This window comes from Anastrepha obliqua, chromosome 4 (assembly GCF_027943255.1).
Source record: "Anastrepha obliqua isolate idAnaObli1 chromosome 4, idAnaObli1_1.0, whole genome shotgun sequence".
Lineage (NCBI taxonomy): Eukaryota > Metazoa > Arthropoda > Insecta > Diptera > Tephritidae > Anastrepha > Anastrepha obliqua.
Window position 1 is genome coordinate 47,235,064 of NC_072895.1, and position 547,530 is coordinate 47,782,593.

General features: G+C 35.4%; 15 protein-coding genes and 1 long non-coding RNA gene across 33 annotated transcripts; 6 read left to right on the forward strand and 10 right to left on the reverse strand.

Moving 5' to 3' along the window:
* Nucleotides 1-65,394: 65,394 nt before the first annotated feature.
* On the forward strand, nt 65,395-67,277 carry LOC129245541 (dynein axonemal assembly factor 3 homolog). Of its 2 annotated transcripts, XM_054883752.1 has the most exons (3): nt 65,395-66,293; nt 66,369-67,142; nt 67,205-67,277. In XM_054883752.1, the coding sequence occupies exons 1-2, from the start codon at nt 65,517-65,519 to the stop codon at nt 67,122-67,124; spliced, it is 1,533 nt and encodes a 510-aa protein (XP_054739727.1). In that variant the 5' UTR covers nt 65,395-65,516; the 3' UTR covers nt 67,125-67,142; nt 67,205-67,277. The 2 variants fall into 2 exon arrangements, with proteins under 2 accessions (XP_054739727.1, XP_054739726.1); XM_054883751.1 differs by having other exon boundaries at nt 66,369-67,212.
* LOC129245542 (mitochondrial ribonuclease P protein 1 homolog) lies at nt 67,229-68,880 on the reverse strand. The gene is made up of 3 exons (XM_054883753.1): nt 68,209-68,880; nt 67,753-68,119; nt 67,229-67,691 (listed from the first exon to the last, which is right to left on the reverse strand). Exons 1-3 carry the CDS (start codon nt 68,817-68,819, stop codon nt 67,284-67,286), a joined length of 1,386 nt encoding a protein of 461 aa, XP_054739728.1. The 5' UTR covers nt 68,820-68,880; the 3' UTR covers nt 67,229-67,283.
* A 338-nt stretch (nt 68,881-69,218) lies between these two features.
* Nucleotides 69,219-99,629, forward strand: LOC129243707 (hydroxymethylglutaryl-CoA synthase 1). Of its 7 annotated transcripts, XM_054880925.1 has the most exons (4): nt 89,641-89,899; nt 96,315-97,978; nt 98,040-98,114; nt 98,192-99,629. In XM_054880925.1, the coding sequence occupies exon 2, from the start codon at nt 96,438-96,440 to the stop codon at nt 97,818-97,820; it is 1,383 nt and encodes a 460-aa protein (XP_054736900.1). In that variant the 5' UTR covers nt 89,641-89,899; nt 96,315-96,437; the 3' UTR covers nt 97,821-97,978; nt 98,040-98,114; nt 98,192-99,629. The 7 variants fall into 7 exon arrangements, with proteins under 7 accessions (XP_054736894.1, XP_054736899.1, XP_054736895.1 ...); XM_054880919.1 differs by lacking the exon at nt 89,641-89,899 and adding an exon at nt 69,219-69,392 and having other exon boundaries at nt 98,040-99,629; XM_054880924.1 differs by lacking the exon at nt 89,641-89,899 and adding an exon at nt 70,906-70,925 and having other exon boundaries at nt 98,040-99,629.
* Nucleotides 99,630-119,202: 19,573 nt separating this feature from the next.
* On the reverse strand, nt 119,203-127,991 carry LOC129246425 (alpha-N-acetylgalactosaminidase). Of its 2 annotated transcripts, none has more exons than XM_054885243.1 (10): nt 127,723-127,991; nt 125,965-126,726; nt 121,904-122,081; nt 121,552-121,821; nt 121,275-121,436; nt 121,033-121,172; nt 120,857-120,967; nt 120,600-120,714; nt 119,526-119,601; nt 119,203-119,357 (listed from the first exon to the last, which is right to left on the reverse strand). In XM_054885243.1, exons 2-10 carry the CDS (start codon nt 126,117-126,119, stop codon nt 119,323-119,325), a joined length of 1,242 nt encoding a protein of 413 aa, XP_054741218.1. In that variant the 5' UTR covers nt 126,120-126,726; nt 127,723-127,991; the 3' UTR covers nt 119,203-119,322. The 2 variants fall into 2 exon arrangements, with proteins under 2 accessions (XP_054741218.1, XP_054741217.1); XM_054885242.1 differs by having other exon boundaries at nt 127,540-127,991.
* Nucleotides 127,992-130,058: 2,067 nt separating this feature from the next.
* LOC129246426 (V-type proton ATPase subunit C) lies at nt 130,059-174,054 on the forward strand. The gene is made up of 9 exons (XM_054885244.1): nt 130,059-130,329; nt 144,080-144,222; nt 145,417-145,570; nt 167,059-167,245; nt 170,034-170,132; nt 170,202-170,457; nt 170,524-170,621; nt 171,811-171,955; nt 172,061-174,054. Exons 2-9 carry the CDS (start codon nt 144,091-144,093, stop codon nt 172,157-172,159), a joined length of 1,170 nt encoding a protein of 389 aa, XP_054741219.1. The 5' UTR covers nt 130,059-130,329; nt 144,080-144,090; the 3' UTR covers nt 172,160-174,054.
* Nucleotides 174,055-181,268: 7,214 nt separating this feature from the next.
* On the reverse strand, nt 181,269-187,670 carry LOC129245269 (pickpocket protein 28). The gene is made up of 8 exons (XM_054883344.1): nt 187,361-187,670; nt 185,173-185,445; nt 184,818-185,081; nt 184,507-184,744; nt 182,168-182,307; nt 181,963-182,093; nt 181,661-181,901; nt 181,269-181,593 (listed from the first exon to the last, which is right to left on the reverse strand). The coding sequence occupies exons 1-8, from the start codon at nt 187,615-187,617 to the stop codon at nt 181,344-181,346; spliced, it is 1,794 nt and encodes a 597-aa protein (XP_054739319.1). The 5' UTR covers nt 187,618-187,670; the 3' UTR covers nt 181,269-181,343.
* Nucleotides 187,671-192,047: 4,377 nt separating this feature from the next.
* On the reverse strand, nt 192,048-193,286 carry LOC129244598 (ribonuclease H2 subunit B). Its single transcript, XM_054882319.1, has one exon. It carries the CDS (start codon nt 193,193-193,195, stop codon nt 192,122-192,124), a length of 1,074 nt encoding a protein of 357 aa, XP_054738294.1. The 5' UTR covers nt 193,196-193,286; the 3' UTR covers nt 192,048-192,121.
* Nucleotides 193,287-197,528: 4,242 nt separating this feature from the next.
* LOC129243839 (putative inorganic phosphate cotransporter) lies at nt 197,529-271,222 on the reverse strand. The gene is made up of 8 exons (XM_054881185.1): nt 270,946-271,222; nt 260,151-260,201; nt 202,227-202,775; nt 202,073-202,159; nt 201,094-201,377; nt 200,833-200,965; nt 199,189-199,430; nt 197,529-199,089 (listed from the first exon to the last, which is right to left on the reverse strand). Exons 2-8 carry the CDS (start codon nt 260,188-260,190, stop codon nt 198,874-198,876), a joined length of 1,551 nt encoding a protein of 516 aa, XP_054737160.1. The 5' UTR covers nt 260,191-260,201; nt 270,946-271,222; the 3' UTR covers nt 197,529-198,873.
* On the forward strand, nt 243,782-338,449 carry LOC129243838 (alpha-protein kinase 1). The gene is made up of 5 exons (XM_054881184.1): nt 243,782-244,147; nt 328,885-330,300; nt 332,313-332,501; nt 332,602-332,838; nt 337,575-338,449. The coding sequence occupies exons 2-5, from the start codon at nt 328,984-328,986 to the stop codon at nt 338,025-338,027; spliced, it is 2,196 nt and encodes a 731-aa protein (XP_054737159.1). The 5' UTR covers nt 243,782-244,147; nt 328,885-328,983; the 3' UTR covers nt 338,028-338,449.
* A 5,413-nt stretch (nt 338,450-343,862) lies between these two features.
* LOC129243837 (breast cancer type 2 susceptibility protein homolog) lies at nt 343,863-348,182 on the reverse strand. 2 transcript variants are annotated; one of them, XM_054881183.1, is made up of 3 exons: nt 348,031-348,182; nt 346,247-347,496; nt 343,863-346,176 (listed from the first exon to the last, which is right to left on the reverse strand). In XM_054881183.1, the coding sequence occupies exons 2-3, from the start codon at nt 347,325-347,327 to the stop codon at nt 344,126-344,128; spliced, it is 3,132 nt and encodes a 1,043-aa protein (XP_054737158.1). In that variant the 5' UTR covers nt 347,328-347,496; nt 348,031-348,182; the 3' UTR covers nt 343,863-344,125. The 2 variants fall into 2 exon arrangements, with proteins under 2 accessions (XP_054737158.1, XP_054737157.1); XM_054881182.1 differs by lacking the exon at nt 348,031-348,182 and having other exon boundaries at nt 346,247-347,617.
* Nucleotides 348,183-348,928: 746 nt separating this feature from the next.
* LOC129243841 (polyadenylate-binding protein) lies at nt 348,929-355,427 on the forward strand. Of its 2 annotated transcripts, none has more exons than XM_054881189.1 (3): nt 348,929-349,386; nt 349,460-350,389; nt 351,794-355,427. In XM_054881189.1, the coding sequence occupies exons 2-3, from the start codon at nt 349,658-349,660 to the stop codon at nt 352,016-352,018; spliced, it is 957 nt and encodes a 318-aa protein (XP_054737164.1). In that variant the 5' UTR covers nt 348,929-349,386; nt 349,460-349,657; the 3' UTR covers nt 352,019-355,427. The 2 variants fall into 2 exon arrangements, with proteins under 2 accessions (XP_054737164.1, XP_054737163.1); XM_054881188.1 differs by having other exon boundaries at nt 348,929-349,368.
* A 1,469-nt stretch (nt 355,428-356,896) lies between these two features.
* On the reverse strand, nt 356,897-358,043 carry LOC129243840 (tRNA-uridine aminocarboxypropyltransferase 1). Its single transcript, XM_054881187.1, has 2 exons — nt 357,989-358,043; nt 356,897-357,922 (listed from the first exon to the last, which is right to left on the reverse strand). Exons 1-2 carry the CDS (start codon nt 358,000-358,002, stop codon nt 356,926-356,928), a joined length of 1,011 nt encoding a protein of 336 aa, XP_054737162.1. The 5' UTR covers nt 358,003-358,043; the 3' UTR covers nt 356,897-356,925.
* A 1,861-nt stretch (nt 358,044-359,904) lies between these two features.
* On the forward strand, nt 359,905-364,778 carry LOC129243713 (small integral membrane protein 14). Of its 5 annotated transcripts, none has more exons than XM_054880946.1 (4): nt 359,905-360,148; nt 363,676-363,789; nt 363,852-363,897; nt 363,973-364,778. In XM_054880946.1, the coding sequence occupies exons 2-4, from the start codon at nt 363,718-363,720 to the stop codon at nt 364,182-364,184; spliced, it is 330 nt and encodes a 109-aa protein (XP_054736921.1). In that variant the 5' UTR covers nt 359,905-360,148; nt 363,676-363,717; the 3' UTR covers nt 364,185-364,778. The 5 variants fall into 5 exon arrangements, with proteins under 5 accessions (XP_054736921.1, XP_054736925.1, XP_054736924.1 ...); XM_054880950.1 differs by lacking the exon at nt 359,905-360,148 and adding an exon at nt 360,953-360,977; XM_054880949.1 differs by lacking the exon at nt 359,905-360,148 and adding an exon at nt 362,981-363,005.
* A 1,152-nt stretch (nt 364,779-365,930) lies between these two features.
* On the reverse strand, nt 365,931-368,483 carry LOC129243712 (zinc finger CCHC domain-containing protein 8 homolog). Its single transcript, XM_054880945.1, has 3 exons — nt 367,373-368,483; nt 367,188-367,310; nt 365,931-367,130 (listed from the first exon to the last, which is right to left on the reverse strand). The coding sequence occupies exons 1-3, from the start codon at nt 368,396-368,398 to the stop codon at nt 366,351-366,353; spliced, it is 1,929 nt and encodes a 642-aa protein (XP_054736920.1). The 5' UTR covers nt 368,399-368,483; the 3' UTR covers nt 365,931-366,350.
* A 4,682-nt stretch (nt 368,484-373,165) lies between these two features.
* Nucleotides 373,166-461,727, reverse strand: LOC129243934 (ion transport peptide). Of its 4 annotated transcripts, none has more exons than XR_008582358.1 (5): nt 461,453-461,687; nt 452,946-453,389; nt 383,752-383,972; nt 377,652-379,641; nt 374,815-374,926 (listed from the first exon to the last, which is right to left on the reverse strand). XR_008582358.1 is itself a non-coding variant. In XM_054881413.1 (4 exons), the coding sequence occupies exons 2-4, from the start codon at nt 452,961-452,963 to the stop codon at nt 374,818-374,820; spliced, it is 348 nt and encodes a 115-aa protein (XP_054737388.1). In that variant the 5' UTR covers nt 452,964-453,389; nt 461,436-461,686; the 3' UTR covers nt 373,166-374,817. The 4 variants fall into 4 exon arrangements, 2 of the variants coding, with proteins under 2 accessions (XP_054737388.1, XP_054737387.1); XR_008582357.1 differs by having other exon boundaries at nt 461,436-461,687; XM_054881413.1 differs by lacking the exon at nt 377,652-379,641 and having other exon boundaries at nt 373,166-374,926; nt 461,436-461,686.
* Nucleotides 461,728-496,018: 34,291 nt separating this feature from the next.
* On the reverse strand, nt 496,019-506,092 carry LOC129243935 (uncharacterized). Its single transcript, XR_008582359.1, has 3 exons — nt 505,994-506,092; nt 505,535-505,767; nt 496,019-497,184 (listed from the first exon to the last, which is right to left on the reverse strand). It is a non-coding gene; the product is annotated as an uncharacterized LOC129243935 (long non-coding RNA).
* Nucleotides 506,093-547,530: the final 41,438 nt, after the last annotated feature.

Genomic DNA, 547,530 nt, shown 5'->3' on the forward strand with positions numbered 1-547,530 from the left:
CTCAGCGAATTTGGCAATATCAGCTGATTTTCGTGACATCGGACTAGTGCAATTGGTGATCAGTGATTTAGCCTTTTTTTGTTATCTAGCCTCGGAGTTTTAGTTTTTTCTTTCAGACATTTTTTAACCTCTTTAATTATAATGTGATGTTCATAAATTCGTAAAATATTATATTATTATTTTTTTTGATAGTTCAATAATTCACTCAGTTCTATTTAGCTTTAATTTTTTTTATCATCTGTTCATATTGTCGGTGATTGCGATTATTGTTGGTTGATTATTCGTCTGTTATTTGTGTGTGACATTTCTTCGCTTTATTTAAATTTTTTCTCAAGTTCGTTCTTCTACTTCTCTTTCGAGCGGTAAAATCGCTCTCCCGCAACTGCAGTGTTGCCTAGTTTTGGATATTAAAAAACACTAAAATGCCCATTTAAAGAAAAGAGAATACCAAATTTTTATTGAGTTACTTAAAGAACTTTGTATGCGTGACAAATTGTCTTTACTGTGCGCGTTTTTTTTTTTCAAATAATTGTGATATGGTTATGTGCAATAGACTGTATGAAAAAAACAGAGTTTCACAAATCCATCTTTGTATTTAAGACTTTTTTTAAGAGAATTTCTTTAAACAAAGGCCGAAAAACACTTTTTTGCTATATTTGAGGTTATGTAACAAAATAAGGTACTCCTTTCTCAAAACGGTCGTTATAATTTCTTCAGTACTATGTGGTATTTTTTTTTTTGTTTTTTTGTACTATGAATACAACTCCATGGCTTTAACTCGCATTCAGTAAATTCAAAGGCTTTTTAAAATGTTTTAAATATTTAGAAGAGTTGAGAGGAGAAAATGCCTTTTTATTGCATAACCTCAAATGGAGCAAAAAATCAGATTTACAATTTCAAAATATCAAATTTCATAAAAATCAATAAATTTTAAATAACACTGAAATCTTCTCAGCATAAGCTTTAAATACAAGAGTGGCCCTTTTTAGCCTTTTTTACTTACAGTTTTGGTAGCTTTAAATTTAAATTAAAAAAGAAATAAAGACCAAACTCAAACATTTTCGCATTTTGGGTATAAAAAAGCACTCAATTTATTCAGAAGAGAAAGGGTTTGGCAACACTACACAACTGCACCAATGCGCCGTCACGCGCTCTCTGATGGCCGCAATCTGTTGAGTATTTTCTCAGTAATAATTACACTGGTTTACAGCCAAAATGCACCAGAGACGCCGTTATGAAATTCCTATGTAAAATCACCGTCTGATTCCGAAAATCAAGGTTATTTTTTATTCTATGGTAACGTTTTTGAGATATTTACGAATTACCGTTATTTCAAAAAAACAAAAAATTGGGCCCACTTAATCATATATATCTCGAAAACGAATTGAGCGATTCCAAAACCGTTTAAAGCTTTTAAAAGGTAATAAAATTTCCTATAAACTGTGTGTAAAACACTTTTTGCTAGGCCCTGCAGATTCAAAGATAACGAACTATCATAACGGATTTTTTAAATTTTTTTAGTAAAAATATAAAAAAAATTGTACTTTGAGAGAAAGGATCTCGAAAACTTTTTACTTTTTCGTGTATTTTTTGTTTTCACTCTAAGCTCTGTTTTATTACAAAAAAAATAAACTTTGATTAAACAAAATCGATGAACTAATACAAAAGTTACAAGCATTCAAGTAAATATATCCATATAGTAAAACTTAAGTACCCTACAAATAATAGCATATGTACATATGACTCTGTCTTAACTCTATGATCTTATTTTATAATTGAAAAAGTTATGTGTCTTGTTTTGACGCTTATTTATATAAGGATCGGTTTCTCTTATGAGAAACCAACAGTAGTCACCCATCATAGCGACATCCCAGAATCCTTGATACCGACTTTCAATCATTTTCATTTGCTGGTGAAACCTTTCGCTATGCTCGTCACTTTCGTCGCCAAGATTTTGCGGGAAAAAATTTAAATGGGAGTGCATAAAATGAATTTTTAAAGACATATTTACTCCTGAAAGAAAATTAAAAAAGGAATTAGATAAATACGTAAGTGACACATTAGCATATAATTTTCTTAGGCTGGGTTAATCTTCCAATTCAGAACAAATTTTGGTCGTTCTTGTTTGTTCGGAGCAGGGCAATAAATTTAGATTAAGAGCTATATATTCTCATGTAAATTTAAAAATTTGCTTTAAAATTTTTTGTTTAGTTTTAAAGTTAACTGAGAAAACGGTCTTATATACATATATATATATATTGTATATATAACGGTCTTATATGTGTTTTTTATTTACCCATTTCCGCATTGTTTTTGATTAAATCGTTCTCTATCAGCTCGAAGGACTTTTGTGTTTGCCTAAAAAAGAAGTAACGACCTTTTCAAAAGAGTCCCACGCCGCTGCCTCCACTGGTGACAATAGTTCTTTGAAATGGGTATTGACCATTATTTTCCTTATTTGCGGCCCCACAAAAATCCCTTCCTTTATTTTTGCTTCTGAAATCTGTGGAAAGATTGTTTTCAAATAATGAAAAGCTTCGCCTTCTTTGTCCAAAGCCTTGACAAAGTTTTTGATAAGGCCGATCTTGATGTGGAGCGGAGTATGAGTATTTTATGTTATCCACCCCAACTTGAAACGCGATTCGTTCTGGCCAATCCTTTATGATGTAGTGGTCTTGACGTGCTCGGCTATCTCATTTGCATAGAAAGCAACAGTATTTTGTGTATCCAGGTTGTAGACCACATAGCTTTCCAACGACTTTTAGATCGGTACATATTTTTCAATCATGTTCTTCGTATTTAATTAATTCAAGCAATTTTTGCATTGTCTCATATGTTTCCTTCGCATTTACTGCATGCGCGATCGGGATAGATGGCTTTTGGTTGCCAATATGCAATAATACGGCCTTTAAACTTAATTAATTGCCGTCTATGAACAATCGCCACTCTTTTGAATCATATGGTTCACCAAACTGTTTAAATAGACCAGCAATGTTTTTGCAATAACAAACACTGTCCTTCTTCGTATAGTACTGGGAGAATTGTTCGTGACGAGTCATATAATATGTTACCTTAACACCGGATGAAACAAATTTAAATTGTTGCATACGAGAGGCGTGTAGTTTGGCCTTTTCTTTTGACAATTCCAAATCCCTTATCCAATCATTGAGTTGTGCTTGTGACAAAGGGTTTCTTTCGTTTTCCGTTTGCAATTCAGTACAACATGATGCCGCGTAATCAGATACTGCTGTTGACAATGAAACTGGAGCCGAAACTAAAGTTAAATTTGATTCTGGCAATGTAGCTTCCGTTGAATTTAGTTCTGGTAATGACACTGTAGATACGCTCGCATAGGTTACTTTTCTTGACTTTCCAACCCCAAATACTTTTGTAGTACAAATATAGCAGTCCGTTGAATGGCAAGTTGGTTCCCTCCTCTTCATTGGTGTAATAAATTTCATATGTCGCCTAAATAGATAGTTTAAGAATCATATGTACATATGACAGAATCATATGTACATATGCTACTATTTGTAGGGTACTTAAGTTTTACTATATGGATATATTTACTTGAATGCTTGTAACTTTTGTATTAGTTCATCGAATTTGTTTAATCAAAGTTTATTTTGTTTGTAATAAAACAGAGCTTAGAGTGAAAACAAAAAATACACGAAAAAGTAAAAAGTTTTCGAGATCCTTTCTCTCAAAGTACAAATTTTTTTATATTTTTACTAAAAAAATTTAAAAAATCCGTTATGATAGTTCGTTATCTTTGAATCTGCAGGGCCTAGCAAAAAGTGTTTTACACACAGTTTATAGGAAATTTTATTACCTTTTAAAAGCTTTAAACGGTTTTGGAATCGCTCAATTCGTTTTCGAGATATATATGATTAAGTGGGCCCAATTTTTTGTTTTTTTGAAATAACGGTAATTCGTAAATATCTCAAAAACGTTACCATAGAATAAAAAATAACCTTGATTTTCGGAATCAGACGGTGATTTTACATAGGAATTTCATAACGGCGTCTCTGGTGCAGAAAAAAAGTTGAAATTTGTGATCCAGTGTTATCTGGTAGCAGAGTTCTCAGGAATAATCAACTATTCTATCTAAAAGAGAAAAATTAAGGAAATTCAATTGGAGAAAATTTTTATTATTATTATTACTATTATTATTTATTAAAATATAATTCAAATTATAGATTAATCTAATATAAAAGCTCTAGCTACCAGGGCTATCGGCTTAGTCACTGGAGAAAATTTTACATACGTTTTTTTTATTATTTTCTTTCAATTCTCAAAAGCAATTATTTTACTTTTGTTAGCTAAAATCTCTCTTCTCGCACTCTCAACTTCCACTTCCGCTATGTATAAAACTTTGAATAGCCATGAAGTAGTGTTTGCATAAAATACCGTATCTCGAAGTTTTTTTTAAAGGTTTCGAAGTGGTGAGCTTTACATATACGCCACATATAATTTGAAACAACAACCTTTTTGAGATGATATTCAAGCTCCCCCTCCAACTCTGTAATAAACTTCGGTTTAGCAGAGAAATATCAAAAGCACTCTCGTTATATAGGGTTATTCAATAGGTGCGCTTCAACTTTTTTCCGATAGGGTGGGCGAACGACGCAATATTTTTTATTTTTCGCTTGTCATTTGTAAATTTCATTAGTATACATTTCATCATGGAACGCTACACATTTGAGCAACGATTGCAAATCGTGCAAATTTTTATGAAAATAATCGTTCTGTTGCTGCTACTTTAAGAGCATTACGGCCATTTTACGGTCCATTTAACAAGCCGTCCCGTTTTGGGGTTATGTGAAGTCATTGGTCTACAGTAACAAGCCGGCGACGATTTGTGAGCTCAGAGCCAATATTGAACGCGAAATTGCTGGAATTTCACCCGATTTATGCAAAAGAGTGGTCGAAAATTGGGTTCAACGATTGGACTTCGTAAAACGTGCACGCGGTGGTCATGCAAAAGAAATCCAATTTCATACTTAAATGTATGTATATGTTCAAACTCGATAATAAAAAAAAAATTAGTTAAAAAAGTCAAACCGTTTGTGTTTTATTCAAAAAAGTTCAAAAGTTGAAGCGCTCTTACTGAAAAACCCTATATTTTATATACATTACATATATCCATTAATGTGTTGCAGATGGTCATACAGTTCAGACACAATTTTTTTTCTATTTTTGGCGTACTCCAATGATTGTGAACAAGTGCTACTTTGCACTAAGTAGACAATGGAGCAGTTAAACCCTCTCTCGACAAACAAAACTAACACTTTATAAGGCACTCTTCATGCCCGTCCTATCATATGAAGTGTGTTTGAGACAAAGATTCTGAGGAAGATTTTTGGACCTTTGCACGTTGGTGACAGCGAGTATCGTAGGCCATGGCTCAATGAGCAGTATAGGCTTTACGACGACATAGAGTAGCAAATAAAGAACCAGCGGCTTCGTTGGATGGGTCATGTCGTCCGAATGGATACAAACGCTCCGGCTCTTTAAATATTTGAAAGCTGGTGGTAGCAAAGCAGGCTTACTCTGCGTTAAAAAAATCAGGTGGATAAGGACTAGGCTTCACTTGGTGTGCCGAACTGACACCGGTTAATACAAGAAAAAAAACGACCGGTGCGCTTTGTTAACCTCAGCCAAAATTGCGTAAGCTGCTATCGCACCAATCAAGAAGAAAAAGAAGATGATCATAAAGCAAAAAAGTCGGCACAAAAGTTCCGCTCATATTGACTTATTAGGATTTTCGATTGCTACAGCAGGCCATTAAATGTATTTAGCTTGTTTAATGCTTCTTCATTTTACTCCGGTAGTACGCATTTTTTTTACATACGAATAAAGTATTGTTAGTGTACTTCTCAGGTACCAACTCATTTATCGCTCTAAGTATTTGCACTTCTAATTTACAACGAAAATACAATCCAGTGGAATGCAGAAGAGTAAAAAGCAATTAGAACGAGTGATCTAACGCCTTAATTTTATTCGATGCTTAAAGGTATCGGGACATCATATATAAATGTTTTAAATCAATTAATAGTATTTCTCTTTTTGGTTATCGAATCCCTTACCTTATTTGATTACTTCATCGTTTCTACATCAACTTATATGCTACGAACACGCATACAGCTATGGTCAGCTAAATAATAACATGAAGGTAAGTAGTAGTTTCCATTAGCCTAATCCGGGCGATATGCTCGGATGGCCGGTTTATTGAGAGGCACATAAAAGTGCCTCAGAAACTAAGATCAGAAGTCGTTTTTTAAGAAAAATGAATTAAGCAGTTCAGAAGACATTAAAATTTTAGCAAAATAAAAAAAATGGCATTAAAAACAAAAATCAAAAACTCTTTCAAAGCATTCATCTGAGGAATATTCTCTGGTAGCGGTGGGAATTCTCAAAGAAATTCCGCCACTGTATATAAAAAAAATAAAAGACAGGTTACATTTTTCGTATTAAGCGAAAATAACACACGCAAAGGCTGCAGTATAATTCCTAGACGGTGCATTTTTTATGTCATCCTTGATATTTGTCAACTAGACAGATATACAATTTTACACGATAGAACAACGCATTAAAATTTTTGAAACTTATTATGAAAATGTTCGATCTTTAAGAACAACATTTCGCAAAATTCACGTCTTTTTTTGTTGGAAATAATCATACGAATGAGTCGACAATTCGAAAGTGGATGAAAAAATGTCAAGAAGGTGGGGTTGAAAAAAGGCTGGCAGACCGACCAGAGTCGGATTTTCTGAAAAATAGAGTGTATGTGATTAAGGAAACAACGATTCCAGGCTGAAACGCAACATGCGGATCGAGATAGGTGAACTCAATGCGATAATGTGTGAGCGAGTCCCTACAAATTTTAGTTCTCGTAAGGCAGCCTGAGACGTGCTTATGGTGGACATTTATAGTAAATTATGTAATTTTTGATAATTGCTATAAGCTGTATTTTGAATAAAAATAGTGAAACCTGAAAAAATCGAAATGTTTCCATGTTTTATAATATTTTAATACAACACCTAGGCGCGTCTTTTGAAAGACCCTTTATAAGAAATTGCTCTCAGGCATCATCGGTGCGGAATGGGTTAAAATCAATGTGTATGCCGCTGCGTTGCTAATTAGTCGTCCATCGCTGTATCTATATTTTAAACGCGCGTATACCAAACTTCGAGTAACTCTGAACGGAAGATATTAAATGAATATTAATTCGTGTAGGATTTTAGTTTAACAAATTTTATTTTAATTCAATTATCACCAATTACCGATCGACTGCTTGGCTTTCTGTTTAGCGAGTCAACAAAAACTACTGAAACTATCATACATACGTACTATAATTAATACAGTTGCATTCAATTGTATATTATTAGAACAAATGTTCATACTTACATAAACAGATACAAATGTAGATGCCAGTTAACTTTAAGGCCTTACGCAGCAAGAGTAAGTCATCGAAGTTCACTTGATTATTGATGGACTAGTATTTGTAGAGTAACTGCTTCTAGTTGTTAATTAAATAATTGAAAAAGAAAACAGCGAATAAAGGGGCTAATTTTCAAGTATTTATAACGAGTGTTTTTTAAGATGTACAACTTTTTTTAAATAAAATATACAAGAAAATTGACAAAAATGCCAATAATTTGGCTTATTAGCTTGCCAAATTAGACTGTTTAAAAGGTACCTACTCGTAGTTTGCGCTAAGTTACACTGCGTTCAAAATAATAGGAGCGTGACGAATTTCCAAGTTTTTACTTTTTTTGTAAAGGGTGGCTAAGTTTCAAGGGCTTGTGTTGATTTTCAATAAAATACAATTTTTTTAGGAAATTATTGTCATTTCTCTTTATTATGATAATACTGTATGGCTCAATTACGCATAGAATATAATATCGGCCAAATGGCTGCCGTGGCCTCGGCGGAACACCTCCATCCGATGGTCCAAATTTTCGATGACGCTGAGGCATAATTGAGGTTCTATGCCGTTAATGTGCCGAATTATCTCATCCTTTAGCTCTTGAATTGTTGCTGGCTTATCAACGTACATCTTTTCTTTCAAATAACCCCAAAGAAAGAAGTCCAACGGTGTCGAATTACACGATCTTGGCGGCCAATTCACATCGCCGCGACGTGAGATTATTCGCCCATGAAATTTTTCGCGCCAGAGAGCCATTGTTTCGTTAGCTGTGTGACAAGTGGCACCGTCCTGTTGAAACGACATATCGTCCACATCCATATCTTCCAATTCGGGTCATAAAAAGTTCGTTATCATCCCACGATAGCGAACACTATTCACAGTAACTGCCTGACCGGCCTCATTTTGGAAAAATGTACGGCCCAATGATGTCGCCGGCCCATAAACCGCACCAAACAGTCACTATTTGTGGGTGCATTGGTTTTTCGGCAATCAGTCTTGGATTATCATTCGCCCAAATGCGGCAATTCTGCTTATTGACGAATCCACTGAGGTGAAAATGTGCCTCATGACTGAAGATGATTTTATTCGAAATGCATTTTGGATTGAACGCCCGTTTTCATAATAAGCCTGAATAACTTTAACGCTTGCTCGATTGTGTATCTTTCCATGGTTCAAATTGAGTTAGTCTGAAATTGAAAAATGTCAAATGAAATGCAGAAAAATACTTGACGTTTAGGTGTGGTTCACATTCAACATCGGCCCTTAAAACCACCCTTTACTAATTTTTTTTTTACGTTTTTACAAAATGAATGCACAATACAAAATGCATACAATAAAAGTCATATGACTCCAAGCTCCCAACATTGTATACAATTCAAAAAATTTTACAAATAAAAAAAATACATCACAATTTCCAACTTTTTATTCAGAAGAAATTCTTGGTATGCAGTTTATAGCCCATTTAATAATAGTGCAAAGTTGCACAGTGAAAGTTTCAAGTAATTCAAATTCTCGTTTATGTTTGGCAATTTTTTTTTCAGGAAAAAAATGTTAAAAGAAGCGATTTTGAGAAACTTAAAACTTTCCCTTTATTATACTAGCATAGAATTTATTCTGCTATAAAACGGCGTACCAAGAAATTTTCTAAAAATTCGCATTAAAAAGTTGAAAATTTAAGAAGTAAATGAACCAAACAGGTACATAGAAAAAAAGGAACTTTCGATTAGAAGTTGACGACCAACAGTGGATAATTACATTTGCATTAACAGCTCCAAGCTACTGATGGAAGTCAACATGTGATACCTCAATATCCGCAGGAGTAACAAAAAAATTAGAGCCCAAATATCTAAATCTTTGCCCGACGAGAGCAAGGTAGCTGGGAAGAAGGTGATGAGATGATTCCATCTCAACCTCCAGACAGCTTCTGCAGAAAGGACTTCAAGCAATCCCAAGTCTCACCGCATGGACACCTAACGGACAATTTGCGTAAGGTTACCTATCAAATTCGAGGGCTACAGATTTGTTAGCCTTAGAAGTTCCCTCGAGTGCCCCCGATCTACCCGTGTGCAGAAGGATCTCGCGGCCTTGCACGTTTGCACACTAACCCAGCGTGCTCCATTTTTCCAGGCCTAGACCACAGTTTCTCAGAGGAACCCCAATCCTCTCGTTTTGCGATGAAACCATCTCCAGGGTCTCTGCCTAGCCATCTCATCAGCCCAGCAGTCTCCGTCTATGACGCTGTGGCAGGGAACAAAAATAAGCTTAATATCGAAATATTCGATTGCAGCCTAGAGAGAAGCCAGGCATTCCCCGACTAATTTCGAACTCACAAACAACGATCCCAAGGCCCTAATTGGCGCTTGACTGCCGGAGTAGATAATTACGTTCTTTGCTGTAATTACAGAAGTAAGCAAGCAATCCAATGATTTCTTAATTGCGCCTACCTCCGGTAGGAAAACAGTGCCGTGGTCCGGAAGCCTAAATTTAAACTTGATGAGGAGCTCCTCGCATGATACTCTCCCACCTATTCTTCCGTCCAACTTCGAGCCATCCGTAAACATGTTTGCCATGCCCCGTCTCCAAATATTGAGGGAATATGAATCCTTGCGATGTCTGATGACGGCTATCACATTTAGCATGGCGTTAAGTGCTAGAGGTGAAGTGGTCTGAAACGCCCCAATGAGGGGCTGACATCCAGCAATTTTCGCCAGGCAAACAGTCCCTACAACAAAATTGGCTGTGCAGTTGTGTTATTGAGCCAAAATGTAATTATAAGCGGGTGCCCTATATTCTGCCGATAGCGCCCTTATATGCATACAAGATGACTGTTGCCTTCCGAATTCTCTCCTGAATATTGGGTTTCCACGTTAGCCCTCTGCCAAGAATGAGTCCTAGGTACTTCACTCTGTCAAGGAGCACCAACGGAACGTCTGCTATTGAGGGGAGAAAGACTCTAGATATTTTATATTACCTCAAAAATAAGAAGGGTTTCGTCTTCAGAGGATTTAGCGAAAGAGCGCCATCTGCGCTCCATTTCACAACCAAATTTAGATAACCTTGCATCAGTTCCATCAGAGTATTTAAAAACTTCCCTCTGACAATAAGTGCCTCGTCATCCGCGCAAGCAATCGCAGTAATTGCAGTTTTTCCTCTTCAGCTCCTCCAACAAGTCATTAAGCACAACGACCGAGAGAAGTAGCAAGAGACCCTGCTCATATGCCTAATAAGATCGCTTCCTATCCCTTTTTTATCCAGAGACCTGGTGATTACCTCCGGAAGGACATTGTTAGAAGCCCCCTCAATGTCGAGGAAGGCGCCCACAGTGAACGCTTTCTGAAAAAGGGGCTCCCCAATATCTTTAACACTAGTATGCAACGGAGACCCTACGATCTGCGTTTACAAAACGTATATTGAGCGTACGATAAACGCCCCGAGGAATTTGCTAGGCTAAGACAGCAGCTTTTTCTGATAAGGTTCGAGCCCATTCTCCAGTAATATTTCATAAAGCTCATAAATGGAAAATGAATATTTCTTCTAAAAATATATGTTTCTACTTATGTAATGCTAGTTAAAATTGTTTATGCTGAGTGAAAAGTTTTTAATAAATAATTATGAAGCCTTTATGGTTTGGTCATTGCTAGAGAGAACAGTTGAACACACAGAACGTGCACTTTGCAAGTAAAATGTCACGATTTGTAAACTTTGTTGGGGTCGCATAATAATTTGCTAGGGTACAGTGAACAGAAATGCTATAACCATCAGTTTTCTTAGACAGCAAGTTTGTCGCAAGTTTTAGAACATGTCCATCTATAAAGACACCCGTTATAGTGATAAGTGTTATTTATATGAACATTATTTTCCTTGAATACATTACGTAAATTTGCTGCAGTATGAATGTAATATTTTTAACCCACACTAAGCTAAATATTATAAGTAAGCACTAATTAGTGCAAATTGAGGAAGTAGTAAATTATGTCTGCACATACAATAGTAAACGAAATAAACTTAATAATCTATGATCACCAACAAGATTTAGACAATCAAAGTAATTTAGTAGTTAAAATGTAGCTTTTTATACAAAGTGGCGCGAAATTAGCCGCCCTATCGGAAGATTTCCAGTTGTTGCAAATGGCGTGGTATGCCAATCATATTTGACACTTGCGAATTAGACAACTGTAGTATACAAACAAACAACCAAAAAGTTGTTCAAAAACCACTTTCGATGATTAATCTTGCACCACCTTCCATATACCTTCGCCCTTATGCCAGAAACATGAATGTGTAAAAATGAAAATGTTGGGAAATCAAGTTTGAAATTTTATTGCTTTGGTAAAATTATTTGGTATGGGAATAGGTTTCCACCGTCGTAAAAGAGGTGTCGCTGCTGATACTATTTTTGTGTTCGCTTTAGTAATATACTGGTGATTTGAAGTGTAAAGATTCTTTTTTATCTGACGTCAAAAATGTCTATGTTCGTCCCAGCATTTGACTTCCCGCAAGCTTCATTATCCCCTTTTCAAGAAAAGTGCAGCTGAAACGTGTCGTATATTGATCAGTATTTACGGTAATCACGCTCTATGAAATGTACTTGTAAATAGTGGTTTCGACGCTTCCAAAGTGGCAATTTCGACGTGAGTGATAAAGATCGAAGATCGCGAAGGGGCACCAAAAAAATTCGAAGACACTCAACTACAGCAATTATTGGATGAAGACGCAAGTCAAACACTTGATGAACCCTTGATTGCTGACAGATCAACCGTTGATAAACGCGATGGGACTAGTCCAGGAGGAAGGTAACTAGGTGTCCCATCAATTGAAAGAGAGGAATATCGAGAGACGTTTGGTGACGTGCGAGATGCTTCTTGAATGGCAGAAAAGAAAAGCATCGCATAGTCACTGGCGATGAAAAATGGATCTATTATGATAAGCCTAAGCGTCGAAAATGTTGGAGTCACCTGGCAGGCTCATCAAGCCCATCGAAAACGAAAAAAAATATTAATGCTTCAAAGGATATCAGAAGGATGTCATCTATTATGAACTCCTTAAGCCATTTCAAACCATCACTGGCGATTGCTGCCGACTGCAGCTAATGCGTTTGAATCGAGCTCTCAACGAAAAGTGGCCGGAATGGGACGGTAGACATGACAAACCGCTTTTGCTGCATGACAACGCCCGGCCACACGTTGCTAAATCGATCCAGAAATATTTAGATGCACTGAATTGGGAAATCTTGCCCCATCCGCCGTATTTCCAAGACATTGCACCTTGTGATTACCGTCTGTTCCGATCAATGCAGTCAGCCCTTATTGGAGAGCGGTTCACTTCTTACGAGAGCATCGCAGACTGGCTCAATGAATCGATCAAGTCAAAAGAACTCGAATTTTTCGTCAGAGGAATCCGTATGCTGCCTGAAAGATGGAGTAAAGTTGTAACTTCCAATGGCACGTACTTCATATAATATCATTTATTATTTAATTGTTTAAAGAATTCATAAAATTGGCTAAGAAAGGACGCAATCTTATTCCCATACCCAATACTTCAATTTTCGGCATTAAAGCACCACACTTAGCCAGAATGAGACGCTGGTACAATGAGTTCCAAGATCGTCATGTAACATATCGCGAGATAGAGGCATCCTTGGCCATTAATGAGACCAGCATACATTTAATATTGCATAAACATTTTCAGAAAATCAGGTTATGTCGCAACTGTTCCACTAGAGAAACTTAAAACGGTTAATTCCAAGCGATACACAACCATTTTGGTCGCCAGAAGTTTTCGCAGAATTAAGAAAACCCAACCGGAGAAGACGAATCATCCTTCAAAAGGACAATGAGAGCTCTCACGTATCGGTGTCAGCCAGAGTATCAGTGACAGAGCTTTTGAGCACGCCAAAGCTCGCATTAATGGGTCATTCGCCTAACAGTCCTCATTTGGCACCTAATGATTTTTTCTTTTCATGTGCGAACATCAAAAATAAAATGCGAGGTTGACGTTTTTCAACGCCTGAAGAAACTATTGAAGCTTTTAAAGAGTTCGTTTTGGAGGTATCCACTTCTGAGTAGCAAAAGTACTTTGAAAATTAGAACAAGTGAATGTAGATTTATATTGACTTTCAAGGAGAATATTTTGAAAAACCATAACCCGCCCTCAATAAATTTCTTAAAGTATGCAACATCAAATGCGACATGCTACCAAATATATTTAAATTTTGCTTATTGTAATTTTAGTATTTCGAGCCTAAATTATTTTTAATTAGTTCTATTTCAAATAAATAAACAAATAAATATTTATTTGTTGCTCTTTCGACAACAAAAATAATAAATAACCCATTACGCCTTTGCCCTTCCAAACAAAATTCTGCGAATATTTAATGACAATATCGATGGTACATACATACACATATGTGTTATATTCCTTTTTCTTTATTTACCAGCGAACTGGCAAGATTCTCAATATTTTCTCTGTTTCAATTCCGTTGCGCTCCTTACTTCGTTTCAATTTCTGTTGATGTTTCGAAAATTCAAAATTTTTTATTTTTCCATTGCTAGCGTTTAAAACGTTTTTCCTCTCATTTTCTCCAATTGCTGCTAGTGCAGCAAGAGACTCAATAAAATTAATTTTTTTTTTTCTACACTACCATTGCTTGGTTGGTCTTATCAGCCACTTTGCCGTGCAGCATTGACTACTTTGGCAGCTCAGCCAATCCCAGTTCGTAGAGACACGAATCGAGTATAGCAGATAACAACTGGCGAAGCTGTTAACAAGTGTTGGCTGTATTTGTCTAACTCGCCATTGGATTTTAATTTTTTGCAGTATTTTAGTCGGTGTTTATTTGAAGGCTTAATAGAGCATCTCAATTTATTTAGAGGATAGTATTTAGAATATTTGGGCAAAATATTGAAAAAATAATTAAATTAAATAGACGGCTGGATTTTACTGGATGGTGAGTATGCACATATGTATGTATGTACATATACTCGTATAAAAAGTCTAGGTAGGTAGGTGAAATGGTGAAGTACTACTCCTAGTAGCACTAAAGCGCCGTTTTGATACCATTATGAGACCACCAAAACGCAGATATCTACAGCCAACCAGAGCTAGTGATGTATTGGAGAAGATTGATGGAATTTAGATTAGCGCACTGCCCAAGGCTGTCGAAGAAGAAGCACCCAGTGACTTTAATCGTCTAGCTACCAAACCCGGACTTTTACAGAGAAAGTGCTCAACAGTATCTTTCTCTGAAAAGTCCCCACAGTTTCTGCAATGGGAATTAAATAGTAAACCTAGCTTTCCTGCGTGCGTGCCGATCATCAAATGGCCGGTAAACGGGAAGTTTGGAAATTAAATGACGCGGAGTACCCAGGACTTCCTGAGTCCCACATTTATTATACTGGGGCCAAAGAATTTTCACAATAGTATATGAAGAAATGGAGCTCCATCTGTAATGCGCTTTCCTGAGAAAAGGGAATTGCAACTGTTAACAACAGTCAGACGGATGCCGATGATCGGGTAGGAGGTCTCTGAGACCAAATGAGTCCCCTTCTTGGCAATCTCATCAGGAATTTCATTTCCCTCTATGTTCCTATATATGTCCTGGAACACAGATCAGAGAAATGTTATTTGTTAAAAAGTCTAACTTTTGAAAAAATCGACTGCAGTTAGCAAATTTTTGTGTATGGAAGAAAACACCCAACACAGGCAGTAAAAAAAAATGTCAAAAAACCACGCAAGTTTTCAGCCACTAGAAACTTGCACTTTATTACATCAAAATTCGAGTGTCCTGTATGCAGTTTTGTAAAGATTATGTTTAAAAGGTGTGAAAATTTGATGGAAATTCATCACATTTAAATTTTCTAAAGTTTCAAACTTGGATTTGTATGATTGTCTTTAGAAAAATTAACTACATTTTCATTATTGCGGGCTCTGTACCGTTTATTGTGTTTGATTATAATTGAAGACTCCTAATGAATTAAAGCCCTTTCTAGGACTTTCTGTTCCATATCACCAATGGACCCACAGTCATCACATCTATGAAGATGAGTGAGAGGACGTGAAACACCAGACGGTGCTTCATCGCCCATCTAGCAAAACTGTAGGCCGCTTGACTCTACGAATCCTACAAGTAGTTTCCTGAAATGATAACGAAGGCTACAGTCAGAGTTCGTAAGGCCTTTCTATCGAGATTTAAGAGCCTACTTCACGCTTCTCTGCAAGGAAAGGTCAATTATCATATTTCACGTGAATTGAGTCTTAGAAAATTTCTTTAAGTGGGATTTAGTAAGCCCGCAGAAGTGCTCTGGTCCACGGAATTTTGATGTGGTGCTAAATTTCGCTAGACAATACACCTGTTCTTTGCTATCGTCACTTTCATGTCCTAGTACTTCGCCCAGCAAGACTGTGTTTTTTACCCCACCCAGGATATTGAAGATATTGAAGCATTCCTCAACGAGTTTAGATGTAATTTTGTGAGACTGCAGTACACATAGGGCTGCTTGGCTGTCTGACAAAATGCAGATTCGCTCCGAAGTAGTACCTCTTCGTAAGCATTCTCTGGCACATATTTCTATATCATGGATCTCCGCTCGTAAGACTTTGGCCTAGCCGCCCAGAGATGCCCGCTCCAGTTGAGAGCCGTTCAAGTATTACGTAAGCAGATTTATTACAATTATTTACCCCCCCATCCCCCTTGGCAGCAAAAGTAAGCAATGCTTTTACCCCCTCCCCCCATGCTTACGTAAACATTTTTCAATTAAAAATGTATTTTTTTATATTATAATTATAATGTTATAATTATAATTTTAAAAATAAGAAAATAGATTTAGAATAGAGATTAGATTTTACTGATGCAGTATTCAACATAGAGTAAGGGACAAAAATATTATAATCTTACGAACATAACAAGCTTATTTAAAATTTTTGGTACACATATTAAATTCAAATTGACAGTCTTCAGTCCATGAAACCCGAATCCATGATTCTAAGTTTTCGATGACATTGGATTGCTTCGATTGCTGCTTCGTGTTGTGAGTCTGCTCACTTTCATCCGATTTTGGAATGTCTACGTCGTTCTCATCGAGCCATTCAACATCATGGTGCTCTAAATTTTGAATAATGCACATCAGTTCATTAGCACGACGAGCAGCGACTCTTACAGGTCTAACATTCCTATCAGTGTGCGTGTTTACTTTTTTATGGATCTTCTCGATGTGACGATTTAGTGACTTGATGGAAGCATGATAAAGACCACACGTTTTGCATGTTCGACTTCATAGCCTCAATTTTACCATGACAAAAATAATCGTAGGACATTTGCAAGAAATCTTTGAGTGAAGCACTTAAGCGTAGAGCTAAATTGACTGGAAGATCAAGAAATTGCTGCTTATAGGTGGTGGAAGAAACCTGTTACCTAGTAATATAATCTGAATAGGCCACTTCTTGGACGACAGCATTATGTATTTCTACATTTCACAATTTGAAGCAAGTATTGGCTTTCACGCAGATGTCCTGAATACCATTTAATGTCTGGAAAATCAGGAACATCTTGTTGACCTGCCCCAACATATTTTGCAGTAATTTCCATTGAACTCCATACTTCAGCAAATACATTTCCTGCAAATTCGAAATTAGATCTTTCTAAATGTTCATCAATTGTAACCCCACGTTCATCCAAATGAGACCCAAAATGGTATGAGGCAATATTAAACCAGCCAGTTCCCGACTAAGAGGAGCCATTCTGCGCTCTACTCTGTTGTACGCACTTCTTCCAGGAGCATTGGTAGCTAAAAACAATGCATCGAGATCATATCGCTTAAAGTGTTGTATAGCAAACCCTATGACTTTTTCATAACGCGGATTTCATTTGGCCCTCCATCAACCGTCATGATTATCACTGGTTTTACTAGTCCATGGTCAGTTTTAGCTAATGGTCGAAACTCTTCAAGTTCGAGAAGCGTCTCGAAATCCTGAGCATGAGTATTAGCAGTAGATGAACTATGCTTTTCACTTCGAATAGCGATGTATGTTGGTCCAGAATATCCAACGGCTTCCGGTTGTCCTAGCATACTGGAAGTGATTTTGATAACAGCATAAACAGATGGTACTAATTTGTGACGCTCAGCGATTACCTAATCGTGGTCAGATAATTTGATTCTATATTCCATGTGCATTAGAAGAGGTGCTTGCTTATTTGCCGCAGTTACGCCAATAGGGACTCGAGCTTTATCATCTTGGGTGTCTAGGGTGTCTGTCTGTTCCGGATAAAGAAATCATTTCATCGCGCCTAGGGCCTGCAATCCCGGATTCGATAGTCTCGCTCGGTCGCCAGCTTGATTTCTTGATTTAACGTATTACCGGTTTCTCGGAGACTCTATTATTATCGGACCCCGTCAAAATTTTTGGCTATATCACCCGATTTTAAAAAACGAAAAGTCCAAATAAAAAAAAAATTGTTGTCACAACAGCCAGATTCACCTGACTCATTATGTACGGCTACCAGTACGTGTACTGCAGTATACTGCAGTGTCGACAACCTGGCTCACTATAAACGTACCCTAAAGCGAGTGCCTAAACGTATGCGTGTATATTTGCGGGAATCCCCGAAAATGCGTTTCGTTTTCAAGCATAGACAATGTGAGGGTTGCCATTCGTGTAAAAAAGTAAATAACTACCGATGACGTAATCATCATCTAGACTCCCCTACCCCCCATGTCATCCAAAATAAGCAAAACAAAGACCCCCCACCCCCTCATAGTGCTTACGTAATACTTGAACGGCCCGTTGTACTATCCATCCGCAAGCTACGACGCATCTGTGCACCAGATTTGCGAGTCAGATTTCATATGGTCGCCGTAGCAGAATGAGTTGGTGCGTTGCTACCATTCGCAATTCGGAGAGAACGTAGTTCGAATATCGAAGAAACATCAAAATGAAGAAAGATTTTTTTCTAATAGCGAAAAAAGCTCCTCATAAAAATTATCTGCCGTTCGGAATCGGCTTGAAACTGTAGGTTCATCCATTTGTGGAACAACATCAAGACGCACGCCACAAATAGGAGGAGGAGCTCGGCCAAACACCCAAAAAGGGTGTAAACGCTAATTATATACATATATATATATATATATGTATATATTCAATGTAGGGCGTTATCTCCCTCCCTGAAATTCAGGTCACCAAATTATCCGCATTACCTTGTGTGTCAAGCACTTGAACATCCAGATTAATTAAGACTTCATTCATAACCGACGGCCACAGAAGAGGAAAGAGTGCACTCTTAAGGCAAGTCTTCAGAAAGATGCCCTCTGAAGACATAGTCTGGCCCAAAATTATTTTTAAATTTGCACAATGTTTCAAACTTGGATTAGTAATTTTTTTTTGTAGAAAATTTCGCCATATTTGTATGATCTGCCCTTTTCTGTCAGATATGCACCATCTTTTGTGTCCTCTAAACTATAACCGGGCTTAGTATAGCCAAGCCCTTGACCTTTGTGCCTTAAAAGTTATTAGGTTTCATTAACTTCCATGCGCTTGGTAGTTCTCTCATTCACAAATCCCGCACAGCGCAAATAGGCTCCAAATTAATGTTATTGGGACAACGGAAACCAATGTCAAGGAAGCCTGATAAAAAGGTTACACTAAAAAATATGTTAGATTCTCTACAATGAGAGTCATTTATGAGCATATATATTAAATGCATACCTTTTGTATTCTTTGTTAAATAACTTCCTTCAATATTTTCTAAAAACATATATTTTTTCTTTCGCTCTTTTTCAAAACAAACAATAATTTTGCAGACTTTCCTTAAAAAAATTATCTACTTCAGTTAATGTATATCTAAACGATCAGTTATTTTGCGTTTCATATTCAAGTAAATGCGTTCTCATTCATATCAATCGAATTGCAAATAATCTTCGAGCGAAGGGGCCTTGGCGAGATATTGCATTGCATACACATACAAATACGTCAATGAATTTGATTAATGATTTCGAAAATAAATTACACTTGTAATGGTAATAAGTAGCAAATGAGAAGACTCATTTATTTGTGTAAATGTATATATGTATGTATGTATATGTGAGATATACGAGAACTTGCAAGTGATAATCTACAAGTGATGCCCATACTCGTACAAAATTCATCACACAACTCAAGCATTCAGTCAACCATTTGCAAGTGTTTGCATTTACATACAAACCTCATCTACAAGCATGAAGGCACACTTGTTGTCAGTATGGTGGTATGTAGCACATACTCGTATATATGCATGTACACATAGCCATATATATCGTTGGGTGGAAAATTGTTAGATGTTGAACATTCAAAACAAAACTAAAAAAAAAAACAAATGCCAAAGAAAAAACGCATAAAGAAAGTTACCCGCTTACACAAATTTCCGTTCGTCAATGTTTGCCACCAATTTAGAATTGATGAATACAGCATTACAAATTGCGTTACCGCATTTGTTGTTGTTGTTATTCTTGTTGTTCGGAAAGATATTATGCCAAATGAGCGGAATATCAATTAACGCCCTCTCCATGCTTGTCCATCTCACCCCACCAACATCTGCATCATCAACAGCACAGTCAACAGTTATAAGGCGCAATACGCTGCAGCATTGCTTCAAACCACACCACAACACACCACCCCATCCAGTTTTTCCTTTACATTACTCTAGTTGGTACACTGTAAATTTCAAACTCTCACCAGCTCATAGCTCACCAGCCAACCGAGGCGCTGGCAGATAAAGCAGTTAGTCAGACAGCCAGCCAAGCAGGCAACCAACCCACGAATGGGTGAAGTTAAGGTAAACGCTTCACTAGCAGCACCCACTTTGACTGATGATGCAGTGAAAATGTAATTAAATGTTGTTGTTGCCTTTGCTGTCTTTCCGCCACAATATGCTTTCGATATATACATATTTATTTTTTTCTTTTGAGTTTTCGTATTCATGTTAATACAGTACTGCTTTTGTTGCTGTATTCATCTATTTTAAATGAGAGTAAAAATAGAGTAATTCACTTCACACATATAGGCATGTACATACATACATACTCTGTGTGTGGAAGTAGGGGAATGCATTTACAGTTGCTTTTTACATCTATTGGCTGTTTATCAAAAAGGTGAAAATTATCTCACGATCTTTTATCGATGTTAGTTTTGTTATTTGTTTTATGTAGCAAAGCAAAAACAAAAACCAAATTCGTAAATTGAGAAAATGTTAAAGCAGTCAATAGACTGCGGGAAAACTCGTATATATTGAGTTAATGAATTTTGTATTTTAAGCGGCCTATTAGCTTATAAAAAGGTATGCACACACATTATATATATTTTTATGTACATACATATATGTATGTGCATATGTACATATATGTGTATATTTACCTAAACCTCGTATGTTAAGAACAGATAAATGTATTGTATTATAAAAAGATAATTTATGCCAAATTTACAGATAAGTGCATATTTTCCATAGGAATTCAGGGGTAACTTTCAAAGTTTGGCGGCATGCGTAAGCATTAAATTAAAAAAATTTAACATGTAAGGAGTCATTTTTTGGGCCAAAGATTATATTTAGGGGGTAGCATCAAGACAAAAATAGATTGTTTAGGTCGTTTTAATTGAAAGGTGTAAATATTCGACCGAAAAGGGTAGTAGGAATTAAGTTTATCTGAATACATAATCTACCATAGCTGCAACTATTTTGTCAGCGTTTTTATATAAATATTTTTTACAAAAAATTCTCACATAATTTTAAACAACAAGTTATGGTTGGAAGTAATAAATTAACAGAATAAAAATCTAAGTATGCAAATTTTTATTTAAAATGTATGTTTTTTTTTTCTTATGTAAAAATATTACTCAGGGCCTTTACAAAATAATAATATGGTATTTTTAATTCAATTAATTTTTTCTTACCAAGAGCTAACTAGAGAAAAATAAAAAAAGCATGCTGATTGTACGATTATTTCGAAAACTGTTGAGATGAAATTAATACAATTTCAAAGTTGATAAACGCTCGTGGCAGATCGTCATCGTCAGAAGAATCCCAATGAAGTCTCCAAAGGATGATAAGAAATAAATTAGATTCTCATAGTGCACGAAAATCAATTAAGATGGAATACATACAGTGGTGGGCATCAACATGAGGACGCCAAAGCATAGGAAGTGGAAGCCAAGATTTCAGTACCGACCTGCTTTGACTAACACAGCAAAGAAAAATAGAGATTAGTCTAAACTGGCGAGGTAGCTAAGTAAGCAGCAACGATTTAATTCCTTTTGGATCGATAAACGAGTTATTTTTCTCAATCAACCTTCTGTTCAGTTCAAACACGTAACATATGAGATAAACTATGTACATGGGCTGTAACGAAATATAAGCCGGATCGTACGGCCCTAAGAGAGCAATCTCCTATGTCATTGTTCCCGTCAACAGGACCAGAAGTGCTTATTTTAGATTAGAGTTGAGTGATTTTCACCTTATACAGTGTACGAGTATATTGAGGATCACAGAAGCAGTTTTTCTAAATGTATTACCGCTGAAGAAAGTGCTCTTTTCATAAAGTTACCTATTGAGTGGGGTTTCTGTTTTGAATACTTACGAATGGAGATCTGTTAAGCGAAAAGTACAAACTTATGGAAATCTCGGCGGCGCTCTTTGGCGATAGGATAGTGGCAAAGGTAGTACCCAACATTCTTCACCTACTTCTCGTGTGTGCTATGAATTTTTCGATGGAAACTCAACTTTTTATCGTGTGTAACGATGAAACAGACGGATTATCAATCTAATAGACCTATTTTCAATCACTTTTGGTCATTTTTACTGTTTATTGAGTTGAAGTTCCATAGTGTTTCTATTGGTGTCATTTCCATGAATATCAATCAAAGTCTGTACAAGCATTTGGGACGTCTACTCTTTTGGGAAAGTTAACTAGGAATAGTTTTGACTCTTTTTTCGCAGAGCACTTCTCAAGGACCTCCCTATGACTTGTAATACACTTGTAGTACATTACGAGGCCAGTTCGTTCAGAACCCTCCTACATTTGTAGCTGCCTTCGGGGTAGAACCGTTTGATTTTAGACAATTAGCAGCAACTTAACCAAGTCTAGCGATAGAGGTTATGGCTCAAAGATCGACCTTTTTAATTGCTGTGAATTATACGGTGGAAAGAATACAGAAGGTGGCGACATCCACGAACCGCTATTCCGCTTTTAGTGAATTTGAGAGATTCAGCTCATTTGCTGAAGTAATAATTAAATATTTGTATTCGTTTATTTTTGTTGTTTTTTATTTTTATTATAATGCCGTTCTCTTTTTTATTTATCTAATCGTTGCGTCATATATTGGGTTGGGGAATAATTTGTTAGCGTTTTCATATTTTCAACGATTTGTTTGCTGTTTAGCAAGGGGTAAGTATTCATTCGATAAAACTCTTTCTGGGCTACAAAACTGTGTTATTTGTATTTTTTAGTTATTTACTTTTTTATTAGCTTTGATGCTTAAAAATGGTATACCCATGAGCAAAAACCAACATTTTTGGCACCTGATCTTTTTTGCTTTTCATCGAGGTCAAACAGTTACCGAAGCAGCCCGGGACATTTGTGCCGTGTATGGAGAAGGTGTCATAGGTGAGTCTAAAACACAGAAATGGTTTGCAAAGTTCGAAAATGGTGACTTTGACGTCGATGACACGACCGGCAGCAGAAGGCTCTCTGAATTCGATGAAGAACGTCTCCAAAAACTTTTGAAGCCTTCGAATTGCTGCTCAACATCTCACCCGCCATCGTGCAACACACCATGGTAAACAGCGCTTTTTGTACCGAATCGGCACTGGAGATGAGAAACGGTGCCTATACATCAATATGAAGCAAAGAAAGGAGTGGGTGGCACCAGGGAATACGCCAAAGCAGAGAGTCAAGCCGGATCTTCATCCAAAGAAGATCAATATATGTGTTTGGTGAGACTGGAAGGTCATGGCGCACTGGGAAATGCTCGAAAAGAATTCCACGGTCAACAAGGCCCAGCTACAACGAGTGAATGAGGCTATTCGGCTGAAAAGATCTGATCGATATAGTTAAACCACACTCCTACACGACAACACCAGACCCCATTTTGCACAAAACGTCAATGCCGCACTCCATGAGCTCGGCTGGGAGATCCTTCAGCATCCGCCGTATTCTCCGGACCTTGCACTGATCGCTTGCCATCTTTTCCACTCCCGCTCAAACCATATGAAAGGCGTTATCTTCGATAGCAAAGAGGTCCATAAAACTGGCCTAAAAACTTATCTGACACCATACCAGGCGATTTTTGGCCAAACGGCATCAACAAATTGGTCGAGAGGTGGGAAGAGGTTGTAAACAGCAACGGCGAATATTGATTAACTTATTAATATAATTATTGTTTTTTGCTTAAATAAAAGTCTTCAGTAGAAACGCTACGAACTTATTCCCCAACGTAGTACATAAATACACGGATGTCTCGTAATCCATCGTTTTTGTGTCAGCTCAACCTGACGCACGCTGATCAGACGGACGACACCCTGGGTTTAGTGCAAGATCATTGGAGTGAATTGAGTTGCATACACTGGTGTTGTGACCTAGAGGAATTTGCATGCTTCTCGTAAATAAGTAATATGAACGAGTATGGAAATCTACAATAACTTCCTCACTATTGCTCCAACATTAAATGCCCTCTTGCTGTTGAGAAAGTACGAATGCCGTTATTTTTTATAAGTCTCTCATAGTCAGAAATATTTAGTATACCTTGAAAGCCTTTTTCTGCCAGTTGTCTGAATTGAATCAACCTAACTCCATTTATATTGCATATAAAATTACGCTTCGCTTGAATTTTTTTAGCCACCACTGTATGTGCACATCCACACTGAAGTGTTTATGTAGAACAACAATAGTAACGTTAGCATACCAATAACAGCTATGGTAAATTGAAAACGAGTCGATAGCAGTTTGCTCCGAGGTTAAGTAATTAATAAAACACCAGTTTTACCATCATTAATAATGTCAATTTCAATTTGTCAGAAGAGCGAGAGGAAATTAAAAATGTAAAAAAGTCAAATGATAATATGAAACGCTAGTATTTAGTGGTTTATTAAAATACCAAACAAGTTAAATTTGACCGAAATATACAGATATGAAAAATGTAAATTGATGAAAATGGCATTATTTTTTTCTTTGGACTCTTGATTGATTCTATAAACGCCTAATCGATATTGCTTCGAACCAATACAGCGCACTAATCGTTTTGTTTTCTTTCACGTGGTAGCTGACGCCAGTTAGCTTTCAGCTAAGAATAACTAAATTTGGGTTTTCCAACACATAAAATGCCTCTTCAGCGCTAATTTCAAGACCTTTATCGGTTAAATAGCGAATATTTAGTAAGTGAGTTTTTAGAATTTAGTTAATATAATATTAATCCCATTATACCGCATTATTTATCAGGCGTTCTAATAAGAGCTCACTCGAGGTGAATCCCACGAAGTGACGTCTGAATTGTTCTTTTTCTTTCTTGCGATTTGCTGGTTGGAATATGCCAAAATACACTGGCTTCTTTTGCCCGGCCTTATTTGTTTGTTTGTAGTCTCATTGAAACTTTCACAATCCAACAGCCAAATTGCAAAAACAAAATATAAGTAAATGTTGTTGTTGCTCTAGCGAACTTGTTTTTTATGAATTAGCTTTGAAATTCCTCATGCGCATGGACTTTATCGAACCATTGTACAAATTTATAAGTAAAAACACTCTCAGCTTGTCGTCAAAAAATCCCCCCAGCTGAGATCACGTGATTCGAAATCGCTCTTTTATCTTACACGGTTGCGCAACAAATTATTAAATTTCATAGAAAATCATATCAAAAAGTCTAAAAAATTTCGTAAAATTTGAGATATTTCTCAATAAAAAAGGCTTACTATAGCTAAGAAAAATATTAAATATAATTGTTATTGTAAATTTTCCAAGTCAGAGATAATATATTGTATTTTTCTTTTTTAATTTTTATTTGGCAGTAGCAACTCCGCACTCACACTATTACACACTTGACTGACTGTCAAACTCACACCTAGGGTGCCTGTTAATTTCTAGAGAGGTTTTGGCCTATAGTGGCAGATATACCATCGATAAGTGCAGATAGTGTCAATTTTGCGAGGCTATCATATTCGTATATTTGGCTTTGATCACGACCTGCGAATCGATGTCATAATAAAAATATTTCATGTTTCAGCTTCAACTTAAACTTTTATATAAATACAGGGTCCGGCACTCGAAGGGCAACCAATTAAAAAGGCCATAAATTTAGTTTCGAAAATTACTTTTATTCAATTCAAACTAAAAATTGTATGAAAATAATACAAAATTAAGAATCAATTTACTTTTGCTCGATATGATCACCTTTTGCCTTGCCTGCCACCTATGGCCTTAAGACGGTCCAGAAGCGAATCGCAAGCTGCCCGAATGTGACTTGCAGGTATTTTGGATCACTCGCGGGCAATGGCTTTTTTCAGCGCCTTGAGACTGGTGAATGTTTTCGTTCGGACTTCGCTCTCCAAAATGGCTTAGGATTCGGGTCTGATGAATTTGAGAGGCAGTATGTGGACGTGATGAAGTTCAGAACGTTGTTTTTAGCCATTCTTGGTTCACGCAAGCTTTGTGAGTTATTGACGAATCCTGTTGAAATGTCTGCCACCGAAATGTTTGTCTGCCCACGGCTTGAAAGCAACCTCCAAAATACTTTCCCGATAATATTTCGCATTTACCTTGACGCCAGGCTCGATGAAAGCGATTGGCGGTTGCAGCGATCCAAACCATTACCTGTGGCGGGTGCTGCTTCCTGGTGACTAATTGATAACTCAAATTCTCGTACGAACAGTCGATCAAATAAACCCTATCGTTTTGGGAGTTTACGAACTATTCAATTTGAAAAATTTTCTGGTCAGAAAACACAATGTTCGGAAATTGACCGCTTTAGTCTAAGCAAAGCAACTCCTTCGCTCTCTCAAGTCTGACTTGTTGCTGCTTTGGTGCGGGATCATGCACCTCTTGGATCTTGTAAGGCTGGACTTTGAGATCATTTTTCAGAATACGGCAAATGCTACGGTCTGATATTTTCAGTTCTTTCACCATTTAATTGGCACTTCATCGGGGATTTCGCTCTCACTTTTTCATTTTTTTAATAAATTCACGTTGCAGTCTTTTGATGACCACCTCCATCACGTTTCACGATGCTACCAGTATAATTGTAATGAGTAATGATGCGATAAGCAAAAAATTTATTTACTTTAAGATGCTCGAGCTGACGAACAATCGCTGGTTGGGATTTTCAGGCAACTATAATTCAATCACTTACTCTCTACAAAATGCTTCCGCGCTCTTGTAAACAATACTCTGCACTGTCATTTAGCCAACTAAAGGCCAACTTCGCGAGCGGTGTGAAGTTGGTTACACTTCAAATACCGTACCCTGTATGAAGTACATGGTCTGTTCAAAGGTATCAACGAAATAATTTTTTTTATTTGGAAGACGCATACAAGTATGTATGGTATGTATCACTACACATTTGTTCAACATATTGTCACGTTTGACTATTTCTTTTTAATTGCAATAAGTTTTTATAAAAATAGAGTTTGTTCTATAACAAAGACAATTTTAATACCGGTTTGAAACTTCGTACAAGGTTTAAAATAAGTCGTGATTTTTTATAAAAATTTCAGAATTTTTAATCAGAATTAAAAACAAAATCTGGTACGCAGTTTTATAGCCCCAACAATTTTAGTCTAATAAAGTAAAGTAAACTTGTAAATTTAGGCAATTTGTCTCTTTTTTGTTTGGCAATTTTCCGTAATACCTTGTTACTTGAACGAAATTTTCCATCTATAGTACTTGATTTAACACTCTACACAAGCAAGCATGTTATGGGAAGTGTTGAGAGGCCCTCATTCTCTGATCACAGATACATAAGCTTTCAAGTTATATTCCGCTCAAAAAACAAACTTATATCCTTTAGAAATCCTAAGAACACCAACTGGGACTTGTATAGGGATATACTATCAAAAACACCAATGATACCCGGACAAAAGTCGCACGTCGCACTTGAGAAAGGGGTTGAATTGTTTGCAACTACTCTTGTCAAAGCCTTTAAAAGATCCTGCCCTTCAACACGTAATAAACGCAAGGTGAAGCCTCCTTGGTGGAGGAATTAGGAGCACAAAGGCGTACGGTACATGGATTCTATAGATTAGCCAAAGTTGCTGACAATGAGTTCTGTTGGAAAGAGTATAAAGATCTACTAAAAGTATACAAGAAAGAGATACGTAAGGCCAAGAGAGAATCTTGGCAAGACTTCTGTAGCACTATGGAAGACACTAACGATGTCGCTAGACCTAGGAAACTGTTATCCAAGAATCCGTCTATACCAAGAACAATACGAAAAATTAACGGCGAGTGGGCTGACAGCTGTGAGGACTCTCTAGAAGACCTAGTCAGCACACATTTTCCAGGGTGTGCGGATACTGTAGATCTCGAACCTAGAGGAGATATTGTGCAAGAAGTCCCGACGAACGTAATTAGATAGAATGGGCGATACAAAGTTTCGACCCATATAAATCGCCAGGACTGGATGGAATCTTCCCAGTCATGCTCCAAAAGGTAAGCCATCTTGTGGTACCATGGTTAAGAACGATATTCAGGAGATGCCTGAGGTTCAGCTACGTTCCTGTATTGAGGAGAGAAGTGAGAGTTGTGTTTATTCCAAAAGCGGGAAAAAGCAACCCTCTCTACTCAAAGGAATACAGACCCATTAGTCTGACCTCATTTCTCCTGAAAACGTTAGAGAAGATTCTAGACACATACATTAGAGACACAATTGCGCCGGACGAATTATCCAAGGCGTAGCATGCTTACACTAAAGGCAGATCTAATGAAACTGCACTTCACTCACTTGTACTAAACATAGAAAAGGCATTAGAATATAAGAAGTATGCTCTAGGAGTATTTCTAGATATATCAGGGGCCTTTAACAACGTGACAAAAGATGCCATTTTAAATAGCATAGAGTCACTTAGTATGCAACCCGCGGTTTATCTATGGATAAGGCAGCTATTAGCTATCAGAAAGATAAGAGGGGGAGTGGAACGAAGCGATCGTCACCAAATATGCATGCAGAGGTACTCCGCATGGTGGGGTACTATCGCCGCTATTATGGTTACTTGTAGCAAATGAAATGCTCAAGAAACTTGACGGAGGGGCACCAAAACTAGTGGCATATGCCGATGACATAGCTATAGTAGTTACGGGAAAGCTTGTCCGGCATTATTAAAAACGCGACTAAGATGCCTGGGAGCCCCCTTGTTAGAGGGTCTGGAGGACGTCTCAAAAGCGGAGCTCGCAGCTCTACTTAGATTCGCCAAAAGCGCTGACATCCTACATGATGTCTACTTTGGGTATTCATAGAGGTCGGTCTCCATCTGGTATCGCTAGCGACCAAAAGGTCTATGCGTGGCTTATTGCCTACCAGGCTAACCTAACTTAACCTCGGTCTAAAGTCGCATTTTTTCCAAAAATTTTAAAGCGAGTGATCTGCTTGTAGAAAAAAATCAGTTGCCACATCCCAACCAGCAAATGGCTCAATTAGTTTTAGTACAACAAACTCACCCAAAGATATTGACACTGATTTTCATTTTTGCCTAAATATGGAAACGCATTTATAATATACATATTTACTTGCCAAATACGATGCGATCCAAAATTTGATTCCAAATGTACTCGGTTTATGAGGCTTATACTGGGTACATTTGCACCTTACTTTAGTGGAAAGTATTATTGATCAATAGTAATATTTTGTCCTGTCACATAGTAATTTTGACATTTTTTAATTAAGGGATTCCAAACGTTTGAGATCAGGGCAAATTTGTCGCTTGTCAGTGACTTGACTTCATTCATATTTTATATCAAACTATATAAGTTGCAGGATATCCGTAAAATCTGATCTAGTCATGGTTTTTCTAAAAACTTTAGGTCTCCATTTCATTGACAATAAGTAAGACAATTTTAGATTTAAATATAATCACATAAAATTGCTAATAATTTAATAAAAAAATTTGTCTTCTGTTAAAATATACTATTTTCCAAGAAGCAGGAATGTCTCGGCTAGAGCCGGGCATATGCAAAAAAGTGTTAAGGGGGGACTCTACTGTAAAAATCAAATTTTCATGGATTTTGTTTTCATACTTGTATTAATTTAATTAGTAAAAAAAAGTTTAGGGTTACATAAACACAGGTCTTGAGTGTACAAAAAAATTTTTTAAATTTATTTTCATTTCAAAATGGCAGCTGTACAGCCGCTTCCCCGAAACGCCTTTTGAAATCTGCCCACACTGTCGCGCATTTAAAAAAAATCTGAAATAAAAAAAAACAAATTTTTTTTATTATATATCATTATTTTTAGTTGTTAAGCCTATTACTTGCAAAAAAAAAAATTTTTTGTAAAATTTTTGAAGTTTTTTAAAAAATCGACATTTTTTTGTTGTCATTTTGTTATTAAAAAAGGGGTTATAAATAATAAATTTTTTCCCACCATAGCTTTAAAAACTAGTAAATATTGTTAAAAATATACTATCAAAGTTTGAGCTTGATATGTTAATTTTTCACGGAGCTGTGATGTGGGCAATTTTGAAAACGTGGTTTCGAGAAAAACACGCTTAAACAATTGATCAAGCGCATATGACCGTAAAGCGCTCGAGCGCTCAGTTTATAGCTGCTTTGCTAAAACTTTTATAACTTGAAAACTATTCAAGATTTCTTTTTAAGATTTTCATGGAACATTCTGGAGTTGTTTCTGAGTATGTTTCAACAAAAAGTAAAAAATCGATTTTTTTTAAGTTTTACAGTAAAGTCCCCCCTTAAATTATTTCCAACTCCTCCTCATTCCTGCAACTACGACAGAAATTTAAGCCTAATCTCCTTGCATGATTTTCTATGAGACATTGTCCTGTGAGGGCCCCTACTGCTAGCAAGTTGCGAGAGGTACCCACATAAAATTAGTTATGTTTGGCATACAGGTACTTTCTCTTGCAAGTTGGTCAGCCCTACAGTTCCCTGCTATATCTTTGTGGCCTGGAACCCAGCATAAGATGATGCGATATTGTTTGGCCATCTCATTAAGAGATTGGCGGAAATGTAAGACACCCTTTGATGTTATTTGGATTGCGTCCAGGGCCCGTAGGGTAGCTTGGCTGTCTGATAGAATGCAGATATCCGTTGAAGATATTCTGTTTATCTTTAACCATTTTAAGGCTTCATAAATAGCGTTTATTTCCGCTTGAAAAACACTACAGTGATCCGGTAGTTTAAAGGATTCACTGATAGAAAGCTCTTCGCAAAATAACCCTGATCCTACACCGGTGTCCATTTTAGATCCGTCCGGGTAGATCTTAACGGGTGTGATGGGTAATGGATCTTCTTCAAGTATAGAAGGAGTTTTCATTAAGAAATTCCTTTCGAAGCAGAGAATGGGAGGTTGGTAATCACAATCTCTGGGTATATCCGTATAGGAGTCTAGGATGGCTGAATGTCAACGTTTGACTTCGATTGTGAGCTCGCTCTGATCTTTAAAGCGGAACAGGCCGCTGAGTATTTGCAGAAGAGATCTAGAGATGACAGATGTAATAAGATATCCAAAGCCATAGATGGCGTGATTTTAATGACGCCACATATGGCTTGGTATCGAATGAAACAGACACTGCTATATCTAGCATCAGCACTGATATATTTGTGTTTGGACTGAAAAGTGTTTGCCACATATCAACTCACACTAAAATTATTCTTAACGTATTTTTTGATAACATATAATACTATCTATCGGTGAAGGAACCCAAGTTTGGTATACTGATAAGTCCGAGCTGGAATAGAGAAGTAATGGGCACATCTCCACCATATTCCAGAAGAAAATTTTGCAATTGTAATCTGCACGCTCTCTGCTCCAACGACCATAGACTCACATTCAATCGTTCTTCGAAGCTTGGGGACGGCGGCGAAATGTTTATGTACCAATTGGAAATCCATATAAAGATAACATTGTGGTGTATTTCAGAGCATAAACAGTTTGAAGGCAACGGGAACGGCTTACGGTCTCGCAGATCATTAGGTCAAACCTCGTCTATATGATCAAGAGCCTTTATATGAACCATCCAAGGATTACAAGGTAAAACTACAGGGTAGGCCATTTAAAGCGGGCCCATTTGTTTCTGAAAAAAAACATTGAAAAAAACATTTTTTTTTGTGTTGATATGAAAAATCATTTATTTTGATTCAAGGAGATTTGTTCCAGCTAGTTTTTGAAAATGATATCCTTCAAATGTTTGCCTCTGGCCTTGATGGCCAAATGTGTCCTTTTTTCGGCGTTTTCCATCGTTTTGGCCAATATTTCGGCCGGTATGGCGGCGATTTCGCGTCGGATATTGTTTTTAAGTTGAGTTAGAGTCCTTGGCTTGTTGATGTATACCTTGGATTTCAGATAACCCCACAAATAAAAGTCCGGTGGCGTCAAATCTGGTGATCTCGGTGGCCACGGAAAATCACCATTTTTCGAAATCAACCTTCCAGGGAACAATGGCTTCAAAAAATCGATTGTAGCGCGTGAAGTGTACGGAAACATTTTCAAATCGATGCGAATTATGCGCCTGAGTGTTGTCCTGGCGATGCCTAATTCCTGAGAACGACGATAACTCGATGTTCGCGGAGCCTCCTCAACACTGGCTCGTACAGCCTCGATATTTTCAGCAGAACGTCGTGTACGTTGTCTGGATGCGTGGCTGGTATTGCTGAGACTACCGTGGTTAATAAATTTTGCGTATAAACGCTGTAAAGTGCTTTTGGATGGCGCACTTTTAACTTTATTTTTTTTTTTAAACGCACGTTGAGTTTTCACAATTGAGAAGTTATTTTGGATGTAAAGCTGAATTATTTCAGCGCGTTCTTTTGGAGTGTACTGCTCCATGGTAAAAATTGTCTTGGACTGACGCTTCCAACGCGCTATGTCATTAGTCGATCTGACGTTCCTGTCAAAAGTTATAGGGTTGCCAGATGGGCCCGCTTTAAATGGCCTACCCTGTATTAAGCTATACTATAGCTTGACCGTAATGAAACCGTCCATTATTTTCTATGCGCCTGCCCAGACCTATCAAAATTCTCGTTGCTTATATGCCTGATAGCCTAAGGCTTTCAGTGATCTTATTTTTAAGGCTATAGGCAAACAATATTTTTATTCCGCAGCACAGGATTATGAAACGTGTGGAAATTCATCAAGTTGGCAGCATTCCTAAGCAAATATGATAATGATGGTAATTAATTGCTATCGCGCGGATCACTTGGCACATAGTGCCGGAACAAATTATATTCCATTGATTTCGATTTTCAGCTTTTGCCTTAACCTGTGCACATGTCATGTTTTCGACTCTATGATCAAGGTCATCCATATTGGTACGTCGCCATGAGCCTCTTGGACGTTCTCTATTTCGTGCTCCCTGTGGATTCCAATATAAAGCAGCTACGCTGACTTCATGCGCTAGTTTGGGCAAAGTATGCCATATCCAGCGCCATTTTCTTTCTCGAATCTGAATACTTCTTGGCCGGTATCTTGAAATTGTGGAGTTTCGCAGAAGCCGAGTTGTAGATTACACTGGTTTACAGCCAAAATGCACCAGAGACGCCGTTATGAAATTCCTATGTAAAATCACCGTCTGATTCCGAAAATCAAGGTTATTTTTTATTCTATGGTAACGTTTTTGAGATATTTACGAATTACCGTTATTTCAAAAAAACAAAAAATTGGGCCCACTTAATCATATATATCTCGAAAACGAATTGAGCGATTCCAAAACCGTTTAAAGCTTTTAAAAGGTAATAAAATTTCCTATAAACTGTGTGTAAAACACTTTTTGCTAGGCCCTGCAGATTCAAAGATAACGAACTATCATAACGGATTTTTTAAATTTTTTTAGTAAAGATATAAAAAAAATTGTACTTTGAGAGAAAGGATCTCGAAAACTTTTTACTTTTTCGTGTATTTTTTGTTTTCACTCTAAGCTCTGTTTTATTACAAAAAAAATAAACTTTGATTAAACAAAATCGATGAACTAATACAAAAGTTACAAGCATTCAAGTAAATATATCCATATAGTAAAACTTAAGTATCCTACAAATAATAGCATATGTACTGTATGTATTCTGTCTTAACTCTATGATCTTATTTTATAATTGAAAAAGTTATGTGTCTTGTTTTGACGCTTATTTATATAAGGATCGGTTTCTCTTATGAGAAACCAACAGTAGTCACCCATCATAGCGACATCCCAGAATCCTTGATACCGACTTTCAATCATTTTCATTTGCTGGTGAAACCTTTCGCCATGCTCGTCACTTTCGTCGCCAAGATTTTGCGGGAAAAAATTTAAATGGGAGTGCATAAAATGAATTTTTAAAGACATATTTACTCCTGAAAGAAAATTAAAAAAGGAATTAGATAAATACGTAAGTGACACATTAGCATATAATTTTCTTAGGCTGGGTTAATCTTCCAATTCAGAACAAATTTTGGTCGTTCTTGTTTGTTCGGAGCAGGGCAATAAATTTAGATTAAGAGCTATATATTCTCATGTAAATTTAAAAATTTGCTTTAACATTTTTTGTTTAGTTTTAAAGTTAACTGAGAAAACGGTCTTATATACATATATATATATATTGTATATATAACGGTCTTATATGTGTTTTTTATTTACCCATTTCCGCATTGTTTTTGATTAAATCGTTCTCTATCAGCTCGAAGGACTTTTGTGTTTGCCTAAAAAAGAAGTAACGACCTTTTCAAAAGAGTCCCACGCCGCTGCCTCCACTGGTGACAATAGTTCTTTGAAATGGGTATTGACCATTATTTTCCTTATTTGCGGCCCCACAAAAATCCCTTCCTTTATTTTTGCTTCTGAAATCTGTGGAAAGATTGTTTTCAAATGATGAAAAGCTTCGCCTTCTTTGTCCAAAGCCTTGACAAAGTTTTTGATAAGGCCGATCTTGATGTGGAGCGGAGTATGAGTATTTTATGTTATCCACCCCAACTTGAAACGCGATTCGTTCTGGCCAATCCTTTATGATGTAGTGGTCTTGACGTGCTCGGCTATCTCATTTGCATAGAAAGCAACAGTATTTTGTGTATCCAGGTTGTAGACCACATAGCTTTCCAACGACTTTTAGATCGGTACATATTTTTCAATCATGTTCTTCGTATTTAATTAATTCAAGCAATTTTTGCATTGTCTCATATGTTTCCTTCGCATTTACTGCATGCGCGATCGGGATAGATGGCTTTTGGTTGCCAATATGCAATAATACGGCCTTTAAACTTAATTAATTGCCGTCTATGAACAATCGCCACTCTTTTGAATCATATGGTTCACCAAACTGTTTAAATAGACCAGCAATGTTTTTGCAATAACAAACACTGTCCTTCTTCGTATAGTACTGGGAGAATTGTTCGTGACGAGTCATATAATATGTTACCTTAACACCGGATGAAACAAATTTAAATTGTTGCATACGAGAGGCATGTAGTTTGGCCTTTTCTTTTGACAATTCCAAATCCCTTATCCAATCATTGAGTTGTGCTTGTGACAAAGGGTTTCTTTCGTTTTCCGTTTGCAATTCAGTACAACATGATGCCGCGTAATCAGATACTGCTGTTGACAATGAAACTGGAGCCGAAACTAAAGTTAAATTTGATTCTGGCAATGTAGCTTCCGTTGAATTTAGTTCTGGTAATGACACTGTAGATACGCTCGCATAGGTTACTTTTCTTGACTTTCCAACCCCAAATACTTTTGTAGTACAAATATAGCAGTCCGTTGAATGGCAAGTTGGTTCCCTCCTCTTCATTGGTGTAATAAATTTCATATGTCGCCTAAATAGATAGTTTAAGAATCATATGTACATATGACAGAATCATATGACAGAATCATATGTACATATGCTACTATTTGTAGGGTACTTAAGTTTTACTATATGGATATATTTACTTGAATGCTTGTAACTTTTGTATTAGTTCATCGATTTTGTTTAATCAAAGTTTATTTTTTTTGTAATAAAACAGAGCTTAGAGTAAAAACAAAAAATACACGAAAAAGTAAAAAGTTTTCGAGATCCTTTCTCTCAAAGTACAAATTTTTTTATATTCTTACTAAAAAAATTTAAAAAATCCGTTATGATAGTTCGTTATCTTTGAATCTGCAGGGCCTAGCAAAAAGTGTTTTACACACAGTTTATAGGAAATTTTATTACCTTTTAAAAGCTTTAAACGGTTTTGGAATCGCTCAATTCGTTTTCGAGATATATATGATTAAGTGGGCCCAATTTTTTGTTTTTTTGAAATAACGGTAATTCGTAAATATCTCAAAAACGTTACCATAGAATAAAAAATAACCTTGATTTTCGGAATCAGACGGTGATTTTACATAGGAATTTCATAACGGCGTCTCTGGTGCAGAAAAAAAGTTGAAATTTGTGATCCAGTGTTACCGGACTATAACCCGCCTGGCGAACGGCGAATAGGAATAATGGGTATGGGTGGTCTGGCCTTGAGGTATGACAAGTCTTTCAAAAAATTCACTACATCCGATAATTCCTACTGGTGAATAAGCAGCAAATAAGCCTCAAATAAGCATTTTGCCCTGATTCCGCATCGCAGTGTCTGTCTTCATGGACAACATCTATAGCGGTTGTCTCTTGGAAATCTATTACCGGCAAGCTACACCTAAGGAGGCAGGAGGGAACAGCAACGCAAGGATAGAGACTCTTATCTAACACCCTATCACTACGAAAGCACATTGTTACTGGAATGTTAAGTAAACATGCCTTGTCGAAATTACCACAAAATCCTCCCTTTTGGTATCACCGTAATTTATTACATGTGTCCACTCTAAATACGGAATTTTTTGCAGGAATGTTAGTTCATACCCTATTAAGTAGGTATATCTTTAAATCCTTTTTTTGCAGTAGATTAAAATGATTTAATACGCGTTATAATAACGAACTATTTTTGTTTTATAACGCAGAATAAAAAACAAAACGACGAACACGTTTCTGGCCACCAGGCACACGCCACAAAATTCTCTCAAAAGAAACACAAACAACCAAATAAAATATTTTACCAGTTGCTGTTGTCAATTCCCCTATAAAATCTACAAAATGTTTTATTAAATTCCACTCACTATTAGACAACACACAAAGCCATATTTTCGTTCTTAAATACTAAGCAAATGTGTTTGTGTTTTACTATGGCACCATTTAAAACGAAGAAAAAATAAATCAAACCGGGCATCTTGATATTAAAAATAAATCAAAAATTTTGTGGGTGATAATGAAAATGCAATAGACTAATAGGGTAAGCTGGCGAATAGGGTGAGCGGGCGTGGAATGGCTTGTGTTATTCTTTTGTATTTTTATTATGGTAATGTTTTTTAAATAAAAAATACAATTTCGTAACTCATCCAGTTTTTAATATGTTTTGATGCAGTTTTTTTAAATATTCGAAAGCAGTTTCTCTATAGATTCAATTTTTGATAATATATTTTTATTAAACAATTTTATAAACATAATTAAAGTGTGACATACGACGTAAAACACATCCTTTTTTGTTTTTTTGAATGACATAAATTGCAAAATTTTTCGAGACTCCAAAATTCGGCTCGACAGACTATAACTAACTAAGCATTGAGACTAACTTCAGACATTCCATTCAAAATGCCGTACAAGCTGGATTTACGTAAATCTGTCGCCAATCTGTTTGAACGACTCAGTACAAGTGAAATTCTAAAGGTGTTTGAAGATAAACCAATCTCCCGTGCGACTATTTTTCGTGTGTTCCGGAATGGAAAAGAACCGGAAAATAAGGTTATACAGGATCGCCCACCCAAAAGTAAGTGCCGCAACAACGAAAAAGCTGCTGTTAAGTGCCAAAAACAAGGTTGGTCAATCAACATGCAAATTAGCATGAAAATTGGCATTTCAAAGTCTGTTGGCATTTAAATATGCCAGCAAATAAAAATTCGAGCTGAAGGTGCAGGTGTGGGTGGCCATTTCTTCGAAGGGTGTTTCAGATTCCATTGATTCGCAAAAACAAAGCCAAAGCGATCAATGCTGATTTTTATATCGGCCAATGCTTGCCAAAATTGAAGAAATTCATCGATAAATGTCAAGAAAGCGGCGTAATCATGTTTTGGCCAGACCTTGCAAGCTGCCATTATGCAAAAAAAAAACATTGGATTGGTTAAGTTAGCAAAAAATACCATTTGTGCCAAAAAAGATAATGCTCCAAACGTGCCCCAGGCACGTCCAATAGAATATTTCTGGGCATTTCTCAAGCGGGTGGTGTACGAAAAGAGCTGGGAGGCAAGAAAACGAGCAACAGTTGATGAATCGAATCAAGCGAAAGCTGAAAGGAATCGATATAAGCACCGTCTAAAACTTAAATCGGGAGTTTTCGTTCCATATATATATATATATAATTGGCGCGTACACCCTTTTTGGGTGTTTGGCCGAGCTCCTCCTCCTATTTGCGGCGTGCGTCTTGATGTTGTTCCACAAATGGAGGGACCTACAGTTTCAATCCGACTCCGAACGGAAGATATTTTTATGAGGAGCTTTTTCATGGCAGAAATACACTCGGAGGTTTGCCATTGCCTGCCGAGGGGCGACCGCTATTAGAAAAAAGTTTTTATTAATTTTGGTGTTTCACCGAGATTCGAACCTACGTTGTTTCTGTGAATTCCGAATGGTAATCACGCACCAACCCATTCGGCTACGGCGCCCGCCAGTAATAATACAGTTATTAAAAGTAAAAGACAGACACAGTATAGGCCTACTAATTTCAAAGGACTTGAGACTTAAAAGCATGAGACGAGCAGAATAAGACGACTATGGGATCAATAAAATACATAGACAGAAGGGCATATTTGAGAAATATTTTTTGCACACGTTCGATTCTATTGATAGCCTGCCAACTACACGCTCTCCAAATAAACACAGCATATTCTAAATGAGATCTAACAAAAGATATATATGTAGAGTAACTTAATAGTGTAGGGATCAGAGAACTTAGTGGCGTTCCGTCTGACGAAACCCAACATCGAAAAAGATTTTGACGTAATATAATTTATATGGTTATTAAAAGAGAATTTGCTGTCAAAGATAACGCCAAGGTCCTTAAACTCGCTAACACACTGCAGGACACATGTCGAGATACTGTACTTATTGCACAAAATGTTAGATGTTTTCGAATAAGATATTTGAAAGCACTTAGATAAGTTCAGCGAAAGTCGTGAATTCTCGCACCACAAGTAAAGCCTATTCAAATCGGCTTGAAGTTTAGTAGCATCTTCTTGAGTCTTGATCGCTGAGAAGATCTTAAGGACATCAGCATAAAACAAAATTTTAGCATATGAGAAACAACTTTTGATGTCATAAATAAATAACACAAATAAAAGCGGTCCCAAGATATTCCCTTGCGGAACACCAGAGGTGGCAGCAAAGGGGGTAGATGAAATACCATCAATTGTTACAACACAACGTCTATTGCTCAAATAAGTGTTTATTCATTGCAGAAATGCAGAATGAAAACCAAAACAAGCTAATTTTTTATCTAAATTTCTATGAGAAACTTTGTCGAAGGCTTTCAAAAAGTCGGTGTAAATACAATCGGCCTGGAAGCCAGCCGAGAAAGAATCAATGCAGTATTCACTAAAAACGGCCTATTTTAAAACAAATAGTTAGGTTAACCTGTTGCAGATTATCAAACACAGATGATGAAGCCATTAACCTTAAATATTTTTGGGTTATTCATTTAAAAATTAGATTTTTTTAAATATACAGTCTGTGTCAGAAGAAAATTACCGGTTATGTTCTTGTAACTTCAAGATATATTTCGTTTTGCTTTTTGCAGCGTAATAGTCCCACTCAAGGGCTACGACGCCAGTGTTAACTCAGGTCAGAGTCGTTCGAAAATTTCCCGTAAACGCAACCAAACCGAAATGAGTGAGAAGTGCGCGAAGCGTGTCGAAGTGTTTCGAAAAGTGATTAAAAATCAAAAAAGTTTGTTGTGATGTGGAATCAGCGGGGATATAGTGTACAAAAAAGTTGATGACTTGAAGCGAGCGACGACAAACACATTAAGAAACAACAAAACAAGAAAATGACGTCACAGTAATGGACTGACCTTCCCAGTCCCCAGACGCCAACCCCATTGAAAATATGTGGGAATTATGAAAGCGCATCTTGCCGGAAAGCCAGTCCATGATTTAAAGCAATTCGTGCGTCAAGTTCACAAAATCTGGTCCTCTTTGTCGACGAGCTACGCAGAAAAGCTGGTTCAAAGCATGCCGAGAAGATGCACGGCTTATTGAGTAATTGCGAGTCGTAGTTTTGTACATATTTTCATGCAAAAAAATTTTAAATATAATACACATCTTTTATAAAAAAAATAAATAATTGGCGCGTACACTTCTGTTAGGTGCTTGGCCGAGCTCCCCCTCTTATTTGGGGTGTGCGTGTTGATGTTGTTCTTTTATACTTCATGAATAATCGCGTTTCCTTTTTTCTGACACAGCCTGTAGAGGTGCATTTATTAGGTACACTTTGAAATTTAATTTTTTGTCTCTTAAAATTCTTTTTCTCCTTGTACGATTGCCACATTAGTGTGAACTGCCCTATTGCCTATAAGTTTTTATTACGACAAAATCATTTTAATCGGAGACATTTGCGGGAGCCATTTGCGTCAAGCGAAAGCATTTTCGTGCGTCAGACTTGATTTATGTATACAAACAGAAAATTAGTATAACAAATGCATATGTAGGTATGTGTTTATGCATTTATTTATTTGTAGAGCAAATGTGTTTTTTCATTAAGTCATTTAAGAAACTTTGATATAATACGATAGAAATACCGAGGAGCTTATTAGTAAAGAAATTTATTACAAAAGAACATTTGTTAATGACAATCTGACAAAAATTGTATTAAAATCCGAACTTCTACAATGCATTTAATATACACTCTCAAACAGGGCAAAGACAACCGTGCAGGAAACCTATGGCAGATGTCATTAAAAGTTACGTTACCTAAGGGCTAATCTGGTAGGAGTGGAAGCTGTATTTTGTGCGACCAACTCGGTGTGTCATACTATTAACTATTGAAAGCGAGTAAAACCAACGCAGGAGGTCAGTTTCTAATGTCATTAATGCGTATGAGTCACGCTGCGCACTGGCCACAGTGTCAAGAGAAACCGCACATTAGGCATCATAGCGCTAAAGGGGTGAAGACGTACATACACTTAGAAGTACTGAAATGGAAGGTCTTACCTGGCCTGCCGTACTCTCCAAGCATTGCTTCTTCCGACTGCCATTTTTTCGATCGATGGTACCTACTCTTGCTAAGCAGCATTCTCTAAAAACCAAACAAAAAAAAGAGGAAAAAACAAACATAAATATTTAAAAAAAATATAAAAACAAAATTAAAAAAAACGACGGACATTAGGCGGTCCCTTAAACGATTGGGTTGATGCGTGACTACCATTCGAATCTCAGGTGTATGAAACACTAAAATGATAGGACAAGTTTTTTTCTAATAGCGGTCACTCTTGGCAGGCAATGGCAATCCTTTGAGAGTATTTCTGCCATGATAAAGCTTACAAAAAATGTCTGGTGTTCGGAGTCGGCTTCCAACTGTGTGTCGCTCTATTTGTGGGACAATATCGAGGGCACACCACAAATAGGAGAAGGAGCTCGGTAAAATATCCAAAAACGGTGTAAGCGTCAATCATAAAGGGTGATAAATTTATAGGTATCGGATTTTAAATTGAAATAAAGCAACGAAAATTCAAATTGATTGGGAATCTTTACTATTTTTGTATAGAATCATTCATGACATTTGTTGGTCCCAAGTGCACTATAATTCGACCATCCGTAAACACCAATTTTAAATGAGTCGCTAGAGGACTTCGGTCGGTCGGTATCTCGTGAATAACTTCAGTAATGTTGGCATCTAACTCCTCAATTGAAGCTGATTCATCCAAAGTATTTAGACTTTACATACCCCCACTAATAAAAGGCCAAATGAACGGTCTTTGCGGTCAATCCAGTGGTCCGAGACGAGAGATAAATTGCTCACCGAAGCGACAACGCAGTAAATCCATTATTTTATAAGCTGCATGGCAAGTAGCGCCGTCTTTTTGGAACGAAATGTTATGGAGATCACAGGCTTCAATTTCCGGCATCAAAACGTCGTTCATCATGGCGCGATTGCTTTCGCCAATCACTGTTATATTGGCGCCAGCCTCGTCTTTGAAGAAACCGAGGATTCCTCCAGCCCATAAGCCGCGCCAAACGGTTGTTTTCAATGGATGTAATGTCTGTTCTTGAATGGCTTCGGGTTGCTCTTAAGCCCAAATATGGCAATTTGGCTTATTGATGTGGTCATTAAGCAAAAAATGGGCCTCATCGCAAAATTTCTGGCCTGAACGCACGATGAATTGTACGATTTGTAAATGGATTTTTTTTTCTTGATATCTCAAAATAGGTTTTTGAGAATATACTGTGAAATTTTTGGAAAGATACTCCCAGTATTTTCGATTCTACAGCCCTTTTAGCAGGTAGAGTCAGATTCGTCCCGCGGCGGCATCAATGGTTGCACTTAAATGGTCAAAACTTTAAACTCAATTATCTCAAAACTACTTTTTTCGAACTGGTGTTGTCAAAAACAAACAAACTATTCAATTGAATAGTCTGAAATGTTAATATGTACTAGAATCATATTACTATTTCAATTATTTCATATTTTTCACATTAGACAGTTGAAAAATAAGGCAATTCCATGGAAAAGTCCGCTGTAAACCATATGAATACGTGCTATACAATTCGCTTAAATTGTTCTATGTAATATTACGTCGCGCTGGTGAGGCTACTGCAAAAAGCCCAAGTTCAAGTAACGATTAACACTTTTCACCTTTCTAAACGTAACCCAGCCACAATAATAGCATATAAAAGCATATTCTCATGATGTTTTTTTTATTTTTATAACCGCACTAAATATGCACAAACATACATATGTATGTGCATATGTGCATATTCACCAATGTAAGCACGCGCATAGGTGGTGGCTCCATATATATAGTACATATAAGTATGTATATGTGCACTCGTTCGTACAGCACTTGGCCATTTCGCCCCACTTAAGCATTCTTTATTGACGGGATTTTATGTGCGCCGAACCTGTTCAAATTCACACAGCGTTTAGCCAGGAGTCTATCGTACCCACTTAGGTACATACTCATATGTGTGCGCCATATCTACATTTGTATGCATGTTATGCTAAACGTTACGACTATATCTCAAAATGCTGTAGGACAAGCATTCAGAGCGTTGAATGCTCGCTCTATGATTGTTCTAAGCGCTCTTGCCGCACTTTACGACCAAATTATCCAGTGCAAAGTTGTTACGAGCACCTTAACGTGTTACAAATTCTCAAGCAGCAATAGCTCAAATATTGTTTTGTTAAGCAAAATTTTTCGTGGTATTATCTTTTGTTACTTTGTGTTTACTATTAAATTTGTATTTTCTGCTTGAGCTTTTAATTTTTGCAATTTTTGGTCTTTTGTGCTCCTTTTGTGCCTTTGGTTATTCCTTCATTTGGTTGTAGTGCATTTTCTCCATTACTGGAGTAGTAAAATTATACGATTAGGAGCAATTTGGGCAATAAAAAACTCCCACGGTCAGTGTCCAATTTCGCTGTATCCATTGCATAGCATTAATACTTCTGCTTCAGGTGTGTCCATGAACAATGTGACCATCAACAAAAGCTACCAACACTAAGGTAATTTTACATAGCTTAGTGGAATTTCCTTGTCGGGAGAATCGGAATAATTTTCTAGTTCAAAGCTGTCACCTACTTCGAGAAAAACCACAATTATCCCCTTCACAAGAAAAAGAAAGTTGGTGTTTCCTATATTGAAAATAAATGAAACAGTGATAGAACTAAAGGAAGAGATCAAGTATCTAGGTTTAACCTTAGATAAAAAACTCAGTTGGGAGGCACATATAAATAATATAACAACAAAATCCAGGAAATCTTTGTGGACAACCAAACAATTACTAGGGAGATCCTGGGGCCTCAGCCCTAGTATGGCCCTCTGGATATACACCCGAATGGTTAGACCAATCATACTGGGTCACTAGTATGGTGGAGCAAATCTATCCAACAAACAGCGATAACCAAACTGGGAAAAGTACAAAGGCTTGCTTGCCTATGCATCACAGGGGCTATGAGAACTACCCCAACAGCTGGCATGGAAGCACTCCTTAATCTCCCACCACTTCATATAGCAATCCAAGAGCAAGCAGCTACGCAAGCACTCATGCTACACATCAAAGAAAATTTCAAATTAGGCAACGTCACCGGTCACCTAAGTATCCTAAATAAAATCAAAAACACCATAAGCATGGCTCAAGTTTCAGACCACATTGACCCAACCCTAAAAAAAAAAAATTATTTTTATAATTTTAAAAATGGCGCTGAAGTTGACCCTACCGAAAAATTGGACCTGGACGGTGTTGTCCTTTTTTGGGTCTTCTATTTATCTGAAACACAAAAATCAAAAAAATTATTAATCAGTATGACTGTAGCTATGTATCGTACCAGAATAAAAAGAAAAAAAAATTGCGAAATGACGCGGTTTTAAATTTGACACTCTAAAAATCGGGTTTTTTTCAGTTTTTTAATAAAAAAAATAAGAAATAATTGAGATAATAATACGGCTCTAGTACGGGCGATAGACATTGATATTCTCAACAACATATGAAAATTTCAGACGATTCGGTTGAATAGTTGAGTTTAAAGTTTTGACCATTTAAATGCGACCATTGACGCCGCCACGTGGCGAATCTGACTCTACCTGCTAAACGGCTGTAGAATCGAAAATACTGGGAATATCCTTCCAAAAATTTCACAGTATATTCTTAAAAGGTATACTTTTGAAATATCAAAAAAAATCGATTTTCTGAAAATTCTAAACCACCGAGACCTCTTAAGACTGCACTGTTTCGTTACTACCGCAAAAGTGATGTGGGGCATACGAAATTCCATTTATCGAATTTAATACCAGTTCCGAAATAATGAAAAACGCATTCAACAGGGTAACTGACACTTTCCAGGCAACTTTGACATTTTCAGAGTAAAATTCATAGGTTTGGCTTAAAATATACCACTGTTTCTCCACTAGTATTGCAGTAGTGGATTTCCTTGCATGGTTACGTACAACTAAGCAAACACAAGTACAATAGTAGTACCGCCCACTTTACATTGTTCGATCGAAATCGAATTGAATTCATTATAAACTCATTCGCCAATTCGCCGACAACGTCAAATCATATCTCTACTCATTTTCTCTGTGTGAGTGCATATACTCGTATGCACATAGATAACACATCAATACATTTATTGGAGTGAAGCAGTCGGCTGCCGTAGCCGAGTGGGTTGCGCGCGATTACCATTGGGTGAATGCAGAGCTGGTTGTTCATTTTGAACCTGAAAACTAACATGATAAAACGTTTTTTTTTTTCGAAAAAGTTCAATTAAAACAATTCTGTTCGGAGAAGACATAAAACTGTAGGTGTCTTCAGTTGCAGAATAACATTAAAAAGCACAACACAAATTGGGGAGGGGGAGCTCAAACAAGCACCTGACAAAAGATTTATCCCCCAATTAAGCACAAGATGAACCATATAAATGCATACATGTAAGGCAATCAATTGGGAATGTGTAAGCTTATGGCCATGCATCAAATACTTAAATGGGTAAATGGGTGTGTACTTAAGGGAGCGAGCAATTCAACCAATCCGTTGTGAGAGCATAGAATTGTATATTATTACCACTTGTAGATATATCAATATCGTATTCCAATCATTGTCCGCATTAAGTGATTCACCACGTCTGATGGCTCGGCTGCATAGCCACTTTTAGCGACCCTGCAGGAAAAATTTTAACTAATTAGATGAATTTCTAGTTCACAGTTAATCACTTAAGTAGGCTACAAACGACGAGCAAATTTTGATTTTCAGCGAGCGGCTCGCACATCATCGTTTGTGGTGTGGTGCGCGAACATTACATTGATAACAACAACAACTATCGCATTTTGTGTTGATGCTTGAAGTTTGCACATCGACGGAAAATTAGTTAAGTGCCTAAAAAACTAGCTAGCAATATGGCAAATAAAAAATGAGAAATATAAAAAAACGAAAAACCGAACAAATGGAAGCATTGGATAGGAATGAATGGCTTTAGTGCAGATAAATTGCTGAGCATGTTTCTACTACTATTAAGCCGAGAGACTGGAATTAAATATTTTCCATGAATTTCCAGCCTGAGGCAAGGAATCTTAATGTAGCGGATAAGCTTTCGTTTGGCGTAATCGCGTTTCGCATTGATATATTTTTTTAACAGTTGCAGGCGTTACCAATTCGAGAATATTCGCAAACAATTTTTATAATATCTAAAATCCGACAATTCGAAACCAATTAATAGCTATACATGATATCTTTCTTCTGTTTCTATTAGCCAATCATTTACCCATTTTTCGGCGTTTTGCTTTTTGTGTTTGCTCTCTTTCCCTGTTTCTTTTTAAACAAGCATAAGCATTTTTGCTACCCATCTTTACGTTATCAGCACAAAAGCACATATGAGCCGCTCAGCGTATGTGGCAAACGACAACGAGCATGCACACGAGCTAATTTATTGGAATTATGTACTCTATTTAATTTTGGTAAAAAGGTTCCCTTGGCTATCAATTCCTAAGACTATTCAATTTTTAAAGGCTATTTTAGATAAAAATTCATGGTTATTTTAGAGATATCGGAATGGAAGAAGTATCAAATGCTCTTCATGGATAAAATTTTGCAAGATAAATAAATTCTCCCAGTGCTAAATTCAATTTTTTAGTCCCACCAATGCCACAAAACAATTATGTAACTGCAATTAGTGAGATTAGTTACAGGCGCTAAATTCGCGGATGGTAACAAAGAAAACACGTGAAAAATATAAAGTTTTGTGCTTTGCTTGGAATCGAAAAAAAACTCAAAATTGTAACCACAAATAAACAAATATATCCATGATCAAAAAGTACCGGAACCACAAATAAACAAATATACCCTATGATCAAAAAGTACGAACCGCGCACGTGGGAACCGGCCCATATTTTTTCCTTATGTTGGTGGGACTGTAAAACACACATCTGTCACTATTTATTCATTTTGAAGCGTTTGAGAGATGCTGTACGTCGCAAACGGCTGGAAATGTAGGCAAACAATTCTTGGATTTTGCATGATGATAACGCACCATCGCACCGAGCCCAAATTGTGCTGGATTATTTATTATACCATCGTGTAAACACCACATTCACCTGATATGGCCCCGTGTGACTTCTTTTTGTTCCCCAAGTTGAAATTACCACTTCGTGGAAGGAGATTTCAGTCGATGCAGGAGATCAAAGAGAATGCGACGAAGTAGCTGAAGGTCATCCCTCCGTCGGCCTTCTAGGAGTGCATGGAGGGAGGACTGGGTTATGCGATGGCACATGTGTGCTGCTTCAGACGGGTCATATTTTGAAGGAGATAAAATAAATTTGCCTGCAATTTAATTATGTTTTGTTTTATTTAAACATTCTCGGTACTTTCTGATCATAGGTATGTATCCATTAGTATTCATACGAGTATAAGGGCTGATCGATTTTTATAAAAGAAAAACATTGTTACGCATTGTTGAATAGCAAAAACTCATTCTGAGGTTAATGTTTTTGGCATTTTTCAGTTGTATAAAGCGTTTTGCAATTGACTTCGAAATGCTTATTACAATTTTGACCCCTTTCAAAGTGTGTGGCTAATAGAAGTGAGCGTTTTTAAGTTAAATAAGAGCACCTGGTTTGATTGAATTTTTCTGTGTAATAATTTTGTGTAGTGGACATTTGCTATATTGCTATTGCATCATGCTATAGGCTCGTCTTCATGTGTCTCTATCTGTGCGGCTTCACTTTGCTGCACTGTGTCTAGGTCGATATTTTTTCCGTAGTCGTTCTCGATATATTTCGTAACCGCGTTCCAGCTGTCCTCGCGTTCGCACATTTTGCTGATTATGTTGCTCGGTGCGATGTCGCCAATCTGCTCCCTCAGAGCATTTCTTTCCGCGAGCCATCTATTACAACTAAAAAATGTGTGTTCAGCGTCATCATCAGCCTCATCGCTTCGCAGTATACGCACTTGGAATCGGTTACCTTACCCATGCCGTATAGGTATCTCCGCAAGTATCCGTGGCCCGAGAGGAACTGAGTTAAGAAGTAGTTCACTTCCCCGAAGTTCCTTTGGACCCATTTGTCAATTGATGAAATAAGTTCCGCCGTCCATCTGCCACTCGGTTCAGTGTCCCATCGGCTTTGCCACCGCAGCATGGTTTGGCATCTCCGTTCTGAGAAGCTAGTGATGACGTGTTTCTTCTTGGGTGGATAGATGCCTATTCGTTCCCGGACCATGAGGTCGGCGGATATCTGCCCGCTGATCACGAAAATTGCTGCGCCTGAGACAGTGCGGTAGGCTGAGGCAACTCTAAGTGTAGCTGTTCGTTGCACAGCCTCTAATGCTTTGCGCTTCGCTTTGCAGTTTAGCACAATTCTCCATACTTCACTGCCGTACAGGAGAATTGAGCTTGTGGCCGCCATAATTAGCTTTCTTTTTCTCTGTGTTGGCCCACCGATGTTTGCCATTAACCTACTTAGCATACCAGTGACCTTTGCTGCTTTGGCAGCCGCATGCCGTATCTGCGCCCAGAAAGTAAGCCTGCAGTCAAGTTGAATACCTAAGAATTTCACTACTTTTTGGGTCACTAGGGACGTGTCGCTTATTTGCATGCTGACCTCGAGTGGCATGTGACCTCGTGTCATAAAGATGACTTCGTTTTTATGTTTGGCGAGTTTCAGGCCGTGGTCCTCAAGCCATATTTCCGCCCTTATCATGACTTGGTTCAGCTTCCTTCTAGCGTCCTCAGTGTCCCGAGCTGGTATGACCGCCGCTATATCGTCCGCGTATCCTACTAGATATGTATCTTCTGGTAATTCTATGCTCAATATCTCATCGTAGCTCAGATTCCAGAGATCGGGGCCGATAATAGATCCTTGAGCTGCGCCAGACGTTATCGCTTTTATTTTCTGGCCATCTGGTGTGTCGTACAGCAGTTCGCGCTCACTCAGGTAGCTCTGGAGAATCCTTAGCAGGTATGCATGTATTCGAAACCTTTCTCGTAGTGCCTTTATAATGTCTATCCATCGTAGGCTGTTAAAGGCGTTTCGTACATCAAGCGTTACCAGGACGGTGATGCGGTTCGGGTAGTGGCGTCTGCCTTGAGCGCTGCTTACCACCTCCTCTATTGCGCCAGGGGTTGATTTCCCGCGTCGAACACCGTATTGCCTTGCTGATAATCCTCCTGTACTCTCAACAGACTCTGCAAGTCTGCGCTGTATGAGTTTCTCAAGTAATTTACCGGCGCTGTCCAGTATGCAAAACGGACGCCAAGCTGAGGGTTGCGCAGGGTCACCCTTACCCTTACTGATCAGCATCAGTTTCTGTATTTTCCACAACTTAGGGAAGATGCCTTGAGTAATGCATGCATTGTAAACATCGAGCATCACATTTGGTCGACTTTCAGCCACCAGTTTCAGAGCTTCAGCTGGGATGCCATCTGGGCCTGGAGCTTTGTTTCTTTTGAGGCTTCTTACCGCGGTTTTAAGCTCTTCCTCGGTGAAGGGTGGAAGGATCACTCTCTTACCTTACGTATCCAATACATTTGATTGCTTTAAAAATAAGACAACTCATTTTTAGGACCACGCATATGACCAAAATATGTAGTTTTGCAGCGCTTTATCCTCAGCTCCTTATCCTTTTTAAGTTTCATTAAGACTTATTTGTTACTAACTTTGTCTGTCTACGATAATTTCCTTCACCACATCTCAAACGCCTCTAATTTATTCATATTCGTATCCTTTAGTGTTCACGCCTCCACACCGTACAACAAAACAAACCAAACGTAGCATTTTAGAAACCGAACACGTAATTTCATGTTCAAGCTTTTATTGGAAAGAACTCTCCTATAATAGAAGAAAGCTTCCCTCGCTGCTTCAATTCGATAGCAAATTTCTCCGTCATCTGTCCAACATCCCAACTACTTAAATCGCTGTACTCTTTGGATTGGATTGTCATACACATAAATGTTTGGATTGGTGATTTGTTGAGACTTTTTTGAAACAACCAAGAATTTAGTTTCTTGGGTGTTAGTACTTAGGCCATATTGCAGACTTTTTTCGTTGACTTCTTTAACGAGATATCACAGGTTATTAATTTTATCAGCCACTATTATGGTGTCATCGGCAAATCGCATATTTTTTATTATTTCGCCGTTGACTTTTATTCCTAAGTTCTTCAAATCTATATTCCGAGTACAAATTCAAGAGCATTGGTGATAAAACACATTCTTGGCGAACTCGCCTCCTGATTGCAACGTCACTCGTCAAATCGTTTTGTAGTCTCACATTCTCATTGGCCCTAATACTAGTTGGAAATGCACCTTATTTCTTTTTTATCAATGGCCATTTGTGTGCAATACCTTATCAAAAGCCTTTTCATAGTCAGTGAAGCATGTAAAAATAATTTTCTGAACGTCTTTACAGGACTTCAAGGCTTAACCAGGCTTTGCGCGTGCCCATAGTTTGTTTAAATCCAAACTGTATGTGACCCATTTTTTACAAAATATTTGAAATATTTTACGAAAACAGTTCAATAGATTGGTGTGAGAGAGCCAGCTCAATCTTAGCCGGGTTTATATCGATACAGCCATTATTCGGCCAAGGTTTCAATGAGACGATAAAGCTCTGCATAAGATCGCATAAAATCAGAATCCTCACGAGCGAAAAACTTTTTTTTATTCACATTTTATCACAAATACAACAGTCACTTCCTGATTAGAGTAACTAGGATTCTGGTATGATTCTAAGCAAAAAACACTGGTAAGCGTGATAGAAAGCGCACTGCCAAAGCAAACCCTTCTTGTAGATAGTCAGGCCATCGAAGATCACTACCAGCACTTCGTGTTTCGTGAAGTGAGGAACCAATTGGGTGCGCGAGAAAATAGTCTCACTTAGGTCTTCGTAAGTCGACTGAAAACATACAACCCTGTTGGGTTTCCGCTATTCAGCAGTTGAACAAAAACTAGAGCTACTAATAGTAGCAAAGAATGTACAGCTTCTCACGGACATCACGTTTCCACGACAGTCGGTTCTACGTTACCGAAACGTCCCGGATTTATATCCGACCAAGGACTGTCACTCCAGCAGCATTCCCCGTATGTAAATATGGGGAATGTTTATGCTGCTAAAACAACAACAACAATTTCTCACGGAAATAACGATTTCTGTAGGAGATATAAAGATGACAAAGAGGTAGGATTCATTGAGCACTTCCTGCGCGAATGTGCCGAGCTTAGTAGAATGAGCTTCAGATTACTAAGGAGCCACTGCTTCGACGGGGTGGATAGTTTAGGTGTAGTCTCGCTGAAAGACCTGATTAGTTTGAACAAAAGGTTGCTATGATCTATACCTATAAGCATGTGGGGATCTGATTTGGGAAATGTTTTCTCAACACCACAAAGGCCTCTCTGGCACTGACTGAACTCTTGCTTAAGAGCAACCTGTCTAGCCCAGTACTTGTCACGTTGAACGGACTAAGTTGAAATAACCCATTTTGTGAAAAGCCCACAGATAAATTTTAGTTAAGAAGCAGTAGTTTTTACTTTAAATTCATCAAATATCGTCATTGCTCGTATACACTTAAAGCGAAATAAAAAATATAAAAAAATTGTACCACTCGAAATGGTCACAAACTGCACAGACGCAATTAAAAATGCAACAAAAAAGGTTCACAAGTGACAACAATAATCTGACGTGACGAGTGAATTATTCGGTACGAAACATTCGAGTCGTCTGGTGTCTGCGCCTGCGCCAGCGCTACATGATTGGGCATTGAATACTTTTGTTTTCTCTTTGGCTTTGGCTTTGACTTTGGTCACATTTAGAATGCATTCGTTGAGGATTTGACACAGTTTCGGCTAAGTCATCAATAATCGAACGAAGCTGTTCCGGTTCCGGTATACTATAGGTACATGCACACTAGGCCGGGTCGATTTGTGGGGAGGAAAAAAAAATCGCCCATTGCTCTAAAAAAATCCCACTTTGACCTATTTAGAGTGCTCCAATCGAGTCCAAATGAATGACCGACCCCCACTAACTTTGGACGGCCGATCCACCCATGCCAGTGGCACACCCCCTGGAGCTCCCCTGGGGTGTTCCCCATACAATCATTTCAAAATATCTCAATTTTTGGCCTTTACATGAGAAAAGAAACTAAAAAGTTCAACCCAAATTGGGGGACATTAGAATTCGTTTTAGAGGTATGGTTCCTTCGGCAAAGTTTCTTATTTTGATCCCTAGAATATGATTTTCACAGAGAAATGGGCGATTTTTTTGCCTCCCCACAAAAGACACTAAAAGTTCGACCCAAATTGGGGGACATCAGAATTCGTTTTAGAGGTATGGTTCCTTCGGCAAAGTTTCTGATTTTGATCCCTAGAATATGATTTTCACAGAGCAATGGGCGATTTTTTTGCCTCCCCACAAAAGACACTAAAAGTTCGACCCAAATTGGGGGACATCAGAATTCGTTTTAGAGGTATGGTTCCTTCGGCAAAGTTTCTGATTTTGATCCCTAGAATATGATTTTCACAGAGCAATGGGCGATGTTTTTGCCTCCCCACAAATCGACCCGGCCTACATCTTACTAACCTTTTTTACACTTTTCTCATAAGTGGACAATTTTTTCAGTTACTCGGGCGTCCGCTCAAGGGAGAGCATACTGCATACATACATAAACTTTTAAGAAATTATATATAGAATTTCAGAAAAAATAACAGTAAAACAGAAAAAACAGTACCAATTCCAGTGATCAGCAAAAGTTAGGCAGTTCTTATTTTTAATTATTTAAATAGGGCACACATTTTATGATATTTTAACCGTTATGTGTAATGAAAGCGTCAAAGCGTTACCAACTAAGCTTAAAAGCCCAAAAAAATCTCGGGGTCCCGAAATTTACAAAGTGAACCAAAATCGAATGCCTTAGCACGCGTGGTTCGCACAATAACTGCGAATATGGGTTTTATTCCACTAGCAAGCCAACATCACCACTATTTGCACAAAACCTACAACAGGCGCAGTGGGTAGTGGAGAGTTTATTTTGGAGATATAATTAATATCACAAATTATATATTTCCACAATACGTTGCAAAGTGTAGAGCAAGTAATTTTTTTACGCGGTGCTATCATAACGGCTTTGAACGCCATCAGTTTCAAAACGACATTTGATTAAAAAGAAATTTCAAATCTGGAACACCCTTTATGTGGATAAAACCAAGTACATATATGTTTCGTAGAAAAAGTTATAACAAAAATGCATACAATGAGTGGAACTATGATACATAAATTTACAATACGAAATGTATTCATTGCTCTTTACATATCCTCACACACAGACACGCACACACACACACACACACACACACACAAATTCGTTTATCTAACTAGCCGCTGGTTTGAGGTGGGTTTTTACCCGAGTAAGCAATAAAGTTTACTTAGTTATTATGCGGTAGCATGTGCAGCAAGCAACAACCAACACCCCAAACGCCAACCAATACCGCAATATCAAAAATAAGAATATAACAAAAACAACACATGAATCTCTCTAACCAATTGCAAGCATCACTGCTATATTCCACAGTCCAGCATTAACAACTCGCTGATTCGCCACCAGTCAGCCGGTCAACCAGTCAACCACTCTGCTAGCGTAGTCAGCAAGTCAGCTCAACTCACTCTAGCGTCAGGCAAGTTGTCAGACATAGAAATTTACCAATAATTTACATGATAATCACTACTTGACAGAGAGTAGAAAAGCACATAGCTAGAAGGTAATAAAATGAATGGATATATAAGCACATAAATACATATATGTACGTGCAAGTGTACTGTGTATGTATGTACACATTGGCAAGCAGTTATGTGCATTTGTATATAGTATACCAGAATGCATAGTTATGGTGATGTTTTTTTATTTTATATTATATATTTTTTATATTTTTACTTTTATATGCAGTTCTCTGTAGCTGAAATTGTCTTTGTTGTTACAAGTGATTTGCGTGTATTTGCATATGTCTAAGTATATTAGCTGCAATAAAATGGCTTCGAATGAAGCTCGAAAAAAGTATGTATAGACCTAGGAACGTAGGAACGTAGAAAAGCATTTGCTCTCGAATTGTGAATAGCTGAGATGATGCATGAAAATGTCATCCTGATTTTTGAAGTGAAACTTCTTTACGCGCGTCAAAGTATAATTTAAAGCCACGACACACAAGCTAGCGTTACTCGAAAAACCGTCACGAAATGTATCAGCCTACGGCATACAAGCTATTCTCTTTCTCCTAAAAATCTGTACTACTACGATGAACATTGATGTAGCCGATGGCTTAGCAAATAACGCCCTTGGGAAACTAGTGCATATATTTAGATTATGAAAACGCTGGAGAAGTGAGTTTTGTATGGCTTGACTTTCCTGAAACGTCCACTTTTGATTGTGAGCTTGTTCAACGGTAAACAGCTTCTCATCCGTAAAGACGATTTTTGCCCAGCCCGTACCTGCGGTCCGATATTGGAGCGAGCGACGTCTTCCGAGTCTTACTTTCTTGTTTTCATCCGTGAGCAGCTGGCATTTTTGTAGTTTATAAGGCTTAAGACCAAGTTCTTTTCTATAAGGCGAACTGATTCACCATTGATGCCTGTCTCACGAGCAATTTTCCTCATCGAGACCATAGATTGTCGTTGAACTCTTTTTTTGATGATTTTTTGGTTGTTGGAAGTGTTAACAGTTCGTTTTCTTCCTCTTCTAGGACGGTCACCTTCATTACCAAGCTCCTTAAATCGTTTGATTGCACGAGAAACCAATGAACGTGTTGCGTGCCCTAGCTGATGCAGGGCTATAATAGCGGAACAACTTACTTGACATCGTTACACAAAGTATTTAAAAAGAGTTGGAACAGAAACGAATAATTTTTTTGTACTTCAGAACACACACAACAATCACAAAATAAAAGCATTCGCTAAAAAAAATTACATTCATCTAATTGCACATCTAGTTGTATACAGTTATTTTTTGTCACCCTGTATATCCTCTATAACTTTTCAGTGTCTTATTCAGCCACATAATTTTTTAGGCTTTCAGCGCATTATTCAGCTGTGTCACTTTTGAGATTATGTAAGCTTTATTCAGTTATAAGATTTTTTAGGATTTCCGAGCTTTATTCAGACATATGATTTTTTAGATTCTTTGAGTTTTATAAAGTCAGAAGATTTTTTGGTTTTCAGCACCTTATTCAGCTACATAACTTTTTAGGTTTTCTGCCTTTTATGCAGCTAAATGACTTTCGGGGTTCTCAGCGTCTTATTCAACTATTTGATTTTTTTTAATTTTTTTGCGCTTTATTCAGCAATTTGATTTTAAAGTTTTCAGCACATTTTTTAGCTATGCGATTTTTTACGTTTTTTTCAACACCCTATTCAACTATACGATTTTTGAGATTTTCTCAGTTGCATGGGTTATATAATATGATTTGTTAGATTTACTAAACTCTTTACACTATACGGTTTTTAAACTTTTCAGCGCCTTTATTCAGCTACACGATTTCTTAGATATTCAGAGTTTGATTCAGCTACTTAATGGTTTGTAGGTTTTGTAAGCTTTATTCAGCCATATGATTTTTGAGTTTGCAGGGAGTTGATATTTTAGGTTTTCAACACCTTATTCAGCTATATAACTTTTTAGGTGTCCTAGGCTTTATTCAGCTGTATGACTTTTTGGTTTTCAGCTCCTTATCCAGGTTGCTTTTTAAGATTTCTGCACTTTATTCAGCGATTTGATTTTTTAGGTTTCCAGCATTTTCAACATAGACTTTACGAAAGAAGTGTTTGCTCCCACAGATATTACATATATTAGGGCTAAGCAGTTTCACATCAAGTGTGAAAAAGCACATATCGGAAGAAATTTCAATCAGTTTTTCAATTATATGTAAATCCAGATTTTTTTTTAATGTCTACAAGTTCATAAAACATTTACAATATGAGTACAGTTTGAGGCAGTTCATGGTCACAGCAATCCAATTCGACTGACTTATGCGACTTATACGACACCCAGTGGCAGATTTATTACAAAGTGCACTCAATCGGATTTAATTCGTTACTTTGCCGCCGCAGCAATACTTAGTTTTTTTTTCTTTAACTTTTCATAGCAATGCAATTGGTGTTGTCGCTCCTGCCACCAGCTTGGCTTGACTTGGTTCGTTTGTGGCAATGTCTACTTGTTGTTTACTGCTCGTGTGTGTTGCACCATTGTGGCGTGGCGAAGGCGCAAAGTGCAAAGGATGCCGATTTCTTTTATGTTCAATATTTTTATGTACTTTTCGGCGAATGCAATAATTTTTAATAAGTTGCAACAGCCGCAACCGCACACACACACACACACAATTATGTCAGCTCAACAACTAACATGCAAACAACTAGCAAAAGCAACAACAATAATTGCTGTAATACCATTTGCTCATTCAGCATTTAGCCAAAAAGTGCATCATTCATCCGCTTTCGCTTTTCTGTGCTGATTTTTGCAATTCGCTGCAGTCTCCACATTTTGGGCGCGTGGGGCAAGAGGAAATAGTGAACAGCGAATAAATTAAAAGGCATATGAGGCGAGGAGTACTCAGCAGTGAGCATTGAGCGGTGAGCAGTGAGAATCCATCAAATTGCCTCAATTGTTCTGCGAATAAATCAAAGCAGTGTTCCACATCGAAATTTCATACCTGCACGTAATGCTTGCTTTCCGCTTGTTTTTCAAGATCAAGCGAATTTTGCAACACTTTGAAGTTACGCTTGATGGACCCATTCGAAATCGGAAGGAATTAATTACTTACGCGCCCTGTGTGCCTCTTTGTTATGTGTGTGTCTGGATGTGTGTGTGTATTTACGAGATGAGCGCACATAGGAGAGGAGGTTGGTGTGAAAATCAATGCGTATATGAATATAAATATGGATATGAATACAAATTGGGCCGTGAATCAGCTTCAAAACTAAATATATCAGCATACTTTGTTATGGCACAAGCACCGTTACATTTTAATAATTTTCTTGTAATAATTTACATTTTTTCGCTAATTAGTAAACCTGCAAAAAAACACATCAATTTATTCAAAATTAATGTCTTTGGCATTTTGAGATCAATGGGCTAAAGCATCACGTATGAATTCCATACGCATAAGTGACACTCGAAGCTGTCCAAATTTTCGTAACGAATTACAGGGTGAACGACATGAAGTGTTACCTATTCAAAACACCATAACTTTTTCGTGTGAAATTAGTTTTTATTGATTTCAAAGACAAAATTGTTAAAAAATTATTACAATTTTAACATACATATATTCACTTTAGCTCGATATGACCACCTTTTGACTTGACTATAGCCTTCAAACGGTCAAAAAATGAGTTGCATGCTGCACGAATGTGATCTTGAGGTATTTTGGCCCATTCTCGTATAATCGCTTTTTTCAGCTCATCCATACTGGCATATTTTTTAGTCCTCACCTTGCTCTCTAAAATGGACCAGATGGAATAGTCCATCGGATTTGCATCTGGCGAATTCGAAAGCCATTGTGTGGACGAAATGAAGTGTGGAACATGATTTTTTAACCATTCTTGGTTCACAATAGCTTTATGAGACGGTGCCGAGTCCTGTTGGATCGTCCATGGTCTACGACCGAAATGTTTGCGTGTCTATGGCTCTAAAGCAGCTTCTAAAACATTTCCCCGATAAGAAGTCGCATTCACTTTGACACCAGGCTCGATAAAAACGATTGAAGAGCGTCCATCAGCGGTCACTGCGGCCCAAACCACTACTTGCAATGGGAATTTGCTTCGAGTGGCCACACGTAGGCTCATATTCTCGTATGAGCGTTCGGTCAAGTAAACACGATCGTTTTGAGTGTTTATGAACTGCTCAATTGGGAAATTTTTTTCATCAGAAAACACAATGTTAGGAAATTCGCCACGGTTCGTGAAAGCGCAATAACTCCTTTGCTCTTTCGCAACGAACTTTTTTTTGCTGAGGGGAAAGATCGTGTGCTTTTTGGAACTTGTAAGCCTTGACCTTGAGCTCATTTTCAATATGCGTCGAATGCTGTCTTGCGATATTTTCAGTTCTTTGGCCATTTTTCTTCCACTTCGACGTGGATTTCGTTCAAGTCGAGCCTTCACTTTCCGAACCATTTCTGGCGTTGTTGCGGTTTTTTTTTTGTCCACTTCCATAGCGTTTTGCAATGCTACCAGTATCATTGTAACGTTTTATAGTGCGATACACAAACTTTTTATTCACTTTGAGATGACTGAGCTCACGAACAATGGCTCGCTGCGATTTTCCAGCCAAATATAACGCGATCACACTATTACGTTTGAATTCCATCGCAGAAAAAAAAATTCAACAAAACTGAGACGCAAATGCTTTCGATGGCTTATAAGCAATATATTGAACTGTCACTAGAACAATTTTGACGTTGATGTCATGAGCTGTTTTACAGATACAAGCAGTGTGAAGTTGGTAACACTTCATTCATATCGTTCACCCCGTATTTAGGCCACACCGTCCAACTTCAAATACGACCTTTCCGAACGTCAATCTTCAACGAATATAAAATCAGGAATTTTCTGTCGCAGTCACTTTTCGTTCGTTTAACGATATTCTCATTGTTATCTTTTCTTAACCACAATTTTAACGATTTTGCTATTCGGTAACCCACTTCATAACGAAAATCGACAAGACAAAATAAGCTCTTCTGGTAACAAGTCGATTATCGCAAACTAAGCGATAACAATTTTGTTGTGGTAAAATTAAACGATAAAATAAGAATTAGTGATTTTAATGAAAACGGTGAAATTACATCATAAAAAGATTTTTAATTATTTGGCTTATGATTTATGGCGTGGAGAGGAGGCAGTGAGCTCTCGAACAGTAAGCTGAAGTTCGCTTGGGATGTGAACAATCCTTTTCATTTCAAGGCATTTGCAAAAACTATTCCAGTTAACTTCAGACTTGGCTAAGGACCTAATTTCTCAGCTTGGTAGTCAACTTCGAGGTTCCAGAATATCAACGATTTCAACTGAAAAACAGATAAATCTCATATTTTCTAACTTCTTCAATTCTAAATTCTGCTTTTATGTTGCTAGCTTCTACCTGCACTAGTACCAAGTTGCTCTGGCTAAATTCTTTCAGTGGAAGTTCTATAACTTCTTCAGTTTTCCTCTGATTAGCTTGAAATTTTGACACGGCTGTGGTGCGACTTCTTTTAGGAGCCAAAGTATTAAGTAATTACTAATTTCAAATAAACAGTTATTTTATTTTACTTAAAAAAAAAAATAAATAATTGGCGCGTACACATCTGTTAGGTGTTTGGCCGAGCTCCTCCTCCTATTTGTGGTGTGCGTCTTGATGTTGTTCCACAAATGGAGGGACCTACAGTTTCAAGCCGACTCTGAACGGCAGATATTTTTATGAGAAACTTTTTCATGGCAGAAATACCTACAATCGGAGGCTTGCCATTGCCTGCCGAGGGGCGACCGCTATTAGAAAAATGTTTTTATTAATTTTGCTTGCACCGAGATTCGAACCAACGACCTCTCTGTGAATTCCGAATGGTAATCACGCACCAACCCATTCGGCTACGGCGGCCACCCATTTTATTTTACTTACTTTGTGCAAATATAATTAAAAAAAACACTCAAAATTGCTTTTAACAGCTCGACTAGTTTGCCTTTTTGTTATTCTTCTTTGCTCTATTCACTCTTTTTTATGTTTAATTTGACAAAGATGCCACTCTCTATCAGTTTGAATGAATAGAAGAAGACCCATGGCGAATTTATTACAGGTGATGGCAACCACATATAAGTAAAACATACATATATTTGTTGTTGCCTTTAGTGTAGGCATTACCTCAAAATCATCTGTTTGTTTTCAGGTTGATTTGCTTGTGAAACGTAAATAAAGTAATTCAAGCTTCGCGTTTAAATTGCTTAATACTTCCGATTAATTTATTGAATTGTGGCCCTGAGCAAATTGCTTTGAAGTGCCAGCATATGCGATGCGGTGATGTGTATGCGGTGATGCATGTGCGGTGATGTGTATGCGGTAAGCAAAGAGAATACTTACCGATAATTGCATTTAAATAATATTTCTTCCTAAACGCAGCGCCGGCTAGGAGGATTCGATACAATTACAATGGGCGTTAGAAACGTTCGGCAAAACTAAAACAAAAAGCAACGATTGTTTTCCATACTTATAGCGATTAGCAGAGGAGAAGCGTTCAGCTAATTTACTACCTGAAGAAAGGTTAGCTGAAAAACTACGCTGGAATAGTCACAAAATGAAAAGTGGCCACATTTCTTTCCAAATAGGCAGGATTGGATTGAGGGGAAAATCTTCACCGAAGCTTACACCTCTGTCTACACTGACGGTTCCAAGATGGAATTGGGAGTCGCAGCAGGGGTTTTCTCTAAATCAGCTAATTTATCTATCTCCTTTAAACTGCCGAACACTGCTAGTGTTTTTCAAGTAGAAGTCTTTGCGATCTTGCAGGCATGCAAAATGCTTAAGGAACGCGGGAGCGCGGAAGATATTAACATTTTCCCCAATAGTCAAGCCGCGATTAAGGCTCTGACGACGCTATGGTGCAGAACGAAATTAGTAAACTCCTGTAATGAGAAGATCAAATCACTTGGGTGTGCAGGTAACATTTCTTTGATCTGGGTTCCAGGACATAGGAACATAGAGGGAAATTAAATTGCTGATGAGCTTTCCAGAAAGGGGACTGGACTGGCCTCAGAGACCTCCTACCCGGCCATCGGCATGCCCTTGACATTTGTTAAAGGGGAACTGCACAAATTATTTCTCAGGAAAGCGCACAAAAGATGGAGCTCCATTACTTCATGTGCTATTTCGAAAACCCTTTGGCCTCAATACGATATACGAAGGACTCAGAAAGTTCTTTGGACTCCTCGCCACTCAATTCTCAAAGTCGTAGCTCTGTTTACCGGTCACTGGACGATCGGCACATACGCGGAAAAGCTGGGGTTACCATTTAACCCCCATTGCAAAAGCTGTGGGGACCTTTCAGAGAAGGAGACCGTTGAGCATTTTCTCTGTAAATGTCCGGCTTTGGCAGCTAGAAGGCTAAGGTCACTGGGAGCTCCTTTCTTCGACAGCCTTGCGCAGTGCGCCCGCAAAGGGAACTTGCCCCCATTTCTCCTGACACCGAAGTGAATTGATTAAAAAATACTTTAGGAAATCTCTGATTTCCATAGTGATGAGGTCTTCAACACATTGAAGAATTGCGTACCTAGAATGATGAATCTTCATCTGAATAGAGGATGCAGGATGGGGCAAAGAAACTACAAAATCGTTTCTCCCCCTTATTCATCTTCAGCTTCCACTATTCTTATAAAATTCTTAAAAATAAGTAGCTTTCATACCGGTAACGGTATACCTACATATATTATTTTCTATATACCCTCTAGGCAGTTTGGTGCTGATTCTCGCTAGTTCATTTGCCCTACGTTTACCCTAGATGGGTAAGTACTGATAATTTCCCCTTGTTGGTGTGATATTTTATTTCTCTTTTCCCAATAGGAATTTCTTATAAGTGCGAAATATATTGCTAATATGCTCTAAAAGGCAAAACTAATCATTTTTATTCTTACAATGTAATAACTGCTGAGAACTAAACTCCTCATTGTCGTCATCACAAACTTCTCAGCACTAATACTCAAACCTCTAATTTTTGTTATCAAATACTCGTAGTAATCAGCACTGATGGGCCAAACAACTCATTTTCGTTGTGAAGAAGTAATCAGCACTGAAGGCAAATACTCCTCATTTTCGTTAAAAAGTAATCAGCATTGATGACAAAAATTCCTCATTTTCGTTATCATAAAATGTTTTATTTAGAAATATATAAAATTAATATTTTTTTGTATTCATTAGGAAACTCTTACATATCAATTCGGTGTTTCATCCACGGAGGTTCGAACTCACGAATTTTCAAATGTTATTTCACAGAGCGGCCGCCGTAGCCGAATGGGTTGGTGCGTGATTACCATTCGGAATTCACAGAGAAGTCGTTGGTTCGAATGTCAGTGAAAGCAAAATTAATAAAAACATTTTTCTAATAGCGGTCGCCCTTCGGCAGGCAATGGCAAACCTCCGAGTGTATTTCTGCCATGAAAAAGCTCCTCATAAAAATATCTGCCGTTCGGAGTCGGCTTGAAACTGTAGGCCCCTCCATTTGTGAAACAACATCAAGACGCACACCACAAATAGGAGGAGGAGCTCGGCCAAACACATAACAGAAGTGTACGCACCAATTATATATATATATATATCGATTTTCGTACTCCAATGGTACGATTTGTAAACGTTGTTGAGGCGTAAATCTCTCCATGATTAAATGTCAATGAGAACTGAAAAAAAAATTATTTAGTTTGACAGTAGTCACGCGAGATCTGTGAAAAAACCCTGTTGGAAAAAGTACCTCCAATCTGATCACCCTTGGCACTACAATTGTACTTGTATTCGTAATTGCATTTTTAATGAAAAAAATTACTTTAAACAGTTTTGACCAGGTGGCTTAAATACAAAACATAGATTAATCCAGAACTATAATAAAAATCGGTAAAGATTTAGTAGCTGTCGAATGCGGCAGCAATTCTTTTCGTCACCGTCGCGCTAAAACGCGCTAGTAGAACGAAAAAACATCACTAGGTAATAACTGCGAACTACTTTCAAAATTTGAAAATACCCTTTAAGACCTTACAAAAAATATTTTTTTTTTTCGTAAGCTCTAAGTTATATATGAAAAAGGAGCTATTTAGTTATTTTGACTGAAAATTGGAACTAGCATATTTTACTGCGAAACGGAGAAATACTTAATATCCCTAATTTGGGGTCAGCTAGCATGAAAGAGATGATGTGACTGTCTCGCTTGGCTTCCGAACCCTAAATACGACAAGGGTTTTAGATAGACATCAAATTCTGGGCTGCCAACGCGTACCAAAACTGCTTGCTCTCGGGGAGATAATCAACGCATTAGTAATAATGGCCTTAGCCATGAACGCATAGAAGGCAAACCAAAAGAGAATTTTTATTATGTTTAGAATTGGCATAAAATTTTAGAAATTTCATAAAATTTGGAACTTTTATGAAATTGCAATTTTTATAAAATATCGGATTTTTATCAAATTTTAAATTTTTATCAAATTTGGAATTTTCATAAAATTTTTAATTTTTATAAAATATTGAACTTTTTATATAGAGAAATGCATAAAATTTTGGGTTTTTATAAAATTTTGAGTTTTAATAAAATTTTGAATTTTTATAAAATTTTGGATTTTTATTAAATTTGTAATTTTAATGAATTTTAAATTTTTATCAAATTTGGAATTTTAATGAAATTTTTAATTTTTACAAAATTTGGAATTTTAATGAAATTTTTAATTTTTATAAAATATTGGACTTTTTTAAATAGAGAAATGACATACAATTTTGGATTTTTATAAAGTTTTTGAGTTTTAATAAAATTTTGAATTTTTTTTAAATTTTGGATTTTTATAAAATTTTGAATTTTTATGAAATTTCATTATTATAAAATCTTTAATTTTTATGAAATTTGTAATTTTTATGAAATTTTAGTTATTATAAAATCTTGAATTTTTATGAATTTTTAAATTTTTATCAAATTTGGAAATTTTTAATTTTTATAAAATATTGGACTTTTATCAAATTTGTAATTTTAAATTTTTATCAAGTTTTGAATTTGGATGAAATTTTTAATTTTTATAAAATATTGCACATTTTTAAATAGAGAAATTTTGGATTTTTATAAAATTTTGAGTTTTAATAAAATTTAGAATTTTTATAAAATTTTGGAGTTTTATTAAATCTAAGATTTATAAAAATTTTAATTTTTATAAAATTTTGGATTTTTATGAAATCTTGAATTTTTATCAAATTTGTAATTTTAATGAAATTTTAAATTTTTATCAAATTGGGAATTTTCCTGAAATTTTTAATTTTTATAAAATATTGCACTTTTTAAATAGAGAAATGGTTTTGGATTTTTATAAAATTTTAGCTATTATAAAATTTTGAATTTTTATAAAATTTTAGCTATTATAAAATTTTGAATTTTTATAAAATTTTAGATTTTTATTAAATTTAGGATTGCTATAAAATTTATAGTTTGTGCATATGTATATGTAAAATTTAGAAGTTTGATGAAATAAAACAAAATACAGACGCGTCTGGATATAGTGAGCACTGAAATTTTCATATGGACTACTCAACATAGTGAACATTCGAAAACCTCTATAGAGTAAATAAAATTTTCCAAGAAGAAAGCAACAAAAAAAACTTGGAAAATAATTAATCAGAAATGACATCAGGTATTCCCCTAAATTGGATTTTGGCTGCTGGTTGTTGTTGTTGTTGTAGTAGCATAAACATTCCGTATACTTCCATACGGCAGCAGCAGCAGCATTGGCTGCTGGTAATCGACGCTGGTGTTTGATTTATTCTTTGTCGAGTGCAAACCTTTTTCGGGGAAAAGTGTGCCGTTATGTGTATTTAATAGTTTCTGAATGCTAATAAATTAATATTGTCATCATGCCTTGGAGGAAATTCTTCTCTTCAAAGAAAAAGTCTAAAATTTGAAATCATTGAAAAACGCGCAAAAGTCGTTAGTGTTTCATCTTTGGCTAAAATATTTGAAGTAGCTAAAGCATTCATTACGGAAATAAACGAAAATAATATTATCTCTCAACAAAACAAAAGACAATTTCAGCATCTAAGAGGAAGACTCAGCGTCCGCCGTAGCCGAATGGATTAGTGCACGGGTTCGAATCTCCGTGCATGGAACAACAAATGATAGAAACAAAGCTTTTTGTAATAGCAGTCACGCCTCGGTAAGCACTGGCAAACCTCCGAGTGTTTTACTCCCATGAAAAATCTCTCATAAAAAAACCATTTGCCTTTCGGAGGCGGCATAAAACTGCAGGCCCCTCCATTTGTGGCTCAACATCAAGAAGCCACAAACAGTAGAAGGAGCTAAATCAAACACCCAAAAAAGATGTAAGCGCCAATAGATGTGCATATACATGCATGTAGGGAGATTCTCAGAAAAGACGAGTATTTGTTCTAATGATCTCTTGCATTTATGTATAAGCACATATTTGTATTTTGGGCAAATAAAACCAGTTTTTCAACCCAACTTAACCTAGACATAGTGAACAGCCAGATAACTGTGAAGAGGTCTTGCAATACTTACTGCACTATATCCAGACACGACTGTATAATTGTTCCGTTCCCTCTCATTCTCTCACTTTTCTCATTCTCCTGTAATTTTTTATAAAATGAGGTAAGCCTGGACGTATACTTGATCAAAGTTGTACGCTTGCTGTACCGCTATCATTAATGCACTTGCATATCATTGCATATTTCTAGGATGAAACATATATGGTTATGCAAATCTCCAATTTTTTCAAATTAGAAGCACATCTGCTATAACTACAAAAAATCTCTAAATATTTTTGGATTTATTTATGTATACTTACATACATACATACTTACATATGAGCATGTTTCTTAACTACATTCTAAGCAAGCCATAGCAACAATATAAACTAACATCACACAAACATTCATCTAATCAATCAAACAAAGAGTAAAGCAGTTAACAAAAAATACGATAAAGACTTTAAGTGACTCGGTGAAAAATCGAATATGTTTTGGGGTATCAGCGAAGCGCTGGACCTTTATCAAGAATACTTTAATGCGCATAAGATTCAGGAGCCTCGTGGAGAGGCTGCTCATAACTCCGAAAAGGGGCAAGATATAGACGTGGAAGAAGAAAATATGGAAGCAGATGTGAATGTGGAATCCGAAAACGTCGAAAAAGGTGCGCCAGAGATGACACTAGAAGACGGCGCTGGTGGTGATGCGCCAACTGTAGCTAAAACGCTTAATATATTACTTTTTGGTGCCGGTGATCCGCGGCATATCATCAAAACTATGGCCAAAATGTACAAACACAACGGCGGCAGAGTTAACTTCTATGTTCTCGATGGATGCATAGAAATTGTTGCGCGCAATATGATGCTGCTTGGCATTGCACTCGAAAATCCAGAAGGTTTTCACTTATTACGAAAAGTTCATCTCTTCATGGACGTATATGGCAATGCGCTGATGCGTCCATCTTCGCATCAATATCTGGTAGGAAAAGCGAAAAGTATGATGAAATTGGTCACCGACGATGACGAGCTGCAGAATTTGGCACCCCAACTGCATATTGAGGGATTAAGATATCGCGAGCGTGATGGACTAGAGAATGCGTTCAACTTCCTCTTGAGTCGGCCGGAGTATACCTTCGATGTGCAAGAGTATTGGGCTGGACGAGTACGTAAATTGTTGGGCACACGTTATGACTATCGCGAAGGCGCTTACGATTGGGATTTGAATATGGTATTGAAGGACAGAGAAGGGGGGCAAATATGCTCACAGGTAAATTGTGTAAAATTAATATTTACCATATATCAGAATATATATTTTTTTCCACTATCTACACCTCCTTTTAAGGAATATCGCTACTGGCGTGAGACTGGCATCGCTTTTACTTACCCCGAATACGAACAGTGCAAACCGAATAAAACACTCGCCGCTGGTCTGGTACGTAACGGCGAAAAATACATGCATCGTGGTTATGCGGGTGATATACAGACCGGACCCTTCTGCACCTTCGGCCTCAAGACTGTGGATAAGCAAATGCTTAATTCTGTGCACGGCGATAATGACTATCGTGCCACCGACATTACTGAACGCAATCTGTTAGAATATTTCCATGAGTTACAAACTCGTTCGGCTTATACTCATGATTTTAAAATTTCGCGGAAATATGGCTCCGTTAAGTTGTTAATGGGCGAACGTCTTTCCTATAACGAATGCGATGTAGATGCAATGCGTAGTTACGACAAACCTTGGATTAGCGTCGACCAATGCAAGGTTTTCTTTCTCTCGGCAGATGAAATTTTTACGCTGCAAAATGCTGATGCCAATGAAAACTGGCGCGAATTTTTCGATGTGGCTTTTGTTGGGCATAATTATTTTCCATTTTTAAAAAGCAACTTTGCAGAAGTGCTCCGGGATAACGCATTGCTCATTTTAGAGAGCACATTATTAACTTTGGCGCGCAAGGATGACGTGAAGAAATTCGAAGATAAATTGAAAGTGTATGCGAAACTAATTAACTTAACGCCGGTGATCAACTATAATGCCTTGAATTCGAAAAATAGCATTTTGAAGTATAAGAAGATCAATGAAGAAACGAGTGCTTGAAACTTAGCTAATTTAACGGTATTATATTAACGTTTAACAGCCATCACTACTTACTACATTCGAATCGTTTTTTTTTTAAGGCATTGGCATACATACTTTTCAACTGCTTATTAAATACATATGTTTTATTTTGATGAACTAAAAACTTACAACAGAAAACTAGCTCGAATTTCTATTTTTCTTTTTGGAGCCCCATGTTTCCAAATTGAATTGGGCATTCTTTTTGTACGTTCTTACTTTAGGGTTTTGCAAATCTCGTTCGTTTCTATCCCGTTCGTCTAAAGTATCATCTAAACGAAAATTAAGTTGGCCAGCGCGCCTTTCCAAAGCACGCTTTTGTCGCAGCGCATCTGTTGCCATATCGATCACCTTCCGGCGAGGCACATGTCTCAAAGCGTGTGTCCAATCTTTAGTAGTTTTCAGATCCAATAAAATATTAACCATTTGATTAAGAGTTAGTGACTTGCCAGAGCCCGCACCCCACTGTAAGTAGCGGTCGAGTGGTAGTCGTGCCATGCGTATGCCCAAACGTTTCGCTTTAGCAAGCGACAGCGGTTCGTTATTTACCTAAGAAACCATGTGTTTTATAAAAACATTTATTTAAACTGGAATATTGCTGTGTACTCACTGTATCCACCATTGCACCAATTATATACACGTCATCGGGATTGTACTTCACCAAATCTGTACGGCAGTGTGGCGTCAGATAGACCAGATTTTCTCTCGGAAACAGCTCAGTAAAACATTTTTCATGTACATTCATTGGAAACTCCGGATTCATCATGGTGGGTATGTAACGGTTTAAAGCTTTTGTAGATATACTATTTAAATTTACGTTGCAGTAATGTAAATCGAAGGGGTCATCATGCGCACGATTCTCGGCGAAGCACAGCATCAATTGCTTGGCCGCATTCAGTGCTTCCCGTCGCGTCATGTGTTGATCATATGAGCAGTCTAGCACAATTTTAGGTGAAAACTGCATTGCGCGAGTCAATCTGAAATCAGAATAAACATAAATAAATGCTTTCACTTGGGTGGTTAAGAAACCGCAATTTTAGATGTCTAAAACCAAATTCATAAACACCTGTTATTCTGGAAATGGTTGATAGTCGAGTCGTAGATACGTAAGAATAACGAAGTGTGCCCTAAACCATAGATGATGTGCTGATTTTCTTCGCGCTGTTTACGCAATTCCTGCTTGTGCTCAATCACCTGTAAGGCACGTTCCTGCTTTTTTCGCTCCTTAGCCTCTTTTTTCGTTTCAATTTGCCACAAGTAGCTGTAGTATTTGTTACGTGCCGACTTTGAAGGCAGCGTAAGAATGTGAGCCCAGTTCTCATCTGTGACAGACTCCAACGCAGGCACACGCCGTCCCTCCTGATGCGCAATGTCCAATTCCAACTGCAATACCTTCAATAGTTTGACGCGTTCTTCCTCACTGGTATAGGATGCATTTTTTATGTTGGCTTCTGTGTTTGATGTTAGTTTTGTCTGTGCAAAGGGATTATGTTTTCTAGACGGTTTTGCCTCATTTTCAATGCTCTCATCTGGGGCTACTTTCGCACAATTTCGCGACACTACTGATAAAAACAGTGAATTCGAAGGGAGTCGTTTGTGACTCACAGATTGCGGAAACTGCAGATATGGACATAGAATACTACGTGCTGGAACTGAATAAAGGAGCGTTCTTAACATTTTTATTTAAAAAATATATCAACCATTTATAACCCCATGCACTTATTTAGACCGCGATAAACTCATAATGAAAAATCAGCTGATTGAAAATGTCAGAGGTAGGCAAAATGTTACAACAAAAATCGCGTTGTGATAAAATAGTAAGTTTGTTGTTGCTTAAAAGGAAACCATTTTTATCTACAATAAAAATTAATGAAAATGTATAAAAATAATAATAATGCTGTTAATAATAATATAAATATGTATAAATATAAATGGCTATAAATGATATCTTTATTTTCAGAGTAGTTGTTGCTTTAATTTGATTGTTTAATGGCCACTGGAAACAACAGTTTTGATGGCACTGCATTTTCAGCAGCTGTGTCGCAGTGAAAGAGAACTGTCAAAATCAGCTTTCCATTCGATTAGATGGCAGCGGCAAGTTAATTTAATCCGATAGGAGTGAAAAGGAATACAATTCCCAAATATATAAGAGCTAACCATAATCAAAGTAGTATTTTTTATACATTTTCAAATAATTAAAAGAACCGTAATTTGTTTTCTAAACACAGGCGCAGTTGTGGCAAAAGTAAGGTAAGAAAAGTGTATAGTGGCAACGGGTGAAAGCTCTTTTTTTATTATTTTTTCTATAATTCCGCTACAGGAAAGAAAAGCGTAGAATGTTTTCATATGGAAGTAAAAAATACAATAGTGTGATCGCTGATGTAATACTAAATTAGTGACAATTTATTTATTTATGCGTTACATATCAATATAAGCAAGTTGAATATCCTTCATCTGCTTCTACACAATAGTGCTCCTAGACGTCAACACAAATCCTTGGAAGCATTCACATGTGACTGCGAAAATATTATCTGTGAGAAAGCAACGTGTACTTTCAAAACAACCACAATTGCAATTTTCATTGATGATTTAAGTTTTTCAATTAGCTTTTGAGCATGAAATGCATAGTAATAGTTACGAAATTTCAAATAGCGCCAAAGCTATGGCCAACCTCCCTCTGCACACTCTCCTGTGCCGAGAAATGTATGAATAAGCAGAAAACGCTTAGACCAATTCGATTTCGTGGTATTCACTTAAGATTTGCCTCTGCACATGTGTACATACATATATAGATACATATGTATGCGTGTTTATACATGCCGGCATATGTGTTATTAAATATTTGTGTGTTTATAGAGGGAATTTCTGAAATTGTGACTGACAAGTTATTTGTTGCTATCAGAAGCTCAGAATTTTGCATAGGTATGTGAAATTGTTAATTTACATGAAATTGCAAAATCTCCAAAATAAGAATTGTTTCTAATTTTTAATATTCATGAATGTTAATGTCCCGGTCTAAATGATTTATTATTTTTATTAAATTGTGTTGATATTATTAATTGTTTATCAACATTTGTTCAAATTGACACTGGCAATATGTAGCACTAGAATGGTTAACAAAAAACTTGGTTTATCGTTGATCTCCAGAAAATATTATATATCATATATTGATCGACACTGCATTTTATTATTTCTGACAGACCCTCGTGAAATAGGAATACACTCAAATATACTTAAATTATGATTTTTTATATGTACGTTAAGGGTATTTATTAGAAAAAGTCCCACATTTCCATGTCCACGGACTGTTGTTTCACTGATCTTCTCTTCTTAAGTGGTGTCATAACCACTTACGTGATTTTGGCCGAGTTTAACAAAGCGCATCAGTCGCTTCTTACTTAGAAGGCCTTCCTCTTCCTCTGATACCAACAGTTAGTATCGCATCGAATACTTTTTTTCCACTGATCTAAAGCTGTTTGATTCGAGTAATTATGTACAATAGTAAAAAATGTTTGTCTGAAAATACTTGGCTATTTGTAAAATATTTATAAGTACATACTTCTGCTCATGTATCATCTAATAATAGTGCTTTTATCGTTTAGCTTGCAAATTCAGTTCCAAACTATACTTTATAGATTATATTATATTAAATTTACTATAAAACTAAAAAATGTGTTGTTGCATGCACGGGAAATGCTGCTAAATTACAGTCCTTGACCCGATCTAAATCCGGGTGGTTCCTGTAACGTATGTAGAACCGAATATCGTGGGAACGAACTAAAAGTATACAAAAAGATAATTCAACTAGAAAAGTTTTAGTTCCTTACACTTATACTTATATTAAATTATTTACTTTTCGTGCAATTCAGTTTCTAATATAATACAATATATTCTAATTGTGAATGAGTTTGTATATTTAGTTTAAGATGTTATACTTAAAATTTTAATTAAATTCGTATGAATTATAAATTAGCTAAATTATCCCAATCCTTTAACCGAAACTTTCAGTACATTTTCGCGAGTTTCGGTATTTATTTCACCAATAGCAGCTTCGATTTCAACTTCGGTTTCAACTCTCGAATGCTCATCCTCCATTCGGGAAGCACTGAGGAGGAGCAGCCGGTTCTACGTTACCGGAATGACTCGGGTTTTTCCCGACCAAGGGCTGCCGCCCCAGTACACTAGCCCTGTCTAGTGTACCGTATATCAACCAAACCCTTACGTCACAGGAGCAAACCCTCGCAGCAAACCTGCTCCAAATACTTCTCCTCAGGGCTGGAGTTGAATCCAACCCTGGGCCAGAAGTATTCTACTGCTGCGTCTGCCATCAACGGCTCCACCCGAACTCCACCTCGGTTAGGTGCAATAAGTGCAACGGGTGGAGCCACCTTAAGACCTGCTCAGGCCTTAAGTCGCACAGGGAGTGGACCACACGGTATGTGGCCACGTGTTGCTCCCGCCAACAAGCGTCTGATGCCTCCACGGCTAGCACACCCCCTGATAGGCCGGCAATACCAACCGCCACCACAACCCACACCTCCACGGTGAGGAGCCTATCGGAGCAACACAACTCCCCTTCAACCCCTCCCTTCCAGCTCCAACCCCAGTGCGGGGACAAACCAGCAGCTCCTGGTCCCCCGCACAGTCTGTTCCGTGTGTCAGGTCGTAATACCTCGGAATCTGGTAACAGTCCAATGCAATTCCTGCAATGGCTGGTGCCATTTTCGGAGATGTTCCGGCCTGCGCACCACCCGTGAGTGGACAACTGCCTACGTTGCCCCCTGCTGCAGAACTCTGCACCCACAACCGCCCTCGGAGGCGCGGCCGCCCACCACCATCAGGCCGCAACAGCCACAGTGGATTGCGCAGCAGGCCCAACGCAGACAACACCACGCGTCCCTCACCCCCCGGATTACACTGACCTCACCGAGAAGCTTCAAGCTTCTCCAGCTAAACTGCAACGGACTTACGAGTAAGGTCGACGAGATAGTCGACTTTATGAGCCGGCACAGTATCAAGATAGCTGCGGTCCAAGAAACAAAGTTGCACGCTAGGTCATCTCTGATCACCAGGGATGGCTACAACGTGCACAGACGTGATCGCGAGCGAGACAATGGTGGTGGCCTAGCGTTTATAGTCCACCACACTGTGCAGTATCGTCTTATCGATGAAGGAATCGACCGCAGGGACAGCACCTTAGAATATCAAGGCATAGCTGTCCGGTCAGGCGATTCCGAGCTCGAAATATTTAATATATATATACCCCCTGTCACCTGCTGCCCGGTTGGATATCACCCTGATATAGGTGCGCTCCTCAGAGGTGAAAACCGATTGGTTGTAGGTGACTTCAATGCGCATCACGATCTTTGGCATTCAAGCCTGCCAAACGATCGTAGGGGACAACAACTGGCAGAGCAGATAGACGACTCGACATTCAGCACAGTAAACGACGACGCCCCCACCAGGGTAGTGGGCAATTGCAGCAGCTCGCCTGACCTAACAATTGCTAGCGCTGGTCTGATAAATAGCATAACGTGGCGACCTATGCTATCGCTTGCATCAGACCACTTGCCCATTATCGTCTCGATCGAGAGACCTGCCGACTTCGTTTCCGCGAATCACCGGTCCTATTTTAACTTTAAAAAAGCTAATTGGGCCGGCTTCACGGAATTCACCGAGGACACCTTCGCCGCTCTTCCCATCCCCACTGATGTGCGCGTTGGCGAACGCGCATTCCGCAAGGCGATTACAGCCGCCGCGGCTCGCTTCATACCTGCTGGACGGATCCGGGAATTTCGTCCCAATTTCCCAGCAGAAGCAGCCAGTTTAGCAACCGAGCGTGACCACCTACGCCAGGCCGATCCCGGGGATCCCCGCATAAGGGATCTTAATTTGGAGATCCGGCAACTGGTAAATCAACATAAGCGGTCTAAATGGGTTGAGCACCTGAAGACTTGTAACCTCACCTCCGGAGTGGGTAAGCTCTGGTCCACCGTTAGGTCCTTGTCGAACCCGACGAAACACAACGACAAGGTGGCAATCACCTTCAACGGTTGTACTTCGTCGGACCCGAAGCGATGCGCGAGCTATTTTAGCCGGCTGTTTACACTGCATCCTCCGGGCGACAGAACCAAACGTCGTGTTACCAGAAGGCTGCACAAACTGACGAACGACAGTGCGCCACTTACCTTCTCCGGTGATGAGGTTCAGGGGGCCATCAACAAAACGAAAACATCGAAAGCCATTGGCCCTGACGGACTCAACGCGCTGATGCTGAAGCATCTGGGACCCCTGGGAGTAGGATATCTCACAAGGGTCTTCAATTTGTCTCTGGCCACTCTCATCATCCCTGACAAGTGGAAAGCAGGGAGAGTGGTCCCACTATTGAAACCTGGGAAACCCGCCAACCAAGTGGAGTCTTATCGGCCGATAACTCTCCTTTCCCCAGTAGTGAAGACACTTGAGGCCCTCCTACTCCCACTCTTCACGACACACCTGGCCCCAGCCCCACATCAGCACGGATTCCGACGAGTGCACAGCACCACCACGGCACTCACCGCCATAAACGCCCAGATAAATCGCGGGCTTAACCAAAACCGCCCCTGCGAGAGGACTGTCCTAGTAGCGTTGGACCTAAAGAAGGCTTTCGATACAGTCAGCCATTCCACGCTACTAGATGATATTTATCAGTCGACACTCCCGCCAGGGCTGAAGAGGTGGTCCGCGAACTACCTGAGCGGTCGGCACTCGTCAGTGATTTTTCGAGATCAAATGTCAAAGCAGAGGAAGATTGAGCAAGGCGTACCGCAGGGTGGTGTCCTTTCACCCTTGCTTTTTAACTTCTACATCTCGAAGCTCCCCCAACCACCAGCGGGAGTTTCCCTGATCTCATACGCTGACGATTGCACGATAATGGCGTCGGGCAATGACATCGATGGCCTGTGTTCCAAAGTGAACAACTACCTCACCGACCTTTCTCGCTTTTTCACTGCGAGGAATCTCCAACTTTCCCCCACCAAGTCCACGGCGACCCTTTTCACCACCTGGACAAAGGAGGTCAAGCTGTCCCTTAAGGTAAAAGTCGATGACACACCAATTCCGACTGTGAATAACCCCAAAATTTTGGGTGTAACCTTCGACAGCTTGCTCTCCTTCTCTGCGCATACAACCGCAATTGCCACTAATTGTCCAAAATCGCAACAAGGTCCTCAAATCGCTGGCCGGCAGCACTTGGGGCAAGGACAAAGAACTTTTGCTTTCGACATTTAAGGCAATTGGCCGGCCGGTTCTAAACTATGCTGCGCCTGTCTGGTCGCCTGGTACTAGTGATTCGCAGTGGACAAAGCTGCAGACATGTCAGAATACCGCCATTCGGACAGCGACCGGGTGCCTCCTGATGTCGCCCATACAACACCTGCACAACGAGGCACAAATGCTCCCAGTTGCGGAGCACAACAAATTGCTCAGCAAGCAGTTCCTGCTGGGGTGCTACCGCAGGTTTCACCCCTGCAGACACCTGCTTGAGCCCGAGCCGCCTCCCAGACACGTCAGGAGACATCGCCTCGACTACGCTGACGAACTCCAGGACAAAACTAACCGAGACCTACTGGACAGGACAGTATTCAGATAGTCAATAAACGACATTCACCGGGAGACCGTTACCACCTTCATGAACTCCCGTCCTGTGAATGCCGTAATCGGAGTCCAACCACCACCCATTGCAGATGAAGAGCTCCAGCTTCCCCGTGAGACTCGTGTAACATTGGCACAATTACGTTCTGGATATTGTAGCAGGTTAAACTCCTACCTATCCAGAATTGACCCCGACATACCAAACACATGTCCGGCATGTGAAGGGACCCCGCACGACACTAACCACCTCTTCACATGCCCCCTCAATCAGACTCATCTAACCCCCCTCTCCCTCTGGACCCAACCTGTCGAAACAGCATGTTTCCTGGGCCTACCCCTAGATGAGCTAGACGAAGATGACAGATGATATACCTACACTGACAGGGCTAACTACGCTGTTAAAAACAACAACAACAACAACAACAGTAGATGCAGGTTTTGACTCCTTAATAGACACAAAGCAATCGACCACGAAATGGGGATGTTTCACCAATCTGATCTAGTGGCACGCGTTTGTGGCCGTTGCAAAGTCGTGCTCCGGCACTTAATTCAACCTATGTTTGAGTAGATGCGTTACGGACCAACTCTTTTAATACGATTCGGTTTCTGAATATATAGACTGAAAGGGCATATGACGTGTAGGAAGTTTAACTAGACAGTATGGGGCGACTGGCTATTAGAACAACAACAATTTATAGTTTTTATGTTGTCATATTTCTTTTTTTAAGAATTAAAAGCCATCAAAGATTCAGGTCATCTAGTTTCTTAAGGAGGAAGTCTACTGTGACAAGGGAAAAAACAGGCTTATTTTCCGGATTTTATTTCTAACAAAATATTGCTCGTACATAAAATCTATTTAAACTCTTATCTTTATTATATATTTAAGTTTTTGAAAAAAAAATTTTAAGTCAAAATATTCAAAATGGCCGCTGTGGCACTTCTGCAAGCTCAGGTCCGCTTTTCTTAGGTGCCTAAACGGTGTACATGAAATCTTACGTTTCGGTGATCTAAAACAAAAAAACAAAATATTGTTATCATATACATAGTATTGACTCTCGTCTGACGTAGGATTATGTCGATAAAAAATTTTGGCGTTGAAAAAAAATTCTTGAAATTTTTTTCTTTTTTTTTTGCCTAAAATTGATGTTACTATTGTTTATAACAATTTAACAAATAACGATATCAAAAAAATCCTATGTCAGACGAGAGACACTATTACAGAGAATATATAATTAAATTTTTAAGCTGATTCATTTATCAGAACTCGAGATATCGTGTACACCGTATACAAAAACTTAGTTTCGAGAAAAATGCGTTTAAAGTTTCAGTATTAGCAGGTACGCGCTTTGGAGCGCTTCGGGAAAAGGTCGAAATTTCAACGAAGAAAAATTTAGCCAGCTGTAACACATATTGTACCTTATTTAAGAGGGTACAAAGTATTTTTTAAGCTAATAAAAAAAAATCGATTTTTTGAAAAATTCACAGTAGACTTCCCCTTTAACAGTTCCAATTGTAACCACTGCTTCCTCGCGCAACCCCAGCGCCCCTTGGACGAAATAATTTGTTTTTTTTTATGCATACATGGATTTCTACTTGTTGTTGTTGTTGTTGTAGCAGCATAAACATTCCCCATATTTACATACGGGGAATGCTGCTGGAGTGACAGTCCTTGGCCGGATATAAATCCGGGTCGTTTCGGTAACGTAGAACCGACTGTCGTGGAAACGTGGATTTCTACTTCTTCTTGATTGGCGCGATAACCGCTTAAGCGATTTTGGCTGAATTTGATAAAACGCGCCAGCTGTTACTTTATCGTATTAACCGGCGCCGGTTGGAAACACCAAGTGAAGCCAAGTCCTTCTCCATCTGAGGAGGCCTTCCACCCCCTCTGTTATCACCAGATAATACCGCATCGAACACTTTCAGAACTGGAGCATTTGTATTATTCATTGATTTAGGATATGGCTATTTTTGTATTCTATAAATATGTATGAACGCGCGTCTTTCACACAGGAAGGCACTTCATAAACAAATGTGTTAAATGCAAAATGCAAAAATGCAGTTTTGCTATTTTCTTTCACGAGTAAAATTCGCTAAAGCGATTACTCATTAAAGAAGCTTACAGTTACACCACGAAAGTGATAAATAACATACAAAACAATTAAACTTTGAACCCATTCAGGCAAAAGTTGTTTCATTAAATGGATCAAGTAAATGCAAATTAATGTTGACCAAGTAGCTGCTACATATTTCAGTTTCTAAGTTGCAAATATTTCCTTGGGTAAGCTTATCAAAAATCAGTAGTCCAGACATCTAATCTTTTCTTTTTAAACTAATTGATGAATAGCAGTATTTATAAATGCTCGTACATACCATACGTTCATATACATCATTTAGACTGGTGTTCTTATTATGTCCACTACAATAACAATATGCAAAGCATTATAGGCATAGTTTTGCGACATAAAACGCATACAAATCACTATGCCGTGGATCGTTTACGATAAGCAAGCGCAGGGTCAGGGAGTGTTCAGTGACGACAGTAGTGCATTTGAAATCCTCACGTATGTATGTACATACATACATATATTTGCGATCGATATCACTATTGGGTTATTGTATACAACCCAATTGCGCAAAAGGTGCTTAGCAATCACAGTGGCACAATAAACATTAACACAACAGCAACAAAAATAACAACAATAACTCTGAAAAAGCGTTCATCGCGATCGCCGCCAAAAGCATATGTTTGCAGTTCGTAAACATTTTGAAGTCAGTCTTCTTAATGATTTCTGCGAGTGTGGTTCAAATTTCTCAACAGCCTGTTGTTGTTTGTAAACGTTTGGTCGATCGAAAAATCAGTCGATCACTAATTCTAAGTAAGTTCTCGCTTAATCATCGCGCCTCCACTGAGTCTCTGTTGCTCTATAATTGCATATAGCAAAATAAATAAACGCCGATTCATCACTCGGCGAGAAGTGAAAACAAATTTTGGAATTAAAATGGTAAACAATGAAATTCCAAAAAGTGCTTTTCTTTTCAAATAATATTAAAGAATATGTATGCATGTATTGATATATACATACAAGTACATTTGTGTCTATGAGATACGTTTAATGCTTGTGCAACAAATTAGTTATTTTTTAACTTGTAAATTCAACAAATTAGACAATTTAGATGGTTAAAAAGAAATTCAACTTGACTATGCCTAAAATCGACAGCTGTATTCTGTCTACATACGCATTGCTGGCTTGCTGAAAGAATGTTATAACCCAAAAACAATGTTTTTAGATAAATGACTATCAGGTATTTTATGCTGTGTACAAAATGTATTTTGATTTCTATTTATAGTATTATGAGCTGAAAATGTGTATTTTACTTGTTTTTATCTTGGAAGTCATAGTAAATTGTGGACTCTTTGATACTTTCCCGAATCTTTGATATTTTAAGTTATAACGTTCTTGCAGTAAACGGGCGATATGTGTGTATAGATATATGTTTTGTTATACATGAATGCCCATACTTATATACATACATATGTATGATATATGCAATTGTGATTACATGTTGAAAAGCGTTTATACCAATTAAAGCGTGCACTACTTAGAATAAAAAGTGTAAAAGCAAAAACAAAACGATTATCAGAGCTCCCCTGCCTCATTTTATAAATGATTTTGTAGTTCTATCTGGAAGTCAAATATTACAAATTATTATGTTATTTTTAATACACGTGCGGTTTTAATAAAGGTTAGGTAGCAATGATACATACCTTCTGCTCAAATATGAACGAGACGGTATCAATAAAACGGTCCGCGGATGACATATGGCAAAAATAAATTTTTTGTTTTTTGGTAGGACTGTTATAAGCTTACATGGCAAATTTTAGCGTGATATGTCACATAGTTTGTTTTCTGTGCTACGGTAAACAAGTCAAGGTCGAGTGTGTTCTTCGAATTTAACGATGGAAATTCAAGTTGAACAAAGAATTTGTTTGAAATTTTGTTATTCCAACAAAATTTCAGCTTCAGACGCCTTAAAAATGTTGCAGACAACCTATGGGGACTCTGCTCTATCGCGTGCACGTGTTTTCCAGTGGTACAAATCGTTCAAAGAGGGCCGTACATCGGTTGAAAACTTGCCTCATGAACGTCGTCCAGCAACATCAGTAAACGACGAAAACATCGGAAAAGTAAAGGAAATTGTGCTTGAAAATCGCACAAATCGCAAAATCGGTTAACGGTGAATATTATTTAGACGTTTTAAAGCGTTTGCGCGAGAACATTCGTCTTAAAAGGAAGGAATTGTGGGACAACAAGTCATGGTTCCTGCATCACGATAATGCACCAGCTCACACATCACGTCTTGTTCGCGATTATTTGAACAAAAATAATGTTAATATCGTTCCGCAAGCACCGTATTCGCCTGATATGGCTCCATGTAACTTTTTCCTGTTTCCCAAGCTCAAGTTGCCGCTCCGTGGAAAACATTTTGAGACAATTGAAGTCAAAAAAGAGAATTTGAAGAACACACTCGAGCTTGACTTGTTTACAGTAGCACAGGAAACAAACTATGTGACATATCACGCTGAAATTTGCCATGTAAGCTTATAACAGTCCTACCAAAAAACAAAAAATTTATTTTTGCCATATGTCATCCGCGGACCGTTTTATTGATACCGTCTCGTTCATATTTGAGCAGAAGGTATGTAGATCTGTTTTAATGATTTAAATTGCTTTTTTTATATGTTTTTATATGTTTTGCTTTAAAATTGAAGTTTATACTGCCTCGTAAATGTTGGAAACTTCTTAATTGAAAAAATTCGAAAGGCGTTTATCGTGCTCTCAAAAAACTTTGTTTACTTTTTTGTGGTTACTTTATTGTAAAAACTTATTACATATTACTTTGTATTTTTTATTGAAAAATAAAAATATGTATATGCATATTTGTAGACTTGAGCAAAAGTATTTAAGTCTCTTTATCTTTTTACAATATTCGTAATATTTTTCATGCTACATTTTTTCGATCGCTGCTCAAAGTGCAATCAGTTTAAAGGAGGTTGGCCTCCGGAAGCAATCTCAATAAGGTAGCATTTTTAGGTCGTTTTCTCCCAACCGTATTTCTCTGAACTACGTACAGATCTCTCTATCCGCAATCCAAGGTAATCTTTCCAAGTAGGCCGAATTGGAACTAGAGGAAAATCTGCACCTAGTGCCTCTGTTGTTGTTGTAGCAGTATACGTATCCCTATTAGTGTTATGTAGATCACCGGTCATCTTCGTCTAGCTCATCTAATGGTAGGCCTTGCTTGCTGTTTCCACAGGTTAGGTTCAGAGGAAAAGGGATGTTAGATGAGTGGGTTTGATAGGCATGTGAAAAGGTGGTTAGTGTCGTGCGGGATGCCTTCACATGCTGGAAATATGTTTAGTATATCGAGGTCAATTCTGCATAAGAAGGAATATAACCGGCATCCGGGCAATTTGTCGAAGGTAACTCCCAAAACTTTAGGGTTGATAACAGTCGGTATTGGTCTGTCGTCGACTTCGATCTTAAGTTGCAGTTTGACCTTCTTTGTCCAGGGAAAGTTGTAGATTCCTCGTAGTGAAGAAGCGAGAAAGGTAGGTGAGGTAGTCGTTTACTATGGCACACATGCCATCACTGGCAGCCGGTTCTACGTTACCGGAATGAATCAGGTTTTTCCCGACCAAGGTCTGCCGCCCGTGGAAACTAGCCCTGTCGACTGTACCGTACCTTACCCTAGTGACTCTGTCTTCAGTGACGGCTCCAAGATGGAATAAAGAGTCGGAGCTGGAGTTTCTATAAATCAGCCGATTTATCTATTCCCTTAAAATTGCAGAATACTTTGTGATCCTGCATACATGCAAAATCCTTATGGAACGCGGGAGCGAGGGAGATATTAACATTTTTTCCGATAATCAAGCTGTGATGAAGACACTGACGACACTGTGGTGCAGATTTAAACTGATCAACTCCGGTAAGGAGGAGATCAAATATCTTTGGCGTGCAGGTAACATTTTTCTTATCTTGGTTCAAAGACATTAGACCATAGAGGGAAATGAAATTATAGATGAGCTTGCCAGAGGTCGACTAAATTGGTCTCATTTGTCATCGGCAACATGGAACTCCATTTCTTCGTGTGCTATTTCGAAAACCCTTCGGCCCCAGTACAATAGATGCAAGACGCAGAAAGTTCTGGGGACACCTTGCCATTCAATTTCCAATTTCGTGGAGTGCCAGGTTGGTGCTTCAATCATTTCACCTACCTACTTATAGTTCATTGTATAACAAAAACCTTATAAATCAAAGATCCGAACTTTGTACGAAGCTCTCAAAAATTTAACAAATTTTAAAAAAATGTCCTAAAAATTTTCAACTCGTTAATTAAAACTTATACAAAACTTCTGGGTATGTAGTTTTACAGCCTCTTCAATTTTAGTATAACGAAGTGTTGGTTTGGTTAATTTTTTTTTTTTTTTTGCATTATTGGCGTCTAAGGCTTAAACCACGACATTTGGTTGTTCGTTAGCAGAAGACAATAACTATCAAAAATATATAGCGAATGTTTTTGATGCTATAAGAACAACATTCACTTTTATATCGACAATTCTATAGAATTCTGAACATTTTGCTTTTTCATTTTTCTTGGAACTATTAAAGCATTCTTAAAACATCCCAAATTGAACTAATTTCTTCAAAATCTACTGCATATTTTCCCGAGAAATTTTTGCTTTGGTCATGTTCGGCCACGAAATTTCTGTTCACTTTCAGTTCGTCCTCAGCAAAAAAAGGCCAACTTTGGCCGAAGATTTTCCTAATTTTTATTCCTTCAGAAAAATTCAAAACAGAGTTTGTGTTTTACACGAAGGGATATAATTTGCAGTTATAATATTTTATAAAATAGTGTTTCATTAAATAACGAAATGGGCTCTTATTTCTTATACTTTTCGAATTGGGCACATTTTCTGTTGAAAAAATTGCTTTGAAGTGTCATCTACTCCTCCATTGGGTAAGATATACGAGTATATTACAAATATTTGTTATTGTGAATTTTCAAAGTCAAAGTTATTTTTTTGTGATATTCTATTGTTTCTAATGTTACCATAAAAATTCCAATTTGGCATAGCAGCCCCGCCAATACGGTCAAACTCACTCACTTGACTGCCCGTCAAACTCACACAAAAACTCCTGTCAAAAATAGGAAGAAGACGAAATGCAAAATTAGCAGAACGTTATGGCCCACCTACAACCTCAAGCAATCGTCGGAATTAATAAGAATGAAACGACGGGACGCCTGGAGACTAACGGCAGTCATAACTGGCTTTTGGTCTATCGGAGAACAAGCAGCCAAAATGGGTATCCCTCACAATACATACTGTCACAGTTGTAAACAACCGGAGAAAAAGGAGACAATCTTCCATTTCCCTGTGAATGCCCTGCCCTATGGACGGACAGAATGTTAACCCTGGGCCAACCGCTGTTCGAGAATCTCGAACAACTATCTGGCTTAGACGTTAACAACCTAATAAGGTTCCTTAACCGCACAGACTGGATATAGTTATGCTGTAAAAACCGTTAAACAAGTTGGCAACGAGGATGTGGCAACAAAATGGCGCGGAAGCGCTAGTTGGATTCTGGAATCACCACTTTAACCAACCACCAATAGGAAGAAGAAGAGTGGTTTTACTTGTATTTTTGGACAATGATCGGGTTTGACTAAGAGCAATTGTTCAATACCGCAGGTCAGCTCTATACGGAGAGATTGTGGCGTTTGAAAGATGAAAATGCCGATAAGCTTTTGCCTTTAAAGGGTTTTCCAATAAGAAGTGTTATTGGAGGTATTTTCCCATAAAAGATCAATGGTTTCGTTGCTTGTGTGGCACGTAACGCCGTCTTGTTGAAAATAAACGTCCATCCACTACCATCCAATTCCGACCATAAAAAATCGTTAATCATCTCTCAATGGCGCAATCCATACGCCGTAACTGTTGCTCCAGCTTCATTTTCGAAAAAGTGAGGTCCAATGACTACGGCGCCCATAAACCGCGCACCAAACAGTCACACTTTGTGGATAGAGAGACTTTTCAACAATAACTCTTGGATTTTCTAAGCCCCAGATCCGACAATTTTGCTTGTTGCCTGTTATGGGCCTCATCACTCAAGATGATTTTTCGATGGAATTCCGGATCATTTTCATGCATTCAACGGCCCAATCAGCAAAGACACGATGTTGTTGATGATCGGCCGGCTTCAGTTCTGGTTGTAACTGGACTTTATAAGCCTTAAGACTCAAATCTTTATGCAAAATACGGTGTAATGACGTTTGTGGAATGCTCCATAGAACGATGAGGAATGGACAAACCTGGGTTTTCTTCAACACTTTCGGCTACAACAGCAATTTTTTTGGCTGTTCTTGAGCGACGTGCACGGGTTTTATTCTTCACATCACTAACTTATCCTAAAAGCTCGAATTTTTCCACCTATTTCTGTATTGCGGCCGACAAGGTGCTTCACGATGACCCAAAAATGTTCGAGTTTTACGAACCGTCTCTGCCAAATTTTCACCATTTCTATAGTGAATTTTAATATTTTCAATGCTTTGTTTAAGCGTGTATTGCTCCATTTTTGTTAATGGCGTAGTTTCTACTTGTCAAATATCAAAAAATGGCAGCTTTAAAAGTGACATCTCTTGAAATAGCGGGCTATTCAAAATAACACCTGTTATTGGAAAACCCGTTACATTGCAATAAAAAATTATTCAATTATAAATACTAAATAGTTACTGCAAGGCCACAAGTAAAATTAAGTTTTGTTTTTATTATTTTTGCAAACATAAGAATATCTTAAGACCTGAAATTAATGTGTCTAAATCCAAAGTTTAACTTAAAACAGATTTTGCCTGTATGTCGAAAAATACAGCTCTAAATTAAAAATTGTAGAATTGAAATATTCAAAATTTGTTAAACGGAGTTTTGTAATATATTATAAAATTTATAACCCAGATTTTGTAACGGACTTGCATTATAAATTATAGATAACGCAAAATGTTTCATGCTAATTTCAATAGGCACAATTAATAATTACATATGTATGTATGTAAATCTATATCAACACATATTGATTTATTTTAATTCATTCAAACTTGTTTACATCCATTTAAACGCATCTGGAATGCATAAAAGTTATATTAAAAAAAATAATAATGCATAAAGCGCATTGATTTTATATTTCCCTTTCCACTTAAAATTTAGCTGAGAACAAGTTTGTGAGCAGCCACAAATATGGCGCAAAAATTTGCCCATATATATGTACATACATATGTACCTTCATACAAAGACGTGCGAGATAAAAGTGATCCTGATCTTTATTTGCCCAAATTACGCAAGATCCACTCGCCAAGCAACCTCTACGCTTAGCTGCCTGCTTGCACTCTTGTACAATTACATACATATGTATGTATTTGCTCATCTGTACGCTGCTCAAGGCGATCGTTCGGCCAACACAACCACGCAGTCACTCTGTGCAATACGTCGGAGAAAGTTTTACACTTGATTTCATTTCGCTTACATGCTTACAAATCATCTTACATACTATACATACTATATGTGTATGCGTGAATACGGTATACTAAGCAGTAAATCCAACTGGATCCAAACTGGTACATAAGAGGACCATTTGGGCATGGTACTAGGCCACCTTAACTCTGCGGCGAATTATGCAGTGATATCATTCACTAGAACCTGCAAATATTTTTCTTTAGTTTCGAAGCGGCATAGATATATAAAAATTAAACTATCATTATAAAGACCGGCTATGAAACAATATAAAATAATAATATGATTTTAACAAATGTTGTTAAAACTTCTTCGGATTTCGTTATGTCGAGGTTTCACTCTATTGCTATATCCTTTTTGCACCGCTTGAAGTAGGTCACTACTTATATGGTACAAGAAGCACTTTCCTCATACTACTGTGGCAGTTTTTAGTGTGAAAATATTATACAAAAATTATTTAGTTCTGCACTAAGTACTCACTCCATGACGGTCTACAGACTAGTGTCAAACAGATATATACTGGTAGTTAAGCGGCTTCCAAAAAATTGGGATATAACCTTAATAAATGTAATGCATGACAAACCTCCGAGTGTATTTATGCCATAAAAAGGCTTTTCATTTAAAACCAGCTACCGTCCGGAGGCGGCATAAAACTCTAGGACCTTTCATTTGTGGGACAGCATCAAGATGCACACTACAAATTGAAAGAGGAGCTCGGCCAAACACCACACAAATGGTTTTAAGTGTTAATTATATCTATATATCATACGAAGGTTGCTATTTATGTTTCTGGCCTCGAACACTTCTAAGGTTGTATGATGCCATCTGACGCTAGCAAATCACCTGATTCCTTAAAATTCGCTGGGAGTCGTTTGATGGTCTGATGTGGGGCACACCTCTGGATTCTATTGGAAAGTTTGACGTATTTTACTATCAACTATAAACGTTCTGAATTTAGATGTTTGCGCCATGTTAGTGGTTTTAAAAATTCATCGCGGCAATGGAATGGAATTAAACCGAGAACATTTTCGTGCGATAATTTTTCACAAATTTCGACGTTGATTATTACGACAAGATTGCATCGATGAACTAAAATCAGTATACGGCGAATAAGCGCCATCCTTTGGCACCGTAAAAAACTGGTACAATGAATTTTCTAGTGGCCGTTGTTCGCTCGCCAACGAATTGCGTGAAAGTTATCCAAAATCAGTTGTCGTGCCTGAAATGCGCGAAATGATTGAGCAAAATCGTCATGTCACATGCCGTTAGATTGAGGACATTTGTATGACGAGCAGCGATAATATTTTGCATGAAAACCCTGTTTTAAAGAAGTGTATTCGCACTGGATCTCTAATGATGTAAAAAACGCCATGAAAACACGACTGGGCGAAATTGGTTCAAGCAAAGGCAAAAGTGTATTGATAACACAGGCCGACAAAATTTTAACAACATTCAGACCCAGAAACCAGACTATATATTTCCGAAGGTTTATGATGCGCTGAATCCAAATCTGGCCTCAGAATTGCTCTATCAGCTCTGGTTTTCGAGATATCCTAACCTAAAAGTGCAAAAAACACCATTTTTGCCCATGGCCTAGTTCCATTAAACACGAAAGATACGATTATCGTAAAAACTCAAACTAATAAATTAATTTTAGTTATCAATCCGAATTTTGCATGGACAGAGAAGCAGATATTAGTTTAAATTGTTTCGGATACTTTTCCTTGTAGACTAGTGTAATCATGGGAAATATTTTGAAAATCAGTGAAACGTGTTCGAATTCAAATGTTCATTTTTCTATGTAATTTTTTGGCCAGAAATATAAGATTAAAATTAAAAAAACAAAAATCTTGCCTTTTCGAAGATCTACTTTTAAATTTTACATCATTGCTGGAACCTCGAAGTTTTTTGTTTTGCTCTTCTCTAGATATTTTCATGAATACGGTGGATCGAAATATTTGAAAATTTATACAGGCATTTAAGGGGTGAAACTCAAACTACGTAGGGCAATGGCCGAATGGGTTGCTTCCGCGTTAAACTATCTGAAGGCAGCACTATCTTCTGTTGGGTATAGAAGAATTGGCAACACTCTGTGTGGGTGGATTGGTACGTTTTTATACTGTATCTTTACAGTTGCGTGCAAATTTGTAGAAACTTTTTTTTTAATTTTTCATATTTTCATTATATTTTTCAAATACAAATTATTTGTGATTCTAACCAGAAAATATGGGATTGGAAACTTCACTGATTATAACTGAACTCTACTGTACATACTATATATACCATATTTGCTTCGAACTCTAGTAGTTAAGCAGAGATTAACGCTGCCAAAACAGTGGCATGCTTGGGCTGAAAAAGAGGCTCAATATTTTAGAAGTTCTAATGAGCCTGTATTGAAAATGAATTATATAACCCAACCCAGTTTCCACATAACGGCCAATTTAATAACCAAGCGAATTACGAATAAGTCACTATCTTCCCAAATTTTTATCGGAACTTTTTAACTTTTGTTTTAGACTAAAACAAAAAGGAGTATTCTTAAACCAGGAACAGAAACTGAATCAATAGGAAATTATGAAAAAGGAACAATAAGCAATTAAATAAATATTTTTGCAAAATGTAAATATAAACGAAATCGTGAAAAATGTTATAGCAAGGAAGTTATTGAGCACTTCTAACTGTTGCATTTCCATTGTGATTGTACAATGCTCTTAAAGCAACTGCACCTCGGAAAGATTAGGAAATCTACAAATGCAAAGAACTGTCATTTCGAATTACGAACTTACAATATAATATTAATTTTGAAAGCAAATAACGTAATTGGCTGTGCCCGCGGTAACGAATTCTTAGAGGTCTTAAACTATCGATGGCAAAGTTGTGCCCTTTTGAAAAACATAGCCAGTTTTCAATACTACCGATAGTTTTCGATATTTCTTTTGAACTACATTTTTCGCCGGCTGCTTGCATGAATTTTATTGCTCCGTTAAAAATTTCTTCCTTTTGCCCGAAACTGTCGGCCACCATCGAAAGCTTCAGTTCTCTTTCTACCATGTGTTGTATCTTTAGATATTCTGAGCGATTAATTTCGATGAATACCCTTTACACGGCTTAAATTCCTGATCAACGAACTTTGCCGAAATCCTACATTTACATGAATTTGGAAAGCAACTCTGAAGAAAATGTCAGTCGTATAAATGTATAAGAGGATAACGAATGCTCTTCGCATATCATAGTTTCCAGGCTCAAAACTCAAACTAATTAATGCAGGGGTAAAATTCGTGGCTAACAAAGATGAAAAACGTGAAAACACTAGTTTGCTGCAGCTGCGCTGTCGAGGCATTTGTAACTAGCGCTATTCCGGTTTCATGAGTATACAGCTGGAATATCATGCGAGTATAATACGATTTTCGTGGAAACAAGTGATACAATGAAGTTATTTTATTGTGTGTTATTTCGCTGACAACCTTCACGGATTTTAGCTCAATTTATCCTCAACCAAGGCAAATTCATGTAAAGTGGCGTTACTAGAACAGCTGATTTGCTTTCGTTTTGATGGTAGTTGAATGTTAAAATAATCTCTTTCGATCTTAAAATTCGTGGAAAGTGATCACCTGAGTTTGACATTGAAGCCACCAAATTGCAAAAACAAAATAAGTACATGTAAAATTTTGTTGCACTACTGTTACCATCTTGTATGAATTCACCTTGTTCTCAACTACTATGTGGTGTCTTCGTAATTTTTTTCCAATATAACGCCGTTGTGTCAGGAAATCAGCTGATTCCTTTAAAATCGCTGAGAGCCGTTTGCTGCTCTGATATTGGCCACACCTCTGCATTTTGTACATCGTGGGATCACCTACAGTTATACTGCATACATTTCTTCGTGGAAGAATTTACGACTGTTTATGACCTTTGTATCAAACGCAAATACAATCCACAATAGCTGCTTGTAACTAACTCAGTATTAGTTTTAGTATTTTGTCCACAGCTTTATAGATATACGTATATATGTATGTATATGCTACTTCCACAGCTTTATAAATATACGTATGTATGTATACTCTACTTTACACACATGTAAAGGGTGATTTTTTAAGAGCTATAGGAAAGGTTTCAAAAAAAACACGTAAAATTCAGAAAAATTCATGAAATTTTTATTTAAATCGATAGTACAGTCCATATAATTTAATGTTTGAAGATTGTTTCATGCAAATGTTAACCGCGACTACGCTTCAAATGGTCCATCCGCTTAGTCCAATTTTGGCATACTCTTTCCAATGTTTCGACCGGTATCTCGCATATAAATGCTTTAATGTTGTCTTCAAATGCGTTAATTGAAGCAGGCTTATCTGAATAGACATGAGCTTTAACATAGCCCCACAAAAAATAATCCGCAGGCGTTATATGCACGATCTGGGTGGCCAATTGATGGGTCACGAACGTGAAATAAAATGTTCACCGAACTCGCCTCTCAACAAGTCCATTGTTACGCGCGCTGTGTGGGATGTGGCACGGTCTTGCTGAAACCACATGTCATGCAAGTCAAGCTCTTGCATTTGAGGCAAAAAAAAGTTGGATATCATTTCATGGTAGCGTTACGATTCGCAGCATCTTAGAAGAAGTACGGTCGAATGATACCTCCAGCCCATAAACCGCACCAAACTGTGACCTTTTCTGGATACATTGGCAGCTCTTGTAATTCTTCTGGCCGATCTTCACTCCAAAATCGACAATTCTGCTTATTTACGTACCCATTGATCCAAAAATGAGCTTCGTCGCTGAACACAATCTTTCGACTTTAAACTTTCTGAACAGAACACGCATTTTCATAATAAAATTCAATGATTTGCAAGCGTTGTTCGTTTGTAAGACGATTCATGGTTAAATTATAGACCAAACTGAAGATGTTTGACAGTGAAACAAAACACGAAACGTGCGTCAGCTGTTTAAACCAACTGTTTAAAAAAATAATAGCTAAAAAATCACTCTTTATATACATACAGACATACGTATTGTATGTCTATTTAGTGGCTCGATCGAATTTATTAGTGGATATCTTCTTTTGTTTGATTTCGATTTCGATTTTCATTTTCACTTTCATTATTGTTTTTGTACTGCGCTTTTTTCTATTTAATATTCATTCATTCATTCATTCATGCTTTAGTGTGTTAACGGGTCGCCTCCCTGCACCAGCACATTTCAATTAACCTCTCCTCATAGTTGTTGCCTCTTAGCATGCCGCTGGTTAGTCGGGCGCGCTCTGTTGACGCACTCTATTTTGTTTGATCGACTGCTGCTAGAGGCTCTTCAGTTCTTCGAGCTGCTTCTTGTGCGCATTAAACATTTGACTTTTGTGTCTTCAAGTTGTATTTCTTCAGTCTCTGGATTTTACTTGTAGTTTTTCACTCCACGCTAAACTGTACACTCCGTCTGGTTTCTCATTATTTTGGCACTTTTTGTAAAACAACAAAGAAAACATATATTCAGCGCTAGCAGATAGACTATTCAGTTATACAGATTGTGTGTTAAATTGTTAAAGAATTCGTCGTGCAAACAGGTGAAAGTTGTGCGTGTGTCAAATATTTGTAAATAAGTTGCTACATTTGTACAAATGCATGCATGTATGTATGTATGTATGCGTGTTACTAGGGGCATTGCAAGTTATAAAAAATTTAAAGTGCGTATTATTTGTGATTTTAATTTGGTGTTTTAAGCTGATGGCCTAGCTGCTAATGCTTTTTAATTCATTGTAATTGTAATTTATTACTTTTCCAATTTTTAAATAAAAAAAAAAATTTGGTGTCTAAGTTGTTGAACACGACTTAAGTTGCAATAAAAAAAAACAAAATTTAAGGTTGTTCTTTTATTTGATTACTAAATGCGATTTGACCGTAGAAACAAGACTGACCTAAAACTATTTAATTACAATTTGTGCTTTTATAGGGTAATTCAACATTGTATTTTTGTAATGGGGACGGAAATGCAATAAATGCGAATTATACAATTTCTTATTTTCTTCTTTTCTTTTAAAGTTAATTTTTGAAACAGTTGCAATTCTTGGAATTGCGACCGATAAATAGTAAATGCGAATTTGGCAATATTTGTTAAAATTTATTATTTTCTTTTTTTCTTCTCAAAGTTAATTTTTGAAACGGTTGCAATTCTGGAATTGCGACCGATAAATAGCATTCAAAATATTATCTTTTCTCTGTTTTTGCTATAAATTCGTCAATTGGATCATTCTTAATGTATGTGTGTGTGTTTGTATATGTAACTCACGCGTCAAGTATTTTAAAATTTGAAATAGTGCAATATCAACAAATAAAATTAATCAGATAGATTTGTTTTAGTACAAGACAGCTTAATATTCACATTCATTATTTTATTCTATAGACCGAAAGTGTTGTAGCAGCATAAAAATTCCCCATACATATGTATACGAGAAATCGTCCCCTTTCTGTGTTAACCTAGTATCTACAAAATCGTAATTTTCAGTAAATCTATAAAAATGTTTAGAGTTACTTAACTTCTATGAAAAGTTATAACTTATTTGACATTCATAATCTTTATTCATTACTTTCAAACAATCAAACATAATGTTTGCTATCTGCATAAATACCTTCTTGCTATAATAGCAATAATTGTCATTTTTATGCAGATACGAGTTTTTCCGTCAAATACCCCGATAACTTTCTTGTAGTTACGAGGTTTTTTTACATGTTACAAAACATATGATTAATATTTATAAAAAACGATTTAATTATTTCAAAATATGTTAACAATTTATAAAATAATGTACAAGTCAACAGCAGAGTAATTGAAAAATAAGTAATAAGTAGCAATTAACTAAGAAATAATTAGAACAATAAGTATAGGGTGTTTTTTTAGAGGTTAGGTTTTCAAGATGAAATAAAACGTATATAATTTAATTTTATGGCCAAGAATTTAGCTTTATTATAAAGATAAGGGTTTGCCATTATGTTTTAAAAATGATTTCGGGCAAGTGGCCGCCGCGGCTAGCTCGAATAAATTCCAGCCGAGAGGCCCAATTTTCGACCACTTTTTGCAGCAATTGGGGCCGTATGTCAGCAATAACGCGCCGAATATTCTCTTCCAAGACGTCAATCGTCTCGGGCTTATCTGCGTAGACAAGCGACTTCACATAGCCCCACAAGAAATAGTCCAGCGGTGTTATATCGCACGATCTTGGAGGCCACGCCACAGATCCACGGCGCGAGATAATGCGCTCACCAAAAGTTTCCTTCAATAAATCGATTGTTGCTTTGGCTGTATGGCATGTAGCGCCGTCTTGTTGGAACCAAAGGTCGTCCACATCAACATCGTCCAATTCAGGCACGAAAAAGTCATTAATCATGGCTCTATAGCGCTCTCCATTGACTGTAACATTATGGCCGGCTTCATTTTTAAAGAAATATGGACCAATGATTCCCTCTGCCCATAGAGCACACCAAACAGTGACTTTTTGAGGATGTAACGGCGTCTCAGCAATGGCTTGTGGATTATGTTCACTCCAAATGCGACAATTTTGCTTATTGACATACCCATTCAACCAAAAGTGAGCTTCATCGCTGAACAAAATTTTCTTGTGATGCGTCGCGCGAACCGAACCATTATTTTCGTAATAAATTTGCACGATTTGCAAACGTTGTTCAGGTGTAAGTCTATTTATTATGAAATGGCAAACCAAACTGAGCATAAATCAAGTGACAGCTGTCAAAAAGACCATCTACGAAAAAGTAGTGCCAACTTGAAAACCTAACCTCTAAAAAAAACACCCTTTACAACTAAGAAATACGGAACAATCTTATAATTTTTCTAACTTATGCTTCTAGATTAGATTAAACTTTTAATTGATCATAAAAACGATGATAATCTTGGGGTAGTAATATCTTCAAACTTTGTAAATCTTTGTATTTTCTTCACGTAATAGAAATCGGTCGTTTGTATAACGGAGTGATAATATTTTTACGATTAATATTTACTTTTGCTTTTTTTTTGAGATAATACGGTCCAATCGTGTCGGTAATCCAATTTATAATACACCCCAGTCGGATCATATTTAAGGCATTTTAAATCGGTAACTTGTGAATCTCCTATTTTTGAACCAGGTCTTATAGATTTATAGAAATTTATTTTAGAAAAATCCTTACAAAATGTGTGATCAACATAAATAACCTTATATGGTGATACTTATAGTAGATGCGAGGTTTTTGAATTCGAACAAGTAGATACGAGAAAAATCGAAACGCTCTGAAAAAAATTCTATAATCATTATGAACATTGTATGTTTTGTTTTAAGTAACAGGGGTGCTTTTCACTTAAAATCTCAATTTCGAAAAAAATGAAGTTACGAGGTTAACACAGAAAATGGACGAAATGCTGTTGAAGTGACCGGATCGTTTCGGTTACGAAGAACCGACTGTCGTGGGAACGATAGACCGTTAGTCTTACTTGCTAGTGCCTTTTGTAATATTATATAATTATTCATAACTACATTTCTAATAAATAAAGAAATATTTTGTCCTTATGATCCGATTTAAATAATTTTGTTTATTAATTTCCTCCCTTTTTGTAAATTTTTTTATTTTTAATTTAGTTTTCTTTATTTCGTTTATGTAACATTTTTCATTTAATTCTACTCAATTTATGCAATTGTCATAATAATTTATTTATTATATTTATTCCTTTCTTACTAATGGAGTTTAAAGCGTAACCAAATATTATTTTACTACTTTCCTGGCTCATTCTACTTTAGTGATAGTAACTTTTCGGTTTAATTATAAATAACTTATTTTCTTTCTCTATTTTTATAATTATTTCAATTTATTCGCATTTCATTTATTTAATTCGTTTGTTTTTTGTTTTATTCGATTTATGTTAATTTACTTTACTTTTTATATTATTTTATTTGCATTTTATTATAATCAATTTAAATTTAGTTTTACTTATTGTTATAATTACTTTTTATTTAATGTAACATAAATTTAATATACAAACTCTATTTTTTTTTTCATTTTATTATATCTATGTATTTTTATGCATATTTTAATTTTGCTATGCAGTAAGTTCTAGTCAAATCTTCTTCTTTTCCCATATTTATTTATTTTCTCATAACAAAAATGTCACCTCATTATGTGTCTTCATAACGAAAATATTGCCATGCGCCCAGTGAAAATGTTTTCAAATTTCAAATGCGAATAGAATAAAACAAAAACCAACACTTCCACAAAATATACAATATATTATATTAAATATAATGAAGCCATATAAAAAGATTTATTTTTTTTATTGACTCCATTGGAATTTTAAGAAATTTTGTGTAAAGTAAAAAGATTGATTGCGCTCGAGTTACGCAATGTTGCATTCCTGTTACTTGTTTAAGATTTGATAGCTAGCTGATAACTGTTGAAATATTGCTGAAGATATTTTGCATAGAACGTGAAAGAATTATAGAAACTTAGAGCTATAAACTGATTAGATAATAGAGAAATTCAGTGGCAATACTTTGCCGCAAAAACCAGCTTTCTTTTGCGAAATAACCTCATCTTCAAAGTCCAATCGAAAAACATAGCTGCTATTTTTCTTTTCAGTCGAGCTTAATTTTTTCATAAAAACAATAAATATAATATCGGTTGTTTTTTTAAGAGCGTTATCAAAAAATGATAGCGCAAACAGAACTATTGTTTGAATTATTTTTTTGAATATTATAATCTGATAATTTCTGGTATTTATTTTTTGAATATGAATATGATGATATATACATATGCCGGATATGTCCGCCACGGGTACGAGTTACGTGATCCATTTTTGGAGAAATAAGCACTGATGATGCCGCCAGCATGTAAACCGCACCAAACAGTAAATTTTAATGGACGTAATAGTGGCTCGTTAACGGCTTGAGGACTGTTAGATTGGTTAACGCAGTCATTTAACCACAAATGATCTTCATCACTACTATGTTGTATGGGCTTTTTAGCCTGAGTGTTTTAGGAGCCACCAAATCTCCTGGTGCTCCTTAGCTCGACCTTTTCAAATTTCAATTTCAAATTTCAACTATGTTCACCGCAAAATAGGTAAATGAGGAAATGTAGGAATTTCGCGAAAATTTTTTTTAATTTTTTTTTTATTTTGTTCAAAGTAAATTCCCACAATTTGATTCATGATGATTTGCTAAACCTTACTGAACAGAAATGTCAACACAGTTTGCCATTCTCAGCTGCCAAACCATAGTTATCGATATCGATAGTTCGCATGCAGCTAGAAAAACATCCGATAGAATCGTGACCGCCATAACTTAGAAACTTTTTGACCAATTTGATTCTAACTAACTTATAAGATGTATCATGCGGAATATATCCAATAAAATGCCGCTGTAGCGGAATGGGTTGGTGCATGACTACCATTCGGAATTTACAGAGAGAACGTAGGTCCGAATCTCGGTGAAACACCAAAATTAAGAAAAACATTTTTCTAATAGCGGTCGCCCTTCGGCAGGCAATGGCAAACCTCTGAGTGTATTTCTGGCATGCAAAAGCTTCTCATAAAAATATCTGCCGTTCGGAGTCGGCTTGAAACTGTAGGTGCCTCCATTGGTGGAGCAACACGAAGACACACGCCACAATTAGGAGGAGGAGCTCGGTCAAACACCCCAAAAGGGTGTACGCGCCAATTATCTATATATGTATATATCCAATAAAATGTATAGTTCTTTTAAACATCTTCAGAAAAGACGATAATATTGTTTTTTTTTTTTTTGTAAATTTGGTTTATTAAAACTGCATTGAAATTGCCAATTCTTCTTTCGGAGAAGCAGGACCAAACATGAACCTTAACTGGGTGTTAAACAGTTAGTTGAAGTTGTCGATTATCTGCAGGACACCAGCACCGACGTATGCAAGTATTCGCCCAAAAAGATACTGCATCCGGGAATATTCCGTTTGCTCTATTCCTTTCTGAATTTTCTTTAGCCCTTGCAAGTTTTTGTTTTCTCTTCTCTGTGTGATAATGCGAGCAGCGGTATTTTCAATGTGCTCCGGAATTTGAGGTTTTCTGTACATAAACGTCCTCGAATCTTGTCTTTGCGCCACTTTCCCTTATAACGTATAATTATAACTTATAACTTTTCCCTTATAACTGCTTCAGCTTCACGCAACGCTAAGTTCGCCTTTATCACAAACAAATCAATGATCTTCTGCTCATGCTTTGGGGAGGTACTTTTTGTGGGTCTCGCCCGACGAAATCGTCAACATTTTTAACTTCGGTATTCCATTACAGTCATGTATTTATGAACGTCTTCGACTTCTTCAAATATTTCATGGCAGACGAACGTGATATTTTAAGAGATTTAGGATGTGTACATAAGAATGCTGCTGGCAATCGTTTTTCATATGCGAAACTCATTTTGTAAAAGCAACGTACGCCTTCTGAATTTCGCACAAACAAAGAAATTGCAACCAACGTATTTAGCAGCATTCAAATCTTTTTATAACAGAACTCTAGTAGCATTTATTACAAACTTTATTTGCTTTCCATCCTACATCTCAGCTGTGCAATGTAATTCTTTGTTTATTTTGCTAGTGATAAGCAACGTTTTTCATTTTTGTTAGCATTTTTTTTTTAATCGGCCGCGTGATGTTACCAATTTTGCCGAAAATTTGTTGAAACTCAAAGTCAACCTAACTTAACCTCCTTTTTTCGGCAGGTTTATTCCAGTCGGGAATTTAAGGGTATTGAATAAGGGACTAATTTAAAGTAATTTCATACAACTTTTTTAGCACTATTTTTAATTTAAAAAAATATTTATAAACAATGTTCCGTAATTAATCACCCGTAATTTGAGCTCAAACACTATTTTATTGTTATCGCGCATTTCACTACACTGCTAAGTAGTAATTTATTTACACCAATTACATAACGATGTATATTAATATTTAACTTGTTTGTCCTTTCAGCCCAACTTTGATCGAATCGCATTACTTACCAGTCATTAATCACTAGTCAAGAGTAGCCGCTCCTACCACTGCACACTACTCCAATTCGCTCATTTTCCAATCAGCTACAATACCATTTCAGAAATGTGGCCCGAAAATGTTGGTATACGCGCCATCGAGGTGCTCTTTCCCTCCCAGTATGTGGATCAAACAGAGTTGGAACAATTTGATGGCGCCTCAGCTGGTAAATATACCATCGGTTTGGGTCAGACCAAAATGGGCTTTTGCTCGGATCGCGAAGATGTCAACTCACTGTGTCTCACTGTTGTCACGCGCCTACTAGAACGACATCAAATCAAGCCGCAAGAAATTGGACGTCTTGAAGTTGGCACAGAAACCATAGTCGATAAATCGAAATCCGTGAAATCAGTGCTAATGCAGCTATTTGCCGACTCGGGCAACACAGATATCGAGGGCATCGACACAACGAACGCTTGCTACGGCGGCACCGCTGCACTCTTCAACTCAATCAACTGGATAGAATCTTCCAGTTGGGATGGTCGTTATGCTCTAGCCGTTTGTGCAGACATCGCTGTGTATGCAAAGGGTGCTGCACGTCCTACTGGTGGCGCCGGCGCCATTGCCATGTTGGTGGGAACCAATGCGCCGCTCGTTTTCGAACGTGGTTTGCGTGCCACACATATGGAGCACGCCTACGACTTTTACAAACCTGATTTAAGTTCCGAGTATCCCGTAGTAGACGGTAAATTGTCGATACAATGCTATCTCTCCGCGCTGGACACGTGCTATCAGTTATATCGTAAGAAATTCGCAAAGAAGTATCCAAATGCGACGGAAGTTGGTTTGGACAACTTCGATGCGCTACTCTTCCACACGCCCTTCTGCAAATTGGTACAAAAATCAGTAGCACGTGCAGTCTTCAATGACTTCTTACTATGCAGCGCCGAGAAGCGCGCACTGAAATATCCTGGTTTGGAGCGTTTCAACGATGCCACGCTGGCTAGCACCTACTTCGATCGTGACGTCGAAAAGACATTTATGACACAATTCGCCCATGTTTTCGAAGCAAAAACGCGCAAATCATTGCTGCTCGCCACTGAGGTGGGCAATATGTACACACCATCGGTTTACTCTGGTCTCGTTTCGTTGCTGGTCAACAACGCGCCTGAGCAACTGGTGGGCAAACGTATTGGCGTCTTTTCCTATGGCTCCGGCTTAGCCGCCTCAATGTACTCAATTTTGGTGACAAAAGATGACAAAGTCTTCCAGCAATTCGTAGCCAAATTAGATTACGTTTTGCCGCTGTTAAATGCGCGCGAGAAAGTGGCACCTGAAGTGTTCTCACAGCTAATGGAAGTGCGTGAGAAAAACAATCATGCGGCGCCATACACGCCGAGTGGTAGTGTGAGCGCGCTATTTCCCGGCACCTATTACCTCAAGGAAGTGGATGACAAGCACCGACGCACTTACGAACGCACGCTTACCATTACGAATGGAGTGCATTAATAGCAGGTTTATATGGAGGTGGAGGGTGAGTTGTAGGGATTCCAAGCATGGTCGTGGTTATGGGTGCAATGGCGCAGCAGGTGTGAGAAGTGGTGCTACAATGTGTATGTGGGAAACATGCGCGCCAATGGCAGTGCTTTAACTTAGCATTAATTATGGTAAGGGTAAATGTAGTATTAAATTTAATTTAAAAACTCACAACTATTTTCTTTCTTCTAGCGATTTACACATACACACATATATTTCATTTAAGAAATTCGATGCGCAATTGCAATTAAGATCATGCATACATATGTACGTTATTTTATATTGATATTTACAAAAATTTGACAATAATAATTTATTTACTATAATATTGCATACATATGCAGCGAAATGCGTATGAAGATATACATGAATGCGATAAGCAATTGCGCCAACTAAACGTTGCTAACTGAAATGGCTAAACTCAAAACAAAAAAAAAAACAAAAGAAAAGAAAAGAAATAAAAGAAAAAAAAAACAATAGGGGCCGCGTGCCGGCGCACTTACAAAGACTTCAGCTAATTTTAGTGAGTGCGGCAAGGAAGAAGTAATCTATGCAAACGATTGAATCAGCTTTGCCTTTGTACAGACCTTATTATTTGACTGCAATAGGAATTGGTTTTGTTATTAGCGTTCATGTAAACATACTAAGCACATTTGTTTAAAATTAAATATTCAAACTTTTCACTGTTAAGTAGTTTAACCTTCCTTCGGCGCCCGCTTCAACATGATAATAAATCTAATGTAAATTTTATAAAAATGGAAAACAAGCAAAGATAAAAACCCAGCAGTTGTGCTAACGCTTAACAGCGGATAAATGTCTTATGTCAAGAACCACTTAGCTTTACATGTATGTGAAAATGTCAACGTATTAAGTATATTTAAAAAAATGTGTGGAAAATCTATAGAAATAGGTTAAAGTGAAATCCTTAAACCAAGAGCAGGCATATTTAACTGGTCATTTGTGAATATGTAACTTATTACTAAAATGCACAGAGGCTCTTACAGCATTTTGTGCGAAAAAACTTTATTTACAACGTCTGATAGTCTGTAATAAAAAAAGCCAAAAATAACGGCTTTACAGCTAATATAAAATTCCTCTTGTTAACGTTTTGTCTTTTTTTGTTTTTGCTTAACCCGCAAAATATCAGAAGTCGTAGGGCCTTTGTGCATTTTGGCTACCATATATAATATATCTAAAAACAAACGATTGTTTGAAACCTGTAAATGACTAATTTATGACACACTCGAACAAGCGAAACAGGTGAATGCCTAATCAAACGAACTTTGGAAATTTTGTACCAATTTTTATAAATGCATATAAAAAAATTGTATGATAAGATTAAGAAAATTCGTTTACGTACGATTAGGCTGCTGATCTATGGCACTTTAATAAAATTAGTGCAACCCGCTCTAATCTAATGAATGATTTACTGTATCTACCAATTAACTGCTGACAAATATCAATCATTAAGGAATCCATTTAGTATCAAATTATTAATTATATGTAGCTAAAAAACCGAAAATAAATAAATTTTGTAACTAAATAACTAGGAATATGTAATAATTTTTATTATCACTATCTATGCAGCACATATAACGAAAAAAATATTGCATGCACCTATAAGAGGCATATGGTTTTTAACGCTCATTGTTCGTAAATATAGTGTGGGAAACTTGATGGAATTTTTAGCATAAGTTGAAGAAAAAAATTAAATCAAACAAACAAAAGCAAAGGAATTGTACTAAAAAATAAATGTTACAACAGTAAAATCAAAAATTATAACTGAGTTTGTTTAATTCATGGATCTACCCATCATCATTTTTAAAATTGTCGTTTAATAATTTCGAAAATATGTATATGTATTTGCACCCAACTGTTTTTTTAACACAGTAGATGCGTGCCTTAGAAAAGCGTGCCAAAACAAAATTGTAAATTTGGATTTGGAAAAGGATGTAAGATAAAAAAAATATAAATACTTTCCCAAAAAATGAATCCTCTTAAGACGGAGCTCGTCCTTTTCACGAGGAAATATAAAATACCCAGAGCTCAACTCCCCTCGATGGGGGGCGCTCCGTTGGTGTTTTCTGACAAGGTGAAGTACCGAGGTCTAATCCTTGACAGTAAGCTAACGTGGAAGCCCAACATTGAGGAGAGAGTAAGGAAGGCACAATCGCCGTGTATGGATGCAAGGGCGCAATTGGCAAAAGATGGGGCCTCTCGCCTAGAGTTGTATTTTGGCTCTATAATATCATAATAAAGCCAATCTTGTTATATGGAGTCGTTGTCTGGTGGAACTCACTGGAGAGGACGACATCAGTTAAAAAGCTAGAGAGAGAGTTCAAAGGTCTGCACTCATTGGAATCAGTGGGGCGCTTCGAACTACTCCTACTCTAGCGCTTAATGTAATGTTAAATGTGGTACCTATAGACATCGCAGGCAGAATTGCCGCTGCACGTATCGCAATTAGACTGAGGGGCTTGGGCTATAAGCTCACTCACTCACACCTATATGGGCACTCAAGCATCCTCAGAAACTTTGAGTTTATCCCCTCGTCGACGGATCAGTGCGTGCCTTCGCTTAGTCCAAGCGGAGCTTTCTCCACCCATATTCCATCAAGGGAGGAGTGGGGACATCAGAATTCGTTTTAGAGGTATGGTTCCTTCGACAAAGTTTCTTATTTTGATCCCTAGAATATGATTTTCACAGTGAAATGGGCGATTTTTTTGCCTCCGCACAAATCGACCCGGCCCAGTGTACACATATTTGTCTTTGTATATCCTGTCGCAATCGGCAATAACTTTTACTATAAACGAGATTTTCAAAAATGTTGTTCTTAGGTCCAGTTTTTCAGCGCTAGTTTAACTATGACAAATTTTTAAACTAAGTTTAGTGTTAGTTTTACTAAAATTTTAATTATAAACATCTTTTAGTCCAGTCAGTTTGCCGCTTAGATTTTTATGCTCCGGAAAAGAATACATATTTTGATCCTGAGCAAATAAAAATATTAAAATGTGCTGCTCAACGAAAAAAAAAAATAAATATTTACATTATTTATTTTTAATTTTTACATTAAATATTATTTAAAAAAAGCATATTTACACGCATCAGTCCCTTGTGCCATCGATTGCGCAGCCTCATTTTGTACAAAAAATGTGAAGCACATGAATGTGGTTTTTATTTTGTATTTATTTTTCAATGTTTAGTATTTTGATGCACATATTTTCTATCAATATATAGGCTTCTCTTACTTTTCCGTTTATATTGCTAAAATTATTTTTTTTTTACGTTGAGTCAAATTGAAATATTTTCTGCAGGGACTAATGCGTATCCATGATTCAATAATAAAAGGTTGTGTAAACTTTGAAAACTGATTTCTCGGATGGTACTTAATCCATTGATACGATTTGGAAGTAAGGGAAAAAGAAGCATAAACTTATCAGCTTTTTGAAAAGGGCTAATTATTTTTCCAGGTGAGGCATCACTAGGCTGGGTTTTGCGCCTGGTTTCAATGTAGTGCTGCCCCACAGTGCGGCCGATTCCCAAAAAGCTGGCCAAAAGTCGAAAAAAAAGTTTCTAGATAGAGTTTTTTTGTCTTTGGGTTGGCTAAAGTAATGCCTTGAGTAGTGAAAACCGTTCATAGCAACGTCCTGTACCCTAAGTATCCTCTGTATTTTCAGTCGCAACGTGGCCTTCGTTTGAGCATCGTATTACTGTCGATGAATAGTGAAAGTTGTACACATTTGAAAGATTTTGTAATGGAGTAAATTGAACAAAACCAAATGGAATCATCTTCGGAAGGTTAGTAAAATACGAGAAATCTTTAGTACATATCAATGCCTCGACACAAAATTTTTAGCTGCAGCAATACGTAGATACATTTTTTGCAATTTTTTTTACAAAATTTGAGTTTTTAAACTGTATAGTAATACAACGCCTTCATATGCTACTTTGAAACCTATTAAAGATTACTCAAAAAAGTAATGGTTACTGAATAAAAAAAGATTCAGCTGCTACCACTTGCTACCTTGGCTTTTATGCTATTTTTTGTGCACAAGAAATAAATACGAAGAGAGAATGAGAGAAAACAGTGAAAGCCTATACTTTCAAGAGGGGATCTGCTTGTATAAGTAACGTAGGTTTCTATACAAATTCGTGTGTGTGTTTAACTCGGAAGAGCTCACCTCTTACGTTATTTCACCATGCTCTCAACCGCACACCCAAGACCGGTCACCCCAATCAGAAATTAACAACAGGCGCAGTACTGCACCAGTGAGGGGGTGGCCAATAGGGGTGGAAGGGGGTGGATTTTCAAAATTGTAAGATCAAATTCGTAATCAGCGACCCCGACAACCCCCGAGTAAGAAATTTTGAATCAATTACTTAATTTTTTGAGTTTTGCCCAGCTTTTCAGGAATCGGCCGCACTGTGCGCCCGCTTTTACCCAATCTTTTCGTTTCATTTTGCCTTTTGGGACATGAACAAACCTAACGCCCTATTTTGCCCAGGTTTTGTTGTACAACAAAAACAGAATTCCCTGCTAACTTTTGACGTGATAACGTCTTATAATTCGATTTAGCCGGCTGCACGCACGAAAAAAATGTGTCGTTACCTTGCTCATGCGTCGTTACCTTGCTCAATCGTGATTATCTTGCTCAATCGTCGTTACCTTGCTTGAACTGCAAGCGAAAGCGCGGAACGAACGACAAAGAGCACAATCGGCCCCCGCATTCGGCGACGTTCGACATCTGGCTCTGTCCTACTTGAGTGAGCATATATACGTATGTATATGCGCATATGTAGGTATATAAATTCACATACTTGTATTTGCATATGCATTCTTCTTGTGTGCATGGTAATGAACCATTTCTCTGTTGAGAATAGGACGATGATAGAAAAAGTAGGAAATGAGAGGGAGTGTTTCGAGTGTAAAGTGTCTTGAAAAAGGCAAATCGATGATGGTGCCTCTTAGTGTTGTTGACTTATTAACGTCTGATGCACAATCGAAATTGAAGATATCTTTCATGAATTTGATAAATGCTTCGTAATATTTCACGTTTGTGTAAATGTAACTTGATCAATTCCATTCCGATTCCATTTACCTCCTTCTCTATATCCATACCAAATATTTATCAAACAAATAAAATTAAAATTTTATTTTGAAAAATGCAACCATTCCATCAATATTTTCTTATGACGTTGTCACGTTAAAACTATCGTCAGTAAACCGACTTTACAGACAACCTCTTTTTTTAGTAAAAGTTTTCATTTTTATGCTTCGAGTACTTTTTCTTTAGAATTTGCCCTGAAATAAAAGGTAGCTTTTCCAAGATTACATCAGATGGCTGACAAAGGGTGAAAATTAGGCATCACTTTTAATTTTTGCTTCATAATGAGTATCAAAATACTAATTTTTTTCATAACGCTTAATTAATTTTTTCATTTCATTGGCATTAAAAAATAAAAGACCTGCTTTTTTGTTAAAGTTGGCTTTCCCCAAAAGGTGTTTTAACCTACGAATATGGCTACAGGCCACTGTTTCAAGAGCATTTAAATTAAAATCGAGTAAAAATTTTTACTCTTGTGCAAATAAAAAAATCAATAAACAATTTTTATTTTTTAAAGTGGTAGTACTAGGGCAACAACAATGTTATGTACGTTTAATTGTCAAGCAAAAGTATTGGCAAAGTAGAAAACAAAAAATTAATCCGCCTTGTTTCATTCTGGGCTGACAGCCACATGGACACGGCGAAAGAAAAAAAACAAATTAGCACATTTACCGATTCCACCTTTAATAGATTCGCCTTGACTTAAATATAAAATTCATACAATAATCAGTAGTGTTGAGCAATGAAGAAAAAGTCAAGAAGCAAGCAAAGAAATCAAATGTATTTTAAATTGTTTTGAATTTTGAGAAATATAAACATGAATAAACATTTATTTTCATTGAGCAAAAAAATAAAAGGTTGAGTTAAACACTTATTACTGTTGAGCGAAGAATAATGTTCAATAATTATTATGGACCTTTTTGGACCTTTGCACGTTGGCAACGGCGAATAAAGATCCAGCGGCTACGTTGGGTGGGTCATGTCGTCCGAATGGATACGAACGCTCCGGCTTTGAAAGTATTCGATGCGGTACCAGCTGGTGGTAGCAGAGGAAGAGGAAGGCCTCCTCTGCGTTGGAAAGACCAGGTGGAGAAGGACTTGGCTTTACTTGGTGTGTCCAATTGGCGCCGGTTAGCACGAGAAAGAAACGACTGGCGCGCTTTGTTAAACTCGGCTAAAATCGCATAAGCGGTTATCGCGCCAATTACGCCACGCGTCGGGGCGTGGGCGCAAATTAGCGAGATGTTAAAAAACCGCGCTTTGATGCGGATTATTGCGAGACGCTCGTCCACCGGAGTGAACGACAGTACTTGACGACGAAGTCTCTCTCCCACAACAAATCCGACACCGAATTTGCGCTCCTTTACATGGCAGCTGTAGTAGACGTCGCAAGGTCCTATGGTTTTCTTACCTTGCCCCGTCCATCGCATCTCTTGGATGGCAGTGATGTCAGCCTTTACTCTCACGAGGACATCAACCAGCCGGGCAGAGGCGCCTTCCCCATTAAAGGACCGGACATTCCAGGTGCATGCCCTCAAATCATATTCCTTATTTCGTTTGCAGGGGTCGTCATCAGTGTTGGAAGTTCTCATCCGAGGCTTTGTGTATGTTTTCATTGGGGGAGGTTTTTAAGTGGCGGGTCCCAAACCCAGCGCACAACCAGCTATCCTGGAATGCTTCGCCTTCTCACGTTAGCTCACTCCCGAACGGGTGTTCTACCCAGAGGATACGCTACCCAGAGGATACGTGGGCTAATCCCGGCCGTTGTGAGCTGCTTGAACCATATGTAGAAGAATCGTCCTGGCCACTCCCAAGTGAATGGCGATCAGTAACTTTCCCCACTTGCGTGGACTTCTACACATGGAACCATCCTCCTGCGACTTAGTTGCGTATAATAATTCCCCTAATTGATTTAATTTACGATGGAAGCAGACGCCAGAGTGCGAGTTAAAGCTCACGCGTGAAATCATTGCCGTTTTATTTTGTATGCGTTCGCTCGAAAGGTGTTATAGTGAGAGGCATGAAGGGCATGACAAGTGGTGGCATGATGGACAACCATTTGGAAGGGACGCCGCGCGATTGGCGATCCTTAACCGAATATCAATGAATTCGAATCGTTTCGGTAGTGTAGATCATTCGACTGTCATGAGAGCTCACATTTTGCTATAGCTGTTCTAAGATCATATGAAAACAGAAAAAAAATCAAAAAATTATTAAGGAATACTGCTGGTCTGATGATATTCGGATGCTTAATATATTGTACATACCAGTCACGGTGAAAAGATTTCAAAATCTATATATCTATCTATCTATCATCACTGCCCTACGACATGGCAGCCGAAGTTACTCTCACAATTTTGTGACTTAGGTACCAAAGTTCATTTTTTCGCATCGTTCCGTTTCTCCTTATTATCGATATGCTAGTCTTTTATGTTTGATGCAGGCATTCTCGTACAGTAATATTCGCCCAATAACTTTTTGGGGACCACAGGATCACTGCACGCTTCGTTTTAGCGCTCACTTTGTTGGTATGCAATCATAATTAATATAAGTTGAATTGCTTTTAAAAAAAAATAATGCCAATTTTACTTCATCTTTACACCGAGTGACTAACACCTCACAATTTTAGCTTGCATTTTGGTTTCATTTTCACCTATTGACTTTTTGTTGCTGCTCCGTTGAACACGCTTTCTTTTGTCATTTCGTATTGTCTACTTTTGATTATTATGAAAAAAATAAATAAATTTTTAAATCGATAAAGATATTAAGTCGGTTGCGTTGATTATGCAGTCTAATGTTTGCCAAGCATAAAGGCAAATAAACAAATAATGATAATGGACTTAATGCCAAATGCAAAATAATTTTTAAGAAAGTTTGTTTTTTAAGCGCCTAGTAACAAAACATACATATGTATGTATGTATATGCAAGTGCATACTTATATACAAATAAATAACTATTTTAAAATTAATTAGGGTTAGCCTGGTCGCTCAACAATGATATCATATAGACCCCAGTGTTGGTTTTTGGTGTTGCAAAGAGATTTTAGGAAGAGGTAAGCTTTTCATGGTTCGCAAAACGCGGAGTTAAGGCCGCTAGGTCGGCATCTGCAGAATGCGCAAAGAGGACTCCAGGGACCAGGTTACCCGCGTTACATGTTATGCATAAGAGTATGTATCTAATTATGTATGTATAATTGGCGCGTACACCCTTTTTGGATGTTTGGCCGGGCTCCTCCTCCTATTTGTGATGTGTGTCTTGATGTTGTTCCACAAATGGAGGGACCTACAGCATTAGAGTAACATTGATAATTAGGAGAAATGTTTTCGATGGCCAAAAAAATTTGACTCCTATTTCTTTTTTGAAAAAAAAGTTATTAAATTCAAAACAAGCAGATGATATACTAATAACGGCAAAAACTAGAAATGAGCTGCAGGCTGTATTCAAAAAGCTGGAGGAAAGAATACATCTAGCTGGACTGATAATCAATGCAGAAAAAAACAATGCAATGATCTGGAGTGTGGAGCATACACATTCTAATGTGTAAATAAGTTCACCTACTTGGGCATTACATTATCAACCAACCAAGGCATGTCGGTAGTAATCAATGACAGAATTCGAGCAGCCAGCAAAGCATATAATGCTAATCTAAAATTGCTCATATATGTAAGAATGTATAAAGTACTGATCCGACCTGTGCTTACATATGCCTGTGAACTATGGACGCTGAAAGCTAACGAGACAAAACAGCTAATAGGCTTTGAAAGCAGAAACACATACGAATGCGACTTTCTCATCAACCTTTCGAGCGTTTTCGAAAGGATAAAGTAGATTTTGTGCATCGATTCATCATTATGGATGAGACTTGGGTCTATCACCATAATCCTAAATCAAAACAAGAGACTAGAGAGTGGTGTAAACCTGGTTCTTCGGCTCCGATAGAGTTCGTGTCCAGAAATCGTCCAGAAAGGTGTTAGCACCAGTTTTTTTGAAATCCGAAAGGAATATTGTTTGTGGTAAAACTGTTAATTTGTATTTGTAAACTGGTAAAACAGTAAATTCTGAATATTATTGTAACCTTTTAGCCAAGCTGAAAGGAAAAATTTGTGAAAAAATTGGCCCAGGTTACAAAAAAAAACAACATTATTTTTCATCAAGAGAATGCACCGTGTCACAAGAGCAATTTGACAATGGGTAAGATCCATTAGGTGGTTTGGAGTTCGAAAACTTAAGGTATTTTTAGAAATTTTTTTACAATAAAAAAAAATGAAAAGTATATTTAAATTTTTTAGGCTTCTTATTTAACTTCTTTTAAATACAGGATGGGCTCAATAAGACCTACTAATGTTAAGCACAAATAACTTTTTTATTTTTTGACATATTTATTTTTCTCTTTTTGTAGGTTATAATTGAACTGTTGGAAATTTATTATGGAACCACCAACAACGACGCTATTCGTTTTACACAATTAGCCACGCATACTGCTAAGTCTTATTTGGCGTACATTAGTAGGTCTTATTTGGCACAAACTGAAAAAAAACGAATTTTAAAAATTTAAAAAATTGTGCTGAAGTTAACCCTCCCAAATAATTGGACCTGAATGGTCTTGTCCATTTTGGCTCTTCTATTTGTCTGAAACACAAAAACCAAAAAAACTATTAATCAGTATGACTGTAGCAATATCCCGTAATAGAATAAAAAAAATTCACAAAACGGCGCGGTTTTGAATTTGACACTCTAAAAATCAGGTTTTTTCAGTATTTTAATAATAAAAAAATACGAAATAATTGAAATAGTAATAAATACGATTCTAGTACGGGCGATAGCAATTGATGTTGTGAACAACATATTAAAACTTCAGACGATTCAGTTGAATCGTTTTTTTGACTACACCAGGCCGAAAAAAGTAGTTTTGAGATAATTGAGTTTAAAGTTTTGAGAGTGGCCGCGCGACGAATCTGACTCTATCTGCTAAAGCGGCTATAGAATCGAAAATACTAACAATATCCTTCTACAAATTTAACATTATATTCTTAAAGGCAGTATATTTTAGACAACTGGGACCCCTTAAAGCCTATACCTTCGAAATATCAAAAAGGAAAAAAAAATCGATTTTTTGAAAATTCTAGACCACTGGGGCCCCAGGACCAGTGGGAATTGTTAGAGCATCTAGCGTATTTACCAGATTTGGCGACTTCTATCTTGTTTCAGAGCTAAAAAATGTATGCGTGGAAAGCGTGTTGCATCAAAATAACAGCTGTGGAAGACTCTCAGACTCTCACTCATTGGAACAAGTGTATTTTAAAGTATAAAATTGTGTTTTTATTACCAAACCCCAAAACATATTGACCAACCTAGTATAGTATAACGAGTCTATTACTCTATATTATTAATATAAGTTACAAATAGCACTAGTTTTTCGCTGAACCATGGTCATACATGGTTTCTTCTAATGTAATTACTAGATTCGTTGCATCTGAGTCTTCTACTAGCAGAGTAAGGCAATCAACAGATATGGCTTTCGCGTGCGCTAATCCTGTTCTTAGATAATATTCGGGTATTTCCTAGCTGAATCGAAATAAATGCTACACAAGAGATCTCATTATTAAAGTTTCCTGCGTGCAATCTGGCATAATATAATGAAAGGTGCACCAGAGATTATATTGGCATCATCTTCCTTGAAATGAGATTTCTTTAGCCCCTTTTGCGCGCATATTTGTATGTAACTAACGCACGCCTTTTATACTCTTTCGCGATGCTCAATCATGAAAATGAATCACGTAGGAAGTACATATGTTTGCACGTCTAGCGGTAAATCTTGCACAAACAATTAAAGCTTTTGTTTACACATCCATTATTTAAATAATCTAAATGAAATAAAAATAAACACAAGCTTTCTGAAGTGAAGATTTGAGTACATACAAACATACATACATATGCATATGCAACTATTAAATAATTGATTAGTCGAAACTGATTGAACGTGCAAATCCTCTCGATATGAATTTAACAACTTAGACGCGCGTTGAAATCGAATTAAAATAAGTTGAAAAGCGTGAAGATAATTCGACTCAACTACTGCAATTACAGCTTTCAGCTAGTTTTTATATTATATAATATATGTATGTATGTATACGTAGGTATCTGCATATTTCTAATCCATAAAATGCAATAACAGTAGCGCAAATCATCAGGCGGACAAATAGCAAGAGTTTGATTTACAGGATGAATTCTACGCTTCGCAGAGGATATAAGATTTCAAAAAGGGGTGTAGGAGGCTTACTCGAATTTCGTGAAACAGCAAGTCATGTCAATTTACCAGTTCAGAAGTGTGGCTTGACGCTTAAAGTTGTTCTTTTTTTACCAATTAAAATGGATCCACGTCTTTTAGGTGAACTCCGTCTGAGCATTGAATGGATTAGAATGACCAGTAGGCAACAGATCACAGAAAGTTGGTTTGGAATGATTTTTCTTAATACTCGTAATAAATAATAATGATATATTAAAAACATTACAATATATTCGCCTAATTTTTAATTATAGAAACACGTTTTTTCTTGATTTTAACAACAAAAGCTGGAGAGAAAAAAAAAAACCTGGAAATTTTTTCCGAGTATAGAATTGTAACTTTACCGAGCTAGAACTGAAAACCCCTATTATAATTTGTTTAATGATAATTGATATTTAATAAAATAACTAATGTAATTCGAATTTATTTTTTGGCAATTACGGAAAATAAATATTCTGGATAAGAAACATTACCCAACAAAAAGAATAACTGGAAAATCGAAAACTGCTTAAAATAAGAGCGATAGAATTTACAAAACGAAAATTTCCCAAGCTTTCGCTACAACGGTTTATCCATTGTTTAACTGCTCAAACAATCTATAAAAATCCTATTTTTGAAATATAACATTCACAGTTGCTTAAAGGTAAACTAAGGCTTATTCAAGGAACATAGATTTGCCAGATGCGGATTTGACCTCCAAGTGTGGCCCGTTTGTTCCCACGCGAAACCACAGGGACTTATCTATATATACTAGGGCGGGTCGATTTAAAAATCGCTCATTGCTCTGTGAAAATCGTATTCTAGGGATCAAAATAAGAAACTTTGCCGAAGGAACCATACCTCTAAAACGAATTCTGATGTCCCCCAATTTGGATCGAACTTTTAGTGTCTTTTGTGGGGAGGCAAAAAAATCGCCCATTGCTCTGTGAAAACCATATTCTAGGAATCAAAATAAGAAACTTTGCCGAAGGAACCATACCTCTAAAACGAATTCTGATGTGCCCCAATTAAAAAATATCACCATTTTTGGCCTTTACATGAAAAAATCAGCTAAATGGCTATGTTTTTTCTATATTTTTATTTATTTATAATAATATTTATTATTTATTTATAATAATATCTATTTTTTCTCTTAAGAAATTTATTTAGCCAGAACATATGTAAATGAAAAAATTAATTTAAGTGAGTTATAGAAAAGAAACTAAAAAGTTCGACCCAATTTTCACAGAGCAATGGGCAATTTTTTTGCCTCCCCACAAATCGACCCGGCCTAATATATACTATACACAACATGTACATACATACATCCATATACAAGGTGGAGCTAAATTAATCACCTTATAGGAAGATTTATAATTTTTTAAATTTTTTTTTTTAACTATTTTATTTCTACATTTTTTTAATTTTTTTATTAACGATTCTTATTTATTTTGTAGAAACGCTGTACAATTGCGCCTAGTATATATTGGGTTGGGGAATAATTTCATAGCGTTTTTATATTTTCTTTTGTTTGCTGTTTGGCAAAGCGTAAGTATTCATTCGATAGAACTCTTTCTGCTCTACAAAACTATTTTAATTGTATTTTTGAGTAATTTAATTTTTTATTAGTTTTGAGGCTCAGAAATAGAATACCCAGAAAATCAATATTTTCGACACCTGCTCTTCTTTGTTTTTCATCGAGGTCAAAACGCTGCCGAAGCAGTCCGGGACATTTGCCACGTATATGGAGAAAGACTCGCCTATCTACAGCACGGAAATGGTTTGCAAAGTTCAAAAATGGCGACTTTGACGTCGATGATACGTCCCACAGCAGAAGGCCTTCTGAATTCGATGAAGAAAGTGTCAAATCACTTTTGAAGGAGAACGGTCGCCAAACCAGTCGTAAATTGGTGGATAAAATGAACTGCGATCACAAAACGATTCTCAATCACCTTCATTCAATGGGAATTACCGAAAAATTGGGAGACTGGTTGCCTCACGAGCTCAACGAAAAAACACAGAAAGTCGCCTTCAAATTGCTTCACAGCATCTCGCCGACCATCGAGTAACACGCGGTCATAAACAGCGCTTTTTGTACCGAATCGTCACGGAAGATGAGAAATCGTGCCTACACATTAATATGAAGCAAAAAAAGAGTGGGTGGCTCTAGGAGATACGTCAAAGTCGAGAGTCAAGCCGGATCTTCATCCAAAGAAGATCATGATATGTGTTTGGAGTGGCAGGGAGGGCATGGTGAACTAGGAGATGCTCGAAAATAATACTATGGTCAACAAGGCTCTCCAATGCCCAACCACATCGCGCGGATGAGACTATTCCACTGCGACTGAAAAGATCTGATCGACAGGGTCAAACCACACTCCTTCACGACAACGCCAGCTCCCATGTTTCACAAGTAGTCAAAGCCACACTCCAAGAGCTCGAATGGGAGGTCCTTCAGCCTCCGCCTTATTCTCGAGACCTTGCACCGACCGATTACCATCTTTTCCGCTCCCTGTCAAACCATATGAAGAGCGTTAATTTCGATAACAAAGAGGTCCTTAAAAACTGGCTTAGCAACTTCTTTGACACCATACCAGGCGATTTTTGGCATAACCTAATAATAAGGATAATAATAACCAGTTTTCATTTTATAATTAAATTGTTTTAAGAAGAATTTGACAATATAGTCGCTTCTCGCATTCCATCAGGTTTGCTCCCGTTGTGTGATTAAACGACTTTACGAAGAATTCAACCGGAGTAAACTGGATACTTCATCGTTGATGTGATATTTTAGTCGTTGTTTGTCATGGCAAATTGCTACGTTACTTCAGTCATAGTTGCTATGCCAAGATCACGATGAAGGTCGCTATTCCTTATATACATAGTATGGCGCGTTTACTATGCTCTGCAGCATTTTGTTTTGCAGACGTTGGATAGAGGTGATGTGCTTTTGGCTAGCTCATCCCCAAAATTGTTATCGTTCAAGTCCAAATTGGTCTTGGTGTTTGTTTGTAAATAAGTAATTTGTTGCGGATTGATAAGCCTGCGAAGCGCCTACCAATGAGATAATATATATTAGCATATTTAATTTCAAGTCAAACTCTTCTCGTTTTTTTACAAGAGCTTTCCAGCGCAGTTTGGTATCAGATATTTGGCCTCGTCGTCGTATGGCACTATTGACTACCGATGACGATTGATTTGTAAGTATCGTTTTTTAGGGAAAAGACTATACATATCGCACCCTAAATACAAAAGGGTCACAACTCAAAATGTACTTCTGCTCAAATATGAATGAGACGTTATCAATAAAACGGTCCGCGGATGACATATGGCAAAAATACATTTTTTGTTTTTTGGTAGGACTGGTATAAGCTTACATGGCGAATTTCAGCGTGATATGTCACATAGTTTGTTTTCTGTGCTACTGTAAACAAGTCAAGCTCGAGTGTGGAAAATTTTAAGTTGTGACCCTTTTGTATTTAGGGTGCGATATGTTATGACTTGCTTTCGTTTAGTTTTATTCTCAATTTTTCAGCCCATGTTACAATAAGGTGAACAGCTTCTTGTACCTTATTTGTTGCATTTTCGATAGTGTCATCTACTGCAAGTATGGCAGTGTCATCCGCAAATGTTGCAGTGACTTGATGATTTGCCGTTGGTAGGCCGTTGGTACTTTGTATACAGGAGATATAGCGATAGCCTTGATAACACCTGGGTTATAGTTTTTAGATACGTATATGCATTTTCGTACTTTTACGCAAAAGTACCTGAGCTTTTGCGGAGCCCTTTGTGCCACACTTTGTCGAAAGCTTGCGATACATCAAGAAAAATGGCTGAGTACAGCCGTTCTTTTTCATAGCGTTTTCTGTGGGGCTTACGACTCTGTGTATTTGATCGAGCATTGAATGCTGTTTTCCGAAACCAAATTGATGAATGGGAATGAGAAATGCAAATATTGTCGTATTTCAATTTGACACTTGTAAACTAAACAGCCGCAGTACACAAACAATTAAGCGACAGAGCGCGTAAAAGTCAAAATCAAAATTTCCATCACTTAAAATATTTTCTTTTTATATAGTAAAAATGTAATTTAGAAACAAAGTTGGATGTATAATTTAGCGCCACCTTGTATGTTCTATAAATGTATATATGCACACAAAAAGGAGAAAAACGCATTCAAGATTTTATCATGAGTCGGATAATTTAGCAGACATTTCTAATTGTGGTGTTGTTGAACTTAATAGAAAGTTAAACACTAACAAGTACCATCTGTTGTGTACTTTAAGAATATTTGATTTCATTAACTGAAGAGCACTCATCTATTAATTAAAAATATAAAAAGCTTCGAACATTCGCATATGCTTATCAAAAACAAAATGCAACATTGAATATGATGATTTTTAAGAAGTCAAATTTTTAAGTGTGCCACTGTATGTAGTACTAACGAACTCATCCGTTCCATGCCTCTTAGCTATTCTAATTAAAATTGAAACATGCTTGCATATGTTCACACAGGGTGGTCCAAACAAAAGCATGTTTTTCTATCGTAAATTATTTTTTTCACTTACAGCTTGTTTTCGCTCATAATCGTGACCTCCACGGAGAATAATTTTTTTTTTTTTGTTTCTGAAAATGGGTGCACTTTTGCTCAAGAAGTGCGATTAATAGCCTAGACAGACGGTGGAGTTAATCGGAATTAACGACAACTAATGCGGGTTGACAAATAGATTTAATTCTCTTAATTTAAGTGGGTTAGGGTAATTTTCGATGGCAACATTGCCGGAAAATGGCAGTTAATATCTATTGGGAATGAAAAATAATGAAACTTTTACAGAATGCAATGCTAGTTTGCGGTAACACATTCGCACATTGCGCAGCAGTTTGAGAAATAGCAAATTAAGATTTTTTTAATAATTTAATTTAATTAATTTTTTTAAATTTAATTTACAATAATATTTATTTTTTAGTATCAGGGCAGCTAATACCTGTATTTGTCGTATAAGATCCATCTTTTACTGACAAAACTATCCAATGAACAAATCAGCTGTTCACTAATCCGCGTAACAACCGTCTGTCACACTATAATTTTAATCAGAATTAACTGCGCTGTAATCACGATTAACGCCGCCGCACCTGTCTGGGCTGTAATGAAAAGATGTTTTGGTACAGGTACATTTTCATCTTGGTAGCTACGTTGACAAAAGAAATTGATTGTCGAACAGTCAATGCATCTGTGGAGTGTGTCAGTTTATAGAGGCATGAAACTATGGCTTTCAACTTGGTTCATCTTTTGTTACCGCAGGATTGTGAACCGTATCATACATATCGTTTCGTGCGCTAATTTCGGTAATCTTATGCAAGAAGATACACTCAGGTACAATAAAATAGATGTGCAATGGTTTATTTAATGTCAATTATTTTTTCATAAAAGTTTAGCTCATTATACAACAAAAACTATATATTGGGTTCATAGCGTTTTGATATTTTCTTTATTTTACAACGATTTGTTTGCTGTTTGGCAAAGGCTAAGTATTCATTCGATAGAACTTTTTCTGCTCTATAAAACTATGTTAATTGTATTTTTGAGTTATTTAATTCTTCATCAGTCTTGAGGCTTAGCAATGGAATACCCAAGAGGCAAAACTCAAAATTTTCGGCACTTACTCTTCTTTGTTTTTCATCGAGGTCAAAAAGTTACCAAAGCAGTCCAGGACATTTGCCACGTGTATGGAGAAAGTGTCATTGACGAGTTTACAGCATGGAAATGGTTTGCAAAGTTCAAAAATGGCGACTTTGACGTCGATGACACGTGGCACAGCAGAAGGCCTTCTGAGTTCGATGAAGAAAGTGTCAAATCACTTTTGAAAGAGAACGGTCGTCAAACCAGTCGTAAATTGGCAGCAAAAATGAACTGCGACCATAAAACGATTATCAATCATCTTCATTCAATGGGATTTACCGAAAAATTGGGAGACTGGTTGCCTCACGAGTTCAACGAAAAAATACAAAGAAAGTCGCCTTCAAATTGCTTCTCAACATCGAGCAACACGCTTATGACAAAGCTTTTTGTACCTTATCGTCAAGGGAGCTGAAAAACGGTGCCTATACATGCATATGCGATATGCAAAGATAGGAGTGGATGGCTCCAGGGGATTCGCTAAAGCTGAGAGTCAAGCCAGATCTCCATCCAAAGAAGATCATGATATGCGTTTGGAGTGACTGGGAGGGCATGGTGAACTAGGAGATGCTCGAAAAGAATGCTATGGTCAACAAGGAGCTCTCCAATGCCCAACTACAACACGTCGATGAGACTATTCCACTGCGACTGAAAAGATCTGATCGACAGGGTCTAACCATACTCCTTCACGACAACGCCAGCTCCCATGTTTCACAAGTAGCCAAAGGCACACTCCAAGAGCTCGAATAGGAGGTCCTTCAGCCTCCGCCTTATTCTCGAGACCTTACACCGACCGATTACCATCTTTTCCGCTCCCTGTCAAACCATATGAAGTAATCAACTCCTTTGCAAGTTTTGTGCAAAGCACCATCATATTAATTGTATCATTCAAAAACCGAAGAAAATTGTTCGTTAGTTTATTTTTGTTAACTAGTTACAATAAAAATGAATACAAAAAAAAAAAAAAAAAAAAAATATGAAGAGCATTAATTTCGATAACAAAGAGGTCCTTAAAAACTGGCTTAGCAACTTCTTTGACACCAAACCAGGCGATTTTTGTCGGAACATCAACAAATTGGTCGAGAGGTGGGAAGAGCTTGTAAATAGAAACGGCGAATATGTAATTAATTAACTATTGATATATTTATTGTTTTTTGTTTAAATACAAGTCTTCGGAAAAAACGCTACGAACTTATTCCTCAAGCTAATACATCGTTTTTTCAAACTCTGTCAACAAAATTATGAAAAATGTGCAATTTTTTCCAAAATTTTAATTTATAATGAGAATTTTTAGAATAATTTTTCGTATGAAATTCTATTGCCCATTAAATTTTAAGATAATAATTCGAGTCACCGTCAATCTGTTAATGCGGTGAATTGTCTGCCACAAAGCATTACTGCGAGGTTAGCCGACATAGTCGTATGAAGGAAACCGTGTTCCATAAATAATAAGATTTTAGTTTTTGTTTATTTTATAATTATATTTTTCAGTGGACTTAGATCATCCTGTATGTGCAGCAGGAATGAAGAATCTTTTATTGTGCGCATACCATTAATGTTTATTAACAGGTGCTACAAACTTAATGCTCGAAGAACTTAAGAGAAATGCGTTACAGTAAAGTTTTATTTACTCAAATTTAAAGCCACTTCAATTCTTTTAAACCAATACAAGTTTAAGGAATTGAATTCCTAGTTCCTGGAAGGGACCATAGCCTGCCGAGGAGCGACCGCTATTAGAAAAAATGTTTTCTTCATTTTGGTGTTTCACCGAGATTCGAACCTATGCTCTCTGCATTCCGAATGGTAGTCACGCACGAACCCACTCGGCTACGGCGGTCGCCAGATTATTAGATCAGATAAAAATAGTTCACCTGATGGTCGTGGAGGTCCGTTGCGGTGTTCAGGTGAGATTCTCCAATCTTATCCCTATATGTCCTTAAGCCATGCCGAACTTTTGCCGAATCGAATCAGCCCTACCGAAAACTCTTATGTGCATTCTGCGAAGTGTACGGCATTCGAACAGGAAATGCTATAAGCGCAGCAAAAAAATTATCCGAACCTGGCTATCAGATGAGTAAATATAAGTATACTAGTTTTAACCCGCAGCCCCGCTCGCGTAGGAGTAGTTTTGAGGGATTTAGGATATGTACGAGTATATAAAAGAATTACAAACAATAATTTCATAGAAAAATTTTTTTTATTAATAACCATAATATTACAATACCCGGCATCCGTTGCTATGCCTCGTTGAATGAAATCAAAACAACCAATCAGAAAAATATCAAGCAAAATTATTTTTATTAATTTTCTATCTAAAACCGTTTTCGAACTTTGCATTTGGGTCATAGTTGAACAGCTTATGCGGATTAGGAAGTCTAGAGTGTGCTATAAATAGTGGGAAGTAGGAAAAACTAAGGTGTTTTAGATTAAATTTAAGCAAATATTCGATTATTAGTGGCGAATGAGAGTGGTCGCGCGGCCTGGGGGCTGTGGGAAGGGAGTTTCATCATAAAAACATGCCTATAACTTTCATTGGGTGAAAATATGAATGTATAAAAATGTTTACGTCATTTGGTGTTGTCGTTTCGTAGTGATGCGCGGACAACGTACAGACATTCACCTTTATAGTATAGATTACTAGTAAGCCATATGTATATTCATTTCTGAGAGCTTCAACTTCTGTGTTCTCTTTTCACCAAGGGTATGCCAAAGCTTAGACCACCTACAACTCGTATTAGTAGCTACTCTAGCTTCTCTTCGAGTTGTGAAAACCAGAAACCCACAGAGACTCGTATGCTTTGTCTCAATTTCTAAGTTCTGTATTATGCCCTTTGTTCAGTACTGATTCACACTGAGCTGTCTAAGCAACCTAAGAGCTTTGATCCCAGCCTACTATCCAGAAAGAGGGTAAGTTTCAAGGCAGCGTTTCTATTATGTTTGCCGGCTTTTCCGCCATGCTAATGCATTATCTCGGCTTGAAAAGCATTGCACAAGTCTGGAAGCATCTAAGCTTCACTCAATGAGAGTTGCTGGGAAGGCGCCTTAATCTATTCCACTAATCATTTTCGAACCGCTTGTGAGGCTTTCAATTAGAGTTTTTTTTTTTGCTTTCATGTGATTCCATGTGGAATTGATGCGATTTTTTTTTTATGATTGTAACTGGAAATATTTATAATAGGTGTTGCAATTAATGTATTATTTAGTTTGCTATTTAGTTTCGCATATTTCGTGCACACTAGGTTGTTCAATAAGTTGTGCGGTTCGATGAGAAAAATAATTTTTGAACTCCATCCCTGAAGTGAGAATCTGGAAGGGCTGCAAAATATGCTTCCACAGCTATTATGACCACATCATTTGGTGAAAAACGCTTTATACGCATGAACTTTTTTAGCTTTGGAAACAGATGGAAGTCGCTAGGAGTCAAATCTGGTGAGTACGGTGGATGTTCCACCAATTCGAAGTTTAATTAATGGATTTTAGGCATTGTCAAAATGCTCTTGTGCCACGGTGCGTGGTCCTGAAAATGAGTTATTTTCTTTTGCAAGCTGGGTATTTTTTTACGATTTTCTTCCTTCACCTGGCCTATAAAGCCACAGTAATATTCACAATTTATTGTTTTACCAGTTTGCAAGTAATCCACCAACAAAACTCCTTTCGCATTCCAAAAAATGTATGCCAACACCTTCTTAGTTCATTTCTGGACACGAACTCGTATCAGAGCCAAAGAACCAGTCTCACACAACCCTTTAGCCTCTTCTTTTGATTTAGGATTATGGTGATAGACCCAAGAGTCATCCATAATGATGAATTGACGCTCAAAATCCACTTTATCCTTTCGAAAACGCTCTAAATATTGGTGAGAAAGTTTGTTTTTGTTCCATTGTTTGCGAATTCGGCACCCATCCTTTGCTTTAACCTTCCAAAAATAATACTGATACTAGATTTCTTCCCTTGTAGAAAATATACATACTTGCAGTACTATAACTCGTCGATACTAAATGGCTTGTAAGCAAATAATGAAGTGAAACTTCTCATACGTTCATATGAAGAGTGTACCTATCGAACCGCAAAACTTATTGAACCACCCAGTATCCCTTCTAGCATCGTGCGTCGTGGATTCGCTATCCCTGTGTTCATGTACGAGTATAGTAGTTAATTTCCGTGAAGAAAAATGCAAGTGTCTGTAATGTAATTAGAGATCGCTGATAAGGAGTTCTATCTATCGCTAAGCATTCTTTTATGAATTACTTGGAAATTAATTTAATAAGTAAAAACACAAATGGATTTTTTTATTTTATACATTTATATTTCCATTTTTTATTAAAGCATTTTGTGTAACAGTGTTTAGTCTTAAAAATGGTACAAACGTACATTAAGGAAAAACTTGTTAAAAACACATAAAATAATAATTATGTATAAAACAGTAATTAATTCAATACAGTGAATTTGAAGAAGTTGACACCTGCAATTAAAAAATGGGAAAATCATAATTTTTACAAGCAAAAAAATCAGAAAATACATATAGTTATTTAGTGCTCCCAGTAACCTGGAGGCAAAAAATAGCGCTGATTGAGAAAACATATTAAACCTATTTTTTCATTTTGTATTTTGATTTATTTGCATATATTACCATTTGGAATGATGCGAGTTTCAAATGTATCCAACTGTTTGAATAGTCCCAATTTTTGTGTCTTATCGAAGAGATCCTAAAGGAAGAGAAAGAAGCAAAATTTTAAAATTGCTTGCTGCTAAAATGAATTGTGAGGGCGTTACATAGTACATCCAGAATTTTCAAAAAAATTATTTTTCTTTATAGTTTTAGGTTTTAGGGTTAGATTATTATTCTTTATAGTTTTAGGCGTATTTCTGTGGAAGTCGATTGTAAAAATTCCCCATAGATACAAAGTTATGGTAGAAAATGTAACTGCCCGATGGGAGTTTGATGCGCACAGTTCAAAGTTTAAACTCGGTTTTCTCGAAACTATTTTTACCGGCACGGTCTGCATGTTAACCCATACAGTTTTTAATATGTTTTGATGCCGTTTTTTTTTAAATATTCGAAAGTGTTTTCTCTATCTGTCGAGCCGGATTTTGATATTTTTATTAAAAAAATTTATAAACATAAAGTGTGGCATTTATGACTTAAAACGCATACTTTTTTTTTAAATGTCGTAAATTGCAAAATTTTTCGAAAGTCAAAAATCCGGCTCGACAAACTATAACTACAACTTTATTTTACTTTTTGCAGATCCACCAACATTTCAAGGAGAAATGATGCAGACCCTGGAGCAACTTTTTTCATTGTACTTTGGATCACGTGATTTTTTATATATATTACTAATATTTGTAAAGAAAAATAAATAATAATTTTTTTTTTTTAATTGTATGTATAAAATTTGTTAATATTTATTTCTATGTTATCCCTTCCAAAAACAGTTTTTTTGGCGCTGCTGGACGTATGTAACCCCTTAATATGTTTCATTATTTCATAAAAAAATCGTTCGAATCGAAAATTTCATTTACTTTGCTTTTTTATTAAATGATATTCTGAAATTTATATCCTTATACCATAAGCACAGCTTTCAACAAGGCAAATTATTTATATTTCAGTATCATCTTGTCCAATAATTATGCACAATTATAATATTAAAATAAATAAAAATTTTTTTTTAGATAAATAAATTTTTTTTAATATCATACTTACAACCACATCATAGCCTCTCTGGCTGCGTAAACCCATCTCCTTTAGCATAAAACCTATCGGGAAGGGAGCGCCATCTGTGCGGCGATTGACAAATGCCACAGCATATGAATAGTCACTATGAAAAGCGAAATAAAAATTTATAATTATTATATTTATAAGTAATAATTTATTGGGTATGGGAATAAGTTTAAAAAGGTATTAAATATTTTTATTTTTCTCTTAATAAATTTATGTATATTTTTGCTGCCATAACATACCCGGCAGCGTTTCTTGGCGCAATTGGACGCGTCCAAACTTCAACGTTTTTTTGTATAAGCACGCGGCGACCCTGAATACCTAACGGATCCTGATTTACAGCAATTACCTCACTGCAAAGTAAGAAACAGCATAAAAATTTAGAACAAAAACTTTAAAAATTAACCATCAAACTTACCGATTTTGCAAAATCGCTTTAATTTCAGGACGCACAACGGCCAAATCGTTTGACATGATCAGCGGTGCTGCCAATATGGCCCATACCGCCATTTGCAATTTGCTTTGATCGTAACTGAGACCATAATTGCCAAGAATCAACTGCGTGATAAACAAACCAAAAATTCAAAATTCAAACACAAAAACCCAGAATTAGCAGTAAAAATAAATTGCGCAAATATTACAGTTATTCTTATTACACACCATATCCGGATCATTCCAATGACCAGGTCCACCATGTGGTTGTATGCGGTTTTGGTTTTTCGAAAAGTAATCCATAATCTTAGCAACCGATTCAAAGGAATCGTCAATGTCATCGTAGTTGCGCCACAAATTGCAGTGCTCCTTGAGAGCCTCGTAGTCGGGCTTGAATGAAAGAGCGCATTGAAAAAATGTATTACCACTTAAAAAATTAAATATCATATAAATACGAGTAAATATAGAAATTTATGCTTCAAATGTATGCCACATTGCAACTTACAATTTTGCCTTCGTATTCTTGGTAGACTGGCCAACTGCACGAATACACCATTGGGCGTCCAGTTTTGTTTAGCAACCGACCAAATTCCGGATAGCCTGCATCCATAGTGGATGTGTCTGCGTAGCAACCATCCAATTTTACATAATCCACATCCCAATCGGCGAAGGTCTGCGCATCTAATGCCATGTGATTGATAACACCTGGATAGCCGGCGCATGTGTGTGTGCCATAATCCTGATATAAACCGAATTTCAAGCCGGCACCGTGTATCTGTGTGTAGGTAAAAATTGTATTTTGTATAAAAGCAATTTTATATATGTATTTGTGCATATTAAGAAATTATCAATTTTACATAATCAGCCAAATGATTGAGTCCACTGGGGAAGCGATATCTATCGGCTACTAATTTATTTGTGGCATTATCGCGATTCTTCTCCAACCAGCAATCATCAATGATGAGATACTCATAACCGGCAGCAGCATAGCCTTCTGACACCAGCAAGTCGGTGGTGCGTTTGAAGAGATTCTCACTTGAAAATGACAATAGAAAAGAGCAAAAAAAAATAAATTATATTAGAAAAATATGGTAAAAAAAATAACAAATACAAAAAAAAAATTGAATTGAATTTTGAATAAAATAAGGCGTCTTAAATGAAAAATAAATAAAAATGGACTCATTTTAAACTACAACTAAACTAAATTAAATTAGATGAAACAAAAAAAGTATGATAACATAATTTCAAAACAAAAAAAAGCTCAAAATATATTTTGAACCAATTCATCGATAGACTTGAGGTAATGATTGTCAAGCGTATATCCTGCCGCAATGATCCAGATTTTCATGTCGCTAATGGAAGTTACTTCAATAGCATTTTCTAAAAATGTATTGCTAATTTTTTATGCTATTATAACAACAACAGATACTATAATATATTCTTATAGAAGAGTCGTGAATTTAGCGCTTTGAGAGATGCCCTACTAATTGTCTTCCAATTGCTGGCGGCATATGTGTACTTTCATACATACATACGAGTATGTCCATATTTATTGTACTTAATTAGAAATTCATTTAGTAATTACAATTATTTATCATAATTTAAATATCATATATGGTACATACATATCTACTTGTTGTCAATATTTTCTAGTGAATTGAAGCATGCAATGTAAATTTACGAACTGCAAATATTTATTTTTAAACTTTGGAAGCGCCTTCCTTATGCGAGAGGTGGAACATAGAGAGAACAGGTCTGCAACGAGCTATTGGGGTATTTACACCTGAAGAAATTATCGAGAAAATGATGATAGACGAAGAAAAATGAAATGCCGTCGCAAATTTCGTGGTGAATATTATCCGAAAAAAGATACGTGAAATGGAAAGTTATGCTAAAGAGCATTGAGCATAGGTTTCTCAAAACAGACGCAGGGTGAGTAAGTAAGTGTCCTTCTTAGGACGCCGTCTTGGCCCTCTACCTCGAAGCAATGCGGAAGCAGTCCCGGGGTGGAGGGAAAAATCCAAGTGAAGAGGAGGGATATTTTTAGTGAAATCACCACACACGTAGTAGCGATGGAAGGAAGGAAAAAAAAAAAAAAACAAAAAAAAATTTTAGAAGCAAATTTTTTATGGCTCAGTTTTTGGTTAGAAATCGTTACAATCGTTAATTTTAAATTATAGGTAATACACAATTTTTTATATTTTGGTATTTAATTATCAAAAAATATTTGTTAGAAAATACCCCAACTCTTTTTTACACAGTAGATGCGTTTCTTAGAGAAACATGCAAAAAAAAGTCGTGCAAAAAGTACATGCGACATATGGTAAATTTGGGTATATGTTTCACAAATTTAAAAAAAAAATAGAGAGAAAAAAACTCTAAATATTAAAAAAAAACCGTGCAAAAGAAATAATTATAAAAGCCATATTAACTAATGTATTTATGAGTATAAAACAAAACTAAATAATTCTTATTACAGTGTACAGTGAAAATTCAATCCATATATTGCAATAATCCTACGAAACATATAACAATTGAAATTGAAATTAGGAATAAACATCAATTTTTCAACTATTCATCGCTACTTGATAACAAGCGTGCACATTCATTACGGACTGGACCAAAAAGGCAGTCAACGGTACATATTATATATCAGATATGTCCAGCCCATCTTTTGCGTTTTATACAAATTATTAACAGCTTCTGTAGGTTTTTCATTGTAACAAAGCCTGTTATTATAATACGTTCACATATGCATTAATCACCTATAAATCGGCCAAATTAATCTACCCGTTCACATATGGCAGATTACCTGCAAAATTGACAATCAGCTGTCAATACTGCTTTGAGAGGTTTTTCTTCATAGACATTATTTTAGTGGAATATTTCAGTGTTTTTGGTTTCTTTAATCATTATTAACGATATGAAAAAATATAAGGAGAAGGTATAGCTAATTTAATTGCGCAATTGGCTGCTAATAATAAACAGTTTAAGGAAACCCGTATGCGACGTTTACTGAGGTTGCAAAAATTATGGCAGCAATGCGCATGGGATATTCTATATTACATTTTATAATAAGTAATAAGAGGACAAAACGTTTATGGACACACGGTTTTTTCTGTAAAATGAATCCATAATTAATATTATTTAACAAAAATTTCACTAGAATTATGTTTACAGACCTGTTTTCTTTGCCGGCATCCATTTCTTTTAGTTTTTATTTTGATGTTTCTCCTTACATTCGTAATAATAATAATTATCGATAACACAGAAAGCACGGGGTTTTTTGTCAAAAAGTATCGTTATTATCTAGGACTATTTTATAATCTCAAATTTTGTATGGGAAATGTAGCTTTTTAATTGCGGATTTTGAGTTAAGCGCTAAAAAGTAGATCATCTACTTATAAGTGAACGTATTATTAGCGACTGTGTTTCGCTTTCTTAAGTTGTTTATACAAGGTGGCGCAAAATTAATCACCCTTTCGAAAAGCTTATAATATTTACAAAGGTGCCGTACGTCAGTCACTTGCAAAGAAGACATCAGCAGTATACTCATGCAAACAGACAAGCAATGGAGCGCGTAAAGGTCAAATAAAGAATTCCAACATTTAACAATTATTTTTTAATTCATTAACAAATGATTCAGAAACAAATTTGTGCGATTAATTTTGCGCCATCTTGTACAATACTTGTTATCCAGCTACCCGCGAGCTAAAGATTACTTTGAAATTTTAATGCAAAGTCGTACTTGGTTAGTTCTAAAATGCACTTATTGCAGCGTTTTTGTAGGATCATATGTATGTATGTGTCTTTACTTAAAAGTTTTCTTAATAAGGCACTCTTAAAAAAAAAACAGTTTTTATTTTGAAATTCGCGCAAGAACGAAAATTCCATATATAAATTCAAGGCGAATTCACTAAAGGTGGTGGCACCAGACCAACAATAATGTTTTGTACGTTTGATTGTCACAATAAAGTAGAAAACAAAGAATGAATTCGCCTTGTTTCATTCTGTACAGACAGCTACATTGACACGGTGAAAGAAAAAAAAAAATCAGCTGATTTACCACCACCACCTTTAATAGATTCGTCTTGTATACATTTTTATTAATGAGCTGAACCGTGTTATATCAAAATCATGTAAAACAGACAGCATAAAAAGAGAGTTGTGTGCATTGATTATTTTAAAAAATTGTAATAGTTAGCAATTTATAAAGATTTTCAGATCAAAAAGCATTTTTTGAAGCTAAAGCATTATTTTGTTTGATGTAAATATTTAATTTTAATTTATAAACTGAATTAACTAAGCTACATAATACATTTGTACATAGCAAGTAGTGTTGGTAAATGAAAATGTGAATTACACGATCAAATAACTGTACAGCAATAATTTTAGCAATGCTCATCCTTCCTTATTCAAATGTTCCAGTTTTTATTTAGTGTATTTAGATAACTCATCAACATTTTTTTAATGTTTATAGTTAAATTTTTATCTATTTATTTGTTGTTTTATTTGATTTTTAATATTTATTAGATTTTGCTACTCTCATGTGTAAGAATAAATAAAACTTATTTTGAAAATGCTGTGCAGGCAGTCATTTAATCAGGTAGCATCAATTGCATTTTTCATTCCTCTCATTTTTATTGAATTTTTATTAATTCTGGTTTTTAAATAACATGGAATTGTCATTAGTAAAAGTCAAAAACCTTTCAAACTTCGTCAAAGTTTATTTTTTCATAATTCTCAATTATTATTATTATACTTTTAATTCATAAAGGTCAATAACCAGTAGAAAGCAATTTATTTGCACTGAACTTGATTTAAACCAGAGCTTTTGAGCTCATCTAGCACCAACACTCGCTTACTATTATTATTATACACGCACATACATACATACGTATATAAATATGGTACACACCTTATGCACTCATTCGGGTATTTTTGGCAATCAGTGATACACCGGAAGCGTTCCCAATGCATCCAACCCATTGGTGGTGTCCTTGCTAGCCCATTTTCCAACGCCTGTGTGGCTTGGTATGACGCCAGCAATAGAAAAAGGATATTTAACAACATTTTCGGAATAGCAGTAGGAACGTCAAATGCTTTGTTTTTCACTTTCACTTTTGTAGAATTAAAAATGTGCTCCTCCTGACAACGCGTATGTATTGCGCAGCGTTTGTGCGCAGTCTATTTGCACTTTGTAACCGGTGAGCTATTAATGCCGTCTCCAGTTGATGGGTGAATGCGATTTATATATGTTCTTCTCCTACTAGATAAGTGGCGTTTTTCTGCTGTTCTTTCGTGTATACAATAGGTGGTGCTGAAGGGGCCACTGTCTGACTGCTCGTACAATGAAGCAGACGCAAGACTTGCGTTAAAATTCTAATATCAAACTAAAACAACACGGCGGCGGCGGCGGCGGCAATATACATACGACGGAGTGAGTACTTATGCAGCAATAATAGCCACTTAACGTTCAGCAGCTAAATGTGGCCACAGTCTTATCAGTTTAAGTTGAGATTCCGACTTGAAGTTCAACGTTGTTGTGCTCTTTTTCGCAGTTTTTTTTTATTCGAATGTTTTTTTGTTTTTGGTTCTACTCGAGATTGCCGTCGTCGCTCTTACTAATTTGCCGATTTGTGACTTTTTAAAGTGCTCCTCAGCTTTTCAATTAAAAATTCTACACACATCGAAACAAACAAACATTAGTGTATATGCATATACCATACATCCATACATAAGTCACATATGACGCCTATGAAGGCATCAATGTAGCAAATGTTGACAAACAAAAGCAAGTGCCGCTGCATCTCAGTGCATGCTTCGATCTTATTACACGACAAATCTTTAATGCTCTTTATGCTTTATTTATGTTTGCACACTTTCATCCGCAATGATTGTTTTTATCTAATTTAATTACAAACCTTTGCAGCTTGTTCCCACATTCTCCGGTGACTCCTTAGGATTTCAATATAATTATTACGCATATAAAAGGAAATGTTCAAAAAGTCACAGTTAGTTGTATTGCGGTATTTTTTTGATTTAGAATTCAATAAAATTAAATTTAAACCCTTTTATTTTAATGTATATGTACGGTTATAGGGCAAAATAATATAATAGCATGAACGCATTTCTATACACATACGAAGCACACCCGCTTATGGGAATTTACACATACATAAAAACTGTTCTTCAATTGAGTACTCAAACGATTTATCATAAGGAGTCCGACGCATGAGAAGATGGAAATAGAAATTGAAGAAAAATAAAAAGCAAGCACAATACGCTGAAACCGGGACGCCTTGTATGCGACAAGTGATAAGCATACATGTATGTATGTATGTATAACTTTGCACGAGTGCGCTTTGCTGAGTATCCGCCCCGTGTAGGGTTGGATTACACGTTCACACTGGCTGTCCCACTGACTTTGAGGCTGGCGATTGTGACGCTGAATGTCGGAAACCGCTTTGTCAATCAACGATTACAAACATACTGGTAGGTACTCATGTTCCATTTATGTAGGCATGTACGCAATACGGGCTGCAGGTTTTGCCGCTGTCGCCGAGGCTAGTTGTCGATTGTTTGTTATTGTTTTTTATTGCACTTTTTATCCAATGTTTCACATATTATGTTTTGTCATTTAAACTTTTTTCATCAAAAATTTCTAGATACGTACGTTTAACAACTCGAAAACAATATAAGTATGTGAATACACGACGGGCACCCGCACTTTCGAAAATTCCAAACTAATCGCAAATCCAAATGCAAATGTAAACTCCCAGCGATAGCGAAATTAAACACTCAGACCCCCTATCCGTGTGGCTGACAAAGGAAATGTGGTGCCGTACTGTTAGTGTGGCGCGCTGCAATGGGAATTGTCTGTTACCAATTTTTATTTTGTTGCTTTTTTTGTTTTTTGTAATTGCACGATGATCGCAATTGTTGATCTGTCAGGTTATACAGGTTTTACGAGTATGGATGGTCGAAATCGTTGAATTTGCATTTTTAATTTATTTAACGGTAATTGAAACATGCCTTTATTTTGACGTTCAGAACATAAATAAAGAAGGGCAAGTGTGTGCACATAAACGTGCATATGTAAGGAAATGTACTTTTTACACATATGCATATCTATGTATGTATGTATGTATGTAGGTAGATTAGTTGCGGTATGGTAATCACTACAGTTGCTACTCAACGCTTGATTTTAAAATCAGTTAAATATTTATGTATTTTAAATTGAAAATGTTGTTTAAGTCAATATATAGTCAGATCTGCTCATAAATAAATTTATTAATGGGGAATTGTTAATTATATGAAGTATTTATTATTAAAGGATTTATTTTTATTGATATAAATTTTTCTATAATTTCTTTAATGAATTTAATAATCAGTTTTCTAAGTATGTTTATTGTAATAATACATATGTAGACATATTGTACATAAGTGAAATATGCGCATAATACTAAATTTGTTAAGTCCATATATTTATTGTAATATTTGTAATATTGTAACATAATACTTAATTTTGTAGGTATATTTTTTGTAATATAATATGTATGTATATACAGTAGTAAAATATGAGCATACTCGAAACTATTACGCAACGCAGATACTATATGTAGTTTGACCTAATTGGGATATTATGTTCTTAAGTGTAAACAGCCCCAGTTTGTTAACTGCATTCAATAACTGTGTGCTATGCATACATACCTACTTAAATGAATGTATACATAAGTACATGTTTTTACTATAAGTAGAGGTATGCTTTGTAATATTTATTCCTGGCTATCTATTGCAGAAAGAATTTACTTTTATGTTGCCGCAGCAATGATTGAATTATTTACGCAACTACTTGTATTTTGTATGATAAATGGCAATTTAGTGCAGCTTATTGAAGTTATGTTCAGTTTTTTTGTAGGCATAGTAGAATTTCGTTGCTTCTACTTTAAAAGCTTACATTTTAAATCATTTTGATATTTTCATTTATTTTTTTATTTAATTTATTATTTAATTAAAAAAATAAAAAATTACAGCAACTTGTTAAGATTTTAAAGAAAGCACATATGTACATCAGAAAGGAACATTGAATACTTTAATTTTATAGTTAAATCATAAACAGCTTTTGTTTAAGGGGTTAGGTGGGTTTGAAAATTTCAAAAAATCGATTTTTGTTTTTTTGTCTCATTAAATAGTATAGTATGTTTAAAATACTCTCCTAAAATTTTAAGTCGATCCGAGTAAAATTCTAAGAGATAGACCCTTCAGAAGTTCCGCCAATTAGGCCACGTCAGTTGAGCGCTTCGCAGGTATACGTGTTTATCTCAAAACTCCAAGCGATTTACTTCAAATTTTGTACAAATCTTTGAAATAACATTATCTAGTTATTGAACGAAGGATTTTGTTTTTTATTTATTACAACTATTTTTTTTGAGCCAATGTATGTCGAAAATTTCACTAAAAAATGTGTTTTTTGGTTCAAAGCATGTAAAAAATTCAAATTTGGATTTTTTTTTCCTTCGTACAGCAACGAGATTTATCCATGTACCATCGAAATTCTTTTGGTTTTTTGATTTTAGATGAACCAATAATGAGTTATGCTGTCCACGGCAAGAGCATTTTTTTTGAGACGTCAAGGAAAATGAGGTACCAACGGCTGAGTTTTCGAAATTTTTAAACAAAAATTTCACAAGATACTGTTTATATATGTATCTTAGATATAGTGAATTGTTTAAATAAAATATATGATTTTCTATACTAAAAAAAAAATAGTCAAAATCTTCTTTTTTCAACCTCTGAAACCCACCTAACCCCTTAATTTACTTCAGTGCAGTTCATATGCTACCCTTTTTCGTTGTTCATGATCATATTTCCTTTCAATAAAATTATTAGCGTTCATCATATCGTCGAGTTTTCAAACCACCATGTATAGTGCACCTCAAACTGTTAAATGTCAAATCACAAGGAAAATTTCCCTTCTGAATGTTATCACGTGAATTTTTCTGTATTTCATTTTGTGCTCATACAAATTCTGCTTTACTCGCACATTCGTAGTGTTGAGTTTCTGCACAGTCTGTCTTCTCGCCGTCGCTGTGACCGTCGTGTCGTTGCCGTCGTTATTCTTTGTCGATTGATTTTTGGGCAATAGAAAATTGTAAGTGAAAAGTTTCCAACGCCAATTCGTTGCACCATCATATCGCACAAATTCTCGGCTAGTTTTACAAAATTCCGTGACAGTTAAAGTGAGTTTTCGCAGCCCCGCAGAAAACACGAAAGTAAAAACGTAAGTGCCAAATTGTGCCAATGTCCAATAAGAAGTGTGTGTGAGTGTGCAACGAAAAATATAGGGGAGCAACAAATGTTTGTGGAATAGCTAATTTTCATGGTCTTCCTAGTTGGTTAGTTGATCAATGTAATTCATGGCTGCCCAATCAAGGCACAATTATGTAGTAGGTTGCGATACAAATTGAATAAAGTGTATAAAGCGACATTGCATTGAAGGTTAAAACATGACTTTCTGGGTGCTTGTGTGAAAGCTGGTATGATCATGTGTGCATCAATTGTATTATTTTCAGACACTTAACTAAAGCGCGAAAAGAATTCAATTGCCTAGCAATCGCCTCCTATGCATAGCATAATACAAACATATTGCGAAATAGCAGAAAAATCTTCCTGAAAAAGTATATTTTCAAGCTTGTGCGAACCCGTGAGCGAAAAATTTATCGATCCAAAGCTGTCATGTGACTGTCATCAAACAGCTGACACCACATCGCGCTGTCGTGGTGGAAATTGCGTTTATACGCGCAGTGCTGCACAAAAATGTCAAAAATCGTATAGCAGCTATGGTGAATTTTTATTGTATTTGTTTTGATTGCGTGTTTGTTCTCCCACCCCAATTTTGCGCCTCAATATATTGTAGTAAATTCGGCAAACTGGGCTTAAAGGCATTGCTAAACTTATGCATATAATTATGCTTTAGTTTAAGCTTTGCTGGTATTTGTTACAAGCAATACAATTTCCCTTTCCACAAGCTGTTTAGAAATGAAAAAAAAAACAGGTATTAACAAATTAATGAGAATGGTCTACATCATCTAAGCTCACGTGCACTTCATAAGATAAAATTACCGCAAAATTTGAATATTGACTCCTGACATTTCATTGACGATCTAAAAGCAACAATGCCAAAATACTTTTGTAGTTTTTTGGTTAGGTGTAGTTTAGGAAACGCAAGTAGAGCTGTGATTTAAACTTCCTGCACATTTTTCTTGTGCCGGAAACTAGTGGCATTGACCCGATTTTGACCTACCTCATTTTCTTTAATAAAGCATGCAAATTGGCCAAAAGTTGGTGGAGGCTCCGTGTGAAATGGAAATAAAAATATAGCGGGTTTGTAACAGCTGCCATTGCGTGTATTCCGTGATTTCGGGCGCCATGCTATCGCGGTGGACAATGACCACAAATTGACTACGCCTAAAATCAAACAAACAAACAATTATTTAATTGCGAGAATATAACATTTTGGACATGTTCTGTTGTATAAACTGAGTCTACCCAAATATTGCATGCTGAAAATCGTATTCCATAGTTTTAAAATTTTATTTATTTTCAGTTTTTCCACCGATTGCGCGCTTTTAAGGTCGTCAACCATGTGCTTTTGTGTTTTTTTTTTTTTTTTTTGCATCAGTGGTTATATTTGTTTTCCTAATCAACAATCAACTATTGGCTTCCTAAATTGCTTTCTTTTAGAGAAAGAAAGAGAAAAAATCTCTGATATACATACATATCCATACTTGTTATGTAGCTACGAAAGTATATTCTAATTTATATAAAATATGTTTGTAGTACTATGTGCATTTCGTCAAGGTTCCGCAGGCACGTGTATAAATGCTTGATGAATTCCTTGTTATATATCATGCCCAGTCATGACACGCGCTTCGCGCAGACACCACGTATTTAATTATAAAATGATGTCCTTCAAGCATGCATATTTGTGAGTATGTAAATGTAGTTGAGTGTCTCAAATATTAGTACTTCGTTTGTGCTACACCCACTCATCACCCAAAACTCATATTTGCTTCCAAGAACCAATGCCCCATTTGGTGTGCACATACATATGTACATATTACTTTTTTGTATTGATATATTACATTGATAACCGCTAATTATACAACCTGTTTTTGCTTCTACTTACTATGGTTTGAGGTTGTAATTTGTAATGGTGGACTATAAAAACTTTCATTGAGACACAAAATCACTTCAATTAACCGCCTTGTATAGATAGGCTATTAAATAAAAATATAAGTGCTATGAGTATTAGCGTTTATATTTGGAAATGTTCTCATATACAAATACGCATATATATGTATAAGTATCGGTTTTCGGCCCCCACTCGCTGCAAGCCAGCCTATAAGCATAAGCAAACTATTACGGAAGTTACTTCCAAATACAAACAGATGTTCCGTTCATTAAATACTAAAAGCACTTAACATTCTTTTATTATTCATTCCACTAAAGTGCACCCTTATGACGATGAGCTTATTGCGGCTGCGTCTAAGGACCTGACCTTTACTAACGGCTCATTTGAAATATGTAATATTGCGAGGTAGTACCTTTCGACCTATACCATTCTTATTATTATTACACATTCACAGGGTAGATGTTCTGGTGTTTCGACCTGTATAAACGAGGGTTTCCCCTGTTATGTACTTATAGATGTTCTGCTTTCACAATTTTTTGGTGTCATTTTCTCATTTATAGATATATAAATATCGAAATAAAAGGTATTGTGATGTAGGCACATCTTCGGCCGTTATAAAGGTATGCTGTTGGAAATGAACGACTTGATCTCACAGTTTTTGTTTATTAGATTATTCGTGCGTTCATGCAGCAAATTTAGCAAACGTCATAAATAACATATACAATAAATGCGCTCGAATCTCACTTATAGAAAATTTAGCAAATGAGTGTGAATCTTATTTATAGAGAAACGACACTGTTCCTTGCTATTAGAAGCTTTTAAAGGTTGAAGAAGGGGATCTGAAAATGTATTTCAATTTTTAGTGCTCTCACCCTTTTTCTTGATATCACTATACTTAGTTCAAAACTCACCAAATTAGAAGTCGCATTGTAAAAGTGACTACTAAATGCCCTTCTTAGCCTATATTTGAGAAACGTTATAAAACAAAAATTGTAGGTTCCCAAACCTAGTTGTGTTGGTGCACCAACCTATGCAGGTTACTGTACTAAGCAGGGGTCCAAAAGTAATAAAACCGCATAAAATGTTCAAATAGCATTAAATAGATAGATTATTATTAATTAATTAGCAAGCAGCACACCCGTTGAGTCAGCGTTTAGGGTGTCCACCAACCATACAACAATAACCAATGTCTGCCGGCACCATCGACGTCGAAATATATTGAAATCGTCGCCACCATGGACATTTAGTGCGTCAGTGTTTGTGTATGTGTGTGCATATACGCCAACAGTGCCAACAAACTTTGCTATTGCCACCACCATATGGAGATGTAGTAGCAACACTCATAAAAACGGCACCTCTTTGTTAGCGAGCAGCAATACGCCTTCTCTCTCGTTTTCCTTCTAATCGCTCTTTCTCCTTTGCCTTTTAGCCATGAAACTATATCGTTACCGTCATTATCAACGCATTCGTTAGCATTGCCGACGCCAGCCAAGTACCGACAACACACACCGCAGTGTCGCCTCCCAATCAATTTGTGTAGCTTCGAGGTTAGCAAAGAGGGCGAGCTGCTTCGTTTGCGCAAATTTTCGCAGTGACGATGACATTTGCTGTTTTCCCTTTCAAAAACTTGCTGCTAATCATGTTTACTTTGCACGCTCACGAACTAAGCGCTGCCATACGACGTGGATTGCAAGTAGTAGTCAACCACCCAGCACTCATAGACTGAATCCTGCGCCGCCAGCACACTGCACTTAGTCTTGACGGCGCCAGCGTGCTACTCTGTTGTGAATATTTTTCTGGTTTTTGTCAATGTTTTTTTTGTTTGTTTTTGTAATTTCCAACTATTTTTGGTGTTTCCTTACCGCTACAACTGGTTTTGGTGCTTTGACGTTTGCTCTATTCCGCAGCGTGTGTCGGCAGGAAATACTCGCAATGTGGGTCTGCGTCGTTGTTTGATTAATTCGCCTTGTCGCCAGCCGGTAGTCACAGTCAGTCAACCAATTCGTATGCACCTCGTTTTACACCGCATCGCGTCACGCGAGATTCAATTGCCCACATTGTTTTCTGCTCAATTATTTACTTTTCTTCTCTATTAATTCAATTTCGTTTAATATACATGCTTAATAAATACATACATATGTACACATGTATATGTTTTATGTGTTTTTGTCTTTTGTTTTGTTATCTGTTGGTTGGCGAGGTAGCGGGTGAGAAACATTGAAGTATTGTGGTGCCACAATGTCCTGTGCAATGCATTCGCACTGCAAGTTTCCCCTTCACAGAGCCATTTAGCGAACTTCGTCCATACGCTGCGGAAGCCAGCGGCATGAAGCCAATGGGGGAGTTGATGCCGTGAGAATTCTAAAAATAGTAAAAACTAAAGGGAAAAATTATATAAAAACATTACATTAACCTATTCAAGTCAGTATTTGTGTAGCGTATATACAAATAATGTGTACTATGTATGTGTAAGTGCATGTGTGTGTGTAGGGATGTGTGCACATAAGTGTAATACGGAATAAATACTACACGAATTCATATGTACTCGTATAGAGAATTGTATGCGCTTTATATAACACTCATACGCCCTGTTGTCCGCCTAGTCATCATACAATTCGTTTGTTCGTACGATTGGCCACGCGTCCTGGAAGTATTATTGAACTTTACAAGGTTGTTCATCGTGACTCGTTACCATGCTGACTACTTGTCTGACAGCCCCTATTATTTGTATGTATGTAGATTTATTTTACTGCACTGTATGCATGCATGAATATGTACATGTGTATGTAAGTATGAATGTGCTATCGTTGATTGCATTTACATCGCGTGGCAATTGAAATTTTTTGGGGGTTTGGGTGGCACACTTCCGTTGAAGGCGCCGTTTGCAAATTGTTTGGTGAAATTTTACATATATACATATGATTGTATTTTTTTACCGTTTTTATTTAGTTATTCTATTATTTGTTTTCTTTTGGTTTTGGGTGTAGTTACATTAGTCATGCACGCCAAATAAATATGAATATACACACGTATAATTTAGAGTCTTTCTTTGTGTCTACATTCAGTGAAAGCTAAAATTTTCAAGCTGAACTCTGTTGTCCTTAATTGGGTGTGAGTATAGGAAGTTATTCTTTAGAATTTTTTTTTATTTTTTGCTTTCATAAGAAATTTGCTCTTTAAATACTTGAATATTTTTCAGCGGATTACTAAATGAATTTAAAATAAAACTTCTTTCTGTAAAAATTTTTTTTTTTTGTTTCTACTCATAATGTTCGCTTTTTAACCAGCTCAACCCTAACAACAACTTGTTTAACTCTTTTAAGGAGGCGCACTACCCGCCTACCCGCAATGTGGGATTCACAGAGTAGCTTCATACAATTTTCTCACTGAAATCGCTGAGAGGAAGAAATTAAAAAAATTGTTTGTCCCTTGACTCGGAATCTAGAGTGAGCCTTCTAATGAATGAAAAATAATATCGTTCAAATGACTGCCACAACTGGCTACACAATTTCGATTGTTTGGGCTCCAATTTCATGAATGGACACTTCAATTTCGTGTTTTAAAGCATCAATCGTCTCTGGATGGTTCGCATAGCATTTGTCCTTAACGGCTCCCCACACAAAATAGTCCAACGGGTTTAAATCACAGCTCCCAGGCGGCCAATTGATATCGGAATTTCGGCTGATTATTCGGTTTTCAAAAACGGTAGCCAAAAGTTCTAGTGTAACTTTGGCAGTGTGACAAATTGCACCGTCCTGTTGAACGCAAATGTCGTCCATGCCATCCTCTTCAATTTTTGGAAACAACTCGTTGAGCATGTCACGGTAACGCTCGCCATTTACTGTAACCGCAGCTCCTCGCTCATTTTCGATAAAAAATGGCCCGATGATGCCGCCAGACCAAAAACCGCACCAAACAGTGACTCGTTGTGGATGCATTTGCTTCTCTACAGTAACGTGTGGATTTTCTGAGCCCCAAATTCGACAATTTTGCTTATTGACGTGGCCACCGATGTGAAAATGAGCTTAATCAGAAAAAAAGAAGAAGACTCACCACTTTGGAAATAGATTTTCAATATTTCCCAATTTTGTTCAAGCGTACAGCGTCCCATTTCGTAAATGGCAAACCTTTAAGTAAATTATGAATACATTTGACATGTCATTTTTGTTACCATTCTCAAAAAAATAGGTGGTTCAAAAAGCAAACGCTATATGGCCCACCCTGTACTAATAACTCAACTAAACCGTAGGACTGGTATTCATTGAAATGAATTCTTAGTAAAACATAGCCTGTTTTGCTACTGCAGCATTTTTTAGGGTGAATGAAAATTTTTCCAACAAAGATATAGCCTATTATATGTTATTCTTAATAAAACGGAGTTTACCAACTTAAAAACGCTTAGTTCGCTGAAAAAATAATCTCTATTGGGATAAAACCTACATCCTTTCTTTAAGTAGAACATCATAAAACATCTCCCAAAGATTTTGTCAGCCAATGAGCTCTTTCGACGTAGTCGGGCCAAAGTAAAAATATTGTTATATACTTTGGAAATGTTAATGAAACGGTTATTGTATGTTGTGTTCCTTCACAAGCTAGTCGTATCTTGGATATGCGGGGTTGATACTGGATAGGTAGTTACTTTACCATAACACAATATGTATGCCACTGTAACGCGGATCCCACGAAGTAGCTAAGACTCTTTGTCAGCTAAAGATGGGATTTGACACTCTATCACTGCTTGTTAAGCCGTGTCGATGGTTGTCAAAAGTATTTCTAAGTCCCGTCGGTGCGAGAGATGACTATTGACATGTTCAGTAGGCAGCTATTTATTGAGCTGGTAACATTCATGAAAAAATTTGCTTACAGAGCATAGTGTTATGCCCCTTAAGTTGAAGTTCCATTGAGATATTCTGAAGACATCAGAAGGCGAAGTTGCAGTCTTCAGTGTTTTCGCAGGTATGTAGCCTATAGAAGTTTTTTTGGATTTGTCTCACGTTCTGTCAACCAGCAATTTTAGTAGCTTTCACTCTGGTCGAATGTTACGCACAGTAGCTTAAGATATTCACAAGCGAAATTAGGGTGACACTTTGTCACTGTTTTGTTATAGCAAAGACGCGATACCGTCAATTCCAAAAATACTGCTTTGTTCTCGATGAGGTAATAATCAGGGGTTTAACCTTAAAGATAAGGAATATAAGTGGCAAAGCAATAGCTGTTTTAAATGGCATCGCTCTAAAAAGGTCCTTCTACTCCGCTAAGAAAACGATGCTATCGTCATGATTGTATACCTGCAATTTTTTTCTGCTGATGCATTTTTTGTTTCTTATTTTTGTACCTGAATAGTTTTAAATATCGATACTTGAAATTGAATGGAATAAAATCCTGCCTTTCTTGATTCGGCGCCAAAACAAAAATAATCCATTCGTTACGAGGACTACGACTCTCGTGGCGTTTGGACGGGAGAAAGGCAATCGTCGGCTATTATTATTATTCCACATACCTTGTACGGCACTGCATGCAAGTACAAAAATATTCAAATAATTACAATTAATAAATGAGTAAATAGTTACACTGCATTGATGTTATAAAAAGTTTGTACACTAAAACTGACCGCCCGTCGGAAAAAGGTCTACAAGAGGACTCACGTTTGTATGTATGCATATAGTGCAAACAAATGCGACGATAAGCGTATATATGCGCTTAATGGCCTTCAATGTTTGGAAGATATCGGCACTATAAATAATGAAAATGTTCATTAGAAATACTTTTTCCTGTGTCGCCATCATCTCCACTGCCAACACAGCCACCTTTCAAAGTTACGCGCCATTTGTTTATCTCGTATAAAAATCCACTTTATTCCACCGCAAGCATGCATACTCGTACACATAGCAATATCGCATGGTATTTTCTGCATCAAAAACACAATAATTTACTATACATGGTACAACAAAAACAATTACATAAATGCCAACAACGTAAGCATTGTTGACATTTTGCACTCATTTCTAATGCCAAAAATTCCTTTAATCGTTTTTTTTTTTGTGTTTTTGTTGTAAAGTTTGAGCGGTGAAGCGCCTCTAATAGCAATACGAAGAAGAGAAAACGACGTGCAGTCAGCCAGACAGTCTACACAACTGTAAGGCTAAATGACAACAATAGACGCCATCATGTCCAAGCGCATACAGAGTGTCTGTATCTCTTCATCTACTACCATTTCACCCTGACTTATGCTCCATATGTAACTTTGGGGAGGGATGCGTTGGTTTCGATAGTTTGAGTATCGTCACCGTACAACTGGCTAGCTGCTTTACATTGTACGCTTGTTAGGACGAAAAATTCTCAGGACGAATTCAGTTGCGGACAGAGCGTCGTTGTGTGCAGAAACGTTTGTTGGTGCTATTGGGAAAATATTAAAAAATAAATAAATAGAAAACTTTTTGAATTAATTTAATTTTAAAAGTGTCAAATACTAAACTGATATTTTAAAGGCGAAAGAAAAATTGTTAGAAGTCCAAATATTAAGAGAAATAATAATAATCAAACAGTGAAAATTGTCAATGCTGAAAGTTTTAATTATTGTGGAAAATGTTGAGAGGCCAGCTAAGTTCTTACGCTAAGCCAATACACTCACGGATTGAATTGTTGTGTGCCATCAACGGACGAGTATGTGCATAAAGCTTGATTTTGTACAAAAATAGCTGACAATTTATTTATGAGTGTTTGAATGATTTTGAAGTTATTTTTGAGGTTACTGTGAGCAATTTATATGTGAATCTCCGTTTGTATCAGTAAAATAACCCCAGGAATTGCTGTAATTTATTTACTAGTTTTCTTTCGTTTTATTAAATTTTTTGAATATATATTAGAAAAGTTACGCTGATCATTAGACTTCGGCGCATTATCGACGGTATACGAAGCGATGAGTTCGATCTCTATTGCATACAAATTACTTTATTTATTTAAAAAATTTCTGCTAAAGTTTAATTCAACTTCAGCTTTCTCATGAATTATGTGCCAACATAAATTACGATACAAAAAACAAAAAAACTAATCTAAACAGAGTTTGCAAGTAGGAAAAATTATCCATTTAATTATTTTTTTAATTTTCTCAAATCTATTTTAGTAATATCTAAAACATATCAAAAATTAATCTGAGAATTTTCAGCAAATCTTAATATTGATAACAAGTAGCAAGACAAATTATTGCGCATCCGCAATTCCCTATGGGCGCATCTCCCTATAGCCTTTATTTTTATTTTTATTATTTTTTTCCTTGTTCACTCCTCTCGGGAGCATAGGGCCTCGACAAGACTTTTTTTGCGTTGGTTTCGTTAATCTATTTGATTTCATTGTAATTTATTTGAATAATTTGTTCACATTACGTTCAGGATAGGAGGGATTCGTAAGCTTTAGTCAATTTACAACTCGTGTTTTTTAAATTAAAGACTTGTTTGTCAAGATGTTAGCTCAAACACTGAATTCAACCTCAGTCTTTGGTTTTACGCCACTTTTCTGTGACACGAAGGTGATTTCGAGTTTATTTTATTTAGATGATTTTGTTTCTTGGTCTTAATGGGTATTTGAAGATCTTTGTGAATATTTCTTTGCGGATATACCATCAATGTGTGCTTGCAAGGGTCATACCCTACAATTGCATAATATAGTATACAAGCAATGTCGGATGTGAAGTACTAATATTATATTATATTATATATTAGAACATTTACATAAATAAAAATACAAGAACTTTATAAAACAATCGTGTAAATCCGACCAGCTGTGTATGTATCTTCGTGTAGCTAATATAAAATATGTATGTATGTACATATATTGTGAGTTTGGGACGAATCGGACTTTACATCCTTAGAGATGTCATCTATCAAAAAAGCCTGCGAGTTTCTTGTTGGCTTGAAGACAAACTTATACTGTGAGTTTGAAACTTAATCAACTGGCTATTTTTTCAATTTACTGGTCACAAATATACGCAGTAAAACGGCTACGTATATATATGTATATAATATTTAATATAATACTTTTAAATGTATTATAATAATATTTTTTCTATTTTAGTTTGTTTATATTTTTATTTTTATTTTATACCGTTTTATTTAAATATTTAAATATTTCAATATTTTTTTAATTTTTCTTTATAGGAATTTTTTGTACTTAATTCCTGTTTTATGTTATACTTTTATGCTGTTATAATATATTTTTTTTTAAATTAATTTTTATTTTTCTCTTACCTTATTTTATTTATTCATTCTATATAATATTTAATAATTTAACATTTAATAATATTTTTTCTATTTTTTTTTATTTTTATTTTATACCGTTTTATTTAAGTATTTAAATATTTTTAAATTTTTCTTCACAGGAAGTTTTTGTACTTAATTCCTGCTTTATGTTATGCTTTTATGCTGTTATATAATTTTTTTGGTTTTAATTAATTTTAATTTTTCCCTTACCTTATTTCTTTTTATTTTCTTTATTTTATAATGTTTTTTTTTACGTATATAATTTTTTTTTTCATAACGTTGTTTTTTTGTATTTTTCGATTTCTGTTTTTCTTTTTGTTTTATTTGATTTTATTTCATATTTTCTAATTGCTGTTTTAATTTTATTTTTATTATTCTGTTTTATAGATTTTTAATTTAGTTCAACTCAATTAGCTTTTATTACATACTTGTTAAGGGGGGACTCTACTGTAAAACTTAAAAAAAAATCGATTTTTTACTTTTTGTTGAAACATACTCAGAAACAACTCCAGAATGTTCCATGAAAATCTTAAAAAGAAATCTTGAATAGTTTTCAAGTTATAAAAGTTTTAGCAAAGCAGGTATAAACTGAGCGCTCGAGAGGTTTACGGTCATATGCGTGTTTTTCTCGAAACCACGTTTTCAAAATTGCCCACATCACAGCTCCGTGAAAAATTAACATTTCAAGCTCAAACTTTGATAGTATATTTTTAACAATATTTACTAGTTTTTAAAGCTATGGTGGGGAAAAATTTATTATTTATAACCCCTTTTTTAATAACAAAATGACAACAAAAAAATGTCGATTTTTTAAAAAACTTCAAAAATTTTACAAAAAAATTTTTTTTTTGCAAGTAATAGGCTTAACAACTAAAAATAATGATATATAATAAAAAAAATTTGGGTTTTTTGATTTCAGATTTTTTTTAAATGCGCGACAGTGTGGGCAGATTTCAAAAGGCGTTTCGGGGGAGCGGCTGTACAGCTGCCATTTTGAAATGAAAATAAATTTAAAAAATTTTTTTGTACACTCAAGACCTGTGTTTATGTAACCCTAAACTTTTTTTTACTAATTAAATTAATACAAGTATGAAAACAAAATCCATGAAAATTTGATTTTTACAGTAGAATCCCCCCTTAACTGTGTAGCTTTTAGAGCTTTACGATCGGCTACTTTGTAAACAAAGCAATATTTTCCCTATTTTGTTTACTTTTTTACTTTATTTTGTTACTTTTATTTTCATTTTTCGATTTAATTTGATTTTATTTTACTTAATTTTATTTAATTTTTATTTTATTGTATTTCATTTTAATATCTGGATTTTTTTTACATCATTTTATTTTATTTTTTAAGTGTTTTAATTTCATTTTATTTTATTTAATTGAATTTTATTTATTATTTTATAGTAATACATTTTAGTATAGTATTTAATTTTATAATTAATTTTTTCATGGTTTAGTTCACTTCATATTATTTTATTTTCTTTCCTTTTATGCCATTTTATTTTTTTTTTATTGTACATCATTTTATTTTTTAACTTAGCTTTGTGTTATTTTCCATTTTCCTGTTATTTAGTTTATTTTGTTCTACATTTTTGTTCATTTTATTTTATTAAATTTTTGTTTGTTCAATTTTTTATTGTACTTAATTTTTTTATTCATCATTTTATTTTATATTTTTCTTCTACATCATTTTATTTTATTTTCCATTTTCTTGTTAGTAATTTTATTTATTTTATTTTATTTATTTTTTTCATTTTGATTCATTTTGCTCTCCATTTTCTTGTAAAACATTTTATTCAACTATTTCGTTTTAGTTTATCTTACTTCTTTTTATCTTATTTTACTTTTTATTTTATTGTATTTCATTTTAATATTGGTTTTATTATTTTTTTGTTTTGTTTTATTTTATTTTATTTTTTTGTTTGTTTTTTTTTTATTTCATTTTTTTTAATATTTTATTTTTTAATTTCATTTCAATTTATTTTTTTGTTATTTTATTGTACTTCATTAAAATACTTCTTTTATTAATTTTTTGATTTAATTCACTTTATATTATTCTATTTTCTTTTGCTTGATTTTATTTAAATTTTTTTTATTCTACATCATTTTATTTAATTCTGTATATTATTTTTTTCATTTAAATTTTTTTATACAACCTTTTTTTATTTTACTTTATTTTATTTTTTTATTTTATTCGTCACTTTCTTGTTATTCATTTTATTTTATTAATTAGCATTCAAGTTTTTAGATTTTGCCGCACTTCAATCTTGATTGTGTTCGTTACTGTTAAATTACTCATACGACATGCCCATGCACCTTGGACATATTATATATTCATATGTAATGCATAGGTATGTGCATACGTGCGCTTACAATGTATTGGTTATTCCCATTGAATGGCACTTCCTGAGTCCTTCGTTTAATTTATCGTCGTTCAAGTTCAATGCAATAGCAATTGAAAGTTTTAAAACACTATAAATAATTAAAGGGATCTATTGATTTTACAACCGCAGTGCATTTACTCATCCGGCGGTGCGGCGGCCAAATACCGTTTCATACAACGACTTAATATGTCGCTCAAGTTTAACCTCTACCTGCTTTGTGCTTTTTAAACTTAAAGTTACTTAAAAATGTTTTTTTTTTCATTCGAAGCGTCCTTCGTTTCATGACTTCGTCTATTAGTTGTTTATCCTCTCTATCTCTCACCCTTTTCTTTTGAATTGTAGGCTTTAGTAATGTGCTCACATACAACTATTCAACGTATTTGAATATTTTATGTAATAGTTAAACGCAAGTTCGTCTTGGACGTCCGTATGTATGTATGTACGTCGAGACATCGTTCCCATTAAGTGACCATTGACACTTCTGCTCTACAATGCAACGTGATGTCATATCGTTACGTTGCGTTCGACGTGCGTGTAATGAAATGGGGTGGGATCGGGTAGCTTACTGAAGTATTGAGCAGGTAATTGTTTTTTTGGGTATGAAATGATTTTTGCTTAATTTGAATGAGTGTTTTTATGTGTTTATTTTATGCTTAATATACATATACAACCGTGGCCGGCTAATTAGAAACGCAATATTTTAAACAGTTTTAAATACTTTTTTATAACAATGTAGTTCATTCTACAATAAATATCATTAAGTCAAATTTAGAAACTTTTTACGAGATTTATAAAAAATTATTAATTATCTACACAACTCAACTTCCTCAACTTTTTACACAACTTCAAGCTTTTTAATCATAATTAAAAATTTGGGTATGCAGGTTTATTATAGCACATTATAATTTTACTATAATGAAGTGCAAGTTTGAAGTGGCTCAAAATTCTCGTTAATTGTTTCTCCTAACTGAGTTACGCATTTTCTCCATATAAAAAATATGCATTCCTTTTTTCCCTCGAATTGTTAGAAATTTTGTAGAAAGTTTAAAACTTTGATTTATACAATATTATATTTTCTTAGAATAATGTTTTGTTTTTATAAAAAAATGTGTGTCAAAGAGAAACACATAGCGTTTCCAATCAGCTGACTATGGATTTAATTGAGTTTGCTTAATAAATATCTTAAATTTTTAGAAATCAACAAGATGTCCGAGTATTGGCTTATTTCAGCCCCTGGCGACAAAACATGCCAGCAAACGTACGACACCATGAACAATCTCTGTAGCAAACAAAATAATCTGTGCAACAACTATAAGTTTCATATACCCGACTTGAAGGTAATTACAAAATCCTCGGATACTGGTACTGGTATGCTTTATATATTTATTTAAGCAGGTGAAAGAAAAAGGTAAAAAAAAGTAGATGTGACGTCGCGCTTTTTGCTCTTGTGAAATGTTACAGTGAAAGAGACAAAAAAAGAAAATAAACAAAAAGTGTTGTGATTGAGTGCGATTATTTGTGGTAAAATATATAAGTGAATTTGATTGAAAATTAACAAAAAGTTTTAATAAAATATGATTTCCTTGATGGAAAGTGCTTGACAATCGCGGAGTAACAGAACAGTTCAATTTTTCAATGCGGAAAGTAAACAAACTGTCTAATAGAAACGTGACCGACATAACTTTGACTCTATTTGACCAATTCGATTTCAACAAAGAAAGTATGCATTTAGAAACAGTAATGCGAAACTATTTCTGCGAAAAATCCATCTCGCCCTCATCACCAAATCATCGTTTCGTATGCTATTATGCACATTCTATCCAACCGTTGGCGGTTGCCGTAGCCGAATGAGTAGTTGCATGACTACCAATCGGAATTCAGAGAGAACGTAGGTTCGAATCTCAGTGAAACACCAAAATTAAGAAAAAGTTTTTTCTAACAGCGGTCGCCCCTCGCCAAGCAATGGCAAACCTCCGAGTGTATTTCTGCCAAGAAAAAGCTACTCATAAAAAATATTTGCCCTTCGCAGTCGGCTTGAAACTGTAGCTCCCTTCATTTGTGGAACAACATCAAGACGCACGCCACAAACAGCACGAGGAGCTCGGCCAAAAACCCAAAAATGGCTCAAAAGCTTGTAAACAACTGAAAATCTATCAAAAAACAAGGATATTGGCAATATCTCTGCCACGATTTGTGTAAAGTTCCTAGTTACAAGCATTTTTTAGAACTATATTTTGAATATGAACCGAATATGGCCTTAAATTTGATTTTCCAAATACACACCTACCTGCATCAGTTTAAATTTTTAGCTGTACAAATTAATCTTTTAGATTTTAATAATGCCGTAATTTTAGTGCAGATGCCTTGTCAATCTTATTTTACAACTAAATTAAATGAAATAAACACTACATTTTAGAATATTTCTAGTTACAACTGTGGTGGGATTAGGTTATTTTTATTACGTTATGAAAAAAATTATCAACTAACGAAATAATTTTCTAATTTTCCAACACATTCCTACTATCTGGCAGGTCGGTACACTCGATCAATTGGTCGGACTCTCCGATGATTTGGGTAAACTGGATACTTATGTGGAGCAAATTACACGCAAAGTTGCCGCCTATTTGGGTGAGGTGCTCGAGGATCAACGCGATAAGTTGCACGAAAATTTGCTCGCCAACAACAGTAAGTACATATACAATTACATAGATACACATATTTAATTTTAAATTTATACAATAACTAATAAATTTAGTTGGAACTTTTTTTTTTAATTTTAAAACTGAAACAGTTATTTACTTTTGACAAAACACGTTTTTGTATAGAAAATATGTGAAAAGTAAGCACGCAAGCAAATTTTCTCGTGTGCTGCAACCAAAAAAAAATTAAATAAATATTAAAATAAAAAGAAGAAAAAAATCCAAAAAAGGGGAAAAATTAAAACATACTAATACCAACACACTTTGTTTGTTTTTTAGTAGAGATCTTTTAGAATGTTGATTGCGATGCCAAATTAATACTTTAAATAAAGAAAAAAAACAGTAAATCCCAAAAACAAAATTAACTAAAATAACAAAAAGCGTATTAACAAAATGTTAACTGGTGCATTTTTTTGCAAAGCCCTTTAAAGAAAGTTGATCAAGTTGCCTCCCCAAAATGGAATGAAATATTTTTTTAGTTTTAATTTTTGTTTGGAATGTCCCGATACACTCCCACTTATAGTATACACTATCGAAATTAATTAATTGAAATTCAGAGAATTTACCAAATTCTTGTAATTATTGAGTTAAAAGTACGGATTTAAAAACTAATCGATTTTCAGCTGGAAACAAGCGGTGTCAATATATGACTAACAAAATTAATACTCCTGTAAATTCCTCTCTTTTCCTTTATGAGTTTTTAATACGATTAAACCATTTCGTTTTTTTATACTTCGTTTATTTAATCTTTTGTATTTATTCTTGTATCTCTCTTGTTATTTGCTTTTTTAAATGTTTGTGTTTACTTTGTATTGGTTTTTTTTATTCTTCTCTTTTGCTACAATTTTGCCTCTACACTCTTTTTTGTGTAAAGTTCATTCATTTCATTACTTAATTGATGCGCACAATCATCCCATCTCAGTCTGACAACGTTGTGTGTCGCTTCGTCGAGATGAGCTTTTTTTTCAAGCTTTTTTTTTCTAACGTACATATTTTCAAAAAAAAATCAATATGAAAAAAATTATTGTGATGTTTTTTGTAATCCTTTTTTAAAGTGCGAACAATGTCATATCCATACATACACACATACATACATACACGTATATACAATACTTACCACATTTGAACATGCACACCATCAATTACTTACACACGCAGACAAGTTGTGTACCCTGCAGGGAAATCCACTAATACCGATCTGGTGCGCTGCTATGTAGTGAATTTAGAACCATGACTAGCGTTCCTGTTCTTTTCCATACAAACAACTTGCGAACTTTACTCGGCGGGTACTGCGAATTCTTAATTGCCACCCGCTGCATTTTTCTTGCGATAGTTCGGAACTGCACCATTTTCAGTTGGATTTTATAAAAGGTGAATTGGATGTTATATTATTATTAATTGGCGTGTACACCCATTTTAGGTGTTTGGCCGAGCTCGTCCTCTTATTTGTGGTATGCGTCTTGATGTTGTTCCACAAATGAAGGGGCCTACAGATTCAAGCTGATTCCGAACGGCAGATATTTTTTTATTGTTTGGATATTAATAAGCGTAAATTGGATTTTAGAATAGTCAATTAGCTTTTGGAAAGCGTAAATTGGTCTTTGAATAGTCAATTGGATTTTAATTTAATTTTATTTAAATAATATAATACTTATTATTTTTTTAATACTGCACGCACGCGTTCATTATATTGAACATCTTATATTGTTAAAACCGAATAAAAAATATTTATGACGTGATCCTGTAGCAGTATTTCAAATTAATTAGAATAAAGTTTATGGGGTAGTGTGTGAATCCAATTCCTTATTCTATAATCCAATAGACCCTTTCTAAGATCCAATTAATATTTTCTAAAATCCAACTAAATTCGCAGTACTAATTCACCAAATTATAAATATAAGTATATATGTCGGATAATGCCACAATAGACAATAGTGTAGACAGTGGCGTGCTATTTAGGTGGAAGCCCGAGCACATGGAAAAAATACAAAAAAAAACTCAAACTTCAAACTCATTTGCCTGCCTCGATCCAAGTTGAAATATGTACACTGAACCAAAATCACACTAGGCGTATCAACGTTACTGTTGTAGTATACGAAAAAGCCGTTAGGTTGCATCTATTTTCGACACTTTCGCCCACTGCAGGTATATTAGATGTCCGCTATTAGCAGTATCAATGCCTAAGTGGTTAAAAAGCCAAAAGTCCACAGAAATACAAAAAAAAAACAGTCTTTAGTCCAGTTTTTCCCTGTAGGGTAGCTGCATACATATATTCACACATACATATGTACATACAACATAAATAGTACATATGCATATCTGTATATAGGATTGAGATTATATGTTGTTCGGTCCTTTGTAGAGATGTTACGTAAATCAATTTTAGGACATGCCAATCTCCTTTCTTCCATCCCTTCCTTTTTCTTTGGCTTCCATGGTTTACCAGAACTCTATGGAATTTTGCGCAATTTTATGTGTGCACACGCGCACAATAATAAAGATTTTATTATTAATGTATTTATCATTCAAATTCAGACAGCTCTTTTCAATTGCACGATGACTAATCAAAAAGTTTCAACGACATTAGTTTGGATTAGTGTTGAAAGTTGTTTTCGTTGGATTTCTTTTGGATTCGTGCAAAAACTAAATAAATTTATTAAAAATCTAGTACTTTTTATTAACATATTGTAGTTGGAGACGTTAAGAAAAAAACGTAGGTAGGAACCACCATAGTCAAGGTCTTCTTTAAGTTCAATCGTCTTTATGCTTGTATACATCAGTAAACATCGCTGTGTGCTCATTAATGACATTTAAAAATACGTATGTAATTATTTTAACCCGACGATCAACAGACAGATCTTGACCGCTATTTATTAAGCTGGAAATTAATTAGGATTCCTTTGGCTGTCATTGAAATTTTGCCTCAATTGAAACTGAGAGAGTTTCATTCTTGATTAAACTGTCACTGTAAATCTCAAGTCGTTTGAGCCCATTTCTCTATTGCGCTCCAGTCGAAACCGTAAATTTTCTTGTGCTTACCGCTCCATGATGGTCACGATGATAACTCAAATGGACGCGAACACCATTTAGTAATACTGCGACAACTACAGACTCACCTACCTTTAGCTGCCACTGAATGGTCTAATGAAAAGAATTTTTTTTAAATTATTAAAAAAAAAATTGTTTTTTGTCTTTTTGGCCTCGCTATATGAGCACAATTTCATTAATGTACGCCTTCTAGCGCTATCTTAGGAGTGGCTCGGAGGAGATATCCGTCTTAAATATCTGCCTCATTTTTCGCGAAATTTCGACAACACTCGCTCGAAAATAAGTTTACAATATTTACCGATGTTGTTTAAGAGTAAAGTAATTCATTTCGTCCCGCGGCTGCATGAAACTGCCTGAGAGTATACATTTTGAATGGTGAAAAGCTGTTATTGTGGAAAATAGTGTTTGGGTCGGTCTTTAGAATTAAAAAAAAAATGTTTAGATGTAAATAAATGTTCTTAAATATTAAAAAATGCTCTTTCGCCAATTTACAATTATATTCTAAGAGCCTTGTTGAAATTAAATATAAAGTGATTCCTATAAAATTATGAAACAAATATATAAAAGGGGTTTTGTAATACTTTTGCAAATTAGAATCACTCGTATAAGGGCCTTGTTTTAAAAGCCGCATAGTCCATGACAAGCTAGCATGAATAAAATGGAGGCAAATAGGAAACTAAATACTCGTCCGAAAAAAATTTGGTGCAATAGAATGTATTTTTTCTATAATTTGAACATAAAATTCGCCAGAGTAAGCACTTTAGAAAACCGTACGGCCCAGAAAATTTACTAAGGAGAATTTCTCACACTGCTGTAAAATGTATATACTCTTTTTCGAAAATAGTCCTTTACTGTAATGCTGATATCTTCCTTAATCGGAACAATATTATTGATGTTTTTGAACAATTAATTGAACGCAAATATGCAATTAAGTGGAGTCATTTGAAATTTATGTTCGGGTTACCGCCTTCTACATATACTGTAGCCTATAAAAGTTAAAATAAAAACACAAAAAATTTGTATTTGAAATTTTTGGATTCCTACTCTAATATATTTAGTGTAACCAGTATTTTTATACATTTACTTGATATGTACTAAAATACCTTCAACTTATGTACAAAATTATAGCATCGTCATTTCGCGACCAGTTTTGACTACTTTTCTTTTATCTATTTCATTTTCACATTTTTGTATAAAAATATAGCTCTCATATTTTATAAATCAAAGTTTCAAACTTCGTACTGGATATATTGTACAAAATTTGGAAAAAAACCAAATGCACATTTTTTTTCATAAGGAGAAAATGCGTCAGGAAAACAACTATTAAAAATCAACGCGAATTTCGAGCCACTTCAAGCATGCATTTTTTTCTACTAAAAATTTAATAAGCTATAAAACTGCGATTCCATTTTTATTTTTTTGAATTTTTTTAAGAAGTTTGAATTTTGGTGAAAGTGTGTCGAATTTGTAAAAATTTTGTAAAAAGTTGTAGAAAGAGCTATATTTTTATAAAAAAATGAATGAAAAAAAAATCCAAAATATCGCGATTCTATTATTTTGTCCATAGGTGTATATCGTTAAGCTGTTGATAAAATAGAAATTGCTTGACGTCGCCTATACAGTTTTAGTTTGTTCATGCTACTTAAATGACCACGCCCATTTCTAAGGCTTTCTTCATGTATTTCATAAAAATCGAAATCTCTTTTTTAGTATAGTTACGGCTCTAGATACGCCTCAAAGTACGCGCTACTAACTTACCATTTTTTGTTAAACCAGCAAAATTTAGTAACCCCATTTTGAAAGAGAGTTTAGGAGCTGTGAGTATTTAAAGGTTAAATTAGCAATACCATAATGACATAACCGTAGCAGTGGCCTTGTAATTATATTTACAATCTACCGTTATTGCTGCCATAACCATTATTACATACATATGTAGTCATTTAATTGTTCATTTCGAAAGTGCAGAAACGAAAGAAAAAGTACCATCATGAGCATTATTTGCCATTAGTATGGATTGGTTTGTCATGCAAACACGGCCAAGTCATATCTAAAATATGTTCCAAATAAATAAGAAAAATAAACATATAAACAGGTCAAAATTGCAATTTAAAACTCATCGAAACAGAGTGAAGTGAATGCGAAGAATAAAATCTTAAATCAAAATCTCAAATGCAAAAATTCGGCAATCAGCTGTTTATGGTAATGTCGAAAAACCAAAATCCAATTGATTTCTCTGGTTAGGATTATGGTTATGGCATTATGGTAGGAAACCACTAATCGAATTTAGTGCTCCCCATAAGGTTGGTTGAAACAGTTGATTTATATGGTTTTGGTTATGTTGGCTTTAATTTAACCTTAAAGCCGCTATTTATCTATAAACGTAACATAAACGTAAAGTGTAGTTAAAGCTCAGTAGGAATAGGCAATTGGGTTCTCACAATGAGTCCGTTGCGGTAACGCATTTCACTAAGCTGACCTGTAAAAGGGGTCGTGATGCCGCAATGAAACTATTTCCGCATATAAACAAAAAAGCAACAGATATTCTTGTCGTGAAAGCAAATATTATATTCCTTTCTGTATAAACACGTATTTGTTGGTTACTTATTTTGAAGCGAAAGAGGTTTTTAATAGAATTTATGGTATTCGTAGAATGTGGCTGCGACAATAAGTTCGAGGTCGCGACGCAAATTCATTTTTCAGGACAAGTTGGTTAAGCCTAGCCTTTTCTCTACTCTTTCAATCTTTAATCGAAAATATAAGGGTGCATTTGAATTGATTCTGTTAATTTAAATTCCATTAATTTGATATAATAAAAAATGCCATCTATAAAAATTTGCGCGATACCAAAATTGGTCTTCTTCAAACAGTTGTCATTTTCGCAGCACTTACCACCCACTTGGTACCACAACGGACCTACCTGGTCTAAGTGAGTTGGCTACTCTAAGCCGGCTGCCACAAAAATCTAACCCAACCTGCCTTATGGCAAAAGTAGAAAGTTGCCAGTTTTTGTGCATTCTGTGTCCATTTTGCTGTCAGTCAAATCCGTTGATGCAACGGACCCATTATGTCGTTAGACGCAGTCGATTGTTTTCATACTTCAACAAAATTGGATTATTTTTCTAGAGTTTTATACAAAAGCTGAAAGTTATTCACAAACGTACAACATAAAACTACTTACCACTTACCACCAACCCAATGCTAAGCATCTTCATTTTTCATTTTTTTTCTGTACAATTTTTATCAACATTAAATTTGTTGTAATATTAATAGTAAAATATACATATACATATATATTTAAAGAAAAAATAACAAAAGTATAATTTTCAAGCATATAATGAATTGTTGACTAAATTGTGAATGAATGTCATAAATACGTGGTGTGGGGGATGTGCCATGTGCACGCATACATAAATAACTGTAGCACATGTGCATTTCTCCCATAGCCCACATCGAGCAACCAACCGAGCTACCATCCACCCAGAAAACCAATTAGTTTTTAAATCATGCTCAGAGGCCAAAAACAGTGTTTTGTTGTCGTTCAATTGTCTCTCTCTTGTTCGTTCGTTCGTTGTAACGTTAATATTTGTGTAGTTCATTTGATGTCACTTTTACACTTCCGTCCAGCCTAATCACCCACTGTATTTTATAATTTACAATTTTTACTTTGCTTTTGTGCCTGTGGTTTATTTTTGTGCATTTGTTGTTGTGGCACAAAAGGATTTGCAAAATTTTCTTCTTTTTTTATGACAATGTTTGTGGAAATATGCGAAAAACAAACTGAGTTGAATTGTTGGGAATGCAGAAACGCAGTTCTCTTTAGGAGAATTTTTTATTAATAATATTTATTTTGACATTTTATTGTTATTTTTTTCTCAATTTTTATATGCATTTGATTTGATTTGATTTTTGAATTGCATTTTAAAATTGCATGCATGTGTTTATAAAATACTTTTATATGTACTGTGTATGTATGTATTTATTAAATATGTGCGCGTCAATTGTGCCACAGTGTTCTTTTTTATTTGTGCTACTAATCATCTAAACACTGATTATACTGTGCTAGAAAATGTTTCGTTGTTAATTAATGAAAATGTAATTTTTTAAAGTAAAAATAGGTTTTTTAAAGCAGACCTTTTCAACGTCCAAAAAAATTGTACTTAGTAAAAAAAAAAAAAAAATCGAAAAACTAGCGCTATTTAACTAACGGTTGATGGAAAGAAAAAAATGTAATATTAACCTTTTACTGAAAAAATTGTGCGGCTTAGCATAATGTTTTTGGTTTCTAAACACAAGGTGCGGCTACTAAATACCGAGACTGAGGCTGCAAAGCGTTTTTTGTTTTTTATTTCATACACATTTACCGTACGCGACCTTATCAATATGCACCCTTTCTCGATTTCTAAAACGCTCCATGCTAATTTCCCACTGTGTTGGAAGTATTTTTCTGTTCTTCAAGACGCATGTCGCTTTCTCTCCCATAGCTTCAACGAACCCGAATCTTATTACTTTTAATACAGCACTACGCAAAATACAGCGCATAAAGTGAATAATTTAACTCTTGGATGCTGTACTTGGGTAGAAATGCCCAACCGACAATTGTGGCTGAGCCGGCGCATTGTCTTGCTCTAAATTTACACTTAACGTTTTGCCAAACTAATGTAAATGAAAATTACAGCTCCACCGATTTATTTACAGACGAAGAGTAGTACTGCATTCGAAAGAGAGAGTTTCGCATTGGGCAGCTGGAGGTCACAGATCATTTAGCGCATGCGTACTAACATCACCAGTCGGCCAGTAAAACTTTTACAGCCACACCTCGAATATTATGATATTCCTTTGAGGGCATATACATTTTCCAGGTGTAAAGTCAAGCCAATAATTATGTACAACCTTGAAAGCTTTACGCCGTGCTTCGCTAGTAATTTATGTGAAACGTCTTGATTTTATTCTTATTTGCTGCCTTTACATCTGCGAAAGCTACGAAACTCACCCTTAACCCCTTGCCTTATGAATCGAGCGACGATTTTAGATGCCATTTTCTATGAAACGTCTTGATTTTATTTGACACGGTCTAAATGAAAATTTAGTACACCGAGTAGATTCTCCAAATATGCTTGCTACTCGCTCGACCTAATTAAGTCGAAGTCATCGTAATTCTCCCAATATTCAACTGCGGCCGCCGTAGCCGAATGGGTTGGTGCGTGATCACCATTCGGAATTCACTGAGAGGTCGTTGGTTCGAATCTCGGTGAAAGCAAAATTAATAAAAACATTTTTCTAATAGCGGTCGCCCCTCGGCAGGCAATGGCAAACCTCCGAGTGTATTTCTGCCATGAAAAAGCTCTTCATAAAAATATCTGCCGTTCGGAGTCGGAAACTGTAGGTCCCTCCATTTGTGGAACAACATCAAGACGCACACCACAAATAGGAGGAGGAGCTCGGCCAAACACGTAACAGAAGTGTACGCGCCAATTATTTATTTATTTTTTTATTCAACTGCAGTACAATGCGCACGCAGATTTGTAACTAATCTTTCGAAGCACCAACATCTTGAATACTTCAACAGTTGTCCCACAGAATGAAAATAATGAGATTAAATAAAATACAGTATCGAGAGTGTTGCAAGAGCAATCAACTTATCACTGACCAACTCTGCTCAGAGGATTGATTTCAAGTTGAGACAATTGTAATAAAGGTTGCATTCTTTAATATGCTTTGAATTGAAGAAATAAAATTACAATCCATTTCGTGACCTTCAAAGTAAGACCATTCCGACAAAATGTAGTCTATTCCATTCTCAAAGCAGTTTCCGGACTCAATTTCTGAGTACGTCTGTCTACCGTAAGTGCCTGTTTTTCTGAAACAGCCTTCAGCTCTCAGGCAGCAATTTACATTAAGTCTGTTCTAAGAACTCATACCGATTTCCCAGAATTGTATTTTTTGTTTATTGAGTAACCAGAAGTAAAGCGGAGTTAAAGCAGATAAATGCAGTGATGAGCGAGCTAAAGGAATCGACTTTCGTACAAAAGTCAAAACGTCCCGCGCCGCAAATCTTTCAGTTTAATTCTTGTAGCGTCTGCAGTTGCCTCATTTATCTTTTGGGTATTTGTTTATAAAGCTTATGCCCCAATCTGCGATATACTACGCCTTGTTTTTGTACTACTCTATAGTTTTATAACGCCCCAAGCAGATCGAGCTTTTGAACTTGCGGTATTTACTAGTTGAACCTGAAGCCAAACGTATAATAAATAGTCACGCATATGGGCGATTCTAAAAACAAAATAAAGAAAATGCAAAATATTAAATTGTTAAAAACAACCGAATACATATGGCTTTAAAAAACTACATTCCAACATTGAATAAAAGACAAAAATATTACATTAAAAAAAAATTCAGTTTACTTTTTATTATACTCAAAACTACAAATAAGCCAATTTTCATAAGATTTAAGACAATGTCCAAAATACTTGGTTAACATAACATGGTATCGCTCGTAAGTCAAAAATGGAGATTATTACAAGGAAAAACTTTATATCTAGTTGGTAATTGATCCATTCGTGTCAGTGGATTGCAATTTTTATCTCCAAAGGATGTATGCATAGTAATATACGAGTTAAGGTCAAAAAAGTTGCGAAATGCAGCGAAGGGGATGGGAAATCAACCATGTTTTCCCTCTAAGCTTTTTTTTATCAAAAAAAATAGTACGAGTAATAAAATTGATCTTACGAGGCCAAATCTGCACCATACCCAGCGTGGTTAAGTGTTTCACAACACCACTTTTGCGAACGGGTGACATTATTGCGACATTCAATTTTTCTCTTAGTTTTTTCCTTAATAACATATTTTAGTATAGCTATAAAAGTATAGCTTTGTATGATTTCTAAATAAGTTTTGACAGCTTTTTCTTTATAATCGCCAATATGCCACCTATTGAATATGAAAGAACCTTAGCCATCATCTTTCCAGCCGATTGCTTTGCCTTGAGTGTCTAGGCCAGCGTTGAACCACTTTTAGCAGCTGTTGATCCCGAGTTTCATCGGCAGGAACACACTGATTAAAAAATTCGCCTGAGCACTCGACAGCCCTGTTGCTTCTGGTGTGACATTCTCGGCACCCACCTGGCCTTAGTTATACCAATATTATCAGGAAGGGTGTTCAACAAGGTTTTTCATGATGCTCCAAGCATTTCTGCAATTTCTTCCGTTTTCAAACGTCCATATTTTCGAACAAATTTTGAGATTATCTCATTCGTTCTGAACATTGCCTGAGTAGGCAATGACCCTCACTAGTCATTGTTTTTCTTAAACAAGATTTCCTGTAAACAAATGGCATCTCTTCCAAAATGATCTGTCGTGCTTTTCCTTGCTTAGTGAGGAATGTCTTCATTTCATTTTTGAGGTTTTTTCCTTGATTAACTTGTTTATCCGACGTTGTTATTTAGCTGCTTTGATCATTCGTATTTGTAGTTGTGTCGAGTCGCCAAGTAGACACCCTTCCTAGCCTTCCCTCACCAATCCCTACATTGCGATAATTTTTTGAGTTCCACTCGTTTTAACTATTACCATTGAATACAACCCTGTTAATGAAATTGAAGTATCAGTAAAAATCGGTTTGCTAATAGCATAGGTAAAGTTATAATTTTGAATTAATTTCATACTTGGTAAGAAAAAATCGTTAATATATTAGATTCTTACTTTACCACAAAAACTTTATTAATGGCTTTTCACTAAGTAATAAACAAAGAATAGGACGTTTCAAAGGCCTGTGTGTGTTAGTATAAACTTTGGTGTACTTTTTATGATTTGCATGTATTTTACTCTGGCTGTGTTTTCTCTTTTATGCGCACAAATATTTTTTTGATTCTGCTTTTCATCTTGTTATATTGTATTTTGTTTGCTGAAGTGCCTAATTTGCTACACTGTACGTACAATTTTAATTTAAAGTTTCTCTTAGATTTTTTGATTTCTCTTTTTCTAGAGCTTAGATGTTTTCTGCAACTCATATATTAATTTTTTATTATTTTCTTAACATATTTTACTATCTTAAAAAATATTTAATTTAAATTTCGTTACGTTTTTACTTTAACTTACTCTCTAAAACTCAAACCTTGTCGTTTGGTGCGCGCTTACATTTAAACATTTTTTTATAAAAATGAACAACATTGTAGTATTGAATTATAAAATAGTTAATTAATCGCGGCCTACACAAAAGTGCTAAAGGCCAAACGTAGACGATTTAGCATTTTTCCAGATTCTTATAGAGAAAATTTTCAAGCAAAAAACAAAAAATTGTAATTAATTGGCTAGGTAGGGTATTTTGTTCTTGAACTCTTATTAATTTTTTTTTAATTTTATTTAAAACTGTTTTAAATGTATTCCTCTTCTGAGTAGTACATTTAAAATCTTATTTTTTTTATAACTCAAACGTTAAATTTGTATTTTTTCGAACTAAAAACTAAACCTGAATTGAATGAAAACCAAATAATAAACCAACACTGAACACTGAACCAACCAATCCGTGCGGCGTACATATTCGGGAAAAAAATCGCGCTTACTTATCCTGCAACCCGGCAACTGCAATCAACTGTGACTATGTAAACGTGTCTCCAATGCCTTCAACTGTGTTGCATCGAAATGCATTGGAATGTCTTCCATGCACACAAATCACATCCACATGTTCGCACACTTACAACAAATAATTTCCTACATGCACATCCACTCAACACCGATACCGAAATCGAAACCGTAACCGTGACCGACACCAACCATCCGCTATACCCCCTCTGAATGTCTGCACTTCCAACGTCGTCCACTGACCGAACGACGAACCAACGAACCAACCAACCAACCAATTGATTGAATTTCCTTTATTCGATTGTCACCTATCAACTATCAATATGTGTGTGTATATATGTGTCTCTCAGGTCCCGGGCCGCCCGACGACAACACGCATGCGCACTCGGAATTGACGGGTAAAGCATCAAATTTATCGAATAGTCGTGACACGACCACTACCACTTGTTCCGCATGCCACACCGGAAGCCTAAATAATTGCTCCTCTAGCGAGGCATCTGCAGCGTCTGCGTCTGAGCGTGAATTCGATTTGTGTGCGTCGTCGCCTGTGTGCGCGTGTGATGAATGTGCTGCCAGTGCCAATGTGAGTGCTAGCGTTAGCGCGAGCGCGAGCGGTGTTAGCGCCTGCGCTAGTGCGAGTGCCACAGCCACCACCCTTGAGGCTGATGAATGTTATCCTTTTACTTCTTCCTCCCTGAATGTGCCTACATGCCATGCGCCCGTCACCGCATCCGCATCCGCAAATGCCTACGCCTGCACCTCCGCCGCCGATTGCGCCTCCGCAAACTCTGCTGTCACTAATAATGCCTCCTATTGCTCCACATCTGCGCCCACTACTTTGGCCGCCGATGAGCGCCGAATCGCTACTACTAGTAAAATAATTAACAGCTTTTCCAACAACAATAACAACACTTGCAGCATAAACAATAACAATCGTTTGGGTTTGACGATCAGTTGTAGCGGCGCTAATATGCTACAACTGCATCATCAGTCGCAGTCACAGCAGCAGCAGCAACAGCATCACCACCAACAACATCACCACGAACCGCTTCACCTACAGCATCCACTGTTGCAACAGCATCATCACTACCACCATCACCATCAGCCGCAGCAACAGCATCAGCTACACCACCACCACCACCACCATCATCAACATCACCACCCGCACCATCAGTCGCCGCTCTCTGATGGTGGCGAAGGACATGAACAGCAAAATCTGAAAGGCAGCAACAGCACGTCGGACTTGAGTGATACATTCGATTGGTGGTTCCATAGGCATAAAAGAAATTCGAAGAAGAGCAGGTATCTACAACAACAACAACAACAAACAAACAAACAAATCAGTCATAAACGTTCCCATCCACATCCTACACCAGCCGACAGCAACACCAACACCCACACCAAATACCTTAACAGACACCCCACCCCCCTCCCATCCAGTCAACAACGACACATAACAATTAAACAATCCAAACAACAACAGCTATAGTGAAGATGAGCGCCATGCAAAGAGAAGAGATACAGATCGGCGAAAGTCGAGAGCCAGTTGGAATGAAAAACATGATACGACGAAGCTAAGATTACAAAAGTTGAAAATAAAAATTAAAAATTAAAAATCGCATATGAAGTCAGAGGTAAAAATTTCGGTGACAAATTATCAATTTCATAAAATGTATATCAGTAAATTTTTATGTTTAAATAGTTTATGATAGAAAAAAATTTTAAATCCTGGAGACAGACATATGAGAAACCCTTTCGAGGGCAAATAACTGCGGGAAATTCCTTCATAAGTGGATTAGATTGTATCGGTGTTATAAAAAATTTTCTTCAGGATTTCTACCCCAAATATATCTCTTCGGAGGAGTCAAGAGTGTATCGACTATTATTAGTCTATCCATAATTCCCTAATAACAGTTATATCCGTTGTACTCGGAAAGCTGAATTAAAAAATACGTGTTACTGAGATAACTTCCAAGCTTCTAAGAATTTTAGAATGTCGGTACCCAAGTCTGTTTCGCGCACTTTAAAGTAATGCCTATCCGATTAGAGCAGTCTTATTGGTTTATGGAACAGCCCCAGATCACACGGAGCCAAAAAAAGTTGTTTGTGAAAAAGTTCTAAAGGAAAATTAAAATACAGTAAACCAATAATGAAAATAGGTTTATTTTTTTGCCAAATATTCCCTTTGGAAGTCAATACATTTCTGCATTCGCTTGAACCAATTTTCAAAGTTTTTTTGACCACTCGGAAGTGGATACATCCAAAACCAGCTGTTTAAAGGCTTCAAAAGCTTCTTCAGACGTTGAAAAACGTCGACCTCGTATTTTGTGTTTGAGAATCGGAAATCATTAGTTAGCAAATCAGGACTGCAAGGCGATGACCCATTAATCCCATCTTTTGAATGTTCAAAAGCTCCGTGAGCCGATACGTGAGAGCTCGCATTGCCTGGAGAATGATGATTCGTTTTGGCGGTTGATTTCTCTTAATTCCCCGAAAACTTCTGATGAACAAATGGTTGTGTATCACTTGTAATTGACTTTTTTAAGTTTCTCTAATGGTACAGTGGCGACGTGACCAAATTTGCCAAAAGAAAGTCGACCTCTTCTTCGAACCACTTTTGTTAAATTAAGCTCGTCTTGAAATACCCATACTTTCGATTATTTCCGGCTTCTATGCTTAGCTCAATGGGTCGTCACCTGTTACGATGTCATAGACGTGCTTTGAATCGCCGCAGTTCAGCTTCTTCAACATTTTTTTACACCAATCCACACGAGTCCTGTTTTGGGCAATTGTCAAATTATGCGGTATCCAACGAAAACAAATTTTCTTGACGACCAAATATTCATACAATATCGAATGTTTGCTGATCCCACTAATGTTCAAAGATGCCGTTATCTCGCGATATCCCACATGACGATCTTGCATTATCAATTGACTGTGCGTCTGGCACAACAACCATTTTTGGAGTGTTTTCATGAAATTCTTCCTGCAAGAATCGACGGCCACGCTATAACTCGTTGTACCAGCGTTTCACAATGGCTAAGTGTGGTGTTTCAACGCCAAAAGTAGAAGTAAGTTGATCAGTGCAATGCATCAAATCATCGCACGAAAATTTTCACAAGTTAATTAATTAAAAAAAAAAAAAAAATTAAAGCTCGTAAGTGAAAACATTATATGTAAATTTATGTTAAAAATACCAAACTTTTCGATGATCAAAATATCAAATGACAGCTCATCGCACACATTGATGCAAAGGAGCAAGGCAACCCTTTTAATAACTTCCGCCACCACGCACTCTTTGGAAACAGCTTTGAAACTTAGTTCCTTATGATGAAGCAAATATACGCATATTTCATTTTCTAGCCGCAGTTTTAACTAGTGAAACAAATAATTAAATATTTAAAGACCTACTTCTTGTTCTCATTAGAAGTGCACACGATCATTTCCATAGTTATAGAGCATGAAACTTGACTTCACTTGCGATAATTACTTACTTATGTACATACGAAACTAATTTATTATAGAATGAAAATAAAGTTTAGAAAATTTTATCTAGTGCAACTAATTGATTTTATATAAATTAGTTAAAAAATTTACAATAAATATTAATAATAATTAGACCGTTTTGTTTGATATAGAAAACGGTAAATATTAAAAAAAAAAATTGAAACTTCTCACACATTCTTTCAATGGCCTATTTGTATGGCTTACATTTATTTAATTTGTTTCATTAATAATATTGATAGTCACATTCATTCTACCAAAATTATTTATAATAGACGAAGAATTTCTAACCGTTTTATAGCAAAACAATGCATATTGTTAAAAGAAATATACCTATATTAGAGACAATCTAATCGAAATAAATAAATAAATTTAATAATTTAGTACAACCTGTAGCACGCACACACACATACACATACACACAAATGTACAGAAAAACGCAGAGAAAATATGCACACGCGCACGCATCCTTAATACACATTCGCATCCGAATAAAGTTGAAATTACAACATTATAACACTGACAGCACAACCGCATATATACATATGTATAGCGTCCAACCAAAAATCCAAAAATCATAAAATCGCTGCGTACACATTTACTCGTTCACTCACCAACCAACCGACCAACCGATTCCAAAAAATCATCAAATAATGCACAGATCCATACATTTAGAAAATACCATGCATACATATTTACATACACATACCTAAAACTAATCTACGCTCATAATAATGCACCACCATTCACCAAAAAAAAATGATCAATAATTGCCAATCAACCTAACCAAATCAATCCAATCACGTACATGCGCGCCTCGTTATCTCTCTTTCTCTCTCTCTGTGTCTCTCTCTCTCTCGATGCTCATTTTTTTATAGCAGTCGCTCATCAACGTTGCAATTAAATATAAACAATGGATTTAATTTCACACCAACTCATAGATCGTCCCCCGTGAGTAGTTGTTGTGGCAGTAGTAGTCAAGGTCGTTCCAGTCCGGATACAGATTTGGGCGAACCACCAGCATTCCCATTAAGTCCAGGTTAGCATGCCTGGTTTACAATTTTTATTGAATTTGTTGTTAAGTCAACTATGGATTATTATTTTCTTAAAAAACTATAAACGAACTTCATTTTTTAATTTCCTCTTTTTTTCTCTTGAATATATTTTTTTGAAGTCACTTCTTTCATTTTCTATAGCAAAATGTATTTACTACAATGAACTTAGTATTTTTTATATATATATTTTTTTTTTTCAAATATTATTTTACAGTTATTTACACTTTTGTGTAGATTTTTTCTTTCTCTCACATTTTCTCTATATTTCACTTTGCCGCACACTTTGCCTTCACCAATGCGTAAATTTTGTGTAAATATTTTGTAAAATTACCAAACATGTTACAAAATAAATAATTATCACAATATACAAACATTCTGTCAAAAAAGTACCTATAATGGTCACTTAAAATGCCCATTTAAAATGGCTTGATTGTCAAAATTCAAAACAAAAATGTATTGACGGTAACCATTTACCCAAAAAATTCGACCCATATAGTTTAAAAACCTACGTATGCACCTAATATAGCTACAGCTGGTGAATTTCTCTTTTGAAAACTCAAATTACCAACTCTAGACAGCGTTTTCAGTCGATAGAATACATAAAGGAGAAATCGCAGCGAGAACGGAAAGCGATCCGAAAAATGCGTTTGACTGTATGGCAATCCAATCATCAAAGTATTATTCTTTTTCATAAGCGTATTACTTCGAAAGGGGTCTACTTTGAATATAAGTAATAAAATAGTATGAAAGTAATAAAATAAATTTTTTATAGATATATTGTGTAAATAATTTGTGTTTATTTACATACATTCTCGTTACTTTTTTGACAGAATGTACATACATACTTGTGCATATTCCCATACACGGTGACTCATAAAGTTTGTCGGTAAATGAGTTTTTTACGATTTCGATTTTTTATGATTCCATAAGAAATGAGTGCAGCTTGAAAATGGTGTACTTTCGAATAGTTCTGAGGTGCAATTGGCATAAATTAAATGCTTTCTAAAGCACATTTAACGGTTTTCAAAGCACTAGTGGAAAATATGTACACCTGTGCTCAAAATAATAGCCATTATTTATTTTTTAATTAATTTTTTTTTTTTCTGAATTGTTGTATATTTTTCATAGCTTTCATAATCTTTCATATGATTTATACTAAAGCAAACACCGTATAATTTAATGTTTCAATGTTTTTAGAAAAATTCTGGGTAAGCAGTTTTGGAATGCTCGAAATTGTTCTAAAAATTCTGATTAAAAAGTTTGGAATTTTGATAAACATTTTTTTAATTGGTTTTCTGAATTCCCAAAGTTTGAAACTTTTAACAATTGGTGTTTGCTGTAGTATATCAAAAGAAAAAAAAAACACAAATAAAATAAATTAAAAATAAATATGTAGTCAAAATTTTGCAATATGTCGCGCTGTTATTTATGTGAACGCAGGTGTAGATACCTATTTTAGTGTTAAACAAGTTTTGTTTAAATTCCGATTTTATATTTATAATAATGAGTTAGGTATTCAATTCGAAAACTTATTTTCTTCAGCTTTGGAATACTGAAATTCGCTTCGATTGCATTTAATTTCCAAAGGTTGTAGTAAATATTCTTATCACAGCATTAGAGAAAGTTAATTTTATAATTCGTCTTTAAAGCGCAAGTTTTTCATAGTATTTGTATCTTCAGATTTTTTTTTTTTCAAAATCCATAGCTATGCGTATTTATTGAGTCTTTCTAAAATAATGTTTCCGCTACTCGAGTAGGTTTTATTGGAAGTAATTGGAGAGTCTTCGGTTGCGGGAAAGAAAGTAAATTGGTTTCCATGAAAGATTTTGAAAATAAAGTAAGCAAAAAAGAAAATAAAGAAATTGTATACTAATTGTTTATTAATTTGTAAAGGGTGATCAATTTAGAGGTATCCGATTTTAAATTTAAATAAAACAACGAAATTTCAAATTGATTGAGCAATCTTTATTATTTTAGATAGAACCATTCACGACATTTATTTTTTAAAGATAATCCCTTTCAAATGTTAACCGCAACTGCCATCTGTAAACACGAATTTTGAATAATTCCATGGAGGACTTCAGTCAGTATCTCGTGATTAACTTTAGTAATGTTGGCTCCCAATGCTTCAATCGAATCTGGTTTATTCACAAAGCATTTAGACTTTACATACCCCCATAAATGAAAGTCCAAAGTTGTGATATCATACGATCTTGGTGGCTAATCCACTGGTCCGACACGTAAGATAAATTTCTCACTGAAACGATGACGCAGTAAATTCACGGGCTGTATGGCAAGTAGCGCCGTCTTGTTGAAACGAAATGTTGTGGAGATCACGGGCTTCAATTTCCGTCATCAAAAAGTCGTTCATCATGACACGAACGCTTTCGCCATTCACTGTTACATTGGCGCCAGCCTTGTCTTTGAAGAAATATGAGCCAATGATTCCTCCAGCCCATAGGCCTCACCAAATGGTTGTTTTCAATGGATGTAATGGATATTCTTGAATGGCTTCGAGTTGGTCTTCAACACAAATACGGCAATTTTGCTTATTGATGCAGCGACTAAGCCAGGGACGGTTATGTACACCATAAGTTGGTCTGAGCGCGTGATGATAACTTTTCACAGAGCGTCGACTTTCGTAAGAGAATTGCACGATTTGTAAACGTTGTTGAGGCGTAAGTCTTTCCACGATAAAATGACAATGAATACTGAAAAAAAATTATTTACATAGTTTGACAGTAGTCACAAGTAATCTGTCAACACAACCCTGTTGGAAAAATTACCTCCACACTGATCACCCTTTATGTAATAAAAATTCATGAGAAACAGGTTTGCAGAACAGAATGGGGCTATTGTTTTTTTACATTTATTTTTTATTTTACGCAGGTCCCTTAAGGGTTAAGATGTACTAGAAAATTATTATCTTGAAAATTTCATTAGTAGTTGCTCTAAAATCTGTACACAAAGAAAGTTAGAGTCTAGAGAAAATAAAAAAAGTAGTTTCCCTTAAAATATGCAACATTTATTTATGTTATTCTATTTCTAATTCGTTATTTGAAATAATAATAATAAAAGATGAACTTTGTGAGTCACAATTTCCAAATACGTCAGCTTAAATACTTGGAAAATGTACAGTAATCAATTCAAAATCAAAAAATATAAAAAATCACTTGAATATTGTAATTATTTGTTTTTGCCCTTCAATTGTCACATATACATACACATACAGATACGAATGTGTCCAAATCAATACACTTAATATGTACACATGTCGAAACATTATATTATATTATCTTCCAAAAGAAGTTCACAGACAACCCAAAACACAGCCAACCTCTCTCTACTCCAACTACAACAACACTATACCTCACATATAAATAAATATATGTGTGTAATCTGTGTTAATATATCCCGTTTTCTTCAACTCCTCCTCAGTCGGTTTTTCGTTTGCTCTCATTGATGATAATTTCAGTTTTTTTTTTTTTTTTTAACTTTTCTATTATATTTAAATTTTTACTTGCGATATCTAGCGTCTAGTCTACATTCCACATACCACATACCACATATATGAGTTTGTCTGTCTGCAGTTTTTATACTGAACATTTAATTTTTGATTTTCTTTAAAACTTCGTTTTGAGTGTCATATTTTCTTTGCTCTATTTTCACGCCGCACAGTGTAAAGCGCTGATTATCCTTGAGTGTTACCATCACTGCATACATACATACATACATATGTACTTATGTATATTATCTCCTAGATGTACCTAGTTGTCAATGTCCACCACTGTGTCCGTGTGTTGTGCTCCACAACTCTTCACCGCCACTCACCGCTCATCTGCGCTTAGCACAAGCGAATAAATGAACGAACAATAAAGTATATATTTTTATATGAAAATATTAGTAAATGGAATAAAATTTGTTTTCAAAAAAACCACATCAAACAACGTCGTGTGTATTTTGTTGCTGCTGTTGTTTTACTACTACTTTATGCAAATAGATATGTATTGCGCAGATTCAAAAAACCAAATCGTACTACACTTAAATATGTTTGAACTTTATGCCATTGTGAATATAACATTAAATAAAATTACTGCCTTTTGGTTTAGCAACATTTTTTTTTTTTTGATATATAAATTATTTAAGTTAATTCAATGTTTTTATGAATTTGTATGGAAAATATGTATTAAATAATTTTTTGTATTTTATTATGCAATTTCATACTGGTTTACAATTATTTGTTTAATAAAAGTGTAGTTTTAAAAGGCAATAAATTGTATATATGTTTTATTTTTTACTTTTTATTTTGAGCTTTTTGTTTTACGTACATATATATAATAGACTTCCATGTCCCCTATGATATAATATTCAAGCTTTATGCCAATATATCACAGCACCGAGTTTGTATGCCTAAATAAATACATCTGTATTGTTGTGTCATCTTAAAGATAAGCTTGATTATTTTTACTTTCAGTTTCATTGCTTGAATTTTGCTAATCGTCCAATCTTATTTAACCAATTTCGTTCAGTGTAATAATATTTTTCGCTATTTCCGTTTTATGTTTTCGTTCTGTCCTCTCTAACAACCTAACTGCTGTGTCGTCCCGAAATGGTCGTGTGTTTGTTGCTGTGACTAACAAAATATATTGTCGAAATTCCAAATTTCTATTCACATTTTGAATATCTACTAATTGCAAAATAAATAAATAAAATCACCATTTACATACTTCAATGTGTTGTTATAAAATTCCTTTACTTGAGTAAAAATGCTTTGAACCTTTTTTCACACTATTTTAATTAGAACTTTTTTCTTGAAAATTCAACGGAGCGTAGATTTTAGCCACAGGCGAAATATTAAAGTACAAAAGTACAAAAAAAAAAAAAATGATATAGGAAAATATTTTAAATACTTATTATACATACTTTATTTATATTCTACATATAACCTCTGGCTTGAATCTATGCTTTAACGTCAGACGCTTGTTCCTTCAGCTTCAAACATCTTAGAAAAATTTTACAGAAAAAGTATTAAATATTCCCAATAACTCACAAGTGTTTGACGTTAGCTTTTCTACAATTATTTATTTCTTTTTTTTTATTACTTTTTTACATACCAACTTATATACTTATTTTTATTAATATAAAAAATAAAATTTCGATAACTTTAATTTAATATTCAATTACTGCATACACTGAGTTTCTCTAATCTCGTATTTCCGTTTTTCATCATTGTCATTTCTCGTCATATTCGCCACATTCTCATCCTCGCCAAATCCACCAAATTCAACCTACAGCCGATCTTTCCGTGTACATTACCCGCTTTCAATGGGATATGGCCAAGTACCCGATTAAGCAGTCGTTACGTAATATTGCCGATATTATTTCGAAGCAAATTGGGCAAATTGACGCCGATTTGAAGACCAAGTCAACGGCCTACAACAGCCTGAAGGGTAACTTGCAAAATTTGGAGAAGAAGCAAACGTGAGTACAAAAATATATACCCCTGTTCACAATAAAAGAAGCGCGACACATTGCAAATTTTTGCATATTTATAATTTTTTTATTTTTTTATAAAAGATGTTGTTTATACTGCAACAAGTTTCAAATGACTCAAAGTTTCAAAGTATGCACAAAATTAAAAAAAAAAAATTTTACTATTCTGAAGTACAGTAGCGAACATAATTGAGTGCATGAGGATTTTGCTTTTAATATTTAGAATGTTTTTCGAGTTAAAATTTGTTTATTTATTTTCAAAAATTGTTCATTTTTTTAATAAAAACTTAAAAAAAGTCTAAGAAATCGCTTTGATATTTAATAATTTTTTTCTTACTACTTTTTGCACTTTATTCCACATAAAAATGAATTTGTTTATGGAAAAATTGGGCAAGATTATCGGCAAAAATATTAAACATAATCAATTCCAGTTTTTATAAATTGCACTTGTTGTTGTAAAAACAAAAACAATTAAGTAAACGCGATTTTGTAGCCACTTCAAACTTGCGCTTTATTGCACTAAAATTCAATGGGTCATAAATTGCATAACCTGAAAACTCTGACTAAAAAAAAATTAAATTTTTTTTTAAATTCAGATTTCTTAATTTTGCATAGAATTTGAACGTTTTATTCTTATAGTTTTGATTAAAGAATAAACAATATTCGAAAAACATTGTAAATATGAAAAGCAAAATCGTCATGCACTCAGTTATGCTCACTAGTGTACTTCAGACTAGTCAATTGAATTGAAAAAACTGTAAAAAGTTTTTCTGATACATATGTATATCCAATGTATTTACTTTGAAATCCATTAAAAATATTCTGAAGCATCTTTTTAAGTACATTTCTCACTCTCTGAAGTACATTTGAGACTTTCTGGTGCATATCCAACGGACACTAAAAAATAATTGACTTTTTTCTGAAATACAGGGAACTAATTCGAAGTACATTTTTTGAATTTTGTAGTACTGGGAAATGTATTTGTTAGTTAGGTTAGCGACTTAGATTAGGCCGCACATTGGCTCCTAGCCCATTCTAATACTCATGGAAATTAGTTCTGCGTCTAATCATCACAAAATTCGTCGAGTAGAATAAAAATTAAGAAATGAACTTCAGTTACCTGTATGTGTGTATGTGCATTGGTTAAGGTGTAGACAGTAATGGAAAAGGTACGTCTGCACCTTTTGCACAGGGTGGTGTCTCTCACTATTTCCCCGAAACAAATCGTTAATTTACGTTATTTAAGCAACTTTTCTGCAACTTTATATTTTTTCTTGTCTTTTGCATCGCCGATGGAGCGCTTCTCGTCCCATACTGCCTTGAATACTTTCAGGCCTAGGACATTTGTAGCAACTCGTACGAGCCACTGAATTATGTCGCTGTAAAGCTTATGTAGAATCTTTTTTTTTAACTGCCGCCTCATCGCCTGTACTTTTGCGCTTGATGAAGGACTTATTAAGTGTTTTGTGCGTCAAAATAAGACGTTACTTCTCATTTGTCTACTTAATAGCACTTTTCAAGTGAAATTAATCGTTAAAATTTTAGACTGATATTTGTAGCAAACAAAGTCCATTGACATGTATATATAATATATGCCAATGTTTTGGAGGCGTAGAATACGCTGACTCTTTGTTTGGTGGCAGGAGGTGCTCTGTATTTCCCGCTTTCACCTCCAGATCCATACGCTGTGCTTTTGTATGCAGTTCAAAAATGGTTTATAAAACAAAAGTGGTGCCCAGAAGTGGTAGCTCGAAATATTTTTCCAGCGTTAGATTAAAGAAGTTATGCGATAGGGAGTCACCCAGCCTGAAACTTCGTTTATAGGAAATAGTTCGGTGTCCTTCGTTTTCCTGACGTAGGTAGTGGTATTTTTCAACGTTCTGGCACTCCCCAAGTAGCATTAAAACGCCGTTTTGAACCCATTTTGAGATCTCCAACGCCCGGGCAGCCAGAGCTGGTGATGTTATGGAGAAGGTTGATGGGGTCTAGGTTGGAGCACTACCCCAGGCAGTCGAAGAAAGCAGCACCCAGTGATCTTAATCGTCTCGCGTCCAAGCCCGGACATTTACAGAGAAAGTGTTCAATAGTATCCTTCTCTGAAAAAACCCCACAGCTTCTGCAATGGTGATTAAATTATAAACCTAGCTTTCCAGCGTGCGTGCCGATCATCCAATGACTGATAAACACAGCTATGAGCTTGGAAATTAAATAGCGAAGAGTTCTCAGAACTCTCGCGTCCTGCGTCTATGTACTGGGGCCAAAGTGTTTTCGAAATAGCATACGAGAAAATGGAGCTCCATCTGTACTGCGCTTTTCTGATAAATAAGTTGTGCCATTCCCCTTTAACAACAGTTAACGGGATAGTCGACTCCCTCTTGGCAAGCTCATTAGCAATATGATTTCCCTTAATGTTCCTATGTATGTCCTGGAACACAGATCGGAGAAATGCTATCTGCACGTCGAATAGATTTGATCTCCTCCTTACAGGAGTTAACCGGTTTAGATCTTGACCGTCTTTTTATAGTCGTATTACAATTGTTCCACAATCAGGTCGGCACCACCATCTATGACTATAATTTTCTCCGAGCCGTGAGTTCGAGTGTATTACTTAGACAGTTAGTTCATACATTCCTGTTTTGGAGATAGCTAGCCGTCGTAGTCGAAAGCACACACACACAACTTTGATGTCAGAGTATAAATAAAAAATGTCTTCTAGATTGTTTTTTCGTAATCAAATTCACTACATATTTTTATATTACTTTTCCACCACTTATAGCGGCAGTTTGCTGACCCGTAATTTGGCCGATTTGGTCAAGAAGGAGCACTTCATTCTCGATTCGGAGTATTTGACCACATTGCTGGTAATTGTGCCAAAGTAAGTATTGCCAGTTAATGTAATTAACAACACCGTTATTGTATTGAATTTTACATCTTGTGCTCACAGAATTCTTGCTAACGATTGGTTGGCCAACTATGAGAAGATCACCGACATGATTGTGCCACGTTCCTCGCAAATGATCACACAAGACAATGATTATTGCTTGTTCAATGTGACACTATTCAAGAAGGTGGTGGAAGAGTTCAAGCTGCATGCGCGTGAACGTAAATTCATTGTACGCGATTTTGTGTACAATGAAGAAGAATTGGCAGCTGGCAAAAATGAGATGACCAAGCTCATAACCGACAAGAAGAAGCAATTCGTGCGTATTAAGATAAAGCGAATGCATACTCAATGAAACGTAAATATTTTAATTTAATATTTGTAGGGCCCATTGGTCAGATGGTTGAAGGTGAACTTCAGCGAAGCTTTCTGTGCTTTGGTGCATGTGAAGGCGCTGCGCGTATTTGTAGAATCCGTTTTGAGGTAAGTACCAGACTGCTCGCTCATATACAAGATGGCACAAAATTAATCATGATTGGTGATTGCTTTTGAATAACTTTTTTTACTAAACAAAAAAAAAATGATTTTGAGTGATGGAGGTGCGCTCTGTTAGTTATCTATTTGTATACTGCAGTTGGCTACTTTATAAATGTCAAAGATTTAGAGACTACACCATTTGCAAAAATTATTAATTTTCCTATAGGGTGATTAATTTTGCGACGCCTTGTGTAAACGTAAAGTTTCCATGTTTAAAAAAATATGTATGACCTGTTATTTGGTGTGAAATGTATTTTGTTAGATTTGTAGTATCAGGGAATGAATTTTTTTTTTGGTTTTGTTGCTAGCACGATAGCTTAAGTCTGAATATTACCGAGTCGTTCATAACGTATGTATACCCTCTAAATTTTGTTATAACAGCTTATGATAATTCAAAATAGAAGTTGTTTTGGTATCGCAGGCACAGCAGCATTCCCTAAAAGTTGATGCGAACTTCTTGTGCCACTAGAAAAACAACAGCAACCAAACTAACAACAATTATTGCGTGGGTATTGCATAGGATTGTTAAAATTTGGTAATTTTTTTACTTAGCTTAATCTAATCGCTAACGAAAAACGGCGGTCGCTATAGTCGAATGGATTTGTGGGTGACCATCATTCGGTAGAGACCGGGTTCGAAACCCGCTATGGACACGAAACACCAAAACGTTAAAAAAAAGTTTTTTTTTTCTAATAGCGGCCGCCCTTCTGCAAACAATGCAAACCGCCTTGTGTATTGCTGCCATGAAAAAGCTCCTTATAAAAATGTCTGCCGTTCGGGTGCGTCACAAAACTTTAGGCCCATCATCACAAGATGGGGAGGAGCTCGGCTAAACACCCAACGAGGAATAAGCTTATAACGTCTATTCATTAGTTTTAAATAGAAAATTTTAGAGTGAGAACCCACTGAGTGGTTAATCGAATACAATATTATTAATTCTCTCAAAGAAAAAAGAAATTTGAATGCTGAAATGCTGAAATGCAACCAACAACGAGTGCTACCAAAAATAGGTTTTAAATAGGAAAAATATCATAATTTTAACTCGAAATTAACAGTTTTATTTTAAATTCACTATTATTTTAACTGAAAGTATTTATTTAAATTAAACCATCTTATTCACTATTTTCCCACGTAGATACGGTTTACCCGTCAATTTCCAAGCCATCCTCATCGAACCCAACAAGAAGAGCGCGAAACGTCTACGCGAATGTCTTAACCAGCTGTATGGGCACTTGGATGGCGCTTCGGCTGGTGGTCAAAGCAATGCCGCCAGTATGGATGTAAGTGAATTACAAATCTATTTTTTTTAGTAAATTGCAATAAGCCAATGCAATAAAAAGTAAACGTATTTTATCTAATAACTATTTTCAATTTCTTTCATGCAGGCCGTTGACATCCCCGGTTTGGGCTTTGGCCAATCAGAATACTATCCTTACGTGTTTTATAAACTGAACATCGATATGGTGGAAACAGCAAAAATCTAAAGTTGCTTTGAGTTGAACGCTCAATAATCCAATTTAGCCTAATCACAAAAGAAGAGAAATACCTTTACAAAATATGTTTACAAAATAAGAGAGAAGAGCAACAAACTATAATTATCCCACAAAAGAAATCAAGCAAAAACAAAGTTTATAAAAATCTTTAAAATAGTATAAAGTAAATACTAAATCATATGTATGTATGTTGTCAGTTCCAGTACTTTGTTTGGTGAATCGACAGCGGGAGCGCACTCCTAGGGTGCAAGCGAAACAACATTAGTTAGCTCGCTCGCAGCCAAGCGAACAGATAAAAGAGATAAACACACTGCTATTCATCTATTTTTTTGCCATAAAAGAAGCGTCTTCTAAAAATTTTGTAATTATTTCTCTGTGTTGTTAAATTTTTAGTACTTTCATTTATATATTTGTTTTATCATTGATTGTGAAAATTAGTTCACACATACATATTTCTTCTATTGTGTATTTGAAAGCAGCATCGTTGTAAAGATAATTGGGCCAACAAGTTTTTAAGCAAACATTTGGCTGGAATTGTGAAAGTTTAATTAATTGTAGAACTGTAGATTTCTTTGTTTCGTTATTCTACTTTTTGTGTGTGGTTTATTAAGCCAATTTGACAGTATTTTCTATATCCTTTTTATCTGTCATTGTGTTGATAGTTAAAACTCTTTCTTAAATTTTTCAAATATCGACGGGGTGTTTTTGTTTTTTATTACGAGTATAAAATGTAGCAATGTAGCAATTTAGCGCATGAAACGGCCAGATAATAGCAACTAATAGCAATGTTTTTCGTATCATGAAGCAGGATGTAGCAATTTTACGGCTATTATACACATACATACTAAAAAATTCTTGCGTTGATTTATTTGTTAACCCCAAAAGTGTTCTTAGTTTTTACATACTCACACATACCAATGTTCCGCAGCTTCGGTGTATGTAAAGGCAGAAGCAAAAGTAATGGAACGCAAAGCGAGTTGTGAGTTTAGTTAAACTAAATTTCATAATAAATGACAAAAACGAAAACACACAGAAAATTGTAATAAGGAAAGGACACCATTAGAACATTAAAGTTGTTAAATAAATCAACGGAATACTAAATTCACAGTACTCAATGCTATATCCTATTGCAACTAGCATTGAAGTGAGTAAAATTTATATTTACTGAATGTATGTTTAATGTTATTGAAAAAAGCAATTTTTGTTTTTTAATAATAATACACCATAACTGGCGCTATATTGCTTGCGTTAAACTTGAAATCGTGAAAAACAAAAAAAATGTATTTCAAATATCAATTAAATCGCTTAAAGAAGGGCGTAAGAGAAGTAGTTAGCGGTTGTTGCATCTTTGTTTTATCGCTACAAACAAATTTTAGAATTCAATTTAAAGCAAAAATTAAATTATTGTACACAGTTTATTTCATCAACCGCCACAACTTCTCTTACACACACAACACATACATAAAAAACCTCTTTGTGTCCCCTCTACCCCACGACATTGTTGAGAAAGAGAACGTACAATAATATTTGTAAACTCTAAACTTAAATTTAAATAATTATACATACTATATATACTATTGTTATGAAGAAAAAGTGAATAATTCAAATTTTATTGCATATTAAAAGGTACACATCGACTTACACAAGCCTACAGAAACACGCATACACACCGACATACCTTAAAACACAAACACACTACTTATTTGAAACAAAAAAATAACAAAACAAAAACCAAAAAAATAACAAGAAGAACAAACTCTATGTAAATGTACATTTCGAGTATTTAAGCAGTCAGTATGAAAAGATAAATGAGTTTGATGAAGCGTAAAAGAGTAAACAGCTAACGCCATCCTTGTAAATAATTATATGAAAAAAAGACATTCCAATTTTGTTGTTTCTTCTAATGGTATGCTTAGCTATGGAAAAGGTAAAGTACTTAGACCTGTCGAATGCCGAGCATAAAAGTTTGTACAATTTCGGGAATGAATAACTTGTACTTTAGATGATACTTCACTTTTCTCGTGATGATATTTCTAACCCAGCACAGTTGTTGGCTCTAGTTTTAAAACAGACTAGAGGGTAGGGTGTACAATTTCTGGAAATGCTGCTGAAGTAACAGCGCTTGGCCGGATATAAAACCGAGTCGTTTCAGTAACGTAGAGTAGACTGTCATAGAAGAAAATACGCTTGGGACGACAAATAGCTAGCCCATCTATGTACAAGCCGGCTTAAGCGAAAATACAAGGTGGCGCAGAATTAATCATCTTGTCGGAAGATTTCTAATTTTTGCCAAACATATTTGACGCTTGTGAATTAGACAGCTGCAGTATACAAACCGACATGCAATGGAGCGCCTAAAAGCAAAATAATGGTTTCTATCACGCAAAATAATATTTTTGCTTAGTAAAAATGTAATAAAAAATTAATTTTTTTTGGCCACCTTGTAGATATGCAATGGCCTAGTCGCTAATGCTTTAAAATCATTGTGATTGTAATTCATTACTTTTCCAATTTTTAAATAAAAAAAAAATATAAAAAAAAAATGGTTTTTGTTCCCACGATAGTCGATACTACGATACCGGAAAGATCTGAATTTATATCTGACCAAGTCCTGTCATTGAGAACCGCAACAACATATTTTAATTTTTTTTTAAGAATCGTTCCTGATCATTCTGCATGCTTGTCTCAACAGCATACTTGCCTGTGGACTCTGTCTTGCTTCCAGCAAATAAGTGAGGCACATAAAATGTATAAAAAATATGATCATTTTTAAACAAAAAATGGAAATGTATCAATATATTTCATCGATTTTTTTTTAATTATTGTATAATACAATAAGATGTCGATGCAAAATTAGCAAACGGTTGACGCCGGTCGAGGGTCATGTAGAAAGCCGCCAAACTTTTTACATCATCTTTATATTTAATTTTTTAAATTACTCTTGACTTTAATCTGAGCAGTCAACCGAAGCCTAGTCTCTCGTAATTAGCTGGAATGCACATGCATAGTTGGAAGTTAAGCAGCTACCGAATATAGTTTGCAGTCATGTTAAGCTCAACGTGCGTTCCACGACATTTTTTTTTTGTAATTAAAGTATAATTGATTGAAAGTCGGCGAACAGGAATCCCGCCGCATTTTGTCACAGTAATTAGATGACTAAGTAATCGCACAGTGGGGAAAAATTGTGTTATCAACTCAAATCTCAATGGATTTTAAGTTTTTTTTTTTAATATTCACGAAGACCTGTTCTATTCGTATAAGCTTTTTTTTTTGTTTTGTTTTTAAATTACGAATTATGTTGCAAACCTTAAATTTTATAGCATCCAAAAAACATGCAAACATTGTTTAATAAATAGTGTCTAAAACCCCATCTATGTTAGAAACTCAGCTTAAGACGACATAACTATCTTTCAATTCCAGCCATTATTTTGTATTATATATATATGTATATATAATACATGAAATGTGTATATATATATTATTGGCGCTTAAACCATTTTTGGGTGTATGGCCGAGTTCCTCGTCCTATTTGTGGCGTGTGTCTTGATGTTGTTCCACCACAGTTTCAAGCCGACTCCGAACGGCCGATATTTTTATGAGGAGCTTTTTCATGGCAGAAATGCACTCGGAGGTTTGTCATTGCCTGTTGAGGGGCGACCGCTGTTAGAAAAAACTTTTTCTGCATTTTGATGTTTCATGTACGGAGATTCGAGCCTACACACTTCCGAAGTTACGCCGAGGGGCCGCGTTCCCCAGCTTTAATTTAAAATATGCAGCATTTAATTTGTCATTTAAAAAGGTGTCAATTAAGGCTTTTTGAAAAACCCTTTCTAAGTATTTCAAAACTAAAATACTTCAAATTCATTGAGGTTTTAGTTGTCAGCAGGGCTTTGTACAGAACAGGCATTTTTTCTTACTTTGCGTCGTCTAGGAGTGTCGCAATGTTTAAGCGAATTGTACGCATTATTTAGCTCGCCTTTAAGTATGCAATTCTCAAGAACAATTTGCGCTATTCCTTATATCATTCGCATAGCTCGTACTACACTTCTCAACTGGCTTACAGGGTGGGCCATATAGCGTTTGCTTTTTGAACCACCTATTTTTTTGAGAATGGTAACACAAATAACATGTCAAATGTGTTCATAATTTACTTAAAGGTTTGACATTTACGAAATGGGACGCTATACGCTTGAACAAAATTGGGAAATATTGAAAACCTATTTCCAAAGTGGTGAGTCTTCTTCTTCTTCCGCGGTTACAGTAAATGGCGAGCATTACCGTTACATGCTCAACGAGTTTTTGTTTCCAAAAATTGAAGAGGATGACATGGACGACATTTAGTTTTAACAGGACGGTGCAACTTGTCACACTGTCAAAGTTACACTGGAACTTTTGACTACCGTTTTTGAAAACCGAATAATCAGCCGAAATTCCGATATGAATTGGCCGCCTCGGAGCTGTGATTTAAGCCCGTTGGACTATTTTTTGTGGGGAGCCGTTAAGGACAAATGCTATGCGAACCATCCAGAGACGATTGATGCTTTAAAACACGAAATCGAAGTTGCCATTCATGAAATTGGAGCCCAAACAATCGAAAATGTGCTTAAAAATTGGGTTGATCGAATGGCCTACTGTAAAGCCAGTCGTGGCAGTCATTTGAAGGATATTATTTTTCTTTCATAAATGACAATGTTGAATCTTCAAAATAAAAAAAAAAGTTTGAAAAAATATTGATTAGTTTTTTTTTTATAGCCGATACAAAAAGCAAATTTTACATGGCCCAGCCTATATAAATTGGTTGATAATTGGATATTTTCAGCGTGCACTCTTTACTTACGAGATATCAGACTCAACTGCTTAACAAAAGGGGGAGCTATACACCTTTCTTTATCCTTTTACTTCGACACTTCATTCTGCTTAAACTAATCTTGGTGTAGACCCGACTGAGTTCTCTCCAAGGTATAGTGCAGCTTAGAAGCCGATAGAAACTTTCCAGTGCCTGCATTATACTTGTTTAGTTGAAAGTTGGATATAGACCAACCTATCTTTTATTTGCTTGTGATTTCATTTAGAAGCTGATAACTCGTGCAAAAAAACGCAATTTTACACAAGGAGCTCAACCTAAGATAACCAAAGTTATTTATATAGTTACATACATACATACACCTGTGTTCAAAATGGGGAGCGTGTCATTATTCTGTATTACAAAATTCTGGGTGACAAAATTCTGTAAATTGCAAAAAAATTCTGCTTTTTTAAATTCTGCTTTTTTAAAATTCTGCTTTCTAAAATTCCGCTTTTTCAAAATTCTGCATGTTTAATGCGAAAAATTCTGCTTCATTCAAGTTTTGTGATTTTCGTCATACAAGAGAGAGTCAAAGTTCTCATCTCCAGGTAATATTTGATTGCAAACATATGTATGTACATACCAATGTATAACTGTTATCAACTATAATTAATGTAGGTATGTACATATGTACGAGGGGATTCTGCTGTTTCCGTGGCGCCGCAATCTTATGGCGGATTCTTATAGAACTCGACAAAAGAAAACGAAATGAATGAGTAAAATTTTTTGATATCTCGCTTAGTTTTCGAGATATTGAATAAAAAAAAAGGCTGGAAGGCCTCAATGGTTTTAACACGGAAAGGAGTTCTACGCAAAAATACGGTGGATTGCGTAGCCGGAGTTGGACTGATGAGGGTTATTTTTTTGAAGAGCGGCCGAAGGCCGCCCACGCGAAAAAAAAGTTCTACGCAAAAATACTGTGGATTCTATCGAAACTGAAGAAAAAATTATTATTATTATTATTTTTTTTTTATTTAATATCTCGAATAATAATAAAAAATAATAATAATAATAAATTAAATAATTACATTACCTCTTTAACATTGTGAACATTATATTTTAATACAGAATTTTGTAATACAGAATTTTGAAAGCAGAATTTTAGAAAGCAGAATTTTAAAAAAGCAGAATTTTGTACATACAGAATTTCGACACCAACCGTTCAAAATGATATGACCGCGACGAAATGCCAAGTGTCAACAATCTTTTTATTTAACTTATTTTTATATTTTTATTAAATTACATATAGTGTGTTCTTCAAAAAAAAAAAAAAAAAAAAACATAAATAAAGCTTTAAGCTTTGAAGAAATATTCAACAAATTTAAGAGAATAATTCATCAAAAATTTCAACATTTTATTCAAAATTTCTAGAAAAATTCTGTGTATGCAGTTTTATAGTTCATTAAATTGTAATATGAAAGTGTCAACTGGTTCAAAATGTCTGTTGATTTTTGACAATTTTTTTCACTGAAGCGTTAAGTATTTTATAAAAGACTTCCGCACAAGTGATTTCTTGGAAAAAAATTCTCATCATCGACTGTGCATACTTTGAAGTTTTCTAAAGATTCTGAAAAGCTGAGAATGTTGATGATATTTATTCATCAGTTTATGCACAAATAAGATAAAGGCTTTTATAGATTTATACATAAAATTGAAAAAAAAAACTTAATGTTATTGCATTAAATTTCAATAGCCTTAAAATTAAGAATATACCAATATAAGGGTCGCGAAAGAAGGACGAAAGTGAAGGTAATTGAATAGGTGTAAGGCTTAGGAAAGGAGCATAGAATAAACAGGCATTTTGAAGCGTTTTAGATTTGCATGCAGTTTTCATTTGTTAAATAAAGATTTCCACACCAGTACAGCCCTAACGAAAAGCATTCTTGATGTAGGAGAATACTTGAGATCTGATACAACAGCTTTTTTTAATATTTTAAATTTTTGTAAATTTTAAACAAAGTTTGGAGTTTTGAGTTATTTGTTTCTTCTTTTTTTTTTTTGTAGACTAGACCATATTTTTATAAAGTTCTGGAAGTGAAAGTAATCCTACGTTTTCCAGCCATTGATATATGTGTATGTCAAAGGGATAGCGGTCAAATCTGCTGCTGGCATGCTAAAAGAACCCACGCACGGTCATGCATTAGTTTTACTATCTGTGGAACACTTGCAAGACGCGTCGAAAATAGACTATCCTGTTCGCAAGATAGATCTGAGCAAAGACTGGCAGACCAGAATCATATCACAGGATAGCGGTAACCATATTTATGCTGACAACTCAAAGATGGCAATGGCACTTAATTGGTAGTGATTAGTTGGTTGGTTAAAGTGGTGATTCATCCAGAATCCTACTAGCGCTTCCGCACCTATTTGTTGCTACATCCTCGTTACCAACTTGTTTAAAAGTTATTTACAGCATGACTATATCCTGTCTGTGTCCCGGTTTAAGGGCCTTATTAGGTTTTTGGCATCTAAGCCGGACAGTCGTTCGAGGTTCCCAGAGTTGACATTCTGTCCTTTCATACGGAAGGGCCTTCATGGAAGAAATGGAAGATTCTTTTCTTTTCCACCGGTTGCTTGCAATAGTGACAGAATGTGTTTTGAGGGATGCCCATTTTGGCTGTTTGTTCTCCGACAGACCAAAAGCCAGTTATCACTGCCGTGAGTCTCCAGACGTCCCGTCGTTTCATATTTATCAATGTTGATGATTGCTTGAGGTTGTAGGTGGGCCATAACGTTCTCCTAATTTTGCGCATCGTCTGGTCCCTCCATCTACAATCCGTGATTCTGAGGTATTTTAGGGAAATTGTATTCTTAAATGCACCTAATGGATTGGTAGTGTACTGGCAAGAATTACCCTTAAACTGCTTCTATAAAGTCCCAGACCTATGTAGCGTCATCTAAGCTGAGATCTACGCTATAGACAAAGCGGCAAAAACGATAAGACTAATGGACTTACCTCCGGAAAAATTTACCATCTGGCCTCAGCGCCATTCAATTCAAGATGTGTTAAAGAATGCAGGAGGTCGCTCTCGTTTATTCAACAAGACAGCACCACACTTTCTTGGGTCGCCAGCTATTCTGAAGGGGAGGGTACTGAAAGAGCGGATAAGTGTACAAGGAAAGGCGCTGAGCTTAACCTTCAGCGAACGATAGAGCACATAAGCATTCCTCTAAGCAAACTCTACACTGCTATTGACTTGAGTGTATTCACGGCAACCAATAAAAGGTGGTCTCCGACTACTAACTTTAGGGTATCCAAAGCGCTCTGGCCAAAACCGAATTTTAAAAGAACAAAATGTCTGCTTGGGTTCAACAGATCAACTACCAGCGTCCTCACAGGTGTTATAACTGATCACTGCGCTGCACCCTAATCAGTAAAATGGGTGTACTTCACAATGAGGATGAAGAAGAATGGAGATGAAGAAGAAATTGAGTCGGTACAGCACCTCGTCTGTGAATGTCCTGCATTTCAAAGAAGCCGTGCCAAATATCTTAGTAATTATTTCTTTGAAGAGAGGGAAAGTGAGACACTCAGCCCGGAGCCCGTTCTGGCACTTCCATCTGCACTTATCAAAACCACGGTTAGCAAAGGGGTTACTTTAACCCACAAGCGAGCTTGGTAGGCTGAGAGAGGCTACAGATAGACAAAACTGATGTTACCTGTCATGTCCGACGGAGAATCGCAGATCCTCTTGTCATTAAGCAGAAGGGATTGGAGGCAGTTGGTTGGAGTGATGACGAGCGCATTTCTACGGGCGAAGCATATGGAAAAGGTAGGCATCTCTGACAGTGCACTCTTTCTGTGCATCTGCCCGGTCTTCGCTTGAATCAGGCTTGAAGACTTTGGCACTGATGTCTTAAGAAGTGACCCCCTTGACTCCTTGGCACCACAAGTTCTACTCAGATTTCTTCGCAGCTCGGATAGACTTAAAGAAAATTAAAAAGGGTACCCAAGTGCAGTACAATGGACTAAACGTTGTCCGAAAACAAACAAAAACAATCTTTGAAGACCTGGGAAATTTGCAAAATGCCTCACTAGTTACATTCTTAAAAATACCTACGTAGGCTGCTCAATTAGGGGATGGAAATCAAATACAGGTATCACAAGCTACCGAGCGTCTTGTCTTAGACAAGCAACCTGGCAAACCTAAATTCATGGCACTCCTGTTATTTTGAACACAGTTGTATATAAATACAAGTTAAGTAAAGTTTATTCATTCACATTCAATAAAATATAATCGTAGCACAGGGCATTGCTGAATTGTTATGTGCATAGATATTTTTACATCTGATTTGAATTTAGCTCTCTTATGCACTTCTTGTCACCACTTAACTCTCATGTCCCGCTTCCAATTTCATCAAACGCTTCTTGGTTTGACGCCGCTTACGCAAATTGTCGAACAAACGCACCGAGAAAAAGTACACCAATTCGATCAGACTCAAACTGGATATGCCCATGAACAAGCCCAAAATGCCACCCCAGTTGGCTATCAATGTGGCAACACTAAACAACACCGTACGTTTGATTGCCGTGAACTGATGCTCCTTGAAGTAAACCGATAAGCGTGAACCCAAAAAGCTGTAAAGTGATATTCAAGCATTAGAAATTTCTAACAAACAGCAAAGGAATAATATAACACTCTTACTCGGTATGTTCATAGACTTCCCGGAAGGCTTGTATCGTTTTAGCCAAATCATAGCGTGCGCTTGAAATTTCCACATTGTAATCGAGTGAAGTGCAAGCTGGCATACAGTCGCAAATGATTTTCATGCTTGGATCCATAGTGGCTTGTATAGTTTGATTCTGAATTAAGATGCGTAGTTCAGACTGAGCGGTATCATAGCAGCTTATGTCCTCCACGCTGCACACAGGCACATCATGAGGCTCTAAAGGCATTCATTAGCCATTGTCAGCGGAATTTTTGGAAATTAGCATATTTTCACTTACTTGGCATCCAAAACTTGGCGCAACCACATTTATTTATAGTATAGTTGGTCAAACACTCCACCTGGCAGTTGGATTGCGAATAGAAACGGAAATAACGCAAATAGCGTTCGTCGTTGAAGTAACATTGGCGTCTGTGAAGTGAATAAGAAAGTAAATGATTATCATTTATTTCGACACACTGTGGGTTGTGCATGAATGATTTCACTTCTCTGGACTGAAGTCGTGCAGATTATCCGTGGATATTACATAATGCGGCAGCACGCTAACCATCACCTCGTCGCCGTGTGGCACTAAAATGTAATTACCCGTTGTCACCGGCACACTCTCAGGGGATGTAAGGAAAACCTGTAGGTCGAGCAAAAATGATGAATGACAAGTAATACTGTGTTAAAGTATAAGCATAAAAGTGTGTGTTTTTGGTAGGTATGTACGAATTTACATATCGCTCCTTTGCGGGAAGTATGCCACTCGTGTTTTCTTTTTTTTAGATAAATGTGCAAAATTACTACCAGCTCTTCTTTTATGATGTCTCATTAATTAATTGCGGTAATTATTCACACTATTTCGTTAGCAAAAAATATTTCTTATTTATTTTTTATTGTACTTGGTGAGCAAAAAGAAATTGAAAAGTTTAACGCTAGATTTTTCGATATCTCAGATTTTTCAATTTTGACGCTTTCTTAGCAAACGCGCGATATGTGTTAATGAGTTCATGCGGTAGGAATGGAAAGTTCAAGTAATCTTTACTAAAAACCATGCACTTTCTGAATATATTGATTTCTGCAAAATAACTAATTTTACTTCGAATTTAGTAAGAATACATTAAATTTGACGATGTTTTCCAAAACATAAATCTCTATTCCAATCTCTTTATACATATGATATATTATCCTCTATATATGCAATTTCTTATTCCTTACCCGACCAGTTCGTTACTCGCCTCCCAAGCCCATTCACATATTTTACATGATACTATCATTCTTTTCAATATTTTCAAAAATTAATTAAAAATCAAGCCAATGAGAAAATGTACAATTTCTTCCGGCATAGTTTTTTAACAATTTAATTGGAATGTCTTGACGATCCAAAAACTCTAAGTATTCATATATGATGTTAAAGTTTTAGTACATCCTACGTTGAGTGTTTGGCAGAGCTTCTCCTGCAACTAATAATTATGCGTTCCACTATTGGAGGGACCAACGGTTTTATACCTCGAACGGCAGATGGTTTTTACAGAAATGCGCTCGGAGGTTTGCCTTTGCCTGCCGAGGGGTAGCAGTCGCCCCTCTTTTCTATCATTTGGTGGTTCAAGCCCGCAGTGGCTTTCCAATAGAGGCCTTCCGGAATAGTAATCACGCATAAACTCATTCGGATATGGCGACTGACAAGCCACGATGGCAGGTCGCATTCAAAAGAGTTATATGTAAATGAATATGACAAATATAAACTGAGAACCAATGAGTAATGCTGAATTAGATCCTATAGTACCTTAGTGACAGATTTCAAACTCAATAGCCGTTCTTCTATCGACAACCCAGGCCATAACTTGCCTCTTTAAACGTTCATTTAGCTTTCGTCTACGATTCTCAGTAGTTTTATGAATTATTTTATCCAATACAAATACAAAAAGGTTCTTAAGGTTTAAGGTTTAAGGTTCTTAAACCACACAGCCTGGAAATATAGTAGTCTTGCTTTAAATAACTTTTAAACAAGTTGGTATCGAGGATGTGGCAACAAAATGGTGCGGAAGCGCTAATTGGATTCTGGATGTATCACCACTCTAACCAACCAACCAAAAAAGTTAGAGTACTTAATATACTTGGTACGATCAGTTCCTCACTGTCCCCTTTATGGAAGTACCTGAATAAGGAGTATTGTAGTAACGAGACAAATGTAAAGACCTTCTTAGGCGGTGTAGCACGATTCATAGCCCGCCTAAAGATTTTGAATAATATGCGGAAACGAAAGATTCGGATGGCACAGTCTTAGCAGTATGCTAATAATCGTTTCCTAAGAAGCTAGTCATAGATATCTTTCAGCAATATTTTTTTCGTTTGGATGCCGGTGGAACTACAACCTGACATATTTTTATTTAGCTCATCGTTTTTCTTCTCCTTCATTGGCTCGCTAATGGCTTAAACGATCTTGGCCGAGTTTAATAAAGTGGCGCTAGATGTGCATACCAAGCGGTAAGTCCTTCTCTAGCATATTGTTCCAACGCAAAGAAGGCCTTCTTCTTCTTTTTTATCACCAGCATGTAGAGTGCGTGTAGATGTTATTCCCACAAATTGAGGAACCTACAGTTTTAAGCCGACTCCGAACGGCAAATGGTTATTAGAAAAATGTTTTTTCTTTAATTTTGGTGTTTCACCGAGGATTGAACCTACGTTCTCTCTGTGAATTCCGAATGGTAGTCACGTAACAACCCATTCGACTACGGCGGCCGCCGTAAATTGCCAATACAAAAAAAAAATTAAAAAAATAACAGCAATTAAAAAAAAAATATCTTAAAATTTGGGGAATGTGCCTATATACTCCGTTTACCTTATAACCTTGCTTAAAACTCCTGCAAGCATATTCAAAATTATGCTCGAAACCCTGCAGAAAAGCGAAAAATCCATTTCGTGCCGATGAGAACGCTGTTCGCTGTGGATAGGAGTTATAGCCTTGATCAACATAGCCCTCCTCCAATGACCAATTGCCTGTCAAATTGTTGAAGCGCGGGAGAGTTTCGAAGAAATTGTTGAAATCGACCACTTCCTCGTCATAGTAATTGATAAAGCTGCATGATAGCCAAAATATGTTAATAAATTTTTATTTGCTTATTTTTATATCCAAATCAAAACATAAATTACCCCACATCCCGATATATATCTTTGGCCTGGAGTCCATTGAACTGATAGCAAATACCCTCATCAGTTGGTACAAAATTAAAAATTTTATCGCAGAAATAAAATCGCCCATTCCACTTACAAAATGGGCCAGTCTCGTTTTTCGAAATAGAGATATCGACCAGGGTTTGTGCAATGTTCGGTTTAATGCCTTTTGGTAAAAATTGCGCAAAGCGACGTACCACATCCGATTCGCAAATGTGCAAAGTGGACATAAAATGCTCCAGTCTATATAAGGGAAGGACGCACATATACATATGCATTAAAAAATTTCATGTTTATGTAAAATCTTCAAATCAAACAATCAAAAAGTGCTTACTCTGTTTCGCTTAAATTTTGCAAATTTTCAAATTTTCCATATTTTTGTATCTCTTCCAAAATGCGACTCGACGTGTTCGGAAAGTCGAATACATTGCGTTCCATTTTTATTTCCGGACATATGGTAATTGTGGGAAAGGGTATCTTATGCACAGGCACAAGGGTTTCATCGAACCCCAAAATCACCGGTGTATCTTGCCATTTGAGGTAAGTAGCCCAAATAAGTGAAATTGCAAAATATACAGATATCACAAGCACAATGAACCAATACAATCTGCAAATTTAATGTTACTGTTGAAAAAATCCAAGAGGAACTTGAGCACCAAAATATAATAATATAATTTTTTTCGTCAATAGAAAATTTTATACAGTGAGTCACGTGAAGATCATACATTAGATTGGAGAAATTCATTATTGTTGCGTAAAATTTTTGCGCAAGTAGCTTAAAACTGTTTTATGGTCGATCTTTAGCTCGTGGGCGATGCTTCGACTATTAACTTGTCGGTCAACGTCGTTTAGTTCTCTAGTGTGGAATAATACCTTAACAACGAGCATACACTTTAAAATGTTGGATTGATATTTTCCGAGATTTCTTTTTCCCCAAACATACATTTGCTGTATTGAGTAAAGTAAAAAAGTCACTTAAATTTTTTTTTTTTTCATATAAGACAAAATGCCATATTCCACAAAATAAAAAATAGAAACACACTTCGAATTTTACTGCTTTTTGCATTTTATGCTACATTAAATAGTGGAATAACTTTTGCTTAGCAATACCTGGATAGCTTTTTCTCGAGTTGTGAAAAGAAATTGCCGTAGATATTTCCTTCTTTCGTAGTGATTTGCTTTTCAAAAGTAATTTTCTCGAACTTACAGGGTCCGGCACCAACTTCAGACCGCTCGTGCATCGGCTGTCTGTTAGTTGGCTAAATGACAGTCCAGAGTATTGTTTACAAGAGAGTAAACGCGAAAAAAGAAAATCAGTAATGGCTTTCAAACGTAATAGTGTGATTGCATTATATTTGGCTGGAAAATCCCAACCAGCGATTTTTCGTGAGCTCGAGCACCTTAAAGTAAATAAAATTTTTGTTTATCGCACCATTACTCGTTACATTGTTACTGGTAGCATCACGAAACGTCATGGAAGTGGTCATCAAAAAGACTGCAACGTCACGTGAAATGGTTCGAAAAGTGAAGAAGCGACTTGAGGGAAATCCTTGACGAAGTACCATTCATATGGCGAAAGAACTGAAAATATCTGACCTGTAACCGCAGATGGGCGCTCTTCAATCGTTTTCATTAAGCCTGTCGTCAAGGTAAATGCGAAATTTTATCGGGAAAGTATTTCGGAGGTTGCTTTGAAGCCGTGGGCAGACAAACATTTCCGTGGCAGGCCATGGACGTTTCAACAGGACTCGGCACCGTCTCACAAAGCTCGATTGAACGAAGAATAGGTAAAAAACAACGTTCCGAACTTCCACACTATGGCTATCAAATTCACCAGACGCGAGTTCGGTGGATTATTCTCTTTGAAAAAAGCTATAGTCCGCGACGGGGCCAATATACCTGCAAGTCACATTCGGGCAGCTTGCGATTCATTTCTGGACCGTCTCAAGGACATAGTCAAGGCCAAGTAAAGGGGGTCATATCAAGCAAAAGTAAACTGATTCCTAATTTTGTATTATTTTAACACATTTTTTACTTTGAATTGAATGAAAGCAATTATGGCCTTTTTAATTGGTTACACTTTGAGTGCCGGACCCTGTACTTTGTCACGAAACTCACACAACTGAATGAGAATGCACGAAACTATACTTCTCAATTAAAAAATTCTAACGGTACGCACTAAGGTTGAAGTTTTTAAATTTATAATTTATGCTAGGTTGAATTTACTATTGTTTCTATTTATTTCACATAGTAATTATTTAAAAATTATATTAAAAAAAAAACTTATATATTTTTTGTTTTTTATTTTGTCGATTATGACAAAAATATTTAAGCCCTTGATTTTCTCTATGACTAACTGTATTTTATTTTCTATTTCCAATATTTGTCTGCCCTTTTAGTCATAATTCGCATCCACTTATAAAAAAAAATTATGTTTTTCATCAATTAAAAATTGTAAATTTCCTACCATTTCAAAACCAGTTATTCAATAAAATATTTGTTTTTTTTTTTGGAAATCTCACTTTTCATAAAAAGGTCGATGCAACTCCACCAAATAACGTATGCCATGGATGGTTGTATTTTTCGAATATTCCATTATCAGGCCTTTACAGGCAGACCAACGTGTACCATATTTGATCCGTGACTTAATAATAATATCGCTTGGTACTTCACTAAGTCCAGATATGGTGCTCAAAGAGTCAGCTTTCTTGGATGGTGAAAGCGTTTTTAAATCCACCGGAGGTAAGTCTAACAGTGAGCCTCTATTGTTTACTTCCATTTTGTTTAAACGAATATTTTTTCGCGTAAATTCGCGTAAGACCTTCGCGCACTATGTACCGTTACTCACTGAGTGTCGAAAACCATGCCGTAATACCTTTTATAGCCGCTGCCACAACATTGTGCTATTGTACAAATTATCCCTAAAGGATAGGTGCCTGTGGGAGTTTTTTATGTCCTGCCAACGTTTGCTTTTGCATTGCTTAGTACGAGTAATATAAACATACACATTTGTATATAAGTACCTATTTAGAAGTATTTCATCTTTTTATGCTAAAGCGTACAGGATACTTGTACATAGAAAATAGTAGTGTGGTATCTCAGCGCCACTCCTTTTTTAACAAAAAAAAACACACACAAAAATAAAGTGTGGCCATTTTTTATTTTAGCAAGGTATAATTTTACTCATCACTTAACTCGAACTCATATTGAAATTAAGTGAAATCATTTCAGAAAAATTGAACCTTTTCTTCAAATTTTGTAAAATTTTATGAAAATTGCACACTCCAGGGAGAGAGCATTTAACTTAAATAAGAAAAAAATATTATTTATATGTAAGAAGTACAATTATAAAAATTAACTTCATTGAAAACAAAAACCATAAGCAGAAACCATATTTGTATGCAAATAATGTCATATAATATCGTATATGCCACTCACACTTAAAATAGGACAGCGTCCAATGTTTTTACCGTGAGTACCTATCGACGCCGGTCCGACAACACAGTGCTCAAAAGCACAACGGATCGAATCAATGCGTTGATCAGCGCCCCAAAAACGCAAAAAGTATTCAACGGTACCAAATGGCAGTGCGGAATGGGCGCACTAACCACCTTGGTGTGGTTCGAGGCCTATATGGCCATACTATGGGTCCGGCACCCGGTTGCGATGTAACTCCGCATCGAGCCAAAAAGGCTCTACCCACATTTGGCTGTTAAACCACAACCACCACGATACTCCCCAAAGAGCCTACCTCAAGAGCAGGTCGGAGCAAGCTCCAAAGACCCCTATTCCCCATGGTACTAGATTTAAGGCTCCGGTCTGACTTGGTAGCCAAGACTACTACTACCAGTTGAGCTTCCATACAGCTCTGGACTGGAGGCCATACCCCAAATCCCACAACAGCACACACAACCAAAAACTAATAAACTGAACGCCTAAAAACTTCTTCGTCGTCTAAAAACCTTACGCGCATATTGCCCTAACAGTTCGACATTCCGACAGCTGGCAATCACACCACTCACATCATACCGCCCATCAGTCCAACTAATCCCCACGCCCACAAGATCCCTAATGTCTGATTACATCGGGCATTCACAGAGGAGTCCTCTCTTGCCGTCCCGCAAGCACATTCCTCACTTACAGACAGCCGCCTCTCAAGCAAAAACGCATTAAGAGGCCTATGTCCTGTAAGGAGTAAACCCAGACTAAGGGAAAATCCAAACCCAGGATTTTCTCCGGCAAATGAAACATCCCGAATATACTCAATGAGGGCGGGTCGATTTAAAAATCGCTCATTGCTCTGTGAAAATCGTATTCTAGGGATCAAAATAAGAAACTTTGCCGAAGGAACCATACCTCTAAAACGAATTCTGATGTGCCCCAATTTAAAAATATTTTTTTTGGTCTTTACATGAAAAAATCAGCTAAATGACTATGTTTTTTCTTTATTTTTATTTATTTAATATATAATACAATAATATTTATTATTTATTTATAATAATATCTATTTTTTCTCTTAAGAAATTTATTTAGTCATATGTAAATGAAAAAATTAATTTAAGTGAGTTTTAGAAAAGAAACTAAAAAGTTCGACCCAAATTGGGGGACATCAGAATTCGTTTTAGAGGTATGGTTTCTTCGGCAAAGTTTCTTATTTTGATCCCTAGAATATGATTTTCACAGAGCAATGGGCGAATTTTTTGCCTCCCCACAAATCGACCCGGCCTAATACGCATATATCACCCGGCCTTTGGGACTATTGTCCCAACGGTCTTGCCACTTACGCATCCCATACTCATTCAACAGTCTCTTACACTCCAAATACCTCCTTCTCACATCACCGTCCGATAACCATGCATCTTGCAGCAGCGGCAAGCCGAAAGGAATTGAAAGAGAACGTGGGTTCGAATCTCGGTGAAAACACCAATATGAACAAACAAATTTTTCTGACAGCAGTCGCCCCTTGGCAGACAGTGTGAAACCTCCGAATGTATTTCTATCATGAAAAAGCTCCTCATAAAAAATATCTGCCGCTCGGTGTCGGCTTGAAACTGTAGGTCTCTCCATTTGTGGAACAACATCAAGACACACGCCACAAATAGGAGGGGGAGCTCGGCCAAATACCCAAATTATATACTATGTACATACACATATATTTCAGTGACTATTGGCGAATTCGAAATCAAATCATTTTTTTTCAAAAATGCGGGAAACAACAATTCAAGAACGGGAAATTATTATAAAAAACTATAAAAACAAGAAGTCCATTCGCGAAATTGTTGGTAAAAAAAGTGTACAGTGCATCATATTATTAAAAGGTACAAGGAAAGGGGCAACGTGCGTGATAAAAAGCCTAACTTAACAAACAGCACGAAAATCAATGACCGGGGTTGTTGATTTATATTCCGTTTAACAAAACAGAATCCAAAGTTGAAAAAAAAACAATTAAAAAAGGGAAAAATGTAGATTCGCCGACTACTTAAAAAAACAAATTCTATGCATGGGTGCCACGACGTAAGCCACTTATTTCGAAAAAATCTAAAAGGCTGGGTTGGAGTTTGTGAAGAAGTTCCAATACGAGAATGCGGACTTTTGGTCTAAGGTATTCATTGAAAAATAAAAAAATAGTGTTCAAAATCTCCCCAGAATTTATCTTCATTCTAGGTTTTATTTACGGATGAAACCAAAATTAATATTTTTGGATCAGACGGCAAGCGTTTTGTGTGGAGAATGCCTGGAAAATAATTGGAGAAGAAAAATATTTTAGAGACGTTGAACTATGGTGGCGACTTAATCATGATATGGGGTTGCATGTCGAGAGCTGGCATCGGTAAAACAAAATGTTAATGCTTATGCATTTATTGTTTTTACGAGTTATAAACGAAGTGTCTCATTTTGAGTGTGAGCAGCCTATATAGCAATAATTTCATACAAAATGGAATTCTACTCATTGTTTTTTATTTGAGTGCAGTTATTTCTTATAACTCTACTTCCTACATACGAGTATACATAAATAAATAAAAACAAATTGAAATCAAAAAATATTTATATTCTTATTTAAGGGGTTATACTCGTATACAGTTAGAAGGCCGAAAAAAGTGAATTTTCCAGATTTTTTTCTGAGAAAATTTTTAAATTTATTGATCAAAAAATTTGTACACATATTCTATTATCTTTTAACTGTATTTTAAGACTTGGTATAAGTAAAAATATTTATTTGGAAAGGAGCTACAGCTGATCTCCGGGAGCTCCTCTAAAAAAAAAAACGTTTTGCGGTGACCACTATATTTCTGAACTGGATCCTCTGAAATTAAAAAACTACACAGATTTCGTTAAAGTAATGTTAAATCTAGTAATTAACCGAAAGAATAAGCAAGATAAATTTTGTTTGACAAAATGGTGGTTTCTCAAAAAAGCAAACATCGATTTTTGACCAACATTTCGGCCTTAAATTGTTTATAAAACAAAATATTTATCGGTGACAAAAAATCTTGGATTAATTACTAAAAAATATATTTAAGAAGCTCGTGTTAAAGTTTGAGACTAATAGGTTTAGCCGTTTTTGAGTAATGTTGCTCATCGACTTTGAAAACACCATTTTGAAAAAAAACGCGTTTAAAGTTTAAAAAACACTTTCAACCACTCTGAAACGCCTTTTCAAATTTACGTGTAACTTCGAAAATATTCACCAGATATTAAATTTTCTGCGTGTATTCTTAAATATATGTACATTAAGAAAAAAAAAAACGATTTTTTTTATTTCTAACTGTATATAACCACTTAAGTTAAAAGATCGTAATCTTTACTCCAGAATCTTAAACATTTTCCTTGTACGCTTAGATCCTTTAAAAACCAACGAGTCATCGCAACAAGATTGTACAAGTATAAATTAAATTCCTAATTGAGATATTATGTATTTACATATATCCAACGATAGAATTAAACTCCTAAAGTTAGGTCCGCCTCAGAAGCTTTAAATAAATAAGCAGTAAGCCAGGCCAAATCTTTATGTACGATGTATGTATGTATGTAAACAATTTAAATATAATATTAGAATCCATTGGGAGGGAATTCGAGAATCCAAAACTAGAAACTGCAGTTGTTCAAAACAAATTCCTCTAATTGATTTCAATATAATAACATTTTCGATAAGATAAGAATAAAAGTTTGGTTTTATTTACTTCTGTAATTAAAAAATAAAAAGCTTAAGATATAACAAAAAACAAGTACAAAATATTTAATTTAAGAAATAAAAATATACGCTAAGCTAACAAGGCAGTGTATTACTTTTTACTAAAGAACGAAGCAATGCTTTTTGTGCCTTTGGCACTCTTGGCCAACGCCTTTTCCTTCGCTGTCAAATTCCGTTCCCTAACTGGAGATGGGGTTAGCACAGTCTGCACGATATTCAGTGGACATATCTCTTCACTTGTACCACTACTTGGTCTACTGTTGTCATTAGACGGCGAGGCATCCAATAAGTCACTTCCTTTCAGTTTTTCAGTCGCGTTTGTACTCTTCTCATCGAGTTTTATTTTTTTGTTACTATCTGAATTAAGTTGCTTCAGTGATTTCCGTTTGTTAACGCTTTTCTCTTTTTCTTCCTTTTTTGTTGACGTTATTGGTTTTTCATCGGGTATTTCCAAATAGATCCTCAGCTCTTCATGCAAATCCAGATCCAAGTAGTTGCCAACTATGTCCCATGCCATGCGCAAATAATCCATATCAGATTCTTCTTTGTTCTCACCTTCAAGTTCACCACGCACATAGTTTTGCGATATGGCGTTTTTTCCACAATGTGCACCAATGCTACGAAGCTTTTCAGCAACTCGCCTCGTTTTTATTGCTAACCAAGCCAAAGTTTTCTCTGGATTATATTTGTAAAACACCATTCCATTAGCCTTCTTTATATCGGCCACACATCGCAAGTGCTCCTCACCACGTATAAACTCCCGCAACAGCCGCAAAGTGCTCTTGTCTTCCGGCTCACCAATGTCGTCCAAAGCAAGTGCTTTTTGTGTACAATGGGCACGCAAATGATGTAATGCTAGTAAAGTTATATCTATCGGTGTTGTCATGTAAATGCGTCCATCTGAGCAAACATAATCGTTGATTAGCCAGCAACGTCGTTGTTCGGCAAATTCAATCACTTCCATCAGCTGAGAATTGCCCTTTGTTATAAACAGCGCGGGCTTTCCTTTTCCCGGATGATAAAAGTACTCTAGAGTCAGTTCGTTTTCGGGATCCTGCAATAGTTGTTTTGACACAAAGAAAACCTTGCGAAGCGCCGGCGCTGTCGCGTTAGGAGTAGGTGTTGCTTCTGTTGGCATTGAAGACCGAGTAGATTTTCTACTCATATTGCAGGCGATTACAGGAAGTGTGTATTTGTGAAAGGAAAATTTACTCTTAGTAATTCAAACAAAATAGCAAAGCTTACTAAATAGCGCGCGTTTACAGCAATACAGATGTTTACACGGAAATGTCAGAAATGCAACCTGTCTATCTTAGCTAAAGCCAGGAACACATACAGATTGTCATACAAATTTTTTCACAATAGTGGAATGGAACGAAACGGAACAGTTAAAACGATAATTTGCAAGGCCATCCAATGCAGCAATTATAATGATTGGGACGAAGCATTTTTCTGATGGTGAAAATGCAAGGTATTTCTTATCAAAATATCGGAAACGGTAAAACCAAGAAAAAGTTGAACTCGCTGTGGGCTATTATTACGAACTGGATTAATGAGTGACATTCTAGCAGTTTTCACAAAAGAAATTTTTGAGGCGTGTATTTATTTATATATGTATATAACTGGCGCGTACACTCTTTTTTGGGTGTTTGGCCGAGCTCCTCCTTCTATTTATGGCGTGCGTCTTGATGTTATTCCACAGATGGAGGGACCTTCAGTTTCAAGACGACTCCGAACGACAGATATTTTTATGAGGAGATTTTTCATGGCAGAAATACAATCGGAGGTTGGCCATTGCCTGCCGAGGGGCAAACGCTCGCTATTAGAAACACGTTTTTCTTAATTTTGGTGTTTCACCGAGATTCGAACCTACGTTCCCTCTGTGAATTCCTGTCCACTCCTTGATGTTATCTAGCCACGTCATTTTCTTCTCACCAATTACTCTTTGTCCTTCAATTTTTCCTTGTATCAGCAGTTTTAAAATATCGTATTTGTCACCTTTTGTTATATGTCCGGAATAAGCGACTTTTATTTCTTTTTATTTCCGTTAGGATGCTCCTAGAGGTTTGCAATAAATAAATAACGCAATATATCAGGTTGGAGAGAATTCAGAAGGTGTAGGCAATATTAGACCGTTAATCCGCTCTCAGCTGGTTGTGTTGGTGATATAAGAAAAATTTACGTAACAGTTGCTCATGTTACTTCGTTGACGTCTGAACCATGGATAAAGCATGAACCATGATTATTTTAAGTTCTTCTGAAAACCTTTAATTAAAAACTCTAAATTAAAATAATGTGTCTATTTTGGTTTTAATTCACATTTTTGCTTGCAAGTTTGCGCCCAATGACTTGTGAAATTTATCGAACAGTTGCCACTAGACATGTTCGTAATTTCGACCTTGGATCTATCGACAATACACAGATCCGTCAGGAGGGTGGTGTACTTTCTCCTCTGTTGTGAATCCTGGAAATGAATCGATTGTTAATAGATCTAGAGGGCAGAAGTATATATGTGGTGGCCTACGCAGATGATCTTGTAATACTAATAAGAAATATTATATAATAAGAAAAATTCCCAGATACCCTCTACAACACAATGAAAAAAAAAATAGTACACTGGCTATATACAGCAGTGGTAAGACCAATCAGAACATACGGTGTCTTGGTTTGGTGGCCAACACTTGCGAAAAAAAACCATGGTAAAACGTTTAAAAAGTATTCAAAGAGGTGCTAGTCTCTGCTACGCTCACGCCAGCGATTATTGTCATGCTGTATTCATTATCTATTGAGGTATACAGCAAACAACTGGCGGCGAAATCGGCATTTAGGTTAAGAAAATCTTTTTCCCAACGACAGAAGATTTAGACAATGGGGTAATGGACCAAACATGTGGAGTCAGTATCTTGTGTGTGTGATGTGTCCAAGCTCAGTGAACGCGTGGGCGGAGGCTTTCTCTCTGAGGAAAATCGTATCAACATTTCCTTCCGGCTACTGGATCATTGTAGCGTATTTCAAGCTGAAATTCTGGCATTAAGGGTCCTGTTGGTCTTAAAGAAAAAAGTGTTCTCACCACAAGAGAAATAAATATGATATATATTCAGATAGCCAATCGGCCCTGAAATCATTACAATCACCTAATATTAACTCGAAGGCAGTAAAATAATGTATCGACGTTTTGACAGAACTACCAGAGTACTTTACAATAAAGCTGCTCTGGACACAGGACCTCAACTGCGATCTCAATTTTATTCCAAGTTGTTTTTTTTTTCGAACTCCCATATATGGTTATTGTAGTGTCGGATTCAAGCTTTAAGGGGACAGATACCTGTAAAAGGCCATACTTTTCCTGATTTTCATTAAAATTCTTTAAAATGAAGAAGTCAATATATTTTTTTCAAAATTAGCATACAGTTTATTTATACATTAAAATAATATAATTTTTCTTTTATTTTAATCATTAAAAATGGCGGATGTACACTCAATTCTTCCAGGAAGGGCGCAGCGGGGCTTCTCAATCGGCGGGCATTGTAGCATCGGTGTGAGTGACATGAATACAAAAAACCACAATTTTTTTTTGTTTATTAATGTCATAATTTCTATATGAATTAAAAATAAATGGAAAAAAAATCGCTGAATAAAATGCTTAAAAAAATGAGTTTTGGGGCGAATTTTCCTACTATTTTTACTTCGAAAAAATTATTTTTATTTTTTCAAAAAATTTTCGAAAACTTGAAACACATAGAAAGTAATATCATAAAAAATATGTGTGCAAAATTTCAGGGAGATCGGTCAATAACTTTTCGAGTTATCGTGTACGCCCATTCGAAAAATATAGTTTTGAGAAAAACGCGACTGAAGTCAAGCAAGTAACTCTACCTCTCCCAGCGCTCGTATGCAAAGAATACAGGGTGACAAAAAATAAGTGTATACAACATTTTTTAATGAAAATGTCTGTAAAGTCGGTTTACTGACGATAGTTTAACGTGATAACGTCATAAGAAAATACTGATTGAATGGTTGCATTTTTCAAATAAAATTTTAATTTTATTTGTTTGATAGATATTTTGTATGGATATAGAGAATGAGTTAACATTAACATAACTTAATATACTTTAACATAACATAACATAACATAACATAACATAACATAACATAAAATAACACAACATAACATAACATGCTGTTCAAGCAAGGTATCGACGCATGAGCAAGATAACGACGCATTTTTTGGTGCGTGCAGCCGGCTACATAGAATTATAAGACGTTATCACGTCAAAAAATAATAATAACATTAAAACAACAGGTATTATTAACAAACTTGGTTTTATTTTAAATTCTTCAAGTAAATCAAATTAATAATAATCAATAAGAAGGCATATGCAAATACAAATACGTGAATTTATATATGCACATATGCGCATACACATACATATATACGCTCACTTAAGTAGGAAAGAGCAAGATGTCGAACGTTGCCGTTCGTTTGCTTTGTCGTTCGTTCCGCGCTTTCGCTTGCAGTTCATTCAAGGTAACGGCAATGAGCAAGGTAACGACAAATGAGCAAGGTAACGGCAATGAGCAAGGTCACGACTAATGAGCAAGGTAACACTAATGAGCAAGGTAACGACACATTTTTTCGTGCGTGCAGCCTGTTAAATCGAATTATAAGACGTTATCACGTCAAAAAATTTATTATTGATAGTAGCCAGTTTCGAAGTGGCCACCTTTAGCACAAATACACAAGGTCAAACGTTTCAAAAAATGTTGGGCTATAGGCTGTAGTTCGTCTACCGTTATGCGATCGCACTCTCGACGCAACGATTGCTTCAGGGACTGCAAAGTTTTGTGGCGTTTTGCACAGGCCCTTGCTTCCAAAATCGACCATACGCTGTAAATCTAGCGGATTCAGATCCGGTGAGTAGGGTGGCCATTTTTGGACGACGTTGAAGCGAGCGACATCTTTCGAGTCTTACTTTTTTGTTTTCATCCGTGAGCATCTGGCATTTTTGTAGTTTGTAAGGCTTAAGTCCAAGTTCTTTTTTTGCTATAAGGCGAACTGATTCACGATTGATGTCTGTCTCACGAGCAATTTTCCTCATCGAGACCATAGATTTTCGTTGAATTTTTTTTTTTTGATGATTTTTCGGTTGTTGGAAGGGTTAACAGTTCGTTTTCTTCTTCTTCCAGGACGGTCACCTTCATTACCAAGCTCCTTAAATCGTTTGATTGCACGAGAAAGTAATGAACGTGCAATTCCAAGCATCCGTGCTATCTCGCAGTTGCGTGCTCCTAGCTGATGCAGAACTATAATAGCTGAGCGACTACTTGACATCGTTACACAAAGTATTTAAAAAGAGCTTTTTTTCGAAATTGTACATGTATCTGTCCCCTTAATATGAGTACATATAGGTTGAAGTCTCTAGTACGTCAGGTTTTTGAGAAAAGGAAGTTTTATTAAACCTTGGACAAAAAACTGTGCAACGGAAAAACAATGTGGATATGAGTTTAGTACTAACTTTATTTGTATTAAATTGCATTAAACAATAAACAGTTTGCAGTTTGCAGTTTGCAGCGCTAATTATAGAAAATGAACTGTAACATAATTCATAAAGCTTATACACATGTTTTTGCAAATTATTATTTAATATGAAATAAATATTTATGAACATCGTGTAGGCCTGATCCAGACATACTTCAGACCTTCATTGTAATCATATATTATATGTATGTATGTATGTACAAATGTCTGAACAATTATTTTGCTGAAATCCTATAATTATACAAAAGTATTACGTTGTTGTAGTAGCAGCAAAAACCTTCCCCAAACATGTTCGGGGGGTACTGCTGGACCGACAGTCCTTGGCCGGATATATAGTAAATCCATGTCGTTCCGTTAACGTTGAACCGACTGTCGGGGGCACAAGAAATGTATACTCTTTCTAAACGGTCGTCATAAATAACCCTAATGACATGCATATAATATTTTTTTATTTTTTTATTACGGGCTTACATTTTTTTCTTTTAACTTATGTGTATTCATAATCCGAACTTAATTAATGTCTTTATTGTACATATTTTTATATTGTATTAAACTATTAAGTTCTAATAAATAAAATGTTTGGAAAAATCATAAAACAATATTTGCAATGTAATGCGAGATTGCTTAAAATTTTAAAAACTTATTACTCGACTATATTTTAATCTAAACGCGCTAGTTATTTTAATATTTTTTGGCATCTCATTCGTGGTCACATGCATGTACGTATGTATGTATGCATTGAAACTGTTAGTTGATTTTTCGACATAGCTAATTACATACATACATATATGATTTACACAAAACCCAGCCTAATTTACCAATTATTTATTAAATAATTTTATGTAAAGGCAAATATTTTAAGTCTTTTCAGTATTAGCTTGTGTTTTCGTTATCTTCCGTCATGACAAGACTGGAATGGAGCAACATTTATCTCCACACACAAATGTGTGAGTATTTTTCCAAACATTCAATATTCCTATCTTATATCCACTTATTACTTCTACAATTATTATATCTACTATAAAATTTTGTTGGCGTACATACTTAAATTAATTTCAATCACTAGTTATGGCATTTCTCGTATAGGTGGGCGCACATATCTAAATAAGTGACTGAAGTGGCCTTAATTGCTTTTTTCATTACAACTATTTTTTCTACCAACTTCACCTTTTACTGTGTCTACAAGGTGTTAAGTATTATGAAAAAATGTTTCTAATACTTTAAACTTCGTTTTGTCTGCTTCCTGAAATACATGCTGAATATTTACATTTACATTAAATTCTGCTAAACTTTAAGAGAATGTCTCATATTAACGCTTTCTCCGCTTTCTCCAACACATGTAGTTTCTCATTTTTCAATGGCTCGCCCTCTTCTGCATTTGCAACCGATCTGCGTTTCCTTTCTGGTGGATTGTTCCACGGCTGAAGTTCACCGGAACCCATAATGATATAGACGATAGCGCTGGAAATGTATGTGCCCGCTAGAATACCGAACACAATTTGCCATTGATGGTAGGATTCCTAAGGAAAATCATGAAAAATTATTTGATATATTATATTATATATTGTATAAGTACATATAAACTATAGAAAATTATTCCATAACTCTCTGCTACTTACGTTCTCGTAGGTCAGCGTACCAACCATCCAAGTCGACACATATCCACCGAACGATGACAGGGTGTTAGCAAGTCCAAAAATTGTGCCACTGAAATTTGGCGCAATGTCTAGGCCGTTGCCAAGATAGCCAGCTGTTACTGCACCATGTGTGAATAATGCCAAGGTAAATATTGTCACTGACCATGCCGCATCACGTCCCAAAAATATTTGGGCAATCATCAATGTGCCAGGCGATAAAAGTGCTGTAAAAAAATGTATTTCATTTTAATCAGAGTTTCTTTTCAGAAATTTTAACCTTATTCAGAATCGTTGGGAGTGATTTGAGAAAAAGTGAAACGAAAAAAGCGACACTCTTGGCTACGAAGCGTTATATTATATGTTGATATAAACGTAGCGACGAACTAAATAACTTTTAGGCCAGCGCCGACAGCATGGCGCGATAGCCGAGCGGCTAGCAATGTGAGCTTCCGATCCAAAATCCTTGGTTCGAATCACAAGAAAAAAATATTTTTTATACAGTTATTTTATTTTATTTTATGATATGTTTATGAGGAGCTTTTTTTCATGGCAGAAATACACTCGGTGTTTTGCCATTGCTGCTGAGGGGTGAGCGCTATTAGAAAAATAGTTTTCCTTAATTTTGGTGTTTTCACCGAGATTCGAACTGACGTTCTCTCTGTGAATTGTGAATAGTAGTCACGCACCAACCCATTCGGCTACGGCGTTTGTTTAATTTTACTGATGCAAAAATGAGGAAAAATATATGAATAAAGTTTGCTTACTGTTTACACATTTTCCAAAGGTGACGGAGAACCAAAAACAAAAGTCGATTTTCAAACAAATACGAGTGCATATGTGTAATTGTGTTAGAGTTTCGGTCACGCCCCAGCAAAACCTGCGTGCATATGTGTTTGTAACATTCAAAAAAATGTAATTGTGTTAGAGTTTCGGTCACGCAGGTTTTGCTGGGGACGCTCATAATAGCAATCGCGTGTGTATTTTTATATTCGTAAATATTTTCATTTTTAAATATTTACCGCAATTATGCCGAAAAATAATGCAGAAAAGTGTCGTGAATATCGACAGAAAAAAAAAATCAATAAATAGCATCACGGAATTCATTCACGAAAATTTAATAAAGTATACACCAGAAGTATCGCGGATACTTAGAAAAGATTACAATAAAGTTCCAATGATTTTAAGTGGCGATTTTAACGTAAATTTTGCATTGGACACAGCGGTTCCTTCAATTGACTTTCTCAATACAACATTCAATTTAAAAATGTGTAACAATCGCACTGAATCGACAACACGATCAAAAACAACCATTGACGCGGTATTTCAAAGATATGTTGACAACATCGAAACCAAAGCATTTGTATCATATTTTAGCTATCATAAGCCACTCGTATCATTTGTTGAAATTGAAAGCATTGAGGATGAATAATAATAAAATGAAGAAAATAAAATATGAACTTTATAGCAATATTATAATGAACCTATAATTATCCCGCTCCTAATGCTGCTTTCGTCTCATTCTCTCTCAGTTTGTTTTACGGAAGGTTTCACTTCTATCGCGTCTAACCGTTAGACTGGTATTTTTTTTTTTTTGTGTAGCTAATTTGCAATGCTTGAGACACTTACCAAAACCCGTGAAAACCTTCCTTGTAGCCGTCGTCGAGAGTGTACCCCTCTGGCGCAGGTAATCAGCGAAGCAGGAAGAGCTTAAGGCCATAATGTATTTGCCCAAATAAGGTAACGATGAGAAGAGACCATTCTGAAAGTCAAATAGCAATAATAAATGAGTAATAATGAATTCCATACACAATGTAATCGGTGCATTTTTTGAGTACATTTTTAAGCAAGAAAATGTGGTATATTGAATAAACTTAGGTATTTACATACCTGCTTAATATTGAAAAGCAATATCTGATCCATAAAAGTCGGCAGTTGATTTATTACAGTAAAGAAACCAAATACAGATAAACCATGCGTAATTATAATTGCCCAAACAGGTCCTGAAGAGAACAAATCACGCCATGGCACATAACTGGGTCGTGTCTTTGATGTCGAGGTGCCAATAGCATCTTCAATTTCACGACGTTCCTCCGAAGTAATGCGTGGATGAGTGGCTGGAGTCTCGTAAACAAAGGTGAACCAACAAATCGACCACAAAAGGCCAACACCGCCTAAAAAGTAAAAAAAAAATTGATTAAAAAAGAGCTGCCGGCTAATTAAATTATTATCGATTCTTTTTTTAACACAGATTTTCATATGTATATGGCTACATTTCTTTCTTGTCCATTAATAGCATAAGTTTAATGTACAAATATAGGGTTTTTTAATAGGTGCGCTTCAACTTTTTTCCGATAGAGAGGGCGAACGACGCAATATTTTTTATTTTTCGCTTGTCATTTGTAAACTTTATTAGTATACATTTCATCATGGAACGCTACACACTTGAGCAACGATTGCAAATCGTGCAAATTTTTTATGAAAATAATCGTTTGTTTGTGTTTTATTCAAAAAAGTTCAAAAGTTGAAGCGCTCTTACTGAAAAACCCTATACATAAACCCTAACGGTAATCCAGACGTAGCTCATTATCGCCTTAAATCGACATTTCTGTGTTAATGCAATACAAAGTTTTCCAAAAACTAATTACGATATTATCGAGCTTGATCTAAACGTCTCTATTGTAATTTTAAAAATAATTGGCAACTATTGCAATGCCATCCGTTTCCCGGCCACTCAATTTGAAAATGACATGAGTGAGTGTCACAAAGATTATAAAATAGTTCGATATACATAATTCAATCAAACTTGAATTATGTTAAACTTGTCATTCGCACAAAGTACGCATGCATTAAAAGCATTCATACTTACCAGTTAAGTAGAAAACGCTGGGCCAACCCCAAATGGAAATGAAGAAACCGCAAACAGGCATCGTAATGGCTGCGCCCAAGGAGGATGCTGTGAATAATATAGAAAAGGCAAATAATCCATTGTTACAATAAGTGTTCATTAAATATGAGCATACCCATCATATTCGACATAAATTTGGAACGTTCCATTGGTGGAATCCATACAGCGGCCACGGGATGTATAGCTGGCCATGATGCGCCCAACATGAAGCCCAATAAGACGCGTACAATTATTAGCATTATATAGTTGATGTGTGCTGCTAATGGTGTAACTAATGTGAGCACACTAGCCCAGAGCATGGAATGACCAAAGACGCGTCGTCCACCAATCAATTCAGCAAGTCGGCCACCTGGCAGCTCTGTTAGTATATAGCCCCAGAAAAAGGAACCCAGTACAAAGTTCGTTTGATAAGAGTTCCAAGGAAAATAATCATTATTGTCGTCAACCGGTGGCAGCTGCGTGGTTGTTGATGTCGTTGTAGAGATTACTGTGCCATTATCATATTTTTGTATGGCATTTGCTGCACTGCTGTTACGTGGCGGTGAATGAGCATCTCGATGCACCATTGCAACAATAGCAATAGTCAGATTCACTCGAAGTGCATAGTTCAACATGAAGCCAAGCATGGTGAGTAAATTGAGTACTTGACGACATGATAGCATATCTGCATATGGAAATGAAATAAAAGAAAAATTTTAGAGTTTGCAGTTTGATGACATTTTTATATTTTGGTGCAATAAGTAATTCAACTTGAACATTATTCAGGAGGGCAAAGTATTTGGTTTTTTATCTTCTACTTACAGTAAATATTAAAAATAAAAAAATATCCCAAATATATTTTTATTGAAGAAACAAAAATTAAAGTAGAAACTCATCAGAGGATTACTTAGAACGTTATTTAAAATCTTTGAAAAGTATTTAAGATTTAATGGCAGTCTCACGAACTTTTATGGCTGAAAAATTAAAAGAATTATGAAGATGAAAGACAGAGTCTATGATGGATGATTTAACCCCCGGTTGCGAATTCTAAAACTATAAAAAATATTGACAGATTAGCTGGAAAGGCATTAAAATTACTGAAAGTTTAACCCAGAAACGTTTTCATATATTTCAGTCACTATTATTTCAAGGGCCGTTAGCCCCTATAACCACCAATCTTATTGCGCAAATTTTCAGAAGTGTTATAATTATAAATACAAATCATGTCTCGCAAAAAGTCACAGTTTATTGGGAAATAAAAGTACAAACATTTTACACCTTTTAAATACTGATTTCTAGTACAAATACACCACTAATGTGCACGCCGAGTCCGTTTGGATTAACTGCACGTGATGTTAATGATCTTTTCTTTTATATAATTCACATGCCTTGTTGTTCGTGGCCAAATACATAGATACGCACGAGTATAGTATATAAATAAAATAATAGATTTAACAACTTTCGTGCGAAGAATGCGCCAGCGACTTTATTGATGAGTATTGTGCGGATACCTGTTTTATTGATTAGCTCCAATTAGCAAAAGTAAGCGAATTGTCTAGCGCATATGCGAGCATATATGTATGTGGTATGTGTGGATATATGATACTCACTCTACTAATATACTGATACTAGAGGAAAAGACCGAGAACAATGGAACTAATAAGTCTTATGACTTTAGTATATCACATAACTAGTATTCTATATTTACTCGTATTTGTCAATATTTAATTTAATATTTTTTTATTGTTTATACGACTGCTAATTAGTACACCACGCAGATTGAAACAGTACTAGCAAACCCTGCTGTGGAATAGGGGGTTTTTTGTGATAATTACTTCTGTAACATCATTCAAACAAGATAACTGTCTATAGTATAATTTAGCAAAACGGCCTACTGGTATTTCATACAAACATTATCAAATTATTTTCATAGAGAAAAAGAGTTTGAGAAAAAACGATAAATTTGCGAAAAAAAAATATATATTAGTAAAATTCAAAAAGTCGAAGCATTTGCCATGACAACCCATTTACATTCAACCTAAATCCGCTTGGGACTAATTTAGAGATGGTACATGAAACATTCCCCAAATAACGAATTGAGTGGAGGGCGTACTGTTAAGTAGTAAATATTGGTATTTTCATTTTAATAAACTATTGTCTGGAAGTATTTGCCATACAAACCTACGGAAACTTCCCAGCTGGCATTTAGAAGGTTGTAAGCAGTAGATGTAGGATGATCTTTGCCTCACGTGTAACAAAATACCAACCGAATGCCACTTTGTTCTCAAGTCTAAAAGGTTCACGAAGACTTTATGAACCTTTTATAATTTTGTCCTAACGAAAGTTCATATAGTATACCTAACTAAGGCTTCTCCAAGCGAAAAGACTTGCGGGCGATTGAAATGATTGTCATGGGAGACGCGGATGATTCATTGGCGGTTGGAGATGTTAGATAATCTGCAAGATATTTTGAAACCACATTACAACACCAAACGGATTTTGGTTAATCTCACATGCTGTAAATATTTTAAAACAAAATTGGGCTGCTTCTTTAGAAGAGAGTCGGAAATGGGCGGATTCTTAATTTTTTACGCAAAATATTCTGCATTTTTGTGATATAACAACGTAAAGGAAGGATTATTATAATATTAGCGCCACGAAATGAATATCTGTGGTATCCTCTGAAACATCCAGGCCCGACGAGAGGGGGGAGGGGGGGGGGTACTTTTTACCCCGGGCTCGGAGTTCTCAGAGGGGCCTGGACTCGAGAGTAAGTCAAATTATATGAATTAGACATAATTGGAAAGGGCCCAGATATGCTCTCTACGTCCCTGGAAACATCTTTATAGATAAGAAAAGTAATACTTTTCAGAACTCCCTACTTAGTCGCAATTAATTCTGTTGACATTGAAGAAATATGTGAAAAATGTATGATAATTGTTTTTAGTTTTTAACACAAATTAAAATTAGATTTTATTTCTTTTATATTTCTGTTGTTATAAAAATCAAATGCAGATTTTAATATGATTCACAAAAAAAAACATATATATTAATAATTATTGTATGCAAATATATTTATGTATATGTATGCAAGAAAATTTTGATATTTCGATTAATTTAAAAATAAAAGTTTCTATTTTCGTTTCTGCTATTAATACACACATATCAAACATTTAAAATAAAATTTTAGATAATAACGACCACTGTATACATACTATCAAGTGGTATAAGTGTGCATACACCCTCTATTAAAACAAAAACTCGAAATGCTATTTAAAAAAAGTGAACTTAAGTCGCAGACTAAACCAGTCCCCAGAAAACATCATCATTTTATTAAAAAAAAAATTAAATTAATGTGAAAACTATGGCAATCAGCCAAGAGATGCGTCAATTTCTGATAAAAGGGAAAAATATTTAATTGCACCGTTCGACACATTTACGAGGTGTGTTCAAAAAAGAAGGTGAATTTTCATAAAAAATATTTATTTATACATCTATTTCCATTTTATCCTCTTCAAAGTAGTCCCCTCAGATATAATGCACTTGTGCCAGCTTTTTTCCCAATCAAAGCAGTTCAGATATGCTCTTTTGTGTATGTCCTCGTACCTCCTTTAGAACGCTGTTACCTATTCCCGAAACTGCATTTGACAATGAAAGGCAATCGTCCAGCCATTCCAAACATTCTCAAAAATGATATACATATATATATATATATAGTATGTATAGATCACCCCCCGGAAGGCAACGGCACACCTCCGAGTGTATTTCTGCCATAAGTGCATTTCTCCTCATAAAAAAATATCTGCCATTTGGAGTCGGCTTGAAACTGTAGCTCCCTCCATTTGTGGAACAACATCAAGACGCACACCACAAATACGAGGGGGAGCTCGGCCAAGCACCCAAAAAGGGTCTAAGAGCCAATTACATATATATACTTAGGTTGGTGAAAAAAAAATCCGTTGTTTTCTCGGTAGATTACAGTTTATGCTCGCTGCCAAGGTGGCATTTCACACTAAAAATATTTTTTTACTGTTTTCTGTTGTGAGTTACAGTGTGTTGACAATCAAAGTCAACGAAGAGAAAGCTACATTTTAAAGTTTTTCTTTGATAAAGGTCCAAAAATCTTACGCAGAATCTTTCTCTCAAGTACTCTAAGCGTCGCTTCATCGTAAGTTAGGCCGCTGAAATTGTGAATGGTGTTGGTGGTGCCGATTCTGTACCAACAAATTACGTGTAGTGTTGGTTGCGTCGATTCCGTTCAGGCATTTTTGATGTTAAAGAAAAAGTCGATAATGTCAAAAATGTCAATAAAATCACAAAAATAATCGAAGTTGACCGGCATGTTAGTAGTCGTAGCATCGCCCAGGAGCTAAAGTTCGACCATAAAACAGTTTAAAGCCATTTGCGCAAAAATTTTACGCAGCAATAGTATACAAGTATAGGTCGTATGATAATTTGTTAAAACGTTCAAATTTTATATCTAAGCAGAAGAAGAGTATATTGAAGAAATATTTGCCATAAATAATTATTGTTTGTTTTGTGAAAAGTTCGTTTTTTTCGAATGGAGGGTATATACATACATAAGTATATGGCATACAAATTAGCAACCGGTTCCAAAAATTATTCTCTCATTTAAATCTGCGGCTATTTAAAGCAAAAAACAAAAATTAACTGGAAAGCAAAGAGAAAAAAGAATCAATTAATTTTATAAATCATACAACAGCAGATCGCATGTGACTTTTTTTCAGTATACCTTTTGGGGGCCAAACGTGATCTTAACTCATTCCTAGAAGCCGGCACATATCGCAAACAAACATGTGGCAACTGGCTCGAATACTACATTTTCAAGCTTCTAATTGGTTGATATTTGCATACGTATATACATGCATATGTATGTAGGTGTGTATGTATGTACTACATACAGAAGGATGTATGTATGTAAAAATTTGTGTATTTATGTAAGTTAACACAAAATATGTTATATCTTGGCACATATGAATTCCCAATATTTAGGTTACACGCGCGGTCAAAAAAACTATGTTGTCAGCGAATATCGTTGACAAGTGTGTTGACGACATCCGCTGCCCATATTCCCAGACAAAAGTAAAATGAAATTGAAAACGCATTTCCGCCCATAAAACTGCAGCGTCTGACTTACAATGCGAAAGCATTAACTGCAATGCTTTCGCAAAATTCCATGGAAATCCACATAGACAGCTCAGGTAGTTGATAAGTTTACATTATTGTTAAAATTAAGTCACTCTGTTTTTGAACTCTTAAGAATAAACTTCGTCAAATAAACGTAAGGCATTTTTTATTTCAAGCAGTGTCCGCGATCTTTCTAGAGGAAAGTTCGCGTTAGTTGTTTTTTTTTTTAAGATCTTAATTTAAAAAGACCTAACTGGCGCCCGAGCAAATATTTTGTCTAACTCGAAGTTAGCAAAACCGTGAAAACGAGCAAATATTTTGTCTAACTCGAAGTTAGCAAAACCGTGAAAACGAGCAAATATTTTGTCTAACTCGAAGTTAGCAAAACCGTGAAAACGAGCAAATATTTTGTCTAACTCGAAGTTAGCAAAACCGTGAAAACGAGCAAAGTTGGTTTATAAGTAACCATCGCGATTAAGCAAAGAACGAGGCCCCCGAGTATCCTTGCGGAAAAAAGGACGCGTTTGGAACGCAGCCGCTTTGCTAGTGAAAAACTTAAATTAACCAAACGGTTTATGTGTAAAAACGAAAAAAAAAAAAACACACGCTATTCAAAGCTGTGAATTAAGAACACAACATTTAAAATAAAAATTTTAAAGTAAAAACATTAAAATAACCAAACGATTTATGTAAAAATAAAACAAAAGCTAATAATAGCTGTGAACTGAAAAGTGCGAAACCAAAATTAATATTTTTGTAAAGTGAAAACCACAGAAGACCTAAGGGTTTATATAAAAATCCCGCGAATTAATACTATGAATTAAAAAAAAAAAAAAAAGTCTGCAACAAAAAACCTAAAATAAGTTATGGACAAAAACTGAGCAGAATAAATCATTACCAAATAAGGATAATATAATTCTGTGAAAGTGAGAAGAATTGTGCCTGGCCCAACACAACAATAGCAGCCCCGATACAACAAAAAGGATTTTTCTGTGAAAGTTCTAAAAACTGTGACTGCCCCAACACAATAACATATACATCATAGAGGACCCTTCAACACTATCATACCAGAATGAGAGCAGCTCTGTCTTTATTATAGTAAGCTATCTAATACTCGTAATTAAGAATTATAAAAATAATACTATTTAAGTATCCTTTTAAAGTTAAACATATCCTGTATTACGTCTTTATTTTCCCCATTAAATAAGAGGAAAAAAATCTCTAAAACAGTTACTTGTGCTTCGGTTTAAATTTTTTCTAAAATGTCGAATCCCAACAATTTAATACGACCAGCTACCTTAAATGCACCCATTCCTAATCCTCCCGCTCCTTCTGATCAGGCCAATAGAAATGGACAGATAAACATGACGGACTTACGAAACATTATCTTAGATGTTATGAATAGCCAAATGCCCGGAATGCTACAAGCTTCATTAAACCCAAACGCCATTCAAGCAAGTACGGTTGATCAGTCCATTGATGCAGAACACTTAGGAAATTTAGCAGACCTAGATAAGGTCCCAGACGTTGTTAAATGTCTGAGGGACTTTTCAGGCAAACCAGGTGAGTTCAATTCATGGAGGAAAAGTGTAGAACGAATTTTGAAAATTTATGAAAACCTCAAGGGAACACCAAAATACTATGGGATTTTAAACGTCATAAGGAATAAAATTGTAGGCAATGCAGACATTGCCTTAGAATCATATAATACCCCACTAGACTGGCCTGCAATCTCTAAATGTCTCACATTACACTACGCTGACAAGCGAGATGTTTCCACGTTAGAGTATCAAATGACAGGACTCATACAGGGCAACTCAACTGTTCAAGAATTTTATCAGGCGGTGTATTCACATTTATCTCTGATATTAAATAAGCTTGGCGGCTTAGATGCCGGCAATGAAGCGCTCAATTTATTGACGCAAACCTATAGAGGCAAGGCCCTAGACACCTTCGTAAGGGGACTAAATGGTGATCTACCAAGATTGCTAGGCATGAGAGAGCCAGTGGATCTGCCTCAGGCCCTCCATTTGTGCCTTAAGTTAGAAAACCAAAAATTCCGTACTAATCATGCACAAAATTACAATAATCAACCAGCGAAAAGAAATTTACCACCTTCAAACCAGAAATATAACGCACAGAAGAATGGACAACCATTCTATCCAAACATAGCTTATATCCCATATCAACAGAATAAATCCAACGATATTAACAATCAAAAATTCAACAATCAAGGACGACCACCACCGCGTCCAACAGCACCAAAACCACCAGTGCCGATGGATATTGACCAGAGTATCCGGTCACGACAAATAAATTATGCTAACAGACCACACCAGCAACAATTTCTAGGCAAAAGACCTCCGAACCCACCTTCAAATCAGAACGTTAGCCCTGCTAAAGCGCAACGTACCTATCACATAAACGAAGAAATTGCAGATAATTCAGATCCCGACCATTATGAAAGTCAAGTTCAAAATTTTGAACAAGAGTTTAACCAATATCATGATCGGGAAAGGGGAAATTTTTATTACGAATATTCTCAAACTAAAGAAGACATCGAAATTGATCCCGAGCTAAACGACATTCATTTTTTAGAATGACGAGCTCTTCGCTTCCCTACTTTGAATGTAGAGCGAAGAGCGGGGACATCCTCAGAATCCTTATCGACACCGGTTCCAGCAAAAACTACATTCAACCCAATCTAGTTAAGAAAATCATCCCTAACAAAACTTCATTTTTTGCAAAATCGGTAGCAGGTGATGTAAAAATCACATCGCATACGTATTTGAACCTTTTTAACCTTAGCGACAATCTTAAATTTTTCCTAATGCCTACCCTTAAATCATTTCATGGCATTTTGGGTAACGATAGTCTAAAAGCCTTAGACGCTATCATTTACACGAATAAAAATTATATGGTCGTTCGTAACAACAATAAAATCCAACTCAAACAACACATTAGTCAAAGTATAAACTCTATCGGACTACAAGACGAGCACTTGACTGATTTCCAAATAGAAACTGTAGACACTTTAGTAAAGAAATTTCCGAATCTCTTTTCGGAACCCGACGAAAAACTAACCTACACGACAAAAGTCACTGGAGAAATACGAACTACTACGGACACTCCTGTTTATAGTAAATTTTACCCATATCCAGCTTCGCTTAAAAGTGAGGTAGAAAAACAAGTCAGTAAACTTCTAAGTGATGGAATAATACGACCATCACGATCGCCGTATAATTCCCCAATTTGGATTGTAAATAAGAAACCAGATTCACAGGGGAATAAGCAGTATAGAATGGTGATCGACTATAGAAAGCTAAATTCACTGACAATACCAGACAGATATCCTATCCCAGAGATAGCAGACGTCCTGTCTCAGCTAGGCAATAGCAAGGTATTCTCAGTGCTCGATCTCAAAAGTGGATTCCATCAAATTCCACTTAGATCCTCGGACGTAGAGAAAACCGCATTTTCCATAAACAATGGAAAATACGAGTTTACCCGTCTGCCATTTGGCTTAAAGAACGCACCCGCGGTATTCCAGCGTGCGTTAGACGACATCCTTCATGATTTTATCGGAAAAATATGTTACGTCTATATAGACGATATCATCATTTACAGTAAGTCAGAAGAAGAGCATGTACGTCACATCGAAAGTATTTTCAAAACATTGGAAAACGCCAATATGAAGGTACAACTCGACAAGTGCCATTTCTTCAAACAGGAAGTGGAATTTTTGGGGTTTGTAATATCACAAACCGGCATAAAAACTAATCCAAAGAAAGTCGAGGCGATAGTTAATTTTCCTGTACCAAAAACTTTGAAAAACTTAAGATCGTTCCTTGGCCTCTCCGGCTACTATCGTCGGTTCATAAGAGACTACGCTAAATTGGCCAAACCTTTAACAACAATGCTAAGAGGCGAAGAAGGCCATGTGTCAAAATGTCAATCCTCTAAAATTGCGATAAACCTCGATAGCGCAGCAAACGAAGCTTTTAACAAAATAAAAAACTCCCTAGTCTCAAAAGACATTTTATTATCATACCCTGACTACGACAAAGAATTCGAACTCACGACAGACGCATCGGATTTCGCGCTTGGAGCTGTCCTTTCCCAAAAGGATAAGCCCATAACTTTTATTTCTCGGACATTGAGTAAAGCGGAAGAACATTACGCGGCAAATGAGAAGGAGATGCTCGCCATCATCTGGGCCCTAAACTCTCTTCGAAATTACTTGTATGGTTCCGCCAAAGTAAAGATCTACACAGACCATCAACCGCTTACTTATGCGCTCAGCCATAAGAACAATAACAGCAAAATGAAGCGCTGGAAGGCTATACTCGAGGAGTATAACTATGAGCTTCACTACAAGCCAGGAAAAAGTAATGTTGTGGCCGACGCCCTGTCAAGAATTCCATTAGAATCGGGAGTCCATACTATGTCAGAAATGACTAAAAGTGACAGCAGTTCAGGACAAAACCTTATCTGCAGTGTCGAAACACCTGTAAATGCATTCAAGAATCAAATTATTTTTGATCAGGATTTAACTACTGCGTATAAATTTGAAATAGTTTTCCCTACTATTCACAGACATACAATAGTTTTGACAGATTATACTCCCGAACAGCTAATTTCTATTCTGAAAAAATACCTCAATCCATCCGTTATAAACGCTATTAAAGCACCAGAATCGTTAATGGGAAAAATTCAAGAAATTTATCCTCTCCATTTTGCTAAAATTCGAGTAAGATTCACAAGCCTTCAAGTGGAGGATGTGAAGGATGAACGCCAACAGGATGAGATAATTATAGGTACACATAAAAGAGCACATAGAAATGCCAAAGAAAATAAAATACAAATTCTCGAAAAATTTTACTTCCCTAGTATGAATAACAAGATTAATAGAATTGTCAAACAATGTGTAGTATGTAAGGAGAATAAATATGATAGGCATCCATCGAAACCTGTTCTCAAAGAAACACCGATACCGACGTACTCTGGGGAAATTCTTCATGTGGACGTTTACACAACCGAGAACCAACTCGTTCTTACAGCCTTAGACAAATTTTCAAAATATACGCAGGTCAAGGTCATTAAGTCAAGAGCCGTCGAGGACGTGAAAGAACCCCTCCGAGAACTTATTTTCCTATTCGGCGTTCCGAAATGTATCGTTTTCGATAACGAAAAATCATTTAATTCAGCTTCAATAACCTTTATGTTACAGGACCAATTAGGAATACAAATCTACAAAGCTCCTCCTTATACGAGCACGGTCAATGGACAAGTTGAACGCTTCCATTCCACCTTAACGGAGATTATGCGTTGTCTTAAAACCGAACGCACTTACACTACTTTTATAGAATTGTTAGATAGAGCAGTTTATGAATACAACTATTCAATACACAGCACAACGGGCCAAAGACCACTTGAAGTTTTTTTCGGACGGAGAATAAGTACTGACCCTGAAACGTACGAAAAAGCAAAGCAGGACAACATTCAAAGACTAAAAGATAAACAAGCAACTGATCTAAGGATTCATAACAAAAACCGAGAGCCCATCAAACAGTTCGATCCGGGAGAAATCGTATATGTGAGAATTAATAAACGCTTAGGGACCAAACTATCACCTAAATTTAGAAAAGAAATAGTCAAAGAAAATAGATCCACCACAATAACTACAGAGTCTGGAAAAACAGTCCACAAAAGTAACATAAAAAATTGAAACAATATTTTATCTTATTACAGCACCTTTTTGACAATTTGCTTCTCTGCTGCAACCGAGATGCAAATTTTGAACTATACGATGTCACACCTCGTGACTATTTTTAATGGACCAGCGAGAATACAGGACGGCACATTTAAACTAATCCACATCATAGAAATAGACAAGTACAGATCCATTGTTGACGATGCACAGAACCAAATCAGACAAACTATCCCAAAATCCAATCCCTTCTTCCCACTCCTAATGCATGAAATATCCCAAATTCACAATATCCTAGAAACCATCGAACCTGTGGAATCATCCAGGAAAAAAAGAGCCATTAATATAATAGGCACTGCCTGGAAATACATCGCCGGATCTCCAGATCACGACGACTTTGAAATGGTGAAATGCGCATTAGATCAAACTATCCAAAACAATAATCAACAAGTCATTATAAACGACATTTTTACAGAAAGGCTAGAAAACCTTACCCAAATAACAAATCAAATATCCAAGGTTATGAAGAACAATAATGATTACGTAAACGAGGCTGCACTCACTATGCAAATCAAGCTCAGGTTTACAAAAGAAGAAATAACTAACATTAAATATGCTATACAATGGGCAAAACAAAATATTATAAATTCATTTTTGTTAGATAAAAAAGAAATAAAAGTGGCATTAGAAAAAATAACAAATGACAATATTGTATTTACATCAATAGAAGAAGCTCTTGAATTTGTAAGCATTAAGGTTCTGTACAATCAGAAAAAACTTTTATATGTTATTATTATCCCGCTCACTAGTAGAGAAGAATTTTATAATATTATAATTAAGCCTATAAAGAAAAATAATAGAATTATAAGTACTAAGTTTAATGAAATATTAAAGAAAAATAATAAAATATTTGGCATAAAAAATGAGTGTACTACAACGAAAAATCTTAAGATTTGTAAAAATGACGAATTGGTAAACATATCCAACGATACTTGTATCCCACCGCTATTAAACGGAATGAATTCATCTTGTCCAATTTCTTACGGTTACCATATACCTAAAATAGAAAATATTTCTCCAGGTGTAATCCTCCTCAATGATTTTATCGGGACAATAAATAATAAAACAGTTAATGGGACATTTTTAATCAAATTCCACAATGTTACGTTGCAAATAAATGACAAATTTTATAGAAACTGGGAAGCTCCACTTTTGGAAGCTTCACCACCCACAATTCAGCAAACGCCGGTTGAAGATGAATTCATAAACCTATTATCCTTGGAAATGTTAAACCACTTGCATATTAATAATACCAAGCGTATCCATGAGCTTAGGTCAGACTCTGCAATCACCAAATATACAACTTATGCATTATTCATCCTTTTAACTATATGTCTTATCCTGATAAAGCTTTTTACAAGAAATAAAGAAAAGGTAATTCTCCATACCATAGATCCTAACATGAAATTTATACAATCTTCGGTTGCTAGAACGAAATCATATGAGCCAAAGCCACAAAAAATTGATGACCTACCCTACTTCTAACGATTGGGGACAATCGTTTTTAAAGGGGGAAGAGTTAACACAAAATATGTTATATCTTGGCACATATGAATTCCCAATATTTAGGTTACACGCGCGGTCAAAAAAACTATGTTGTCAGCGAATATCGTTGACAAGTGTGTTGACGACATCCGCTGCCCATATTCCCAGACAAAAGTAAAATGAAATTGAAAACGCATTTCCGCCCATAAAACTGCAGCGTCTGACTTACAATGCGAAAGCATTAACTGCAATGCTTTCGCAAAATTCCATGGAAATCCACATAGACAGCTCAGGTAGTTGATAAGTTTACATTATTGTTAAAATTAAGTCACTCTGTTTTTGAACTCTTAAGAATAAACTTCGTCAAATAAACGTAAGGCATTTTTTATTTCAAGCAGTGTCCGCGATCTTTCTAGAGGAAAGTTCGCGTTAGTTGTTTTTTTTTAAGATCTTAATTTAAAAAGACCTAACTTGTATATATTCGTAAGTATAATTTATACTGCCTTTACATACTTGCATATAAACGTACACATACTTAGCGTTAAGAATTTCTTAGGAACTATTAAATTTTAAGTCTTAGAAAAAAGTCAATATGACTGTAATTAATTACGAAATTCCTGAGAAAATCATTCATATGTTTACATACGTACATATGTATGTATCTGAAGATAGAATATACAATTTAGAATAATTGCAATCTTCAATAACTAACATTTATAACGGATATTCAATCATAGACATACATACCACATACATACATATGTAGGTATGTATGTCTGTGCGATTATTTATGCCTGTATAATTTTGTGTCAGCCACATTGCATCTATTGAACTTCCGCTTAACTCACCGCCTGGCTAAAACGTTTTGTTTATTTGCCAATGAAATATGTATATGTGTATGTATGTACGTATGTATAAATAACTTGAGATATTTTTGCGGAATAGATAATTCTCATGGTCATTTGTTTACACTACATATGCACACATACATACATATGCCTGTACATTCATAGTTGGATACTCGCGCACATAAATGATGACTCTTTAAGTTGGCTATGTATCTACATACATACATACATATGCTCAGTATTTGTAGTAAAATTGCGTTGGTTCTGGACTGAAATTTTTGCTAAACAAAATGCGTACAAAGAAACCACTTTTTAACAAATACTCATTTTAATTGAGATTTATGGCAGTATTTTTCAAAAGAAACTATTTATGTTACTCAATACATTTTTTACGATAAGATGACATATATGTGTCTATAAATATGTATATAAGTATACGAGGTGTGTTCAAAAAGTATCGCGAGTTTTGAATTTTCGCAGGATACGTATATTCCAATTTCGATTTTTTTGTGGCGATATGTTGGTACTCATGTCTCTCACTCATGCCGATTAGTTGGGCCATTTTTAATGTTCAGTTGATTGTTGACACCTGCTTTGCTTGCACGTGTTTCGGCTCGTCTTCGATTTTTACCCATTCAAAAAGATGGATCAAAGAACTTGTATCAAATTTTGTGCGAAAAACGAAATTAAGTGCGCGGATGCATTCCGAATGTTGACTGTGTCATACGGAGAAGCTACTTTGGACCAGAGCAGCGTTTATCGGTGGTACAAAATGTTCCCAGAAGGCCGACAAGATGTAACAGTCGAAAAGCGTGCCGGACGCCCGAGTACTTCAACAACAGACGAAAAAATTGATGAAGTGAAGAAAATGGCCGACCGTCGAATCACCGTTAGAGAAGTTGCTGAGGACCGAGACATATCGATTGGCTCATGCCATTCGATTTTTTTCAATGATTTGGGCATGAGACGGGTCGCCGCAAAATTCGTACCAAAACTGCTCAATTTCGACCAAAAGCAGCATCGCATGAACATTGCTAATAAGATGTTGGATTCTGTCCGCGACGACCGAAATTCGCTCCAGAGGGTCATAACTGGTGACGAATCGTGGGTTTATGGTTATGACGCGGAAACCAAAGCTCAATCATCTCAATGAAAGCTGCCGCACGAACCAAGACCGAAAAAAGCGCACCAAGTTCGGTCGAATGTAAAAGTTTTGCTTACCACTTACTTCGATTGCAGGGGCGTTGTGCATCATGAGTTCTTGCCACAGGCTAAAACGGTCAATAAGGAATATTACCTGCAAGTTATGTGCAATTTGCGCGAAGCAATCTGCCAGAAATGCCCGGATTTGTGGAAGAACGAAAATTGGCTCTTGCATCACGATAACGTCCCTGCTCACACATCGTTGCTTGAGCGCGCCTTTTTTGCCAAAAACAACACACTGATGATGCCACAGTCACCGTATTCCCCAGATTTGGCCGCCTGTGACTTTTTCTTGTTACCGAAACTGAAAAGGCCCATGAAAGGACGACGCTACGCTACGATTGACGAGATAAAGACGGCATCGAAGGAGGAGCTGAACAAGATAAATAAATGATTTTTTGAAGTGCTTCGAAGATTGGAAAAAACGTTGGCACAAGTGCACAATATCTCATGGGGACTACTTTGAAGGGGACAAATAGATTTTATATGAAAAAATAAATAAATAATTTTTGAAAAAACACCAAACTAGCGATACTTTTTGAACACACCTCGTACACGCGTATTGAAGATTTGCCAAAAACGTGTCAAATCAACAAAAAAACCAAATGCGTGTGCGAAATGGGGATATTAAATACCGAAACTGGCGATACCATAGAAAAAGTACATATGTACCAAGCATTACCGACCGCGAGCCACATACATACAAACATACATATGTTGATACATACGCATAGTGCTGACCTTAACTTTTTTGTTATTTAGCCGGTTAAATGTTGCAACTACATATAGAGCAAGGCAATGCGCGTGGTTACCCATCAAAGGTTTCTGTCAAGGGGTTTCTGGCCAAGTTATTCGTCGGATCTTGCGTCAATTCGCATGGATCTTTGAAATAGTAAAGGGGCGTTGTACTCGTATATTGAAGGTGATACTAAGTAAATATCTATAAAGCGTCAGTCTCGTTAATAGACACACCTCGTATAGTTAAAGCTAATAATAATTTCCAACCATTTCACATAGCATAAATGAACAAAATTCTAAATAACCAAATATAAATTGTTAATTTTCGTACAAATAATAAGGTAAACAAATTTTCTAAAACTATTTCATTTATTTTCAATGAGTGTAAAATGGTTGGTGTCCTGGTTTTAGGAGGGCGGTAAGGTTAATTCGGTGAAAAAAAGCAAATTTTTAAAATAAATTTTATGGCACAGAAACTAGTCGTTTACGATAACACAACAATTTGTAATAGCTAAACGTAATTTTGCAAGTAGGCGTTCGTTAACATCAAAAGATTATCTATCACTCAAAAATTGACAGAGCAAGGCTCCAGTTTGTGCTGCAGAAATTTGAACCGGCAAAAATTATCCATCATGACAACAAATGATCTGTAAGCTCATGACTGAACTTTTTGTTAACAAATAAATTTATTTTTTGGCGAGTTAGTATGAATTTTGTGCGCTTTTGCAATTGCGCCGATTTATAGTCAGAAATGACAAAATGGAAAATTTGGCAACCAAAAACGCATAAAGTATATTATGGTACTGTTTTTAGACAACGCAAACTCAGCTGATCTGATATCCATGTGTTCTTCTACCGGTTTTTGTAAGAGATATCAAAACGTCCGTTTGTTAACATTTTTTACGAACACGCAACATTGAAAAATATTGAAAATTGAGCGCGTGACAGTGAAAAAAAAAGTTGGTTGTGGTTTACATCATAACTCGCAACAGAATCATTTGAAACAAAAAAAAAATCAATGCATTGCTAAAGAAGATGTTTCTCAAAGAGCTTCTGGGGGGTTTTTTAGGCTCTTAAATTTTTAGTAACACTTGAAAACGCAAAACCCGATTTTCATTCAACCAAAAAAAAAAAACAAATAGAGGCAAATGTAAAGATTGTAAGATTAATAATAATTAAAAAAAAAAACAAAGCTCTCCCGGATACGATTTAAACTAGTGGCAGGTATAGAAACCCGTTCTACCTGGGTAAGACTCCGTCAGAAAATGTGAGATTTGCAAATGGTCTTTCGATTTCTTTGAAACTTTGGGAAATATTAGTTCTAGGTAAGATACATTCGAGCCTAAAAGGATTTTGAAAAATTTTTAAAATTGAGTCATCTACGCCATGTTGAAAATCGGGACCGTGTTTTTTTCAAAAATCAATATTTCTTGAACCGTTGGATGGATTTCAATGCAATTTACAGACAATATAGAAACAAATAAGTAGTTTAAATTAGTATTATGTTAAAAAAAAAATCTCGAAATTTTGACCAAAAAAAAGTCAAAAAAATTTTTTGAATCAATTTTTAGTTGATTTGGCCAGTTTTTTAGATTTTCTGTTATACACGTAACGATTCCTTATGATTTAACCTTTATTTTGAAAAAAAAAAATTTTATGGTGTCTATAATAGTTCTCGAGATATTGCGATTTTAGTGGAAGCGCGCACCGTGAAGTTCGCGGTTACGCAGCGCGGGAGTAGAAAAACGCGCACAGACCTGCAGCAGTCTGCTCCAGTCACTTCATACAGGAACACATAACGCAGCGCGAACCGTGCGTGCGTACGCGAACCGTGCTTACGCGCTTCCACTAAAATCGCAATATCTCGAGAATTATTATAGACACCATAAAATTTTTTTTTTTTTTTAAATAAAGGTTAAATCATAAGGAATCGTTACGTGTATAACAGAAAATCTAAAAAACTGGTCAAATCAACTAAAAATTGATTCAAAAAATTTTTTTGACTTTTTTTTGGTCAAAATTTCGAGATTTTTTTTTTAACATAATACTAATTTAAACTACTTATTTGTTTCTATATTGTCTGTAAATTGCATTGAAATCCATCCAACGGTTCAAGAAATATTGATTTTTGAAAAAAACACGGTCCCGATTTTCAACATGGCGTAGATGACTCAATTTTAAAAATTTTTCAAAATCCTTTTAGGCTCGAATGTATCTTACCTAGAACTAATATTTCCCAAAGTTTCAAAGAAATCGAAAGACCACTTGCAAATCTCATATTTTCTGACGGAGTCTTACCCACCTTATATACTTGCTCAAATATTTAAAACATCGTAGATATTGCTCCGATCGACTTGAAATTTAGATAAATGGATCTTCAGATATTTCGCATTCGTTAAAAATTAAAAAAAAAATATGTAAGCTGACAAGGAATTACAGATATTCAGCCCTATCACGCAATTCATCGTAGACTGTTTTTCGTAGAAACTAACAAATTGTAATCATACAATTCGAATAGCTCCGAACGTACATATAATACATTCAAAATTCGTTGAGTAGCATTCACCGAATACACTCGTAACGTTAAATCGTAGAATTTCGTACAATTTTTCTATGATGACATTAGACTAACGGACAAAAATTGAAACGAGTAATAAGAAGAGGATTCAAAAGGAAACAAATAAAAAAGCTGTAAAATGGAAGTCCTATATTAACTAAACTATAAATAAAAATAAATTTTGTAAGTATATGTAATTTGATGTGACTTTCACAGGAGCAAAGTTGTAACAACACTACAGCAGTATGCCACTTTGTTGGAGCTAATAAAGGAGAAATCAATCATAGCATTGATACTGCAGTAGCCCTTCCGGTTGTAGTAGAGGAATTTTTCTTTAGTGGAGGAAATAATTTTTATGTGCGTCGCATCCACACACAAAATGATGCCAGGAAATCTATATTTTTAATAGAATTTCATCTTGCATTGCCGTTTTTCATTGGCACTCATGTCGAGATTTACCTACTGAAGACACCATCGTATTTGTAGTGACACCAATACGTCTTTTAGTACATAGCTAAATGTCGACCGCCCCAATGGCACGTCGAAATCTTTGCCAACTCCATGCTGATAGCCTCCCTCGCCAAGAAACCGTAAAACAGAGCATAGTCGGAGAACTGGAGTTTTGGATGAGGACCTCGCTGAGCTAGCGCTGCCTTCAATAAAACTCAAAACGTATGTAAATGCAGCTTTATTTAACCGGTAATTTTTGATAAACCTGTATTAAACCGTATTTAAGTAAAATTTTTCTTTAACAAAAAGGCGAGCACTTACATTGGTTCGTCCATATCGAGAGGGTTGCTTGCATCTCTCAATATTTTTCGCTCAATTCTGAGACACCGTTTGCTTCTCTCACTTTTCTTCTCCATTAACACAGCCGCACATGTCAACGAATAACTTTTAATTTGAAAATTCATCCGACTTGACAAAAAACTTAAATATTATTTGCTAAATTGTCTTGCTTACATTGAAGTGAGCTGTTGTTGAAATATCAAAATTTGACATTTGAGTCTGGCAGCACTTTTTTCGTGCTCACTTGTAACCAACGATTCCTATTTTTTTGTATTCGTAATAGACATAAGTACGTACTCGAAGGCTTTCTACGACGGGTTCTAAAATAGGGCTGATTATATTTTTTAGTAACTAAATTCTTACGTTTTGAATACCATAGTTCTGAAGTAGATTCTATACCACCAACGCATATTCCGTTCGAGAGTTTAAGCTTTAAATATAATTATAAGCCTTTCCACATTTCTTACTACTGCAATTACTCATCTATTCACGCACACACCTTAAAAAATGCAGTCCATCCTTGTAGCCAATGCATTGTTTCAGCTGCCTTAATAAATTTCTTTGTTCTAATTCGGAAGTAAATAATTGAAATGAGCATTGCATGCGAATTTACTGCAACAATTGATTGTCTCTAACTTAATCCAAACCAGTTTTTTAATTAAAACCCCTTAAATCTTAGCTTCGTTCAAAGATGTGTGTATGTATTGTACTTATATAAGCGAGGTAAAATATATATACTTACACACACGTGTATGCATGTCGATCGATTAATATCTAAAAGGCTTTCCGACGTTATATTCAAATGAATATATATTACAAATTCAACCAACACGTACGAGTGCAATCAACCCAGTGAGCAATTGAGCCATAGATTTTATTACTGGTATTTTTCTACTACTAGCAAGAGTAAGAGAATAGAGAACCATAGAAACATGAAGTAAAAGTAAACACTCTTTCTGAATCGACTGTAGCTTATTATGCGTAAATTTGGTGATTCGAAAACCGTAGAAACGTGAACTAAAATTACCAACTAAATAAGGCATTTCGATCCGTATGCCCATATTTTAATTCTCATTCCACCACCTTTGTCCCATCGGACCTGCTTTGGACAGCTAAGGCGATCGCTACACATTTAATAAATATCGCTGTACTTAAATTAACGAAACCAATTCGATATTGATCACCATATCTACTTAGTGATCATTCGATACCACCGTTTGGTACCGATACTTTTACTTATTTCTAGTAAGAGTAGCAAAGTATCGCGTATCTAATAAATATCGACAAAAATTATAGCGCATATTTATGTTAAGTATCGAGTACAAATTTTAAGTTAATATATAAAAATCAGAAAACATTTTTTTTTAATTCTTACTGAACGGAAACTAATTTTTTAAATTTTTTTTCATTTTATAAAGGGAAACGCTCTAATGTTAATACATATTATTGCTTCTGGCATAACATAGCATAACAGAAAAGAAATTTCTCTAAATATTTGCCTCATAGGCAGTTTCTTTTTGGTTTTCCTAGCCTTTCGCAAGGTACAGAATATTTTCTCCCTTTTATTACATATTTCATGCGCTGCAAGTTTATTAGAATCAATTTTTTTCGAAGTTTTTCCAAGCGAAAGATATTGAAGGCATTGCAAAATCTCAGCTTTTCAAAATCAATGAAACGCAGAAGTTATAAAAAAAGAAATCACAAAAAATATAATGACAAATTAATTAAAATAAATTATTGGGTATGCGAATAAGTTTCCGTTCTTTCTTGGCCAAAGTTACGAATTATTTAAACAATTAAAATAACAACTAAATTATGTGAAGTATGTGGCATTGGTAGCTGCAACTTAATCCATCTTTCAAGCAGCATACGGATTCCTCTCACGAAAAATTTGAGTTCTTCTGACTTGATCCATTCATTGAGCCAGTTTGCGATGCTCTCGTAAGAAGTGAACTGCTCTCCAATAAGGGCGGACTGCATTGATTGGAACAAGGGTAATCAGAAGGTGCAATGTCTGGGCAATACGTCGAGTGGAGCAAGATTTCCCGATGCAGTCCCTCTAAATATTTTTGGACCGATTTAGCAACGTATGGCCTGGCGTTGTCATGCAACAAAATCAGTTTGTCATGACTACAGTCACATTCTGGCCGCTGACGGTAACGATCGCCAGTGATGGTTCAGATGGTTTAAGGAATTCAATAGAATATTTGGCACCCTTCTGATCCCACCTGATGCACAACATAACCTTTGAAGTATGCTTTTTTCGTTGTCGATGGACCTGCTTCATCTGGCAGGCTTTAACATTTTCAACGCTTAGGGTTATCATAATAGACCATTTTTTTTATCGTCATTGACGATGCGATGCAGAAAACCGTTGAAGAAGCATCTCACACGTTACCAAACGTCTCTCGTTATACCTCTCCTTCAATTGATGTGGCACCCAGTTACCTGCTTTCTGGACCATTCCCATCGCATGCAAACGTTTACCGACGGTTGATCTGTCAACATCGAACTCTTTAGACATATCATCAAGGGTTTGATATGCGTCTTCATCCAATAATTGTTGTAATTGAGTATCTTCGAATTTTTTCGGTGCCCCTTCGCGATCTTCGATCTTTATCACTCACGTCGAAGTTGCCACTTTGGAAGCGTCGAAACCATTATTTACAAGTTTTATTTGATGGATAGTGATTACCGTAAATATTGATCAATATACGAGACGTTTCAGCTGCACATTTGTTTAAAAGGTAATAATGAAGCATGACTTCTCGCAAATGCTGTTTTTTCGGGACGAGCGTAGATATTTTTGACGTCAGATAAAAAAGGATCTTTACGCATTGGTTTTGTCGTTTGTTATGGCGGACACCAGAAGAAAGTCCGATATGACAGAAAAACGGCGCATACTGACGAAATAAGCATTAAGAAAGTCTACACGCCCAATAATTATGTATAGCGTGACATGCTAATCATGACGCAGATTTCAGTTTTTTAATAATTTCCGTTACGCATCACGATCTATCAATATTTCACCATACACCGCCACTAAATATGACAATCCAGTATTGCGATCCATATATCACTATATTTAATGATCGTTAGGCCTTACCTAAGACAATTATAGTATTCTCTCTTAATGAAATTAAAAGTTTTTCTGTTGCTGAACAATTTTAGATCTTGACACTTAACAAACTCTTGCCTTTCATGGCCCGGCGCCAGAAAAAAATGAGCGCCCCTCGAGCCGGTCGGGGTATTATTGTTATTAATGCTAATGTTTAAAAACAACTCTACTGCATGCACATATACTATTCATACATACATATACATATGCCTAAGATCAAAAATACAACAAAAAATCATATGTAGCTTATGTACTTATACATAGATCAAAAGCTTGTGTAAATTTCGGTTATTGTCACCAGATGTTGGCATTCAAAAATTTTCAGTTTCAACGAACTCTGAGTATTTCTTATATGTTCATTTCATATACGACTATGTTCATGGTACATAATATTTGAAAAACGTCGATATGCATCTATGTATGTATATTAAGCCCATTTATTCGAAATTGAAATGCGTTGTTGGCTCGCAATCTTCCTATTATATTACACAATATGTGTTCCCAGTAGTAAATCAAACTAGTGTAGAACTAGCACAGAGCTAGCTTGTTAGGGAACGATCCTAGGTATCTGTCTATTGCCATACAATGCTTTCAATCATCTACTTTTACAAAGTGATACGAAGAGACGATTGAAGAATTCATTACATTCTAACGTAGCTCTGGTACGAAAGCCGATAAGGTAAATTATTAATCTCATATTTAAGTTCGAGGTTCGATTCTTCGTAAAAGCATTAGTATTTCAATACACTGAATGCTTGTTTTCTCTCTAGAATTAATTAAATCTAAATTTACTGTATTCAACGTATCTTTCCTTCTTCATTAGATAGCGTTAAATCACTATAGTACTCAGCTTTATAGACAAGTTTTGACAATTTATTTATTATATTTCTTATTTAGTTTTCATTATTCTTTTATGAAAATATATTTCATTCTCAAAAGCAAAAAAAAAAAAAAACAAAAAAGGATTTCAAACTACGAAATGTCAAACTTTTTAATTAGAGTTTTTAGAAAAACTTTGAGTATGCAGCTTTGTAACCAAATGAAATTTGGGATATAAAGTCCAAGTTTGAAGATGCTTAAAAATGCTTAAAGATGCTTAAAGATGCTTAAAGATGCTTAAAAATTGCCTTTAGTTTTAATACTTTTATTGTAGAGGACATAAAATATTCTAAAAATACTAAGACTAATATATCGCAGTCAGTTTATGCAATGCCACATAACATTTAATAAGTTCTACAAAATTTCTGCCGCGATACCATTAAAGCATACTTTCTCGAGGATCTTATCCATGCCTGTTAAAGTTTTACGCATCTACTCTGTTACCCATCATCTTGGCCCGTTGATAGACCGCAGAATTGTCTGAGAAAATGAAGTCGTTTGAACTTCAATTGAAGATATTAAATTTTCCACTTTTCGTTCAAACACTGACTTATCGCCACAGAAAAAATTGAACTTCGAGTAGGTCAAGAAAATTACTGCTTAGCAATCAATTTCACTGATCTGGAATAGGTTAAAAGTGTCGCTCACTTCCTACCGGCTTCGGATTAGAGAAACAGATACGAATGCAAACATAGGTACATATCGTACATATTAGTACTACCACACAGCCAACGTCATGTGTGCTAAAGCGAAGTATAAGAAAATCACGAGATTTTTAAGTAGGAATGAAATATATGGAGAGGCACGCAAGATCTCTCACATTCACTATCGAAAGCTACTATGAGCTACAAATCGTCAGCCATTTACTGTGTGATACTACGTATGTACATATACCTATGAAAAGAAAAGAAGACAATCATTTTTGAATACAGGGTTTCGAAGCGCATCTAAAAGCAGAGTTGAAGAAATGATAGTTCAACTGCTCTAGTTCGTCGCCCCAAAGGGCTGGTTGAAAGATGTTTTATTAAAAGGGCGCATTTACACGCCTATGAATGTATATATGTATATACTACATATATACCATACATATATACAGGGTGAACGATATGAAGTGTTACCAACTTCACACCGCTTGTATCTGTAAAACAGCTCATGACATCAACGTCAAAATTGTTCTAATGACAATTCAATATATTGTTTATAAGCCATCAAAAGCATTTGCATCTCAGTTTTGTTGAATTTTTTTCTGTATATACATATATATGTATTATACACATATACATAATTGACGCTTTACCCAATAAAGAGTTCAACCGAACACTTCTTCCTATTTGTGGTGTGCGTGTTGTTCCACTACGAGGGACCTATAGCTTTATGCCACCCCCGAACGACAGGTAGATGATTTTTTATGCGAAGCTTTTTGATCGCCGCAATACACTCAGAATTTTGCCATTGACTGTTGAGGGGCGACAGGTATTAGAAATAAACATATTCTATGATTTGGTGTTTCATGCCCAGGGTTTTGAACCCGAGTACTATGGAAATTGTCAACAACCATTTCAATCTAACCTAATGTCATTAGATTGAGTCCAATTTGGCTGCCTTTTGTCCACAGCAGGTGGGTTTTGACGCATTCTAATTCTCATAAGGGACTTTTATAGCGGCCTTCGATCATTCAAACTAAACGCTTCACTTTTGATTCAATTCAGTTTTAGTTTGAATGCTCGTGATAAGTTTGATAAAAGCGCTTCCTATAAATCCCTGTCTAATGTCTTTGAAACAGTTTAAAGTGTTCGGAACTCAATTAACCGCAGCATTCTTTCAAAGCCATTGTTTACTTTCGAGGAGAGCCAGACCTCTCTTAACTAAAAAAAATACCGAAATGCATAATTACTACATTTAATTGTTGCATATTTTTCCGGATACTCAGCTTTTATGTTCGTAAGGTTAAAATTTCACTCTTCCCTTTCTATTTGGGTACTTTTTTTTTAATTTAGCATGCCTTAGTTTCCGTTACAATTCTGAAACTGTTTCTAACGAACAAAAAAGTTAAATAGATGTAGAGTACAGGTGTTTATTAAAAATAAATGCCTTCTCTGCTAAATCATATTACTACTGTCAGCCCAATTGCGCGACTACTTTTTCGGATTTCAGTAACGTCAACTGTACATACATACATACTTACATGTACAGAAATGTTCTTATGTGTATCTATTCAATGCCATTATTTGGATATTAGCCAATAACTGTCTGGCTCTTCAGAGATATCTACGCATGAGTATTTGCGTACACACTTGTCACATTACTTTGTCTAATATTTGCCTATATGTACATACGTATGCATGCACTCCTATATAGTTATATGTATGTTTGTGCAGGTGAATAAACGCAAATATGTGCATATGTATGTACATACATATAAGAGTACTTGAAGCTAAAGTATACTCATAAGTAAGCAACTATCAATTATATGAAATTTGCTTCGGCTAAATAGCGGTACTTTTATCTTATGTAATATACTCCATATTTTATACAGGCAAATTCAACCACGGCAAATCGGCACGTGATATTTACAGCTTTAATTTAATTATTCGGCGCACATTCGCTATGCAAATGTGGTCGCTTATTTATACACATACATGCCTACATACATATGAACATATACATGTATGTATGTCGTGCATATGTACTCATGTAGGTACATGGCGAATTGTTGTCGCTTTCAATGTTTTACAGTAATATTGTTAATAAGTGATATTATCTTTACAGATTATAAATTATTCAGGTGACTAGTATGGAATATGAGAATTTTTAATTACATATTAGCCAATTTGGCTGTCATCAAATCGTTCATCCACAAATGGAACTCATGTAGATTGACAGTTATTGGCTTTTAATACTACTTTTTGTATACATAAATGGTTTTTTTTTAATATTTTATTAAGAACACTGTGCTTGTTTAAAAATGGAGCATTCGGAGACCATCGAAAGAGAACTTTACTAATCAGTTGCCTACTTAATTCAAGGTAGCAATTTGTTGGCAAGATAAATTCTCCGTTGGATTGCGGGGCTTGCATTATCGGTATTAATGCTGGTGCCTAATTAAACCCAGCCTATTAATACTTTAAAATTACAACTGTCAACAGTGATATGGGTGCCGATTCGCGAGTGCGCCAACTGTTTGTTTGATGACAGGTGAAGTAAAAAGTTTTCAGCGTTTTTTAGCTTTATTTCCACATTGAAACTAACATAGTTATAATTATCCTTATAATTCCAAACAGTTTTCAAAGTAATCTTCAATTTCTATGCAATGGAATAAGTATTGACACGCCACACAGTTGGTGGACGGTGGCAAAAAGCAATTTTTCTATTTGAATTGGAACTTTTAACCTTTTGTGAATGCAATATTTAGTAAAATATTTAGATTTATATGTTAGAATCTAAGAGAATTTTCCGCATTCATTATTTTACAAGCTTCTAAACTTGACCATTTATAAAAATTAAAAAAGTTTTGGGAAGAAGGTATTCATTCAGCCAAAAGTTAAAATCTTTTTTAAAAATTTTTCCATAAAATTGAGTTAATTCTAGTTCTACACGCGCACGAATTGAAGTTTTAGTGTGTTCAGTTTTGAGAATGTATCTTTTTCATCTTTTTCATCTTGGTCGATTTTAAGTATTTGTTTGCTTTTATTTAACTTTTAAGAAAATTAAGAATCTAGTTAAGAGTTGAGTTTGCTTCCGGCTTGAAATTTATATCAATATATTTGCTGAATTATAAGTAAAGCCATATAAAAGTTGGATCCCGAAACTTTTCAATTACTGGGATATTTAAGAATTAAGTTGAATACTCAAGCTTAAATTAAAAAAACATGATATATATAAAAAATTAACTAGCTTCGTGGGTCAAATCTATGGTGGATGGTGTTACGGGTCTAATGGCCAAAACAAAACGAAAAGTGCAACGTTTTTAATCAGGTCACTAAGCAAAAAAGAGCAAGAAGTTAGAAATAAAAATTTTAAGAATATATTAAAGGAGATCCTACTTAAAAAACATAGCTGAATTGCGACAAATGTTGTCAGGCCAGCCATTATCGCATTTAAGCGAAGAAACCGGGCTACCTTGTATCTACAAGGTAACGCAAAATTAATCACCCTATTGGGAGATTTATAATTTTTGCAAATGGCGTCGTATTTCAATTTGACACTTGTGAACTAGACAAGCGCTGTATAGAAAGAGATAAGTGACGTAAAAGTCAAAATCAAAATTTGCGTCACTCAACATTATTTTTTTATTTAGTAAAGAAATTATTTAAAAAAATTGAATACATAAAAATTGCTTTATTCCATATTTTTAATGCAACAGTTGTAGTGTTAGCAACTTACACAAACACTTTTAAGAAGTATCACCCATACGCCAAATGAAATATTATACATTTAAAACTCAAAGCCAAAAAATAGTGTAGGGAACTGTAAAAAGCGGAGTTGGGCGTGGCATATAATGTCACATGTCTACTTACAAAATTTTCTTTTTACTTTTAATAAAATTACTTGCTGAAAAATCGTTAAAAATTACACTGGTAGGAGTTTCTTTAGCTCGACCAAGAATCTGCCAGAATACTCAGTATTAAAAATGCGTTCTATTTTAGGGACTGGAATGTCTAAACTAGATTTTCCATCCGCTTTTGCGGTTTTAGCTTTGTATGGCAGGTGGACGTCACAGTTGAGTCACCACCCCCATTTTACAAACTTTTCTTAATATTAATGCTAAAGCGATCTATGTATGTTAAATTTTAACTTGATCGGGTGACTGGTACTATTTTTTGCCGGAATCTTTGTAGTCACCATCACTTTACTTTAATCGCAAAATGTAGCAGAAAAAGTTCCTTTGCCATAGCACAGTGAAATCAAATGAAGTTTCTAGTTCTCAATAAAGACATTTTAATATTAAAAATTCTACAAACATATCTAGTAAATATTTAGAAAAGTAGTATTAACCTAGTAACACTTACACAAGGCCACACACACTTGCTCAAATTTAGCTTGAAAACTAAGTTCATTCAAATGTCCCTGCTGCAGATAAGCTCAAGCAATAGGTCATCGACCATAAATAAATACGTCCATACATACGCACATATTTAGTACGTAAATATGTATTTAGTATGTATATATGTATAAATACATTTATTATAAATATTCTAAAACGATTGTGTTGACAAGCATTATTATTGTTTAAAAAAAACTGTGTTTTATTATTTTTGTGTTTATTTAAAAATATTAATGCGGGAATAATCTATAATACAAATGTATAAAAGTGCAAATTAACTTACATACATAAATACAAACATAGGCAGACAGGTAGAAGTGGCAAAAAAAAAAAGTACAGTGTGGAAAAAACAAAACACACCTAACCTTGTCTGAAATTGCCAGACGACATTGAATACTTTGTATGCCAATTTCGGCTCCAGTATAACATTCAATTATATATATATGTATGTGCATATGTTTTATATATAGGGATATATGTATCTCGTTCCACTCGTCTATTGGAAGAACGACATTTATTTTTTTAGGTAAATATGCAAAAATGACTAACAACTTCACTTAAATACTTGTAAAAAATTCATGGCGATATCTACTCATCCATCTCATTAGATGAAAATGCGTTTATCATTTGCACCAACCGAGACTCATGCGTTGATGCTTTTGAATGTGAGGATTCAATGATCAAAATGAAATAAATATCATTCGCAATACACTAATAACCTCTCCTAGAAAAATCAAACTGATGTGGACTGCTTGACACGTGGACACGTGGAAATCATATGAGAGATACAGACAACAAATTGACGATTGGAAAACATACAAAAATCACTATTTCGATATCAATATATCCAGAATAAACTCAATCTTCCCGCTGGCATCTCTATTCCAAAGATAAACTCTTTCATCCGCCTACGCCTCGGTCACACCATTTCAGCACAAGGGGCATATTTTTCTATATGTCGCTCCTAGCTCGATCTTCTGAGAGAGACAACCACTGGAAACATTGATAAGCTGTGTAAATTTCTGAAAGAGGCTGATTTGTTAAGACGAATATAATATTAATCACTAATCCATTATCAACCTACTTTTAATTTAGAGACAGGCGAAGGCCTTTGTTGCTAGCGCTGCTAAGCAATTATTTGTTAAATAATATATTAATGTACAATAAACATTAAAAAATAAATAAAAATAATATTACGTAGGGGCGCATAGTAAATTCAAAAATTTCAAGTTTGCTTTTTCTTTAAATTTTTAATTGTTTGAGTTATGAAGCCCTTGTAGCAAACAAGCGATTTACTATATTGCATGAAAAACTTGTAATTTTTAAAAGGAAAGCAAACTAAAAAGTGTATATTAACCTGTTTTTATTAGAAGTAAGAAGTACGGCGGTCGCCATAGCCGAATGAGTTGCTGCGTGGCTACCATTCGGAAGAGCGCAGGTTCAAATCTTCGTGCATGAAACACAAGAATGAAAGAAAACGGGTTTTCTATTGGCGGTATTTGTGCCTCGAAAAAGTTTCTCATAAAAAATATCTGCCATTCGGAGTCGTCTTATAACTATAGTATATAGTAGCAGTAGCATCGTTTGGAAGATCACGCACCAAGTTTCAGCCAAATCAGTATATTTCTTTGAGCTTGGCATTCGTTTTAATCGAGAAAGTCGAGTGATTTTCCTCTCCTCCTGCTTCTATCACGACAACGCACCAGCTCAAGCCTAAGCAGTTGTGGTCGCAAAATTAATGGAAATAGGGTTCCAACTCGTTTCACATCCCGCATATTCTCCAGACTTAGCTTCTTCGGAGCTTTTGGGCTACTGCATGTTTGAGGAAATGGCTTCGGGATTTTATTCAAACGAGCAGGTGATTGCAGAAACCAATTGTTATTTTCCAGATTTGGGCAAATCCTATTTCAATAAACTAAAAAGCGTTGGACAAAGTGTTTAAGCCTAAAAGGAGACTATGTCGAAAAATAAAACAGGTTTACCTCAAACAATTAAGTGGTTTTTATTTTTCCAAGACGAACTTTTCAAACGGCCCTCGTACATGTAGAGCAAAAAATTATTTAAAGTGGACACCAAAACATTGCAGTTTTTGTGCATATTTGACAGTTTCTGTTAGTTAACAATTTTCTTAATATATTTTTTTACTAACTTATTTTCTTTCAAACAAAGCGTGTTCGAAAAGTTTTTTATATGGAAAAAATTGCTGGTAGCGTCAGCAAAGAAAAAAAATTGTCAAAAATAAACGGTATTTCCTAGCCACTTGCAACTCGCGCTTAATTAAAATCAAAATTGAAATGTTCTATAAATTATTCTAAAAATTCTGATTAAAAAGTTTAAAATTTTGGTGAACATTTTTGGTGAAGAAATTTTTATAGTTTTCATAATTTTTGCACAAAGTTAAAAAAAAAGTACATGGTTTTTGTTGTATAACTAGTTAAACTTACATAAAAAAGTTATTAGACACTAAATCAACAAACACAAAACAGCCAAAACTAGTAAAAATGCCGTACACCTATTTTATTGTCCATGAGTAATTTTAAGAATCGGATAAACATTACCCAAATTTTGCGCTTACAAGTACCTAGTATACTTATTTGTCACAGAATTTATAGCAAAACTAAGTATATTTATGTATCTACATTGTAAAAAGTTTTTGAACTTCAATGCCAACAGAGCAAAATCTGCTCTAAACCTAGATAAAAAGGGCCTCAGATTCCTCTGTGGAGCAGGTCACTTTGCCTGTAATAAACACTTTAACACAATAAGGTTATTTAGTACAAGATCATGCAGGTTGTGCTGTGATGAAGAGGATTATAAGGAACACTTAATCACCAACTGTGAGGCATTAGGCCACAGAAGACACAGAAGCCTAGGCTCAAACCTACTAGGGAGGAAGACCTACAATTGCTCCCTCCTAAGGAGCTGGTTTGATTCCTCGGTATACTAAATAGTTATAATTAAGTAATTAGGGGCGCACAATAGATCAATCTGGTCGCAGTGCATAAGGGCCTTAGCCTAACCCGTACAACCATTATCATTACCATCACCATCTACATATATATATGTATATATACTATATATCTATATTTATTACCACTAAAAATCATGTTATATCATAATTTAGTGCCAACAATAGATATTCTTAATTCCAATTCTTTAGTGGTAGCTTTCATGCTGGTAGTTCTTTTACGGCATACCGTTGATATCAAAAAATATTAAATTTGGACTCATCCATCATTTCTTTTCTGGATAGCGAATTCTTATATCGGCAACAGTGTAACGAACATTTGAAAACGTTTACCAACGTTTACGTTTGCCGGGCTTTGTATTGATGTTATTCTAAAAATATTGTCTGATGATAATTTTTATCAAAAATTCTTCAATAACTAAAATTCACTCAGATCTTTGCCATTATCCATCGCGGGGCAACCGCTGTGGTGTGCTCTGATATAGGAAAGTAAAAAAATTATTGAATAATATAAATAAACACATACATATGTACATATGTACATATGTACATATGTATGTGTGGATAATTTCTCAAGCATATTTCGCGTTTTATGTACATATGTATTTCTAGACCAACCGCCATGTTTATCTGAACATTTTGGCGAATAGAAAAATTTATGTATTTTTAATTCCCGAAGAATGTGGAAAAAATTATTTTAGAACTTGTTAAAATGTTTTATTTATAAAAAAACCTGTTTAAATATATGCACACATGCATACATACATTCATACATGTGCCCACGTATATTTTTATTAGTGAAACTTTCGCCCAAATCCAAACACATAGAATGTCAAGTTTATAAGAATATCCACACAGTACAATTTTACATAGAAAAAATATTTAGCATTAGCTTGAATATTTGTTTACACACATACACGCATATCTACAATTATCAGCCAACCAACCACAGGCGAGCCCCCTTTTCAGGAGAGGCTCGTTCGAAATGAAATACTCTCCTACAATATGCATATGTATGGGTATGATTGAATGTACGCCTAGTGCTTGCATGAATAAGTCGCTTTAACTTTTTACAATTTTCGCAATATTTTTCATGCTAAATTTTAGTCTTTAATTTTTTTTAACTAAAGTTCACTTTATAGAAGCCTTATAAATCAAAATTTCAAAAACTTTGTACAAAACTCAACAAAATTTAACAAATTTCAAAAAAGTCTGCATCAAAATTTTCAACATTATAAACAGAATTTTTGATATTTGGTAATTATTTTTGCATCGATGTTGAAAAATTTCTCCCCATTAAAACAAACGTTCGGAAGTCATTTATATAAAAAAAATGCAAAGAAAATCAAAATCAACGTGATTTTTAAGCGACCTCAAGCCTACCCGTCGTTATGCCCTAAAGATTCTGGTTAAAAATTTGAAAATCTTTATGAAAATTCCTTAATTTTCGTTAAATGTTTCAGAATTTCGTACAAAGTTTGAAAGTTTGGCTTATAAGGTCTTTATTCGATAATGAACTGCACTTTTACAAAAAATTTTCGAAAAAATTTAGCATGAAGAATATTGAGAATATTGTAAAAACATAAAGCGACTTAATTATGTGAGCACAAGTGTAAGTGTGTCTGATAAGCTGCTGCAACAACAAGTATGTTCAACGGCTGATTTTATAACGCGGAACTGGGAATTTCAATAATAAAATTTTATATAATCAATCGAATTGGATTTCAGCGTTTTATGGGTTTTTTGTCATGCTTTATCGGTAAGATCCACGCTACTAAGGTACCACGGTATATGGTTTAAACTGTAATGCAATTATCGCATTTTCCCGAGAATTAATAAATTATGGCTATCATGCACGCTAGTTGTTAAATGATAGGCTTCATCTCTCTACAAATACGGTTTTTTGTTACTCAATTAGGTTACTTAATTCTTCGGTGCAGTCAAACACAACGGCGAGTGGCGTATATATACTAAGATGACTAAGCCATACCATGAGAATGGACCCCACGAGAGCTCAACGAAAAGTAATTGACGCTAAAACATTTGCAACGAAAGCAAGTGGCAGTCCAAGAACAAGATGGATTGACGAACTAGAAGACGACATGAGGAAATGCAAGGTGAGCATTTGGAGGGGAACAACCACGCAGCAGGTCAGATGGAGATATTTTGTGCAGCAGCCCAAATGATGAATTAGGTTACACAAAGTGGTTCAAATAAAAAAATTGTCCTTTCAAGTTAAAGTTGGAGAGATTAACTCACTTTCCGTGTTGTCATCGATAGCCGAAGAAGCAAACGCCAGAACTACTTGTGGGCCAGTGAAAGCTTGATTAGCGCCTTGATTGCCTTGCATTGTTAAACCGATTTTGAGGTCATAAAAGGTTTAACAATTTTAATAATTTTGGTTCTGCTTGGCAGTTACGGAAAATATGATGAAATGAATATGAAATCTTGCATATTCACAGGAATGTAAAACCATTCCACTCAATATTAACTTCGGCATGGACTCAAAATCTTATTTAGGCAAAGATTTGGACGTTGTAGAATCTTATCACCACAAATAGCAGAGGCGGACTATACTGCGGCACTGTACAAATCTACCTCGCCTGATTCTGAACCAATAACATTTCCTTTTGAATGAATGTACGTTGTCGTGATATCTGACCCTTATTGCAAAGTCGCAAAGTGATTAGCGGTGTGAGATGAGAGCAGCGGTAGGTATTGTGAGAAAGCGGGAATTACCCTTTGATTTTTGACAATCGCATTTCCTATGCTCTTCGTTGAGAGTAACTAAATCCCACCTAGAATCCTCCAAAGTGGCAGCTAGGGCCTATGGCGGAAACCATAGCCAAGTGGATTTGTATCTGACTACTCGTCTCGCTTTGGTTACGATTACCTTTTTGAGCATGAATCTTCAAATAACCACAAAAGACATTGATTTTTTCACGAAGAAGAGGTTACTTGGTTGCAGAGATTTTAATGTGATTTTAATTCGAAATTGTATCCCAGAACACAATTTAGCGGCGGCTTGGGGTAAAAGAAATGAAATTTCTATTCTTTAGAACTGTTAGTGGATACAACATCTCCTCTTCTTGGTGATCGGCTCGATAACCGATTTTGCCAAGTAATACGTAGCGTGCCAGTAATGTTTTCTCGTGTTAATCGGCGCCATTTGGACACGCCAAGTGAGACCAAGTACTTCTCTACCTGATCTCTCCAACGCAAAGGATGTATTCCGCTTTCTCTACTACAAGCAGTTGGTACTTTTAGAGGCGGGGCGTTTATATCCATGACATGAACTACCCAGCGAAGCCACTGGATCTTTATTCCTTGCACTATGCCTATGTCGCCTTAAAGCTGATAGAGCCCCGTCATGTAATATTCGCCGTCGCCAACGTGCAAAGGTCCGCAAAAATCTTTTTCTCAAACACTCCAAAAACGCCTCGTCGTGTGTTGCTGTCTTTCAAGCTCCGCCCCACACAATAAGACGCACATGATGAAAGACTGACTTTTAAAGTGTTAGATTTGCTTCACGAGAGAGAAATTTACTACTCAGTAGCCTACTTAATTCAAAGGGGAACTGGTTAGCAAGAGAGACTCTCCTTTGGATCTTAAGGCTGACATTACTATGGGCATTAATGCTGGTTCCTAAATAAATTAGGTATCTCACTACTTCATAAAAGTTAATTTGGGAGTTGTAAATTGAAATAATAAATAGTTTGTTCAGTTGCTTTCATTTGATTGCAATTCGTGTACAATCGTAATTAAACCATCGCGTCGTGAACATTTAACAGCAAACGTCAACATAAAACTGCAATCTTGCGAAATGGGCCGCTCTGGATCATGTTCTGGATAACTGAAACTTCAAATGGTGTTTGTAAAAGTGTGAGAGGCAGATAGATTACCTCCAAATGTTACAGAAAAATTTGCTGCGTTGCATGGTTATCGGAGTTATATAATAAAATTGAAATGGTATGCAGATAAACCTGGCTGCTTATCTTAGTTAGGTATGTCTATTAGTGGCCTCATTCAGACTGTACAAACATTGTATGAAAATATCTATTAGTGGCCTCATTCAGACTGTACAAACATTGTATGAAAATGAATATGAAATATGACGTAGTGCCAGGTGTGATTTCGTTAATACTTACGTACGTATTCTCCAAATATTTACTTTTTTATAGGCTTTCGGGTATTTATGCAAAACTTTATGAATATGCAAATCAGTTTTTGATCCAATACCACAAAAGCAGAAAACAAATTTTTGCTCTTGTAAGGCCAGTCAAGCCAATGCACAAAAAATTGCATTGCGTTGTTGTAATGGAAAAGAGCATGCAGGGCGTGCATGCATATCTGTGCATGTGTACCCACATATATACATATGTACATTTATTAGAAGTGCTTATATTAACATATACGTACATATATTTGACCACAAAAGTACAAGTAAATGTTTGTACGTAGTGCCTTCAATACAACATCTCAAAAGTAATAAAAGCTTATTACATTGCAATAATTTGTGCTGAATTAGTCATATGTGTCAAAATGATTACGAATATCTGTATACATGTGTGTATGAATGTGTGAATGTTTGCTGAATTTTATTCTTAATGAGACACGGAAAGCAAACCTATTTATTTTTTACCATTTTTATTAATTTTATGAACTTAACTGTTATTATGAGCACTTTTTTTTGTTGTCGAGTCATGCAGTATATTGCATGTACATAAATTTATTATTTCATTAGAGATATAAATTTTTTATTTAACCTGACGTCTATTTATGTACGTAGACACTAATATGTATATTTATAGAAATATATTTACACTTGCACGAGGACACACTGAAGTGTTACTTATCTGTAAAATGCTCTCGGCAAGTGTTAGTCGTAATAAATAATTTCTGTGTTAGACTTATTTACTGTGTTATAGGTTTTCATAAAAATAGTTAAGATATTTTTAGCTAATAAATAATAATAATTATATATTCGAAGGAAATCCCATTTTTTTATTACAATAAGCTGCACGTGTTTTATTTCGGTACTTTCTGATTAATTTGATAATATGATATGATGTCCAAAATTTAATCATATTCGAGATATTATTGTAAATTTTATTGTATTAAAAAAAAATTTTTTTTGAACGAAGCGTACGTCATTCAAAGGTTAGTTCAAGAGTTAGACTTTTTTCTGTTTTTAGTTAAAGGGTATGCCAATAAATTTTGAACTTAGCAGTGGCAGTTAAAAATGGTTACTTGATTAAGTTTTGAATTTACGATATTCCACTAAGTGTTTCCTCCCTCATATCATAAAAAAAAAACAATTTTCGTGTTGGAAATATTTCACAAATTATTTTAAAAACTAGTATATGCTGTTGGCTTTCCAAAAAGGTGTAATAAGATTAACCTTCGGAAGACACACTGGTGTGTGAGTCACCCCACAAAATGTTTGATGGATTGTTGTTTGTTTTTTCTAACATCTGGAAATATGCCGTTAGCTGTATTTTAGCAACGCCAATTTTGCCTTTCCAATTCATGCAATAAGTCCTCAGTACTGGGTGCGAACCGAATTTATGCAGATCTAAAAAGGGTTGTGTAGGGGTGTACCTTGCGTACTTTGTTTTTTTTTTTTGCATATACAGGCAACGTCAAAAGAAAGTGTACACCACATATTGACAAGTCTACGATACTATCATCGTCATGAAAATCAATTATTTCATCAACCAAATCAGATAAAAAAATTTCCATCTCGCTTTCTTTTAGAGGCAAACTTCTAGACCACATTGCCGATTATTGTTCTAAAAAAAATCACTCATGATAGAAATGGAATTAAAAAAGATAGAATTCACCTTTGACGGAACTAAGGTAAATATAAGAAAGAAGAAATTGATTGATTGTTGTACCTACACATCTCCTCTGTGAATGCCCTGCACTTCAAAGAAGCCATGCCAAATATCTCGGCGATTATTTCTTTGAAGACCTGAGAAATTTGCAAAATGTCTCACTAGAGGGGCTAGTTATCTTCTTAAAAAGGTCTAAGTGGTTTAAGCAACTTAGTTCGAGGATGGAAATCAAATGCATGTGTCACAGTGGGCCACCGAGTGTCCGATCTTAGGCAAGCAACCTGGCTAACCTAACCTAAGCTAAATGTTTGTTCGTACCTACTATCAGCGTCAAAGGAAAGTGTACACCACATATTGATAAGTTTTAGCTATTTATTTATTTACTTTTCAATTTTAATTAATTTTATACAAAAATATAGTTGATACTACAACAAAAACCATAACAAATAATTCACAAACTAATTTTTATGAATTTTCTTCGTACTCTTACTATTTTCTTTTTAGTTTATACATTCTGTCAAAAAAATATCGGGAATTTAAAAGGCACGTGTTACACATATACGTATAGCTTTCTAAAGTCCGATACATAAAATTGTTTTTCTTTAGAATGCAAAGCCTATTTCTGATGAAAATTTTCTTTATATATAATTGGCGCGTACGCCCTTTTTGGGTGTTTGGCGAGCTACTCCTCCTATTTGTGGTGCGCGTCTTGATGTTGTTCCACAGATGGAGGGACCTTCAGTTTCAAGACGACTCCGAACGGCAGATATTTTTATGAGGAGTTTTTTCATGGCAGAAATACCTACAATCGGAAGCTTGCCATTGCCTGCCGAGGGGCGACCGCTATTAGAAAAATGTTTTTCTTCATTTTGGTGTTTCACCGAGATTCGAACCTACGTTCTCTCTTTTCTTTATGTGAATAAAATCCCATCATGTTATTATATTCATTCTCTGATAACTTCGAATCATTTTGAATAATAATAAATTTATATTTTAAATTTACATATTTTATCTAAATACTTACAAAACAAGGGTGTAAATAAAAACTTTAACTCTGTTTGTGGAAAAAAATTTATGAATTGGGATGAAATTTACCCCAGTGTTTTAAAATTGGATTTATATGGTTTTTATTGGCAAAATGAACGATACTTTTATACAAAAACATGTGCTTCATTTTGGGGTGAGGTGTATATTGTAAGCCATAAAATTTATGAAAATAAGTATTTTTGTTTTAATGCCGCTTTTCATAAAAAGCATCTGCCATTTATAGAAAACCTCAAACCTACAATTTGTGGTATGAATTTCAGGAAAGCTGGCCAATTTATTAAAGCTATTAAGCAAATAAAGTTCTAATTTTATATTCAATTTTTTGTCCTTATAATAGTGTCTCATCACAAAATACATGTAATAATTATATATGAAATATTTATATGTGCGCGTGTATATATGTATACAATACTAACATATTGTACAAGTACTTTACATCTATTTTTACATACCTCTGTACGAGTACTTATGTACATAGATGTGTCACACATGCATATATTGCCATGTGATAATAGTAAATTACACATTAAGCGGCTCTGGTTAGCAACAGGCGATTGGCGGCGGTTAGAAATTTAATGAATATTTACATCCACACATGCATTCACACATATGCATTAAATGAAATATTTACGCTCATTACATATGTGTGGGTATGTATGTATATAAAGCATGAGCGAAATGAATTGCTTGGAATATCTACACCAGCTTACGAGTAATACATACATACATACATACATACATACTAGCATGTACATACATATGCATCTATATAGGCACAGAAATATTTTGTTACAAATAATACATTGACATATACAGTGCACTCGCGGTAACTCGAATAGCCGCTAACTCGAACACATTTTTTTCCCTATTGACTACTTTGTAACTCGAACAATATTAAAGCGCTATAACTCGAACAAAAAAACTAATTTATTTGTACACACATTCTTTTCAAACATGTACATTTTGTACATACATACATATGTAATAGTATATGTATATAAATTATATGTATACTAGTGTATTGTCCATATGAATATTTCGACGTTAATATCCCGTTAGTTTTATGGGAACAACATCTTGCATTGACCAAATTGCTTTAAATTTGTCATTTGTAGTGTAACAGTGCACGTGAGTAATGGATCGTAAAAGGTTGAAGTGTTTAACATTAAAAGAGAGGGCTGAAGTCCTTAACAAAATTAAACGTGGACGTAGTGTTACTTCTCTAGCGAAGGAATATGGGGTAGCCAAGTCCACCATAAGTCTTATAAAAAAGAAAGATAAGGCAATTTATGGCTTGCACTAACGCTACCGGCAACCATAAGCTTAAACTTCTCGTTATTGACAAAGCAAGAAATCCTCGTGTTTTCAAAAATTTTAACTGTCCGGTGGAGTACAAAAATTCCACATCAGCCTGGATGACTTCGGCGATTTTCAAAGACTGGTTTCATAATTCGTTCGTGCCGCAGGTAAAATCCAGATTCATTAAAACAATTTTTTTAACCAAGTTAAATGACTTTAATATTTAGGTAAGAAAATATTTGAAAGATGGGGGACTACCTGAGAAGGCTCTTCTTCTAATTGATAATGCCCCATCACATCCCAACGAAATCGAATTAAAGTCCGAGGATGGTTTAATTTTAACTATGTTTATGCCGCCGAATGCGACACCATTGATCCAGCCAATGGACCAAAATGTAATTCGTATAGCGAAACTATACTACAGAAATTTTCTACTGGCTTCCATTTTCAACAATCGATCGAAAAATCGATATCGATGACTGTTTTTTTAACATAGCACACTCAATTGATAAGTCGAACAAATTCGATAAATCGAACAGCGCCTGTTTTAATTAGTTCGAGTTATCGCGAGTGCACTGTAATACATATGTACATAGTTGCATATGTACGAGTATATGGTACACCCTGTGGTGGAGATTGCGACGCTGTCATTCAAAAGACTATTTCTGAACTACCCACTGTTACTATCATCCTAATATTTTCACACTAATGCGAAGCAAGGCAAAGTTAGTGATGGATTGCAGTAAAAATTAGAGATTAGGTAAACGTAAAAACTAGAATATAATATAGAATGTCATGTTTTTTTTTTTAATATTTTTTTAGAAAGAGTGCACAAGGAGCGTTTCTTATTATCTGCATACCTTTGATCTTTAACAACGGCCAAAAAAAAATTTTTCAACGGCGTGTAATCGCAGCTCCGCGGGGGCAAATTAATATCGCCAAGACAACTGATAACCCGATTAGCGAATACGGCAAGTGACATGGTACGCTATTTTGCTGAAACCAAAAATCGTCCAAATCGTGTGCAGAAAATGTCGGCAAATTTGGCTGCATAACCAAAATATCAGTCCGGCAGCATTTTCGAAAAAATCCATCTACTCAGATGCAATGACTTCTTGACAATCACACACGGCTTTTCAGCTTACTAGGGCGGGCACTCTTACCTGTTAACACAGCTGCGGGATGAGAATGGGCCTCCTTCGAAACTTCTTTGCAGTAAACAAATCAGCATGTGATTTCGAAATAAAGCGACTATTGGCACACACTTGATACTGATTTTGCCGTTATTGCTACATCAGTAGACAACCGCCCTAGCGCCTGTAAGGTTTTTATGATACATTATGATAATGATCTACAAATTAAAGGCACCAATCTAATGCCGAATGTATACGTACTTATGTCTACGTATGACATTTGCCTTCACCAATGACATTGCGATGCAAACTTGGCATCGAACCGAATAGATTTTAGTCTGGAAATGGGCTGTACTTCAGAATGAATACAGATATACTCGTATGCACAAACGTATGTACATATATTAATATAGGTATCTACAAGTATATGCAAGCATGAAAATATATGGCGCATGTGGAGTAAGTCGTACAATACTTGAATACCAAATCCCGCAGCTTTTTGTAAATACCTAAATCCTACTATTGAGATTTTAATAGATATCTACAAATATTTAGTAGTGTTATACATGTAAATAATTTATTTCACTATCATAAATTTTATCAAATCGGTCAAAACTGCCTAAGCGGTAATCGCGCCAATCAAGAAGAAGAAGAAATTTAATCAGATAAAAGGTTTCTTATTTCATTCTATTTTCTCTATATTTTATTTTATTTTTTATACTTTTGCGCCTGCCATAGCCGAATGCGTCTTTGTGCGGCTGCTGTTTCGAAACCCACTTTGGGCATGAAACACCAGATGATAGAAAAGATTTTTGTTAACAGCTACCGCCCCTCGGTAGCCAATGGCAAACCTCTGAATGTATTTCAGTCATTTGCTCCATATAACGAATGCTCGATTTTTTTTTTATATGGAGGAAAGCAACCAACAATTTATTATACCAAAATGCAATGTGCTATAAAACACAAAATCGAAATTTTTTTTCTTCACTCATCTTATAGTAAATCATTTCAAGAATGTTATGTCAAAATTTTAAGTGAATCGGAGCAGAACTCTCAAAGTTATAGCCTTTGTAGGCACTCTACCTCGAATGCGGAGCATCGATAATTTTTCAGAGTCATTACGTCATACTTTAACTGAAAAATTCGACTTTTTTAGTTTCAGATGATTCTACGACGAATGCCGATTGGCACCGCAGAGCACCTCTCGAAAAACATATCCCCAAAAAAACTCTGTCATGGGCTTATTTGTCAATATTTTATTATTAATATTTTTTAAAAACTTATTGAAAAGATGTACAATAACATGCAACTGATTTTATTAAAGTATCTTAAGCCATATTTCTGTAGAAAATTAAAAAAAAAAAAGTGTTTTTTTTAGCGCTAAACCCTACCACCCCCTTAATTATTGAAAAAACATTCTTGATTATTATGTCTTGTGCACCACTGTACTTTCAGCTTAGAAGAATACTCGTACGAGTCCTTCTTTCTGTATTGTAGGCCAATCAAAATGCCTGGGCAAAACGCAAAAACACAGTCGATTCATACGCACGATTGAATATACAGAAGTTACAGAATGAATATTCTACTACGCGATTTACAGTGAATTTTATTTTGCTAAATTGGCATCAAATTTTTTTAAATTATAATATCCTCTTTGTTTACAGCAAACATTAATTTAACACAACTTTTCATTTTTGTTTGCAAAAGTTCAATATTTTGTTACTTTCTTCCTATTTTCTCTCACAGCTCATCTAAAATTTCATCAAGGTGTAATCACACTCACACTCACCGCTTCAATCTGCGTATTCCACCATTTTTCAGTTCTTACTGATATGGAAAATGGGCAAAGATCAAATATAAATCCAACAGTTGAAATAGGAAGAGACAATTTCATCATCAGTTTTATATGACTTTGATTGATGAAAAAGTGTTCAGCGTTGTTGCAGAATCCTCACTCAAACATGCGGACTTACAAGGCTGCGATGAAACTTATGAACGATTTAAATTTCATAAAAAATCTTGCACCTAACGAAAATTCGTATGGATTTAGGTTATCAACTCGACGACGCGCTCGGATTTGGCGTTTTGAGGGCAGCCTACATATCGCTTGTTCATACATATAATCCCAATTAAAAAATTGACGTTTCAGATAAGAATGTAGACAAAACAAAAGCTGGTCTGGGAACTAAATGGGGTTATTAGGTGATATTCCATTGGCAGGCATTAGAAATACAAAAAAAGGAATTAAAGCGCGTGCATTGTTGCATATAGTGCAGATATAATAATAAGTAATGCGTATGTATGTATGTATGTATATCTCTATTGGCGGGCCAAGATCTCAAAGCCAGAAATAAACATTTTCGAAGTGTCCGTTTGTATTACAATACAAAAAAAATGCACCCAAAAATAGAAAGGACGTAATCTTGCTTGGTTTTCTTTTTTAACCGATCTTCTTAGAGCATCACTATCAAACGGTGTTTTGCTCTGAATAAGAATGCAATCAATATTCTTTCAGTTAAAAATTTATAATTTAAAACAAAAGATTTTAATATCGCCGATTCTGAATGGTTTTTATTGAAAGATGCGAAACGATAGATCAAGGGTCTCCCACCAATGGCAATGCAACGGCTCATTACGAATTGTTTGTCAAGAGGTTTGTATCCAATTACAGACTATACTATCCCAATAATAGATTCGCGCGGAATGTTTTTGTATAGAGGATGAGTGCATATTTAAACATATATTCACTAGGTATAGGTGCAAAGTAAGTGCAGCCTGCAAAAAACTGCACCTCAACATGTTGGCCATTTTTTTTGTGTTTTTGAATGCTAATTACTTTTTAATAAAAATACAGCTCTTGTCCAACAAAAACCATATAAATCCAAATTTCAAACTATATATAAAAATTAGAAAAATTCGGCAAACTTTCAATTTCGGCCTCAATTCCTTTGTTTTTATTAAAATTTCTAGAAAAAAAAATAAAATTTTTTTGCTTACATTATTTATTCATTATACTAAAATATTTAATGGGTCATAAAACTGCGCAATAGAAATAAGTGCTCACTTAAACCTTCAACGAAACTATTCTTACTAATAAGCAGGCAGCAAGTAAGGATCATAACTCTTTCCTGTTTACACCAAAACTGATGCTGGATTGCCTTGATAAGCTGAATAGCTTAGGCCAGAACAATCCGGTTGAATCAGGAACAATGCTATGGGTTCGAGTGCTCTTAGAATTACTGGGAACGAACTGACGGGAAGGAAAGGACCTTATAGATATAAAGCCATTTTGTGGCCTAGCTTCTCCTCTATTATTCAGTATTCATATAAAGAAGATTATAGTAAACAAATAAACCGGGTTTATCGCAATCAAAATCAATGATAGGTAATTTTAACCTAAACCGATTTAAAGATTGTATCGAAGTAAATACGAATAATTTTAGAATCGTCACAGCGATTTTAACAGGGCACCGTAGACTGAAATATCCTCTTATGAATCTGGGAATATATTCCAATGGAACTTCCAGGTTCTGTATGAAGCAAGATGAAACCGCCAAATATGTGCTAGCATCGCCCACTGATGCAAAAGCAGCACAGACACCTGGGTAAACATATTTTACCAGAGAAGGAAATATATAATAAAATAGAACAAATACTAGAAATTATTGAGAAAGTTGAGCTCTAAGAAATAATCTGAATCCTTGTAGACCATCCTATAGATCTTATAAGTGCGATCTGCGACCATTTAATAGATCGGTCTGATCATACAGGTCGTAATGCTAAAACTCCTCATAATACTAATAATAAAATTGTGTGTTTTTTTTTTGTTTTTCATTCTGATTAACAAGTTTGGACTTTTGATTGTTAATCAGAATGAATTGTAGAATTTGTATGAACCTTTTACGTTAATATGACCTTTGTTATAAAACAAATTTTAATTTTGTCAAAAAAAAGTATCATTTAATCATCATCATCATTGTTAGCTCAACAACCCGGTCCGACCTTATATATAAATAATAAAAAATAAATAATTGGCGCGTACACTTCTGTTAGGTGTTTGGCCGAGGTCCTCCTCCTATTTGTGGTGTGCGTCTTGATGTTGTTCCACAAATGGAGGGACCTACAGTTTCAAGCCGACTCCGAACGGCAGATATTTTTATGAGGAGCTTTTTCATGGCAGAAACACACTCGGAGGTTTGCCATTGCCTGCCGAGGGGCGACCGCTATTAGAAAAATGTTTTTATTAATTTTGCTTTCACCGAGATTCGAACCAACGACCTCTCTGTGAATTCCGAATAGTAATCACGCACCAATATATATAATTGGCGCGTACACCCTTCTTGGGTGTTTGGCCTCCTATTTGTGGTGTGCGTCTTGATGTTGTTCCACAAATGGAGGGGCCTACAGTTCGATTTATTCCTCGCTTGAGTTCTCTATGTAACTAAGTATGTACCCAAATACCTGAGCGTCCCGATATATGCCATCCATTCATCGGAGGTTTAATCTTCCTTTGTATGTAACCAGTAGGATTTTCTTTGGTGTGTGTGCTTCGTCTGCTTCGAATCGTAGTCGATTATACAGTCTTTGAAGCTCGTGATTGAATCGTATTCTCGAAATGTCGTTTTCGCACCAAACAGCACCAAATATTGTATTTTTCGTATGATTTTACGCTCAAACACGATGAGTTTTTGCTCATCGGCCTTGTTTAGTTTCACTATCGTACATATATAGGTATTGGATACGATCAGAGTGCGATAAATTGTTATTTTCGCTGGTCTTCCAAGAATGCGACCTTTTAGATGTTTTTGTAGTAGTCTGGGTTCACGACAAGTATTCTTTGATCAATTTCAGCCGTTGTGTTGTTTTTGTTGTCGATTTTAACGCCGATATATCAGAATTCCTGAACAATTTCGGAAATGTAGGGACCTATTTTAAGACTTTCGCCGATGTTCTGCACTAATTGTTCTTGTGGGGATGCCACCATTGACTTCGTATTGTCTGCTTGAAATGATAATCCCATTCTGCTTGCCGCTCTATGAATTTTTATAAAGGCTTATTTAAAGTCATCAAGAGATGTCGCTGAAATGTGAGAATCATCTGCATATGCCAATATTTGTACCGATTTGAAGAATATAGTTCCGTTTATGGGTACCCCTGCTTCCCTTATTACTTTTTCAAGCGCTAGTTAAAGCAGTAGGCATGAAAGACCAGCACCTTGTTTGCGACCATTTATTGTTATGGATTCCGATGACAGCGGATTTCCAATTTTGACGACATTTCCAAAATTTTCAACTGTTGAGTTTTGTTAACCGAATAAGTTTGTATGGGATTTCAAACTCGTCCACAGCAGCGAAGGGCTGGGTTCATATAATACAGCTATATAAATAAGCAGCTTTGAAATCAATAAAAAAATAAAATGTGGTTACGTTTCTTTTTTTGTTTTAGGTTTTTTCAAGGATTTGTTTTAGGATAAAGATTTGGTCTATAGTGGACCTTCTTGATTTGGAACCAGTCTGATAATTTCCTACTATCTTATCAGCAAATGGACGCAACCGTTCGTATAATATTTTAAAGAATATTTTATGAAAAATATTAAGAAGTGTTATCGGTCTATAGTTTTCACACTTAAATTTGTCTTCCTTCTTGGATAGTGGGCACATTATTCCGACTTTCCATGTTTCTGGCATACACTCATCCTGCCAAGTTTTTTAAATATGGTACATATTTCACTCAGCGATATTTAGCCACAAGTTTAAAAATATTCCATATACATATAGATTTAAATATTGTAATAGAAAGTCTTAATGACTACTAAATTATTTTAGAGGTTATTAAAAAATGTTTTCTGGAAAAAACTTTATTTCGGCCCACCGTTGTTATGGGAAATTATGCAACAATCAGCCGATTTTAGTAAGACTTCGACTTTAGCTTTATAGTTTTCATAACTTCAAATATCGAAATAAGATTTCTTTATTTGTATCGGAATTAAATGCCACTAGTGGAATCGCGGCCCTAAATGCCAGTAAGATATATAGTATACAATCTTGCCGCAGTAATGGCTTACAAATTGCCACCAATTAATGTTATTTATTTGCGTATAAATATGAATATAATACTTGCATTCTACGCTCGAGCAATAAAACCGTAAACACATACATGCACACATATTGTATGTATGTAGCCCCTTTTCATTTATTAGTTGTTGGCACTCTTTATGGTAAAAAAACGTTAATTTGATCCTTAAACAGTGTCAATTAAGTAAATTTTCATGTGGCTGATCTAATTTGTTTACAAAATAAATAAAATTTCAGTACTACCAACAATGAACAAGTGCACGGAAATTTAAAATTGATATCAGAAGCGTTTAAAATGAAATTGTCAATTTGATATAATAACGTCACACACTACTTGATGTTTCCGTAACCCACCTACCATGGAATAGATTAAAAAATATCTCTGCTAAAAGAACGCCATAAGTAAAAAATAAAAAATTCGAGAAAAACGGCTTTGAAATTTTCAATTTATTATGTTTTCTTAAGTAAAAGTAAAAACACATTTTAATCTTTTACGGTTAATCGGATACTGTCAATACTTTCATATCACCACGAATTCCACGTCATTTCTGATATATTTATGTATATATGACACTCTTGCAGTATATATGTAAGTGTAGATCTCTCTGTCATACGAAAAATCTTAGCATTCCTATTTTGGCAAATACTGTCATTAATGGTTAATGGTTAATGGTAGTAAAGGGTTAAGGTATGGGCCTTTAGCACTGCGACCATATTGATTTATTGTGCACCCTATGCTGTCTATTGACTGTTAAGTATGCTTACGAATTGTACCAGCTCCTTCTGAGGGAGTGATTGTAGATCTTCATCTATAAGCATGAGCTTGTTTAAAAACTTGTTCCTTCTATGCGTCAAGCCCGGACATTCGATGATGAGATGTTCTATAGACTCCTCATCTTTGCAGCAAAATCTGCAGGTGCTGGTGTTAGTTATGCCTAATTTATGTAAGTGCGTGAGGGCGCCTGTGAGAGTGCGAATGCTCTTTTTGTTTAACGTAAGGGCCATGTTAGCTCTTTTAGCATTGAAACTTAGGAACTTTTTGGAGTGTCCAAGACCCTCTACGTTGTTCCAATGCTGATTTATTAGAGTTTTGGTCCAGTATTTTACTTTTTGTTTTTGGCTGTTTTTGTTAAATCCAAATATGGGATTAGGTCCGATGAAATTTACATTTGCCCCTTTGCTCATTAACTATGAATTGACATCTCACCTGGGCGGCTGTTGCGTAATCTCGATTAACAAGGCTAGAGTACAGTTTTTCAATTTTCGCTTCTATGTTTCTATTTTATTTTAGCGAAATTCAATTACAGAACTCGTATTCTCATAAAATGTGTGGGAAATATGTCACAAATATCCAATGCAAAAAAGATGCTTCAAAAACAAGAGGTACAGACAGAGATAGCTGTAATCTTCCCTGCTATTCTTACACCGTCTACTGTATAAACATAGAGTTGAATTCAGGATTTGAACCTCATAAAAGCCGGTATCCGAATTCAACAAAACGATTTGCTTGGTGCTCCTTCGAATAAGAGATACCAGAGAACTAAAGCAGTAAATTCCGATATGAGAGAACGGAACAGAGCTTAAAGCACACAAATTACACGTATTAAGAAGCGAACAATGGAAAGTGGAGCTATGAGGTGAGGAAAGACGTTGATTCGAGCTAAAACTACTAGATAATTAGTTGATGTTTTCCCCATTCCCGTGTAACTAATACGAATACTCTTCTGCATATTCTACTCTGTAAGCAAAGAATCATCTATTTGATATAATTTTTCTCTCCTGCCTTTTAAGCGGTGACAACAACATATTATAACATTTATAATTGTTGAAATTAGCTTTATCACCGTTTTACTGGCACAAGGTGTGCAGAGCAGACCCATATTTTAATTGAGTACGAGTACCAGAGAGACAGCACAGGCTCTGTTTATTCTTGCATTAAAGGGAATAAAAAAATGTTAAAAGGCATTTTGGAAGCAGTAGCACAAGTTCATACAATTTATTGTTTCTCCTTGGCTTTAACTTAACAAAGTATTGAGTTGTTGTAGTAAGCATTTGTATGTAAAGCTTATAAATAGATGTTATTTGATAATACAATAATAAGGAACGTTAAATTGAATTCAAAGTTGAAGAATTAATTCGTTAATGCACTATAAATTCATAATGAACTCATTGCTTAAAGGTACAAAAATATAATAATTAATTGTTTTTCTAGCCCATTTATTAACTTTCTGCTTACTCATTTACATTAAATAATATTTTTAATAAACGAAAACAAATATGCATGTTATTAAAAAAATACACACATACATATTTACATTTACCCTATTCATTCCCGGTTGGCATATCAATTCCCAGCAAACATTTATGTAGATTTGTGAGCAATTTGAGGTTGTGTTGAGAGCTCAGGTATGTAAATACGAGTATATCTCAAATCCCTAGCGGAGATAAAGCAATGAGAATTACAGTATTCTGAAAAAAAACAGCGCTTTGTTCTGCATAACTAAAATTGTGTTTCTCAACCTGAGAAAAGCTATATCGAAATAGACGCTGCTGTAGAAGAAGCGCGCCTGCGTCATCGAATGCAAACTATGTAGTATAGATCCCTCATTTGATTTGCATTTTCCAATGAGCGAATACGAATTTCTTTAAATGCAAAATTTGCCAATGCTATTTTTATTTGATTGCACTTTTAAAATAGCTCTCGCAGGTTAGAGCAAATTCTTACCCTCAACTTGAGTATAAGAAATTTCTCTTAAAGTTGTAGATTCAGTGGAGAATTATGCTAGATATCGAATTGTGAATACTAAATTTCTCAAAGCTTGGATATTAAGTGGAGAACGATAATGGAAATCAAATTGAGAACTATGAATTTCTCAAGGTTGAAGATTCAGTGGAGATTGATGGTAGATATCAAATTGAGAACTTAAAATTTCTCAAAGGTTGGATATTAAGTGGACAACGTTATTAGATATCAAGATTTCATAGAGATTATTGCTAAATATCAAATTGAGAATTATAAATTTCTCAAATGTGGTAAAACAGATTTTTTGGTGCTTGTTGGGTTTTCTCTGCTTCTTTATTTGCAAATTCTTAATACAGAATGTAAGCGATCACAATAATAAATTCTTCATTAATTTTAATACAAATGTGATAAATAATGGGTTTTCTCAGCGTTCCGTATTTTGTCGACCAATACTGACAGAAACAGTTTTTTTCTCGGCCAAACAACAATACTTGTCGTCCCCATTAATAGAATAGAATATACATACGTATGCACAAATGCATACGCATATTGAGGTTAAATATTGCAACGACGTTCGTTGAACCCGTCTCCTCGCAATTGAGTTATATTATTCTCCTCAATTAAGCTCGATTTGTATGACAAACAATTTCCGAAGCCAACCAATTTAAACATTATGACCCTGTGCAGCATTTGCCATGTTTATTTTTAACAAGCCCCATTTAGACCGATAAGCTCTCGTAGTATTATTTTCTGATTGAACGATTGAAAAGAGGCTCGCCTCAATGTAAGCAGACAAATGTGTGACATATGTATTTTATTATACTATTTGTGAATTTATTGTTATGCATTTAGTTTGTTTCTTTTATGACTGTCACGCTAGCAGCAAAATAAACAGTGTAAAGCCAATATACGAGCAGTTTACGTCCCCATTTTGCGAAGCTGAATCATCACTGACTGCATCGTATCATCAAGTCCTCAATCACACGTTAGTGTCTATAAATCGATTTATAACCAAGGTAATTACACGGAAAAATGTCCATAAAATTTAACCACTAAATAATGTACGAGTATGCGTAAAAAATGCCGTTTGTTTATGGCATTTGATTATTCGCTATACGAAATGAGTTGTTTAAATAACTGTGAATGTTGTCAATGCACACAACATTCTATGGAAAATATTTTGTAAGTAAAATACCACTACCACTCGCACTTGTATCAGTCTGGTAAAGTGGAACTAGTACTCGTATGCATTCCCAATTCCCCCAAGCGAATGAGGGGAAAATTCCAATTATGCCTATCTACGCAGTTTTTAATAATGCTTCGGAACCTGTCATGAATCTACAATATCTATGGTCACAATCTAAGTATAACCGATTAAGCATCATATTTTACCCAAAAATCCATTAATTGCATGAAATCCTGATCTCCCTCACATATTTTTTAATTTTAATTTTAAGTAATTGATACGAGTAGGCATATTGACATAACGTTTGAATGTCTGTTTATAATTTAAATATATATTATAAAATGCTTTTCCACAAAAGTATGATTTTCGAGTCAGGCGGTTAATAATTGTAACCACAGATATATCTCAATAGCGGACTTAAACGGAGCATTTGAAAACGTAGTCGATTGCAACCTGTTAGGTAACCAGCAAAAAATCTAATATCAGCTACATCTAACAACCTTTCTACTGAATGGGAAACCAAAGAGATTAGTCTCGCTGAGGTCCCCTACTGTTCCCCAGTAGTTATAACATTCTTAGTTTACACTTTACGCTCCTCAGTTTAGACTTTGAATTTTGAAAATGGTGAGCATTTTGTGCAATAATTCGATGCAATATCAATCAACTGGACACAAAGATTTCAAAATTTAGCGTCATTTCGTTTCTTTTACTGAGGTTCTTTGAGGGAAATAGCATACATATCAGGTGTTTTTTTAGCTGCACGAGAACTATCGATGTCGATAACTATGGTTTGACAGCTGATAATGGCAAATTGTGTTGACATTTCTGTTCAGTAAAGTTTGGCAACTCATCATGAACGTTTAGTGCCAAAACAAGGCTAAATTGTTGAAATTTTCTGTGAAAAATTTAATTTATTCGCGAAATTCATAGAGCACTTCGTCCATTTTATGTGAGGTTAACATACTACCGGCATCTTGGAATCTCATCTCTTTCGCAATGAAGAAGGAGCTGCCGTTACGGTGAATGGCGAGCTCTATCGAGCAATGCTAACTGAATTTATGTTTCCAAAAATTAATCAGCTAAACATCCACGACATTTCGTTCCAACAAGAGTGCAGCTTGCCACAAAGCACGCTTAGTGCCCATTTACACGAGGAGACATCTGGAAGGGAGACCCTGGAAATTCTCTTTTCATGTCTCATTCGCGGCCACACGGGCAAAATTGTTTTCGGCAACATTTTGACATTTAATGCATTTAGCATCGTCTGGTTCGGATGTATTCTCGCACGCGCTTACATGTAAAGCGGAAAACGTTCGTCAACAATTTCTTAAATATATGAATGAAAAATGCAAACTGGTTAAACAATAAATAATTTGTTGTTTTTTTATTTAAATATATTTATAAATTGTTGTACTTGAATAAAAAAAATTAAATTAAAAATACTTCATACATAAATAATTAACTTAAAATTAACTTGAGTATCTAGAATTGCGGGGAAAATTAGAATTCAACATAAACATGCCCCATAATATATTTTAAATTATATAATACCTACTATACTAGCAGTGTTCGGATGTTTGTCATCTTTGTTATCTTCCGTTTGCTTGAAAACCAACACATAACTCAGAACCTTCTCCCACAAAAAAAGAAAACAAATGAAGCAACTGTCAAAAATTGCTTTAAGATTGGAAATACGAATAATAAGAGCAAAGCGTGTCGCCAGTACAGGAGACAAATGCCCTTCTCTCTTCCGGGGTCGTCCTTCACCCCCGAACAAATGTTTCCCTTCCAGATGTCTCCTCGTGTAAATGGGCACTTAGCAATCGATTTATAGTACCTTTAATATTAGGAGCCCCTGATATAGCATTTCCACAAATAAATAATATAATATTCTGATTATTATTATTGGACTGATCAACTGGACTATGTAGCTGGAAGCCGCATATTCAAAAAATGAATACCATGAAATTATCTATCAGATCATGACAAAAAAAAATTCATTCGAACAATATTTCTTGTTATATTATCATTTTAAATTCAGCTCTTAAAAAACACCCCATATATATGCAAATAACCCAACTGCTGAACTAAACCGAGAACAAGCGTTTCCTTGATGAAATAAACCAATCACTGTGCCATCGAATATTCCGTCCGACCAAGGCCTTTTACCAGGTACATTTATCTGTACATAACCCCCAAGGCTACACTTTCTATTACAATAATAAGACCAGAACTTTTCAAATAAGCACTGCGTGTTTAATGTTTTATGGTCACGCACAAACCCACTCGGCGATGCCAATCGCACATACCCGTTTATCTATTATTGCTTTATTAAGATGTCTTTAGTATTTTATAACATACAAATATTTAATATTGTATTTTCAAACATTTGCGTATTCTTATTGGCAAGGAGCAGACGCATTTACATAAATTAACTCAAACGACTGTAAAAACACGCGACGAACTGTATAAGTAAGTATAATTTATATGTAATTACGTCAGTTGAGCACGTTCTGTTTACGGGGACGTTTACTCATGCAAATACGTATAGCTGTGGGACAATGACTCAGACAAGCTTTCCATTGCACGCTTGTGCAGTATTGCGCAAAATATTAAGACCTGTACTTTCACGTATTCGGTTGGCAACTAAGTAATTGCGGATTTCACTCATAGATGGCTTCAGTTGATTTTTTAGGCTTGAAAAAAAAAAGTAAAAAAAGTGTTTTCGGTTACGTAGTTTTCGTTTGGCGTTCGTTGAAAAATAGAAAATCAAAAGGCACATTTTCGCCTTTTTTTGCATTTTTATTTCCTCAAAGGGAAAACCGCATCACAAGCTCATAAAAAGTTATGTGCTGTTTATGGTGACGAAGCCTTAAAAGAAAGAACGGCAGTGTCAAAATTGGTTTACCAAATTTCGTTCTGGTGATTTATCACTCCAAGATGAAAAACGCTCTGGTCGTCCAGTTGAAGTTGATGACCCTAATCACAGCAATAATCCATTCGGATCGTCACAGTACAACACGTGAGATTGCAGAGAAGCTTCATGTATCACATACATGAATTGAAAATCACTTAAAACAACTTGATTATGTTCAAAAACTCGACTCATGGATTCCTCACGAACTGAAAGAAACGCATTTAACGCAACACATTAACAGCTGCGATTTGCTAAAGAAACGTAATAAATGTGTTCCATTTTTAAAACGATTGATAACTGGCGATGAAAAATAGGTTGTTTACAGCAATATCAAGCGGAAAAGATCGTGGAGCAGCCAGGTGAACCAACTCAAACAACATCAAAAGATAATATTCATCAAAAGAAGTTTTTGTTATCTACTTTGAACTCTAACCAACCAACCGAGCGATCAATTCTGATGTCTACATTGAATAACTAACGAAATTAAACCATGCAGTTGAAGAAAAGCGGCCCAAATTGACAAATCGAAAAAGTGTTGTACTCCATCATAACAATACAAAGCCACACACATCTTTGGCTACTTGGCAAAAATTATTGGAGCTTGGTTGGGATGTTTTGCCACATCCACTCCTGACCTTGCACCATCTGATTACTTTTTGTTTCGATCTTTACAAAACTACTTGAATGGTAAGCATTTCACTAATGATAACGAGGTCAAATCGTACCTGATTCGGTTTTTTACTAATAAAAACCAGAAGTTTTATGAACGTGAGATTATGATGCTGCTTGAAAGATGGCAAAAGGTCATTGATCAAAATTACAGAAAAGTTAAATGAAAAAATTGTCTTTGAATTTCCAAAAAAAAACCCGCAATTACTTAGTTGCCAACCCAATATATAGTTTATATAAGGGAGTAAAGCTTAGAGCTAATAAGATAAATTGTGAAAATGAGAGTGAGATTTTAAAAACAAAGGTTATCGGACTAAAATTTTTTTTATTTTTTATTGTATTAACAGCTACTCGAGTTCAGAAAAAGTCTACGAGTACGTGCCAATTTTAGCGCTGCATAATGGTTTAAGATTGCGTTTCAGTTAAATGCAATATCGTAATTTTATTTTTCTTTTAAATACGTTTTAATTCTTTGGACCAAGGAATTGACTAAATTTCATTTTTCATCTTTCATTTACGCTCAGCAGTTAAAAGCTTCTTTCATTAAGAAATATGGGAGGATTCCGAATGGCAACATGATTCTATAAAACATTTCAGCAATCTCAATAATATTCAGATCCGCAAGTGCGCCACTATGCTTAATTTAGGACTTTAATGTTCTAACTTATTCTCCACTGTGCGACACACGCATCTTCATAAATTAGAAACAAGTTGGAATGTGCTTTCTGCTGGTTAAGTATTCAAAGGCGATGCAATCTATACCAAGCATTTACATTTTTTTACATGGTTCGGAATCAATTGCTTCTTAGGCACAGGGCGACTTTTATAGGTCATGTCACTGAGTAGCGTGGTGGTCTTCCTGAACGCGTATTTTGATAAACCGATCTCATTTGGTCGTATCATATTTTTTATAGTCTGTTTAAATACGGCTCTTAAAAATTACATATATGTGAAAAATAGCTAGAGGTAATGGAGGTTAAACCGTCAAACAGTCGATTCATGAATGCCTACTTGTTGAAAACGTCGAAAATTCGATCTTGAAGGTTTTTCAGCAGCCCTTTGAGCTACAGCAGCAATATTCTCAACAGAACGTCAAATTTTTGTTCTACCAGTCATTTTTCTATACTTGACAAATCCAGGTCCTTGAAAATTTTTCACCAACCTTCGAATTGTCGGCTCATTCGGACGATTATTTCCAGCAAACAAACCACGAATTTTGTAATGATATTCCACCGAAAAAACCACAATGTGTAGTTCTTAAAGAGCGACCATTTTCATAATGAGTTTCAATAACTTAAACGCGTTGTTCTGTCGTATAAAGTTGTACATCTGTCCACTTAACAAATGTTAACGATAAAATAAGAAATGTACCGTCTAGGAATTATTTACTACTGAAATCTAGGTGTCACTTTTGAAGGACCCCTTATATTTGAGAAATATGTTATACCTTAAATTTCAAAATCTGTTGTTAGAGTTCGGCTGGCTATATCTTTTCAACAACAATAAAACTTCAACAAAAATCCTCACCTACCATAAAGCGTCTACATATGTCTATTACTTTTTAAGCCATACCTCCCAAATTTGGTAAAGTCTATCATGATTGTGTTCTTGCTTTATGAAACTTTCAAAAACACAATTGCCCGACATTAAGTGAGGCATAACATTTGCAGGACACTAAAACTGGCTCTGAGTTTGCAGATTGGTAGTTGTTGTTGTTAGACTTTTGCACAAAACTGTGTATAATATGAGCAAGTGCTTGTATATGTACATAAAAATTCAGGATCTTAGCTTTCTCTTTACATGAAATCCATACATATCGGGTGGCCTTAAAAGATCGGTTACCAATTGCTAACACCCATATATAGCCGTCAATATATTTTTTGCTAGGTATCGCGTTATGTCACACTGTAGTGCACTAGAAAGGAGATGTTTTGTTCATTCATTAATTTTTGCGTTTGAAGATGCACGAAAAAACATCCTAAAATATTTGAAATCTGTGCAACTTTCTTACAGAACATTTTGGATCACCCAATGTATGCGCAAAAGTTCATGTATATATTTCTACAAGTAAAATACATAAAAGCAATAACATATAGTACACACATATTTTTATGGGTACACAAGTATATACACAAGTTCCTAAATTGTCGTAGTAGTGGTAGTAATTATGTATGGATGGATGCGAGTGTATATCGGCTCCACAAGTGTCATTTTGCAAATTGTGTTTTATATAGCACTTTTCCACTTGTTTGATTATTATATTAAAGATGTTCACGCAAGGCGACACCAACAGCATTAACGAAGTGCGCCGAAATGGGTGGAATAAATGACGTATTTTGATATTTGGGAGTGGTAAAAAGGGGCAACGTATTCGTCGCAAACTACTTGAATTAGCAAAAGTATTCGAAAACCAATGTTTTACACGCTTGTTTCGATTTTTTTAGCGTGAGCTTTCTTTATTTGCTACACATTTGATGCACTGATTGAGGTCACATAATTAGAACTCAATAATTCTGTCTGTCCCATTCATTAACTATAGGTGCCATATAAATATTTATTAACCACTTATCAAATTTAATTTATATGCCAATCATTAAATATGGTTACAATACAAGGATGATAGATTACAAGGTTTGGTCATCCGAAGCAAAATTGTGAGAATAACTTTGACTGCTACGTCATAGGGGATTCGGCAGTAGAATTGTGCCCACTCATTTCACACGTATTTTTAAGGTCATGCAGGTTTGCACGAAAAGCATATTATTTTATTATTATATTGATTAGTACTAGAAACTTGTAAAGAGTATATGATTATTTGTTTGAATATGATTATTTGTTTAAGAAATACTGATTTCTATATATGATTGTATGCGATGCATAATCAGCCTTAAGTGTTCTGAAGTTGTGCGAAATCGTAGCACTCGCACAATTAGTCTTGGTTCAGATGGCAACATGGGCATTGGCGGCGCTGATTTCTGTGGTATATCACCAACACAATCTCTGTTTTAAACAACTCGCTGTCTCATCCTCTGTTACGTCAGCAAATCAGCTGATTCGGTCAAAATCGCTGAAAGCTGGTTAACGGTCTGATGTTCGCCACGCCCTCTATATTCTCTCCAACGTGCTTATAATATCCATAGTTATTGAATGAAATGCTCTGATAATCATTCTATGGCTTTCATATTCATGGTGTTTTCTCAATGTAGATATGATTTCAGAGACTGACTCATAGCCTCGTAATTCTAGCATAATGCAGAAAAGTTAGCTACGCTAAGTGCCTTAAAATTGTAGCATGTCGACTCTGCGGCAAGCATCCATATGTCATTCATCATGGCTTTTATCGGCTAATCTTTCGCTTGCTTAGCCCTTCAAACAGCCGGGAATACTCGCCTTTTCGGATTTATTAATGACAGGTGTTAGGTGTTAAACAGTAATTATGGCCGGAATTAGATGGTATTGATCTGGTCAACGTTAATTTTCAACAAGTCGGCGCTACGTGCCATACAAGCAACGAAACCACTGATCTTTTATGGGAAAAGTTTCCGGACCGTGTTATCTCTCGAAGAGGTGGTCACAATTGGCCACCGAGATCTTGTCATTTAAAACCTTGTGACTTTTTTCTTTGGCGCCACGTGAAAAAGAATGTCTACGCCAACAGCTCAGGGTCCATTCAAGACCTCAAAGATGGAATTCGTGAGGCTATAGAGGACATAGGACAGCCACTTTGCAATTCGGTTATGGAAAATTTCATGAAAAGGATATTGTCCTGTAAGCGTGATCGTGGTGGTGCTTTGCCTGATGTTATTTTCCACTATTAATGGCATACCTTCCTCTTTATAATGAAGTAAACATCCGATCTTTTATATTAAAAAATTGCATTTTGCTTTGACTATCAAAATAACACCTCTTCTTGGAAAACCCTTTATTTTTCGATATTCTACGACAACACAATACAAGTTGGCGCAAAATTAATCATTCAAATTTACTTTATACTTTTTTTACTAAATAAAAACAAATGATTTTGAGACATGGAAATTTTGTTTTGACCCATTGCTTGCCTGTTTGTATAGTGCAGCTGCCCATAGTAGTTCATTCAAGGTTATTTTGAAAAATTATAAATAGGGTGATTAATTTTGCTTGCCTATTAAAAGTTTGCACGATATTTTTTAAATATTATTTTATTCTTCGCGGCCGCCGTAGCCGAATGGGTTGGTGCGTGACTACCATTCGGAATTCACGGAGATAACATAGGTTCGAATCGCGGTAAGAAAAGCATTTTTCTAATAGCGGTCGCCCCTCGGCAGGCAATGGCAAGCCTCCGATTGTAGGAATTTCTGCCAAGAAAAAGCTCCTCATAAAAATATCTGCCGTTCGGAGTCGGCTTGAAACTGTAGGTCCCTTCATTTGTGGAACAACATCAAGACGCACACCACAAATAGGAGGAGGAGCTCGGCAAACACCCAAAACGGGTGTATGCGCCAATTAATAATATATTCGATAACCTGACATCTACTTGCGTGGTCGCTGACAAATTATTTTCCAGCTCTCGATTTATGTAAATAAACATATTTAAGATATATAAGTATTTGTAGGTATGTATGTACATACCTCTGATTTTGTTGAAACCCCTTCTCTCCGTGTTGGACATTTTGCTGTTAACTGTAAAAAAAGAAAGACACAATTTTAAATGAAATAATTAAATATACAACTTAAAGAATTGTGAAAACTAAGCAGTAGCTAACCCGAAATAAAAAAAATATATATTTGCATTTTAATTTTCGCCGGCCGCAAGAATATTGACTTGACGGGCCTTCTGTATTAGTAAACAAAACAAAAATCACAAAAAAACTAGAACCATTGACGAAAAATCGATTTTCCTATATTCTGATCTTTCACGTACTTCGAACCCGGAACAAACCGAATGGTAGTCGAAATTTTATTTTGATGGAGAGATGTTATCTGCGTTCTTTTTGCGCAAACTGCGCTTTATGTAACTACCTTATAATAGGTTCACTTACAACTAGATTATTATCTACTTTCTCGAACTTAACTCCCTATATCGCATTTCGCATGGGTATTGTTGCCATAATTTTTTTGGAATCTCAGTAGATGTTCATTTACGGACTTGCTTTGATGGTCTATTACTCTCTATTTGCTTTTTCTTCACTTCATTAATAATAATTACTCAAACCAAAAACACTAAAATATTCCATCGAACCACTTTCTGTGAAGAAATACCTTTCAAAACAATCTTGGCAGCTGATTGTCAACATATTGCACGTGAACGGGTAGATTTATTTCGTACATTTATTGATAATCACTGCATATGTGAATGTACGAACGTACTGTTCTATTATACTTATACAAAGAGGTTCAACCCCTTGGTCGTACCACCCCAAAAATGTTGCACTCGTTTCCTTTCTGCTTGCAAAAAGCAAGGATTTCTATCTGTTCAGAAGCAGTACCTCAAATGTACATATGTATATAGTTGTCATTGTGAGCTCCATATTGAATGCTAATTTTTTTTATTTGGAGAAAATGCACGAGACTGTTGGCAAATGGAAACAAAAAACTAACCAACACGATTTTGGAGCTGGCACAACATTGTAACAAAATTTACTGGGCTACAAAACTGGAGGTCCAAAATTTTTCAAAATATTCTGACTAAAAAGTTTGAATTTTTAATAAGAATTTGTTGAATTTTTTGAAATTTAGTACGAAGTTTGAAAGCTAAAGTTATAAGGTTTTAAGAAATATATTTTTATAAAAAAAAAAAAATAAAAAAAATAAATAAAAAAAATAAATAAAAAAAAATTAAATCAAAAATAAAAACTTTGCATTATTTTGCGCTGATATTACAGTGAAAACAGATGTACATAAAAAAATAGTTAGATAGAGGCTGTTGGAAATATTAGTAAGATTTTTTTTATTTAATAATGATTAATAAAAATAAAAATATTTTAAATTTTTCAATCCAAATCCATAATTAATAGCTTTATTTCAATAATAATTTCATATCATTTGCTTTTAAGTTGTCGAAAGGCAATTTTACTAAATAATGAAACACGTTTTCAGCGTTAGAATCACATGGGTGTCGATAAAAAAAATGTTATTGTTGCATAACTTGCAAAAAGGCCACGTTCTGTGACAACATCAGTAGGAATTAAATACTACGTTCAAGGTAGCAAACAAAAACAGGAAAAAAACTACTTAGAAATTAATGCAAAACACCACAAAATAGAGCAAAAAAAAAACCAAGTTACGTTACTGGTAAGTGAATATAAATTTATTCATACAACCATACATATGTACATGTGCGCATACTTGTATGAAAATCATACATAAAATGTATTGCAACAATGCAAAATGACATGATTTGGAAAAAAAATATTTTTTAACAATAGCAATAAATAAATTTATATACATACAAGTGCATTTTTATGTAAGTTACTGCGCCTTGCAACCCACATAGCACGCAAATACATCTACACAGATGTGCGTGTATGTATGTGTGTACATTGACTGAGGCCGAATGAATATCAGGCAATATCTTTACAAATTAAGCAAATGTATTTCTTATTAACCCAATGAATTCATATGTATGCACATGCATTAGGGTCATCCTTAAAAGTGCAAATCATTTGCAGTTTTCCCGAAAATTAGAGGATGGGATTTTTCTTTTGGTTCTACCTGATAATTACACTAATTTACAGCAAACATGGCCACCAGATGCCACTATTCAATTCCTATGCAGAGTCACCCGCAGATTCCGAAAATCGTGTTGATTTTTTATGAACAAGTTTTCGAAATATTTACCGATATTCAGCCAAAAAACAGAAAAGTGGTTCCACTCAATCATATGCATTTTACGAACCAATTTGTTAGAACAAATTGTAGCATATGAGAGGTAACGGGTTCGTGTGTGTTCGTTTCTGGGAAATTGATTAACAATTTCATAACCCTGTTGCGAATATCGACTGGCGGTAGGATAGACTCTAGCCGATTGAATCGTTTCTATCCTATTTTTGTATTGTGTGACTCGATCGAAAAAAATTTGCTCTATTGTGAATGGTCATCCAAATTGTAAAAATCCTGCCACTTTGTTAACATTTTTACGGAATTTGATTTACGTTTTATTACTTTGTGAAAAATCTTTTTTAACAAAAACCAAATAAATGGACTGTGCTTCAGGTAATTCAGGTTCTTGATTTTCGATCATTTCACAATCTTCCGCCAAGCTTGCTGCTCACCAGTGCTTCTTCTCAATTTATCTTGCGAGTCGCTGATTCCAATTTTATTTCCTGGTGGATCGACGCAACAATCATATTTTTAGAAATTGTTGTAGAGCAATAAGCGATTGAAAACTGTTCATAGTCGAAGATTTATCGAGCTATCGACACTCACAATAGCCCCGATAATCGATAATCGCTCAATAGTCGTTTCTCTACTGTCAGTCGACATTCGCATATCTTTTTTTTTTTTTAATAAATAAATAAGTATTTTTAAATAAAAAATAATAATACATAAATATTTTAAATAAAAAAAAAAAATTGCAAAAAATAAAAATCAGTCCTGACATCAAACACTAAAAATAATACTTTTTTTAATAAATAAATAAATATTTTTAAATAAAAAATAATAGTACAAAAATATTTTAAATAAAAAAAAAATTTGCAAAAAATAATTAATATCAGTCCTGACATCAAACACTAAAAATAATACTAATAAATAAAAATTAATGAACTCTAATGCAATGCGGACTATCCTGTGAGAAAAATCTAGCTACTAATGAAGAAAATCGATTAATAAATAAGAAAGTTGTTAAGGATCAAATGAAAATACCAAGGTCACGAATTGTCAATGCCATGTTCTTGTTTAGACGACGAACGCGCAGTAAAAAGTGAAAGTAAATGAGCGAAGTTTATTCTTAACTCCGATGCTATAAAGATTTCGCTGGAAGTCCTTTTATTGCCACGAAATGAGTTTTTTATGGGTTTTATGCCACGAAATTCTAAGAAAAAATTCCTACAAAAAAATATAAAACAACACCATTTTTGGTCGAACGGTTGGCTTGTGGCCGAACTCAAAACTCCTGACATGAAACATTAAATGATGGAAAAAGTTGCTTCCAATAGCGGTCGCCCTCTCGGCAGGTAATGGTAAACCGCCGAGTGTACATATTTCTGTCATGGAAAAGCTGCTCATAACAAACCATCTGCCGTTCGGAGGGGTCATAAAACTGTAGATTTGTAGAGAAATTTGCAGAGAAACATCCACAAGCATACCAGAAGCAGAAGGAGCTCGGCCAAGAAATGGTGTAAGCAAGCGTCATTTATTGTTATTAAAAGTATTTTCGATGTTCCATGTTCCCTATCAGTATAGAGAATTTTATAATCTCAATTGCATGCTTTGAATATGCATAAGTAATATACATTAAGCACATCCAAATTTTCGAAAGGCAACGATTTTTGATTCCAGTGCATTTTTTAGCTGTTTTAGAATGTCAATGACGTGAAGCCAAAAATTTTAAATATATCAATTTCAAAAATATTTAATAATGTTCTAAACAAAGCCAAGTAACATTCGTAACAGTGACGATATTTTTGGTTTTTTTTAAATTTAGTTGGTTCAAGTAATTTGGACATTTCGCTAAGTAAAATCAGGTCCACTAAACTAAAACCAATCGTACGAAATACAAAATTAAAAACAAAATGTAACATCTCTATTGTATAAGTACTGTAATGAGCCAAAAAAACGTGTACACTACTTGTTTGTTTTCTTTTTTGGTTCACTGTATGTAGTAAATTGACAGACTACGGACGAATAATGAGTACTCCCCTTAAACTTAACGAGGGCTTAACGAGATTCTAAAAACAACGGACATTGACTTTTTTGCATACAGTGGAATCACGATAACTCGCAAGTTCACTGTAATTTGTCACAAGGTTCGGCTCTTGGATAACTCGAACATACAAATTTTCGAAGGTAATCAATTTTTGATTCCTGTGACTTTTTTTTTTTTGCTTTTTTACTACTCAAAGCGGAGAATGTCAAATTTATTGAATGGTTCAAGTTTACTCGTATTTTTTCAACCGAACGATTTCGTCAATTTTTTTCTAGTTATTCGTGTCTGGCAAAAATGCTCTATGACTCGTATTCTTTATTCATGTTATTCTATAACTTGTAACTAAGATAGTAAAAAAAAGCAAACGATACTTTTACTTTTGATTTTGCAAAAGTGCTTTATAATTTGAAATCTCAGTTGATGGTGTCCTTTAACTCGAAAATCGCGATAGCTCGTAACAATTTGGTGGTCCCTTGCATTGAGAGTTATGGCCATCCCGCTGTATAGGCAAACGAACAGTAAAAACAACAGGACGCTGAATGGCTTCGGCTTAATTTTACTTGTATTTTACATTATCTTTAACAATTCGCTACATCTTTTTATTGCGCCATCCAAAAAATCCAAATTTTTGTCTGAGTATTTATTTTAGGACCAATAACAATACAAATACATTTTTTTTTTTTTGTTATGTGCTTTTTTTTAATGTTGCCATATGGCAACAAATGTTTTGTATTGGTTTCAATCGCAAATAAACTTCTTCTGCAATCTAATGCAAGTTAACACCTTACGAGAAATTTGTTGCCATATGGCAACAAGCTTAGTTTTAAAAATTAGCACAGCTTTTAAAGCTGCGAGCGAAAAAATATTTATATGCCAAATGACAGATTGAACATTTTTCTATATCCTTTATTCAAAAATTGTTAAAAACATTTGCCCAAAATGCTTAAAAAATCTAAAAATGCAAAATACAAATTTCAGAGTGAAGTGCTATATGCCAGAAGGCGTTCTTTAAAAATGTTGTATTACCGATATATAATGGGCGGTTATTATTTATTTTATTTCTGTTTAACCAGTAAACTTAAGTTTTTGAAAATATGTAACAAAAAAGTTGATATTTTTTACAAGAGAGTGTTGACGGCCTTTTGAAGTTTACTGTTGCCATATGGCAACAATATCGCGAAAGGGTTAAATCAATAAACCACTTGGAACGCTTCAATATAATTAAACGTATTATTATTGACCACAGATCGAGTCTAGTAAGAATTCCTATGATAAAGATTTGATCTCAATCTTGATGATGATCTTGATGTATTTACTTTCTAGTCTCAATTTAATCCATAGGGTAAAGCAAAGAGCACCCCAATGCAAAAACATGAATTCGCACATTTATATATGAAAATCGCAACTTTGGCGATGTGAGAATATCTAATTAGCTACACAAATGCTAGTATATAACATCTAAGTATATATATATATACATATATATGTATATATTCGAATTTATAAATATGTAGTATCTCTCTCGAGATAATAACATATTTAGGTATGCATGTACATATGTGTGTATGTTTACAAAAATTCGCGACGCACCATATGCATGACAAGCCCACCAACTTGGCGTGGAAAATCATTTGTTGCATGCTTACATATGTATTTATCCAATAACACATGCATACCTAACTAAATTTGAGGTCGGATCCGATGGGGCTTTTGGGGTTCACATCCTCAAACACAAAGATATATTATTTTTTCTGCACATTTGGCTACGAAACTCACCATAAGCTTAGTATTATTTTCCAATTTCTGACGTTTTCGATAATTCTCAGATTTCAAGTTCTATTTGAAGATTCCGATTTGAGAGCGATTTAAATTTAAGGTCTTTACTTGCTTTCTATTAGTAAAATTTCAAAAAGAGTTTTTTGAATCAGGTTGTTTTTAGAAATATCTTAACTTTGGATTGCAGCATGAAAAATATGCTGGAGGCATCAGGTCTCGTTTTTAAGGTTAAGTTTATGGGTATACATTTTATATCACATTTTTCAATAAGTTATTTATAATACTTACTAAGAATTTATTTAATTTACTTAAGTATTTGCCGGGGGGCACAGTGATGTATTTAGCCTTACGACTGAGTTCATCATAGAAAAGTTACGAATACAACCTTCCGTTACGACTACGAAAAATTTGCTATCACTGAACCCATGTGAACTCGAAAAAAGTGCTGCAAAACTCAAATGCCAAATTTAGATGCCTCGACACCAGCTGACACGGAATGAACAAATAAATTTTAGCTTAAAATTATTTTTGTAGCGTTATTTTGCAATTATTTTCTTTTTCTTGCGAATAATTGAGTTCTATTGGGTATGAGGTAAAAAAACTTTTAGATTAAAAAAGGCAGCAAAGTTTAAGAATATTTCAAATTCAGCGGCAAACATTGAAAGATGCCTTCGACCCATGAGAAAAGGATGAAACTTTGTAAGGAAAATTTTTGGTAGCTAAAATATTAAATTTTGCAAGTTTTAACTTTCAGGTTTGTTAAAAATTTCCGATTAAAAACATCACTATTTATGCTTGTGCTGGAGGTGCTAAAATATGATACCCCAAATGTTGCGAGGTCGTCGTTAGTGAATGAAAAACCTCGTTTCTAAGATTTCTTGTTATCATCTAAGTGCAAGCAAATTTCTTAAAAAACGGCATTTATTAAATTTAATAACTGGCAAAATAAAAGTCGTTTTTTTCTGAATTTTATTTTGAAACTTTTCTCCGACAACCAAAAAGCATCATACAAAATTCTTAGAAAAATCTACAAAATTTATGAAGCCACTCTACAAATTTCCAATTTGCGACGTAGCCACTCGAACTCAATGATGTTTTTTCATAGAATCTACGAAAAACTCACTATCACTGGATTCAGTGATAACACTGGTTATGTGACAGGCAATGATAGATCTTCAAATGTATTATATATATAATATAATATTGTATTCCTACCAAGAAAGTTTTCCATATTAATCATCCACCCTTGAGAGACGACATAAAATTGTATCAGAGCGCATACCACAAATCGGAAAAGAAGCGTGGCCTAAGCAGCTATCAAGAACACGAGTGCTATAATTATTACATATTTGCAGTGCTAATTTATTCACATACATATCAATGTTTATTGTTGTTTCAAATAATTAATGTTTAATTAAATACAAAGAATGATCAAATGCAATATATAAAAATGTTAAAGGAATGTTTTAACAATTCAATATTTCAAAAGATATTATGTGTATTCAAAATTGGTTTAAACGATTTCTTGGCGGCTTGGCAACTGCTAGAGAAAAGCACTACTTCGATTTCTTACTTCGGCGGCTACTTTACCACTCGACTCGTTTTACTTTCGACAACTTCGATAACTTGACTACTTCCTTGGGGTGATTGAACCACTGCAGACTATTTAACGACCGATAATGTTGCCACCTTTTTACATATGTACATGTATACCAATTTATATATACACATGTAAATGCTGATATCCTAGTATTTATATAGGTAGGTAGGTATAAATAGTGGTTGTCGATTGACACACCCAGGCCTGCTGTAGGCCCATTGTGATACCACCAGGGCTGTCCCCTCTCCTCACTCTACATTGTCCTCATTGAACCAACCTGTGGCTTTAATATATCTAGCAAGGCTTGTTATTTTTATATTGCCTACTGCTGCCAAGTTATTCAGGATAGAAAGTGTTCCATAGTCTCTTCTTCTTCAATGTCCTTACACCTTCTGCAATAATCGTTATACTATAGAGTGCTCCCAGTCTACTGGCATGCCTGAGAATCAGGCAATACCCGGTTAGGACCCCGAGAAGATTTCTCACAATTTTCCTGTTTAGTTTCAACAGTCAGTTTGTGCGGCCCATGTTCCATTCCGGCCACGTCATTCTAAATACTAGTTGCACAGGTCAGGGACTGAGACCACAGCCTGTTGGCAGCACTGATAGTGTGTTTATCTATACTCATCTTACAAGTTGCTAAAGGTATAGGTATGTTCGCTTTGTCTTGTTGGATCCGTAATGTGGTACCCAATCTCGCTAGTTCATCTGCTTTGCAGTTGCCTTCTATGTCTCTATGAGCCGGCAGGTTTATTACAAAGTACTGTGTTAGTTCTGTCAAAACATCGATACATTCGTTTACTGTCTTCGAGTTAATATTAGGCGATTTTAAAGCTTTCAGGGGCGATTGGCTATCTAAATATATATATGTTTATATCTCTTGTGGTGAGGATACTTTTATTTAAGGCTAGCAGGCCTTCCCTGATAGCCAAAATTTCAACTTGAAATACACTGCAGTGATCCGGAAACCGGAATGAGATGTTGGCATTCATTCATTCAGAATGAAGGCCTCCCGCCTACTTCATCATTTAGTTTGGAACCATCAGTATAGATGCTGATTCCGCTTCTATTGTCCATTACCCCATTGTCCCAATCTTCTCTCGTTGGGAAAGTTGTGGTAAAGCATGTATTTAAATGCACCTCTACTGTCTTTTGATGTAGGAAGGGGTATTCGTCTAGTATTCTTGCGTGACCCCTTCTGTTAGTGGCTAAATTAGAAGATTCTCTTAAGTATTTATATATAATATGAGCACTTATTGATTGAACCCCCATATTCAAATATGTTATATAGCGTTTTTCGCCTTTCGTCCAACAAATCGTATGGATTCTATTGTAGTTTAATTAAAATTGTAAATTAGTCAGACACCGCATAAACTCAAAGTATTAAATATTTATTCCCATTTAATTTTATTGCATTTCATTAACACAAAAGCAAAGGATTCGTATGCAAATGGGCCAAGCTTTAGGTTAATGAGCTATGCTGCGGGAAATGGGTAGTATGGGAAGTATGTAGGTAACGAAGTTTATTATACTCGCATTGCTTACTATAACAGCGCTGCAAATGTTGAAAAAAATAAAATAAAAAATTTCAAAAATTATTATTCTTTTTCTTTTAAATGTTCTCTTCACGAAAAATTCGCTTGATGGTTTATTGTTGATAAAAAATTGTCTTTTTCTCAACTTTTTTAATAAATTTTTTTATTTAAAACTGCAAAAAGTTACTTTTTTATGTTAAAAATTAGTTTTTTTCTTAATTTCTTGAAAAAGTCGCTTGCGGGTTTAGTATTACTCAACAAGTTTTTATATTAAAAATTAATTTTTCTTTAATGTAGTGGCACTGTAAATTTTTGAAAATCGAAAAACAAAAACTTCAAAAATTATTTCAATTAAACACTTTTCTCTTAAATATTTTTTCTTGAAAACTCGCTTAAGGCTTTATTTTTATTCAAAACAAATTTTTTTTCTTAATTTATTAGTTAAATTTTTATTTAAAAGGGCAAAAAGTTACTTTTTTATGTTAAAAGTTAATTTTTTCTTAATTTATGTAACGCCGTAAAATTTTGAAAATCGAAAAACAAGAACATGAGAAATTATTTCAATTAAATGTTTCCCTCTTGAAAAACTCGCTTGAGGGCTTTTGGTATTTAAAAAAACAATTTCTTAATTTATTAGTTAATTTTTTATTTAAAATGCTAAAAAGTTACTTTTTCATGTTAAAACTTAATTTTTAAATCGAAATTTTTGAAAATCGAAAAACTAAAACATCCAAAATTATTTTAATTAAGCATTTTTTCCTTAAATGTTTCTTTCTTGAAAAACTCACTTGAGGTTTACTGCTTAATATTAAAACTTAATTTTTTCTCAATTGCTTGAAAAACTCGCCTGAGGGTTTATTGTTATTCAAAAAATTGTTTTTTTCTTCTTCCTTTATTTAGTTAAATTTTTATTTAACACTGCAAAAATTTACTCTTTTATGGCATATAAATAGTTAAAAAAATGCTTTACTAATAGAATTTATATTTTTCACACTTGCAATTATTTTTAAGCTTCATATTTCTGACTAAGGCCAAAGAGTTTGAAAAGTATTTAAAAGTATGAAAATTTATTTAATGTTTTGTGCTGTTTTTGTTTTTTAATATATGTGCATCTGTATAATTTATCTTTAAATTGCTAGCCGTTCCTCAAAGCACTGGAACATATATACATACAAACGTATATGACGATGCTTCAAACTTTTTCAAATCCCACATATGTAAATGTTACAGCAATTTTTTTTATTTCTCGCAGGTTTTTTTTCTATATTTAGAAAATTTATTAATAACTTTTATTTTATTTTCAACGCCTTATTACTTTAAAGAGTATATAAAACAATTTATTTTCACTGCTTTCGCACATATGTATGTATGTAGGTACATAAGCACCCAGCCAAAATGTATATTTTATTTTCGTTTTTCGTGTATTTTTATTTAAATTTTGTTTTTGTTATTTTCGTTTCCGACCGGTTACCAAGAAAAACATTTCTCATCCACCCAATTTCTTTTTTTCGTTTTGTATATCCCCAACAATCACGCTACGGTCACATCTGCTCCTAACATGTCACCCTACAGATAATTCTCTTTTCAAATATCAACACCCATATGAATATTTAAAACGTGGTTTATTATTTTAGTGCTGTTTATTACCTTTTAACTGCTAGTTTTCAATTAATATTTTACTGTTAACTATTTCTTTCATTCACTAAATTAAAATATAGTTGTATATATAAATTGATTGCACTTTGATTTCTACTAAAATATTTATTAGTTTTTTTTTATATAAATTTATTTTCCGTCATACAAAAATACACTGTACACTAGTGCTTAAGGTGCCGCGCCAAAATCACATTTATATGTTTATTTTTTCTAAAATTAAGTGTGTTCTATGTTTTCGAACTAAAACAATCCGAAACAATCGGCACCAATGCACAAATTCAACTGAAAATTTCTCAACATTGACGTGCCTTTAAATTTGCTCACTCTCCACACCGAGGAAACGAGGCACATATGTGCAGCATACACTCACAAATAATATCCGCAAATGTGTACGTTTTGTACATTTGACTATATACAGATGTATGCGTATGTATGTATATATATAAACGATTTTTCGTCACGATACTCGCACTCGTGGGTTGTTTGCTTCAACAGCGCGATTTGTTATTTTCTTGTCCGTTGAATTCTCGTATTCCCTCTAACTTTGGACGCGAAAAGTGTATATGTAGTTGTATGTGCACACACTCCTACTAAGGTACATATGTAAGTCTGTATGATTTGTTGTAGGGCCATTGCGTTGTTGCGTCGTCTCACTGTGGCGATCCTTATTAACCCTGGACCGTCAACCTTCGGCAAAACGACGGCGCATATTCTTATTTCAAAGCTTTCGAATGTTTTCGTCATTTGTTTTGCTCTAATTAGAAGTTGTAAAAGCGATTTTAAGATTTGTATTTCATTTAATTTTGACTAAAAATTGTATTTTAATTAACTAAAAATAAAAATAAAATCCATTGTGGACAATATTTATGTACTACATACATATGTATGTATGTCCTTTTAATACTTTTACTATTGATTTGTAATACGTCACGCAATAGGATGACGTGAATGCACAAAACCTGAGAAAGACTTTAGAGGGTTAAGAAAATGTATTCCGTTGGTAGTTGATGCTCTTCAAACTTCAAATGCATTTTCGCACATCCAATTTGAGAAAAGTGAGAGAATTGAAATTCAATTGAAATTGCATTGCAAAGCCCGTTCTTAAGCAAGAATGATTATTCTTTCCATCATGGTTCTTATGTATGCATGCATCTACAAGGTGGCGCAAAATTAATCACCCTATCGCAGATTTATAATTTTTGCAAATGGCTTCATATTTCACTTTGGCACTTGCGAAGTAGACAGCTGCAGTATACATTCTGTCAAAAAAAATATCGGGAATTGTTCATTTAAAAAGCGCGCGCTACGCATATGTCTAATTTTTTTTTGCTGGCATGTTGGTACAACTGTCCTCTATAGTGTCGCAGAGTTTGAGCTTGATCTGTCAATTAGCTTGTTTTTTGGCATTTAATTATATCAGTCAACCGCAGGTGTGTTCTGCGATTTTCACTATGGATAAAAATATCAAACAAAGAATTTGCCTTAAATTTTGTGTTTTAAACGGATTTTCGCTGAAAATGTTGGAAAAAGCTTATGACAAGTGAGCTTTATCAAAAACACGGGTCTACGTGTGATATACGGCTTTTGCAGAAGATGACCGCGAAGCCGTGGAAGATTTGCCCCGATTTGGTCGCCAATCAACGAATGCAAACATCGACAAAGCCATGAAAATGGTGCTGGAAAACCATCATTTAAGTTTGATGGAGGTAGCTCGTGACCTTAGCGTGTATCACGAATCAATTCGCAAGATTTTACACCATCAATTGGGCATGAAACGCGGAGCTGCTCGACTCGTTCCAAGCGACTTGAATTTCTTTCAAAAAAATCATCGGAAGAAGATCGCTGAAGACTTGCTTAAGCAAGTGAATTCGGAACCAACGAGACGTGGGTATATGAGTTTGACATACAAGCCAGTCAACAAGTGGCTGCATGGAGCTATCCACATGAACCGAAACCCAACAAAAGTGAAAGTCATGCTACCCGTTTTCTTTGTTTATCATGGCGTTGTGCACTCGGAATTCGTTTCAAATCGTTCTACAGTAAATAAAGAATATTTTTTGGAAATTATGCGACGTTTGAGAGAGAATGAGCATAGGAAAAATTCCAATTTGTGGAAAGATAACTTATGAATCTTGCACCATGATAACGCACCGTCTCACAAGGCTCATATTGTGAACACTTTTTTCACCAAAAACTCGACAAATATCATCGAGCAACCACCGGATTTAGCCCACTGTGACTTTTTCCTTTTCCCATTCCCCCAAAACTTAAATTTCCACTCCGCGCTCGCTGCTTTGAGTCGATAGAGACCATCATTAAGGATTATTCGCTGAAGGAGCTGAAGGAGATCGCTTCAAATGCGTTTAAAAGGTGCTTTAATGACTGGACTAATCGTTGGCTTATGCGTTTTGCTTCGAATGGAGCCTAGTTTTAAGGCGACAAAATAAATTTTGATGATTAAACAATTATTTTGCGTTTTATTGAACAATTACCGGGACTTTTTTGACAGAGTGTACAAACCGGCAAGCAGTGGAGTATGTAAAAGTCAAAATAAAGATTTCTATTTTTTTTATTTAGTAAAAAAGTTAAATTAAGCTAAGATTTTTTTATTTAGTAAAAAAGTTATTCAGAAACAAATTTGAATGATTAATTTTTAATCTCTGTATCTAATTTTTATGTATATCTTAAGTACATTTAGCCACCCAACTGCACGTAACCTATCTGTATAACTGCCAAATATATACATAAATATAAATTTTTTGAGAATAAATGGTTTGTTGCTTACAATTCTCGTCGGCCACTTATCCTTTGATTTATCTATTATAATTGTTTTTTTTTTTAATTCGGTAGTAATTCGATTTTTAATATCAGCGATGGTAAACAAAATTTCTTCTTTAGTAGAAAGACGCATTTATGCTGCCTTCCGACTTCTCAGAAATTGCATACACACATACGTACATATATACATTCGTAGATGCACGTGCAATCAATCGCACAAATACATACATAAATGTTTATTTTTCAAAATGTTACAACGAAATGTTGTTGTGAATGACGCATTTTTAAGCTCAGCTATTACTAACAGTGCTATATAATTTTTTAAATGAGTACACACACACACATGCATCCATATGTATAAAACTGCAATTAAAATACGTGCATAGCTATACATAAGTGCAAGTACATATTACATAAAAAGTTCATTTTTTTATGGAGAAGTTTTCAAGTTACTTGCAATTTACCGTTACTCAGCCAAAAATAAAAGTGGTTCCACTACATATCACTTAGTATATCTTATAAATATATATACAATTGCGCTTACACCCTTTTTAGGTGTTCGGCCGAGCTCCTCCTCCTAGTGCATTTTAACGTTGTTCCACTAATAGAGGGGCCTACAGTTTTAAGCCGAGTCCAAACGGCAGTTTTTTTTAAATACCCAAAATAAAAGAGGTCCCACTATTAATCACATAGCATATCTTACGAACCAATTAAACAATCTTAATATGAATTATAGAAAATGAAAAAAATGAAATTCCACATAAACAATGTGTACTCTACATCACTTTTCGGTAGGTCGAAGAGTTTTTAAAAAAATTTATAATTATTTCAGATTTTTTTCTTACGAAAAATTAAACAATTCAAACTTTAATAAGCCAAAGATTAAAAAAATATCAAATTTTCACGCTTCATGGCAGTAACTCCGTGGTCAACTTTAAACTACCCTCAAGCATAACTCCTTATATGTATAATATATCGTGGATAGGCGATACTACTGCCGACTTTGCCCGCAAAAAGTTTTCCATACAAAATGCCGAGTTAAAAAAATTGCTGTCTAATAAAAATTTATTTTTATTTTTCTTTCTTTCTTTCTTAGTCAAGTGACAAGAAAGCTGATTTATTTTCTTTTGTAAGCAAAAAACATAACGAAAACAAAAAAATCGCCGAAATAAGCTAAGTTGTATACTTATTAGAAAGATTTCACTTTTGGGTATTTAAAATGCACTCTCGGAACTCTTCCGGAAACATATTGGAAGCTAGAGTACACTACTGTAAATGTGAATGAGATAACACTAAGGGCCGTGACCTAGGGTCAGTGGCTGTCTGCACGGCTCAAGACTAAATAATAAGATCGGGAATGGCATCCACACAGAAATGCTGCAGCTGAACCTGAGTCTACGGCTACATCACTACTGTAGCGTCTCTCAAGCTCAGTTAATTGCAATTTTATAATGCTTGATATTAATTTATTAATTAACTAATTGGGATTCAAGAGAAGACATGGAAAGTAATATCAAAAATACAAGGTGAAGTCCAAAATAAACAAAACTGAGCTAAAATAGAAAGGACAGGAGCTTTGTTCTCCTAACTTCGAGTTTATTTATTCAAAATAGTTCCCTCTGGCTTCGATACACTGTTTTGCGCGATCTAAAGGCTTTTCAAAAGAGTGTTTCAGGTCATTGACGGTAATGTCCTTCGGATGTCGGTTCAAGCCTTTTGGATGGCCTCTACGGACGCAAAACGTTTTCCTTTTAAGGCCAAAAGCAATTTTCCGAATAAGTAGAAGTGACAGGAAGCCATATCAATTTATATTCAAAAAATCAGTCACAAGAGTGGATCGATGGATCCACCTTCGTGGTATTCGTGGGCGAATTCGACGAATGCGATGCAACGAACGCTTCAAAACGCCAAGATAGAAAATTACATTGATGGTTTGGCCCGTTGGCACGAACTCCTTGGAATCGTAAAAATAAATAAATAAGCACCGACTGGATTTTTGACTTTTCCCAACTATTTTTTGGGTGGTGGGTCGTCTGGAGCCTTCCATTCGGCACTTTCACGCTTAGTTTCAGGTTCATGTTGAAAACACCACGTTTCATCACCAATTACAATGTTGTACAAGAAATTTTCGCCTTTTCTCGCCTCTTTAATGTGGTCTTTGGAATGTTGAACTCTGAGCAATTTTTGCACCTCAGTTAACTAGTGCGAAATGAAACGTGCACAGGCCTTTCGTATGCCCAAATGATCAGTTAAAATGTGATAAATCGATGTTTTGAAGATATTCAACTCCGATTCCATGAATTTCAACGATTATTTCGGTTCATTTTTGATAAATTTACGAACAATTTCAATGGAGTTTTCGATAATTACTGATTTCGGAAGACCCGTATGTTCACTGTCATTTATGTCCACACAACCAACTCTCATACGTGACACGAGATAGACAATCATCGCCATAAACTTTTTTCATCAATTCAAATGTTTCGGTAAACGTTTTACCGATTTTAAAACAAAATTTGATATTAGCTCTTTGTTCGAAACTCATTTTTGTACAGATGACACAAAAATATTGACACTTTAGACGCAAAAACTCCGCTTTCACTGAACCGAATGTCACCAAACGTTTACTGGAAGTCAGCTAGGGATGTAACTTCCAACGCACTAACTCATTAAAAAGATGGCGCCATCACAACCATTTGTTTATTTTGAACTTCACTTTGTATATAATAATGATAGTCGCAGGGTGCCAAATTAGATGAATATAGTAAACTAGCAAACCCGGCCCCCTTCGCTGGGCACACTAAAATAGAATAGATATGGTTTAGAACAGAAAATATATGGTTTTCATATTACTTATTTCTTTATTCTTTATTCAAGCGCTTTGGCATAAACAATATTTTTTGTTTTTCTATTTGTTTTTGAGTAAATATAAAATATAAATTGAAAATCAGGAAAAACGAAGATTGTTTTTAAATTTCAAATCAACGCATAAACAATCGTCTTTTTTCCTGATCATCCATGAATTTTTCGTTTCAATTTATATGTTTTATTAAGCATTGGAGCTTTTTTAACCATTATCCATTTATATTTTTCAAAAAAAAAAACGAAAAAAATTGTTTTTTCCACGAACACATAAATAATTTCATTCGGATTTCACATTAAATTCTCAAATTTCGTAAGAAATTATTCACTGTTCCAAAATCCACTCCACAAAAATTCACAAACAATTTTTACATGTTGCACTTACGTTTTTTCCTTATGGCATCCAAATCAGAAAGAAATATTGACACATTGTAACTCACACTGTCAATTTGACGGTTCAGTTCCGCCCCAAGCGTTAAAAAAGTAAGAGACATTATGGCTGGCTCAAAAGAACGCTGTACCCGTAGCCACTGCTCCGAATTACAACCAAACTATACGGAAACCATCTTCAATACCTCCTTAACAATGTGTGTAAGTTTGGTTTAATTCGGTGCAAAGACACGGCGGGTCCACGTTTTGGCATATATTTCGAGACCCTAGTCATCAATAGGTATGAAAATTACCCGGTATTAAAGCACTTATCAACAGCTTTCATTTGATACCCATATTGTACATACACAACCAAAGGTTACCCGGGTCCACGTTTTGACCTATATCTCGAGACCCCAGTCACGGAGCGGCATGAAAAATACTCTGTACTAAAGCATTCACCAACAGCTTCAATTTGATACCCATATTGCACATACACATCCGAAGGTTACCCGGGTCCACGTTTTGACCTATATCTCGAGCCCTATCCACCAATAGGTATCCAAACTATACGGAAACCATCTTCAATACCTTCTTAGTAATGTGTGTAAGTTTGGTTTAATTCGGTGCAGACACGGCCGGTTAGCGAACACACACAAAAAGTTGACTTTATTTTATATATAAGATTTTTTTCAGTTTGTGTCCGAAAAATCCAAATATCTTACGGAACCCTATTTTTTTCCAAAATAAAATGTAATCCATGTTACTCTTGGATAATGTAGTTTTCGAATGGTGAAAGAATTTTTAAAATCGGTCCAGTAGTTTTTGAGCCTATTCGTTACAAACAAACAAACAAACAAACAAAGTTTTCCTCTTTATAATATTAGTATAGATAAAGCAACGAAATAATTTATCTTTTTGTCAGAAGGTTACTCAAAACTCTTAAAAGATGAATCGATTTCTGCTCGTCTAACAGATGGTGTGGAAATTAATTAAACTTGCGCAAACCTAAGCAGCACTCGTTCAGAAAGTCTGACACGATAAAGGAAGTTTCAAGGGAGACTGGAAACTAAGCCTTTCCGACTCCCATTCAATTCAATCGCGCACAATCGTCGTGATGGACAAACTGAAGCTTTAGTGGGACTGGAAACTAGGCCTTTCCGGCTCCCAGCTACGAAAAATTCGAGACTAGAAACTCTAGTGCATAAGTTTTGTAAACTTATTGTTAGTTTCTTACAAGAAAGATTCAATAAATGAAGAAAATTAAAAAAGGTAGTTTGAGGAACTACCAATTTAATTTCCAGGATTTTCATGAACCATTTTTTATTGTTTCTACTGAGATTAAGCACTTTCTGAATGTTCTCTGGGATAATTCACTCTGTGGTGGACCAGATTTTTCATTGTCTGCAAGCGTTTCTTTACTCATTAAAATCATATGTAAAACTCTATAACAGAAACGCACTCGGCGTTAGTAACTCCGTGACTAAAGACGCACGATCTCTAGTAGGAAACCACTTTTTCCACAATTTCGTAATCATTCATTTAGCATTTCCAAGCTGGTCGAATGGCAGTCAAACACGAACCCCAGTAGGACAGAATATGTTGTTATACAGGGAGATTTTTTAAGAGCTACAGGAAAGTTTTTCAAAAAAAAAACACGTAAAACTCAGAAAAATGCATGAAATTTATTTATTTAAATCGATAGTACAGTCCACATAATTTAATGTTTGAAGATTATTTCATGTAAATGTTCACCGGTGGTCCATCCGCTTAGTCCAATTTTGCCACACTCTTCCCATGTTTATATCGCACGATCTGGGTGGCCAGTTAACAGGTCCCGAACGTGAAATAAAATGTTCACCGAACTCACCTCTCAACAAGTCCATTGTTACGCGCGCTGTGTGGCATGTGGCACGGTCTTGCTGAAACCACATGTCATGCAAGTCAAGCTCTTGCATTTTAGGCAAAAAAAAGTTGGATATCATTTCACGGTAGCGTTACGATTCGCAGCATCTTTGAAGAAGTACGGTCGAATGATACCTCCAGCCCATAAACCGCACCAAACTGTGACCTTTTCTGGATACATTGGTAGCTCTTGTAATTCTTCTGGCCGAACTTCACTCCAAAATCGACAATTCTGCTTATTTACGTACCCATTGATCCAAAAATGAGCTTCGTCGCTGAACACAATCTTTCGACTTTAAACTTTCTGAACAGAACACGCATTTTCATAATAAAATTCAATGATTTGCAAGCGTTGTTCGTTTGTAAGACGATTCATGGTTAAATTATAGACCAAACTGAAGATGTTTGACAGTGAAACAAAACACGAAACGTGCGTCAGTTGTTTAAACCAACTGTTTAAAAAGTTAATAGCTAAAAAATCACTCTTTATAAGTCTTCTCTGCATCATGTCACAAGCCCACTCAGTTGATATTTATGGCAGAAAAGTGTGTACCCTCTTTTCAGTGAGCTGAAAGACTCATCTCGCTCAAAAGATGGATAACCAGGGTTGGGCAATTTGCACTACCACTAATTTTTTAGCGGTAGTTCAAATAAGGGTTTCATTATGACTAAATCTTCAGTTTTTCAGTGTTTTAACTGTCCGCTTATTGCATTAATTATTTATTGCACTATGCCAAACCCTGAAATTAGCTCGTGAAAATTTTCATGCGATGATTTATTACAATTTTCGACGTGGACTATTGGGACAACACTGCATTGATTAACTGACTTAAACTTTCAGCGTTGAAGCATTACATTTAGCCTCTGTGAAACTTTAGTACAATGAGTTCCTACGGGGCCATCGATCCTTGCAAGATAAATTTCGTGAAAGCCCTCCAAAATCAGATGTTGTGCCAGAAAAAATCGATGCTCTGCGTCAACTGATGACGCAAGATCGTCAAGTGAAATATTGCAAAATAGAGACATTAGTGGGACCAGCAAACATTCAATATTGCATAAACATTTGGTCGTCAAGAAGATTTGTTCTCTTTCAATACTGCTTAATTTGACAATTGTCCGAAACCGGACTCGTATCGGTTGGTGTAAGAAAATGTTGGAAAAATTCAGCTGAGGCGGTTCAAATCACGTCTACGAAATCGTAACAGGCGCCGAATCTTGGATCTCGGCCGGCATCAACAAAACCATAATCGAGACCAATGTGTGTTAGAAGATAAACTTAATGCAACAAAAGGTGTTCGCGAAAGGCGCACCTCCACAACCTCATTTTTCGGAAAATCTGGTCATGTCGCAACTGTAAACTAGAAACTAAAACAGTCAATTCAACTGAGAAACTAAAACAGTAAATTCAGAGCGGTACCCAACCATTTGTTTTCCAGCAGTTTTCGGAGAATTAAGGAAAACAAATCGCCGAAGACGAATTATCATTCTCCAGACAATGCGAGCTCTCACGTATCACCTCACACAACGGAGCTTTTGAACATTCGAAAGATGGGATTAATGGGTCATCCGCCTTACAGTCCAAATATGAGACCTAAGGATTTCTTTTTGTTTCCGAAAATAAAAAAATGCGAACTTAACATTTTTCAACACCTGAAGAAGCTATTGAAGCCTTTAAACAGCTCGTTTTGGAGGTATCCACCTCTGAGTGAAAAAGTGTTTTGAAAATTGGTTCAAGTGAATGCAGAAGTGTTTTGATTTCCAAGGAGAATATTAGGAAAAACCATAAAGCCATTTTCATTATTATTTTATTATTTATGAATTTTTGGGCGCAAACTATAAAAGGCAACCCTCATATGCCGATAACTCGATGCAACTGCAAACATGTCAGCAGAGAATAACGTACCTGCAACTAATACTAAATGGATCCCCTTCCACATATGTTTTTACACAAGTGTACATATGTATATATATGTGTGAATGCATATTTTTGGTGAATTCAATGCCATATTGTATACTTACCGGTATGTGCGACTGCATTTCCCAGTATCCAGCAGGTAAAGAGTAAGACATTTTGCTAAATGTATGGTTTTTATTCAAAGCTATCAATTCAAAAACAGGTAATCACATTCAAAAATTATAAATGCGCCATAAATACGCACAGTGTGTAATGCGTACGAAATTTACAATGTGCGATTGAACAAATGTTACTGCACATTTGTACAACGGTAAATATAATACAATAAATCTGATCAATTAATTGAATATGCCAAAATAAATAATTTTGTATCCTTACAGTTATTGTCAATACAGAGTTGCACTATATATGTACATATGTACATACTTATATATGTATATTTCTGCATTTTTACAACAGCATAATTGGCAAACATTCGCAGAGTACGAGTATACAATTTCAGATAATTAAATGATTATTCACATTTTCTGTTAACTTTTAAATGAGAGTGTAAAGAACTACCTGTAGGCATATCGGTCTAACGGACAGAGAACGACAAGGCGAAAGAGTGTAAGAGTATTTGTGAAAAAATGCAAATGCCATACTCACTTCGCACCTTAATGACGAGGCAATTATGAAACATCATCTGACCTGAGTAAAATTCCAACGAATTGATACTCAGCTTGGCCATTATATATGAACGAATGGCGATCTCGAAATTATTTAAAATTTTCGTTACACATGCATTTGTGCATTAGGATGGTAGGATGGTTCAAAAGAAATTTTTTTTTCTTGATGCTATCAACTATTATAAATTTAAGCTATGGCGAAAAAATTAGAAACTTAAAAAAAATGTGTTAGTATTTTTTTTATTATTTACCCATGCCGTCAACGCTTTGAAAGTTACCATGGAATTCCCATGGGAATTATTTTTTATTTCATCTCTTCTTTAAATTTCACCTCACAAATATCCAGAAAATATCTTTGGGATTTGAATTTTAAATTTAAATTATTTGATCTTTACATTTTGCGGGGTTTCCGGGGTTTCATTTCGGGTCTCATTTCGACATTTTTAAAGTGAAAATAAAAAAGAGATAAATAAAATTGATCTATAATTCGACCGCCGTAGCCGAATGGCTTGGTGCGTGACTACCGATCGGCACTCGAAGAACGTAAGTTCGAATCTCTGTGAAGCACCAAAATGAAAAAAAGTTGTTTCTAGTAGCGGTCGCCCCTCGGCAGGCAATGGCAAACCTCCGAGTGTATTTCTGCCATGAAAAAGCTCCTCATAAAAATATCTGCCGTTCGGAGTCGGCTTGAAACTGTAGGTCCCTCCATTTGTGGAACAACATCAAGACGCACACCACCAATAGAGGGAGGAGCTTGGACAAACACCCCAAAAGAGTTTAAGCGCCTTTAGCGGGTATAATTTTGCCCATAAAAGAAATTTAGTTAGTAGTATTAAGAATAAACGATTTTTTGGGCCATCCTTTGAAACAAAAAATAGTAAATATTGTTGAGAAGAATTTTTTCACTGGTTTATTTTGAATTTTCATTGTGTTTTTTTTATTTGAGTCCACAGGACAGATTTAGCGTAAATCACAACATAAGCTGAAGACGATTAAGAACTTAGAGTTTAACAAGGATATCAAGTCCTGGAAAAAACCTTGTATTTTTTCGGAGAATGATTATTTATAGGCATCGAACAGGTACCACATTGTGAGGATACGCCAAGCAAAGTTCTTACAACAAGTGTAAGATCAGAAGAGGCTTTACCTTTTCGGGGACGAATTTTTTAAAGTGGAAAAATGTTAATTTTACTTTTCAATTTATAACGAGTTATTCAGCTTATATTTATAACAATTCAGTAAAATAAGAAAAAAAAAATAGAAAATAGTCCATCTATGAATGGAAAGATTTCAAAAAACCTAAACGGACACATATGTGCCGATGTCCCTGAAGAGGTTAAACATCTCATGGACACACTGATAATTCTCACAGGAATACTTACCGGCCAATGTAGACTGTGGTATTATCTGAAGTAGCTCACAGACTTGCTTCTCGGATGCGATACCACAGCGAGTAGAAGAAGTAAGCATTTCGACTTGATACGTCAAGAAGAGAGATATACGCTCAGCTCAGCTCAGTACCTCTTACCGTCTTAGGTTTAATGAAAGAACCAGACCTGGATGAGTTATTGTGATGAGTAGAGGTCGCAATTGTTATTAAAGTCGAAGTGTTAACCTCTAATTACATACTCGTATATATCGAACTGCTACCCATAGCAAAAGAAAAATATTGTAAAGAAATAAATAAATATTATAAGATTATAAACGGAATCACCTCTCTTCTTGATCAGATTATTATTGAAAAACTTTTACTTAAAAGCCATATGATATTCGGAGGCTGTATGAAATTGTTCAACTTGTAATCCTGGCCTCCATTCCAATTTCACTTTTCTTGACAAAATACTAAAATTTTCTCATTTAAGCTGGCCGTGTTGAGAGTTTGTCTAAAATTTTGTGTTTCCAACATTTTGTCTTAACATTCATAACTTCAATCGCAGCTTACGGAAACTTGACAATGTCAAAGACTTAAGCATACGAGTGGTACAAATAGCCCAAAGAGAGATGTAACCGTACGGCAATTGATTATTTGCCGCGTTTCCATTGTCCACCCAACTTCGTAACTAACCAGAATACCGAAAAATGTAAGAAAATTTCACTCGAAGGTTGTCATGGAGTCATGGGAGCTACAGGGATATACAGCCAGTATTGGTTTCTCACTTCAATGGCCGCAGAGCTATATAAGTGCTGCTTTGGGTATGAGACGAGATGAAGCACGTCTTGTATTGGGAGCGCTAAAGAAATGACTTATTTTGCATGCTGTCAGTGTATCACTACACGGAACGCTTTAAGAGCCTTAGAATATGACATCGAAACAAATCTTGGCGGAATGTTGCTTCACAAATGTGGGAAACCGAAAAAACCGCAACAAAGTAGATCAAAAATCTAGGTTTTTCTAACCATGGATTTAATGGGAATGTTCGAGAACAAAATGCACCGACTTACGACTCACACTATGCGACTATTTGACCAAAAATTATGCCAATCGCATTCTGCAAAGCACCATATTTACTCTGCATGGCCGCGACTAATTTGTTCCTTTTTCTACGAGTCAAATTATAAGTATGATAACTATGCGGACACCGTTTGGTGATGATGATTGAGGCAATGAAGGGCAATTCGCATAGGCACCTGAAGACGATTCCATAATCGGCATGTGCAAAGAGTTTTTAAGATTGGAAGAATCGTGTATGGGAGATTTGTTGGGAGAAAATAAAATAAATATCAGTAAATAACAGAACAGAACTGTTTAGTGGTTGATATATATAAACATACACACATAAAGGGTGATCAATTTAGAGGTATTGGATTCTAAATTGAAATAAAACAACGAAATTGAGAACTATTCATGAGATTTACTTTTTAAAAATAATTCTTTGCAAAGTTGGCCGCAACTGCGCCGTTATTCGGCCATTCGTAGGAGGAGGACTTCTAGCCCATAGGCCGCACCAAACGCTTGTTTTCAATGGATTTAATAGCTGTTCTTGAATGGCTTCGGGTTGCTTTTCAGTCCAAATGTGGCAATTTCGCTCACTGACGTAGCCATTGAGCTAAAAATGGACCTCATCGCTGAACACCATAAGTTGCCCTTAGCGCGTAATGAAGAATTTTCACAGAGCGTCTGATTTCGTAATTCAATGGCACGATTTGTAAACGTTGTTGAGGTGTACCTGTAAGTCTCTCCACGATGAAATGACAATGAATACTGAAAAAATTATGTATTTAGTTTGACAGTAGTCACGCGTGATCGGTCAAAAAATCCCTATTGGAAAAGTACCTCCTATCTGAAAACCCTTTACATATGGATAAAAATCGCTCGTTTCAAGTGTTAAGATATTATTGCATGCATACTTAATTTTTCCCCTTTTTTTGTTTTTGTTTTGTTTAAGGCCAATCCATTGTCTGCTCTAAAATTCAACTGTTTCACATTTTATTGAATTTCAACAATATATTTTTTATATGTATTTTAATTAATAATAAAACTTTCGCTTGAAGGAATAAATTACGTATTGCGTTTAAAAATATCGTTGAAATGAGGCCAGGGGTACAAGTTTAGTGTTAAAACTAAAAATAAAAGTGCAATTATATATCTGTAATAATTTAAATTTTGCAAATTATGCATATCACGTAGATATCGTACCGACGTGGGAACGTCAAGTTGATAGTAACAATTTAATACCTTCATTTCCTGATTTTTATTTTGATTTTCAATGAAGAATTGCAAATGCTATAGTTATTTATTATTTGTTAATTTAAATAGTTCTTTAATTTAATACAGGGTAGGCCAAATAAGGCCCACTAATGTTAAACACAAATAACTTTTGCAATAATCATTTATTTTTGTTAATTGTTTTTATACATTGAATATATTTTATGGAAATTATGTATGAAATATTACATAAGACAAATGTCCACAATTTTGCTCGATACAAAGATTGGCTCTTTTTAACGCGTTTTCCATTACGCCACATAATGTTTCTGGTTGAAGGCTTAGTATTTCGTCTGGAATATTTTGCTTCAGCTGTCTAATGTCTTGAAACCACAAATTAGGATACTGCTCCGTCATTGGCCGCAAAAAGTTTTCAATCAATGTTCTGTAAGAAGCTCCTGAAATCGATTCCGGCGTTTTATCCTCATTTTCGAAGAAATATGAACCGATAACTCTAGTGGCCATAACACCGCACAAAACAGTACATTTAGATGGGTGCAACTGATGTTGGTGTGTTGCCCTTGGATTTTCAGAGCCCCACAATCTACAGTTTTGTTTGTTGACATAACCACTTAAATGGAAATGCGCTTCATCCGACATTAAAACATTATTTAAAAAATCAATTTGTGTGGCTATTTGTGTAAAACGAATAGCGTATTGTAGCCGTTGTTGGTGGTCTTGCGGTAGGGTTCTATAATAAATTTCCAACAATTCTATTATACCCTACAAAAAGAGAAAAATAAATATGTCAAAAAATAAAAAAGTTATTTGTATTTTATTTGTGCAGGAAAGGATCCGCATATTGTTTCTTCATACCGCCCAATCTTCTTGTTGCCACAAATTTCCAAACTACTAGAAAAGCTCATTCTAAATCGCTTAAAACCAATAATTGAATTTCGCAACCTGATACCTTCACACCAGTTTGGATTCCGCTGTAAACACTCCACCATAGATCAGGTGCACAGAATTACAGCTGAAATAGAAAAATCGTTCGAAGAGAAAAACATATTCTCAGCAGTCTTCCTGGACGTCGCGCAAGCATTTGAGAAGGTTTGGCATGAAGGCCTTATCAACAAATTGAACTCATGCCTGCCACTTCAATATAGTGCATTTATGAAATCGTATATAACGGTATTTTCGCGTAAAACAAGGGAATGAGTATTCCAAATTGCAGAAAATAAACGCTGGCGTGCCGCAAGGAAGTATCCTTGGACCCCTTCTTTACCTTATACAGGGTGGCTGATGAAAGCCGCTACCAAAAAAAAAATTGAATAACTTTTTTTCTTTTTAAGTTATCTGTTCCATTTTTGTTTTAATTTGGATAACTGGGACACGCAAACAAGAATTTGGATAGTCCGCCGCTATCACGCACTGGAGTCCGTAGTTTTGGTACAGAGAGAGTACAGGCGGATGTTTGGCGGCGATCCCCCGAGCAGATGGACCATAATGAGACTGGTGAATAATTTTGCTGAGCAAGGAACAGTCGCAAGAAGGCCTTATCATCGAAACCCACCAGTTCGGACGGAGGAAACGATCGCTGCTGTAGCTGCAGCTATACAAAGCAATCCAAGGGTTTCAACAAGAAGCTTATCTGCTCAATTTGGTGTCAGCCGACAGTCTTTGCAAACAATAATGCACAAAGATTTAGACTTATTTCCCTACAAAATTCAAATTCAGAAGATCCTGCAAATGGTGGAAGAAGACCAAAACATGTTAAACTGCCTTCTCATGTCTGATGAGGCCCATTTCGATTTAAACGGCAATGTGAACAAACAAAATTGTCGAATATGGAGTACTTCTAACCCACAGATACTCCACGAGACGAAATTGCATCCTCTTCGCGTGACAGTGTGGTGTGCGGTTTCTTCACGCTGTATTGTCGGTCCTTATTTTTTTGAAGAAAATGGTCACTCCGTTACGGTTACTGGAGACCGTTATTTGAAAATGCTGAAAGAATTTTTCTATCCAGAACTACGCCGAAAGAGAATTCCTTTCAACTCTGTGTGGTTTCAACAAGATGGGGCAACGTCTCACATAGCCCAGACTGTTATGACAGAGTTGCGACGAAAATTTCCCAATAAACTGATTTCAAGAAACTCCGAATTTCGTTGGCCCCCCAGGTCGCCTGACCTTACTGCACCTGACTTTTTCTTGTGGGGTTTATGTAAACAAGAAGTTTATAAAACAAAGCCAACAAATTTGGATGAACTAAAACAATCCATTCGGGCAACAATTGCGGCTATTCCTGTCGCAACTCTCAAAGCAGCAATGAACAACTTTTTACTAAGATGCCGCACTTGTGTCAACGAGCATGAGGGGCATTTAAATTCAATTATTTTTAAAACTAGTTAAGCTACATTTAATAAAATTTAATGACCTTCAACTTGAAAGAAAATAAATGAATTCCATACACTAAAAAAAAAGTTATTTGAGTTTCTTAATGTAGCAAAATTCATCAGCCACCCTGTATATACGAAAGATATACCAATACCTCCAAGCACTATGATCGCCACCTTTGCTGACGACACAGCAATCCTCGCAACAGAAAAAACCGCCGAAGTAGCTGCAACTAAACTTCAAATCGCTATAGACGCAGTAGAAAAATGGACGATAATTTGGCGAATAAAATTAAATAGTAACAAATCAATTCATGTGACCTTTACCAATAAAAAAGTAAACCATCACCCAATAATGCTACTAGGCGCCCCAATTCCATACGCAAATACTGCCAAATATCTTGGTATAACCCTCGATGCTAAGCTACGTTGGAAGGAGCATATAAAAATAAAACGAAGCGAACTTAATTTGAAAATATTAAAAATGAACTGGCTCATTGGACGGAATTCAAAACTCTCCATATATAGTATAACAAAATAATGATATACAATCAAATTATCAAACCCGTGTGGTCTTATGGCGCTCAAATTTGGGGCTGTGCCAGTCAAAGTAATATTAACATAATTCAACGATTTCAAAATAAAATTATCAAAAATATTGTCAACGCACCTTGGTACGTTCGCACTGCAGATATTCATCGTGACCTCTGCATTCCCACGGTCGCTGAAGTTATTAAAATACAAGCAGAAGCCCACTCTATGAGGCTCCAGAGGCACATTAACGAGGAAGCCAGCAAACTTCTCAACACCGCAGGCCTACCCGACGACTCCAGCGAAAAAAACCATATGATCTTATCGGTAGTTAATGTAAAGAAGAGATTTTAAAATTCTCTTCATAAAAACCCCACATAATTGTTAAAATCATACTGCCTGTTAGTATCCCTTAAACTACAATAGTTGTAGTGTCAACAAACATTGTATACCTATATATAGTTAAATGTTTGTAATAAAAAAAATAAAAAAATAAAAAAAATAAAAAAAAAATTGTGTTTAACATTAGTAGGTCTTATTTGGCCCACCCTGTACTTTGAAAATTTAATACTAAAATATTTACATAACAGCTAACGTATGCTTCATCGACATGGATCCTAAGTGGCTTACTCATTTTGACATATTTTTACACAAACAGCGGAGTTTTCAAAAAATTTTCCTTAGATTCAAATAAAATGCATGAAACACTGCGCATTTGATATTACACTTAAGTGCACGCGTCGTGAAAATAAAAAAAAATAACATTTCTTTATTTTGGCATAAGATTTGACCAAAAACCTGCATCCGGGGTATGAGCTGAAACAACCGAATCTAGCCAAACCCAGCTCCTCAAAATCCTTAAACAGAGGCACATATGTTCAGCGCTGCTTAGTAACCTTTTAGTTGTATTAAAAGAACTGAGTCTGCATGAGATATTGTGAGCAGTAGAGGACAGACCTTAAGGCCAAAATGCAAGTTTATATATGAGCGTCCTTCCAAGTCTCCATATACGTAACAGTAGACTTATTAAAAATGCACTTAAAACGTTTGCTAAAATTAGATTTTCAATCTCGCCATAGTAAAGCGCACCTCCTTTGAAAAAAGTGGGACGTTTGCCTATTTTAAGATCTACAGTGCAATCAATGCTCCATCTTCGATTGCTTTTTTATTATCAGGCCTATTAAAAATTGCCTATGTACCTAACTGCTGTTATTTTTAGCTTACTCTTTTGTCTCATGCTGGCATTTCAAATGAACATTGCGAGGCATCGTTAACTGGACGCATGCGCAAACGCATTAACCGCCGATTAAAGTGTGTGGCATATAAGGTTAACGTGCTTCAAGCATACTGCAGCCGTGTTGCGCTTCAATACTATTTTTATACGTTGTAAAATACAAACATACGATGTACCTGCAGTTCAAACATACATATTTATATGCTCATGTGTAAATATGTATGTATAAACGCATGTATACGTACATAAATACTACTCGTATGTATAATTTACACTCAACAGCAAAAATCTGCATACAGGAGCAAAAATTAAAAAACTAATGAAATTTTTTAAAATTAAATATTTCGAAAAATAAATATGTGATACAAAATTAATTGATAAATGATTTTTCTAACATTATTTAAAAGAAAACTGCAACTGCCTATGTGCTGCAATATGTGAATTTGGTATCCCCGCAAAACTAATACGACTGTGGAAAATGGCATTGCTAGCGCCGTCAAAATTGGGAAGGACCTTTCTTGATACCAAACGAGGTTTCAGACAGGGTGACTCGCTGTCGTGTGACTTCTTTAACCTGATGCTGGAAAAGATCATGCGAGCCGTAGAACTTAATCGCTCAGGCACAATTTTTTTATAAGAGCGTACAATTGTTGGCATATGCCGATGATATTGACATCATCGGCCTTAACAACCGCGCTGTTAGTTCTGCTTTTTCCAAACTGGTTAAATAGGCAAAACGCATGGGTCTGGTGGTGAACGAGGGCAAAACGAGGTATCTCCTGTCATCAAACAAACCGTCGGCGCACTCGCGTATCGGCACCCACATCACTGTTGACAGTTGTGATTTCGTGGTTGTAAGATATTTTGTTTATTTACGAACCAGGATGAATACCGATAACAATGTCAGCCTTGCAATTCAACCGAGGATCTCTCTTGGCAACAAGTGCTACGGATAGATACATAGATCAGCTGGAAGCAAAAATCGATGACGCAGCAGCAAGGGTGAGGTTATAGTTGGCAAATGCCGGATTGAAATTGGCAGCCCAAAAAACTAACTGCTTATCAGTGCGCGGAGAAAAAAGTAGGAAATAAAACTACGTATCGGCACCCATGAGATACTTTCTAAGGAGCCCATTAAATACCTAATAAATAGGCGACTTAGCTACAAGTAGCACTTAACTGCGGTAAGCGCAAGAGCTGATGCCATCAATAGAGCGCAAGGCAGCAGAAGACGCCTCTTATCGACGGTTGTAGACTCCGTAGTCTTTTACACTGCCCCGATATGGGACGGAGGCAAAACGTCCAGCATACAACAGGTACAGGTACTTCGCCGGAGTGCAATAAGGGAGGCTTATACATACAGCACGGTCTCAAGAGACGCAATAGGCGTTACACGGGCAAACTTACCAGCTGGCATTCAGGCAAAGAATTGAGCCGTCTCTATGGCAAGCGACAAGCTAAGCCTTCGTTGGAAGAAAAAGTTGAAGAGAGACCGCATTCGATAAAAGAATGGCAAAGCAAATCGGATTCGTCAACTAACGGACGCTGGACTCATAGTCCTATTTCACATATTAGTCAATGGGAGAACAGATAACACGGAGGTGTTAACTACTATCCCATTCAAATACTGAGTGGCCACGGTTGTTTTTTGGAGTATCTCTATCGGTTTTATCTGGAGGACACCTCGTTCTGTCCAAACTGCAACAACGCGACAGAAAGTGCGATACACGTATTCTTCTACTGCGATCGTTTCAGAGAGGAGCGCCTAACGCTTGAAGCACTTCTGGGGGGACAATTGTCCCCGGAAAATTTAAACATTAAGGTGATCGCACCCAAACACCAAAATGAAGAAAAAAGTTTTTTCTAATAGCGGTCGCCCCTCGGCAGGCAATGGGAAACCTCTGAGTGTATTTCTGCCATGAAAAAGCTCCTCATAAAAATATCTGCCGTTCGGCATCGGCTTAAAACTGTAGGTCCCTACATTTGTGGAACAACATCAAGACGCACGTCACAAATAGGAGGAGGAGCTCGGCCAAACAGCCAGGAAAGGTGTACGCGCCAATTATATACATATATATAAGGTGATCACATCAAATACTCGCCAACAATTTTGCAACAAAGATAGTGCTATATCTTCAACGCACAGAGTGACAATGCAACATGCAGCATTTGACTGGAGTTGGACTACCTACGCACTGACGACAAATCTAAGAAGCCTGAGCCTCGTGCTCACGACAGTATCAGACCACGACATGTCGGTAATACTTACGACATCTTTTCCGATGTTCCACTTGCTGCAGAACCACTTATGAAGTGGAAGCAATGGATACTATCGATAGCGTATAACCTCCTGGTGCCTGTTGTGTCAATAAACATAAACGCGCCTCCACCTTTATGAAATATTACCACGGTCACCGAGGGAAATTCAGCCGATAAAGAGGATTGTTATAATGTCACACGTACCACTGGTGCGACGGCACCTTTGATGATGTTTCTGACATTTTGATTTTAACCTCCCTAATAAAACACAAAACACTCTATAGGGCTCTCATCATGCCCGTCCTAACGTATGGCGCAGAAGTTTGGATAATGACAACATTCGATGAAGCGTCACTTGAAGTGTTTGAGAGAAAGATTCTACCGAGATTTTTAGACCTTTGAGTATCGGAGGCGATGGAACAATGAGCTGTATGAACTTTACGACAGCATAGACATAGCACAGCGAATAAAAGTCCAGCTGCTTCGTTGGTTGGGTCATGTCATCCGAATGGATACAAACGCTCAGGTTCTGAAAGTATTCGATGGGGTATCAGCTGGTGATAGCATTTTCTAAAAAAATTAATAAATATAAAAAAATTAAAACAGTTATAAATAAGCGTGGTTAAGTATAAATTGGTTTTGCTAACATTCAATTGTGTTGTTCCTATACCTAAATTATCAATTGTTTTCGGGACTTGGAGATCATTTTATCCGGAACTTAACGCAAGGGTCATTTTAAATTCACAACGAAACGGTGATGCCATTTGCAAAAAATGCGAAATTTCAATAGTAGCTTTAAATTTTTTCGAGCGGCACAAGGAAATCGATGTATAAAAGCAGCGTACCTATTTCAACGACCATATGTGTATGTATAATAACTGCACACGCTTAAACTTGCTTGGTAGTTGACTTTTGTTGCTGACAATATGTATGAGCCAAATGTATGTGTAGGTATGTCTGAATTTATGCACATGATCAAAACTATTGCGAGTAAAAATGTATGCTGCTTTGAATGCAGCACCACTAATTTAAAACGATAGTCGATTCATACTACAATTATGATCAGCAAAAAAAAAATGATAATACCCAACCAGATAAGAAAAAAAAAACACAAAATATATAAAAAACACAAAATGTAAATAAACATAAAAGCCACATTCCGATGCTGCACCAACGCGATGCACACTATGTATTGCTTTAAAAACACACACATACACTTGCAGGTATGTAAGTAAGTTAGGTATCCATTGCCCGTCCACTGACCGGCCGTTAAAGCTGGTTACCAAGCTGCCGGCCTGCGCCGGACTGCCGCTGTGCAAACACACAAACATGCAAACTTTTATTTGTACGTGCACACATACATAAATATGGGTTTATTGTAATGCATACATATGTATGTACCCATGTGTGCTTACTTGTATGGGAGGATGGTGTGCGCTGTTCAATAATAATGATGATGACGACGCCGATGCTATGACCAAAGCTGAAATGTGACGAGCCTCCTTCAGCTCTGATTCAGAGCTCTTCGGTGCCCAAATGTGCACACATATGTAGGTATCTGAATGATTTTGTGTATGTATTTACGTGTGTATGTATGCTTGCAATGTGTACCTCTTTGCGTACTGCTCCACCAGTTTGCACAATGCGTCTCCGTTCTAATTTGCAAATGGAGAAAAAAAAGAGTGATCACAACATCAGTGCCAGCAAATTCCAGCATCTAAAAATAGCAGGGGCACCTGCAATAAAACGATTTTTAACCCATTACACCTTGTCCACCTCCTTTACTGGGTGCAATCAAGTTGCCAATAGTGTTAGTAACTGCAACTACTAATGCAGTAAGCAAGCAAGTCACTGATGTTACCAACTTGATAAAATAAATAGACGCTTTTTTCGATCAGGAAAGCGCGAACGACATTTAGTTTAGATTATGAATTTAGTAACTTCCAACAAGATGTATTATAAAAGACTTAGTCTCACAGATACAGCCTCATTTAACAATAAATAAAACAAATAAATAAATAAAAACCAAAAACCAAAAAAAATATAGATTTTTAAACTTCCAACAATAATCGTGGTAACGAATCGCGATATTTTGACCAGTAGTGACGAAATTTCTTTTTTTTTTTTTGTTAATTTTCAATAATTTTTTATATATTATAAATATATTAGGTGCGCAACTATGTTCTCGCTGTTTTTTTGATGAAAATACAGCTTTATTCTAAAAAAATGGTTACAAGTGAATCATTGAAAGTATTGCCCATCGCTGGCTACTACGTTTTCCCATCTTTCTGGTAGATCTCTTATATTGTCGTCGTAAATTTGTTCACCTTTTGAGGCTAGCCACGGATCAAGCCATTTTTTGATGTCTTCATATGAATGGAACTGCTGATGAGCTAAGCCATTGCTATCGATCGGAACAGGTGATAATCGGACGGCGCAATTCTGGGGAATATGGCGGGTGGGGTAGGATTTCCCATTATAGTGTTTCCAGGTAGGTTTTAACGTGAGCCCGAGCGTTGTCATGCTGTAGAATCACTTATTCATGCCTCTCCGCGTATTGCAGCCGCTTTTCGCGCAGTGCTCAGCTCAATCGCATCAACTGAAGTCGATACCAATCCCCAGTGATGGTTTCGCTTGGTTTTAACAATTCATAATAAATAACACCAACTTGGTCCCACCAAATACGTAGCATAATTTTCGCAGCGTGAATATTCGGCCGAGGCGACGGCGTAGAAGCATGACCGGGCAGTCCCCAAGACTTTCTTTTCTTTGGATCGCTGTAATGAATCCATTTTTTATCACCCGTCACGATGCGATGAAGAAACCCCATCCTCCCTTAATTTTTTGCCGCTGGAGCAGTTGTTCACAGGCGAAAAACGACGTTCAACATCCCTTGGTTTTAACTCATAAGGAACCCAAGTCCCCTGTTTCTGAATCATTCCCAATGGAAATGGATTGGCGGGTACTCCAAATACTGAAGCAAGCTCTTCTTGCGTTTGACACGGATCCTCATTGAGCAATGCCTCCAATTCAGCGTCTTCGAAGGTTTTTGGCCTTTCTTCACGCGGACGGTCGTCAATACTAAAATCACCGTCTTTGAAGCGACGGAACCAGCACATTGTTTCACTTAAAGCAGCATCTCTATAAACTTTTTGTAGCTCTCGATGCGCTTCAGCCGCCGTTTTTTTCGAATGAAAGACGATTATTCGGCACAAAATCTGACATTTTCACAAAACCAAAAGTATATGATACCAAAACAAAATCACTAATGTGTCGAAGCAGTTTGCTTACCATAGGTCTAAGCTTGGTTTATGACGTTTAGATTATTTTGGAATCGACTAGCATACACTGCTGGCGGCATCTATTGACAAACAGCGGGAACTTAGTTGCGCACCTAATATTTTAATTTACCACAAAATTTGACAAATTTTCATCACGATTTATGAAGTTATTAAATATTTTTAGTCATAATTTAGAAAAACAACTTGGGTATGCAGTGCTACAGCCTATTGAATTTTAATACAACAAAGTGCAAGTTTCAAGTATCACGTTTATTTTTGACAATTTTTTTATTTTTGCTGGGGATCTTGTGCATTTTTTCCATATGCCGATGCTCGAAATTTTTTCTATGTGGGAGAAAACGCACAATACCGTCAGCAAAACAAAAAAAATTCCAAAAAAAGGGGGTTTTAGTTACTTAAAACTTGCATTTTATTATACTAAAATTCAATGGTCTATAAAGTTTACCAAAATTTTCTAAAAATTCTGATTACTATCTGAACTATATTTTCATAAAAAAGTTGCTAAAATGAAATGGGAAACAAATAAATAGTCAAAGGCTGAAAATGAGTCTCTGTGTCATAGTTGTTTAACGCAGCGTGTTTACAATTGTAGGGATAACTGTACAAAAGGGCGTTGGATGCACAAACGCATCCCCACTCCAAGACTTTGGCTAATGAGGCCACATGGAGAAGTGGACTTTTACCTGACCCATGTCTTGTGTGGACAGGGCTGCTTCAAAGCTTATTTATACAGGGCAACCTCTGTTGCGACTACTGCGACGAAAACTTTATACACATATCCTAAACATGCTCGCGCTTCCGTTCTGCAAAAGAAAAACTACATAGAGCTTTTGCAGAACCTCCTTTGCCGGGAAACAGTCGTGCAACATACGTAGATACCTATGAAATGAGACGTTCAGCTATTAGTCCATAGATGTCGCTGGGAGTACTTTTAAACCTTCCCAAATGTCTTGTTTTTTTCGTCTGTCATCTGTCAACTATATTCAGTTCATTGTTTGGGGCATGAAAAATATGGGCATGATTTTAAAGGTCGGAAGATGGGTGCCGCATGAACTGACTTAATGACAATGCACCGCCACATCGAACAAGAGCGACCCGGGAATTGGAGGAGACGTACGATTGGGAACCGCTGGTGCATGCGGCTTACTTACCAAACTTAGCGCCTTCCGATTATCATTTGTTTGCATCGATGGGCCACGCACTTTCCGAGTAGCGCTTCAATTCTCACGAAGAAGCCAAAAAATGGCTCGATGATGGGTTTGCGGCCAAAGACGGCCAATTTTTTTGACGCGGCATCCACAAATTGCCTAACAGATGGGAAAAATGTGTCGCTAGCGATGATAGCAAAATAATAGATTAAATTTGTAACAATTTTTTGTTATAAACGTTTCAAAATTGAAAAAAAATGTCTCATTTCATAGGTATATACCGTACATATGCTGCGCTCGAAGGAAAAGTGGCCGAGACTAGGAAAGCGATAGGGCGTCCGGAGACAGAGTAGCGGTGGCTGGCTAATCACTTTCCTTCTTTGCGAAGTAATACTTGACCGTAGTAAAAAAACATATCATACATATGTAGGTATGAGACAGCTGCTCTGATGGCAGAAATGCACTCGGAAATTTGCCATTGCCTGCCAAGGGAGAGCTGCTACAAGAAAAACCATTTTCTATCATCTGGTGTTTCATGCCCAATTGGTTACTTAAGGGGTTAGGGGTAGTCAGAGGCTCGAAAAAATGATGATTTTAACGAATTTTTTTTTGCTACTTAATTAATTTATTTAACAAAAATAAAAACATAGCATAAAAACATCATGTTTTAACTTGACTTCACCAAAATTTAAAAAAAAAAAATTAATAATTGCAAAAGTTATCGTTGTTTGTGTGAAGCCCGTTTCTCCAGAAGTCCCTTGCGGTGAACATCACAAGTCCTTGCAGATTCATCTAAAACCAATCGGACAAGAAAAATTAGTTTTATTAATAGATAATCTTGTGCCTGATCGAAGCTTTTTTTTTTTTTTCAAAATGAACAAAATGGCGGCCTCAGAAAATTTTTTTCCAGATTTTCGGGAAAAAACCAACAGTTAATTGTTAAAAAAAAATCGAAATTTTTGAAAAAAAAAAAATCCTTCGATCAGGCACAAGTTTTTTATGTTTTTCAAAAGCTGTATAAATTTTATTGAAATCTACGTAGCGGTTTTCAAGTTACAGTGTTCACCAGTTTGAAAAACATAGTTTTGAGAAAAACGCATTTAAAGTTTTGCTATCGGCTCCGGAGCGGCCGAGCGCCCTTTGTTAATTGTTGAATAACTTGAAAAGTATTTGTCGGATTCACTTCAAATTTTTACACAATATTTTTAAAACATTATACTTTAAGAAAATGCAAAAAAAAAAAATCGATTTTTTGAAAATTCTGACTACCCCTAACCCCTTAAAGAACATTATTTTTGAATAATCTTCCCCATATGGGAAGCTTGACGATATTTACATTCGTACTTTGAAAAAAAAAATTCAAGTTTCAGTGACGAGTTAAATTTTGAGTATGAGTAAAAACAAAAAATGTCAAAAAACGATCACACGTAAAAAACACAAAAACCAGTTCGAGAAAATTATACCGATTGGCTGTATATTTATGCGTATAGTATTACTTGTATATGTATACATATGTATGTCCCTAATAACAGGATCACAGCAATCAAGCTATTGTGCAGTACATTTCAATTAAAACAAAAACCGGACCACGTCAATTACACATAGCGCACAAATTAAAAGTGATTTATGCAAAAAACAATTACATACAAAAGTTTATACAAACTATCTAACTTGGCGTTACTTTGTACGTACAATATTTTGATTTGAAAAAAATATAAGTGGCTTATTCAAAAAAGGTGACTTTTTAAATTTCGCGGAATAGGTGCATTCGAATAATTTTTTTTTTTTTAGTGCTTCAGTCCCCAGCATAAGTTGACATTATCAGCCTACAACGAGCGTCGTCTGAAAAGTCCGAGCAAAGTCAGAGAGATGGCACTACTGGCACATGTCGCAGGTTATATTCAGTTAGTCGCATCTCTGGGAAGAACACACACCAAGTTTCAGCCAAATTGGTATATTTCTTTGTACTTATAAATATTTGGCATTCGTTTGAATCGAAAAAGTCGTGTGATTTTCCTTTTCCATGACGTCAACGCACCAGCTCACGCTTCAGCAGTTGTGGTGGTAAAATTAATGGAAATAGTGTTCGAAAGAAATAAAGAAGAAACTTTTGTTTGCACGGACTTTTCAAACGAACCTCGTTATTGTGTTTCTAGCTCGTTTTTTGGAAGACATGAAAGTTAGACGGGTTTTAGTGTGCTTGGCGACTTTACGAAATTGTTATATATTGATAAAAAAAACTGCAGCATGAGCATCGCTCAGACCAGAGACTGGTGACGAAACTTGGGTACACAATTATGTCGGCGAAACCAAACGCCAACCATCCTAATGGAGGCGGCCAGAAGTGTCAAAACCGAAAAATCACACCAAGTTCAGTTAAATGTGAAGATTTTGCTCACTGTTTCCGGCGATTTCGACTTCTTGTCAGAAAGTCGTACGGCTTAAAAGGAACATAACATTGAAAGTATGCATTGTTTGCGTGAAGTAGTACGACAAAAATAAAAATGTTCGGAATTGTGAAACAACCACAGCCACACGTCATTACTTGTTCGTGATTTTTCGATCTAAAACAACACTTGTGACATTTTTCCTGTTCCCAAAACTCAAGTTGCCTATGAAGGGACGAATCGAGATGATATAGAACGCCTCGCTGGAACAGCTTGTGGTTATATCAAAAAACACACATCAGAAGTATGATACTTTGAGCATTGGAAAAACGTTGACACAAGTGAGTGCATATGAGGGAGATCACTTTGGATGGACAAAATAGAAATTGAAGAATAAATAAATATTTTTCGAGAAAAATAGAGTCACCTTTTTTGAACAAACGTCCTATACTTTATTGAAGTCAGAATATTGTACAACCTTACAATTCAGCATTTAGCTTCCACTCAAATATGAACGAGACGTTATCAATAAAACGGTCCGGGGATGACATATGGCAAAAATAAATTTTTTGTTGGATGGTAGGACTGTTATAAGCTTACATGGCAAAATTTCAGCGTGATATGTTTCATAGTTTGTTTTCTGTGCTACTGTAAACAAGTCAAACTCGAGTGTGTTCTTCGAATTTAACGATGGAAATTCAAGTTGAACAAAGAATTTGTTTGAAATTTTGTTATTCCAATAAAATTTCGGCTTCAGACGCCTTAAAAATGTTGCAGACAACCTATGGGGACTCTGCTCTATCGCGTGCACGTGTTTTCCAGTGGTACAAATCGTTCAAAGAGGGCCGTACATCAACCCAAAAAATCACGCCAAAGTCGCTCAAAAATTAAGGTTATGCTGAATGTTTTTTTCGATTACGAAGGTGTGGTGCACTCGGAGTTCCTTCCGCAAGGCCGATCGGTTAACGCTGAATATTGTTTAGACGTTTTAAAGCGTTTACGCGAGAACATTCGTCTTAAAAGGAAGGAATTGTGGGACAAGAAGTCATGGTTCTTGCATCACGATAATGGACCAGCTCACACATCACGTCTTGTTCGCGATTATTTGAACAAAAATAATGTTAATATCGTTCCGCAAGCCTGATATGGCTCCATGTGACTTTTTCCTGTTTCCCAAGCTCAAGTTGCCGCTCCGTGGAAAACATTTTGAGACAATTGAAGTCATAAAAGAGAATTCGAAGAACACACTCGACCTTGACTTGTTTACAGTAGCACAGAAAACAAACTATGAGACATATCACGCTGAAATTTGCCATGTAAGCTTATAACAGTCCTACCAAAAACCAAAAATTTATTTTTGCCATATGTCATCCGCGGACCGTTTTATTGATAACGTCTCGTTCATATTTGAGCAGAAGTTACATAGTTTGTACTCACGTATACATACATCCACGCATAAAATACGTATGTATGTGTCCATATACTAGCTATTATTATAACTCCATTGACGTAATTTGCAGTTTCTATTTGTTTTTCATTTAACAATTGGGTTGCTAGATCAGTACATTTGTATGTATGTATGTGTATACAGGGTGAATACATTATTTGAGAACTTGCATATATGATACTTAGTACTACCATGAGTTCTGTTACAAGTTAAGACCGTTATAGATATGAAATTAGAATACTTTTTTAATGAAGCTAGTTTTATTTAATCATGCAAATATAAAAACATTAAATTTTCATTCGTAATGGTTGCCATTTGCTTTTACACAAGCCTTCAAACAATTAGGCCATTCAGCTGATACAGCACGCACGGCTTCCATGAATATTGACGTAGTTGTTCGAACCAAAAATTATTTGAGACTCTCCAAATTTCTGTGAGCTCTTCAATAGTCCATATTCTCCAATTCTGACCACAAAGTGTAGTTCAATGGATTCAGATCTGGACTTTCAGATGGCCAATCCCCTGCGGCTATGAACCCAGAATATTGTTTTTGGTTGGTTTTTGCCTTATGGACTAAAGCGAAATCTTGTTGGAAGATCCACCGATCTCCATTGAAGAGAGTACTGCTCAACTGCTTCACCACGCCGTCTAAGACATCCTTTTGGTACACTTTTGCCCCGGTCTTAGCCCCCTTTTCACAGACATGAACGACCCCAGTGTGTTTGAGTCTCTGATTGTTTGCCTTGAGCATCGATGGTTTCCTCAATAACAATATTTGCGAGGTTTCAGACAGGGTGACTTGCTGTCGTGTGACTTCTTTAACCTGATGTTTGAGAGGATCGTACGAGCCGCAGAACTTAATCGCTCAGGCACAATATTTTATAAGAGCATACACTTGTTGGCGTACGCCGATGATATTGACATCATAGGCCTTAACAACCGCGCTGTTAGTTTTGCCTTCTCCAAACTGGATAAAGAGGCAAAGCGAATGGGTCTGGTGGTGAACTAGGACAAAACGGTCGGTGCACTCGCGTATCGACACCCACGTCACTGTTGACAGCTATGATTTCGTAGTTGTAAAAAACTTCGTATACTTAGGAACCAGCATTAACACCGATACACCAGACACCAGAGATAGAATCTCTCATGCCAACAAGTGCTACTTTGGACTAAGTAAGCAACTGAGCAGTAAAGCCCTCTCTCGACGAACAAAACTAACACTCTACAAGGCTCTCATCATGCCCGTCTTAACATAAGGCACAGAAACGTGGACGATGACAACATCCGATGAGGCGACGCTGGGAGTGTTTGAGAGAAAGATTCTGCGCCAGATTTTTGGACCTTTGCACGTTGGCAATGGCGATAATGGCAGGCGATGGAACGATGAGCTGTATGAGCTTTACGACGACATGGACATAGCGCAACGAATAAAGATCCAGCGGCTACGTTGGCTGGGTCATGTCGTCCGAATGGATACAAACGCTCCGGCTGTGAAAGTATTCGACGCGGTACCAGCTGGTGGTAGCAGAGAAAGAGGAAGGCCTCCTCTGCGTTGGAAAGATCAGGTGGAGAAGGGCTTGACTTCACTCGGTGTGTCCAATGGGCGCCGGTTAGCACGAGAAACAAACGACTAGCGCGCGTTGTTAAACTCGGCCAAAATCGCGTAAGCGGTTATCGCGCCGATTAAGAAGAAGAAATGCAGCATGGCATTTAGAGCCAAAGTTGGCGTTGAGCGCCCCAGCAATCCCCAGAAATGAACGAACCAATTGTTAACAAGCAATATTTGTGTGTTAAACGCAAAATGTAGTCAGGTGTTCGTTCATAAAAAGAGTTCAAGCAGTAGTAAATATCAAGAAGATCGATTTAGGCGCGCAGAAAGAATATAAAAGACGAGAAGACAGAGAAGAATTTGCATATATACATACATATGTATGTAGATAAGAATCAGTAACACTGTAAATTAAAAAATAAAAAATTAACAATTTTCGGCACCACTCATAGGCACATGACACGATTTATTATGTACATACGTATCGATTTAGTTGACGCGTGTTGTGTGCTAATATTTCTACACCTTTTAATTCTCTTGGATCTTCAGTTTTACTTTTTCCGAAATACAAACACATGCAAAAGCACAGTTAAACATACATATGTGTGTATACATTTACATATATTTCTTTTTAAATTCTATTTTAAAATCCGCCCGAATAACAAGCCTCTTTTGACGTCATATATGTATAGTGTGCACGTGTGTACATATGTACGCACCTAAACAGATTTTCACTATATGCGCATTTTTGTATAAAGTGGACAGTGTGACGTGCCTCCAACTCTTATTTGCCCCTACTTTTTTATATGTATTTTTTATTTCTATTATTAACAACTCGTGTCAAGTCTTAAAAATATGTGTATGTATGTATACTTATCTATGTAATGTATTCATTCATGCCATAACATGTTAATAATTTTTTCAACATCTTTTTAGATGTACTATGTTTTTGAATAATGTTGAGTAATAAATGCTTTTTTATAAACAATTTTTGAACTAACTTTGTAAATGCGCATGTTGTATTGCGCACTTTGCACTTTATATTATGAAAATATTTTGCAATACTTATTTTTTAACATTTACAAACTTATGTAAAACAGATTCTATACATATTGTACATACTCGTATTACTTGTCTGTGCTCTATCAGACTTCTAATCTCATAGAACTATTGACGCTATAGAGCGTGTGTATGTATTTAGTTAGCATTTGTTGTGCACTCGTTCAAGTCCAAATGACGCATAAACGCCGGAACAGGGGATTTAATTAATTCTCAATACAAAAGCACCAGAAAACCTTCAAACTTACAATAATTCAAGTCAGATTTACATGATTCAGAAATTTTTTACACAACAAATTTTCATTTTGCAATCGCATACATAGATGAGTCTTAGTTTGGATGAACTTTATCTGTATACTCGACGAATGTTTTAACTTCAAATAAACCGTATTTGTTTCGCCCACTTCGCCTATAAGTACTAAGTTACGTTAAGATGCAGTCAAACTCCGATTACTCAAATCACCATTATGCTAAAAACCACCGTTATGCTAAAAAAAAAAGTACGGCGCATACTTCTACTTTTTCTCCCAAAATGTTGCATGCATTTCTCCCAGCGTCAGAGCTACCAAATTTTTATTTTCTTTTCTCAAACAGTTACCAGGCGCATATGTGCAGCCTTTTCTACCGTTGTTCAGTTGATTTTTTTTATCTCTCTTTTACGAACACTTTCATTGAGGTATCCATATAACTGAGAAGAATAATGCGAAACTATTGACTTTGAGTGCATGATTCTGTTGTATAGTAAATCATAGGCGCATAAAAAGTCGAAATAAGGAGCGGCGTTCCACAGTACTCGGTACTCGGGTCATTGTTATGGAATATAATGTACGCCAGTGTTCGAACAAGGTAACGAAACAATTGGTCTTACAGCTGTGGTGACAACTAAAAATTGAGGCAATATATCCATATGCCGCCCTGAGCATATAATCTTGGCTAGCACAAAATATATTTGGTACAACAAAAATCAGAAGCCGTCCTTATATTTATGCGAAAAAAGCCAGAAGAGTTCACTTTTTCAATGTACGTATAATTTCGTGGTTTACAGTCTGCCTACCAGTTGAGGGAATTACGCGTGTGTAGTGCGTTTATAACTGTGTCCGATGCTGTAGCCCTCGTAATATCGGGCAAGTACCCTTTAGACATACTTCCAATGGAAGCTGAACAAATAGCAAAAACGTAAAGGCCCAGAACTCCAACTGCTCGTAAACCGCTAACAAAAAATAGCATCGATGAGTGGCAGTCAAAGTAGGATAACGTTACAAAAGGGCGTTGGACACACAAATACATCAACAATTCAAAGCTCTGGCTAATGGGGCCACAAGAGAAAGTAGACTTTTGCCTGATCTAGTTCTTGAGTGGACACGGCTGCTTAAAAGCATATTTATACAGGTTCGACTACGACGGCAATCCTTACTGTGACTACTGCGACGAAACGATCTGGTGGTCCAGACTATGCAAGATTTGAAGCATCTGGAAAGACTAAAGCTGCAATTAGTGGTGCCATACCTCAGCCATAACCGTAACCAAAACAATCAAATGTTAACATATGAGCTGTTAACGATTATAAGTACCGCACCATAGCCGTAACCGTTGCCTTATGTATCCATAATTTTTGGGTTTCCCCGTAACCGTAAGCAGCTATGAAATACCTGACATTTGTTTTGATACTTGCTATAAACATCTTGAATATTAGAAATGAACAACGAAAAATTAATTGACCTAGCGGAAAAGGTGCAGTAGCTGTGACTTATTGCCTTCTCTCTCCCGCATTGTAATACTTGACTGTAGTCCCGTAGGGAGAGTATATTATAAAAAACAGGCTTAGCGTGGTTTCAGAAGACGACCTAAGGGTAGCGCGCTACCAAGCATCTATGAAAATAAAAAAGAAGCGCTTTAATTATTATAAAAAAATTTAAGTAAATCATTCCACTTCATTATATTCAATAAATATATTAATTTGAGGAGAAATAAATCCATACGATATCTCGTAAACTATCGATCAGGCAACTTAAATTTTATGCTCGTTGTCAAGGTGACATTTCACTCTAAAAAATACTTTGCGATTTTCTGTTTGTTCCATTCAGCCGTGAATTACAGGGTGTTAACAATGGAAGTCAAGAAACAGAAAATTCGGTACATTTTATAGTTTTTCTTTGATAAAGGCAAAAATGCAAGCCAGGCCACTGAAATTGTGAATGGTGTTTATTAGGGCGGGTCGATTCAAAAATCGCTCATTGCTCTGTGAAAATCGTATTCTAGTATCAAAATAAGAAACTTTGCCGAAGGAACCATACCTCTAAAACGAATTCTGAGGTCTCCCAATTTGGGTAGAACGAAAAATCCCACTTTGACCCATTTAGAGTGCTCCAATCGAGTCCAAATGTATGACCGACCCCCACTAACTTTGGACGGCCGATCCACCCATGCCAGTGGCACACCCCCTGGAACTCCCCTGGGGGGTTCCCCATACAATCATTTCAAAATATCACCATTTGTGGCCTTTACATGAGAAAAGAAAGTAAAAAGTTCGACCCAAATTGGGGGACATCAGAATTCGTTTTAGAGGTATGGTTCCTTCGGCAAAGTTTCTTATTTTGATCCCTAGAATATGATTTTCCCAGAGCAATGGGCGATTTTTTTGCCTCCCCACAAATCGACCCGTCTAAGTGTTTATGGTGCCGATACTGTAAAAGCTAATTACATTAAATTTTGATTTCGTCGATTCCGTTCAGGCATTTTTGATGCTAAAGAAAATGTCGATAAAATGACAGAAATAATCGAAGTTGGCCGCCAAGTTAGTAGTCATAGCATCGTCCAGGAGCTAAAGACCGACCATAAAATAGTTTTAAGCCATTTGCGCAAAATTTAAGAAAAAAAAACTTTGAATAATTGGTATATTTTTCCGCAACTGGTATTAAATATATTATATAATTTGTGGAAGTGTTTAGTTTTACTTGTTCCTTCTCATATAAAATACGCAATATTTTCAAAAGGCGTGTGCACGATGTAGAAAATATGTACATTTGTACATTTCGAAAGCCGCTACTTTATTTTTGGCAAATTTGGCAATTGAGTGTCGTCAGTACGGAAATTGAGAAAGCCTTTGTGTACAAATGTATGTATGTATGCACGGTTTATTCAGGGCATGGGAAGGCTCAACCTTGTACTCTATCATTCTTGTGGAGTACGGAAATATTTCCTTAAAGTCGGCATATTTACATATTGCGCAAAAGAAAACACTATTCGTTTTCCCCAAATAAACCACTGAAATACCAAGTACAGGTAATACTAAATTTAAATAATCAGAAATTAGTAATTTCAAATCTACTTTTTTTTATTTTTAGTAAACCAACATATAATCTTGTACATTCAAAGCTTTAAAATGCCTATCAGTTTTAGTATCACACATATGTACATATATATATTACTTATATGTATAGGTTCAAAGGCCGAAAGTAAGCTTCTATGCTAAGTAATTTACTTCACCAAGCCCCCGCCATCTCTTTCCGCGAAGCATAAAATCGGAACCAAATAAATTCGTTATCTCCTGCAAAGCGTTGTGTTCAAACTTTCTCAACTCAATAATTAACCGGAATATAATCTTGTTGAATGGGATATTTTGCTAATACACAGTCAAGTAAAATACTTTGAGCATTTTTCACTTTATTTTTGGGATGAAATCGGCATATGCAGTTAAAATTATCCAATTTCATAATTGCGCGATTCAACAAGACGTCGTCTCTATTGATAGAAAACTTGGCCAGTTCATTTTCACAAGGCACTCTTGTAGCCTGTTTTGTATCATTAAGAAAATTTTTCTAATGCTTAAAAAGCATTCTGGTCGCTTCTGGTCGATCGTCTCTTCTTCAATCCGGTCGATTATTAACAGCAGAGATCCGAATTAAATGTTCCAGCTGATGGAAGTAGCTCATAGCGGATTATTCACTTCCCATGCCACCAAAACACAGCAAAATCTTCTTGTCCCAGTCGGCTCACCGTACTCCGTGATCGTAGTGGTGCTGAAGAATCTATCGAATAACATATTATACATCTAAATCAGCTCAGAGATTCACTGCTTTAGTCGTATTATTAATAAACTATTAAGGGGGAACGCCACTGTGGCGGGTCAAAAAATAGTCGATGTTTGGGAATTTTTTTTTGTAAGTAGGAGTGTTTATTCGAGGATCGGACAAAAGGCAATTTATTATATACATATTAAACTATGTTGGTGTAAATTTTTCTTAAAAAATATTGAAAATTGACAAATTTATGTAAATAAAAGTAACGAGTTAAAAAAAAATTGACTTCATCTGGTGGCAGCGATACAGCAATGAATAATCATCTAAAATCCAAAAACCAAAAATTTTATTAATCTACACAATAGTGGTTATCGTTGTACGTAGCCGTTTTTTCTTTTTTTTTTTGACAAAATGGTGGTGATTTGAATTTCGATGAATGTTTTTCATAATTTTTTTGATTTTCAACAGGCCCAAATAAATAGTTATTTTCACAATTTTGAAAATCGGCTACCTACAACGATAGCCAATGCGATAACAAAAATTTATAAAAAAAGAAAATTAAAATCGGTTCATTAGTCTTCGAGAAATCGTTGCCACCGTGTCAAAAAAAGTCGTTTCGAGAAAAACGCGTTTGAAATAAAGCATCGTATCGTAAGCGCTACGAGGCCGAATCGACGGGCGCTCACTTAAGTGCACATAGAACCGGGAATGAAGCGAATTTTGCTTTAAAATTTTTAACACATTTTCTTGAGTAGTTATACTAACAATTTATGCAAAACAAAATCGATTTTTTTTTAATTTTCACAGTGGCGTTCACCCTTAATAAAAGTTTATACTAAAAAATGTATATACATTAGGGTGGTCCAAAAAAAATTTGTAGGCTGCCGCCCCCCAAAATAGTAAAGAATGAAAAATAAAAAGACCCGTATTTTTTTTTTTTAATCAGACCATATTTAATGGTGCCGCCGGGGCTTTGAAATATCCCATGTATTTTGCATGGGAAAAAAATACTTTTTCGTAGATTTCATGTAAAAACCTGGAAAATGAATATATTTTAAGCGGATAACTCAGTTTCTCTTCATAATTGGTCAGGGAATAACAACCAATTATGACATAATTAATTTTTTTTGTATTAACTATTTTCATAAAAGTAATATAAAATATTGTTTTTCGATTTTTTCTTAGATTTTCGTTTTATGGGGGCTTTTTGGGGTTCTATAAAAAATAGTTAATACAAAAAAATTAATTATTTCATAATTGGTTGTTATTCCCTGACCAATTATGAAGAGAAACTGAGGTATCCGGTTAAAATATATTCATTTTCTAGGTTTTTACATGAAATCTACGAAAAAGTATTTTTTTCCCATGCAAAATACATGGGATATTTCAAAGCCCCGGCGGCACCATTAAATATGGTCTGATTAAAAAAAAAATAAATACGGGTCTTTTTATTTTTCATTCTTTACCATTATGGGGGGCGGCAGCATAAAAATTTTAATATAAATTTTTTCCCATGCATTTTTGGACCACCTTATATACATATATATATAATTGACGCGTACACCCTTTTTCGGTGTTTGACCGAGCTCTTCCTCCTATTTGTGGTGGGCTTCTTGACGTTGTTCCACAAATGGCACACAGCGCCGAGTACTCAGATAGAAGTAAAAGAAAGAAAGAAAAGCATCAAAGCATTTTTTTTTATGTTAGCATTCATGTCACCTTCTTATTACATATTACAACGTATTTTTTAAGCTGAAAATTTAGTTTATAAAATAAATATTTATTAAAAATTCGAAAATTTCATTGACTGATTTATTAAGGGGGCAGATACCTGTAACCGGCCATATTTTCCCTGATTTTCATTAAAATTATATAAAATGAAGAAGTCAATATTTTTTTTCAAAATTGGCATACAGTTTATTTATACATTAAAATAATATTTTTTTTATTTTAATCATTTAAAATGGCGGATGTACACTCAATTCTTCCAGGAAGATCGCAGCGGACTTCTCAATCGGCGGGCATTGTAGCATAGGCGTCAGTGATCTGAATACAAAAAACCAAAATTTTGTTTGTTTATTCATGTCATAATTTCTATATGAATTAACAATAAATGAAAAAAAAACTCGCGGAATAAAATACTTAAAAAAATTAATTTTGGGGCGAATTTTCCTACTATTTTAATTATTTTTTCGAAAAATTTTCGAATTGTAAATCCACATAGAAATTAATATCATAAAAAAGATGTGTGCAAAATTTCAGGGACATCGGTCAATTACTTTTCGAGTTATCGTGTACGCCAATTCGACAAATATAATATAGTTTTTAGAAAAAACGCGTCTAAAGTTTGAATACAACGTAACTATAACTCTCCCACCGCTCGAACGCAAAGAATAGAGTCGTCAGATCGTCGGTTGACGATCTATAATAAATATAAGAAATACTTAAATTTACGTTCTAAAAATAGTTTGACACATTCTTAAAGGATTATAATAACATTTTATGAAAATAAAAAAAAAAAATTTCGAAATTTTACAGCTATCTGTCCCTTTAAGTTACGAGTACACAAATTTTCAACTTTTGATTTTATCTGATGTGGCACTATGTGATTATTATTGCCGCAATAGGCCACCGGAATCGAATAGGTTGGTGTGTGACTACCGTTATGTAGTGCTTCGGTTCGAATCGCTGTTCATGAAACACCGAATGATAGAAAACGTTTTTTCTAATGTCGATCGACCTTCGGGAAGCAATAGCAAACCTTCGAGTATACATATCTCTGCCACGAGGAAGGGCCTGATAATAAATCATTTGCCTTACGAAGATAACACAAAACTATAGGTCCCTCCATTTGTGGAAAACATTAAGACACACACCACAAATAGAAGGAAGAACTCGAACACCAAACAACAAAAGAGTGTAAGCGCCAGTGTCAGTATATACAGGTACATATATACTTATGTACATATATCGGGTATTTTTAAGAGCTTGAGATTTTAAAATGTTAATACAAAACAGAAATATATTTGGTGTGCATTCTTTGGTTTTATTGTTTATATCATATCCGACATATATCCGCCGTGGATTTGAGTTGCATTCGATGAGTCAATTAGATAATAAGTCTGATCACACGCTATCAATTGTGACTTGAATCTTGCAATAAATCGATTGTTAAGCGCGCTGTATAGCAAGTTACGCCATCTTGTTGGAACCACATGTCGTCAATGTTTAGCTGATTAATTTTTGGAAAGAAAAATTCATCGAGCATGGCTTGATGGTGCTCGCCATTCATCGTAACGGCAGCTCCTCATTTCGAAAGAAAAAAGGGCCGATGATGCCGCCACTAGTCTATGAACTTCGCGAAAAGATTTTTTTTTTTTTCAAAGTAAATTTCTAGAATTTGGAAGCGTGCTCAGTGACTAAACTGAGGTTACATTGAGCTCTCATATATATAGACACCGTAAAAATTTGTACGCTTTAGATGTTAATAATACAGGGTGAACGATATGAAGTGTTACCAACTTCACACTGCTTGTATCTGTAAAACAGCTCATGACATCAACGTCAAAATTGTTCTAATGACAGTTCAGTATATTGTTTATAAGCCATCAAAAGCATTTGCGTCTCAGTTTTGTTAAATCTTTTCTTTCTGTGATGGAATTCAAACGTAATATTGTGATTCCGTTATATTTGGCTGAAAAATCACAACCAGCCATTGTTCGAGAGCTCAGTCGCCTCAAAGTGAATAAAATGTTTGTGTATCGCACTATAAAACGTTACAATGATACTGGTAGCATTGCAAAACGCTATGGAGGTGGACCAAAAAAACCGCAACAACGCCAGGAAAAGTTCGAAAAGTGAAGGCTCGACTTGAACGAAATCCACGTCGAAGTGGAAGAAAAATGGCCAAAGAACTGAAAATATCGCAAGACAGCATTCGACGCATATTGAAAAATGAGCTCAAGGTCAAGGCTTACAAGTTCCAAAAAGCACACGATCTTTCACCTCAGCAAAAAAAAGTTCGGTGCGAAAGAGCAAAGGAGTTATTGCGCTTTCACGAACGTGGCGAATTTCCTAACACTGTTTACTGTTTTCTGATGAAAAAAAAATCCCAATTGACCAGTTCATAAACACTCAAAATGATCGTATTTACTTGACCGAACGCTCATACGAGAATTTGAGCCTACGTATGGACACTCGAAGCAATTTTCCATCGCAAGTAATGGTTTGGCCCGTAGTGACCGCTGATGGACGCTCTCCAATCGTTTTTATCGTGCCTGGTGTCAAAGTGAATGCGACTTATTATCGGGAAAATGTTTTAGAAGCTGCTTTAGAGCTGTGGACACGCAAACATTTCGGTCGTAGACCATGAACGTTCCAACAGGACTCGGCACCGTCTCATAAAGCTCGTGTGAACCAAGAATGGTTAAAAAATCATGTTCCACACTTCACTTCGTCCATACAATGGCTTTCGAATTCGCCAGACGCAAATCCGATGAACTATTACATCTGATCCATTTTGGAGAGCAAAGTGAGGACTAAAAAATATGCCAGTATGGATGCGCTGAAAAAAGCGATTATACGAGAATGGGCCAAAATACCTCAAGATCACATTCGTACAGCATGCAACTAATTTTTTGACCGTTTGAAGGCTATAGTCAAGACAAAAGGTGGTCATATCGAGCTAAAGTGAATATAAGTTAAAATTGCAATCATTTTTGAACAATTTTGTCTTTGAAATCAATAAAAACTAATTTCTCACAAAAAAGTTATGGTGTTTTGAATAGGTAGCACTTCATATCGTTCACCCTGTAATGCGCTTTTTGCCAGTTTTATTATACACTGCCACTGCATTATTTTCTCAAAATATTGCACTCAAACATTGTTGTTCAGCTCATTTTAATTTATCGGTGTAAACAGTTTCATCAAAATAGTAGTGGGAAAACTTTAGAATAATTTTAGGGCTTGCACTTCGACCTAAACGTCGTTGGTATGAAAACTTAAAACAAAAAATGGAAGAAAGTGGTTAAATTTTATTTTATTCAATATATAATTTTGAATTTTTCTATACTGCATATTCTCATATGAAGTGTGCAACATTTTCGCAGGGCGTATGGCAACATTTTTGTAATATCCGCGCGTAACTATGACATTGTTGTCGAGAAAAGAAAACATTATTAATCAATTACTGATTCTCTCGCCTGAAAATAGAGAATATGCGCAGCTGGCCTTAACTCCATCTTTTACATTTCAAATCAATTAATGAATATCCACATTGCAAAATTGCAAACCAATTTAAACAAACACCGGAAATTTTATTAATTCCTATATTCTAATATATTCGTCTACAGCGACGTGCATTAAAAATGCACCAACATGATTATTAGAAAGTTTTTATCAATAGAATTTTTTTATTACTGAACAAAATTTATGATATTTTGAATAGCAGCGCGGGACTTAAAAATATTTTATTAATTATAAGCATATTTCATCAAAAAATCGGGCTTATGAGATATAACAGATTAGTTAGCACCATCTATAAAGAATTCTCTCAAAACCCAAAAAGAACCATTGTGGAGCAGTAAAAAAAATTTTTCAAACACTCATCTTAAAACAGGCCCATAACCATCCATGACCATAAAAAGATGGGCACCAATAAACTCCCATGAATCGGATTCTTCCACTGAAAGTCGCATTTGAAAATGTAACAAACCTTTTATTCATCAGTTCGGAAAGTTAGTGCCGAAAAAATCAGAAAAAATATGTGTACTTTGCAGAGTCATCGGAAAATTAGGTATAAAACTATTGGTGGAGTAAGTGTTCGGTAGTGCACGGACTCGAAACCCTCGGCTAGCAATGGCGAACCTCCAAATGAATTTCTGCCATGGAAAATCTCCTCATAAAGACGCAAACACTAAATAGGAGAAGGAGCTCGGCTAAGCAACCAAAAAGGGTGTAAGCGCCAATTATTATTGGTAGTCGAAAAAGTCTTTTCGTATTTTGTCAATAGATGTCGTTGGAGTCATCTATCCCCAGACATTGTGTCATATCATATGGTGTTAGAAAGGTGACATTTTAAGCTTCATTTAACCAAAAAAAATTAAATTCGGAGAAGTTGAAAAAAAGTTATAGCTTTTCAAAAATGAGTGAAAATAATGGAGAAATTCGCTATATTTTGAAATTTTTGTATAAAAAAGGGAAGAATGCCACGCAAGCCACCAATGAAATTTGTGAAGTTTACGGAGACGATGCTGTATCAGTTCGTGTAGCTCGGTTCCGTTCTGGAAATTTCGATGTGAAAGATGCACCTCGCTCCGGTTGACCTATCGTTGAAAAAGTCGATGAAATTATGGAAAAGATTGACCGTCACATAAGCTGCCATGACATCGCTAAGGCACTAAACATTCATCATCAAACGGTTTTGAACCATTTAAAAAAGGCTGGTTACAAAAAGAAGCTCGATGTTTGGGTACCACATGAATTTTCTGTGAAAAATTTAATGGACCGAATTAACATCTGTGATTCTTTGCTGAAACGAAATGAAATCGAACCATTTCTGAAGCGAATGGTAACAGGAGACGAAAAGTGGATCAAATATGACAATATTGTGCGAAAAAGATCATGGTGCAAGGGTGGTGAAGCACAACAAATGGTCGCAAAGCCAAGTTATGCTGTGTGTTTGGTGGGATTGGAAAGGAATCATCCACTATGAGCTGCTCCAGTTTGCTCGAACGATTGATTCTACACTTTACTGTCAACAACTGATGAGATTGAAGCAAGCAATCGAAAAAAACGGCCAGAACTGATCAGCAGAAAGGGCGTCGTCTTCCATCAGGACAACGCTAGGCCACACACATCTTTGATGACTCGGCAAAAACGGGGAGAGCTTGGCTGGGAAGTTTTGATGCATCCACCATATAGCCCCGACATTGCACCATCGGACTACCATTTGTTTCGGTCAATGCAGAACTCCCTTAATGGAGTAAAGTTGGCTTCAAGAGAAGCCTGTGAAAATGACTTGTCGCAGTTTTTCGCCGAGAAACCACAAAAGTTTTACACTGATGGAATAATGTCTCTAGAAGAAAAATGGCAAAAGGTGGTCGACCAAAATGGTACATATTTGGTTTAATAAAGTTCATTATAAATATAAAAAAAATGAGTTGAAGTTTGATTAGAAATACGAAAAGACTTTTTGAACGGGTATACGAGGGGGCTCAATAAGTATCCGTGTCAGAAATAAAGACACCATTTTTCAAAAAAATTTTTTATTTCCCCTTATAGAAAGGTACACTTCTCCCAACGCTCCGGCCATTTTTTTTTTCGCTCTAAAAATAAGATTTGTCAAGCTCTCGAAAATACGCCTTTGTCTCGGCGATGACTTCCTCGTTTGAACTAAATTTTTTCCCCATGAGCCATTTCTTCATGTTAGGGAACAAGAAAAAGTCGTAGGAAGCCAAGTCGGGGCGCGGCAGCAATTCATAACGTAATTTATGCAGTTCGGCGGCGACAACTCCAGATGAAAGTGCTGGTGCATTATAGTGGTGAAACAGCACCTTTTTTTCGCCAAACGCGGCTGTGTCTCCTGTGAAAGCGGTTTTTCCTTTTTCTAAAAAATCTATGTGGATGACGCAGAGCAAATTCACCGGGAGAAATCCATTGGCTTGATTGTTGCTTAATTTCTAGTGAGTAATGATGAATCCAGGTTTCATCGACGGTGACAACTCGACGCAAAAATTCCTTCGAATCTCGCTCAAATTGCTCCAAACACTACTTCGAAGTTAACAGCCGCATCCGCTTGTTGTTGCTTGTGAACAATCGCGGCACACATCGGAGGGAGAATTTTTCCATCGCCAACTTATCATGTAAAATATTAATTGCCGTTCCGGTCGTCACACCTATGGCCTCTGTTAGTTAGCGCACTTTCGTTTGTCGATCAGCGAGAATCATGTCGAGTACTTTTTGGATTGATTTTCTCGGTAACCCCGTCTGTCGGGCGTCCCGGTTGCTCCTGGTCAAAAATGGTAGTTCGCCCACTGTTAAATTGTGGTCAAGCTTCCACATAGACAGAATCTATCTTTGCTTTTATCTCCTCGCAATTTTTCCCAAATTTCACAAAAAGCGAATTACCGAACGATACTGTTCTTCATCCATCTTAACGAAAATCACGAAACACGTCTTACTGGAATAACTACCAAATCCAAACTAACCTATCAATGAGTCTGAAATTTGTTTTGCCGTCGTTTGATGGTTGCACACGATGCTAACACCAACTTCCCTCAGGAACGCACTTTCTCATCAAGTACGGGAACTTATTGAATAACCCTCGTACAACGTGCATTAGGCCGGGTCGATTTGTGGGGAGGCAAAACAATCGCCCATTGCTCTGTGAAAATCATATTCTAGGGATCAAAATAAGAAACTTTGCCGAAGGAACCATACCTCTAAAACGAATTCTGATGTCCCCCAATTTGGGTCGAACTTTTTAGTTTCTTTTCTATAACTCACTTAAATTAATTTTTTCATTTACATATGTTCTGACTAAATAAATTTCTTAAGAGAAAAAATAGATATTATTATAAATAAATAATAAATATTATTATAAATAAATAAAAATAAAGAACAAACATAGCCATTTAGCTGATTTTTTCATGTAAAGGCTAAAAATGGTGATATTTTTAAATTGGGGCACATCAGAATTCGTTTTAGAGGTATGGTCCCTTCGGAAAAGTTTTTTATTTTGATCCCTAGAATACGATTTTCACAGAGAAATGGGCGCCCTAACGTGCATACTTATATACTAGCAGCATTGAGGAAAAACAGCCTGGCAGAGGTGAGATAATTGTATTTAAATGCAATCATTCCGAAAGTCCGATTTTGTGAAAGATAATTTCTCATAAAGACAGTTAATTATATCTTATCTTATAAAAGGTCTTCCAATAAGAGGTGTTATTTTGATATTCACAGAAAAATGCTATTTTTTCATATAAATGGTCGGATGTTTATTTCATTACAAAGAGGAGGTATGCCGTTAATAGTGGAAAATAACATCAGGCGAATGACAACCACGGCCACGCTTACACGACAATATCCTTTTCAAGAAGTTTTCCATAATCGAATTGCAAAGTGGCTTCCCTATGTCCTCGATAGCCTCACGAATTTGAATCGATCCTGAGCTGTTGGCGTAGACCTTCTCTTTCACGTGGCCCCAAAAAAAAAGTCACAAGGTGTTAAATCACAAGATCTCGGTGGCCAATTGTGATCACCTCTTCGAGAGATAACACGGTCCGGAAACTTTTCCCGTAAAAGATCAATGGTTTCGTTGCTTGTGTGGCACGTAGCACCGTCTTGTTGAAAATAAACGTTGTCCAGATCAATATGATCCAATTCCGGTCATAAAAAATCATTAATCATCTCTCGATAGCACAATCCATTCACCAATAACACCTGTTTTTGAAAAACTCTATATAAGTCGGAATAGAAAAATACAGTTCCTCGCTTTGATATATTCACATATTTGACATCCCAGTACCCACGACCTCCACATATTCGCATTTTTTTTAATAACATTTTGATAAATAAACCTATTTAATTTTCTCTTTTAAGTTAATCGACAATCGACTTGTTAACCAAAACAGTTGATTCTGTTTTATCGATTTTTATTAAGAAATGAGTTATCGATTAGCAACATCGTTAAAATCATGGTTAAGGAAATTATAACCATGTTAGTGAATTTTATCACTGGTCACCCTATAGAACTGCTGTAGTATCGCCTTAGCTCTAATTTTCTTAAAACTGGTGTCATTTTATTGCTCGCAAGTGTATATTTATTTAAATAAATGCAATTATTACATAAAATGTTTGTGCATACGGCCTTACCAATGCATACACACATACACATCTTGTTTATCTATACGAGTACACCAATAATCTCATATTTTTATTAAAATTTATCGTTATGACTTCCAACAAAGTAAAGTGGAATATCAATTAATAAATGCGCAAATTGGCTGTTTACACAAACTCAGTGGATTTTTGCTTTTCTATCCAAGAATTGATTAGTGAAAAAATTCCAAGTTCATTTTAATAAAAATTGAGCAAAACTCTTGCTTGTTCAAAACTGATTGAAAAAATATTATATACACAATAAAGAAAATTATGCATGTATTTCTGTTTTATTGAGGACAAATAAATAAAATTTATGTATTACCTGAGTGATAAGCGACTCCACTGGAACCAAACCTACAGTATCAATGAAAGTTGGGCCCCGTTGCGACCAATTTCAGTGCCAAGGGCAGAAACATAATCATAATTTTTTTTATATATCTATGTATGTACACCATATTTATTGTTATATAAATTGATGGAAATTGACTGAATAAACGTCGCATAACTTCTAAATTCCAAGTCACATAACTTCCAACTTCCAAACAAATTCCGAGCGCACAAAGAAAATGGGCACAATCAAAGAAAACGAGTAGCATGACTTTCACTTTTGACCGACATTGACGTGGTTGCTTGGGTTTCGGCTCATATGGATAGCGCCATTCAGCCGCCTGTTGACAGGTTTGCATACCAACCTCATATACCCACCCTTGGGTTCAAATTCACTTGCTCAAGCATGTCTTCGGCCACCTTCTCCGGATGAATTTTTTAAAAGAGATTCATGTCTCTTGGAACGAGTCGAGCAGCCAAGCGTCTCATGCCCAATTTATGGTGTAAAATGTTGCGAATTGATTCGTGAGACACGCTAAGGTCACGAGCTACCTCCCTCAAACTTAAACGATGGTTTTCCAGCACCATTTCCATGACTTTGTCGACATTTTCATTCGTTGAAGAGGTTGATGGGTGACCAGATCTGGCAAATCTTCCAAGACTTCTCGGCCCTCTGCAAAAGCCTTATGCCGCTCGTAGACCCGTGTTTTTAATAAAGCTCACTCGTCACAGGCTTTTTTCAACATTTTCAACAATTCGACTAACGAAGTCCCGTTTAAGACAAATGCTTTGTTCGATATTTTTATCCATAGTGAAAATCGCAGAACACACCTGCGGTTGACTGATGTAATTCAATGCCAAAAACAAGCTAATTGACAGATCACACTGACACTCTGCGACACTATAGAGGAATATCAGATCGTTAACCGGCTCTCAAGCTCCCCAGTTAATTTGAAAGAATTAGCTGATTGGCTGACGTAACCGGGGTCATGACAGTGGTTTATATATGAAAAAACTGAGATTGTGTTGGTGATATACGAAAAAATGAACTCAACCTCCGCCCATGTTGCTTCGTTTCCATCTGAACAACTAGAGATTGGACGAGTGTGTAGTTGTTGTTTCATGTTTTTTTTTAATTGCATATTAAATTTAAATAATCACAACGCCATAGTAATAAATAACAGAACGTACGGCATAAGATGTCAGTCGTGGGTATAATAAATAAAAATATTATTTTGGCATGTAGGAACTTTTTTTTTGTTCTTCAACATTACTTATTCAAAAACTAATACAAAAATGAAAATAAAAATTAATTACTACAACAAATAATAAGCAGATTACGAGAATTCATTAAGAACAACCTCCCTGTACTTGAGGCAGCTAGATAAGAATTTGTACAGAGCTTTATAATCTCTACCGTTCAAAATCATGTTTATATTTAAAAGGTCCCATGTCTTTTCACCAAAATGCTCACAACAAAAATTTGTATAGACAAGACAGGTACCAATGATGTGCTGGATATTTTCTGGGTCATCCAAGTTACAAACTGGACAAGCCGTAGAAGCTACTATTTTAAAAAGCCTTGCATTTAAATTAAGAAGCCATCCCCGCGGCACGAAAGATCAAACTTATAGCATAAGCAGACAAGTCCTCACTGAAATAATTGATGTTTGTAAGTGATAGACCAGGATACAAATCGTGAGATGTAGATTTTATGGCTGAGTTTAAAAATACCGAGAATTCTTTGCCATTAGGTTTTTCTATAAACTGCGGAATATACCATATATCCTCAAGGAAGCAGAAGGAAAGACGTTTAGAGACTCCATATTCAATGTTTTCGATAACCTTTCAATTTTTAACCCAGTGTACACCAAGGCGCACAGTCTCCTTAGCAGGGATTTGCCTTCCGCATTTTATCACCTTAGCAAGGATACGCCTGCTGTATGTCATTTGGCAGAGAAAAACAGGGCAAATCATAATATTAGGATGGGGGATAAGATCGTAGCATTTTTACCGAAAACTTTTATTTAAACAAAAATTACAATAATTACATCAATAAGTTAACAATTATATATTCGCCGTTGCTGTTAACAACCTCTTCCCCTCTCTCGAACAATTTGTTGATGCCGTTCCGCCAAAAGGCGCCTGGTCTGATGTCAGTGAAGTTTTGAGTACGTTTCTAAGGACCTCTTTGTTATCGAAGGTAGCGGCCCTTCATATGGTTTGACAGGGAGTGGGAAAGATGGTAATCGGTCGGTGCAAGGTCCGGAGAATATGGCGGATGCTGAAGGACCTCCCAATCGAATTCTTGGAGTACGGCTTTGACGACTTGGCTTGAGCATGTCGATCAGGGCTTTTCAGTCGCAGTCGAATAGCATCATTCACACGGTGTAGCTGGGCAATGTAGAGCTCCTTGTTGACCGTGGCATTCTTTTTGAGCATTTCTCAGTACACCAAGCCCTCCCGGTCCCTCCAAACACATATCATGGTCTTCTTTGGATGAAGATCCGGCTTGACTCTCGCTTTTAGCGTATCTTCTTGAGCCACCCACTTCTTTCTTTGCTTCATATTGATATATAGGCACTATTTCTCATCTCCCGTAAGGATTCGGTACAAAAAGCGCTGCTTATGACCGGACGAGATGCTGAGCAGTAATTTGAAGGCTTTTTTCGTTGAGCTCGTGAGGCACCCAGGCTCCCATTTTTTCAATAAATCCCATTGAATGAAGGTGATTGAAAATCTTTTTATTATCGCAGTTCATTTTTCTACCAATTCACGACTAGTTTGGCGACCGTTCTCCTTCAAAAGTGATTTGAGACATTCTTCATCGAATTCAGAAGTCCTACCGCTGCGGGACCAGTCATCGACATCAAAGTCGCCATTTTTGAACTTTGCAAACCATTTCCGTGCTGGAAACTCGCCTATGACACCTTCTCCATCTCGGACTGCTTTGGCAGCTTTTTGTTCTCGATGAAAAGCAAAGAAGGGCAGGTGTCGAAAATGTTGAGATTTTGCCTTCTGGGTATTCTGTTTCTAAGCCTCAAATCTGATAAAAAATTAAATAACCCAAAAATACAATTAAAATAGTTTTGTAGATCAGAAAGCGTTGTATCTAATGATTACTTACCCTTTGCCAAACAGCAAACAAATCATTGTAAAATAAAAGAAAATATAAAAACCCCACCCAATACATATGAGCTCCGAAAGCATATGTTTATGTTTATCATGTAATTCGGCGCGTTTGCAGGCAAAAATATTAATATTAGTTTCTTAATAAAGAAACTCAAAAGTCTCTCTTCTGGCTCATATTTTCTACACTCCAAACCTGTGCACCATGAAACATAATCGATCTTGAGCACACATCCAAGATTTTTATTGTTTACAAATGCAGTTGCAGTTTTAGAGCCGATAAGCTTTAAATTCAAATGTTTGGTGTAAGACAGTTTGTAGTTAATCAATACGTCAAGATATTTATATTCATTGACAGTCTCTATATTTTCATTGCCAAACTTCCAACTGTATGAAGCAGAAATTCTGGTGCTCTCCCCAAACATGATTCATTTAGACTTGGACAAATTAACTTTAAGGCCCCATTCAAAGCTGTAATCTCGTATTGCATCGTCAATATCCCGTAGGTCAGTCGGAGATTGGACGAGTGTGTGAAAACATGTGAGATGAGCGGACAGAACTCTGCTGCCCCGATGATGTAGTAGCCGAAGTTATTCCGTCAATTTCATTTTTCACCATAGCTGAAGGCCAAGCCTGCTAATTGTTCGTCTTTGATTTGACACGATAGAGCAACGCGTGAAAACTATTGAAACTTATTATAAAAATGGTCAACATATCGCAATGATTAAGTGAGGATTGAATGATTAAAAATGATTTTTTTGGTGGAAATAATCGTCCGAATGAGTCAACAATGCAAAGGTTGGCTGGAAATTTTCAGATTCTTGTTCTGTTGATGATAGATAAAGGACTCGCAGACCGCAAACTGGACGTACTGTTGAGAACATTGCTGCTGTAACGCAAAGTGTTGCCGAACAACCTTCAACATCGACGTTCTCAACAATTAGGCATTCATGAATCGACTGTTGGGCGGATTTTACTTATAGACCTGTAGTGCTCATAGTGAACATTAAGGGAGTGGTAGGGTTTAGCGCTAAAAAAAAAACACTTTTTTTTGAATTTTTTACAGAAATATGGCTTAAGATACTTTAATAAAATCAGTTGCATGTTATTGTACATCTTTTCAATAAGTTTTTAAAAAATATTAATAATAAAATATTGACAAATAAGCCCATGACAGAGTTTTTTTGGGGATATGTTTTTCGAGAGGTGCTCTGCGGTGCCAATCGGCATTCGTCGTAGAATCATCTGAAACTAAAAAAGTCGAATTTTTCCCCCCCATTAATAAATTTTTTTTTTTCATTTTTGTATTGTAGTTCTGGTGGCAAAAAAACGTAAAACGAGCATTTTTGGCGAAAAATTTCGCCATATTTGTAAGTGAAAAACAACCTTAAAAAAAAAAAAAAAAAAAAAGAGGGAGGGGGGAGGTATTTTTGATTTAGAAAACGTGTGCCAAATTTGAAAAGAATCGGTTGAATAGTTTCGGAGTTGTGATTGGCACCGACTTTTAAGAAGTCGTTTCGGGAAAAACGCGTTTGAAAAAATGACTCTGAAAAATTATCGATGCTCCGCATTCGAGGTAGAGTGCCTACAAAGGCTATACCTTTGAGAGTTCTGCTCCGATCCACTTAAAATTTTGACACAACATTCTTGAAGTGATTTACTATAAGATGAGTGAAGAAAAAAAATTTCGATTTTATGACCCTACCCCCCCTTAAATTATGCCATTTTTCACATATAATTTTTAAGGGTCATACTGTGAACAAAAATAGTGAAACCTGGATGAATCTAAATTTTTGCATGCTTTATTTCAAAACAACTCTTCATCACGTCTTTTGAAGCACCCTTTATTTGAAATACCAAATATTTGAATAAAATTGAGTCGATCGAATCGCTTTTTCATGCTTGTTGGAAACCACAAATGTATTTTGGTTTGTTACTTAAGTCTTTTGTTTTGCATGTATAGTACAAAAAATTAGGTTGGTTGAAAGATGTTGTTGGGCGTTTGTACATTTCATGGGGGTTAATGAATTTTGAAATCAAGATCTTTTGGCCTTTAAAAATAACTTCGATTTTTTATACAACCAAGACGGCTATGATGATATCTACTAAAGCAATAATAGCAAAATACGCCAATATCATTTCCTAAGTTGTATGTTTAAAACTGTATCTCATAATGGAGACTATTCCGCATTTATTTCTGGTACTTTGGTAAAGCGCAAAATCCTGTTCTGGGCAAAATGAAATAATTATAAGATCAACAGCGTGATTTTATTTTAAAAGTTTACAATGTAAATTATTACGTTAAAATTATTCTAAAGGGTTTTCCAATAACAGGTGTTATTTTGAATAGCTCGCTATTTCGGTAGATGTCACTTTTGAAGCGGTGATTTTTTGATATTTGACAAGCAAAAAATATGCGTAAACATGCTAATTGGCTCAAAATCCAAATCAATTTTTTTTAAATTAATTAAATTAACTTTTAATATGTATAATTAATTATAATAATAATTTTTAATTACTGAAAAATTAAAATATTCTGGCAAAGTGCATGTGTATAAAAAGTACAAAAAATTTCTGTTTCGAAAATTATACAATATTATGTTTTGCTTTAAATTTATAAACCCAGATTCTTCATTTGTAATAAAAAATGTTTACCAAAAAACTTATCTGAAGTTTAACTTAACTTAATGGCTTATTGAGTGTAAATTATTCATAAAAAAACATATAAATTAAAAAACCACAATAATTTCATATTAGAAAAAGTACTTATAAAGTTACTATTTGGAAGCCAGGTTTTTTACTCATTTGTAAATATAAAATTTTGTAAATTTGTACCTTACAAAAAATCATTTAATATTGAAGTCAAACTTAAATATTTATTGGATGTAGATTATTTATATACATACATAAGATATTTATTTTAATTCCGAATATGTGGTAGCACGACAAAGTGGACGATCATGACTTGTCGTAGGAATGTATCTGAAACGTAGTTCTGTTTGACAGTGTTGCAACGCACTTATTTACCTTAGCCTGTAGTCAGATACTTCTTAGCTATGAAATCAGCTAACCTAACAAACGATAAGAAATTACCCTTAAGAGTATTTAAATATTTTATTTACAATCTTCAATATTAATTTTTGTGAATATTTAAAAATGTCTACTCTTTTGCCTACAACAAACGAGTGAAAAAGTACTCTCTGCATTTACCAACAAGCTGGTAGCACAACAACATAGAAATGTATATGTTCGCATTAAATTTGTTGATTTGCTCTCAGTGTTTAAATGGCCGATCTTTTGTGGATGTTTTCAGTGAAAATTTTACATGTAAAGTAAAAAATATATCATAAATAGTAAAAAATCCGTTTTAGTACAGAATAAATTTATTTAATTTCATAAATTATTTAATTTTGTGAATAAGCAGTGTTGATTTCGATGTACCAACAAATGGCGATGTTTGTTTGCGTAGACGCAGCAAAAAATCAAAACCGGAAGCAATTTTAAAGACAGAACGAGAGAGAACAAAAAACAAAAACACAAAAAGAGAAAATATATATTAGTTGAATTAGCATTTCTCTAAGACGCTAATGTATGCGTGTTTTTTTTGTATTTTGTTTTTTTTTTTGTGTTTGCATTTGTGAGTGTGGGAAGTCAAATTGTCGCAATACAAATTTGCTGGTTGCAAAGTTGCCGATTGTGCGTGAGATATATGCAGAGAGTGAGTTGTTGTTAGTGAATACATGGGCACACTTACTTACTGGATATATGTAGTAGTAGGTAAACGATGTCAAGCATCTGCCTATACAAATTTTTGTTTAGACTCTATACTTTGGAGTAACTAGAAGTAAGTGAAGTGAAAATATTCAAATCGCTTTTGGTGACATTACAAATGCAATTATTAATCAAATCAAATTAAATATAAAATAAAAAAATGCATATACAAAATAGTGTTTAATGAAATAAATATACACAATAAGTACCGCCGATTAGAGAGCTCAATTCGTTAATGAAACCATCTAAATGTTGTTGAGCTATGTATGTATGTATGTATTTACATTTATTTCATTTCGTCTATTAAGTCTATGGGTACAAAACTTTACAGACTAGCGGTACAAAGTGACTTAATGATAGTCTTAAAAGTTAAGACTTAAAAGTTTGATAAATATAAATTTACACAAATTTGATTAAAATTTACGAAAGATTGGTGAAAAAGTGTGAACGGATACGTTAGTGGTAATAAGAAGCATGTCATAAAAAACTATATGTATAATTTCATAAATGATCTCCATTCGGAGAAACTAAGAAAGTGTAGTGACATGGAAGTATGAGCGACATTTTTATTTCTATATATGTATGTATATATAATTGGCGCGTACACCCTTTTTGTGTGTTTGGCCGAGCTCCTTCTTCTATTTGTGGTGTGCGTCTTAATGTTGTTCCACAAATGGAGGAGCCTACAGTTTCAAACCGATTCCGAACGGCAGATATTTTTATGAGGAGCTTTTGCATGGCAGAAATACACTCGGAGGTTTGCCATTGCCTGCCGAGGGGCGACCGCTATTAGAAAAAACTTTTCCTGCATTTTGGTCTTTCACCGAGATTCGAACCAACGTTCTCTCTCTGAAATCCGAATGTTAGTCACGCACCAACTCATTCGGCTAGGGCGGCCGATAATACGTGCTTAAAAAATACATTTTTGAAAAGTTTTTTTACTGTGGGTGCATAACTACATAAACGCGTATGTGTGTCAAAGCAGCAACTTGGCGGCAAATCTGAAAGCAGAAACATTTTTATCATCGTCGAAAATCTAATGACATTTCATATACTCGTATTGCTTTAAAGTTGCACGACAACTTTGGCAGACATTCACTGAAGTGTAACACTTTTCCTTTTGATAGTGACACATCCATGAAAGCACATATGTAATTACATGCTGATATGTATGGGTAGATACGCCTAAGCCTTCGCCGGCCTAGCATCAAAAAATATATGCATACATATCATACATACATACGTGTGTGTATAAGTGCATATGGCGTACTTATGTAAATATTATGAATCCAATTAGCATCTCAATACTTACTTATATTTACTTTCCCCAGCAGTTTTGTTTTGCATATGTGCCATATTTTAAGTTTTGTACCCCGCCGAAAGCTTTGTAAAATCTTCTATAATAATAAATTGGAATCTAACTCGATAAACTCGTAGTAATAACTATCCAATATCTCTCTGTTATTCATCAGCAAAAACTTTCGAAAACTCACTCCCAAAAAACGGTCATCTTACCATGTCACGATTCGGCTATGCAGAGATCACGATCATCCATTCGGAATCCTACTTCGATCAGGTCGTACATATTTGCACGTTCAATTATCACTGAATTTTTGGAGATACACAATTTAAAAAATTAATTTATTGTTCCAAACTGATTTGCGACTACGTCTTTTGGAGAACATCCATTATTTGGTACCACTCTTTCCAGCGTAATGGGCCACAACTCGCTAATAACGCACCGAATGTTAACTGTCAGATGTTCAATTGTAGCTGGTTAAGCAGAATAGATCACTGACTTGACTTACTCTCATGCACCTACTGTGCCAAACAGTGAAATCATATTGCCACATTTTAAGATCACTCGGTTACCAAAAAATCGCTGTATGACTATGTAAATAATACTCATAATTAACTCCACTTCCATATTTGGAAGTGTGTGTGTCAATGATGTGTCCGGAATGCAAAACACATCAAATAGTAACTTTCGGTAATTGAGTCTCGGAAGTCCCGTTGCATTTATTTTCACTAAAAAAGCGACTATTTTCTTTATTTACATACATATTCGGTTTAAATTCCCATTTGATTTTCTGTTCATTCCCCGATCGTATAAATAGATGATCCAAAGTCTTCAATTCATACAAGCTTTTAAATAATTCATCTACATATAAGATAGAGTCGTACCATTCTCCAATCAAATGCAATGTCAACACGCGCTCTGGTGACTTATCAACTAGTTTTTTTAGTTGTATTTTGGCATCATCTCAGTACAGCCATTTGTGGAACAACATCAACACGCACGCCACAAATAGGAGGAGAAGCTCGGCCAAACACACAAACAGAGTGTACGCGCCAATTATATATATATATATATATATATTAGGGCGGGTGAATTAAAAGTCGCTCATTGCTCTGTGAAAATCGTATTCTAGGGATCAAAATAAGAAACTTTGCCGAAGGAACCATACCTCTAAAACGAATTCTGATGTCCCACAATTTGGGTCGAACGAAAAATCCCACTTTGACCCATTTAGAGTGCTCCAATCGAGTCCAAGTGTATGACCGACCCCCACTAACTTTGGACGGCCGATCCACCAATGCCAGTGGCACACCCCCCGGAACTCCCCTGGGGGGTTCCCCATACAATCATTTCAAAATATCACCATTTTTGGCCTTTACATGAGAAAAGAAACTAAAAAGTTCGACCCAAATTGGAGGACATCAGAATTTTGATCCCTAGAATATGATTTTCACAGAGCAATGGGCGATTTTTCTGCCTCCCCACAAATCGACCCGGCCTAATATATAAAATATACATAGGTATATAAATATAAGTACCGCCTGTTTTTCAGCTGTGTGAGTAATCTTGGAATGGTAAGATTCTTACAATGGTTCAGTTGTTATTTCTGGTTCATCTGGTCTTGGGTTCAAACACGACAAAGCATGTAGTACATTCTTGGTCTTCTTCTCTGCTGATTTCAAACACTGCTTGGACTAACGTTATACATATATATAGTACATACGAGTTTATGAAATGTCTGTACTGGCGATCGTTGATTATTAGATCTACCTCTAGGTCTCGATAATAACTGAGGGGGTTATTCAATTAAGAGACCCACATTCATAGTTCAATCAGCTGCCATCCTATACTATTAAAGTAGATTTTCACGACTTGCTCTTACAAAATTCTACTCTATTTCTTTACTACCCCATCTGCTCAAGGATGATAGATTGCAAGGTTTGACCATCTGAAGCAAAATTGTGTGAGTAACTTCGGCTGTCCCGTCCTCGGGGACTCAGCAAAGATGATAGATTACACGTTTTAACCATCCAAAGAAAAATTGTGAGAGAGACTTCGGCTGCCCTGTCATCGGGGATTTGGCAGTAGAATCCGTCTGCTCATTTCACACGTATTCTTATGCACTTCCAATCAGTAGTTGTTCAGATGGTAACAAAGTAACATGAGGGGGGGCTGCGTTGATTTTTTCTTATATCAACAACACAATCTCGGCTTTGTCGTGAACAAACAGCCGTCACATCCCCGATTACGTCAGCAAATCAGCTGATTCCTTCAGTATCGCTGAGAGCCCGTTAACGGTCTTATGTTGGCCACATATTCCAAACTCGCTCCACCAAGTCATCTGCTCTTGGCTCTGAATTTCCTTTATTTTCATAATACTTATTATATTTTTTTTAATAAAACAATAGAATAGAATAAAGAATAGAATAGAAGAATAGATTATTGCCAACGTGCATATGTTTATTGAAATACTCGAAAATCTGAAGCTTCTAACTTCATTATTGTTTCTTATACAAAATTAATATTTTTGTTTTTGTTAGTTACTTACGTCATAAAAGCACACCTCACTTAGTTCCCCACTCCAGTATGGAGTATCTTCTATTCCATTTCCTCTTCCTTTGCTCTTTATCTAATCTTACATAAACTGTAATTACAAATAATTGCAGTGAGTGACTCTCGAGAGGCCTCAATGTCATAAATAACAACATTCCCCATTTTATTTCTAGATTTGCTAAGATTTATTCGTATACAAGAGATTCAAGAGCAATTTTGTACCAAATATTTATTCGGTTAATTATATCAATCACAAAGCATGAAGCGTATAAAACCGATTGTTAAATTTAACTTTTAGCGGAACTTATATGCCAGTAGTTTAAGTCTGTAACAAATAAAAAATAATATAAAGAAAAGGTAGACATTTTCAAGCAATTTACTGAAAATAAATTTACTTTCAGTATAGGTTTTGTAATTGTTTTTCAGACGGCGACGAAGTATTATTATCATCAAATAATATCAGTGTCGTTGTAAACAAATCACCGTCACATACCCTGCTAAGTCAGCAAAACAGCTGATTCCTTCAAATTCGCTGAGAGCGGGTTAACGGTGTGATGTCGGCCACACCTTCAGACATCATGACACCAAATGAACCAACGAAAAGCCAGTGCAAAATACTGCGCTAGCATGTGTATTCGTATATTGCGTCCGTTTACAAATCGATCGATACACTGTATTTTTCACAGGTTCGCTGTACGTATTTGAATATAACGCGAACGGCTATGGGAATTTCGCTATGAACTGTTCAGGAATTTCTGAACATAGTCTCAACTATTACGAACAAAATTGAAACAAAATCTTAAAGAGTTGTTTCTCGAAAATGACTAAAGACAATTTTTTCCAATTAATTTGAACCAAAAAATTAGATTTCATTCCAAGTTTTTGCATTAATTTCAAAAATAATTTTGCAATAATTTCAAAGTGCAAAACAAGCTTAAAGGAAATGCACCCAATTGACCACTCCATATGTGAATAGGTTAAAATTCAAATTCAAAATTCAAAATTAAAATTCAACACATACTGTCGACTCTCCTCTCATAATTTTTCTTGACAATTTGCTTCAAATATGCTAATTTTACTATTTGAATCCAAGTCAGTGCCAATAACTATATTGATTTGAGCTCTTCCGTTTCACACCTAGGGTCAAATGGAGGCACTTATGATTGAAATTTATTAAAACTACGGTATTTATGTAAATTTTGAGCTACCTAAAAAAACTTATTATCGAGGGACGCAAAATAAATAATAAAATTTAATATATAACCTCAATGCGTTATGGACAATGAACTTTTTTTTTTAATTCGAAAACTATGTATCCACAAATATTGGATTCGAAATTTATGAACTTTTTTCGAAGTATAAGTTCATAGATAATTATATATTTTAAACATATTTAAATTTTACCAAAACATGAAAAAGATTACAAATATAAAAAAGTTAAGGAAATTCAAAATGAAATAAATATCAAAATTCTATTTACTCAATTTCTAGACTACACAAGAATGTCTAAAGGCGAGCAAAATCAATTGTAGATTTTGGGGTCAACAAAACCCTTCTACTACGTAAACAACGGCGATTGCTTCAAAAGCAATGACTAAGACGTCTAATAAAATGTCTGGTATTACTAACATCAACAACAACAATAATAATAATAATAACAATAATATAAACAAACTGAGTGAAAAGTTTTTAAGTGCAAATACAACAAAAAATATAGAAGCGTGTAACACGTTGTCATCTGGTGTCAACACCAACACCACAACCAACAACAACAGCAGCAACGCCATCTCCCTTAATAACCCGAAATCGAATAGCAACGACTGCGACAAAATAACACAACAGCAATTTTCTGCTACGATTTCAAGTAAATTACAAGCCCCACAATCACGTCGCTCGCTTCCAGCTCCCAGCACAACGCAAGCCTTGGCGCAACGCTCACTCCAACAGCAACACCAGAATCAACAGCACAATCAGCAGCAACAGCAAAGCGTGACGACAAACTCATCGGCATTGCCTTCAGTCAACACAATTACAAAATACTCTAGCGGCGCCACATTACCTTCGCACCAACTCCAGACCATCGCCACCGTACACCATCATCACTCGCAACAGCAGATAGCAGAGCCAACAAGTGCTTCGTCAGCAGGCGCACAACAACCACAACAGCAACAACACCCAACACCCTCGAATAACTTAAAGGATCACCCGCACTCACGTCATCATCACCACCACCAGTCAACATCTAAGCATTTAAGTGGCGAAAGTGAACGCGCGATTACAACAGCTGCTACGTCCGTTAATTCCGCCACGTTACAACAACAGCGAAACGCATACAATCTGCAGGCGCTTAAAGCCGCCAATCATCTAAAGGCGCCAGCACATTCCATACCACCACGCTATCAGCCGCCACCCCAACCGAGCAACCAGGCTGGCATATTGAAGCATATAAATACGTTGCGCGGCGGTGTTGCTGAGAGTGGAGAAACGCTAAGTCAACGCCCATCTACAGGCGGTAGTAAGCATCACACCACGTCAAATTTTGATACAACGCATTTCAATCTTAAATATCCACCGGATATACCACAATTGTCGCCTGTCAACATACCGGATTCATTGAAATTACCCGGTGGCAGCGGTCGCTATTTGCAATCGCATCAAACACTTTCACAAAGGCAACCCACACGACTTTCGGGCAGTGCCACAAATCCGCAATATTTTTACAATTCCCAACAACAACAACAATATAGACAGCAACAAGTGGAACAACAACAGCATCCACAAGATATGCTTAAATTTGTGCGAAAAACTGATCAGGATCATCCATCGCCGAATGCTTCGATCACATCTAGTGCTGCTGCAGTGCCTACTGGCACTCGCCTCACTGCCGAGCAAAATCGACAATTACAGGTACTAATACCACTAATACTCCTAAGTATAAGTATTTGTACATATGTATGTGAGCGTATATGTGTAGATAGGCTTTTCGAGTTGTAGTTGCTATATAACTAAATCTGTTTGTGTTCTAAGTCGTTACAACACGTCCGAAATTCGAACAGGAAGTCCAATATTATTGATCTCAGAGGATTTCTCACATTATAAAGTGCAGAGATTCATGTGCATTTTTTTTTAACCAAATTAATTATAATTATATTATTACAAAATATTGTATTAAATATATTATGTGTATAATCCCAGAATCTTGGCGGGCGCCATTGCCGAATGGTTGGTGCATGGGCTCGAAGCCCCGGGCATGAAACATCAAAATTAAAAAAAAAAAAAATTTTTCTAATAGCGGTCACCCCTCATCAGGCAATAATGTAAAGCTTCATGCCTTCTTGCCATGAAAAAGCTTCTCATAAAAAAACATCTGCCATTCGGAGGCAGCATAAAACTGTAGGTTCCTCCATTTGTAGAAAAATATCAAGACGCACCCCACAAATAGGAGGAGAAGCTCGACCAAACACTCAATTAAGTGTGTAAACGCCTATTATATATAAGTTACGGATTTTGGGTGCGTTACACTAAAAAAAATTAAGGGCCAGCTGCCCAGGAAAGAAACACTTATAATTCTTTTAATATAATAGTTCACAATTATTTTTATTCTACACAAATTACTTAATCTAATACAGCTATCCCGGAACCCGTCTCAAACTCCACTAACTGGACGTGGTGACGGTCGCTTACTTTACACCTTCATTCCCCAGCTGCGGCGCAGTCGTTGTGTAATTTGTCTGAGACCGGACTTGGCCTTGACTTCCCACGGGTGCATTATTGAATGTAATTGTGCAACAGGTAACGTCTCCTGTTGCGTTGCATTGTGAAATTTAAATATGCTGACACTGCGGCACGTGTAGCGAGCAGCCGTGGGAGCGTCGCAACAAATGCGACTGCAGCGTGTTAACTTATATATATAATCTCAGAAATGTTTCAACCAGTCAGAAAGTTTGCGAAAGCTAAGAGTATTTTTCGATTATCGAAGATGTCCAGAACCACTTCGAAAGTACAGCGTGGATCTTAATTTCCTCCCGGGTCGAGGAAATGCGCGGGAAAACATCTGATACAGTACTTAAGAAAATGAATCCAAGCTCTTTAAAGTTTCCTGCTTTCAAACCTTGAAGGCTAAAGCTGCAACAGTGGTTGGACTATTGTGGACACCAACTGTTCGTTTTGAAAGAACATGGAACTTATTAAGAATCGCAAAAACAAAGGTTTTATTTGTAAACACAGAGTTAGAGTTGAACTGCACGTTTGAATCAAAAGTATTTGAGAACACGCAAAGGCAGTTCTACTGCAGATTTCTGCAACCAGTGCAGGAAATCCATCATGCAATGCAACTAGTCACTGGACCATTTCTGTAAGAAATATATAGTCATCGATTCCTGTATGAATAGCCTGTTCTTCGATGAATACGACCCAGATTAATGGAGATCACTTATTCGAAGCAGAGTATCGTTAAAGAGTCTGCGTGGTCACGACAGTAGATTGGGATTATTTAAGCACAAGCAAAAACAGAATTGGAAAAATGTTTCTTTCCTCAACTCTTCGAAATAAACTCGTCTAATTTAATCGGAACTAAAGGTATCCTAAGGAGTATCATATACACCCGAAGCTCGACTATCGGTCTCGGAAGATAAGTATGGCTAAAACTACATCGTTAACGCAAGGAATATTGGCAATGATATAAACTCCATTTACGAAATCTCTCATTAGGCTCAAGAATGAAAATTAATTAAAGATAATCGTGTCTTTAATTACCAATTCCAAAGTGCTACGAATGCCTGCCCATTAGAATCGATATGTCGTTGACTCACTTTTGACGCTCATAATTCATATACTTATGTACATATGTAGATATCTAAAATATATTCTATCCAAATAATAAGAAAAAGTTTACAATAAATGCCCTCCAAAATCCCTAGGGTCTTATTAACGAGCTCCGAGTCTTGAAGGAACAAAATCAACGTTTACTCGATGACAATCAGGAATTGCGAGACTTATGTTGCTTTCTCGATGACGATCGTCAGAAAGGTAGAAAGCTCGCGCGCGAATGGCAACGTTTCGGCAGATATACAGCCAGTGTGATGAGGCAGGAGGTGGCGGCCTATCAGGTAGGTTTAATGCGGTAAAATGTTTAAATACAAATACAAAAATATCTTTATATAATACATACACAAATTAAATGAAAACAACTATTTATTCGAACGAAAGCACAAATTACGCCAACTCGATGATAAACAACAAGAGTTGATTACCGATAATCTGGAGCTGAAGGAATTGTGTCTGTACTTGGATGAAGAGCGTACACATATTGCCGCGAATGCACTTTGTGCCAATTGTGGCACCTCGGTGCGCAATCCGCTACGTGATGATGGCGATGGCAGCAGTTCCAGCACAAATGCAGAGGAAACACTTTCAGCGTTGAGAAATTATGAGCGTCAAATGCCGGTAGGTACAAATATAATTTCAGTATTAACTCTAAATTTTTTTAAATTTACAAAGCTTTGAAATTTAATTAAAAAAGTTTTTGTTATAGAAAGAACTATAGTTTTATACAAAATTAACGAAAAAATTTAGCATGAAAACTATTGCGAAGATTGTTAAAAGATAAAGTGAGCGCAAGTGTACATATGTATATTAGGATGCCTCACCAAAAAAAAGTCGCATTTTGTCCCCCAGAATTATATGTAAGATGTATTACGTTTTACGACTTCCGCCAAAGTAAAGGTTGTCAAAAAAGTCTTGGGGTATTTCCGCAAGCTTGTCTTTGCAAGCGCGTAGTTCTAGTTGTATTCGTCGCATCGGTTCACGCTAGAGCTTTTTGGAAAGCTCTTTTCACGTGCTAACACGTGTTTGATTAATTGTTGTTTGCTTTTAGTCGTTCGTGAGTTATAGCGTCGCAAACAAGGAGCAAAATAAAGAGAAAATACGGCATATTTTACAGTACTACTACGATAAAGGCAAAAATGCATCTCATTCTGCCAATAAAATTTGTGCAGTTTATGGACACGATACAGTTTCCATTTCCACCGCACAACGATGGTTTCAACGTGCAGAGGTGATCGAAGATGCGCCACGGTCCGGAAGGCCTGTCGTCAAAAATTGCGATAAAATCGCTGAATTGATCGAAAGAGACCGGCGTAGTAGCAGCCGTAGCATCGGCCAAGAGCTGGGCATGAGTCATCAAACCGTAATAAACCATTTGAAGAAGCTTGGATTCTAAAAGAAGCTCGATGTATGGGTGCCACACGACTTGACGCAAAAAAACATTTTTGCCCGTATGGATGCATGTGAATCGCTTCTGAATCGCAACAAAATCGACCCGTTTTTGAAGCGGATGGTGACTGGCGATGAAAAGTGGGTCACTTACGACAACGTGAAGCGCAAACGGTCGTGGTCGAAAAGCGGTGAAGCTGCCCAGACGGTGGCCAAACCTGGATTGACGGCCAGGAAGGTTCTTCTGTGTGTTTGGTGGGATTGGCAGGGAATCATCCACTATGAGCTGCTCCCCTATGGGAGCACCTGTACTGCCAACAACTGGACCGCTTGAATGCAGCACTCATGCAGAAGAAGCCATCTTTGATTAATAGAGGCCGAATTGTCTTCCATCAGGACAACGCCAGGCCACACACATCTTTGGTGACGCGCCAGAAGCTCCGGGAGCTCGGATGGGATGGGTTCTTTTGCATCCACCGTATAGTCCGGATCTCGCACCAAGTGATTACCACCTATTTCTGTCCATGGCGAACGAGCTTGATAGTCGGAAGTTGTCCTCAAGAGAGTCCTGTGAAAATTGGCTCTCCGAGTTTTTTGACAATAGGGAAGCGAGCTTCTATAAGAGGGACATTATGAAGTTGGCATCTCGTTGGGAACTTGTCATCGAACAAAACGGCGCATATTTGACTTAAATCGCATTATTATAACCAATTTTATGAACAATTGAAAATTCAATAAAAATACCGCAAGACTTTTTTGACAACCTTTATTTCAGAAAACAATAAGATTTTCGTGAGCTGGACCGATTTGAAAATGCCTCCAAAAATTTGATGTTTTTATAAATATTTTTTGCAAAGAATCACCTTAGTTGATAGATCAATCGAACGAAGGTGCGCTGATATTTGCAAAAAAAATTTAGTTAATTTTCTAAAAATTTAATTGATTAAGAAAACTTTTCCAATGGTAGCCTAACTTTAAATTTGATTTCGTTGGTTTAATTTTTAAATATTTTTATGCAGACTTTTTAAGTTTAAGCACTTCTGTTTTCTGAGACTAAAGGTCATAGAAAGGTAAAATGGAATACCCAGGAGATGCACAAGAACGAAATTACGAAAAAGAAATACAGAGAATCTTTGGAAACAAATGTAAATAATATTGTAAACGAACCAAATGAAAGAAACGCAGTAAGTATCGATGAACACTGGAACGAACTAAAAAATCTTATTATGAACACTGCAAAAAACATAATCGAAAAAAGGAGATGAGGATTGCCGCAAAGCAAATATTATAAAGCAGCAAGCGAGAAAAGCATACGTCGAAAGATGTTCGAGAGCAAACTTTCTTGAATACCAAAATAAGAGAAAAGAAGCCGAAAAGATAATAAGACAAAGAAAAAAATTTATTTTAAACAACAAATTAAACAAATTGAAGGAGACTTCGCCAACAAAAATGTCAGATCCATGTACCAAAACATAAAAAGGCAACCAACAGCTTTCCAAACAAAAACCAACGTTTGTAGGGACAAGAATGGAAATATTATTAGTGACAAGCAAAACGTGATAGAAAGATGCGAACAACATTTCACCGAGCTCCTCAACGAAAGTCATAGGAATGATAATGATAATAACAATGAAAGAGAGGAGATCCATACAGCTGAAATGTTGATTGATGGGCCTAGCATAATTGAAGTAACCACAGCAATAAATAAATTAAAAAACAATAAAATAGGTGGTGAAGACGGAATCTCGGCAGAGCTCATAAAATATGAAGGGCAAGCCTTGCACAAGCAAATACACCATCTTGCAAAAACCATTTGGGAAAATAAGAAAATACCAAATGAATGGCTGACAAGTGTAATGGTGCCAATACATAAGAAGGGCAATACGACTGAATGTCGAAATTATCGAGGAATATCGCTATTGAACGTTGGTTACAAAGTGTTCACAAATATTGTGTACGAGCGTATCAAAATTTATGCTGATGAAATAATAGATGAATACCAGTGTGGCTTTAAAAGCAATCGATCAACAATTGATCAAGGTTTCCTGGTAAACCAAATTTTTGAAAAATTTTTCGAGCAGAACATATGTAGATACATATATTCTGCCCATTTATTGATTTTAAACAAGCGTTTGATAGTCTAGACAGAAAGCAAATCAAACAGTGTTTCCAAAAACTTGTCATTCCGTTGAAACTGATTAAACTGATACTCTGCACGTTGAAGAGTACTACTAGCAAGGTGAGAGTACAAGGTGAATTGTCTGAACCCTTCCAGGTCCTGTCTGGTGTTAAACAAGGGGACGATTTGTCCGCTCTGATTTTCAACCTTATGTTGCACACAGTTGTAAAAGAAATTAACTTGTCCGGAACAATATTTGACAAAGATTTTCAAATATGTGCTTATGCTGACGACGTTCTCATCATGGGAAAAAACAAAAACAAACTAATTCCCATATTCAAGCAGCTAGAAACAAAAGTAAAAATTATAGGACAGAATGTCAACGCCGAAAAAACTAAGTTTATTCTTCGCTCGCATTCATTCCCAACAATCTAGCTATAGATGATTTTGTTTTTGAAGGTCAAATACTTAGGATTCATTCTATCAGCGTGTAAAGACACATCAATTGCAATAGATGAAAGAATTAAATCTGCTAATAAGACGTACTATGAAAATATAAAATTGCTCAGATCAAAGATTTTATGACGAATGAAGAAAATCAAGATGTATAAAACTTTGATACGTCCAGTTCTTACTTATGGTGCTAAAATCTGGACATTGAAAGCTAATGATATAAAGCAGCTATTACGTTTTGAATCCTAATGAGAAAAAAAGCTACGGTCCTATTCGGCTTGAAAACGTACGTGCGCATCCGTTACAACAACGAAATTAAAAACCTTATTGGTGGTGAAAATGTAATACGTTTTATTAAAGCGCAAGGGATTAGATGGACTAGCCACATCATAAGAATGCCCAACGAAAGAATCCAAAAAAGGGTGTTTACTTTGCGTCCAATTGGAGGAAGAAAGAGATGGCTTGAAGACGTAGAAGCAGACTTAGAAGCGTTGAACGTTCGTAATTGGAGAAATAAGGCAAGAGAGAGACTGAATTGGAGGAGGATTGTTGATGAAGCTATGGTCCACCACAGCCTGTGAAGCTAAGAGAGAAAGAGCTTTTTTTTTGAGATTATTTCTTGAAAAAAAAAAGTTTGATTAAACTGGCTTTATTTATGAGAAACTCAATGCTTGAAGGTATATTCAAATCAGTTGAGCTAACGTAAATCTTACACGATAGAACAACGCGATCGAAAATGGTCGATATTCAAGAACAACATATCGCAAAATTCGTGATTTCGTTAGTGGAGATAATCATCTAAATGAGTTGTCAATTCAAAGGTTGGTGAAAAAATTTCAAGGTTCTGTCAAGGATAGAAGAAGAATAGAAGTGGAAGTTCTGTTGAGAATATTGCTGCTCTAGACGCAAAGTGTTGCCAAACAACCTTCAACGTCGATATATCGACGTCTTCTTTTTCTTTCTCTAAATTTGTTCTAGGGCCACACAAATTAGAAGTCTATTTTTTTGTTTTTATTTAATATTTATTTATCCATTTGTGAACAAACAAATACCCAGAAAGGGTGTATGCGCCAATTATATAATACATATATATATTTATATACATATATCACTTTTTTGTTTATTTAGCTACAAAGTTATTCAAAAAAAAATTGGATGAACTATTTTTAGATAGCACCATGCATTTTTTACACAGCATCTAAGAAGAGCTGATGGTAATTTCTGCATACTTACATATCTATGTAATTATTTTCTTTTGTTATGGCGCTCTTGCTCATATAACTCAAAAAATATTTATTTATGCCAAAAACAAACACGAACTCTTTTTAATACCTTTCAATTGTCAATTATCATAATAAACTATATTAAATAAGACCTTAATATTTATAATTTATAGGATGCCACATTACGCACAACGCTTAGTGATCAAACCGTCCAGTATGTACGCTCTTTGGAACGGCGTATAAGGCAATTGGAAGAGGAACGTGTTGGTGCTACGACACCGACAGCTAATATTCTAGTTTCACAGCACTCCCAACCTCAAGCGCAAACGCAAACTCAACCCCAGCAGCAGCAAACACAACAGCAACAGCAAATACAGCAGCAGCAGCAGCAACAATCTGCACAAAATCCGCTTAACGATCCAATATCGAGTAGACCCGAAGCTGTCGTACGTGCACTGCAAGTACTCGAAGTACGTGAACAATTGGAGCGAGATCGTCTCAGTGGTCTCATTGAGAATTCAAGAGATCAAATGGATGACGGTGAGAAGGCTTTGGTGCGAGAAATGTGTAATGTGGTGTGGCGTAAATTGGAAAGTAATGTTCCAAACGTCTCTAGTAGTATGTAGTAGTGTTGTAGAAGAAACAAAAAAAAAAAACAAAATATTGCCAACAACAATCATTAAATGATTTACTAATTTAGACGTTTAACTGCATATGAATACATATACATATATACATATTTTATTTCAAGCGAATGAGTAGTTTGAGAGCATTTTTACATCACAGCCTCTTATATTTATACATACCCACATACATATGTATTTATAAGAAATAATAAAGCGTGTTTTAAGCAAAAAACAAAAAAAAACTAATGAATTCGTATATTAAAAATGAAGTTTAAAGAATTATCGAGTTATTTTAATCAGGGACCTGCACTTGCGTTACCACATACAAACATCATTTTCTACGTCGTTCAAGTCACGCTGATTGAGGAAACAAATTCGCAAAATGTACTACGATACACAGAAGACCAGTGATTTGTGCGGAAGACGACTTTCGGTCGTATTCGGAAACACATCTTCAAAACGAAGTGTGATAAAACAGGTATTAGTACCCATTACCGCATAATATATATTTCTCTAAACTGTTAATTTTTGTTTATAAACTTTAAAATTCTAGGGGTCAAAAGCAAAAAACAAAAAATAATTACAAATGCTTTCCATTTCAATTCAACCGGGCTATTCGGGTCATGTTCTTCGATTTCGATGTAACTGAAATATGTTGCTCTCTGGTCAAAATAATGAGACACGTATTTTTTTGTTCGCCCGAAAAAATTTTTTTTCAAGAGTTATCGGCAATTTTGTTTTTCGGCTCAAAATCGATTTTTTTTAATAATATAAGAAAATTTTGTTTTTAAATGCTCATAACTTAGTCAAAAATGAACCGATTTTAATAATTTTGGGTTCAAAAGGATCATCATTACTTACACGAGCGATTTCATGTAGAAACAATTGCAAAAAAGTAGTTGCAAATTTTTTATTTTGCAAAAAATAGGGCGGGCTAATTTTTCTTTTCAACCTTTCTAGCATAAAAGTTTAAGAAAAAAGTCCACTAAAGCATAGTTCTGAATTCAATTTTGAGATCCTGAATTTAAAAAGGTTTGAGGTCTTTGGCACTGATGAGTTAAGGGGGTAGTATGGTTAATTCGGTGTAAAACAAGCATATTTTTCGAAATTTTTTTTGTCGACACAGTTGATTTATTCAAAATTTTAAAATTACTTCATTATAAAGTCATATTTAAAGAATATTGTGTGAAATTTTCATTGATTTTTATGAAGAAATGAGTTGGTGGCAGCGAATCTTCGCGGACGTCTCATAAAAAAGTTTTATTGCGGTGTCCCTCAGAACTCATTACTGGATCAACTAAAATCAAAAAACCAAATTGATTTCATCAGCTAATAAAGTTTCGCAGGTAACAACGTCGAATTTTTTTTTTTTTTTTTTTTTTTTTTTTTTTTTAAAGCTCTTTGAAGTCAAAACACCGATTTTTCATAAAAAAAACTTGAAAACTTTGTTGTTTTAAAATATGACAAAATTTAAAAAAAAAAAACTCGACGTCATTACCTCGTGAATAAAGTAAAGAAACAAAAAAACCAAATTTGAAAAGAATCGGTGCAGTAGATATGAATCTACAGTGGACACCGACCGTAAAAAAGGCAAGTGTGAGAAAAACGCGTTTAAAGATTAGGTAGCTATTTTCGGCAGCGTGAAATCCGGTTGGAGAGGTAGATACTTAATCCTTTGTGTCTTTGTCAATTTTACTCTAATGCACTTCAAACTTTTACACAATAATCTTAAGATGTTATAGAATAATTTATAAAAAAAAACAAAAAAAATGAAAAAAAAAAAAATACCATACTACCAAGCGACCATCTTGGCTCCTTGGCACCACAAGATCTACTCAGATTTCTTCGGAGATCGGGTAGATTTAAAGAAAATTAAAAGGAAATCCAAGTGTAGTACAATGAACTGAATTAATGTCTGAGTGCTGCACTTGCTACTTGTCCCGACACAAAAAAAACAAAAAATGCAATTTTATATGTACCTCATTCAATTTTAATTTGAAAGTACAAGTTTCAAGTCGAAAATCACACTGATTTTTGAGATTTTTTTTTCGATTGCGGTCTTGGGCATTTTCTCCATATAACGACTACTCCATATTTTTTTATGTTGAAGAAAACACTCAACACCGTCAGCAGAAAAACTTGTTAAAAATCAACGCGATTTTACAACCACTTGAAACTTACACTGTATTGTACCAAAATTCAATAATATATAAAACTGCGTACATGAAATTTTTCTAAAAATTCTAAGAACAAAATTGGAAATATTGTTGAAAATTTGCCGAATTTTTACAAATTTTATACAAACTTGTAACTTTACTTTATATGATTCTCGTAGTACATAAATAATCAAAACATTTTCTTGTGACGCTGACAGTACAGGTATGAAAACATTAATTAATTAAAAAAAATACAGGGTGGCTGATGAAAGCCGCTACCAAAAAAAAATTGAATAACTTTTTTTCTTTTTAAGTTATCTGTTCCATTTTTGTTTTAATTTGCAGATTGATCTTTAAAATTTATTAAAATGGATAACTGGGACACGCAAACAAGAATTTGGATAGTCCGCCGCTATCACGCACTGGAGTCCGTAGTTTTGGTACAGAGAGAGTACAGGCGGATGTTTGGCGGCGATCCCCCGAGCAGATGGGCCATAATGAGACTGGTGAATAATTTTGCTGAGCAAGGAACAGTCGCAAGAAGGCCTTATCATCGAAACCCACCAGTTCGGACGGAGGAAACGATCGCTGCTGTAGCTGCAGCTATACAAAGCAATCCAAGGGTTTCAACAAGAAGCTTATCTGCTCAACTTGGTGTCAGCCGACAGTCTTTGCAAACAATAATGCACAAAGATTTAGACTTATTTCCCTACAAAATTCAAATGGTTAACAAACTGAATGCAGCAGACTTGCCGATTCGCTTGGAATTTTGCCAGAAGATCCTGCAAATGGTGGAAGAAGACCAAAACATGTTAAACTGCCTTTTCATGTCTGATGAGGCCCATTTCGATTTAAGGGGTTAGGGGTAGTCAGAGGCCCGAAAAAATGATGATTTTCACGAATTTTTTTTGCTACTTAATTAATTTATTTAACAAAAATAAAAACATAGCATAAAAACATCATGTCTTAACTTGACTTCACCAAAATTTCAAAAAAAAAAATTAATAATTGCAAAAGTTATCGCTGTTTGTGTGAAGCCCGTTTCTCCAGAAGTCCCTTGCGGTGAACATCACAAGTCCTTGCAGATTCATCTAAAACCAATCGGACAAGAAAAATTAGTTTTATTAATAGATAATCTTGTGCCTGATCGAAGCTTTTTTTTTTCAAAATGAACAAAATGGCGGCCTCAGAAAATTTTTCCCAGATTTTAGAAAAAAACCAACAGTTAATTGTTAAAAAAAAATCGAAATTTTTGAAAAAAAAAAAAATCCTTCGATCAGGCACAAGTTTTTTATGTTTTTCAAAAGCTGTATAAATTTTATTGAAATCTACGTAGCGGTTTTTAAGTTACAGTGTTCACCAGTTTGAAAAACATAGTTTTGAGAAAAACGCATTTAAAGTTTTGCTATCGGCTCCGGGGCGGCCGAGCGCCCTTTGTTAATTGTTGAATAACTTGAAAAGTATTTGTCGGATTCACTTCAAATTTTTACACAATATTTTTAAAACATTATACTTTAAGAAAATGCAAAAAACAAAAAATCGATTTTTTGAAAATTCTGACTACTCCTAACCCCTTAAACGGCAATGTGAACAAACAAAATTGTCGAATATGGAGTACTTCTAACCCACAGATACTCCACGAGACGGAATTGCATCCTCTTCGCGTGACAGTGTGGTGTGCGGTTTCTTCACGCTGTATTGTCGGGCCTTATTTTTTTGAAGAAAATGGTCACACCGTTACGGTTACTGGAGACCGTTATTTGAAAATGCTGAAAGAATTTTTCTATCCAGAACTACGCCGAAAGAGAATTCCTTTCAACTCTGTGTGGTTTCAACAAGATGGGGCAACGTCTCACATAGCCCAGACTGTTATGAAGAGTTGCGACGAAAATTTCCCGTTGGCCCCCCAGGTCGCCTGACCTTACTGCACCTGACTTTTTCTTGTGGGGTTTATGTAAACAAGAAGTTTATAAAACAAAGCCAACAAATTTGGATGAACTAAAACAATCCATTCGGGCAACAATTGCGGCTATTCCTGTCGCAACTCTCAAAGCAACAATGAACAACTTTTTACTAAGATGCCGCACTTGTGTCAACGAGCATGGGGGGCATTTAAATTCAATTATTTTTAAAACTAGTTAAGCTACATTTTTAATGACCTTCAACTTGAAAAAAAAAAATAAATGAATTCCATACACTAAAAAAAAGTTATTTGAGTTTCTTAATGTAGCAAAATTCATCAGCCACCCTGTATTTTTCAAAATATTTAAGTAACCATAATATTTTCGATAAATACCAAGTTTCCAACCCCGTTCGCAGCCATACATCCACAAACCATCACTGAGCCCCCTCCATGCTTCACCGTGCCGGTGATATTGTTTGGATCCAATTCCGCGTTAACTTTTCTCCAAACGTTTTCACGGCCATCGGATCCATAGATACTGAACTTACACTCATCAGAAAATTTGACTTGGTTCCAAAACGTTTGGTCATATTTTTCATGATCTTTTGCATATGAAATCCGCATTTACTCCGATTGACACTACTCACAAAGGGCTTTTTCCTAACACTGTGCCTAGGTATGATAACCAGCACTATGCAAAATAATTTGGGTGCTAAATTGTTTTGCAGTCTCATTTTCAACTTCAGATTTCAATTTTGGGGCATTTATTTTGTGGTTTGTCCTGAGTTTCCGTGCGACTAAGCTTTTTTCTCTGGGAGGCCCACAACGCTCTTTATTAGTGGTGCTTCCCGCACTTTTATATTTATTCACAATCTTTTGAACTGTAGCTAACCTCCTATCTATCAAACGGCCAATTTCTCGCAATGCTTTATGTTCCTTGTGATACATACTTACATACGGTGAATGCTGCTGGAGTCACAGTCCTTGGCCGGATATAAATCCGGGTCGTTTCGGTAACGTAGAACCGATTGTCGTGGAAACGAGCATAGATTTTGTCGTTTTGCTTCTTAAAAACGACTTCACCAGTAAACATTTTCTCATCTGTAAGAAGAATATTTTCATGGCTGTTGACCGCGTGCCACCGAAGAAGCTGTTTGCATCTGTCGAGTCTAATTTTATTCAAGCGCGTAGTCAAAAGATTTCCAGTTGAGCGACGGAGGGCTTTCATGTGAAGATCATCACTAATTAATCTTGGCATGGATCTGGCCGATACATTAATTTCCCTGAACATGATTTTCTGCTCTCCAAGGGGATTTCTGTGAATTCTTTCTCGAACGGCTTTTATGGCTGTGCTGGTTCGAACCACGCGAGGACCACCACTTCTTTTCATAGCGTTCACCTCAGACGTTTGGGAACAACTATTGAACGTGCGGTAAACAAATAGTCTCGAAATATTAAGTTTTTTCAGCAATTCGTAAACCTCACTTGCCCTTTTGCCAGACTTTTGTAATGCAATCACTGTAGTGCGATTTTCTTTAGCTCCCACTTCATTATTAGCAAGCGAAATTTGCCACCAAACTGAGTATAATTAATGAGTACTCAATGCAAACGAAGAAAAGCAAAAATAGCGGAACTTTTTTCTGCTAATTTGTTCTCGCCATATGCATTGTAAAATTTGTCACAGAATTTATGGCTAGCCTAAATATATTACGCTTGAGTTTCTTAAACTTTATTAGTGATAAACTGCCTTCGTCTTAGATAAACGCGATTAGAGCCACTGTTTTTTGCGCCCTTTTGATTATGCTTCTAAATTTATTGAAAGTAATTATATTCTTCTTAACTTTTGCAACAACCACTTTGCTTAATCATTACACATTTGTATTAATGACAAAAAAAATTAAAAAGTAATTAAATTAAATTTACATAAATACAGACATATATACATTTTGATGGCAATCATTCATAAAAAAAGATATGGAACAATTAAGCACATGCTCTACTGTACACGTTCAGTGTGGCCGTCAAACAAGTATTTCTCGCTACTTCTTCTCATTCTTGGTGTCACTGCGAGTACGTCTCTTTAGTCCTGATATACGACAATTATTTGTGCTAGACATGTAAATAGGTGAGACGCTTGGTGGCTTACCATACATACGTAGACGCTCAATACGTTGTTTGGGCGTCGGATTCGATGCCATTTTAGTTATATTGCTAAAAGACAAATTAGACAATCTACTCGTAGTATTCGGCGAAGAAACACTTCTATCCAAACTCTCATTTTCCCATTCGATGCGCTTTAATGATACGTCGTTTGTGGGTGTAGCAGTTGCGACTGCTTCTAGGTCATCCTTTTTTCTTGCACGTGTACGTATGTGTGTTTGCTGTCGTGCTGGCGGATGTGGTGTACTGGTACTCATTGATGCCGATGCAAAGAATTCCCGAAGATTTGGTGTATCAGGTGGTGATTTGGGTTCAGCGGTAATTGGTGGAATATGTGAGTTTGTAATTCGTTTTGTTGGTGTTTCAGCCACACTAGAATCCTCCTTCAACTCTTTACTCAGCCGCAACGACCTTGCACTTAATTTATTACGTTTGTTTAAGGAGAGTAGATTCTTACGCGCTATTATACCATGGCTAGCTCTGTAATCAGGCGGTGTCTTTACTGCCAATTCACTCAAGCTGGAACGTTTCAATGTAGGTTGTATATGAGTCAACGGACTTCGTTGAGTGTTAACCGATTTACACACTGATTTTGGGGTACGCTGCGGAGTTTTAGGTTCTTCGCCGTTATGATCAAAGTCTAAACCAAGGCGTTTCCTTTTATTCGAGCCGTTTGATTGTTTCTCTTGTTCACCACCAGAGACGTCAATAGCCTCCGCTAAAAACCACTCAGAAAATACCACATTATTGAGATGTTCGGGTTCAGAATCTCTTTCTGCGCTTTTGCATATAGATTCTGATTGTACTTCAGCAGGCAGTTTTGGTAAGTTTTCGAGAATAGCGGCAGTTTTTTGCTTGGCTGAGTCTGATACCAAAATTAGTTTTTTAGATGATGTGGCAAAACCGGGAGAATTCGCATTACATACACCTTCGATAGCTGTCTGTTTCGCATTAATATCGATCTGTTCTACCTCTTCTACCGGCCACTCACTAAATTGCATATTTTCTAAGCACTCTTTGCGATTATAATCAACATTTTCATCTACCAAGTCTTGTACAATTATTGCCGCACGCTTTTGTGCCTCTTCTGAGATTTGTATGGCTTTACTCGATGCAGTTCGAAAGCCTACATATGAATTAGCACTCGGCAACGTCGTTTCCGTTCCACACTTAGTCGCCCCTAATTTCTGTTCTGCATATAATTCTGGCAATTCCTCTAATATTTTTGATGCACGCTCTTGTGCCTCTTTGGATACTTTTATTGTTTTACTTGAAGCAGTACGAAATCCAACGAATGTTTCTTTATTGGTTGGCGCAGTGGTTGAGCGAGGGTCTTGCATTATGCAAATATGGTCGTGCGGTAATGGCGGCAACTGTTCAACAATTTTTGCAGCTTGCTGTAGCGCTTCCTTGGAAATTATAATTTTGTTACTTGAAGCCGTTTCGAAGCCAGCAAAACTTTGCAATCCATTATTTTCTATTCTAGAATTTCTCAGTCTATCATTTGAACTAGTTGGTGTGTTTGAAGAATTTTCAATAAAACCTTCTGGTTTGGGTATCGATACTGTTCTATTCAGATCAGGTTGAAAATCTGCAGTGTTTTCATCTTCCGTTACTAAGTCGTCTGTGTAGCCACTATTTGTTGGGAGTGGCGGTAGCTCATGAAGTATTTTCGAAGCATATAATTGAGCCTCTGCAGATATTATCACTGCTTTATTAGAGGCAGTTCGAAAACCTCGTACAACTTCTACATTTTCTTCCAAAGAATGATGCGGACTTGAATTCTTTTTATTAATTACTTCAAACATCTCTTTTTTTTCCAATTTCGACGCTGACGCTGCATCTAAAGCTACTTCCATATCGAAATTCGCAAAAAAATCGCATTCATCATTCCATTCGTCATCGTCATCCAAACTTTCTAGATCGTATACTATAAAAAGAAAAGAAAAAAAGAAACAAATTGGAACATATAGATAGTCGACGTCAATTGGATAACTTACCATGAGTTTTTGCTATATCACAATCTTTATTTGGTATAGTTTCTATACCAACGCAAGTGTTCTCATCCTTACTCGGAAAACCTTGAAATTCCTCATCAAATGAAATATTTCCACTCCGACTAGTTAGACATTGTTCCTGGGTATGTAATTCTACTTCCTTCAGCAAACTATTTGCCTCTTCTTTTATTGCCGTGTAATATATACTTGAACTTCCTTCTGATGATGTTAATATTCTATTTGTACTTTTGTTTCGCATTAATTGTTGCGTCGTAGATTCCAGAACCATTTCTTGTTTTTTATCTGATCCCGACAACTCAGTAAAGTAAGCACTCAAATTTTGCAAATTTTCACACAAATTTTGTGAATGGTGTAAATCGACGACTTCTTCTCCATTTGTTGTAGATCTTAGCTGAGTAGGATCTTCTTGGACCGACAGATCAGTTGACGAATCATTGCTAAATAAATCATCATCGACGACGCATTGATTCCCACTATTGGTAGGTTGGCCATATTGCTCAGCAATATTTTGACGTGCAATTGTGTGTTTGTGCCGAAGTCTGCTGTATGTACGCAGCGGTTTGTTAGCAAATCTAAAAAGGAAACTACTTTCCTCTGATGAGTGCTGTAGATCAGGTGAACTACAGAAATCTTCAAGTATTAAATCCACTATTGTTTTCGTTTTTTGCTTTGATTCTGGTGTTGCAGGTACCTCATTTAAATCCAGTTTTTCTTGCTTTATATTATTAGTGACAGTGTTTTTTTCGGTTTCCACGCAAGCTTGTAGCAACTCCGAATCTGTGATTTCAAATGCCTCTCCTTGGATACTTTTTAAATTATTACTTTTATCTGAAGGCAGTTCTGGTGATTGAAGTAAATAATTACTACAAAGTTCAAATTTTTGAGTAGCTACAAAGTTGGTTGAGCTTCGTGGAGGAGCTCCGCAGTGATCCGCAAGCACGAGAAGGCGTTGCTCCGCAAATGGATCAAAATCTACATCTGCTTCAAAACGAGGTCTTTCAACGACTGAATGCAATTGTACCACATTTGTTTCATCTTCCTCATTCTTCTCCGAGTCATACATTACCAACAATGTGCAGGATAGCTCCTCCTCGCTAGTCCTATCATTATTTGCAGGGAAATTTGTTACTTCGCTACAAGGCGGTTTTGTTGCTGTTGTGAATGTTGCGTTGAGCCTTCTGTTCTTTCGATGCAAACGCGATCTATGTATGGAGCGATTTACCTTTTGTGGACTGGAATTAATACTTTCATCAGCCATTTAAGATCAAACTAAACCGCAAGAATATAAAATCAATCGCGAAATAAAAACAATTGCACTTTCAAAATTCTACCAACTTGGAATATGTCAAACTACACTGCGCGAAATTATCAAAACAAACAAAAAATTTCCCCGCCTTTTTCTGATAAATACCCAAAAGGGTTTAACTTTCTGTACTACTTTTTCCCTCCAGTGCTATTAAAACTCTTTTTTCTTTGGTATAAAATGTAGAAATGTCTGATTAAAATATACAAAATATTATAAATAATTGTTAAAAAATCTTTTTATTTTATTCGCTGTCTTCGATGGCGATTGTGGTAGAGTTCGCTATTCGCTAAGCATAGACGATAAATAAAATATTTGTAATCTATATCAGTCCTTTTATTTAAAAAACACATAATTTTTTTACTTCATGTACAAAAGTTAAAACAATTCGACAGTCGTTCGAAAAAAATACTTAAAAACGAAGCAATAAGGCAGCATTACATTTTGATCGGTTCCATATTACCTTCAATACGATGAATTGGTCCAACACCGTTCCATAAAATGCAGTCCCACACCATTATTGAGCCTCCCTTAATGGGTGTCGGCAGCACTCTTCCCAGGATCCTGTTTTGGCAGTCTAACAATCATCCCATCAATCTGGCCAATAACCTTTCGCACTTTTTTTCTGGAAACGTTTGCTACTGTTTTATACTCAGAAAATTGATGTTTTATGCTTAGAATATTATTTCAAAGCATTAAAAACCATCGTTTTATTGTGTTGAAATAGCACGGTGGGACTATCTGGGATTTTGCAACTGTAGGATTGCTCTTCTGAGCAGTGCTTATCTTTCGACATTATTGAATCGCTTAAACTAAAGTAAAGTGCTATAGGAATACTCCAGATACTTTATTTTTTATTTACTTACCAGTTACAATATAAAACGGAAAAAGATTCACAAAATTTTGGACGAAGACCGAATCGTTCTTAATTATATTTATCACAAAAATATCAGCGCTCCTACTAAAGCGAAAAAAATCAATACGAACCCTTCAAGAGAAATATATACAAGCACAAAAAATGTGATTACCAATGCATCGTTATTAAGTATTTTTCTACCTATTTTAATTTTTTTCAATAGATATATATACATACTTATCTTACTTTTCCGGTTTTATATTGCTTAAATTTAATTTTTTGATGTTGAGCAAAACTGATATTTATTGTCAGTGATTGATGCATGTTAACGTGCTCTGTGTGAAAACCCATTTAAAGAATTGTACGTTGGCAACACTTTATCATGTAGAAATCCACGTCTAGTGGCCACAACGTTACACATTTTATTTTGTGGCCATTTTCTTTGCTCGCAAGCAAGTTCGTGGCTCTAGTCTGCAAATCGTTTTTTCGCATCAAAATTTAAAAAAAAAAGCACTTAATATAATAAATATATGATAAATTTAAAGAACTAATAATTTCATGGTGCAGAAGCTGAAGGTAGTAAAATAAATACAAAACATTTCAATTTGCTGTAGAAATTAGACAAGAAAAAATGCAGATAGAATAAGAGCTAAAGAGCTAACGAAAGTGTAAAGAGTAATTGAAATTTTGAGAGATAAAAAGGATAAGAAGAAAGGAAGACAAAGCAGTTAAAGAAATAAAGTAATCAAACAAAGAAAAGTGAAGTGAAAGAAGATAAAGCAACGAGCGGAAAAACGATTTTTTGCAAAACGCACACGCAAACGAAGACGAAAGGCGAAACGAACTAGCGAACGGGCAAGTTGTTCAAGCAGTTGAAAATTGTTAATGCGGTCGGGAAAGGAGCGCACGATAAAAAAGTGAAAATTGTTTGTTGGGATTTCAAAGGTTCATATCAATTTTTAGGTAGCTTTTCATATTAATATTCCAACTTCTTATTCTGAATAAATTTTTATTGCATATCGATTTCGTGAACTAGTGGATTGGAGTACGTGTCGAAATATAGACAAAGCAAACTGAGAAATAAGCGAGTAATTGAACGTACGCCGGTGCTCCACTAAAAAGCGTCAAAATTCTTAGCTACGGCAGCAATTCCTACAATAACGCTTATAACAGCTCCATCGCCGCCGCCACGCTCCACAAGCAGCCCGCAGTGCCGCCACTACCACCCCCAATTATGTTTGTCAATTCGATGACGTTTCGCGGCAATCCCGCCCCCAACCATCACTACGCAGGCCACCCATTGGCCACAGCACATCATCCGCAGCAACCGCAATTGCATCACCATGCCGCCACAGGACAAGCTGGAGGTCCAATGGCACACCATCCATCGGCAGCACATGGTACGCATCCAGGAGCCCATCCAGGCACGGGCAATAACAATATTCATCATGCCGCCTCGGCTATGAGTCGTCACGCACCGCATGCGCCCATGGGCATGGGTAGTGGAAATATTACTTCAATGTCGCCTCATATGCCAAACAATGGAAGCGGCATGCCCGGTAGTGGCAATGGTAGCGGAGGCAGCTCTAGTTCCGCAGATAGTGGTAAAATTTATATCAAGAATTTGGAACGTTCCATTGACAACAAAGCTGTCTATGACACATTCTCCGTATTTGGCAATATTCTTAACTGTAATGTGGCCAAAGATGAGGATGGCAATTCACGTGGATATGGTTTTGTGCATTTCGATTCCGAAGAAGCCGCTCGCACTGCCATCGAAAAGGTGAATGGTATGCTGTGCAATAATCAGAAGGTGCACGTAGTGAAATTCATACCACGCCGTGACCGTGAGCAAGAGAAAGCTTCACAATTTAGGAATCTTTACGTCAAGAATCTGAACGAAGATTTTACTGATCAGCATTTACATGAAATGTTTGAACCGTACGGACGCATAACAAGTCACAAGGTAAATTTCGATAAACTTATTAATGGTGTAGGTAGTATATATTTAGTGAATGGGCATCACTGAGTGTTGCGCAAGTGTCCGATAGTAAAATATACAGAGTCGTTAGGTGAAATGTGAGTTTTTACGATTTGGGGTTATGCACTAGCATACCTGTAAAGCTAAATCTGCTGTTAGCTTTGTTTTATGGCTTATTCTCTTCATGCATCATCTCCTCTCTCTATTTCTCCCAGCCTGAACTTTCCTCTGTATCAGCGTTTTCCTGTTATACAATTTTCCCAAAATCTTTCTATGCTGTGGTTTGTTCTGTTTTGCGTTTGCTTCGCAGTAGAATACCGTTGCGCATGTCCTTGTTTATGCCTTGTGCTTTGGTGTGTCTCCCCAACTGCTACCCTTGTTAACACCCGTTAGTTTACTTAATTCCATACTACATTGTACCTACTTTGATTAAACCTTGGCTTGACAACTACTGCTAAGGCTAATAATGCGCATACGATACGCTTAAAGATGAAAATTATATTTTTTATTAAATTGAAATTCAAAACAAACAAAAATATAACTGCTTGATTACTTTCACGTTTGCAACAGTGTTTGCTTAAAATTTATACCTCTCAGAGAGAAGTTTACATAAGTATTTGTTTATGAAACACGCAGATGTAAATATAGTTCATGCTGATATCGCTATACATACATACATATATTCGTATATTGGGTTTTGTGGCAAAGTTTAGAAAAAAATCTTTTAAGGGCCAAATGAAGAGTGAATTGGTTGGTTTCACACAGACAATTTGGAAGTCTCACTATGCTTTATACTGCATAAGTTCATATTTATTTGGTATTTGGGTCTGTTTCATGGGCCTTTATGCCGCATATTTTCTGTATTCTAATTATGACGTGAAATTTAATGCCAATATCCAGGAACTACTAATAGCAATATAATCATTCCCATGGCAGCCGGTTCTACGTACCGGAATGACTCGGGTTTTTCCCGACCAAGGGGTGCCGCCCCGGTATACTAGCCCTGTCTAGTGAAACCTGGCACAACTACGTTCTGGATACTGTAGCAGGTTAAACTCCTACATATCCAGAATCGACCCCGAAATACCAAACACATGTCGGGCATGTGAAGGTACCCCGCACGACACTAACCACCTCTTCACATTCCCCCTTAAACCGACTCATCTAACCCCCCTCTCCCTCTGGACCCAACCTGTCGAAACAGCATGTTTCCTGGGCCTACCCCTAGATGAGCTAGACGAAGACGAACGATGATATGCCTACACTGACAGGGCTACCTATGCTGTTAACAACAACAACAACAATAGCCATATAATCGTATAAAAGTATATAATTCAAAAACTATAATACTTATAGTTGATTCAACTAACTCAAAATATTTTATTTTAGGTGATGCTCGATGAGGAAGGTCGTTCACGCCGTTTCGGGTTTGTTGCTTTTGAGAGCCCACAATCAGCTTTAGCTGCAGTTATTGGCCTAAATGGCAAGCAATTGGGCGACAATAAGTTTTTGTACGTTGCACGTGCACTCAACAAAGTCGAACGCCAACAAGAGATAAATCGAAAATTGGAGGAACGCAAACGACAGAAGGCAGGCCAAGTCTTTTACTATTAAATTGAAGAGCTGGTTTGAGAGAAATTTAAAAAAATGACATTTAATACAACAAGAAATGTATTGTAAGCTAAATATTGTTTACAAGAGATGAATTAGTGGTGAATATTATTGTCAAGCTCATAAAGTGGTAAGTATAAGAAGAAAGTTTTCATAAAGCGTTAGTGAATAAGAATAAAAACAGTGTAGTTGATTCATCTAAGTTTGAAGAATTTGAGAAAGATAAGTAAAAAATTTCCCAGGTGAATGCCGGAGCAAATTTATTAAAGGAAGTTTTCGAATATACATACATATATATTTAAGAACTATGAAAAATTAAAAAACAAAAATATTAAAAAAATACAACATAAATACGCATACATACAACAAATACATATATGTACATGTAGAGATGTAAACTTTAAAGCAAAAATTATGGAATATCCTTTTTTGATTTCGATGTTACATAAAAGTTTACATTAGTGAAAAAAAAAAAAAAAATATCTTAAAAAATGCTTATTGTTAAACCTTAAATAATTAAAATATTCAACCAACAAAAACAAAAAGCAAATGGAAAATATAAAAACAAAATGAAACGTTATATAGAAACACATTGAATAACTAACTGGCAGTTTAACGTTGATTACACAGTAGATTTTATGGATGTCACATTGAGTAGAACTCAATGATTTGCAACTAAAATTAAATTTAAACTCAACTTCAAATTAAATGGCATATTTATGTCCCTATCAATATATTATGTACTATTAAAGCTATTATAAAAATTATTCATGCACCCCTTGAATACAACATAATGAACACAAATCAAACAAACAAAGAAACACAAACACACTCACTTATTCATACCTAAACACATAAACAAACTTTTTTGCTTCGATATACATATGTAAAGTTTATATTTTTGTCACAAATCGGCAAAAGAAAAATACCCACAACACTGAAACCGCGTGAATTATATGGGCGTCATTATAAATTACAAATACAAGAATATGAAAAATATGCTAATGTAATCATGAAAAATTACATTTATATTAAATTACTCACCGTGCAAAAGTAAAGAAAAATAACAAAACCCATTTACGCATTATGTATAAGAGTATTTAATTGTATGCAAGAAACAGAATCGAAACACTAGAAAAATGGAGAGTGCGCGAGGTAACAACAGCAGATGTCTAAAAAGCATAAAAATAACAAAAAACAAACCCAGAAGAAAAAGCAACCAATTTTAAGCTTAGTTGTAAAATTAATGCAAGAAATGTGTATTTATTGTAATTAAAAAGCGAATAAAAAATAAAATGGCATAAAACTAAAGAAACTAAAATGGTTTAAAAACAAAAACTAAATTATATGTAAACAATGAAAAACAACAAAATGAAAAGGACAAAGGTAAACAATATGAAAACATTAAATTAAGCAAAGAAAAGCAAACGCAATGCACAGAAATCCAGGACATGAAAAAAGAATATGCATAACAATAATTTATTTTATTCTAACAAACACCCAAAAATACTGGTAATAGGCAAAAATTATGATTGATATGATTATTATAAATGTTCCCAATAAATTTTAACATTTAAGTTCTTAACGTAGAGAAAATGTATAGATATTACAAAAAATGAAAAAACACTTACAAATGAAGAAAAAAACTGAAAGTAAACGAAAAACCAGAAAGATAATGAATACATTAGAAAAGGATAATGAAAATGAAAACAAAAGATATGCTAATAAATGCAAAATAAAAAGATAAAAAGCAAAAGAACAGCAGAAAAACTAAAAATTTTATTATTAAGAAATTGAAAATTTACTATATATTTTTACTAGATGAGACGCAAAAGCAAATCTCTCCATTTAAAGAACTCCTTCTCCCCTCCTCCCCTTCAGAAACTACAATTACAATATGATTAAAATAATGCACATGATGTATAAAGCTGAATTTAAGTAGTAATTCTTTTTTATTGGAACAAGGCATTAAAAAAAACTTAGAAATACAAGAAATACCTTAACAAACTGTATGAAAATGAAAACATACTAGAAATGCAAATAATTTAGAAAATAAAACTGGCAAAGTAAACAAAAACAAGTATAAAGAAAAAACAACAAAGCTAAAGAAAGACAAACAAAATAACAATCGAACGTTAAAAACTTGCCTAGTAGCTCAATCATAGCGGTAAAAGCAGCAAATGGCCCACAAAATATAAAATTAAAAAAATGAATTGTACACTTTTACATTTTAACTTCACGGGCAGCTGGGGAGAGGGTGAGACTTTTTCCTCTTTGACCGCCACTGCCACGCCAAGAACGGCATTGCTGCCATTACCGTATGATTTTGCTATACATATTTATATTTTAACAAAAACAAATGCATGCAAAACAGCTTAAAAGTGAACATATTTGAATATCACTAAGGGCCATGTCCTTTTTATTGCACTAAATTTGTGTATTGAAAAACATCTCGTATTTGTCTCGTATATATGCAATTGGTCTCGAAGATATTAGGTTATACATTTTTCCACACCTAACTTTTTTCAAATACATTTATATTGGTTTTTTTTTTATATTATACATTTACTTTTAATTGTAACAAAAAGTTATTCGCCAATCAAGAATTAATTTTTTTATGGTTTTTTGTATTAGATTTGGGTTAAAAAAACTGTTATACAAACTCAGATAATAATAATAATAGGAGTGCAAAAGCATTGATAAATCGGCAAACAATAAAGCGTCTTATAATTTATTATCTTAAAAAGAATATGACATACATTAGAAAAAAAGAGAACTATCCGAACGAACTGATCTACGTATGCAGAAGAAATACATTTGTAGGTGCATCTGAAACGCAAAGAGAAAAACCAGTAAAGAAAGTATTATACCTAAGGCATAATGCAAAAGGGTAATGAATAAAAATACGAATGTGCAAATGTAAGGCAATTAATAAAAACAGCAACAAAGAAAACATAATAGGAAAATGTGGAAACGCGTCACGTCGACCGATATCGAAAGTGGTTTGGTTTTCTTTGCATTTTATGCACAATTTTAATGGATTGTAGCCTCGTGTTTGTCTGTTTTGCAATTGCAATTAGATGTTTCAGAGTCTCCCAAAATACACACATTGACTCAAATATACAATCATTCCCTGGCATACATACCCACAAACACAAGCACACATACACATACACCTACACATACAAGTTATTCCCATGGTGAACGCCTAAAAACAGGCACAACAAAACAAAAATACGACACATTTACATGTCGATCTGTACACTGCGTAAATATGCCGTTAATGCACGTTTTGCAGAAAGCAAAAAATATAATATTAGAAAACACAAATATGCAATTAAATAAAGCAGCAACAAATAAAATAAATCAGAGCAGTCAGTAGTGAAATCTTTTTATCTTTTTTTTTTTTTTTTTTTTTTTTAATAAATTGACACACAGCGAAACACATATTCACACACATATACACACACACACAACACTAAATAATTCATGCACTGCAAACTACAATCCGGAAATGTACATTCACACCTGTACCAGATTTATTTATCTATGACTATTTATGTGCTCATATTTGTAGTTTGTGTGACCATGTGCATTTGCGGCATTGCAATTTGTGTCGCTTGAATGTGGCGTCCCTCGCTGACGTCCATTATATAGAAGTAAATAACTTATATACACACATTCATACATATTAATTCCATCAACTATCTATATAAATATAAAATATATAAATATATATATATATACTTACTTGAAAGTGAAACAAAAAAAATATAAAATAAATAAAATGCTTTTGCAAAAAGTGTTTAACAAAAAACGACGGTCTTTGATTGTTCCAAAGCGGATTGATTGATTATGTGTGGGTAAGATTAGGTTAGGTATGTATAGACGTATCGGGCTGAAGAGAATAGATTTCACACAGGCCAAAAGGGTCCGTAGTGTTACCTGTGTAGTTGGGATCGTGTTAAACATAGTTCGTGATCCATGTATTGACGAGTTTTAATAAACAGTTAAACAGTTGGGGTGAGTAATATAAATCAATCAGCAGAATCAATTAAATTCTATGTGAATTTATATTTTGCGCATGGCTGCCAGCTTGGTAGAATATCCCAAAAAAAATTTGTCTGCAATGTTTGGCATCATAAAAATCTGTGATGAACAATTTGCGTTTGTGATGTACATCAACAACTCGATGCATGCATTGCGGAACTTCAAACAGTTACGCATCATCGACCTTTTTTGTTTAAGAAAATTTCTCTTTGCTCTTATGCAGCGCAGCTTACATTTATGAAGTCAGCCTATATTTACATATCCTTTTTTTTGTAATTAAACCAATTTGGATAATTTTCTTTTCCTTTTGACTAGCATCTGTATATATGTAAATAGTATATGCAATGCCCGTATGTGATATTAATGTTAACGTTATACATATTCCACCTGTAAGTTTAGTGTAGAAACTGATTTTTAAGCTGCTATTAATATTGTATCATGGATAACAATTATGTCAAGAGATGGACGCTATTATCAGGAACTCTTGCTTGTGAAAACTGTAGATTGATGGTATTGAATATAAACCCTCAAAATATGCGCGTATAATATACTCTTTGTTGTTAAATGTTCGTTCAAGCTTTTCCTAATATTGGATTATTGGATAGAAGTACATACATTTTCGTCACATTCCGAATTTTTTCTTGCTACGTTAAATTTTTATCAAAAGATTTTAATACTTAAAAAGTTTTTCTTTTGGTTTGGCAGTCTTTGGCCAGTGTATTTTTGGTTTGTTCGGATAGCGTATAATGCCCAACTGTTCCAGATTTATTTTATCCATTTTACCCTCCCCCCTTCACAATGCAATTATTTATACATTAAGTTGTTTTCCATTTTTTATTTATTTAAAACACCTTTATATTTTAGATCGGCCGGCGATAAGATTTCAACTGATTGTGATCATAATATTTATGTATCGTATCGTATATATTGGCGAAGAAAAATAGCAAATTATCATATTGCCCATTATAGGGCGCTTCGCGAGCTATATTTGTTGGACAGGCATCCACTAAGCGTGCAGTCTCGTAAAAGCCTTGAATGATTTCGAGATTATCCAGACCACGATAATGTCTATTAAGACCCCACGCATTAACGTGCACTTCCAACAGGAATTGATGTACGGCTTCAACTGTTGCTAGATACCAGCGAGGACTTCCACGCTGATGTCGCCAAAATTGTGAACACCGGTTTTGCAATACAACAGTGGGTAAGCCCTTTAAGCGGGCATCCTTATAAATACCACGACTTTGGTTCCAAGTGCTGTCAATGAATATCGCACGCTTTACAGGCAGGTTTCCATATGTATATACTTTTTCTGTTGCAAAATCTTCACCCTCTTTTGGCTCCTCTTTTACTTCATCAATACGCCATCTCAGCATGGTTCCCATATTGTGTCCCTTTGGCAAACCGTAATTGTTTTCAGTCTTTAGTCTCACGCGTTGATCGAAAAGTTGTGGCACAGTAAGACTTTTAGCGCCTGGAAAAATAAGTACAACACCATTCATTTGTGAATAGTCCGGCATATCGGGGTAGGCATACACGTTTACACGATCCTTAGCCAATACAGCCGCATGTGCAGATGTACTTTTACCATCAATTTCTTTTTTATGCTTTATGATATCTATGTCAATGGGTATCTCTACATGTGGTATAAAATTAGTAACGTTTCCAACCGGCACATAACAATTGTAGCAATAAAATTTCCGGGACCTATTGCATTGCGGGCAGGTGAATCGTCCTTCAATAGCATCTAGCTGGTGTGTGTCGTCTAGGCGCATTTCCGCAAATGGATATTTCCTGGGTACTGATACATTTTCCACTACGTGGGTCATTGCAATATTAGCACTTTCTAAAGACATGCTGATGATAAATCATATAAAAAACATTTTTATTTGTTTTAAATAACAGAATTCAAAACATATTTACGAGATAGAAGACATTTGGCAATACGTCAAAGTAAGAAGTCGGCACAGAGGTGATTTTCTTAAGGCTACATTTTGGGTTATCTTGTGGCTGCTTTTCTTTATTCATTCTGGTTACTTATACGTTAGAAAGTTTCGTTCAATATTTTGAGTATATATTCCAAAAATTGTGATTTAAAGTCTGATTATGCAAGATGTCACGTACAAATCTATTGAATGAATATTGAATATGTCTAATTAATTAGCTCAACTTAGCAGTTTGTTGAATTTAGATTTTGCTTTATATTAATGATACATGTTTAATAAATAAAATTTTTCAATTTAGGGAAAAAGTAAAATTATAAAAAAAAAATCAATTCAACTTCACTCTCGTATTACTCCACCTTGTTGATGTGCCTTGGCTGGTACGTATCTCTTAGAAAAATAGTCGCTATTATTCCTCGTGTGAAATATTATTCCTCTGAAAAATATTGCAAAAAGTAGTACCAAAACAAAATTTAATTGTATTTTGATTTTGCAATTTGTTGGTTTGAATATACGTATTTTTAACCATTTGTTATCAAAGTAATTTTGACAGCTCTTTCTCATTGACAGAACACCTCCGCAGATCGAAATTAAACGCCTTACGCATACTTATTTCCAAAGTCCAGTTAAAGTCAAGAGCGGGTAAAATCGTCGTTTCTGATTATGCGGACTTTCAGGTCGGTGGCTGTGTTAATAAGCATACTTCTGGGCATCGAAAAATCCTCTTATTATCGTCGATAAGTCAATGCACCCTTAGAGCATAACAGCTTGGTGCGGAGTTTGGATCAGTGACATCATTGGGCAATTTTTTTTTTGACAATGCCTCTGGAAACGTCATTTTGGACGAAAATTGAAGACGTGCAATATCTTTAATTTCAGAAGGATCACTAGCTATACCACACAGCCAGGCAGCAATCGATGTCAATTGGTCCGGAGCTGCAATTTGTCGCCTTTAAACTGGTTTTGTAAAGTGCCGTGAAGGAACGTTGTTATGCGAACAATTAATTAACGATTCAGGCCCTTAAATCGAATATCGGGCAAGCCATCCGTAACAGGATGCGCTTCTGCGAAGTCAGCCGAGGCATTGAATTCTATAAATTGAAATCTAATAAATAATGTTTTTTCTTTCGGATGAAGCAATATTATATCTAAAAATACAGATTTTTATTAATTTGTAAAAAGATCAATATATGTACCACCCTGTATTTTTGTCTTGGGTTGTCTTGCGCTATTTTCTGAGCACGGAATAACAGGCATCAGCCTTGTATTCTGTACATTGATCTCTTTCAAATGGGTCAATACGGAGATAGATGGTTTTCTTGTATTAAAGATTTTAATAATAACTGGTAAGTACAGATTTTAACTCGTTGATTAACACTGTGACACATTTAATAAATAAATTTTAAATCTGGTTTTTCTCTAGATATATTTGTATGGTTTCCAAACCTCTTCGAATCCATATCCCATGTAACAAAACTGGTCGTGTTGCTTCTGTAATCGGAATTTTAAGACAGTGAAAAGTTTTGCATGTTTAGCATTTGCTGCCTCGAATTCAAGATTTACTCTTTGAACATTTGCGACTACATCAGTTAAATAAACACGATAGATATAGTTCTCATTACTATTATACATTTATTTTAATGATTATTTAAAATTCCAGCCACATTTTGAGACTCTATTTTATTACTTTTCTAATAGATAACCAACGAATATCTGCAATATTTAGAATACTTTTAAATTATTATGGATTATTTAGTACGTTTTTAAATGGTGGTGCTTTTGCATTGTATTAGAGCTCAGAAAAAGGCACTAGGCACATCCAATTTTTTGGGTGTTTAAATTTTCAAAAAGTATTAAATCTACTGCTTAAGCCAGAGAGTGGCAACTACGGTCTCAAGTTTGTTATTTTCCTTTGCTTCTCAAAACGACGCACACATCGCAAATTTGTGATAATTTTTCACAAATCCAGCGAGTAAAAAATTAGTGAAAATATTGTGAATGTAGAGGGAAAACAGAAAATAATTAATACGTGTCAGATTGCTGTGAAGGCATCAAGAATCAGAAGTTTGGAGGAGCAATAGGAAAATCACCACCGCCACTAATTCATTCCCTACAGCTACATTTAGAGCTGTTGTAAGAGGTAAAAAAAATGTGTAAATAGAAATAGGTGTTCCGCATATATGTATGTAAATTCATACATATGTACTTCTGTGCATTTATTGGTTACAAGAAGGTAGCGAGGAAAGTGCAATCATCTGCCATCAAAACTGGTTTTATATAGCTATCGTATTGTTGCAGTATTGTTTTTTTTTAGGGAAATGGAAAAGTAACTTCGGCAGTGAACTATTGGTGTATCACTTGAACGATCCAGCTATTCTAAATATATAAATATGTACAAATGTATGTATGTATAAGTATGTATAAACAGCTGACTGCATAGTTGACTTGTAACATCATTTAGAAATACCTAAGGCGAATCTTGAATGAATGCACCTTGGAAATACCCCCTAATAATATTTGTGAGAAAACGATTTTTAATTCAATTTTCTTAGTGGTTAAAAAATTTGTAAATAAAGTTATTGTGAATTTTACAAAAGCAAAATCTTATGTGAGAATTTCTAAATGATGACGATACATACATGTGTATATATATTTGCATATGCATATGTACTTGCAAACATTCATATCCACATTACACGATGTGCTACAATATGGAGGCGTGATGTTATAGCTATTTGAGTTGCTTATCTTATTCAATTGGCATACAACAGCGGCGACTTTATTTTAGTTTCATAAAAATTTACGCTAAAATGCACTAGCGCAATCGGACAAACGTTATTGTTTCCAGTTCTATGTTTTGTTATAAATTCTAAGCTTCGCTTTCAAAGGTCGCAGCTAAATAATGGTCTTCGAATAATTGGCTTATATGTATATGAGTTTGCATGTATACAAATATACTATATACATATGTATGTATGTGTATGTTTGGATTAGTGTTATTATATGTAGAGCAAATGAGCGGCAATCAGTTGTAAATATTTAGAGACACCGAGTCTTATAATAATATTCAAGTACATATCAATAAAGTACCTATTGTATTATTGATATGAAACACCCATTTAATATTTGATGAGCAATTTTGCTGTATATTGCCAAATGGCACATTATTGGCCAATAATTTAAACAAAAATTGAGGCGTATTTTTGTGCTTTCATTAAAAAGCACATCTACATACATAAATAATTATATAATAGTACTTCTGTGGTGGTTTATTGCGTCATGTTATGTGCTAACTGTGAAAGTAATTATTACAATTTTTCAATGAATTACCAATGAAAATTGTGTTTAAGCTACTGACTACTCGGTTTTATATCTACTGAAAACAACTACGCTGCTCTTCAACCTCAATTGTCCAGCAGACTAGACGGAGTTCTAATTCATCGAAATTATGATCGAACGATCATAACTATACTTTTGTGCATTCATAAATGACAGCCTGTATTTACAGATAAAAAGAGGTTGTCTGTAAAGTCGGTTTACTGACGATAGTTTTAACGTGACAACGTCATAAGAAAATACTGATGGAATCGTTGAATTTTTCAAAAGATAATTTTAATTTTATTTGTTTGATAGATATTTTGTATGGATATAGAGAAGGAGGTAAATGGAATCGCAATGGAATTGATCAAGTTACTTTTACACAAAAGATATGTTCAATTTCGATTGTATATCAGACGCTAATAAGTCAACAACACTAAGAGGCACCATTATCGATTTAACTTTTTCAAGACACATTACACTCGAAACACTCCCTTTCATTTCCTACTTTTCCTATCATCGACCTATTCTTTCCTATAAATTAATAATAAAAACATTCAAAACAGGTATTATTTACAAGTAGTCGTCAATAATTATAAATTCGGTAAGGATGATGATGACACAATTGGTTTTATTTTAAATTCTTCAAGTAAATCAAATTAATAATCCTCATAGAGAAATAGTTCATTACCATGTACACAAAAAGAAGGCATATGTAAAACAAATATGTGAATTTATATACATATGCGCATATACATACATACATACATATATATATATGCTCACTGAAGTAGGAGAGAGCCAGATGTCGAACGTTGCCGAAGGCGGGGGCCGATTGTGCCTCTTTGTCGTTCGTTCCGCGCTCTCGTTTGCAGTTCAAGCCAGGTAACGACGCATGAGCAAAGACCTACCTTTTGGGTACGAAACATTTTTTTTAAAGAACCGCCTCTTTGCGAAACATAAGATAGGAGACGAAAAATTTATAGCGAAAAGACGTATTCGTGGTTAAGGACATACTCGAACACAACAATTTACAGGTTTTACTGGACGATGACTTCGATGACAACACTTAGTAAAACTGATAAAGTGACATCAACACTAACAGTGAGAAAAAGAAAATTATGTATTGTCGAATACCAAGGGGAAACTACATCATATCTCATGTTGCTGGTGTAGCAGCATAAACAGTCCTTGGCCGGATATAAATCCGGGTCGTTTCGGTAACGTAGAGCCGATTGTCGTGGAAACGTCATTATATCTCATGGCTTAGTCCGCTAGTACGATTCTACCTCTTCTCTTTTTGTATACGTACATATGTATTTGTATATGAACTTCAATTGGAAATTCCTGTTTTCTAACTAAATGGCAAAAATTTACACCCACGCCTTTCGCAATTGCTTTGTTTTGCTTATCTTTCGTTGAGAAACCATTAAATAAAAAATAAAGCGAAAAAGTAAACCAAAAACAATGAAAGTACAAATTTCTCAAATAATAAATACAAACACTTGCCATTAAATAAGGCATTTTTACAATATTTATTATGGCTTTCTGCGTGTGTGTGTGTGTGTGTGTGTATATTTATACAAACATGTGGCCGATCGGCATTCATCAGCATTATCAGTAAAACGGGGAAGTGTATATTCGCTACAGGCGTGAAATAGAGGAGCAGTAGCTTGTAGGTACATATGCATTTTAATTACACGACAAGGGACAAGCAAGCAACGTTTAGAAGCTTCAATCATTTAAGTAAAGTTTCACGGTTTGGTAGCACTTGATAAAACACCAGAAGTACATAGAATATTGTGTGTGAATATTGTATTAATACGAAAAAAGTGTTGAAAGCTGTTGATTTTGTAACAGTATAAAAAAATCCCCATACATTTGTGAGGAATACTTCTGAGGTGGACATAAATCCGTGTTGTTCTGGCGGCATCGGACCGATTGTGGGGAGAACGCTGCTGTTGTTGGAGAGGCTTGTGTCTCCACGGATCTAAATCCGTGCCTTTCCGGTAGTATAGACCACACTACGGTTTAATATACATAAATATATTCTAAAAAACATATTTATTAAGAAAGGCTCTGAAGTGGCAGTACTTGGCCGTAGAGAAATCAGTGTCGTTCCGGTAATATGACGTGTCTTTATAATTTGCTTTACTCTTCTTACTTATTCTGATAAATGGGATACGTCAGTCATGTAAAGATAAACATTTGTTTTAAAAACTGAAACCGCAAATTGAATAAGCGTTTCGCAATTGATTCTTTCGCTCGCCTCTTGCTTACCTACATGCATATATTGTATAAATGCGCATATTTTTTGATTGATTTCGTCTTTCTTTTGCCATTTTGTAGCTAAACAAGCAACAGACACCAAAAATCTAACGCACAACAAAAATGGGTGATGAGTTTGATGGTTGCGAGTGCGTTTGGTCGCATGAGTTCGCTATGCAGCGGCTTTTGGCGATGGTAAGTTTTAATCTTCACCTATAATTATTATTTGTATTAAAATAATTAACAACTGCCTTCAGATACGTCAGAGTCAAAATCATTGCACCGACGTAGAATGCATTGACGGTAAGCTGTTTTGAATACTTCTTAATTGAATATATGTAATTGGAAATCTAAAAAGTTTTTCTTTTTCCCCCGTAGTATCTGGTCGTGTGCGTGACACTACCACTGGGAGTGGTAATGAAGAGTCCACTTTGATTATGACGACAATGTTTATGCTCTTCGCTGTGCTTATGTATTTTATAAGGCCCGAATCGATTAGGAAATACACAAAGCGACATTCACAAAGGCAAGATTCTAATGGCGGTTTGCCACCACCGCCGCCACCACCGGCACCGCCAGCAATCAATTAATATTGGCATTTGGATGGGCGGAAACCCTTAAGCATATACTTTTTGTCTGTCAATTGTAATTCCACACGATTAAGTTAACGCTCTTTTCTTTATTTTCCTCCAAGTCTAGTTTCAAATAATATTTTCCATGCAAAATTGTTTTTCCACTGTTTATCTGTAAGTTATTAGAAGTCGTGACTGGAAATTTGCCTTCGCATACAAATATTTAGAAATATTAAATTAATTACATTATTGCATTCTGTTAATGCATCGAAAAATCTATTGCACTAGCCAGGCGAGAGCAAAATAGCAAATTGTCATAAGCGATTTATATATACATACTGAACCTAAAACAAAATTCTTCATATCTGAAAATTGATTACTGTTAAGGCTGGTGCAAAACCATTCCATAAAAGAGTTTACTAAACAAAATGCTAACCAATTTGGGAATGTAAAAATATAGCAATGAGTGTATGTATGTACACATATGCACGTGTACATTTTATTTGATTTGTAAATACGACGCATTTGCAGCTATTATACATTTGTTTGAAACGACGAGAAAATTTTACAATCACAAATACACAAACCCAATTTAAGCGTAATTTCAACAAAGTCAAACAATGGCCACTTATTAAACGCTGCATTAGTATTGATTATATGCAACATGAATACTATATATAATGGATAAATGGTAAACACATATATTTTTTTCGATGTTTTTTTTCAGACGTTTAACATATACATGCAATTCCTTTTCAATAAAAAAATGTATACCCAGCTATGTTTGTTATGAATCGTACGCTAATATGCACGATATGTATGTAGGCTCAGACATATTGTTATTGTTGTAGCATTACATATTATTTTTGTTAGATGTTTGGCCGAGCTCCTCCAATTTGTGGCGTGCGTCTTGGTGTTGATCCACAAATGGAGGGGCCTACAGTTTTATGCCGTCTGCGAACGACAGATGTTTTTTATGAGAATCTCTTTCATAGCAGAAATACATTCCAAGGTTTGCCATCGCCTGCCGAGGGGCGACAGGTACTAGAACAATTTTTTTTATCATATCAATTTTTCTAACTCCCCAGTCACGCATAACCCCTTCGGGTACAATGACCCCCAATACAGTTGGGTTGTAAAAGAACGATCGAGAAGTCTTGCAAAGAAAGTAAATACATAAGGTGATTACCAAAACTACGCTGGAGTGACAAATAAGAATTTAGTAGTCCAATTGGACATACGAATACATTTGCGAAGCAAATCATACTTTGTGGTTTATAATTCAAAAATACATTTTTTTTAGTTATTTGCACTTTTCTGACATATTTCCACTCAAACCGTGCACCACAAAAGAAATTCGGTAAATGAATTAATTTGTTAATAGCGTTTCTCGAAGTCCTTATTCATATAATAATATTTCTAGATCAATTCTTTCTGCCTAATATATGTACATACCTATATAAAATGTTTATTAAAAAATTACAATTCATGTCTGAAACAAAATCTACTTGCTTGAATATTTCCATTCAAATTTTATTGTTAAACTTGATAACACCTGCTTCAACTACAGCATGGATTTCATAGCTCCAATTTCTCAAGGGAAGTTTAACTTGGCTTTGCAGTTAAATTAAGTGCAACATTAAACTCAGTTTAAAAATTCAGCACAGTTAAACTAACTCTGAAAAAACTGGCCCTTTCATATCATAATCAAAAGACTCCCTTAGTTTTGAAGGTAAAGAAAAATCTGAAAATAAACAATATAGCTACGTTTCTGTTTAATTATATTTGTATGTAAAATCACCATAATTTATAAAATTTCTTTTCGAATTCTGTCTTGAATAAGAGAATTAATTGTTAAGTTTCATTATATACATATACATATATATTAATTTCTAATGTTCCGCGGGAAAGCATAGGGCCACATATACATACCTACATTTATAGTATTTAATTAGAGTTTTTAATAGGTACTGCAGAATTACATTGAATTGAACTGGAAAATCGATCAGGGTTTAAGCTTTGGATAAATAATATAATATATATTATTACGTGTGAGAATTATATTATTTACTCAATGGTTAAGTTAACCCACAAACACACTCACATATTCACGCACAAATTTCCACATCATTAAAAATCAATTAAAAGGTATATATAGTGGAGCATATGCAAACTCATTATTCATTAATCATCATCATCATTGTGCAGTTTAGTAATGATGTTACGAACTTTTTTAATGACCGTTTTCATTTGCTCATATTTGCCAGTAGAATCAGGTAGATTTTCAAAATTGATAACATCGCTAACACCTACTTTAAAATTTTCTCCAGATGGTAATTTTTCGTATGGGGAAAATTGTAGCACAGGAGTACCCATGTGCGACTCCTTAATAATGTCTGGTGTACGTATCGACCCATTTGCGATAGGTGTCGCCGGCTCACTTTGATCTATTGACTTTTTGGGTGTTGGCAGTTGTGTCGTTTGATCAGCATATACCTCATTACTGTTGGTTTCAAGCATGAGAGCTTCGTCGTTACTTGTACTCTGAGATGACTCTGCATCACATAGTCCCGCCTTTAATTCGGCTAGTAGCTTTTGCTTGCGCGTTTCCAAATCATCCAATGTTGGTGAGTTGCTACGTTCGTTAATGGCAGGTGTGTTAGTTGTTTCAGCTGGCGGTGGTGAAGTTGGTGGTGGCGGCGGAGGTCTAACATCACTCGCTGGCTCCGGTGGTGGTGGTGGACGAGTAAACACAACATTTCTTTCTATCGCGACATCATCTTCGATTTCCATATCAGCCGTGTCCAATATGCTAGTTTTATTTTCAACCGCATTGGCGTGTACAGGCAAGCTTTTAAGCTTTTTTTGTTTATACCCCTTTATAATGTTACTTCCCAAATCTTTAACGAATTCTTCTTTTAGCTGATGACGACTAAATGGCGGTACGTTATGGTGCTTATAATCCTTGAAAAGTCAGACTTATTTTTTCAATCGAAATTTATGTATAGAAACTCAACTTACATCATAAAAATTCGGACCCGGATCTACGTTAAATCCTGGAAAGTCGATTAGTTTGGAAATGTCATATTTTTGTTCATCGCTTTCCTGCGAGTTTTCATTCTCTGAACCCAATATGGACGTTTCCTATAAAGAAGATATAAAATAAAGTTTTTTTAAATTCAACGTATCTCGTTGCTTTTACTCACATCAGAGTTAATTAGTGATATGCCCGAGTGCACCACTTTAGCTTCTTCTAACCAACCAGGTGGGTAACCAAGTTTCCTCATGCGATAGAAAAAAAATGGTAACTCTCCGCGCTTTAAACCAAGTGCTGCCTGCAACTTTTCGCTTATTACGCCAGGGCGTAAATGCCCAAATCTTTGTTCAATATCTATGTGGTATCGTTCTTGTTTCCGCGCCACTTTCGCACGATTTATTCGTGCATTATTTCGCGGTTTAGGGCAATCCCGTAGCGAGTGCCCGCCGACACCACAATTGAAACAAGCTTGCGTACTCCGCACTCTATGGCATTCATTTTCTTCTTTCTCTAGTTTTCGTCGCTTAGATTCCCACGATTCCTCATTTAAAACATCTTTTATACTACGCTTATACGAAGGAACACATTGCGTGTCTAATTTACTCGAACCTGAGGTATCAATTGTGAAAAGTGAACCCAAATCTAAAATTGGCGAATCTTCGCGTTGAGCTGATTTGGCACGCTCTGGATGATCCACTTTATCCACTTCAGGTTCCTCACCATCACTCAACACCATAACATCCATTGAATCCATATTTTTTTGTTCTACCATATATGCTTTTATAAAAGTGCTTTTGTCACTTTCGCAGGCATTCTCAATGCCGAATTCAAATACTGCATTTTGTACAACCCCGGCCGTGGACACATTCAGCGCTTTATCAAGTGTATCCAAAATTCGGTGACCATATTCCTTAAACACACATTCGTTTGAAAATTTTATTTCAAATGCCAATGGTTGTTTACTAGGTGAGGGTTCACATAGTTCTAAGGCTTCTTGTGCCTCCTCCACTTCACCTTCTTCGACATCATCATCGACTTGTGCGGCTGTTCCAGCACCAACGGCCGGCAATTTCGTCTCACCAGTTTCATTCATACCGGAATCTGCAGTCAAATCAACTATGCAGTCACCATAGCTACCTTCATTCGGTTCCTCAGAATCATCGTCTATTTTAATTACATTGGCACTCGTATCCATAGCGATGGCATAAAACCATAAGTTATTTTGTTCAGGACTTAAACTCTTTTACACGCCAGAAATTTGTTGCAGAATATTGGGAACGGAAAAGAATTGGAACAGTGTAGGGTAGTAAGAAATACAACTACTAAAAAGTTGGCTTACCGGAATACTCCAATAAGTTTGAAATGTTTTTGTTTGTCAGGTTTGAAATTGAAATGAATTGATTTAACTTTTTGCAATTACTTAAAAATCATTAATAAAAACGTGCGTGTAGCGTAATACACATAACAGAAGTGAAACTTTAAAGGCACACAAATAAAGAGGGAGAGTCCCGAGAGAGAGAGAGAGAGAGAGAGAGAAAGAAAGAATATATATCTAAATAAATACAGATATTTGCAGAGAATACAAATAGACAAAATTTACAAGAAACGGAGAAAAGTCGGCCGGTGTAGGTAAACGCCGGACATGAACCGTGGCAACAACGCGTACTACTCCGAGCACAAGCGTACTATCACCCGCACAAACGTAGCGATTCCAGGACCGCATCAACGGCACAAAATACCGCAAGGCAATATCAAAAAATCCTACGACGGAATGGATAGCACTTTATAAAGGGTTTTTCAATAAGGGCGGGTAGATGTTGAAATGGAATAAAATGGCGTTTGCTGTGTGGCACGTAGCGCCGTCCTGCTGGAACCACATGTCGTCTAGTTCAATATGGGCCATAAGAATTTGGAAGGGCCACCACGTCTACCGAAAAATGGGCGCAATGCGCGCAACGTTTGCGCTAATTAACACTCATTTTAATAATAAAGTTTTATCATTTGAACGTGCTGTTCAATCATGTAACTTGCCATGATGATTTGGCATAAACAAAAGATTTGACAGATGTCAGCAAAACAAAATGGCTGCCACAGGGCGCGAAAATCGACCGGCGCCAATTGAAAAACCCCTTTAGTACGCACAAGCACTAGACAGGAAACAGAAATAAGCGCCAAAAAGTAGGCATGAAAAAAATTCAAAAAAAATTGGGACCAAAAAACGCCCCAAACAGTAGGCACGAAGGAAATATAACGCCAAAAAGTACGCACCAAAAATATATTTCCTACCAACAAACAAGCGCCAAAAAGTAGGCAGTGTTATTACTCACTAGAAATTAGCAACCACAAGGAAAAATAGCTTAAAGTGAATCTAAGAAATATATAAAGTATAGCTCTCTCTCTCCTTTTCCTCTATGTTATATCTTTTTTCTCTCTCGCGTAACGTAAATGCACAAAACGTTGTATGGCCTAGAAATTTTACTCTCTCTTCTCGTTACTTTATTCGTTATTTATTACAGTTACTTTATTTTTCGCGATTTCTACAAGTCTGACGTCAGCTCCCTTTCAAATAGAAAACAAACAAAAGGAGGAGAAATTACATGTTTGTGAAAATTCAATGAATGGCTTGATAATATTGTGATGTGAGAGATTTCAAACAAACTAATGAAAATGAAATGCCACGTGTTACATTGTGAAAACACAAATTAATATGAAGCCACCAAATGCAGTTTGCTTGCGTTTTTATGCGAAAGACGCCTAGGCTAGAAAGTATGCTTGTGCGCGTATTATTTCTTGTGTTTGGTTGTTTCCATTGTATTCGCCCACTCTTCTTTTTCACAAACAAGTAATTCCCCTTCCTATTGCTTGTTTATGCATGGACTCTTACGACATGGAGAATTCGAATTGTTTAAGAAACACGTTGCGACCGTTGCTTCAATCTCAGTATTGTGTGTAACTGTGGTGCAGGAAAGGTACAAGCGGACGATACGTAAAATTAAATTTTTTAAATGATCGACGAAATGCGTAAAATTACTTCTCTTATTATAATTGACGAACTTTTGTACGAAAATGAGGAAGAAGAGATGCAACAAAAGAGAAAAAAAATCTGGTCCAAAAATTGGCTTTTAAAAAAATCGAATTTTCGAACGAGAGGCTGCTGAAAGAACTGAAGGAAAATGGGCCAGCGGACTATAAAAATTACATGAGGATGGACGAAGCCCTGTTTAGAAAATTGTTGGACTTCGTAAAGGCCAAAATAACGAAACAAGATACCATAATGAGAGAGGCAATATCAGCAGAAATTAGACTGGCAATAACTTTGCGGTATCTTGCAACAGGAAACGCTTTTGCGGACTTGAAATTTTTATCAATTTTATTGTATTAATTTTTTAATTGTTCGTATGCTTTTTTTCTAAAATTTTTTATATTTTTCACTACTTATATCCCACAGCTTTCTCAAATTTGTATATTCGTTAATAAAATTAACATAATTTTCATTATTTTCAATTGCCATTTTTTCCTTTTTCACTTTATTTTACTCCGCACGAACCTTCTTCTTTGCTTGTGTTCAACGAACTGAACGAGTAAAAGCAGTAAACAATGATACACACGAGGCAACGGTTGCAGCAACCTATCCTAAAAATCAAATTTATTTGATATTTCAGGCAACGGTTGCAGCAACAAGAAATATTTGTAATATTTGTAAATGTTCAGTGAATGGCTTCGTAATGTTGTGATTTGAGACATTTAAACTAAGTAAATTAATGAAAACGAAGTGCAGTGTGTTAAATTGTGAAATTATAAAATTATAATTATAAAATTTTAATCGTACATAACTAGGATGCGGCAGCATCGCGTTATATTTTAAGTGCGTGGACAATATGCGCATCAAATTTCATAAGAAGCGCTGCACTTTTTAATTTACTACACGTTTTGAAGTGATAAACAAAGTTCTTGGACAATGGCTCCGTCTGGACAACTAAAGATGAACACCAACTGATTGTTAAATTGCATGAGGAGAGAAAACTTTTAGAGAAATTGACAATTTAATGAACAGGCCTCCTTTTACAGTGCAATACATAATAAGAAGATACAAAAGTCACTCTTCGATTGTAAATAAAATCCTCCTAGACCAAGAGAAGAGACTTAATGTTCGCAAAGAGCGCATGATTTTAACTGAAGTTAAAGTTAGAACTTAACAAAACATGAAAGAAAATTATAATAATAAAGTAGTTTATGATAAAATAGTTCGAAATGTGTTTAAAAAATAATTTCACCAAAATTTCAGTTACTGCTTGCGTTATTTTATTACACTCTTGTTAAAGGACATTTTATAATTCTTTCCTTTTTTTGTAATGAATATTTATGCCCGTATTTAACGCTTGAAATGTTATTTTAAATGTTCTATTTGTTTGGATTTGTACCTGGTGATTGGAGCTGTGCTTTCAGAGTATACTATGATCTATTATATTTGTTTGGGGTCCTTATCTTGCTGCAATATGAATGATCAATCGATGCTCAATTTTATAGCGTTTTAGATTTTTTTTTCGATTTTTGAATAGCTATATCGGTGCATAATATTTTCCATGCACACCAAATTCCCCACCCCGTTTGCTGCTATATATCCCCAAACCATCACCGAGCCACCACCATGCTTCACAGTGCCGCCCACATCGTTAGGATTGATTTGATTATGTGATTTTTCTTCATACTTTTTCTCGACCAACGGATCCACTAATGTAAAATTTTTATTCATATGAAAATATGACATTGTTCCAAAACGTTTGATCATACTTTCCATGACCTGTGGCAAATGCAAACCTTTTACGCCACTCACTACTACTCACGAAAGGTTACTTTCTAATACTACGTCCATGATAACCAGCATTCAACAATACTCGACGTTCCCCCGACAGCCGTTTCTACGTAATCGGAACGTCCCGGATTTATATCCGGCCAAGGACTGTCACTTCAGCAGCCTTCCCTGTATACATACATATGTATAGAGAATGTTTATGATGCTACAACAACAACAACGACAACTCGACGAATATATCTGAGTTCTACACTGCATTCCAATCTCACTTTTCACTTCTGATTTCAAATTGGGGACACTTATTTTGCACTGGAGTAGTTTTTGCCTCACTTTTATATTTATTTGCGATCTTTTGAATTGTAGCAAAACTTTTATCCACTAAACGACTGATTCGCGTCATGATTTTTTCAAAACATCAGAAAGTTCTTTTCCTCTTGGTGCCATCGCTAAAACTAACTTAAACAATTTAAGAAAAAATTGTATTTCTTTGAATTTCATACTCACTTCAATTTTTTTAAATTACTTAAATTTTCTAAACCAAAACAAAAAAAAATCGCTTTATATTCACCAAACAACCGCCCACTGTATGTTAACTTTTGAATTATTTTCGCTCGCATCAAAGAACAAGCGAAGCGTGCCTAACAGGATTTCAAATTTACAGCCAAATACGTACATACTATAAGTAAATGCTGTGTGTAAAAATGTCTAAATACATACTGCAAAATGCGTTCATTTCAATCCTTTCCAAAATCCGAGCAGGTGTATACTTACTCAAGTGACTAACAGCAGCTCCTTAGGCCCACACCGGGATGCTTGGTTGAGAGAGTAGAGAAAGTTTTGCATATGGCGGCACCGCTACTCGGATCTCAGTGAGTTTGTAAAACAATTTGTTCTTCTTACTACTCTCATTGCTTTTTTCTTCCTTGTTCACATTAACAAAACCTAACACAACAAAATTTCGTTATTTAACATTCTCTTCTGACTGCAAAGTTACGTTCATTTTTCCCCCTTAAAACTGCGTAATTTTGTGCACATTCTGCCATACTTGCTTCAGATGTGTCACGCAAATAAAAAAACTATTTTCCTAGAGTTTGAATTATACAATCTTTATTTTACGACTAGATCCAAAGAAGTTTCAATTTAAAAGTAATAAACATAAAACACAAAATAAAAAAAAAACCAAAAAATTACAATAATAATTATAATAAAAACTTAATACGCAACATGATATTCAATGTAAAGTGGAAAACAAGAGCGATAGTTACATTTGTGCAATAATACTCACTTATGTATGTGTCTACATAAATATAATTAATGCATACAGATGTGTTATACATGTACATAAGTATATATCGCGTATTTTCTGTTGGCTACTCTCCGTCATTTGTGGTCTATTGAATATACATATGAGTTTATGTTGGTTTGTTGGTGTTTTTTTTTTGTTGCTATCTTCTTTTGCACAGTATAAAAATCATATATGTATGAATGTAGTATCGATAGTTCAATATAGGTATAAAATTTATATATTTACGGTATTTAGTAAAATAATCTAATAATATTATTGCAAAAATAATTTACAAATTAGAAAATACTTTTTGTTTTTAATACAATTCATAAGGCATGTATACATGTATTTGCATGCTTTTATGTATTGTTATTAAAGTGTAAAAAATTAAAACCTCACGATTTGTTAGCCACTACTTATAAAATATAATTAATAATTAACGATAATTATGTTTAAATGTAATAATAAGTATACATATTTATATAAATATAATTACAAATTAAAATTAAAAATTGAAATTAAAAAAAAAAAAATAAAAATAAATCATCTATATACATCAGACGTTTAAAATACTTTTTTGTGTGTGTTTGTTTATTTATTTTATTTATTTTACTTGTTTTTTTGTTATTGTTGTTCTTGTTGGTTTCGACAAAAGATCGATTGAATCGATGCTATGCATTTAAATTAAATTTCGATGCAATCAGACTTCGTCTACATATTTTTTCGTTCTTTTATTTCGGTGTGTGATTTGAAAAATAAATAAATATCATATTATATTTTTTTTTTTTTTCTTACTTTATAGTCTATGAATTTAACCACTGGAGACGGACATGGAAATCGCCGGCGAACACTTTATACACATTGCATATTTGTTTTCAACTCTAATTTTTTTAATTAACAATTTTTACATTTAACATTTTTGTGCATAAATTCAGAATTACTTTTTTGAAAAATATATATGAATATTTATAATATTTAATGTAGTTTTTTTTTAATTTTTTTATTTGCCTTGCTAAAAGACACCAAAAAGAAGGAAACAATACAAAAATAACGACCAATTTTAAATTTAAAAATTTTTCTACTATGCCATTAATTTGACTTCTTTCATAAATGTTTATTGATTATATGCAAGTGTTTTCTTAGTTTATTTCTCTGATAATGTTGTATATATGTATTAGTATATATATATTTTTTAATTTACGACTAAATAAAAAATGGTTCCAATTGTATCTCCAGATTCAGTATTCATGCTTAGCTGCCAATGTCGTCAATCATCATCGTAGTCATCATCATCCATCACCATCAACATCATCAGCGTCATTAACATTACCGTTTTCATTATCATTATAATTAAACATCACGTTTAAGTTTTTTTTTTGTTTTTTTGTCCTAACATTATCAGTGTTCCAGTCCTAGTCGTTATCTTCATAAAATGTTAACACCCCCGCGCAATTTTCGTTCGCATTGCAGCCCCCGCATGTTCACTGTTTGTTGTCAACGATCATAGAAAAACGCTTTACTTCTTGCCGAGAGTGCCGCGCCATTCATTGTATTTGTCCATCTCTTCGTGCAGTTGAAGAGCTTCGACGCAAGCGCTGAAGAAGGCCGAACCGAAGCACTCTTGCCTGTGTGTAAGATTGGAGAAGAGGTATTATTAGAATTGAAATGTGTTGAAATTTATTAAAAATATTTTGGAAAAATTGTGATTTGATTGCAGATCAAAAATTGCGCAATCGGTTGGTTCCAAAAATGGTGGAATTCCACACAAAAATTCTTTGGAAATATGTCAAAAATGTTGATGTTTACTGCTATGCAGAAAATTATATACATACATAGATACGTACATGATATACATACATATATTTATATACAATATATTAACTTCACTTCGATTTTTAATATAGGTTTTTACACCTTTAATACTTTGTACAAAATATGTAATGTGTAAATCCCTTTAAGAAGAAAAAGAGGATTTTTTGTGTTTTGTTTTTGCATAACGAATAAAAAAAAATGGCAAACGGTATCTAAACATTTTTTAAAAATCTCCAAAATTAAAAAATATATGTTTCTTCGGGGCACTTGTATCAAAAATTGTGTTTGTGTTTTATACTGTAACCCCATTCCGGTGATGACCGCTACAAAAACTAAAAAAAAAATTGAGTTTAGTTAACTCAAGTTAAAGCTTCTTTCGTGGATGAAAAAGAAGTAAACAAAAAATAAAAAGATAAAGGGAGAAATTATGAAGAAATGTCGTTTTAATATTGACTAGAAAAATTTCAGGAAGAGTTGCTTATAATCAAGTTTTTTACCATTTCTTCTTCTTCGATATTTTTTACACGCGCAAAGTTGCGGGTATATTAGTACAATTTTAGTAAACAATAATTATAAAGGAAAAAAATTATGAAAACAGGTTTTAAATATTTTTTCTTGCTTAACTTCAATGACAATTTTTAAGAAATAATTCTGCAGTTGTTTTCATGCAAAAAGTTTTTGAAAGGTTCATTTTTGTTATGATTTATTTCTTAGGCTGAAATTTTTAAAATCTGAATTAGAAAAATTAAAAAAAAATTATTTCAGATCGAGAAATTTTTTATATTGCTTTTATATTTCAGCATAACTGTTCTCCAACAATTTCGGCATATACAATACATTATTTGATTTTGTTTAATTTTTAAACTTTTTGCTGCTATTTTTTAAATTCAAAAATGCTCCAATCAAACAGAAATTAGTTTTTCGTACTTTTCGAAATTAAAGAATAAAATTGAAAAACTGGAATATACTATTAGATTCGCAACTAAGTTCTCGCTGTTTTTTTGATGAAAATACAACTTTATTCTGAAAAAATGGTTACAAATGAATAATTGAAAGTATTGCCCATCGCTGACTACTACTTTTTCCCATCTTTCTGGTAGATCTGGTATACGATACGAGTCGCGGTAAAACTGTTCATCTTTTGAGGCTATCCACGAATCAAGCCATTTTTGATGTCTTCATATGAATAGAACTGCTTGTCAAGTAGACCATTGCTATCGATCGGAACCGGTGATAATCGGACGACGCAATACATGGGGAATAGGGAGGCTGGGGTAGGATTTCCCATTTCAGTGTTTTCAGGTAGGTTTTAACGGGTTTGGCAACGTGAGGCCGTGCGTTGTCATGCTGTAGAATCACTTTTTCATGCCTCTCCGCGTATTGCGGCCGCTTCTCGGGCAGTGCTCGACTTAATCGCATCAATTGAAGTCGATACCAATCCCCAGTGTTGGTTTCGCTTGGTTTTAACAGTTCATAAAAAATAACACCAACTTGGTCCCACCAAATATCATACATAGCATCACCTTCGCTGCGTGAATATTCGGCCGAGGCGACGACGTGGAAGCATGACCGGGCAGTCCCCATGACTTTCTTTTCTTTGGATTGCTGTAATGAATCCATTTTTTATCACCCGTCACGATGCGATGAAGAAAACCCATCCTCCCTTAATCTTTTGCCGCTGGAGCAGTTGTTCACAGGCGAAAAACGACGTTCAACATCTCTTGGTTTTAACTCATAAGGAACCCAAGTCCCCTGTTTCTGAATCATTCCCAATGGAAATGGATTGGCGGGTACTCCAAATACTGAAGCAAGCTCTTCTTGCGTTTGACACGGATCCTCATTGAGCAATGCGTCCAATTCAGCGTCTACGAAGGTTTTTGGCCTTCCTTCACGCGGACGGTCGTCAACATTAAAATCACCGTCTTTGAAGCGACGGATCCAATCTCGGCACGTTGTGTCACTTAAAGCAGCATCTCCATAAATTTTTTGTATCTCTCGATGCGCTTCAGCCGCCGTTTTTTTTGAATGAACGAGGCAAATCAACACTTCCCTCAAATGACGATTATTCGGCACAAAATCAGACATTTTCACAAATCCAAAAGTATATGATCCCAAAATAAAATTACTAATGTGTCGAAGCAGTTTGCTTACCATAGGTCTAAGCTTGGTTTATGACGTTTAGATTATTTTGGAATCGACTAGCATACACTGCTGGCGGCATCAATTGACAAACAGCGGGAACTTAGTTGCGCACCTAATACTAAAAATAATTTGTATATAAAACTCTTTCAAAATACTTTTCAGAGAAATTTTATATTTTAGAGTAAAATCAAAACAATCTTATTAAAAAATGTGTTGCAATTCTCAAAACAGCAAGTTATTAAAAATTTAAACTGTTTTGTACGAAGCGCAAAAAATTACAAGAAAAACTACTTTTTGTAGCTTTTAATATGATACAACAGCCTCCAATAAGACTGTGCAAAAATAGAAACAAACTTAAAATGAAAATGAAATAAAAAATTAAAAATAATAACGTACCGAAAAATCAAAAGTTCAACATTGTTGTTATTGCACTGGTACAAGTAGTTGTGGTTTGTGTGTATTACACAGGTCTTAACAGTTCAAAGGCCTGCAGCGCGCTGTTAACAATGTACATAGACATGTTGATCTGCTATGCTTTACATTCAGTTAATGCCATTCCTTTGCTGTTGTAATGCATCTTCTGCGAATAGTTATGTATGTATATAGAATTTAGCGCAGTACTGTTGGCTTTATCAATTTGTGACAGCTGCTTCCGCTTTCCTATCGTCTTCAATGATGCAAATGTCGGCTGTCAGATGCTTGGTTTTTTCAATTGCTTGCTTAGCGGTGTGTTGTTGCGTTTATTATCTTTTTTACATCATCTTCCTACTACATATTTATTCTTGCTTGTCGTTCTACTACTTTATCACAATAATTTCAGTAAATATTTGCTAACAAATTTCTTCGACATTCACACATGTACCCAACAGTGTATGTATATGTGCATATGTGTGTATGCGATTCTTTACCATAACTTGATGCCATCTTTTTTTGATTTTAAAATATTTCGAATTTTTTTTCACATTTTTTTTTTGTTTTTAAATATTTAGTACATAGTTTTTGTATATAATCCTAGCATATATTTTTATAAAAAAAAGTTTAGAAACTCTTAAAAGTGCTCTAACTGTCTTATTACATTTAAAATGTGCATACATACATACATATGTACTTACGCATTATATTACATATATGTATATGTATGCATGGATGAGTGTGTTGGTCTAATTACAGTATTTAAAGTGTGTATATTTTTGTAAAAATGTGGGTGTGTTTTTTTATTGTAAATGGATTTTAGTGTGTTTTTCACAAATTGCAATTTTATAAAGAAATATTTTCATTTGCTAAAAAATTTAGTTATTAATTTTTTTTAAATTTAAATTGTTAATGGAAAAATACTTAGCATTTACTGCAATATAGTTTCTAATTTTTTGCGTGTATGAGTGAAACTGAATTAAAAAAAGCACAAAGTTGTTCTTGGGGATTTTTTGCCTATAAAAATGGAAAAATATCATTAATACAAAAATCAATACTTTTATTTAAATGTAAATTTTCCCGAGACGTGTTTTATGATTGTTCCTGCTTAAGTGATGTTGAATATGTTTGGAATAGGATAAAGCAAAATATGTGTTCCCTTATGTTTCACGAATTTCCATCATAATCTGCATTATTTTGCTATAACGGTATGTTTGCCACTTTTTATTGGTGCAAGTTTGTATGTATGTAGAAATGTGTTACTTAACGTTTTGCAATTGACGCGATTTCTAACTGTCGCATTGCATTTCACTTTCGCTATTTCCTTTTAGTCTCTTGCACACAAGCTCACCAATCGTATAGCTATCGATCTCGCTCTATCTCATTAGTACACGTCCACATATATATATGTATTAATTAATGTAAATATTTTGCTATCGCTATTTCGCTTTTAACCTTAGCAATTAATGCTCGACTTCTGCACGCTCAAAACTTGAGTTGATAGTTTACAATTTCTTATTAAAATTTTCCTTAACTCTCTTTTTGTATAAAGTACAATTACTTATAAAATAAATAAGATTATACATATTTTGAATTTCATTCTTTTTTTTTTTGAATTGCATGTGTGTGCATGCTTTTGTTTATTTTAATTAGCTTTTAAGATTCTGATTGTTACTTTAAAATAAATTAAGCATATATTAAGCATAAAAAATAATTAAATATAATTAAAAACGCAAAAGAGAAAACAAAAATTAAAAACAATCGTAAAATAGAATAATAAATAAGTACAAATTAATTGGAAATTGGAGAGTTTTGCATCTATGTAAACTAAAGTTATGTTGGGACCGACTGTGGGAATGATATTGGAGAACCATTAATAACTTTGATAAAGTGCTGTAACTTCGAAATCTCTTCCGATGGTATTAATAGCACTTTTAAGCATTCTCCAAACCATTTCGAATCGAAGCAGTTTTTCCTAAAAATAAAAGAGAAAGAGAAACAAAATATATAATACAAAAAATTAATAAATCAAATTATATCAACTAATATGAGAACTTAATAGTAAATAAAGTTTTTGATTTTAAAACAACAATTTAAAGAAAAATTAGTATTGTGAAAAAATTCATTAAAATAAAATGAGAAATAAATGGCGTCATATTTTTTGTGTTTTTTTTTATACATCGCATAATTTGTGATTAGTTTCAAGGCGCTACATTCGAATTTCGCGTCTGGATTTGAGATGCCTATTGGGATGACGTGGTTGCGGCAAAACATTCATGTGTTTCGCGAAAATATTTAAAATTTTCTTTCGTCGAATTTTCTAGGATGGCAAGAAAACTAGCTTTTTCAACTTGTTCCATATAACATAACAGGTAACATTACGTTAACAGCGCCAGCTTTATTTACAGATGCATAGCCTCAGGCGTAGTCAGAGTCCTGTACAGGAACATAAATATGACAAACAGTATGCGGTACTGAATTTCGCTCGGTGTGGTTGATTTTTATAAAAGTGCTTACTGTTTAAATTGTTATAACATAAATGCAATAATGAAAAAGTAAATACTTCACAACATGGCAAAAAAAAAAATGCTTGGTAGTAGACAAATAACATCTAGAGATGTAGATTCACTTTACATGGAAATCTAGAAATGTGTGCATATAAATACTCTGCGAAACCTGCCCGATGGCAATGCGGGAATAGTTTCAAAGTCAGCAGAGTTCTTAACTGCATTTTGGAGTTTGATATTTTTATTTAGTATGTTGGAATTTTCAGTACCATAATAGTTCGCACATGAAAATGTTGATGTACATTTATGTTAACACTTTTATGTTGCCCGTCACTGTTAAGTGTGATGTTGTCGTTGGTAAAATTTATTACTATATTTTAATTAAATGTATGGAACTGAAAAAAGTATTGGCTTGATTTTCAGATATTGTTAACATTTTTGTGGTTTTGAAAGAAAATTTGAAATGTCACTTCTTAGTGACAAATTGATGTAGTGTAGTACTACTTAGCGGTTTTATTTATCCATATCAAAAATAAACCTATTAAAGTAAAACTTTATGTATTATATAACGTAAACTACGAAGAAATAAAAAAAAACAAATTTGCAAAAAATATAATGTAGAGAGAGAAACATACGCGTAAATACAAACATTGAACGAAGTAGCAGCAGCAATGGCAATTCGTTTTTAATTGATTTATGTTACATATATGATAAAATCAGAATATTTCAGTTATGCGCTAGAAAATATATTTGCATGTTTTTGGGTTATATGTTTATTTTGGTTTTATATCTAATTAAAATGGGTTTTCCGCATCTCTTTATTGCATATTTGCTATAGCAAATGGCATTGGCGAACCATTTATAACCTTAACAAAATATTGAAGCTGAGTAACTTCTTCTTCGGGTATCATTAGAACTTTGAGACATTCGCCAAATGTCTCATGTGTAAAACAATTAAGCCTGTATAAATGAGAATAATATACGAAAAAAATATTGTAGCATAAAATACGAATATGTATGCCTGTATGTTTCTTTGCTGATATGTATGTACGTATGAATTTCCTTTTTGAAATATTTAATAAGACTTCAATATATGTAAGTATACATACGATATGGTACCTCAGAGATAAGAGGGGAATATAGTTTTGTTATATGTATTATATGTGAAAAATAAAATATGCATAAACAATAATTACCTATTATAATAATACATGCATTAACAACTATAATAATCAATTTATTTTTGAAGCATTTTTTATTACAGAAGCGCCTTCCTCAGAAGGATTGTCCGACAGAGACACAAAAATGAGCATAAACATGACAAACAAATTTTAAACGATGGAATGTAAACTTCTGTTCCATTCGTTGTACTACATGCCTCGATTGATGACCTTTGATCTGGCTGCCCAGTGCATCTGTTTGCATAGATATGTAAAGGAAGAAGGTCAATTGATGATTATCTAGGAAAATGAGTATGCTCTTTCCACGAGGTACTCGTATGGTAACCAAAAAATTGGAGCAAGAATAGACTATACGAGTAGTCAAGGACACCGTGTACTTTTTCAAGTCACCAACAACTCAAAAGTGTGTACTTTATTTGAAGATATTTCCGTAGCGTTTTCTTTTGCGTTGCGATCGCTGATGACTTTGTTTTTAGAAAATTTAGGTCACTGTCATACGCTAAGTATTACTAGAAAAACGATTTGTATAGTATGTAATTCATACGATACCTTTCCTCCTTACTTTGGTAAGGATATATAATTTTTAATAATTTAAGTTATAACTAAAATTTATTTTTCTAATATATTGGAAATAATTTTTTTTGTATATTAAGCATTAAGGAGTATATTAAGCAATTTCATGACAGACTCAGAGGAATGTAATACTAACTACGAGCATAAGAGTAGCACCTGTGCGTGAACCTATGCTTTTAATCTTTTCATAAATTTGCTATTTTTATGTAAATAATTTCAGTACATGAATTTCATACTTACTCTAAGCTATAAGTAACAAATAAACTATGTAATTTAATAACACAGTGGAAACGAAATCAAATCGACTATTATTAGTTTAGAGAAGCGAAGAGAGAGAGTGACGGTTCCAAGATGGAATCGGGAGTCGGAGCAAGGGTTTTCTCTAAATCGGCCAATTTATCTATCTCCTTTAAACTGCCGAACACCGCTAGTGTTTTTGCAAGCAGAAGCCTTGCGATATTGCATGGTGCAGAGCGACGACGCCATGGTGCAGAGCGAAATTGGTAAACTCCTGTAAAGAAGAGATCAAATCTCTTGGGTGTGCAGGTAACATTTCTCTGATTTGGGTTCCAGGACATAGGAACATAGAAGGAAATGAAATTGCTGATGAGCTTACCAGGAAGGGGACTGTATTGGCCTCAGAGACCTCCTACCCGGTCATCGGCATCCCCTTGACAGTTGTTAAAGGGGGACTGCAAAAATTATTTCTCAGGAAAGCGCTGAAAAGATGGAGCTCCATTTCTTCATGTGCTATTTCGAAAACCCTTTTCTCCAATACGCACACACGCGGAAAAGCTAGGATTACCATTTAACTTCCATTGCAGAAGTTGTGGGGACCTTTCAGAGAAGGAGACTGTAGAGCATTTTCTTTGTAAATGTCTGGGTTTGGCAGCTAGAAGACTAAGGTCACTGGGAGCTCCCTTCTTCGACAGCCTGGGGCAGTGCACCAACCTAAATCCAATCAATCTTCTCCATTATATCAACAGCTCTGGTTGGCTGTAGATATATGCCTGTTGGAGGTCTTATAATGGTATCAAAACGGCGCTTTAGTGCTATTTGAGGAGTGCCAGGTGCACTTCAACAATTTCACCTATCTACCTACCTAGTTTAGAGAAAAGGAAATCCATTATTTCAATGTAACATTTTTGTGAAAATAGTTTACTATACAACGGTTTTATTGCCTTTAGCTGCTGGGCGATGCTACGACTAGTGACATGCCGGTGAACTTCTATTATTTCTGTGATTTTATCGACATTTTTTTTATTATCGACATAGGTATTCTTTAACATCAAAAATGCCTGAACGGAATCGATGTATATAATTACCTGCTATAGTACCGGCACTGTAAGCAACATTCACAATTTCAGTGGCCTGGCTTGCATTTTCGCCTTTATCAAAGAAAAATTGTGAAATGTACGGAATTTTTTTTTCGAAACGTGAGGGTGGCGTAACCTTCTAACTATTCAGAGCCAATGCTGACTTAATCAACATATGCTCTGCTTTTTATTGCCCAGGATTCCCCTGCAATAAGTTCTCACCATTTCCACATTTCGCGCCTAAGCCAATTCATCTAATAGCCCTGATCAGCTAACCGGCCTAGGAAGGATTTTGAAAAGTAGATACAATAACCAGGTTAAACTAATTCGAGTTGGTAATTATAGTCGGTTTCGATATTTTTATTGTCATCTCACTACATATGGGATGTAACTAAAACTCGTGAGAGAAAATGCTTCAGAGACGTGCATCCATGCATTCTAGCTTCCACTGTGTTTGCTAGTATACAATTCAATTACTCTGTGTATAAATTTTGTAGCGACAACTTACTTGCATAGTCGGTGTATACTCGTCTCGCGGAAGAGTTGATAACAGTCTTCGCAAATGCGATCCAAGCGGAAGAACATGGTTTTGTTGAAAATTCCTTTGCACTCTAAGTCGAAGAAATTGCTTCGCTTTGACAAATTGTGATTGTTGTGTGGCAAGGCTGTGATAAGTGGAATCAAGACAAGAAACAGCACCACCGAGATCTTAATGTTGCGGGAACACATCTGGAAAGAAATTCATAATAGAGATATTGTATGATTAATAAAAGATTTAAGAAGAAAATGGTGGCTTAATAAAATGATAAATAATAAATACCTTAGAATGTACAGAATTAACATAAAATTCTTTTTTTTAGAAAAATCCTTAGCGGTTTTTTTTTTAATTTCTCTCTTCAGCGGACAACTCTCCGCTCCACAACAACCCTCCCATTGTTCCCTCATAAGCGAAAAACTTACAATCTCTGCCTTGGATTTGTTAAAATCTGTGAAATTTGTTAGATTCCCCAAGGCGTGGAGGCAAGTAGGTCCACAGGCAGTGAAAAATTGTTTAAAGAAGGCTTATTTTGGGAAAACAGACTTCTCTAATGACGATAGTTTCCCATTATCAACGTTATTAATCTACGTTCTACAACGTTATTAATCTTGGTCAGACACCATAACTAGATACTGAAGTCTTCATAAATTAAGAAGATAATATTATAGGTTCTCAAGAATCGTTAGGCGTTGGCCAATGGCGTTGGCCAATGGCGTTGGCTGAAGATGAACAAGAAAATGAGATTTGCCATAAGTTAACATCTTATAAAGAGGCTTTTTAACTATAAGAAAACAGGAAGGTTTTTCGTAAGATCACATCAACATCAAAGGTTTTGAATTGGTCATTGATCTTCGAATACACCTCCATGATATTGAAATGAAAAGAAAAACTTGCCACACTAAAATTTAAATTAGCGTGAATTACACTACTTTAAGATATTTTCAAAGCCAAGCTGCACATACTCAAAGAAGAGGAAAAATGCTTACTCAGATTTAGGAACCTGAGCATCATAATAGAGCTCATTAGCCAGCTCTAAAAGCGTAGGGTCCGGTTCGTCGCGTATCTTAGAAGCCCATTTTATTGATACTAATCTTATAGTGAAATATGGTACGAGAATGTGGTGAAATAGATCACGAATTGGAGATATTGGATAGGGCGGATTTTTTTTCTTTGGACTACTTGAAGACTCAATACAGTTTTACATACAAAGTCTTCGTGAAATCTAGTTCATTGGGATATCGCCGGATGTACAAGCTAGTCGGGAAGGAAATATTAGCTATGAAGTAAATTGGGTTTCGTGCTGGTTGCTGGAATTCTTGTGTAATGAAAGAGTGTCTAATGAAAACGATGAGTGCTCAGATTTAGACGACGTTCTCCGAAATACTTGGAAAATCGAAAAACTTGTTCTAGAAGACACACTTTCAGATAAGAAAAAAAAAATTAGCCAAAATGGTTACGATATTATCTACTTCCATTTCGAATATTTTCCGTGACTACCTTGGTATGTCTAAGGTCATCGCGAGGAAGGTCGAGGAAGATCAAACCACTTCAGCGACAGTGTGGAGCCTAATGCTCCAACAAGTTTTTGAATTTTTGTAGCCTGAAAGGGGCTGAACTCATGAACAATATTATTACTGCAAAGGAAACTGGGCATTACTATGAAAGTGAGCTAAGAGGAATCTATGCAATGACACAAAAAAAAAAATGTGCATCACCTGCAAGACAATGTTTTATAAATTTTGGGATTCGGAAATTATCGTATTGGTCGATTATAAAGAAAAACTGCCACTATCACTGCAAAATTCTAAACCTAAACCTAAAAGATGAAAAGGAAATGAAGGTGCAAATGGATTTTAGAGATACTCCCTTTGCTCGACAACGTGCCTGTTCTTAAGAGTCATGTTGATGAAACCACAGGTGTCACTTCGGAACACTTGAACTTATTTCCAGAAATGAACAAAGCTAGTCGAGCAAAAAAATTGACTGGCCTATTTATTTAGGCCTTCCAAGAAACCTTTGAACTCTTTTATTCTGAAATGTATTATGCGGTAAATACACATAAGCAACTTTCGAATATCGACACTATCGATAACACTGTGAATTGTGTTGACGCTCTATTTTTATTTCGTTTCTACCACTCCACTCTAAGGCTGTGCTCCTTCTCGCCGCTACCCCACCACTACTCGCACTCCATATCAGTCGCGGGCGTGATATTTATATGTCTGCTATTTTAGTCGCCGTTCTTTTTTTACGCTGTGTCTGTTTATGGCTCGCTATTTTTAAATTGAGTCTGCCTATAGTAGCATTGGTTCGATTTGTTATTTTTTCTGTTGTACTTGCTTTGTTTGTATATTTGCATGCATGTGCGTTCTGTCTGCTGTATTTAAAGAATTGGGTAAATGGATATGGGCCAAGTTGAACCTTGAATATTTCGTGACTGCAGCTATTCGACTGCTGACGCTTCCTTTTGGCGGCATAATCAGTAGGCTAGCGACTGGCTGTTATGGCCGATAAATAGGCGGCGTTTAATAGTTGCTGCATTGAGCCGATTGCGGCAGACCGATTGGCCAACAAGGCGGAATGTAAGCTTGAGCGCGCCTCATGGTCTGTATACTCGGAGGCAATGGCATACAAACATACATAAGTATTAACATATTGCATGTACATATGTATATGCACTCGTAAATATTTTGTATTGTCTACGCTCTGTGTAACTCGTATGAGTACTATGCAATTCTAAAAATAGAACTTTTATAATGTGGTTCGTACGGTTCCAATGGGTGGCATTGCATAAAATTGTATGCCAGAGTCAAAGGCGTTACCGACAACATATTATTTTTACTTGTTGCTTCTATATTTTCGTATGTGTTCATTGTTTGTCTGCGGTGCTCTGCCTGCATTATTTCTGGTTAAGTGAATTGATCGCCAGCCCATTGAAGGTGCCGCCAGACGATGTTATCTCTATGCAAAAAGGATCATACAAGTCCGCACGAGTACTACACTATAAACATACGAGTATTAATACATATGTATATGGATATGAAGGCGCGGTAAGGTTACGGTTAGTTGATACAAACAAGCGTGCGATCTGCGATGGTAGATCAACAAGTGGGTAAAAGTTGTGTTTATGGCGTCAGTGGTGTCTAAAAATAGTATAACACTTTGTATTGCAACATAAAGCATAGGGGAGTCTTAGACAATACGTATGTGCATAAAGAAACTTACATATATATGTATCTAAATATATACATACATGCTTATTGATTTATAGTTTGGGTACACGCTTTAGCCTTAAGCCATGTATTACTTACTAATTTAATATCAATGAATGCGATAAAAAAATTTGGACAGGAAAACTTTGTTGATTTTAAATATTTATTATTTTTTTATTCTAAATAAAGAGCAGAAATTACAGCGAAACCTTACTTAAGAACATTCATTTTACTTGTTCTATGGTCTATGGAACAACTATTTTTTTTTTATTTTTTATTTATTAATTTACATAATATCACAGTTTTTATTATCACCGAAACACATCACCACAGCAGTCGGAAGGAGACTAGACACAACTAATGGAAAAGTCGGCAAAACTGATCTTACGGAAGCATATCGCGTTGAGACGTATCCGAAAAACGATTTTTCGCAAGCCGCCCGCGAGTCGCCGTTTGTGTGTTCGTGCGTGTCCGCGTAAGTCGAAGCGCGCATTCTGGCACAAAAAAATTAATTATAATTAATCCTTTTCGAATTGCACGTATTTTTTTTTCATACATAAATGCACAGATGTTTATTACGTTAATATCCTTAAAAAATTTTCATCCCAGAGGCGCAGAAATTAGTTAAATTAGTTAAATTTTTAATTGTTTATTAAAAAAAAATTATTTACAAAAACAAAACATCAAGTTTCGGAACAAAAATAACGTTTTTGGAAAATATCATCCTTTATCAGTCTGCAGTTGAAAAATCGTTGTAATCGGATACTTACTTTACGAGAAATGTGATAATTATTCAAGCGCTGCAAAAAACTTCGATAGTTAATAAAAAAAAACTATTTAGAATTTTACAACAAAATTTTCTGAGTGTGCTTCTGGATGATAGAACTCAGTCCTGGCTGAATTTCATCGCAAAATATTCACTTTGGTAATTTTGATGCCCACTTGAGAAAGCCTTACCCATTATTTACTTGAATTCATCATTGAGTTCCCATGAGAAAGATGCCCTTCCCTAAATTTGGTATAAAATGTTTAGTTTCGCTTCACAAATGTCGAAAAAAAAATTGTTATGTATAAATAATTAATTAATTAAAAAATGATTTAAACTTGTTTATCCTAAAAGATCTTAAAGGTCACAGTGTTACAATTTCAAGCCTTTCTTATTTGTAAAAATAAAATTTGATAGCGTTTACTTCAGGCCTCTTCTTTTCGCCAAGCGTTAGCAAGTGGCGATTAGAGGAAACAAATGATTTAAAAAAAAACATATCCTATAAATTACATGTGTTTGTAAAATAGTGGGTTATACTAGTTTTATTAGGTATGTCTGTATAAGCATACTCGCTAGCGGTGAATCTTGTTCGATAACTTTGTTGTTGGTTTCACATGCACATTTTTCCGTCAAGTGAGCCGAGCAGAGAGCTAGCGAGCAGAGAAGTGACGAATTGAAGGGGAATTTTAATTAGAAAGCTTGAGACTCTGGAATTCCACTCAGCCGATTCTCGTGAATAAAATTCAATTCTCAACATGAATTATTGGGAATTGAAAGGTGACATTGCTTATATATTCTATACATATATATATATATTCATTCTCATTCATGAGCCAGTCTTTACAATATTTTTTTATTCTCCTTTGTGCTTTTTGTTCACTTTTACGTGATTGAAATTTTATTGCACTCAAGTTTTTGATTCTTTATTTCCTTTGTAGAAATGTGAAAAATGTCCTAAAATTAGGCAAAAAAAGTGCCAAAAGCATGCAAAGAAAGTTAAACAAACTTGGAAGTACAGAGGTGCTTGTACGCTCCCTTTATCCTCACACTCGTTTATCTTATGTAAACATCAACTTAAATTTAAATTAAGATCCGTAAAAATATATTTATGTTTACACATTGCACAGGGAAACAATTTTTAAAACATAAAATATAAAAAAATAATTTGCATTTACAATTTATTCGGCACTCGATCCTTTTTTTGTTACCAGAATTAAAAAATAAAATATTTTAAAGAATTTAAAACATGTTTTTAACTCTTCACTCGGTAATCGATACTGTTTTTGAGAATAGTATTCATAAGAAAAATATTTAAAAAAAAATGCATGCACAATTTAAACACTTCTTTTCGATACGCGATACCATTTATCGAGACTATGAATCCAGTAATAAACATTCGTTTTTACCAGAATTAATAAAAAAAATGAATTTCTTGTTTGGATAATCGTTATTATTTATCGATACTATTTATTCGGTAATCGATATTTTTTAATACAAAATTTAAAAGGAAAAATATTTAAAAAAATGTTTAATGGTTTTCGTCTTTTCGATACTCGTTATTACTTATCGATACTATTTAGTTGAAACAGAATGAAAAAGAATTAAATTTAATAAAACTATTTTAAAAACGTTAAAGCTTTTTTCACGATTTCAGATTTTCTTTTCAAACTTGTTAATATTTATTGATGCTAGTTAAAAAGGACTTGGTCCTGTTTTTTTCATAACCGAAGCAAATGCGGCCGAAAATCCCCACCTGCTTCCAGTTTTTAATAAAAATAATTGCGCACTACTTAAAATGAATATTCCAGAAGCTATTTCATAAGTTGAAAATTAAAACAGTTTTCTCTTCAGTTTCAATTTTATCTTTCCGGTCAATCAGTTAGCGAAAAAGATGCAATCATCAGCTCAGTACCGCGTGCAAGTGGAATAAATATATAATATGTATATAAATATTTTACTATATAGCAACGACTATTACTATATATTTTTAAATATTACATATCTCATAAGCAAAATACCTACAATAATTTTTATTTAGAGATGAAGTCATTCGGTGGACGCTTGCAAAAAACCAAAAAAAAGCAAACATTAAATTAAATCAACAAATAACAAATCGATCAACGCCTATCTATTTATTGCTATGAAATATTTAATTTTTTCATTCTCATAAATATTAGACTTCATTTATGCACAAGGCGTACGCGTGCCGCATTGAAATTGGCATTTGGAGCGCGGACAATTTAACAGCACAGCACAGAAATGGAAATTAATGAATGGCTATTCGACGCGGTTTCGACTGTGTTTACAAGATTTTTAATTGGAATTGCATGCAGATAATGCTGATGCCTCATTTTTAATTTATTTATTTTATTCTACACCAAACAGCAAAATGTCGACACTATGGCTGGCTTTGCGTTTAGGCTAATGATGATATGAGACTACGGCCGCTGCTGCTGCTGCTGCTGCTGCTGTTGATGATGATGATGGCGATAATAATATTTGTTTAAGAGATAATGGCTGATGATGCATCATCGGTATGTCGCATATTATTTGCATTTTTAAAAGACGCAATTCATTTATGGGCGCGGCAGGCATGTCTGCCGCATAGCGTCACATATGTATGTATGCGGCGTGCTGACAAGCCCCCTGTATAAAATGCTAAAAACGTAGAGAGGAGGGTATGACATTATGGCAAGTGTGAATGCGCGAGTGTCGTCAGCTTCGTGTGGAGCCAAAAAACAGGCACGCATTCACACATATTCTCGTATGTAGATATTTCTACATACATGTGTATGCATGTGTAGCGATCGAATGCAATACAATGACAATGGGCATAGTCCGCCTAATGATGCGCAGCGGGGGTGGCGGAAGCTTTGCGTTATAAGCATTGGCTAAGCAAGCGAGTATAATTTGAATTGCGCGCGCTACTCCCACCAAGCATTTCAAAATGCGCGCGCAATGTTTGTAAAGTGTACGAAATTAAAAATACCGTACACGTGCAATCGCGTCCGCACATGGTACATATGGATGTATGTATGTATGTTGTATGCATGTTTGTAATCTGTAACAAATATGTAGCACATATTACAACAAAATGTTCGTGCTTTCCCCCACATCCACATTTGAGCTATTTTCAATTCGTTCTTTGAATTCTCATTACTGCAAATGTAATTTACGAGTTGCGCGCCAGACTGCAGTGCGCCGTCGAGTGGCAGTCAAGTGCGAGTAGTAGCGAATTGATGTGACAATTTCTCAATGAATATTTTGTAGACATTGTGTCTGTAACCTATTTGCTTTAAATACATTCGTATTCTCTGAAAATGTACAACTACATATACATGTATGTATGTATATGTATGTATTAACATGTATAAGTATATGTATAATTATACATATAAAGATATAAATAAATTTATAGTCTTGCTTGCCAACTAAAAAGAAAAAAATATGAATTGAAATTTCGTTGCACAGTGGAAACAGTTTGAAAAGTTATTTTTTGTTTTTCATTCCCTGATAATTATCATATAATTATCTATTATAATAGATAGCATTTTTAAGAAGAATTAAAGAACTACTATAAAAGACCAACTCGCTACAAATATTTTCGCTCCCAGGGAATAAGTTCATAGCGTGTTTATATTTTCAACGATTTGTTTGCTGTTTGGCAAAGGGTAAGTATTCGTTCGATAGAACTCTTTCTGCGCTATAAAACTATGTTAGTTGTATAATATCTTTGATTAATTTAATTTTTTAGTTTTGAGCCTTAGGACGGTATGCCCAGGAGGTGAAATCAACATTTTCGACACCTGCTCTTCTTTGCTTTTCATCGAGGCCAAAAAACTGCCGTAGTAGCCCGGAACATTTGCTACGTGTATGGAGAAGGTGTCATAGAGAGGTGTACAGCACTCAAATGGGTTGCAAGGTTCAAAAATGGCGACTTTGACGACACGTACCGTAGCGGAAGGCCTTCTGAATGCGATGAAAAACGTTTCAAATCACTTTTGAAGGAGAACGGTCGCCGAACCAGTAGTGAATTGGTGGAAAAAATTAGTGGCAATCATAAAACGATTCTCAATCACTTTCATTCAATGAGATTTACCGAAAAATTGGGAGCCTTGGTGCCTCGCGAGTTCATCGAATAAAGTTGCCTTCAAACTGCTTCTTAGCATCTCGAACACCATTGAAGAACACGCGGCCATAAACAGCGCTTTTTGTACCGAATCGTCACGGGAGATGAGAAATGGTGAGTGGCTTCAGGAGATACGCCAAAGCCGAGAGTCAAGCCGGATCTATATCTAAAGAAGATCATGATATGTGTTTAGAGGGACTGGGAGCGCTTGGTGCACTGGGAAATGTTCGAAAAGAATGTCATGGTCATCAAAGAGTTCTATGCGTGACGCTATTCGACTGAAAAGACCAGATCAACATGGTCAAACCGTACTCTTTCACGACAACGCCAGGCCTCAGGTTGCACAAAGCCGCACTCCAAAAGCACGAATGGGAGGTCCCTCAGCATCCGCCGTATTCTCTGGACCCTGCAAAAAAGTCCCTCACTTCTGCATTTTCTGGAACACAATTTTGATGAAGCTATCAGTGACTAATAGATGGCTATGGACTCTGGTGCAACTAGTGACTACAGAAACTAGTAGCACTGGAAGTTTTTTAATATAAAGGGTGGTTCAATTTCAAGGACCAATGTTGAATGTGAAGCACACCTAAACGTCAGCGACACCGTTGAACTTCTTTCTTTGGAGTTATTTGAAAGAAAAGGTATACGTCGATAAATCAGCAACAATTCAAGAGCTAAAGGATGAGATAATTCGGCACATTAACGGCATAGAACCTCAATTATGCCTCAGCGTCATCGAAAATTTAGACCATCGGATGGAGGAGCGCCGCCGAGGCCGATATTTTGTTCCGTACGTAATTGAGCCATACCAATATTATCATAATAAAGAGAAATGACAATAATTTCTTAATAAAATTGTGTTTATTCAAATTCAACACCGGCCCTTGAAACTTAACCACACTTTATATGAATATTGGCCCTTACACACTTTATTGGCTGTTTGCCCAGTCTCCTACCCTATTTGTAGTGTTTTTCTTGATGTTGTTCTACAAATGGAGGGGCCTACAATTTTAAACCGACTCCGAACGGCAGATGGTATTTTATATTAAGAGGAGCTTTTTCATGGCAGAAATACACGCGGAAGCTTGACATTGCCTGCCGAGTTGCGATCACTATAAGAAGAAAACTTTTTCCATCATTTCCCGGATATCCAAACCTGGGCACTTCCGAATGGCAGTTACGCACCAGTTACGACGCGCGCAGTGAAACCATTTAGGGACATACAAATTTGCGAAAACGATTAGACATTTTTTTTCATCCTAAACAATTATTGTTTATTTTACTTTTGGCCGTCAAATTGTAAGTATGTTTTTCAATAAGTGGAGCTCAAAGCTGGAATTTAAATAAATCACAAAATTTAATATTATTTATTTACTTCATGTCTGATCAACCAGGTTGAGCTTAATTTATTGAAAATAAAAGTTAAACAATCTATAAAATTTAAGTTGTATAAAAATTAGGGTATACAAAAGCTTCGCTGCAATAATGATGCAATTATTCAAGTACTATTTAGCAAGCTCTTTTCCGAATATACATATATTAACGGTAAACGTTAATGTATTCCGAAATATTATCTTTATCTTTACATCTTTCTCTTGTAATAACGAATAGTGGCTGCTAAGTGAATTTCAATGTGCGACCAAAGAGAGGAGAAGAAGATCAGGTGAAGTAAAAAATAGCAAATTGCATTCTATTTATTAACAACACGTCGCCAAATCACGAGTTCCCGAAAAAAAAGAAACTTTCCGCGTTGGACGGACTTAGCGGATGTGCCCATATGATGTAGAACTTATACACATACATGTACATATATCCATGTATATATATGTGCATATGCGTTCAACTAAACAATATCGAGATTTTTATTTTACATTGATTTCATTTGCTTGTCAGTACAATTCTGCACATTCTCACATACACACATGCACGTATATTTCTGTACATGTCTACAAACTCGTTGCTGTTCTTAAGCATAAGTGAATGCTATTCAATATAAAAGTCTGAGTTTTTTCTTGAACCTCAGCAAGTTTCTTTTTTTTGTTTTTTTGTGTTTTTAATTGAACACTTTTATGAGCTTGTTGATGCCTTCAATTAAGTTGTTTAACAAAAATTCTATTTATTGTTCATCGAACAAATGCGAATCGCTCTTGCATTTCAAAGGCAGTTCATTAGAATAAGAGTGTGTTCTTTTCAGTTTTCGTATCTGGCATTTTGAGGCACGCGATTTGTTTAAAAAATATGAATATACATACATATCTACATATGTATATATACACATATATATAAATATACATATATGTACACATATATATGTAATATATTATATTAAAGAAAGCGTGCCTCCCACGACTTCGGCGCTTGTGCTTTTCTGGCAAATTACACCGGTCAACATGAATTTCACCTCAAATTTTGATTAGGTTTGTTTAACCAGGGTTATATTCATAAGTATAAAATGGCTCTCCTCTGAACATGAAGAATTTACATCCTTAATAAACAAATATTGGATATAGGAACTCCCCTCTCTTCTTCCAGAGTTCTTGACATCGCAAAGCAGCTGCTTAAGCCTTTTTTCTCATGCCTTCCGATAAAGATACTTTTTAACAGCTCCTTGGCTGTGAATCATGCTCCTACGCTCAGCATGAGAAATTTCTATGGCCGCCTTAAGCTCGCCCAAATACGCAATAAATGACGTATGCGCGAAATATATACAGGGTGAACGATATAAAGTGTTACCTATTCAAAACACCATAACTTTTTTGTGTGAAGTTAGATTTCAAAGGCAAAATTGTTCAAAAATAACAAAAATTACAATTTTAACATATGTACATATATTCAGTTTAGCTCGATATGACCACCTTTTGCCTTGACTATAGCCTTCAAACGGTCAAAAAATGAGTTGCATGCTGCACGATTGTGATCTTGAGGTATTTTGGCCCATTCTCACATAATCGCATTTTTTAGCGCATCCATACTGGCATATTTTTTAGTCCTTACCTTGCTCCCCAAAATGGACCAGATGAAATAGTCCATCGGATTTGCGTCTGGCGAATTCGAAAGCCATTGTGTGGACGAAATGAAGTGTGGAACATGATTTTTTAATCATTCTTGGTTCACACGAGCTTTATGAGACGGTGCCGAGTCCTGTTGGAACTTTCATGGTCTACGACCGAAATGTTTGCGTGTCCACGGCTCTAAAGCAGCTTCTAAAACATTTTCTCGATAATAAGTCGCATTCACTTTGACAGCAGGCTCGATAAAAACGATTGGAGAGTGTCCATCAGCGGTCACTGCGGCCCAAACCATTACTTGCGATGGGAAATTGCTTCGAGTGTCCATACGTAGGCTCAAATTCTCGTATGAGCGTTCGGTCAAGTAAATACGATCGTTTTGAGTGTTTATGAACTGGTCAATTGGGATTTTTTTTTCATCAGAAAATACAATGTTAGGAAATTCGCCACGTTCGTGCAAGCGCAACAACTCCTTTGCTCTTTCGCACCGAACTTTCTTTTGCTGGGGTGAAAGATCGTGTGCTTTTTGGAACTTGTAAGCCTTGACTTTGAGCTCATTTTTCAATAAGCGTCGTGTAAAATTTTTGCGCAAGTGGCTTAAAACTGTTTTATAGTCGATATTTAGCTTCTGGGCAATGCGTTTTCTCCAAACTATTTAATATGAAGATTAATACTGACCAAATCATTATGATTTTTGTTTTTATACTTGAGCATTTTTTGGTACGAAGAATTTATTTCTGATATCTAGCTTTTATTTAAAGAACCTCTAGCAGGCGCTACAAAGCAAATTATAAGTAATTTGTTAATATTGTAATAGGAAAAGTGACTGTATGTAATTTTTTTTTAAATGTAAGTCAAACTACAATTTGCAAAAAACCAAAAACCGGTAAATTTTTAAAATTTTCAAAAAGGAACTTTTACAATTACCAACGTACCATTATTTGGGTTTTGGGTCCTTTTTAATTTCAACAGGAGATGTATTTTTACTACCGCCAGTCTTCATTGCCATAATTTTCTATCGATTTCCATATTACTCGTACTTAAAGACAGCTTCTTTTAAAATTAGCAGCGCTCGAAATTAACTTTAGAGCGAATGATTTTTTTTTCTTAGAATTTAATGTAGAATCCGAATATGCCAGGAACGATGTCGAAAAAAATCTTATCATGCAAATGAACTCACCCTAATATTATATAAAAATTTAATATAAATAAAAACTGAAAATTTAGATTTGTCTTAACATTCGTTGGTCTTCAAAAATGTATAGACAATAAAGACATTACTTACATAAGAACTAAGTGAGTGAGGGACTCCAAAGAATTGATGTCTGCAAATATCGAGATTTCGACAAAATTGCCGAAAATTTTTCAACAGTGTAGCCTCATCACAAAACGGGCAATTGGCTGGTTGTGTGCCTTGAAGTATGATAGAGGGGCGTGTGCGTGTGCGAAAATTGTGTGACCGAGACGTGGGCGGTTGAAAGGTTTTGAGGTTAGCACAGAGCTACATATTCTTCTTTGCAAACTGAACATTTAAAAAATTATTTATCCTTGTAAAAAACATTAAAGCTTATTTTATATGGAAAATATGCAAATTTATTTCCTATGTATAGAATGAAAATGTACAAGGTGTGTTCAAAAAGTATCGCGAATGTTGAATTTTGGCAGGTTACGTATATTCGAATTTCGATTTTTTTGTGGCGATATGTTGGTACACATGTCTCTCACTCATGCCGACGAGTTCGGCCATTTTGAATGTTCAGTTATTTATTGACAGCTGCTTTGCTTGCATGTGTTTCGGCTCGTCTTCGATTTTTACCTGTTCAAAAAGATGGTTCAAAGAACCTGTATCAAATTTTGTGTGAAGCTACTTTGGACCAAAGCAACGTTTATCGGTGGTACAAAATTTTCTCAGAAGGCCGAGAAGATGTGAACAACGAAAAGCCTGCCGGACGCCCGAGTACTTCAACAACAGACGAAAAAATTGATGAAGTGAAGAAACTGGTATTGGCCGATCGTTGAATCACTGTTAGAGAAGTTGCTGAGGACCTAGGCATATCGATTGGCTCGTGCCATTCGATTTTTTTCAATGATTTGGGCATGAGACGGGTCGCCGCAAAATTCGTACCAAAACTGCTCAATTTCGACCAAAAGCAGCTTCGCATGAACATTGCTAATGAGATGTTGGATTCTGTCCGTGACGACCCAAATTTGCTCCAGAGGGTCATAACTGGTGACGAATCGTGGGTTTATGGTTATGACGCGGAAACCAAAGCTCAATCATCTCAATGGAAGCTGCCGCACGAACCAAGACCGAAAAAAGCGCGCCAAGTTCGGTCGAATTGGCTCTTGCCTCACGATAACGCCTCTGCTCACACATCGTTGCTTGAGCGCGACTTTTTGGCCAAAAACAACACACTAATGATGCCACAGCTACCGTATTCCCCAGATCTGGCCCCCTGTGACTTTTTATTGTTCCCGAAACTGAACAAGATAAAAAAATTATTTTTTGAAGTGCTTCGAAGATAGGAAAAAACGTTGGCACAAGTGCATAATATCTCATGGGGATTACTTTGAAGGGGACAAAATAGATATTAATGAATAAATAAATAATTTTTGAAAAAACACCAAATACGCGATACTTTTTGAACACACCTCGTATGCATTGCAATTGGACATTTTTTTTGTTGAACTGTGTTAATTATGCTGCTAACATTTAATATTTTAATTTTTATTTAATTTATCTTCTCATAGTGCGCACTAATTATTATTACTGTGTATTTTGCTAGTCAAAAATATTTGGAATATTTGTTATAGTAAAATACATGCACACAAGTATACATATACATACACACATATGTATGCATGTACAAGAAATGAGAATCAAAACAAAACGCATACAATTTATAAATTTTCTAGACATCTGTTGGAGATACATACATACATATGTGTATATTTTTAGTTGAGCATTTCCAAACTTTTAATTGCGCACTAACCGATTTTATTCTTAATAAAATTTAGTGCAAAGGAAATAGCTTAATATTTTATGATCGTAAATTTTCGAACAGCAAAAAAATGAAAAAAAAAAAATGGCCAGTGATGCCTTTCTTATTTCTCCACCTCTCTCCATCCTATTGCATAGCCACAATTAAATTGCGAATTGACACTGTGGCGCAAAAATTCGTATTGGCGCAAAATCTCGGCTTCCATTGGGCACAATCGTAAATTAAACAAATAAATTAACGTGGCGAAAAACCAATCATAGACATAAAAATTTAAAATTGCAAAGAAATTAAAGAGCGAAATTTGCGTACGTATGCTTGTGCACGTACATAGGTTAGTCCAAATGTATGCATGTGAGGCGACAAAAAACATGCCGCCCTGACAGTTATAAATTGCCATTAACCATTAAATTGCCAACTAATCAAAGCAATAAATTACGCGCAATATTCTCGTGGTATATATACGAGTATGTATGTATATAGGGTAAGCCTTTGAGTGATTATTTTTTTTTAAATGCTCTAAAAATATCGTTTAATGTTGATTTGTTTTATTAGAAAAAGTCAACTCTTCGACTCCATACAATAGGAGGGATACGATAAAATACCGCATGCCGCCTTGACTTCGAACCCGCAAGGAATGAGAAAAAAGGCAGACCACTTGGCTTGGCTTGGCAAAGGATTATACGCAATGTAACTTGCAAATCGTTTAATGAACTGAGTCTTTTGGCTATGAAATAGAAATGTTTGGAAAACTTTTGTTGAAGTCCTTAAGCTCCTAAAGGGCTAAGAATAAATACTAATGATGAGAGATTTATAAAATGTGGTTTTGGTTTTCCGGAGGGGACTTTTTGCTTTTCAGTTGCACTTGCCCGGTAGTGATATTAAATTTCTGCCACTTACTTGAATTAGTGTCGGAATAGCTGCCAATTTATATTTATGGCATGAATGCTCTTTTTAGGAGGACGCTAGCGCAATTTAATACTTATTCTTTTTCCTTAGACTTTTAATTTTTCTTACTCCAAGTCTAATTTTAATAAGCCACTCATACGACTCTCGTCATAAGACCTTTGTTTGTATTTATCTATCATATAGTCAGTAAGCATCCTATATGTTGATTAATAAGTAACTAAAGAAATAAATTTAATTTAAAAGAAAACCGGCCGATGGCCTACCCTTTACATATGCCAATACATATATGCTACAACATCGTTGGCAACGGGAACGGCAATCGGCAATCAGATCAGAGCAACAGATAGCAATAAGCAACAAGCAACAGATGCAAATGATCGCAAATGGAGGCTTGGCGCATTCACTTCAATTGCTCCACTTCAAATGGTGTGACTGTCTGTGCACATGTGTGTGTGAGTGCGTGTGTGGCTGTGTGTGTCATAGAGTCGCTTTGCCTCCAAACGCAGCCAATAAACCAATATTGTGATATCATGCGCTCCAATGTCTGTTTTATGTACGCGTGCATCACATACATACATACACAGTAAATACTCCTACATACATACGTATAAGCATGCACGTGAATTTGTATGTAGTTGTATAAATACACATATATACATAATGATCACGTTGCGATTTTGACGACTATATTATTGCCATTGGCAGTTTTCGAACGCACACACATACACCCATACATATGTATATGCATAAGTAATTAAATTGCCGACACGCAAATTTGTACCATGACGCCATTGCAATAAAAATCTGGCATGATCACATCATATTTCCGAGATTTCGGCTTCCAGAGAGATTCAGTATCTCGCTTCAGTGTTAAATATTTTCGATCGCCTAAATTGATTTGAATGGTATTGAATGTCATGTGGGAATACCAATTAAAATTTTCTCAAATAAAATTATATACATTTTTTGGTACGATATTCACTGGTTTTCAATTAAAAAAATTGCATTAAATAAAATCTGAGGGCAATCAGCCTTAAGTCTCATGGGAAATTCCACTGAATGTGTTGAAATTGTAAATACAAAGGCGGAAATTTGTTTTATAGTCTGAGCATTTTTATGTCAACTGTCAATTTGACATATGCAGGTGCCTTTTTGACGTAAACAACAATCACATTGGCGCATATTGCTGTCACTTTGACGCATGCATTTATTAGTGGAATGCCACGTCAATCACCCGACACAGATATTCAATCATTGGCAATGGTTGCTTAATTAGAATAAGATGATATTGATGAGCTTTTTCCGGTAAGAACTGGAATTGTTCATAGTTCAATTTAAAAAAAGCTCTTTTGATATTAAACATAAAATATTCCAATCCTTAACCGCATATGCATATTCCCAGCCCTTTTGAGTATTATTTCGTAGATGTTCGATGAACCGTGGCGCCAATTGTCTAATTGGAATCAAATCAACGTATGCTATAGGTATTCTTATCTTCGCATATCTAGTTTTTCCAGCGGCGAATATTTAACTTTGACTGAAGTTAAGCAGACTACTGCAATACTCAGACAGTTTATACTCATAATACTTCATAGCACCCGATTTAAGGCGGAATACATATCGCTCGTTTGTTAGTAGGACGTCAAACTCAAAATATCAAGGATATGCGGAAAACCGCTTCAATGTAAAGTAATGACGAGATAATGTTAATAGATATCGCCATGCATATTACACAGCGTAAAAGAAGAGCTGGTGGTTATTTATTTAATTATCTATATGTATGTGAGTCAATGAATAAGCTACTTGAAGTTAATGCTAAGACTTGTATAATAAAAAACAAGAAAAATAATAATAAAATATTAACAGTAAACCCTAATCCCATGTCGATGGATCGTTCGTGGCCGGCCAATTCGTTGAGAAATCATGAATTTTTTATGAAACAACTGCACGGTGCATGTTTCATACCATTTTTGTATAATAAAATATTGTTATACAATAATAAAACATTTTGAAAAAATCTCTTCGGATATGTTTAGTTAAAACTTACAGAGAAGATCTCTTATGATTTATTTTCTAATTTTCTGTTGTCGAACGACCCATCAACATGGATTTAAGGTGCCAAATGGGACGGCATGGATTAGGGTTAAAAAAGCGTTATCTAGGAAATTGCAGAAAGTCTCTTTAGAGAGTGGGAAATCAAGCACGACAGAATTCGGAATCTCATTGCATTACCGAAGTGCATGCGCGAAAGGGGCATTTACAGCGCAAATAGTTTGACAATGCCTGAATGGAAAGGATTATAACTATGTAGAGTCCTCAGCAAAGCGAGAAAAACAATGCACTGCAGTAGAGATGAACAGTCAACGGTTCCATTAATAATACCCGAAAACAAATGAGAGAGAAGCAATTTCTGCATACTATCTAACAATGTTTATCATTATATTGCTAATCACTACTTTTCCAATAAAAATTCTACACTTTTTTTAACTCATTCATTATTTAAATACTTAGCATACCAAAGAAAAGAAAAAAACTTTAACTTTCTATCTTATCGATTTAACGAGAACGCCTTTGCTGGCAAGCGCAAATTTCGCAAAAATGTCTTTCAACGAAATATGAAGCAATTATTGCAAAACACAAATACAGGAATGTATGTATGTCTGTCAAAAGAAACCCGAAGCATCCGAGCAGAATATTTAAAAATAAACTGTAATAAATTTTGCAATTGGATGCCAATTAGACATTTGGCGGGTCACGCCAAGAGGAATATGCCTGTAGCGAAACCCACGAACACATAAACAATTATAAGTGATTTCATGTATTGTATATATGTATGTATGTATGTGCAGAATTGTTGTTTTTTGTAAGATTGTGGTTTCGGTGCTCCTTGCCTGTATGGCGCTGGTGGTAAGGGCAATACGATGCCGCGGCCGTAGTTGCCAGCCGTCTTGTGGCGGCAAATAACTTGAGAATGCCTAGGCAGCAGCAACAGTTCACATCTGAAGTGCATACATACCTACTTGTGGTGTCCCGGAACGATAGGAGGAGCTTTAAATATTCGTCAAAGAACATTCAAATAACAAAAACAAAAAAAAAACACATTCATATGCACATACAAACACATACAGTGTTAAGTACGTGTACACACGCATGCATTAATGTGCGATTTTATTTCGTTTTTAGCAGAAAGCAAAAAAAAAAAACAAAAAACAAAAACACACAAGCCTTGTAGCACATCAATTTTTAAATTGTCAGCTAAGGTTGACTTTGATTATGATCAGGGTTGTGGTGTGTTGCGCAGCATCTTTGCATAGTCCACAAAAATAGCAACAATCTTGAAATTTTCAAGCGTGTGATATTTCTTGGAATGGGAATTTGAGGTCATCTAACATATGGAATATATCAAATGGGACGAATTTGGTGGAAGCATAAAAATATGTAGATAGATAATGACAAGTTTGCGCATTTATTGATTCAGCAATTTAGGTAGAAGCGGTATTTATGTATGTACGCACAAAAATGTGTACGTATGTATAGGCTGATAGTTTCATTGAATTTCTTGGAAGCACTAAATTCATTAGAATCAGACATTCGGTAAGATTTCGGCACAAGCATACCCTCCACACCTTTTTCAATAACACTTCAGTGTCGTCAATTTTATTTCAGTAACCGATACATAACTTAACCACTTGACGCTCGGCTAAACAAAAACGTAATCAAAAGCAGAATGCTCTTTTTTTTTGTATTTAAGAGGTTTGTATTGTTTAAAAATAAAAATAATTAAAAATAGAACGAGTAATAGTTTTATTATTTCAATATTACATATAAACAATATAAATAAATAACTAGAATAATAAAAATTAGTAAGCTGATTTTGTATGGTATATATAAAAATATGGCTCCAAACATAAACAAACATAAGTATTATATAAGTTTTGTAAAATATAAGAAAATAACCCATATGCAGAAGCCGGCACAAAGGACAAGTAGCGACTGGCAAGCACGATTCGCTCATATGTCGTATGTAATACGAAGATGTCGAAACCTGCGAGCAGCACTCGGGTTGGTGCGTTAGAGAATGTCCACCGTACGCGAGCGCTATGCGTTTCATTTCAACAGTACTCAATTGTTTTCCAGAAACTTTTGAATATATGTGCATACATATGTATGTATTTCAGAGCGCTTGAAGTGTACTTTAGGAAAATAAATATAATCAATGCATTTTAAAGTATCCGAAATAAATTTTTATTCATAATACACTAGGGCGGGTCGATTTAAAAATCGCAAAATAAGAAACTTTGCCGAAGGAACCATACCCTTTAAAACTAATTCTGATGTCCCCCAATTTAAAAATATCACCATTTTTGGCTTTTACATGAAAAAATCAGCTAAATGGCTATGTTTTTTCTTTATTTTTATTTATTTATAATAATATTTATTATTTATTTATAATGTCTACTATTTTCTCTTAAGAAATTTATTTAGTCAGAACATATGTAAATGAAAAAATTAATTTAAGTGAGTTATAGAAAAGAAACTAAAAAGTTCGACCCAAATTGGGGGACTCAGAATTCGTTTTAGCGGTATGGTTCCTTCGGCAAAGTTTCTTATTTTGATCCCTAGAATATGATTTCCACAGAGCAATGGGCGATTTTTTTGCCTCCCCACAAAAGACACTAAAAGTTCGACCCAAATTGGGGGACATCAGAATTCGTTTTAGCGGTATGGTTCCTTCGGCAAAGTTTCTTATTTTGATCCCTAGAATATGATTTCCACAGAGCAATGGGCGATTTTTTTGCCTCCCCACAAATCGACCCGGCCTATTATACACTAAATTTTCTTAGAAACAATATAGCCTCTGAAATATATTTCACGCATTCTGAAGTACATTTGAGAGTTTCTAAAGCACCCGTATTTATATTTGAAACATACTATTTAACGGTTTCTTAAATAAAACCCTGATTTACTTGTATGTACAGTGGCGTGCAAAACTGAGTGTATGATGATTGCTTTTTAAAGTTCATAATGGTTTTTGAGTCAACATTGTTTTTAAGTGTATTTTTAAATAAAGAATGGACAATTATCCAAAACCATGTGAATCAATCTTTAAAATTTTTCATAAAAGTGAATTCAATAAATTTTTCTCTAAATTTTGCCCCTTTGATATTAAATTCAGATTCCAATTGCGCAATTACCCAAAACAACCTCTAAGGTATGTAATTAAATAGAAGTTCGTGATTGGCCTATTCATTCTCTTTATTTTATCGAAAGCGTTTGCAAAATCGTCACAATGAAAATCTATCGGAAAAATTTGAAAATCTAGAAAGATTTATTTGAAGTAATAAAAACAACGCAATGATGAATATCGCAGGATGTCTTTAACCCTAATCCCATGCCGTTCCATTTGGAACCCATGTCGATGAGTCGCTCGCGTCTGGCCCTTATTTCTACTATATAACGTCAACAGAAAATTAGAAAAAATTCATAAGATGTCTTCAAAGCTTTAACTAAACATATCTGAAGAGGTTTTTTACAATTTTTTATTTTAATAATATTTTCATATTATATTATCATAAACAAACGCTACGAAACATGCACCGTGCAGAAGAAAAATGATTTTAACTTCTTACTTATAAAACGTCGAATTTCTTGTGTTTTAGTTTTTCACTAACACTAATTTTTGCTCAAAAATAATAATAGAGCACAAGATTACACAGATTGATAAATGAGCGTTGCTTTGCACTGATCTATGAAATGAAGTGCAGTTGTACTGCGATATCCGCAACCAACTGAATCCTCTCGACCATATTTTATATTCAGAAACTCTCAAAAATACGCGCCAAGACTTACATCTCCAAATCGGACACAAATGTAGCTAAGAGCTATGTACAAGGTATATGTATGTATGTATTTCTACATTGTTAATTGCATGCAATCAAAGTGTTTATTTCTCAATTTAGCTTCCGACAATTTCCTTATTTGTACAATTGACCAACACACAGGTATCAATAGGCACGTATGTATACCCACACAAACTTATTTATGAGTAAACATTTGAAGGTAAATTAAAAAAAAACACACATACGTACATAACTTGCACGTCTTGCACAGCAACTGATTGCATAAATTGTTAAAATACTTTATAAAACCGCTAAAATAAAAGTACGAAAAAACTAATTTCGCTCAATGCGGTTCTTTTCGGTTTCATTAAATTGACCAATTTTTGAAGGTTAATTTAAAAATCAGGCAGCCAAGTTGCCATAAAATACACTATAAATACTCAGATATAAAAGTATGAACATGTATTAATACGCACACATATGTATGTATGCATGCGTGTATGAGTTTGGATGCAAAATTAAGTAAGATCGTTGGTGTGCGTGTCGTAAGCGGTGATTTCTGGATACAACCAATTTTTGCAAATCAACGCAACAATGCGGCTTGTGGCTTCAGCGCCACCATACTCGTATCTACAAGTATGTATGTGTGTATGTATTATTGTGTATGCATAGGGCATGTGACACATAGTGTGGCATTTAGTGTCTTTTATCATTGAATAAAACGGCAAGTTCATGCCTACATATAATACTTTGTATGCAATGGTATTTTTGTGTACCGCTATGTGAATATGCTGTTATGAAATTAGCCATTGTGCGCGCAAAATTTTCTATTTTCTTATTTTGTTTAGCTTTTTGCAAAAATGTAAACTTAAATGAAATGAGCAGTGAATGAATAAGACCAGTATGCGAAACTCAACTGAACTTTGAGATTGTAATTGAAAAAGATTTCAAACGGCAAGCGAAAGGAGAACTAATTTGTTATTGTATATGTATGTATGAATGTGTGCATGTATGTTGTATATTGCGCAAAGTTACTATTGTTCAATGTTTCATCTTTTATAGTTTTCAGTTCTAACAACTAGCTAAAACATAACAGCTTCTCTACAACTACAGTAACTGGCCGAATAATGTCACACATACGTATGTATGCATGTGGATGATATAGAAGAATACACATACATATGTACTCCTAAGTATATATAATACAAGAAAGTATTTACTAGTGCCTTGCTTGCATGTATCATATTTTCATTGACTTTTTTCATTTTATGTTTTTTTCTTTATTTAAAAGCAATTTTCTTCCCTTTTGCATGCATATTTCCAACAGCGAGACGCTTTTCTGCATAAATTTTATGCTCCGTTATGCATGTTGTAGAAGTAATGCGAATACTGAAATATTTTGCAGTAATTTTTTGTGGACTCAGTACACCTGTTGATCAGTCTGTGTACAATCAAATGAGAGTGGCCACTGCAACCCAGTGTACATACTTGAATGTGAAATATACCGGCCATTCATTGAGCACGAACACTACTTTCTGTTGGTTTACAGCTCTACAATCTCAGCTACTGTTAAGTATACAGTGTTGTTACAGTAACAGCTCTGAAATCCGAACTACTGTTAGATGTACAGTATTGTTAGCATTACGAGTACAAAGGGACAACTCCAACTACTTAATTTTAGATTTAAAGCTTTCTGGCTTTTGCTCTTGACGTAATCCCTGAATGGGAATTCATTTTCGAAATAGGTATGTATCATAAAAGCTGCTAAAAATATTAAAAAATGATTCAGTCAAAGTAGGGGGTGCAAATAAGTAGGATTGCAAAAGGTGATTTGAAAAATTGAAACAGAACAGATTCTTAATTATTGTAGATGCTGCTATCGAGTGAGCCTTGAATAAGTTAAAAGAAATTTTTTTCACAATATGGCGACTGTTTTAAAAACAAGTTTTTTTGCATATTTTTTTAACAATTCCGATTTTTTCTTAATACTAAATGAAAAGTTATACTCTCGTGCTAGGGTCATCCAATGAAGAAATGTATAAAGAACATCCTCCCCAAATTTTAAGCACATCCTTCCGTTAGAACTCGAGATATTTTTACCGTCAGCTCGAAAAAATTAGTTTTGAGAAAAACGCGTTCAAAGTTTTTTGATAAGACGGATCGGAAACGATGCCATGTCACCAAAAAGACTATAACTCATGAAATAATAGGAATTTTAAAGACTCCTCATAATGACATATTCTTAAATTTCTAAACTGTGAAAATATGCAAAAAAAAAAAATCGAATTTTTCAAAATTCAACACTAGAATACCCCGATTAAGAGATATATGTACATATAAGAAAACTTAAGATTTTTTTGAAACTTTACAAACAAAATAAATTCATTTCGTGTTGCCATATACAATTACAGCATCTACTTTTTAAATATAAAAATCATTTAACCTAATAGCCTGCAAAACTTTGTATGTTTATTATATTTATTCAGCTTGTAGTTGTCGCCAAATTTTTGATAAAACGTAAAAACAAGAATTTTGTTGTCAATAAACTTTGTCCAAAACTGATCTCTAGAACTGATTTTCGACAAAATTTTTCATTATGTTTAATACACCGCACTTGGATTATTCTAGTTTAAAATTCGATGATTATAATTCTTCATCCAGCATCATAATGCTTTTAATTTTACCACTGGGTTGCTAATTTATCCATCGTTTAACGCCACATGCAACAACATAGAGTAGCTAGAAAATGCGAGACTGCTTGGTACCAACGAATGCAACGAGCATAACAAAAAATAAAGAAAAAACTATGGCAATGTTAAAACAAATGGGAAACGACAGCAAAATAGAAAAACGTGCAGAAAAAAATCAGCAAGCTTATGCTGCATGTGAGCCAACGCAAAGGAAATGAGGCGAACCCAACCGGTTTGAGTATATGAAATTATCGGCAGTAAAGAAAAGAGGGAAAGATGTAAAAGAAATGATAAAAGTAGGCAGAAGTTTTACTATCTTGCACATCTACTATACCACCATTATCAACACTGTCTATAACAACACACAGCACAGCACAGCACAGCACAACAATTAACTACTTTAGTTTTGTGTATGTGTGCATGGATGTATGTAGACATACAAGCAGCAATAAACTTCATTCAAATAATGATTATGAGCATCATAATCACCTGTTGCCACTTAAGTAGCCAGCAATATGCAACATGTGTTGGCGCACAATTATCGCTGTTGATACTTTTTATTGTTGTGATGATATGTAGAGTAAACGACTGCGAGTAGGCTACTCACGCTAGTCAACGTCGTTATTATACATTTTTTATAGCAAATTATTTTCTACCCACTGAAAGTAACTGCGCTTAGCTCGATCTCAAGCAATTAATTTAATAAAATTAAACGAATAAAATACGTATTTTAAAATAAAATTGCAAAAACTATATAAAGCAGATAAGTGTAGGCAAGAATATCGCCAATTTGGATGCAATATATGTATGCACAACAATAAAAAAATGGAAAAGTTAAAATTAGCGGAACAAGTAAATGCTATCGTGCCGTCGCTCTCTGCAAGCCAGTCGTCCAAACCAGCTTGAGGCTACTAGTAGGCTAAAAGACCACCATTACGCTCGCGTTGCTACGAATATTGTGGCTCACTTCACTTGTAATCAAGCTTTAACCATCGTTTCGGTTTATTTTCATTAACAATGTGCGGTCGATTGCCTGTGAGTCGCCGTCCAAAGGCCGCTAATGGCTGATGATAGAGTGGTGAAGCGATGATACGAGTATTGTAAGGGGGTAGGAAAGTGTGGTGAGATCTCGTATGCTTGCTTAAGAGTTGTATTGTTGTGCTTGAAATTAATTGCCGCACTAATTGTTTGTTGTACAAGCGTCTCCGTTGATATAAATATATGTAGCTATAGTATATGTCTGTGCACCCCGTAGGGAGATTTATCAGCACATACTGAATTGATGCGGTTTAGTGATTTGAGAACCATAGCTAGCTCGTGCATCCTTTTCTATTTGTCAAATGAGCGCAACTGGTAAATCGTTCACAACATGCACGAAAGTGCGTTGCAGATATCAATGGACCTGCTGGTGGGATCATACAACCTATGGTTGCTCTCAGATTGAGAAGGTGGGTAAGTATGCCTTTTCTGCAGAGTTTGTGATTATCCGACGATGTGCTCTAGCTGAAAAGCCAAAGTGTTTATGCGAGGTTATGAGGGAGGACTATTCATCTAGTATACGAATGCTGGAATGTACTCCGATAGTAGAAATTTCAGTAATGTGGGTATTATTCGGAATAACGGAAGTCGGATGCGATTGTGGGTTTCTAACAGATTCAGTGTCTCAATACACTCAAGGACCAGTAAGGACTTACTCTCACAGGATGATTGAACCTTGACTGCCGCCTGGCCATCCTCAGACTGATATTACGAAAATTCCAGTCTAAGTTCTGTCTATCTCTGCACACAGACAGATGACTTGACATGTTAGTGCCTTTAGATGAGCCTCGAATCTTACCAACGCTGCTACTTAGTTAATTGCCTACATTTCGGGGCATTAAGGCAATGGTTTTATCTGCTTTTGAGTACGACGAGGTAGCACTGATATCGGCAGACACTGCTGTTTGATTATTCATAATTTATAAATTTACATTTTATTAACATCTTTAGGTACGCTTAACGAAAAAATAGCTTTGGGCACGTCACACTTTGAAGACAGTTGTTGATACGCGTGACTTATAGAATGAATTGGTTCGCAATTGATGGAATCACACTAGTTTTAGGACGTAAATTTGTTTCACTTGTGCAAATTATCTCTGCAGGGCTATAACACCGATTGTGCAGTGAATATAATGGTGAATATTTTTATGGTTATGCTAATCGGTTACAAACGTTCGAGACAATACGACGCGCAAAAGATGTTCAAAGTAAATATACATATAAAAGCATGTATTTAATTACTTACATAGTTATATTCTCTCATACCCATCTATATGCATATGTATACGTTGCGCACATTTAAGTGTACTTTGCCGTCTAGTACATACACATTTTTAATCGCTTCTCATCAAGTACCACACACGCCGGCTAAACGATTGCCATCAAACGGCTAACGAACTTCTATTATGAAGCACATATATATACTTATACTCGTATGTATATACAAGGGTTTACTTAAAGTTTCCGCAAACAAATTACGTACTTTATAATTAAGTACTTGTACACATTTGTCTTGTAAATAAACGGACTCTTGTCTCAATGTTAATTATCGTAAGTATTAATTAATTCTGTAATCATCAGACCTACTTATTGTTCAATCTATTTAATTAAAATGACAACATTTATTTGTGTAAATTGCGCCGTTTGTCACACTTTTCGTTTAATATTCAATTAGCATGAGCAACCAAATATGTGCCTACATACATGAACGTATACTTGTAGGAGTAGTGTGACATATAAAGTAGAGGCTGAAATTTCGCCGCCTCATGCCTATTGATTTATTATTCCGTCTCTAAGCTAATTAGTATGATTTATATTGCTATCCAGAGTACCACGTGTCGCGCACTTCACATCACTCAATGGCTAGTCAAAAGTGCTTATTAGCTTTGTTTTGTTATTAAATTGTTTTTCAATCACTTGTTTGTGATTGCGTAGGAGGAATACGAAATTTGTACCTACTTGACTAAGTCCTTAAGAGTTTTGTCACATGCTAATTGATAGAGGTGCATACATATGTAATATGTAATTCATATGTAGTTACTACCGAGTTGAACGTCGTGGTACGTCAGTGCGTATGAGTGACATTGAATTAGTTATACAGCGTCATTAGTGAAATTTCTTTCTTTATCCGCTGAAGAGTAGTGAGCCCAGCCAAGGAGAGACTAATTAGTTTAGTGTTCCCTTTAGATATTGAGAATTTAGTTGCATTTACTAGCCGTTCTAATGTCTAGATATATATCACTTGATCCGAAAACATAAGAGTTGGAATTTTACACAACTATAAATAAAGCACTGCGTTCCCTTATATGCTGCAACTTTGTACTAATTCACAATAGACTATAACCCTGTGTACCAGAAAATGTTAAGCAAATATTGATAAAAAAGTTTGAAATTTTTATGAAAATTGGTGTTTTTTATTAATTTTATTTATTGATTAAGAATTAGTTGCAAATAAAAGTTACAAACAACAAATTCTTAAAGAAAACTAGCTGCTCAGGCTTTTTTAAAATTTCAAAAACTTGAATTTGTGTAGGATAATGAACAATATTTGCTTAAAAATATTAAAATTAATTTAGAAACAAGAAAATCTCCAAAAATTGGCAATAATTATATATATTCATAATTTAATGGCGTATTTTAAGTGCTTAAACAAGTTGTAAAGAGCTATCTTGGGTTGCTCTGACATTAATTATCACAGAATGCTTGCTGGGTATTTTTGGATAGTTAGAATACTACATAGTTTGTAAGAAAACGTACTTCGGCTTCACCTTCGGTGTATTTAAGAAAATGTGGTAGCGCGCTCGCTCATTGAGCGCTTGCAGCCAAAGTTTTTTTTTTCTTAGGAAAGCAAGTATGTACTGAAAACACCTTGGTATAACAGCCAATCTCAAATGGTCATACTCGAGAAGACTGTAAAGTAGTTATGGGTGGTAATGGAAACAGCTTGTACTAAAAAGAACTAGATATAAAGACAGCTCTTTTGAATTTGAACAGTAAAATTATATAATAGAAAAAGTTTTTTTCTAATAACGGTCTCCCCTCGGCAGGCAATGGCATGCCTCCGAGTGTATTTCTGGCATGAAAAAGTTCCTCATACAAAACCATTTGCCGTTCGTAGTCGGCTTAAAACTGTATGCCCCTTCATTTGGGGAACAACATCAAGACACACACCACAAATAGGAGGATTTTTTTATTTATTTTTACTTTGAATTTGTATTGGACATTAAAGTAAACCACACAGTTTTTGGCTACCAAATGCAATCTCAATGCAACTGCGAGTCTACGGCTAAATATGGCAATTGAAGAAGAATTCTTAGCCTAGTTTAACAAAGTTTGGATTTTCATTTAATAGGACTATGAATAAGTTCGTGCGGTTTTACAACAGATGGCGTAACTTGATTATTATTCCATCGATCCACATTTCCAAACATTCATTGGAGAGCTACTGTCGTAAGGCACAAACGTCAGTATAAGTTTTTTATTTGAAGCGTAAACAACAATATTTTTACCACACTTGAAAATGTCGAATTTCGTGCCAAATAATGCGTTTTTGCGGGGAATTCTTCTTCATTATTTTAATATGAAGAAAAAAGCAGCCGAAAGTCATCGTATCTTGGTGGAAGTTTATGGTGAGCATGCTCTAGCTGAGCGAACGTGCCAGAAGTGGTTTGCACGCTTTAAAAGTGGTGATTTTGGCTTGGAAGACGAAGAACGCGAGGGTGCGCCGCCAAAGTTCATGGATACCGAATTGGAGGAATTGCTCGATCAAGATCCGGCTCAAACGCAAGAAGAGGTTGCAAAAACTTTGGGAGTTGATCAATCAACCATTTCCAAACGTTTAAAAGCCATGGGAATGATCCGAAAGGTAGGCCATTGGGTGCCGTATGAATTGAAGCCAAGAGACGTTGAACGCCGTTTTATGGCATGCGAACAACTGCTTCAACGGCACAAAAGAAAGGGTTTTTTGCATCGAATTGTGACTGGCGATGAAAAGTGGGTCCATTACGACAATCCAAAACGTCGGGCAACGTATGGATACCCTGGCCATGCTTCAACATCGACGTCGGCGCAGAATATTCATGGCCTGAAGGTTATGCTGTGTATCTGGTGGGACCAGCTGGGTGTTGTGTATTATGAGCTACTGAAACCGAATGAAACGATTACGGGGGATGTCTACCGACGACAATTGATGCGTTTGAGCCGAGCACTGCGAGAAAAACGGCCGCAATACGCCGATAGACACGACAAAGTTATTTTGCAACATGACAATGCTCGGCCACATGTTGCACAAGTGGTCAAAACATACTTAGAAACGCTCAAATGGGATGTCCTACCCCACCCGCCGTATAGTCCAGACCTTGCGCCATCCGATTACTATCTCTTCCGATCGATGCAACATGGCCTGGCTGACCAGCACTTCCGTAATTACGATGAAGTCAAAAAATGGATCGATTCGTGGATTTCGGCAAAACCGACCGAATTTTTCACAAAGGGAATCCGTGAATTGCCAGAAAGATGGGAAAAAGTAGTAGTAAGCGATGGACAATACTTTGAATATTAAATTTGTAACCATTTTACGTCAATAAAGTTTCAAATTTCGAAAAAAACCGCACGAACTTATTCATAGTCCTAATTAGCATATAAAGTAATCCAGATATTTAAGTTGGTTACTTTACTGTATTAATTGAAAATCAGAAAATGTTCCGTTCCATCGACTCGTCACTACGAGTGTCTTTTATTGATTGAATTTTTAGTTATTACAATCTGGTTCTTACAGCTAAAGACAGCGTGGCTGCGCTGTCAGCGACGCCGGCAGAGGCGCGGTCAGCTTATGTATAATTCTTTATGTATTGTTTACATAAGAACGTCTAAGGGCTGACGCGGCTCGTAACGGCGGGGAGGAGGTAATATGTTCACTTGGTTGTTGAACCGTCGGCGCATATCAAATATGCCGATGCGGTAATGTCCATGCAGGGCAATGTCCAAGGGATCGTGTTACCACAAGTGCTTGCACATTGTTTATGTGAATATTGTAGTCAAGTGCTACAATGTGTTTGTAATAATATTTATGCATTCAACTGAGTACAGTGAGCATCAGGGCAATGGCCCAGGGATCGTATTACCACAAGTGCTTGCACATTGTTTATATGAATATTGTAGTCAAGTGCTACAATGTGTTTGTAATAATATTTATGCATTCAACTGAGTACAGTGAGCATTCGATAAGTGAACATACTACATCTCCCTCCTTTAGAAAAATAACGTAATTACATGAAGTTATTTTCTTAGTGTTATTACTTACTTATGTGTAAAATTTATATATATATTTATTTTTTTTTTTTTTTTATGACTTTTAATACTAATTAATTAATAGATTTGATGATATATATATATATATATAGCATTAATTACTTATTATAGGTATGGTATTAATTATATTAATTACTTATTATAGGTATGGTATTAATTATATTAATTACTTATTATAGGTATGGTATTAATTATATTAATTACTTATTATAGGTATGGTATTAATTATATTAATTACTTATTATAGGTATGGTATTAATTATATTAATTACTTATTATAGGTATGGCCATACCTTACTTTATAATAGTAGTCAACTGATTATGAAGTAACATGTATTTAATATATCAAGAAATGAAAATCTTTAACCTATCTTTATGTACTTTTTGTTTCTTATTTTTACTGTCTTTAATTATTATATTATCGTTATCTTCTATTTTTACTACAGTATAAGGGCCTAAATATGTTTTATCTAGCTTATGGCCTGTTTCATTTTTTAATAAAACTAGGTCATCTATTTTTATGTTACTATCTATAATATTCCTATCGTAATATTCTTTATTTCTATTTTTATGTTTTTCTAATAGTAATCTAGCCCTTTTATAGGCTGATTCTAATCTAAACTTAACTTCTTTAGAGTAATCATCTATATTATAAATAGGTTCTATTTTATCTATATTTGTAAAATATTTTGGCAAGTTACTCTGTTTGCCGAAAACTAGCTCATATGGACAATAATTATGTGCCATAGAGGGTGTCGTGTTGAAACAGTATACGAAATATTGTAGCCATACGTCCCAATCTGTTTTGTCAACAGATATGTAAGAACGGATATATTCATTGAATGTTCTGTGGCTTCTTTCTACTGTTCCAACGGTCTGATGGTGGTGTGCAGTAGACGTTATGTTGTCTATCTTTAAGTATTTGCACAAGTCAGATATAATTGAATTTTTATATTCTGTTCCCATGTCCGTAATGAACGTCTTCATTGGACCGTACTTCAGAATAAAAGATTCGAATATAGCTTTTGCGACAGTTGTTGCACTTTTGTTTGCAACTGGAATTGCTACTAAGTACTTTGTCAGATCACATATTAAAGTGACTGCGTATTCATTTCCATTTTCCGTGCGTGGTAATGGACCAATTGTATCTACTATCACTCTGTCGAAAGCATATATTGGGGTTTCAGTTAGAGTCATTGGGGTCTTTGTGTGTAATGTCGTCTTTGACATTTGGCATTTGGGACATCTACGTATATACTCTTTGATATGACGAGTCATATTTTTCCAATAGTAGTGTCTTTTTATTTTAGCTATTGTTCTAGCTATTCCTGTATGACCTCCTTGTATTGGATCATCATGGAATGTAAACAGTATTGCTTCTTTTTCTTTATCTTTTTGTATTAGGGTCACCGGCTGGAGTAGCGCTACTCTTAAAGATTTCAATATTTCATTGCCCATTTTTTTAAAAGTATCTATTGAAATTAGTTCAAAGATCTTTTCGCTCGGTGCCACTTTGAGTTGGCTAATATTAAGTATACCGGCTTCCGTTTCAAGCCTTTGAAAGAACTGACCTAAGTCAAGAATTTCATTGGTGTACATATTGCTAACATCAATTCTTGCTATAACTTTATTTCCATGTTTTAGTAAGCATAGAGAGTCTGTTATTCGCAAGGTCACTACTTTTCGTACCTCGTCATTTGCAATGACTTCGTATACGTTGGGCTGAGAAGCATTTAGAGTTTGCTTTCGCAAATCCTCTTTTTCTTTTTCTTTTCCTGCGCAGGAATTTAACTGTTTACTTTGATTTCTGGTAGTGACTTTCAGAATTTTATTACTTATTTGTATGTTTTTTAAGTCCTTTATTGTAATTCTTGATAGCGCATCGGCTACAAAATTATCTTTGCCCTTTAGATATTCTACTGTGAAATTATATTCCTCTAATTCAAGTCTCATACGAGTAAGTTTCGAACTTGGATTTACCATTGAGAATAGGTAAGTAAGTGCTCTGTGATCTGTTTTGACAGTGAAGTGTCTACCATAAATATATGGTCTGAAATATATTATTGCCCAATGAATAGCTGCTAATTCCTGTTCTGTTGTGCTTTTGTTGCTTTCACCTTTTGTGAATGCTCTTGATGCGTATGCAACTGGGAGTTGGAGTCCGTTTTTGTTCTGAGTTAGAACTGCTCCACATGCTTGTTTACTAGCATCTGTGATAATACAGAATTCTTTGCTGAAATCTGGATATTGTAGGAGTGTTGGATTCATTAGTGCTGATTTTAGATGTTCGAAGGCGTTTTGGCAATTAGCTGTCCATTCGAATTTTACATTCTTTTTACATAACCTCGTTATGTGACGGGAATAATCAGCAAAATTTTTTATGAATCTTCTGTAATAGTTACAAAATGCAACAAATCTTCTAGCGCTGTCCGCATCGTGTGGGACTGGATAATTTTGGATGACGTCGTATTTTTTGTCGTCGGGCAAGATTCCTTTGTCTGTGCATTTATGTCCTAGGAAAGTGACTTCATGCATGAAAAATGAGCATTTTTCGGGATGTAACTTTAGATTGTGTTGTCTACATTTTTCAAAAACATCGGTTAAGTTTTTAAGCATCTGTTTTTCAGAACAACCAATGACTATTAAGTCATCCATATAAAGGAATGCTTGTGAAGGTTCAAGTCCAGAGAAAGCTATAGTCATCATTCTCTGAAACGAATTTGGCGCTATTTTTAAACCGAATGGTAATCGCGTGAAGCGATATGAACCATTGTTTGTTGAAAAAGAAGTAATATCTCTTGATTTTTCTTCAAGTTCAATTTGATGAAAACCTGACATTAAGTCCAGGCATGAGAAGTACTTTGCTCTACCTAGTTGATCCAAAATATCATCAATTCTAGGGAGCGGAAATTTATCAGACAACAGTTTTTTATTAATTTGACGATAGTCAATTACTAATCGCCATTTTTTTGTTTCCGAATTTGGAAGTGACTTTTTGGGTACTAATAACAAAGGGCTATTATAAGCAGATACAGATGGTTCGACTATTTTGTCGTCAATTAGTTTTTGGACTTGTTTCTGAATTTCGTCTTTGTGACTGTGAGGATTTCTATAATTTTTAATGTATATTTCTTCATTATCCTTCAATCTCAATTTTTGTTTATAAAAATTATTTGTGGTTATTGGTTCGGTTTCTAGTCCGAATACATCGCTGTATTGTTTACAGATTGTTGTTAGTTGATTATGAAATTGTGGTGGGAAATTCTTTGATAGCTGTTTTAGTACAGATTTCTCTCTATTCTCTGGAATTGTTTTAACTACTTCGTAGCTTGAAAGTGGTTCATATTCTAATTTATTTATGTTGATTAACTGATCTTCATTTGTTGTATTAAGCATTCTTATGAACGCATTTTGGGTTGTTGCTATGGTATTTGCTATGTAGATACCATGCAGAATTTCTTGGTTTGGAATAAATACACTGTCTTCTACTGAGTTTATTGTAATTTTTCGGACCACTTGTGATCTTGCTGGCAGAACTATTGAATTGTTGCCAGAACTGTATGTTATCGGAACATAAATTGGGTATTTTAAGTTATTTGGTCTGATTATAAGCCAGTCTTCAGACGGCTTGAAATCTAATTGACAGTTGTATTTTTTAATGAAATCTATTCCTAGTATTCCATCACATGGAATAGCGAATTGTAAATTTACAATGTGAAAATCGTGGGGGATTATGTAATTTGTGGTTTGGATTTCAATGGAAGTAAGTCCTTTAGATTTGGTTACTTCTTGACTTATTCCCTGTATATTTATTATATGATCAGTTTGAATGTATTGAAAAACATCTGAATTTTCTTTTAATATAGATATATCTGCACCTGTGTCTATCAAGAATACTAGTTCTTTCCCTGTGTTTATATTTGTGAAGGTTACGTATATGTTTTGGCTGAGATTGATGGTATGAATTTTATTATTTACTGCTGAGTATCTAAAGGTTGTTGGGAGTTTCCCGAAGCGTTTTGGGTCACCCTTACATTATTGTAACTGTTTTGGTTATAACCTCCATTTTGGTGGTTATTTCCTCTATGGTTGACTCTGTTGTTTCCTCTATTATTACCTCTATAATTATTATATTGGTAATTATTATTCTGGCCATTATTGCGGTTGTTGTTATTATAATAATTATTATTATAATAACCTCGACCATTGCTTCTACCATTGCCTCTACCGCGATAATTATTCCTGTTGTTATAATTACCACGGCCCCTTTGGGCTAGCAATATTGAATTGGGATTGCCTGTCATTTCGGTACTACATTGTATATACTTTGTGACGGCTTCATCCATTGTTTTGAAATTGCCTGCCTCGAGGATTGTTTTTAACTTTCCGTGTTCGCAATTTTTAACCATTGTGTTAATGGCTTCTTTAGTGCTGAATTTGTCAGCATGTTCGGCTGATAGGCCTTCGTCAATATACGAAGCTTCCAAAAGCTTTCGTAAATTGTCAATTTCTGTCGTGAATTTTTCGGCAGTTTTCCCTTTTTGCATTGTTTTAGACAATTTGGCTTTTACTACGTCGGATGTTTCACCAACTATAGTATCTTGCAATTTTTTGATTATTGCATTAATTGTCGTTTCATTTTGGACTTTGTATAGAGTTGAGCCAACAATTTTTGACTTAATGACCTCAACAGCTATTTCTTCGAATGTGCCTTTTGTCAGATTTATTAACTTCAAAGCTGTTACAAATCTTTGAAGATGTATTTTCTGTCCATTGAATTCTGGAATGGCATTCGATATGTCCTTTATGTATGCCCTTTGGGCGTTTACGTCTGTCATGATGTATTCTTCTGTGTCTGCTGAGCTTGTGCTAGAATTCGATCCTTCTTCCTGTTCTATCTCATTATCTTCTTCAGATAAAGTGATTTGTGCAGGAATTGTAAGATCTTTTAGGTCGTTTTCTTTTATGTCAGTTTCTTCGTTTGATTCAGGATCTGAATCTAAATCTGTTTCAACTGATTTCTGATCTTCTTCTCCATGTAGTGTTAATGGTGAATTTAACACTGTTGGAATGAAAATATCTAGCTGATACTTTTCTTTGACGTTATATAAATTTGAACGTAATTTGATTAACAATTTTGATATTTTTGACCAGTTAGTTTTATTTATTATACGTCTATTATCATGCACTAATATTCTTGCATCATTAAATGTTTCTACAAGAATTTTCGCATGTTTATTTAAAGTATCCTTTTGTATTGACCTATTCTGGCTTACACATTTGTAAGATTTATCAAATTTTTCTTTTAGTTCACGGATATTTAGGGTTAGTTGCTCCCATTCCATGCCTGGGATTCATTATGTATATGTGCATATATATATAAAAGTTTTTTTTTTTGTATATATAAACACATTACCATGAGAATCGTGTGTGTTTGTATATTATTTTCAGATCTTATCAAGATCGTTAGCTTGGCTTAAGGCTCTCTTTTTTATACATTTATTATGTAGGATGTAGGCTTTGTAAATAATATATGCACACATAATAATAACGATTATCAGTAACAATATGTTTGTCATTTTCATATCAGTATTTGACGATTCTATTTTATTTATTACATTTGCAGTGGAGTCCACTGTTTTGGTATCAATTAACCCCATTCTGGGTGTTATTATATATATATCATCAAATTTACTTATACTGTTTCTGCTCATTTATTTTAGTTTTGTTATTTCTAACGTTAATGTTCATTTAGGAGTCAATTTTAATTTAATTAATTTTTCCTGATTCGATCAACAGCGATCTCCTACCTAGTGGTTTGTATGGCTTCACTGGCCATACTCTAGCGGGCAATGCAGTTATCGCTTCCGCTTACAATATTTGTCTTAAATTAATTACAATATTTTTTTTTGTATTATATAACTATATCTAAATTCTGCTGCTGTTGATCGTCCATCTGCACCAGCTGGTCTTCGCCGGATCTGGCACGCTGGCGCTCCCTCGTTGACGCAAGCGGCGGGGTGCCTCTCGCGTTTGATGTTTCTAGTTGTTGTTCATCTTGGTGTTCGGATCCGCTGCCGTGCAGTGCTTGCACGTGTATTGGCAGAACGCACTGTCCAATGGTCCCTCGCAGTCGGTTGGGCACTTCTTGGCTGGTTTACTGAGCTGGGCTTTCATTGCTCCTGGCTGGTTTAATTTGGGAATAGTGTTATCAATTATTTTTATATGTCTTTGTGTGGTGGTAGAGGTTGAATGCTTATGGTTTGCCTTCTGGGCTTGATCAATCTGATCTAGCTCGGCTTGTAGTGCTATTGTTGCCTCCCAACGTAATGGTGGGTTGGTGGCAAACAATAATTTGAGAATTTCCGCCTTCCTCTTTTGGAGGCGTACTCGTATGCCGCTTCTTCCGGCTTTTTTCTTTTTAATTACTGCATTCATTGAACCTCTACTCACTCAGACAAGTTAGTTTCCAACGCTGTTCCTGCTCTTTGCCTTTTTGCGATGTAAAGTTGTCCAGCGTCCAGCTGCTTCAATACTTTGTATATGTTGTTGGCATAGCTTTCTTTCCTCCTGCTGCTTGACTCCAGGACTTTGTCACGGTCGCCATGTATTAATTGAAAATCAGAAAATGTTCCGTTCCATCGACTCGTCACTACGAGTGTCTTTTATTGATTGAATTTTTAGTTATTACAATCTGGTTCTTACAGCTAAAGACAGCGTGGCTGCGCTGTCAGCGACGCCGGCAGAGGCGCGGTCAGCTTATGTATAATTCTTTATGTATTGTTTACATAAGAACGTCTAAGGGCTGACGCGGCTCGTAACGGCGGGGAGGAGGTAATATGTTCACTTGGTTGTTGAACCGTCGGCGCATATCAAATATGCCGATGCGGTAATGTCCATGCAGGGCAATGTCCAAGGGATCGTGTTACCACAAGTGCTTGCACATTGTTTATGTGAATATTGTAGTCAAGTGCTACAATGTGTTTGTAATAATATTTATGCATTCAACTGAGTACAGTGAGCATCAGGGCAATGGCCCAGGGATCGTATTACCACAAGTGCTTGCACATTGTTTATATGAATATTGTAGTCAAGTGCTACAATGTGTTTGTAATAATATTTATGCATTCAACTGAGTACAGTGAGCATTCGATAAGTGAACATACTACATTACATTAATTTCCACTATTCAAAAGGTTAAAGAGTGGCCCACTTAGACTTGGAGGTCCATTGTAACCCCACTAGATTGGGCTCAAGTTCCCTCTCTAAATAAATTTATGGAAATGACCTGGTGTTAAGTTGTGGTTTTTTCTAAGAAAAAATAACATATTAACAACAGTTTGTGTGCGCTTTGTGATTCGCAATTACTGTCACTATGAAAAGTCTCACTTTATATGGCTTTATTTATTTTTTCTTTCATTGCACCGCCAGATTAATTGGTTTCGATTTTTAAATGCAGAACAATGCACATACAAGCCAAATAAAACTTATAAAAAAAAACAATAGTGAAATAAACGGAGAACCACAAGCCGGTCCAAGATTGGCGCTGGTAGCAATTTCCTCAATAATTTGTGTGCAAAGGCATACATGAGCGAAGGTGTGTGCGCGCCATGTGTGCATGTGTTTACTGCATTGACAATGGGATATTGCTGAAAATGCACACAAACATGCATATGTACATACATTTACCCTATAGTTGTATATATGTACAGATATGTATTCAGACAAGCGCAATCAGTCGCTTCAGCGTCAACTTGGTGGTCGCTTACGTTGACAGCGGCGTTTGCGTTGACCGTGTTGCTGATGTTGTTATTGTTGTTAGTATCTAAATTTAGCAAATTTTGCAAAAAAAGCAAAAGAACCGGTTTCGACTGGTTTCGTTACACTTTATTATGCTTTCAATTAAAGTAATAAAATTCCAATTGCACACGAAGCCGCCATACACATACATACATCCACAGAAGTGCACACATGCATATGGACAAGAAAATGCCGCGCATACCTCAGCTCGCTACAGCTGACTTCAGTACAATCAGCTAAGCGCGATCTAAGACTTTGCATAAGGCATCCAGTCGCCCAAATGGCTAGCAAACCCACACAAGAGCGCCGTCAGCCATGCGGCAAGCAAGTTGTTTGGCTTGGTTGAGCTGCCAACCGCCATTCACAACATTGAATAGATTGTGCCGCGCACTAAATCACAACGAGCTAAAATTAGACAAAATGTAAGCAAAGCAATAACAACAAATGCACACACGCACATACATACATGCATAAATACATACATAGGAACATATATGGTAAATTGAGCATTACAAAGTGATCGTGAGTGAGCTGTGGCGTGTGAGTCGGAGTCGCGGTGGTCTGACTGCAACCAATGTGTGTATATGTTGCATAGTATGTATGTATGTATGCCTACATATATTATATATATATATATATATATATATATATGTGTATTTAAGCCAGCTTGGAGTGCAGCGCATTGTGGCATGACTTTCTGATGGTGTTGTGGCGTGACCGGGTGTGCCGTGTTACTTCTCTCTTATTGTTTTTGTCTTTTCTTGTTGTAGCAGCTGCACAAAGCCACTCACTTTAAGCTATGCGCAGGTAATCGGCCGCAAGTAAATTAAGGCGCGCAACTTGTGTGGCTTGCCGCAAGCGGGTGGCCAAACCCCACATCCACTCAAGTCAAAGAGGGATAAAAAGACTACAACAACCACAATAGGAACTGTGTTAATATTAGTGATATACTGGTAGTGATATAGTTTCTTTGTACTATACATACAAACTTATGTGTATATGTATGCATATATGAAATGTATACGGCTATAGTTTTGTGCCAACAGCGTGGAGGTGTGGCTCAGGCGCAGAAGTGCCTGGCGTTGCAAACGTTAAGTGATATCATTTTTCATACAAATACTACGACATTCTATACCACATATTGAGGTGGAATACAATTCCCTAATACATTTAGATATGCAACACACATGCACATATTTGTTAAGGAGTCTTAAAAGTTCGCCTACAAATGGCCAATAGTTGGCTTTAAACTTGAATATTACTTGTAATATAGGCCCTTCGCGGCTGTAGTGTGTTTGAAAAGTGGCATTTGGTCGAAAATAGAGCACTCGTCTTCTAGAAGGTGAAGATATATTTGCGCTTGACTGACTAGCGATCGCTCCTCGGCAGGCAATGGCAAACCTCCGAGTGTATTTATGCCATGAAAGAGCACCTCAAAAACCAATATCTGCCGCTCGGAGTCGGCTTAAAACTTTAGGTCTCGCCATTTGGGGAACAACATCAAGACGCACGCCACAAATACGAGGAGGTGCTCGGCCAAACACCTAAAAAGGGTATAAATGCCAATTATATATAGATATATACATATTTTACTATACCAAAAAAAAATTTATCCTATTTTAACGCGTATGAGTGATGACCACCATGTAGTGCATCATCAGATCATCATTTGTTTTGGTATTTGCAAAACTTTTTTCACAGAATTCAATAGGGTCATGAAAAATGCACCCGAAACAAAGTTTCTTTCAGAAAACTCAAACTTTCTTTATTAATTGAATAATTGTTATACTTGAAAAATAGCAAAAGTACATCTATGAAAATGGCATACGAGTATAATTTGCTTCATACAGATCGTTGAAAACAATACCTATAGGTTTTTAACAATATAAGAGCAACAATAATAATTTTAGAATTTTATAATCCTGAAAATTTCAGTTCAATGAAATCACGTATCCGCCTGGGTGTCCTCTTCGTTCGTTAATAGATTTAATATTATGTGACTGTATACAATATTAACATGATAGCCATAGCAGCTGCGAATTTTACTTTGAACTAAACGAGTGTTACTGTTTTTATGTACCGGGTGCTTTTTTAGCTGCATGAGAACTATCGATATCGAAAAGTATCTATGGCTTGACCGCTGAGAATGGCAAACTGTGTTGAGATTTCTGTTCAGTAAGGTTTGGCAAGTCATCATGACTCGTTTAACGCCAGAGGAACTCTTTCAAATTGTGGAAATTTCATTTGGAATAAAATAAGTGTGTTTGCGAAGTTCATACAGCACTAGCGGCATCATCACCATTTGTTAGGTTGTAAGTTTCTTAATATTTTCAACACCACTATTTTTTTCATTTCGATATTTGCAATACTAAACACCGTCATTATTTACATAATTAGAATTCTCGTATTTTAATGTACTAACATTTTTACTTCTCATTTTCCATAGCATGCTTATGCAAGAGTAGAAGTCCAGCTCAAATTTGAAATTGCTAAACCCTTTTGACTTCAATTCTGCTGCCATCACTAATGCCGTCTTTTCTAGCGTTTTTAAGCTGATTTTACCTATCACTTCGAAGTATGATTTACTTTTTTTACTTCCTCTTTTAATTAGGACAAAGCTGGACTTAGCTTAGAAATTAGCTTTTATTGGCACCCATTCTGATAATAAAATGGCGCGTTAATAAAAATGCACACAAATTGCGAGAATCGATTCCAGATATGGTATGAGTTTTGAGGAGATGGTTCAAAAATAGAATCTCTCATGCGATATGACGACGCAGGATTTCATTTTTTGCACAATTTATTGAGCAGAAAAATCAGATTCGATGCACGATTTATGGAACTGAGTCGATTAAATGTTACCAACATTTTTCGTTTCATACATAATGACCATATTAGCATTGTTTTTTACACTAAAAGCCAACACAAATTTTCAAATAAATACTACGTGCTTCTAGAATTCCAAAGAAGGGGGTCTTAGTGAGACACTTTATGCGTATACCGAACAGTTTGTGTTTCTCATTTTTCGCATTATTTTAATTAGTGTCTTTAGAATGCTGATTGAACTCATTACATTCTTATTTAAATTTAAAAAGAATTGATAGTAAATTATTAAAAAATTTAATTAAATCATTATGACCTGTGTCGCTTTAAAACTATAATATAAAAATTATTTATTTCACTAACTATCAATTTTTAGTTGAATATTAATATATATATTAGATATTATTTGGCAACCCTAACATAAAAGTTTGGAGATCTAAGCTTTTGATAAAAGTAATGGATGACAGTTATGTAAAAAGTAAAAATTTATTCGCTTAACCCATTCGATCCCAACGTTGCTTGAAAGCAATTTCGCAGTACAGAGCAGTATTGATTGGGTCGCTGCACACAAGATGTGCTCGGATGTTAACTTATTTGTGAAACGTTTAGCGAAGAAATTGAAAAAATTTACAACAGTGTTGGCAGAGCATTTTGTCAGATTTCAGCAAGGCGTTTTAAATATGCAATTTTTATTTAAATATTTAACTATAAGAAAAATGATAAATGTGTGAATGAAACAGATTTAGTAAACGTTGAATTAAAAATCATTCAAAGAAAAACTATTTCGAGCTCTACTGACTGCACTTCTTTTTTAGAACAGATCGCTTTTAATATCCCCTCAAGAATTCTTCGCCGTTTGAAATTCTTTAAAATTGCTTTTTCTAGAAGTAGTTATGGTGCCAAGGTTCCCATATGAAGAACTTGTGCTGAACAAAATATAGTCTTCAATGCTTTTGATTTTGATTTCGTGCAATCAAGACCGTATTAAGTTAAATATTTAAGTATGTTTTTCTCTGCGTTACATCACTATTATTTCATCTTTGCCCATGTATTTTACTTGTATATTTGGGCATTTCGGCCGCCGTAGCCGAATGGGTTGGTGCGTGATTACCATTCGGAATTCACAGAGAGGTCGTTGGTTCGAATCTCGGTGAAAGCAAAATTAATAAAAACATTTTTCTAATAGCGGTCGCCCCTCGGCAGGCAACGGCAAACCTCCGAGTGTATTTCTGCCATGAAAAAGCTCCTCATAAAAATATCTGCCGTTCGGAGTCGGCTTGAAACTGTAGGTCCCTCCATCCATTTGTGGAACAACATCAAAACGCACACCACAAATAGAAGGAGGAGCTCGGCCAAACACCTAACAGAAGTGTACGCACCAATTATTTATTTTTTTTTTTTTATTTGGGCTAATTTTAAGATTGATCTGCATTTATGATTAATGTTAGTCCGTAGGAATATTGTACTTGAAGTAAAATAAATATATGTATCTGGTCTGTAAGGCTCTTTTAATCATAGACTCGAGTAAATAAAAAGAAATGTATGCCAAGTAATGTATTCCCAAGTAACTTTCTATGGCGCCCAAACTGAAAATTTGTAGAAACATTTCTTGTAGGATTATAATAAGATTATAAATATAAAAAAAGAGAATCGGAGTCGAAAAGGTTAAGTGAATCCTAAAACAAAACATTTCACACAAACATCGATTAGTCACTTGAAACGCATCGTGGACATTCTTTAATGGTAATGGATGCTAAATATCTTAGAAGATGCCTAAATTGTGCAAACCTCAATGTGCCCTAATCACTTACTGTTGTGCTATGTAGTTAAAACGAATTTATTTGAAAAGCGTCTCCAAAAATATTTCTCGCTTTTGCTCCATACTCGTAGTACCTATAGCTAAACGGAGAGAACAATTGAGAGTTCGAGTTGGTAATTTTCTCTTTTATGTTGGATGTGAGGAATTCTTAAAGATCTGTCTTCTATTTAGATTGAAACTAAAATTAAAAGTTCACCATCAATGGCAATTTCGCTATCGGTACTATGTTAAGAAAGTGATTTGGGAATGGAAAATATTTTCTCCTCGTCGATTGCTGGCTATTAGACCATGACTATGATGCTACGTGCGCACCTCCCTTTTCGCACTTCCCTTTCGTCGTCAAATGAACATACCGACTGAAAGGGTGTAGGACTAGAAAAATTTATTGTCTGAGTTAAATCAAAGAAAGACTATTAGATTTTATACACCGCTAGATTGTAAACGGCAACGTACACTTAAGATCGTTTGGACAGACTAATGATTTGAGCTTCGCATGTAGATTGAAACTGGATGTCAACAATTACAAAAACAGTAAACAGATACTGCAGCAGCAGCAACATTGCAATATGTAAGTGAATACACGCAAATATGCACGGACGTCAACTACATCATACATATATGTATGTATTCTATATATAGCATCTGATTACATAGTCATTGGCACAACCAGGTGGCCGGGCAAAGAGACGAGCAAATAATCAAGCCATTCAACAATCTTATTGTACCACCCAGTTAGCCAACTTAGCTCGCTCTTCAGCAGCTGCCTCGCTACTCACAGCTAATACAAATGTAAATATGTTTACTTGCATATATATGAATGAATGTACATATAGACACCTCGAAGCACGTCAGCATCCTCAGCAGACTGGGTGTCGTCGTTGACTTGTGCTTGAGTACTCTCGCATGCATACTTGCTAATAACAATGTGTTAGTAGATTTCTTTATTTTAAGACAATTTGTTGTTTGTTTACTTGATAAATGTTGCAGCTTGTCAAATCGCGGAGTATGTATGCACATACGTACATATGTACATATATACATACTTGCGTAATTTTATAAATTTGAGCCATAAATCTGTTGTTTTTATCGTACAGATTTATTATTGTACTTAATTCTACTTGCCAGCGCTTTGGAGGCAAGCTTACACAATTTTGACGTCTTTGACAGCAAATTCGCATAAAGCGTAGATAGAGAATTGGTAACTGTAAGTGTATGTAGTTGTAAGTAGTTGAAAACCCAGTTACGTGTGAATCACAACATAAAATAGAATTATGTTTTTACGGGTACCTACATAAATATATCCACTATGAATCATGACACTTTTCCACTTATAAACACGCCTACGTTCTTCTGCAAGCATACAATTTGTATGTATGTATGTTTTGTATGTAAATTGTTTGTGTAGAAAGCGCAAAACTATGCAGGTAGCAAATAAAATATTTTGATAAGTTATGCAAATATACTTGTGATTGTCGCAAGATATTTTATATCTGTACGATAGCGATAAGTCTCTACCTTTGTCTAAAGTTAACTAAAATAGAGCGATGCAGTTAAGAAAATATAGACATTGGTTTGCGAGACAGATAATGCAAATAATAAAAAATATAATTTATAGCTATTACCACTACTACTAAATAAGTATGTATTCGTATAACTGTACTTCTGTAAAGCTATTCATTTGCCAAAAAAAAAAAAAAAAAAAATCTAGCCATTTACACATCCACTTTGTTTAGCTCTTGAGTTTCTGCGAGTTATTGATTTAAGTGAATATATTTTTTCTTCTTGTTGATTGGCTCGATAACCACTTAAGCGATTTTGGCCGAGTTTAAAAAAGCGCACCAGTCGTTTATTCCTTCTCCATCTGATCTTTCCAACGCAGAGGAGAATTTCCTTTACTACCACCAGTTGATATCGCATCGAATACTTTCAGAGCCTGAGCGTTTGTATCCATTCAGACGACATGACCCAGCCAACGTAGCCGCTGGATCTTTATTCGCTGCGCTATGCCTACGTCGTCCTAAAGCTCATATCACTCATTGTTCCACCGCCTCCATTGCTCGCCGTCACCAACGCGCCAAGGCCCAAAAAGCTTCCGCTGATTCTTTCTCTCAATCACTTCTGAACGTCTCATCGAATATCGTCATCGGCCAAGCTTCTGCGCCATAAGACAGGACCCGTAGGATGAGAGCCTTATAGAGTGTTAGTTTTGTTCGTCGAGAGAGGACTTTACTACTCAATTGTCTACTTGGTCCAAAGTAGCATTGTTGGCAAGATAACAGTGTCATGTATAAAAATCAGTAAAATCGACCAAGGCATTTGACCAGAAGTATTTAAATCTTTATTATATTCGAAATTTCACACTTTTTCACCGCTCTTCGGATGTATAACATTATAAAGGGTGACTCCATCAATGATAATTTTTCTAATTGTCATATTTTGGCAGCTCCCGAAATATTCAGTAAGGTTTACCATTTCACAACGCATCGTTTCACGCTTGCATCGAACGTATGGAAATTATTAAAAAATATTATATTTGTATATATTATAACATATTTTGTATGTATATACAGGGTTGCCATGAAAGTCATCTTAAAAACTATAATATCTTTTCAACTATCCAAAATGATTGAATACTAAAATTAAAGGCGACTTTCACAGCAATCATGTACATATAAATATATCGGTATTCTGGCGAATACGAATTACTTTTACCGTGAAAAGAATTTGATATCGACGTAGGTATATATCAAATAATTTGACCGAACAAAAAGAATGCCATCCAACTAATCTTGTTTTTTTAATTTTTTAAACCTCAAAAAAAGGAGTAATAATAATTCAGCCGAAAATTAAAATTTTTTTTTTTTTAATTTAGTTTAATTTAAATTTAATTTATTTTTACTATTTTATGTAGGTTAGTTTAGGTTAGTCTGGTTGGCAACAAGCCACGCATAGACCTTTTGGTCCCTAGCGATACCAGATGCAGACCGACCTCTATGAATACCTAAAGTAGACATCATGTAAGATGTCAGCGCTTTTGGCGAATCTAAGCAGCGCTAGGAGATCCGCTCGTGAGACGTCCTCCAGACCCTCAAACAATGTGGCTCCCAGGCATTTTAAACGCGTTTTTGATGATGCTGGACAAACGTACAGAAGGTGTTCTAAAGTTTCCTCAACATCCTCTCTGCGTTTCCTGCATTTGTCATGTTAGCAATCCCTATCTTGTACGCATGTGTAGCCAATAGATTTTGCCCTGTTATCATACCTGTGATAGTTCTGCAGTCCTTTCGCGAGAGCGTAAGTACGAATTGAGTCAGTTTTTTGTCGTTAGTTCTACACATGACTTTCGCTGTTTTGCATGTGGTTAGATTAGTCCACCTAGCTTCCACTCACCTTTTCATGTAGTCATCCATTTCATTGTTTATTGTATTTAGCGGTTTTGGTATGTCGTTCTCTTGTTCAAAAGGTAGTCTAACAGCACTTTTTGCTATTTCATCTATTATTTCGTTCCCCATAATGCCTTTGTGACCAGGCACCGAATAGATATGCAGCCTACTGTTTGCGGCTAGCCTTTCTATGGCCTCCCTGCTCCGCCGAACATTTTTGGACTTAATACAGCATTTTGCTTTTATTGCTGCTTGACTGTCCACGTATATATTAATTGTTGAGTTCTTTCTTGTTCTAGCGTAGACTAGCTTGGAAAATACTGCTGTGGTCTGGCAACTTGATAGCCTGCCTTATTCCTAGTTCCGATCCCACTCCATCTGAAGTTTTAGAGCCGTCTGTATAGATGTGAAAAGTTCTATGGCCAGGCTTCATGCCTTTGTGCCATCCCTCCTCTTCAATTGTAGTGCGAAACATTCTCTCCCAACTAAAGTACGGAGTCATGTAGTCTGTGCAACCTGAGCTCCACTTTCCTATTGAGCTGTGACCAAAGGTTCTGCAGGTGAATACTCCAGCAGCCTCCAACCTCCTCGCGGATTTCGCTGGCAGGTTTTCCGCCATATTTTATGTAATTTTACTTTTTTTTGATTTCATTAATTTAGCTTAAATTAATTTAGTGTAATTTATTTAAACTAAAAATTAAAAATTTTTTTTTTCATTTTACTTTATTCTATTTAACTTAATCTTATTTATATTCATTTGTACTGTTTAATTTAATTGAATTTTGTTTTATTTCGTTTATATGTATATATACAACCTTTGGGTGTTTGGCCGAGCTCCTCCTCTTATTTGTGGTGTGCGTCTTGATGTTGTTCCACAAATGGAGGGACCTACAGTTTTAAGCCGACTCCGAACGGCTCATATTTTTATGAGGAGCTTTTTCATGGTAGAAATACACTCGGAGATTTGCCATTGCCTGCCGAGGGGCGACCGCTATTAGAAAAATGTTTTTCTTAATTTTGGTGTTTCACCGAGATTCGAACCGACGTTCTCTCTGTGAATTGCGAATGGTAATCACGCACCAACCCATTCGGCTACGGCAGCCGCTAATTTCGTTTAGCTTAAATTAATTTAAGTTTATTTAATTTGATTTTACTTTCTTTTATATCGTATAATTTAATTTAATTTGCTTAATTTAATTTAATTTGATTTAAGTTTTTTTTTTTTACTTTACCTTATTTTATTTTATTCTACTTTATATTATTTTATTTTATAATATTTTATTTCGGTATTTTTTCATTCCATGAAAATATGTATGATTAGAAAATTCTATTGTATAATATTTCGGCAAAATCTTGTTTGATTTTAACTCGTAACGTCAAGCAATTCTATGTGTCACAGGGAAAAAGGGCTAAGTCGACTTAAGTTCTTTTGTGAAAAGTGTATAGAATTATTTTCGTATACACCTATTTAATTTTTTCATACAACTGCTGTTGCTAAGACGAGAATATATATCCATTTTTTATGTTTACTTAGAGTTTTTCTTCATAATTATTTCGTAACTCATACGCAAATATGTAACTCATACTGTTTGCAACACAAAGTTTGGCAAATCAAACCACGCAGGAGAGTTATACACATGGCTGCCAGCTGGTTAGAGAAATAAAAAATATGTATGAATCTAAAGATAGGTTTAAAGTATAAAAATAAATTTGTTCAATCAGCTTTTCTGATTTACGCGCCTCTGCAACGCTCATTAGTCGAGGAATATGGAATGGGTTAATGCTATGCTTTCAAATGACCATAAATTAATATCAAGCAGATTGGTGAGAGAGAAAAAAGAACGCCAAACGATGACGAGTCATTCAAGAATGCACTTAACATTTTTTCAATACTGGAATATTTATTTGTTCGTCGCATAGGCCGGCAGACTGAGATACTCAGACATTTTTGAAAAATTTGTAAAACTTGAAGTGGAATGCAAGTTTGAAAGAAGAAATCGCAAAACCCATTTTGAATGAACATCTTGGCATGCCTAAGAACAGTGCAAAATAGGTCGAGAGTTCAAGCGAGTTTTTGAATTTGTGTAGAAAAAACAGAGAGACCATGAACCGAATTATTCCTCAAACTAAACTTGCGTTTATAACAATGAACCTGAGTGATATTGCACCGCCTAAGATGCGCAAGGTGTCACAATCAGTTTTGAAAGTTGTTAGTTACAGTTATTTCTTATTTTCGATTATAAAGGAAAATGTATAAGAAAAATATATATATTGTTTTTGACGGATGAGAATGCATTAGCAAAGCTACCGTTACAGCAACGGGTGTTCCGGAGGCTAAAAAAATCCCCTTCGTTTGGCCCTTAAGGGAAATTAAGGAATAAAAACAAGACAACTTGCTAAGAGCTCTGCCACATAAGTAGGGGGCCCTATTTAATCAATTTAGATGAATATTTATTTCTTAAATAGAAGAAAGAGCGAAGTCAGCTGGTTTTTTGATATTTGGAAAATAAAATTTACAAGGCAAGCTTCCGATTCGGTCCAGCACACGTAACTGTAAATAGTTTTCTGAAATATTCTGGAGAAGGTTTAAGAATGAATATAATAAATTTCATATTTTCGATGGAAAAACGCACCACTTTTTTTGCATGGAGAGTGATGCACCCTAATGTGGATTTAAATTATGAAATTGCCAAAAATAATGAAATTGTTTTCACCAACTAAACTTATAACTGTTACGATTCTACCGTAGATGCCTCTCAGCTCAACTTCTTCAGTCGTTCGAATTTGTGTGCTAATTAGCAGGCATTTCTGCAACGCTTTGTTCCCATTTGGAACCAGTTTGAAACTACTCATCAAATGATACTAGTCACTGTTGATACTGCTCGATATTTTGCTGGCATGCATGTGTAAGTATATATGTGTATTTATTAGTAGCCATAATTGCAAGCATGCAAATGTATGTATGTAGAACATGCATAAATATGTACATGGAAAACAACTGAAAAATATTTATGTCTGTAAAGCATATACATATCTACATATCTACATATCTATATATCTACTATCTGTATGATTCATGCAGTGAATGTACCGTAAAAATGTCACAAATACCAGCAACCAGAGATCAGCAACAAACAGCCGTCGGCAATACAACAATAATCAGCAGCGGCAACAGCAGCAGCAACAGCAATATACCATTTAGCAAGCGAAAGGGAACAGAACAGCGTACTGCACAGTGTGACACTTCACTTTGTGCCACATACATATGTACGTATGTATATACGTATATATGCGGCATATTGCGGCCACTAAAACAGTGTCCATCATGATCGATAGCACAGCCACAAGAAAGAGCAAGAGTAACAACAGATATACATACATACATACATACATAGTGTAATGCCTATGGTGGCTATGGCGGCGACGAATGTGGCATGTGGAATTTCTTCATTCTCGATGTTTTATGTTGCACACAACTTCATTAAAACTTGCGTCAGCATGGCAACAAGCGCAGAAGCAACACTAACGACAACGGTTACTTTAAAAGTGGAAAGACAAATTCAGCTACAGCTGCGTCAGCGCCAACATTAGTTTGGGGGCACGCGTTGGTCAATATTCGAGTGTATGAAAAAAACAAAAACACAGTTGCAATAGTGATGCTGAAAAAAGGTGTGGCTCTGTATGCAGTTTGTTTTTTGGCTAATGTTGGCATAACAGCATGACAACACAGCCACTAAAGTTAACTTTGCACATTTTGCGCCTGCGCGCCACATTTCGGCCAGTTGGTTTATTACTGGCGCTGCTGATGCTTTGGTATGTATTATTGCAACAACTACTGCATCTACCTGTTAACTCACCGGCCGGTTAAAGTGACGAGCAATTTCATGCACATACATACATACATGCATATATACATATACATACATATACAGATTTGTACGCACGTATTAATAGCTCAAAAATATTAATACCGAAAATATATGTACATTTGCATGCATCTACATACGCACGCACATATTTATATGTGTTTTTTGGTTAATCAATTGGCTCCGTCACAACGTCCCTACAGACCGACCGATTGAGTGAACGCGCGATCGTACCAATGCAAAAACTCGAAAGCGGTTTTCGGCAATGCAGCATTTTTGTAGAGTTATGCAGAAACGTACACATACATACACATGCATTTGTATATGTATCCGCACACAAACATGCATGCATGCATACATATGGAGCACGTCTGTTAACGCTGATTAACTAACTACCCGCGTGCTCTTGCATGTCTGTTGTATAAAAATAGTTGCGCGCATTTTTTTGAACTGTACGCATTTTTCAACTTACGAGTAACAATCTGCTTTAGCAATCAATTTTATTTATTATTTGTTGCTGTCGTTGAATGTCGCTTGCAAACGTGATGAAAGATTGCAATTGTCAATTTGCGCATAAATATATACGTATGTATGTGTTTCGTATGTAAGTAAACTGTAATATTTTTCACTTCAACAAACACACTCACAAGTGTCACGCACATAGGTATCCAAGCAATTATGTATTTTTTGTATGCACTAGTGTGGCGACACACCCGCAAAAGTCACTTACAAACGTTCACTGCCTGACCATGAACTCGATACGTCGCAACAAATGTGAATGCCAAGAATGAGAGCTCCATCGAAGCAAACACTATACATATGTACATGTAAATATGAATGTACGTTTATATACATACATATATATGTAAGTACGAATGCGAGTAATAAGCACTACACTGCACGTACAAGCACTAGTACAGCTAGCGTGCGGAGCAAGCGAATTGAGTTAAAAATTGATAAACCACAGTTGTATGCAGAAGAAGTCTACACCCACGGTAAAGGTCTTTGCATGCTTGAATGTTAACATTTAGCCATGAATGTAAATTTCTTTTTGTTTATACAATACATAAAAGTGTGGACTTTCGGCAAAATTGCATAAACTTGCCTGGCCTTAGAAGTTGCTTTGTACTTCTAAAGTGTAATGAAACAGTTATAGCTGTTCTTGAATGGCTTCGGGTCGCTTTCAGCCAAAATATGGTAATTTTGCTTATTGAAGTAGTCATTACGCCAAAAATGGGCTGAACAGCTGAACAAAATTCGGGCCCCAAAATGCGAATATTCATCAAGTTTTTAAAGAGCCCAACGACTGAGATTACGACGCTTTGGAAGATCGGCCGGCTTCAAATCTGGGACTAGCTGCATTTTATACGCTTTCAAACCAAGAACTTTGCGTAAAATCGCAAAAGTAGTTCCATAAGCTCCATAGTTTTTCGGCAAAACTTTCATTTACAGCCGCAATATTCTTTTCACTTGGACCACGTACGTGGTCTAATCGATCGAGTATTATCCAATAATGTAAAATTAGTCCCAATTTTGCCTATGGTTTGCCGAATAGTGCATTCGGTAGGATGGTTATATACCTCATAACACTTTTTACGACGAACACTTTCCACACAACGTCGATTTTCGTAATACAATTGCACGATTTATAAACGTTGCTGAGGCGCAAGTCTTTTCACGAATATAGGTATATCAATAAATACGGAAAAAATTATGTATTTAGTTTGACAGTAGTCACGCGTGATCTTTCAAAGAAATCCTATTGGAAGAAGTACCTCCAATCTGTTCACCCATTACACATTTTTTAATATTTTATTTAAACTTTTTTGAGAACGATACCAAAACTTTACCGTTTCACGGTGAATGTTTAATAATGCACTTAAGCCGGGTAAATTAGTGCCAGGAAATGCGAAGTCAATTTAAGTTTTTTGCCAAAAGAGATGCGATGCAGTTAAACCTACAAATTCCGAATGATTTTCTAGGATTGCCAGTTATGTACCAGAGTCACCTCATTTAATTAATTGCGGTTAATAACTATTGCAAAGGAACTTATTAAAAAATTTCGACAAGTTATTTGTTTCCTGAGGACTTTCTTTGCAATTGTATAGCCCTAGCTAAAATCAGAGCAGGTTGTCTAGGTAAATACTTTTTTAATTCTCTTACAGAACGGTCTGGCGTGGGGTTGGGATCAATACTACATTTCATAAGAGCCACAAAATGGTTCCACAAAGGAAGGTAATGAGGTTCCCGTGTAGCACAGTGGTATCACAATGGATCTGTAGGTCTAAGTGAGTTAGTCGTGCAGACCGACTACCATCATAACCTAACCTAACTGATTTGTTTCCTATTTAATTTTAATAATCTTTTTATGGATATTTAACTTTTCCGTCAAAAGCGTAATTTTTCTAGATAATTGGAAAATTATCCCATTCAAAATTAGTCGAAAAATGAAAATAAAATAGAATGTACCCAATTATCCAAAATTGAAATAAAATAAAATTAATAAAATGAGCATTAGTTTCATGCAAATAAAATAACGTAAAAAATAGATATAACAAAATAATATAAAAAAACAAAAAATAATAATAATGAAAGGCTGTTATTCGAACTTATTGATTGTTTTTGCTGCGTGTTGCACTGCTTTTGCTTCAACACCCACACAAACAACTATGAAATACTGGGCATGCCACCAAACTTTCACCTGAGCAATTTCTAATTGTACTCGTACGAGTACGTATGTCTGCACAGCTAAGCATATGTTGTGAATACATAAATAAATATAAGTATGTCTATGCATTTATTCACATATTTACATATGTACATATTTCTGTAGTCTCCGCGCGCCAAAAAGACGAAATGAAAGCTAACAAATTATAAAAAATAATTTAAAAAATGTTAATGCGGCATTGTCTCTCTTATGAGCATATTTATGCATAGCAAAATATTATCCCTTGTATATGTAAATATGCATATAGCCCAATATGCATAAGCCATAACAAAGTACACGCCTACTTTTCTTATAATTTTTCAACAAAAATTTCATCAGCAATTTTGCGCACATAAAGGCAGCAAAAAGGTGTGTTGAAACTATCAAAATTTTTGCTGCTTTGGATTTGTGATTTTACTAGAATTTCGAAAATAATGTATGTTACATATTTACACTTCAATCAGCACATTTTTGGTTTTTGGAAACTTTCAGCGCTCATTAATGCGGCCACAAGAATGTATGCAGGAAAAAGGAAGTGACTCATGCGATGCTAAAGAATATGTACGAACACATGCACACATACACACACTCTGTCAACAGTTTTCAGAATAAGGCAGAGAGAGGAAAATCAAATGCAGTCAAGAATTCTTGTGCGTGTGTACATACGTACATACATACGTACGAATGTATGTCAAATTTTGTTCTCTCATTACCAATGCCATATCCACTTATGTCGGTGTATTATGAATGAGGTGAGGTATCCCCCGCAACACGCATGAATCTTATTTTTGGAATATTCACAGAATTCCAGTTTGTTTATACAAAAACGACTCACCAAGTTGGCGCGGCTATTTATACTTTTTTCTACTGAAAATAGCAAAATTTTGTGTTGTAGAAAATGATGCATCACCTCAAGTATAAGTTCGCACCTGGTTACACATAGTGCGCCTCGCAAAAATATGTCTGCAAATATACGCGTGTACAGTGTACAGTATGTATTTGCGCATGTAGGTAGAAAAATGAATACCTTTTATTGGTTTTTACAAAAACAATTTCAACAACGTGATCTGTGCGCGTCAGTGCGATTGGCTATTGCTAGTGTAGTGGTGCAAAAGCTGAAGGCAGTAGGACCCTATAGGGAAATCGGCTTGTAAGGAAGTAGAGCATTCTAGATTTAATTAGATTTAATTTTCCTCTTCTTTACCCAATAGTTTTAAATTTGTGTCTGGCGGGAAGAAATTAGACTAAACAATTTTTCTGCATGCATCCCTCCAAGTTCACTTAAATTAAAATTTGCACTAAATTATCAGTTCAAAGTTGAAGTATTTAACCAAAAAATAAAAAGAATAATAAAGGAGGATTTGTTATGACCATCGACAATCGATCTTCATTCTAACAGTAGCAACGTAACTTAAAATTAACCACTATATGAGAGTTAACCTCTTACTAACTGAACATAAAAAGTAGCGGATTTCAAATGTGCGTCGAACTTTAAATAACAAATTATTCGTTCCGTTTGATGAAAAATCGACGGAAAAGTTTGTAAGTTTCTTTTCTATTTGTTTTTTTATTGATTTACATTCCTTTTTATTTACATTCAAAAGCTTTCGAAAACGAAAACGCCACTTTTACTTCTTCATTCTATTTTATCAGCTGATTATTTTTATTTTCATTTGTAGGTTAACTCGTCGCTGTGATATCGAAATTGAACGAACCACGGTCTTAGTGATACAAGATAACTTAGGTTAGGTTAGCGCGCCACTGTTCAATATTTATTCAATTATTATTTTTCAATAATTTTTAAATTCGTTTTTAATCACCACATTTGACATAGTTTATTTTTAGAACTAGTCACTTACCATACTAATGTAAAACTAGTCACATGTCGAAATATCGTCATTTGTAAACTGAAACAAACATTTCGTTAACTACCGAAAGTTTTTCCTACAGGAGTCGTGTTGACATTATTTACCTTTGCGGTTGTTAATTTCTTTCTGATACATCCGCTTATACTATCTAGTATTATTGAAAACCACAAACACTTAAGATTGAAAATATGTTTTTAGTATGAAATTAAATGCGCTACAATTAAGAAAATTTACTACGTTCTGCGTATAAGGTGACATGAATTGAGCCGCCTGGAAGTTTAGAGGTGGAGATTGTTGCAGAAGGTTATGAAATGATATGAGGTTTTTTTAATTAATCTTTAAACTTTTAAAGTGTCAAACAAAATAGAATGATCTGGCGACGGAGGAGCACAGAACAAAGGTGGTATGCAAGAGTTCTCTAGTATTTGGCGTTTGAGCAGGTTTGTGTTATATTTAATGCCTCTGCATTGAAAATACCAAATACAGAAGGATTAGCTTCTCTAATTGGCGCCATTTATCAGGTGAGAGAAAAAGTAGTGAACTCATTCCACAAATGACCATACCCACAGTTTTGTGCAACTTGTAAAGATAAGTAGACCACATGGCAGACACAGGGCGGCCACTTTGCAATTCGGTTAGGGAAAATTTCATGAGAAGGATATTGTCCTTTAAGCGTGGTCGTGGTGGTCATTTGCCTGATGTTATTTTTCATTATTAACGGCATACGTTCCTCTTTATAATGAAATAAACATCCGACCTTTTATATTAAAAAATAGCATTTTTCTTTGAAAATCAATATAACACCTCTTATTGGAAAACCCTTTTTATAGCATATGAATAAAATATAAGTATATATGTGTGTATACATGCCTTCGTATATATTTGTCTCGTACACAATTGTTCAGTTAATTTTTCGTGTGAATTTAAACCAGCTATCATTTCGTTGAACAATTAAATCAGCATTAATTACTTTGAACTCAACCCGAGACTCGCATGCTTAAAATAGCTTCAAATAAAACAGATATTTATGGAAGTATAGGCAGCGAAATATTATTAAAGAAAATGACAATCTTAAGTGAGAATTACGCAATGAAAACCACAAGTAAAAAAAGTGTAAGATAATTATTTCAAACAAGTTTTAAGTTTATAAATATGTCGTAAGTGAGCAAAAGCATCTGTAGGTCAAATTTGGCCACAATGACTCTTATGCACTCAAGAAATCACGGATGAGCGCATGCTCGTATATGAGAGAAAAGAGGTAATAATTTGTTATTACTTTGTTATCTGCATTCCAATCTTGTGACATCATAATTCTTGATGGCTTGTCGTCGACGTCACAATGCGTGTTAACGCGAGTGCATGACGAGGAATGATTTCTTGAGTTGCTCACATTCTTTACCTAGTAACCTTATCCAGTTGCTCAGCTTTCCACTTGCTTGTGGCACAATAGAAAGATATGTATTTCAAAGGAATTTTATTAGTCATTTTTTGTTATTAAATACATATTTTTGATCAATATCGCTGGTGAATATTTCTAATTTGTCTGCTAAAAGTATGTGTCATACGATAAAGAGCGATTATTGGGCTTGCCCGTAAACAGTGCTCGGATAACCAGAGGCTGTATACAGATTTGAGATGCCATTTATTTCCGTATTTCAGTCGGCGTAGCCAAATGGGTTGGTGCCATTTATTTCCGTATTTCGGCCGGCGTAGCCGAATAAGATGGGAGCATTCGGAAAAGCATAGGTTCGGGCACGACCAATGGAGTATTTCTGCCAAGGAAAAGTTCGTGATAAAAAGCCATGTGCCGTTCGGAGTCGGCTTAAAGCTGTGAAAAAACATCAAGACGCGCACCACAAAAGGAGGAGGAGCTGTCCAAACACTTAAAAGGTTTGTGAGTGCCAATTCTATGTACATAAATAATTTTCTTTCGGGATTTTGTTAATCGGTACTAGTCCCGAGATAATTTTTTTTTTAAGTTTAGTAGAAATTCAATAAGCCGAATATTTTTCGTAAAAGCTGGTATACTTTATAATATTAGATAAATAGTGATATTAAAATAAATTTCCTGAAACTGAAAGATATACGAGTATACTAGTCATATAGAGTGATCCAACTATTTTGGACATTTTCTAAAATTTTTCTGGAAATTAGTTTATTCATGGGCTTGAGACATAAGGTGAAAAATTTTTGAAAAAAAAAAAATTAAAAAACAAAATTTAATTTTGAGATTTATTCAATGTTGAAAATTTTGTTGGCGAGTTCTTCAAAGTCAAATATCTACTTTTCGTTTTAACATTTTTATAATGTTTTTAAATTTCTTTGAATGAAATATAATTAAAAAAATTTTTTTGAAAACAAGTTTTTATTTAATTTTTTTTGACAAAAAATCCGAACATATATATTATTTTGACAAAAAAAGCTTTTTTTTGTTAAACAAATTGAGAAAACAATTTTTTTTTGGTCTTTTGTTAAGAACACCCAGTTCAGAGTTCTTGCATATATTTTTCATTAATAGCTAAAAATGCCTACACATATGCAGCAATTACCTATAAATCCACAAAATTAATCTACCCGTGCATATATGGCAGATTACCTGCAAAATTGACAATCAGCTGTCAATGCTGTTTTTAAGGGTAGTAGAAATTGGTTTGGTGGAATATTTAATTGTTTTTGGTTTGTTTACGAATTGGGAGTTAAGTTCGAAAAAGTAGATAATCCACTTATATGCGAACGTATTATAAGAATAAGCTTAGTAAACCGTGAACATTTCATAGTGCGACTAGGGAACCAAGGAAAAATAGCCTGTATCTGCTTAGTAATGTACGTAGAGACACCTCGACTGATTTGTAAACGGGCGTAATATGCGAGCACGTATGCTAATGTTTCGCTAGAACCATATTTTTCACTGGCTTGTGTGTAATGAAACTTCGTTTCACATGATTTTTACATTTTTTACTAAAAAAAAGAAATTTAAACTTTTTCAGCACTTAAAAATACCCATATTTCGGGATTGACGGCACTAAGTGGCGTGATAAGTGCTCAAACCTTGCTTAGGATTTCACCCTTAATTGCATGCCATATAAGTACTATAATTTCATACTAAATTACATATTTATAAATTAATCACCAAACTTGATTTTCGTTTCAACATTATCAAGAAGCCTTAATAAGCAACAAGCAATAAATCGCAACAAGAAAAATAATATCCATTAGCAGCGGCATTTCTGCGAATAAATGAAATAATGAAAAACTTAATATCAAACAGGCAAAAATAATTTTAATAAATGAGTTGCACGAGAGTTTTTAATAGTCGCTTCATTAAATTATGTCAAAGTGTTAAGCGAAGAAGCATTAGCATAAATCTTAATTGATATGATTGCTCGTATTGCCATCAAATATGAGTACCTCGTAAACTACTCTACACAAAAGCTGATTGGAAGATATTAAAAATGCAATTGATTTTGCGAAAAAAAGATATTAGGCTTAAATAAATATTTCATGAGCGAAAATGAAAGCAAAAACAATGGCAGTAGATACAAACAAAACTGGAAAAATTAAACAGCGCATTAGTACTCGTATAGGCCGGTTTGCGGCATTTGGTGATTTGCTTTTTATGAGCGCTAGAAAATTGCTAAATGCGCACATGTACGGGTAAATTGTGTAAATAAAATTTCGCAATAGCAATTGAAGTATAGTGCATTAATAATGGTATATATTAAATAATACATTACTATAAATATTAAATCATGCCCGGCAACAGTCACACGAATGTATGCCAAATATGGATTAGGCTAAATCCAGCCAGTTTTATTTAGGGCTAACTCTCATTACCGAATGACCAATTTGGGGCTGGAAAGCACATGTAGGTAAGCTGCTTTATTCGTTATCGTAAATTTTTTTCTCAGTATAGGCAAATGTTTTAGAGAGCAAAATCACATATAAATGGTAAAAGCGTAAATAGTGGTAGTTACATTGCATACATACAGATGTACTTATACATTTGTGCATATAAAGCGCATGTTAGAAAAACTTTTTTATAGAAAAAATGCTCAATGTCTAATACAAAACAAAAAAACATTGGAAAAAATTAAGGGGGAACACACTGTGATTTTTCAAAAAACTTGATTTTTTTGCATTTTCTTAAAGTAGATGTATTCAAAAATATGTAAAAAAAAATTTAACTTAAAATCTTAAAAATTAACGAGGTTATACCCAATAATAATAAGTGCAGGTAGTGAGTTACAACGGCCAATGAAAACATTAAACTCGTTTTTCTCAAACCGGCTTTTCTGAACGCGCTGGCCGCGATTTCTCGAAGACTTGTGAACCGATTTTACTTTTTTTTTTAATTTTTGTACATGAATTGGCTACAGTCGTACAGCCGTTTTTAAAAATTCCAAAAATTAAGATTTTTTCAAGCCTTTCGAAAACAAAAAAAGGGTAAAAACAGAAACTCATTTTTCAAACTTGCACCATTTTCTCAAAAAAAAAAAAAAAATAGTAATAATAAAAAAAATCGCCACGTGCGACGATAGCCATTGATGTAAAGATTAAGAAGTTTTTTGGTTTTTTGCTTTCAGATGATTTTTCGCCGCTGTATCGTGGCCACCAGAGTGCATCAGTTTTTTATGACGCCATTGCATTAATATTAATAACAATTGTAATTTTTAATATTTTTTAATAAAAATGTGTGTCATATAGTTGAATATATGTTAAATAAATTATAATTTGTCCGATCCTCAAACAATCATCCCTACTTTAAAAAAAAAATTCATGAAAATCTCTTATTTTCACGCGTTCACAGTGGTGTGCCCCCCTTAAAGCGGGTTTTAATTTTATTGTATGATCATTAAAAACATAAACTGAAACAAAGCACGCGTCATTAAAAATGCTTATTTCAGTGATCTTAGTGATTAAGCTTTGCAAAAGTTTATTTAAATTTTCTGCTATTTTTATTCAAGAATACTTTAAAAAGGATTTTTGAGTGTGGTTTTGATATGTAAAATATCATAGTTTTTTTTATATTTAGTTGCATACTTTTCTCAAGATCAAAACTAGCACCTGTTAACTAATTTAATGATTAAAACGGCTTGTATTCACACGAGAAATGGTTTTTGTGATCTGAGCGTATAACGAATTCCTTACGAATATTTCGCTTGAAAAATATGAAAAATATAATAACCAATGAATTTATGAAAATTTATGAGTTAAATAATATATATTAGAAAATTGTGAAAATAATTTTGTATCTGGGAAGAAATTTATATTATATTAAAAATAATACCTAACAGTAGGCACTATAAATTGTAGTATATGAGTTGTTAATACCTAATGTCCTACATTCAAAAATATTTCGCCACGAGTAATAGGAAGCTAAGAGAAGACATGTTAATAAATAATTTATAAGCTGTTCATACTTGCAAAATTCAATTTTGTATGAACGCGCTCTTAAAGCTACCTACCCCACCTTTATCAGTGCCAAGAAATTCACAAATATAATGCTTGCATGTACCATTGGCATTTCAACGGCAAGTGGCAACAAGTTCAAGTGCAATAGAAGAGTCATTGTACACTTTGCTTTAAAATTTTGTTTATCATAAATTATGATACTATGAGGTGATGTTATAATTATGTCATATGAAATTTAACGATTCATGTTGATAAAATGCGTGAATGCAAAAAAAAAAGTAAATAAATAAATAAAAAGTAAAAAAAAAATAATAATGACATAAAAATAAAATAAAAAAATAAAAATCAAAACAAAAAAAGGAACGCGCCTCTTATCTAATCAATCTCAGTAATGAGTTGCTCTACCGAATTCCATTAAATTATATTTATGGATATATTGCGTCATAATCATAATTTTTTTCTTTGTTAATAGAAAATATTTATATGTATTTGCATAAAGTTTTATAAATGCCTGCCGAAATAGCGGAAGCCAATAAATTTAGATATCATTTAGTCACATTTTTATACCGAATGTATATAATTTGGTTGCGTGTTAATATATTTAGTACATTTACGCGTGCATATACAAATAAGAAGTTTCACAATAGAAGTGTTCTGCCTCTGAAATATCATATCATATCAGACTCAGTCTATTTATATCAGATTATCAGGTTGACAGTGTTGTCACGCATTCACTATCGGATAATTTGCAAATCACTATGTACCGTTCCACTGATCAATAACGTACATGCATCGTTAGTTTCTTTTGTTTCAAATCAAATATTATATCGTGCGTTTTGATTACTATGGTTTATTTTCTATGCGAATATGTCAAATTCAACCGCAATGGAAGCATTATGCACCTTATATTAATATCACTTTCAACGCAGAAATTCTATAAACGTTGAAAAAGTGGCGAAAAAATTGGTTTTGCCATATTCCGTGTGCCTGTAGTGAAATCGCCGAGTGAATGTAGAAGAAATCATGTAACACAAATAAAGCAATTCGCTCATCTTAGCTCTCATTCACGCATTTTGATACATCGTACTCATTTTTTACCGCTAAGAAAGTAAGTCTGTTCTCTCTCTCTCAGTAAATGATTTTTTTCTGCAATTTTACAGTTTTGCATCTCGATGCTTAACAAAGTTCTCCAACGCAGCGTCAAATTCGCAAATCATTCTTACGTCATGCGGACTGCGTTCCTAGTGGCGGGAGAAAGGCCATTGTCGGATTTATGATTCTTATTATCTCTATTCTTATATTTTGTAGTTATTGTAAAGAAACCTAATTACCTTACTTGCCTAAAGTGTTTCATTTCTATTACAGTCGGTATTTTAGTTTCTTTTTTTTCGGCCAAACACCCAAAAAGGGTGTAAGCGCCAATTATATATAGATATGCATTAGGTACATACAGGTCAATTCAACCTGTACACACACACTTCTTTACTTGTTGTAATTTTGTAATCAATGTATCATTTATTACTTCAAAACCAAAAGCCATTCAAACTGGGATTTTGTTGTCCTTTTGATTAAATGATTTCATTTTCTCACTTTACCGCGCAGCGATGAATCGGTTGAGGAAAACTTTTTAATAACAAACTTTATTGACGCATTTGAGCAACCTCTATAAAATTTTCGTTTAATTAATTTCAGAAAGTTGATTAGCATTTCTATGGCATCATTAGAACGGGTGTGAAGGGTCTTAGTCACGTGAGTCACAGTTGGGTAATGCGTCAATTAGTCAAATTAATTGAAACACTTTTATATTTAATATTCGTATTTGTTTCGTTATTTTTTTTTCTAGCTGAGAAACCCGAAAATGCTGATTGACCTCTTTTCAAACAATACATCATCAGACTTACTATATGAGACCAGCAGACGACGACGTCAATTGCTAAGCTGTTCGTTTTTATTTTATATTATTTGATTTAATTTTTTGCCTTTGTAATTCAAACACTCGCCTTCTGACACTCATATAAGTGGTACGGGGTAATAACCTTTGGCAATTTATTGCCAACACGACATACCCGTAGTAAGTAGGTACATACACACATACGTATGTTCATACATATGTCTACGTACATACACGTTGATCTTACCCGCTACCGGCGTGAATCGCAACATTTGGCATGCGGCACATGCTGCTTGCCGTTGGCCTGATGGAGGCTAATGAAATCAAAGCGTATTATATATGAGTATAGGTAATTGAGACACTCACAATTAGCCATGATATGCAGAAAAAATCAAAAATTAATCCAAAATACATACAAATACGATAAAAAATCTTAAAAACAGAAATGCGAAAATTGAAAATCGGGTTTCAGACGGAAAATCTCAAAAGAATCGATAATTGCTACCAGATCCAATTGAGTTTCAGGGATTGCTTTATTATCAGGACTGCATGTTTTACATTATTTCTATATATATTAGTGTTTAAGTGTGTATGTGTGAGTTTTTTTGTGTGTATCTTAATGGGCCGCAATTGATGTTCAATTAAGACATTTTGCTTTCATACACACACATACATACCCGCAAGCAAAGCGCAAAAAATAAGAAAAACAAACGTCTACTTACAAATGACAGCGATGCGCTGAATGAAATAAGTGCAAATCGTGGCAAAGAAGCAAAAACAGAATTACAAGATTTATTACTAAAATCAATTAAAGCATACATACAACAGATACTCTTGCATGCTTCCTCTGGCGTTCCGCATGACATTCAGATAGATGTTAACAACTCGCTCAAGGTCAAGATACATATTTGAGGGTCAACTATGTATCGTGCATAATATTTGACAGGGATTAAAGGCCTTACAAAGCTAATTTTATGAAGCATACCATAAAAAGGAGCAACACATAGAACAACAACTAAGCTTTAAGACTAGTGGAACTAAGTTTTGCTAATTTTAATATAATATTTTGAAAGTATTTTCGGGCTCACGGTTAAAATCACTCTGGGCGACCAAAAACTCACTCTTAAATTTAGTTATATATCGTAGGATTAATACTGTGGTGCTTTAAATGTGAGCTAAGCAGAAAATATAAGTTGTCCAGTGCAAAGTTGTGCGATTGAAATGCTCTAAAATAGCTTGGTACGGGCTCTGTTTCTGAATTAAAAAGTTTTCAGCGGTAGGTAAAGCAGGAAAAAGTTTCACTGCTCAGGCCTGTTCATAAGACGTCAAGCAAGCGTCCACACTTGTGAATACATAGAAGGAGTAGACTCGCAGCGTTCGGCGATTTCATAATTACATTCACCCAATAAATCTGAACGACAAAAATTAACTTTTTTTGTTATCCAGGAAAATGTCATATGCACGTGAAACCATGGAGTTTTTGATTTTCTCCTCAGTTTAATCTTTTAAGGGACAACAATTTTGACATTAATACGAATATAAGACGAAAAAGGATATGTCAAGCTATTAAAAAAAATTATTTACCTTCCGCCAGAACAAATATAGCTTTTTTATAGTACTCGTATCTATTGCGTATACCTTATTTCATAGGAAGAAAGTTCTATATTTTTTTTACTTTTTTATAAAACAGCAAGAAGGCCGGTGTTGAAAAGTTAACACATATTTTCTTAATAGCTGGATGTATCCTCTTTCGTTTGTTATCCTTATTAATATCATAACGTGAGTATAAGTGTTTAAAACCATTTTTTTTTTTTAATTTAGACTTTTGAAACTTTAAAGCCCTTTAAAAGATTGAACTGACAATTTTAATATGAAATTTTTCTTGGATAACTTTTCAAGTATTTTCTGACAGCTTACTCAAAAGCATAGTTTTTGTTTACTTTGCAACACTACGTACTTGCTTATCCATTGTTTCGCCGAACACGCTTAGTTCGCTAATGCTCAGGGTCTGTGATGCTGCTTTGGATGCAATTCGCAAACCTAACCCAATCGACAAGTTAGCGAACTAATATAAAAAAATAAACACGTTTTTAATGAATTTGATTATTTTTAGCACCCCATTTTTTTATATGTAATATTTGAAAAATCATATTTGCAAAGATAAAAAAAAATAAAAACAGTAGACTTTTGATTATTTCAGTTTCCTCCATGGCATATAGGTATGTGTACGGCAAGCAATATGTAAATGCAAATCTGTAGCATTACTTAATGCAAGTGTTAAATGAATAATTGCGAGCCGCCGTTTCTCTGCCACACACTACAAAATACACTCATACACCCACACACAGAAGCGACTACAAAATACTTCATTGACATAAAAATCGTTATCGGTTCATTTATTCACTTTTACGATTACACCATAAATACGGGAGCACACAGGCATACACATTATGAGTATGTTTGCATGTACGTATGTATATTTGCACATTGCAGTTATGCGCTACAGAATGACTTGTGTTGGCTATGTCTTTGAATTTGAACTCGAAAAATATGGTTGAAGAGTGGTGACTGAAAGTGAAATAAAAATATGAAGTGAGAGTCAACATTTTAATTAAGAATCTGATTTTTTTTTATAAAAATTCATTTATATCTCGTAAATTTACCGTAAAAATTCACTTATATCCGGTAAATTTGAGCATATACCGAATTTTTGTAACACCAGCTCAATTTGAAGAAATGAGTTTCATTGGAGGTCAAAAGGGTTTTTAACAAACATCTGATTACAGCTTTTACAATCATATTAGATTAAAATTTTTATAAAAAAATCTTTAATATATAATGGAATTTGCAAGATTTTCCTGGTGGCTGTGGCTATACGCAAAGCGCGATATTATTCAACTTGCATTTGAGGCTGACTAAATTTGCATGCCTATCTACAGATGTACTCAATACGAATTCATGCAAGGCGATGACAGCAGCAGAAACTCATTTGGTTTCTTGCGATTTGATGGTTGTAATGTCAAAGTGATTTGTTTGTTTGTTTATATTGTGATTGAAATTTTGACATTTAAACGATCAAATTACAAAAACCAATGCGTGCAAGTTCTGTTTTTATACTTGTATAGCTAACAAATTTAGGAAAATGTCTGAGATTTCATTAAGAACTCAATAGGAAATACATTTGATGTAATTCATGAACACACTATTTACGAAAACTTTTAGATACAATTTTGATCTAGTAAATGTACTGATTTCAGATTCTTGGCATGGAAAATCATGCATACAAGGGTTTCTATAAGTATTTATATTTTTGGCCATGGGCACTTCCAGTGCTGTCAGGTGCATTCTGGCGTATCAATTGGAAAGTTTGACATATTTTACTAGCGTATTCAAAGCGTTTTCATGTGGAAGGCAAGTGTAGCTTACAGTGGCTTTAATTAATCATCTCGGCAAAAAAATTAAATTAAACCGTGGACATTTTCGTGCGTTTATTTTTTACAATTTTAGATATATAAATACCAAACATCGTACAAACAAAAGGACCAAATGTTAAGAAAAAGTATTTTCTATGGGGTTTTCCAATTAAGGAAGATCGAAATGGGGTAAAAGAAAGCTGTATTTGTGGTGTAAACGAAATTCTTTTTTATTTGTTGCTTTACTTGACATTCGTTGTCTGCCAGCTTCAATACGTTTCTATTTGAGCCCTATGTACTGGTCGCCTATTAGTAATCAGTGCCAAACCTCGAGTCTATTTCTGTCTTAAAAACTGAAACTAAAAGCCATACAGATGCAGCATAAAACCATAGGGGGCTCTTTTTTATAACGACGATCTAAAAATCTTTAACATAAATTTATGGAGCACTCAGAATCAGCTAAGCAACAGTTAGATCTCAATAATGTTATAGTACTGAGTTTTATGAATAGAGTTCATTCAAATATAATAAAATGCTCCCATGCCCCATTTTCAAAATCTGGGTCAGTAATTTCAACCTCTTATTTCATTAATAACTTGCGTCTTAGCACTTTAAAAGAACTTTGAGATATGAGTGTTATATTTCACTCGAAATTTTTGTTTCACTCTGTCATTTGCACTACACCATTTCCGTGTCTTATTCGTGTGCCTTATTAGTGTGTGACTGCCAATCGATAGTGTACGGGCCTGAGGATTCGGCGTGGGTGTTTCATCCACATGATAGAAAAAGTTTAGATCGTATAAGAGTTGTACAAGGTGGCGCAAAATTAATCATCAGATTTGATTTTGAATAACTTTTTCACTATTTAAATGTAAAAAAAAAATCGTTTTCAGTTTAGCTCACAAGTGTCAAATACCCTTGGCGAACGACTCACGACATTTGGAAAAATAAAAAATCTTTTGATAGGGTGACTAATTTTGTGCCAACTTTTACAACTCTTGTATGGTGTAAATCGGAATGTACAGAATTTATATGAATACCATACCACGTTTGGCATACATCTTTTAATTTGCCTGAATGCATTCAAAATATTACTACATTTTTTCTCAAGTTCTTCGTAAAAAGCAAGGTGTTTCTTAATCTTAGCTAAGTAGAAGAACTACCTATCCTCTCACTCTCTTTGGGTCACGATATTTCGAGATGTGCTTCTTCTTGAGTCCAATTATTTTCATGTTTCCCAAAGAAGCCTTCGAAGCAATGATATGTTCTTCATGGAGTGAGTTATAACTTTTTATGCATCCTACGCTCCCGCACATAGAACATTGAAGGAATTTAATGAGCTTTCAAAATCCTTGGATTTACACAATACTTAGCCATAAGAAACTCCATATTTCTATGGAGCCTGTATGGAGAGATATTAGGACTTCTCTCGTTAAATTAATAAAGAAATAAGTAAAATAATATAAAATTTGCATAATTACATCGATACGGCATATCTTTCAAGAATGTTTACCAGTTTATTACTTTCATTTTGAGTATCTTTAACTCATCCACAAAGAATTTTCAATAAAACACCTAAATTTATTTGCATGGAATTTCCAAAATATTTCATTTTTATGCGTAGTGCTAAAAATATTCGCAATTGGTGTTTATACTAAGTCGCATGCCAGCAAATAAAATAGAAATTCCGAAAATAAATACATAAAATTAGATATAAACAGAAAATCGCTGAAAGAAGTGCGGAAAGTTTCGGTATTCGGTTGTGCTAATCAAATTATATTTATTCGAATTTTCGAATTATTTGTGTTGCATCTAAAGCTCCAGGTTTCTTTGTAGTAGTTTCAACTGAAAATTTTCCTATGCAATTTTTCCAAATTCATTAGCAAATATTTGCATGTGCTTATGTGCATACATAAATATGCACACATATGTGTAGTGTGTGTTTAAAATAGCTTGGCGAGTAAATGATTTTGCACTTTTTTCATAGAATCAATAATCTCTAGCAGTTTTGACTTAAATTATTCGAAAGTATTTATTAAAATTTTTTTAAGATGTTGCATCTACCACTAAATCAGAATAATTGATGAGTTGTGCAATAAGCAAAATTGTGCATTCATATATGTATGTTTAATAAGATGTAAAAAGTACTGAAATAAGACAAATTTGCAAATGTTTCCTGATCAGTTTTTTGGTTGCCAATAAAATATGTGGCCGTTTTCAAAGTTGTGTCCAATGGTGACCAAAAAAATTGTTCCTGTTATTCCGAAATATTTAGGGAATTGCAATAAATCAACTATTTTATGGAATAAGAGCTGAAGAAATTGAGTTTTTAGACTTTGACCAATCAACAACTAGTGGAAAAAAAATTAAAAAAATTGGTGTAAAAATTTATGATTCATAATTACAAATTTTTCAAAATTTACATAAGATCTGGCGAAAGAAAAATGTGGCAGATTACCAAACTATTTAAAATATTTTTTAATCTATGAAGAACCTCACTTATTCAAAACTTGAAGTCTTTCTTTAAATAAGGCGAGTTTTGAAGAAGCCTTTTCAGATTTCCAACAAAAGATGAGTAACGACTAACGATTTGTGTTCAAAAATGATGAAGGTCCCTGAAATCTCCTCGACTATAAAGTGGTAATTTCAAAGTCACGTCAAGTTGTAAATTGGCAAGCTGAGAAGTGCAGGAGTAAAAGATCTGAGAGGCGACTTGGGAAACTTTGGGAAATAAAGCCAGCTCAATTCTCAGTATTCCTAAGTTGAAAAGAAGGCAATAGTCACTACTATAATCAAGTGGCTTAATCTGGACCACTTCAGAATTTGGCGTACATTTGATCCACCCTCGACGAAGGAAGAGCACGAAAAGCAATCCGCATATGGCCTGCAAAATAATTGCAGCGGGACAGTGAGTAACGGGTTGACGGGTGGTGATCAACTGATCCACTTCCGTAAAAAAATTTGGTCGGTTAAACACAATTGCGATTTTCAGTTGACATTTTGTAGAGAAATCATTTCGTTTGCTTTATTTGTGAAGCAACTCGTTGAAGCTTCTAGTTACAAAATACAAATTCTTTCTAAATTTTTGGTATTTTGCAAGTATTTTTGTACAAATCGAATATTATTTGCCTCTTATTTACCTGCTGTTACTTGTGAACAACCATAAAGTCATAAAGTGATAAGTAAAGCAAACCTGAGTCTTTTACCCGTCGGAGAAAATGGAAATGAACGTTTGCCGCCATAAAAATAACCGACAACACGAAATCCGTCCCCGCCGCAATTCTGTGCAATTTCATGCTAATAAATTTTTTCTCATTTTATCAGCAGCTACCTGTTAACTCGTTACCCGCTGTCCGGTGCAATTCTGTTTAAGGGGTATTATAAAAATATTAATACGCTACTGCACTGTCGGACACATGACCGGTGGTTTCAGAGCGCCGTGGAACGATTTCTAGTTATAAAAGCTGTATAGATGAAAAAGTGACAGAATCAATTTCAGGCTTCCTGTTTAATTACACCACACTTTGAAGAATTCACTCCAGATTCTGAGGAATCATTTGATCGATGTAATCGACAGTTTAGGTACAGTCTTTTCGGAAAGGTTGACTGAATCCATTGGCAAGTTTCGGAAGCTTCGATCTTTCATAATGACTCTTTGAGATTTCCGAAGAACCTCTTCAAGTCGTCTAATCTAACTTAGAGCAACAATTACTTAACTATTGGTGCTGCTTGATTTGCGAAAAAGCTGAAAGATAATAATGACGGATAATATTTTTAATAGTTTCACATTTTAAAAATTTTTCTGAGTATTATTATTATTAAAATTTCCAAGATCATATAACTACAAGTAAACGGTGGCACAAAAATAGTCATCCAATCGGGAGATTTATAATTTTTGCAAATGGCGTCGTACGTCAATCATATTTAACAATTATGAGCTTAAAAGCTGCAGTAAACAAACACACAAATTGAACTCGTAAGTGTCAAAATCAAGACTTCCTTCCCTCAAAATCATTTTCATTTATTTAGTAGAAAGCAAAGTTTAAGTAAAGTACAACGATAGTCAAAAATAAAATTGAATAATTAATTTTGTGTCACCTTGTACTTATTTAATTATTTTAATTTATTTGCCTGTATTTTAAAATGCGTTTAAAAACTTAGAGAAAATGTTCATAGTTACATATTGTATTAGTGCATATGTATAGGTGTATTAAATATCAATCTCTTTAGAAACATGGTTTTTAATGTAAAAAAAAATATTGTTTTTACACAATTACTTACATTTATTGAGAACTTCATTGATATTCAGTTCAAGTATGTACAATGCCTTTTGCTGTTTATAGGAAAAGTGGTTCTTGTTGGTTTTTGATTTTTTGTTTGTTTTTGTTTGAAGCAAATTTATTTTGCTTTCAGAGCTCGTTTAAGTACGTACAAGCCCTTTTCTTTTATGCACTGTTTTCACTGTTATATAATATATCTTATTTTCTTTTTGGTTAGCAGAATTTAGATTTAAATTCTTTTTTACTGCTTACTTCTTTTGTATTTTATCTTCTTCTGTTTATTTGCTTTCGGGCAAATATTGATATTTTAAAAAATTTTATTGTATTTATTAAGTAACTTTTGCCACAAATCAGTTCATCAATATTTGTTTAATTTAGCAACTCAGAAGCCGGTTGCTGGTTATTATTGTTGTTTATGTTGTTGCTGCGACGAATACTGCTCAATCTGCATCAATAAGAAATTAAGCCAATTTATTTAAATTTAGCGACATTTTTTCACTTGAAATATGCATTTTTTGCGATTTATGTTTGTAGAGTGATTTATTTGTACGACGCGCCATAACTGGTGCTGTGTCTTTATAAAAAATAAAATATATAGGAAAATATATATGAATGAAAACTTCTGTAAGTTGCTTCGGCGATTGCTACTTCGCCGCTTGTTTCGGCTTATTTTTTATTTTTATTTTTGTTTTTATGTACTAACACAATAATTTTACAAGTTCATGAATAGAGTTAGTCATATTTAGTTAGTCATTTGATTTTCAAAAAATAGATTTTATAAAATATTTATTTAAATGTTTAACCCTTACGGACTTTTCTAAATTGTCCGAATATTAAAACAAAAATACAATGTTTTTTATTAAAAATACTAACAAAGGCATTCAAGTTCACTTTTAAATGACAAAATTAATATTTATTGTAGAAATTTTGATTTACTTTTGTAAGTGCGTGTGTTTGTTGTTTTGCACTTAGCTGTGTAAAACTGTGTTTTTAACTACTATATGTGTACGTCTACTTTTGTGTCTACGGGTCCTATACGTCTACTTATTGGTATGAATATGAATACAAAAATAGGAATATGAGTATGGATTTTAGTATGGATATGAGTGTGAGTACGAATATGAATTTAAATATCAATGTGAATAGGAATATGGATATAAGTATGAATATGAGTATGAATATGAATATGAATATGAATAAGAATATGAATATGAATATTAATATGAATGTGGATATGAATATGAATAAGAATATGAATATGAATATGAATATGAGAATAAATATGAGTCTTAATATGAGTGTGAATATGAGTATGAATATGAGTATGAATATGAATATGAATATGAATATGAATATGAATATGAATATGAATATGAATATGAATATGAATATGAGTATGAATATGAATATGAATATGAATATGAATATGAATATGAATATGAATATGAATATGAATATGAATATGAATATGAATATGAATATGAATATGAATATGAATATGAATATGAATATGGATATGAATATGACTTTGAATTTAAATATGAGTATGAATGTAATTATGAATATGAGTCTGAATATGAGAATAAATATGAGTGTGAATATGAATATGAGTATAAATGTGAATATGAATATAAATATGAATATGAAGATGAATATAAATATGAATTCGAATTTGAATATGAATATGAATATGAATGTGAATATTAATATGAATATGAGTCTGAATATTAATATGAATATGAAAATAAATATGAGCCTTAATATGAGTGTGAATATGAGTATGAATATGAGTATGAATATGAATATGAATATGAGTATAAATATGAATTTGACTTGAATATCGATATGAATAGCAATATGAGTAGGAATATGAATATAAATATTGTCAGTGACTAGAATATTAATAAAGCAGCATCATTTAATCTTACAGGATTTGACTTCTGTTAAGACGGTGTAAAAAGTTGACGGGTTCTGCCAATAAATATGCCTATTTCTTATATGCCAGAAATGATACATTTTATATTATATATATGACTAGAAACATGAATATGTAAAAGTGCAAATCTTGGAAAATCTAGCTTGAAATTTTATTGCTCTATAAAAATTATGAGGTTTGGTTTCCGATATAAACAATTATCTGTTTCCCTGTGCTCATAGCATTCCTGGTTTTTGTATGTCATACAACAGCCAAAGGTCAATCAAGTTAACGAATTAACTCAGAATTGGAAAATTTGCACATTCATGCTTTTGGCATAAAGCGCACAATTTATGACCGAAATGGACCAAACCTTAAGGCTTTAGGCTTTAATGCAGGTAAATCTCAAGGCACGAAACCCATACCCACGAATTTGTTTTGCTCAGCTTTTATCTCAGCAAGTCATATGCATTTCGAAAGTGATTTTTTCAAACGTATTTATTGTAAAGATAATTATAATTAAAAAGTAGTTTATTATACAAAAAAGTAGCAGTTAAATTTATTTGATTAAAAATACTTTTGTCAGCAGTTCTGTTTTTTTCTCGCTTTGAATGTTTTTTTCTTTTGCACTTGAAATTTTCCACCCTCAGTCGGTATTTGGGCTGCAATTTTCACGCATTTCCCCATATTTGTTTTTTCGCCATAGCGCATTTTAGAATTCGCCAACATTTAAAATGTCGGAAATATTTGCTTTGTGCAAAATATTATTTCCTGTCGAATTTGAACAAGTAAACAGCTGCATGTACGAGCATACAAATGTACGTAAGTGTATGAGACGATGGGCAATTGAATATGCGAAATAACTGAGAAGCTATACGCGGAGTTAGAAAAAAACGAAGCTCCCGATACGCTTTTATTTAGATAATTAAAAAATATATTATACATTAAAAAGCATTTCTAAAAAATGCTTATTTTTGTGGTCACAAGCAATAACTGCCTAATTTAATAATTAAAAGTAGCACTTTATATGTATAATAGTGCAAATGCTTTTTTACTTTTTTTTTAATAATTGTTAGGTTGGGAATAACTTACTTGTTCATATAGTTTTATTACTAAAATACGGCATCAATTCTTTCTTAAGTCGAATTAAGCGAGTATTGCTTACGATCACTAAACTATTCACTTTTCCCAATTGCCTTATCATTTTTGCTAAGTAAAGGGTGGTTAAATTTCAAGGGCCGATGTTGAATGTGAACCATACTTAAGCGTCAACGACACGGTTGGACTTCTTTCTTTGGGGTTATTTGAAAGAAAATGTGTACGTCAATAAGCCAGCAACAATTCAAGAGCTAAATGATGAGATAATTCGGCACATTAACGGCATAGCACCTCAATTATGCCTCAGCGTCATCGAAAATTTGGACCATCGGATGGAGGTGTGCCGCCGAGGCCGCGGTGGCCGTTTGGTCGATATTTTATTTTATACCTAATTGAGCCATACCAGTATTATCATAATAAAGAGAAATGACAATAATTTCGTAAGAAAATTGTATTTTATTCAAAATCAACACCGGCCCTTGAAACTTAACCACCCTTTATAAATTATATTTAAATTGTATATATGTTTAGGTGTGTATTTCACTGCAATTGCTATTTCAAAAATATTGCTTTATTTTCTAGTCTCTTTACTCTTTCGTAGTTTTTCAAATTAGAATTGTTAGCCAAATTTATTTTTATTTTAATCCAAACAAAATTTTTATATTATGAATGAGCAAACGTCGATGACCCCAAAAAGCCCAAGAAATGCTAAATGCAAGTAGCAATATCTAAATGCATTTCCTTTTTAAAATTTCTTTTAATAAATACAAGTTTTGAGAGCTATAATGGCGCAGATTTCGTTACTGAAAAAAATATCAATGACCTGCCAGTCGTTTGCTGTGAAAGCTGTTTGGTCAAAGCTAAATATTCGATGTGATTGACCTGTATCGTAATAATTTTAGAATGTTTTGAAAATGTTTCAAGCTACGTGTCCGCTTACATTTGATGAATATTTAAAAATGAAAATAGTGTTAATGAAATCAATTTTTAGATGCAAAGAGGAAGTGAATCATGGAACTTTGCATTTTTGCTCTGAGTAATTGTATAATTTGTAGCTAATATAATAACAAGTTCTTTTTTTTTCGAAGGTATCTTCTTTGTTCATTTAAAAGTAACAGTTTCAAAACCATGTTGAAAATGATTTAACTGAATTAGTACTTAAAACAAAGTGAGTAATGTTAAAATGCTAATTAAGATAACGAAATAAGTAGTGAAGAGAGTGAAGATGTTTTGTTAATGTATTGTAGTAGAAAGAGTTTAATTCACAGGGAAATCAGTTAGTAAAAGTGCAGATCCGAAAAAAAGAAGGAGGAAAGAGAAAAATGTGGGAGGGTAAGTTTTAATTCACAGGGAAATTAGCACGTAAAAGTACAAATCAGAAAATAAGGAGGAGATATGTGAGAGATGAATACTCTACTCTTCCGTGGATACTGTAAATAAACTTTTGTACTTGTGCTCGATTCATTAAGTCACTTTAGGATTTTTTCTTGTCTATTTGTCTGACTTCTGAGAGCGACTATAGATCGATGTTATTTTGTTGAAGAAATGGTAAGGATCTTTGGAATTGTAAAAACCTTTGATAGGCGAAGTAGTAGATAATTTATTAGTAACCGATATACGAGCTCTAATCGCGTCATGTTTGCCCGCAAAAGGTTTGCTGAGTGCACAAACGAGCAACAACAATATAACAAAGATACATAATGAGACACCAATCTCCCTTCTTGATTTAAGGCACCTAGATAGGTAACCTAGATATTATATAAATTTGTGTACGAGCACATGTTGGCTACTAAATGTCCTAATTGGAAGTGTGCCTAAAGCTATTAGGACATCTATTACCACAAACATTTTTGCTGTTATTCCCTCAACAGTAGCAACAAAACTAACATAATTATGTACATATTAAATGCATGTTAATAGCAATTTACTTTCAATTCATTGTCAGTCTTGTCACTTTATGTTATCAGCACCGTCACCGCCGCCAGCATTAATGAAGCGTGATGGACAAATAATGAGCCAGAAATGTCGGTTGCACCTAAGGTCATGAACATACACTAACAATGCGTGCATACGCACACCTTCGTACACATGTAAACATAGAGAATGGCATGTCTTTAGATGTCAGATTCTGTTATCAACTCCCGCACAGCAACAGGTAAACGTGTGGTGTACTATGGTCACACTGGTTAGCAACAATGGGAGAGTATAATAATGCAACAAATAAAACAAGCAAAGAAGAAGAAGCCAGACACAATATTTTATAATAGTAATTGGCAGGAAAAAATACCAGTAAAAATATGATCTAAGTTCGGGAAAAAGCGAACTTAGTTTTAGTAAAAATGTCCTTCATATAGACACCTCATAGCAAAGATTAGCATTTTAACTGAATTTCTCTGAAGTATTTAGTTATAGAATATTGAGCAAATATACGAGGTAAATGTGACTGTTGAAAGGATATTGCTTAACCCAATACTGGGCCTAGACTCAGTTACTCAATAACTCCATGAATAAGTGACTGATTTTTGGGACTGACTTCAGTGGTAACTCAATGACTTTTTTGGAAGCGCTAGGCCGAAGAGTGACCGAGATACCTTACGAATATTACTACAGTCTGTGAAACCGGCGGCTTGTTTGCTGTTTATAAAAACTAGCTTTACCGCGTGATAAGGAGCTTAATGAATCTTTTGAATCCTTGGAAATTTAGTGATTAGAGTTGATGAGATAGATTGCTGCTTCCAAATGCAGCAAACACAGTACGTTACGTGTCTTTTGAGATCGATAGATCGGCCAATTGGGAATTTTTCTTTTGGTGCTTTTTTTTTGTTTTTTTATATCGGTCGTGGAACGTTGTTGCATGTGAAGATTGAAATTTGGGCAAAATGCACAGAAATTATTAATCCCATTACTGAAATGGAGTGAGTTCATTGAGATTGATTTTAAAATGTTGTTTCCTCGTGCGACTGTGATTTGAAATACCCCCCCAGCTCATGCTATTTTTAGCGCTTAAATTTATTTCTTTAGACCTTTTTTTTGGTATAGTATTCGGGATTTCGTAGGTTCCAATATCCGTGCATGAAACAGTAAAATTATAGAAAAAGTTGTTTCTAACCGCCCCTCGGCAGGCAATGTCAAGCCTCCGAGTGTATTTCTGCCATGAAAAATCTACTCATAAAAAACCATTTGCCATTCGGAGTCGGCGGTAGGTGAAACAACATTAAGGTGCTCGCCACAAATAGGAGGAGGAGCTCAGCCAATCACCTAACATAACGATAAGACATTTTCTTGTTAAGGGAATTGAGCTGTATAGTTTTATCGTTGGCTTTAGAGCCAACCACTACCCCCTAACCTAAGCCATCAACGATGAAAGACAATAATGAGGTATCATATTTAGTCTATTTTGAAAGGCTCAAAAATTGGATAAGTTTGGTGAAGTGTAGGGCTAAAAAGGAATTAAAGGTTTTAAGCAACAAAAGGTTAAGAAATAAAAGGTTTTTTGCCAAATGGATTGGTCCTTTATTAAAGTTTTAGATACTACTTGAACTCGTCACTAATAACACATATCACAGGCGAAAAAGTTGTTGACGATGATGAAAAAAGTCAGATCTCATATCAGTCAGAAAATCAGAAATATACAAATTTATTTTTTCCTTGAAAAAATCATCTGCCGTTCGAAAGTGGATTCTCATTTGTATGAAAAAATGTTAATATAAAAAAAGTCCGGCTCAAACTTGGGAGATTATGCTAATAATTTGATCAACTTGAGGATCGAGTTTTAAACTTGAAAATTTTTGATTTCAAGCTTCAATTTGGCGCAATAGAACGCAGCATCATTCGGTTTTTTACCTTCTTCTACAAATATGCTAAAACTCTTTGTGTTTAGAACGCCAACAAAAAAACTGACTTACGAATTCGCCGTGATAATAAAAAAAATTTAAATAAAAAGACTCGTCGATCATAGTTACCAACTGTAAGGCAAATTACTATTTCAGCTCTTCGCACCAAATCAACATATGCACTCGTATGCACAAAATCAAAATCAAAACCAGGTACCAAAATAAAAATCAATGGTTCCACTTGCATCTTGACATTGTTTTAACAACTACTGAAATATGGCTTAATAAAAGCCGCCGCCTATTGAAGTGCAGCAGTCACCAAAGAGCCGAAATTGTAAGCTTAATTTTAAATCTGACAGTCACTGACAGTTTAGGTATTTTTCCATTGCAGACTCACGCTGAATGGATGCCAATTCGAAATTAAAAATTTCTCACACAGTTTTTTGCATACATATTTACATATGTGTTTACATACATACAGGCTGTAGTTTCGACTGTGCCTAATTGCAATGAAAATGAAAATCTTTTAATAAAATAAAATACATTTCTTTACGATGCTTGCCATGAGCTCGCTGCCGCCTGGTTTGTGTCAAGGAACAAAACAGCAATAAAAACAAAAAAGGAAAAATTCAGCGACAGCGTTCATTCGCTCGGGTGTATGCTGGCTGACAGCAATAGTTGCTTGCTGCACGTGCGTAATTAACACTTACAATTTATACCTTTGGCGGAAAAATTGTTGCCCTTTGCTTGCCTGCTGACATTGGTGGGGCTGTCAGTGGATAACGTTGGCGGTTTACGATTGGTTGGCGGCGAAAATGTGATGAATGTAGGTGTTGCTCAAAATTTCTAAAGGCTAATATTTTGCGGATTTTTAGAATTTCAGTTAGTTTCTTTATATTTAGTTTTAATATATTTTTTTTAATTTCAAAAAATTATATGAGAAATTTTTTGCTGCCGTGATATTTATTATTGTGTTAATTATACACAGTTTCACGCACACTTTTCATGCAAACTCACACACACACATATACATGCGCACTTCATATAAATTAAAAAAGTGTAGCTTGCATGTTTGCCTTTTTCAGAAACATTCCTTTTTAGTTTCTTAACGTAAGTCAATTAAATTTTTTGGTTTTTAATTGCTTGCTTTATCTTTGGGTTTTTTGTTTTCAAATAAAAATTTCAAATGACTCTCAACTAAAGCACAAACTTTTTTGCACTCTTTATACATTTTTGTTTTATTTTTATAAATTTTTTTATTTTATTTTGCAAATGTTGTTTCTGCTATTGTTATATTTATTGGTAAAATGCCTGTTTGCATTTGAGCACCTCAAAACCGCAAAACGCCGTCGCCACAACATGCGCACAGATCCGTGGATCGTTGATCGCTTAAAAACGATTTAAAACCCAAAAAAAAAAGACAAATTGTATCGCTGCTCAAACGCGCACAAATTTTTTCAACAGGATTAATAAAATAATTAATAAAAGCAATAATTTTATTTTCTTTATTTTTCATTTCCTTCTTATTGAACTTAAAATTTTTAACAAAAAATGTTTTTTGTTTAAAATTTTCGTTTCTCAATTAAACTGTCATTGCGTCGTGAAATTGCATTAGCTTGCAATTGATCTTTTTGCTTTTGCTTACATTTTGCATTTATTTACTTTTTTCCATGCATTCATTCATTCATTTATTTATTTATTTTCTCTCGTGTACTGCACACCGACACTTTTCGTTTTATATTAACTTCTTTTTTTTTTGTATTATTTTTCTTTTCAAACTGCGTTTGGTTATCTAAGAAACAAGAAACTTGTTGCTGTATTGTAGTGTATATCTCTCGCAAGTCGAATGAATTTGAGCTGATGTTAACTTGTTGCTTCTTATTTAAGGACTAAAGCAAATGCGACGTCAGACATTGTATTTTAAATGACTGCCGCCAAACCGCTACCATGCAAGCAAGCAAGCTGCCAAGCAGTAAAGCAGTCAAGAAGTGGGGAACAAGCGAAGGCGGTGGTGTACAGCAGCAGAAGTAGCACCAGTACCAGCACCAGCACCACCAGTAGTGGCAAGAGGCTGCCAGCCAGTCTGAGCACACATATACTTTGAGAATTATGTGCCCACATACAAGTAAATAAAGATTTGTACTCACCAGCGTTTGCGCGGCATTTCATACAATCTACTCGCGCAACTTGCTCGCAGAAATATCTACATACTGTCTGTCAGAGATACACATCAGTTTTAGTATTTGCCGTATGTAATTTGCTCAATTCGTTTAACAGCAACCATAGAGTGGCAACAATTACATTTGTACTCATATTTGCACAAACTTATCAATTGTATCCATTTTTATAGAGGAATTCCTCTCTTTGGTAGCCACAAGGTGAGCACATATCTCTTGCATTGCTTGCATAGCGCGCATAGATACTCACATGTATACATGTCTATATGCGTGTGTGAGTTGATAAATAAAAATCCCAATAAGAAATTCATTTGAAAATTATTAAAAAAATATTTTCCTAATTTGATTTAATATTTGGAAGTAAAATATTATACATACATAACAATAAACTACGTGGCAGTAATCACATATGAATAAACACAACCATTGGTTTTACAGTAGGCAGCAGAGAGAACAGTAGCTAACAGTAATGTTAAAATAACGCCAGAGCACCCACAACCTTTGTATGCTATTAACATAACAGAACAGTGGAATCAATCTAGCGAAAATAGTAATTATCATTACTGGTTGGTTATTTTAATCCTTCATAAGGTCTATAGACCAGACACTCCGCCCTTACTTTGTAGTTTCTATAGCACGTGCTTGCAAGGGCCTTCAATATAAGAACACTGAGCCAAAAACAAATAACGATAATTAGATAGATTCATTTATTTTGCACAAAAAATCTTACAAAACTATTAACAATATGTTTTACTTTATTTAAATGAGCATGACTTGTGAAGTCGTCTGCCGGAAAAGTTAGGTAGATATTTATTTACAATACAATTAATAAAATAAATAAATAATTGGCGCGTACACTTCTGTTAGGTGTTTGGCCGAGCTCCTCCTCCTATTTGTGGTGTGCGTCTTGATGTTGTTCCACAAATGGAGGGACCTACAGTTTCAAGCCGACTCCGAACGGCAGATATTTTTATGATTAATTAATCTATATCCATTAATCTATAATAAATTGCCTGTACTTAAAAGCAACAGTAATAAAATTGATTTTTGTCCATTGAAAATAACTTACACCATTTAGAACCTGAACTATTTCGGTATTACTAAGGATGTTCTTTCTGAAGAAATTTAAGTTACATAAAGAGCAATTTTTATTGCAAAGGCCATTAAGCATAATGCAAATACTTCTGGCTTAAAAATCCGTGAAATTTCAATTTTAAATAATGATAATATTATTATATTAATAACATGCTATGCTTCTGCGATAGTTCCGATAATAAGAATTAGTTCAGGCCAGCAAAACGAAATTGAACAATTTTTTACAGGCTTACATTTGCTTTACAAAAAATTTTGTGATCGGCATATTTTGTTCATAAAAAGTTGCTGTTTGTTACCAAACGCGGATACCACATTTTCTAAACGCTCTAATTATGCTGTAAACGGCGTGAAATACATGGCAGCGTTTGATTAAATTATTTCCTCCTCTAGCAATACCAAGTTCGGATCGAAATTCAAATGTTGCATATTTTAAGGAGCGGTATTGCAATTTATGTGAAACGTGTTTGAAGTGAACCAAGTTTGAAACATTATATTTAAAAATTTTTATTGACGTTGTAATAATCTAGAATTACCTAATCTGGAACTCAAAAACGCAAATTTGTATATATTTTTTTATTTAGAGCAGAGGATAGGATAGAAATCAGAAACCAAAAGAGTAAGTGTTCGCCATTGTGAATATAAAACATCAAATTATAGGATTTTTTTTTTTAAATATAGTTTCTTCTTGGTGACTACCATCCAATAGGGATCGGGTGCGAGACCCACTGTTAGCATGAAACACTAAAATGTATTCCATAATTTCTTTAATAATTTCCATTATTTCTTTATAGGATTTTTTTCAGACATGTCTACACACATATATAGTATACGAAAAAGCACCTCATAAAAAACATTGCCTATCGTAGTCGGCTTAAAACTGTAGGTCCCTCTATTTATGGAACAACATCAAGACGCACAACACAAATAAAGGGTGATTTTTTAGCTATTATCTTTTTAAACAGTTGGTTTAAACAGCTGACGCACGTTTCGCGTTTTGCTTCACTGTCAAACATCTTCAGTTTAGTCTATAATTTAACCATGAATCGTCTTACAAACGAACAACGCTTGCAATTCATTGAATTTTATTATAAAAATGCGTGTTCTGTTAAGAAAGTTTAAGATCCACTTTTTTATCGAAAAATTGTGTTCAGCGACGAAGCTCATTTTTGGATCAATGGGTACGTAAATAAGCAGAATTGTCGATTTTGGAGTGAAGATCAGCCAGAAAAGGTCACAGTTTGGTGCGGTTTATGGGCTGAAGGTATCATTGGACCCTACTTCTTCAAAGATGCTGCGAGTCGCAACGTAACTGTGAATGGTGAGCGCTACCGTGAAATGATATCCATCTTTTTTTGCCCAAAATGCAAGAGCTTACTTGCATGACATGGGGTTTCAGCAAGACGGTGCCACATGCCACACAGCACGCGCAACAATGGACTTGTTGAGAGGCGAGTTCGGTGAACATTTTATTTCACGTTCAGGACCTATCAATTGGCCACCCAGATCGTGCGATATAACGCCTTTATATTATTTTTTGTGGGGCTTTGTTAAAGCTCATGTCTATTCAGACAAGCCTGCTTCAATTAACGCATTGGAAGACAACATTAAAGCATTTATATGTGAGTTACCGGCCGAAACATTGGAAAGTGTATGCCAAATTTGGACTAAGCGGATGGACCATTTGAAGTGCAGTCGCGGTCAACATTTGCATGAAATAATCTTCAAACATTAAATTATATGGATTGTACTATCGATTTAAAAATGCATTTTTCTGCATTTTACGTGTGTTTTTTTGAAAAACTTTCCTATAGCTCTTAAAAAATCACCCGTTGGAAGGAGGAGCTCGGCCAAACACTCAAAAAGAGGAAAATAGGGTTCAAAAGGTCAACCGGCCTATTTTACTATGATATATGGAAAACTTGTGTGGTGGCCATCAACTTAAAAGGCGAGTTATATGAAAGGTCCAAAGAACTGCACTTGAAGGGCCACCTCTAATAAAGCACTCGAGGTGCTAGTCAATTTAACTGTTCTATATCTGGTAGGAAAACACGTGGCCGCCGCTTCAACGCTTCGACGTAACAGTATGGTGCTATGGAAGACCCGGCGGTTCGGCCACGCTTCTATACTACATACTATGAGTAGTTAGAACCAAGAAGTCGACTACTCTTTCCCGAAACCCACCTTCAACAGTCTCTTCAGGACTAACATCCCGTCAAGAAGAGAGTGGCAAACTCAAAGGCCAAGGAGAAGAGAGGAACTAAATTTCTACATGGATGTATTCAAGCTAGAAAATAAAGTATTCCATGGAGTTTTTTCAAAAGAATTAGGATTAGAATTATCGGTTCGACTTCCGGACTACTGTAGCGTATATCAAGCAGAAGTCTGTGTGGCTGTGGCTGTGTACAATAACACACACGCCGTAACAAGAACCACAATAAATATCTTCTCGGACAGCCAGACGGCCATCAAATCAATGGATTCAGTTATACTTAAGATCAAAGGTTACTCATGAATGCTAGGTAGCTCTAAATGATATTAGCATTGTCTTCAAGGTCAGCCTTATATGGGTTCCGGGACATAGAGATATTGAAGGAAATTGCAGGGCCGATGAGCTAGCCAGAAAGGGTACTAATCTTCCACTTCTGGAAAACATTGAGACAACATTGGAATCCCTATGGCAATTTGCAAATTAAGGATACAAAATAATATTCTCCAGGAACCCTATAGGTCATGGACAGAAGAAAATATGTGTGTTACAACCAGCCTAATTTTGCCGCAAATAGATAAGAGAATATCAAGAGAGTTGCTTAACCCCTCAAGAGAGAACATCTCGAAGGTCGTGGCTTGTGTCATCGGCTGTAAGGTAGGCACTCTCTAGACTAGGAATATTTTCGCATGAATACTGCAGAAGTTTTAGAGATGAGGAAGAGGAAGAAACATTAGATCCCCGTGTTGGGATAAAACCTATCCTACGCTTCATAAGAGAGTCTAATTAGCTCCATGAAAACTGAGAGCAAGGTTCCCGTGTTAGTGAGTGGTACCAGAACGGACCTACATGGCCTAAGTTAGTTTGGCTACTTTAAGCCGACTGTCACAAAAACCTAACCTAACATAACCTTACCCCTGTAAAAACCGGGGATTCTACACTCTTACGTTAAAAAAGGTCAACATTGAATCATCAACATTGAATCATCAACATTTCTGATAATCATAAATATTCAAGCCGCATAAGGATTATGACTACCACCAATTAATCCAAATATTTCGTAAAGCATCTCTTGGGTTTTACCATTACTTTCACACATACACAGAGAAATACAAAATGTTCCCTTAAGTTGCGCTGATGTGCGCGACAAAGCAACAAAAGGCAATTCTCTTATCTGTGAAAACAATCTGTTGATTAACAAATTACTACTTTTTTATAAAATTATTGCTCTCGGTCTCTTTCTCATTCTCTTTTTCGGTTTCACATTCTCTTTTTGTATGCCCCTTTTGAGATATTTACCTTTTAGAGACAATTTTCAGTTAGGCATTGAATGGGCAATTTTTATAGCGCTTTGATGACCACTTGTTGCTTCCAACAGCAGTTGTAGGGGAAAAGAAGATTATCACTCCAATTGGAACACGCGTATTGCCTACATACACATGTAGATACTTGGGAGCATATTTATGTGTGCTGCTATGCGTAATGTGTTCTTAATTGTTTGGAGTTTCCCGTATCATTGCTATGCTTCGCTAAAAATCTGTTGAGCTTTCCTAATTATTTGAATAGAAAATTAGTGTGAGGAGAGATTTATGTATGTGATAACATCATGATAACATGTGAAACTGTAGATTTTGTATACATATGTATGTATCGAGTAATGCTGCCTACTCAGTTTTTTTTCTATCAATTTAATTTTTCAAAGGACTATAGATTTAAAAAAAAATTATAAAAACTTATATTCACTATATATTGTACTATATTATATGGATATCAAACGGCAAGGGAATTACATCAAACTATTTTGTTTACTTTTCGCCAGCACAAATATAGATTTTTATAGTAGATACGCAATTAGCGTATACTGTATTTCATGGTTCAACTATTTATTTATTTTTTTTCAAGGAGAACGAAGTTGAAATTATAGCCATATATCTTAATTCGTGCCCATCATAGAGTGAGTATAAGTATTAAAAACTATTTATGGAAAATAATGCAATTAAGTCAAAGGCTAAAGCTTGCATTAACGTAAGATTTGGGTAAGCCGGAAGAACAGAGACAATTTCTCAAGCACTCGAACTTACTCTTTGAAGTGCGTTTAAGCCTAAAAAGGTGTAATTCCCATACCGTTCCATTAACTTTGGTTTTAAATCGGTTTCAATTGGCTTATGAGTGACTTATGAGAGATAAATAAACTGGATAAGTTTAATTAGCGGAAAGAGACGGAATTGACGATTGAAATTAAGATCCAAATGACAGTATAAGGATAGAGAAAACTTAAATGGAAAAATTTCTTATTTATTTACTCCTGCTGAGCTTCCCTGACACTTTAATATTCTTACGTCACAGCAGTTTGTCGAGGAACAGGCAGCGTATCTCCACTTTAACACTGCACAAACACAATTAAATTTAAGATACCCATATTAGGTTATCGACTATCGGTGATACCTATGGTGTACATATGTTAGCTTCCAATAATTGTGACCCAAGGTGAATTCATTGAAGCTGATTTTGCGATACTGTGTCTGGATTGCCTTTGTTTGCTTGTTTAATTGCTCGTGGAAATTTTCACAATCAATGCACAAAAATATGAATTCGCCCTGATTGAGACCCGCAATTAGTCTAATCAGAAATTGAAACTCTTCTCGTTTCAGTATGATAAGCTGTGTTTTCACTTTTCGGCATGTTCGGCTTTTCTCAAGAAGCACTTACAGGGTTGCCCATATTCGACGGACCCATCTGGCAACCCTGTATCTTTTGACAGAGACGTCCGATCGCTTAATGACATACCGCGTTGGAAGCGTCAGTCCAAGCAGATTTTTACCATGGAACAGTACACGCCACGCGAGCGCTCCCAAATTGTTGAAATTTACATTCAACAAAAGAAGTCAATTGTGAAAACTCAACGTGCGTATAAAAAACTAAATAATGTGAAAAGTGCGCCTTCTAAGAACACCATTAAACGTTTGTACGAAAGGTTTTCGACTGGTGATGCTCTTTCTAATCCAAATAAAAAACCAACTAAGGCGATCGAATGAGAATATTGCTCTTGTACGGGCCAGTGTTGAGACGTCGCCAACGACATCCCAAAATCGCCGCTCTCAGCAGTTGGGCATTGCTCGGACCACTTTACAACGAATTATCCGCATTGATTTGCATTTACTCGTATTCTTGTATAAGATTCAATTGACGCAAAGATTGTTGTCTGCGGACAAACCTCGTCGATTGGGCCCAAAGAGTCATCGAAACGGCTGAAGATGACGAGCAATTTTGGGAAAAAATCGTCATGTCCGATGAGGCTCATTTCTTATTGAATGGGACGGTAAACAAGCAAAATTGCCGTATTTACGCCACTGAAAATCCTCACAAAATTCAAGAGGTACCTCTTTACGACGAAAAAGTCACTGTTTGGTGCGGCGTTAGTGCGAAAGCGATTATTGGGCCGTTTTTCTTCGAAAATGAAGATGGTCAAGCTGTTACCGTCAATCGGGAGCGTTATCGCGATATGATAACCACTTTTGTGATGCCAATTATTCGTCGAAAGCGTATGAGGCTGTTCTGGTTTCAACAAGACGGCGCCCCACCACACAGCTCGCACCACAATCGATTTTTTAAGGGGGTCTTCTGGTCTCCAGCGAAAAAAAAATCGATTTTTTTTTTTTGCATAATTTTGTTGTATGTGTATGCGAGAATACGCCACAGAAAGGATTTTTTGAAAATCGCATTTTTTCACATTTTTCTGGGCACCGAAGTGTACCCTCCTCCGGCCGTTTTATCATAAACTTTATCTTTAAACGCGTTTCCCCGAAAATCGTGTTTTTTAAGCATTTTGGTCACACTTTTCATAGTAGTTATACTCCGATTTCAATGGTTTTGGTCTTAAAAGGTTCGGAAAACTTACCGCTAAGTTTCCCCGTGTACGATTTTTGAAATTTTTTTTCATTCCATTTTTGTAACCTTTTAAAGTTAAAAAAATGAGCAAAAAAAATTTTTTTTTGCAAATTGTTGCATAACTTTTGAAAAAAATTAAAAAAAAAAATCTGTCACGGGAAAACTTAACCAGGGCAACTCTGAAGACAACGCATATCTAATTTTTGCTTTCTGATTACCCAGGTGGAAAAACCGTGACCAAAATGGAGACCTGTTTCGTTTGGAGGTGGACGTCTTCAGCGCCATTTCAAGGTCGCGGGTGTTAATTTTTTTCAAAGTCAAAACCATTTTTTAAAAGCCAAGACATGTACCTTTAAAATAAAATAAAAAATTTTTTTAAATATTCACAGGATTTGTCACAATCAATTCCCAAAAAAACCCTTCATTTCAGGGCCTCGAGACCAGAAGACCCCCTTAAAGAAATTGTTTCCTCGTCGTTTGATGGCGAAAAATGGCGATTTTGACTGGCCACCGCGTTCGCCCGATTTAACGCCACCTGACTTCTTCTTGTGGGGATATTTAAAATCAAAAGTTTATATTAATAAGCCAAAGACCATAGAAGAGCTTAAGAGCAACATCCGTGAGGAAATAGCCGCTATTCCAGCCGAAATGTTAGCTAAAACTATGGAAAATGCTGCAAAACGGGCACAATACGCCGTACAGGCTCAAGGCGGCCATTTGAGAGATACCATATTCAAAAAGTGATGTCAACAAATCTACTTGAACCAAATAAAATGATAATTATCGTCAACATAAAAAAATAGTGTTTTTATTTAAAAAAAACACATGGGCCCGTCGAATATGGGCAACCCAGTAGTTGCGCTGCTGCTATTCAGGCCGATGAGGTACTCGACCTACGGAATGAATAGCCACTAAATTTGAGCCCATAATTGGGCCTCGTTCCACAGTTCCGTAACTTATCAATTCGTTAGATATTTTATTTTTTTTGTACATCATATTGTTCGGGTATGTCATAAGTTCAAGCGGATTTATTGTAGTTTTCAGAGCCGATCTTATTTCCTTATTTTTCGCATATACTAAAAGTAAAACAACAATAAGCAATGATAAACATTATCCTTCGGTGCAAAGTTCCGGGATTCAGTATCACCATTTGTATTTACATTTGAGGACCACATACATACATATATGTGTGTATATTCTTTTCCTTTGTATGCACCCATCAGCAGTTACATACGCTAATATGACAACCAACAATCAATGCCGTGGCGCTTATTTCTATCATTACTTATCTTTAGAATCTGTATGTAGACATTTCAATGCAAGTGCAACATATTCATCCAAACACACCTCATATTTATGAATGCTTTTATATTCAAACATACGTATGTATGCATAGTAGGCTGACCACTTAGCCGCATAACTGAACGCCACCATGCAGAGAAATGATAAATCAAATATGCGCATTCATTCATATACTCGTGAACGTATGTATGTGCATATGTATGTGACGACATTTTTTTCAACCTACCTCGCGCTACACTAACAAAAAATGCATTCCGAGCGCATTTTTCTGTTGTTATTCATTTTTCCATTGAAGGCACATACCTACGTACATAAGTATGTAAGTAGAGATTTTTGTTGCATTCTTCATTTTTGTTTTTCTTTTTGACAAATTAATTTTTGGTAAATTTACCTACATACATACATATAAACGAATGCATGCATGGCATGCCATGTATTTTATTGCAAAATTGCCATGAACTTTTGGCTGCGTTCATACAACTACAACTTTTACTTATTGTTGTTGTATAGCTAAACTCATTCAACATTTAGCGCTCAATCCTCCAGCCCTGCATATTGGTGGGTGCGCGATGATGTGTATGGGGAATTTGTGAAAATCAACACAGATTACACAATCAAAAAACACGCTTGTAAACAAAACAAAAATATACATATGTATGTACATATATAAACCTGTAATTCAACTCGGCGGCAAATGATCGGCGATCGACCAACCAGAGTTTGATACATGTGCGTATGTATCTACTATATATGTAAGTGTGTAGGTAATTATATGTGCGTATGTATGTATGTATTTGTGTAGGTTCGCAAAGGTACGTAAAAGGAAGCAAAGTAGCTGTCTTGGTCATATCAGCTGGAGAATCGCGTTGATCCTCTGCTCGACTGTAATTGAGAGCAGTTATGTATTATTACACTGGAGAGGAGAGTGCCTTCGCTGATGATAACTACTTGTACATAGAATAACAAAAACAAACATTCAAATGGAAATTCGAACGTTGATAAATAATAACAAATGCACATTAATAGAGGGGGGCGGGGCGTGAATTGTATGCAGCACTTTCAAGTGTTGTGTGTGCATGTAGAGATGTATGCTTATTCTTGCTTGTATTGCATAATCATACAAATTGAAAGGCGTTGCGTAGAAATTTTTTCGATCTACATACACACATACAATATGTACATGCGTGCATAGTTGATGGTGTTATGCTCTTATAAATATTTATTACAAATATGCACGAGTTTATAAAAATATATACATACTTATATTTATGCAATCAAGAATTAGCTGTTATGCCCACGCTTCGCAGACATTTTCAATGGAGAAGTTTACTATGGATGTACTAAGTTAATGTAAACAGGATATTGTGCACGTAATAATGTGAGAAACGTGCATATGTAAGTATACAGTGGAAGCTCCTATAAGCGGACAACGATGGTAGCCTACTTTTCCACACTTATGAGAGATGCCTTCTTATTGAATAAACCTAAAATTGAAATTAGAAAAATGCGCGTTTACATAAGTACGTAAATGATGTGCTGTGTCGTATGAGCAATTCTTCTTTATTGGCGCAGTAACCGCCTAAGTGATTTTGGCCAATTTTCCTGTGTTAACCAACACCAATATGAAATGACAAATGAGACCAAGTCCTCCTTCATTTCATTCTTCCGATGCAATGATTTACTGAGAGTAGTGAATTGCTACAAGTATTCACCATAGAATTTATCATTTCTCATAAAGTCAGGTCGTTCTGCTTTGTGGTGTGGCAGAAAACAGACTTTAGCCAGTCGGTGTTGGTATTATAAATTCTAATTTTAACTTGAATTTCTTGGAACTCAGAGAGAAAGTTCACTTCTAATTTTTTAGCATCTGCCTAGCGGATGATTTATATTTTTTTATAATTGCAATTGGCGTCGTACGACACTTGTGAACTAGACAGCGACAAAATAAAACAGACGAGAAATAGAGCAAACGAGCACAAAAATTCCTTTTTGCGCCACCTTGTAGTTTATTGAAGAAAAAATTGGCGAAATTGATGATTTCTATGTCCTAAAACAGGATTTTCCTCCAGCCATTGCAAATAGTATTTGTCAGCTGGTAGTTTGATTGTTCATTACAAGGACCCTAGACCCTAAATAAACCGGTGCTTTAGTGCTACTTAGGGAGTGTTAGATTGGTACTTCAACCATTTCCAAAGACCCTAAGTACACTGCGCTGATTGTCAAGGAATCATGGTTGTGCATTTAGCTCAGATTTAAATATAATTAGTACACTTTTGAGTTCCTCCTACAAATAACCAGAAAAGAATTGCTGAAAACGGCGCTATTCAGAAAATTTGTAACTATACATCTAACGGTGAAAGTAACTACGAATCAATAGAGTTTCAATAAAAAGAGGGCTTGTGTGTTTGCACGTTTGTTCTTTCTTCGAAATTTAAAGCTCGGAAACTTTCAAACGGAATTTAATAAAAATTACAGTCAATACCTATATCTCCGTCAGTCTCAGTCGAATGAACATTAAATAATAGGAAACAGTTTTTTCTAATAGCGGTTAGCAGGCAATGACAAACCTCTCCCATGAAAAAGCTCCTCATTAGCCGTTCGAAGTCGTCTTGAAACTGTAGGTCCCTCCATTTTGTTTTTTACACTCAGTTTAATATACAATATTATTATGAAAAACAAATTTGGTTTAAAAACATGAACAATTTTCTTTAATTTAATATTAAGTTAATTTGGCCGGTTTTTAAAATATTTTAATGTACATATTTTTATGTTTTAAAATCTCACCTTTCATTAAAAAAAGAAGATTGTGGAGATTTTAATGCTTTTCGAGACGCAATGAACAAACTCACTGCGCTCACTACATACTAGGTTAGGTTAGGTTAAATGGCTGTCCTTGCGTGGGGCCTAAGTTTAAAAATTAAAATTTGTCCGTTGTGATAGTATACAGAGGGAGGGGAGAGGAACAGGAAAGGGGGAGGTACCAGACGGAATTCACGACTTGGATTAGAGGATTTGAGGATGACGACCAACGAGTGGCGGTTTATGTTTGAGTTAACCGCTTCAAGCTGCTGATGAATTTCAATAAGGTGTAGCGAAAAAGTGAGAGCCCAGATGTTTAAACCTTGGCCCGACGAGAGCAGGGCAGCTGAGAAGAAAGTGCTGAGATGATTCCACCTCGTCCTCTAGACGGCTTCTGCAGAAAGGGCTTGACACAATGCCAAACCACACCGCATGGACACCTAACGGACAGTGTCCAGTGAGGATACATACCAAATTCGGTAGCTGTGGCTTTGTTAGCCTTAGGAGTTCTCTCGAGCGCCCCCGATCTACCTACGGACCTCACGACTTTGCATGTTTGTACACTACATACTAGGTTGTTCAATACATTTTGCGAATCGAGAGAATCGAGAGGACATTGCTACTAGCCTACACTTTTTTTTATTATGTTGGTACACTCTTTATATATGTACATAAATGGCAATGGAAAAAAGCAAGTATCGCATTGTGATTGAGTTTCTATTTTTGGAAGGTTTAATGAAGTTTATGAACGAATGTTGAAAGTATAAAAGAATTTTCGACTGCATTTAGTACACAAGAAAGATGGGTTGCTGAATTTAAACGTAGTCATACAAGCCTTGAAAACGATCTTTGTCTAGGTAGTCCTCTAAAAATAGCAACAACACCAGAAATCGTGGAAAAAATACACGATATCGTATTGGAAAATCGTGAAGTGACTGAAAGAGACTTAGTAGAAGCCCTTGGCATCTCATTGGGCACTATAAGCAATATTTTGACTGAAGTATTGGGTTTCAGAAAGCTGTGAGCACAATAGGAGCCACATTCGCTAACAATGGAACAAAAACACATTCGAATGCGATTTGCTGAGCAACAATAAGAGCGTTTTCGAAAAAATAAAGTGGATTTTATACGACAATTCATCACTATAGATAAGATTTAGGTCTATCATAATGATCCAATCAAAGCAAGAGGCTAAAGTGTGGTGTGAACCCGGTTCTTCGGCTCAGAAGCCACTTCTTGTCCAGAAATCGGCCAAGAAAGAGTAGTTTTTTAGGATGCCAAAAGAAATGTTGTTTGTGGATTACTTGCAAATTCGTAAAACAATAAATTCTGAATATTACAGTAACCATTTCGAAGGGCTCAAGAAAAAAATTCGTGAAAAAGACCCGGTTTGCAAAAGAAAAAAATGTATTTTTCATAAGGAATTAAAGTTCGAGTTGTTGGAGTATCAGCCGTATTCACCAGATTTGGCCTCTAACGACTTCCAGTTGTTTCCAGACCTAAAAAAATGCATGTGTGGAAAGCGTTTTTCATCAAATGATGAGGTCATAACAGCTTGTGGCCTCGGTAGTCTAGCGTAAGTGCACTAGCCTGCCATCTCAGAGGTTGTGGGTTCGAATCCCACGTAAAGCACGGTCCTCACACTATTCCAAATTTACCTACTTTCCCTGTTTCTAAAAAAAAAATCATTCCTCAACCCCAAGCACTTATCCTTTCCATTCTTACTCCCGCACAATAGTCAGCGCATTATTTGCCGTGTGGCTGCTAAAACAAGCATCAGCGGCGCCAGTAAGAAAAAGCAAGCGATCGCGGTTATAGCGCAGACACACGAAATTCTGCCAGAAAAATGTGAAACACTGATGGCGCTCCTAGCAGTAAGAAGGCTTTGTTCCTAAGCAACGACCTTTCAGATTCCCACTTCTGGGATGGAATTCATTCTCAGTATAAATTCTTCAGGGAACTATATTGAATAATAAAGTGTATTTCAAACCATAAAATTGTGTTTTTCTTATCGCACCGCAAAACTTATCGAACAACCTAGTAAGTATGTACATGAAGTAGCTTATATTCAGGTACGCGCATTAAATAGAATTTAATTTATTTTAAAAGTATAGGCACCAAAGTGCATTTCCAAGAATATCACTTTTTGCTTTTGTTCTTAAAAGCGGAGTTGCCATGCGAATATTGATTTTTGATACAACTAACTACAACTACTTTTCCAAAATATTATTTTAGTCAATGGGAATGTAAAATTAAAGGCTTTTAAGTATTTGCTTCTCACGTCTTTTCATCCAGTTTCTTAAGTTGTGGAGTTTTTTGCTGAACGTACTAGCCCTTGTTTCTTTCTTTTTTGTTTACTGCAGTTTTTTGCCAAAATAATTCAAGCTTGGCGTTAAAGCTTTTACGACTGTAAAATACCTTTTTATGTGATTCCTGTGGTCATTGAAAAACCCGTGTTTAAAAAATGAGAATTAAACCAATCCTCAAATACTAAATAAAAATATGACTGTCGTAAAAAAATTAAGCAAAAATATGTAAGTGTATTTTCTGATTGAGTAGTCATTGAGTTTCGGAGTATTTTTACATTACCCACCCAAGTTAAATACTTAAAGCGAATATCGATCAACGAAAAAGATGTTTATCAATACCAAGTAAACGATGATTTTTATCTGAAGCAAAAATCGCCATTTGAACTAAACTGCAATGCCAGTGCACGTATTTAAATGTATACAATTTGTGCTTTTATATCTACGCCACAAATATGGCCTTGATCGCTATATTATAAAATCCAACAAGCTTTGTATGTATGCTTGTATGTATATACACCTAATACATATATACATAAACGCGCGTAACAATCTCAGTTATTACAAATATGGAATTGATTACTTGTGCAACAAAAACAAAATACTTATACTTGCTGGGCTATGCCTTTGACGTCACAAATTAGAGATTGGCAAAGTTGCTGTGACCCGGTTCTGACCAGCTTGGCACTGTTCGAATGTAGTTAAAAAATGCGCTCAATAGCTTACCAAAATGCACATTTTAACTGCAAAAGACAACCATTCTTCACAGTAATTATTTGTAAGTGGAAAAATTTACGTTGCTTGCAAACAATTACGACGCACAGTGGGAAAATATGGTTAAATAAAAAATACCTTTTGAATTTATTTCACTATGAAGGAATACGCGCTCGGTCAGTTTTTTATGGCGTCGTCATTTCTAAAAAGATTACGATTACTATTTGCCATGAATTGCAAGTCAGCGCATCGGTCCAGCTTCATTCATGCGCTTAACTGCACTGAACATACGTACATATTTATGTGCACACAGTACCACCGGGCAAGTCACACAGTACCACCGGAGGTGCTTAAGAACATTAATGTTTGGGTTATTTTTGTTTAATTTATTTATATGATTTGATGTCCAAAACATACCTGTTTTCGAAATATACCATTTAAAAAATTACAAAAAAAAATGGTTTTAGTTTTTACGCCAACTTTTTTTTTACTTTTGGGATTTTAGACTAAAAAATTGAAATTTTTTTATGGTATAATCTAAAAGTACATCATCTTAAAAATATAAATTCCATAAATCATAAAGATCGGAACACGAGAACGAAAGTTACAGACCGTGGAAGCGCGCAAATTATCCATAAATGAAATGCACGCAAAACTTTAGACGCGATTATCGAAGTCGTGTTTTTTGAAAATTACCGCCGCGGTGATCATTTTTTATAAAAACTATTTGACCGATTTGCATAAACTTTTTTTTTAATTATTCAAAGTTACAACCTCGTGAATCTGAACGGTTCACTTTTTATAAATATTAGCATAGTTCGTTGGAATTATTTTTTTTTAATTTTTTAACCCCTCAAAAATCGTTTTTTTGGTGCAAAGCGGTTTTCATATCGAGAAAAAAATTTTTTTTTCTGTTAATAAACCGTTCAGATTCACTAAAAAACATTTTTCTACACTAATCATTTAATTTTTTTTTATTACAGTTGAGCTGCTCATGCGCTACCGTGATCACCGCAAGCCTCTTCTAAAAAACGGCGTTTCGGGGGAGGGGCGATACAACAATACATAATACAATTTTTTAAAATAAATAAAAACACCAAAATGTATTCTTCGAGAGTTACCCTTCAGTAGCCTCATTTGACTAAAAGTTCTAAAACATATTTAAAAAAAATTATGACAATTGTCCATTTTTTCGGGATCACATGATATATAACCCCTTAACGGACATGCCAATTTATAAAAATGATCAATAAAATTTGAGCTAAGCGCAGAATGGCTACATCAAGTAGTTCAAGTAGTCAAGTTTCGAGTTTACTATTTTTCAAGTGTTTCTCATTTCACATCATTAAAAAACATTTTGTATGAAAACAGTTCTGCAAATTAATTTACGACCAGTATACAATTTACCAATCCAAAAAATATCTAAAGCATCTAAAAGAAATATGATACATTTTCAATAAAACAAAATCCATAAGAACATTTTTTTAGTTCCTTGTTTTTATTTATAAAAACTTTTTACACGAAACTTAAGGGAATTTTGCATCTTTTTTTCGCTATTCGAGCATTTCAAAATAACACTTTTTATTTTATTTTTTGTTTCCCGTATATGTGAGTCCTGGATTTTCATCGAAAAAAAATCGAAAATTTTCATTGCCTTTCCTGTTAATCCACTTTCTGTTCACCCTCATACATATTTTTGGAGCAGCTTCAATTTCAAATGGATTATCCATTATGCCACTGAGCTCATAAAATAATAAATATTTTGCATGCTTGACGATGCCGATCGGTCACCACAGCGCTGCCCCTATTCGATACTATTTTTCTGGGCTGACTTGAAAGATTGCCTCTATCTATACTAATATTATAAAGAGGAAAACTTTGTTTGTTTGTTTGTTACGAATAGGCTCAAAAACTACTGGACCGATTTTAAAAATTCTTTCACCATTCGAAAGCTACATCATCCACGAGTAACATGGATCATATTTTATTTTGGAAATAGGGCTCGAGATATAGGTCAAAACGTGGACCCGGGTAACCTTCGGATGTGTATGTACAATATGGGTATCAAATGGAAGCTGTTGGTGAATGCTTCAGTTCAGAGTATTTCCATCCGCTCCGTGACTAGGGTCTCGAGATAGAGACCAAAACGTGGACCCTAGAATGTGTTTGTACAATATGGATATCAAATTGAAGCTGTTGGTGAATGCTTTAGTACAGAGTATTTTTCATGCCGCTCCGTGACTAGGGTCTCGAGATATAGGTCAAAACGTGGACCCGGGTAACCTTTGGTTGTGTATGTACAATATGGGTATCAAATGAAAGCTGTTGATAAGTGCTTTAATACGGGGTAATTTTCATACCTATTGATGACTAGGGTCTGGAAATATATGCCAAAACGTGGACCCGCCGTGTGTTTGCACCGAATTAAACCAAATTTACACACATTGTTAAGGAGGTAATGAAGATGGTTTCCGTATAGTTTGGATACCTATTGGTAGATAGGGTCTCGAGATATAGGTCACAACGTGGACCCGGGTAACCTTTGGATGTGTATGTACAATATGGGTATCAAATGGAAGCTGTTGGTGAATGCTTTAGTTTAGAGTATTTCCATCCGCTCCGTGACTAGGGTCTCGAGATAGAGACCAAAACGTGGACCCTAGAATGTGTTTGTACAATATGGATATCAAATGAAAGCTGTTGATAAGTGCTTTAATACGGGGTAATTTTCATACCTATTGATGACTAGGGTCTCGAAATATATGCCAAAACGTGGACCCGCCGTGTCTTTGCACCGAATTAAACCAAACTTACACACATTGTTAAGTAAGTATTGAAAATGGGTTTCGTAAAGTTTGGTTGTAATTCGGAGCAGTGGCAACGGGTACATCGTTCTTTTGAGCCAGCCATAATGTCGCTTACTTTTCTAACGCTTGGGGCGGAACTGAACTGTCAAATTGACAGTGTGAGTTACAATGTGTCAATATTTCTTTCTGATTTGGATGCCATAAGGAAAAAACGTAAGTGCAACATGTAAAAATTGTTTGTGAATTTTTTTGGAGTGGATTTTGGAACAGTGAATAATTTCTTACGAAATTTGAGAATTTAATGTGAAATCCGAATGAAATTATGTGTTCGTGGAAAAAACAATTTTTTTCGTTTTTTTTTGTTGAAAAATATAAATGGTTAATGGTTAAAAAAGCTCCAATGCTTAATAAAACATATAAATTGAAACGAAAAATTCATGGATGATCAGGAAAAAAGACGATTGTTTATTCATATGCGTTGATTTGAAATTTAAAAGCAATCTTTTTTTTCCTGATTTTCAATTTATATTTTATATTACTCAAAAACAAATAGAAAAACAAAAAATATTGTTTATGCCAAAGCGCTTGAATAAAGAATAAAGAAATAAATAATATGAAAATCATATATTTTCTGTTCTAAACCATATCTATTCTATTTTAGTGTGCCCAGCGAAGGGGGCCGGGTTTGCTAGTGCGAAATAAAGCCAGAGTCCGTATTGAGAAATTTTGTTGATATGCTACTATGAGGCCAGCCGAAATAATTATGTGAATACAAGAACAAGGTAAAGTAAAATGTATAGGAATATTTGTTCTTTATAAGAAATAAACTTGTAGGCTTGCCTTTGCCTGCTTGAGTGCGACTGCTATCAGGAAATAATATTTTCTATTATTTAATGCTTCGTATTCCAAATATTTTTCAAACCTAAGCTGCGACAGTAAGAGTATGGCAGCCACTTTTTGTGGGCGAAGCACAAGGAAAAGGTAGACATCTCAGACAGTGTACTCTGCCCAAGGAGTGCACTCCAGTGTACTCTGAGAAGAGGGGGATGAGACGGCGGATCACTGCCTGTGCGTCTACCCCGCCTTCGCTCCAATCAGGGTTGAGGACTTTGGCCCTGATGTGTTAAGAAGCGACCACCTTGGCTCCACAAGATCTACTAAGATTTCTTTGGAGGTCGGGATAGAATTAAAGAAAATTAAAAGGGAGTACAATGGACTTAATTTGGCTGAGTGCTGTACTTGCTAGTTGACCCGACAAAAAAACAAAAACCATTGGAGCTCTCACGACAGTCGATTTTACATTACCAGAGCGACTTGGATTTGTACTCGAATTAGACATTTATATTAATTAATTTTATGTTTTGTTTAATTAATTTTTGGTTTTTGCACACAAATCTAAAAGTGCCCATTGTACGGCAGTGCAGTGAGACGGGTAAAATTACTTGTTAGATTTCAATTTTTTATTGTTTGCATGTTCAAGTTGTATGTAGTAACAATAAATTAATTACATTCGAATAACAAATTACGAGTACACTACACGTCGGCTTGTGACTCAATTAATTGTCGCTGACAATTAGCATTAAATTATATTGCACGATCATTTGACGTGCAAATTGGAAGCGAACGAAAGCTGTACGCAGCGATACGACGACGATCGTACGATAAATGCGAACAGTTCTAAGTGGATTGCGCGGAGTAGAGTAGAGCAAGGCAGAGATCATTCGAATGCCTACAAATACTGCAATTAAATAATTCCAAATGATTCATACGCTTGCAATCCATTTTATGCGATTTCATAAGTTATTTTGTACATGCATGGACTGAACAATTAATTGCAACTATTGCATGATTTTGCAGTTATCAACCAATTTTGTATCACATAAAAGATGTATATATATATTGTATGTTGTGTATATATATATTATAAATTTTATATTATACAATACAAAAACAAGAAAAGTTACATTCATTGTACTTCACTGTAAAATTTGTGTAATTTCCATGACCCACGGCTAATTCCACTCAAATAAACATTTCTCAAGCATTTTAAGCTTTGTCATCCTGAGTATGCCAGCAGCTTTGGATTTGTTTTGATTTTTCCCTTTAAATTGCGCTTATTATTTATTTATTCAACATTGTTCATATGTATGCATATTTACTATGTACTATTGTAAAAATCGCCGCGATCCCATAAGGGAGTATGTAGGTGTTTCAAGAGAACCATATCACCTGACTAGTGGCTGTAATTCAATTGTTTCTTTGTAGGCAATTATAAGGGTAATTATTTTTGGAATTTTCATATTTCTTATAATTTAAAGTAGCTGGGGTTTTTATATGTGAAAACATTTAAAGAAGCTATAAGACTCTTATAAAACTAAAATTATTGGGAAGTACTTTCCAAGCGGTCATTATAACAACGACTCTAACGAGTAATGGCCGGATAAACACGTCAAGAAATTAAGCAGTAAATATATATATATATAATTGGCGCGTACACCCTTTTTGGGTGTTTGGCCGAGCTCCTCCTCCTATTTGTGGTGTGCGTTTTGATGTTGTTCCACAAATGGAGGGACCTACAGTTTTAAGCCGACTCCGAACGGCAAATATTTTTATGGGGAGCTTTTTCATGGCAGAAATACACTTGGAGGTTTGCCATTGCCTGCCGAGGGGCGACCGCTATTAGAAAAATGTTTTTCTTAATTTTGGTGTTTCACCGAGATTCGAACCGACGTTCTCTCTGTGAATTCCGAATGGTAGTCACGCACCAACCCATTCGGCTACGGCGGTAAATAGCTAAAGTAATTAAAGCGTGTCAAATTCCACATCCGTGAAATTACATCCAAATATGCAATTAGGCTAGCAGCTAGAGAGTCTAGTAGTTAGATTGAAAGAATCTCGGTTATAGTGGTAAATTTTATGATTAAATACTGATTTCGTATCCAATCCCTCTTCGTGTTTCCCTCATTACATCACGGAAACCAGAAGAGCTGAAGAAGAGGCAAAGTAAATTAGGATGATTGCGGCATCTTTAAAGTATGATACTATATGTTTCTCCCTCTCTTTCATTTCAACTGTCTTAATGTGGAAGAATAAGCCAAACAACCATATTAATCTTTAGTAAGAATGAGAGAACCTGCATAAAGCTGAAAAATAAGTGCGGAGTAGTACAAAAGGCATGCATGAAATCAGATATCTGCATCGTAAGATTCTGTTTTGGAGGGCGTTTTGTATATTATAATATTTCCTCAATGTTCGAAAGAAAAAAAATTAATAAGAACACAAAAAAAAAAAAATTGTTTAATAAAAAAAATAAATCCAGATCACAATGGAACAAATAAAGTTATTTGGTCCCATGAAACTAAACTATAATTTTATTACAACTCATCGCTTCTTTTCAGGAATTTTTTCTAAAAAATGTTGTATGTACTATAGGAGTTTGAGTCCAAAGAAGTACTACCTATTCAACCGCTTTGTGACATCGTACTTCTTAAATATACTCTCTCTCACTGGATGAGGCCCAAACATTTTCCTTTTACCTTTGCGTCAAATTTCTTTTCAGAATCACAAAAACAAATAGTTTTTACCCAAAATTGATTGTTAAAAATCTGCTTCTCTCGCAGACATTTGTAAATTAAAACCAATTTTACCTCGGCAAATGATAATTTTACTATAGATGCACTTGATTAAGGCCGCCGAAGAAAATGTTAAGATAAAAAGACATGTTGGCTTTAAAGTGTTATTTGTTTTATTTAATAATGCTTCTAGTTGGCCTTGTTACTAGTTACAGCTATATGAGCCTTACGGGTACAGGGAATAAAGATCCAGCGTCTCCGCTGGTGAAATCACGTCGTCCGAATGGATACTAACGTTCCGGCTCTGACAGTATTCGGTGCGGTACTAGCAGAGCGAGACGTAGACCTCCTCTGGGTCGGAAAGATCAGGTAGAGACGGACTAGGCTTCACTTCGGGTGGCCAATTGGGAAGAAACAACGGCTAGCGTAGTTGGTTAAACTTGGCTAAAATCTCTTAAGCGCTTAGCGCAACAAATAAGAATAGGAAGAATAATGCTACAATAACCTCAGAAATACAATTTGATCAAGACCACGGATCAAGCCATTTTTGATGTCTTCATATGAATGGAACTGCTGGTCAGCTCGACCATGTGCCATCGATCGGAACAGGTGATAATCGGACGGCGCAATTCTGGTGAATATGGCAGGTGGGGTAGAATTTCCCATTTCAGTGTTTTCAGGTAGGTTTTAACGGGGTTGGCAACGTGAGGCCGAGCGTTGTCATGCTGTAGAATCACTTTTTCATGCCTCTCCGCGTATTGCGGCCGCTTCTCGCGCAGTGCTCGGCTCAATCTCATCAATTGAAGTCGATACCGATGCCCAGTGTTGGTTTCGCTTGGTTTTAACAGTTCATAATAAATAACAGCAACTTGGTCCCACCAAATATCATACATAGCATCACCTTCGCAGCGTGAATATTCGTCCGAAGCGACGACGGGCCGGGCAGTCTCCATGACTTTATTTTCTTTGGATTGCTGTAATGAATCCATTTTTCAGCACCCGTCACGATGCGATGAAGAAACCCCGTCCTTCCTTAATTTTTTGCCGCTGGAGCAGTTGTTCACAGGCGAAAAAACGACGTTCAACATCCCTTGGTTTTAACTCATAAGGAACCCACCCAAGTCCCTGTTTCTGAATCATTCCCAAAGCTTACAATCGCTTGGAAATGGATTGGCGGGTAACTCCTGATACTGAAGCAAGTACTTCTTGCGTTTGACACGGATCCTCATTGAGCAATGCCTCCAATTCAGCGTCTTCGAAGGTTTTTGGCCTTCCTTCACGCGGACGGTCGTCAACATTAAAATCACCGTCTTTGAAGCGACGGATCCAATCTCGGCACATTGTTTCACTTAAAGCAGCATCTCCATAAACTTTTTGTAGCTCTCGATGCGCTTCAGCCGCCGGTTTTTCGAATGAACGAGGCAAATCAACACTTCTCGAAAATGACGATTATTCGGCACAAAATCAGACATTTTCACAAAACCAAAAGTATATGATAAAAAAACAAAATCACTAATGTGTCGAAGCAGTTTGCTTACCATAGGTCTAAGCTTGCTTTATGACGTTTAGGTTATGTTATAATCGACTAGCACACACTGTTGGCTGCATCTATTGACATAGGATGGGAACTTAGTTGTGCCCCTAATAGTTCTAACTGCAATAGAAGCCAGCAAAAATTCATTATAAAATCTGTGATCTATACATCTTCTAACGCACACATCTTTCTGAAGCTGGCTCGAACCTGAAATAATATAAACCATTAAATGCTTATATTTTCTTTTCCCTTTAAGTGCAATCACTTTTGCGGTGTTCTTATAAATCCCAGCAGAAATAAATTGAAAGTCATCTTCACGAAAATCGTTGCAAATTTTAACTAAGTATTTAATAACTGCAATACATACAAATATACTATACTAGTATGTATGTGTATGAGGGTAGATATATTTTGCCGACCGCGCGTTGAATGACATAAATCTGCTGCCTACTCTCCACTTCATGTCTGTGACACAAGTCGCTCATATAAATCAGTAGCCTGATGTTGATATTTAAATTTTTGTTTTCGTTTTTATTTCTAATTTTAGCAACAACTGCTAAGCGCACATGTTAATTACAGCTACCGGCCACAAAGCAACAGCAACAACAACACGCGAGAAACTGTAAATGCAAATAGCGCACAACAGCGTCCGAACTACTTATATCCGTACTTGAGTGTTATTAAGCGTCGACTTTGAGATAAAACACGAACACAATTGCATACAAATATATGCATACAAATATAAGTATACGTACATAGATAAGTAGTGTGCAGGTAAATGACAATATGTTAGTTGGTAAATAAAAAATGCGCATTTCATGCAAAACCAGACGAACGACTAAAAAAATGATTGAGATTTGCATGTTTTACTATGTTTGCAAATAATGTATTTATGTATGTAACTAAACGTGTGCCAAAGTAAATGCAAATAAGCTTTATAAAGCGAGTAGCATTCATCGTTGCCGCTGCTACTGTTGCAGTCTATGCGGGTTGCGTATACGCCATGTACCAATATATTGAATAATATTTTTAACCTTTTGAATTTATAATATTATACATAATATACTGAGATATACTGTTAAACCAATTAAATCAATCAAAAATATGCTTCTGTCGTATTTGCAAATTGAATCACATCTTTTCAATTTGCAAACATTTTTTTCTAATAGCTTTCCATTTTTGTCCTTTGTGACTAACATTCGGAATTCAGAGAGAAAGTAGGTTCGAATCACAGTGAAACACCAGAATTACAAAAACAAATTTTCTAATAGCGGTCGCCCCTCGGCAAGCAATGGCAAACCTCTGAGTGTATTTCTGCCATGAAAAGGCTCCTCATAAAAACATCTGCCATTCGGAGTCGGCTTGAAACTGTAGGTCCCTCCATTTGTGGAACAACATCAAGACGCACGCCACAAATAGGAGGAAGAGCTCGGCCAAACACCCAAAAAGGGTGCACGCGCCAATTATATATATATATATATGTATATATATATGTATGTTATAGTATTCTACTTAGTTTTGATTATGTAATTTTTTAATGTTATTTCTTTTTTTAATTTAATTATTTTTTTTTAAATATCAACCCGGAACGGCTTTTCATACCTTTCGTTGTAAATCGGATGTGAATAATTCAGCGTAACACTTTGAAAAATTGTATTATAAAATTGTCAACATTACTCGGCACATTTTTCTCAATTAATCCTTTGCGGTCGTATGCCGCACCAACCACCACAGCAAGGAACCATACTAATTTTATACTGTACTTATTTATAAAATAAATGTTGTGCATCACTGATATTTCAAACGAAAATTAATTCCGAACAGTACGACACCCATATCCAGGTTTAATACGACCGCAAAAGGTTAAATTATTCCAAATTTAGTTTGACACACCAATATTTTAATATATTATTTTTTAAATTATTTACTCATTAATCGGGCGTTGCGGCCGAGTGCGTTGGTGCGTGTCCTGGTTACCAACTCCCCATCATGAAACACCGAATGATAGAAAGGCTGACGATGGCACACCGCCGAGTGTATTTTTGCCATGAAAAAGCTCCTCATAAAAAAATATCTGAAGAAATACTAAATTATAATTCTACTGCATTAAGCAACTACAGCACTAGGACGGAAGAGCACACACAACAAACTCTATTAGCAACTCTGACTCAAATGTGTGAAATGTTGATGAACATTTTGTAATTGAAGATGCAAATTTAAAAGTTGGATTTATATGGTTTTTCAAAAAAATTAGCTACATTTTTATTAAAAAATTATTAAAACAAAATTAGAAATACAAAAGTTTGCACAACTTTCCTTCGCACACATAAGTCGTTTTGCTATAGTTATTATAAAAGTCTTATTGCTTTCAACCATTCCCTATTTATATCAACGCTTTTCAAGAAAGTCCCCATTATAACGGCTATTTTTAAGGAGCTTAAAAACTTAAAATTATAATACCAAACAGAGAAAAACATATACATATGTAATCCTTATTTTTATTATTTTTCTTGGCGTTTAGTTTTTGAATATGAATCCGGCATATGTCCGCCGCGGCTACGAGTTGCATGGCGCATTCGATCAGTCCAATTTTTGACAACTTTTTCCAATTAATCTGGCCATATGGTGTCAATGGTGGCTTGAATATTGCAATAAATCGATTGTTAAGTGCGCTGCATGGCAAGCTGCTCAGTTTTGTCGGAGCCAAATGCCATCGATGTATGGCTGATTAATTTTTGGAAACAAAAATTTCCAATCACCAAGCAACGTAACGAAGGAAATAAAGACCAATGATGCCAAAAGTGCTCTATAAACTTCGCGAACAGATATATTTTTTTTTGCAAAGTAAATTTCTATCATTTGGAAGCGATATTCTGGCATTAAACGATTCATAATGACTTGTCAAACTTGAATTGAACAGAAATGTCAACACAATTTGCCATTCTCAGCTGTCAAGCCATAGGTAGTTATCGCTATCGCTAGTTCTCATGCAGCTAAAAAACACCCGATGTAGACATAACTATACGGTTACCACACATTTAAACAAAACCACCCGTTACATACATAGGTACACGTACATATACAAAACTGGAGAGTTTGTTGTTTTGCTTTCACTTAGCAAACACGTGCCACAATAAAAAAGTGTGCACACATTTAATGAAAACGATAATTGCCAATAACATTTCATTATATTTTTTTGTATCGAACATTTTGGTTATGAGTTGGTTAATTAGCATATGACCATCCACACGGGCAATAACACTAAGCTTATGGGTGAATAAAATTACTGTGCAATTCAAAGATAGACATACACTTTTACGAGTATTCACAGTAGCTATGTGAGTTAATTAATGTGATACGTGGACGTGTGTACATTTATACATTAATTAACTTGTATATATTATTTTCTTTTAATATTTTTGCGAGTTTGATCAAGTTTGTGATAAGTTTTGCTATGATTCTGCAAATGGGGGGCACTGCAATGTAAAGCTGCAAAACTTTCGATGCAACTATCGACGGTTTCTATTTTGTCGAAAGTCAGGGAAATTTATTTTATTTAATCTGTATTTAGATTGGTCAAATATTTCCTTTAAGCAGTATAAAAAAATTTAATTGGATTCATGATTTTTGTGTAAGACAACATGACAATAGCAAGCAAAAGAAATTTCAAATGATTTGACGGCATACGCATTCTTTCGTTCTTGAAGGGTTAATTTTGACTTTTTATAAATTTATAATTTGAAGAGTTTCACATGTATCATACTCCCATATAATTCTTAGACTTTTGGAAATTACCGTAGAATCCAAAGGAATTTTTAGTAAAATGGATACCTTACATTTGCTAGATGTACGCAGATCTAAAATATTACACATTTGATTGGTATAAAAGAACTAAGTAAAATTTAAGTATATTTCTCATACCTACTTTCTATCAAAGTGGGTTACAGTTTTTCAAATCCAAGTTAAATTATTGTTTTTATTGTGATAATAAAAATTATACTCTTTACTAGCTTTTATGAGCCCTTCAAGTTAAGCCCTTATTGATCCGTATGCTCTAAAGCTGTTGCGTTCCTCTCTTGACTTGAACCAGTTCACAAAGTCTTAGTTCAATTAGTGAGTTCTTTGCATTTTGCGAGCACTGCTCCAATTAGATGTCGGAGCTTGCTTATTAATCAGAATTCGCTAGATAGGGAAGGGCTATTCATTCCCCCGATCTCGTTTTCGATTTAATAAGTGGGGCGATTGACTCCCCATCGTTACTCGAGAAAATTCATTTCAATAATTCTTGCGAATTCTAGAAGTCTGAGAGAATTTAATTCGCTTTCAAATCCCATTGACTGAACGAGTTTGCATGAAATTTTGCACAAATGTGTTAGTTCATATATGCTTATTGTATGACCTGGATTGAAAAATAGGTTACTAACTAGGTTGCCACCTATGAAAAAAGTTATATTAATAATAGACTAGTAATAAACTAATATTACAATACAGGTGTTTAATGGAAAAAGACTTACGAGAGATTAGTTTCGAAAATATTTTCAAGAGCGTTGCCACCTGTTTGAAAAATTAAGTTTAAATAAAAATAAAAAATATATAACAAAATGCGTATCAAAGGAAAGAGGCTTGAAAATCTTAATTTCAAATCTTGTTTTTCAATAGAGTTGCCACTTGTTTCAAAATTAAATTCGAAAAATTCAGTAATTAAACTGAATTATTTTAATTTAAAGATGTTAAAATATTTTTGATAATGATATGGTTGACATCTGCTGTTCTCAACGTTATTCTGCACCTACTTCCTGTGGATCTACAAGTTAAATCCATTGCTGCTCAGAGCGATATGAAGTTGAAGGCGTGAACACAATTGAAATCAATAAAAACTAATTTCACACAAAAAACGTATGGTGTTCTGAATAGGTAACACTTCATATCGTTCACCCTGTAAATATCAAGATAGTTAGGAGTGAAGAGTTTTAGTGGTTGGCCGTAGGGTTAATATCACCCTTAACTTGCAGAACCCAATTTTCTGTATTACTTTTATTCAGAATTTTGAGCAAAGAAACACAGAATTACCATACTACAAAGCGGAAAATATGACGATTCCAATTATGCCCAGCGATAAAAAATTAAGTCCAAGAACAATCTCTAAATAAGGTTGAATTGAACTTAAAAAAGTTTTATTTTCGGTACATCCAACTAATTAATGAGATGATTTAAAAAATTAATAAAAATATTATTGTTTTACATTTTTCTAATTTATTCATTGAGACGTAGCAACACATGCCGAGTATTAGCTAGTAGTACAAACATATTCTCTTATAGCGCACATCAAAAGTAGTATGCAATATAAACCCACCCGAGGGCACTTACAAATACTTTTCTTCAATTACCTAATTCGGCTTTAGTACAGGGAGTAATGGAGTCGAGAGAGTTGGTTATTAACATATGTATGTATGTATGTATGTACCTACACGTATGTGAGCTACGCAAGCACAAATAACCAACATGAACACACATACATACTAACTATATACAAATGCATACACATAGAATACATATGAATGTAGGTTGGCACGACTAGTCTACATACTTAACCCAATTGCCAGTTAAATTCGGAAACGGATATTATAGCAATTGTCTGCACTTCTTGAAGTATTTACAAATTTATACATTGTCTGGGAAGTGTTGCGGAAGTCGGTGGCGTAGAGGAGGTGCGCGCCCTTAACACTTAGCATTAAGTATGTACATGTGTAAGTATGTGCATATGTAGTCTTAAATTGAATAATTCCCTCTCAGCTTCGCATACAAGGTGGCGCAAAATTAATCAAGTTTGTTTCGGAATAACTTTTTTACTAAATAAAAAAATAATTATTATTTGAGTGATGGAAATCTTTATTTTGACCTTTACGCGCACCATTGCATGCCTGTTTGCATATAGCAGCTGTTTAGCTCATACGAAACCATTTGTAAAAATTATATATTATATATAAATACCGACATAGTGATTAATTTTGAGCCACCTTGTACATACAACCGAATTTATATCCAAGTACAGGCAGATTGCATTAAGCTGCACTTGTAAACATAAGTAAATGGCTAAGTTTTAGATCACTCTGACCTTGTAACATATACAAATTCAATAACTCATCTTATCTAATTACATATATACAATATTATATTGTAATAAAATATTATTCAAACATACATTCTGTCAAAAAAATATCGGGAGTTGTTCATTTAAAAAGCGCGCGGTACGCATATGTCTAAATTTTTCTTTCCTGGAATATTGGCATAATGGTGCTCTATAGTTTCGCAGAGTTTGAGCGTGATCTGTCAATTAGCTTGTTTTTGGCATTTAATTATATCAGTCAACCGCAGATCTGCTCTGCGATTTTCACAAAACAAAGAAATCGTCTTAAATTTTGAGTTTGAACAGGATTTCGTGTGCCTAATCGTTGAAAATGTTGCAGAAAGCCTATGGCAATTGTGCTTTATAAAAAACGGTCTACGAGTGGTATAAAGCTTTTGCAGAGGGCCGAGAAGTCGTGGAAGATTTGCCCCGATCTGGTCGCCCATCGAGGACGTTGATGGAACGGATGAAAACGTCGACAAAAACAAGGAGATGGTGCCGGAAAATCATCATTTAAGTTTAAAGGAGGTAGCTCGTGACCTTAGCGTGTCTCACGAATCAATTCGCTACATTTTACACCATCAATTGGACAGGAGACGCGTGACTGTTCGACTCGTTCTAAGAGAGTTGAATTTCTTTCAAAAAATTCATCAGGAGAAGGTGGCCGAAGACATGCTTGAGCAAGTGAATTCGGGCCCAACGTTTGTTCAGCTCATCATAACAGGTGATGAGACGTGGGTATATGAGCTTGACATGCAAACCAGTCAACAGGCGGCTGAATGGCGCTATCCACATCAGCCGCAATCCAAAAAACCACGTCACAGTCGGTCAAAAGTGAAATGCATGCTACTCGTTTTCTTTGACTAGACGTGTGTGAGAGAATGTGCGTAGGGAACGTCCCAATTTGTGGAAAGAAAACTCATGGATCTTGCACCATGATAACGCGCCGTCTCACAAGGCTCATATTGTGAATACTTTTTTGACCAAAAACTCGACCAATATCATCGAACAACCACCGTATTCACCGGATTTAGTCCCTGTGACTTTTTCTTTTCCCAAAACTTAAATTGCCACTCGGCGGACGCCGCTTGAGTCGATAGAGGCCATTAAGGAGAATGCGCTGAAGGAGCTGAAAAAGATCTCTTCAGATGCATTTAAAAGGTGCTTTGATGACTGGACTAATCGTTGGCATATGAGTATTACTAGAGCCTATTTTGAAGGCGACAAAATATTAATAATTAGTTTGCTTTTTATTGAACATTTCTCGGCACTTTTTTGACACAATGTATGCCATAAACCAGGTGTAGAAAGTCATGCCCATGGAAATCTTTATTTTCACCTTTACGCGGCATGCCCCAAGCACGTACATAGGTTCAGGGTATCGAATATAACTCCTCCAAAGAGGTTGGCTTATGAGCGTCAACTATGGAATTGACGTGAGGTAGCATCAGTGAAAGTAGTCAAGGGGCGTTAAGACGTATGGCCAAGGCGATCAATTGCCGTGAGATGACACAATCGTCAAATTTCTTCTTTACAACTTCGAGCATTGGCACAGCTCGAATATACCGTTGTTGTTATGCGTTGGTCACTATCATATGGTCAGATAAGAGTGTTAGAGTGTTTGAATTACGAACGATGACTGTGCTGCGTTTGCGTCAACCGCTTTGTGATGCTGATGAAATTTATCAGATTTGTAATGACAACGCCAGCTATATCAGCAGGCGTAACAAAAAAGTAAGAGCCAAGATGCCTGGATCTTAGCCCCGCCAGAGCAGAGCACCTAAGGAGAAGGTGCTGAGATGATTCCACCTCATCCTCCGTACGTCCATCGCAAAAAGGACTTGCGGTAATTCCAAGTCTCACAGCATGCACTCCCCGCGCATAGTGACCTGTGAGAAAACCCACAAGATTGCAGACTTGTGAACTGCATATAGAACTGCACTTACACCGTTTACTGGATGATTGGAGCTAGTCCTTCTCCAACTTGTGCGTGCGTCTTGAAGTTTTCCCACAGACGGAGGGACCTACAAGTGATTTTTTATGAGTTTTTTCATGGCAGAAGTGCCCTTGTGTGTTGCCATTGTTTGGTATTGGTGACCACTATTAGAAAAAACGTTTTCTCTCACTTGATGCTTCAAGCGCGGGATCTACCGAATGGTAGTCAAGCAATAACCCTTTAGCTACGGCGGCCATACCTAGATACGCCTATAAGGATCGGTTGCGTTTCGAGCTGGAATCCTCTATATTTATACGAATTTACTTTTATTAGTTCTATGGCGCCCATTGCAAATTTGCATATTTAAAATATATAGTACATAGACTAGGTACAGACATATATTCTTATATAGATTTTTCCGTACAAGGCAGTTTTTATATTTGCTTATTCTTCATTGCGCAAACAGCCACATATTTAGCACGTTATTTTCAGAAATATCTAATTTCAATACCAATATTTAAATAAGACTGCTTATTTGCTCAGTAATAGCTTTGAAAAATTTAAATTGGGTTAATATAAATTATGACAACAAATAAATAAGATAGTCCGCAAATTGCTATGAGATTTAAATACATATAAAAATATTTATATTTAAAAGTCCAAGTCTGAAAATTTACATAGATTTGCTTTTCGATAACATCTATCTATGCAAATTTTTAATGCTAATATATTTTTCAAACAACTTTACACACATTCTAGTAAATACTGCATATGTAAATACTTTCAGTAGTTAGTAACTATGGCAAATGTGAATAAATATAAATAAAGGTTTGACTTTGGTTAGGCCTTGCTTGCTTGTATCTTGAATACCGGCAGTCGCCAAGCCCCTCCTAAGCTTTTTGCTATCAAACTTTTTTGTTTCATAAGTTTGCAAACGTGTAACTACGAGCGAACTATGTGAATATAAATATATATATACATATGTATGTGTATTTATACAAACTTTTAATACAGTTCATTCAACTGAAAGTGGCATCGTTTGAACAATTTGTAGTCGCAAATGTGGCACACTATTTGCTAAAGTTTCACTTGATATAAAATCGTGAGTGGCCTTTTGTGTTGACACACTATTTTTCAATATTTGTAGTCTACCGATATTTACACATACGTGATGAATGGAAATAAATACTATTCGCGAGGCATATATGTACTACTACGAGTACTAGTTAATGTTCATCTCTTTGTTAGAGTTTATTCATTGACCGCTTGGGAGGTTGATATAAGGCAGTGGCAATCGCACAAATTACCACCTCCGCATGCTTGTAGAGCATATTAACTAACAGACAGTACTTAGAGTTGAATTCATATGATTTCTTAACACACCCAAGCCAACTACTCGCTTCATACATCGAACGAGAATTATAGGTATGAAGGCATGCAAATGTGCCTTTAACAGCCATTTATCAAAAACTGGTTGAAGAACTCTAAGACTTTTATTGAAATATTTAGTTAGATACATGTCACTCGTTGGCTGAAAGAACGTCAAAACTCGAGAGATCAAAAATTCACGAAAAACGGTGAACTCACTATACCTCCCTAAGTTAAAATATGTAAAGATGCATTTTTATCTAAAGAGGTAACTAACATGAATATTGCCCAGAATTTCTGCATATTTACATTTATATAATATAATTGGCGCTTACACATTTTTGGGTGTGTGGCCGAGCTTTGTTAGATTATTTCTGTTAGACTAACGAAGACGCGTTTGCAGTCCTGGACATCGACATCGAAAGTGTGGAATCTGCATACATATATATGATTTTTTGGCTGTTTGGCCGTGCTCCTCCTCCTATTTGTAGCGTGCGTCTTCATATTGCTCCGCAAATGAAGGCACCTACAGCTTGAACCCGAGTTTTTTATGAGGAGCTTTTTCATGGTAGAAATACACTCGAAGCTTTGACGAGCTGATGATGAGATGAGTTCTAATTCGATATTTTAATCGAAAAGTTTATCGTTTTGTAGCATAAACTTGCATATAATGCTTTCACTTACGAGCTTTACATTGTGAACACTGGTGCAACGTGGTCCTCGATTTCCGTGAAGACTGTCCAAAAACGGTTATTGTGCCAGAAACAATCGACGCTGTGCATCAAATGGTAACGTAAGATCGTCATGTGACGAAGCATCCTTAGGCATCAGTGTGACCAGCATACATTCAATATTGCATGAACATTCTGAAGATTTCTTCTCTTTGGATATAACATAACGTAATTTAGAAAATGCCCAAAAACGGATTTGTGTAAAGAAATATTGAGAAATTCAGCCGTGTTGGTTCAAAGCACGTCTATGATATCGTAACAGGTGGCGAACCTTGGATCTATGCATATGAGTCGGGAACAATACACCAGATGATAGTGTGGGTGTTCCAAGATGGGCTTAATCCAACAAAAGTTGTTCGCGGAAGCAGCAGCTCAAGGGTTGCTTGTTTTTTCGCATAAACTGGAAAATTTGGTCATGTTGTAATTGTACCACTAGAGAAACTTAAAAAAGTCAGTTCTGACTAAACTTTGGGAAAATTTCGAGTATGTATGTATATTAAAATTTATAAAATGCAAGTTGGAAGTGGTTTTAAAATCGCGTTGGTGTTCGACAACTTTTATTGCTAACGATGTTGGGTGTTTCTTGTTTTTTTTTTGCGAAATAGAAAAGTGTCAAGCTCAAATTATATGGAGAAAATGCAAACGAAATTAAAAATTTTTTTTGAAGTGAAACTTTTTAGGTGTCGATGGACGAGCGAGAATGGAGAGTAAAATTTCAAGGCCATACGTTTTGAGCATTTTCGTTCCGCGAGAGAGAAAAAAGATATAACGTTGAGCAAAAGGAGAGAGAGAGCCATACCTTATATATATCTTAGACGTCACGTCTCCCTTTTGTGCGGTCCTTTGTCTTTTCTCCCACTCCTACGCTAAAGCTCTAGTCTAAGTCGTACGACGTTACTTGTATTGTAGGAGCAAGAGAGAACCAAGTATACATTATATACAAGGCGTTACAATATAACAGAGAGAGAAAGAGAGTGACCATAAACGTACAGCACTAACGCCATATTACTATAGTAGATCGAAAGAGAGCAACATATTGTTAGAATAGGATAGTAAGTATTGCGCATGCGCATGCCTTGTCTATGCACGGTATAGTGTTAGACGCTATATGTGCGCACGGCTCTACCGCCACGCTAATACATCGGAGCGAGAGAGAGCAACGTATAGTTAGAATACGACAAATCGTATTGTGCGTGCTGTGGCAGTATGCATTGCCGCCAGACGCTATATATACGCAGTTGATATACCACGTGTATTATTTTTGTAAATTTTGTCTATTTGTATTCTCTGGAAATGTTGTGAATTTATTTAGATATATATTCTTTCTCTCTCTCTCTCTCTCATTCTCTCTTGGGTCTCTCCCTCTTTCTTTGTCTGCCTTGAAAGTTTCACTGTTATGTGAACTACGCTACACGCACTTTTTTTTTAAGTTCTGATTAAAAGGTTAGAAATTTTGATGATTTGTTGATTTTTTTTTATTTTCATTAAGTTTAAAACTAAGATTTATGTAATTATTGTCGTAGAATAGACTTTATTTCTATAAAAAAAAGATTAAATAAGAAAAAAATAAATTTTCAACACTTGCCAGTAAGTCAAAGCGCTATAGTTATGAAACACACTGTATGCATATAAAATATAGCTAAATTTGTTTGCTTCTTACCTTAGGCACTTCCAAGTTGCGAGTGTATTGCACTGCTTCTTGTAAAAGTGAAGCCAAACCTCGTGGGAGTGGATGCTGCATGTGGAAAATGTGCGCTTGGATATTGCGAAACAATTTTAATTCAATTTGCTGGGGCAGTCGCTGCTTTTACTGCGCTGCCAGTGATGATTTCAGTATGTGAGACGAATAATATTTCTTATTTGCTTAAGGAAGCGGAAGCAATTGTTAGTAAGAGAGTGGTAATCACTGTTTTATTTTCATTTATTTTTATTAATTTTTCTTCAACACAACTTATTTTCCTTTTTCCACTTTTTAGCCCTAATATTTGTTGCAGGACCTCTTTTTTTATATCTAAACTACTTTTCTCGTACTACCTCTAGCATTTTGTATTTATTCTACTATTTTTGCTTTGTTTGCTGAATTTTATGAAATATTTTTTTCTTCTTTTACATACATATATATATTTTAATCACTTGATGGGGATCACTTCGCATGGTTTATCACTTATCGTATCGCTTCTCTTGCCGTCGATCGGGTGGTGTTATTACTCGCCATTTTGTATGAACTTTCGTTAAATCTTTATGTGTGCGTTGATATAATTGATACAACTGATACATCAAGTTGATTTTTTTGTAACTCAAACGTGCCGCAACGAATTCGATACGTATGCAACTTCCTTAGGGTGTTGCTGAACTTCTAACTTCTCGAATTGCAACTTAAGTGGCTGTGGAGAGTGCAAGAGTATTGGGCACGTTGGCGTTTAAAATGGAGAAGACAACGCCTATGAGAATTTCAAAATTAATGTTGGAGTTCGCGTCGATGTTGCTTTTGTTTTTGTTGTTATTGCTATTGCAATTGCTATTACTGTTACTATTACTCTTAGCAGCGGAAGTAATTTTCTTGCGCACAAAAATTGCGTAAAGTAAAGTCTTGAACATCGCGCGATTCCCAATGCGTGGATGTGTGTATGTATTTAAATTCGTGTATGTGTGTATCCGTTATTCGTATTACGAATACCCATGCGCTTGCAAGCTCGGAAACGGGAACTGCACACTTGATTGTGTTTGTAGTTGTACAAGTACCACCACCTTCACTTGAAAATGTCACTTACTCGGGTTACTCGGTATTTATGCGGACGACTGCCAACAATTGCAGTCAATGGACACGACGCGCTGTATATATATATGTATTAATAAAGTATGTACATATGTAGGCACATGCATAAGTACATATGTACGCATGTCCATATGTATGTGTGAAGTAATGAAAATGTGTGCGATTAATGTGTGAGAAATTTTCGATTTACATTTTTGAGTAGAGAACTTCGGGGGCGGTAGAGCACAAGTAGGCAAAAAAAAAAAAAACAACAAATTCAAACCGTAAAACAAAAAACAAAAAAAAATGCATATGGCTTAGTAAACTTGAAATGTATTAGTGAATGGTATCCAACTGACCCCTGAGCGAATGCGTGCAATACCGTCAATTATTATTAACAACAACAACAAGAAAAGCGAATCATACCATTGCCACACGAGTAATCACAAACACAATCACAAGGAGCAATTACTCATTAAATATAATGCTATCACGAGATTCCGATTTACACATATTAACCATTTGCCACGCTATCTACTTTACTTTACTTTTGACACCAACATTTCACTTAATTGTGTGCGTATATGTATATGCGAGTACGTACACTTTTGTTCCCAATTATAGCAGAGTGGCATATAGCAAAGTTTGCTTGACATTTTTCTACATAGAGAAAATACAAAAGACCGGCAGCAAAAAATGGTTTGCCCAAAAATTAACACGATTTTTGAGCTACCTACTTCAAACTTGTGCTTTTACTTTTCTATAAAATCTGATTAAAAAGTTAGAATATTGGATGATATTTAAAATTTTTTTTTTTTTAAATTTTGCACAAACAATTTTGTTTGAAAGTTATGTGGTTGTTGTTGCAGTGTAAACTCTACATTTAAAATTAAAAAAAAAGATAATAAATGAATAGTCAAAATTTTGCAATATGTCTCGCTGCTATTATTGCGAATACAGGAATGTATGTTTGTTGCCTTCGATTTTTTTTCGTTTTTGATATTTAATTTTTGTTTCACTTCATTATTTGCTACAATTAGAACATATCTACTTATATATGTTTGTATGCAAATATAATACATGCATACAAGATTAAAATTGCCGACTCGAACGATTGTAAAAGTACTATACGTATTCATACATGTATATATGTATACAAATACAATGCAATAGAACCTATGCGATGTACTACGAGTAGGCCATTCTCTCCACTCTTTACGCATATTCATTATGTTTGTTGCTTTGTGTGCATCCGCAGAGTTCATAACATTATACTCGTATTTAGTGAGCTTTTGTTTTATTATGCATTTGTAGAGAAGAAAGTGTGTGTGCCATATGTGTTGAGCAGGAGTAGCCCCACAGCCGCAACAGTAACATTCAGTGCCAGGCTTCTTGTCCCCGAAGCTGTTTAGATTAGTTAGAACAGATACATACATATGTATGTAGGTATATGTGTATTAATATATATACGTATATGTATGAATGACTAAATAATGTGAAAGAGCGCAGTTTCGGATGATCAATTGTCAAATGTCAGTGCAAATATAGAATAACATACCATGTACAGTGTGGTACAAAAATTTCCATGTCAATTATGTGCCGTCAATTTAAGTTCAGCATACAAAGAGGTCTGCCTCGGCTATTTTCACTCGATCTCTAAACAAATGCTTGAAAATTGGATATTAAAATATGAAAGCCACGAAATTCGGCAAAAGATTTTTAAAGATGTGTTCTTTAACAGACCGTTATTCGGCTCTGAGCGGCTGACAGAATCAGCTGATGGGCTGTCATCACGTGGGATGTGTTTACAAAATAACTTAGAATGTGGCTGCAGTGTCTCCCAAGTAGCGTAGCAGCCGAAGTTCATCTCACAATTTTCTTTTTCACCATAGTTAAAGAGCAAATCTTGTAAATCTATCATCTTTGTTGGCAAGTAGTAAGTCAACAGAGCATGACAGACGCGGTGGGATATTTAAACGAACAACATATGAATCCATCGCCTTACACCATGCTTTGGACTTTCGCCTTACCCCAAGCTCCTAACATACATATCTACATAGTCGGTAATATAATATTATATTTAATGACATAGCCTACTTACATCGTTTTGGCTTTTAAGGGAATTCGATTTGTGATCACTGTGGTCCGCAGCGCACACGCGAAATGCAGACAAGAGCGCCAAGAAATAGCGATCCTGACATCAAGTTATTACTAGTAGGTGCGACCAGTAAAAGCTCGTTTCTTGAAAAGTCAATGGAATGCTGTGATGCAAACGATGCTCAAGCAGGAAAAGAACTTCTTAGGGAAATATTTCCAAAATATGATGAATGGAGGGATAGATCCAGAACTTCATAGTGAAATATTTGCAAAATATGATGAATGGAGGGATAGATCCAGTAGATATAACTTTCGACTCGAGATCACATTAGCAGGTTTGGGTTAAAATATCACACTGACTGGGCTTATATTTGAAATTTTACAATCCAAAAGACAGAGTGTGTAAAGAACAACCTTAACATACAGGCTGGAGGTATTTTGACGCTTAGGATATTATACACTAAGCCATACTTTTATGTTAGTGGTTCCTTTTGGGTAAGCAACGCAAAACCTCTATATATATACTTGCCATAAAAATACTTCTCGCCAAAACCATTTGCGTTTCGGAGCCACTGTAAAGTTGTAGAGTACGCTAATTGCAGGGCAGTAACAAGTAATACACCACAATATGAAGGAGAAGTAAACACAAACTACTGTACTGTACAAAAGCTAACTACTGCACGAGAGCATTGAAAAATAAATATTTTTTCTTCCGAAAAGCAGGTTTTTTATTTAAAATTTTATGCGGTTTTTGACCCACCATCTCCGTGCTTTTTGTGTAAAAGAAAACTTGAACTTTTAGGTAAAAAATTAGTTGAACTTTCATACTATGAAATAAAGTGTGCGCAATGGATATTAAAAAATCTATATTTACTTTAGCGCAAAAAAATTGATATATTTTTTTTTTATTTATAGACATACGCGTTTTTTCTCGTAGAGTGCATTTATGCATTTTTTCTCGTAGAGTGAGTATAAATACTTAGAACAATTAAAAAACTATTTTCAAAAGAAATGTTTGTCTATTGAAACCTTACACCCTTTGTTGGGTGCTTGGCCGAGCTCCTTCTCCGATTTGTGGTGTGCGTCTTAGTGTTTTTCCACAAATCTAGCGACCCACAGTTTTATGCCGCCTTCGAATGGCAGATAGTTTTTATGGCAGGAATACTATCGCAAATTTGCCATTACCTGCATTTTTCAGCAACAACAACTTTTTCTATCATTCTTCATTCCATTTTCTTACAGCGGCTGCATTCTCTCTCTATATTCATATGGTAGAGTGAGTAGAAAAATTAATTTGTTTTGTTTACAAATTTTGTCATTAGCAAGTTTAGAGTCCTTTAAAGACTAATTTGATGAGAAAGTCTAAAACTGAGTATGCTACATCACTATAAAAAATCCACAGTTTCACTTCTATAACTTATACTGTCACACGGTGTAAAAGTAGCAACTCAGGAGCTCGATAGAACAGGTATGCTATTGCAAACACTTTTCTGCGGGTTTGTCTGATAGACGATATGGTTATCAAGTGGACTATAATTAACCAGATACTTCAAAAAGATACCCACGTGTTCTGGCATCCTCTCGAATGATCGAATTAAATTAGGACATACTACCTTTATACCCAGAAAAAAATAAGAAATAAGGTTTCCACATAAACGATTACCTATGGAAGAACTGCAAGTCTAAGTGCTTCGGCTAATGTTTGAACGCTAAGGGATAAACTTACATAGTTGTGAGATGCTTTCCGAAGATCTGTTATTACAAAAATTCAAGTCTACAGAATTAAAATCCTGCTTTAGTAGTAAAATCTACTCATATTTACTTGTATGCGTTCTGAGAGTCCAACCGCCGAATGAAATTTGAAAAGTATTTTAAGGGGTTAGGGGTAGTCAGAATTTTCACAAAATCGATTTTTTTCTTTTGCATTTTCTTAAAGTATAATGTTTTAAAAATATTGTGTAAAAATTTGAAATGAATCCGACAAATACTTCTCAAGTTATTCAACAATTAACAAAGGGCGCTCGGCCGCTCCGGAGCCGATAGCAAAACTTTAAATGCGTTTTTCTCAAAACTATGTTTTTCAAACTGGTGAACACTGTAACTTAAAAACCGCTACGTAGATTTCAATAAAATTTATACAGCTTTTGAAAAACATAAAAAACTTGTGCCTGATCGAAGGATTTTTTTTTTCAAAAATTTCGATTTTTTTTTAACAATTAACTGTTGGTTTTTGTTTCTAAAATCTGGAAAAAATTTTCTGAGGCCGCCATTTTGTTCATTTTGAAACAAAAAAAAAAGCTTCGATCAGGCACAAGATTATCTATTAATAAAACTAATTTTTCTTGTCCGATTGGTTTTAGATGAATCTGCAAGGACTTGTGATGTTCACCGCAAGGGACTTCTGGAGAAACGGGCTTCACACAAACCGCGATAACTTTTGCAATTATTAATTTTTTTTTTTTGAAATTTTGGTGAAGTCAAGTTAAAACATGATGTTTTTATGGTATGTTTTTATTTTTGTTAAATAAATTAATTAAGTAGCAAAAAAAAAATTCGTTAAAATCATCATTTTTTCGGGCCTCTGACTACCCCTAACCCCTTAAGCAACTTATTTTAATTAGCTTAGCTCGTTAATTAATTGGCTTAACTTCTAAGGGAAATTTATAATATATTGACATACTTAAATAGAACTCTTGATCATGAAGCACCAAACTGGTCGGAAACTTTTGTTCGCCACTGCCTCTGAACACGTTTCTACGCAAACGATTTTGCTTTGATCTCGTTGGCAAGTGCATACACATACATACATATGTAATTAGATACATACGCATGTATTTTCGTATTTTAAATATGCATGTAGCTATTTATTTAATATGCTTGACGAATAGCCCTCACTTAAATTGCAAAACTCCTTCTCTAATACAATTAAAGTTTAGTAAATTCCTTTGACTCAAACGAATATTTGAGTTTTATTCAATTAACTTGGATCGTATGCTACTCATATTAAATATGTCCACAGATTTAAGTATATACTTGTATACACATTAAGGTGCACCACTCGACATAATACTTTCGCCAAAATACTTCGGAAAAATATTAAGGTTTACCTGAATTGGAATGAAAGTACTTCCACATTCTCTTTCTTTTGGTTTCGTCGGCAAAATTTTTGTGCACACCTTTTAAACCCAAGACCTTCTACCATCTGTGGTGATTTTTTGGAAAGCATATTTCAAAAAACTAATTTTATATATAGGTAAAAAATCGAATTTCGAATGCATTTTTAAACTCACGTTATATAAATTTTTCAGCTCACGTAAATATTAGTATTTTCCAAAAATATTTTGTTGTAAGTCTTTGAATATAATATATTTTTATGATTCTTTAAAAAAAAAAAATATAATTGGCGCGTACACTTCTGTTAGGTGTTTGGCCGAGCTCCTCCTCCTATTTGTGGTGTGCGTGTTGATGTTGTTCCACAAATGGAGGGACCTACAGTTTCAAGCCGACTCCGAGCGGAAGATATTTTTATGAGGAGTTTCTTCATGGCAGAAATACACTCGCAGGTTTGCCATTGCCTGCCGAGGGGCGACCGCTATTAGAAAAATGTTTTTATTAATTTTTATAATTCTTTTATTCTTTCCGTTTTATAAGTTTTTTAATATTACTTTTCTTTTACTTTCATTAGTGTATTATTAAAATTTAGAACCCTACTTCAGTTTCTCAGATGGCCTTTCAATTTTCTTGTCTTTCTGATTGATAAAATATCTTATGGTCAGTCGCGGAAATCTCCCCATTTTCCTGTTCGACTCAAATGAAATGGAGTTGTTGAAAATTAAAACCCAAAACAGAGCTGTTATTTCTGAAGCAGAAGTCGAAAGGATAGTAAAAAAAAAAATATTCGCCTCATATGGGTCCTAGGGCACATGGGTATAACTAGGAAGGAAGCAGCGGATACATTGATTAGAGAGGCTGCAGCCTCGTTTTTAATGGTATCCGAGCCCTTCCTTGCTATGGGACAACACACCATCAAGGAAAACTTAGAATTGAAGAGCTAAGTGTCGTGAGATGGTTCCAAATTATGGGGGTACGCGGCGAAGCGATGCTAAGCGATAAGCTAAGAATACTCACAGGCATTTTCACAGGTCACTGCAGATTGCGTAGTCATCTGCACATAATTAGGATATGGTTCACTGACTCCTGCCATTTCTACGACTAGTCCCCGACCTTTTTCTCGAATGTGACGCCATATCGCGAGGAAGATTGAGATATTTCGGCCAGATGTGGCCGGAAGAAAGCCACATATGCTCAGCCTAAACCAACTATCTTAGGTTTATTAAGAGAACTGGATTAGGATAGAGTGCTGTGATGAGTAGAGGGCATAAAGGGCCATTAGGTCGACGTGCAAATTTCATTTTCATTCATTTCAATCTTCAATCAATCTGAAAATATACAAAACTATGAGCCTTATTTAGCTTCTTGCAGACACCACCTTATAATACTTATCGATCAGAGACTCGTTAATGAAAATATAAATTGAGAACGAAAATGCCTTTAGTACTACTCCTTGGGAACTACTAAGAAGTTTGCTCTGATTCTTACAAGGCGCCCAAAATTGGTAGGGTGGCTGAAATGTAGATTACGGGCAATGATCGAGCTTGAACTTATTGAATCGACAACAAAAAGTTAATACTGCCACAAGAAGTGTCAATAAAACATAAAAATAACAACCACGCGTCAGCCTACTAAGTCATTAGATATCAGGCGACAAAGCCTTCCTTCGCATCGTTCTTGCAGCTTCTGCAACATCTTCGGAATGGCACGTCTAAGTAGTATTTTCATCCTATTAAACAATATCCTATTCCAGCTCCGACGTCAGTAGGTACTCATAAGCACATCCTCTCCTCTCAGATTTATCTGAGCAGTGTCTTGCTTTAGCTCATTTATCCACTCTCCCGGTCTTGATGTTCTTATGGCCGAGAATTTGGGATTTGGTTCCATTCATATTTCTTAAAATTTTGCAAACTTTGCAAATACCAACCATTGCTCTTGGAAGATGCTCGGTTAGTGGCTAAGTTACACCAAATTTCTCGAAGTAAGCACCTACTCCGATACCGCGATATATCTTGGGCTCGTCAACTAATCAAAATTAATTTCAAAAACTTACTTCAATACCAACATTTCGTCATTTTGTATGTTTTTGTCTATGTATATATTATTTATGGTTGACCCGCATCCAGGAGCTTATTCTTTCTATGCTTGACTTTTTTAGACTTACGGAAGAGCACGCGGTCGCTTTTTTGCCAAATAGGAGTCAGATAACATTTGGTGCGACTGCCGGACAATGTTTTATTGCAGCAGTTATCTGCTGCTCTATTGCCTATTGAAGACAGGTCACAGGCTAAAATTAGTCTTATGATGGCGGCTTACGTCCGCTCCTCAAGTTGGGTTTTCATACCCCAGTTGTTTTTGTTCTTAGAAGCAACTTCCTTGCTCTTCTTCACTTTACATAATCTTTTAGCTTGGCATCAAACACGATCATTAAATAACAACTGAAATAGAGCCGGTTGTGTATAGCCGTCTCCCACATAAAAGAGATAGGCAACAGTATAGCGCCAGTTTAGAATTGAACATAATTGAGCAGAACTGTGCACTTTGAAAGAGCTCTGGACTTGTAGCTGACCTATCACCAAAATGTATACAAAAAATGTATAACCCATTTTATAATTGATTTAACATTTTCAGAGAAATTTTGCGATGTCTAATTTTTTTCTTGAAATTTCTGATTAAAATTTTCCCTTTTCAAATTTTATTATTGTACATAGTTGAAATTATTCTCAGACGAACATTAATGTAATTTTATTTATTACTGTTGTTGTTATTGTCGGAACAGATAAAAAATTGCCAGACATATGTACATAGAATGTTGCTGAAGTGAAAGTCCTTGGCCGGATACAAACGTAGAACCGACTGTCGTCGAAACGAACTGATTTATTTATTTGACTTATTTATTTATTTATTAGAAATATAATTATATTAAATTATAAAAGCCACTGGCAGCTAAGGCTATCGGCCTACGCTTTGACTTACTTTTTGCCTAATTTTGAGAATTCTTTAGTTCTCATGTCTTTGACTCAACTTAATATTTTAAATAAACTGTTATTGGCGCTTTGGATTGGCTTTCTTTACAAATAAAACTATTTATTTCTCCTCTTTAACAAAAGTTACGTGTTCTAAGTTTTTTTGAATTCTTTGGCCTACTCGTACTCATACCGTTTCCACGTCGCATTTAATTTTCCAAAAATTTCCACGCATATTCATAAGAGGGCTCACCTTTCTTTTTACCTTCCCTTTGCTGCTTGGCCATTTTTTACGCCTACTTTTGATCCGCACACTTTGATTGCTTACAAAAACAAACAATTAAATATTTTCTTCAGCTCTACGCTGAAATTTCGTACGTTTTGGTTTTTTTTTTCGTTAATTCGTTCTTTACAAAATTCCAATGTCGCTGAAAATTGTGCAAGCGCGCCAACGATGGGCTGACAGACTGGCTATCCGCTCATGGACTGCAATAAATTTTCAAAGAAAATTATTTTCTCTATACGTAGTTGCACAAAAGGTTGACTAACATTTTTTCCAAATTTATTTTTTATTTTTACTTTATTACTATTTTTTAAATATTTTTTTTTGTTGTATTCTTTTTTTAAATTATAAATACTACGACAAAGGGCTTCGCAACGCTTGAGAATGTATGCCGCTTGTCGTTGCGTGCACTCGCACTTTCCCACTTACGTTGAACATCACACACTTAGGGCGCGTCATTGTTGCACGCAACACGACGCATTGCGAAAGAGCACAATCAATTTTATTCAATTTAATTTTCTGCTTTTAAGCTTATTTGATTAATTTTATGATAATCATTTATTAGATTTAGTTATAAACAAATGAAAGAGGTCGAAGTGGACTTTATGATTTTGCAAAACTGCACCACTTTACGTATAAAATATTTTCAGAAAAACAAATTATGAGAAAACACAAATATTCATAGATTTGTAAGTATATATATTAATTTTTTTTTTTTTAATTTTGTAGAAAACGACGCGTTATGAGCGCATAGAAGCCGCAGACTAAAGAACACTGAGAGTTAGACCAAGTGACTAACTAGCTAGCTGGTTGGCTGGCAGGCTAAGTGGCTGCAGACACGGAGAAGACGACACTCAGACAGGCGATAGCAGAGACAACGAAAAATGCAAACGGTCAACGGGCAATGCCGGAATACATATGAGGCAACGAAAACAACAAATGAACAACGACAAAATGCGATGTATTAAAAACGAAAAATACAAAATAAAAAAAAAAAAACAAAAACAAAAAATGCAAAAAAAGTACGAAAACACTGGCCTCATGTCACATGCAGTCCACGGCAAATGAGTGAGTGACTGACACGCACGGTGGAGTTGATTTAAAATGATGAATATAAATGAATATTAGAAAATATTTAATTGAATGTCACGGAAAAAGTCCATAGCACATCATAACTAGAAGGGATAGCCCTATAAGCGCTTTTAAGCCACTGGCTCTTTTACATAAACATTTTCCGACATAAACCGATTTTACCGTCTTAAAATCGACAAAAAACTTTACTTTTTAAAGCATAAGAGGATGTACCTATATTTATTTGAGGATATGTGGATTGCATATTTAAGTAATTGAAGTTGCAGGCAACCTCCCTCGTTCCAAGAAAAAACTAACAAAACCCCCACAAAGTAAATTAGGACATTTACATCATCCTTGAGAATCCAAAATCTGAAGAGCATCCAATAGGACGCATTGGTCGTCAACGATCAATCAACAGCGCATTAAATTTTGCAGAAAATTTAAAATTTTGCAGAAAAGTTAATTTGCTATGAAAAATAAATTTATTTACATTTTGGATTGTACGTAGAAACATAATTTTCTGTGGTAAATTTAAAAACAGTTTTGTTCATTGTTAAAGCGCATATTACATCACGTTTCACAATTTCTACAGGTAGCCAGTCTGCGAGTTGAATCGGCACCACAATTTGAACCACCCAGAAAAAAGGGTTTATCTTTCATATCCTTTTTTATAATGTTGCGTCCCTCATATTTTACCAAATACAAAAAAAGGTGAATAGATATTTCGCATTGACGACCAATGGAAATATATGTAGGTCTGACAATTTTTCACGCCTTTGCAGGGAAAATTGTTTATACTTCTTTTGGCGGTAGTAATAGGGGGTCGCTATACTCAAATCAGATATCATATATTGGAATTTCCTAACGGATGGGTTATGAACATTAAAGGGTTAATGTTAGAAAAAATCGTATACTCCTGTTTGGCCCTATAATTAATTGCCTCAAATCGGATAGGTTCGATACTTTTACGTGCGTTATTTCTGTTAGACTAATGAAGACGCGTTTGCAGTCCTGGACATCGACACCGAGTGTGGAATGTATTTATGGTGCGAATGAAATTCGATTCGACACAGAAAATTGTTGATATGTTTGAAAAACCATTATTTGCGAGATATTTGGCCAAGCTTCTCTCCCTATATATGGCATGCGTTTTAGCAGCCTATAGTTCTATGTCTTCTCCAAATGGCTGATGATTTTATATGAGCATATTTTCATGGAAGTTTGCAATTATGTATTTACCGGGAAGCGACCGCTATCAGTAAATGATTTTTCCGTCATTTGATGTTTCTTGCTCACAGCGGGTCTCGAGCCACAAATACTCCGCTATGGTTGTCTCCATATTATCCATACTATAAAAAAATGTACATTCTTATTCTCTTTATTTTATTATAAAATAAAAGAACTACATGATTTGTGTCTGCATCTTTCAAACAACAAAAACACTGTGCAGCAGTGCTTCTCATTTTCCCACATACAAACAAAGAAATACAAACCCACCACACAAGGTAGCCTAGTAAGCCAAATGAATTTCTTATTCGACAATTCTCAGCAAATATAATGTAATTTTCAAAAATTCTAAAAACGATGTCATATAGAAAATACGTCGCGCCAATCTATCCAGCAATGACTCAGCACAGATATCCGCTAGTACGTGACTACAAGTTTTCGGAACTATCGCAGTTCGCTAGGTAAAAACTTAAGTCCCGGAAATGCATTCTACTGAGTTAATAAAGGCGAAAATGCTAGCCAGGCTGCTGAAATTGTGAATGGTGTTTATGGGGCCGATACTGTAACAGATAATTACGTTAAATTTTGATTTGCCGATCCCTTTCAGGCATTTTTTATGTTAAATATGCACCTCGCCCAGTTAGGGCCGTCATCGAAAATGTCGGTAAAATCACAGAAATAATCGAAGTTGGCCGCTATGTTAGTAGTCTTAGCATCACCTAGGAGCTAAAGATCGACGGTAAAATTGTTTTAAACCATTTGCGAAAAAATTTCATCCCAAAAAAAAAAGATTTATTTTTCCCAATAAAGGGAATTCCATTGTAAAGGACTTCACAAGTAACTTGAGAGCTTCAATTTAATAATAATAAACAATTTAATAATAATTTAATTTATAATTTATATTTATAATTGAATAATAAAAAATTGCAAGTTTTGTTAAAGCCAGCAAGTTTTGTTGACTGGGATGCTACATACAGCCCCCACCGCTTCTTTTACAAGTGGAAGCCGTGACAACGGAAGAGGAGACATTAGCGACGACATTTTCTTGTATGCAGCCCGACATAAAATGTGACAGTGTTCGTCTGATTCTCTCCTGAACGTGCAAACATACGTATGCACAAACATATGTTTTGAATGGTACTTTTTTTTTAAATAAATTTCGCGAATATTATAACTATATATAACGGATTTAAAATTTGTTGTTGACATACCATAATATGGCAATTTTAGTATTAAAAAAAGAGCAATAATAAAAAAGAGCAGTAGTTGGCGCGACAATGGCAACAACAATAACGTGATAACAATGCACATAACAATTGCAACAACAATAAAATGTCATTATGTGTATGAGTGTAAAGGAAAAAAAATAGCAGTAAATAGTAGAAAAGAAATGCTAATGTAGTTTTTTAAGGTATGAAGTGGGAAGAGAGAGACTACGCACAGGGAGGCGTGCTGAGGACAGCGCGATAATTCAGACATGTAAGCGCAGCGACATAATAATTTCATTGTTGTCATTATTATTGCTACATTCGCATATGTATGTATGTTCATTTATATTGTGGCATATGGTTGAGCAAAAGCAGACCGAATGAATGAGCGAATAGACAGGCGCATAGATAGCAAAAAGAAGAATGTTGCGGACATACAGATGTTCATATGTACATATGCGAATAGGGTGTTGCCATATGAAAATTCCTTAGAGGCAACATTTCATAAAATTTACGGTGAAATGTTTATGAAATAATAATAAAACTAAATAAATATATCCACTTTCATTCGTCTTTTTTTACCAGAGGGAAACTTTTTTACCACCTTCTGTGTTCTTGCCCTGCATTAGCTAGAACCCGAATGAAATATTTGGAAGCTCTACAATATGAGAGGTTAGAATGTTTCTCGGGGTTAGAGCTTCAGAGCTTACTTAGATTCGCAAAAGACGCAGGCTTATTACAAGAAGCCTTCTACAAGGAAACGTGAGGGTCAAGCTTCAGCTGGTACCACTAAGGACCAATAGGTCTATGTGATGGCTTTCAGCCAGCCAGGTCAACCTAACCTAACCTAACCTTTACCTTTTCATATTTTCTTTTTGATTCTGGGATCTTATCAGGGTCATTATAAAAACTATTTTTGTTTTTAATTTTTTGGAAGTTTGTAAAGATTATTTCAAAAAGGAGATTTAATTAGTACTAAATTTACGGAAAAGTGCATTATTTCCTTGCAGATTCCATCATAATTTGCAAAGCGCCATCGTCACGGATAAATATTCAGTAAAAAATTTAAGAAACTATAAAAAATTAAGAAATTAATTTTTTTAGCAACAGAACTGCTTAGGAGGTAGTATCAAAAAAAACAAAAATTTTTTTCACATATCGGATTTTTTTATAAAGCTTGAGAACTTAAATGATAATACGAAGCAAAAATATTACTGGATTGATTTTTTTTGTTATTATTATTATAATAGTAAATGACTTCATGGCATTTATTTTTAAAATATTATATCCAATGTATGATCACTGCAGCTACGAGTTACATGGTCAGTCCAATTTTTGACTACTTTTTCCAATAAATCTGAATAATAAATCTAAATGGTCCCAATTAGCAAAAATGCAACGCAAACGATGATCATTTAACAGTCGGTTCTACGTTACCAGAACGACCCGGATTTATATCCGGCCAAGGACTGTGACTCCAGCAGCATTCCCCGTCCATATATGGGGAATGATTATGCTGCTACAACAACAACAACATCATGGGCATTTGACTTCAATTCTTGCACGAGCTGTATTTCATAGGCACGTAAGCCAAGATCCTTACATAACCTTTTCTACGTAGCCGAAGGACAAACGCCAACAAGTTGAGAACGATGACAAAACGACATTTTGGCATCTTCTTCAACACTTGGCTCAATGAACTTGGTGAAGAGATTTTTTTTTTTTTTTTTCAAAGTAAATTTCCAATGTTTAGAAGTGTTACTCTAGTGTTAAATGATTCATGATGACTTGTCAAAACTTTCTGAACAGGTATGTCGACACGGTGTGCCATTCTCAGCTGTCAAACCATAGTTATCGATATCGATAGATCTCATGTAGCTAAAAAATCACCCAATACATATAAGAAAGCTCGAATTTTTTTTATAAAATAAATGCGCAAGACCAAATTGCCAAAAATTAACGCCAATTTCAAACCCCTTAAAACATGCGTTTTATTAATTACTTTAATGAGCTATCAAAAGGTATACTCGAAATTTTTCAAACGATTCTGATGAAAATGTTTGAAATTATGATGCAAATATTTTGATTTGTTTTTCAATTTTGTACAAAGCTTGAAACTTTAATTCATGTGGTTTTTGTTGTAATATAACCAATATTTTTATAAAAAAAAATCCAAGTTGTGCAAGTCGTCCTGGTGCTATTCTTGTAAACACAAGTATGTATATACAACTGCATGAAATATAAAAATTCTAGAGATGAAAATACTTTCCATTGCATATTAGCGCGATAGTTCTCGAGAAACAATGGTAAATTTCTACGTACATTGCAGTCGTGCGAAAATTTTTCATAAACCCATCTTCCTGGTTTCTGGGCAATTACAAACGCTTATTGCAATCCTATTGATTCCCATAACACCCTCGTGCATGTAGGCCCTTCTGGTCCTGGCTAGAGTGTATTATTGTCAGCTGATGGAGGTTACATGGAATGATTTTCGACTATGATATGTGTACCCTCATTTTACCAAGATGCGCCTCAAGAAGTATTATTGAGTACATATCTCATTTCTCAATTCAATGTTCTGAATTTATGTAACATAAACATAAGGCCATGATTATTGAAAATGCACTAGAGAATTGAAATTGAAGTAAAGGTGTTGCAGATGTGAGCATATAGTGGTGGGGAAGTAAATACACAAAATATTCAAAAGTACACTAATTTATTTCCACTATCCCACGAAATAAATAACAATAATAATTTCATTCAATTTTAGTCGCTATAAATTTGCAGCATACTGTAGTTTTCTTTTTTTTTAATTTATTTTGTGCCTTTTGTTTTTTGCGTTCCGAAAAAGTTTATACCATCACCAAACCCCGCAGAATAAATGTTTCAATGCACGAAATGAAAGTGAAATCAAATAAATATTTGTTTGTGCGACTGCATATTCCTATTTGCTGACAATGTGAAAATTGCCCAGCTCGAGCACCCAGCAATTTATTGATACATATGTATTTACGTGTACATATTGCACGAGATATGTTTGCGAGCACTCTACAGTGGAAAGTGGTTTTCAAATTAGTGTAAAATGGGTGTAAATGGTGACAGTTGCCAAAACCGAAAAGGGAAGGTACCAAATAGATTTGTTTTGTACGTATCATTAAAAATATGTATTATGATTAATGTGATATGATGTGAGTATACCAGTTAGGTTAAGACACTCTAAAACCACGGAAAAATAGATATACATCTTTAAAACAGAAAAATATTCTATAGAAAGACATACATACTTCAATATCAGTCGTAATTACAGGGACTGGAAAATTGCAATGTTTTCAGGCAGAACTAGTAAAGATCCAGCCTGGTAAACCATAAATTAGGGATGGAATAACTTAGTAAGCTAAACAAACTTCGGATGACTAATTCAGTGTCATGGTGGCATTGAAGAAAATTAGATTCCTGAAAACTCGTAAAGAGAGGAGCATCTCGTAATTTTAGAGAACTGAAGAAAGCTAAGAAAGAATTAATTGGAAAACATCAAAGATGCCATACCATAGGTTGTAGGCAGTTAAGAACATAGCACGGGTATTGAGTGGGAACTTTAGTATAAGTATATATTAGTGTCACCCTAAGGTACACTACTGGTTCGAAGCATACTTGATTTACTCCCATGTACATACGTACACATATATAATCACTCTTACTTACCTACATAGAATGCGCGCACAGCATTTTCATATTCGTATTTGCCTGATTCATAAATGGAAAATGTTACCCCTTGAAGAATGCCGCTGAAATTTCCTATAAACTGCAGTGAACCAGTGGCAAATGCCGTCGCAGTTTTCATCTTTTAATTTACTCTTCAACTGTCGCAATTTAAACAGCTGCGAACAGATCCGGATTCGCGCCTGGTATTTCTTTGAATCAGTTATTATTCACTAAAATACAGTTTATGAAAATAAACATTTTATTAGGGCAATTCGAGGAAGGAGACCACTCTTCGAGAATTTTCATAGAGCTTTGGCTTTTTCCAAAAAGCTACTTATTGATTTAAGAAATTCTGGAAAATTACATCAATTTCAATGGTTTGACAGATATGCCCATCTCAGCAGATAACAGAAAACTTAGCATATAGGGCTTTGCTCGGTATATTCCTTTTGCTAGTGCCGAAGTTAGTGAAATACCTATTAATTTGCAGGGAACGAAATTATTTTAATTACATTTTTTCTTTGTAACTATTCGTCTAGTGCTTTAGGGTATTACAGCTTTATTCATAAAAAGTTTGTCTGTAACAGCCTAGCAAAATCGAGTTAGATATAGGCATAAATACTTACTATGTAAAATAAAATGTGATGAGAGGTATCAATATAATTTATGTACCCGTTCATCTATATTTCTACTGTGCAATTGCTGATCGGAGCAAAACTTTAGATATCTCTTGGTACTGGTACAGCAAACAAAAACACCCGCTTGTAACGCTAGTTTACAAAAGTGTGATAACTCATAAGCTAGCTCTTTTAAGGGGTTACATAGGTTTCGTCGGGTAAAAAAAGGCCTATCTTCAATATTTTTTCTTTCTATGTAAAAAATTATTTATTTAATTCAAACTTTTTTCTGTCTTATAGATACATATTTAAAGAATAATTTCTGAAATTTTCAAAAAAAAAATTAAAATTCCTCCATTGTGACGTCATTACAGGTGACCCCTCGAAAAAAAGGTGCATCCGCGTTGTCAGCATAACTCGTGACAGGATCATCAAAAATGAAAAAACAAAAATAAGTGTTTTAGTTAAGACCATAAACTCGTGCTTGAACGAAGAAAAGAAAAAAAGTAAAAATTGGAATTTTGGCAGACATTTTTCCAAAAAAATGAAAATTTTGGCCAAATGTACTTAACATTTTGTTTTTTTTTTTAAATAGTTGTAATTGGAAAAAACAAAATCCTTCGTCCAGGCACGAGTAAATTGTATCTCGAACACCTGTGTAAAATTTCATAAAGATCGGCTGAGTAGTTTTCGAGAACATTTGATAACCGACTTTGAAAACACGATTCCGAGAAAAACGCGTTTAAAGTTTTGAGTAACAATGAAAGTGGCTTGGAGCGCACACCCTCTAAAGGCTGTATCTCCGAAACTATTATTCGGATCGACTTGTAAATTTAGGACAATATTCTTGAGGTGTTGTAGAAATTAATAAGCCAAAAAAAAACAAAAATCGATTTTTTGAACCCACGAAACCCATGTAACCCCTTAAGTATCATGCATCTGAGGTCAGCTATTGAACAAAGACATGCGGGAAGGCAATTCTGTTAGACCAGGCTAAATTTTGCAAAGAATGAGTACCCTATTTTAAAGAAACCCTGTTATAGAAAATACGTTTCGATTAAAGTACTATAATTGTTGCATTAATTTCAGCTAATTTGGAAAATTTATTAATCAATTAGAATGATTTCAAAAATCAGTCGGTCGCAAGACTGGCCACGCACAGTAGGAAAAAATGAAGTTTTGATAAAATCTTCAATAAATCGGGCAAACGAATTTATTTGCGACATAAACACATTTTTTAACTGTTGTGTAAAATGACGCTAAAAAACGGTACTGTGGTGAGAGTATGAGCCATAATATTAGTTGCGGAAAAATAAATCCTTATTTTGTGCGTAAAATTTTTGTGCAAATGGCTTGAAACTGTTATATGGTCGATCTATAGCTCCTGGACGATGCTACGACTATTAGCATGGTGGTCAACTTCGATTATTTCTGTGATTTTATCGAAATTTTTGACATTATCGATAAAAAATGCCTGAAAGGAATCGACAAAACTAAAATTGCACGTAACTAGGTTAGCTGTTACAGTATCGGCACCATAAACACCATTCACAATTTCAGCGGTCTGGCTTGCATTTTCGGCTTCATTAAAAAAAAAATTGTTAAATGTACCAAATTTTCCCTTTGTTGACTGCCATTGTTACCACCCTGTAACTCACAATTGAATGGAACAAACAAAACACAGCAAACGAATTTTTTTAGTATGAAATGTCACCTTGACAACGAGCATAAACTTTTGTTTTTGTTTGATCGACACTTTGCGAGATATCGATCACTACAGCCATCTACCGATGGATTTTTTTCTCCCCTTACTAATATAATAACTAAATTGCCCAATGAGGGAGTCATATGGAGAATTCACGAAATCTCTCAAAAACTCGGAAACATAAATGTGAAAGGGAAAACAAAATGATTGTGCGCCAAAGTTCATCGGATTTTAAATTTGTTTAAAGTCTGAACTATTGTGATTTAGCGAATTCCTTTAAGTAGGTTTTTTAAATTATCAATTCCCTTTACTTTTTTGACAGAATGTATGTTTATAAACTAAGTTAAATTTAATTAAGAACTAGTAATGTATGGCTTATTAAAAAGATGCTGTTAATATATATTGGCAGCGGTAATTTGAGTAATTAATAAAGGTAAAATCACACTGAAAATTTCCAAAAAGGAATTTGAATTTTTTTTTTGCTTAATTTGAAAGTAAATATTCTGAGGAATATCTTAATATATTTCCGACAAAAATAGCCATATAATTCGAGAAGCTATGATTAGTTAAAAACAACTCAACAAAAGAGCGCAAAAGGCTTTTTTATATTCTGTTGCGTGTGGTGTTGGTAAAACCTATGTTTTTCCAAAGCGATGGGCATGCGAACTCAAATAGTTGTCAGCCGATTGATTTAAAAATTGGTACACATCTTCTTAAATAAATTAACAGAGTGACTTTAGATATTTTAGAATGGTTAATTAAATTTTTTTTATTGTAATTTTTTCAACAAAATATTTTACCAAATTATTTGCACAAATTTATGTATATTAATTTTTTAAATAAATAAATAAATAGAATAAACAAATGAAATAAAATAAATAAGTAAAATCGCTCCGTCATTCTGTAGATAATTTATAAAGCTATAAAGAGTGTTCATTTATTTGATTTATATAAAAGTTGCGGTGTCTATCACGCTCAGCTTCTTGATTTAATTTTTTTTCTTTTCATATAACTTCGAGGTAATTGAACGTAAAAGAGCTCTACGCCAAGAAAAAAAAAAAACAAAATTGAGGATTTCTTCAAAATTTCATGTCGTCACGGTGGTTTTGCACCATAAGGCTAGTTTATATTAGAGCTCTTGATTGTTATTGCGCATTCTCGAACAGCCCGGGCAAATGAGCAACAAGTACTCGATGCGCATTACCCAAAAAATTCCGAGCATGTGATTTTTCTAGTAATGCGAGCAATGCTTTTGATTATTTTAACTTTTTCAACTCATTTATATTTGCACAGGAGTAACATCGTTAGAAAACTTAAGAAATTTAGATAAATAGATTTGACAATTTTGAAGTGAAAGTTCTTAGGTGTCGATGGACGAGCGAGAATGGAGAGTAAAATTTCAAGGCCATGCAACGTTTTGGGCATTTTCGTTCTACGAGAGAGAAAAAAGATATAACGTAGAGGAAAAGGAGAGAGAGAGCTATATCTTATATATATCTTAGATACACTTTAGGCTATTTTTCCTGAGTTTTTCCTTGTGGTTGCCAATTTCCAGTGAGAAATAACACTGTCTACTTTTTGGCGCTTGTTTGTTGGTGCAAACCTGTAAGAAATATATTTTTGGTGCTTATTTCCGTTTCCTGGCTGGTGCTTGTGCGTACTATAAAGTGCTATCCATTCCGGCGTCGGATTTATTGGTATTGCCTTGCGTTAATTTGTGCCGCTGCTGCGGTCCTGGAATAGCTCCGTTAGTGCGGGTAATAGACGCTCGGAGTAGTGCGCGTTGTTGCCACGGTTTGTGTTCGGCGTTTACCTACACCGGTCTACCCTTCTCCGTTTTTTGTAAATTTTGTCCATTTGTATTCTCAACAAATGTTGTGAATTTATTTATATAAATATTCTTTCTCTCTCTCTCTCTCTCTCTCATTCTTTCTCGGATCTCTCCCTCTTTCTTTGCCTGCTTTGAAAGTTTCACTTCTGTTATGTGTACTAAGCTGGACACACTTTTTTGTTTAGCTGGTGATGTGGTTCAAAAGCTCGAAAATTTCGAACAAACATTTGAGCAGTTGGGTAATGAGCGAGCATCGATCTACTCGCACTGCTCGACAACCAGGTATCTGAAGCTCTTTACCGCTAAGTTGCTAGTTATTTAGTAAGAGCTGTATATTATGTGCATATGTAACCAAAAAACGACTCTCTCAAGTTTGAGAAAAAACTTCATAAACGTTTTGCGGTCAATTCTTAAGAGGCCTTAGCATCTGGTGCATTCTGAAATAATGCTTAAAGTTGTAGATACGATCCCTATATGGCCATGACTATGAGACACAGATCTGTAACTTAAGCACTTGGATTTTTTGTTTTTGTAAGTTTCTGTCTTCTTAAAAGTGCCCTTCACATTCACATATTTGCTACGCAAAACGAAGCATTTCACTTTATTTGGGTCGGTTGTTTTCGGCATATCGCAAATCAATGATTAAATATTTATGTAAAAAATATTGCAGTAAAAAATAAATGCATTTAGCAAGTTTTTTACACCCACACTCACACATCCTAGTCATAAGTATTTGGATGTATGGCGAATATGGGAAAATAATAAATATTCCAGTTAACGCCCAACTCTGTAGTTTACTTTAGTTATTTAAAATAAACTCTTTCACAAATGATTGAACATAACAAAACCAACAACCTTTAGTAGCAGTACTAGTACTAAGTATATACGAGTGTGTATGTATATACCCGCCAATAATTATTTGACGAATGCAAAAACTGTACTTTACGCACATATGCATGTTGTTTACGGGAAAGCTGTGGCGTCCAATGATTTACATATATCACAAATCTCACAATTTATGCAAATAAGTTAGCGCTTCTCTGACATTAACTTCCGCATGTTTGCATATAATATAAACTTCAATAAAGTAATGCAATAGTATTTGTGTTATTTGCACAATGCACTCATACTTTTAAGCAATGAACCTGTAAGTAGCAACCGACCGTAGAGTAAAAGGAAACAAACATTGCGATGTTTGCTCACAAACATTTTCACACCTGTGAGCGCGAGACTCTGTTCTCATGATACATGCGTATGTGTATGCACGAGTAGGGTGGGTTGGTATACATGAGTGTATGATCAGTCTCAGCAAATCAGTCACTCAATGGGATGGTCAATACGATAAACAGCTGACCGCAATATGACCACCATCGATTTTGGATCAGCAGCTGATTGACTGATTAAGCTGATTAGCCATTCGCTCGTTCAACTGGTGTTAAAAACTTTAATAAACAGCGGAAATTGCCACAGCACTTGGCAAATATTCACAGTTTGCACACAATTAAATATTTATATGTAGACATAGGCATTTACATATGTATATAGAATGTCGATAAATATTTGTCTTTTACACCTGATTTTTTAACACTTCACAATAGGGGGCAAGGCGGAGTGGTGTGGTTTACTAACCTAGGTTAAACGCAGCTGTTAGCTGATTTCTTCTTATTAAATTATAAACTTCTTGGGATAATAATTAATGGCAATACAGACTCAGCTATAATAAGATTAACGGCAGAGACTCAGTTTTTTATTGTTTGGCGCGTATTTCTTGCTAGAAGTTTCATTGTGCATTAGTATTAGAAAAAATAGAAAACCTCAGAATGAGCAATAGTAGTTTAGCATAGGCAGCCCACACTTTTTCTTAATCAATCACAAGCGAATGCATTTTCACAAGCATCGCCTAGATCTATCAACTGAGGCAGCTGGCAAGTTTTGTAAATTTTCAACCTTGACCAGACACAGATTGAAACGCTTCAATTTTTTTATAGTCAATGTGCGAGTCTATACGAAAATCATTGAGGACGTAGACATGCGATCATGCCTGATGGTCATTACCAAAATAATCTTGACATATGCCATTCTGATGAAAAGAAGAAAGAGAACAAAGGCGGGTCAAGTTCAATAAATTCCAACGACTAAATTATTAGCTTGCTTAGCCTACTTAGTTGCTAAGTTTCTATTTACGATCGTGAAACAAGTCAACTCTACCATCAATACAGCCATTGCCCTTGTTTCTTCGTTACCGTCTGCACAATGTCTGATTGGAAAAGCGTAAGACGCGTACGTGTGAAATTAGTGAGTAGAATTGTGCCGTGCCAAAGTTACTCTCACATTTTGCTTCGGATGGCCTATTCTTGTATTTCATCATTCTTTGACAGATCTTAAATCTCGGAGAGAGAATCGAAACTGGTCATTTCTGAGCTGGGATATGAAGGTGAAAGCTGTATTTTCAAATCGTGGTGACGAACTCACTTGCGGCTCTTCTTCGAAGGGGCAGTAGGACCAGTAAGGACCCTGCATCTAGTCAAATATCATAATAAGATATAAAAATTAAATACTCAGTTTATTTTGGTCCAGAAATTGGTATTAAAGATGTAGATTTCCAAGGCTTGATGGTAACAATGTCTTTACTAAACTCATGTTCTGTTCAAAATTGAACCATGACCGTACGCATTAGGACGCTCTGAGTTGCCGTACATTTTTCATTTATTTTCAGTTTGAATTCAGTACAACAATTATTTGCCACCGTATCCGAACGGATTGGTGCGTGAAACATCAAATGTGCAGAAATATGAATTTGGTCTGAAGCGGTCGCTCCTCTGCAGCCAGTGGTAAGCCTCAGATTGCATTTCTCTCTTGGAAAAAATTCTCAAAAATCATCTTCTCCGTTTGCAAAAAAAAAATATCAAGACGCATATCACAACTTGTAGGGCAAGATTAGCTAATTTACTGATAAATGAAAGAATAATAAACTGAATATAAAAATGGGCAAACGTCCTTTTGTTGAGCTGATTTAAATACGACGTTTTGCCTATCTTACAAATTATCGTCTCTACTGCTCACTTCTTATTTGATTTTGTTGCTGGAAACATGTAAATAAATTTTGATGCCTTATCATATCAAAAATACATTAAATTCATGTGTTCATCTATAAATTTGTATTTTATTATATTATCCGTAATGCGTGAACGCACACTAACATGCAGTCAAATGGAAATCAATCTAAAAATAGATATCCCACTTCGCAACAAACAGATATAATCATATTTTTATTTAGCTGTAAAAAATGCAGTACGCTGAGAAATGTGTGCAATTGTTACTAGATAATAAACGCTTTAATGATTGTCAGTAATCTGACAAACAGACACACGTGAAAGCACAAAGAACCTGGGCATTAGCTCTTACTTATTACTATTTGTTGTTTTTCTACCACTCTATTTTACAATCATCTGTTGAATTGAAAACCGCAAATATAAAATTCGATACGATTGTGAAATGTGGTTTGTAATGAGAGCTAAAACTAAATGTGAAGATATTTGTCTATTGCATATGTATCCGTATGTATAGTACATACATGTACTTGTGGGCATGTATGATAGTGAACTTTATCGTTTCTTTAGGGGAGCCCCTTTTCTGCAATTTTTTAAGCCGATTAAGTGTGAAAAGTGGTTAAATGTAAAAAAAAAAATTGTTTATAAGCTTGTGAAACTTTTGTAAGTTGAAAATGTATTCACAATACAAACATATGTATGTGTATATTTAGTATTTATGTAAATTTTTTCTTAGTTCTTTCCACGGCAAAAAACAACTAAACTCCTCTCATTATTCCCTTCCTCTCTAATATTCCCTTAAAAATGTGTGATCTCCTTCTTTCTGAAAATAAAATTGCAAAATAGCCAGCTTAAAATGAAGTGGTGGACCGTTTGTAAAATGCCTAAACAGGTAATTATTGCTGCTAAATGCAAAAGCTCTTTATTAAAACCTGAGCAAATGCAATACTGGAGCCTGACTTTGTTCATACAAATTTATTCCAACATTCTCACCAATTCAGGCTAAAATGATAAGTTTTTTACAATTTTTTCGAAGAATTTTGAATAACCTTTCCAATGCGCTATCAAATATATTACGAAGCTCTGCAAATATATTTCACAAAAAAATTACCAAAGCAAATATCGCACATTTGTCTTTATCGCTTCTCTGTTTGGTACTTAAACCTTCTATCCTCAAATCATCTTTTCCGGCAAGACAAATTTTCCGCTCGGTGATTATGCTGCCAAATAAAATTAACGCATTTGATGGTGCTATTAGCCAATTTTTTTTTTTTTTGTTTTCAAAAATCTGCTAAAAATAATATTTCACTAAACTGTGAGCACTACAGAGCGAGATTACCGAGAATGCGCCAAACTAGACTGCTTCTCAAACAAACGAGCTTTGCGCTTGAGCGATAATATTACCATCATCAGCCATCGTTGCAATATGAATGGCTTAATGGACTGGCATTTTTATCCAATACGTTTTTTGTTTTGTGATATTATAACAAATTCTCGACAGTTCTTTTTCATATGGAAGAAAACACCGTCTGCAATTTTTTTTTTTTTTTTTAAATCAATGCGATTTTACAGCTAGTTGAAACTTACACTCAATTAAAAAAAATGTAATGGCCTGCAAAACCGCCTACTCGAAAATTTTCCAAAAATTTGTTGATTTTTTTTTTCTATAATAATTCGCACAAAGTTTGAAACTTGCATTTATATAGCTTCTGTGGGAGAATGAGCTATATTTTGATAAAGAAATTATTAAAATTAAATGAGAAACTAATAAATTGTCAAAAGTTGTCAAAAAATCCGCATGCCATAGTTTTGTGATTTAGCGCAGTGTAGTTATTAACGCGAAGCTTCTTTCCAAACAAAATGCGTGTTTTTGAAACTAAACAAGATGAGACGTGCCTGCGGCTCAAATGGTGTTTAAGAATCGTTTGAAATGAATCATGCAATTTGCGAACAAGACCAATAATGTCATTAGTAGGCCATCGGTGGTTTTTGGTCACTAAATCTTTGGGTTTCTTAACGCGGATTTCATCAGTTTCTGTTTTGCTACTTTTTCAACATATCCCTGGCTTCTTGAAAGTATTATTAACACTAGTAAATACTTTTTTCGAAGAAACCTAGACGAAAGGGTTTTCAGTAAGATCATTGATACACCTGCAGTAGAAATTTCATTCCATAAATGGTGCGCAGCTATGGGTTGCGACAGTCAAAGTACGAAAAACCAAACCCAACAGTTCCAAAATAAGATCTTAGGTGCATTGTCACCATGATTAAGTAGAAGCTCGGACATTCAGCGCGACCTTAAAATAAACTCTGTCAATGTTGAAATCACTGCAGTAGCTCATAAAAAAAGACTAATAAACCACATCAATGAAAAAGCACCTCGTAATTTAATTGAAACCGTCGGATTAATAAGAAAGCACAGACGCATTAAATCTAGCGATCTCATACTCCCTTAAAAATGCCTTATATTATGTAGAGTGAAAATTGTATAAAATTGTCGTAGTTAAGTTCCTTACTAGTCATTTGTAAATATTTTTAATGAATTAGTCGCAATAAAAAATGCTTTGCGGTGCCTCTGTTTGGCATGCGATGAAACGCAGATATTAATCTGAATAATACCAATCTAAAAAAATGGAATTGGTGAACCAGCTTCCAATTTGAATACAGCAGTAGTTGGTTTCATTATACTTTTTCATGTTATGTATGTATGATATAGCATTTGCTTTTTGAATCGGCTACAAAAAAAAAACTAATCAATATTTTTTCAAACTTTTTTTTTTATTTTGAATATTGAACATTGTCATTTATGAATTAAAAATAATATCGTGCCACGACTGGCACGACTGGAAAAGTTATGGTAAAATTCATTAATATAAATTTACCCATTCGGCCGCCGTAGCCGAATGGATTGGTGCATGACTACCATTCGGAATTCACAGAGAGAACGTTGGCTTGAATCTCGGTGAAACACCAAAATTAAGAAAAACATTTTTCTAATAGCGGTCGCCTCTCGTCAGACAATGGCAAACCTCCGAGTGTATTTCTGCCATGAAAAAGCTCATTAAAATATTTGCCGTTCGGAGTCGGCTTGAAACTGTAGGTCCCTCCATTTGTGGAACAACATCAAGACACACACCACAAATACGGGGAGGAGCTCGGTATGTCAAATACCCAAGAAGGGTTTACGCGTCAATTATATATATATATATATAAATTTACCCAAAAATGTGCAATTTTCTCTTTCCCATAATTAAGTCACTTCATCCTTTTACAATATCCCCAATGTTTTTAAATTTTTTCCTTGTCTTTTTATAGAAATATAGTTCGTTGTATAATTGTATATTTGCACAAGATGTAATTTTGTTCACCATCTTTCTTCTAGGCTTCAAAGAATCCTAATACTTTCAACTCAAAAATATATCTCATACAAGTCTTCATCATGCTAGATGTTATCTAGTTAATTATTAACCATAAGTAGTTAAAATTTAGCTATTTTGCTAATTCCATGGGCTATAGCATTTTCAGTACTCAACAAATTTTTCAGAACGTGCTAAATATATTTTCAAAGTGCATGGAAATAAAAGAAATGTGAATAAGAATACCATCCATCGCTACTAATTTTTGCTTTATATATAATTTTGACTCAGCCATATATATGATTTATGTAGGTACTTTTTGGTGCCAATTCCTGGTAACTCTGATGCGATGTCATAGTGACATAGTAGACATCTCGGCTTGATACAGGCGAATGTAACCCACTGATTCGACGTGCGGTATCTGATCGTAGGCAAATCATCTCATGCGATATAACGCTAATGGAAGCCACTCATCGCAGACTTCATGCGATAAATCGCATAGATTTATCTCATGCGATGAACTTTCACTTTGGAGTATTGACAGCTTTATTTTCAGATGTACAAAATATTTGTAGTGCCAGTATTATAAAATCAAAAGAGAAAATTAAAACATAAGTGTTTCTGCTAATCTCATTAGCCTATTTAACATTTTAGCGCATAAAGGCAGTGAATAGATTGAATTACTGATTTACTGACTGATACCGACAATTTTTTAAATTGTTTGTTTTTTTGTCCAATTAACCAAAGGGATTTGATTTAAGAGGATGGTATTAGACCAACAACAACGTTTTATATTTACTTTCGAATGTCACGACAACAGAAAATAGAAAATAAAAAGAAAACTAAAAAGACGAACTGCATTGAACAGCCGGCATGCATTAGAAGCTAGAAGCATACGACGATAGTGCGAATGAAATGGCTTTCGTCATAGCATACAAATAAACAAGGGAAAGAAAACAAAAACAAATCAGCGGTCCTACTGATTGCACCGTTAGTAGATTCGCCCTACTATTTTCGTTTGCTCGAAATTGCCTGATGAGCTTTTTACGGACCTGTTTTTCAAATGCAAAGTTATACTATGAAATACCCAAGTAAAAACACATCTGCGATTATTGTTCCGCATGCCATAAAATTGACAGTTCGCATGCGATAGCTCATCGTAAATGGAGATGTGGAATAAGACACATACGCTCAGTCCACTTACTGAGGGAGGTGGGTTTGGATGAAGTATTATGAGAAGTACAAGAACCTTTAGCTCGAAGTACAAACCGCATTTTGTTCTTAAATGCTTTCATGGGATTTGTTCTTAAATATTTTAGTGTTGATACGATCAATTATTCCAAGAAAGCATTTGAAATCCTGAAACCTATTCTCCAAAAACAAAACAAAAAAATCAAATTTGAAATACTTCGTCGAACAAAAATTTGATCCCCCTTTTGCAAATTTCTTGATTCGCCAGTGTCTGCACAGTAAATACATGGAATACGAAAATATGACGGTGTATACTTATGGTATAATACACACGCACTATTATAGCCTGTAGTCATGCTCGTATAACAGCAACCAACAACAGCATTGCGCGCAAGTTTGTTTTCTAAGTCTTCGGTTTCTCACAAGTCAAGCAAAAGTGAGCAAGACACACACTTCAATGTGTACATTTGTGGTGCATGTGCTATTTTTATGACAATTAATATTTATAAATAGCTCTATTGGGTGTGATTATTAGCGCAGCTAATCCTTTGCACGCTTATTTTTTATACATGGATATTTCAATGATTCCATTGAGAAGATTAATAATCATGAAGGAGGAGTAATTCTATGAAAGCAGCTGCGAAAATCTGGTCAGGCACACGGAAGATTAATTTCAAAGAGAAAATATAAATAAATAAATAAAAATAAATATATGTATACGTTTGTAAAATCACAAAAGCCACTTAGTGCTGAAGGGGTTGGCCGCAGTAGAAATTTCTTTTGTTTTTTGTTTTTTCTTTTACTTAAGAGATGCTCTCAACCCTCTGTTGGGCACACGGGTCTGGGTAGATTTTTTCGACTTTGGAAGTAAAATTAATATATTTCTAATGTAGCCAACGACTTGAGCTTCCAGATAGCTTTTGAAAATTTAATTTTCTATCGATTTATGGATATAACCTTTTAAAAAGCATCCTCGAGCACACGAGAAAAGGTCAGACCCGGAGGCAAACCGAAGGTTTAAAAATGGGACCAACGGAGGCTTAAAACTGGCATATAAAAATGAATAAGTTGTAACAAAAGTTTTCTAATTCCACTAAAATGTTTCAATTTTCAGCACTTAGTTACAATTTCCCTAGTATAATAATTTTCTATGTAATCAATTTATAAATTCTCTAAAGTCATAATACGTATGTATATAAATGTGTATAAAGATGTGACGCCCAGTGAGCACAGCGCAATAAGTCCATGGGAGATAAAGCGATAAGGCTTTATTTCTCTTCTCATTTTGAAGTAAGGCCATATAAAGGCTTTATTCTCATGAGCTTAGTGAAATAAGGCTTCAACTAAAAATTTTACATATGAAAAAGTAAATTTTCTTTCACCTAAAAAATTTTGATTGACTTATCACGACAGCTTTGTATGTAATGTCCAAGTACGTGGACTTAATTTAAAAACATTTACACACAAATTTACCCAATATATCTACATATTGATTGAGGGAGCTTGCTCGTGCGCCGAAAGCCGATAGACGTCAATGCCTCCGTGCGGACGATTCACACCAACTTTTTAACTTTTTCAGAGATGAAGAACCGCTAGTCTGTACTTTTTTCAAAAAGTCCAAAATATACTTTTTTACCTATTTTGAATTATAAGCCTTACCTAAATGCTAATATTTTGAGGTATAAGTAAAGAACTGAAACAGTTTCACTGGAAAAAAAAACCAAAAAAAGGAGGTTTCGATAAAACTTTCACTTTTAAAAGAGTGAAATTGACCTTTAGCCTTCGATAAAACAAAATTTCTTTTGCTTTGACTTGAAAACAAAGAATACATTGACAGATTGAAATGAAATTTCCCATACGTTCACATGAAGAGTGTACCAACATAACAAACAAATTAGGCTAGTAGCGATGTTCTTTCTTATCGAACCACAAAACTTATTGAACAGCCTAGTATACATATTTTGGACTAAAATTATTAATTTGATGCTGTTAAAATAATACGGTAGGAGTTAATAACAAGAGCTCATTTTATTATGCTATTATCAAAGGTGCAGTATCGCCGTAATGGCTTTAGTTTAAAATAAGACCATACCCTAATAATGGCCGGTGGCGCAATCGCACAGCGTAATGCGAAATGCGTTTAAGCTTATGTTAAAATTAAGCTTGGACTAATGTGAACCACCAATATTCTAACTAAACCAAAAATAAAAAATTTTCCCACTAATCACACGGCTCCAAAGTCGATATCTTAAACGAAATTGTATTGGATTGGAAAGTAGAATTTTGCATTGCCTTTTCTGGAAACGAATTTTATGCAGAAAAAAGAAAGGATAAGGCACAAATATATGTTTCTCAAAAATGTCGAACTCCTACAATCCAGCTATGCTGATATTTTGTTTATAACCCGCTGCTTAGAAACGTTATTTTGTAAAAGGCGCTCTTCCCAACAAGAAAAAAATATTAAAGCAAAATTTCGTGGAAAAGTTATGTCAAAATGCCTTTCAATTTTTTGACATATCGTGGTGATGAATGTATTTGAACTATCATATTTCAAAACTTATTACATGTTTAACTGGAACCCACTAGATTTTAAATATATTCACATTTTTCAGGAAAATTTCAAAAAACGCAACAGAATATGAAGTGCAAATATTCACTAAATTTCTCAGACCCGAAATTATCATACGAATAACGCTGACGATTGATTAGCCTTATACTATATATCTTATTTATCTTTGATCTCGTTAATGGCGAAATTGACTGCCCGGGCCTTCTAGAAAGAGTACAGTTCAATGTTCCTTGCAGACATTTACGCCGTTTTAAGATTTTTCGCGTTGGTTTTAGTGAGACATTATATAGCTTCTGCTCAAATATGAAAACGGTCCGCGGATGACATATGGCAAAAATAAATTTTTTGTTTTTTGGTAGGACTGTTATAAGCTTACATGGCAAATTTCAGCGTGATATGTCACATAGTTTGTTTTCTGTGCTACTGTAAACAAGTCAAGCTCGAGTGTGTTCTTCGAATTCGCTTTAATGACTTCAATTGTCTCAAAATGTTTTCCACGGAGCGGCAACTTGAGCTTGGGAAACAGGAAAAAGTCACATGGAGCCATATCAGGCGAATACGGTGCTTGCGGAACCATATTAACATTATAATTTTGTATAAATATCATTTTTTGGAACTTCAAAAAACAAAGAATCACTGAGTATAAGCATCATTTTACTGGCAATATCTTCGCAATTTGCCATCAAAATTAATTCAATTTGCTCCCACTTTGTTCGCAGAAATGTACTTGAAGCTACCAAAACCAGCAGTATAAAAAAAAATATTTTCAGAACCTATTAACAATTTTCTTTAAAAATGATTCCGCTGAAGATAAATCCAACTGCGAAATGAATGCATAAATTTTTCGTTAAATTTTAGAACAAAATTCAAACTTAGTTTTCGCGCCTGAAAATATGCCACTAAAATGCACTTACCATTCTGCTAATGTTGTTGAGTTTTGTACACCACAAGAAGGTATTGCTGGACGCAAGCTGAAAAATGTTGAGAAAAAACACATCAAACACAATTTGTATTCCACGAATTTCAAATAGCCAGCATTAAATTTAATAAAATCAAAACTTCTGCTTTTTTATTTGCCAGTATTACCTTGTTAGTTTTGCTGACTTATATTTATGACAAAGCACCAAACACGGTCAGTTGTTGCTCGCGATATGTTGACTCAAGAAATTCGCAAGCTGCTTATATACCGTTAACCTGTCACAGGAACAGACACTAATCTTCGCATTCGTCCTCCTGCTCCTGCACGCAAATTTTCCACAGCAACACAAATAAAAAATAAATAAAGCAAACGCACCCAGAGGGCATGCACACCAAGATAACAGGGATGCACAAAAAGGGAAGCAACCCTTTTGAGCGAAAAATGGAAACCACAGTAATATATAAGTACAAATGTGTGCGTGCGTGTACAAAGTAAGCGTAGCATTTTGGTAAGCTAAAAATATACAAAAACGACAGATTTAGAACTCAGTTAATCCAGGCTTAATTTACGTAACTTAACTTAACTTACATAACTTGACTAAATATTTTGCCTAAACTTTTATGTGGAAAGCTGTGTAAGGACGTAGTTAAAACTTAACTGAACTTATCTTAAGAAGGTCGCTAAGCTGTAGGTTTTAGATTCCAGCAACAAGTGTTTCTTGTTAGCCAAAACTCAACTTAACATACTTAGAGAGCTGTAGGTTTCAAACTCCTAAGTAAAATTCCTAAATGCAACGAGCGCCGCCATATCATTTTTTCACCTATTTCGAATTAAATTAATCAAAATATGCCACACAAAATAGATTCTTCGTTCAAATGTAAAACATATGACAATGCGAACTGTCGAAAATGAATACAAAGCAAAGCAATGTAAAAATGTAAGATGAAAAATTAATATGGCTGGTGCAATCATGTGCTAAGTATTGCCGACGAATTGGCCAACCGTGGATCAGCGGTGCCCCCCCTAGGGCCAGAGCCAATAATCGGAATCAGTTCCGCAAGAATCATGAATTGGATCAGCGGTTATGTAGGCAATTTACATAAAGAGCGATGATCCGGTCTAGAACGCTGCAGAACTACAAAGTGTTTTGTCACACGTTTACATTACACCATTACAGGACACAACCCATGGGGTCAGCATATGACCACCATTGGAATAATCGAGGACCCAATGTGCCTGTTATACTTGGAGGAGGCGGATAGTACTGAGCACTTTCTCTGTGAGTGTCCTGCCTTTGCTAGAGCAAGGCTACGAGTTTTGGGTTCCGATGTCACGAGAATGAGTAATATTCGTTCTCTAAAACTGGAGGATATTTACAGATTTGCCAAAGAATCCGGAAAATTCTCACAGCACTAACTATCTCTATCTCTGTCTCTATTCTTTCCTATCTCTTTCTCTGATACTGTTCTCCTTCCTTCTTTGACTATCTACCTCCTTTCCAGAGCTTTAAATAAAATGTACTTTTTAGCCTCAGTGTTTTAGGAGCCATCAAATTTTCTGGTGCTCTTTGGCTCGACTTTTTCAAATTTCAAATTTCAAAATTCATGCTAGGTTAGGTTAGATTGTAGCGGTTGTCCGCTATGGGACACACTCAGGCTCATAGCCTATTTACACGGGGAACGTGTCCTTGTCGTGTGCTGAGTAACAATCTAATAAGTTTTTACGAAAAGTAAGTGAATTCTAAGTCCTATGTTCTAAGTTTTGTCTTTACGTAAACTGAGCGTGGTTCGAGAATCGGTCCTGGCATATATTCGATTTTATAAATCTTAGAAATAAATAAATGTATGTATAAACTATTCTGAGAGCTTGAAAGAATTTATTGATGTGGCATTAGAGGAGGTGAACTGTTAAACAGATGTAATAGAATACATAAAAACAAAAAATTCACGTGCTGAGTAATAGTTACTAGTTTCTTATATTCAGTTAAAGAAACTTAAGTTAAGTTGAATTAACTTAGGTTAAGTCTAAATTAACTTAGCTTTTAATTTGTTATAAGTCTGAGTAGAATTTATTCCAACAAATTTGCTAACGAATTTCTGATGAAATATTTCAAAAACCAAAGAAAATCTTATTTTACTTTATTATTTTTCTATTTTATTTTGGTTTTTGCTTTATCGAATAATTATTTTAAAAAATGTGCACACCGACTTTATTAACCTCCTACGTTTGAATGCCAGTTCAAAAAAACAAAAACATTTTTCCTTTTTAATCGTACACACACACACACATGCATATATTTGTGTGTCGTGTATATTGTGTGCAAGATAATAAGTTTTGTTGCTCACTCGATTTTTTGTTGGGCTGTTAATACGCGGTTAGATCTGCTCCTGATGCTGATTAGAAAGCGAGTTACAATATCATAAAGTACATTCATACAAATGTTAATACATACGCACATACACATATACTCGAATCTACCCACGCAATGTTAACTATGAATTATTTTTTATACTCACACAAACTAATATTAATTTATTGCGAAAAAGTACATTTCTTTAAAGATACTCGCAATCTCAAAAAGCAGGAGATTATTCATTTCCCAGTCCGTTTTCTACGCTGAATAATATGTTAGACCAAATTTTCCACTTTTTCTAATTCTTTCAGGGTGAGCAATACTGAAGATCCAGTTAACCTCGAGCTCAGGGCAACGTAGACAACTTCTAAACCGGTATCAAGTGAAACAAAAAACAATTAAACGGAGTGTTAGACAGGATCGCCCAGAGTTTATTTTATAGTATTGAGTATGGGAATAAGTTTCCGTCCTTTCTTACCCAAAGTTACGAATTATTTAAACAATTAAAATAACAATTAAATTATGTGAAGTATGTGTCATTGGAAGCTGCAACTGTACTTCATCTTTCAGGCAGCATATGGATTCCTCTGACGAAAAATTCGAGTTCTTTCGACTTGGTCCATTCACTGAGCCAGTTTTCGATGATCTCGTAAGAAGTGAACCGCTCTCCAATAAGAGCTGACTGCATGGATCGGAACAGATGGTAATCCGAAGTTGTGGTGGGTGGGGCAAGATTTTCCAATTCACTCTCTAAATATTTCTGGATCGATTTAGCAATGTGTTGGCTGGCATTGCCATGCAGAAAAATCAGTTTGTCATGACCACCGTCCCATTCCGGCCGCTTTTCTTTGAGATCTCGATTCAAACGCATTAGCTGCAGTCGGTAACGCCCACCAGTGATGGTTGCAGATGGTTAAAGAGTTCATGATAATTTTATTTCGCTGTCAATGGACTTGGTTCACTTGACTGGCTCCAACATTTTCGTCGCTAAGATTCATTTTCCATCGCCAGTGACGATGCAATGCAGAAAACCTTTTCTTTTCTGACGTTTTAGAAGCATCTCACACGTCACGAAACGTCTCTCGATATCCCTCTCCTTCGATTGATGTAGCACCCTGTTACCTCCTTTCTGGACCATTCCCATCGCGTGCAAACGTTTACCGACGGTTGATCTGTCAACATCCAACTCTTTAGACATATCATCAAAGGTTCAACATGCGTCTTCATCCATTAATTGTTGTAGTTAAGTATCTTGCAATTTTATCGGTGCCCATTTTTTACAAGTTGTATTTCATGGAGCGTGATTACCATAAATACTGAACAATATATGTACGACACATTTCACCTGCACTTTTTTTAAAAGGTAAAAAGGGATGAACGTAGATATTTTTGACATCAGATAAAAGAGGATCTTTACGCTTCAAACGAATGTGAACTACTGCGATCGAGGCCTCACATATACACCTTCAAATCACCAGTATATTACAAGAGCGAACACAAAAATAATATCAGCAGCAACACCTCTTCTACGAGGGCGGAAACTTATACCCAATATCTAGCTAAAGTTTCTTATCGGCAATGCGAAAGTATGTAAAGCCTGAATTCGCTCCTTCACGGTAACATTAACACTCCCCGCTGAAAAAACCACATCCATCCAGTTCAGTTTGATAAAAAGTAGTCGTCCCAAGTGGTGAAAAGGGTGAGCAAATACTACTCTAAGTACCTCAAGCGCTCTCTTCTTGAATTCTAAGAATCGTTATTTCCTACAGATAGATATATTAGATTTATAGATAGATCAATTTTATGTGAGGTGTGCACTTCGATCTGAATGTATAATATTCCCTCTTGCTACCACAATAATTCGTCAAAAGACCAATAATCAGTGACTTTATGAAGAGAACATCTTCGAATAAAGTGCTTTTCCATTGGTCTAATTAAGCCACCGCATTTGTCTCGTCTTCTTAAGATGACAGTAGATTGGGGAAGCAAATGGATTGTTATCTCTGAAGCCGAATCTCAAGAATAACATGAGTCCGCCAATTATATCTCGAGCTTATGCTGATGGATTCGCAGTCTTCAATAGGATCCTCAGTTTACCCTTTAGAAGATTAATAGGATGTTTAAACCTTTGGAATTACACCCTCTCAGTAATGACTTTAGGTAGCGTTTCCCATTATGTGTTTCTCAAGTTTCTCTTACGATTTTTCGTCGTCCAGAAAGGATTCGAGCCCTATTTTTTAGCTTCCTCGCTTCCATTGAAGCTTTTGTAGCGTGGAGTTCCGAAAGCTGAATTTGCACATGCATTACTTAGGAGTTTAATTCCTCTATGCACTATATGTAGATCTAATGAAACATTCATCTCGAGTACTGTCGCTTAAGATGACGATATTCTCATTACAGAAGTGTTGCTATCAACAGGTTCCCGGACAAGAGAGGCAGATTGTGATATTCCAGTGGATTGTAACCAATTCTACCAAGGATAGAAAACTCATACATTGAGAAGAAATTTAGTAATCTGAAACATCTAAGGTATTCAGTACGGCTTTTCAGCCACTACAGTTTCTTATAAACAACAGCTTTCCGTTCTTATCCATTCTGCTGGAAAATCTAAAGATTTCGTCTATATTTCACTTAGTGTAAGTAAGCTTCTAACAAAATTTACAAGATTCGGTAATTGTGTCTTAACCATCTAAGACCGGAAAAAATCAAATTGATCCTTTGCTCTGTCCTGCCGCAGGAAGCGGTTTCGGCACTTTAGCGCAAGGCTTGGTTTTGCCAATTCTGTAAGAAGCTAGTGCATTTCACTAAAATTTCACCTTAACGCCAACGCTATATCCAACTCTCTATATCCATATGAATTAATATGTCTCATCGTCCACAGCTTTCGTCTCAGCGTCAGCGTCTCAGTAATGTAAAAGTTTTTTGAGCAGCGTTTTATTAAAGCGTTTGAAGGGCGAAATTGCAAAGAAACGCTCGAACAAGACAAAAATTTTGTTTCATCAACTCACCGTGTCACAAGTCAATGACAAAAATACATGAATTGAACTTCGAATTGCTCCCACATTCACTGAATTCGCCAGATTTGGCTCCACTACTGGCAGTTCGCAGACCTAAACAAAATGCCCACCGGTAAGAAATTTCACTTCAATGAAGAGGTTATCGCTGAAAATCAGGTCTTTTTTGAGACAAAAGATAAATCGTTCTTCGAAATTCTTGATTGAAATTACATTGACGGAAAAGGCTAGTTTTTAACAAAAAAAACGTGTTTTCAGCTCATGTGTTAATTAAGAAAATAAGAAACAAATATGTGGGACGGGCGGTAAATATGTTTTTCAAAACTAAAAAAAATGGGTTGGTGTCGAAATTCTGTATGTACAAAATTCTAAAAACAAAATTCTTCTTTTTAAAATTCTGCTTTTTAAAATTCTGCTTTTTTAAAATTCTGCTTTCAAAATTCTGTATTACAAAATTCTGTATTAAAATATAATGTTAACAATGTTAAAGAGGTAATGTAATTATTTAATTTATTATTATTATTATTTTTTATTATTATTCGAGATATTAAATAAAAAAAAATAATAATAATAATTTTTTCTTCAGTTTAAATAGAATCCACAGTATTTTTGCGTAGAACTCTTCTAAAAAACGAACCGCTGCGAAGGATTATTAAGAAAAGAAATGAATTAAGTCACACTAAATGTAATTGGCTAAACTAAATATTGTTATCGCTTAAACATATACATATGTATATTTATGGAATAAATGTTTATTTTGTTACTTCTTGCATGACGAAAATCACAAAACTTGAATAAAGCAGAATTTTTCGCATTAAACATGCAGAATTTTGAAAAACAGAATTTTAGAAAAGCAGAATTTTAAAAAGCAGAATTTTTTTGCAGTTTACAGAATTTTGTCACCCAGAATTTTGTAATACAGAATAATGACACGCTCCCAAAAAAAATACTATTTTCGGCTCAAAATTTTTAAATAAAAAAATTAAATTCTCTTCCGAAAAAAAGTTTTTGTGTTTATCATATTTTATCGAAAAAAAAAAACAAATTTATATGATTAAAGAACCCTTTAAAAAACTCTATGCAAAAATTTTCAACATTGAATAAATTTCAAAAATTATTAATTTTTCAAAATTTTTTCGTTTTACAAATTACAATACTTGGATTATTTGGCATGGAATCGCACCAAAGGAGTATCCAAAAAGCTCACCAATGCTAAGCTTACGCCAGATTTTATCAAAACAACAGATCATGCATTCCCTTTGATTCCTGGCAGGTTACTGCTTTGCATTTGATTAAAATATAATTTTATTTTCATTTTCACCATTTCGAATAAGTTACATTTGTTTGTTAGCGAGGGTTCTCTGTATTGATAACAACAATTATTATTTTAGGATCATTATCCAGCCACTTTGATAGTGTCGCGCGTAATGACAGTTCTTACATTGATAATAACGACAATTGTAGATATGTATGTACATATGTATGTAGTGGTGAAAATGATTGCACATCTCCTTTCTTTGACCCAAACTGAGCCACTTGGCAAACATTTCACAAAAACACAAAGGCCATTCGTTGTCGCTTCTCATCGGGCCACCATATGGTAGGAATGTCACATCAATGGAGAATTGTATAGACTTGATGAATCTAACTACCCTCCACATGCGAAAACCGTTAACCCATTGCTTTTGTGGATATGCGCGCTGCGTTAGTGTACAGTACATTCTTTTGGCGCTCATGGCGATTGCAAGAGATATTTCTTGTTAGTGAATATTAAATACCTACAATACGCGAATTATCATAGTATAGTCGTAATATCTTTCGTATTGTCTTTGCAGTGGCCAGACTTACGCGAATTGCACTTGCCAATATATGTATAAGTATGTGTATGAATATGTATGTAGGGTTCTACTTTTACTTGAAACAGAATCGCGACCCCCGCAGAGACGCATACACGTTTTTCTATGGGGATAGGTGAGTTACGTATGCTGCTGATACTTAATGAATATGCAAAAAGTTACGCGTGCTGGAAGCAGTTATCAGTTAGGTTTCTGTGTTGAGTCGTTGATTAAGGGATAAACCTTAGTTTAGATAATTGTAGTTTCTTGCAAGGAAATATTTAGTGAAAGGATCTATTTCCTTTCCTAAGATACGAGAATTCATTGATTCAGATTTTTTTATTATTTTCTGTGAGTTTCGCTGCTGTCACCATTCAGTAGGTCGGAAAAATGTTGGCTCCATAAGTTAAGCACACTCACCAGTTTTCCATTTTCATTTTTAAAGCATCTCAATTATCTCGCATATCAGCCTCCCTCTTCTTTCTTTTTTCTTCACTCTATGTCTTTAAACCTTCCGCAACTCGCAGTAGCAGTTCCACACGACTGGCGTTGCACTCGGTTGCAGCGTTGTCTTGTGTGTTTTCCAAACTTGTATTTTAGATATGAAGAGGGCAGGTCTTATAAGTTTTCTAAAGAAAGCGATCTTCAAACATGCCGTTTTTCTTTTCCGGCATATCGTGGGCCAAAATGAGCGACATGTTAAAAGTCGTAGATTGTGGCTTTTTTTTTCAACTACCTAAATGAAGAGAAACGAAGTCTCTCTCTAACTAAAAATCCGAGACCTAATTCGCACTCCTTTACATTACAGCTGTAGTAGGCCCCGCAACCATCGGTATACTTCTTATCTCACTTGCACAGAATTTTTCTATTAATCTAATCTAGGTGCCAGGTTAGCTAGATTAGGCTCCTCGCTCCAAATTAGTCAGAGCTAGTTCGACATACCCATGACATTGGCAACATGTAAACCTTTGATATACAGACACATCATTACTGTTGCAAATTCCAACTGGAAACAGTTAAACACCTGCGCTATGAGTAGAAAAACATGAGCCGAACGAACATGGGTCGCACTAAGAGTTTACTTAAATTAAGAATCTAAGAATCGTAGTAGGTATCCTATCTGGGCATTGTCTAAATGTCCAATGATTATTGCAGAAGCCATCAGAGCATTGGAGGGGAAGAAACAGTCCAGCACTTTCTATGCCGGTGCATGGCTCTGTTTAGAAGACGGTTGAGATTGCTCGGTATTTTTCAATTTCTGTTCAACATTGCGGATGTGGCGAATCTTAAACTACCTAGTATAGTCAACTTTTTAAACGCTACGCAATGGTTTAGAGAGGACCAACTAGAGTAAGAATAGGATAGTTCCGATGGTATCACAAGGGGCTTCAACTAGCCTCGGTGCGTCAAAAAACAGCCACTTCACTCTTCGTCTATATAAAGACTCGTTCTCCTTAAGAATGACACCGCAAATTCTGGTGAGCTCTTAAGCCGAATATTTTGGGGAGAACTTATCGAAGTATAATTCCAAGTGCAGAAGGTTATGGATGTAATTTAGCTACCAACTTTCGCATGACCCAAAGACTTTCTGATTTCAAAAGTCACATGTTACAGTAGCCTATTTGGTGTACAGGTATAACCTATCCGAATAACCGTAGTAGAACCTACATATAATTATTTAAATGCAAGAAAAATATGGCGGAGAAACTAAGAAACGTAAACCTATTTTGTATAAATGATTGTTGTGGTCAAAACTATTGTCCTTATATCTTATATCGAATGCCTTATGTGACGTTAAATCTTATAGTTTTGCCATCGATCAATAGGCGTCTCCACGTATAACGGTGCCACCACCTACCTCCTATGTGCTCTTATTAGTACCCATGAAACCATATTTTAAAGAAGAAGATATTATTTTTCCAAGCTTTTCAACAGATGTGCTACTCGAATCCAAGGCATTCGTTGCGTTGGAAAAATCAAATGCTTACTTTGGATTTTCTGAATATTCAAGATGCTTTCCATTCCAATTCAACCGGGCTATTCGGGTCATGTTCTTCGATTTCGATGTAACTGAAATATGTTGCTCTCTGGTCAAAATAATGAGACGTGTATTTTTTTCTTCGCCCGAAAAAAATTTTTTTCAAGAGTTATCGGCAATTTTGTTTTTCGGCTCAAACTCGATTTTTTTTAATTATATAAGAAATTTTTTTTTTTAAATGCCCATAACTTAGTCAAAAATGAACCGATTTTAATAATTCTGGGTTCAAAATGATCGTAATTACTTACACGAGCGACTTCATGTAGAAACAATTGCAAAAAAGTAGTTGAAAATTTTTTATTTAGCAAAAAAGAAAAAAAATTGAAATTTTTTCGAAATTCAATATTTCAAAAAGTGTATTTTTTTTTTTTATAACTTTTTCCAAATCAAAAGGACATCTCAAACTTTAATTGAGCTGAATGCCTAGTAGCTAAAATGCGTTGTTTTTGAGTAATGAATTTTTGAGTAAAAAACCTGTTTCGCACTTTTTGTTTTTTGGAAAATAAAACATTTTCAACTACCTTTTTGCAACTGTTTCTACATGAAGTCGCTCGTGTAAGTAATGACGATCATTTTGAACCCAAAATTATTAAAATCGGTTCATGTTTGACTAAGTTATGAGCATTTAAAAAAAAAAAATTCTTATATTATTAAAAAAAAATCGATTTTGAGCCGAAAAACAAAATTGCCGATAACTCATGAAAAAAAAAAATTTCGGGCGAACAAAAAAATACCTGTCTCATTATTTTGACCAGAGAGCAACATATTTGAGTTACATCGAAATCGAAGAACATGACCCGAATAGCCCGGTTGAATTGAAATGGAAAGCATCTCAATCAAGTCAAAGGTTGCAATAATTTATTCGTTTTATTTGGGGGACAAAATAAATAGGATTGTCCGATTTAGATTAAGTATGCATATTTTTGTTCGATAACTTTTCCCCATTTTAAAGGCAATTTCATAATTCCGCTTCCTGTCAGGAACCGTTATTCCAAACGGTTTTTGGTAAATCGAGTACCTTGGAAATGGAATAAATATTCACAAGTCACTCCGAATTAAAATCGGGCAAAATTATCAAATGCCGAGAGAGAGAGAGATGTAAAAAATATCGTGAAACTGTAACAAGGAAAATATAAAGATTTGTAGCAATTAAAAAATAATGCGTGCATTTATTATTCATATTTGCCGAAGGAACCATACCTCTAAAACGAACTCTGATGTCCCCCAATTTGGGTCGAACGAAAAATCCCACTTTGACCCATTTAGAGTGCTCCAATCGAGTCCAAATGTATGACCGACCCCCACTAACTTTGGACTGCCGATCCACCCCCCCCCCCCCCCTGGGGGGTTCCCCATACAATCATTTCAAAATATCACCATTTTTGGCCTTTACATGAGAAAAGAAACTAAAAAGTTCGACCCAAATTGGGGGACATCAGAATTCGTTTTAGATGTATGGCTCAAATCGACCCGGCCTAATGTATATATTTGTATATACCTATATAATTGGCGCGTACACCCGTTTTTGGGTGTTTGGCTGAGCTCCTCCTCCCATTTGTGATGCGCGTCTTGATGTCCTTCCACAAATGAAGGGTCCTACAGTTTTAAGCCGACTTCGAATAGCAGATATTTTTTTTATGAGGATCTCTTTCATGGCAGAGGTTTGCCATTGCCTGCCGAGGGGCGACCGCTATTAGAAAAATGATTTCCTTAATTTTGGTGTTTCACCGAGATTCGAACCAACGTTCTCTCTGTGAACTCCGAATGGTAATCACGCACCAACCCATTCGGCTACGGCGGCCGTATACTGTATAAGGTGGTGCAAAATTAATCATCGAAAATTGGATGATCCATTCATCCAATGATGGCGTAGAAATTTACCAAACTTGGTTAGTTCTAAAATGTATATTAAAAAAAAATTTTTTCGAGTGATGGAAATCTTTATTTTCACCTTGACGAGATCCAGTACTTGTCTGTTTGTACACTGCAACTCTCTAGTTCATAAGTGTAAAATACGATTGACATGCGACGCCATTTGCAAAAGTTATGAATCTTCAGATAGGGTCATTAATTTTGAGCCAGCATGTGCAAAATAATAATAAAATAAAAATTAATAACAGATCTTGTCACAACGAAAAAACCAACAGAAACCGTTAATAATTTGAATGAAACCCGACAGATGGCCCGGACATATCTGACATGCAAGTAAATATTTATTGATGATAACATTTTTGGTCCAGTTCGTAATAAACGTGCACGCTTGTTAGCAAGTAGCGATGAACATTTGCAAAATTGAATTTTATTCCTAGTCTCAATATGAATTTTTATACATATATTTTAATTTAACCCTCCGTTGGACACCTTTTTTTTAATCTTCAGCTGGGCACCCTTGTCTTTTAATTTAACGATCCGTTGTACACCTTTTTTATAACCTTCGGCTGGGCATACTTTTTTGGCCTTTTTTCGTCCTGTTCGGGCATCCTTTTTAAAAGGTTATAAGCATAAATCGATAGAAAATATAATTTTATAAAGCTACCGGGAAGTTCAAGTCGTTATGTGTAATAGAAATATGTTAATTTCACATTCAAAGTCGATAAAGTCTGGCCAGATACGGATGCCCAACGGAGGATTAAATTTACCAAATTTCGCATATTTTTTTAAATGATTTTTTTTGCATGCTTTTCTAAAAACGAGTTCGGTGTACTTAATTATTATTCTCAAAAAATAAAACTTACATGCACCTACGCACAAATATAATAATTAAAAAAATAAAGAAAATATCTACACATACATACATACTTATATGTACTGTTATATATAGTAAATTTATGGCCTTATTGCTTTAGTTCTAAAAATTATAAAAAAATTATACAAGCACATCTTGTCATCCATGGTGACCATGTCCGTGCCCATGTCCATGACCTCCACCACCTCCACCAACTGGAATAGGAATAGGTACTGGCTTGATAATGCTCGGTTTCACTACAACTGGCTTCACAATAACTGGCTTCACAATAACTGGTTTCACAATGATTGGCTTATTTGGTTTTGGAAACGACGGTATAAACTTCGAATGTGCAGCAGCAGATGTCAAAATGATTGCCACAATCAAAATGCGCAGCAATACAATGCGAGTCTCTTTACTATCCATAGCGCGGTGTTTACTCCTTTGTACAGCTAACTACTGTACTTTGAGCGAAATCGAATCTATGTATTTATAGGTGCATGAGGTGGAACTTATATTTCGGCTCGTAAATTCAAATGAATTAATTAACTGTTTTTAATTATTTTACGCACTTTTTAGGTAGTACGTGCCTTTGTATAGACATATATACTCGCACGTACAAACATACATGCATACATACAACAATGTACATTTGCGAGTCTATTTTTCAATATTATGTTGATTTGTATGCATTAAATGTTCTCGTCAGTCATAATCTTTCAATTGCCTATCTTAAATTTTTATATGATAAGTAAAAAATGTAGTCATTTTATAAGATCCAGGCTTGTGCTGACTGATATTTATATGCGAAATGGGTTGTTGGGAAAAATCCCTGAGATGGAGATTGATCAACGTCTCTATTAAATATACTTCGTGTGTGCATTTACGCGACGTCTGGAAGCTTTTAGATATTTACTTTCAATAGGCTCATATGATAAAGATACATACTGGGTGGCCCAAATACGAGTTTATTTTTTAATTATTGGTTTTTCTGTCACTTAAAGCTTTTTCCCTTCTCAGCGCTATTAGCTGGTAGCACCCTCCTGTGGTAAAGGGTTATCAATTTAGAGGCATAGGATTAAATTGAAATAAAACAACGAAAACTGAAATTGATTGCACAATCTTTATTATTTTTGTGTAGAACCATTCATGACATTTATTTTTTAAAGATCTATTTCAAATGTTGGCCGCAGCTGCGTCGTACTTCCACCATCCGTAAACACCAACTTCACAACTCCAACTTCACAAACTCCACAGACTTCACAAACTCCCACAAATAAAAGTCCAAAAGTGTGATATTACACGATCTTGTGAGCCAATCACTGGTCCGAAACGAGAGATAAATCGTTCACCGAAACGACGTCGCAGTAAATCCATTGTTTTTCGAGCGGTATGACAAGTAGTACCGTCTTGTTGTGGAAATCACGAGCTTCATCAAAAAGTCGTTTGTTTAATGTGCAATAGCGTCCCGTCTTTCAAGAAATGTGAGTTGTTGATGCCTCCCGCCCATAAGCTGCACCAAACGGTGGATTTCAATGAATGTAATGACTGTTCTTGAATGGCTTCGGGTGATCTGTCAAAAAAAAATCCTATTAGAATCCCTTTATTCTTAATTCTAATTAAAAGAGCTGTAAAGAAAGTGTTTTCAGTATGCCTGTAAAACTGGAAGTTTTCGAAAAATAATTATTTTAAGATTAAAGGTGATGAGCTGCTGACTAATGTCCAGATATGCAGGAGCATTTCCCTAACCTACTGAATGATGACAATATCGAAAGTCATAAAGAAGATTAATATTCCGATATCCCCAAACTATGATGGCGGCACTGATATCCCGTTACCTAAATACCCGTTGCCGAAATACGCATATATGTAGCATTTATTATATTATATATTTAGCGCTTACACCCTTTATTGGTTGTTTGACCGATCTCTCGCTCGTATTTGTTGTGATCGTCTTGATGTTTTTCATGATGTCCCCCTCCGGACAGATGATGTTTTTGTTTATGAGGAGCTTTCTCATGGCAGAAATACACTCGGAGCTATTAGAAAAAACCTTTTCTACCATTCGGTAATTCTTGCTCGGGAGTTTGGAACCCGGGAACTACGCAATAATAGTCACGCAGCAACCCACGCAACGGCCTTATAACTTTAGCGTAGCTAAAAAACGGCAAAACTACGGGCGTCAACAAACTGCCGGCTAATCTATTCAATTACAGCGGTGAGGAACTGATAAGTTGCATGCATCAACTCCTATATAGAATATGGTAGAGCAAATGTCAGCCGTAAGTGCGCTCAGGATGTACCACAAATTGGTTCACTAATAGACAATTCTCGCGGTCAGTCACAGTACAAGCAATCACTATCTACTCTAACAATCAAGCTGTCATAACATCTCTACAGTGCCTGGGTACTGCATCTACAGTGGCAGTCGAATGCAGAGCTGTTCGAAATGAGCTCTCTAAGCGATGCACCCCTACAGGGACAAGGAGAAGGTGGAGAACGTTAAACACTTCCTCTGCCACATAATCCGCAACCGTTCATTGTAGTAATTCGTTTATTCGAGAGACTAAGTGATTTCACATATTGGTATCACAATAGGCCTTCCAGCCCTCCTAGAGGCCTCCTCTACAGTCTTATGGAAATAGCAACCACCGCAATTTCTATTTCTTAAATTCGGGACATTTTGGGCATTTATGCTGCATAATTTCACACGTTTACTCAAAAAAAATAAGTGCACTTAAAAATGTCACTGGTCATTATGACCCAACTGGACTGGTTAAGGTAATTTTTTAGTACATCTTATATATAAAATAAAGTCAACTTTTTGTGTGTGTTCGCTAACCGGCCATGTCTTTGCACCGAATTAAACCAAACTTACACACATTATTAAGTAGGTATTGAAGATGGTTTACGTATAGTTTGGATGCCTATTGGTAGATGGGGCTCGAGATATAGGTCAAAACGTGGACCCGGGTAACCTTCGGATGTGTATGTACAATATGGGTATCAAATGGAAGCTGTTGGTGAATGCTTTAGTTCAGAGTATTTTTCATGCCGCTCCGTGACTAGGGTCTCGAGATAGAGACCACAACGTGGGGCCTAGAATGTGTTTGTACAATATGGATATCAAATTGAAGCTGTTGGTGAATGCTTTAGTACAGAGTATTTTTCATGCCGCTCCGTGACTGGGGTCTCGAGATATAGGTCAAAACGTGGACCCGGGTAACCTTTGGTTGTGTATGTACAATATGGGCATCAAATGAAAGCTGTCGATAAGTGCTTTAATACGGGGTAATTTTCATACCTATTGATGACTAGGGTCTCGAAATATATGCCAAAACGTGGACCCGCCGTGTCTTTGCGCCGAATTAAAACAAACTTACACACATTGTTAGCACTTGATGATCATGAAAAAAGAAGATTTTTTTTTAATTTCAAATCAACGCAAATGAATAACTAAGAAACAATCGTCAAAAAGAAAAAAGAAATTTATTATTTTTTCAATTAACAATCGCTCACGTGCTTATATTTTTCTTATATAATACATTTAGGAATTTTACGTGGTAAATTGGAATTAATTAATGTAAGTTTTCATCAAATTTAGTGGATTTATTTTTTCGGTTCATATGCGATAAACTACGATGCACCATGAGTGAATCAAATGATAAAAAAAAATAAAAAAACAAAAAATATAATCCACAAAATTTCAGAATACCATAATTACAATAATGTTTATTACAGTACAAATGCCAAGACAATCGCGTATTCATATTAGTCGCTCGACAAATAATAATAGGCGCATGAGAAATGCTCGGAATAACGCGACATCAGAAGAACGTCAAGAAGAAAATGAAACAAATCGGCAACGAATGGCACGATCCAGATCAAATCGACCAAGAGACATCAATTTGAACAAAGCTGCTATGTAACGGAACTATACTTGTAGTCAAACGATTGATGAATAATGTTATCGAAGCAACTATTTTAATTGGCAAATTCAAGAATGAAGACGTTATAATACCGAGAATGCCAATGATTCCACCTGAATTGCCATTTGAATTCAAGCGTTTGCAACTGCCCATTCGTTTAGCATTTGCAATAACTATCAATAAATCACAAGGCCAAACTTTAGAAACAAGCGGGATGAATTTAGAAGAACCAGTATTCACCCATGGTCAACTATACGTTGGCTGTTCACGTGTTGGGAAGCCAACAGCATTATATATTTACTCAAAAACAAATAGAAAAACAAAAAATATTGTTTATGCCAAAGCGCTTGAATAAAGAATAAAAAAATAAATAATATGAAAACCATATCTTTTCTGTTCTAAACCATATCTATTCTATGTATTTTAGTGTGCCCAGCGAAGCGGGCGGGGTTTGCTAGTTTTTAATAAAAAAAAATGTAAACTATCACATTTTCAGAGAATACGTGGAATATTTGATTCTAAAACGTTCAATAACGCCATAAAAATTGGATGGAGGGGATATACAATTGTGAAGCCTGCCGAGATAGCAACATGAATGAAATCGTATTCTATTATTATTATTTCTATAAGACCATAACAAAAATATTTTTGTTAATTTTATTTAATTTATTAAAAGAAAATTGCATTTGGAACACCCTTTAGTATGTATGCAGAAATTTGTGTTCATGTACTTATGATTATTTACAACACCCAACTACAGTGGTTTATGTGCACAGGTACCGCAACATTTTACATTTAACCTATTTCTACTGACTATAAAGATCGAAGAGATTATTTAGTGAGATCCATAAGTGATGTATGACATGTTTTCTTTCCTATTTTTATAGTCGTAACAGTCACCAATTGCGGAAGCCATTTGTGAATGTATGCAAAACTGTTAGTAAAAAAATCGAACTTATTTAAATTTTGTGTTAGCCATTCAAGTCACGGAAAGCAATTGACGTCACTGGGAGGCGTACGATAGCAGAAAATCAAAAAACAGAAATTACTGCAATACTACACAGAAATGAATAGCAAATTCCGCCTAACATTTATGTCTAAAGATTGATGCAGTTTTTTATAACTGATATACTATTTTAGGTATATTTTAGGAATGGATCTCTTGTCACTCACGATATAAATCTAAAGAGTAAACATTTCATCCTAAACATTTCTAAATAAATAGGCAGCTTATTTGATAACTTGGAAAATCGTATTGAATTGTTTTAAACTGTTTTAAAATCCTTTAGTGACATGCGCCCCGTCGGATAAATAAAAAGCTCACAATAGTTTTACTTATATTTTTTATTGTATTTTAGCATTTTGCCGAGAGTAAACGCGAAAAAATAAAATCAGTAATGGATTTCAAACATATTTTTTGCATTATACAATATTTGGCTGAAAAATTACAACCAGCGATTGTTCGTGAGCTCGAGCACCTTAAAGTAAATAGGGTTTTTATTTATCGCACCATTACTCGTTACAATGATACTGGTAGCATCCCGAAACGTCATGGAGGTTGTCATCAAAAGAGTGAAGTGGTTCAAAAAGTGAAGAAGCGAGTTGAGCGAAATCCCCGACGAAGTGCCAATCAAATGGCGAAAGAACTGAAAATATCTGACCGTAGCATCCGCCGCATACTGAAAAATGAAATCAAATTTCAAAGTCAAGCCTTACAAGATCCAAAAGGCGCATGATATCATACCAAAACAGCAACAAGTCAGACTTGAGAGAGCGAAGGAGTTGCTTCGCTTCGCCGAAAGCGGTCAATTTCCGAATATTGAGTTTTCTGACGAGAAAGTTTTTTCAAATTGAGCAATTCGTAAATTCCCACAACGATAGAGTTTATTTGACCGACCATTCATACGAGGATTAGAGTCATCGATTGGCCACTAGGAGGCAGCAGCTGCCACAGGTAATGGTTTGGGCCGCTGTAACCGCAGATAGGCGCTCCTCAACCGTTTTCGTAGAGGAGGTTGCATTGAAGTCGTGGGCAAACAAACATTTCGGTGGCAGACCATGGACGTTTCAGCAGGTTTTGGAGAGCAAGGTCCGAACTGAAAGATTCGCCAGTCTCGAGGCGCTGATAAAAGTCATTGTCCGCGAGTGGGCCAAAATACCTACAAGTTACATTCGGGCAGCTTGCGATTCGTTTCTGGATCGTCTTAAAGCCATAGTCAAGGCAAAAGATGCTCATATCGAGCAAAAGAAAATTAATTCTTAATTTTGTATTATTTTCACACATTTTTTGCTTTGAGTTAAATAAAAGTAATTTTCCAAACCAAATTTGTGGCCTTTTCAATTGGTTACACTTCGAGTGCCGGACCCTATATGATTAAGAAATGTATTAGGTTAGAGAACAAGTTCGTAGTGTTTTTACAGAAGACTTTTATTGAAACAAAAAACAATAATTATTTCAATAAGTTAATCAATTATATAATCGCCGTTGCTGTTTAGAACCTCTTCCCACCTCTCGACCAATTTGTTCTGCCGAAAACCGCCTGGTCTGGTGTCAAAGAAATTGTTGAGCCAGTTTTTAAGGACTTATTTGTTATCGGAGGTAACGCCCTTCATATGGTTTGACAAGGAGTGGAAAATATGGTAATCCGCCGGTGCAAGCTCCTATTCGAGCTCTCGGAATGCGGCTTTGAAGACTTGTGCAATATGGGGTCTGGCGTTAACGTGAAGAAGTATGGCTTGACCATGTCGATTAGGTATTTTCAGTCGAATAGCCTCATTCACGCGGTGTAGTTGGACAATGTAGAGCTCCTTGTTGACCGTGGCTCTCTTTTTGAGCATTTCCCAGTGCACCGTGCCCTCCCAGTCCCACCAAACGCATATTACGACCTTCTTTGAATGATGATCCGGCTTGACTCTCGACTTTGACGTGCCACTTACTCCTTTCTTTCTGTTTATGACCGCGTGTTGCGTGATGATGAGCGAGATGCTGAAAAGCAATTTGAAGGCGACTTTCTCTGTTTTTTCTTCGTTGAGCTCGCGAGGCACCACGGCTCCCAATTTTTCGGTAAATCTCATTGAATGAAGGTGATTGAGAATAGTTTTATGATCGCAGTTAATTTTTTCCGGCAACTCATGACTTGTTTATCGACCGTTCTCCTTCAAAAGTGATTTGAGATGTTCTTTGTTGAATTTGGAAGGCCTTCCGCTCGAAAATGTTGATTTTGATATCAAGGCTGAATGTAATCTCAATGTTTCTTAAGTCAAGTTTTGAAGCATTCGGGGACTAAATGAAGCTACCTCCAAGCTTTATTCTGACCATAAAGTGAAACGGAAAACTTCGCTTCGTTTGGAATGCGGTAGTTTGAAAAAAATTTAACAGATTTTCAAAAATGCACAAATTTTCCAAATTTTACTACCTTTTTGATGAAAAGAAATTTAACTTAGATGGGCCGGATGGATTTGGAGAGATTTGCGTTTAGAGCCAAGATATTTTTCAAAAAAAAATTTTGTGGAGCTCCGACGGTGTAGGGAATTGGGAGTAGACTTGGAAAGATCAATACCCACTTCCCATGAATACGCATGGATCCCGAAGAGTACATAAGCTTACTTTTGAATAAATTGCT

What these genes read in the sequence shown, in the direction of transcription:
- LOC129245541 (XM_054883752.1), top strand. Translation starts at nt 65,517, where the DNA reads ATGTTTTGGGGTATCAGCGAAGCGCTGGACCTTTATCAAGAATACTTT. An exon ending in GGGGGCAAATATGCTCACAG is followed by an intron (nt 66,294 to 66,368) that starts GTAAATTGTGTA and finishes CCTCCTTTTAAG; the next exon opens with GAATATCGCTACTGGCGTGA.
- LOC129245542 (XM_054883753.1), bottom strand. Translation starts at nt 68,819, where the DNA reads ATGTTAAGAACGCTCCTTTATTCAGTTCCAGCACGTAGTATTCTATGT. An exon ending in AACCATTTCCAGAATAACAG is followed by an intron (nt 68,120 to 68,208) that starts GTGTTTATGAAT and finishes TTCTGATTTCAG; the next exon opens with ATTGACTCGCGCAATGCAGT. An exon ending in TTGGTGCAATGGTGGATACA is followed by an intron (nt 67,692 to 67,752) that starts GTGAGTACACAG and finishes ATGGTTTCTTAG; the next exon opens with GTAAATAACGAACCGCTGTC.
- LOC129243707 (XM_054880919.1), top strand. Translation starts at nt 96,438, where the DNA reads ATGTGGCCCGAAAATGTTGGTATACGCGCCATCGAGGTGCTCTTTCCC.
- LOC129246425 (XM_054885243.1), bottom strand. Translation starts at nt 126,119, where the DNA reads ATGTTGTTAAATATCCTTTTTCTATTGCTGGCGTCATACCAAGCCACA. An exon ending in TACCCGAATGAGTGCATAAG is followed by an intron (nt 122,082 to 125,964) that starts GTGTGTACCATA and finishes GTCATTTTCAAG; the next exon opens with TGAGAATCTCTTCAAACGCA. An exon ending in AACTCGCATCATTCCAAATG is followed by an intron (nt 119,358 to 119,525) that starts GTAATATATGCA and finishes TTTTAATTGCAG; the next exon opens with GTGTCAACTTCTTCAAATTC.
- LOC129246426 (XM_054885244.1), top strand. Translation starts at nt 144,091, where the DNA reads ATGTCCGAGTATTGGCTTATTTCAGCCCCTGGCGACAAAACATGCCAG. An exon ending in TTCATATACCCGACTTGAAG is followed by an intron (nt 144,223 to 145,416) that starts GTAATTACAAAA and finishes ACTATCTGGCAG; the next exon opens with GTCGGTACACTCGATCAATT. An exon ending in GCAATGCCGCCAGTATGGAT is followed by an intron (nt 171,956 to 172,060) that starts GTAAGTGAATTA and finishes TCTTTCATGCAG; the next exon opens with GCCGTTGACATCCCCGGTTT.
- LOC129245269 (XM_054883344.1), bottom strand. Translation starts at nt 187,617, where the DNA reads ATGGAAGTAAACAATAGAGGCTCACTGTTAGACTTACCTCCGGTGGAT. An exon ending in CACGACTTCAGTCCAGAGAA is followed by an intron (nt 182,094 to 182,167) that starts GTGAAATCATTC and finishes TTCACTTCACAG; the next exon opens with ACGCCAATGTTACTTCAACG. An exon ending in GAAGTCTATGAACATACCGA is followed by an intron (nt 181,594 to 181,660) that starts GTAAGAGTGTTA and finishes ATCACTTTACAG; the next exon opens with CTTTTTGGGTTCACGCTTAT.
- LOC129244598 (XM_054882319.1), bottom strand. Translation starts at nt 193,195, where the DNA reads ATGAGTAGAAAATCTACTCGGTCTTCAATGCCAACAGAAGCAACACCT.
- LOC129243839 (XM_054881185.1), bottom strand. Translation starts at nt 260,190, where the DNA reads ATGTCCAACACGGAGAGAAGGGGTTTCAACAAAATCAGAG. An exon ending in GGGTTTCAACAAAATCAGAG is followed by an intron (nt 202,776 to 260,150) that starts GTATGTACATAC and finishes TTCCATATGCAG; the next exon opens with ATATGCTATCATGTCGTCAA. An exon ending in ATTTATGTCGAATATGATGG is followed by an intron (nt 202,160 to 202,226) that starts GTATGCTCATAT and finishes TATTATTCACAG; the next exon opens with CATCCTCCTTGGGCGCAGCC.
- LOC129243838 (XM_054881184.1), top strand. Translation starts at nt 328,984, where the DNA reads ATGACTAAGACGTCTAATAAAATGTCTGGTATTACTAACATCAACAAC. An exon ending in AGCAAAATCGACAATTACAG is followed by an intron (nt 330,301 to 332,312) that starts GTACTAATACCA and finishes CAAAATCCCTAG; the next exon opens with GGTCTTATTAACGAGCTCCG. An exon ending in ATTATGAGCGTCAAATGCCG is followed by an intron (nt 332,839 to 337,574) that starts GTAGGTACAAAT and finishes TATAATTTATAG; the next exon opens with GATGCCACATTACGCACAAC.
- LOC129243837 (XM_054881182.1), bottom strand. Translation starts at nt 347,522, where the DNA reads ATGGCTGATGAAAGTATTAATTCCAGTCCACAAAAGGTAAATCGCTCC. An exon ending in TGATATAGCAAAAACTCATG is followed by an intron (nt 346,177 to 346,246) that starts GTAAGTTATCCA and finishes TTCTTTTTATAG; the next exon opens with TATACGATCTAGAAAGTTTG.
- LOC129243841 (XM_054881189.1), top strand. Translation starts at nt 349,658, where the DNA reads ATGTTTGTCAATTCGATGACGTTTCGCGGCAATCCCGCCCCCAACCAT. An exon ending in GACGCATAACAAGTCACAAG is followed by an intron (nt 350,390 to 351,793) that starts GTAAATTTCGAT and finishes ATTTTATTTTAG; the next exon opens with GTGATGCTCGATGAGGAAGG.
- LOC129243713 (XM_054880946.1), top strand. Translation starts at nt 363,718, where the DNA reads ATGGGTGATGAGTTTGATGGTTGCGAGTGCGTTTGGTCGCATGAGTTC. An exon ending in TGCAGCGGCTTTTGGCGATG is followed by an intron (nt 363,790 to 363,851) that starts GTAAGTTTTAAT and finishes AACTGCCTTCAG; the next exon opens with ATACGTCAGAGTCAAAATCA. An exon ending in CGACGTAGAATGCATTGACG is followed by an intron (nt 363,898 to 363,972) that starts GTAAGCTGTTTT and finishes TTTCCCCCGTAG; the next exon opens with TATCTGGTCGTGTGCGTGAC.
- LOC129243712 (XM_054880945.1), bottom strand. Translation starts at nt 368,398, where the DNA reads ATGGATACGAGTGCCAATGTAATTAAAATAGACGATGATTCTGAGGAA. An exon ending in TATCACTAATTAACTCTGAT is followed by an intron (nt 367,311 to 367,372) that starts GTGAGTAAAAGC and finishes TCTTCTTTATAG; the next exon opens with GAAACGTCCATATTGGGTTC. An exon ending in CGGGTCCGAATTTTTATGAT is followed by an intron (nt 367,131 to 367,187) that starts GTAAGTTGAGTT and finishes TGACTTTTCAAG; the next exon opens with GATTATAAGCACCATAACGT.
- LOC129243934 (XM_054881412.1), bottom strand. An exon ending in AGTATACACCGACTATGCAA is followed by an intron (nt 381,134 to 383,751) that starts GTAAGTTGTCGC and finishes TCATTTATACAG; the next exon opens with GCTTAATTGTTTTACACATG.